The following is a 576,716-nucleotide window of genomic DNA, read 5'->3' as shown; positions in this document are numbered from 1 at the left end:
GCACTCACGTGTTTACCTCTATATTAGTTAGATAAACAGAGGCTACATGGGCTGTATGGAATGTTATACTCCTTGATGCAGCTAGAGGGATACCAGAAAACTGGGTCCATCAGCAAGGCTGTAACCTTAAGTGATTAAGTACACAGAATAGCTTCTCCAGCAAAGAACAGCTCTGAGCACCAGGAATAATAAAGTCCTAATTCTGCAAAGATATTATCAGCAGCCACTGCAGCACCTATTGTTTGTATTCATAAGCTCCCTCCTGTATCTCCACCTCTTTTATTACATCAGTTTCAGGCTACTGAGAAATTCTTTGGTTTCCAAATCATGCTCAAGCTACTGTAACCCCTGAATGCACTTGAAAGCAGCTGATTCTGGTTTGGTTTTTGCTCTATTATCTCAAGTTTCCTCCCTTGACCTCTTGAAGAGATACCATTCAAACACTCTGAAAGAAACTCTGACTTGCTAGTTACATAAACTTTCAAACAAAAGGCGTGCATAATTAGATCACCCAGTTTTGTGCAGTAGCAGAAGCCTTATTAACAGACAGCAACCCTAGAAAGATGGCTTTTTCTTAACCAAACCAAAACAACAGTGCGCCGAGGCTGTAATGCTGAGAAAACTTGGACAGTGATTATTTACTGCAGACTTATAAATGACATAATGCTGCTAATTAATGGACTCCAGAGAGTCTTCTTCATTTGTCTTGGTCTACAAGTACATTTAAGTTAATACTTTTCTATCACGCACCTGAACTGTCTTTTAGGAACCAATTCTGCATTGCACTTGCTATGGAGACAAACACCCTGCACATACATAGAGTAAAATAGCTGTACAGCAAAATAGGGTCGTAGGGAGTTCATGTGGCACAGAGTAACAACTTGGTGTTCCTGTCTGTTAACGATGGCAATATATGAGATGTGGGTAACACTAGACGTTGCACACCTTTGCACGAAGCAAAGCTAAAGCTCAGACAACGGCAATGGTCACTTCATTGTTACAGAACTGATGTTACAGCTAAATAATCAAACACAAGCTCCAAGCAGATTATGGCTCCTCCAGACATGGCTGTTGTTCAATTACTACAAAAGCCTCTGACCTGCTCCTCAGCACGGGGCTACCCTACTTACTGGGCTACGTGGCCGTCTCTTGATGTTTCTCTGGGGACATAGAACAATTTGTATCTTTATGACTCTTCAAAGAGACAACATCAAGAGAAGCTGACACTGTCCACGGGAGATAGGGACCTAGCTATTGTCCAGATTGCAGCCACAGTTTGGGGTTGTGAAAGGCTCAAACAGCCTCATTTAGAAGAATATCCTCCCCCAGGGGAAAGGAGGAGAATGGAGGCAAGGAAAACCATCCTGGAGAGCCCAGCTCACCTGGAAGGACTCCAGTGGTCTTGCACAGGCACAGCATAGTGTCTTCAGAGGTCTGAAGAGCGTGTTTGGTTCTGATCTTGCGTCCCTGCAGACACATAGCTTCGGTGTATTACCTGTGAAAGCTGTGGGTGCACAAAAGGACGAGCTGAAAGCCCAGGTCTGTGCAGGGACGCAGAGTGCTGGTGTGCTCAGGATGGAGGAGGAGCGTGGCATCTGGGTGTTCCCCTGCAAGGATCCACCCGTGAGCAAGGGGGCCTGCTCTGCCTTTGTAATCAAGTCAGTCTCTGGCTCCTGAGGACAATTTTACTCCCCTTAAAGTAGACATTAGCTTAGCTAGGTTGGATGCTTGGCAGTTGCAAAGGATGTGTCTACACTATTGTTTCAGTTTGAACGACAAGTGAGCGTTAGAAGTGATTCTCCTGCTCAGCTTCATAGAGCTTTCCATGGATACTGAGAACAGCCCAAGTACTCTTCCCAGCATCCTCCTCCACATTTTAGGGGCAGCTTCAGGCAGGCAAACAACTGTCAAATTTCGGTTTGTCAAAGCAGCTGTTTCACTCCCAGAAGGAGGTACGCTTTGTTCTTCCTGAGCAACAGCCCTGAATTCTGACCAATGAAGTCTGACCGTGACAATAAAGGAGAACCTGGACCAGGGTGGCAGTGGCAAATAAGGTGAGGATGGATTTAAGCTGCTGTGCACCCCATGGCTCTCAAGCAAGCGCAGAGCTGACTGTTCCCTCACGGAGATGAGATGAAGGCCCAGTCCAGCTGACAGACTATTTGAGCAGCTCCCGTCATTCACTGGGTCAAGGGCACAGCTGGGAAGGAGAATTTGATTTGAACACTACAGCATGGTGATGAAGTATTGACTTTTCTTTCCTTTTTATTTCTGGGTAGAAATTTGTCATGCCACCCTATTTTTTTTGGTGGAAAAAAGATTGTTTCAATGGAGATTCCTCTGGAAATTAAAAAGAAAATATTTTCATGAAAAGAAAATTATTTTGAGCTCAAAACATCACTGGATATTAATCTATATCTAATAAATTCAATGTCAAAAGGCAACAGATGTTGAATTTTACATTTTTTTAAACTCTGTGTGGATATTGAGGAGATCCTCCTTCTCCCTCTTTGTCAGAGGGAGATGGTGCTGGAGCTCTACATGAGGCTCTGCCTGCCTGCACCAAAGGGTCAGTCACCCTTATTTCCTCCATCAAAATGATCACAGAATCACAGAACAGTTTGGGTTGCAAGGGACCTTAAAGATCATATATCTCCAACCCCCCCTGCCCCGGGCAGGGCCCCCTTCCCCCAGCCCAGGGTGCTCCCAGCCCCGTCCAACCTGGCCTTGAACCCTTCCAGGGAGGGGGCAGCCACAGCTGCTCTGGGCACCCTGGGCCAGCGCCTCACCCCCCGCACAGGGAAGAACTTCCTTACATCTAAGCTAAATCTGCCCTCTTTCAGTTTAAAGCCATTACCCCTCATCCTATCACTACATGCCCTGACAAAGAGTCCCTCCCCATCTTTCCTGTAGCCCCCTTTAAGTACTGGATGGCCGCTATAATGTCCCCTCAAAGCCTTCTCTTCTCCAGACTGAACAACCCCAACTATCTCAGCCTGTCTTCATAGGGAAGGTGCTTCAGGCTCTGATGATCTCTGTCTCCCTTCTCTGGACTTACTCCAACAGGTCCATGACATTTTTATACTGGGGGCCCCAGAGCTGGACACAGCACTGCAGGTGGGGTCTCATGAGAGTGAAGTAGAAGGGGAGAACCACCACCCTTGACCTGTTGGCCACACTTCTCTTGATGCAGCCCAGGATATGGTGGGTTTTCTGGGCTGGAAGCACACATTGCTGGCTCACAGTCAGTTTTTCATCCACCAACACCCCCCAGTCCTTCTTCATGGGGCTGCTGTCAATCCATCCTCTGCCCAGCCTGTATTTGTGCATGGAATTACCCCAACCCATGTGCAGGACCTTGCACTTGGCCTTGTTGACTTTCATGAGGTTCGCACAGGCCCACCTCTCCAGCCTGCCCGGGTCCCTCTGGATGCCATCCCTGCCCTCCAGCCTGTTGACCGCACCACACAGCTTGGGGTCATCGGCAAACTTGCTGAGGGTGCACTCAATCCCACTGTCCATGTTGCCAACAAAGATGTTGAACAGCACTGGTCCCAATACCAACCCCTGAGGAGTACTGCTCATCACTGGTCTCACTGGATTCAACTTTCTGTGAAAAGACAAAGCACTGCCTGCCCGAAGCAGGCTCTACTGCCTCTCACTGAGGCATGCTGCTCTGAGCCACTCCTCTCTGGGGTTTGGACCAGTAATTCCATCTTGGCCGTGTGCCTTGGACAACGATGTATTTCTGAGAGAGAACTGTGGTGCTGCTGTCAGCTCTCAGCCAGTCCTAGCCATGGCCCACGGCATCCTGGCTCTTCTGTGAGCCCCTTGAACACATCCATGTGTTGTCACTTCTCACGTACACTGACTGCAAGCACCCTAGCATAGGGAGCAACTCTTTATTCGGTATTTGTACAGCACTTAACACGATGAAGTTTAGGGTGGTTTGGGTTTGTTTCTTCTTTTATTTCAGAAGGGACCCTAGAAAGAAATACAAAAAGAAATACAAGAAGAAAGCAGAAGATGATGCTACACGCTATCTGATACAAGCTCTTATTTGGTGGCATTATAATTAATATGTTTTGCTGAATTTAAAAAGAATTTGGATTTTCTCAGCTGGCCATGGAAATGGAATAAAAATGCGAAGTCAGTATCAGCTAAAGATTTGTAACCTAATCCATCCAGGCCATGGAGTGCTAAGAAGATTTTTCTAGTCACCTAAATCAAGGAATTGTGTGCGACATGGGAATAATAAATCCTGATGTCCTGCGTCCTTCTTCTGCATAAGTCTTTACTATCTAACGAGGGGACAGTTAATTTTTCCTTCCGGAAAGGAATGAAATTCACTCAAACCACTTGAGACTACTTCATCACTGGTTCCTGAGATAACCTGGGAGGGTCAGGATTTGCGATCTGCCCCAGGAGCTCCCTGGAGGAGCCAAGGGAAGCCAGTGCCCTGGCTACAATAGTACTGGAGTACCTCTAAGGAATTCTGGAAACACTGTTTGCAATGTGGGGCTTTTTCCTTCTGTCACTTTGTCTTGCCTAGAGGAACCAACCACCTCTTTGGAAAAGCAATTGTGCTTTTGTAAAGTGTCTAACATAAAGGAGTTCTGACCTAGGCAGGTGCTTACTAGAGGAACAGAATGATCCTACTTTTTGAGAAACTTTCTGGTAGGCTGCTCACTCAGCCTCTTTCTCTAGCAAGATACTAGAAATGCCTTGGTGATGATGGCTTTTAGCTCTAGAGAGCAAGTGCTCACAACTCTGACTTCCTGACCATAAAGGGAAGGCAAGTCTAGGCCTTTCCTTTCCTCATTTGTTCCCAGCATGAGGAAGCAGGAACTTCTCATGATCTAGTGAGACTCCTGCAGGGAGATGGCAACCATTTGGAGAGCAATCTGATGAACTGAACAGATTAACAGCAAGTTCTGCAAACGACATCGGAGTGTCCTGGTAAGCTTCTTCTCTTTGAGAATCTTTGAAGGATCCTGCCTAGAATCCCATTTTTTGGCAAAATATAGTTACAGTTCCTGTTCCCTTGTCCTGCCTTGAGAAGGAGCATGGGGAAGTTGCCAGTCACTCTCCCGCTGCTCCAGATGTCCCATCTGATGTCCTGACTGGAAAGTAGCTGTTCTTGGCCCCATGGTGGAGCTGCTCGGTTCCGGCTCTCGCAGAAGCAAGGGAGGTGGATTGGTGATGAAGAACTGGTGCAGAAGTCTTCCTCGACTGACAGGTCAATGAATACTGAACTACTTACCTCTCCCAAGCGGTCACCACTTTTGACAGGCAAAGAGCTCAGGGAATACTTGTAGCAGATGGCTCTCTCAGGAGAAATTAGATTTGTCTCACTCTTACCTCAGGGAAAGAGAAAGCTGAGGCCACACTGTCACTGCTGGTTATTTCCATCTGTCCCGCTGCCCAGTTGGCCTCATTTGGTTTTTTTTCTTCATTGTTCTTTTTTAAGGTGCAACAGATGAATTGTGAAGTCCTATGGGTGACGTTCTGGTGTCTCTGGCCTGCTGCCACTTCCATTATGTCATGTAGGAACTGCAGGGTCATGAGAAGCCCCTGGAAGAAATCTCTGAGTTTGCCTTCATCAACCTGAGCAAACTTGCTACCAGCACTGGTGCAGCAATCTCTTCATGCTTTGATGTGACACCCTCAGAGACTTGGGAGAAGGGATGCTTCCCCCTCCTGCCAGCACTCAGTGGTGAACTGAAGGGCTGCAACGTCATTGCTGCCCCCAAAAGCCTGGCAGCCCCAAACCCTTGCCCAGCAGAGATGCTGAAGGGTTTCCACTGTAGCCTCTCATAGTTGCTCTTCTTCCCTCTGCCCTCTCCCTCACGGCTTGGGAGACCAGGCACACTGCACTGAGCCAAGCAGGCAAGAGCAAGCTCAAACAAGATTTTTTGTGGTTGTAAGCATTTGCTGCAAGTACCAGGGTGCAGGGGGAGCAGAGGCGGCTGCCCCATGTTGGACACTTCAGTCTGTTCTCAGGCTGCTGCAGAAACTTCTGAACTTGGCCAAATTCAGGCTCTTTCCAACTTCAAACAGTCTTGGCAAAAACAATGTCTGTAGCTCAGGAGATTGATGCAGACTGGAAGAAAAAAGCAGTTGACGTAATTCTGCTCCTTAACCTCCTGTGACAAGGCTTGGAGAGGTGGGAAAAAAAAAAAAAAAAAAAAAAAAAAAAAGTGTGATGGAAACAGGAGGAGGAGGTGGGAAATAGCTCAGCATTTTAATGAAGACTTTTCAGAATGTCTCGCACCTTGTCCCTGAATTCAAATCTCTTCCAGAAATCAACACCAAGGAGCATGGTGCTGTTCAAAGACAGCGGGGGTGATAATGCAAGATACCTGCACTGGTATATATTTTTTTGGTTGATCTGCATTTCCCCTTACTTTGTTGAAGTTGAAGAAGCATGGTTCAAAAGGTGCACTTCAGACCTTGGGAAATATGTTCCTTCCCTTGGAGGAAGAAGACTGGTTTTGTGACAAAATTCATTTTTTTTTCTTCTGTGGGACTGTTAGAAACTGGCTTTACAGAGAATAATATTTAAAATAGTTTGGTTGGAAGTGACTGCGGCCCTTTTTGATTTGCAACACACTGGAATACCTGAAAATCTCCTTTGGGTGTAGCAGCCTTTCCTAGACCCACTGACAACCTCCTGGGATGAACCCCCAGAAAGGGCATCACGCTCCTGAGATGAGGGCTCCTGAGATGTTCCCTTCTTATTTTCTCTGCCAGATCTCTGCGCCCACCATCGCCCACCTTTTCCACTGGCACTCACTGCTCAGGACAGGGTTACGGGTCCCCCCCCCCCAGAAAATCCACAGGGAATCATCTCCCTCTTATGGTGCGATCCCGTACTACACTTGGGTGGCTCCTCTCCGAGCTCCCCGGCATCTGATGCTCCAACCGGGGCTTGGAAATGCCGAGCAAGGGGGTGGCAACTCTCCAGCCTGCGGGAGGAGGCAGGGGGGCAGGCAGAGAACACGTCAGCCAAACCATTGCAAGAATAAGGGGGTCGAAAACGGGGATGGAAATTAGAAGAGTGTATGACTACTAGTGGAGGAAAATGAGGGCAGAAATGTGAAGCCAAGGTCGTTCAGTTTACGAGTGAAATCGGAGGATGCGATTGTCCGCAGCTGCTGGGGACTGGAACCAGTGAGGCAGAGCTCCCAGCCACCACTTTACATGTCAAATCAAAAAATATTATTTTGCCCTGAAGCCGTGCTGGGTGTGACTGTGCTGGTCCCCCCTCTGGGAGAAGGGTGCCAGGGGTGTGAGCGGCACAGGTCTATTTGCCCATGGGATAGGTGAGCACTAACCTGGCAGGACTCACTGAGGCTGGAGAGGTTGCTTCACCACTTTGTCTAAACTCTTACAAATTCCGTATGTCTCTTCTCAGCAGAGTCTCTGGCCGGTAGAAGTTGCTTTTAGGGCAAGTGGGGCTGCAGCTCGGGAGCCAGGAGGGCAAGAAGCGGGTGAGGTGCCCTGCCTGCACTCCCAGCTTGCAGCCCAGCTCTGCCCCGTCACGATCGCCGCGACAGACCTTGTAGATCTCCACCTGATATCTGATCAGGGAAGAAGCTGTCAACCAAACTTGCCAAAACAATCCTTAGGGCTGCAGGAAACATACAGAAGTCTGGGTCAGTGCTGGCCCGCTGGGGCATCCGTCGCTCCATGGAGACCCAAGTGCTGGGCTGGGAAGTGCTGCAGCTCCCAGCTGGCTGGGGAAGCAGCTCCCCTCCTGCAGCACCCAGCTGGGAGGGAAGCTAGTGTGTGCCTGGGTCCTGCCTAGGGCCCCCTGCCCAAAAAGGCAGGGCTGCCAACGTGCTCTGATGGCGTCCAGAGCCTCCAGCATGACAGTCCCAGACTAGTCTTGTGCAGCGGACGATCCTAGTTTTCATCATCAAGTTGATAAATGGGAAACCTTCGTGGAGTAATTTCTGCTACGTCCACGCATCAGTCTTAAAAGAGGAATGCAGGAGCTTCCCTCTGTTCAGGTGACTGTGCTGTTCGAAGAGCTCAGGGCAAATGGGGAGGCCTCACTTCATGATATATATTCAGAGAGAAAAGCCAACCGAGATTAACAAGAATTCCCTGCGAAACTGGCTGCATCAATTTAAACCACTAAGCTATCCCCGTTTTGCTCTTCGCACTTTCTGATTTTCACAAGCCTCACAAGTGCTTGACTGGCCACTTTGAAGCTAGACTATTTGTGTCCAGTTAACATCAGCAGCGTCCAAACAGGCAGCGCGAGAGCGCTGCTCGGCAGCAGTCCGGGGGCACGTGCAGGTGCCGGGGCCTCGTGCACACGGGGTGCATCCCTTTTGCAGCTCATGGCAGAGGTACTGCCCCTCCACAGGGCTCCTCCCCGCTTCCCACCTCCCAACCCCATCTCCTGCTGCTCAGCTAACGGCAGCTCATTAAACACACTAACTGCCCACTGCCCACCCCTTGAGGTGGACCTGGGAGTTATTCAGGGGTTGCTTCTGCTGCCGGCTGGGGCTCAACTTCCCGGGCTGCTCCCATGCCCGCTCCTCCTCTGTGAATTTTGCCCTGGATTAAATCACCGTGATGCACTGCAGCAGCAGTGAAAAGCCGAATACAGCTGAAGCTGGGTTTATATTTTGGCCGTGATCATCCCTTCACAATCCCAACCTGAAGAGTGGCCGAGTGCTCCAATGCTGTTCATTCTGTTGGGTTACATCCTTACAGTGTGAAGGCTCCTGATCTTGCTCAATGAATCAACAATAACGCTAACGCATTTCAAAGGATATCCCGATATATGTGAGGTCTTCTGTTTACGGGTTTTCCCTAAATATTTCCCTTTTTTGTAAAAATGATAGCTGCAGTTCTCATGTAATGACGTGAATTTATGGGCTAGGAAAAGCAGCCTAGCTCCTGACTTCCCAGTGACACAGGGAACGAGTTGGGAGCAAATCACTTCCAAACTGCTCAGGCACCTTCCTTCTAGTGCTGCCAGGAGAAACTGCACGTGGTTAGCCCTACTGCACCAACCGTGCTGCTCTCTAGGTGGAATCCCTGGACCCAGAGACCCAGTAATCGCCACAAACCCAAGGCAGAAAACAGAAGAAATCCTGGATCCTCATTTGCAAGGAATTCTTCAGGCTCCCAGTCCTGCTCAGTAAAACACCAGCACTCACCACAACGTGTGTCCCACAGAAGAAAGGCCACCTGCCATTCCCCGCCTGCCCCTCCAGTGGATTTCGACAGGACCTCTCAGCCTCTTGTCTATTTGGTTCAACGGGGTACATCTCTGCTCATGTTCAAATTACAGGGAAAAAGGAGGGGAGGGGGAAATAATTGGAGAATTTATTTGCTCTTCTGGAGTCTCTGAGCGATGTTACTTACAGATGCAACAGCTGAAATTATGGAATTGAATGGATAGTCGTGGTACAGCAAGCAGAGGTAGACATGTCCTACTGAAGCTGTGTTTTAACATGGAAAGTACAGAGAAAAAAAGCTTAACAGAAGACTCAGAAGGATACCTACTGCTAGGGAAGGTGATGACGGAGAGGGAAGAAAAATACCTGTAAAGATATTTGTGAAAATCACCAAGTGTTTTGTTCATGCTCAACGTCCTGTCCGTGCTCCCGGGGCACAGATGTCACAGGAAGTCCCTGTCCCACCCGGGAGGAGCTTTTAGACCATTAAGGTTTCTTTGTGTGCCTGACCCCTCCAAAGTGGGCTTTTAATGGGCTGCAGTGATGGAAGCTGCCTGCAGCAGCTTCAGTGCCTCTCCCAGCAACGGCTGTTTCGGGCCGCGGCAGCAGCCACGTGGCATTGCTTCTGGTCACGGACTGGGTGACATTTCCTTGGGTATAAATTACAAATGCTACAAGTGAACGAACAGTTTGAAATTCATAGAGTCATAAATTGGAAGGCCGGGGGGGCCATTACCATCAGCTGCTCTGACCTCCCGTGTAACACCAGCCGTAAAACCGCAGCCGGGAGCTCCTGCATCCAGCCTGGCAATTTGCGACCGAGCAGGAGTGAATCTGTGAGAAAGACACTCTGTCTTGATTAAAATCCCAATGTGACAGAGAGCTCATATATCCTGGCTGAGATCTCCTAAAGGCTTCTTACTCTCACAGAATTCATACCTTATTCTCGCTTTGATTTTGCTCCTCTCCACGGGGCTCCTTACGTGCATTACTCACAAAGCTCCCCTGCAAAAACCAAACCGGATATTTCACTGTACCGACTGGTGTTTTACTGCCTTAGAGACCATTGCCGTCCGGGGACTAGATTCACAAATCACCCTGAGCAAACAAGTAGGGGCATGAGATCACCTTCAGGTTTTGCAAATACCAAAATATTGAGGACATTCATCAAATGTGTTTTATACAAATGATTCACTGAGCCCTCATCTAAAAGGGGTCAGTGGGTGCTTGTGCACCCAGTGAGGGTGTAGAAAAGTGAGAAGGAGAGGGTGAGATTAGTGAGAGGATTGACCCAGGGCTGATTAAGGAGAAAACTGGAGGCAAGGTGCCAAGCCTCACCAGGAACTGAGGACTAAAAAAAAGCGCCCCCCCCCCCCAAAAAAAAAAAAAAAAGGTATGTTTTAGGAAGCGCAAGTGCTGCAGGAAAGATGAAGAGAAGGTTTGAAAGGGAGGTGCCAGGCGCGAGGCTGGGCTGAAAGGCAGGGAGATGCTTTCAGGCAGGGAGATGATGCTTTCTGCTTTCAGCCGCCGTGCCGGGCGAAGGAGGCGGCTGCCAGCCACTGAGGCACCCGAGAGCAGAGGAGGGCAGGGGACCAGTTAGTTTCTGCACGTTCACACCGGCACAACACCTGACCTCCCATTCCCATGGCAACCCTAACCCAGCTGCATCGCACCGAGGCAGATGAAGGCATAAATTTGACAGCAAAGCCAGTCATCTCAGACCCTTGGCGTGCACGATGCAGCCGAGTTCAGGTTGCTGGGGGAACCATAACTTTTTAATCACACTGCATTAAGGGTTTTATTACTCTGCATATTTATAAGGGTTGGTTTATTCAGATCCATTGAGAGAGAGAGAGAGATTTGCCATTTTTACTGTGTCTTTCATATTAACCCAGGTTTTGCCCTTGCTTTGTACTGCACTGGTGCTGGGGCAGGTGACTGGGCTATCGCTGCTGAGGGCAAATGGGGTGCAAAATACTCACAACGAGTGCAAGCAAAATAGCAAACAGAGATGCTAAAGAGAGAACTGCAAAGTATTTTGAAGGAGGGAGTTCATTAAGGCAGTAGATCAGTGCCTGATACAATATGTAATATTTCTGTGGATTTTGAATGAAAAGGCAGCTGGGACAAATGTTAGGAGGATGTATTATGTAAATGGCAGCTACAAAGATTTCAACAAAGAAAAAGAATGGCAACCAAAGGGAAAAAAAAACACTCAGTGAGGTACTTTTTGGGAAGAGTGAGGAACAAATGCAACCCAGAGGAGAAGTTTTCTGCCCTCCAGGGCCTTTGCGCACCCTTTTTATTCTCCATCCTGGTCTGTACAGTGTTGCTCAGAAAACTATGTGGAAAGCTTTTGGAAAAACATTGACATCAATCTTTGTTTGAATCAGCTGGAAAAAATGTACTTTCCAAAACGTTTGGACAGGCACAAAATGACCTCAAAAATAACCCTTGGAGGTTGTCCTGGGCTCAGACAGACTTGTTCCTTCGGTTTTAGCTTCAGTGCTTTAACACGCCCCTCCAAACTGTACACTTTTAACCCCACTGACTTGAGTATATTTGGGCTTCTTGCTGAGCTGCTCAGCCCGTTGGACTGTCTGGGGTGGGGGGTGTGGAATCCCAGGGCCAGGCTTCTACTCCTTTGGCCCTGGAGAGGACTGAGCGAGATGCTGGGAGGCTGCGTGCAGCCCACACGGGGTGAGGGACTTGGCTGCCCTTGCTGAACCTTACGAACAGATGAGCTCATCACCAAGGAAAGTCCCTTCTGAAGGTAGCAGGAAAACCAAAAACTGTCAGCTTTGTGCCACGTGCTTTGGAAAATCCCTTCGAGTGCTCCAGTCGTCATGAACTCCATCCCAGACAAGCGAGCATCTGGCTGTGTCTCAGCCCAGGCTTTTGATGCCAGCCCCATCTGTGGTGGTGGTGAGTCAGAAGAGAAACAAGACCTGTAGCTTCCTCAGTATGACTTCCAGCACTGGCTGCTGGGTCTCTGAGAGGGTTGTGGGCACCAGAAACACTGGGGCCCCCGCAGGGACTGAGAGCTGGTTGGTTTATTCCAGCGAAGTAAGTACTGGGGAGAGAAGAAAGATAGAAGAGCTGGTACCACGTGTACCACAGTGGGTTGCACAGGTTGGGGTGCTCCCACTGCTCATGTTTGTCCTCTCCTCCATCTGCTCTCCTTTCTGCCCCTGCCAACTCTTGCTCCAGCTTCCCAGCCCCTTCCCACTCCCTCCAGCAATGGCCATGCTCTTGGTGGGACCGGCAGCAGGAGCTGTGGTAGCAGCAGCAGGTGCCCCAGGGGCTCTGGCACCTTTGTCCCTTCCTCTAAACACCACCAGCTCGGTGTCTCTTCTTAGTCACTTTGCTCGAGTACTGATTTTTCCATTTTTTAAGATTTTGAGCTTTGACCTTCAGGGCAATGAAGGGGAAAACGCCGGGCAGGAGATTACTGCAGATGCATTTCATGTAACGCCCCTGCGCTGCTGGGTGTCCTCGCGTCAGTAAAGCGATGCAGCACCCGAGCTGCTAGCGCCGGGCCGGGGGGGGCAACACTCACACCTCATCCCCAAACCCCTCTGTGCCGTCGTTGTCAGTGCTTTGATGCCTTTTTCTTGTTTTCAGTGCCCTTTTCTTCTCCATACAGCTGGCAACCTCGAAGCACATGAGGTATTTTTAGACCTAACTCTGAAGTGCTTCAGGTCTGCAATCAGGTGACTCAGCTTGCCAGTGCTATTTACTTTAAGTTTGGATTCAAAGTGGGCAATTACAGCCCTGAATGGCTATTTAGAAACCTGTATTTCCTCGTCATCCTGTCATATTGTTTACACATGGTATTGTCTGTAAAGAAGCACTTTACACACCCAGGTACCTGTCTAAAGGTTTTCCAAAGCAGGTGGAGAATAAAGCCCTAGGCTGTCACGCCTCCTTCCTCTGGCTGCTTGTAAGCCCACCTTCCCGTGCCCTTTCGCCTTATTTCAAGATGATCCTGGCAGAGCTCTCCCCAAGGTGACAGCTCGCAAAGGTTTGCTGCAGGATTTGGGTCACGGCCGGAGCGTAAGGTGGCATTTTCTCCCTAATGAAAGCCTCTCTCACAGCTTTTTCCTTTCAGAGAAAGAAATCTTTGCAGCTCACAGAGCCATTTGTACTGATTTAATGATGCTCAAGACATTTATCCCAGGGAAGCGTTCTGCCTGAGCTCCCTGTTTACTTCAAGCCCACTTATTTATAACATCCTTTCTGCCAGTTCTTGAATCCTTCACCTGCACGAACATCTCCTTTACATCACCTTTACCGAATACAGTTAAGTGTAGCTCATGGGGTTATTGAATTACAGGCACGAACTTACCAAAATGAGATCACTCACTCACATATTAGCCTCTATTAAACGCATTTCACCCTGAGGCATTTTTCTATAGAACAGATACTATATATCAAGCGTTTGAATACTCCAAATAGCCAAGGCAGGCTTCTCCCTGCAAGAAGGCACACGATGGGAATGCCACAGCCCCCTCGGAAGGAAGCTTTACTGCCTGTATTTATCAGAAATCGCATCCTCTGTGTGAGCCTGGAAGGGTAAGAGCTTCAGATGGAACCTGGGCGACGTTTGCTGCTACTGGAGCCTCTTTCACGCAGGGCACGAGCGCCGGCCATCGGGAGCTGCCACGCTGCAGCGAGTCCCCAGCATCGGCCTCGGCCCAGCCCCTGGCACGGGAGGGGCGATGCCCTCCCTGGGGTCCCTTACCAACGCGCCCCTGCCAGGCACCAGCTTTGCCCCCACAAATCGCCAGCTGAGAGCGACGGGTTTTTGTCTTCTTGAGATATTTGAGCTTGGTCTGGCAGGGGGGCAGCACCGGGAGATGGGGGTGCCTTTCGGGGACGCGGCTGCCTGCTCAGCCGCCGGCATGTTGCGGAGCAGCAGGTCCTGGTGCTGCCCAGCCCCAAACCACGTCACCTCCTCGCCTGCCCTGCGGCACCCTCGGACTCACGCTCCTCCAGAGCATCTCCACACCCCTCTACTCACTTTTTGTTCTGGCACTCCTTTTAACTTCTCTTACCGTGGCCTCACCTTTGGTATTTTCACAGTCCACACCATATCCATATATTTCCTTCCCTGCCTGGTGGTCTGACCGGTCTCGGGTTTGTAGCATATTTTTATCCCTCTCACATCACCCTGCCTGAAGCAGGAGCCTGAGAGGGTTTGGTGATGGTCTATTTGGGGGATCCTACTCCCAAACTGCATCTGCTGACTCCAAACCATTGATGCTGCGAGGTCACTGGCTGAGCTGCAGCACAAGGTCCGTGAGGTGAAGGCACAAAATCTCTTCCCACCACTTCACCAGGGGGGTGCAGAGTCTCTCCTGCAGGTAAAGAGGTGTAAAACCACCTCCCCTTTTGTGCATTTCTGTCCAGGTGCAGAACTTGAAGGGAACCATCAGCAGCCTCTGGCATCGCTCCTGCAATTACAGGGGAGGGCTGATGGTTTTAGCTTGTTGTGCAGCCTGCTGAAAAATGGCCAGAATCTCTGCAGAAATCCTCTTTTGCAAAATGCTCTTATTTTCTATTATTGTCAGTATAGCCAAAGTTTGATTTATTTTCAGATAAAAAGATTAACTGAAATACAAAGAAGAGGGAAAAAAATATACATATACACAGTAATCTGCCCTGATACATCCCTATGAAGATGAAATAACCTTCCAGGAACACACACATTCACTGGAGTCCTGCTGGATTCTTGCTCCTTATGCACAGGATTTTGTTCTGAATAGCTCTTGGATACTAATTAAAATTTTATAAATAATTATCATAATCAATATTTTAAATCCTGGCATTGTTAAGGATTACACAAGGATTGTTAAGGATCCACACAGGTGTATCTGTAACTTCAAGGAGCATAAACTATCCTATTTAAATAGTACTATTTAAGTAAGTTGCCTCTCTCAAGGAAAATTATTTTTACAATTAATTAATTAGGTTTCCAGCCAGTGAAAATGGTTTTCATTGTGGATGTTTAACTCTTTTTTTTTTTTTTTTTTTTTTTTTTTATGGAAATGCTTTTAGTTAAGGAATAAATGGTAAATTTGATAATGGTGATGACACCTGTATATTATATTTAGTGTCCTCTGCCCACGAAAGGGGCTTTCCTGCCCCGTTTTGCAATGTTCTGCAGAAGACTGCAGCGGAAACAAAAGCGGCACCACCGCTTCTCCTGCCTGTCCCCCTGCACCCCTCGGGACCCCCCCAAGGGGCACTGCTGGCTGCAGCACCCCTGGGCCATCCACCGCCGCTGCCCGGGGGCAGCCGTGCTGCGGACAAAGCAGGGCGGGAGCTCCCCTTTCACGGCCTTTTCGTTCAAACTACGTGTTTATGACATGTTATACCCACTTTGTCTCCCAAACCCAGGTTCCAGCTCAGACTTTCCCCCTTCCTTTGCGGTATGTGCCTGTTGCTGCTTTGCATACACCGCGTGGTGCAGCACGGGCCACTGCAGAAAAACACCAACCTCTGTGTTACCGTTTCTTCTCGTTCCCAGTAAATTGGATTTCATAGTTTTAAATTTCTGCTAAAATACAAATACAACAGACAAAATTCCATGCTTGTGTTTTCTGTTGAGCCGTTTTCACTGTCTTCTTTCCTGGCGGAAGCTAAAATCCCCCTCAAGAGCCATCTCCCACTCTGTAATATTTAAACCAAGATCATCCATCTCGTGCAAACGTGGACCAGCTCGCCTTGTGTCAGAGCAGCCATCTGGTGCCAGTGCCACCAGTTTCCCCAGTGACTGCATCTCACTGTACACACCTTTGGGGTGCTGCACTCACCAGAACTTGCCAGGCCAGGGCGCAGCAATAAATCCCCACGGGGGCTGGGAACGGGCTCGCAGCTTCCAGCAAACACTTAACTTCAAGCGACACAAGCAACCGGGTGCCCTGGAAGGTGGCTGTACACCATCAGGTGGTCTCATCCTTTAGTCTTCGTCTGAGCATCCACACGCTCTTCCAACTGTTCAATTGGGGGAAAAGGGGTTCTCTGGCAGATTGGCCCTTCTGACAGTGGATCCCCACAGGGCATTTCGAGTCATTGCAGCCCCACTGAGCCCCAGGGTGCAGATCAGTCAGCACGACTGGCCAGCACCCCTCCCCGTCCCAGGCTGCTCCCTTTCCTCCTCCCCTCAGACCCCACCAGCAATGCACTGGTGCCTCCCAGGGAGCTGGAGAAGCGTGGAAGCGTGTCATTGCAGGTGACATCCTCACCTCTTCACCCATGGGTCAGGTAAGATTCGGTCAAGCAGCTGCCCCCGGCTCAGGAGGCACAGGCTCCCCACCGGGCTCTCCCAGCAGAGCCTGCAAGGCAACTGGGGAGGGAATTTCAAACCACCTGGTTTTGTTCAGCATGCAAATAAACTGCGTGGGTATCTTATACAGCTGCATGGCTGATGGTAGTGGAACGCACATTAAGGGTTTATGTAGGCATGTCTGAGTTCCTGGGCTGGGACATCACACCCCGCTCAACTTTTCCTGATCTTCTGAAGGTGAGATGGGGCAGAGAGGCGAGGCAAAGCCTGAAGCCTGTGCACAGAGGACTTCAGGAGTGCCCAAGCTGTGTATGAGCCGTCTGCGCTGAGGTGAGCACACCCCAAAGCACACAGCCACCACAGTGATCATTCCTGGCACCCAAACACAGAATTTGTCCCCAGAGAATCCTTCTCCACAGCTTGCTGGGTATCTCCGTATTCTGATCTACAGAAGCTCATGGCTGAAGCAGATGTAAAGCATGCCAAATAATTTATTCTACTGTCTTCCTTACCCAGTTAACAGGAAGAACTCACTAAGGTAGACCTTGGCTGGTACAGGAAGCCTTACAGGTCCCTACGTATATTTGAGAAACACTATGAACAGCAAAATAATTTTAATTTAACAAGTTGATCAATAAGAATAGCTCTGTGCACACCCTGACAGCATCTTGTGGGAAGACCACTAAAGGTGACCCTGCATAACCTGGAAACACAAATGTAGGACCTGCTCAGATTGGAATGAGCTCCCATTCAAGATGGGAGTGCTATTTACACCTCACAGGGTAAGACAATACCTCTTTGGCTTCTCATATAGCACCTTTGGGAAAAGGCATTAACAGGCCTTCAGTAAGCATCTGCTCAGGGATTTTCACCTCTAATCTCAGCACTCCCATAGGCACTCTCTTTAGACAAATCCCTACTTCATCTCCCTCCCTTCCTCAGCCAGCTGGTTGCATTTCTGATGTAGCTGGTGGGGCGGCGGAGAGGCTGCTGCTCCCGACGCTGTGGGTAAAGCATTATACAAATCCCGAGCTCCCACAAATATTAAAAGCAAGGGCTTGCTCTGAGCACACAGCAGCTTTCCCACACCCCAGGCTGAGGGAACAGAAATATTTCTGGAAAGCGCATGCTGTAAAGGCTATCCTTGGCATTTCTGTGGGCATGGGGGGTTATGTGCCGAGGTGTGCTGTGCTGCTTAAATAACAAGCACTCCTGCACTAGTACTATCTCCATCTCCCCCAGCTCAGGTGGAGTACCCAGCCCACCCCAGCCAGGAGCAGAAATGCAAAGCCATCATTAAACTCGGTGTGAGGGCCAAGGAGACACCCTAAACCTGGCAGGCTGAAAAGTGCTTTTCGGTATCTTGTGCCATGGGAGCTTTCAGAGCAGTGATGGAGCTTTGCCCAGATGCCCATCCTGGGTTGGAGCTGGCGTGCATCACCCCAGAGCAATGGCTTCATTAACATCAGTGCTGGTGCCAAGCTCTACAGCACAGGATCCCTTTAACTAAAGGGCTGTCCTCTGGAGATAGCTCCCTTCTGCCATCACCGAAGCCAACCGCCAAGATAAAGGCTGCCTAAAATCCTCAAGAAGTGGAACTTGCCACAAGAGTCCTCGTGGAAAAAGCAGATTTGTTTCTGTTTTGCTTTCAAAGGGTAAGCACCTTTTCTCTAGCTCTCCTGCTGCTAGAGCACAGTTTGCACATCCCATTATTCAGATGTCTAACATATTTCACAGTGTTCTTTATCCATAGCTGTGACAAGCAAATTATACTGAATTAAGCTCATCTACCTTGGTCTCAAGGGACGCCGGCTATTAAACTGTCTCAGAACTGGCATCCCCAAGCACTGGCACTACTCAGCCTAAAGGAAGATGCAGAGACATCTGTGCTACCCAACAAAAGAGGGCTGCTCTATCCAGGTGTGTGACTAAAATAGCACTTGAGGAGCACAACATTACCCAGGCCTTCTGCAGAAAATAGGCTCAACTTAAAACGGCAACAACATTAAGTCCAAATAGCAGGTCTGCAACCTCACTGCTGGCTCCAAGACATAATCTGTGCCTTTTCTGTCTGACACACAACCACCAACAGGAGATGCTGCAGGCTCCATCCCACCTCTTATCACACCCAGTGGCAAACTGCCTCACTGTGCCCATAAAACGAGCAGCCACCGTACATCAAAGGCAGAGATCACAGCCTACCTCTTAGGGAAGCCACGATGGGCTTGGGGGAGACGCAACAGGAGCCGCTTATCGTTCAAAGAGCAATTTTAGAAAGAAATCAATGGACACCAGGGAACCGCACAAGTCATTTCTCCACATAAAACCTTCACTTGCAAGTGACTCCAACCCTTGTTCTCACTCACTGCCACCGCTGCTGGGCTCCGGACGGGCAACAGGCATGCAACAAGGTGAAAATGATCGGAACAGCTTGCAAGATCCTTTCTGAGAGAGCTTCACGTGACATGGCTAACTCCTGCATGCTTCGCTCTCACGCCACTCGTGCTCTGCTGTTGTCATGTCAGTCGGCAAAAGAGAGTCAAGTTGACACCCCTTCCTATTAAAATAACATCCTAATGTTCGAGAAACGGTAAGGTCCCAGTGGTCAGTCTCACAGAAATGTGCTGCTCCGTGCTGTGGAGAAGGCTTTGTGCAAAGCTACAAAGGATGCAGCAGCAGACCCGCGTGGGTCCTGGGCTGCCGGTGGCCCTCAGCAAAGCAACACTGAGGAACTTGCTCTTTTCTTTCGGAGCAGCCCACCTAGTGCAAATGAGAGGCCAAGGACTGTGATACTGTTTGAACGTGAAATGGCACATACCTGCCACCTGAATTAAGTATCTCCCCTGAGGAAGCAAAGCATGGAAACGTAAGCCCCATAAAAATTAAGCATTGTGCACAGGAAGTAAAAAGGCATTTGCAGAGGTGTTTGCTCACTTGGCTCCCACCCAGGTCTACCCCCCCCCCCCCCCCCAGCTGCCTGAGGAGTTTGCCACCTGCAGATGAATCACCTCAGACCCAGACGGAACTGCCCAGCAGCCGCTTCAGAAGGAAGGAAAAAGGAAGCTGAAAGAAAACGTGAACTAACACTGATCTATCCCTCAGCTGGGTATTGCCACAGGCAGCTTAGTGAGTTCACGGAATACTTTCCAAATTATATATACACACACAGGAAAGGACAGGACAGGACCGGTCTCCTATTTCCTCCCTCAGCCTGCTCCTCCCCCTGAAACCCTCTTTAAAACGGGTCATTGCAAAAGTAATTTCTTAAAGAAGCTGGGTCCTTATCAGGTACGATAAATTCAGAGCTGCCAGAAGCTAGGCTTGCCAGGAGTGCCGAGCTGAAAGCGCAATAGCATATTTATCCTTACGACCAAGTTAAGCTTGTAGTCCATTTTCAACATAAGCCTACTCTAGGAAAACAATTTGTTCTTTAATCGGAGCAACAAAGACAGGCTCCCACTATGTGAAACAGACTCAGACTGGTCCACATATTTGTTGGTGAAAACCAAAAAGCTTTGAAGTTCTTGACTCTAGTAACAAAAACTGAGCTAGGTGAGGAAAGAGGTCCTAAAACCAGTATTAAAAATAAAACTGATTTGAGGCAGATCATTTATAGTTGTCATGAATATGACAAGATCAACCTTATCGCCAATAGAAGTATACCCCAACTTGAAGGTATCTGAGGTTTCTTCTTCTAGAACTGTGGAAAAGAAAGGTTTTTCAGTGCTTGCTGTAACTTCTAATTCTTTTTTGTCCTTTTTATCAGTTGGATGCATTTCCCTTTGCAAAAATGAAATTCAAGCCAGCCTGCTACTTTTAAACAAAGCATTGGAGACATCACAATATACTGGTATTGAATAAAGTTTGCATTAATATGAATGATATTAACTATTATGCATTAATATGAATATGCATCAATAAAAAGACAAAAGTATCTAGGCCAACAGTACTTTGGCCAAAGAGAATCTACTCTTGTTGCCATTTCGGTACGTGGTAAGAGTCTAGAGATACTACACATGCAAGTTCAAAGCCTATATATAAATTAAGGAAAGGACAAAAAAAAAAGGCTTGAATTTGAAAAACAAATAAAAAATAATTTTAAGGCACTCCCACCTATATATTTATTTTTATTACAGAAACTGAGGAAAGCCAGACTTTGACAACACGTCAAAATGAAGAGTATCAACATAGCATTAATAAAGCAGCATAAACTGTGCTCAGATTTTTTTTTTTTTTTTAAGTTTTAAGTCCTCTGAATACTTAAGCATCTATTCCACTCAGATAATTTCATCTTCACCTCAAACATGGCTTGCACTTTGGGCTGGCTACCAATTTGGTTTTCCTTTTGCCGCCCTTCATCAGCAGCTCAGTGCATTTGAACAGATCATACTAGTTGATATTCACTCTACATAAAGCACTTGTAGGAAAAAATCCTGCATGTATTTAGGTCATAAAATTGTGGAGTGGCATTAGATACCAAGATAAGAACAAGTTACAGAAACCTTAGAAGAACCATTCAGACAGGAACATCTCTAGGTTTTGTAGATGAAAAGGAGCTGTCTGATCTATGAGATGCAGCTAGTAATAAACCCACGCTCAGTGTATCTCCAGCTGATCAGCTACATGTACACAACAGGGGTAATGACATTTTATGAAGGCACTGTATTTTGTTCTGCTGTTTAAAAAGAAAAATCCTTCTCAGCAGTTAATGGAAGCCTGCCCACTTGCAAGAAAAATTCCCGTCAGATACTGTTTCTCAGGACACAACCCGATATAGACGTGCAATGGGGGAGCAGGGTGCTGTCGCTGATAAAAAAGGAATACAGGCAAAGGTCATATGCAGATTTATGAAAAATAAATTTATTACATAACACCTTGTTTTAACAATGTTTGATTTTTTTTTTTTATTCAGAATACTTGTGTCATTCATGTAAAATAGTTTGATACAGTACATTGTATGTAAGTTTTTCCTCATAAATTCTAAGGCTCTCCTAACACCTTGATCCTCTGCTGTAGGAATGGCACCCCTAAACAATGTGCGAACTTTTAAAAAAATAATTAACTGAACAAAATTTAAAATCCACTACACCAAGCTGGTTCTCAAAAATCAGGATGAAGTATCTGAATGGATGCCGCAACTTTTTAGGAAATATCATTCATGCTTTTTTAATCCCAAAGCATGCTCACAAATCATTAACACCAACAGGAAAAAAAAAAAAAATAAAACACTGTCTATGACAATCATTTTAGTTTGTTTGCTGAACCAAACATGTTTATATCAATGACAACATACTTATTTTACTATCAAATAGCAGCTTTAATACCAGTCAAGTCATAGATTAAAAAACAAAACCAAAAACTTATGTTGGAAATCAATCTTTGGGACATTTGTAATTGCTGGAAAAAAAACGCAAACATTTTCATGGTCTTAAAAAAAAAATCTCATCGTAGCAATCATGTTGGTCATAAAACATTGATCTAGGTGGAAAATGAACCAAGCCACGAAAGTCACTAAAAATAAACGTCTATCAAAATTGTCTCAATTGGAGTCACGGTCAGTTTGCTTTTTTGCAATGGTAACATCTAGTGTACGCTTCAAGTACCAGTTCAAAGATGTCTGTGTACTATTGGTCAGATAAAGTTGTTACATCAAGAGAATTCACCACATACGACAACAAAAATGCTTGCCCCTAGCACATTTCACAGCTTCAACTGCTACAGACTGTCACTGAAAAAAATGCATCGGTCAGTCTGAACCATGTCAAGTAAACTATGGAAGTAGCATATCCACGACACAAACTGTGCTAGCACTTTCTTTTCAAGTCTAACCCCAAAACCAGGTACAATTTGGGAGCCACGACTCCGCTCTGTGGAAGGGGGGGGGTGGATCGTGGCGGCCGGACAGGGTGGAGGTGTGGATTTACAGTACATTCTCGTGGCCCACGCCGGGTTCCAGGCAGGCAGCCGCGCGGCCGGTCCCGCAGCGTTACCGACAGTGCATTGACGTGACGGGGGCGCAGCTCAGTACCGGTGCGTCTGATGCGAGTACTGTGGCGGCTGCTGGGAGGTAGCTGAATACCCCATGCTGCTCTGTGGCTGGGAGGTGCTTGGCCCGGGGTTGGGGTAGGCAGCATGGGGGTTGGAACGCTGCAGAGGGGGCAAAAAGCAGAGGACATGCAATCCTTCGCAACAGACGGTTAAGCGAGACGGCCTCGCATCCTCTCGCTTCTTCGAGAGGCACCGAGCGCACGCAGCCTCCCAGCCCCTGCGCTTCCAAGGCTGCTTTTCCCTTACTCTGATTACAGCAGGCGCTGGTACGAACACTGGGAAGACCAGGTTGGAAAGCGACAGTTACCACCCTTGCAGTTAATCCACCCTAATTACCTCCTGTGAACCTACGGCTCCTCACAAATCAAGCCGCCAGCCGACCCTCCAGACGGCTGCGGTCACACCTGCGTGTTACACCGGGCGACCACCCGGCACAGCAGCCCTCTGCCTTCCCCCACCCAGAAGGCAGGCCCGGCTGGGGGTCCAAACGGCCCGTCTTGCTGCTGCTGAGCCACTCGGCATGAGTCTGGAGGTTTTCCTATACAAAGGGTATCGTGCTTGCCACCCTTCTGAGTGACCTAGGAGTAAAGGCTGAGGGCGCTGTGATTATTTAGGCTCAGGTGTTGTCTAGCAGCAGCCTTACAAACACCTGAAGGGGAGTTAAAAACAACAGCCACATGATTCTCAGTGGAACCAGATATTTCAGGGGAAGCAGCTACAGATTGTGGCTTGGGAGGTTCAGGTTGGACATTATGGGGCGGGGGGGAAAAAAAAAATTAAAAAAATTAAAATATCACTAAGAGACCAGTCTAATGCTAAAAGAACTTGCCCAGAGAGGATGTGAAGCTTCCATCTATGAAGGTTTTAAGACTCAGCTAAACAAAGCCATGGCTGACCGGGTTTAGCATTAGCACAGTCCTGCTTCAAGTGGGAGATTGGGCTAGATGGTCTCCATAAGCCCCTTTCATTTCTACCATTATTTACTGAGTGGTGCATTCATCACTGCAAAAAGCTCTAGGCAAACCAGGAACTGCCTACTTCAATTTTAACCTAAAAAAGTTAGTTATTTACACATCATGCACTATAAAGGAAAAAAGGACTGCACGCGAGACCTTCAGTCTAAGCATATGACCACTTAGTAGCATTTAACATTTTGTTAAATTAACACAATTTCAGTACCTTACTGTGCTGTTTTACATCTACATTAAGGTTTACACACACCCAAATTCTGCATCATTTAGAAACTGCAGTGTAACTTCTGAACTCTTGATATCGCAAAATGTATTACAATTTTTAGGAAAAGCTGCTTCTAGTAAAGGTCTGGAAACTTCTCCAAGGTGAACGTTCCAGGACTAGGGTATTGCTACTGAGACCTGAATACACAAAACTATGGTGAACCAACACCCTGAAAAAGTAAAATATTAAAATAGTTCTACATATTTTATAAGTCGCAACATAAAATAAGAAATAACAACTCCACTGTTGCCTGCTGCTCAGCATTTAGAACCGAAGCTAGAATCAGGATGCTGAGATGATGGCAGAAATGAAAAGGCAAACTCTACTCCTCACAGGACTGAGCTAATACTCTAGGGGTGTATAGTGCAAAGGGGAAGAAATGGCTTGAGCAGCACTTAATGCCAGCGGGAACAAAACCAGCACTGCCGAACTGCACCGTTAACACAGCGACTGAACTTCTGTGACATTTGCCTTCAGTCTTCAGAGATGGACTAGGTCACTAGTCAACAGAAGTGTCACAGCTCTGGGTCACCCTTCTCCGTGGAAAAAATATAGGATATACGTCGGAGAGCAAAAATCCCCAAATATTCTTTTTGTCCAAGCGTAGCTCCTGTACGTAGGAAACTATGAACAAGTTTAACCATTTAGACACTAACCATTCGTGTCAGTCGTAAACACTTTCTGCATCCTGACTTCTAAAACTGATCTTACTTTAAGAAGAAAGCAATTAAAAATCATCAGATTATTTCATGACACCCACTGCAACAAATGGCTTTCGTTTAAGAACAAATGCAAATATCCAATCCTTTCTAAATACCATTAAGCACCAAGAGGGTTATCACAAGCAAAAGCTCAGAGCAGCGGAATTGTTCCAGCCTGTTTAACCACATTGCCTTTGGAAGTGTCACATTGCAGATTTAAACAAGAAGGCAATGAAGTCTGCGTGCCATGTGTCTACTATTTTTACGCATGGCAGAAAAGGATACAAGGTCAGCTTGCCCTGCAGAGAGTAATTTGACTGAGTGGATGGAGGAACTGTCTTAGTGTGCCTTGCCCAGGAGATGGCAATCCTTCTTCACAAGCTTTATATGGGGGATTTGAGCAAATTAAATGAAGAACAAAGGAACAGGTGTTTGATTAAAACAGAGGGTTGTATTGTAATATTTGTTTGCCATCTCCTCAAGTTGCATGATCAGAAGCAAAAAAATGTGAGGAATTTTTTTTCAGGGAGACCTGAAACCACCAATAGGCAGCTTTTAACTGCTTTTGTTCTACTGCCAGCCAGTTCAGGTCTCCTCCCTTTCATTACCATGTTTTCCAGATACTTTAATCAGAACAATTCTCCACTGCCTTCTTGCAGGACTGGGGAGATGGTTTTTTTTTGGTTTGTTTTTTTTTTAAGCCACTGTTTTGCCTCCTAGAGAGACAGCAAAAAGATTAGTCGGGAGCTGTCAAGTTACCAATAGGAACTCCTGAGATAGCAAAGTAGCAGTTACCACTATCTCAAGGCAAAAGTATTCTGAAATTATGTTTGTTGACAAGGGCTGCCCCCAGCTATAATCCTGGGATGGATATCTGAGAGTACAAAAGTTTTGATGAGTATTAACCAAAAACAAACCAATGTCAACTCCTGCCAAGGCAATTTGAGTCTTCTGACTTCTCAACTAGCAAACCTCAGCTCTTGCTTACAGAAGTGGAGGCTGAAGTTTGTTCAAAATGCCAAACTGCAGCAGCAAAATGAGGTGAAGGGTGTGTAAACAGGGCATGTAAACGGGGCTCCCTGACACAGGACGTGCAACCTCCGCATCTATCTCCTCAGATGCGTAACTCAACATGAGGGGAAGATTAAGAGAGTTACAGCTGCATTTTCCTTCTTAAAAATACACATACAGAAGTGGTAGAAAGAGACAGCTAAAAGACCAAAACAGTGACCAACTGCAGCTTGCCATATTGGAAGGGATGAAGCTCCTGTAAGAGTGCTGTGTGATGCATAATCCATCTAACAGACAGATGATGTTTATACTTAGAGGCACCCCACACTGCAGCAGTGTAGTTAAGGCTGACCACTGTTTCAAAAATTTCAAACAGCTCTAAAAATTTACATTGTTCAAGAATAACAACTTGAAAACTGATACACTACTGATGTCCTGGGATAAGATGAGCAAAGGCACTTGGGGACTATATGAAGAGACTCACAATACAGCTCCTGAAGAAGACCTTGCTTTATATTTTTTAGTACTTTTGAGTTTTGGCAAATGCTGGAAGCATACAGATTTATGTAAGGATGTGGGCAATGCCCCCAGGCAGCCTTTGAGAATATCTGGTACTCTCAGGACCAAACTCTGAAATACAAGATTTCAAAGCCCATTGGTGCTTATGGAAAAACACTGTCAGCTGTAAAAAGCATACTGGCAGCATCAGTTTTACTAACACCATTCTTTAAGTCTCCTTAAGTTTTGATGCAGAACATAAGCATGGCTAAGTGCGTTTCCAGTATTAGGGTTTCAGATATAGATATTATTCTTTAAATGAATTGAAAACACTACCAGTAATTTCTGAATTCCCCATCTTTTTATTTCATCCAAGACTCTCTTCCAATTAGCCTCCTGTACTATGTGTTCTACATGAACCAGTATTTATCAGTTCCTGCAGGCTAACATTTGCACCAGCATGCCTCCTCTTGAAATCTTCTATTTCCTAGGCTTCCAAAATCTGCCATCTCTCTAACTGCTCTTATGTATAGCATTTGAAGTATTTCTTGCTGCTCTTCAGTAATTCCTCATCTCACAATAACTACAAGTTCTGTCCTTAACTGTCCTCTCCCCAGTCTCCAGTATTAACCTCATCCAAACCCACAAATTCAGGTATCATTCCTCCCTGGGATGACTCACAGATACTTTTCTGCTCCAGACTCTTCTGATTTCCTAATGTCTGACCACAAGCTCAAATGCAGGAAGGTTCAAACACAGTTTTCAAGTTTTCCTCAAACTTTTCCTACCCTCCTCCTCATTTGCTTCACTCATTGATCACCACCATCCCATCTGTTTCTTCCGATCTACAATACTGGGCTTACTCAACCTGGAATCTCCCATGGTTTTCAAAACAGAGATTATGGCAGCATCATGTCAAGTCTGTCTGTCATCCAAAATACTGCTTTTCCAGCCATTTGCCCAACTAAAACTCCTGTCCAGATTCTTATTTTACAGAGCCTGTTTACTGCAATATCCTGCAATGCCTCCTGCCATTACAAGCTTGTTCAAATAAAGAAAGAATGGTATTTCTAGGTGATACAGAGCGCGGCACACCAGGCTCCTGGTTGACAATCAGCATTCCCTAATATGAAGGTAATAAATTAGTAACTGTAGTAATCTCTGATCCTCATTTCCTTACTGCTAACCTAAAGAGCATCGGCCTATCAATTTACAGGCAGATCATCAACTAAATGCATCTGAAAAAATGCCTTAAAGATGCCAAAAAATACCAGTTAATACAGTGACACTTAAAAAAATTACTTTTTTAGCTTAAAGAAACACTGCTGTAAACATGAGAACAAAACACACAATACATGAATAAAACAAATACCTGATAGTCTGAGGTCATAATAAGTCCACCTGAGGTAGTGGTAGGAGGAACAACTCTCACTTTTTTCAGTGGGGGTCCCTGTGTGTGACTGTTGTCTTGGTTCCCTGGATGACCAGTTCCATTAGTATGGTTATTGCCCTGCTGCTGCTGCTGGTTCTTCTCAATTGTTTAAACACAAAGAGAAATTTCAACTCAAAAGCAGCACATGAAATAGCATGAAAACAGGAAATAGTGTGAAAGCCAGTGAAGCATGATGATACTGTTCTTCTAGTACTTACTTTGTCTCCTTTATCATCTGGCTCTTCTTCTGTTAAAAATTCTCGTTTTGGGTAAGGGATTTGACAACCTGCAAAAACACTGCCCCCCAAAAAAGTCTATTTATCACTGTATTAGAACAGAAGGGTTAGACCTGTAAGATTCATACTTCACCCATGCTAGTTTCAAGTTGCCTGAGCCACAGCCTAATAACTGTAACTAATGGAGAAGTTTTCCCTGTCTTACTTCCATCATATTCTAAACTTAGTAAACCTATTCACATTTCTTTTTAATCTTCAGTTGCCTCTTACACACTCATTTAAACTCCTGATAGTTTCCACAGTTTCTGGTAACTGGTGACCAAACTGGTGGCTGGAAAGGTACACCATCTGTTAGACATCTGCAAGGGCACAAAGAGCTATCTTAATCCAGCTATCATGTAATTCACAGTCTCAGGACTAACTGAAAATACTCCTGGAAACTTGACTAACTATTAATAAAGCCACCTGGAACAAAGTCTAAAAATAACTATAAGTTTCATCCGTCAATTCGTATCTCATGGTCCACATGAATTTGCTACTGCTAGTGCAAGCTAATATTTACCTGCCTTTAATCAGCAGAATGTATTTAGAATAAAGTCTAAGTACACCTGTTAGCATTACTCATTGTGTATTCACATTAAAATGCCAACCCAAAGTTGAAAAAAAAGACAAACGTTGTCCTAAAAGCAGTTTCTGCAAAAGTGAATCATTCACATGACATTAAATCACAGAGACAGCTGTTATAAATAAACCAGTAGGTTTTAGTGAAGTAATTTCATTTTTAATTAATTGCTTATAAATATACATACCGTGTTTTATAAATCCTTCCCTAGGTAATGGTAGAGAAGCATACACAGGATGCACTAATAGCTTTCCTAAGAAGGTGCACAATCATGCTCTCTGGCTAGTCTTTTGGGAAGGGGGCTTAATTTTTAATGAAATCATTCATTGTCCCTAAATTTTCTTCCTTTTGTAAATCTCCGTATGCAAACAAAAAAGAGAAGTGTCTACAGAAAATGGATTTAAGTTGTTAAGGATGACAGCACAGAGACACACAGTTGACTTCCCCCACCCACTGAATTTACAACAAAGGCTAAGACAGAAAAATGTAAACTAATTAGAGTGTGTCATCTGGCATTCTGGAGCAGAGTAGTGGACCTGCGGGCACTTAGCAGTTGTCTACAAAGATCTGTAGCATGCATAATCAACCTGTCAGTGAATAACAAGATTAGTGCTGTGACTAATAGGATCAAAGTTCCATAAAGCAAGAGATTAATAAGAACGCTACTTAATTTTAAAAACCACAAATGGCATTTCAGTGGTTATAGTTTGCTTTGGTTGTTAGACAGCAAGTGTCTAGCTCAAATATATTTATAGCAGAGAGAAAGCTCACATTTCTAAAGCATCTCTGGATATACTGATAGGTTAATAAACTGACCACTTACTCGGATGTGGGAAGAGGATCTTCTAAGAAATAGGGATCCTGCATAGCCTGTTCTGAGGTAATTCTCTTTATTGGATCCATAGTGAGCAATTTCTGAAGCTGCAAAAATAAAAGATAAAAAGCTCTTCATTACCAAAACTGTTTACCGAAACTTCACTGAGTTATTACTGAAAGATGAGTCGATACAAATGTGTCTGAACTCAAAACCCTAATCATAAATGGCATTACCACATTCTTCTCTCATTAAAATAGTAACTTAATTTCCCATTGAAGATCACCTATTTTTACTTGTGAAGCCCAGGAAAATGTTTGTGACCGGAACTGAGTAACAAAAACATCCAAAGAGTTTCCACAACATACCAGCAGCTTTAACCATAGAATCATAAGCCAGTTTGGGTTGGAAGTTAAAGGTCATGTAGTCCAACCCCCCTGCCAACGAGCAAGGACACCTTCAACTAGATCAGGTTGCTCAGAGCCCCGTCCAGACTGACCCTGAATGTTTTCAGGGAGGGGGCATCTACATCCTCTCTGAGTAACCTCTTCCAGTGTTTCACCACCCTCACAAGAAGTAAGAATTTATTCCTTACAGCTAATCTAAATCTACCCTCTCTCAGTTTAAAGCCATTACCCCTTGTCCTATCACTATATGCCCTTGTAAAAAGCCCCTCCCTGTCTTTCCTGTAGTCCTCCCTTTAGGTACTGGCAGGCTGCTACCGGTCTCCCTGGAGCCTTCTCTTCCCCAGGTTGAACAGCCCAAACTCTTTCAGCCCATCTTCACAGGAAAGGTGCTCTAGCCCTCTGAGCATCTTCACAGTCCTCCTCTGGAGCCACTCCAACAGGTCCATGTCCTTCTTATGTTGGGGACCCCAGAGCTGGACGCAGCACTGCAGGTGGGGTCTCACAAGAGCGGAGTAGAGGGGGCAGAATCCAGAATCACCTCCTTCAACCTGCTGGCCACACTTCCCTTGATGCAGCCCAGCATACGGTTGGCTTTCTGGGCTGAGAGCACACATTGCCAGGTCACATCCAGCTTTCCATCTACCAGTACTCCCAACTCCTCCTCTCTTTAATGGTCTGTTCAATTCCCACAAAAAGATGTAACATGCACATGTTTAGCCTGGTTTCTTCAACTACGCTGCACTTAACTGGAAACAACATCATATCCACCTAAATTCAAGTAATTCTTAGCAAATGATGATGATGATAATAATAACAACAACATCAACAACACTGATTCCATGTCCATTATTGCTCGTTATCTAGTATAGTCATATTAGTACATCTCCATTGTCATCCATAGTATCTTAAAGATGTTATATGAAGTCACTCCTTAGAAAATCTCGATGCTGTAAAAGAAAGTAGCAATCAAAGTATTCAAAAAACCCACCCAGACAGGTAACTTTATCACCCACTGCCGAGTGTGCTTTTCCATTCTGACAGATGTGGACTCTCAGACACATCTGTGTACTACATGCTGCTCAAAAGAGCAGTTGTGCAAAATCTTGAATTTTAGTTCATTTTTTGCATGACATGATGCAAAATACTCTAGAGAAGTCCAATAAGCTGCCTCCTCCATGAGCACATCAAGTTGAGCTCTGGTGCTGTTGCATCATCAGTGTAAGACCTCAGTCTTTCTCTTTGTAACAACTGATGAATCGGATAGCAGCTACATGAAAAAAAACAAAAACAAAACAACAACAACAAAAAAAGAGAAAACAACAACAACAAAAAAAAAAAAAAAAACAAAACAAAACAAAAAACAAAACAAAAAAAAAATCTTTCCAAAATGCCTGTATTGGTTAAAGACAATGAAGATGACCACAAACTATAAAAATGCAGAAGACAAAGCAAAGTATAATGTTTTACAAAATAGTTGAACTCAGTTCAACTAAAAATCCAGTAAAACCTTACACTTCAAGAAAGTACCTCTTACTCTCATTGGGAACTGTTAACAGAGGGCTAAGAAGGACACTAAGTATTTGCTGCCTGATACCCAACATTAAAAAAATGGCTTAGAAGATGTTTCAGTTACCTATAGAAGAGCAAAAATCCTAAGGTAATACACAAATGAAAATTTAAGAAAATAAAACTGACCTAACCAAAGCAAAGTGAAAAATTTGCATAAACAGAGTTATAAACACTGCTATTTAGATGGACATGTTGTGAGAAATGCTTAGGATAAATACCCAGGAACGCCTTGAGTAACTTCAGAGACCAATAACTGACACGAAGTCTAAATTCTGCACAATGTTAAAAATGGAAAGTAATTCTAAAAACTGGTTTTACTCTTTGTATTGTTTTTACTCTTCCATTCTGATTTTGAACTTATGTAAACATTTCAGGAGTTGGCTGGACTTAATACATTTGTCACTGCAGCATCTCAATAGTGGTTTTCAATAAATAAAAAAACACATTGAAAACATCATGCTGTCTCCATGGGTCTGAAGCTTCTTCTCTGTTTTAGGAGTAGCAGGCCAGAGGGATTTTATTTAACTCTAGCACTGAACTGCAGTGATGTATTCTAAAATTGTTTCTTATTCAAAAGGTCTGGTGTACATGCATATACTTCTCCCCATCCACCCAGCAATTTTGTGGAATACAGCTGTGCTGGACAAGCAACTTACATGGGCAGATTCAGATAACCTTCAGACACTACACAAAAAAAGGAAAATATTGAGTCTCCATTGAGTTTCACCATAAAATACCGTGTCTGAAGCAAAACTACACGATGACGTATTGTCAAAGACAATTATCGTTAAAAGAAATGCAACACTTCCAACATACTTTTTTTTTTTTTTAAATCATGGATCTAACAAAATATGTAGAAACTACATAGGCAAATAATATTAATTTTACATTTGCTATTAATACTTTTAATGGAATTTAATTCACTTTTTCATAAAGATCCAGTGTCATGATTCATGTCTGAACTGGTCACCTCCTTTCACTAGCTATTAAGTGAGCATACACAACCACAGTGCAGACCTCCACACTGCAGATAGCTAACGTGAGGAAAGTATATTTTTTCTCCTCAGCCTTCAGTTTTAATGGCATGGTTAAGAACATAATAAATATGTATTACCACCATCAATCCAGTTTTGGTTTTCACCTCATCAACAAGGACTCACAATAAGTTATTTCAGGTTTCTCAGCCTGCATGTAGTCTTTGCACAATGTCAGTTTGAACAAAACAATTCTTGAAATTCCCAGAAAAGGGGAAGGCAAAAAATGAGAAAGGATTGCCAACATACTGAAAAACATCACAATCAAAAAACATTGCAAAATTCTGGCACCATTTCTGGCAATTAGGTTATAAAGCTGCTCACCACATGCTGACAAAATGTGAGCAAATTTGGTCATAACCAGCAACAGAAAACAAAAACCACAAGAAAAGTCTAAAGACTGTGCAACCATGATCACACCGGGGAATCAAAACTATTTTTCCCCCCTTGTTCAGGTGCCAGCATAAAAGTGAATCTTCCACTTATTACTACAAATATTTTCTATTAATTAAAAGACATAAGAAAAAATGCAGTAAACTATCTATCGGCAATGAACAGTACAATCACTGCAGTTGGTATGGGCCACCAACACCAAACGAAAGATGAAGCATCACTCAACCAGGAGCAGCAACCCTGTACCCATTTTCTAGGGTGTAAGCAAATAAATAGGAAAAAAAAAAAAAAATCAGGGAAGTGGGGAAAAAATGTAAGCTGCAAAAGCAGGAAAGACCCAAAGTTGTCTCATGTAACACATCAGTTCTGCATATGAAAGTGGACCATGTGCATGAATGACAGTAAAGAGGGGAAAAAATCTGGTTAATTCAAGTTGGGAAATCAAAACATTTCATTTTTGGCAATAACAACAAACTCTGGATTTACTACTCCAGGAATTATTAATTCTGTTCTATTTTACAATAGCTGATGTAAACAGTTTATCTGTTCCGATGCAGAGTAAAAGGGCTGTGAAACAGCTTGTAGAAGAGTAGGATCTTGGAGTATCTCTGGAAGAACCGGTACCAAGAGATTTGCTGAACTTGTTCCGGCTGTGGTGGAGGGGCCCAAGGCATTCATCTGCAGTTCAGCCTGGACTCAGTGAGAGTGCAAACCTAAGACACCTTCTGATTTTGACAGCCCCTGAATACAGCTTTTACGATGTTACTTAGGAAAGACCAGGGTTTTTAAATGGGATCTGATTTTCACTGTTCTGACAGATAGCAGTGACTGAGACGATTCTGTTAGAGCTAATTAACAATAAACTTCACAGTACTTGGCTGACAATCTGGACATATGGGAGGTACAGAAGAGCATGGCTATGTCTACACTATTAAATGCTCTGCTTTTTAGCTTGCGTGACACTGACACCATCCAAATCGCATGAAGTGCTCTCTCTTGCTACCAGTTTTGTTGAAGGGAAGGTGGGCAGAACTCCAGACCAAGCGAGTGGGTGAGACAGCAGTTGAGCAGCGTGTTCAGTTAGGGGTCCACGCTCAAACTCACCTCCTGATCCTCCTGCTCAGCATTAACAGATATGACCAAGGATGGAGGGGTGGCAGTGGCCTGGTAAAGGAGACCATCACTGCTTTTTGGTATAAATACAAACATGCTGAATAAAAATGTTGAAGGGAGAAGAGAAAACACTGTAGTATGTGTTTTAAGCTATTCTCATGTGATTATTCTGCATCTAACTTTGTTGTTCTATTTAAAACAATTTCTAAAATTGCAAGACTGGGAGAGCAAATGAGAAATGTCTGGTCATTTTGGCCAAAGCACGCACAGCTCTTAATAGAAGCTAGTTGATACAGAGAAAGTCTTTTTTATGGACTGCCAAGATGTACAGTACAGCCTGTTATTATAAGGTATATTATTTATAAAATAAAGTTAGTCACAGTGTACTTGACACCAGCTCAACTCTCACTTTGAACAAGTGTAATTTATGAGGAGCTTGATTTATTTATTTTTTTATGCATGCAAGAACTTACCAAGTGGAATGCCTTACTATCTGGTTTAACTTTATGTTTTTCCATATATTTGATAAGGCTGCAGTTGGTATACCTAGAAAAGGAAAAATGTGTGACATCTCTAATATGCAAATCACCAATACTGCAAAGCTTTCTTAGTAGCCACAAAACATATTAAAAAGATCAGTTTAGTCTCCACTGCTAAACCACTAAGCGTGGAAAAAACACAGCTACCAACACCAGAGAGGACTTAAAAAAATCATTCAGACACTACAGAAATGCACTTCTCTCCCTCACATGCTTGTAAACAGATTGCATCTCCACAAAAAGAACACTTTTAACCCACATACAGACAGCGAACTATCACTTGGATTTAAACCGCCTTTTAGCAATTTTGCTACTAGAGAGTTTCATTCTATGTTATTTCTAATGCCAGTAAACACGGAGATAATACTAAGCCTATCTTAACACCCTCCTTGTAATGCACAGGTTGCTACAAGAACATCTATGAATTCCCTTTTTTGAAGAGTAGCTCAGAAATAAGGTTTCCACATGGTTACAATAGCATGGCAGATGCAAGAAATGTATGTAACAGTACAGCCCCAAATCCCTTGGCATGGAAACAAGGCAACAGGTAAGGTCTTAAGTGGAGGTATTAGACTCTGGCAATATGACAGCAAAACTGAAAGGTATTCTTTTCTTTACCCTTCACAAGCTACCCTAGACAACAAACCTGACAATTATACCCACTGTTTGCTGGAAACAGTGTAAGGTTACCAGATCCCTTTCATGCAGCTATCACAGAAAAATAATTTGCCATAACACAGATTTGGAAACAGCTGGGGCAAACTGTGCTTAGCAATCTTCAAAGCTCTGTGGGGTCTTACTGGCATCACCCGTTTCACAGCTGCCACCTCACCATTTACAGTCTGTGTCTGACTACTCTTCTGATTCACATCACCTCAGCAGGCCAAGTTCACCATTATGAAACAACGTGATTTTTCTTTTTTTTTCACAATCTAGGTCATAACCATTTCATAGTCCTTGTTTGGCATATACATAGAAAATAACCCGAGCTACATGAAATTTAGGGTAGGAGGGGAAAAGTAAGATATGCTTTCTTAAGAAAGTTCGACTCAAAGGAGACTTACGTGTTTCTCCGGAAATCTTTCATTAAAGTTGAATGTTCAGGCATTTTCTTTATGTCTTCCCAATCTTTATCTGCAAAATCAATATTTATTAATAATTTTTTTTCTTCCCCCCACCCCCCAAGTAAAACAAAGGCTTTTCAAGTATCTCCGTAGCCCCGATTTTCTTCTTCATCCTGCTTCTCTAACCTTGCAGTTACTTATTTCTTTGTACTCCTTCATCACCTCTTCACAATAAATCTTCACAATACCAACACCTAAGACGTTCCAGCTGTGTGCTGATTAACTCAAGAACTTAAAAAACCAGCTGTCAGCTACAGTGAAGATCACCATATGCCCAGAAGACAACACAGAAGAACAACATGTCAGCCATTGTGCTTGCACCCTTCAGGACTGTTATTCAATTTATTCAGGCACAGTCACAATCTCAGGACAGGAGTACACAAGACTCCTGCAAACACTCTCTCCTTCTAAGGATATTCTATTCTGACAGCACTGTCTTTAGTTACAGGAAAATGCCCAGGGGTACTGTGTAAATTTCTTTTGTCTCAACATAAAAGAAACACTATTAACCAACAAAAGGTTAACAAAAAGTAACATCTGCACACTCAAAGAATATTTCATCTCAACCTCTGTGTAGACAAAACCTGAAACGGATTTAAAAACAAAACAAAAAAAATCACTACCAGCACCTAGCCTCAAATGTATTGTGCTGTGTAACTCCTGAAAAGGCTCTGAGAGCAAGTAGTTCGATTCAAGTAAAATCTTTCCTAAGTCTTATCACAACTGCAGAACACTGGCATCTTAAAAATATGAAGTGAATAAATAAATCAGAGACTAATTACTAGATTCTCTTCTTTCCCTATCCCCTATTCCAAAGACATGTGAAATTGTTTCACATATGGCAAGTGTCAATTAAAAAGTAAAAAATTTGCTGCAATTAAATGAAAAATAGTATTTTTTGGTAAGAACCAAAAGACTTGGGGGAGGGGGGAATCAAATGTAGATCATTAGAAAGGATTACTGAAACCAATCAGAAAACAATAATGAGAGTACCATCTATTTATGAAAGCTAAGCAAAGACAATGCGAAACCCACATGAATTAAGAAAAGCATAAGAAAAGGGTAAAATTCTAGGCTGAAAGCAGAAAAGGACAGTATTTTTTAAAGAAGCAAAAATAAGGAGGATTTTCAAGGAATAAAAAAAACAAACAAACCAAAAAAGTACTTATTATGCAAAGGCAACACTTTCAGGAATGTCATACAGGAGTACAGAAGCAATGAAGTACATACCAGACAAAAAAAAGAGAAAAATAAGAGTGCATTTAGTAACAGAATTCTAGAACCACACAAAGATAAAGATCACAAAATTCATATGATAGGAAGAAGACAGACCACCAAGAACAGTAAAGGAAAAGATTATTAATAGTAAATGGACAACATCAGGGAACACAAGCAGTGAGGAGAAAGGTGACCAAAAAGTAAAAATAAGGCCCCTGTAATTCTGACATCTGCGATTATGTGAACACCAGGAGAAAAAGCGTTAACTGAAAAGATGCAAGGCAGCCTGTGGAAAAACAAGATATGACCAACACTGAGGGGAAAATGCAACAAATGATATTCACATTGTAATTTATTTTGGTTCATGGAACCTGTTCTTTGTTCCGGTTTGGAATAAAGAAATGTTCTCCATATGACAAGCTTTCTACAAGGAGGAAAAACGTCCATGGAAATACCCTCCCTTACTTCCAAATGCTATGTTTAATTTAGTATGAATTAAAAATCTGCAAAATACGCACTAAGTGTATACATACTTGGTTGGTTTCATCCAATCAGTTGCTTTCCAAATCTACCATCAGTACTGAAGAAACACAGAAATATTCCTTCTGGTTTTTAATCATCCACTATTAATCATGATCTTTTAGAATTATAAAACATATATATGCACAGATGATCCTATCATTAATTATGGGTAAAATATCCAATATGACCGTTAGATTGTAGATTTATAACTCATGAAATAAAGATAGTGTTTGAACAGCTTTGTTGCTTTGATCAGTTGCCACCTTCATATGCAAAGAAAGCAATAAAGATATCTTTCTTTGAACAGCAGTGATAACATACAGTATGTACCTGCAGGAAATCCCATTACATTGAATATTCTGTCCAGCTGGTCATGGTGATAAGGATTACTAGTTTTGATATCTTCTTGTCGACAATGGAATATTGGCTCTGATGTTAGCAGCTCTGCAAATATACACCCTATGGCCCAAATATCTTTAGAAAAGAACAGAAATGAAAAAAATCAAATTAATCTTTCCAAAAGCATCTTGGTGAGGTAGAATGTTAGTGTATAGCTTAGCAGAGATAAGATCCCTGCATTGAAAATTTCAAGTTTCTACTGTAAAAGTGCAACATTTCCTCAACTTCTTTTAGCTATGCATAGAGGTATACAATTTAGTAACTACACAGGAACTGAGAGAATATCATACAAGTTTTTGTGGGTTTTTAAAGTGTAGTTACCATTTACTGCTATAAAAAAATAATTTGATTGAGAACCAGAGGAAACTCTTTGGGTAACTGTCTGCACATAAAATACAAATGAAGAAAAGCCAACCAACGTCTTGCCCATTGACTGCTATCCTGTCCCCGCCAGGAAACGTGCCCTCTCTGATCAGCTGCTGGGTTTAATGTGGGTTAAGTGACCCAAAAAATACAGTTGTAGTGAGAAGTTGAAAAGCAGTGATTTTAGAATAAGCCCAATGCTATCTATAAAACCTTGCAGAAAGAGAGTAACAAAAAAAACACTTCATCCCCACATACCTCACCTCTTTGTTTGATAACATTCATTAAAACCAAACCCCTTTAACTGCTGTGTCCCAATCGGCAAAATCAGATAGCCTGAATTTTCCCAGTTGTTCTTCAGATTTTTTTTTCTAGTATGTACAAGCGCAATTTTTAACTTACATAAAGTAATACTACACTGAACCTTGAATGAACAAGAAAAGGTCATGAACAAGGACAAAAGCAAATGATGCAGAGAGCATAACCCCATTACTCAGTGTTTGTATACAGTCAGTTTTTATATATGCTGAAAAAAATTTATGTACTACAGGCTATGACTGTCCATGCAATTTCACATGCTGGAAGCAGAAGAAAATGCCAGTAAAGTGAAGGAACATGTGAACGCAAAAAAACCCAAAAAAGGCCGTTTAAAGGAACATACATTTCTTTAATATAGAAAAGAAATAGACTATTAACAGAAAAGTAAATGAAAATACATCTAATGTCAAACATTACAATTTCTGACAAAAACACTGACATGATCTTAAAAAAAAAAGGCAACGGCTAAGGTCTGAGGAAAGAATTTCAGGTTACAGAAAGAACATGTATGCCGACATACAACCTCCATGTTTGTGCTAAGTACATGGAGCGTTGCAGGGGAATTTATTACCCCAGAAATGGTTGCCAGGCTTTAGCATATCTTTTATACCAGCCAGCAAGAGAAAAACTTGCCAGTCCTCTTCCCTACAGCCTCTCTCCCTCCCACTGCAAAGCTGTTCACATCCACGAAAGGTTCCTCCGTCCTACAGCCACGGCACGGCTCCTGCCGCCGGCGATCCCTCGCCCCCGAAACGGCAAGAGCAGAGCCTGGCAGAGCGACGTCAGCCCTGCCGTGCCGAAGCTGTTAAAATTCGGACTGGTAAGTAGGAGTGAAGTGGTGAGGAGGACGCAGCATTAACCCGATGTAACTAATGCCGTCCTCACAGCCCCTGCGTTCTGTGAGGTTGGTTTGGTTTTTTGCTGGATATGCCCGATGCGGCATCACAGCCTCCTAGCCTGTGGCACGACACTGACCACATCTCACCACTTTAAGCAGACCCTGTTCACACTTGTGCTTTGAAAAAAGCCACAGAGAGGCTAAAACACAGCTTATTTTTACAGTTTAGTTTCAGCTGTACATTCCTCATTTCATGTATTTCTTACACTGGGTAAAAAGCGCTGCAATAAAATCAATGCACTGTGTCTCATAATAGAGATGATACTAATAGCTTGAAGATGCACCCATATTTTGTGTTGCCTCTAACAGCATTTATGAAAGTCTTGTGTGAAAACCGTATAAAGTTCTGCTGCGTCACAGGGCATTTGGAGCCAAAACCCAGAAATGTATCATTCCTATATATAGCCAGAGATCACAGTAAACTACACAATGTGTCAAAGTTTAATATTTTTTCAAGAAATCAGTAACGTACCTTTAACTCAGCCACTGTCCTTTGTGCTATTTATCAACGCTTCAATATTTGGTTAGACTTTACATATAGAACAAAATACTAAGTTTTTGTCCAATTTACTCACCGATAGCTTTGGTATAATGCCTTGCTCCAAGAAGCAACTCTGGAGCTCGATACCAGAATGTTACAACTACTGGATCCAAGTCTGCTAAAGGCTTCAGAGGTGAATTAAATAATCGGGCAAAGCCCATGTCAGCTGCAAAATTCAAAGAGAGATGCTTTAAAATTTGAGGAAAACTACCAATTTTTCCTTTTTTGTTTTGTTAAACAAACTGAATGAGTTTACTTGTTAGCGCTACCATCACTGCTAAATAAAATGGAAACGCAGACTGTAGCAGATAGGAATTCTGTGAGCAGATTTTCTTAAAGCTTTTGTAGAAGTTACTGGATGTCATCACCTATAAAGTATATCATTATAAATCATTACTAACATGAGCCATTTCAAACAAAGAATTAACCATTGTTCTGAAAAAGTGCATCGACTCACTTCTCAGGACACTGGTAAATCCTGACTCATTTTACCTGATATTCTCCAGTAAAACATTCTGTTGTTACAGGATGGTGTTTCAAGAAACAGTATTTTAAATGTGAGCAAAATGCACGTTCTGCAAAGGTTAGAATGATTTATAATACATACATGCACATCACAAAAGCTCCCCCTTCATGAAGTTAACTGTAGCAAGATTTCCTTCACACAAAACCAGCAACTAAGCCCCCAGCATCTGCCTCCCTGCTCATTTTCTGTCAAGATGTATTTCCAGTATCAAGATACCAGTACTAAATACCATTTAGACTGTGTTTTTAAAATTCTGTTTGGGGGCATTATATCATTAAAAACCGCTTTTTAGAATTGCTAGTATGCAACTGTCTAGAAAGCTGTCTGAACTACCAAATGTAAGTGATACAGGAAAAGCTGGGCAGAGACTAAAATATGCACCTTCTCCCAGGAAACTGTTTTCCCGACCCACCACTCTCCAAATCCCAAAACAGAGGGACTCTGTGGTGCAGGGATATACACATGCTGAGAAAGACTTGAATGAAAGGAGATGGGTAGCCATTCTGAGGGAAAAGGACCTACACGCTATAGCTCACTGGTTGAGGGAAAACTGCAGTGTAAATACGGGTCTCTGACTTGACTACACAATCCTTCATTTTTTATCACATGCATTCCTATTTATGACTGTTTTAATGCATTTAAAAAGAGAAACATTTTACAGTTTTCTACATTAAAATATTGATTACTCAATATATGATCAAGTCACTAGTAACTCTGAAAAATAAGGAAAATTGTTGGCAGAAGGTGAATTTATGAATCAAAAATGACACAAAAAGCCTATAAAATTATTTTAAGTTAAATACCAGTTATGTATTTTTTAGAAAAATTAGTTACACTGGAAAAGTGGAAGCCCTTGGTATGGATATAACTTCTGCATTCTTTTCCTGCTGTGGCAAGATCTTAAGAAAATAAGAAAAAATAATATCTACATTTTGATGACATGCTTAGAAATCCAGGGTCCCCCTCCCACTCTTCCCCCGCTGGGAATGGATGGCTCAGAGGACTGGTGGTCCGATACAGAATCTTTCACCTGTCCATTAACAGAGTCTGACTAAATTTAGTTATGTTCGAAGTTATTCCCAAATTAATTCAAAATTATAAATTAAGAAATAAATGGGTGGTCTATGTGCAATTACTAACAAGTAGTTGTGTACAGCAAATATCACCACCACCGTTGAAAATGAACATGCCCAGAGGATGACCTAGATGCTCAATTTTGGAAGCAACCGCTCCATGAAGAATAAGGTAATAGTAAGAGATTTTTCCCTTCCGCTGTCCATGCTGTACCGGTTTTGTACGGAGAAGACCTCAATCTCTACTGTCAACCTTAAACCTCGGAAGGGCACTAAAAACTTTCAGGGTAGGATCTGCAGAAGTGTTCAGCCCTGGCCCATCTGCTCCTTGGATTTCAAAGGGTACGGGAAGGACTAGAGCAGCACTGAACGCTCCAAGAAAATCCTACCCCGAATCATTATACTAGTGATTAACCATGTAGTTCAGATAAACAAAACAGTAAGAGTACAGAGCAACAATGCAGAAGAATAATCTCATAAAAGAAAGCCAGAGGGAAGTGAAAAAGATGAGCTAGCTTTAAAAAAACCCTTTCCAAACGGGGCTGCATTACCATAGCAAATATAAATCGGCTGTGCATTAGCAGTCTGCTGTCAAAGCACTGCCACACTAATGCACAGCCTGGTATAGCTTATTACTGTTAGACTACAGTTAATTTTTATTTATTTATTTACTTTAATTTAAAACAATTGAAGTTCTACAAATTATCCTCTCACTGTGAACAGTAACTCCCACCAGAAAACATTACAATAGTGGGGAAAGTGTTGGGTCCTTCCTACCCGGGTACACCGCAGTTTGAGCATTTAGCAGTAGTTCTCACTAAGCATTTTGGCTGGATTACTGTGTTTTCTGGACTTTAATATCCTTTGCATTCATCTTCAAGGGACCTATCTACCCTTTCAAGAACATTTTGTAGGCTAAATGCCACCTTTGATTCCATTATAAAACTTAAGGTTTGTAGTAATGAGTAGTTCCCTATTTAGATTTTATAAGCAGCAGTAAGATAATGTCATGGCATTACAGGGGTAAATGGAGGAAATTGTATAATCCCATTTCTTTCTCCTCCTTTCCCCTATCTAGCTCTCATCTCTATCCCCATATCAAAATCCCCCACCCCACACACCCACGTAAACAAAATATAATGACATTTTCCACTTTTCATTGATGAGGCTACAGCATTTCATCATCAGAACTGGTGCATGGGGCTAATATCAAGAAGCCAGTCACTCAGAAAACAGCATTTAGGCAATGTGCCCAGGCACATACTAGTATTACAGTGACTACTTTAGGTGGTACAACTGCACCTTCAGAACATTCTAACTTAAATGCTACACTGGGACTTATCAAAGATATAAACATACCAATTTTTACTCTTCCTCGCTCAGGACCTTCACCCATAACTAAAATATTAGCAGGTTTCTGTGGAAAAAAAAATAAATATACAATACATATACCACGATAAACCTAAACATTAGTCTCTGAAAAGTTAGTTAAGCTTTGTTTTGCCAGTTTTAAACCATCTTTGTTTTGATCAAAATGACAAGTTTCTCTGTCACAGTAAAGCTGTGCAAGGACCCAGACACAGGCTCTCCCTGACTGCATCTTCCTTATGTTTCCTTTTGGCATTTCTGTGCTCCAGCACCACACTCTCTAACTGACACCCTGGTGTCTGTCCTCAACCCACGTGAGCTGGCAGTCGCCTAGCCACCGAGATTTCTACCAAAAATCACCCTAGATCTTTTTGGCAGGAGGCAGTCCCGTTGCTGCCCACCACCTGCATCCCCAGCACAGGGGCAGGAATGCAGCTCTACAACATGCTTTGCCCGTGGTCATTAGGCACATCTGCAGACACATTTTACATAAATAAAATACCTGAGTGAGATACAGATAAACATTACCATATCACTTTATATTGGAGAGAAAAAAAAACAATCTAAATCATTCCTATTTGTAAATGTATACCAATTCAGACAGCTGCAAAACTGGAAAGCATTGTCTTCACATTCTTTTTCTCTCCATCTTCCTTTTCTTTCTTTTACTAGGGAGGTGAGTTAAAGAGTTGAGCTACAGTTCAGCTGGTTAGAAACATAACCACTCACTTCTTAATCCTACATTTCTGCCATCCTGTTTCTTGTAATCCAGTCTTGGCATCTGCAGTCAGAAGACTTCTCGAATACTAAGAATATAGAAATCAAACCTGCAGTGCTCATTTTGAGGGAAGAAGATCGGGAAACTCCCAACTAGAACTGAAAAAGTACGCTAGACTTGATTTGAAATGGAACAATTTAGACTCCCGTTCATACTGTAAATCCTGGACAGAACAGGGGCTACTGTTCAGTTGTGAACCGTAAGAATTATAATAAGGTTGAGTTACAGCTCTCGCTTTGCTTTCCCAGTTTAAATCAATCTAAAGAAAAAAGTACCCCCAGGAAGACAGTTTAGGCTACCTAAAGGTTAATATAATAAATACTAATATCTTAATGTGATTTACCAAACATGTATTCTAGGAAATTCTCAAGTCTTCCTGAATCTATCAGGCTCTGGTGTAAACACATTCAAAGAGACAGAAGACCACAATTTGATATTGATCTAGCAGTAATTCATATTATGCAAAACAAAGTGCAAAAAATGAATAATGCAGCAAAAAATTTCAATGAGAAACTTAATTACTACTGCTTATGAAAGGCTCCGACATGGATTTCTGAAACTGTACAATCCACATACAAAATATATAAAAGGAATTTGAGATGTTGCATCTGTTCCCTGACAGAAAATTAAAGACAGATGTAAATGTTATAGCTTGATTGTGATCAGAAAGGTAAGATAGATCCCATTATCTTTCCAACAGCAATAACAGATCCAACTTGTGCTGCATTAGCTCAGTGATATCCAGGAGAACTCGTGTTCCACACCACCACAACCCCTTTTTGTTTGTTGGTTTGTTTTGGTTTGGGTTTTGCTGTTTGTTTGTTTTGTTTTTTAAATAAAGGCATACACTCCAGGTAAGTACTGCTTCACCCAGGGGAAAAAAAAAAATGCAGTATGTGGGCACACAGCTCACAAAGCATTCAATTTTGACTGTTTCTAGAAAAGTTCTAGAAATAAACAAGCAGCATAAATCTTTAAATTCAGATTTAATGTTGAAGTTTAAAGCAATTCAAATTGCTAAGTAAGAAAACACATAATTTCACCACATAAGCCATTCTATTGATAGGAAGTGACTCAAAGAAAATATGTGTATCTTTTACAAAAGCTGATTCAATATATCTGAGGTTAATAAGCTACATGCCTAATTAATATTTTTTTGAGTCGAGTTAACGATACATTATACAGGCACTTAGAATTTTCAGATAAGTAATACATTGACCTAAAGTATAATTTTCCCCCTGCACTTTCACAGGTTGATAATACTCTACAAAAATACTTGTAAATCCTCGTAATATTTTTACCTTAAAATATTTTACTATTTGGATTTTGATAGGGACAAGGGGCCATATTCACACAAAGACTACATTATGCCAGATGATTAATCAGCACAGCACTGGGTAACAATTTCTGCCCCAAAGATGATCTACCCTAAATTCAAGGTAGGTACAGATGAGAAGAGAAAGCAAAAACTGATGACACTGTACTTCTTAGCAAAATAAGTATCAACAGCTTGATTCACACTCGGATTTTTTTTTTTTTTCTCTCAAGTTTTACAGAAAACATTTAAAATACAGTCAATTTAGAAATCCGTGTAGGAGTCTTCTAAAGCCACAAAATAAAAAAACCTCAGTCAATCTGGAATAACCATTCACAGCAGTTCACCCCTCTCTGGAGCCAAAGGCCCTTCACTGAAACAGTTGTTTGAAACTGAAAATTCTTACTACAAACAAAAATATTTATCATCACATCACTGTAAAGATACATCATCAAAAAGATTAACACCACCACCCCATCCCACCCCCCACCCCACCCAACCCCCCCAAATTTAAAATCAGAGGTCTTATTCTGAAGGTTCCCATTCCTAAAAATCATCACATTAGTAGCCTGGAACAACATCATTAGTGGAAAGAATTTTTCAAACAAGACCATTAATCAGTATTTAAGTTCAATAGGGGAGTATCTACAAGAAAGCAGTACAGGGACAGTATTGGTGTTCCTAAAACATAAGCATTTTGAGGACTCACTGAAAAACACTCAAGTCCTCTAACAAAAGTCAAAACATGGGTCAGCAAGTCTTGTTAGATATCTTTGACTCAAGTCCACCATCTGGAAAAAAAAAAAAAAAAAAAAAAAAAAAAGGCAGAACAAAACAACTCCCCAGTTTGTCTCTTTGGGCATTTGAAATTTATTTGTAAAGAAAAATAAGCAGTCATTAGAAACAGAAGGGAGAAATCTTTACAAACTTCAGTTAAATTTGTTAAATTTCTGTTTAATTGCAATTATCCAGAGAAAATGCAAGCTTAAAGTGCTTATGCAAATCCCTCGGACTGAGCAAGTGAAGCAAAATCTTTCAGCAATTTTTGTATTGTGTTCTTAAAACACACTACTTCAAAACAGCTATCTTTTTTAATAACTACAAATGATCAACTTTAAGTCACTCATTTTTGTTCTAATATAAGCATATTTACTTTTGCTGTCAAGTGAAATAACTTGCTCACGCCAGACAAATGCAAATGAGAAAGCTGTTATGATCCTAAACCAAATATGAAGAGCCATGCAGCCATGTACAGCTGAGTACTTCACAGACCAAAAGAACAACTAACAACCCCATAGAAAGAAATTTAAGAACAATCACCCCCAGCCCCACCCTCCCAACTCAGCAGCGAGGGAATAATTCATTCTCATGGAAGAACAGCCTTGTGACCATGGCACAGCACTATATCTTATCTTGTCCTAAATCTGGTTTTGTAGGACTCCTTGTGTGATTCCTAGACAAATCCTCATCTTGTGCATTTAATCACTGTTGCTACTGAAGGGAGAACAAAGATCCTTCACCGAAATATTTTTAGGTACTTCTAATTTAATCATTATTTGCGAAGTGCAAACAGAAATCCTAAGCAGCAGCTTAATTTCAAAAAGAGGCGCTGAAAAATGAGAGGCTGTACCGACAGGTTCATAGATCTACAAAGAACTTCAGGCATCTTCATCCATCTGCCTGACCTGACACGTGATACCGCTCTGTTCGCTCTGATCCTGAGGTCTCTGATGATGCAGGCTGCACGATTTCCCAGGCAATCCACTCTCTCTCTATTGCAGTGTTTTTCCTTTCCTTCTAACACAACTAATGAGGTTATTCCCATTGCCTCTCACACATCAGCAGAAAGAGTAGACAACCACTCCTTCACCGCAAGGACTCCGTACACTTAAATTCTACATCTCTTCTCAGTCCTATCTCCTCAATTAAAATGCCTCTTTTCTGCTCAGTGTTTCCTAGTAGGTTGTTTTTTTTCTGGATATACAATCATTCTTCTTGCTTCCTTCCAGCTGTTCTACCTTGGGCCATCTATTTGTTTGAACTTGAATGCTCCAAATTATACACTGCTCTTGCTGAGGCTTCACTAATGCTAAATATAGTGGAGGGATTGTTTTATATGCTTTGCACAGCATCTTGCACTTTATACAATCCCAGCATGGTATCTTGTCTTGACTCCCTGTGTAAGGCTATTGATTCAAGTGAAGGTTATGAGCCATGCATTTTCTTCACATCTTTTCTCCAGGACTGCTACTTTTTTTTTTTAAAATCCTTGTTCCATTTGAACAAACTTTGCAGTCACATACTGCTTCTTAATATACAGTGAAAATGTTTGTGCTCATTCAGAGGTGAAACTCAGACTTTAGAACTTATGTGGTTTTCTATTTTGAAGATAAAAATACAAACAACATGAAAATTATACCAATCTATGTCTTGATGAGATGCGATCCTATCAAAAAAAGACAGCATTCCTGTTGCTCACAAAGTTATTCATAGGAGTGGGAGATGAATGCTTATTCTGTGTCTGCACACTAGACGTCTGGAAATCACAGGACATTTTCTCATGCTCCATGAAAGGTATTTGCGGTTGGGTCCTCCTTCCACTAAGTTTTACACAAAGCAGTGAGGAAAACACCCGACATTTTTGGAAAGCTTAGCCATTGTGATCTTTGATACTTAGTACTTTCAGCATCAAACCAGGTCTGTAGGAACTATTACTTTATGTATTCTTTTGCTACTAGGCTGTTCCTGAGCTCGTTAGTTTTCAAAGGTTGATTTTAAACATGCCTATCAATGAGTAACGAAAATTCCTTTGAATTATCTATAGTATTATAATGTAGTTGCTACCTCTCCCCCCTACTTAACTGTTTGTAGTAGTTCCATGTGTATTTATGAGCAGACTTACCCTCTTTATACCTCCATTTTAATGCACTTTTTAATAAGGTTTTAGTATAATCCTAACTAATTTTCATTTGGATATTACCATACTGAAGAGCTTGGCTACTAAAACATTATTCGGTAGAGGGTTCACAGTGATGGGCTGAGTCACACCAGGGTCTTTCGTTAACCATTAATATTTGTGCATTGTTGACGGCTGTGCCACTAATTTTCAGAAGTGGCTGTCCCACCCATTTCTACCTGTGATGAGTCAAGATAAATGAAAAAAGTACAACAGCAGTTTTCATTTTAAAAAAGCAGTTTAACTTTAAAAGAACAATATTAAGCAAAGTGATTTTATCCCTAAATTATTCTGCTTTTGCAATCATGGCCTCAACAATGATTCTACTAAGATTTAGAATGAATGACTTATTAATGTTTTAGACTTCAAAGTATTGATATTAAACAATACAGGAACAGATTCAAATGCACAACCCCACAATCTTATGAAAAAATTCAACCCCTTCAGTTGTATGAGAGCAAGTCCCTGAGAAGCATGAAACAGAAATAAGTTAAAAATGTCTTACTGTGAAGTTCATAATTCAATGGCATGGGAAAAAAATAAAACAAAACAAAAAAACCCAGAACTATTTTGAAAGATAACTGCAAGGGCTTACCAAGTTGCAGTCTGCTTGGAAGAGCACTTCCGTGACATAGCGGCAGAAATCTCAATATATTGATGTGGTTTATCACTTCGCAGTTAGGTCCTCTGACAAGAAAAACTGTGCAGCAAAAACCTACTTGCCTTCAGCTAGCCTTGCAAAATTGACACCCCATCTCAGGGTCTATGACCCAAAAAACATTTACGCTTCTTAAAGTCCATCTGTCAACTCTGTTGATCTTCCAAGTAATTATACCATACACCAAAACATTTCCTTATTATCAAGGTGGGATGTTCCCCTATTGTATTCTTTGGGATTGGAACTGACTTGTTTGAACATTTTGCAGTTAAAGAAAATAATTCAATTCTCTTTCCACTTTGAACAAAACTGACTACTTCAATGGTAAATAGTACTCTAGCACAATGGAAGTGTCAATACAATCATATTCAAGTGATAGTATCAGCACTTTTCTGAAGTTAATTTATTTCTTTGAATTCAAAGAAATTGTGTATTCACAATTAAGATAATTTCAGTCACATTTATTAACTGATTTGATATTTTAAAATAATTTATCATCAAAAGACCACCACAAACACTGGTGAAAACAATAGTTCCACAGAACTCAGCATGTATTAAATCTCAACATTAAAGTCTTCTTTTTAATTAAAAACCACATCAATTGTGAAAAGCACTGGAAAACTAAGAAAATCTATTTTAATTTAATACTGCCTGTTAATTAGCTTGTAAAGAATATTTAGGCTGCTTAAAAAAAATAAATCAAGCATCTAAATAAATTTCTCATTAAACCCAGAAACTGATAAAACTACCAGTAACAGTCAAACAAAACCCAAAACCTAAATTATCAAAGCACACATGCTCAAATATTTTAAAAGTACAGAAAGTATTTGGGTAGGATAGAAGATAGAGGGATGCCTTATCTATGCCAGGGAGGCCCTTCTGCCATATTTTATCTCTGTTTCAGCGTGATGAAAGCTGTTGGCCTCACTATTACATTTTTATGCTCTGGCCACACTCCAGGAATTTCTTTCAGTTGCTGTCACTCAATTACTGCCAACTTTGGGTAATATAACTTATTAAATCCCGTACGTAGTCTAATACATAGGCTTTTCTATCACTTTCACTGGAACTGAATTAAAGTTGAAAGAAAAAAAAATTAATTACACTTTTCAGGCCAAATCTCACACTCCCTAAAAATGTACATGAGGACAAGCTGCAGGGTGTGACCCTCTGTACTAACTCTCCAAGGAAGGAAAGGTAGATACCATAGGCAAAAACATTATTACAGCAGGAAAATCTAACATATCAAATAACATTAACACATCATTCAAAAGTGTAATAACAAATTTACTCAATAGAAACAAATAGTCTTGCAGAAATATAGTTCCTGTGGGTTTTGCTACACAAGCAATTACTCTGTCCACAGGTCAGGATGACTCTGGGTGCTGTAGACACATCAGAGCAGGATCAAGTGCAAGAGAAGATTATGCACTGCAACTGGGTTTTAAGTACTACATTATTCCAGATATAATACTATCTCCTTTTTCAATTTAGAGTTCTGCCTCCCAAGTGAGGAATTTGAACGGTTAACAAAAACACTGTGAACCATTTTTGCTCACTCACTTTGTTGGAGCGGCTCCTGCAGGTTGACAGGCATTCAGTAGTATTGTAATCTCATATTTTCACACAAAGGAAGAAAACTGCCTTATTTACTCTTTAGTTTGCATGCAATTGCAGCCCATGCAATTTTCCTTAACAGTCCTATTTTATTTTTGTTTTTCATTTAAATAATACTCTCATCACTTCCATGTCATCCTACTTGTATTGACCAATACATAACACCACCTGTTCTGGATGAAGTAAAAATAAAAAGGCAAAACACCTATGCATTTTTTACTATGCACCTTCCAGTGGTTGTCTGGGCTTTTCTCATGCTTACTTGTTAAAGCACTTTTCTGCACATAACACACACAGTATTTTCAACAATGCCCCGAAGATTATGTTTTGTGTCACTTGTGTTCAGAGCAAGTTTGGTAAAGTTGGGAGTTCATGCAGAGCAAGCTTTTATATGGGACAAGTGTGCCCTATTTGTAAGGTGAATTTTTCAAAGGCTACTTTGAAACCTCTCAGATTTCATCAGAAGACTCTTTTCTTATCTTTTCATTTTTTCCTCTATATTGTGAGTATACATCATTGCATTTTCTTTCTAGATCAGGATGCAGACAAACCAATTATTATGGCTACTTCCTGTATTTTGAACAATTTATATTCCTATCTTCCACAGCATTTTTTGCAGTCATAACTTTACCACAACCTTAACAACGTATTTAGTATTAAAAAAATCCAACAAAACTAAACTACAAACTGTTTCTAAAATTGTATTCCAGGGTTTTTACTAAATCCTATTGCAGCACTTTTATTGACTAATCTTACTTCAAAGGTATATTTGCAATCAAAGAGCTTCTGGTCCTCCATACCTCTTATGTCAGAACCAGAAGTTACGTTTATACTTTCCCCATCTGGCTTGTACAGCTCATTACCTTTACAATAGGAATTAGATCTGAAGTTTCTAGAATGCCTTTTAAAATCTTTTACATACTTCACGTATTAATTCACTCATTCTCTTTTTCGTCATTAAATCTTTCAGTCTGGAGCGTCTTAACAGGACGAGGTGTTCTCTGATGGCTGCAGCTCTTGAAGCCCACATCCTCAGCACCTAAGTCCTAGATCCCCCTCCTGCATTTCTCACTGCACATATTCCATTTCCCTCCTATGCCTTCCTTTCCCACTTCCAGAATCCTCAAGCTCCTTTCCCACCTGCTATCTGTTCTGATGACCAAGCCTACAGGGCCAGCAGAGACAGACATGCACCAGAATGGCCAGCAAACCACTACCTTTAGACCGCAGACAAGCCAAACTGAAGTGGCCCTGGTACAACTCTCAATTCCTTTCCCCCTGAATGCATGTTCTCCTCTATTTGAAATCTGCTTTTCATGAAATTTGAAAGACTTTGACTCATTTGATACCATAACTTTTTAACAAATATATCTGAAATTTGCTAACAGATACAAAGGTTACTGAGGGAACTAACAAAAAAACTGGCAAGCTGAGCTAAGCTTTGTCTTAAGCAGCCAGACTACAGGCACACAGTATTGGCAGACCAACATAAAGGGTTTTTCTTGTGCAACATGCAACGCCATTTGCATTTTTTTCAGCTATTTCTCCTAGAGAGTAGCAAATGCAATCACTTCTCCTATCTAGAACTCTAAAGAACCACCTTGTTTTCTATTTAGAAGTCAGTAGGCAATACGTGGATGGATGTGTTTCTGGTGCTGCTGTTACATATATGTTCCACCAGACAAGGACAAAAAGCCACTGCAATTATATTAATTCTTGATGGAAGGCACTGAAAAGACTGCCTTGATTTGATACACCATAAGATAAAGATGTAAATGGTTATAAAGATCAGTCCTGAAGCATTCTACATAGCACCAAAGGGCTCTAAGGGAAGGAGAAGAAAGAAAAGCTATACTCTTCACAACAGCATTTATAGCCAAATGAAGAACTACAAGTTACTCTCAGACTAAAATTTGCAGTTCCTCTTTTGTAACAGATCTTCACTACCTGTGAACTGGTCTGAGATCACAGGTTAAAAATTATTTGATTTACCATGACATCAAAACGTCAGGAAAAAATACTGTGCTTCCATTTCTTCTCGTGTCTGCAACACAAGTTCTGCAGCAGGTAAGTGAAAAATACCTCACTAAAATATCAATAATCATGGAAGGTAACTTCACATCTCAAAATACTCACCTGTGTTGTACTCATCTGTCCTTAAGACAACTGGTGGTTAAATAAGCAGCCTTACTTTTTCTGTTTTTTGGTTTTGTTTTTTTTTTTTCTTTTTTGCATCTTGTACTAGTTTGATGTAGAAGCTTACACTGACTACAGAACTCCAAATTCAGAAACTTTACTTGCTTTTCCTCTAGGCAGTGACAGCTTAAGAGCAAGTCTGCCTAGGTTTGGTCACATCATTAGCTAGGTAAATGAGAAAAGCTCTTCTAATAATATATACATCACTCCACCTGTACCCTCCATTTAAACTTGAGACAAATATGGTGTTTACTAGAGTTTCAAAACAAGATATGTTCATTAATAGAGCAAAAAAAAAAAGTGTTGCTAGTATCACCACCAGCTGTCAATGACAAGGTTGCGAGAGTTGACTTTTATCACCACAGAGGATTAATTGAGAATTATTCATGGAAAATAAATACTGAGCTAAGAAGCAAGAAAATTATTGATAAACTAAATTCAGTTTCCAGCAAACAAAACATAAGTCAGTACACCAGACAAACTGGTAGCCAGACCTTTTGGAAACACCTGCAGAAGATAACGAAAGACTAAAAAAAAAAATTACTCATCTTTATGATACTCAGATCAGGCTACACTTGACAATCAAGTAAATCAGGCTTTGAACAAAAGCAGTAGTCCAAGAGATGTCGATTTGAAAAATGTTCTTGAAATTGAGATTTCTCACCTTTCCTTGCATTCCTGTTTTCCTCTGAATCAAGTTGATAACAAAGCTTTTTACTTGAAATCAAAAAAATAGCTACCAAAAGTTCCCCTATTCAGCAGTTCATCTTACTATAAATAGGAATCTAACAAGCATTGCGTGGTAAAAGATTATCAAGAACTTTTAGGATTGGTTTCCCATTTTTCACTAAACACTGGTTTCTTGGATAAATTATGTTCGGATATATCTCTTGATATCACTTATCATAAATCTTGGTAGTTTTACTCTACCCTTTCACAATCCTTACTTAAAACTTGTTAAATGACTTCACACTTGCTTGTAAGATCTGAGATTAAGGATGATCAACCTGTAAAAAGGTATGAAAGATTATATCCATAATCAAGAATCGCTTTAATGGAGATGACCTATGAATTAAAAAATTCTGTTTGCTATCTTTAAAGATGGCTAATTTACAAAACCACCAGGAAGTCTTGCAATGAAGACCCAAATACAATAGTCAATCTACTTTTCCAGTTGTATTTTCATTTATCTTTTCCACTTGATTTCAGTGCTTTAGCACAATAGGAATAGTAATCCAGCTAAGAATAAAAGACATAGGGCTAATCCAAGAGCTCTAAAAATAGAAATCTCTAACACTTAAATCCTATAGAACTGATACATTTTTTAATCTCTTAAGACCCTGGTATCTCTTTCTAGTGATACTGTGGTTATAGAAGCATTTCATACCCAAACATGGGTTTAATCTGATGATCCAGCAGAAATGTATCTTTTCGTTTTATGATCACACAGCTTCCAGAAAAAACTTTTGGGGATACATCATCTTTTTTCCTCAGGAGAAGAAAATGGCACCATGTCATCCTTCTCATCATGCCGCAGCCGATACATAGCAAAAATGTCCTCCCTTTGCTGTAAAGGTTTTGTATTTCACTGCTTTCTTCATATCACTCCTTACTCCATATTAGTATTTGATCTTTCATATTCTTCTTATTCACACCTGCTCCCACGTCTCTCTGCCCTCCTCCGGCTTCTCTTCTATTGATTTGTCATGATCTGGATTTCAGATTTTGAAAAAGCAGTAACTGAATTTTTCAAGACAGAGCAAATGGTGAAGATCTAAATCATTCACAGAACGGCTGAGGTTGGAAAGCGCCTCTGGAAATCACCTGCCAACTCACTGAGGGTGTGCTCTGTCCCACTGTGCAGGTTATTAATGATTGTGTTAAACAGCACTGAGCCCCGTATCAGCCCTTGGGACACTCCACTAGTGACTGGTGTCCAGCTTAACTTTGTGGCACTGATCATAATACTCTGAGTCCACCAGCCCAGCCAGTTTTCAGTCCACTTCACCGTGCACTTACCTAGTCTGCACTTCATCAGTGTGAGTACAAGGATGTTACAGGATACAGTGTTGAAACCCTCACTAAGAGAAGCAACATCTACTCTTCATCTATCGAGCAAATCATTGAAGGCTTTCAGGTTGGCTAAGCATGATTTCCCCTTCATAAATCCACGCTGACTACTCCCGATCGCCTTCATGTCTTTCAAATGTTTGGAAATTACTTCCAGGATGATTAGATCCATCACCTTCCTAGTAATCCAGCCAAGAGTGACTAGCATGTAATTTCCCAGATCCTACTTCTTGACCATCCTGAAGATTGGAGTGACATTTGCTTTTTCCCCCCCCTCAGGAACCTCCCCTGATTGCTATGACCCTTCAGAGAGAGTGAAAAAGTGGCCTCACAATGATTTGCTTACATGAAGCACATGATTTTTACATATCTCTATAGGTTTCTCTATAGTGAATTCAGAGATCTCTAAGCAGTATGATTTCTACCTCTCTGATTGAAAGGCTGGTAGTACTGCAGCAATATCCTCTGTATTTCTAACTTCAAATCTGAATTTGTACAAAGTTGACAGACATTAGTCAATCAGCAGTTTGACCTAACAGGCCATTGCCAACAGCAACATCCAAGAAGAAAGCAAACCAAATGGATTCTGATTTGCACAGCAGTTCTTTTAAGAACAGGGAAGTCTGGGTTTTTTGGGTTGATTTTTTTGTTGTTCGGTTTTGTTTGGGGTTTTTTTGTTTGTTTGTTTGTTTGTTTTTGTTTGTTTGTTTTTTTGTTTTGTTTTTGGGGAGGGGGCGGGGCGGGTGGGGTGCATTAAGCATGGTTTTGGGTTTTTTTTCCTGGTTTTTTTTTTTTTTTTTGAAAAGTCACTGGCATAAGCATCAATACTTAGTTTTGCAGTCTCTTCTGATCATTTCTACACTTTGATTAGTTACTAGTTTGAAAGTTTAATTTAAGACAAACAAAATGCTCAGAAAGGCCGGCAGGGGAGTAGTCATGTTCCCTGTAAACAGGAGCATTAATAAACACTAGATAATGTTATTTTAACTACATAATATTTAGAATTATAGTAAATTACAACTCACAGGAAAGCATGTTCTATGCAAGATAACAAGCTTCTGCCACACACACTGTTTTGTGATCTCATGAAAGCACACACATAAAGAAAAACACCCTGGAAGCAAAAACCTTGGGACATGCAACAGCTGACAACCAAAACAGTGGTTGGGTTTGGGCTGGGTTTTTTCTCTTCCTCTGAAAGCAAATCACCAGTAAGTCATTACAATACCTTTGGGGAAATAATGCCTATTATCTTTTCATATACTTAAACAGGGTAGAAGACAATCTGCTTTTAAAAGCTGCTAATGTCTTTCTAGAAATGTGCACAGCTTTTCCTACTATTTAAGCATTTAGGTTCATTCTTTCATGACCACAGTTTTGTAAGCACTAGAACAGGACTGAAGGGCATGCCCGTATTTCTGAAGTAATCCTTGAATATTGATGAGGGAGACCTGCTTGGATTCAAGAGCTCTAATGTGGAAAATGGTAAATTGGCATGGTAAAAGTTCTATATATTTAACTTTGACTAAAGCATATAAGTGACTTACAGCCAGAGCCTGGAAAGTGACTAAGTTATCTACATTAAAAAAAAAAAAAATATATATATATATACACCCTTGCAGTGGCTTCTCCTCATTTATTGTTGAAAGGTCATCTTTAAGGTTCCCGCTAATCCCAAACCTGGCAGCAGGTATCCTTGGGAAGAGGCCAGGTCCCAGGAAGCTACATTCCAACTGTATTAAAGCTTGTCTGCCTGAAAGCTTATTAAAAAACAGCACTCATCCCACAGCAGCAGTTTAGCTGAGCTGCACAGTAGGAATGCATTAGACTGCAAACCTGTGCTAGCACAGGATACTGCAAATAGTCACATCCACAGCAACACAATCCCAGACTAACTAGGACATGGATGTTATTGACAAAGGCTAAGAAATTGTCATCCCTTTGGCACGAGGTAGGAAGAGGGGAATGGGAAGCAGGAGCCCAGCACTGTTACCCACTTCCACACCTGGCTTGCCAAGTGGCCATTCATCTGTTCAGCACCCACTCACACCATGCACAAAGAAACAGGACAGGGAATTTAGTCTGAAAGTTTAGGAACAAAACACGTTTCAGCTAAGTGTCTCAGATGCAGTCCTACAAGTATGAGTTGTGAGATTTTGTATGTTTTTTTGTTTGTTTGGGGGTGGTTTCAGGAGTTTTTTACAGGGTGGTGGTATGTTTTTAAGTATTGATGCACCATGTGAGCGCTTTAAATAGTTTCGGTGCAAAATCTATTATTAATTTAAATTGCAGACTAATCTTACTGTCACCACACAAAACCACTGGAGAGGTGTTCATCACTTAGTTGAGACAGGATACTGACTGTATAGTCAGGACTGCTACAAACTAATATTAAAGATGCATTTTTAAATGGTAACAGGCATGGCACAGAAGTTGCTGTACCAGAGAGGGACCTCTATTTTGTGCCCATTACTTGAAAACTTCCAAGTGTGCTGCAAAGTCCATCCTCTCTTTTCCCCTGCTGTTGAGGTTTCAAATTGATGAAAACAGATTTGTGGACACTCTTCTGCTTATGCTTATTTTTAGTGTGGAATAAGAACTCTGAGTAAAGGAAGAAGTCCAACAGCTGGATATCAAAGTGGAAAAAATACTAGGAAAAGAAGGCAGCAAAATGCAGTAGGTTTCAAGCATGCTTGATAACTGAATTCAAAATATTATTAAAACTATAATTGATGCACTTTGTGGTAATTACATGAAGTGTTCTTATTTCCTTCCTGCTACAGTCAGAGCATGAATAAACAATCTGCTTTCAATTGCTCTCAGTCATGAAATTAAAAAAAACTGAGGAATATGCAAGTCAAATAAGAAATTTTAAAAGGACTGACATTTATTTATTGAAGAATTTTACTGGCATGTTTCAAAGACTTATGGAAAAACTAACTATTCAAGCACACCAGTATTCAAAGATAACAAATAAAATCAACATCTCCCTTGCTCTAATGGAAATGGTGAATTGGCTTTCATATACCCAGTGAAAGAAAAAAAAAAAAGAACAAAACAGCAGAGTTAACTACTTAAATAGTTGTTACTGCCAAGATATTTATGCATTTGCTTTGTAAAATACAAACCATGACTAGAAAAAAACACAATTATTGTCTTCCTACAGTTTTTACTGTTTCACACAGAATATACTCACTTTATACAAATCTTACATGAATTAAAATTACACAATTCCACCATTATGAAGAAAACTTCAGTCTAAGTTTATATGATTTTGATAGCCATTAAGTTCTACCGCCTGGTCTGTGGATGCTAACAGATTAGTTACTTTATGCCATACTTTGTTTCTGATTACAGAAGTCAAGATCTCAAAAACCCCCAAAACATTAACCACCTAAAAGATAACTTCATTAAGTCATCCTAAAAAAAAAAACAAAACAAAACAAAAAAAAAAAAAAAACAAATCCCAGAACTGGGAAATTGCACTTAGATGAAAGGTATTTATTTTCCCAAGAGATGAGCTTTCTTACTCTAAAAAAATCCTTATCCTATGAGAGAGATGTAGCAAAGAATAGATTTTTCTGCCAAAGTACTATATTCTTTAGCTTCCTACTGCCCCCCAAGCATCACCACTCTTCTACTAGCTAATATATGAAATGAAAGCAAGAATGTTACTTAAGTAACTCCTGTGTGTTTATCTGTACACATCTAGATCTAGGGAAACATAAAACATTTAGAAACTACAGCAACACCCATTGTTTTAAAGGCAGAGGTAGGAGAAACATAATCAATCTGTCCAGTCATCCCATCAGGGCTAACAGAAACCCACATCTAAGGACAAACATTAACGTCCATTATTTTGCTTTGGATCAGAATATACGTGCTGTTGACGTCTCAACTTGCAAGCTTAAATTTGCACCAATGTGCCCCTGTCTTGCTAAGACAAAACACTAGGTCACATCCCTTCTCTTACTTGGGCTATTCCCAGAGACCCTGACAAAAGGAAGAAGGTATCTGACAGATACAATTTTGTCTTTTCTCGTGCATGAAACACATGCTTTCTAAATTCAGCTCAAACTGAACAGTTTCAAAATTACAAACCCAAAGGTTTCCATGGATGAGGCAGCACAGGCAGCCCCTGCACAGCTTTTAGAGGATTCTCACCAAGATGGCTTGCCAAGGTTCCAGTGGGAAGACCTCTCACTCTCTGTCTCAAGCTTTTGGTCTCTTCCTCAGATTATCAAAAGATAGCCAATTGTGATGGTGGTTTTTCTGCTGGAAGAAAACTTCATGCTGGACTGAGACCACCAACTCATTTCACATAGGTCAGAAAATGAGATGGTAATAGTTTTTTGCAGTCGCCAACTTAAACTCTATTTGAGCTACAGACCTAGATGTGAAAGGCTCTGTAATAAATTACCAATCTCCTGAGCCATCCAGTTAACAACATGCCTGGTTTTCTTTTTGAACTCAATTATGCTTAAGTTCATAAATTTTCTGAAACTGTGGAAAGTAAAACATCAGAAAAAATTAGATCCTTGATGACAGGTCATTTGTTTTCTGTATGCCTCTTAAAAATACACTGAAGAGTACTACTGCAGACAGAACATTAGAGTAAGACATTCCATTCTGGTTTAAAACAAAGTGTGTCTAAGTACTAACATGCACTATATATTTCTACATTATGTTTCACTCCACTATTTCATGAGTCTTGACAAAGCCACCACAATCTTTTCAACTTTTTCCCCTCGGTGCTGAGGCTTTTGTTCCATTTCTAAAACCAGGAGCGAATTCAAAACAGTATCGATACAATTATTTTAAAGCAGCAAAGCTTCCTTGTATTTCAGTTCTGAAAATGTTGTTTACCAAAGATAAATCTTCTCCCATCCATTTAAACAGAGACTGGCACTCTGTAAAAGCAGCTATCGGGCATGAAAATAGTAGACAAATAACTAATCATTGATTATGTTTCCAGGAACACTATTAAAGCTATTTCAAAGACAAAAAGTGACTCTGGAAGAGTAATAAGGGGAAGCCAGACTTATCGCACCAAGCATAGAATAGCACTGGTAATACTCATGGGAATGAAAGGTCAAACTGATGATACTCTCATGTACTAATGAAATTTCAGTAATTAGAAGCATCATATATACTAGTTTAATACTTTGATAGCATTTATCTTTATTTTTCAATTTACTTCTAAAAATAAGAGCTACAGACAACCGGCTCTGGAATGCTACCCAATTTTAAGACAACAGACAGAACCAGCCCAGCCAGCTATGGGCCTATTTCAGAGGAAAATATGTAAAAACTGGTGGGAATCATCAGTTGAAAACATTTAATAGAATTTGCTGGTTAAGAAATACTAATTCAGGTTCAAAATGTTTTGCTTGCACTGTAGGCTGGACAAACATCAGTTTATTTGCACAAGTCTTCAGAAGTTGGCATGGCTATATTTCTGATAGATTATAAATATTAGGAGAAGATAATGGCCTTCAAAAGTTACCTTCATAAGCAAAACTGGTAATTTTGGGGTGTTTTTATTTTTTCAGCAGTTGTTACAGCCAATCATCCTCTCCCCCACCTACACAGATGCCGTATTTAGTTATTTATCTTGCCTGCAGTGATACTACCAGAGGCATTTTCTGTACCTCAACATGCCTGTTATTTAAATGAACACTTTTAAAAATAGTTTATTTAGAAAATCAAAAAAGGAAGACAGCCATCTGATCTACTTTGCTGTCATAAGCATATTAGATCATAGCCAGCTTTTAAAATTCACTCTACTAATCAAGGCTGTCTGACTGCAGTATAAAAATATATATTTATTAGTACATGCGTTTAGCACAATGGTTTCTGTTCCCCAGCTATTTTTTATAAAAACAATCCTTGCCCTCAATCATCATCCCAGTGCTAAAACCCATTGAGGATCCACTTACCAAATCCCTGTGTAACACCCAGTTAGCATGCAGGTAGTGAATACCATCTAGGATCTGATACAACAGTGACTTCACCATTCCCCGAGGTAACTGAACTGGTTTCTTGTTTGCTTTAGAAGCCCTGTGAAACTTGATTATGTGCTGTAAAGGGGAAAAAGAAATAAAAATAAAAAACTGTAATACTTTGATCTACAGCACTACAGCAAAAAGATTACCAGCAATTCCTTACACAGACTTCTTAGGTTTTTCATCGACCTTTCATTATTCATTTTCAAAGCTAGAAATGTGTACCTTGAGCACTAGAAAATTAATACTATATGAGGTAAAGTGATCACTGTTCCAATGAAATGTCTCAAAAATGAAACCAGTTGTTGCTGTGGTTTAACCCTGGCAGGCAGCTATGCCCCACACTGCTATTCACTCTCCCACAGTGGGGTAAGGAATAAAAACCCAATACCATTGGCCAAAGCAAATTCCCTTGCAGGTCACTGATCTTGGAGGTTTTAGGGGTATTTTTGTTTGGGAGTTCTTTTTGTTAAGATAGGCTGATATTTTGTGTATCACAGCACATAAAGTGCATTGTGCAGCTCCTAATATAGGAGTTTTCTCCTGCAGTAATAATGACACTGTAATATTCAACACCTAATGCCAAACAGAAATTCTTGCAGACTGCATTGGGAGTTTTAAACATTTAAGTTAGAAGCCCAGATTTATTCCTTCTTTATTTACTATACCCTTAAAGCACAGCACTCTCAAAACAGAAGCTGTTGTCAGAGCAAAGCTATAAATCTGTCCATCTGAAAGTCAGCTACAGAAAAAACCTTTAGCAATTATAAGTGTATACACAGGCAATGATGTCTAGCAACAATGAGGAATCCAAATGGATATGTTGTCTTAGCACTTGAGTCCCAGGTGCCATTAACTTCAATAGTGTAAGGTGTGCCATGGTCATGGCAACTGTTTCCACGTTTGCCTCCTTTTGAGGGAGAGGTGGTTTCTAGAAAAAGCTTTTTCATGCCTTCGCACTTATTTTCTGTAATGGCTCACACCTGTTTGATCATCAAGACAGCCACTATCTTGTCCATCCAAGACCTGACACCAAACTTCTATCACGTGTTCTTCCTACACTCCTGAGCTTTCATACTCCAGGTACCCAACTACGCAAACCCCTTTGGGAAATTGCCTTTCCTCTCTTGCCGCAGCCCATCTCCACACAGCCTGCCCGCCCTTGCTTCAGACATCGAGCTTGGCTTTCCTGGGAGGAAAAGAGACATCCCTGCCCTGCCAGAGGTAAAAATGGATCTGCACGGAAGAGGGCAATATTGATGAAAAGGTGACAAACCCTGCCCAGTCAGCCGAGCGCCACGTGCACGAGCATCCCTCAGCCTGAGCCCCAAGTTTTGCCTCCTCTCGCCTTCTACTTCCACTGACTCCGAACCAAATGTTATTTTTCATGCAGCGGACAGAGAAGTAACTCTTCAGAGGCCGGCTGAAATACAGATGGCTCTCGTGGACTTTTCTGTCCCTGCTCTAATACACTCCGTGCCCTTTTCCCAGCCTTGTCTGAGACCTGCTGCACTACATGTGCTCAGCGCTGGAGGACTCGATCCATAGCTGGCTCTCTGGGCGCAGAGCCAGCCCAGTCACTGCAGCTAAATTCCCTGATTCCAGATACCGTGAACCACCAGGAGCTGGTACGGCTGGGGAGTTCTGGAGTTTATGCAGGTATGTGCAAAGAAACATGAAGGTCAAAATTGAGGGTCATTCCTAAGTTACTTCTATACAAGCCAGTGTTTCATTATCAGATCTGCTTCTGCAGTGATTTTGGTTAAGTATGAAGCAATGCAGAAACATATAAATACAAACAAGGACAGGTCACTACTAACCGCAATCATCCAAACAAATACAAAGCCTTGCAGGGCATTTTGAAACAAAAAAACTTCTGTAGCTTAGCATATTATAAATAGGAAGGAGCAGTGAAAAAAAGAACGTGCTTGGTTTTTCTCCACATTAAAAACAACCCTTTACTCCATCTTCTCACATTTTGTTGTGGTTTTTTGTTTGTTGTTTTGGTTTTGTTGGGGTTTTTTTGAACATCAGCATTTAAAATGTCTCAACATTTCAGCTGTTGGGTCATTTTTTTTTTCTCTAATTTTATTTTGGTAACAAAAATCTCAATACCAAGTATCAGAACTTCCAAGACATTTAACAGGGAGAAAACATCTTTGATTAAGCTTAGCTGAAGAAAAACCAACATACAAGTTATACTACTGAACTACTCCCCACTACAAGGAACACCATTTTCAAAATAAATTAGTTTTACTTTGGTTTGTGCTGTCTAAACTTCATGCGAGGAAAAACCAACTCATGATTCATACTATGTAACTCTTACATGAACACATACATCAAAATTTCCATCTCATTCCAAATTGCCTTTGTTGTACACTTCAATTCAAATCTTCTGAGTATTTTTTAAGGTTAGTATTACAATACTTGTTCCATTGAGAGCAATGCTCAAATGTATGTCAGATTTAATGCAAGACACACACACTACTTTTTTCAGGGAAGTCAAGGTTACGTGGTATTTTGGGATTCTTTGCAATGATTTTTTTTTTTTTTTGTTTAAATATTCCAAATGGATCTTAAGCTTACAAATATTAAGTTAACAAATAAAAAGGGTGTATATCTTAAGCAAATTTACTTCGCTTCCACCTTGTTTATATTTTAAGCCTTTATCTTGTAATCAGGAATAAACAGCCTTCCTCCCAAATATATGAAATTTCAGCACATTAGTTGAGTAAAAAGCTCTTCCCACTGAAACATATGAATTAAATTTCCATTATATAGTGGTATTACTCTCACTTCATGTATTCACGGATGACATGCAATGCAAATAAAATACTGAACTGCTCCGTTCACCCAATAAGTTTGTAATTTTTCAAAGGGAATTTACCTGCATAATCAATTACCTTTTCCTGCACCCTACTTTAGCTGTAATGGAGACTTATATCTGCATTTATTTAACTGGGTTTCTAGCTACCGAGAGCTGAATGCAGATTTTTCTTCTTAAAGAGGTCACGGATTAACTGTATAGTGTTCTTACCCAACATTTTCCATTGCTTTTCCTTTAGTACTGAAAATGTTCTCAACAAACACAGAGTAACAAGCTGTACAGTTTTTTAACCCATGTGTCTTCCTTGACCTTGTCCCTTTTCTGCAATGAAAACTCTAAGCCTGGGACCTACAAACAATTCACCTTACCCAGAGGTCATGCTCAGCGTAGTCAAAGAGAAGCCACACTTTCCTGTCAGCATGAGAAAGAAACACCTTTTGCAGAGAAATAACGTTTGGGTGCTTGAGTTCCCGCAGCAACTGCAAAATAAAGAAAGTCCACAACAATTATACCCATACATCCAGAGCTGTGAAAGGGCTGGAAAGGTGAATGCTTTAGTAATCTTTGCTACATACTCTACAACGCAAACAATAAAAGTTGAAATTTGCAAGTCACAGAAAATAGCACGTATTTTTTTAATGAAAAAGCTAGTCTTTAGTTCGAAACCAAAGCTGAAAGCAGGTCATAAGGCCCTGAGGGCATTCATTTCCTATTCATTTCCTAAAAGTTGAAGTCTGTGTAAAACTCACTATTATCCAGGATCAAGAAAAGTCCGCAGACAGCCAGCTGTGGCATCTGCCCTTTCCCATAGGCTGTAATCTTTGACAGAGCCATTTGGGACATCCAATTTTCTCCTGACTCCCAATTATCTGAAAACCCTGCATTTTGGTTGCAGTCATTCAAAGCTGAATGGGATGACTCATTTAGAGACTTGTCAATGCAGTCATCTAAACGAAGATGTGGTTTATAAGATAGAGTCAGCTGATCTACAAGGTCACCACCACCTACAGAAGAAGGTCCAACTCCCTCCCACAACATATATTACACCAGTTACAGCACTCAGAGAAGCCATCCACAAAACAGCTCCCAGTTCAAGAGAAAACTAACCCAGACACACAAAGGCGGCAGTTTTCTGCTGAGCTCCTGAGCTGAAATGACTCACAGCACTATCAGCAGACCTAGCATTAGTGAAGGAACACAGCTAGGAGCAAGAACTACTTTCAGCAGCAGTGAGCCATTAAGTCAACTCAGCTGCTTTAGAAACTATAGCTTTAACCACCACCAAAAGGCAAACAGAGACAAGATATAGCATAAAAACTGAATGCAGACAGCATCAGTCTATTTGAGCTCTACTGCTCATGTTACAATTACACTGTACTCACAGAACTGCTAAGAAAGAAACAAAAATTTTATCTAAGCAAACTATTGTCAAGCATAGCTACCCAAGACTTGATGAATTCTTGCCAGCTCGGTCTGCCAGAAATTATGACATTTTTAATAAAAGGAATGGCTAGGGTTTTTTTAAAAAAGCCGAGAGTAATTTGAACTACTATTTGAATATAAAATAGAAAATTAACATTTTATTTCTGAGTCTGAATCTATTTTCAATAAAATATAAGTTTCCCGCTACATAATAGAAGAAACAAGAAAATTCATTCCTTTCTACTGATACCTTTGTCACATGCAGTGACATTTTAGCTACCAAGATAGTAAAACGGTAGTGGGTATCTGCATGTGTTTATTCCCTTTTTTTCTATTTCATTTGAGATGGACTCCCATTCCTACTCGCTGACCATTTCTTGAGCAAGAGGACCCATAGCCACCAGGCTTGAGGAGACAATACAAGAGATTTGTGAAAGCACTGCCTAAAGAAATTTTAAGACAGGATCTGCAAGAAGTGTGGAATTCCATCAATAGTAGGTTGACCCCAGCCAGCAGCTAAGCCCCACACAGCCACTGGCTCACCCCCCTCAGTCAGCTGGGAGAGGAAGTGCAATAAAAAGCAAGAAAATTTGTGGGTGAGGATAAGACAGTTTAATAAGCGAAGGAAAGAGGAATTAAAAAACCAAAACACACACACACAAAAAAACCCCAACCTCCACAAGCGATGCAAAGGCAGGCAGTCACCACTTCCCACAAGCAGACCCACGCCTCCTCAGTCTCTGAGCAATGGAGACTCAAAGACTATCAAAGATCATTGGTGCAAGTCAGCCTCTTAACAGTAAATGATGTTAGGGGGTTTAAGGATACATCGTGACAGTCGTCATAGAATTCAACCAAAAGTCCTCTGCTATAAATTCACAGCTTAAATTTATGCTAAACATTTTGATTAATTAATTGTACCCAGAAGATTGCATGACAATTCAGCAACTATGTGTCCATATCAAAACTTTATCAGATTTCTTGTGTCCTGATGACACACCTGTACCAGACACAAGACTACTCCTCAATGGAAGAGGCAGATACTATTCAAAGCTCTAGAAAATAAGGTAAATTTTCCCCTTCATCCCTTCCTGTCCCATTTTAAGTCCATTCCCCAGGCAGCAGCTATCACTCACTTTAAAAACCCAACCTCTTCACATCAAATATGACTCACCTCAGAGGACACACAGATAATCCATCACTAAAGCTGGTCCAGAACATGACACAAAGATGTAGCAGAAGGCTTCCCTGTCTGTATAGCAAGGCTACACAGACATAATTCTCCTTTGTTTGTGCTAGGGGTAGTCAATCCTGCAGACTTTGAGATTCACAGCATTCCTCTTCGTCTGCTAGCTGACAGCCTTTCCCTGTTTTCAAATTCAGCCAGCAGTAAGGTGCAAGTAACTGAGCACACATTTCCTGTAGCACACACACAATACAGACACGACCAGCCATACAGGTATCAGAGGCAGGAGAACAGCATCTTCTTCGCAAGCACTCACGTAAGCACCAACAGCACTTACGTAAACCTTGAGCAACACAACTGGCCTAGATCCTGTTTCTCCATGATGGCTAATTGTGAGGAACTGAAGGATTTAATGCCTCAAACATTCATCAACATGGAAAGCCTCAAGGAACAAGTTGTGGCCTTTGTGGTTAATCTAAGGAATGAACTATCTTCCTAGGAAAGTGCAGAGTGCATCAAAGGGTGCACGGCTCCACTCCCTTGAGGTTGTATTGTCAAGTTCCCTAGATAAGCCTCAAAGCAGGGAGGCATAGACTGAGTAAAACCATATGTTCGGGTTAATGACTACACTTTAATTTATGACTACACCCTTGAAGAAGGTCTAAAAGACTATTAAGAGAGAATACACCCAGCAGCAGATGGAGCCAAAGCCTGGATAATTGCCCAGGAAGCAAAAATTGAGGAAGAGGTAAAGGTGGCAAGAGGAGATCATGACCACTGACTCAATTGGACAAAAGGGTTAATGCACCCCATCCCCACTCAACACTCATGCAGAACCCATGCTCTACCTTTTCCTCATCTCTCATGCAAATGAGTTCATGGAATACCTGCCTCTCTGTCTAGTTTACAAATCAGACAATAAGATGAACTTAAAAGGCAACAGGAAGCTGCTGGGTGTGCACTAAGCACTCAAGATTACCAGACCTAAGACAACACTGGAACTTGGGGTGGTGATCTGGATTTTTTGACGCTCTCTCCCTTCCTTTCCTTCTCTTTTACTTCCTTTCTTTCTTACAGGGTTACCAATAAGAGGCCACATTGCTTACTAACATTTTCCAAGTTTAAGCTGTTTCTACAGCAAGTAAAACATTTTAACCAGTCGTTTAGTGTCGTTTCATCTTAATTTCACCCAAAGGGATCATGAAACCTTTATGACTCCCTGGGTTCCCAGTCCAGGTCATAACACTAAACAAGCTTCAAGTCCACATACGTGGACACATATTTGCAGATCCCTCTGACTCCGGTGCAGACCTTACATCTGTTCAGAATCCAAGCTCAGAGATTGTGCCCTTTCCTCCAGGTTCTAGGTCTGACATCAGGTCTCTCCACATTTCAATTTCCTCCTGCTTGCTGGTTTCGCGTGTTTGAAGTTTGCTAGCAGGTCACACACACACAAGTTATCAGGGAGAGCCGTGTGAGCGTTCACCTCTCCTGACCTACATCTCTCCCATACCCAGCTTCTGCAGACCTGTGGTATTCCCACCATCTGGCGCCTGCAGACCACACCCCATTCTCAACACCTAGTCCAGCCCCAAATTTGCTAGCAGGTCACAGATGCACACACAGAACAGAGCACACACTCACACAGAAAATAGAAAGAGACATAAGACAGACTGTGGTGACCACATACAGAGCTTGGCCAGACAAGCACACTGCCCAGTAGCATGCTTACATGAAACCTGCCCTTTATTCCCTCCACAATTTTCCCCTGCTTTTTCTTCCCCAATCCACCTTAATCACTCCCTTTCCTGCATTTTATCTTTCCTCTAAACATCCCACAAAAGTTTTACAGAGCCCCCACAGTCCTCTCAAATACGAATAAAACCTCTATCCTCCTGTAAGATCCATAGCAATCTGCTTTCCTTCTCATCAGTTACACAGCCCTGGTTGACTCTCTTCAAGGACACAGCTGAGAGGCCCTTTATTCCCTTTGTGGCCCATAACAAACGTTTTAAGAGTTATGGCCTTTGTTACTGTCACTGATAGAAGCTGTTATCGTTTGTGCATCTGTGCGCTCAGTTTATAATTCTTGACAGTTTTTGCCTTTACCTTTTATGTTGAATAGCTGTTAACTACATATTCTTTCAGTCTGCTTAGAAAACCTGAATGGTTTGGTCAAAACTAGACAGCTACGAGCACCCCAGTGAACAGAATGGCTAATATACATCAGCAAAGCCACCAGAATAAGGAAATGATTGCTGCAGTGGTGGCAGATGATCCCTGAATCACTGTCTTGGAAAGACTGAAACGTTCCAGGACAGTGATAATGCAGAGCGACCAATGCAAACACCGTCTGAAGGACAGACAGAGCTCATGCTGATGATAACACATCATATGGGCTGTAAACAGCATTTCCAGCAACCTCACTCTCCATGAACCAGGTGTCTCCAGCCCATATGCTGCAAGCCTTTCCTACCAGATGACTCGACGGGTGTCCAGCAGCTGACAGAGTTCACTGAAGACCAAGTAGCCGACAAGAAACATGGTTTGACTATCAGTACGATGCCTGCCAATGACAAAGGCCATTTTTTGGCCTGCTGACTCCGGTATCTAATTGCTTCTGTCTATCCTGGTTCAGTTCTCCAGAGCACAAAGATAAATTTGACAAAAACTATGCATTTGGCTCTCAGTAAATTAGCTTCCTTTTCATTTGCATATCACATGATGATTCAAATCCGTATCTACAACCAGAAAGATTTCCCTTAAATTACTCCTTATAAAGGAAGCAGAACCAATTACCCTTCAAAGAAAGAGAAATCAGCAAACAGTGAAGATGCTAATACATCTAGTTTGACTCGAGCATTACAACCCCATGTTGTCCTTGGTGGGTCTTGCCCTTGCTTTCATAAATGTCGTTCTAAGACACTGCCAGGGAAACAGCATCTCTACATGCAAGTCCTGGGCTCACACTAAGGTTCTTCCATCTCACTCTTCAAATGCAGAAATACTCATTCCACAGACATAGGGCAGCTGAGGGACAGTAAATTAAAGTGTCCTGATGATGCATAAAATTGTTAAATTACTTCACAAACAAGGACAAAGCGGGGTAAGACAGGGCATTATTAAATAATCAACAGCAGCATGAAGGCAGCCTGGCAAACTACAGCATGACTACAGCTTTCCTTTTCTTGCAAATGGACACCAACAATAATTACCTTTCACATCAAATATGAGCTGAAATCAGCACAAGTTTTTATGAACATGATCTCCTTTCTCCGGTGATATTCCCACATCTCCTATACAGCTCTCTACCACTACAGACTCTTCCCAAGAGCCAAGATACTGCACTCCTGGCATAAGTGAGGATTTCTAGCTTCACTGCAAATGTCATTCCACCCCCACTCTTGATGCTTGCTACTATATGTGGTCCACAGAGCATGTAACCTGCTTAATGTTGCAATACTACCATGCTTATTCTATAATTGAGCACAGACTCATTTGCTAGAGCAATTGCCCAGGTGACCTGGCCCAGAAGGAGTTTCTCTGATGTCCTGTCTCAGGACATGAGCTATTTTAGAGAAGGCAACTCCTTGTTCTCACTGCCTTCCTGTGCTACGCAACATGTTTCTCCCAAAGCTTAGGACAGCCAGAAAGCTGGCTACACACAAAGCCATTGGCAATACCAAGCAAAACATTCACTTAAGCAAAAAATCACTATTGTGCCACCTTGCTAGTTTGATGGCATAAATTCAAAATCTAATCATCATCTCATGCTTCAGAAAGGCTCACATCAGTTCCATTAAGTGATCCAGCAACAAACAAATCATGTATTAATAGTCATGCCATGGGCTTAAGATAGAAAATGGGCAAATGGGGACTTGGAACACAAAGTAGACTGCGGCTGATGCAGATAGGAAGGTGGTTGGTTTTCAGACCAGAAGATCACTGAAAGATTTAGTCATCCTGTAACACATAAGATACCAGTGGAACTACTGCTACAAGAAATGAGTAAAGGCAGTAGTAAGACATTACCTGAAACACTATGTGCAATTCTGGCCAATTCAGGAAACATTAATTCCAACTGCAACAGGGCAAAGAGAACCCAAGCCTACACCCAGGGGAAGAGAGAGCCTACTACACAACGGGAAACCAGCAAGTCAAGCCAAAATCCTTACAGCCTGTCAAAACAAAGCCAGAGAAAGAAACAGCCTCTCTCTCTCTTTAAAATGAAAGCGGGAGAAAAGAGCTATTCTAACTCACTGACAATATTATCATAAGTATAAATCAGTATGAACTAGTCATGATTAATTTTGGCTTAAAGGCTGAATAATGTTTAAAGAATCATTACTAGAATGAGACTCACAAGCTGTCTTCAGAGATTTTTCTTTCCCTTACATGTTTAACTTGTAGGTTGCTAAATTTTTAGAGGTGCGCTTTGCTTGTCTGCAAGAACAGGAGCAGAATATGATGACTCCAGAGGTGTCATCCAATTCTATCTTCATAAAATACTTCTAAAAAAAGTCAAATCACTATTCTAATTTCCTGTCAAACACTGGAGCTCTACTCAAGTACTTTAAGCTTATTTAAACTAAAACCCAAATTTTATTACACAAGTTCTTAAATCCTAAATTGGCTTAGCTGCTATCCAGTAAATTCAAGATGTGTGTTGCAACGTAATTTACAGTTTCATATTCTCATGAGTCAGATATTCCACAGTACTAAAAAAGAACAAAATACCTGCTGAAAGCACATGCTGTTTTCCTTTCAAAAGTGTTTAAATTAAAGCTGACAAAAGCAATGTAACAGAGAAAGTTATACTGCTCACACTAAGAATTTATTATGAAGCTGACGGTACATTTTTGAAGCTCTGGTTCTTCAGACATACAACTGTGTGAAATAGTTGCTTTTATTCTTTTGGGTTTGTTTTTTTTTTTGAAATCCTAAATGCTACAGAAAGAAGCATGACAACACAAAATCTCAAGACAAAAAAAAAAAATGCACATTTGTTTTTAAGTTCTTCAGTTTCCAAAACAAATGAATCTTACACAATCACACATATAAGCCAATATTTATTAGTACCTCCTATGTCCAAACATATTCAAAGTATTATAAGAGGTGATGTTAAAGGTTCTCTGAAAGTAAGGAGGTAGGTGAAGAATCTAGATGAGACAGACACTGGATGTCAAGCTTGGTCAAATTCTGCTGTTCAGAGAAAACATGATTCCTAAGGATTCCAATTTCTAACACGTAACCAGTATCTGTGTCCCACTGTCACAAAACTAAAAATAATACTACTATATTTTATACAAAATCTCTCAGGAATAGTGTTTGTAGCCCTGTAACATAGCTCAATAAAGTACTCAGTCACAACTTAAGATTTTACACGCCATACCAGTATTAAAGCATTTGAGAGTCATTAGACTTAGAGTCAAATTATTTGTCTTCTTCAATACCTTACTGCTTTTCACCACATGGAAAGACTGCTAAGAAACCATTACATGCCTTCTGACATGAGGATTGTACTCATCTAAATGATTTCTGTGTTTGGTCTTGTGGGAAACTGCTTTCACTGCTCGTGTGGAAGGGACACCACAGCCCCCATAACCTGATGAACCTACACCCAAATATTGTTCCTTATCACATAGCTAGCGTAGGATCTCTTCCAGCAAGCTCACTGGGACAGCCATTTGCTCCTTAGCAAGGGCAGATATTGAAGAGGGTGAACCCTGTAGTCACCCAGTTGCAGCTTCTGCCTCATGGGGTCCCTCCAGCTGCTGCATGCTGCCTTGGAGTACTTGGTCACCCTCCCACTGGCTCTGAAAGAGCCCTTCCACCCTTCTTCCATCCCCTCCACTGTCATGGGGGAAAGAGGCCTGATAATCATGCAACAACATGTTCTTGTCACCCAGGACATGGAAGCCCCAGTGTAGGAGGAGGACCAATTCATCTCTACAGCTGCCTCCCCCACCGAGGTCAACTTGCCCAAGAACACTAGTCAACAGCAACTCCCTTCTCACCTACCCAGAAGCACAGGTCTGCTGCTCTAGCTCTGCAGCTACCTCTCTGCCACCTTCCAGCCCAGAACCTGAAAGCCAGGGTGATGGAACCATTGCTGAGATAAGCAGGACTGCTGCAGAGGCTTTCCCTTCTGGGTAGGAGCAGCAGCCTTCAACCAGCTCACTGTCTGCTTATTCTCATACTGTCCGGGTACCATGTGCCAGCTCCTTGCAAACCTGGCCAAGTTCCTGACAGAAGAAATGCTGTACCAGGCCCTGAGCCTCCTGCCTGGGAGACCAAAAAAATAAAGTTAAAAAAAAAAAAAAAAAAAAAAAAAAAACCAACCACAAAACACCAAACAATACTTCCCTTTCTTTTGTTAACACTCAGACATATGAACTTTAGGGTACAAACCTCCATTATACTCAAACCACTCCCTGCAGGTTCTTACCACTTCTTGTGAGTTACTCTAAGCAATGATGCAACTAAAGGCTGGTTCAACTTGGTTTGCTCACACAACAGAAAATTAACAAAACTGTTATTTTTCCCTTTGGTGAAGACAAACTTCCTCATCCTACAGCCACACTATCACTAGATCCAACACTGAGGACATCACCTTTTGTGATGACAGCCTGCATTTGTTACAACAGGAAACCACAAAATCCTAGGAATGCCCAAATGCCTCCAAGGCAGACTAAAGAGTGGAAATGATCAGAAAAGCCAGCTACTTATTGTTTTGTAGTTTTCTGTCCCAACCCTGACAGATTCAAGGCTGTTCTAACTTGTACAAGCTGGCTATGGTGTTTGAAGGACACCACACAGACAGGAGACAGCCAGAGTACAGCATCATCCACCCCAGCTCTGCTTTGTCCCATTCAGCATTTCCATCACTGACTGCCACAATATCCAGCACTTCCTCTTTGAAGCTAAGTCAAAAACTAACACTATCATATAAAAGTACTATATGGTGTTTTTACATACAAACAAGCTTTTCAGGGATATTTTTATCAGTCAAACCAGGCACCAAAAAAACAAAGCTACATGGAAGTCCTGCAAAAAGTAAAACCAAAACACAACAGAACAAGCAACTTCACTAGCCAAAGGAAGCACGAGTAGGTAAAGTACTTTGCAAACCTCCTAAAATGGAATGAAAAATACTAATCAACATGAAAAATGTCAGGAAGTCACTTGATTACTTAAAAATTCAAGACTCCTGTATAGGAAACTGCCCAATCCAAAATCCTGAAGCTCTATTTGAAGTCTGGTTAACCACTCCAGCTTCCTACTGCCTTGAAGAATTCTCTTGTTTTGCCAACTGTGAAACAGCATTTGATGCACTATTCCAGGTGGATAGGCTTTAACGACTTTCTTCCTTGTGATTACCTAAGACAAGGAACTGAGTGTTTGGGCTTGTATGTTTTGTATATTTTCATACAAATCTTCTCACCGTTCTAACCCTCTGCTCTCCCACCTATTACAAATCCATCTATTGATATGATAAGCATGCAGGTTTTAGTGCCTGCTTAAATCCTCAGAAGTAAAAGTGCAGATCATAAAAAAGATACTCAGAATCCCAGGCAGTACACATTTCTGCAGAGAAGAGATGAGCAGCCAAACATCCAGTTAAGGTTCTGGAAGAGGCAGGGTTCACCAATGCTTGCCATGGCGAATGAATGGGGGGAAGATAAGGAAGAATATAGCACTAAAACTTTATACTGAAGATACTCATTCTACTAGTATAATTAACAAAATAACTGTTAATCCTACCAGTTAAGCAAATGGCTGACATAGAAATGGAAAAAACCCTCTTATTTCAACAGAGTAAGAGACTAGCTAGGTTGTTGAACATTAGGTGTAGGTTCTCATGTTGCAGAGAATACTGAAACATAGGAAGTCTTTCACATACATATACAGGTTGAACTCATCCCATAACTGAGTCAACCATTTCAACTCAGGTTTCTTACCTAGTTCAAGCCTTTCCCTGTAACTGATCTATTTCAATAATTATTTTTCTGAAGAGCTTACACTGATCTTCAGTTCAAATGTCTGTATCAAATAGATGTCTTTGAAGAGTTATGGTTATTGGCATTTTAGAACATGTAAGTTAGTAATTAAAAACTTAAGTTAGTCATCATAAGCAAGACAAAAGCTATTGTAGAGTTGCAAAAACAAGGCAGAGATTGATTGGGATTTATATCAAACTGCACTCTTCCCATATAGTCAGAGTAAAATATACAAGCTTCAGCTCTCCAGACAAACTAAAATGGATATAATTTATGTGAAAACCAAGTCATCCTAGGTTCTCTCAAGACCACCATGCTGGCAAAATGCACAACTGGGGTAGTCCAGAATAGATTGTAACCAAGTCTGGCATTCAGCCTTGACTTTTTAAGTATGACAACAAATAATTTTATTATTTAGATGTACAGATGACATTTTAGGGTACAACAGTGCTGATGAACTCAGTAGCATTTTCCTATATACATTACACATGCTCACTTAATCAATATAAACAGTATGGCTATTACTCTCAGCTTGATCCATCTCCACATGAGATTCCTTTTTTTCCTTTTAGGATATTAATTGATAGAAAGGAGGGGAAAAATTCTATGTAACAGAACTAAAATGAACACACTTGGGGGAAAAAAATTCTCCTATTAACTCCAAACAGTAACATCAAAAGAACAGTAAGGAAAAGAGATTCAAAACCTAGAAGTCAATGGTGAGTTATTAATTAAACTGAGGGAAAATTCAACCACAGTATCAGCAGTTGCAAGCCTGAAAGCATAACTGAAAGCAAAGTCAACAACAGCTCAAGAAACGCTGTTTCAGGTTACTCTTTCTATGCCTACACCTGCTTTTGGGCTCCACTCCCTTCTCTCTGCTCTTCACATCTGCTTTCTTGGCATCTTTGGTGTCTTCAGTACACTCTGCTCCTTTCCTCACTAGCCCTGTCCCACGTGGGTCTTGTGTTGTACTGTTGCTCTCTGCAAAAGGCACATGCTGCAGCAGCTCAGAGCAAAGACAAAGCCTCCCTGATTCTTGCTCCTCTTCCATCACTACTGGGGACCCTGCTGCCCAAGAGGAATGACTCTGCAAACTCCTTGAGCCATGTAACAAGGCCAAACCCTTTCTAAATGTCAGCCACGTTAGTAATTCTCTTCTAATAGACAGAAATGGAGTTACTGTCGTATCCAGAGCAGAAACAGCTCCCTAACACCAGTCAAGCTTCTCCTGCCAAATTAAAGCAGAACAAAAACTCCTCAGGTAAACCACTGTAAAAAGAAGAACAAAAAAATTTCCCAAATCCCTCTGAAATGGTAGCCAACACTTCCAAAAAGCATTCAGCCTGAAGGAGTCACAGTATTTGGAAAAATTCTGCCAAAATCGTTAAAAAAAGCAAAATTTAAGACCTTATTTTCAGCTCCTTTCCACTCTTCAGTTCAGAGTGGATGGCTATAATGGCAGGGAGGCTCAGCTTTCATCAATGGACAGGAAGACCTTCTCCTGAAGAACATCATTTGCAATTCATGGTTTTACCTCGCTCAGTTCAAGGACTAACACCTTCGAAATCACAAATCCAACTGGAAGTTGACAAAGTAGGAAAGCCTAGTACTCACTCCAATCAATAAAAATGAAATTAGGGTATAATTCTACACCCTTGAGTGATATGGACTGAACATAGACTATTTGCTTCCCCCCTCCCCCCCCCCCCCCCCCAAGTTAAACACATTTACTTTTAGTAAGCAATTTCAGTTGAAACATTGCAAGAAAAATAATCCCAAACAGCAGTAAGAATATACAAGAGTTAAGCTTCAGAATACCGGTTTTACTGGTATTCCTTTGCAGGCTTGTCACAAACCATAACTAGACCACATCATTCACCAGTTTCTAAAAACATGTGATATACAAATACAAACCTGAATAACTTCAGAAAATGTCTGAATAATATTCATGGGTGTATTACAACCTCCGAGGCAACAACAATGCCACTTGAGTTCGATGTCTTCACTTACATAGAAGCTAACATGTTTTAATCATTATGAGTCAGTAAGAACTAATCTCTTTAGGAAAATAACTGAAGTACTAATGCAAAAATCAGATCAAATATGTAATTTAAGATGCTGACTCTAATAATGTTTTTAAACTCCTGCATTTAAAGTTAATCTGCCCCAAGGCAGGCAGTAAATTGTAACTTAAAAACACTGTCATTTTTAGACAGCAAACATAACGGGTGCCCAGAAGACATTTGTACTTATTTTATACCTCTATGATAAAAATATAGCAGCCATTGTAGAATAAAACGATTCATCAAAAACCAGCATGCACTCAGATCAATAATTTTAAAAAGTCTGTTTGCTAGTAGAAAGAACTAATGTTACTTACTGCTATTTCTCTGCATGCAGACATAGAAATTCCAGTACCTTCTATTTGCTTTAAAGCGTAATCTTTATCATCTTTCCTGTGAAAGAAGAAAAGAAGTTTCTTTTAAAAATTGCACCATGAATTCAAATTGAGCTCTTCACCACCAGAGGACAGCTACTAATTAATATAAATTCTGCATCTTATTTTCTTTTCATTCTCTGCTAGTTTAATGTCTGGATCCCCAGCTAAACCATAAGCTAATCACATCACCTGGTAAAGCTAAAAATGTAAGTTCACTCTCACTACATAGATAGTTTAAAAAAACAAACCAACCACTTTTTTTTAATGCAATGATCAACATTTCTTCCATTCCTTTCTTCTCTTATTAAGAGGAAAACAAAGCAAACATTTAGTATGTGCTAGAAATAAGCCTAGCTAGGGCAACATCTCTTATAAACGTATTACTCTGGGACACTGTAAGTCTTCCCCATGTTGTAATGAATTCTTGAGTAGCCCAGAAGCAACATCACAGTAACGTCTTATCTTCTCTTTCCTCTAGGTCACAACAAGTGCCCTAAAATTTTGTTGCTACCAAACTAATAAAACTACCAAGATTAATAAAAAACCCACAAGGTCTCTGCAATCTGAAGAATCCAGAGAAATGTTTGTTCAGCTTTAAACACTTAAAAACACCACCACCACTCCCCCATACTTTAACCAGTATGTACCTTACAGTCATTTAGTTAAAATGCAAGCCTATTAGTAAGTCCAGCTACCAAAAGTAAAGTGAGGAAAAGATACAGTGCAGCAAAAGAAGACATTGAACTCTTGCTCATCCTCAGCCTTAAAGAGCTCAAACTTTTAAGAGTTGGAGTGCTTGCCCTTCCCACTTGTGGGCTGGCAACCACAGCACTCCTGGGGGATGTGGAACTTAACAGTATTGCCTTCAGCATTTGGGGCACTCCTATAGCCCCAGATTTCCAGGTTGCACAAGAATCCTTATTAATTTTTAATGAATCCAGCTATCACAGCTGTGAAGAGCCAGTGCTGAAAAAAAATGCAACTCAAACTTCCTAAAGGCAAATAAAACAAAACTGTAGTTAAGCATTTAAAAGCATATGCACTCGTTTCCTCCAGCTCTCACTAAATATTTGCAAGGCTTTGAAATGCTGTATTCCTATTGGAAACATACACTTTCCCCTATCCATCACTACCTATTTAATCTCTCAAATTATCAGGTCCTGTCCAACAGATTTTTATGGGGTTCAAAGACAACCCACTGTCAGCAATAACCTTTCAAGACAGAAAAGAGAGAAAAAGTGGGAGATTAATGGACAAAATCTGAACAAACTTAATGAGGAGGAAGAACAAAACAGCGAGTGGGCGAGAGTAGATTTCAGTAAGAAGGCAATTACATGGATTCAGCAAGATAAAAGAGGGGAAAAGATACAGGATCTGACACAAACAGGAAAAAAAAAATACAGTAGGGAGGACAACAACAGAAGACATTAAAAAGCTTCCATATAATAAAACTTCAAAACTTCCCAAGCTGGAAGAGGAAGAGCCAATGTTAAGCACAAACTCAAACATGGCCAGAACAAGGTATGAGTAGGGAACAAATACTCCCTATTTCTCACCTTAGAGGAAAACAACGTGCATGAAGCCTGAAAACAATAAACCATTATGGGATTGAGCAACTCATGATGACAGACTATTACAGGGATCAGAAGTATAAACCGATTCCAAATCAAATCACATAAATTTATGATGGATATGGGATTTACGGACCACAGCAAGAGCAGCTACTGAACATAACTCCAATCTGCTTTCCAGCACAGAGATCTCCTATGCTGCTCAGGGAAATAGATAGAGAAATTTTGTCAGCTAAAAACCACTGAAGCCAAGAATTCAGTGTCAATACCCTCTATCTGCCTTAGCCAGCAACGTTCATGGCTGTTACTGGATAGAAACATGAAGCAAAATGGACTGGACTAGAGGTTATTCTCATTGCCCGGTGTGTTCATCTAGGTAGCTTGCAGTGTTTGGAGAAATCCCTATTTCATGAGAAGCGCTACCACACAACTGCTACTGTTAGACACATTTACCATTGGCTTAATACAAAGCAAAACAGGTCAGATCAAAGGTTATTCTCATTACACTGTTGCTTATCTGTTCAGATTTCAAAGTAGTTGAAGGAGAACTCGGTGTAACAAGTAGCACTACCATACACCTGGTATTATTACAAGCATTTCTGGTAGCACTGTCTATGATGAAGCCTGCCTTACATTTAAGATTGTAGAACTATTTTTAATTGGTCAAATTTTTGCCAAATTAAGCCTGGACTAAAATTTTCCATACCAGATGGCAGACTTTCTCTGGAAATTCTGAGGAAAAAAATACTTCAGCTGTTTCCTAGAACAAAACTGGAAGAACACACTTTCAGTTGTGTATTTTAACTCTTCTATAATCATTGCTTTAATGCTGAAATTTAACAGGGTGGTTTAAGAACATACCATTTAGTCTCTTCAAAACAATGGATGGAATGAGTCTCCTAAAATTAATCTTCTCACGTTAAAAGGCAGTTAAAGAGTCAAGATCCAGAGATCCCATGTCCAACCTTGCTCTGCTCTTGGCGCAACCCAAGGCTATGGGGAATGAACCACTCATTTGCTAGGCCAAGGTGCTGCGTGCAGGAACCAAGCAAATGGCCTCTGCCCTGTCCTCAGCCTACCCAGGCAGTTTAGAAGAAATGCGTGATAAAAAGAAGAAAATACGATTTAGGGACAAAGCACATTTTTAGCACTACACTACACTCTCCTCCAGAACCTGAAAAAATAACCAGACTTCCAAGACTTAAGCTCTCCAAATCGTGCATGTACAGTTGAGATTGAAAATAATAAATCAGTTCATAACCCTCTCTAACATCTGTTCTACACTGAGGCTGGTAACATGCCACAGTTACCCATTATACCATTAGTACCAGCTTTTCCGTTAACAGAAGTAGGAAAATCCTACTTCTTCTTTTGAGTCAAGCAATATTTTCTTTATAGAACTTACTGTAATTCCTTGGGAGCCAAGGGAACTGGAAAAATAGTTTTTCAAATGAGTGATAAGAGTTTACAGAAGTGTTTTGAAGTCAAAAGAAAGGCCAGAGTGACCAAGCTTATTTTACACAACTTCAGTAAACATTTTGCCAATAGTCTGCTTAGAATCACAATGCAGCCCAAATTGCTTCCCCACGGTTTTAGATATGGGCAATTTCCTTCTCTGAAGATGAAGAAATGTTCAGTGACAAGACAGGGGGAAAAAAATTACACAAGAAGGAGGGAAAAAAGCCCTGTTCAGAAACATCTTCCACAGCCAATTGTGACTAACAAAATTGGCCATTTAGAAGGAAGAAATTTAGTTGAATTATGCTTTGAGTCTTACCATGTCCTTAAAATGCAAGCTGCTAACAGAGAGACCCTGTTGGGAAAACCTGTCCACTTTCTCTGGTGCCTGGGAATGAAGCATTAAGTAACTTCTGGAGCTCCTCCACCTACCAGCAGGCTTAGAAAAGCTGGTCAATCTGCAAACTTATTTTCACAATGATATAGTCATACTTTCCTGCACTTAAGCAGGCTGGCATCTTCAGCACAGTAACACTCCCCACTAGTAGCAGGCAGTTGTGAGAGCAGTAATAAGAGAACACTTAGTACACGGCTGCTGTAAATAGTGTTTATTGTAGTCAAATGCAAACTACATAACCTTGTGTAAAAATGTCATTTCCTCAGAGGGACAACATTAACATCAGAGGCATAAACTTGAAGAAAAATGAGGTAGCTGCAACACTACTTCCAGTGGACTTCAATGACAAGAACAAATATGCCTGTAAAATCACCATAAAAAAGCATAACTAGTTTTGTTCTTACAGCTTGAATAAACAAAAACTAAAACCACCACCTTTAAGAGAATTAAGCTATTATTATAATGTTGCTTCCAAATATCGATTTTTTTTTTTTTTTACAGTTCTACTGAACTTGGAAGTACACAGCACCATAAGAAACATTCACTCTGACAAAAAAATTAAAAAATAAAGAGTAGGAACAGATGCCTGCTAAATGCAAGCACGTTGCAGAGCTTTAGTATTAAAATATCTGCTATTTCTACCCTTTATTTAGAAGGATACTTTAAGCATAAATACGTTCAGCAAGTGGGAGAAAATATCCTACACATGGAGAAAAGGGAGGCTTATTACATAAAAGGCAGTTTATAAAAAAAAAAAAAAAAAATCAGTTTTACTGGTATTTCATCTCACATCACACAGTTTGTAGAAGCATATTGGCACAACACTATAATATATCCTTTATTCAGATCACTAGATCGGTTTAAAACTCAATGGAGCAATAAAAATAGCATAATAAAGTACTAAAGCCTTAAAATCAATGGTAATAATTTGAAATTTACGCTACAGTTAAAGATATCTCAAATTCAAAATTAACTGGTCACAATTTAGGACTAGTTTTATCTTTATAGATAAGGAAATGTAAAACTTCACTGCAGTTAAACATCTGAGGGAAATAAGCTTTACAGTCTTACAAGTACCACAGGGAACTGTAAATGCAGCATCTCTCCTACAAAAAACTGTAAGGAATCTGTTAATTGTCTATGGTTCTTATTCCCCAAAGAATACAGACCCTGATAATTAAAAGATAAGCCTACCAATAAAACACATGGTTCTTTTTTTTTTTTTAATTCTACCCTTGAGAATTCCATTAACATCACTAGTAGTTGAAGTAACACATCCTGATTAAGCACAACTTTCACACTATTACTGGAGTGATTCAGACGCAGCAGTACTAACTCAACACTCCTGAAAGCATTAAATATGGCATTTTGATTTTACTAGCAGAAAATGAATTTGTGCTGTAGGGCATCTTAGCTTTGAACAACTCACCTAGATGAACACTGATTAACTCCAAGCCCTAAACTGTACCAAACAGTAGCACATCTCTATTTACAGCAAAATATGGACAGGAGGTTTCATACATGCTAGGGAGCCAGGTAAGGCAAAAAATACTAAATCTTTACCTACCAGAACATTGAGCAAGGGAATAAATTTGTCAGAGGTTTTAATTATAGTTTACTTTAAGTATCAGAATAGTGTTCAACAGCAAAGACTTAAACTACAAATGAAGAGAAAGATAACATGGAGTTAAACAGTGGCATTCCAGTTAGATTTCTTTGTCCCTCCTTCCTTATGTGTTTTAATAAAATGTAACATAATAAATGCATGGACACACTCCAAGATTTGAGATGGAAGGAAGAACTTAGCAAAACACACAGCTATAGATTAGAATATGAAAATAAAACACTTATGACAGCAAATGATAACATTTAGGACACTTGGCATTTTTACTTTGTGGCATCAAACCCTGTCTCCTCCCCCAAGTCACAGCAGTGTTACTTTTTGGTTTTTAAACCAGACTTTTAAATAAGTGAAAACCACCCTAGTCACACATGACATCCAGTAAAGTCTAGTGGAAGAAGTAGCAATTCAGTTCTTTGGAGGCATATGAATACACAAATGCAATTTTTGAAGCTGAAATTTTTTATACCTTTATACTAAGTGCCAGTGCTATATACACGGCAAACACTGAAACTCTAGAAAACAACATATTGTGTTGCTAAGTGCAGCAAGATGAGGGCAGACTGGTACTCATTCGAATGATGACTTGGAAGAATAGAATTACCTCTGTTTGCTCTTCCAACACCACATTTATATCACCAAGTAGCCTTGCCAGAATAAAATATTTATACTGGGAGTGATGTTTATTTTTGCATTTTGTATCTATTAACTACCAACCCAGAAAATGGGTGTGGTAGAGAACCAAGTGACAAAGGACACAGAAGAGGCTGAGGTTCTCAATGCCTCCTTGGCACTGGTTTGCACATCACAGTCCACTTGCACAACTACCACGTTCCCAAGGCTAGTGACACAAATCCTCGTGAAAGGAAGTAAAGGAAAACCATATTAGGGACAACTTCAAAAAACCAGACACGCACACAAGTCCACGAGAACAGGTAGGCTGCATTCAAAAGTGCTTGATGGAGCTGGTAAATGTCACTGCAAAGCCACTGTATCATCTGCAAAAGGTCATGGTGGGCATGGCAGATTCCTGATGATTAGAAAAGGGCAAGTATCAGGACCCTCTTTGAGAAGGGCAAAAATGTTCAATGATATTATAGGCCAATCAGCCTAAACTCAGTCCTTGAAAAGGTTATGCAGCAAACCCTCCTGGGAAGCTACTTTCAGGCCCATGAAGGAAAAGAAATGACTGGGAACAGCTGGCAAGGATTTTCCAAGCATGAGTTGTGCCATATCAACCTGATTGTCCTATACAATGAGAGGACTAGCTCTACAGACAGTGGGAAAGCACTGGATGTTACCTTGGCCTTAGCAAAGCTTGCGACATGATCTCATAGTGTACTCACAGCCAAATTGGAGAGCTTGGACAGCCTAACTACAGAACAGATGAAAAATCAACTGGACTGCCAGACTTAACTGGTTGTAATCAATGGTACAAATCCAACTGGCTGCTAGTTAGTAGTGCACGCCTTGGTGGCAGATACTGGGGCTGATATAAAATCTTCATTTACAAATGGACAACAGAATGAAAGGTGTCCTCAGCTAACCCACAGATGATGCTAATTTGGGGACAACGGTTGATGCACCGAAGAACTGAACCGCCACTTGGACAGACCTCAGCTGACAGGAAAAATGGGCAGACAGGAACCTCAGAAAGCGCCAAGACAAGTGCAAAGACTTGTCTCTAGTTTGGAATAACCCCACACAACTGGACACACTGCCAAGCATGTCAAAAGCAGCTTTACAAAGCGAGACCTGGGAGTCTCAGTAGACAAAATGAACATGACACAGCGATGTGCCCCTGTGGCAAAGGCAGCCAGCCAAATCCTGGGCTGTATTAGCAAGAGCGTACCCAGCATGTGGAAAGTGGTAACTATTCCCTGATGTTCAGCACTATGGAACGACATCTGGGTTTCAAGTACAAGACAGATACTGACATAATGAGCAACTCCAGCAGAGCAGCAGGAATCTGAAGTATATGACACATAAGGAGAGGCTGAGGGCATCAGGTTTGTTCAGCCCTCAAAGAAGGTGAAGGAAGAATCCTACCGCAGCCTTCCTTTAGCTAATGGGGGGTACAAGGAAGGAGTCACTCTTCTTGGAGGTGCCCAGCAAACTGATCAGAGGCAGCAGTCACAAGGGGCGAAAAGAGAAATGGCCTTTAGATAGCACAAAGAAAAAAAAAAAACACGGCTAGACAAAAAGTGGAAGACATTTGACAGAGTTCTCCATGCTCAGAGTTATTTAAAACTCAGCTGGGTAAGATCCTGAGCAGCCTGAGCAAATTTCAAAGCTGGTCCTGCTTTGAGTGAAAGGTTGAACCAGGTGCCTTCTAGAGATGCCTTCCAGCCTGAAGTAATTTATGTGGGATTGTAAAATAAACTATGTTGTTTATGATTCACCTAGACAGTAAGGAATTTCACAACTGTCTAGGACATTCATTATGTATTCTCAAGACACACAGCTACTTCCTAATACTGCTTTCCAAGTCTGACAACATTTCCAAAACTTACCTAGAAAAGAAACAGGACAATTCTATGTACATACATAACCTCGAGGACCATTAAAACTTTTCATTTTCAATGTAATGTAATTAGTATGAGGACACAACTTTGAATTTCATCTCTTACTGGAATAGTAATCTTCCTTCATTCAATATTTAGAGTTTGTCTAGTATTTGCAATGTGTGCAATGGTAAATGTCTCCAAAACCAGGAAATCATTCTATGGCTTGTAAAACTAAAGCAATGCATAGATACTGGTACTTGTAAGCAGCATAAAAAAGAAACCCAAAGTTACATTTTTGTGAAAAAGAACAAGCCTCTAGAATTGTACTTTTCCTCAGTAGTATAAATACCGGTATCTGAACCTCCAAATCTCAGTATAGCTTGCAGGTGATTTGTATGGATGCCACACAAATCAAAAAGAAATTAATTCTACCTACTGGATTTCAATGGCTTTCACATAGATTCCACAAACCTCCAATGTGAAACACACAATAAACCACGGAGACCTAACAAAACCCCATCATCCCTAAAGGAAGTTGACTTATGTCCCCAAAGGCCAAGAAGATGACTGGGGGGACTGGAGCACCTCCCCTATGAGGACAGGCTGAGAGAGTCGGGGTTGTTCAGCCTGGAGAAGGGGAGGCTCTGGGGAGACCCTATAGTGGCCTCCCAGGGCTTAAAGGGGGTACAGGAAAGGTGGGGAGGGACTCTTTGACAGGGAGAGTGTAGTGATAGGACAAGGGGTAATGGTTTTAAACTGGCAGAAGGTAGATTTAGATTAGACAAATTCTTTATTGTGTGGGTGGTGAGGCACTGGCCCAGGGTGCCCAGAGCAGCTGTGGCTGCCCCCTCCCTGGAAGGGTTCAAGGCCAGGCTGGACGGGGCTGGGAGCCCCCTGGGCTGGGGGAAGGGGGCCCTGCCCGGGGCAGGGGGCGTGGGACTGGATGACTTTGAAGGTCCCTCCCAACACAAACCATTCTATGATTGTCTGATACAATTTCCAAAATGAGTTTATTCTAAAAATACTTAATTTTTCAAGGGCCACTTGTTGAAGGTTTTGTTTTGTGAGCAAACAAAAACCACATTTCAGTTATAATAGCTAAAACTAGTTGGATGAAGCGAAACCAGAAGACAAACATTAGCTCCAACTACTGCTTCTTCATTTTACCGAACTAAAAACATTTTGAAAAATGGGGTAGTCCTATAGCATACATTAAACCTACAGAAAATAGGTTAACATTATATTCTCTCTTATGTACTGACTGCTACGCAATCAAAGTATAACTACTTTTTAAAGTTCAGATTTAGTCAAGACCAGAGTTTTTAAATGTATTTATAATCAGCTTAAAGTTTATCCCATCATAGATTCTAGCTTGTTCCTTTCACAGAAGAAATCTGCCAAAAATCAGATAAAAAACCCAGATTCTGTCATGAAAGCCTCTTGCGGATTAATAAATGAGAAATGGCCATGAATAATGCAACCCAGTCAGAAAAGCTGGGAGTCCAAGATACTTTGTCAAGGATTTCAGCTAAAAAGAACAGTTCACAACTATTTTTCTCTCCTCTACAAAGTTACCTGCAAAGAATTTCCAGGAGGAGGAGAAAAGCATAAGGAACAGTTGGTACTAGTTAATCTGCAAACGAGGATAAATATAGTTCATAAAGTAGTGCGCCTTCTTATATATTTGTGCTTGCCACTAGAAGCAGCACCTCACACTCCTCCTAATGTGGCTGCCAGCATCAGCACGTGCCTTGCAGTTTCACACATTTGTAACAGTGCTCGCTCCCAAAGGGGAAATTTCAGATTGTTTCCGTGTTTCTCAAGTAGTGTTATCTACTACTTCTATTCGAACATGAGATATGCAAGAAAAATACGAATCAAAAAATGCATGGAAGCGTGTTTTTTTAAAAAAAAAAAAAACAAAAAAAAAACCACAGAGTGAGCAACTGTCAAGAATCAGCCAGAGCTGGATCAGGAGCCTGCAAGCACCAGGGCAGCCCTGCCGCACCAGGGCCCCGCACACAACCGGGAGCGGAGCGGTGCTGGCTCACGGCTTTCCGAAGCACCCGAGGCCGGGGCTGCCAAGAGGGAGCAGCCACCACCCTCCCCTGCCAACACCACCGACCACCTCGGGAGCCAGTGCTGGTCTAGACCCACACAACAGCGGCGCAGCCCCTGAGGAGCCGCCGCCTTCTCCGACAGGTACATTTTTCAAGGGCTTGTCCTCATTTTTGTAGGTGTTGCTGATGTGCAGAAGCCCTCAGATGCTCTCGGTATGCAATTTATCGGGAAGATGAGCTACACCTTGCCTGGTTTCACAGAGATAATATGACAGACTAAAATAAGAGTAAAATTAGTTTAAGGCAAAAAAAAAAAAATTAAAAATCACATACTTTACCTCCTTAAGTTCCTTTTCCTTTGAACAGTGCAAGAACAGCTACAAGTAAACAATCCAGATGCCCAAATTTTCATTTCACCTTAGGATAGTAGTTATGGGTACCAGATGAATCACTACATGCTTGACCTAGTCTTCCTTCACTTCCTAAAGATCTGCTCGAGTTAACTGTCAAAGACAGCTGGATAGACCTCTCATGTAATCCAGAACAACCACTCCCATTAATCAATACAGCCCTTAATTTTATGAAGACGTGCCATAGATTATAGCTACATCAATCCAAGTTTCAGTCAGTGTGCTGTATGATCACACTAAGTTTTGGTGAGCCTTAGGAAGTGTTTGCATACTCACATCGTTAAAGTTAAATAAATTGCAAAACTCAGTGAAGTCGACAGAAACTTCATATTTAATTTTAATTACCCTGCTGTTCTCCCCTTTCCCTCTTTTTCTTCCAGAGAGGTAACAAAAATATATTACTATCTTAATGCTAGGCAGTTATCATCTTCAAGTTTGTCAATAATTTCTAGCTAAATTAAAATTTAACTTAAAGAGGGACTAATAGAAAGAACGTATTTAAATGTAAATACTAAACAACCTAGCAGAAGAAAAAAACGTGAAGACTTATCTCTAAGGTAACATTTCAACAAATCTGCATGGTTAGGGGTTTTTTTCGTTTTAAAAATAGGTAACATAATGCACAAAAAAAAACAAACAGGTAAAAGACAGCATAATCAGAAGCAGGAAAAAAGTCAGTTTGTGCTCTTTTTTGTTGATATTAGCCCCCATCCTCAGAAACATACATTTTTATCCTAAAAGTAAAGTAATGCTTCAGCATGACTAAGTCTTGCTAGCACTTCAGTATGCAATTTTTAGATATGGTATGGTTTAAGAAAGACAAAAAAACCTTTTACAAAAGAAGAGTATAGGGAACAGAGTTTGTGACTGAACCACATTTCATGGACTTGCACCTAAATTTACAACATGTCATGTGAAAATAAAAAGGCATATTACTCACCAAAATGCTAACACAGAAATTATTGCAGGGGAAGATGCACTAACAGAATTGAATTTTTTAAGAGTCTAACTTAAGCATTCATACTTTTTCATCTCCAAAATACTTACAGGAGATGGTAAGACTGCTGTGCTAGAAAAGCATCATTATTCTTATCAGATAGCAAGGCTTATGCTGAGAATATTTTCTACTTCAAAACAAATCCTTCAGTAATCAGACTTTTGTGCGGGTAAAGAAAAGGTCATTTCCACAGCTGGAAGAAAAACCATCAACAGCAAGCCAATAAACACAAGGGCTTCTGAGACAGCTGACACTACGCAGTGAATGGCAATTACTGATTAACTTACTTCCTTTTGTTCTTTGATTTTATTTGTTTTTAAATTAACACCTTTTGCCACAACATGTAGTTTGGCAAGCAGTTCAAAGTGACCAAGTAAATTCAGTGATACACTGTACATGTGGTTCTTTTGATCTAAAAGTTTGTTGCTGTCAAAAAGAAAAGCCTTTTCTTGATATCTCTGCCTTGCTGCTCCTAGACAGAAAATCCCTCCCTTTAGACCAGCTCTGATCTGTGCCACACTCCATGACACGATTCACCTCCCACATTTGGCAAAAAGTTATCCAATTCTTTTTTCCTGGGTTAACAAATTCTCTCAGTCTACAGTGGGGTATGATGAGTATCAAAACCAGCACTAAAGTATGTGGTAAGAGCAAAAGACAAGAAAGGAATGGGTAGAAGAGAGAGAGAAAGCAAGATGCTATTCACTTCACTCCCTGCTTTCTGGTGGTGGTGAAACCACAGGGAGTATGGCTAGTCATAGTTTAAAAAAAATAAAAATTAAAACCAAGCCAATTCCCCCACCTAGCCCTGCAATTAACTCCAGCATAGAAGTTCCACAGATGCAAGAATCCCTGGGATTTGATTAAGTATCTTCTCCCTTCTCCCACAAAATTGTAATGACAGCCAGCCTAAAAACTAAGTTTTAGAACCACACAATCACGAAAAATTTTCCTATGAGGAAACTAGTTGATGGGCAGCAATACCCCTGTCTGGAATCCAAGCACCGTGCTGCTTTATTAAAGGACATGGCAGTCTTACCAGTACTTCTATATAAAGCAATACAAGAGGGTAACTATGAAAATTCTCCATAAAGGAAAAGATTGCTGTATTTCACCTGCACATTCCTTCTTCTCTCAGATTGCTCTTAAGTCATCTCAGTATTTGTACCACTTCAGAAACTAGAAGTTGCATAAAGACAGCACAGCATTTCAAAGCAACTGTTCCGAAAAGCAAACAGGACTAAAGCACCAGTCTAAACTTCAGAAAATCATCATTTTTTTGGGTAAACTGTGGCTTTGGTACTTTTTTCTTCAGTAGTCAAGTCTGTGAAATTATTTGGTTTGCAAGGAGGAAACATAATGGCTGCTTTTATGAGAAGAAGCTTGTTAAGTCACAAAGTTGTCTAACAGTCACAAACATACTACTGTAGGAGCTACAGGTTCACAGATGATATTTTCTTTAATAGCTTTTAACGGATTTATCTTCCAGAAATGTATCCAGTCACTGAAAAACTGTTTCCTATTCTCTTGACAACACTCAGGATTTTAGAGACTCTCCCCGTCCCTTGCTTTCACAGACAGAAGAGTCCTTGTCTATGGGAACGACTGAAGTTTTCATACAGACACTGCTCCACATTTCTGAGCACCCTTGTTGGCCCTCCTTAGGTCTATTATACCCTGCCTGGGATGAAGGGATTAGAAGCGCCTACAATACTGAAAATAGGATTTACAGCAACAATGCCACTGTGTTTTGTGTTCCACCCCATTGTTAGTAAGTCCTGTGATTCCCTCTGCTTTTTAGCAATTACTTGCACTGAGCTGGCACTTTCACAAAACTGTCATCATAAACTAAAAAATCTTTTTCTTATATAATAATAAATTTAGACACTATTGTTGTGTGAGTAAAGAAAGGACCATTTTCCCATACGCATCACATCAGTGAGTATGATATATTATTGGAGAAGGACTTTACAATATTGAGGGCCAAGCCTTCACAATCAGTCCTTGCCTTCACTATTCCAAGTAACACTCACCAGCAAAACTGTTTCCCAACTGTCTATGACAAGTGATTTCCAAACAAAATTTTGAGTAGCACAAATTCCCAAGAGATACCACTAATGACTTCTCACCATTAATTTGCATCTCTAACTAGCTTCTCTATCCAGAGAAGGACCATCTTTAAGTTCAGCTTCAGTCTTTGGTAGAAGACTTTACAGAACACCTTTTGGAAATCTACATAGATATCAACAACTATGTTGCCTTAACCTGTATGTTAAGTCTGTCAAAAGATTTCAGTAGACTTAGGAGGTGTTAAATGTGTTTTGTAAAGCTGTTGTCTCTTCACCTCAGCACCTTTCATGTGTCCACTATCTCTGCTCTTGGTTCGTTTTACTAGTTTCCACTCTTTCAAAAAGTCCTTTTAAAAACTGATCTCACCACTGTCACCTTCCAGTCTTCCACAACTGGCGTAATTTAAAGCACTGGGTTATACTGGTTCGTAATTTGATTATTTCATTCTTGAACTCCTTCAGATGTGCAAATACATCTCCGTAACGGACTGCTCTTCATTTCAGTTTGTTCAAATAGCCCCTTCCACAAACACTGCAATTTGAGACAGATCTTACAATGCATTCCTTCGCCTCTGATTCTTTCTTTCCTAACGCACAGACAAAACCAAAGCTTTTCTCTCCAGCTGTCATTTCATCTTCTCTAACATACCTTTTATAGGTGAGTGGCGCCCCGTTTCTACAGATAGCATTGTGCTACTGATGCATCAGAAAAGAAGAAGAGAAAGGAAGATTAATTTCATGCCCTTCTCAAGTAGTTTCTCAATGCGGGGGACCTTGTGTGTGTGTGTGAGGGCTTATATGGTGGGGGGTTGCCAGGGAAGCTCTCACACTATAAGTTTTACACTTAGCCTACCATCACTTACCTTCTATTTCTCTACTCATTATTCATAGACGACTTAATTTTTCAAAGAACACATCCCCACTGCCAAGGGCTTCCTTTATTCTACTATTTCACCATGTCAGATTTTTTTAATTGATGGTTTTACAGTGTGTCTTGGTGAGTGATACGTACTCACTGAGAGCCCAGAGAAGCTTCAAAAATGGTTCCCCAGAAGCTTTCAACATTTCACCTTTTTGGCCCTTTAACTTTAAGCAGACATCTCCTCCCATCACTATCACCTTTTTTTTTTTTTTTTTCTTTTTTTAACTGAAGTTAAGTGGTACCTCAAGCAGGTTTCTTCACCTTGTGTAGATTCATCCCTTCAGAAGCAAAGAACAGACCACGTTTGTCACAGACAGCCCTCAGTAGTAAGTCTGAATCTGCTCCTTCATCCAACTGTAGGCCACGTCCCGAGTCGATTCTCCCACTGTAGGTGCCCTGACTAGCTGTTTCAGTAAGCAGCTACTCACTGTCCCAAAGTTTTGTCTTGGCATCCCTCCCTGATACAGCATCCACCTAAATGAAATGAGGCTAACGAGCCATTCATTGTTGTATTTTCTGCTTTGTAGCCTCTCTGATCTCACACAGTATAGGCAAACTAGTCAGGCAGATAGAAATGCAGTTCTAACACTATTTTTCCCCCCTTACATGTGCCTGGAATTTTTCCCACAGAGTTTTCGGTGTTGTAATAGCTACTCTTCTTTTTGAGTCTTCTGGTATCTGACACTCATCTGGCAGAGTCATATAAGCTTCCAGTTGAGCTTTTATAACATTGAACTAACGTAACAGTGAATGGCACTGTTAGTACACTTACTTGTGAGAGGTTGTTTTGTTCAATCCCACTTAAACAGGATTGACGTTCACCCAAAAAGAAAAGAAAGAGTTTGAACACCAAGCAGTTCAAGTACAAAAAGTTAGATAAGATTCAAGTTACACTCGGGGACAAATTTGCCGCTTTGCTGTCTTGAAGTTCACCCAGGTGGAGCTTGCTCCAGTTGCTTTTGTTATGCTCCACACCTTGCACAGGAGTTCCGTGAGAACAGAGTTGGTGAAACCTGACTTTCTAAGGCTTCGTTGTGGGATTTATCTAGTGTCTGAATGCAAACTGTAATTGAAAGTACACCTGCAGTTAGGGCTCCTGCTCACAGCGCAAGGCTACGCCTCTCCCAGAAAACAGATCTTGGCCAGAAACACAAGGTGGAATCGGGGGTTCACTGCAATTCAGATCCTTCTGTATTCCAAGTTCTCAGTCACACGTATTATTCACACAGACAGTAATGAATTGAGTCTTCTTTTCTAGTGCAACTCTCAAGTGTCCTTTATTCAAATGCCAACATCTTGTATGCAAGGTGTTAGAAGCACACAGCACCGAGCTTTCCCGGAAAAACAGGCAGATTGTTTCAATGACCTTTAGCTGTGTTCTTCCCCGTTCACAACACATGTGCATTTTTTCAAGACTAATTTTAATTTTGGATGTTTCGTCTATCATCTGTAGTTGAAAAAAATCACTATGTTCTCTCGAACATTTTGTCCTTTAAAGAAAATATCTGCAGCTTTAATCCTGGCTTATAGTTCTTTCCCTGAAAATTCTAATCTGACTGTCAAATAGGTTTTGCCGTACTACCACTTAACACTCAAGGTAGTTCACAGTTGAACAGAAACTGCTGCCTGAACGGCAGCATCTTTTTGCTCAAGTACTTCATATAATTTTACAAGGACTCTCTGGCACCCCCATCTTCATATGCTTAAGTCAGTCTTTCACAAGGATATGCACCACATGCAGAAGGACATCATCAATAGAATTCTCCATTAAAAAGCAGAATATTGAATTGTCTGACCAGTACCTTTCCTATACAAACTACTAAGGACTTCATATGCTTCTGTACAAAATTCAACTTATTTATTCAAATAGCTATTTCTCAAACAGGAAGCCTACAATACACAAAAGTTAGCAACTAGTTCACAAGTGGCCTTGTACCTAACAAAAAATTGTAGCTATGAATAAAGCTACTCTGTAATCCTGAAAGTGCTATTATAGGGGCTTGACAAGGTCTCAGAAACCATTTGTTGAGCCTCAGAGGAGACAAGAGAGAACAGCAGGCTAGCCAGCCAGAACACAAAACCCTCCTGAATGGTTATCAGCCTGCACGGAGCAGTAACATGCAGCATTACTTGCCAAGCTGGCAAAGAAAAGATGGGGGGCAGCGGGGAGGGGGCAGGAGGAGCATGAGGGTTAGAGCACTGGCAGGATGAAGCCTGAAACTGAAACTTCATTGCCATTCATCCACACAAGATGGGTTTCTCTACTCTGACCTGAAGACTGCTTTACAGTGGAAGGGTAACAGAAGGCAAGCCTTTTATTAGCAGCAAAGTTCAGTATCTTGATGCTCCTGCCTCAGCTTCGTTACCTTACTTGAACAAGCTTAGATAAATTTTGTCTGTATTGAACCTTCAAGAGCATTTCCAAGACTTAAATTAACAGAGATGGGTGAGCTGATTACCATAATTTATATAAAGTCAGAATCCACAATTCTGAGTATTTTATAATATGACGGAACAAACCGCTGGCTTACTTTGTTAATACTTTAACAAACATAAAAAGAAGATACAATTATATACTGTTTAAACATAATCTTTATAGGCTTACTCAGTATCAAAATCAGACTTTTTAATGAGATTTGACATCCCTTCAGCATGGGCCCTTTGGTCATATTTCAGATGTTTAAGATCTGGCAGCTCCTCTTCCCCCAACACACGCCCAGAAAGCACAACATTTGTACCTCAAATCATTTGAGCTCATCAAATGTAAGATTCTTCACAGCAGCAGACCGGCAGAAGACATGCAGGTTGTTACTTTTGCACAACACGTTACTTATCTCATCCTGGGAGACAGTCCTAGCAGCAAGTATATTCCCAATCTGAATTTGCATGTAAATAATGGATAATTTCACAATAAAGCAAAGAGCCTTGGGGAGGAGGAAAAAAAAAAAAAAAAAAAAAAATCAGTTCTCATCAATGTCAGTACTCACACAACTACTGTGCAAGCTACAAAGAGTTGCAACCCGAACTAGTGCAGCCTGTGTGACTTTAAGATAGAAAGGCTACAAGTCCATCTTCAATTCTCCAGTACCTCAAGAGCAGCTAGTACCTCAGATCTCTTTACACAAGGATTCTGTACAGCCACAGAATTCTTTGGGTTTTAACAGCTCCAGAAATACAGAGGTTATCAGTATGTGTATGTATAGAATTTTTTTTTTTTTTTCCCTTAGGGTCAAGACATTTCTGATGTTTTTGCAGAAATATTTGAAGGCTGTATTTTCCACAGAACAGTTATCACATGCAGAGAACACAAACAATATTGTTTAAAATCAGCAAAAAGGTTAAGGAATACATCTGGATATTCATCTACTACAGACTACTGTTTTAGAATATGCGAAGGCCAGCAAAGGTCCTGCAGAAGCATGGAAGCGTTAAAGCTTCACCACACTCACCCTTATAAGCAAGGGAGACACCACCACCACCACCCCTTTTTTCTGTTTAAAAATAAAATTTAAAAAAAAAAAAAAAAAAACACAAAAAAACTATCAGATATGAGGAAACACTTCCTCAAAAATCTGTCTTCAACCTGTTTACTAAAAAACTTCTACTCTACTACAAATTACCTGCACTCTGTATACTTACCACTTCCTTGCTTATGTACCTGAACTTTTGTTCTCCAAGTATTTTTCCTCAAATGCACAAAATTACAAAACTAGATTCATCCTTTAATGCTACTATTTTATTCCTGTTCTCAGATGTAAGGGGCTCCTTCCAGGCCAGGTTTAGGGGTTTTCCATAATTTCTATCAGGATTTTCAAAACTCAAGATTGGAAAGAAGAGCTGCAAGATCTGTCCTCCTGGTCCAGAAGATCTCCAGAAAGCAGTTTCTTGAGTCACCTCTCCCTCCTGAGACAGAAACCTAATGCTACCCTACACTGATCATTAATTTCGGTCACAGGAAAGTTTCCAACTCAGTCATTTTTCTCCCTGTCTCCAGACTGTTTGTTAACCCAGAGAAGAACCCACTGCCATAGTGCACACCTAACCCAGCTGTACAGACAGGTGCTTTCCCACGCAGACACGATGCCCAAGCTCGCAGCCCCTGACCCCTGCAGAGCCTCCCTGACATCTCCAAACCTCCTCGCACCTTCCCCTCAAGAACAGTTTATCTCCAGGTTCATCTCCTCCTCCTCAACAGTGCACAGCCCATAGCATCCCCCACTTTTTTTCAGTGCACCCAACAACCGCACGTATCCCGCACTGCTGCCCCAGACAGAGCCACGTGTTGTTTCTAGCACACCACTAGATATCTTGGTACCTACAGATAGCTGATGTTTGTCTTTCACCTCCACCACTTCTAGTGCATAATGTCTCCCCCAAGTCCACTCTTTTGGGCACTGTTGATGAATGTATGCAGCCTTCATGTGGGTGGGCAAGGAAATGGAGCAGTTCCTTCTGCCCTGGAGTCCTCTCTGAATTTTTCAGAAGTTCGTGGACATAGACAGGATACAAACCACCACAGGAATCATCTCCAAGGTGACTAAAAAATTGCAACACAATAGTTCCTAGCATATTGCAGCAGTCTACCAAAAAAGCTCTTGCTTACTGAAAATTACATGCTTAAGAACTCATTTTTAGCACATACAAGAGGGGACAATTAAATCAAACACACACAAGTATGAACTCTCTCCTACAGTTTGTTTTCAGTCTTGACGTTCTGCAGTCATTCATGTTTACCAAGCATTTCCATTTTATTCTTTTCATATTCAATTATATATTAGCTTAATGTGTGCAAAAACTAGGATGGCATTAGGCTTGACACTGCAAATAGGGAGTTTCCTTATGTATGTAGGAGTCTAGAGGAAAAGGACTATTTGGGAAACTTCAATTATCTGTCTGTTACCAATGCCACTTTTGTTTTAAACATTTTTACTTTTTTTTTTTTTAATTACACTCTCCAAACAGAAGATACTACCAGACCGTTAAGTTACTTACGATCCTCCCTCCATCCACCCCCAATCATCACACTGTATATGAGCACCACTGCAACAAACAACTATCGCACTTCTGCTGCTTCCAAGGCAGCCACAAAAAAGAAGCTAGAGGAGTCCACCTATCACTCGTATTACAGACTCTTGAAGGAAAATTCAGATTAACATCAAACTTTGAAATGAAAGGATCATCCTCTGGAATTAAGAGCCAGAGCCAAGCTTGAAAGACAGGCTATACAGCAAAAATAGAATAAAATGTTTGCCATATCTCTAAAATAAAAAAAACAAAACAAAACAAAAAACCAGCATACCAGGCAAATAACAAAGACTGAAGATAGCACTCATTTTGTCAGCACAGATCCAAGGTGATCCTGTGAAGTGCATGAGATGTCTCCTTTTGGGGCTGGAGCACAGCATTTCTGCTAAAAAAGATACTGGTTGCCAATTGTTAGGACAAATATTCATTATCCTGCTTTCCAGTTCTCACTAAACTTATTTTATATTTAAATCCAAATAAAAGAATATGAAAGGAGACTATACCCTTCTGGAACTGGAGCTGTACCTAACAGTATTAACCATGGCAGACATGGGAAGACAGTCCACATCAGCAGCCTGTGCACTGCTTCACATGCTCAGTTCATCTGACTACAGCGGCCCAGTCTCCATCCCACGTAATCACAACTCCACAATTATAAGTGTCCACAGTATAAAGAAAGAATCCTGTTCCCAAGGAAGCTGTTAAAAGGAAAAAAAAAAAAAAAAAAGTAGCATTTTGTTCAAAAGATACTGCTGCTCAGACATTTTCAACTGATATCCTGCTTCTCATTGCCCCACTATTTCTCTATGAAAAATGATTTTGGTGGAAGATGGAAGCATCTCCGTATCGACTGGCTGTTCAGAATGATCTGCTTCTATTGCTATTTCAGGTACACCAATGAATGGTTTATAAGTCAGTAAATAGAATAAAGTGCCAGGATTTTTATAACCATTTTGATACTCATCGTGGCATAACTACCAGCTTTTAACGTCAAAATGGACACAGCTGAGCTGTAACCTGTGGGTCTTCCGAAGGGCCTTTTGCCATGTTGGCTGTTCTTGCATACTGGAGGAGAGAAACCTTGCCATACACAAATCCGAGCCACTGCACCTTTGGTATGTTTCCACTGTAGTTTCCAAATTTCAGCATAACTAAAAGTCTGTTCTTATGAAACAAGAGATTTTTTTCAGTTTCTGCTACAGCAGTCTGCAAACTACAGCTCTTCAGATTCCAATGGTAATAAAGGACATCTTGGTTGGTTTGATTTTTTTTGATGTTTTTGTTTTGTTTGTTTTGTTTTGTTTGTTTGGTTTTTTAAAAAACCAACCAACCAAACTACAACTTGGAAAAGACTTTAAAACAGAAGAATCAAAGAACTTCCAAGAGCTAGAGTGAACATACTACCTCACTGTCATTTGACCAAAAGCAACATTCTCTGATGGCATGAACCTTTTCTATAATCAGCACCCTCAAAAACTATCCCCTATTCCCTCATGAGAAATCAAGCACAGCAGTACGTGCCCCCATTATTTCCATGTATTATTCTAATTTATAAATCCAGAATTAAAACAGATACAGATCTTTGGTGTTTTGCAACACTATTCTCACACCTTCCTCTCTGCACTTGTTAAAGGCTTCAGGTAGGAGTGAAACACTAACTCACCTCTGCTGCAGGCTATCAACACATCTGTGACAAGATAACAAAAGATCACAGCAAATAGAAGTGCAAGGGTCAGGGAAGGACTCACTCAACTACATGACCTTAAAAACCTATAAAGTTTGGAGCCACCTGACTGAGTGAGAAGGGAAGGAAGCAGATGGAAAGACAGTTACATGAGTGGTTTACCAGAAAAATTAAAGAGAACAAGACTTCATGCAATACAGCATGCATACCTCATTATGTAGATACAGTTTAATTAGGAACTTTCTAACTACTATGGTAATGGATCCAAAAGAGACTCGGGGCATGTAGTTTAAGAAGATAATACCACATATTACATACATAATAAAGTCTGTGGCATTTAGAAATTCCATGCTACTGTTGACAGGAGTCAGAAGCCAAAGGCTTGCATGCCGACTCCACAGCTCTCATTGCCTGCCTGTAATCTGCACCAACTGCTTCAGTTCGAAACAGTTAAAATCAACACACGAACATTCAGCCAAAAATAAAACCAAACCAAACAAACCATCCTCATGTCTATTAAACTTTGAGAAGACAGGAGTTGTTTGGAAGTTATAGTGAAAACTAGTAACATGAAGTTCATTACGCAACTCCTGCAAAGACTTCAGAGAGTTTCTTGATTAGTTCTGTAAATCCAGACTTCTTGTTCCACTTCTTGCCAAGTAAAATTTCTCACTGCACTCACTACCTCTATTTGTGGCACTCCCAAGCTCAAAGTACCTCACTAAAAATTAATTTGATAAACATGGACAAAATAAGTGACCGATGATCTGACATAACTCAATCAATACATACTCATAAGTACAGACAAACTGGAGCTGATCTGGTATCAACCTTATGAAGGGCCAAGTGTTTAAAAAAAAAAAAAAAGTCCAAATTCCTAAAGTAAACAAAGGTGGGCTCTTCGGCATGCACTGCAGAGCTCAGCTTGATCTCTAACAAAGCAGGCTAACTTATAGAGCAGAAGAGCATTCAACTTGTTTACAACAGTTAGTCAGAAGTGACTGGTTTTGATAATATTACAAAACAGACACTAAGCTCTTGACTTATCTTCCTCCTTTGACAACAGGTTATGCAATTTATCTACACTGCATTAAAATAGTTCGTTGTTCACCAAAAAAAAACCCATGTCCCCCTCTTCAACTACTGTGAAACAAGAACAGCACCACCATCTTATACATTAGCTAAACCACTCATTATTTTATCGAACTTAAACACATTCTGCGTTCTCTATTTTTTTCCCCCCAAGGAAAATACTCCCAATTTCTACAGTTTCTCTTTATACAAAAGTTTTTGAGAGACATTCATCATCGTTCTTCCAATACCCTTTTAACCACTAAGTACAACTATGACATACTATATTAGAGATTAAACAAACCAGTCATTTACTGGGCATCCAACAGTTTTCCACTATTGTTTCTTATACAACTCATACAGATCCTCAAGGAAAAAAAGTGGATATAGATTTGATTATTTAACGCATGCAAGGAAAAGTCCAGCACATAAACGTATTTTCATCATTTCAATTACAATGTGTCAGTATGTCCAAATGAAAGAATCTGTCCCTCCACCTACAGCAGTACTTCCAACACAGAACTGTAATAGCTGAAATAAGAAAAAAAACCTCCAACTGCACTTGTGTTTGGGACCTACATCACCTCTCGCAGTTCCTGAGAGCAACTGGGAGAGCACTAGCTTGCATACTGTTGGTTCCCCACCAACATTAATCTCTTTCCAAAAGATTAAAACCAGCTTCCAATAAAGCACCGAGGGATGTTACTACAGTTCAAGATCCTCAATTATATCATTTTTTGCTGTCGTAATTAAGAAGTTAGATACTGACTAACAGTGACAATCAATAGTTTTTTATTCTCATCTAAACCACATCTGACAAACAGGAAAAATTAATATTTGGAAATACTCCAAACTATCCCTGAAACAGCCAGCCTTGCTCCACAAAGTCGGCTTCTCTCTCAGATTTCTGACTGTAGCTGTATCATAAAAACAGAAGCTAGAGGAGACTGAACAAAAAAAAAAAAAAAAAAAAAAAAAAAAAAAAACCACCAACAAGCAGTGCAAGATCAATCCCATTAAAATCGGGTACTACTCCAGCACACGAGCAGCACGTGCTGCCGGCTCCAGGGGAGCATGTACCTGATGGGTGGCCAGGCTGGCACAAGCAGCCCCTGTGCCCTGCCACCTCACCCTGCCCTGGCCTGTCACTCTGTTCCTAATGAGCTTTGAAGAAGCCTGATCCAGTCAATTAAAAAAAAAATATTTTTTTTTTAATCAAATCTGTATGTTAATCCAACAAACTAAAAACTGCTGGCATGTTTTCCAAGTCCAGCATAAATCAAATAGGTAGGTTTAATATCTGGGTTGAGCAATGTCCCTGAGGGAGCACCCAAATGGCACGCAAAACAGCTTTTACGCTGGAAATAACTGACATTTTCTGGACAAAAAAAAAGTAAACTATCCTACCACCACTAGAGACGATCAACAATTTCTTTATCTGAAGACTGACGTTCAACATGCCATGCCTGCGTTCCCTTCCCAGTGTCTGCCATTAGTCATCTGCCTTCTTGTATACATTTCTGCTATAAACCGCCCCCCTCATCAATTCACATAGTTTGTTCTAAGCAAGTTTTAGAGCCCACTGCAGGTACTGCATGGATGAAAAAGACAGCACCATTCAATAAAAAGACAGTAAGATTCAGCCACAGACATCACAGACTTAAAAATCAGAGGGATTAAAATAAAAACCTGAGAATAGAATGCAATTTTGCTGCAGGCAATGTACCAGGTAGAGCTCAGCTGCAATGCTTGACATTGTTATTTGGCTGGGTCAAGTTTGGCAGCAAATATGTAAGAAAACCTCCATGGAGCAGTACCTGGTGATCCTCTAAGACAGACCAGTCGAGCCCCCAAGCCTCACCTTACGGCCAAGGGCACCGCAGGCCTGGACTGGCTGTTTTGTTGGAGCAGGGCATGAAATCCAGGTTACTCCCTCAGCAGATCACTAAAGCACATGCTACAGAGCACCTCTCACTCACTAGGATTCTCACTCCATCAAGATTCCTGTAAGACTGTCCTCCAAAATGCTCCCATGTAGTTTTAATGGCATACAATTAACTTCCTACAATTAGGACAGGCAGCTGCTATCCAGTTTTGAATTGCCATACTGCACCTCAGAGGCAGCTGTAAAAGCAATCAAAAAAAAAAAAGAGGCGAAGACTGCAGTTGTACCATAGACACTAGCTCTTACTACTCTTAAACTGGATTTTTATTACCGAAGGCTTTTAAACATATATTTGCACAAACTGAATTATTAAAGTTTAGTTCCTTTCTGTGTTTCATCTATTCGTTAGACATCCATATATGAAAGATGTCATTTAAGAAAAAGCTGCTCCAATATTTTTAACAAAACATTTGCAGTCCTGCAGCCCATTCTCCAAAGGACTCTAAAAATCATGATGTATAGTAATAGACTTTAAAAATTCTTGCTATTCAAAATAAGAATTATAATCATGCAACAAAGTTTGCTTTAAACTTATAAGTTCAAGGGGAAAAATTAAGAAAATTAACTAACAGACAGCAACAACTTCATATGTAAAGAAAGTTTGAGCTGTATAAATACTACGAACTGAAAAAGCACATTATTCATTCATCAGTATGTATCATTTGGGGAATATTGAAACAATGTAATAACTTTTAAATAACATATAATTGATTCCTTTGGATAAAGGGATGTAGTAAATGGAACCTTTTAACTTCTATTCTAATTCCATCCCTATAATTTAAGATCACATATGTACAATTATACTATAAGCTACAAAAGCCTCTACGGATGTTTCTGCTTTACATATTTAGGTGATTGTCCAAGGGCAATTACACAGCATATTTAAAGTGAAAGTTTTCAGAAATCTGGAAGGGAAATGAGAAGTACTAGGGAAAGTGAAGGGAAAGGAGTCAGTAAATGAACAATAAGGCAAAAAAAAAAAAAAAAGGAAACAATATACACTGGTCACCTTTTCTTTTTTGCAAACTTTAAATCAAACAACATATCTTGATTTCCCCCCTCACCAAGAAGGGAGGATTTAAAATTGTACACACTCAGAACCACAGGGAAATTCTACTTTAAAGCAATCTTTGACTAACTGCCCGTTTTTAAAGCAGATGATTCCATTTTTCTGAAATTTCTCAACACGGCACTACCATCAGCAGCTCTAAATACACTCTCCCAAACACTATCAAGCAGACTGACGATTTCACCAAAAATATGTTTGAATATATGTTTCACCAGTGTCACATGCTGAATTCCCTACGTGCTGCTGCAGTCCAACATGAACAGCTGCACAGAGCCTGACACGAATATTAGAAATGCAGTCGTATTTTTCAGCACCTCAATTTATTTTTCATATTGCAGGTGCCTCTATTGGCACTGAAACCAGGGCTGCCTGCACTAGCAAAGTTAGTACCTGCATGTAAGGAGACTTGAGGTAATAGCTTATCACACTGATAACAGTTTATTCCTCTTCCCCTCCCAGAAAAAAAAAAAAAATTCAGGCAAGATAAGAATTCCTCCTGTGAGCAGTTTGAAGGATCTAAACGTAAAATTTGAGAAGTGGTTAGCTGACTCATACCAGCAAACAAAATTCAGGCTGAAGTAACTGAGTGCTACAATTAATATTGGCATGCTTAAAACAGACAAGATAAGGTGTGACCAGTCCCATGACGCTGTTCTGTAGGTAGTGGCTAAAGCATTTCTAGAATTAAAGCTTATGTAAACAGAACTAGATCACGTTTTAGCCATAACTGACCACAGCCTGCTTTAAAAGTTTTTTATTTATCAAATGCAAAAATAATGCCAGACTTTAAAAATACGTATTTTTTTTTTGAACGACAACATACAGAGCACCACTATGGGGAGACTGCAAGAGGAAGAATGGATGTAATTTATAATTTAGGACCTGTTACAAGAACAACCCGTGCCTCTCCTGCTTCTTCTGCTCCCTACTTCCTATTGTTCTGCTGTTCAGCGAGTGATGCCATGTCATGGACGAAGGAAACCTAAATGACAGTTTCCTAGATATTTCTTTAAAACGTTTACGAAAAGAAAATCATTTACTCGGGTATGTAGTGAGAACTGGCCACACGGAAAGCTCTTTCAAGGCATTCTAAAGCCCTGAAAGGACCAGCAGACTTCGGTTGCTGAAGCAGCCAGCAAGAATACCCAAAATGGTGACTACAAGTAATAAATCAGACAAAAAAGCGTTATTAAAAAAGAATCAAACCCTGTTCTACGAAGCTCCTGGTCAGGCTGAACACCGTAAGTAGCTACCCACGTATTCAAAATGAAAACCCCTTCAGTTAAGCTTTTTCTTCCGCTACGTATTTTTTTTTTTTTATTTTTTTTCTCCACAGCCTACCCGTACCGAAACAAGACTCCGACGTTTCTCTGAGGGGACGGGATCGCTCCGAGCGCCCTGCGGGGACCCCAGCGCAGCCCGGGCGGCGGAACGCGGGGTTTAACGGGGCGGCAGCAGAAGCCGCGGCACCGGGAGAGCAGCAGCTGGGGCAGGGCCGGAGAAAGGGCGGCATTAACGCGGGGGGCCGGGGGAGGGGGGGGGACACACGGGCCCGCGGGGCAGGAGGCGGCGGGGGCCAGGAGGGCCCGGGGAGCCCGCGGCGGGGGCCGGGGAAGCCCCGCTCCTCACTCACCCGTCCTTCCGCTTGGCTTTGTAGACGTGCCCGTAGGTGCCCCTGCCCACCTTGCAGCCCTCGTACTCGAAGAGGTCCTCCACCCGCTCCCGCTCCCCGGTCAGCTTCACCTTGAAGTCATAGTCCATCTTCAGCGCCTGACGCGCCGCGCCGCCCCCGACAGCCGCGCACCCCGCCCCGCCGCGACCGGCGGCGGCGGCAGCAGCAGCAGCAGGAGGAGGAGGAGAAAGAGGAGGAGGAGGAGGAGGAGGCCCCCGGGCCGTCCCCGCGGACCATCCAGGGGCGGGCGGGCGGGCGGCGGCAGGGCTGCTCCCTTCCCTCCCGGGCCCCGTCCTGTGGCCGCTGCCTCCCCGCCCCGCCCCGCCCCGCCCCGCCCCGCCCCGCCGACAGCGGCACGACAGCCGGTCTCCCCGTCGGAATACGGCGGCCGCGCCTGGCCGCACTGCTGCAAAAAAAAAAAAAAAAAAAAAAAAAAAAAAAAAGAAAAAAAATCCAACAAACCAAAACGTCGCAAACCGCGAGCACCCCCCCGGCCGCGGGCGCGGCGGGCAGCGCACCACGTGGAAAGCGGCGGGCTGCGACCGCCACCAGAGCCCCGCCCCTCGCCCGGCCCGGCATGCCTTGCGGCACCGCAGCACGCTGGGAGATGTAGTATAGGCGGGAGGGTGGAGCAAGGCGGCGCGGTGCATGCCGGGAGTTGTAGTCTTTCCCCGCGCGCGGCACGCTGGGAGTTGTAGTCTTCGCCCGGCGAGGCGGCGCGGTGCCTGCCGGGAGCTGCAGTCCCGGGGCGGTTGCAGGGCCCGGGCTCGGGTAGCGGGGCTGGCGGGGGCCGTATGTGCGGGCAGTCCCGGGAGCCACGGCTTCCTTCGCGGGGCTGCCGGCACCGGGAGCAGTGCAGGGTCCCCACCCGCCGGCTGCCCCAGATCTGCCCCCCCGGGCTGGGCAGCGGGAGCTGGGGCGCGGGGCTTGCAATCAGGCGCCACGAGCTGCGGCTGTCGTCATTACGGGGGGCGGTTGAGGGTCCCCGGCTTTCTCCAGAGTGGCAACAGGGTCGTCTGAGGTGAATATAAGGGTCCCCGTCTTTCTCCAGAGTGGCAAGGGCAGACACAGTTGGTCCTTGCCAGCTCTACCTGCCAGACCGCCTGTTAACATCGTTATGATTAAAACGATTCGATGAGTTTGGGCATAGACACAGACAGACATTACAGCGCTGCTGAACCTTCTCTGCACGGCTGCAGAGACAAATCAGGATCACGGCTCCTGGAATTTAATGCAAAAGCTGTTACCTAAAGGCCCTTGCATGCGACCAGTAACTGGGCACTTTCCAGTGCCTCTCCTTGGCTGACAGAGACATACTTACCAACCCAACACAGAGCCAGCTGGTCATTTTGTAGAATAGAGAGCTTGTAACTAAACTAAATCTTCCTAACTACAGCCCAGCTTTTGGCACTTTTACTAGTCATGCACATAGGCTTCACATTTCATCTCAACGCAATGCGGGTAAATAAGTGGGCACTCAAATCCCTAACACAGAGATGAAATATCATTGAATGTGGGGGCTTCTGAAAGAAGAAACGACATTTTCTGGAACCATCTGAAATCATCTCAATTTTAATTTCCAAATCTCCATTTTCATTTACACATTAAGGTTGATTCCTGAAAACTGGGGACAGGGGTGTGCTAGCCCCCTGAGCTGGCATCACTCAGTCCGACTGATGTCAGATGCCCACAGCTGGACCTTCAGTATGTTGCTATGTAGTTATTAGTGATATTATGTATCTTAGATAAAGCAATTAGGCCGGTGTTACAAAAAATACCTGCAATTCAGAGAAGCAGCAAAACAAAATTGTATTTGCCCAGCAACTCAACTGAATTATACAATTATTGCCTGGCGCCTCAGTACGCCAATCAACCAGAAACAGCTCAGGGCTGCCCAGCAGCCCATAAAGATCAAGCAGTCTGGAAGATCTTAAAGGACTTTTCCGACCTAAACAATTTGATGATTCTGTGCCATCCACCTCATAAAATGAATCCGCCCCAGCCCACAGCAGAGCAGCGTGACTCTGCCTTGGGGGATGCCTGGCTTTGGGGACCTCCAGGGACAGCTGGGACCAAGTTTGCATGGCCAAACCCAGCATGTTCAGCACCTCTTGCCTGCTGACAACACTCAGTCCTGTCAGCCAGGGAGAGGGAAGTAGAAATTACCACTCTTCTGTAACTTTGTACTCTTCTTTGCACTCTTTCATGGAGGCAATAAATATCCAAACTCCTTCACACAGGTCCAATTATTGCATGGTAATTAGTCTGTCCTGACCTAAAACACTGCAGGGTGCAGAGGAAGAACAATGTCTGCTTAGAAAGAAAAGAGGGCATGAATGAAACCAAGAATACAGAATCCAGGCTTGTGTTCTGAGAACCTGTGCTATGTTTTGCATGCTTACATAAACTGCATGGAAAGAACACCATACCTCAACAAATAAACTCTGAGCAATCAAAAACACAATAGAAATAACCTTTCTTCTCTTTCAGACTTCGGTCTTTTTGTAAGAATGTTTACAAAAGGTCTGCTTTTCTGTAAATGTTTCTTTCATTAGTTTTTCATAACATTTGGATTATATGCCTTCCAGATTGAGTGTAGCTGTAAATTTGCTGCTTCTTCACTCTGTTTTCACTTCAGATACTTGTATTGTGGGCAATGTTCAATTTTACCAGTTCAGCTGGATGGTCAGATTTGGAACAGAAAGCACACCTTGATTCTTTTAATAATGAGAAATTAATATTGATATTTCAAGGTCAACTTCTGTTTCATGGCAAGTTGCATACTTCTTGTGCTTTATTTTAAAAATCTGTCACAGTGTAATACAATTTCAATAAAAAGTTAAATTTTGGGTTCCATGCTTAGAAAGACAGACATGGCCAGGCCATGATCTGCTATTCTTGACTCTCAGGTCCCCACAGTGGCCTTTTTAATTGGCAGGATTTCTTATCTCTGCTTGTTTTGCATTCCTTCCTCTCATGCTGTCTCAGAAATCAATTTTAAAATATAGGTTTAACACGTCTTGCTGAATTTGTTTCTTTGGAGATTTCCTCTTTCTCTTTTTTTCCTCTAACATTCATGGCTTGCTTTATCATATACTTCTGCTCCAAGTTTGTGTAATTTCTAATGATTCCTGTACACAAACACTTCTGATATTTTTTGTTTGAAATCACCACACCTGTAAATGAAATCTGAGCTCTCCATCGTAAAGCGACTGTCACTGTGTTAGCACTAATAACATGCAGCATGTTGGAGACAGTTAGCAAAGCGAGCTGTGTGCTGTGAGGAAAGTAGTCAAGGGAGGTTCACATCATTAATCGTCTCCGAATGTAAGGAACATAAGATGCAGCGGATTCTGTACCCGACCTGAAGCAGCAGTACCGAAAGCAAAGTTGTTTTCGTTGCGTGTGTGTTTGCACGATAACGGTCACAGTGTCGGTGTTAGAGTTTGTGAATCAAAGTTTACAGCTGGGAAATGTACAACAAGCTACTTACTCTGTGTTTTGCAGTCTTCACTAATAGAGAAAAACAAAACAAAACCAAACCAAAAACAAAACAGAAATGTCTTTCTTTAATGTATTTGCTTTTTCATCTTTGTTTTTCATAAGTGGATAACCTACAACACTCAATTACATCCCCATGACATTAGAATGTCCACTTGTTCCATGTGCTAATTTGCCAAATTTGAACGTGCTTTTGTTTTTCTGATCATTTTTCATGTAAGAGTAGCTACCTGCTAAAAGTTTTCCATATTCCCAAAGGGACATTCTTTAGCGGTGTGACTAAGGTGTTCCCAGCTTGGTACTGAGTGAAGAAGGGCCAGTTCTGCTAAGTGCAATACATCCTCCACTTTTGCTTAGACCAGGGAAAGCTGAAGGCAAGAGAAGAATGTGGTGGGGTTTTTTTCTTTTCTGTGTGTACAGAAAACAAACTATCATATTTGCACAGTTTCAGTATTTTCCAGAAACCTTGCAGTTGTTAATGAGCAGATGAGTTACCTGAATACTGGCAGCATGTAAGAATGCAATTTGCGTAAAGCAGGTAAGTAAAGTGCTGGTTCTACAAATAGTTTTGTATGGCTTTGGTTTGGTTTGTTTTTTTGTTTGTGTTTTTTTTTTTTTTTTTTCAATTAAGTGTATTTTACTATAAAGTTGATCAGACTAGTGATACGCTTGATCTAACAAGGCATCCTAGATTCTGAGGAGTACAAATTAGTAGCAAACATAAATCAGTACTTTGGATCCAGGCAATGTATAGGAGTGTCGTGCTTGCATTCAATGAAACATCTGTTTGCCAGACTCAGGACCACCTACAGTAACTATCAGCTTGATTGTTTTATGCTCCCAAAGAAGCCAGAGAATCAGTTCTCAAGAGTTTTAACAGGCCGTGAAAATTCAGCCTATGAACTCCTGCCTACTTTTGCTATTGAAAAGAGCCCTACCTGAGGGGAAATAAACCCTGATAGTGAATATTATTTTATTATTTTGTCTTATTTCAGCAAACAGAATCACAGAAATATGGAGGTTGGAAGGCGTCTCTGGATGTTATCTAGTTTAATATCCTGCTCAAAGCAGGGCTACTATTACATTCAGGTTGTTTGAGGCTTTGTCTACTCAGGTCTTTAAAACCTCTGTGGAGGGAGATTCCACAGCCTCTCTCCATCTGACTATCCTTAGGGTGACATTTTTTGTCCTTCTGTTGGTAAAAATCGCTGCTCTGTCTTCTCAGTAACCTCCTTGTTGGTAGTCAGGCTGGCCCTTCGCCCAGCTGAAGAAGCCCTGGTGCCCAGAGCCTCTCACACAGTAAGTGCTCCAGCCCATGACTGTCTTGGTGCTCTTGGCTGAACTCACTCCAGTTTATCAGTAATTTTCCATATCAGGGTTGTTCTACTCCCAAACTGGGCATCATATTCCATGTGCAGGCAAACAAAAGCCATGTAAAGGGAAATAATCACTTCCCAATAATCCACTGTCTGTGTTCCCCTTGGTACAGTGCTCTTAGCCTTCATGGTGCACTCTTGACTCCTGTTTAACCACTGTCCACCAGGACCCCCCATCCTTTCCAGCAGGGACAGTCAGTAAAGCCCCCATCCACTATTGTCCCAGAGGGTGGTCACTCCTAGATGGAAGGATTTGCATTTGTCCTCACTCAATTTCGTGAAGTTCCTGATGGCCCGTTCCTCCAGCCCGTCCAGGTTCCTCTCAAGTACATCAGCTTAATGTCATCACTTTGGTGTCATCTGCACATACTAAGATCCAGTTTAAAAAAGCTGATTATAAGGTTCTGCCTTACTTATATAGTATCAAGCAATAAAATAGAATGGAATAAAGTTACTTTCTAAAGAACTTAATTGAACAATCAAATTAAAACTAGGGTCACAGATTTTCTGTTACTACAAAATTTAGTAATTGCCTGAGGTTTGCTGCCCTCCATAGGCTATTTTCATCGTAGTTCCAAAGATAGTATTTTACTGTGGAAAGCATTGCTACAGTGCAGTAATAATATTCCAGGTAAGATCTACTATTGTTATTTTGTATTAACAACACAGCATAAAATAAACAAATACTGTGCTTAGTTCTAGTATGCTATTGTGAAACATCAGTATGAACAGGACATGAAGACAAAATTCTGCACTGGAGGACAGGTCAGTGGAAAATAAACTAATTCAGTATAAGGTTTCAGTATGGAAATACGTGTTTATTTATCTATCTAAACCATAACCTTCTTCTGGGTGAGCAGCCCATTATGTGGGCTTGATACCAGAGAAGATGTTGTGTTTGACTGTGGAACAATGATTACTAAAAACATAATATGAGAGGAAAAGATTTCAAAAATAGGACAAAAAATAATTGTGGGAAGAAACAAACTTTTCAAAGGGTCCAGGCACTACTTTATATACTCCAACTTCTATTATGAAAGTAAAATTGATCTTCAGGAAGGACATATTTTAATTACTTCAAGCAAAGGTAGTCATAATACAGTACTAATTATTCATACTGTGGTGAGGAACATGAATAACAACGAGGGCTACATTTTTTTCATACAGTGAGCAGCAGGTCTGGCCTCAGTGCTAAGATTGTGTCCCAACTGTCAATTTGTCTCATGGAAACCACATACTGGCACAAAAGGAGTGTAAACTAACATGAAACCTAAATGTAACACTTGCATAAACTCATTTTCTCAGCCAGAATAAATAAGTCCTGGGGTGCGTAGTTGAAGTGGGGAGTGGAGGTATCTTCGTGGACACGGGCCCTGAGCTCTTCCTATCAGCTCACTCAGTGAAGGTTTGTCTCTGCATGGAGACCAGTTGCACAAAAACCTACCCAAACATTGTTTATTTCTGCAAGCAAGTTTGAACAGAAGTATCAGCAGTTCGGATATTCTAGGGATGAGGTGCTTTTAAACAGTTAAAGCTTCCTTCTCATAAAATCCTCTTTTTGCTGATTCAAATAGTTTATGTAAGACATGAAACACGCTCCTCTGTCACAGCCTGCCAGCTTCCACCATGTGTTGAAACAATATGCAGGAGCAACTCAGAAAGTTTGTGGATGCTATCAGCGTATCAGCAATTAGCATATATGCAATTTGTGAAAGAGTTTGCACCTTCTGTGAAAAGATTCTAAGGCTCTGCAAATCGAAATGACTAAAATCACAGCTTGAAACAGTTTCTTTGACGGCACTGAGCAATTAGTGGTTTGCTTTAGAAAATGCAGAAGGTGAAGGGATATTCCTGTGGAAAGAAAGCTAAATGGAAAAGAAGCAGAGGGTCATGGATAGTGTGGGAAGTGTCCCATTTAAAATCCAGGCCGAAGGAGAGAGCAGGGAAAAAAAAGTGATTATAATCTTAATCCTTATGTAATTATTATGAATTACCAAACGAGTTAACTGCAGCTGCAGTCTTACGCTGATTTGGTAAAACGTAATAGTCATTGGCATTATGAGGTTAAACATGATGAGGCTGTTCTACAGCCAAAATGTGCCGTCTTGTGAAAACCTCTTTGTGTGAGTTTATCTACCTTCACAGTCGAGGCTCACACCCACCTGGGCGGGAGTAACCACGCGAGTTTTGACCAACAATGGGTTTGCTACGGACACGCCGTACCTGAAACGACTTCCGCTACGCGTTTTAAAAGGACTGTGGAGAGCCGCAGGCGGGACACAACAAAAAGGCTCGAAGCTTTAACGAGGGCACACGAAGGGTACGTTCCTCACCGCTTCGTCGTTCTGGGGCACAACCCGCGGGTGCCGGTGCAAGGCCGCGGACGACGCCGGCCCGTTCGAGGGGTGCCGGGCAGGCGGGTGCCGTGAGGGGGCCGAGGCGGCGGGGACGGGAACTGGGGGGGGGGGGGGGGCCGGGAGGCACCGGCCGCCTCAGCAGTGACGGCTTCGCCCCCGCCCGCCTGCGCGCGCCGCGGCCGTTGGCCCCGCGGCACACGCGCCTCCCAACGGCCGCCCCCCGCCGCAGCCGCGCGCATGTGCGGGAGGGGCGGGGCCGTGCCACAGCGTCCTCGGAACCGGCGCTGGCGGCTGCCGGCAGCTGCCCGGACCGGAATCGGGGCTGGAGCGGCGCTGCTCGCACACCCAGGGGTTGGTTCCGTTCCGGCGCAGGCGGCGGTTAGGGAAGGGGAGTGCGGAGCGGGGCCGAGCCGAGCCGAGCCGGGCCTCCCCGTCCCGCTCGGCGCTGCGGGCAGCAGGCAGGGACGGGTTCTCGGCTCTCTCTGACCGCGCCTCTCCTCCATCTCCCCGGGCAGGCGGCGGCATGGACGCCTTCCCGGTTTGCCGCAGCGGGTGATGCCGCTCCCCGGCGAGCGGGGGAGGCGGCGGTGCGGGCAGCGCTGGAGGGAGTCGGTCCGGCTGGTGGCGGTTAGTGGCGGGGCCCGAGCGGGGAGTCTGAAGAGGAGAGACGCGGGAGGACGTGCGCCTCCCTGCGCTGCTGTGATTGGTCGGTGCCCATGAGCTGACCGGGTGATTGGGGGAGAGCCGTGTCAGTCACTGCCGTCGCCCTCCCCTCCCCTAGGTGGCTGGCAACAGGCGGCGGCGGGGGCGGCCGGGCCTTTCCCCGCTCCCGTCGCGCCACCCGCGGCTCCCGGCCCCGTGGGCCCGGAGCCTGAGCCGCGGGCCTTGCTCGGGGGTGGGGGCCGGAGAACGCGGGGCTGGAATCCGTAGGCCCAGCTTGCCGGCCTGGGGTCTGGGGGGAAGCGGGCGGCCCCAAGGCCCTGGGCTCGGATCCTTTGGGTGCTCTCCTGCCTGTCGTAATTCCCTTCTAATTCTTCCTTTGTCTGTCTTTCCTTCCCCTCCCCTCTTTCCCCAGGCTCTGGTGGGGTTTTCTGGGTTTAGGTGGGTCTTTTTGGTTGTATCTTTTTTTTTTTTTTTTTTTGGCCAAAGTCGGTGAGATCATTTCGCCTGGAGGCTGCAGTGTGACAGAAATGCTAAAGAGCCTTATCGCTCGGGGAGGCTTCCTCATCTAAACTCCGTAGTCGTCTTGCTTGCAATCAGGTGGTAGTCTTTTTGAAAATGAGTACCTAATTGAATTGGGGGTAGTAATTAATGGAAAGAGACCAAAACCTAAAAGCATAAGGTATACATTGCTTAGGTAAAAATGAGAGTAAATCTTAAGAATGGGCCAGATCAACTATGAATGAAGGACTAAAGGAGTTAGTCTTGGGTTGCAAATTCTAGAAAATATAGATAAACTGTTGACATGTGGCCTCTGTTTCTTTGCAAAGGAAGAGTAATCCTGAGTCATAAATGTATTTTGATTTCAGGTTTTTACATCTTACTAGTTAGTACACTTCAAATTTTCAATAATATGAAATATTTTATGTGCTAAAGTACTCCATTTTGATGCAGTTAATACCCTTCAACTTTCACTACTCTGAAACATTTTAAGTGGCAAAGTGCTGAGTTTTGATGGTGTTTGATAAATATGGATAGTAGTTGTCATCCATGCAGTTATGTTAAACAGATGGGACAACTGAACACTTCACACTTCTTACTGTTTCTAAGTGAGTCATTTAAAGAGTGTGACTAATCATCCTACCATAGAGTTGTCAACAAAACTAATTTTTTTTTCTACCACCCACAAAATCTGAAGAAGAGATTTCCAGATCTGTGGATGAGAAGTGAAAAGTAAAGTACTTCTTTTGAACAACAGTTAAAATTTAGACTGAGGAGGACTACATGTGATGGACTTTACATCTTAAGAATTTCTGTATTTTTTTTTTTTCTATGCATCAATACAGTGGTTTACCCGGAAAGTCAGTTAACTTACTGTGGTAATTGTTGGGCAAACAGTAACACATCAGTTGTTTCAAGGCTTTCATCTAAATAACGACCTTACATGGAACTAAATGAATTTTATCTGACCTCTTCCCCTCTGTGCTTTACCTGTGTCAAGTTGTAAGTCATCTAGGACAGAGGCACTTGAATATTCAGTGTAGTATGGATCGGGCGTTTCCGTGATAATAGTCAAGTGTCAGGGGTGTTGTCACAGTGATAATAGTGATAAGTGTGTTCTTGAGGTGTGGGTGGGAATTGCATTTGTTTTGAGGAAACCAGGGTAGTAAGACAAAGAGCTGGCTGAGAAGTTTGTGCTTAGAAATGTGATCTGAAAAGTAACCTGATTTGAACATGGCCCTTGTGGGAAATGGAAGTCAGCAGTTACCTACAGCTTGTGAGGCTGAGTCAAGAGGGCGACAGTAAATGCGAAGCCCCCACAAATATTATGGGAATAGAAAATGTCTTGAGGGGAAGATACTCAATTTTGATTTCTTTTAAGTGAGTTTAAGAGCGGGGAGGGAAGTATTAAATACATTAAAATGCAGTATTGGACACAGGAGGCAAATGAGTGGAAAGATTGATTGGGAAGAGATATTTAGAGGGCAGTTACCTAGGTTGGGGGAGAAATAGCATATGGGGTAGAAAATGAGGAGACCAAGGATGCATCAGAATGGATCCCACAAAGAACATAAGAAAGGTATATTAAATGTATGCCAGCTTCTGCTGTTGGCAAATACATTTTCTGATTCTTTGTACCTCTTGGCAGCATTGATAAAGATTTGCTCTTAATTGAAAGTATGGCTACTAGTTAGTTGGTTTGGTCTGTTTGTTGTCTCATCACCTTTCCTGTAAAAACTAATTACTGATTGGCAGTGTGCTGAGTGTTGTTCTGTATTTTCCCCATAATTCATACTTGAAGTGACTTTGAATAGATCAAAAAAAATATATATATATATTTACTCAGTAGTTCCCTATTCACATGCAAGCAGAAAGGTGCCATACGATTGGGTGGGTTTGGCCTGGTGAGCTCTTCAGATAAGACATCTCTTGTCAGGTGTCTGCCTCGGCAGGTATTACATTTGGCTTTTGTTAAACAGGAAGCCCCATTGGAAGGATGACACTTTCTATTCTTTCAAATTGAATGTTGAAGAACAGGTTTTCTTCAACATTCTTCCTGAAGAACAGGAAATAGAAAAGTTGGGGAGTGGTCCGAGAGCTGACTGGCCCAGGATTGAGTCCTAACCAGAGAGAAGTGGTAATGGCATAGAAATCAAATGAGGTGATGCTCCTTTCTGACACTGGAAGGTTATTTATGCCTTCTAATAGTGTGGTCCCACTGGTTCAGTATTTGGAACGTGATGAACTACTGTGGGTAAAGTATAGCCCTTTCTCTTTTACATAGTTTTTCTGGAGGTGGATATCCCTTTGCTAGCTAATCATTGGATTAGAGTGTGCAAAGAAAATGTTAGTGATGTAGGAATGTCGGAAGAGTCAGTTCCACCAAAAATTAATCTGCAGGCTTTGTGCTATGTGAGGGGTAGTACCAATGGAGATACTAACATAGTCTTACCTGCTTATCGGTAAATGTTTCAGGTGGAAGATAATCTTCTCTGAAGCAGTAGCTGTAGTTCTCAGAAGTCTATTCTGGATAATTATGGTCCAGTAACTAGGGAGCAAAGTTTTCAATGACAGTTTAGCTTTTAAAATACACCACACAGCTGTTGTATTTCACTTGGGAGAAGGGAAATAGATTTTTATGTTATTCCTCTAAGTTTCTAGAATATCCTTATTTAACTTAAAAAAAAAAAAAAAAAAAGTCTTGTCATTTCTTTTAAAGTTGCTGTACCAACTGCTATGTCCTTTCAGTGAGCAAAGGGGACTTGTAGCTCTTTTTCATCAAGCTAGAATCAAAATAGAAGCAAAATACTTGCAAAATAAATTACAGTGTTGACTTGGCAAGTAACAGGGAGCTTGGTTCATCTTAGTCATCTTTAGCTGTTAATAAACTAGTTTAATTGAAAATGCTGGGAACTTTTTACTGTAAATTAGGTAAATTCCTGCTGTAATTACTGTGCAGTGTAACCTTTTGGTTTTGTTCAGGACAGCCTGGCATTATCGTTATGGATCGCTCTTGGCGCCCTGGAGGAAATGGCAACGAGCAGGCATCTTCACGAGGGCATAGTCATGGTGAAGATGAGAGACAACGACAACTGGAGCGCCTCAGCAGGGAGGAGGCCTATTACCAGTTCATTAATGAACTCAATGAAGAAGACTACAGGTTAATGAGAGACCGCAACCTGCTTGGCACTCCTGGTGAGATGTGGATACCTTGAGTAGAAAAGATGTAATGTGAAGTAATGTTACTACTGTCAGGCACTGCCTGTGGTTCTATGACTCAAGTAGCCTGATGTCTGTGGCTTTGTAGAAAGGAAAAAGCCCGCCATTTCCATTCAAAATTAATGATATTCAGTAAAAATTAATAAATAGATACTAAAGCTGGAATAAAAATGTAACTCAAATGCAACATATCTGTCTATAGCTAAAATCCAAACCCAAATAATTGCTATCTGGTACACTAAAGTATATCTGTTGGTATGTGGCAATTCAAGGGGTTTGTGAGCTGACACAGGTAGGACGCAGGAACAACCACAAACCCATGGATGAAATGCAAATAATAAATTTATTCTCACTACCTTGCGACCCAGGGAATGTCTGCAGCAGCACCCAGGCAGAGGCATGCAAGTGGGGAGGCTGGCACAGCGGAGTTTGCTCCTTGCTAGCCAGAAAAAGGGCAAGAAAGAAAAGATCTCGAACCTGCTGCTTTTGCCTGTGTATATCAGGGATTTTGACAGGCATAGTTTTCCAGTGTGCTTTGATCTATCCCACAGCAGGACAGGTATCTCAAGGATGTTCAGTAAGGTGCCTCTGAGTCTATCACAGGTCTATGTTATCTAAACACAGTCAGGCATACAAAGCTAAACAACAGCTAGTATGAGATGTGTGGTTTTTGACACCCCAGCTTCAAGTCACTTGAGCATGCTTGCAATCCTCTTTGCCAGTTTTCCATTGTATTCCCACAGGGGGCCTCTGAGTCGTTACTGGAAGTTGGCATGCTCTTGATGCACATTCAGCATCTTTTTGTCTTCCACCCCAGTACCTGTTTCCTCTGTTTTCTGTGTACCTGCATTATAATCTCACACTAGTGCTGTTTTCTTTTTGCTTCTACTAATTTTACTTTATTTCTGAAGATTTTCATTCAAGATAGAAAACACTGTTACTTCTTTGTGGCTGTGTTGAGCCAATAATAATAATGTCTTGTCTAACAACATCTACATTTTGATAATTATTTCAGGGGAAATAACAGCAGAAGAGTTGCAGCAACGCTTGGAGGGCGCTAAGGAGCGTCTGGCATCACAGACTGGTCTCGATAACAGAGAAGGTGAAGGTAGAACTGTTGGAGGTAAACGTTCTTCATTCACATATATACACACACATAGTATGTGATGCATAAACATTCTTCTGTACATATATTTAAGAGAAATGCAGATGGATTTCCGTACCACCCATTTCAAGTCTTGTTTTATCATTGTGCCTCTGTAGGTTGTTGTAAAAGTAAGTGCGATTTACTAATTGTATGAACACAAACTTGTAATTCTTCATGAAAAGTGATTTATGTTAACCACTAATTACTTTCTCCTCTTTTCCGGGTTTCCCTTTGCTAGTAAATTTAATAGCATAAAACCAATTTTCATTCTTTTAATTCTTAAAAGGTTTTGTCATGTATGAGTGAAGTTGAAACTGAAAAGAACCTAATTGAAAAACAGTTAATCTCTCCACTGTTCTGTTGTTGTTTCATTTCAGTTTGTTTTAATGGAATGAGGCTTGTATTATGTTCACTGTCTGTCTTCACTTTTCCAGCAATATTGGCTTAATCATTTGGCCAATTTTTGTCAGATTTAGGAGAGGAATAGACAGCTTGGAAATGCAGATGCCAGAGTTCTTGCAGGTTTTGTGCAAGTGGAAAGATGATGGATCCCTTCAAGGGAAAACCTTCACTGCGATCCTGACGATTGGCTTGCTTTATACACATAGCACTAATCACAACAATTGTATCTGTTCTGGAACGGGTAGTTGGAGGAGATTTGGGAGCGGAGCTGTGGATGTTGTAGTAGGAAAAGAGTATATTTACACAAAAGGAGCAAATCTGTTAAAACCATGTATCATTTATTCCACTGCTTACAAAAAATACATTTAAAAAATGTTTTCCAAAAGAGGACAAAATCTGTCGTATGTTTCCTTGCTCTATCAACATTAGTTGACTAGGATACCCTCAAATTCACAGCTTAAGTGAGGGACAGATATTGGACCAATACAACTAACTCTGGACCACCTAAATCTGAACATTTTCTCAGAAGAGGCCATCTGGTCATATTAATTTCCCTCTGTATCTGCTGGTGAGGCAAATTCTAGGTTGAACTGGTGAGTCTTGCTAATCTATTTACATACAGCGTATTTTCAGCAGAATTTGTTAGCAGAGCAAGGTGGCTTTCCTGCTACTGTATTGTTTCTAAAGTTGGGGCCCAGCAAGCGCAGAGGATTTGGAGTGCATTGCAGTATGCTGACTGTGCAGTAGTATGAATGTATGTAATTCTCTGTTTCTCTCAGATTCTGATGTTCTTGGAGAAAACTCAAATGGTGACTCTTTGCTTGAGTGGCTGAACACATTTCGTCGCACGGGAAACGCCACTCGCAGTGGACAGAGTGGGAACCAAACCTGGAGAGCTGTGAGTCGAACAAATCCAAACAGTGGGGAGTTCCGATTTAGTCTTGAAATCAACATTAATCACGAGCATAACAGTTTTGAAACTGCTGCTGAAGAGTATGTGGGTATAGATAGTAGCAGGATGTATTTAGAAAGAAGACATCAAAGACCTGTCAGTCCAGTAACCTCGCGAACAAGGAACAGGACTGCAAGAGGGGCAAACAGTGAGGCTTCAGGCACTGCAAGGACCAGGTCTGTAAGAAGTTCCATGGCACAAAATTCTGAAGCAGCCTATCATCCAATCTCAGGCAGGCTCAGGAGCAGAACGAGGGAGTTGACAGGTCTTTCCCAAGCAAATACTACACGTAATAATTCTGCAGCTACTGGTGAACAAAGAGAAATGCAGGAAAGAGGTACTTCTACAGGAGTCACAAGAGGTAGAACTGGAACTAATGTTCGGATGAATACAGACCAAAGACTAGAAATTTTGCGGCTGAGGTCTACTTTAAGTAGTCGAAGTCGCTCGCCGCTGCAAAGGCGAGGTGATACTGCTCGTTCTGAGGAACATGGGCAGAGGCAGGATCGAAGTGCACAGCAGGTCAACAGAAGCCGAAGACAAACAGCTCAGTCTTCTTCCCAGCCTGCTGAAGAACGTGCAAGAGGTAACACTCAGACTCCTCAACTTCCCAGTGTAGCCCCATCGTCGGGGATAACTTCAGAAGAGGAGTCTAGTAGGCCAGTAGCTGCTGTTAGAAGGCATCCAACAATTACATTAGATCTTCAGGTGCGAAGAATTCGTCCTGGAGAAAACAGAGATCGGGACAGTATTGCCAGTAGAACTCGTTCTAGAGTAGGAATGGCAGAAAACACGATTACCTTTGAGAGTGACAGTGGGGGATTTCGGCGTACGATATCGCGATCAGAACGTGCGGGTATTCGAACGTACGTTAGCACTATACGGATACCTCTTCGTCGGATTTCGGAGACCGGGCTTGGTGAACCTTCATCAGTGGCTCTCCGATCGATCCTTAGACAAATTATGACAGGCTTTGGAGAACTGAGTTCTTTAATGGAAACTGAATCTAGCTCGGAAGTCCAAAGAGGTGGCCATCACTTACCGGATGTACAGTCAGAGCAGAATAACTCGAGTTCGGCAAACAATAGCAGTGATCCGAGCGAGGTTTCGTCTAGAAATGGGCATGCAGTGGAAAGCAGCGGGGAGACAAATGGACAGAGTGATGATATTCAACGCTACGGTCGCAATAATGAAAACCAAGATAACAGGCAGTCTCAGGATGCTAACAACCTAGTGGAAAACGGAACGCTGCCCATACTTCAGCTTGCTCACTTCTTCTTGCTGAACGAAGATGATGATGACGATCGTTTAAGAGGTTTAACCAAAGAGCAGATTGACAATCTTTCTACCCGGAACTATGGGGATGTTCATACTGAAAATGAACTAAGTAAAACATGCAGTGTTTGCATTAATGAATATGTAACCGGGAATAAGCTAAGGCAGTTACCTTGTATGCATGAGTTTCATATTCATTGCATTGACCGCTGGCTTTCTGAAAACTCCACTTGCCCAATTTGTCGGCAGCCTGTGTTGGGGTCTAATGCCACAGACAATGGCTAGCATTATTTATACTACTCAGTACTCAAGGATTTGCTTCTGCTCTATTTATGATGAGCCAGATGGCATGAATTGACTAACGTAGGGGTCCATTTGTGTGGGGATTTTTGTTAAATTTCTTTAAAATAATAGGGAACTTGTCGAAATCTAGCAATGTAAATACTATTTTTCTCCAAGTGCAGATCTAAGAGTACACATAGAACCAAAACAATTATCAGTAAAGTTTATATTTTTTTAGGCAATTTTGTTATGCTAAGCACTTTTGTAAATACAGAAATGCAATAGTTAATCAGTCCTGCTTAATGTATGTTTTTTTAACGGTGTAATGGACTCACTTTATTTAGATTACAAATTGTTTCACACAGACCCACCACTGTGTTGAAAAATTAGTGTCTAAATAGCCATTCATTAGCTTTTTGTTCTAAGAACAATTTCTTTTACAGAGAGTTTCTTGCTGGACATGTTTGCTAAAGATATTTAAGTTACTTGAAGTGCTCATTTTAATAGATTATATTTTTTTTAACATTGAAATATCCTTTCCAAAAACTTGCCAATTTGGTTCTATTTAAAAAATTTTTTGGCAATTTTTGCATGTGGTTTTACACAATGCTTAACGCTGATGAGTTCGTATTCAAAAGCAGATGGGTTAGTGACATTATAAAATGTACATAATTAAATGCTGTCTTTGACAATCTCTGTCTTTTCAATGCAGACAGCCATCAAATCAATGATAATTCCAAGAGGGCATGTCTTACTGAACAGGATACTTGCTCAAAGAATAAATGAGCACTGAGGAAGCCTTTTTACTCTTCCAAATTACTCGATTGATATTCATGGGTTTTTAACTGCCTTAGTTTAGAGGGAAATATTTCCTTGACCATTATATTGTCTACAATATGCATGATTTGTGCATCCTACTCAGAAAGCAAAACGAAGACTTGAAGTGTTTTTGTACAGAAATTTAAGGTACATATATAATATTAGTCCTCCTAAAACATGTCTGAGGACCAAATGGCAAAAGACACTAAAAAGGACAAAATAAGCTTCCCTTAAAGTCCCCAGATTACTGTATAATTAGATATTAAACTTTATACCAGTAAATTATAAAGAAATAAAGTTGCGAAGTAAATATTTGGGGCTTTGTGTGAATTACTGTTGAGCCATATTCTCTAGATAAGAAGGTTTATAATTCGTGTTGTTCGGTCTCTGTTTTCACTATATTCATTACCTGGTTTTCCCCAGCTGTGTAGTTGTATTTCCACAATGTCTGTTAGCTGTTATGGTAGATAAAAATGCAAGGCAAAGCACTCTTGGGACTTCTGGAAGTAAGCTGAATGTTACAAAGATCATCATCTGAGCAGTATTCATCTCCGTCCTTAGAGAAAGGCAGAATTGTGCAATACTCTGTGTGTGTATTCTGAGCAGTAGAAAGAATATTTAAAGTGAAGAATTCCTCCTGACTTTCTCTGCCTACAGGTGGCCTTGACAAAAGCACTTCTGTGCCAGGTGCTTCAGCTAAAACATCTACTCATGACGTCCTTGAAGGGAAACTGAAATCCTGCGTTAAGCTATTGGATGTCTGCTTCAGTTTTGCAAGTGAACAACTTGTGTCAAAAGTTCCACAGAAGTGCCTCTTTTTATTCCTAAAAGTAGTTCTAAGAAAGTCTCTTAAGGGGATTAGATGGGTTTAAGGATATGATTAAGATCTCTTCCGATGTGATTTGGACTGCTAATTATTGCAAACATTGATACCTTTCTTGAGTGCCTCCTTAGCGATATTAAAGAGTGAGGAGATTTAAACATGATTATCAGAGCTAGCTAATTTTTTACATTTTTCTATTCTTTTAGCTCCTGATGTTTACAGTATCTAAATACATGGGTGCCTTCGGCTACTTCTTTGCCTCCTTCTAGTTTTCCTTTATACTTGAAAGCTGCCTGACTCAATTGCCATGTTTGTAGAAACCTGCCTTTGGCTCACCCTTGCCTTGTGTTCTTTCAAGGTCAATTTTAACTTAAATCCTTATTATAGGGGATTTTTTTTTCCTTTGTACTGCATTTTTTAACTAACTACTTGGAATCCTTCTCAACTGCTACACTGATGTGCTAGAGGTAGAGGGAGATTCCCTGTGCCTTCTTTCATTCAGATGGGATTTTGCACAATTTTGTATGTGGTTCGAGACAAGATCCTGTATGACGGGGCACGTATAACTGAGCTGCTGTGGGGGAATATCCAGATTACAGTGAGCGCTTCTAGTAGAAATTGTAGGCTATTGGATAGGAAATACAAAATTTCCCATACTATATTCCTGTCCTGCTGCATGGCAATTGTCAAGTATTTACCCTCCACTAGAGAGGTATGTCAGTTGTTCCTCAACTTTACCAGCAAATTGTGTTGATGGGACTCGCTAAATCTTAGTGGTTCAGTTTGGTATTAGCTTCTGTTACCTGTGTTCCTGTAACATTCAGTTCTACATCACCCCTTCCACCCCCAAATATTATTTTACTTTGTCCATGGCTTGGGGGTGTCACATTCCAACAGTTGTATCTCTGTTTAAGGGCTTTGTTAATTTATTCTCCATGTATTTCCTATCACTTCTCAAACCCATCTGTGTTCTTGATCTCTGAAGCTGCCCATTGCAGTTTTGCAGGTTGCCTTTGTAAGAAGTACTTGTTTTATACCTGCTTTTAGTATCTTACAATCCCTAGTTCTTGTACTGTAAGAAGCAGTGTCACCATAAATAATACCTTGCCATTCTTTCACTTTGCTAGTGACTTTGCCCATGCTCTCTTTTTTTTTCTTAAACAACTGCAAAGTCCTAGTTGATCTGTTTTTCTATAGAAGCTATTATGTAACTACTCTTGTTGCTCTTTTGAAATGGGAGGACTGGTGCTCATGCAGAATTCAAGATCTGAATGCACTAGGCATTACATGGTGATACAACAACTTTCCCCCCCCACACTCTGTGATCTTCTAAATAAATCCTAATACTTTGAATTTACTTTTGATTGCTGCTTAACACTGAGCTGATACCTTAACAAGCTATGCAAAAAGATTTCACAGTCACTTGCCTGAATGTTAATTGCTAATTTAGAAGGGATTATTGCATGGGGTTTTTTTTGTGTACTACTGTACACACTTTTTTTTTCATGGATTATTTTCTATGTTGTGTAAGTCAGACTTTCTCTGCCCTTTTATTATCCTGGGCACCTTGCCTCCTGTGATTTGTTTTAGCTTTTATTACTCCAATAATTCTGTACCATTTGCAGATTTTATCACTTGTTATTTTTTTTCTTTTCTGATCATTTATGAGTATGACACATAGCACAGGTATTTCAGTAGCAGTGCCTTCTAAATCAAAGTTTAGCCATTTATTTCTAGCTATTTAATTAGGAAATTTGTGATTTTTTTTTTTGTTTTTGATTTTTTTTGTTTTTTTTTTTTTTTAGTAAAAGGGGACTAGAGGTAACTATATGAAGAATATCAGGAAGCAAATACGGTAATTTTCCTTAAACTGATACTTGTTGAGGAGAGCTTGAAATCTAAGTAAAGCACTGACTGAAGCTTGTTTGTTAATTATTAAATTTCTTTAGTGATCCCTGAATTCCATCTGATTAGATGAGCTAATAATATGCTTTATCCTTTCTTTTGCTTGTAAAAGGGCTGAGGAGTAAGACTTGCTTATTCTTCATATATTCCATGTAAAGGTGCAATAGCCTTTGCCTATATCCTTTTGCCTGTATCTTCTTCACGTGATGGTTTATCATGTTACATGTAATTGAAAGAAAAAGAAAATCTCTGACAGGTAAATTTGCAAAATAAGACACTTTGTTTACTCCAGTTTTACATAAAATTAGAAAGGCATCAAAGTATATTTGTGCATCACGTTGCTTGCCAAGAGCAAGATGCAGTTTGTGTTGCAGTCTGCTGTTGCTGGAATAACCTGAGGTCAGACACTAAAGTAAGTGCATGTGAGTAACATTGAGATCACTTGCCTAGCTATTAGTAGCTTCATTTTTGCACTATCAGTCAATTTTTGAGTGAGTTTAAACACTTAACATTTCAAAGAGGCACAAGATAGGTTTGTTTTTAAACAGCTTTTGTAAACAAATGTATTAAAGGAACAGATCTCTGGAAAATGGATTGAATACTAAAGTGCTAGAGACCCATTTGCTACTTAGAATGAAGATCAACATTTCCTGTGCTATCCAAAATGTGGTTTTGAAAATTTATGTTCTTAACATGTTACTGGAGTTTGGAGATTTCAATAGTTGTAACTGAGTTTTATTTCATCCCTTTCCTCAAAAAGAAATACCAAAGCCTAGTGTTCAAATTCTGGAATACCACCAGTTTCTTCTGTTCTTTTTTCTTCCAACCCTTGGAAAACTTGACAGTTCCTTCTAGCTAAGATGCAAATGATCCAATAATCCACTCCATTCCTTTCTCCTCTTGAAATTTCAGCATAATTACAATTTCTCATGGACATTTTAATTTCTTTGAGTTGACTTTCAGCTCCCAGTTAGAAGCTTTCCCCGAGTTAAATTCTCAGCTTGTTCTAACAGCTCCCATCAAGCATGTCTTTCTCCCTTTTCAAAGTAACACTTCAGCTACTGTGAAGCTGTATTCATCACCCTTGCTGAGCTCATCTTCACGAATGTATCTCATCTGCTCCTGGCTATCTATGGCTTGTGCTCAGGCAGTGGCAGCTAGGTACTTGCCAGGTGCGTTTCTGGGTCAGGGAAACACTTCTCAGGTTAGGCAGTGCAATCTTAACACAAGAAACCTCAAAGATAAATTTTAGCTCTCCTGCATTGTATAGTCTGTCTTGATGTGTCTAAGGTGGAAGCTGTAACCCGTAGTTGTGGATAGGTCCACACACTCACGTTCTTGCCCAATTGCCAGTCATCAGCTGTTGCACGAGGGATTCACCTGTTGGCGCGATTCCGCCCCTCTCAGGCTTGTGAATGGAAGTGTGAGTGATGATTTAGTCATCTGTGCGATTCCTGCCTGTCAGTTAATGTGAAGTTATACCATCTATCTTGTTTACCTGGCCTGCAGCTGAAAGTTGCCTGCCCCGAGAAGGCGCTTCATGGTGCTGAGTTCTGTCTGTTCCCAGGCGCGCTGGGAAGGTGGCCTAGCCTGGATCACACCTTCCACCCCTTCAGGGGATAGGGAGGCAAGAAGATAATGAGAAACTAGGGGCAAGGAGAAACCAGTGACGCAGTGGAGCTTAAAAGGCCTTTTGAAGGCAGCTGGGAGCTACTCTCAGGAAGTACTGGGCAGGAGAGTGAAGGAGAGGGATTCTCTTCAGCAGCTTTGAGGCACGAGTTTAGGTCCAGGACCAGTGGGAGTGTGAGATGCAGGGCAGGCTGGCACCTGCAGGAGTGTGTTGGGATGTTCTCAGGAGAGTCCTGGAGGCTTCTGTTCTGCTGAAGTAAATAGCAACAGGGTGTGCATGTCCACTCATGTGTTACATACGCCCTAAGAGACTGTTGTTTAACCTGTGCGGTTGATGGAAGGGTCAGAGAAGCTAGGGCCAGGTACTGGGCCCAGCTGGCTGGCCAGTTGGTCTGGCTCCCGGGCTTTATTTTTTCATCTCTTGCCTAGAAACCCAATGTAACATTAATGCCTGGCTTCAGTTTACACTTGAAAGATATTAAACACCTGGAAATTGGTTTTTATGCTTTCTGGCTGCAGCTGAGTAAACGGCCAGATGGGGCAAGTGGTGTTTTATTTTTCACAGTCCCCTTTGATCTGGAAGAGCCAGAACCTGTCCTGGCTCGGAGAAGCTTTTGGGATTCATAGTCTGTTCAGCTCAAGCCTCTACTGCCCAGAGTTTGCACAACAGAAGGCATAAACGTAATATAAATGGATATTTTTATGGTGAGTTTGCTCACGTAAACGCAGGTGACAGCAGCATGGGGGTGCAGCCAGGCCCTGGCACGTCCTTATAGTTCCCAGTGATGATCAGGTGATGTCAGTGCCACTCACCCGTGGTGTCACATCTTTGCTGTAGCCAGTGTCAGCACGATGAGAGCTGGGGAAGGGACGTACATCTGTGCATGTGCTAGCAGGGGTTTAATTTGCTGAGCAGACAGCTTGAGCGCTAACCGGTTCAAACTGGAGCAGCACTTGCCAGCTGTGGCAGCGTGGGGGTGCCAGCTCCCAGCCGTGCCGGAGGTGGAAGACAATAATCCCCTTCTGGCACCCACGGGGAAGGCTCGCTCGCCAGGTGACGTGGGGCAAGGCTGGAGCTTTTGTGTCTGACTGAGCAATCAAGGGGAGGTTGCATCCAATTCCATGAAACTGTGGCTGACCGGCGTGTTTTGCAGCTTGTTGATTCGTCTTATTATGAAGGTTAAAATATAGGGAAGATCTTATAAAAGATGACATAAGTGATGACTTGATATTTACTGGATATAAAAAACTTGAAGCCTTATCGTTAACTACAGTCAAGGGAGTGGGGTGCTCTGATGTTGGGGTAAGGAACCTCTTCAAAGATCCAGGCCACCACTGGTGGCACTGGTGCGTAGCGTGAGGGAAGAGGCAGCTGAGCACTTGGACATCTGTGCGGGAACAAAGCGTTACTGCAGTTCGGTTGGGTGCAGTGCAGGTGGGAAATGGGAGAACGGAGGCTGCCTGTGGCACCTGAGGTCAGCTTTCTAGCGCTTCTCCCTGCTGATATTATATCTTCTGCAAATGTGGCCTCTCCGAGCACCGAGTGGGTCAGGGTCACTTACGGACCCGCTAGCAAATCTTTCCTTGTCTTTCATTACATGCCTTGGAGTCTTTTTTACTTCATGCTTCTAAATTCCCATCTTTAAAGGAAGTATCTACTACTTCATGAGTTACTTGATGATGCTCATTGTTCACGGTAATTCTCTCTGTACTTTTGTGAGAGAAGGATCTGTTCTGTACTTAGAAATTTTGCTTCCCATCTATCTTATTTTCTTTTTTTTTTTTTTTTATGAGCATCTATTTCCCCACCTGACTGTCTTCTATTCAGTTATTTAATAGGATGTGGCTTACATAAACATAATTGTATATCATGCAAGAAAGCTAAAAATAAAGAAAAGTTAAAGATGAACAGCGTTATATCCTCAAACTAGAGGAAATGGCCTCTAAGCCATCTTTGGTTCATCTCCCATAGACATTGTCTGTTGGTCTTCTGCTCCAGAGTACACAGCTATTGGTACTGGCGTCAGACTAGTTTTATCTCTGGAAGAAGTGAGTGACATACTAAATGGCTTTTATTGGTGACATTAAGAAAACTGATTAATTCCTATGGAAATAAATAGAAAAATGTGGTGAGAAGTCTTAAAAATAACAATTTATTTCAGTTGAAATATTAAATTCAGGTCAACTGGCAGCACTAACCCAGAGCCTCTCTAGAAAGCCTTAATATGGAAAATAACCCAGGGAGATGGATTGAACAGGGCCCTTGAAAAGATACAGAGAATTATCAGGCTCAGCTAATAGGTTTTTCCATTTCTTGCATGTGTGATGCTATCAGTGACTTTCTAGCTGATGTTATGGCCCTGTATGCCACTCTAATAGTCTCTTTAATAATACATGATGTAGAAATGGATTCCCGTGTTACCAAATAACTGCAAACTGGACAGAAGTGTTTTCATTTCATCCCATTCCTCAGACTCCTTCCACCTTCCTTTTCTTTCCCTTCCATATTCATTAGTTCTTCTTATACCTGTAACCATTTCCAGTCTTTTTTTCAGTCTTCCATCTTAGGAACAGACTATTTCCCGAAAGTACTTTCCTCTGGCACTACTGAAAAGTTCATGTGAATCATGTACACATCTACAAAGGGGGAGAGATTTGGGATAAGAGGGGCATCACTCTTCCTGGTTTTCGTAGTCTCACTTTTCAGGGTTTATTGAACACAGAGTGTCACAGAATAGCTTCAAAACTAATACAAGAGCTGCATACTGGTTTTGTGTTTCAATAGCTCTGTGACTTTTTGTACCATAATAGAGATGTTTGCTTTATACTGCACCATAAACCAGAAAAGCAACAGCAGAGAACTGTGAAAAGCGAGATATACAACATATGTTTGCAGTGCTGTGACCTGACAGGTTTGTCAGACACGCTAATCTGAATTAAACAAAATCATGCAAGAAGTTATGACTTGTGCAGTGGCATTGCCGTGATAGGTTGCACAACTTCTCCTGGCTTGACTCAGTGTCAAGTGCTCATTCTGCTCATGTTTTTAGATCTTTAGAAATACAAGAAGGGAATTAGTTGATCAGGTGATTTGTTGTTTGATGTACAACTGAATTATAAATGTAGCCTTTTAATCTAAAAACTAAATGGAAGATGGAACATGAAACATGATAATTTGAAACATACAGAATAGGTTATCAGGATAGTTTTGGCATCAAGTATCTTAAGCCACAGGCATGGTTAAATTACGTTAAAATAAATATGACAGTAAGGGGCTCGCTCTCTCATCCAGGATTGTGATTGCAGGATCTTGGTATTTCGGGATCGCTGGCTGGGTATCGGTCAGCGGGCGGTGAGCAATTGCACTGTGCATTGCCCATTTATAGTTTCTATTGCTGTCACTGTTTTATTTTACTACCATTATTAAACTGTTTTTATCTCAACCTGCGAGTCTCCCTTTCCCCCTCCGATTCTTCCCCCATTCCCGGGTGGGGGAGGGTGGGCGAGCGGCTGCGGGGTGTTTGGCTGCCGACCAGGTTCAAACCACGACAGGACAGCCCAGGATGGTGATGGGGAGAATCTGCCCTTCGTGTGTGAGAGCAGCAGGAATCTATGAAGAGCCAGCTGAGAGCCTACAGGCCATAACTAGCGGACAGACCAACGTGGTCGATATTGCAGTAGGTGTCTGCTGCAGACCACCTGATGAGGAGAAAGAAGTAGATAGGACCTTCTTCACACAACGGGAAGAAGCCTCGCATTCACAGGTCCTCATGGGGGACTTTACCCTGATATCTGCTGGAAGAGCCACACAGCAGGGCCCACGGTGTAGGAGATTTCTGAATTATCATTTCACAAATGATAGCGAGTGTTCTTGCCGGTTTCCTCATCCCATCAAAATGTAAGGACTATTTATTTCAATCTACACCCCTGAAAAGAGACAGTGACACAGGTCGACTGGGAGGTTGTAGGATTTCCCAGCTCCTGAAGAGGCTTTGAGACTTGGCTCCTTTTGAGTGCACTGACCATATATCAGCGCAGTCGTCAGGATTTTAAGGGAGAGAGAGGGCAAATGGCAGAAAGCTCTGTGTTATTGTTAGCTAGTTGTATACTGTGGTTATAACTGCATACCCAGCTTTGATCAGAGCAGCATTCACAAGGAAAGAAATGGGCACACTAACAGTGCAGCACTCAGCGAGGAGTCTTTACAATGAAATGTATCGTTTGCCCTCCTGAGATGCTGCGCAGTGAATTCGGTTTCAGCCTGTACACAGAAACCATCAGCAACAGGAGCATACTGCCCAGCATCCTGCAGCCTTCCCTCAGCCTGCTCTCGTTTACAATGGGAAGGGGGTTAGCTCACTTTTTGGAGGCACAAGATACCCCAAGGCAAAATTTCTCCCATTTCTGTTTTTTCCCTGGGCTTACACTGGACTTTGTCTAGTCTAGACAAGACCTGGAGCAGGTTCCCCAAATACCAGCTCAGTGCGAGTTGCTCCTTGGCATTCACGCTTCTTCCAGAAGGTGTTTATCCCACCACTACATTTATCTTTAGTGTAATGTAAATTGCCTGACGTGAAAAAGTGAAACACGTCATACACAACAAAATAAAACAAATGTGGCTTTGATTTGCTTCTACAGGTTGAACAGCTGTAACGGGATATGTGGGATCACTTTGTCCCATTATTTTAAGCAGTTCTTTATGAAGGCCTAACTTCAGGCATTTCTAACCCACAGCTGGGGTTCTTGTCCCGAGTAAAGTGGGACAGATATAGTATATAGCTTACTTCTACTTCCAAGAAAAGCACTTTAATTTTTATCTTGAACCTTTCTGCCTCATCTTTAGTACTAAGCCTTCATCCAGGCCAGTTCCATTATAATGTATTTCCTTACACAACATCGGTTCTACTGTGCTGAACATTTGACATACCTTACATAGCCTGTGACCTATTTTTGTGGGTCACACAGGTTTGAGCTACGTTAATAACGGCTCATCCCTTTACCTTCAAGCATGCGTGCTCTGGAAAGCATATCGTGTTGCTATTTTAATACAGAGCTCTTGCCCATATCGGAGTGAGTGATGCATGAATAGAGCACTTTAGGTGTGAGTACTATTCTTTTTACTGATCCTTAAACACATTTTGCTCATTGTTTATCCCACTCATTCAATGTTAACGCTGTACATATAAGCACTGAAAGAATTGGAAATGCCAATATGTGTATGAGCATACGGTTAGTGTGTAGTTAAGGTGTGTATGTGCAGCAGTTAACTTGAATATGCATACAGTGAGAGTAAAGAATCATATTATTCCTTGCCTAGCACTGTGGATTATGTCTCTCTGTACACACATACACATATATAGACATACATACATTGAATTCTGTAGGATAAAGTATATATTCATAAGGAAATAATATAAACATCATAACATAATGATTAAGGTAGAATTATTGCACCTCGGGGTTCAGGTCCTTTTGTTGGGCTCCCTTAGCATTGTATAGACACTACAGTTGGGGGCTATCCCCAGTATCGTGACAGCTGAGACCTTTTTCCTATTCAGACTGTTTAATTTTCATTTGCTTGGTTTGTTTTTCTTGACATTTTCTGTGTGATGTGGGATTGAAGTAAAAACCCAAGTTCGGGGTTATTTCAGCAAAGGGTTTCTAAAATTTAGGCCCTTATTTTTTTTTTAAGGCATCTCCAAGTCCATGGCCTCATTTTTTTTTTCTCTTATTTCCTTGTACATGAATTTCAAGTGATGATTCTGGCCTCCCAGATGATTTTGGTCACTCAATTCACATTATTCCCCTGAATCTGTGCTGTGCCCTGGCCCATCACATGAATCAAGTTATAGCTTCTCTCCCACCTCACTACAGGAACCGGGCTGTGAGATGCCCCTGAGAGTAATGCAGTTCGTATCACCCAACCCCCCAGAGAATACTGTGATGTGATTCATTTTCACTTTGATGGTGGTACAAGTGGGGGAAACAGGACAATTTGAATGAGACGGACTGTTTGAGGTTGAAGCATGCTGAGAGCAAAAGCCAGGCTGGAGCCCCAGCGCCCAGGGTCCCGCTGCACCCCGGGGCCCCGGGCTCACCGCTGTGCACTGCCGGGACCCGCTTAATCCGGGTTCAACCTTCAGCTTCCAAGGTGGGGCCGTGTCTCACGGCGGGAGAGGGCGCCAGACAACAAGGAGGAAAGGCTGACTTGGTGCTGCCCGGAGCGCGGATCTCCCTCCAAAGGCGGAGGGGACCCGGCTATAAGGCACCGGGGAGGGGGGAAGGGGTGCGGGGTGCACCGTGAGCCCCGGGGAGCGAGGGGAGACACGCTGCTCCTCCCTCCGAGCCGCAGTTTCTTCTAACAGGGAGGGCAAAAAAAAAAAGAAAATGGGGGGAAAAAGGTTTTCTCTCCTGCTCTGCTGCTGCCCGCGCACGGCGGCCAGGGCGGGCGCTGCCGTGTGAAGGAGGGGCAGGCATTGCGCTTTGACGTTACACAGCGCCCTCCGTTGCGCCGAGGCGTGGAAATAGGAATGCGATGAACGGTCCCGGCCCCAGCCCCGGCCCAGTGCCACCCCAGTCCCATCCCAGTGCCACCCCAGTGCCGTCCCAGTGCCGCCCCAGTGCCACCCCAGTGCCACCCCAGTCCCGTCCCAGTGCCACCCCAGTCCCATCCCAGTGCCGCCCCAGTCCCGTCCCAGTCCCGCCCCAGTGCCACCCCAGTGCCACCCCAGTCCCGTCCCAGTCCCGCCCCAGCCCCGTCCCAGTGCCGCCCCAGTCCCGTCCCAGTGCCACCCCAGCCCCGGCCCAGTGCCACCCCAGTCCCGTCCCAGTCCCGCCCCAGTCCCGTCCCAGTGCCACCCCAGTGCCACCCCAGTCCCGCCCCAGTCCCGCCCCAGTGCCGCCCCAGCCCCGGCCCCGCCCCGGCCCGGTCCCGGCCCCGCCCCGGCGGCCGGAGCTCTCCGAGGTGCTGAAGCGCCGCCGCCCCCAGCTCCCACGGGGCCCGCGGCTCGCGGTGGTCCCACGGGGCTGCCCACGGCCGAGGCACCGTGGCCCTGTGCTCAAGACACCTGGGTTCTCTGTCAGGGATTTGTTTTTCCCGGTAACCCAGCCGAGGTCACCGTCCCTCTCTATGCCTCCTCTGCCCTGGGGAAACGGGGATGATGGTATCGGCCCCCCGTAAGGTGCTTGGAGACCCGTGGCTAAAAAGCAGGTTTCCAGCCTGCCGAAACGGCTCCAGCAACGGCAGGAGCCTCAGTTTGCAGGGCACGAATCGGACGCGTTTCCTCAATAGCAGAAGGGCAGAGAGCAGCGTGCCTTTTATCCCAGTCAGCCAAAACACTGCAACCAAGGAGTGCTGTGAGTCCCGGTCCCTAGAGCATGCAAAATGCCTTTCTGTTATATTAACCTATATCTCTGTGGGTTTTAAATTATTTTTTACGTATTCTGTGGCGTACATAGCATTTTCATTTTTCTGGTATCTAAATATTCTAAATAATGTGTAAGTCACAGATATACTATATACTGAACTCTGTTTCCAATCAAGTGATGGCCTGGACATAACAACTGGTTCAAAACATATTTTGGAACATTTACACACTTGCTGCAGAGTGTGGTTTCACCTTAATAACTGTGTCAGTTCTCTCAAGCTTCTTTTCAGTCTTTCTGAACACATCTGATTGGGACCAACTTTTACTTTTCTGCATCTTTTTTTTACAACAGACCAAGTGAGTGCCATCAAAACAGTATGGCGATATCATGTGTGTGCCTCGGATTCCCTTTGCACCAATCTAATTGGTTACAAAGCCAGAGAACATTGGACTCACATTAGCTAGCAACCTAGCTGTGGGACAAAAGAGTGAGTGAAAATGATGAAAATACAACTCATGCATTCTGACAACTGCTTACATTCAGGAAATGAATCTCACCTTAAACATTTTTTCATTGACCTTTTAATTTCATCAGCATTAATCTTCTTTGTGTAAGAATATAAATTTTTCTTCATTACTAGTTAATCACTAACTTGGCTCAGATTAAACTGAGGGAATGTCTAAACTATGGTCTACTGTACCACATGTCCTTTCTGTGCAAAGCATTTGTAAGGATTGTTCTACACACAGCTTTCCATCAATTTCCAGCCTGATGAATTCCTTCTGTGGACACCACTATTACAGAATAAAAATGACTTGTTCTGATTTAGCTTACTGTATTTTGAGTGTATGTTTAAAAGCACACAAACTTGCGGAGTTATTCTGGTAGATTACTAACACTGATGTTTCTTTCCTGAATTAACTTGGAGGTATGAAGAAGCCCCAACAGTTGCTATAATAAGTATTTAGTCCTGAATATACCAGGAGAAATTACTTTATTTTTCTTTATTTAGTTTCACTGGTTTTGTTACTGTTAATATAGAAAGGGCTCAGATTTTTTCAGTTTTTCAATATTTTTCAGGCAAATCACAGATCACCTCCTGATACAAATGAGTACCAATTTCAGTTTCCAACATATCAGTGTGATTATTCCACTCACTGTAATTTTATTTACATGTGTCATTATTTAGAAGTCATCTGGGAAACCTCGATGTGCCTGGCGCTGATTATTTTCCACTGGATGCAAAATTGCCACTGGAAATGAGAGGAAAGAGCTGTGTAGTCTTGAATGAGCTTTGAATGGAACTTGAAAAATTAAGTGCCTACATTTCCAAATATTTGACCTTTTTTCCCACCGTTGCACTGACAGGTAATGGTTTACCTTTACTCCACCCTGCCACCCCTCTCCCATGCACCCACTGCATGTGCAGTTCATCATAATTTTTTTCCACCTTCAAGTTAAATCCTTGGGCTACGGCTAGCTGTAAGAGCAGTGTATTGTTGAGTGAAGTCCCTTCTGCACTAGAAGATATAGGAGACTACTGGATCCTGTCAGAGGTTACAGGTGGACTGTGCATTCATTAATACACGTTCGTGTATTAACGGTCACGTCCTGTATCAGTCTATAGAGATACATCATCTCTGTGAAGAAGATCCATAAATGATTTCATGTATTTTCTTAAGTCGAGTGATGCTAAGCACACTTTCTGGATCTGGAAGTAGCTTCCTCTATGAATCCAGAACCAGCAAGCACTGGCTTTTTGACCTTTTTAAAAATGTCATGATGAGTAACAGATACCTCCCATGTAGCTCAGCATATAATTTGCATCATGGTAGTTTCGATCCTGTGCATGTAAACAAGGGCAAAGCACCACAGCACAAAGATTTGGTTTAAGACCAAGACGGTCTGTTGTGGGTTTTCTTAAGACAACCAGAGTTAGACAAGCAGAACTTGCGTGCGATTACTCTAGTCCTGTAGCCCAATAGCACCACTGCTGGTAGGAGGCCACAGGCTTTGTACTGACTTTGCAAGGCCTCAGGACTGAGTCTTGTTTTGTTTCAGCTTTTCTTCATCTGTCGGTGGCTTTTTTTTTTTACTTTCTTTAGCTGTAACAGCAGTATCTCTAAGGAGCAGGCGGCTATGACTGTCTGTTTTACTTTTGCTTAACTTTGTATAGTACAACTGTAGCTTTTACACGGAGAGTGACAAGAAGTTATACTGTGTAGAACGAGATATTTATAACTAACATAATGATGCAGTGTAGAGGAATACAGGCCTGGTATGACAGCAGAATCCCCTAAAAGTGGGGACACGGGACACTGTGCAGGAGGCATAGGATGATAAAAAAGGGGGCACAGCCTTGGCACTGGAGAACTCAGGCCTACAAAGAGCTCTCCAGTAGTCAGCTGAAGCAGTGCAGAGCTCGAAGCTGGGAAAAGCTGGTTTAGAGATAACAAAAAGAAGAAAGAACAAGTATGTAACATACATAAATGGCATCACATACAGTAAAATTGGCTGTAACGTGGAGCTGTAGACAAATGAAGAAAGAGCAAGGTGTAAAGTCATGTTTAAAAATGTATAAAAATAGACCTGTGATAGTTCTTTGCTTTTCTCAGCAAAGAACTTGTTAGGAAGACACCGATGAGTAGCTGCAGCCCCAACACCTACTGCTTGAGGAAGGCTGGCACTGTCAATCCTGGGTGCCAGAGGGGCAGTGGGAGGGTAAGCACAACACCAGAAAAAGGACAGACAGGAAGAGTGGGTCCACAAAAAAGCCAACTGGATTATTATTTCTTCTTTTCTTTATTTTTCTGCAATGATTGGCTTTTACCTAATAGTTCTTTGATTAGACTGTTAAGTTTTCTGCTATACTACTATTAAATTCTGAGTACAGTGCGTTTCTTCTTTTTTTTTTTTTTTTTCCAGAACTCTGTGCATAACATTAGTAACTGGTGCAAAAGATGCATCTTTTGGAAATTTGGACTTAACAATCTCTCCAAGGTCCCAGACAGTATCTGGCACAGTCAGAAATAGAATAAAGATATCCTGTCTCTCAGCCTGGCACATTAACCACAGGACCATTTTCCTGCCTTTGCTTTATTTATTACATTAAAATAATTATTATGCATACTGAGCTCTTTGAAAGTACATTGCTATAAATACTAGAAAAGTGAGCACATTGTAATTTGAAAAATACCAACTCCTGGTTTTCTGTATATCATTCAAACCATGGAGCCATTATGACAGACCCCAGGGAATCACACGGCCATGACTCATGGTCTGATAATATACAATTTAGTGCACATCAGCGCTATGAGAAAGACAGGCATTGCATAACAAAATGACAAAGGTGAGTCCTGCACTTCTGAACAATCTGTTTATTTTCTCAAAACTCAGGGCTAATGTACTACTTCTCAGCTGGTTCAGAAACACAAGCAACTCATGTTCACCTCCGGACTGCACACTTGGCCTTCCTGTGGGCCCTACTCTTAAGCCTGCTCAGCAGGACTCAGGTTCCTTCTCAGTTTCTGAGATTATTCTGCACACTTGGTTTCCTTAGACACTTTTTCAGTCCACTTTCTCCCCCTGACTTCCCATTAGACTGCAGTGTACGATTATATCAACTTGTGACTGGAGCCAGATATGGCAGGCAGGTCCCCTGATGCTCACAGTCTATGCAGGGGCAAGGATGTTTTTTCTTTCCTCTGTGCCATTAAGCATCACTGAAACGCCTGGTTGCTAATGCTCAGGGATTTGCCTTCCACAGGGACACATCTCAGGCTGTTGAGATAGGTGTGGGTTGGGTAATTAAATCTCTTTCAGGAGCTTGAGTAGTCAAGTTTACGTGACTGAGTAGCCCTGCGTAGAAGCAGGCCAGATGGTGTGTTAGCTGGAGCACTCTTGGAGAACACTGGGGGCACAGAGGTGAAAGCGAGTGCAGTGCCTGGGAAGGAACGAATGCATTTAGCCGCTACTTGGGCTTGCAGGCTGGCGGGGCTGACAGCTTACAGTCAATACTTGCAGCGTACTGTAAACACGGTTCACCTGAGGGATAATTTCTGAAGAAAAAGTAGATGTGAAACCAGGATCCACCATTCTTTTCTGGTCCTTTTTTGAAGCACTTTCCTTGACTTTGATCCGACAGCTTGAACCCAAAGCGAACTTCACTTTAATTTGTCTACTAGCTAACAACATATGTGAATTGTTTTTCTGTTCCCTAGGCAATTCCTACTGGTGTGAAAACACTGACCACAACAGAAAATAGTAAGTGGAGAGGCAAAAGAGTAAGCTTGATGGAGAAAATCATGTTCATGAAAATAACCAGATCCATGTCATGGGCTTAAAATGGGAAAGGCATGCAGGAATGCCAGCATTCAGCATTGCCCTTACTGGATGATTTCAATCACAAAATCTCTTGGGACAGCCTTCGCCCAGAGTGATAAAACCCACAAGAGTAAAAGCTTCTCACAGGCCATGAAATATGTATCTGCAGCAGTCCTGTCCCAAAGCAAACATCTCCAGGTAGACTATGATGTATACAGTGAAGTCAGTGTAAAATGCTGCAGTTCTGTACTACTTTGCATTTGTCAACAAAATTTCTCTTTTCAACTTTTTGTGAAGTTTTAGCTGGAAAGTACCAGTTTCCATATTATATGTGAGGACAGCAAAGTACTGTGAGATTCGGCAGTTTAGTATTATTTACGATCTTTGAAATAACACTCAAATTCCCCGTCATGTATGCTAGCCAACTCCGTATGGTAGAGTTGTTTAGATACAGATTCAGGGCCATTTTTCACAGACCTTCAAGGTACTGGGAACCATTTCTTATGCAGCTGGTCTTTCCAAAACTCAATACATCCTCATCCACTGTGAACTTCTGCCTCATTTAAACCATCCTACCTTGAAGATCACCAAATAGAGAAGGCAACCCCTTAAGATGTGGCATCCACTGCTAGCTATGCCTGATTGAGACCAGCATCTGTAAATATTGAGAGGCTTTTTTTTAGTTAATTTTTTGCCCTTCAATTTACTTCTTTCTTTGCCTGTCCTTGGCAGGTAAATTCTCATGGTTGCAAATGTTTTGCACAGAAAAGCAACGCGCTGTAAGAGTTAAGTGGTATATTGATTCATCTTTCCTCTATTTCTTTTTTTATCCTTGATTTACCAGATATTTTAAGTGGAGGAGGAATGGTATCTTTTGTGAAGAGCCTGGCAGCACGCCACAGTGAGGAAGGATGTCCTTTTAACTGGAACTAAAAAGCCGGGTTAGGGACCCTGATCCCAGCGGGGGCTTTGCTGAGATGCTTTATGTGCCTGAAGCGTCAGCAAAGCACTAGTTTCAGACGGACACCTCAACCCCCTCCCCTAGGCCCCGACTTTTATCATACCTTACCTAATGATTCACAGTGGGTACCCGGGGTGGTGGGGGTCTGTGTTACCGGCGGAGTCGCTCCTTGCTGAGGTACAGATGGCAGCAGGGATGTGAGGCAGCGGGGGCCCACACCGAGCCCGTTTATAACCTGCCAAACGGGACAGGAACGCCGGGAGGGCCGTTGTCTCCCTCAGCGGCGGTGAGGAGGCGGTCGGTCCCCGGCCCTGCAGCCCGCCTTGGCCCCGGTGGCGTTAGCGGAGGAGCCCGGTAGGCGCCCGGGGCCGTCGGGCCGCACCGCCCCCCCCCCCCCCCCCCCCCAGGCCGGTGTCCCCCGGGGCGTGGGGGGGGGAGGGGGAAGGAGAGGCAGCCCCCCGCGCCCGGAGGGGCTGCCTTCGGCCCCGGCCCTGAGGGCAGGGGTGGCGGAGGACGGGAGGACGCGGCTCCCCCCGCCCTCGCCCTCCCCTCCTCAGGAGGGGGCACCTCCTGCTCCGCCGGCGGCGAGCCGAGCCCGGCGAGGGCTTAGCGCCTCGCCCGCCCCCGCAGCCGGGCCGCGGCGGTGCCAGCGGCCGCCACCGCAGCGCGGCGTCTGCGTGAGGGGGGGCCCATGGCCAGCCCGCCGCCGCCGCCGCCGCCGCCCTAGCCGGCCGCGGGCTTCGCCTGCCCGCCCGGCCGCAGCATGCCCAACACGGACGGGCTCGACACGGCGCTGAGGATGTCCCTGCAGCGGAAATCCTCCAAGATCCACTCCTCGGCGGGTGAGGGAAGAGCGAGGCGGGGAGGGAGCGGCGGGGTGGGGGGTGGGGGGGAGGAGGCGCGGCGGCGGAGGAAGGAGCGAGAGGGGAAGGGAGACGGCGCCTCCACGGCCCGGCCGCCCGGCCCCGCCGCCGCCGCCGCCTCCGGGGGGGGGGGGGTTGCCGCGGGAAGGCCGCAGTGCCGCCCCCCCACTCGGGGTCTCTGGGCGGGGGAGGAGGCGCCGCGGCCCCCGGGGCTCGCCGGGCCGCGCTGCCCCCCCCCCCCCCCCGCCGCCACACCCCGGCCCCAGCTCTGCACCCCTCGGGGCCTCCCCACACCCCCCCGGTCACCGCACCTTTGCGTCCCACTGGGCACCCACCCCAGAGGGCCTCTTGCCCACACCCCCACATCGCCCCCCCCCACCAGCACCCACACCCCACAGGGCACCCCGCCAACGGGGCGCGGCGCACCCACGCCAGGCCTGGCCCTCTTTTTGCACAGGCACTGCCAACCCCTTTCCCTGAGGTACCGGGGGCACGGCGGGTGGGGGACAACCTCCGACCGACAGCCTGGGTGCTGCCTTCTCGTGATGGCACTGCAGAAGGGAGCAAGGTATTGCCTCCCTTCTTTCTCTTGGTTCTGATAGTTTTTGACAGGAAAATTCCTTGGTGAGCATCCGGCCAGAGGGCAGTACCGTCGGTGGAGGGGAGGCAGGGGTGCCCTGCACCCCACCGGGCTGCTCAGCAGTGGGGACAGCACCAGGCACTGCAGTGAGCTTGCAGAGAGGTAAATGGTAAGGTTTCTCAAGAGGTTGATTTAGGAAAGCGTTTTCCAACTGGTTCATAAGAAAATAGACAAAAATGGAATACTTTGAAGGTGTAGTTCTGGTCCCAAAGGATTTTCACTGACTTCTGTAGCACCAAGGTGCATTCAGAATTCACCTGTGGTATCAGTTTTACTTAGGGAAGGATGAAGTGTCACTGACATTGTGATTTACAGACAGGTCCAGCAAAAGGCTCAGGCACCTGTTCTGTGCAAAATATTTAGGTGCCTAGTACAATCTATGTGGTGAATAAGGGCGCAGTATAATGCTCTTTCAGCACTTTTTGTTTGATCAGCTCTACTTCAGGTTAAATCTCAGAGCACCTTGGAGAGCATTTGCTGGATTGCTTCTAGATGATGCTGAACTGGAAGGTGTCCTCCAGCCACTTGCGGTTGTTCAGCCCGTGGAACCAGGCTAGAGCTGGCTTGAAGGAGAAGCTACCTTCCCCTTGGCTCCTCTGCACAACCTGGTCACTCTAGTAATATTCTCCCCCCCTCTTTAGCCTCACTGCTTGCTAATAAGGACAGAACTTCAGGGACTTCTGCATAGCTGCTGAAGTAAGCAGGATGCTAAGCAAAGAGGTGTGTAATGCCAGCTCATAGCAAACGGTAAGGTTTCAGAGTAGGATTTAGTACATTACCAGCTTTACTTGTCTTCAGCATAAGCCATTCAGATGAAACAGTCTCAGTTAAGCAGATTCCACTCTCCAGTGGAAGTGGTTGTGTCCACTTCTGCAGTCCGATCTGAAATCCTGTCCTGTGACAGGGATGCTCCTTCCCCAGAGCTGCAGTTTGGCGGATCTCTTTGTGACCTAACATTTGGAATCCGTGCCTAGGTGCCCTTACCTATAGCCAGCCCTTCAGATGCTGAATGCTTGGCACATGGAGGATGTTTAGCTTGAACATGGGATACGTAAGGAGTTTAAGCTTCAGCTTTTGTAAATCATACTTGTGGATCTAGGTGGTGAAGTTGCACCTCAGTCATGCTCTGGGTGCCTGAGGCAGCAGTCTTTTAGCTGAGGTTTATCTATACACAGGTTTAGACTTTCACATGTTCTCTTCATTTCATGTAAGTGAAATTCAGATTAAATGATACTTTGAAGAAAGAAGGGGGTTGCTGGTTAGCATTAAAATCACTCTCAGTTGTTGAACAATGTATTTCCTATTTAGAATACTCTTCTGAAGGATAACAGGAATAATACCTAGTTTAGGTATATATAGTGCCTATAAAAATACATGATAGAGGTCTGTGTAACTTATTACATAGACTTATTGAAGGATACGATTGCAGCTGGTTTAGGATACCAAAGCCAACTCTGGTGGCTTAGGACAACCAGGGCCAAGCTCTCTGTCACCCAGAGAGAAGGTCCTGCCTTCCCTCTGCCTGTGTATTCCCACTGCCTTGCTTGCATCAATATTAGCCATCAGACGGTTACATGGTCACCTGGATCAGCGCTGATGTGGCTCACTAAGAGCCTGTATGATCTCGGGTGGCCACAGGGCACAGACACAGAAGTCAGGAACGCTCTGGTTTTTGCAGGATGCTGTGGCTTGGTGTGCAGACTTGCGCTCTCTGTGGATTGAATAGGTCCTTACGAGGGGCTCTGAGCCATGTGAACCCAACTGTGAAAGCACACGTTTGGAGACTGAGCAACTATCAGTTGAAAAGCAATTCAGATGTGGCTGTGTGGTGGCACTGCAAAATCCGAAGACCATTCTGAGCTGAGTGGTGTGGAGGGGGGGACTGGTCACCCTCTTGTCATCCTTAGTTAGGGGTAGGTAACCCTGTCTTCATCCACTGTGGTTTTCTTGGCACCTATGTATTAGAATATTCTACCTTCTTTCCTGTTCAGAAGAGAATATGTTTCCTGCTTAAAATTCCTGTAGTTTGCTTGCTAGTCGTGTTTACTTTTGAGGGAGTTTTGGTAATCTTAAAGTATTAGTTTTTAGTTTGGGTCACAGAGATTTATTTTCATGCTGTGAAAAGTATTTCAGTAGCTTACAGATGTTCTTCAGTCAAGGAGAACACTACCTCTGTGATGGTCTAATGATGTCTTTTCATGTCAGATCCAATTGTGATTTTCTACCCTCCTGCATTTTGTAGTGTGGGTTCCACATGTGCTAATGCAGTATAAAATGTAATTGATATATTTGGTAGTTTTAAACCTTCTTAGCACTGGTACAAAGGACTTCACAGAAGAGCAGATGATGTGGAAAGGAGAATTTAGGGATGGCAAGTCAACTCCTGCCACTCAAATGATCAGTCCTCTTCTTTTTTATGCATTTTCTCATTAATCGATTTTTTTTTTTTTGTACAACTAAATCTTTTTCTTGCTGTAATGTTGTACCAGCTGAGCTAAATTGATTAGATTTAAATTATTCTCAAAGAAGTCTCCAGCTCTTTACTGTTGGAACCACAGACATCAAAGACTTGTTCTTCTCCTTCCTGCCTCCTGAAAGTCACTAAAAATAAGCAACTGTCAATAACACATTGGATGATTATACAATAGCATTTTTATTTTTAGGGCAAAAAATTTAGAATTCCATCTTTAGAATTAATCAGAGGTACAAATGATCTTGATGTCATTTACTGTGGTCTTTTTCGACTGATCACTGGTGCACATCAGCAAGAAGAAATATTTTTAGTGTAAAGGTAGTGACAGAATCTTCTCCTAGGACATGAGGAGCTGAAATTTAAACATAATTTCATGGTATGAAACCATACTCCTTTTACACCTTTTCCATCTATATTTCCCCTGAAATATTTGCTTATATTTATGCTCTGTGTTTGGTCTGAAGAACAGCAACTGTCTTTAGAGTCTTACTCTCTTCTAATTGTAAAAGATCCGTCTCTTTCTTTTGTCAGAGGAATGTCTATGTAAGAACCGCTTTGGTCTAGATCCTATTTTTGTGCTGTGATAGTACATTGCCATGATTGCAACTGTTGGGAGGTGTCACATGGAGCAGTTATAATTGCACACAGACACTTATATTTTGCTCAAAGCTTTCATCTGTAGTCATTTACAGGTTAAACGTAATTCCTGTAGATATATGTAAAACACACAGTAGCTATAAGTGAAACACTTAGTTTTGCACTATTTGCGTATCACTGATGCTGCTTCAAAGTTGCATTTTGGTAGTGTGGAGGTCAGGTTCAGACAGTGTAAGAAGCATGGTGAAGGCTAAAGCTTTCACTGTGAAGCTCACTCAGGTCACCTGTACTCACAGGGTTGCTACAGAATCTTTCACAGGCAGATCAGCAGTTGTCCTGAGTGCATTTTTAAGCAAAAAAACCCTGTGAAAGGGGTCAACACAGTGCTGAGCTAACAGATTACTAAAATATTAACATTTAAATATTAATATAATTTTTGCTAAGAGCGAAAGCCCTATTCTGCTGTGAAAAGTGTACCTGGAAGGCATAGTGGCAGTGGGTACTAAACAGAGGGGTGTACATCCTCGGAAAATACATTTAATGCCCGTTAACATTACCAAGAGTTACAGAAACATCTAGCAAGATGATTGCAACCATAGTGTTGGCACACTGAAGTGCTATCCTATGATGAGAAATCTTTCCAGCTGAAGACTGAAGTATGTGTGTGTTTATGCACACACTCAAACTGTGTGGTGGTAATTTTGTGCATTACGGAGCTCCTGTTTCTTTTCATCCGTGTTTAACTGGCACATAATGTAGTATAATGTGCAGTTTATTCCATCACATCAAAGGCCCGATCCTATTTCCATAAACACCAGTGACAATTATGTCTTTTCAACAAGACCTCATCGCAATAAACCCCATGTTCTCCGTTACTACATTTCTATAGTAGCACAAAGTGGAGCCTTCTCAGGCAGTGTGAGATCTTGCTCGACTGTAAAGTGAGGTGGTGACAGTGACAGGGCGAACTGGAGGCCAGCCTGAACTTCTGCTGTCTTGGGTAACTCACTTAGAGCTTGTCTGGCTGTGAGAGATTTGCATTAGGCTTACAACACCGAATTAGAAAAAGATGTTTTATGCACAGTCACCATGGAGTAATTTGATAACTAAAGAAGGTCCTAAGTAGTGTGGCAGGAGAAACACTTTTTTGCCTGACTGTGATGGGGGAAGTGAGATCGTGAATAAATCCATTAAAGATTAAACCACTCAGATGATAGGGAACACAGTTATTTAGGAGTTAGTTGAAGACATAAGAGATTTAACTAGCTTTAATTTTTCAAGATTAAATTAAATAAAATGTATTTAATAAAAATAAAAATTTCCACTCCACTGTATAGCCAGTATACGAACTCTCTTACGTTATGCTATTTGACTATGTTCATAACTCCATTGAAAACACACATTTACTATCTATTTATGGGAACTATTTTATTCCTTCTTTGTTCCACTCTCCCTCCACAGGACTTTTGTTTCAGATTTTAGTTCCCTAGCAGTGTCTACTTTTAGTGTACTTTCCTGTGCTGGGTGAGTCAGTGTCCTTCTCATTTTCTGGTTAGTCCTAAAAGTACTGCCCTGCTAGTGTGATTTGGCAGTAATGCTGTTGTAATTCCATGCAGGATTAAAACATCTGACAGTAAAATGATTGCAAGGAAATGTGCTTGTCTATTCAGGGTCCTAGAACATCTCCAAAACAATGAAACTGCACTTGTTGGATACTGAAAGAATAGTCACTGAGTATTGCATTTTCATTGCCACAAGGTCTGAGCACAGTCTTGATCTCTGCCAACTCTGTAGGGGGTTTTTACATGGAAATCTATGGCTTCAGAAATGATGCTGATTTAAAGCATTCCCTTTTTTTTTTTTTTTTTTTTTTTCCCCATAATTAACTCTTCTTCCCTCCCCAAGAAGATCCAAGCTGACAGCTCCCATTGACTTTACTTGACATTTTGGATAATCATCTGAAAATTAATGGCAGCATCTCAAACTGATCACTCTCCAATTATTTACCAATGCACAAGGCATTTTTATTGTATTGTATAAACAATCATGTCTTCGTTTCTGCTTTTCTGGAAGGTTGTCAAGTGATACTCTGTAGACTTGCTACATGATGGTACTCTTAGCTTGTTCATTTCTCTCTGACCATTCTTCTTTGAGCTGTTGACTATACTCTCTCAATAATCTTATCTGAGAGGACTGATTTGCTACTTGTGAAGTAATATTCTAAATGCCTATGTTAGCTTTATAACAGATCATAATAGACTACTGTTTCATTTTTATTTTCCTGTACTACGTTGCACTGTGGCACATTTTTATTAGTTTGTAGTAGTATAAATATCAGAATATCTGTTACGGACAGTATCTGTAGAGCCTGATTGCCAACAGGTTCTGTTAAGGTATAGTTAATCACAAAATCTTTCTTGTATGTACAGCTGGTAGAGCAGGGCAATATACTAGACTTTGAAAATGCAGTTGAACATCTCTGCAGCAACAGCTTTCTGCTTCTGGGACAGCCATTAAATGTGGCTTGCCTTTTTATCAACACAAATATTTTCCTCTCAGTCTTTTTTAGCTAAGCCTTTTGGAGTAGTTGCAGGTATGTAAGACATGACATTTGAGAACTTTAGATAATCGATTCTCAACTGGTACACTCAAAGGATAACTTGTGAAAGATTGTTGGCATGGAAGATTGAGAAAAAAAAGTAAAATTGTATGATTCTTTTTTCTTTTTTTTTAAGGCAAACTGAAAAAATGAGGTATCAGTATTGAAAACTTCTTATTTGAACAGTTATTCCAGTATTTGTTTGGAAAGCTTTCAGATTTTTGATTAGTATTATTGCCACCTTTTCATAATGATTTCTGTTTACTAGAAGAGTTCCTGGGCAGTTTCTTCCCAGCCTAAGGAGCAGATAGCTGCCTGCCTGTTTGGAAGGTTCTGGCTCTCAGGCCACTGGTTTAGACCCATGTCTTACCATGGCAGTAATTCTTGTTTCTGGACATTTTTAATGTGAATACTGGAAGCTAGAACAGAGCAAGCACACCTGAAAACAGAAGATGCTAAGTTTTGTATTTAAAACCAAGGCATGATAAGGCAAAGCTGACATGATACGGATTTAAATGAGTGACCCAAGCAAACTACCTATTTGCACTTCTTGGAGAAGTGACATAATCTGTATAGTTACAATGTCACATACATGTATATGACGTTCAGAAGAGGTTTTCCAGACAGCTAGAGGTGTTTCTTAAAAATGTAGATGTCCTCGCAGTGAGCCCTAAAACCAGTTTAAATTAGAAAGAACTTGAGGTGTCAGTAAATTAGTCTCAATACCTTCATGTTGTGATGAAGAATCAGAAGACATAGTGTGGATTTTTAAATATATTTCCACTGCTTTCTACCTTCACATAGGATATTTTTGTTATCTTTAGTTCTGATTAGCAGCTTGGAAGTTTTTGTGCTGGGGCATCAGTGCAAAGTGCAAATAAATGAGAACTTGTCTTCCACTTGACTAAAATGGAACAGCCATGAATGGGTCAGACTTGTAATTCATAACAGATCCAACAAAGTATGTCAGTTTGTTTTAGCCAAGGGTTTGGTCTGATCAACCTACCTTCTTTTACACTGTTGTAAATCAGGATTAGCACAACTGAAATTAGTGTAGAGGTTCTATAAGGAGAAGTCAGCCTTACATCTTGTTTAAAACTGACTGGAAGGTCTTGATTTTTTATTCCTAATCTCTCAAATGCAGATGACTAAACCCATTTATTTAATTTCATTAAATAAGTAGTGAAAGCAAAAGCGGTTGTCTCCTTACAATAACACCACCTTGATTCATTTGCTACTTAGAATAGAAGGAGGGCTCGGGTGTTATCTCCCGCTGACCCAGCACTGTTCTGCCTATTCATAGGAAGCGCAGTGAAGGCGATCTAACATCCTGTGCCTGTGAGATCTAGGAACATTCAACCTGATGCTTATAAAAAGGTTATATGAAACAAATACCCCAGGCTTTTGTGTGCCTTTAAATACCCTAAGCAAACGTCACCTTAGCTTAATAGATGCAATTTATTTGTAAATGGGAGACAAAAGATGCTGAAAGAATATCTGCAAAGTCAACAGCAGCCATCATAACTGTGAAATAGATACGGAGGCTACATCTGCATTTGTCATATCAGTTACACAGATGGGAATCGGGACTTGACCTGGAAGCTTTAAATTGAAATCCAGTTGTCAGTTACTCAACACTTCTGCATCACTGGGAAGGCTCAGCACAGTTCCTGCTTCAGTGGTCCTGTGGCTACTGAACTGAAATACATTGGCCCCAGTGCTGGCGCCTTGTTTGAATGAGGGACAGAAAGACAGGGGAATTCAGGTATGTGGTGCTTCCCAGACTGGGGAGAGGATCAGTCCTGCTTTGCAGATTAACAGTCAAATCTTCAGCCCAGAGTTTCACTAATACAAATCTGCACCTGAAGGCCACCCTTGTGCTATTTGTCTGGCTGGTGGTAGGGGGAACAAAGAGCTTTTATAAGAGTTTACTGGACAGACAGGAGGAGATGGTGCTGTCCTTCTCTCTCCCTGCCCCCAGTCAAACTCATCCTAATCCTGCACTGCCTGAAGAGCTGTGAGTATTCAATCTTCACTCCTTAACTAAAATCCTGACCCTTGCTGAAGTTTTTCCACATTCTTTAGTAAGTAAAAAGGTTCTTACCCTCTTGTTTTTTCATTTACAAAGTAAATAATTTATGAATCTGAAATTTGCTTATCCAATCTTGCAAAAGATTTTAAACCCTGCAAATCTTCCTTAGGGTAACAAAAGGGTGTGATTAGTCTTCAGAAGGAGAAAGGAGTGGCTAGAAAGAGATGAAAGATTTGAGGAGAAAGAGTTGATTTCTTACAGGAAAAGCAAAAAGATTTTGGAGTCCCAAATTAAGGCACTTCAGGAAAGTGCAATTATTGGTAAGTTTATTAACATGCAAATGTGGAAAGGAACTCCTTATTTTAGAGTTATTTGAGGTATGTTCCATCTTGAGAAACTGGAGTTGGACATCATTTCATGTCTTTATATATAGTGTTAAGCCCCTATAATAAGAAGAAATAAAACTACATTTTCTGGAGAGAGTGAGGGCAATGTAATCTTGTAACATATTGTACAGATCCACATTACTGAAGCGGCCACTGTTGTTGATGTTATGATTGTGATGAAGCTCTTCAGGACAGAATATGTCATTGCAGTTTGGCCAATACTTTTGTGTTTATTGTGAGCTTTGCAATATTTTGGTATTTTATTTACCAGCTACCAAATGCAAGCTTCTCTCAGCCTAGCTATCATCTAAACAGTTAAGTTTCTGTACAGGTAGTCAAGAGAGAGAAAAATGATTTCAACTAGAGGATAGCGCTGGTACAAGAACAAACTTTCGCAGACATTTAGTCAGAAAGTAATAAGCATATTTCTAAATAGCAGACAACTGTTCAGAATAGCTTTCCAGAAGGAGTGGTAGGGAAGAAATTTAGCTTGATCTCCTAACTGAATTTCATTAGTGTATGTAAAGGACTATAAAATAATCATCTGGCATAGGAGGATCTGAACTTTTAAACATGTTTTTGCCTCTAGGTCTGTGTTTTTAAACAGCAAGCAGAACCAGGAATTCATGGGCAGAAAACAGACTGTATACACTGATCTTTCCAGGAGCTGGTTGTGAAATAACACCTGCCCTTACTATCTGATTTTGATTGAACAATAACAACCATCATATGCACTTTATTCCAGTACTTCATTTCTACCATGCTAGAATTGGGATAAGCTGTGTTTTCTGCTGTCATTTGAGCTTCAGTTTAATTTCTTGCTCAGAAATGACCAATAATTGTTTTGGAAAATAGTAAAAAGTGCATAAAGGCAGTAACATGAGAACTGTAAAATAATGGAATAGCATGATGGCAGAGGGGGAAGGAGGGAGTCAGTATCCCTAAATGTCCTACCAACAGCAACAAAATAAATCAGTTTCTCTGGAAGCAAAAGAGGACGATATGAAGTCATTACAAAGCAGAACAACCATGTCTGTCTGAGGGAGTAGTCTGAACTGATAAAAGGAAATGTGTATGTCCCTACAAACCATAGGGTAGCAAACCATAGTAAAGAACCTCTGCCTTTGGCTTTTTTTAGTGTGACTGCATTCAGAAAGAGATATAAACTCTGAGAGTGTTCTGCTGTCTGGACTATATTTTCTGACAGCCTGAATTGCAGTCAGTGTGGTTTCTTCACTCTGGAATATGGACAGCCTTTGGATACACCTGGTGATCAAAGCACGAGGGAGTTTTATATATTATCTGCTCAGGAGGTAGGATGGCACATGTCTCCCAACCTTTCTAATGCTAGTTTATCAAGAGCTTCCTCCTGTGAGTTGTAATGTACGCTGTCAACCTAAAATTGCCCAATAACACAGATGATGCTTTCCCTAAATATATGCCAGGGTGCCCTTCTGCCATGGGTCTGTTAGCTGGGACTATGTACGCTGCATCTTCCATATACAGCATCTCCCTGTTACTGTTCCCTCTCTTCTGACAGAGTATCTCATAGGAGATCTGCAAAATCCCAGACTCTGCAGTAGACACAAGAAGGTCTCTTTAGTTGCAGAATCTTCACTGAAAGCAGCTGACGAGGAAGTCTGGTTTGTCTCACAGTAGACACACCTACCATTGAAATCACTACCTGTTTCCATCACTGACTCCGTGCCATCTCCCTGAAGTGTGCTTACCCACACTGGTTCTGGGAGGAGTTTGAGTTAGATGCACAGGCCTTCATCTGACATGGCATAGGAGAGATCAGTAAGTGTTCCAAGCCTGAACTGCAGGAGAGACCTCAACAACCCTAAACTTTCAACATCAAGACAGACTGTTCATCCAGAGCTCCAAAGAAGAAGATACTGCAATCCTCAACACTGGATGGTTTTGTTGAAGTTTTGGCCTGCCAGCTGATTACCTAAACCATTTTCTTTGAGGGCTTTTTGCCAAAACCCCAAAGAGAGAAAAATGGGAACAAAATAGCTGCAATAATAGGTCTGATATGATGTTGCTGAGATAGTTCAATTCTGTCTTAGTGCTAAATATCATGGGATTTAAATAATTTAGTACTCCTTTTGGTACTTCTTGGTTCATTAGACAGCCAGGTTGCCAGGCTCTATGCACTGGCCATTCCTGCTATGATTGCTGTTATTTAAAGAGACATTAAACTCTTTCATCAGGCTGTCATGCCATCTCCTCTGTAGGGAGATCCCTGAAAAAACAGGGCAAGAATTAATCTTATACCACCTCCCTATCAGAACCTCCCCCCCCCCCCTTTTTTTTTTTTTAATTAAAACTCCCTTCTAAGACACCCAGCACTTTCCACACAGACATCTTGCTGAATTTCTGTCTCATTCTGTTCCAGGCTACAAATCAAATCAGGACATCAGTTTTGTCCCACCGGTGAGATGATAGGATTTATACTTTATGGCCTCGTTCATGTCTAGAAAAGGCAGATGGTACTATTGGAGTGTACACCATCATTGGGACTCAGCAACTGTAAACAACCATATTTTTTATTTTCATCAGAATTAGTACATGAACTAGCACTCAGTAATAAAATATTAGTACCCTAAGCAGAAGCTACAAAATTTACTGAGGTGAAGGAGGACAACAGTGATGTAGCTTCTGTCTTCATGGGGAGCTAAAGCTGTTCCACTTCAGTTCCAAGTATTGTGTCATCAGTGTCTCCAAAACAAAGGAATAACTTCAGGTATCTAATTCATTGGGTCAGCATGAAGATTACAGGCAGCTATTTGTATGGTGCTGGGAAATAGAAGATGGTATATGAAAAGGTTTCTTTAGTCAGGTAAGTTTGCAGCTGTTAGGGTTAAATTTTTTTCATAGTTGCTATCAGGCTTTGGTGGTATCAGACCTCATGAAAGCAAGTCCACATAGATATTCTGGAGGAGACAAACAGAGCATGACTAATTTAATCCTCTATTTCTTGTAAAGGTTTCTTTTTACTAGGGCATTTTATAAGCTATATTTCTCCAGTTTTTGGCATTTCTTATTGTTTAAATAGCTTATTAACAATCATTCTACTCCTGCAAAAACAATTCCAAGAGGAAAATTGATATATCAGCTTTTATAGACTAACATTTGAGAAGAGTGATTAACAACCTGAAGAAGGGGGAAGGGAAGTCCTACATTAAGAAGATTGGCAGTGCTTCAACTAGGAGACTGTGCTGTGGCTGAGGCTATAGCCAAAAATAGAACTGGATTAACAAAAGAAAAGCAAGTAGGTAAAACTAAGGTCAAAGCAGAAATAGATGCTTTAGAATTGTCTCATACTCCAAAAGATAGGAAGAGGTATTAAAGGAGTTTTCCTATTAGATACACCTGTAAAAAGGAAAATCAGTTCACACAAAGGGGAATTGTGAAAGAAGACTCATAGTAAGTCAGTTAAGAGGTCAAGTGCTAAGCCTTAAAATACAAGAAAAAAAAAAACCTAACTTTTTCTGGTTGCTTATATATGTTTTAGCATACATACTGTTACAAATAAATTAAAAAATAAGTTGTAAAAGGCAGCTGTAATAGTACCAATACTTACCAAATCAAAGGAACAATAAATGTAAATTACCTAAAAACTCTTATTTATGTGGGGCAACATAATGACCATTCAAGCTGAATAGGTTATGCTTTAACTACTCACCAGAAGCTAGACTTAACTAGATACACATGCTACCTGATACTAATTATTACAGCTCTGTTTACACTAATGAGCCCCAGCCCTCTAATTTATGGGTGAGAGAAGATAATGCACACAGCTAAGAAGACTTTAAAAGAGGAGAAAGGAAGGAGAAGGTTATGCCTGTAGAGGTTTTGGTAGGATAAGCTGTATTATAGAGAAGACTTGTCCTTTCCTTTATGTTTGGATTTCAATCAGGTAAGTTTATCTTAGGGTTTGAGAGGAGGGAAGGTTGTACTTTTGAAAAAAGTAATAATAAAAAAAAAATTTTAACGTGCTGTTGTTCAGTGCTTTGAGGTAGATAATGGCTCTCCTATCTTCTTTGTTTTCCTATATGGAAAAGCAGAAAGCCTCTTTTCCTGATAGGAAGGCTTACTCAGAAATACAGAAAGAGTTTTGTAGTAAGTAAAGTCTCTATCTGCTTTTACTATAATGGTTTTGTGTTTGTTTTGTTTTTTTTTTTTTATCATCTGTGATTAGGTACTGCTTTGTAAAAGCATATCTCAAACTTAAACCTGGAGAACAATTACAAATCTGTATGAGAATAATTCCTTCCTGTAATTTTGTGTTTCTTTTGCTGTTATCCTATGCATTTAAATTGTGTGATGTGGGTACTACAGTAGTGCTTAACAGTTGCATCGTAGGAGTTCTGTTAAAGATGAAAGGTGTACTTAATGTGAGAGATTCCTTAAAATTTATTAGGGTGTAAGGCTAATTAGTGGTGAGGAACTGTTGCTTTAACAATGAGCTCAATATTAAGGCAGTAGCTGAATGGAAGGAACTTCTCTATTCATTAGCTTTACTCTTTGCAGTGAAGTAGAACAGCTATGTGAAAATATAAGTGGTAGTAATATTTCTGAAGATTTCTAAACAAGATATAGTGAGTTAATACTTACCAGTAGGGGACTCCTGCTTCTATATAAGCAAGTATCTTCTCTAACAGTCTGGGGGAGGAAGAGAAAACAGGCTTTTAGGCTCTCAGAAAAAAATTGTTGTATGAAACTTTTTCTCAATAGTTATTTGAGAGAACTGGCTGCTTGCTTTCGTTTTAGATTAAAAAAAAAAAAAAATGAAGCTTATACTGGGGATGGGAAGGACTATTTTCCTTTCAAAAGGTGTTTTCTTCATGAAGGAATGAGAAACTTGAGCAACTGTATCTAATCCAGGAATGGATGCAACTCACTACTGTCTGAAGACTGTCTGAAACTCTATCTTGAAGAGTTTAAAACCACTTTTGGACTCTGTATCTTAAATCATTCCCTGCACTGAAGAGAAGGAAATGGAAAACTGACTGAAGTCTGGCTGATAAGACTTTCTTAAGAATGAAACAGCAGTTCTTGCTACACCTGGATGGACGCCCTGTTGCTGGAAATTGAGTTAGCTGGGTGGTGATGTTCAGCTTTCAGCGGTGATGGGTTGACTTGAGCTTTTTTTCCCTCTCTTCCCTAAGGCTACTTTTTTATGAAGAACTTCTCCAGTACTAGCATATGAGTCATAAACATAATTTCCTCTAAATCCACAGCAGCCTGTGCAATACTACGTAATTAAATATTGAGGAAGTCTGTGATTCTTATCTGTGCTCGTTCTGGTAGGGGTTCCAATAAAACTCTACTTATTTTGGACAGGTACTGGAATGTTTAAAAAGTGATAAACAGATACAGTACAAATGTAGTTAATCCTTAGCAATGATGAAATAGGTCCAGCTGAATCCTAACCTGATAGCAAACAAACATTTTAATGTTTTGGCAATGTCAAACATTTCATGAATGCTAGTAGGAGATCTGTATGGTTATAGTCCCGGCTGGTCCGGTCAGCGTAACGCTGCCTAAATCAAATTCACCGTCACTGTTCTGCAGCAGTTCAAGGTCTGATCTACAGGCTTCCTTGAAAAATCTGTAGAAGCACCATAACGTATCTTTTAGACGTCAAGCCACTGAGCCTATTATCTCCCTTTAGAAGGGAAAAAAATACAGTAGGGCTAAAAAGAGGGAAGAATAATTTTCAAATGCATCCAGTATAGCTGCTGCAGACAAGATGGCTGTTTCAGGAAGAACAAATAGCATAAGAAGGCTTATTGGGTTGGGATTTTTCTAATAAAAATACCTTACTTGGGAAAACTCCAGCTATACTTACAGGACTTCAGTGTAACACTGGTAGGTGGATAAATAATGCTCATTACTGCAGCATTAAAATAACTGGTAATTATAATTTTCACATAATATGCTTCAAAGGGAAAAGGAAGGATCCACATGAGGTTCTAGCTCAATAAGCTGTCTTTTCATCCCTGATCTGATCTTGACTGAGGCTGTAGAGCAGAGATAAGACTAGCTGATACTGCAAAACCTGTAAGCCTCTCATCTGTCAGTACTGTTCTTTTCCTGCGGGGGACAGGCAGAGGTGTGTGATGGCAGCTTTTCTCTTGTCCTTGGTTAAACATAGAACTGCTGTTGAATTTCCTGGTTTGGAAATCTGTTTATACATTCATTAAACTAAAAATAAACTTGTCCTATGCTGAAGATTTTTATGAAGTTCACGAGTCTGTCCTGAGCTTTGTGCAGAGGTATGTCTTTGTTAAGCTGCCTTAAACATCATTTGTGTAGCGCTTGGTGATAAAGATCACTTACAAGCACTGTGAGACCTTCTGCACTGGATTCTTCATCTGGTGATTGAGGCTGGCAGTACAGGAACTACTGTTCTAGGTCCAAATACAAGAACTGTGAAATGCAGACATGCATTCCTCCACCCCCTTGCTGTAATTCTTTTCTTGGGGAGATGGTGGTTTCAATCTAGCCTCCAAGTCCTCTAAAAAACAACCAGGTGGTAGGGAGGGCTGTTAATTCTCACATCAGCATAAATACTCCTGTTTTAAGGTACCTTTTAAATGAAAGTATCTTAGTGTCAGAAAATGAATGTCTGCAGAATGTGCTACCTGCCAATGCCCTATCTGTGTTGTGCTGGTGATGCAGGATAGCAGAGTCACTCTGCAATGTATCTGTTACTCCTAGAGCTCTGAAATTGTTAGCCTGAGGTTTATTTCTCCTTGCTGTTAAGAGTCCACTGCACTGAGGATGGCATTTCTTGTTTCTCCTTCTGGAGCAGAGTGAGAGGTCTGCATGGGTTATGCTCGTAGCTCTGGGATTCAGTGCAGTCCTCTACGTGCACGTAGAGTGTTCCCTCTACCATGTTGGGATTGCGGAGCAGTCCTTGGTCTGAAGGTGGAGGACTAAAATATTTTGTCTAACAAGACAGCATTAATTTTGTTCTTGCATTATGTCAAAGTTCAACATAGTAGGTATTACATAAGGAAAATCAGTATGGAGATTAAGAAGGAATATGATAGCCTAATTTTACTAGTTAATACACTAGGCAGTTACAAGGGTGCTGTTCTCCAAGGCATTTGGCTGCTGCATGAGACAGCTGAAAGTATATTGCAATTAATGAGAATGAATTGGTTGCAAATTTCTTCTCTTGAATGGTTCCATTAACAGTTATACTGAACCTTTAATAAATGCGATAAGCCACATAACCCACACGAGCCTGTGTGGCTTGGTGCATGGTGTGTTCTGTAATGGTACCATGCAGTCAGGTTTTGTGTCTGATTTACTAAGGACTTGGTATGATTTTTATTTTAAAAATGTTGCCTCAGTGTGCAGAATAGGATATAACTTCATTTCCCTCCCCCCCCCCCCCCCCTTATTTCTTTCATATTTACTTTGTTCTGTGTTAAGCATACTTGAAGAAAGGTACAAGTAGCAGAGTAGTAACAATATAGTGGATTAACAATGAGCTGTTAGTTGAACACTCAATCCTTAATTTGTAGTATGATGCTGGGATACCTTCTTGGGTAGGTTCAGTGCCTTACAGAGGCATTTTGGTGGCTTGTGCAAGCAGTGAAACCCCTTAGCATTGCAGACAGGATCTGCTGCATGCCCATTTAAAGGCATATCTCTGTATGTAACATGAGCACGTGGCTGCCTAGGCCTGTGCTGATAGCAGATCCTTCATCTAACAGAGGAAGGATGAGGTGAAATTAGGCTTTACTTTTGCAATAGCTGAATCCAAAATGGAAGGTCCTAGTCTCTTCCTGTAAGTGATCATTCACTGTTGTTGTCTGCACTACATGTGACATAGCTGCCAAGCAGAGATAAGTGGTTTGAAGAAATGCTGGGAGGGAAGATTGTGGCTGGCTGCTTAATCAGTACCCATCAGTCAGTCCTTGATGATCAGACAGTTCTTCCCGATTACCAAGACTGATCCAGAAGTAATCTTTCTTCCCCTTCTTGCAAAATAAGGGATTTGAAACACTGGGGTTCAAGGGATGTTGTTTAAACCTTGGTTTCCTATTTTGTAATCAAATATCTCCTTGAAAAGGTGGTCTCAGCCGTTTTGTGTGTCATATTGGCATACTCAGAGTATGACTACATGGTTGTGATATTTAAATGTTTTCCTCAAAATTGGTGTTCTGCTAACGTCATCTCGACCATGGATGGATGGCTTTTGGGATGTTATGTTGTTGTTCTGGACAAATGTGGGGGTAAAAGGTGAGACATCTGGGGCATTTCATAGTGCCGAGGCACTTCATGAGTGCTGAGGGAGCCCCGCTGTTTTTGAAAGCTGGTTCCACTTCACGCAGGACCATTCCCTTACCATGCCATAGCTCAGGTCACCATTCAAGATGTGGCCCTGTCCCAGCTGTCAGTAGCACTAGGAAGGAAACAGGGTTCAAGACATGTCTGGGTTGCTGCTTGCTGGGCCCTTCCCAGTGACAGCAGTCGGCAGTGGTGAGATGACACTGTGTTGGATTTGTACTTCTACAGTAGTATCTGTCACAAAATGCAGAGGGGACCTGCATTGGTTTGGTTGGTATTAGGGCTGCAGTCCACTGTGTTTTGTTAGTGACTGTTGAAATTCACTCCAATACAGTTATCACCCATACCTGACCAGGGCAAGATGTTCATCCTTGTGTCTGCATAATAGATGCTTTGAAGAAACGGTGCTTTTTCAAATGTGTGTTCTCTTTCCTCTGAGCTCTTCCACAATACCCATGCACATGTGTGCAGACATGAGAAGAGTTCCTGAGCTAATCGTTGTTTTCCACGTGCTCTTAAAATGCAATAAAGCATTTGGCTTGTTTTTGTAATCTGCCAATGGAAGTTTAGCAGTGCTACTGATCATGCCTGTTACTTTTAGCTACAGCACCCCGTTAAGAATAGGAGCACTTTTCTCCATGTGTCTCATGGCTGCTGCATAGCCCTGCCTAGTGAGCAGATGGCTGGTCTAAGCTGGCTGTGACAAATCCAATGAATTACCTGCAGCCTGGATCATTAACCAAGTCTGAGCAGTGGGCATTGTGCTGTTAGTATTGCTAGTGGTGTATCTTGCATGCTGTCTTTCATCTTCCCCTCCTGCTGCTTCTTGGTCAGTACTTAAGTCATGAGTGTACTTGATAATGCCCTGCATGCCTAGAGCGGGTGTGCTGTGCAGTTTAATGAATAAGGCTTGCATTTTTCAACCAAGTTTAGTTAGAGTGGATGAGGGGAACTGAAGTTGAATGATGATAGAAGACACACAGTACTGGATTTCCACCTAATGCAAGGCTGGATTTTGTTAGAGCTATTCTAGATCTCCCTTGTGGTAGCTGAAGCCAGCTTTCCCCAAGACTTGGTCAGACTGATTATCTGACCCTGCCAGAACAGAGCTTACAGCCTGTTTGCTAACTGTGGATTCCTTTGATTTTTTTTTTTTTTTTTTTTTTTTAAAAAAACGATTGTTTTTGATATGTAATGAGGATTGCTCATAAGGGAGTACCTATGGATCCACTAATCATTAGAACTTTAATGAGAAGACTCTCAGGGCTGCTTTAAACCTGTCTTGAAAACCTGTAGGGAAAAGACTGTGCTTTGTCTCTGTGCTTGTAACTATAGTACATCATCTTTGAATCCTTAATGTCTTGGCTAGACTTTGGCCAAAGGTTGTGAGTTAGGCCACAGGGCTTTGTTAGGCAAGAATTGGTAAGTGATACAGTTCCTTTTTGGATTAGTGTATGTGTGGCCTCTAGTTTTAAAAGGCATTTTTGTACAGTGTTTCAGCCGGTAAATGAGTTCTTTTCTGGCCTGTTAGCAGATGGCAGTCTCAGGTGTAGGCCAAGTGTTACTGCTACAGGGTGTGAAGGATGCATTTCTTTGCTTTATCCTGTGACTCTAAGAAGACTTCGTTAAATGTTTTTTCCCCTTTACATAAATCCAGTGTTCTTGCCTCTAGAAATAAAAAATGAGCTAGATCAACTCTACAGCATTGTTAATTCTGGGTTAAATAAGTACAAATAAATGCAAGAAGCTGTAGTGTCTTCAGGCTACTTAAACTAGAAGCTACTTAAACTAGAATTATCTTAACATGGTGAATACTTCTGTTGGTGTTTACTCAAGAGGATGGAACAAAAATGCCTGTTCTTTTTATTGATAGTATTACACTGTTTGCAAGTACTTCATCATCTTTACATCAATATTTTAGCTTTCTAAAGTAGAAAGCCTGTTTAATATGGAGGCAACTTCATTGATAATATTGAGACAAAAGCGCTGATAACTGGATTGCTTCTTTAATTTATGTTTTGTGGCACAAGTTAGTAGCAGAGCACAAGCTAGATATCAGGGTATTAGTTCACAAAAAATGAAAATATTTCACTATAATTATTCATTATTATATTCAGCTAGTAGATATATATATGGGCATTGTTCCTGTTCATTTAAAGGCTGGGTTGCTGTGCAATGATTTCTATTTTTAATGGTAGCTGGAGGGGAGATCCGGTTGGGATGAAGATGAGTGAGAAACTGATTGTGCTGCTAGTGAAAACTAAGACTTAATTTGTTCCTGCTGCAAGCTTTTTTCCCCCTCCAGAATGTAAATGAGTATTGCAATAAATGTTTTCTGCTAGCCCTGGATATCTGTATGGAAGTCAGTCATAGAAGACTTCAGATGACAAAGCTGTATTTCTAGTGTACATAGCAGGGGTGGTCTTGCTGTACAAGTATAAAGGCAGCTTTGAGGGTGCAACTGCCTCCTGTGTTTTCTTCTATCATTTGTTGGCAGCACTGTGCATGTGGACATGTTTACAGTAAGAACAGATGTCATCTTGCATCTTCTACGTTTCGATACTGGAAGACTGCTTTGAGGTACTTGTAGAACAGAGGTTCGCTCTGAGATAACTCTTAATGTCTACCTTTGAGTTTTTGCAGCCACTCATATAGGAATGAGTGACTGTTACCCTCTTTCACATTTTCCATGGAGGTAAAATTGATGGTTTGTGCTGTAATTTTGACTGTGGTTGCTTGATAAATATTTTTTTCTGGAAAGGAAAGCACTTTGTAAACATCAAGGGTACTTACTGCAGGTAGTACCAACATAATCTAGGAAGAAATGTGCTTTTATGGAAAGCTTGTTCTCTCTTTCTTTGCATACCAGGTGTCCTTGAAAATGCACTTTTTAACTTGATATCTGCACCTGAGTATGTGTAGATAGGGCAGTATATAGAGCTGTACCATGATAAGCCTCTAAGGATGCATACTTACATAGTGAGTGGTAAGTAAGCAGCACAAATTTGGTGGTAGATGGACAAGACTATTCTTGTTGTTACCTTCAATATTTGCTTAATTTTATGGTGCGCTTCTCTTTAACTGGGAATAGTTGTGAAAAATCCTAGTTCAGCAAGATGCTCTTCTTTGAATGTTGTTGGGGCTTCAGGCCCCAATTGCATCTCTGTTGTGGGACTTGGTGTACTTCTTTGGTATAAACCTTGAGATCAAGGCCTGAAATCAAATTCTTGAGATTAATTCATGTTTCGGTACCATGCTGGATTTCTGACTAGAGGTGTCAGCAGCTTGGAGAACCAAGTTCTTAAAACTAGGAAACTTCTCCAAGCTGCAGTAAATTTTTTCAAGATTGAAACTTGGCTGAAGTGTATACTGGAGGAGCAAAAGCCATTCTTCCCATGTGCTGAGTCGGTCAGGCTGCGTTTCATGCTTTTGGGCTACCTCTGGCTTGTGGGAAGACTGAATATTGCTTTTCAGACTTGGCGTGCTTGGGGACTGTAACAGGAAAGCCAGGACTGCACAATCCAAAGAAAGTCCAAACTCATTCCCACTTCAGGCTGATATGGGACCAATACTGGCATAGGGAGGGTGAGTGTGCAAAGTGTTTTTTTTGGTAGTTGCTCTCAGTTACACTGTGGCAGTGTCTGTTTGTAGAAGGCCCACAGGATTTTTGCTCTCTTAGCAGCAGGACTCAGAACAGCATCAGGTTTTTCCTCCTGGGCTGTGTGTTCTAGGTGTCTGGGTAAATGAACTGAACATTGGTCTTTGGAACAAAATGAGGTTAGGGAAAAGAGATCTTGCTCTGAGAAGTGGAGGCTATTGCATAAAATAATGGAAGCTATATTTTCTTTGACATTACAGCTTGTAGTTATCAGATTGGACTGCTTGGTTTATATAGCAAAGAACCTGAGTTAGTGGCTGAAAGGAAAACTTAATGCAGAAAAGTGGAGTTGAAATAAGGAAGAGGCTGGTATAAGACTACAGCAAGAGAGATGACCTGTGACAAATGAGACAATCCAGGTCATCTTCCAGGTGGAACTTGGCAGTTTTGGGTACAGTCAGAATCTTCACTCTCTGGGGCAAAAGTGGAATGTAAAGAAGGAGGCTTAACTAGTACTCCAAAAATATAGCTGTTTTTATCCACTAAAGAGAAGCTTCTAATACAGGAGCTGGGCTTCCATTGTGCCTGTTTAAAACCTTTTATATTCAGAAGTTGTGATACTATGTTTTGTGACAACTTTGAATACAAAACTAATTTGCAAGCATCTTTTTCCTCTAAAATGAGGCTGCAAAAGTTGCAGGGGAGCAGAAAAGATGGCTTCCAGTTAGATCTGCTGTAAGACTGATCTGAAACAAAGATTGCTAGCAGATGGGACCAACTACCTTAGTGCTAGTTGAGGGATGCCTCACAAAGCAGGAGGTAGCTCAGTCTGGCTGTCTTGTAAGGTTCCCACGTTGCACTGGAAAGAAACATCTGCAGCTTCATTTCTTCTACTCACCTTTTGAGAAGAAAGCAGTGTTTGAAGTAATTTTTGCAGAGGAGGGCAATATAGGAAGGCCTTCTTTAGAAGGATACTAGATTGTGATGCATCTCACATTTACTGATTTCAATATATATATATATATATATATATATATATATATATATAAATAATAGGTATGTAACAATCAGTCCTCTGTAGATCTTGTGGCAATAGGGGCTTTGGTGTGTCAAAATTTAGTTATACTTACTTTTTCTATTAAAATTCCATAAACATAAATTGACTCATCACTAAAGACCTTAATCTTACTCAAATAACATTATAACACAGAATAAGAGGCTGGAAATTGAGTATTTTTTTTCTTGTTTGCATGCATGTGCTTACTATTTCCTGACTCTGAGGCACGCTATCATCAGCTTGGAGATAATCTGATAAAAAGTAACTGGAAACTGAAAATTCTCTTACTAAATTATTAGAGGTTACATTATGGTCTCCCTAGCTGCTGAGCTGCTCAGAGAATTAATTCCCTTCCCAGTCTGTGGTAGAGAACATGAATCTTTGATTATACAAGCTAGGGAAATATATTTAAAAGAGAACCTACAGCTACTGCTTCATTATTAAAAAATGCCTGTTAGAAGAACTGTCTTCCTGTCCCTGCAGGCAGTTCTATGCACATCTGTCAAGGTTTGCTATCATGAAAACATAAACCCGGTGCTTGGTGCAAGTGTTATCTTGGGATGCTTTTGAACAGGTGCTTAATATGAATCTTGAAGGGATGAATCCTAGAGGAAAGCAGAGAGCAGGCTTCTGAACTTGAACAACAAAGAAACAGAAATTAGTTATACCTGAGATTTTGTCTGGAAAATATTCTCAAATGCAAGTGGCTGTGGCAGTTACTAACCTGCTTGTTACCTGCATTTGAAAAGTTGATTTCACAATGAGGAAAACTGAGCTTGAACTAGTAGGGTTTGATATACCAGTAAAATGACCTCAAACCACTTAAATCTACAGTATGACAAACTGGTGATCCAAGAGCTGTGTTTTCAATGTTCAACCCCTATTCTCTGAACAGCAGCCTCAGGGAGAAGAGATTAAATCTTTTCATTAGATGCTACCCCCAGTAATCTTGTTTGTTTTGAGTCAACATGCTAAAGCTTTTTAACCTTTTAGAATGAAATAGCAGGTAAGCTTATACTGGGTGGGATGGTGAGGTCTAATGGATGGAAAAAGTGTCAGTTCATCCCAGCAAAACTCCCATGAGCTTCAGTGATACTCAAACACAGGCTAATTTAGTGTTTAAACAAAACGCCATATTTCTGTTGTAAGGTACTAAGAATTCAAATTGTTATATAACAAATACAATTTATGTCTAAATATAGGTGCAAAGGACTACATTCAAGGCTTTAGAAATCATTAGCTGCTACAAGACTTGAATAATTGCTAATCGGTGTGGTCCGTGGCCAGGACACACGAAGTTACCAGAGCAGGAACAGATGCGCTTAAGTCAGTTATACTTGGTTTCTGGCTTGTAGACCTTGTCATTGGCTTGCCAGAAACCTGGCCTATATATTTACTTGCTTTCCTCATCTAAGTAGAATGAAGATACTTGCTTTGTTGCTAATTATTCATTTGGTGGAACTCCTAAGTTCTTTTACAACGTGCAGCATTGTGAGCTATGCTTGTGGCTGTGGGCACTGCACTGGCTTCCAGTGCTGTGCCACATTTCTCTTTGCCTGTTCCACTGACTGTGTGAAGGAAAAGTGCCTGGCTGTCACCAACGGGTAGATATACATTTAAGCAGTGACTTTGTGTGGAATGAAGGTCTTACAGGTGTTCAGCACACAGTGAGGTAATCATGTGTTTGAGGGTGTAGGCACAGGAGTGGCTTAAAGTCTGAACTTGAGTAGTCTTAAGCAGTTTAAATTTCTCTCTACAGTGTCCTCTTCCTTGAGGAGCACAAATCTCTTGCTGCCTACAGAAGGAAAAGCTCTTTTTACTAGGACTCCGAACAGTGAATGTGGTATTGAACTGTGTCAAAAATATATTTCTGTCTTCCAGAAGTATTTGCATTTCACAACTAAAAAGGGAACCATGAAGATGCGGTAGAAGACTTTTAAAAAAAAAACTTGACATCCTGATGCTAAGTCTGGGTCTTCAGATCTGTTTCTGCAGCCATTGGTCCCTTGGATATGCTCACCACTTCTAGTCCTGGAGTATGTTAGCTTGATTAGTTACTAAGAAAAATTTTAACTTAATTGTAGTGTCACATCCCACTCAGATGAGGAAGCAAGCAATTAAGACAGATGCATCTCTGATGAACTTGGACGGGACCAATGCAGGACCCCAATGTGTGATCTCTATTTCTCTTATCTCCTTTTCCCCCGTTTCCTTTCTTACCATTAAGTAATGCAAGGCATACTATATCACTTGCCATAATTAATACACTTAGCCCATTATCATGTACCCAGTTAGTACATTGTGGGGAATTAGTAAATGTTTGTGCATGGATTTTGAGACTTGTCTCACTGTTGTCAACTCTGGGGATTTACAAATCTAAGTCACTTGTCCTTGTCTGAGTGGGATGTGACACACAGTGAAACTAACTGTATTATATTGAGAGGAGACTACTAAAGAGAGAATATTTGGTGGTCGAACAATATGCTCTGAAAGAGGCTTACACAAAACTAACTCAAAACAGTTCCGTTCTGCTGTGGCTCGTACCCTTGCTAGGTGTGTAGGGACCTGTCAGAATTTAAGAGATTAAGACCTAAAGCCTTATCTTGAAACTGAAGATTTTCCATGGTGCTCCACTCAATCAGTTATCGATTTTTTTGTTCCTGAGCAGTGTGAATGCTGGGGAAGGGCCAGGGCAGGGGTATCCTCTCTAGATGAGCTCCTAGTCAGGGGTCCCTGACAAACAGCCTCGCTTTTGCTCGTGTGTGCTTTGACCAGGAGTAGTAGTAATCCAGGCCCTTATTTCACTGTTGGGCCAGTATGTTTAGATACCTTCATAACATGCAATGCCCTTGAAGATTCCTTTCAGAGCGCAGTAAGACACTGAACTGTAATACCCTTCAACAGAAACTTAAATTATGGAGGTGTAAAAAATTATTTTCAAGTTTTTAAATAAGTTGGTGTTAACTCTGCCTATATATATATTTGCAGTTGTACTGCAGTTTCGCTTTGCACTTTAATATATTTTTTCCTTCTTTGGAGACTTGGAACTGTAAGAGCAAAGTAAATGTAGGTTTGAAAATCCAGAATGTATGGAAGACTGGCAGAAATCGCATGTTTAACTTCCAGTTATTTTATAAGGACAGCTGCAAAGCTTTGAAAAATCATTGTTTAGTATTGTTGAAAAGTCAGATCACCGCTAGTTTACACTTTGCATAATGGGAGGGTACATTAGAAATGTATCGTAGCTGTGCAGTGACACTGGAGGGTGAGAGCACTGCCTGCTCTGATGTTTTTGGAGTCAGCTGTTAGCACAGCTCGGTAAGTGCAACAGGAGTGAAAGTCTGGATGCAGAACAAATGGCAGCGGTACTGTTAGGTGTGGTGGTGTCTGCTCTAGCAGGTTTGGTCCACGAGGGCTAAAAAGGAGCTGATGCAGGCTCTTGAGGAGTGTGGGTTACCTTAATGAGGAGAATCTGGGAGATGGAGAACGGGGAGGGGGAGAGGCTTGTCTTCTGCTTGATTAGGAATTACCTTTTAAAGGTTTGTCTGTCCTGGTTGTAAGGAACTGAAGGAATAGATGCTTCAAACATTCACCACGCGGAAAGCCTCAAGGCTGAGCTGGGGCCTTTGTGATCAGCCGAAGGAATGCTGCCCAGATCTATAATCTAATGGTAAAGACGTATTTAAAAAAAGTGTATCACAAAGTGGGATGGAATAAATATGAAAGGATATGGCTGGGTTTGTAGGGAACAAGCGAAGGATTAAGACTTGCATGAATTTTTCAGGCTGGCTTCCTGGGCACCCAGAATGTTCAGAAATGAGTTGTTAAATGCTGTTGGTAAAACTGAAATCTGTTACCTAAAGGCCTATTCAGAAATAAAATACTTAATGGTACCTGACTCAAATAATAGCTCAGTTTTATGAATGGTAAGTCCTGGTGGTACTCTGTGACATACTGATCCCAGGCAGGAGTGCTGGAAATGAGTGGGAAGGGCCTGATCCCTGTTACATGAAGTTCTCCTGTGCTGCCAAAGTACTGCACAGCTCCAACTCGTACCTTAGCTAGCTGTGCTTAATCCCCTGACTGCAAAAAAGGAAACCTCTGGTGGTGGCTGGGTGTGCTAAGACAGAATGAACGTTTCTAGATTAGATGGTTAGAGATTTCCTTGTGATATGCTTATGTTGGTGACTAAAATATTTGCTGTTTGCTCATAATTCCTGAGTCAATTATTTAGCTGTGCATTCCAGGCTTATCCTACCATGTAGTTCTAATTATCAGGATAAGCAAATGATGAAAATCACAAGGTGGCTTCAGGAGCAAATGTAAGTGTATATACAATACTACAGCTGATCTGGTGTTTAGTAATTCTCTATGGAATAAGCTTGTTCAAGCATGAGTGGTTTCCCTGGGGAAGGAATGGGATGAAGAATTACCTGTCTTTCTGTTCTGTTTGTAGGTTTGTGTTTTTAATCAAGTCTTTCTGGTCTTTTCATATGCACACTAAGTGGGATACTTGGTGAACACGAAACTGGCAAAAAACTGTTAGAGAAGTGTAGACAAAAAAAGTCAAACTTATTTTCAAGTCTGCTATGATACTAGAATAAATGTTGGAATCAAAATGACTGATACTTTAGATGGTCTCACTAAACTTGATATGAAAACATTTATTACGTCAGGGCTGAACTTTATCTTCAGCATTAAAGCAAATTCAAAGCACTTGCAGCTTTCATACTTCTGATCAGCCTTATGTTGAGCCTCCAGCTCACTTTCAAGGTAGCATGTGAGGACATGAAGCTGCACTGCAGAACAGTCAAGCTGTGATTGCAGGCAATCCTGAAAATGTGACACATTTACTATAAAGGGTCAAGGGTGAGAAGATTAATTTTTTAAAAGAACAAAAACAAGCTGCAAACCCCAGGACTCTGAACATCAAGATGCCTAAAAAAAGGTTTTGTAATGTTTTGGTGCCTGACTCACTTTTATTTTTTTTGTCAATGCTTGCAGCTGGCAATACAGAGTTGCTGATACTCAGCATTATGTATAGAAGGATTTCCAATAATAAAAAGCAGTACTGACATAAAGTAGTACACAGTTGATGGTAAATATGCCAACAGTACTGGCCTAAAATGCCTCCTCCTGGTTCTTGAGTATACTGTGAACATGGCTTATGTATGTTCTACTTGCTTGAGAAATGCTTAGAGGGATGTGCACAAGCTATTGAAGGATGTATGAAGCTGTAGGGACAGACAAGTTTGGAGAGAATTTGAACTGGATCACTTTGAGAAGTACCATGCAATTTGTGTGGAGGAACATGGTTTTTATCTTGTACAATTTGGGAATAGTCACAAAAATACTGGAGGGTAATGCTAAGTACCTGTTGTGAGGTACTCCTAGTGATTTTTACAGATAATGTGTAACAAGTTCACAATTGGCTTCAGGACAATAAAACAAAACCAGACTATGTGGAAAATGTCAGGATAGCCTAGTTAGTCTCCCTACCCCCTCCACTGAGCGTATTTGTCATGTTTATTACATCTGTCAAGGAAAAAAAAGCTATCTTGAAAAAGTTATAGTATCAGTGCAGTGTAGGTGTTTAGATGAGGCTTTTAGTCTTTGAAAAGAAATAACAAAGTTGTGATCTGACTGTATCCTAGTGTAATCCCTTACTTTGATCATATACTCTATATATCATATACTCTATAGCAGATGTCTGTCCCAAATACTTAGTTCAGGCTTACTGAACAAAAAGGTGGACTTGGTCTAATGTGTGTGAGTATAAGCTACCGAATTTGGAAAGATCTGAGGGTGGCATTGTCAGGGAGCATGCAATACAAATACTTCCATAAGAAGTACTGTGGGTAACTTGTGTTGTGCTTTCATCCACAGTGAAGTTAGATGTTACCAAGACCACACATTTCAGCAGTAGTGGTGGAGCCTTTGAAAGAAGGGTGGATTCAGGGGCGACCGTGATGACTGTCATGAGGTGTTAGAGAATAAGCGGAGCCCAGGACAGAAAACAATCAACACTTTGCCAGGCTGATTCTGGGCCTGGCCAGTCCGGTGCTACTCACCTCTGGGTGTGATAACGGTGCTGCTGCTGTCAGATCTCCCCATCCTGGAGAAGGTGTGATAAGCAGTTCTGATTCAAGACAGGTCATTCATATGCCATATAATAGGGAGCTGCTAATCTGGGCTAGCCTAGTCAAGCGATGAGCTTTTACACTTCTTAGTAAGAATGAGAGTACAGCTATATGCAGAGGACAGACAGATACAACACTGTCTGCTCTTGGATTCATTTGTGAAGGGAATAGATAATGTTCTCAAACATCGTTCTCGGATGTTTTCCTCATGCATTATGCAACGTATTTCCTTAATGAAAGCTGGATAAGAGCAACTAAAATTTTGAGTTACCTTCCTCTCCTGAGGAAAAAGCACTTATTTGTATCTAGCAGTGTCTTCATGGTTTCCTGTCATTGTCTTTCTCATAAATAAGTGATATCCTTTATGTGATTATCTCTTGCCAACCTTAGTTGTGCCAATTGCCAGGTGATGTTCTGACTTTCGGCTCCACCTAGCTTCCCCTTGGTGGTAAGAGATGGGATTGATACGCTCCTCACATGTGGAGTCTGGCTTTGCACAGGTGTAAACAGAACTGAACTCTGTAGTTGATGGTGTAACGTTAGTGTGCTGTTAGCTTCAGAAAGACAGAGCTGACCAAGCTGCAGTTGGTGGTTAAGTCAGTGGTGGTTCTTGCCTTCTTTCCCTGCTAATGTGGTCTGGCTTTCTCAGAGCACACAGCTCTCTTAGCATAACTGTACTGACTCGCTAAAAATAGCGGATGTATCACCGAAGTGGGCCTAACAGCTTCTGGGAGGAAATGTTCTGCAGATCCAATACTTCATTGGGATGGTAACTTCAGATAGAGTCCAAAAAGCCAAATCCTTGCTTTCTCCTGTGGCTGTTTTCTGAGGCTTTAAGCATGCTGCTGATGTTTCTTTCTCTATTCCCCATACAACAAGCGAGCGGTCTGGAGCAGGGGCAATGGGAAGGAAGGGAGACAGACTGCCAGGGAGGAAGGACCCTGAAAAGCTGCTGTAAGGGCCACATATGTAGATATGCCTCTAGAGAGGCTCATACTGATGGGGTTAATACAGGTGAAAAGAAAATGAAAAATCTTTCTTAAAGGAGAGGGATTTTTATTAGTTGGAGTGTTAGCTGAATTAATTTTTAACCTTTTCATTTGAGAGCCAAAATACTTTGCCATTAAACCTGTTCAGAGACAAGGAAAAGGGAGTTTAGAAAATCATCCTCTATATCTGCAAAGATGAATGGATCTCATGACCTATAACATCACACAAACCATCTCCAGCATGAGCAGAACTTGAGTTCTACTGTATATTTCTCTTAGGATTTCACTTGAGAAACTGTGCTTTGAAACCTGGTGGGGGGGGGGTCAGAGTCCAGGAACTGGGCAGGTCGTTGTTTCAGGTGCTGAAATAGAGGATGATGCTGAATTACCCTTTTCTGTGGAAATGTATTAGAATGTTTCAGCAAATGCCACAGTTGTCTCCTTGTGCGTTGGGTATACGCAGGCACCTACTGGACACTTTCCTGCTGTGAATCCAGTGCGGAGCAGTTGGAAAGTGCAAACATATATTTCACAGATTACCATGGAGATCACTTTAATCAGCTTTGAGACCTGCTAATGCTGTAGAGATCTTTGAAGGACTGCTGCTGTTTTCGTCTTCGTGCAGCCAGTGCAAGAAGGAATGAACATGATGTCTCTGTGGCGTCGCTGGAAGAGATGCTTCTCTCTAGGTAACTGTACAATGGGCAGCTGCTTTTGTTGTGCATAACAGTGAACTGTGGGTGGATAGAATTAAGAACAGCAGCGTTGGGAATGCTTTGGAGCAAAAGGTCAGTATGTATTCAGTAAATTTTTCTAATCTGGTGTTGGCTAGAAGCCAGTGTTACAGGCCTCTGGGCTTTTAGTAGAATAATACAGATAGCTTTACATCTTGAGCATATAAATGGGAAAACATTTCTTCTTGTTTAAATTGTTCTCACAGAAATCAAGATCAGCTGTACTTGCAGCTGATATACTTAAAGCTGTTAGTAAATTGTTATAGGAACAGATGCATTACAAAACAAAAAAAAGCACTTGTGTGCCAGAATGCTAATAGAATTACAATGTGCCAAAGATATTTTTAGCTTCAACCAATATTAATACAGGGAAACAAGCCTTAAAGGTGGGAGGAGAGAAGGCTGCAACTTCTGTCTTCTGAGGGCTAGATGTGACTGTCAGTTGTGCTAAGGAGACTTCTGATGGCTGTTTTTGAAATATTCCACTAGTTACCCAACAGATCAACTGTGCTTGATAGTTACACACGTGGCCCACAAATAGGATTACTTGTCATGGTCATCTAAGGTGTATCTGACAGAAGTTGTAGAATTCTAGTATCTTCCTTGAGCAGTGGGATTATTCAGAGATGCTTATTCTTGTTTTAAGTATAAATATCCAGTTTATCTGTAACTTCTGCTATGTCATGTTCAATTTTTTAAAACTGCTGTAACAATCAAATCTCAAACTCCAGGAACTGCAAATGATACTGGAAGAAGGGAATAGAATTGTTATTGTGTGTTGCCAAATGCAGTGGCTTCAGTGTTAAATGAAGCTTTTTCCTTTGTACAGGAATATTTATTGAGCCGAAAATTCAGAATGAACTTGATAGTAAAGTTGTCTTCATCTCAGAGGCAGCAAGTGCATGCGGAATGGACACAGTATGTGTTTCCATGTGCTTGCATGGCGGGATCTGCATTTACACCGATGCCTTGTATAAAAAAATGCTTCTAAGTTATGTTAAATAAGGAGCTCTAAATCCAGGGTCCACCAATCTGTCTCAAATGTCAAAGATTTGTTCAGTGCTTTCTAATGGGTGCAAATGCGTTTTGAGCCTGACTGACAGTTGGTAGGCCATGCTAATACAGGAGTTTAAAAAAACAAAAACAAAAACCAACCCCTGAAAAGAACAGCAAAGTGTTCGTGTGTGACATCACCAATAGGTGAGCAGAAACATAGTTCACCTCCATTGTTACCTCCTTCAAAGCTGCCTTGCTGCTGCTTATGGGGCTTGTTCAAGTTGTGTGCTGTTAGTTGGAAAAAAAAAAAATGGTGACAAATTTCATGTAGGATACCTCTGTGCTTTCATAGTATTTGCTAAGTTGTTGGAAACCTGGAGCATGTGGAACTTGTAGGTAGTTTTCAGAGTTGAATCTGAGTTTGAGAAATGCCAGTTATTTGAACCAGCTCTTACAAAACCTACTGCACACAAAGCATTTGGATTTAGATTTGAGGGATTTCAGAGGCAGTTTGGGAGGCTCCTCTGGTTTACTGGAGCTGCAGTACTTCTTGCCTATTTAAAATGCTGCTGTTGAACAGTAGCTGCCGAAGCTGAGTTGTGTCAGACTATTAGACCTAATTTATCTGCTGCCTGAAATTTATTTGTTCAGGCCCCAGGTGTATCACTGCTTTTCATAAATCGGATAAAACATTGTATACCAGGAAAAACTGCTTGAAGTCCAGGTTATGGTGACAAGCTGCTGGCAAATACATAAGGGAATTTGGAGAACAGCTAAGGAAAGAATGGAATTGGAGTGAAGCTTCTAGAGATGCCGTTTTTGTCCAATGCAGTATGGGAACTTAAACAGCAAGCCACTTGATTTAACTGGTGTCAATTACTGAGGCCCCAATGTTTCAGTAGATTTTGGAAGCTGAGGCAGGGGGAGAAGGGACTAACTTCTTACCAGTGATACAGGTTCAGCCTTGGAATTTAGCTGACAGTTGTGGCTACGAAGCATGAGGCAGAATAAGAATAGATTATGTTTGTCTCATGCAGCTTTGTTAGCTCAGTGTTATCAGCTGAAGTTGGCTGCTTTTGACATTAAGTGAGCAGGGCCAAAATAACTTGGGAGATGAAGAGCTATTTTAGGCAAAGTGCTATTCCTCTTGTGGTCTCACCAAGGCTGCATATGAAGATTGTTAGAGGGAACAGAAACATCAGGCCTTGATTTTGCCATTCAAAGAAGAAAAAAGAAATGCACCAAGGAGAACCATAACTCAGACCACAGGCAACCTTAACCACCTCTGTTCTTCCATACCTGATTATTCTGACAACTCATTTTTGTTCTGAATAATATGGATGTCTGCTATTCATACAGAGAAAAGTAATTTTTTTTTGGTGGACCTGCTTCTTATTCCTTGCCTCAATAAGAGTTCTGTCTCTTGAAATACACTATATTTGTGCATGATCATGTATCTGAATCTTCTTCTTCATGTATCACTTGTGCTGAACTGTATGCTTCTGCAGTAGCGTAGTCCTTGCTGCTTTTTAGTTCTCTGAAGTCTGTAGTGTTCTGCTAGTAATCTGTTCTGCTTGTTAGTGACAACATTTAGCTGCCTCATCCAAATGAATTTGGGCATATGTATCAAAATCCAGGCTCCAGCTGTCTCTTCTTGCAGCATGTAATTCCATTCACAATCTGATCAAGGCTGCTCTTCAAAACAAGCTGTGTTTTGTGCCTTGAACTTGGAGTTAAGAACTTTCTAGTTTGTAAATTAAGATTTTTCAGAAAGACCTTTTTCAGTGTTGTCAAATTTAGCTTCAGTCAGGGAAACACAAGGAATTGACTTCAAGGCTTATACGGTTCCTGTTTGGGCTTACATTAATAGGGCCAAGCAAATGGAGTTCTTGTTCTCATTCATGTATCTCAACAGTTGCTTTTGTATCATCTAAGGCTACAAGTCTTTCACAAATGTATGCAGTTCTAGTCACCTATTGTGAGAGGAACTGATGCTGTGTGTCTTAACATGATCGATCAATCATCTATTCATTACTGATCCACAGTATGATATGAGTATCTCTGATCCACAGTATATGATATGAGTATCTCTGCATCTATCATAACACTGCTATTCTTCTGTAGCTCCATCTCACTGGCAAATCAGTCCTTATTGGACTGACCAGTATATCCACCAAGCTTTTCTTTTGGCTTAGCTGAACTCCCAATTTCTAAAAGCATTCTTTGCACTGATCCTTGCAGTGCACTATTAAGTCTTTGTACTGTAGGATTTTTAACCTTTTCATGTTCCTGAAGGCTGGATTCATGCATCATGACGGTTGTAAGCTGCATGTAGCTCTCCAGTCTTTGAAGTAAGCAAGCCCAAACTAGTGGCCATTTCCCTGTCTTGAGGTTTTGACTGATTCAATGAAGCGATCCCCAAAATTGGTCTCAGAGTAGGTTGATAAGCGACCTCTTTCCAGCATGACGCCTTCTCTGAGAAGCTTGCTAGAAGCTCCTCCTCATGGCAGCTTCTCTTGCAGAACAATTCACTGTCTATTCTTACAGACAACTACTCTTGAGTTTTAAGCAATTTCTGAAATCCATGAGCATTATCATATTGGCTAACTGTCCTGTTCAACCATACCTTTCTTAGTCTTGTTAATTCTGATAATCTGCACGCATTGCATAGCAATGACAAGGAGGGAAGTTACAGGCCTGTGTCTGTTTAGTTTCATTTGCAATGTCTGGGTTAGCTTGATTGATAACAGCTTTCTCATTGCATCTTGGAATTCCAGAAAATAAGGTTCCTTTGCTCAGTCCTCTCTTGTCATGCTTCTGAAGGTTTATTTACTCTTAATATCCTTTGGGGGCTACTGTTTTCATCTAAGTCCCACTGTCCTGAATTGGTATGTATCTAGCACAGAACAAAATTCTTACCTTCTAATCTGTTTTCTGCTGTGCATAAAATAGCTTTTCTTTCTTGCTGTACATCTCTAAAACATCTGCTACAGAGGTATGGATGTCATCTTGCATTCTGACTTGAATAGAGGAGTTATCAGAGAGCTTTAAGTCCCACAGTCCTGAATTGGACTTGTAGTAGGACTGTTAAATAGCAATCTCAAGTTGCTTGACCTGAACATAAGGTTTTTCCATTATAGCTTTTGCTGTTGACAGACATACATTCAGGTTAACCTGAGAATGAGATCTTGCAGAACTACTCTAATTTGATGTTGCTTTGCTCCCTCAATATCCTGGTAGTTCTGTTAAAACATGCAACTACTTAAATAAAACACAACAGTTAGAGGCTTTGGGAGAATGTACCTACTAGGTATAGTGTCAGAACAGAGTTCACTTCCAACTTTTCTGGTTTATATTGTCTCTAGCCCATAAGAAGTAAGTACCTTCCATGGGACTACATATAAATGCTGATTGTGTGTCTTATTGCACAAGCTGGTAACCGGAGCATCTTGATCTGACCAAGTAGTCACCCAATTACTGAAATGCTAATAAAGACATCTAATGTTACTAATTTGTTGTCAGCTTTGTTAGTGTTGCATGGTGCCAAGCATATTTCATCCTGTTAGCATAAAAAGCCTGTTGTGGCGTTCCTGATATCTGGAATGATGGGAGATAGCTCTCGCTTCCACTGTCACTAGCATTGCCTGATGATACTCTGAAGGAGATTACAATACATGAGAGAATACATGTATGCATATGTTGTAGTTAGCAACCATCTTCTGTCACTAGAATTTGGCATGGTCTCCTTGTTATCCTAGGCTGAAGCACCAAATGTTAGTATTCCAGTCTAAAAAGACTTTAGCTGCTTATGCGTAGCCCCAATGTTAGCAGAAGTGACACCATTCCCTTTTTAGGTAACTTGGCCCTCTTATCTGATTAGATGCCACTAGAGCAGAAAAAAAAAAAAAGTTCAGTGCTGGAGAAGTCTTAGGCTAAAGTATACCTACTTTACTCTCTGCTCCTTTTTCCTACTCACTGCTTGCATTCCTGTGGAAATCTTGAACTTGTTGCTATAATGTGCGAAATGTTGGTTTTAGTAAAGGACCTGTTCAGAAGTTCTCATTGCTCTCAAACCCCACGGAACTCCCTTGGGAAAGCTGAGGAAACGTATCCTCTTCCCCTCTGTTTTATAACTGCCTTTTAAAATTCACGAGATTGTTCATGTTTCCATGATGAATGTTAATTGAATACCAGACTCCTTAACTGTATCTGCTGAAAGCTTTAAGTTCCTGAAAGATGCATGTTATTAACATCCATGGTGCTGTTTTCAGAACTTGAAAACAGCTTGAAGTAAAACAGATCTAAAAAAACCACACCTACTAAATATATATTACTTAGCAACTTTTTTTTTTTTTTTAATAATAGCTTCTTTTTTTGACACTACTTGCTTTACACTTAAGATATAGGGTAAATGGCACAGTATTCCAATCCAGATGACAGTTTATTTTTCCTTTAGCAAATGAAAGAGCCATTATCTCCAATAACTTCAAGCAGAGCAGCTCTTGCAAATTCTTAAGGGAAGTGAGACGTGTTTTGCAACTGCAGCACTAACTTCAAGGCTGTTGCTATTATGAACCCTGGTACTTGCATGCATATGATCTGCAAAGTAAGATGTCATTAGGACATACAGCTACAAAGAAGGTAGCATGTTTAAAATTACTCTTGATGTTAGCAGAGCTAGAAAATACATGTTCCACTGTGTATTATTCTAGAACTTCATTTCTTTAGGCTTGAGTATGTCACAACACTTGCCTACAACCTTACACTGTTGAACACTGTAGAAGTTTTCTAAATTCTAAAAAGTAAAACCTTAATGCTGTTCATGAAGTGTTTTCACACGAACCGGTTGTAACTCAAGGTTTAAGATATCCCAGTCTTGGTGGGAACAAACTGCTCCTGGAGGAGCTGGTAGCTGAGTTCATGCTCTGCATCTCCTCTTGTGAGAGCATGCTGTGCTCTGCCTGTTTGGACTCTTGACTCTATATACGTTCAGGTTAACTTTCATGTGCATTTCTGTTGAACGGTGAAGGCAACTAATGAAACAGTGCAGGAAAGAATGTATTTCAGGTAAAAATGTTTCAGTTGGCCAAGCTTCAAAGTCAGTGTTTATATAAACTTGTTGACAGTTCTCAACTGCAGAATTTCTCATTTGGCGTCATCTTGGCTACTTGGTTTGTGAAGGTAATCCTGTGAAAAGGATGTTAACCTGGGAGTGTGATGATGAATCACTGAATGTGAGTTGGCTCCTCAAGATCTCTGTATCTCAGTGCAGGCAAAAGCCCAGACTTGTCTGCTGCCTCTAAATATGGGTCTTAACTTCTCAAATGTTCAGTTTGCTAACTCCTCCTTTGAGGCTAAGCCTATAACAATAACACCATGTGTTCTGTAAATGACAAAATTCAGAAGCTTTTGTGAGGCGCTTTTTTCTTCTCCACTCTGAGGAAAGCTGCCTTTCAAAAGTCCCTTGATTAAGAGTGACACTTAGTATAGTTGGGAGGAAACAAGGAACTCTGTATGGCTACTTTAAACTTTGACTTGTGGCTGTTGAAGCTTAGTATCAGAGTAGCTGAGGTTAGAAAGGACTTCTGGAGATGGTAGCCCAGCTCTGCTCAAGAGGGGTCAGCTGCTTTAGTGCAGTGTCCTTTCTTCTGTTAGGTCCTAGTCCTGCAAACAGTATGCAAAGTTGGTAAGATGGTTCTTGGCTGTGACCCTTAGTATTGCATTAGGTTCTGAACTTGATATGATGAAGCCTGTCTGGTGAACTTGTCCATGACAAACCCTGCTGTTTCTCATAGTTTGTTTCTGTCTGTCTTGGTGAGGTGCTTAATTGCTCAGTTATCACTTGTTCTTAGAAGTGGAACACATGTTAGAGCAATCGAGCACCTCACCAAGACAGAAGTAGTAACTAGCAGGCTAATCTGCTTAAGAGAAAAGTGATACAATTTCAGTGAGAGTTCTCTTGGGATGCTTGCCAACTGTCAGAAGTCACAAGTGACTGACTCATCTTTAAAAACACTACATAATTCTCAACGCTTTATTTACTTAATCTTAGAGAAGCTATGATTATTACTGAGCAGACGTTAAGGAGACAGATACACATGGAGAATGTCATCTTTGCAGGGCCAGTGAAGTAAGTATTATAATTCGTTGCTTTGCAAGTGATAACAAATGCACATGTGAATTTGTCAGTGTATCAAGCCTGGTTTCTCTTAACGATGAGAGAAAGCTGTAAAATCTCTTGATATATTTTTGTCAAACCTTAATCCCATCTTTTTTTAGAAAATAAACCTGTTAAATAGTGTGAAGTAAGAGCCTTGAAAAAACTAATGGGCTTTATGAAAGGGAATTTATAGCTCAAGTCTGACTCATGCAACTTGTAAAGCACAGTGGGAGAAACACAATTAGATTCCTGCAGTAAGTGTCTCATGCCTCAGAGTTGAAGCCAGATGTATTGGACACTGTTTAAATTCCACAAGGATGTAAGCTCCATCAAAACAGGTGGTAATCGTAGTGTTTTATTCTAATAATTCATGCTGCTCTACTAGCTCTTTATACTTTCACGGTCTACTTACGGATAGACTGGCTTGCATCTATTCCGTGAGGTTTTCTAATGTCAGGATCTTGTTTACTTCTTGATGTTTTTTGCTCTACTCAAGTTGATTGAGACTTTTCACTGTTTCTTTCCTGAAGATGAGTGGGAATAATTACCTAATGACATGTTTTGAATCTTACTGACAATTTTTGGCCAGTATAAAAATTATGTTTTCCTTTCTCCCTGAAGTACAAGTTACCAAACTGAGAACAGAGCAGGTGGTGACACTAGTGATAGATTTTCATTATTTTTCTTGAGGAGGGGAATACGGGGAAGAGGACTAGGAAGACCAACAGCAGAGCTCAGGAAATACAACTTAAGCCAAATGACATATTCAACTGAAGAGAGCTACACTACCAGCACACCAAAACCATGCTAGGTTATTCTGGTAGAATCAGCTTCCTCATACCAAATTGTGTTGACTTCTAACTACATTGATCTTAAGTCTGTATCATCTCACACTTACATCCTGTATATAGACGAATGCAAACTCATTCTAAAGTGTGATATTTAGAAGATCCAAACTCTGGTGTATCTAAACATACTAAATGAACAGGCTATGAGGCATAGTGGTTTACTGTTAATATGCTATTTGAAGCGTGAATAATTTTATCCTACATAAATCACATAGTGTTGTAAGTCCTTGGGCAAGTAACAGAGAAGATCCAGTTCTTGCGGGAGAGAGACCTTCCCAGAGTGAGGAGTTGGTGTGCCCTAAAGTGAAGTCAATGAGTCAGAGTCATTTGGATACAGGGAAGAAATCATGGAGTAAGAGCTGCTCAGACTTAAAGTTCCACCACTGGTGGAGGTGGCTGAATCTGCGCTGTATTTATCCATAGCCTTTCTGAAACAAGGAGCAGAGGTCAAATGCCTTTCATGTGGATGAAGTGATGGTCAGCATATGATCAGGACTTCTTGAGGGGGATTCTCAGGGCTCTTCAAGCTTTCTGAATACATGAAAGGAGAGCATCTACAGCCAGTAGCATAGGTCAGTGTCTGCAGGCTTCTGTGTGTGATCTGCTTAGTAATGGGAGGGAGGTGGAAGGCATTCCTGATGGGCAGGATTACTGGATAATCTTCCAAAATGAGGCTTATTTAATGAAGTTGAAGCAGCTGACTTGAGCCACTTCCAAAAATGAAAACCACCTTAGTACAGCTGTTTCTACACTCACAAGCTTGATTTGGAAATATTTCAGTGCATCTGAGTAAGGCAAATGCTATTGTCCTTGGGGCACCTATGATGGATAGAGCGGCCAAGAATGTAGTTCAGTAAGTAAACCTAAGTATCTCTGAACTTTATGAGCTGGATTGTCTTAAAGTTGTGGAGCAACTTCATGATACTTGGCCGTGAAGAGAACTAGACAGCAGAAGGATTTCAAGCATCAGAGGGAGTCACGAAAAAGTGAAACAAATGCGTCTTTGGTGTAAAACAAATTTTTATAGTGTGTTTGGTCTAGAATAATTGCACTTCTGTTCTGGAGCTTGACTAGGAAAACAGATGAAAGCTGCTTTCTTGCACTTAATGCTCTTAAAAGTACCATTGTTTGATCTCCTTTGCAGTTACATAACCTGAAATCAATGGGAAAGAACAGCAAGTATCCAGTAGTGCTCTTAGCTGTGTTTTCTGAAGGGGAAAAACCCCACTCAGCAAGGTTGAGCGGTCCTGTGTTATAGGAAGCTTCTCCAGGCGGAATAACCTAAAAGAGTATTATAATGACTTAATCTTGCATAATGTGTAGGCTTACCTATTTCACTTTCGAAACTTATGTACTTTTTCACAAAGTAAACACTATCAAGTTAGCATACTTTGGTTGTCAGAATTAGTGTCAAATGAAAAAAAAAAAATCAATTAGCCTCAGACTTACGAGTTCAGCTTAATGTCTCCAAAATATGAATTTACAATGTGAGATACTTACCTTGGGCAAGAGACGGTGCTGTTTAAAGCATATTACTTCGTTAATTACATTAGCTTTATTGGCCAGTTCCTAGCATTGCAAAGTCGTTTTGGATGCTGGACTTCTTTCTAATATGGATGGGAAATGTTGCCCTCCAGTGGCTAGCGACTGGAGGATACAGAGCCCGTTTGCACTAGCAATAAAGAATCAATCATTCAGAAAGTCTGGGATGAAAGAGTAGGATGTTAGCTTAGACCTATATTCTAATATTAAAAGAAAAGTACTAGTGATGTGTGAGGACTTTAAAGTTCAATATATTAGGGCTGTATTAGGACTCAAGTTTTTCTTTCAAGATGTAGTTGAGGATGACATTATTTCAGGGTGTTCTCTATTCGTTAAAAATCTGATCATTGCAAGAGCCACTGATCAGATCAGTTTGTTGCAGTATGATCTTAGCTCTGTACAGAAATCAGAAATAGCTGCTGGATTTGGCTTTATGGGAGTTGCTTCTTAATGTTATCTTTGACTGGACTTTTCAAATAACCCTGAAATAACGCCTTTACTAGATTATTAGGAAACAAGTTGTTTTACTCCTTGTCTAAAGCTGCCTGTGTTAGCCTGTAAATCCGTGGCTGCTTTCATAAACTGGTATTATTATCTATTTACAGCTTAAGTAATGGAAACCATCTCCCTGTCTCAGAATGGAAGGGGGAAGCAATAAATCTATATCCAGCAACTTTGGTAATATTTTGAGGCTTGACAGAGGAAATAGCTAGCTCCTTTCCCTTACATTTTGGCTTTTTTTTTTTTTTAATTTTTTTTTTTTTTTTTTTTTTTAATGCGAAGCTAAACAGTGCTTCATGAGCCTCAGTTCACTCCAGACCCGTTGCAGATGAAAATTGCTATAAGTTAAAGATGTCGGCTTTGAAGCTGTAGGTGTGAAGCCAAATGGGTTTCGCTCTTCCCAGTCTAAGCCGGGGTGTTCTCCTCGGGTCCAAGCTCCCTCCCGCCCACGCCAGCCGGTGGGCGACTGCCGGGGGCGGAACGCGGACTCGCGCGGACCGCGCCGTGGCCGTGGGGCCGCGGGGGGTGCTGCCGCCGCTGCCTGCCCGCAGGCCCGCCCTCGCCGCGGGGGCTGGCCCACGCCGGAGCCACCGCAGCTCGGAGGCGGGAGGTGGGTGTGCGTGCGTGGGTGTGGGTGTGTATCGGGGGGGGGGTCCCCCCGACTCCCGCCAGCCGGCTCGAGGCGGGAGCGGGGCTGCGCCGGTGCCGCGGGGGCGGTGCGGGGGGTGCGCCCCTCCCCGCGGCCCTGAGGCGGGGCGAGGGGCGCGGGCCCCGGCGCTGTTCCCGCCGCCGGCTGGCTGCGGGCGCGGTTCCCGCCGCCCCCTCCCCTCCCAGCCGGTATTTATCAGCCTCCGCCGTGGTAAACAGCGGGGAGGGCGCGCTCGGAGTCGCCGCCCGCCGCCGGCCCTTCCCCGCGGCGCGGCCCCGGGAGCCGCCGGCCCGGCTGCGGCCCCGGCCCCTCGCTGACCGCCCGCCCTCCGCGCTCTCCCCGCAGGACCCGTCTGTTCCCCCTCGGGCTATAAGAAGGCGGATGATGAGATGTCCGGAGCCACGTCCTCGGCGGATCTGGACGAGGCACCAGCCCGCACCATTTACTTGAACCAGCCCCAGCAGAGCAAGTTCCGCGACAACTGGGTCAGGTACGGAGCAATCCCCCGTTCTCCCCTTTCGGGCGGCAGCCGGCACACCCCACAGCCGTGGGCGGCAGGGGCTCTGGTCCCTCTCCCTGCCTCCCCGTCCGTGCCCAGACCTGGTTTCAACGCAGTGAGCTGTGTCTCTGCCGAGGCAGCCAGGTTCGGCCGCAGTGGGCACCAGGATCTGGTTATCGGTACAGGGGAGAGGAGAGGCAGGAGGGGCGGGAATCCGGGAGCAGCAAGGGGTAAGTGTCTTGTTGCAACAGTATTGAGAGCGGGGACCTTATAGAGCTGCAGCTAAGACGCATAAAGTCTTCACTTCAGTAGGTCCACTGAACTCTGGAACACCAGGACCTAGTCTAATACTCCTGCATACAAGGGCTAACCTATGAAAATTCAGTGTGAGATTGGGATAGAATCCACTACCGAAACTCTATGGGGTGTTCGCTTAACTAATAGCATCCAGTTGTAAGAGTAACTAGACTAAGTATAAAAAAAATATATATATAATAGGAAGGAAGAAAAAAAAGTGAGTCTAACAGGACAAGAATGAATAGAGCTTACAAACTCACATCCCCACGTGTGCAAGACTGTGGTCCACCTGTGTTCTTTAATTGTAGACCAGAAGGGATTTTCTTTTGCATTTGGAGCATTTCATTGTACGATTGTGTTTAAGATTTCTATTGGTTTGATTAATACAGTGTTATTGTAGCGTGGAAACACAAACAACGTGCACTGAAACATGGAGTATGAGGGTGAACAATGCAAGCACGTTGTAGCAGTGCTTGCCACACTTGCCGGGGGTTAGCTGGGTGAGCAGATGGCTCCTGTCATGACTGAGGAGTGTTTTTTTTAGCAGGCTTTTGTTTGTTCATGCAGATGTTGGGGTTATTGTTCAAAGAATGATTCACACAATGAGTATCTTCATGAAAAGAGAGAAATTTTATATCTTGCCGAAATTATGATTTCCGTTAGCTGGCTTATTGTATGTATTACAAAGGGGAATACTAAGAATATCCTCTGGAAGGCTGCTGGTCTTCTAGGTGGTACAGCAACTTATCCAGGATTTTCTCCAACTTTGTCTTACTAAATACATCTCTAGCAAAGTTGATGGTTTAGGAGCAGTTACAGTAACAGATTTTCTTAATGTCTTGCTGTTTCTACGTGGGCAGTGACATTGGATGTTTTATCACTTTTATTTTTCATTGACTAATTATAAGCTGAGTTCGGCCATTTTCTGTGGATAGACTACTTGTGCTCCTCCTGCTTTACAGAAGGACAAGCAGGGAATAAAGCGTGGGCAGAATCTGTAGCTTAGGTTTTCCTGAAGGGATTCTGTTCTGATCTGGCTTAATCTTCTGAAAATTTAGTGTGTGACTGCTACCAAGAACTTGTTCCTGATAATGCTGCTACCAACACCTGAGAGCTGTCTGGTAGCTGTAAAAGCTTTCCAGTAGCTTTTTGTAGCTTTGCCTCCTCATGAGGGCAACGGGAGTAGTGAGGAATATTGGTGTGTGAGGGATAAGACAAAATGCAGGTAGTGTAGTGAGAAAGTAGAGATGTTAGCATGTTAGATGTTACTTAATTAGGGATCTTGGCTCCTTAGTGTCACTTGGAAATGAAGTTGACTTTATAATAACTCGCTGCTGCTTAATGAAAAAGCTTTGATCTCTCTGACTTCTTTTAAAAGGGTTGACAGGCGTTGTCTGTGTTCTCTCCATCCTCTGGATTGTCTTTCTTCCCTCAGCCCAGTGGGAATGAAGGCGAAGGTGACTTGAGATCATAATATCTGAGTAAGGGTACCTCATGTAGAGTATGAGTAGTGGTTTATTTACTCACTTGCTTATGTGTATTGGAGTTTCTCTTGAGGAACTGCTGTTCTGTATTGCCCCTGAACTCTTCTTGCTCACTGTGTTCATCTTCTTGATTTCCTGATGCCATTGGATGTGAAGATGTATTTTCTCCAATACGAAACCGGTGTACTGCAGCACAAGGTGCTGTGGAAGCGCATAAACACCTGTATATAAGGGCTCATGGAAAATTAAACTGAAGATAACAGAACAGTTTGTAAATCGTGTGACTTCTGACTGTCACCTTTTTGGTAGTCATCAAGTATTATCTGAACAACAGTGGGAATTTTTGAATGTTCATAGGAAGTTTTCCAAATTAAGGGGTAGTGTGGAATAGCTTGCCCAAAAATATGCAAAATACAGAAAGAAATGGAGGCACAGAGGGTGCAGTATGTCAGTGGTATGGCTTTTTGTTTAAGATGTTCTAAGCATCTTGAGCTTTTTCAGTGTTTTGTGGAGAGGCCCTGGTAAAAGTGAGTTCTCAAGTTTGTTTCTGGGAGCAAAAGGAAAAAGTGGTATGTACCACTGTTTTTTAAATTTTGAGCAAGTTAAGCAAAACTGATAATTTCTTAATACTACTCCTAAATAGTATATAGTGCTATTGCAAAAGCTAAGTGTATGACAAGATGGCACTAATGTTTTCAAAAGTCTTAAAGTGTGAAGATGTAGAAGGAAGAACTGTTTGTACTTTCCCCAGGCTTTCTGATGTAAGTAAGTGAGATTATAGAAACTTATAGAGCGATGGCTACCTTTTTTGTGCTCTTAAATCTTTACCACAAGCTAATTCAAAACCTTGTGCTATAAAACTTTGTAGGCTGGATTTAGCTTGGTCCTTTACACGTGTGTATATATGGCTGTCGCCATTCTTTATTACACTGCAGCAGCAGTGATGCCTTCTATAGAAATTTATCTCTTCTGCCTGCACTAGAAGCTGTTTTCATCCCTGCTATGTTCAAACAACTTTGTGTACGTGTAGCTCTTTGGACCTTTTAATAAAAGGTAAATGATGTTCCATTTTTAGCTGAAGCATTTTAAAAGCATTGTAATATGTAAAAAAAAAAAAAAAAAAAAAAAAAAATCAAATATAATTACTTCATCCAATACAGCTGTAGTTGTGATATTAAGTATGTTTACTTTCACAGAAGCAAACTAGTACCTCTTTTGACTTGTTCAATATGTGTAATTTAACTACACGCCTGTTTAATAGAAACATTTCTGTACTTCTGGTTCTTGAAGAAATGAAACATTTATGTCCTGGAAACTTCCAGCTACTCTGTACACAGCTTTGTGCTATTTAAGCAATAATTATAATCTATGCTCAGGCATTTTACATTTGGGGATTGAAGTCTACTAACAGCTGTCATAAACCTAAGACATCCTTGGCTACAGACAGTGTGAGGTAGTAGTCAGGCTTCTACAGAGACTCCAGCCAGCATTTTTTTCTTTTTCCTTCCAATGTGCTGTGGAAAAAGGGTTTCTTTGCACTTATTGAAAATACCGGCTTCTACTTCTGATTTAGGTGTGAAACACAAAATGGTAGTGGATCATTAATGTTTCCAACCCCTAATTCTTTTGCTGTTGGCTTGATCCAGTGTGGGTGATTATGGTAGTTTGTACACTTGTTACGTAGCAGATCAGCACAGTGTGAAAATAACAATTCAGCAGAAGGGCTAGCTTGTCTAGTGGCTTACAGGGGTTTTTTATACCTGAGTTTGCCTGACTGCTTAAACCACAGCTCTATTACTAGATTTGGTTAATGTTGGTTATCTGAATGGTGGGGGAGGTGACTCAGCCTTTATTTTATAGCTTGAAAACAAACTTGCATATTGCCTTGTAAAAACATAGGGATACAGATGGGGTGTGACGATAGGGGTTTGAATGCTGTGTCAATACTTCTGAGATCACTGAACTAATGGCATGAATAGTTTTCCAAATATGTACTCAGTGAAGACTGGTTCTTCCTTAAGGTGAGAATGTTCTGCAGATCTGGATTTCATATAAATACAATTCTTTGTTTTTTTATTAATACAGGAATCTACTGACAGCGGTGACTTATACTGAATGTATAACAGTACTGTACCGAAACTTTCTTACAGTGCACCTAGTAAAAACCACCAGTTAAGTGAGTTCCTCGCTTGTTGGAAATGTTAATGTGGATGCAAAAGTAGTTGCAACTTCTAGTTTCTTGATCCAGGAAGCACAAAACTGGTGAAATAACTATTGCTCTATGTAATATTTTTGTTCAAGGCCTGGTAGTGCATTCTGGTGTGAGTCTGACTTAAATCTGAATTAGGAGTCCAAGTTCAGCCTTGGTATGTGACTTGAGCAGGAAGTCAGGGGCAGAGCAGTGGTCAGGAAGGGCAAAATTTTACTTGTATACTTTTTAGGTTGTTGTTGAAAGCTTTTCTTCAGAACAGAATTTGGTGGCTTGATATATTAGGGAAGACCTAAAAGATGCTTTCTGATATCCAGAAAACCTGCAATTCAGAGACCCGTGTTCCATACAGACAAAAGTTAAATTCTGTTAGAAGAGATAAGAAAAAAAATACCTCTGTGTTCACTTTTAAACTGTCTAGAGTCTTAGAACTCAAAAAACTCATTCTCACCAGTTTGCTTGTTTCATAAGGCAGAAGCACCACCACTAGGAATTTAGCACTGAAGACTACAACAAGGCTTCTAGTAGCACTACAGGTCCTTTGTTAAACAGGCTGTTGCTTATCTGTAGTCCCAGACTGTCTTATTGATGTCTGCAGGATGACTGCTGGTGACAAAATTGGAGCCACAGTCTGACTTTCTCTTTAATTTCAGCTGTATGTTGCATTAAGTGAACAAAGTACATTGCTTTCTGGACTTGTGAATAGGTACTGTAGAAACCACTTGTTTCTATACTGAGAGGTGTTCATGCTTTTTGAATGTGTATGGAAGTTCTCGCTGGTGCATAATGAGTTGCTGGTATCACTAGCCAATTATTATTGACCCTTGTAACATGAATATCCCAAGTAGTGTTCATTATGATCTGCAGTTGAAGATGTCAATGGTAGCCTGCTATGTGCTAGGGCATGTGTTTGCACTTAATGCTGTAGACCAGCATTCCTCTAGCACTAAAATATAGCTATGTTCTGTAGGTAAAGCTGCACCAACTTGTGTTCAGTTTGTTCTTGGTAGAATTAAGGCACTGTGGCCATTAGTACTAGTGTTTGTATTAGGTTTAGAAATCTCTCCTGTTGTCACTCAAACAGATCACTTGCCCAACTGCAGAAAAGCATTTTGGGGTTCTTCAAAGAAGGGATATATTATATTCTGAATGGTACAAGTCTAATCACATATTAAACTAATCCTCTTTTCAGTGCTAGGTAGATACTGGTATTAACCGAAAAGAAATAGTGTCACATAGTTCTTGTAAATAAGCAGAAACTTATTTTTTCTGCAGTGCAGCTGTTGTTCATACTGTAATCTATCACAATGAAGTCTTGGGTATAGCTATAAGATTCATCTAGCCATTAAAACTCACTACAAGTAATGGGTACTGTATGCCTGCTGATTGTTGTGTTTCCAGCTCGTGCCAATTGCTGTGGTTTGAACTTAGAGGTCACCCGAGCACCACAGCTGCTCACTCCCCTCTTCCCCACCAGCGTTGAGAAGGAGAAAACGAACCAGACTTGGGACCTGAGATAGAACAGGGAGGGATAAATCACCTGTTATGGTCACAGGCAAAAGGCAGACTTCTGAGGAGAAGAAAAAAAGAACATGGGTTTATTACAGACACTAACACCACCACTTACCAGAGTAGAACAGTGAGAAGCATTGTCACATCTTGAGAACACCTTCCCCCCGCCCCTCCCTTCTTCCCGGGCTCAGTTCTGCTCCCGATATCTCTACCTCCTCCCCCAGTGGCGCAGGGGCAGGGAATGGGGGTGCAGGCAGTGCTGCTGCTTCTGCCATCTTTGGTGGGGGTGAGCTTCTGGAACTTCTTCCTTCTCCTCTAACATGGTGCCCCTCTCACAGGAGACAGTCCTCCACAAAGTTTACTCTGATCTGAGTCCCTCCTAAGGGCCTTAGCCCTTCCCCAGCTGCTCTGGCATGCTGCAATCCTCCCAGTGCTGAGCTACAACAGTGGGAGCTGCTTCTTCCCATGGGATCCCAGCTGGCTTTGGGTGCAGCTGCCTTAATTGGCCCTCACAGACCATGTATCAGTGTCTGGTCCACGACAGATCTCTGTGGGTGGTGGTGGGTGCTGCCCTGCTATCTCACCAGAGGATATAGGTGGGGTCTTTGCTCTGGCATGTCTCCCCCTTCCTTTTTCCCTCTGTTCCTCCACTGACTTTGGTGTTCACACAGTTGTTGCAGCTCCTTCTGACAAGTCCAACTCCTCCCAGGTCCCTTTATCACTGCAGAGGTGCAGTGGATTGACTTGGCCTTGGTGCAGAGGCAGGTCCAACATGGAGCTGGGGGAGCTTTGAGAAGCTTCTCTCAGGGGGCCATTGCTGTAGCCCCCTCCCCTGCTACCAAAACCCCCCACTACTTACTCAAACCCAGGACACCAATATATTTGAAGTTGCTGCATCTTTGGTCTTAGTGGGCTACTCCTAGGGCCAGAGCCCCCTGGTCAGTTTAACTGTTGAGTTCTGCCTAGATAAAATATCTGGAATAAAAAAAGTAAAACAAAACCACCAGGTGTGAGAGTTGTAGTGTATTTCCACCTGTTGCATGCTGAGCACTCTGGCATCTTGAAATTGTGTTTGTATGTTTTTGGTTGTTTTTTTTGGCATCATGATAAATCTTATACATCAGCAGTAGCAACACAGCAGGGGAATTAAACTGATTCTTTTTCCTCTTTTTAGATAAAGTCACTACTTAAGTGATTTTTCAGACACTGGAGCCAAAGCTTAAATGCAGTCAGGCTTCATGCAAATAAAGCTGCTTTCCTACATATTTGTTGAATAAATATTGGCTCATTCAGCAGTATGTATTCCCTTGTGATTCTGCATTTTTATTCTTCCAGAGCTGGTAATATCTGTCCAGAGAAATACGTGACCAGGGGGAGACTAAATACTTTTGGTGATTCTTTGTGTGGTTTCAGTGAAGGAATCGAAGCAAATGTCTTTCAGGATTTAGAGGTGGCATGTACAATAAATTGCACTTTCTGAAGTATCTTGCTGTTGATGGTTGTGTGTATAGCCTGCTCAGTACTACAGACCTTGCTGTCCAACTGCTGGTGGCCTGTAGAAAAGGGTAGAAGAATAAGAAATTCTCATAGGTTAACTCCAGTAGAGCTCAAGAACTGTAATAACTGCTTTCCATATAGTTTCTATGGACTGTGAAGATATTTATTCAGTTTTGAGAGAAACGTAAGTATTAATTTCTTCTACCACCCCCCTGCTTGTCACTAGAACAATAGCTGTTTAAGTTGTGGTGACACTTGAAATTAAATAATGGCTTTAAAACTGAAGTTACCACTCTGGCTTTTAGACAGCTAGCTAACTCAAGTGACTTGTTTTGATACTTTTTTTAGTCATCTTCATATCAGTGCTGTGTCTCTACTGTGAAGACTATTTTGGATGTGCGCAATAATGAAAAGTGGTACTAAGCTTCCTTTTAGACAGTGATATTGCTAGGTTAATTGTTGCAGTCAGCTCTTCTTTTGCATTGTACTTGCCAGCAGGGCTACTGAAAAGCAAGGGCCTATTTCTATAGTGATGACCTGACAATATCAGAGCATGCTGGAACAGTATCATGCCTACAAAGCTTTTAGTGCTGTTTCTAAACAGTCTTTGTCTAATGTATTTGTTACTGAAAAATAGCCAGGAGTCTGTTCCCCTTTCTGTAGGGCTTGCATGAATAGAGAACAAATGGAGGGGCCTTTCTGTTTGTGTGCTCTAGGAAAAGCCTCCAGGGTACATGATTTGGAAGCAAAAATGCTATCACTTCTATTAAATGTGACCACGAGGTCTTGCTTTTAGGTTAAACTGGACGTAAGCAGTTGTGCTAATGCTTGCTCTGTATTAAGACTGCCACAAGCACTACTGTAGGAGGCATTTTCTAGTGGAAGTAATACTTGCTTTGGCAATATTAATTACATTAGTTTTTGCAGTCTTTTACTGCCTGTATATGGCAGAAGTCCTGCTGATACTGGGGCCATTTGGAACAAGATACTGTAGGTTAGAGATTTGGTAAAACCCTTACGTGGTTGGGAGTTGATCTTATCGAAACAGAGAGTAACAACACTGTCATGTTTCAGTGGACAAGAGTTCATAATGCCTTTTCATGTACTTCTGTCTTAACAATGATCTGTACAAAGGTAACAACCAAAATGAAACACTTGAAGATAAGCTTGTTGCTGATGCAGCTTCTGAGGAAGTACAGACAGCTCAGCCAAGCTGGGTTTGTCAGCCTGAGCATCTTGCTCTTGATATGGCACTTGTGCATTGGGATAGGTACCATTGCTTCTGCTGGCAAGTAGTGTTAATCAGTGAATATTTCATTTACCACCCTGCTGTTTCATTAGGTTTTGGTGTAGGGCACAGCACTAATATTCTAACATCATTATTTTATAGTAATGTGCATCATCTTTGAGATGTCTATGCTAATTTAGGTTTCTCCTTGTGTCAAAACACTCCTAAACCTCAGTGATTGGTTGTCTAGGTGACGGCTGTCTTTTAAACCTATGTAAAGTGATCCTTCTGTCCCCAGATGATACGATGTGAGAGAAGAAGGCTTGGAGATTTAAAGATGTGATGAGTTCCTCCCTGTTACAAAGGAGGGAAGGAGCATGTCTTCTAAACATGGCAGTGGTGCCTTCTGTTGGGATCCCATCCTATAAAGAAAGGAATTCTTGCACTAAAACGTGGGGAAAGTGGTAAGGTCCTTGATGTAGACTGTCCACCTGGTGAGAGTTTTCACAAGTTATGTGACACTGCAACTGGAAGCTGCTAGAAGCGTTTTCTGCTGAAGTTCAAATAAATTAATTCTAATACACTTGAATACTCGCAGTCAGTTTCATTGTCTATGTGGATAACTTAAGGCAACAGATTTAGCCCTCTTCTACAGTATTGAAACAGCTTTGGGAAGTGTTTCAGGGTTTGATGTTTCAGTGACTAGACAGAAGAATGTCCTTTAAATTATTTGTTCTATCTTTTGACAATGTATGAAGTTCTATGTGTAAGTTTTAACTGCAATTACAGAGAAACTGTAGGGGACTGCAGGAAAAAAATGGACACAAAATGGTCACGTGGACTCTGGACAGAGTTGCTCCAGAGCTGGGTGACACACATTCTAATGTCATGGTTCTTGGTTTTTTGCCTTTCTCTGGCAAGCTTTAAGCAATAATATTTTCAAGTCTTGCACTTTATTGTGTAAGAGAAAGTCTTGCTTCTTTTACGCTCTTCTATTCTGACCTAAGCTCAGAGTCTGTCTCAAACTTCCTGGAGTATTTAAGTGCTACATACCCTTTTCTTAGCCGACAGAAGCATATGGGCCACATACAGTGCAGTGAAACCCTTACTGGCAGGAGTTTTCCTCTGCAGGAACTGTAGTCCTCAGGATTCATCTGAGTGAGGCTTTTCAATTCAGTTGGGGCTGCATTGGTTCAGGCAGAAATTGCTGCTTGCTGTAATAAACCAGCACTGCTTCTTTAGGGCCTCGTTTCCAGTCAATCAGCAATCATTGCATAAGCATACAAGTAATTAGTTCTTATAAGTCTTCATGATGTGTTCTTTGGGGAATTTGTAAACAGTTGATTTTTGTTCTCTTTAGCAAGTATACTGATGAAAATACACCATCTCTCATATGTGCAAGGAGGTAGATGATCTTTCACTATCATGCGCATTGAACTACTGAAATCTTTGACTCCTGCATTTGTAACAAGCTAGGCAGTATTCTGCATGGCAGCATTGTTTGCTGGTGAGATGTTCCTGTGAATGAGCTCCCTCTGTGCCCAGTGTAATAACTGCCTGTTGGTTTTTGTTAATGTAGTTGAAGGTCACTTGAAATATGTAAAGCTAGCCTGCTGCTCCTTCCACAGCCGTGGTGACTGGAGGTAGCTTGTGTTCATACTGCTTCTGTACTTGAGGGCTACAGCACAACCTCTGAAGCTGATATTATCTTGCAGTGAAAATAAGTGTGATGTGCTTGCAGGACCTTAGCATGCACACATCATTCCACTGGGGACAGTATTTGAGCCCTTAATTCAAGTTGATCTATCTTGGTGTTTTATTATTTTCTTCTTCCTTTTCTGTTACAGGGCATCTGATCCTTTGTACATGTTAATGGAAACAAAGCCTGTTTGAGAGAAGAGTTCAAGTCCTTAACATTCACTTCAATTACCCAGCCCCTCTCCTGTGGTTCAGGTGTCTGTGCCTGGTTTAGTAATTGTACTCGTGAATTGATGTGTGTTAAAAGCACTAACATCAAGCAGTACTCATTCTTCTGCTCTTGGATTTGAGAGTATTTCAAGCATGTGAACTGTGGGTGAATGCTGCCTAGGAAAGGACAGTTCGTTGCCCTGGAAGTGAGACCTCAAGGAGGTCCCGTTTTCTTTATCATGATTAGCCTGAAAGTGAAGAAGATCATATTGGAGTTTTCAATCTAAATTTTCAAGGAGGGAGTGGAAGTGCTTTAGATGGCTGGCTGGGAAAAGGTAGAGCTGTATTCAGATGCATGTTGCCAGCACACATACACTTCTCAAGGAAGTAACCTCTCTGCCCCAATTACTGGCAGCCTTTGCCTCTTCAAGGATGGTTTAACAGAGTATAACTTGACTTTATGAAAGTTTTGGTGAGCACGGAAAATGGCAACAATTGTAGCCCATACAAATGTTTCTCATCAAGTACAAGGACATATAGGATGTATCAATTAGGTCAGTCTGCTTAAATGGTCAGCAATGATTTAGTGAGGCACTTCTAATCAGGAGCTACTGCCCTTGGAGATTCTGAAATATGGAAGCTCATTAAAATGTGTGGTGTAAATCAGCTTAGAGATTAGTGTGTCCTTTGGAGGAACCATCCTCATTATAATAGTAAAAATCATGCCCACTGTAACTTTAAATTGAGATGAGACGTGTTACTATCCAATGATGGATAGAGTGGTAAGAAACTAACCAATGGCCATTATAGTAAATGTGTATTCATGTAATCTGAAGTGTATAAATAACTTAAAAATTCTTTTGTGCAGTGGGCTAGCTTTGTGGAATTACCACCAAGCATCCATGTTTGCACAAATATAGAATAAACTGATTTCTCAGCTCTGTGTGTAAGATTGGCTTTAGCACGCTGAGTAATGAACCCTGTTTGAGGGATAATAATATGGGAGTTGTCATGCAGAAATTCCACTTCAATGAATGGGGTGACTATACTGGAAAACTACCACTGAGTTTCTTAGTACACTGTTTGCAATTTTTCATTTAAGTGTTATCGAAATAACTAGTTAATCCTTGGTAGTTTAGTAGCTGGGTAGTGAGTTGAGGTATGTAAATGACACTAACTTTTCAAATTATACAGTGATTGCTTTCAGAAAAATCTCTGCACTGCCACAGTGGGGCCAGACTTTCAGCTGTACTGATCTGTATCCAAACTCATTCATTTAACAGGGTTTGGTAGTGTTCCTTCTGACTAGCACAGTGGTCTAACTTGAAACATGACTTACATGAATTAAAATGTAGATGTAGAGGAGACATTTGTTCTAATGTTTGCACACCTGTTTAAACATCAAACTTCTGTAGTTAGGCAAGCTTTGTGCAGTTAACAGCTGTTACTTTGGGAAAAAAGCAGTTTGTTGTTTGGTTTCCTTCATGTGCTTCCCTCCATCCCCTTCCACAACCTGTTCTGTGAGCTGCAGACCTGGTGTTCTTGGAGTTGGGTAGCTGGGGCTTCTTTGAAGAGAAGATGGCTCTGACTGGTGCTGGTCAGAGGGCTAATCTCTGCAGATAGCTACCCTTTAGTGACCAAAATTGTGCTGTGAGCGAGCTGCCTGAATTTTCTACCTGTTCACCTGTAGATTTTTAACTTCTTTTCGGGCTTTGATTATCCCAGTCATCTACAATGCATCTATCTGTTGGGAGGGAGCACAGTGGTTTTTTTGTTTGTAAGTATTGCATTTGTTTTTTTGAGAGGTATTCTTCACAGTCAAATTAATCAAATACTCCTGCCCAGTTTAGAGTATTAGTTAGCTTTTCATAAAAAGATTTCTTTTGGAATAACAACATGCACCTGCTTTTTATGTGCATGCATGATTACAGTTCCTGGTCTGCATAGTAACAGCAGAATGTGCCCCTCTCTAATTAGAGCTGTACCCATTTTCTGTAGGCATCTGTCATGTATTTTGTTGCTTAAGAAACATGGAATGATTTAATATGTATAAAGCACGTTTAAAAGATCCTTATTGTGTTGGCATTAACACAATCATTACAGTAAGAATATTGTTTAGACCAGTTAGCTGTAAAGTTGGTGAATGGTAGTGTGTTATTAAATGTTTCAGCTTGATTGCAGTCGGACCAATTCTGGCTTTAGTTACAGCAATGTGATATGCAGGGGAATACTATTTTGATATAAAAATCTGCTAATGCTTGATTTCCAGTTGGTATTGCTTGGGGAGTTTATGTGTAGGTCTAAACTGTTAACTTGATTAACACATTTTTTAAGTCACAAGGTACTTGAGATGTGTGTTTAATTATGTTCTGTAATGAAGGAAGGTTATTACACATTAGACAAGGCAAGTGTGGCTTAAAACAAAAAAAAATGTGTATAGTTGGAAGATATTAATAGCAATTCAAGGAATTAACTTTTCTTCATTTATATAGTAGATGTACTATGTTACATGCTTTATATCTGAAAGCAAATTTTCACGCATTTGGCTTAGTTGGTGTAATCTATGTTGAAGCCTGACCAGCTGAGATTTCTGTAAAATATCACATTGTGTATTTGAATACATGGTTTTGCTGAGCAGTAGTAGCAATAGAAAGCCTGTAGACTCTAGCGCTAGAAATGCTGTCATGTTGCCTTTTTTAGACATCCAGTTAAAGTAATAGTTGACTTGCATCAAACATGGTAGGGGTTTGTAGTTGCTTGAAGTGGAAACTAGGTGATAAGATGATATCTTAACTGTTTATTGATTATTTTGTTTAAATTGCACCACTGATTCTGCTTTAATGTCCAAAATAGAGCTCCATATAATGAATTGTGCCGTGCTGGATCTTGTTACTGTTTGACTCTGCAAGATGCAGCAGTATCTCAATAGATGTCTTAGAGTTGGGGATGGGGAAGATGAGAGGGAGAAGGAAATAGTTAAAGCAAACAAGTGGTCTTGGAGAATGCAGTTCTTTAAAGTTGTACATACAAAGACAAGAGAACCCCACAAAACTGCTTGTGGGTTAAGGTTGTAATAAGAGTTTTTTATGCATAGTATTCTGTGAAAGGCAGGTCATATAGATGGAGTTGGATTTATGCTAGTCCTTCATGATTTGTAAATAGCAATGCCATGAATTTCAACTGCTCTGAAAGGCTTATTGGTAGGAGAGAACCAGAAAATCATTTCATGCAGAGGACCAGGCTTAATGAAAAGGTGCTCTTGACACTTCTGGGAAACTTGGGTAAAACAGCTTGTTGCCTGTATTCATGAAGTTGTTGTGTTAGTGCTTCAAGAAACTATTTTTTTTTGGTTTCTTGAAAGGAGCACCTTTCGGTTCTCAGTTCCTTGGAAATAAGAGACTTTTAAAAAACAAAAACCCCAACGAACCAAAATTCTTGTCACAGGTTGTCTGGCTCTTGCAGATCTTAGATTTGGTGCCTGAGGGAAGACACCTGAACTATAGCTGCAAGCACTTGGTCCTTAATACTCCAACTCATGCTGATGCCTAAGTAGTTAACAATGGGGGATGGTGGTGTGCTAATTCAGTGGGGGAAAAGCAAGGTGGAGTTGCTCTTTCTGCTCTAAAAATACTTTTTCCTCATATAATGAAACACTACATGCTACTGGAGAGACTCAGTCACTCATACAGCTCCAAGTCCTGCAGCATGATGAGTTTCCTTGCCCTGCTTCAGGAAGGTTATTTAAGTGGCTGGGTTGTAACTAATGTTTTCAGAGAGCGAGGACTTTGCAAGATCAAGAGTCTTAATCTCTTTTAGGTTGGTTTTGGTAACTTGACAGCGTGGGGGCGGCTTATTCAACTCATTTAAAACTGGAATGGTTAAATCATCTTGTCATCTTGGATGCTCTTCTTCTTGTAGTTGTGTTCATGGCCATCATGGGTTTGGTGTGAGGGAGACCAGAAATTATGTAGCTTATTGAGACTAGTTAGTGCAGTATACTTTTAAGGTAGATGCAATAGTAAAACAACTACTCAGGAAAAATAGCCGGAAAAGATTTATCTGAAAAAGTGTGTATTTTCCTGGAGGATTACTCATAACTGAATATAGAGTAGTTCTGAACTGGGAAATGAGGCATCTTAAAAATGGCACGGCAGAATTTCTGATTTCTTCCATATTTAATTCTGCCTCCCCCAACACTGAAATTCCATGTTTTGGTGAGGGGTAAACACTTGCTCAAGTGCTTGCAACTGTGGTGAAAGATTTTCAGTTTATGGTGCTGAATTTTGGATGGATAGTAAATTATCTGATAGTTGATCCAGTAATAAAGGCACCGCTAATTGAAGTGGGACTGTCAGCCTTCCAGGTCTGTGCGATACCTCTTCTGTTGGGTAGGGTTCTTCATAATACAGGCAACTTCCTCCATGCTCTATATGTCTTCACGATGTGATCTTTGAATAAGTTTCTGACACTGGCTTTTAGAAGCCTACTTGAAACTTCTTGGTCATAATCCCTGTATGATTTCTAATGGATTTCCAATTAATTGATTTCTAATTTTCCAATGAAATACTAAAATAAATATCTTCTAACCTGCAGCACAGCTAAGTACAGTGTGGTGACATTTCTACCTCGATTCCTGTATGAGCAGATAAGAAAAGCTGCAAATGCATTCTTCCTCTTCATTGCCTTACTGCAGGTATTGTTTTATTGGTTTGCCTTGATTATAAAATGAAATTGCAATGCCATACAAATTGTTTCAGTTGTTATGCTTAACTGCAAAGAAATTCTTAGACATATTTTAATAGTAATACTAAGGAGGTATGTACTTTATAATTGAAACTGAATGGCAGTTCAGAGGGTTTTTTCAGTGTAGTTTGTAAAATTGAGTTACTTCTATTCTTCATAAGTAAAACCAAGAAGTAGTATCGTAACATACGGAGCTATTGCTCATACTGAGAAAAGCACGTGTGGATTCTTGTGAAACTGTTGACTGCTTAGTCCGGATTATCACTGCTTCCAGGTGAATTACATCATTTGAATGCTTCTCTTGTGAAGAGAAATAAAATAAAAAGCATGTACAACAATTTATATTCTAACTTCACATTTGTAGTTTCTTCCAACCTACTGAGTTTAGTCTAGTTTGCCCACTGAAATTGGATATCAGTGAGGCACAAATCACAGTGTTGTGTTTTCTCTTCTGAGAGCTTTGCACAAAGTTATAAATTTGCTGGAGACTAATTTTAAATACAAATATAAAATACCTATCTCTTCTTTCTCTGTTCACAGCAAATTCCAGATGTCTCTCCGACAGGAAGATATACCACCTTGGTGCCATTGCTATTTATTTTAACAGTTGCTGGCATCAAAGAAATCATAGAAGATTATGTGAGTATGATTATGGGGAAGGCTGTGCTAAAGACAGTGTTTCCAAAAAGCCACAAAATGCCATAAAGCTATGCATCTCTGAAATTTATTGGACCATTGCTGGACAGCAACAAAATATCCTTTTGCCTTTCAAAGCTCTGAACTTGACTAGAATTTCTGTAGCATTGAGATAAATTAAGCGCTTTAGTTATAGATGGTGAACAAGGACATAATAGAAGCTAGGGCACTTGCTTCTACCTCTTTAAACTTGTTTATTTGTGCTTTTATTAGAAAGACACTGTAAAGTCCTGACAGATATGTGGCCTTTTAAGTTGGTTTTGAAAATGGAGGGGCAGGGGAGGCATGGCAAGTAACTTTAGAGCATGCTGTTTTGGGGAAAATTTGCACTACCTTGATAGGATACTGTTTATAATAGAGATCCTTCTGCTTTGCAAAATCCCAAAGAATAAAATATTTTCTAAATCAGTCTAAGCAAACAGCAAATAAAATGTATGGTGCAGCTGTTATCTAAATATACTGTTCCTCATTGTTCTTTTTGTTTTCTTTCCAAAATCCAGTTTTGGAAACTTAAGTTTTTTTTACTTTTGATGCAGGTTTGAGCCTGACTTCCAACATGGGAATTCTCAGTTTAAAGCTCTATTATATTAACTTACAAGCCATTTGAATTTAGATTTGTGGAGCTTTAAAAAAAAAAAAAAAAGGCAACAACTCAATATATCACCTTGAAGTTCATCATGTTTCCAGCTCTAATGGTTTTGAATCTGTAATAAAGTATAATGAGATTTAATGTAATGTTTTTTTTTTCCTTGCAGAAAAGGCATAAGGCAGACAGTGCAGTGAATAAAAAGAAAACAGTAGGTAAGACTAAATAGCCTTTAAGCTAAATATTTAAAGTGCAAACAGTAACTACCAGAATGCTTACTTCTGAACAACTCTTGCTTAAACAGTTATGGTGCTGGGAAATGCATGTTGTCATGGACTAGGTAGTTACTGGTATGTTAGAATTTTACTAGAATTTTCAGACTGATGCTGGTAGTGTGACACTTGAGGACGAGGCATGGGGGGGATTATTACAATTTTTAAGTTCGTGTAATTTCAAGGTTGTCCAAAGTTATACAGTTCTGAGCTCCTCCAAGAAAACCAAGCAATTTTCTCCACTGCCAAACTCTATCCTTCTTACTCTAAAAAAAGAAAAACCAACAAAAACCAAATCAAAACAAAAAAATCACAAAAAAATCCAACCTAAAATCACTCAGAACAAAAAACCCCAACCAACCAAAGAAAACCCAACAAACCCTTGAAACACTAGAAGTTGGTGTCAACGGAATATTAAGTAATTTTTATAAAGGCTGTCGCCCTTGAGCTATAGGAGGAACTCTGGGGCTTTGTGGATTTGCCATTCTGAAGTGCCACTGAAAGAATTTAACACTACTGTCCTCTGAATGCCTATAACGTATTGATACTACTTGGCACTGAATTCTTGAGGACATTTTTATTTTTTCTTCATCTCCCTTAACTGAGAACCTGTGCAGAAAAGGGCAAGAGTTTGACAGCTGTCCTGTGGCCTGTCTGTGCTGCAGTCAGGGGGTCTCCATGGTCCAGTGTTGGACAGCTGCTCTGCTGCTCCTCTGGGGAGAACTGTAGGTGAAATAGGAAATGCAGGGACTTGATTTTGGTCTAGAGCCTCTTCCTCCCAAACACATTTAGCTTAAGTATGTAAAAGCTAGAGAAACACTTAGAGACAGGGAACTGAACAACCTGCAAGCTCCCTGCTTCAGTTAACAGGTGTAATGTTTGCGGGACTATTTTCCGTGAGTTTTTTCATTTTTGCTTGAGAAGTTGATCACTGAGATAGTATATTACCGAACATCAAAAAGCATTGCTTTACTAGTTCTTCAAGGTAACTTCTCTACAGGAGTCTGGGAAGATGTTTCAAGTGCAAGGACACTGTCTGTTAGTCATGAGAAATCCACAATTAACTGGCTGTAGCACAACAGGCCTTGTTATAGGTAATATGAAAAATTGCTCTTTCAGAGGTCACATAGGCAGTTCTAATGAATTTGTAGTTAGGGAACATATGCAAACAAACTTCAAGGGAAGTTTATCACGGTAATTGTGGAGAGAGAACCTTAAGGAACACAAGCTATTCCTATGGAGCTAAGTGCTTCTACTGATGCCCGCCCATTTTTTGTGAAATAGTTTAATTCAGCGTCGTCCATCCACTGTAATACTACATCTCAGGATTCAGTGCTTCAAAGTGTGCGGCCTGAGAAGGGGAATCTAGAGACGGGTTTCTTGTGCTTGAGCTGCTCTGACAAATAGTGCGTTCATGTCTGTGGTGCTCTAACCAGAGTAGGATGGCTGAGACCGTATTCAGCAGAATTGTATCTTCTGGGCATTTGGTGCATTTTTCAAATGAACTGTGCATGTGAGTTGCATAGAGTTGAAGAGAAAATTGTTTGTGTTCAAAGCAGGGGGCTGGCCTCTAACTGTGAACTTTTTGAACATCTTTGTAAACTGGCCACAGCTGCTTTCAGTGAATGGTTTAAGTTTGTTTAGGTGTACTTACTGTGCTCAGACCTTGACTGGATTTGATTAGTCAGCAATGTTTGGGCATAAACTTTTGCCCATACTGTTCAGGTGAGGGTGGTATTAAGTATGCGTAGAAGCATCTAGAAGAACTGCTTGGGTGGAAAAGCATGTTCCAGAGTAGTTGACAAGTGAGTGTGTTACAGCAGTGCGGGACTTGGGCACTGCAGAAGCAAAGACCTGTGTCAGTACCGTGTTTTCTATTTTTTTTGTTTCAGTGTGAACTTTAACATTTAGGTTTATCCTTCTGCCAAGGCTGATCTTTGCTTTTTAGTAGGACTTTGAACCTGCTTGGCAATTAAGCCTCAGCCTTAAAGGGCAATTGATATCGTAGTGAAGTTGGATGTGTCAGAGTCAAAACATAACAAATGAAATGCAATGAAAAAGGTGAGAATTGAAAAATCTGTGGTTAAATCATACATAGAGTGAAGATGCTTCCTGATACTGATTGACAGTGGGCAATAATGCCCTTTGTTTTAAAGAAGGTCGTTTCCCAAACAAATAACAACACTGTCCATCTGCAGGTTAGTATGAAATGTTGCCAAGAAGAGATCAGACCACCAAGTGTTGTCTAGAGAGTGTTAAAAGTTATATAAATACTAAGGGAAGATTATTCCGCTTTCTTGGATGTATCAGCCTACAGCTGAAGACAGAAGTGTGGTCCCAGCTTCCGAAAAGTACTTCCCTAATCTGCGTGTTACTTCCTGTTCTGGTCAATGTTTGCTTCTGCTGATATAATTGTTATGATATTTGTCCTAATCTTGGTTATTTATTCTAATCTAACTTTAAACTTTCTTTCTAGTACTAAGAAATGGGATGTGGCAGAACATTATGTGGAAAGAGGTAAATAAAATTGGGGATGGGAAGGACTGGGAGGAAGGTGTTCAAGTAGTACTCTGGCCAAAATAAATTTGGAGGCTTAGAATAAAAGTACAGGATGTGAGAACTCCCTGTGATTTGGGGTGGGAGAGATCCTTTCTGTTGCAGTGATGAATATTGCCCTGAGCAAGGCACCTGAGTACCATCTTGAAATCCTAGGGCTGTGTTTCAGTCAAATGCTAATGAACTGTGTTTTCACTTGGGTAGTTAATATAATTAATTTTGTAAACAGTATTTTGGTTTTAGTTCACATCTAGAAGAGTAACTTTCACTGCAATGCTGTACCTGCCCTGAAAGTGTAGCAGACTTACTTCAGTACCTGTGCTAAAAAGTTTTCAGGTTTTGAGGCTAATTAGTAAGCTGTTCACTCAAGTAAGGAACACAAACCCTGCTGCTGTGACAGGCACTCGGGACCCATGTTCTGTGAAGTCCTGTGCTAGGACCTGGTGAGCTTTATTTCTAGAACTTGCTGAAATCCCTCCAGATCTATTGATCTAATCATGATTCCTAATACCTTTTTAGGACAAAATTAGCCCTGTTATCTCATAATGAGGAAAAAGTACATCCCTTTAAAACTTCTGGGAAATGAGACCTGCCTCAAGAGGCCTAAAAACAATCCTGCTGAAGTGTTAGGCCATAGTGGAAATTGAAGATTGCTGGGCATTCTGGTGGCTAATGCTGATGCCTGTTTGTCCTGTTCCATGCCCTATTTGTGTTGTGGACACATAGTTGAAAGATATTTAAAGCTGAGTCCAGAATCTGGTTTTCTTATACCCTTAAGCACTTCTTGAATTGGCCTGTGTCTGCATCTGCATGTTGTTGAGGACTGCATGTATTGTTAGGGAGTAACAGTTCTGTACTATCCACCTTGTTTACTTTAGGGCAGACTTCTGATCTTTTTTGTGCTGAAATTAGTAGGGAATTTGTTTTCAGTGGGATTAAAGTAAGACTAATGAATCTACTTGTTCAAACAAGCCATCTGTTTACTTTTTATAAATCAATATGTTAAGTATTTTAAGCCCATTTCAGATTCTCAGCAGTGCATTGATGCTAAGCAGCCTGATACTCATCAGGCAAGCCTGGCTTACACTTTTGGGAGTGTTTTTTGGTCTTCCTTAGAGTGAAAGGCCCGTGCGTGTGTGATTCCCATTAAAGGTGCCAGAAATTTGTAGGTCTTCAGTAGTCCAGAAGTCAGGGCTTTGCCCATCTCAAGTGACTATAGGTTAGGGAAGGACTGGCAGATATTATCAATCCGTGGAGACAATATTCCTTGCTAGTGAGTGCTACAAGCAGTGCATCTAAAGAGGGCTGAGGGAAAAGGATAGTGCTGACTGGGTAGGTAAGTCATATGGAGAAAGAGTAGGACAAACTTGATACTTGAGGAGGGTAATGTTCAAAGAATATCTTTTTTTACTAAGGAAAAAAATCTGAAGGCTAAATAAGGCTAAAGGGAAAAATCCTCAAATTTGATTAATGGCAGGTTATAGAAAAAAAGTAATTTTTAATAAATACAAGCCACAGAAGTTCATGCTTTCCTATTGAGTACGTCTCTTTTTTTTCCTACGGAGAATTGCTTTCTTTGCATTCGGGAAGGGGGAGGCTTTGATACTTCCAAACTTGCAGTGAAAAGTACTCTGATTCTCAGAAGCACTGTCTCTAGCTGTTCTGTGCATGATGCTGTTCTTTTGACTGGGTGAAAGAAAATAACAAGCTAACATTCCAGACAAGCGAACTGTTTGTTTTTCTTTTCCATGCTACTGTATTCCTGCCCCTGACTCAACAGGTAGCAGTAGGCGATATTGTGAAGGTCACCAATGGGCAACATCTTCCAGCAGACATGATCATTATATCTTCCAGGTATCCTGAATGGGTGTGGAAATGATGTGGCTGATGAACTGAGGTGCAGAGGACTTGAAACTCTGTATTTGCTGTTAATGAAACAGACGAAAGATGGCACTAATTCTTCTCCACATCTAAAATCAGATTTCAACGATGTCAAAACAGTGCTTTAGTAGGCAATGATTCTTGTATCATGGTACATAGGTTCTTAAAGAACACTTCTTTAGGATTTCATAGTATTGTGTATCTGTAATTCACAAAATCTGGCACTGAGTTTGTTGGAAGGCTGGAGGTCTGTTACATAAGCTTCATGGAGTCAGTTGCTCTATGGCCTTCTGAGGATCACTGTTAAATTAAGAAAGCTTAAATTTTCTTCCGATTAATTCCACTTAGTTTCGATGTTTTTTTCCTGGCCTTGGGAAAGATTTTTTTCAAATAGTAATTCTAAAGGTTAGCCCAGCTTGCATCTATTAACTAGCCTGCAGAATAGCTTTTGGGCTTCATTTGTTTATCCCTTGTCTTTGATACAGTGCATGTATGGCACATCCCTAGCATGGTAGCAACAGTAAAGTGTTGCATACTGCTCATGAGACTTAAACAAGAGACAACAGCGTAGTTCCTGGTCTTGAACAGATTTCCTTTTTTTTTTTTTTTTTAATAGACAAACCTTATGACACATTGCTCTTCTCCATAATTTCCTTCTGTCCCCATGCTGTTTAACAGTGGTTGCAGGTTGCTCTAGTCTCTCCACATTACGGTTCTCTTAGATGACCCAACTTCTAAGGGAGCTTGTTTTCTAAGCTACTGCATTTTGAGTTCCATGCTTCTTGGCTGTACCGTTCCTGGAAGGCTTTATTTTTTGAAAGCCATATGGGGAAGCTCAGTCTTCTTGAACTGTCACATGATTGAGGACAGAGATACCGTCATTCCATGGTATACAATGTTCTAAAGTATTTCTTCACAACTAAACCTGAAATTTTAAATAAGCAGTTGTCAGCCTTAATATGCAGTTAGTTAGGCTACACTAGGATATCAAGGCAGCATTGAGGAATATTTGTTCTACTTGAGAACTTCTCCAATGTATTATACTAAAACCCCTTCTGATTTATTTCTTAACTTGCATGGGTCAGCTTTTTCTTCTACATTATTCTACTAACCTGCTGTCACTGATAATTGTATAACAACTGGAGATTTTAACCCAGAGTATGTTGATTTGGGAGAAGCTTTGCTTGATGTAAATAGCAATTTCTGTGGCAGTTCTGTTTACAACTGGTATTTTCCCCATGATTCTTCTAAATGACAATATTAAGTGTCCTCAGTTCACCAGAAGGCTTTGCATGCTCTGAAGGGGTGGGTCTTACGCTTGTATGTGGTGAATTTCTGTGTCTGAGTTGATTTTTGTGGTGAAACGAAGAGCTGTTTTTATCTTGAGTCTTTTTTTCTACATGGAAGAGAAGTGGTGTTACATGAATTTTATAGAGAAAAAATTACAGGAAGGAAAAACTGTTTAAATGCAAACACAGTGTTGGATGGAAACACTTCCACGTTTCTGTGTAAATGAGAGGAATTGTATTGTAAAAGGTTTCCCTCCTGAGTTAACTACTGAAGTTGTAGTAGATAAGGTATTTGACAGACATTAAATTGGAATCAAGCTGGACTTAATCTGTGTCTCCCTTGGGTTCAGATTCAGTTTGCCCATGTAGGAGAAAACAAAACATACTCAAACTTTTTTTAAGAAAAAATCCCTGGAGAGAAAAAATGTAACTTCTATTGTGTTATTAATGTACCTGTCTGTTTCTTTTTTAGTGCAAAAGTAGTATACAGAAGGTATTGAGTTCTAATATTGAAAATCTTATGCTCTTACAGTGAACCACAAGCCATGTGCTATATTGAAACAGCTAATCTTGATGGGGAGACAAATCTTAAAATACGACAGGTAAAACTGAATTTCACCTTGGTTTTCCATTTGTGTATCTAACATTAGCTACAAAGCAGGGTGTAGCTTCTTCAACAACACAAGTACTTTTTTCTTTTTTAAAAAGCATATCTCTTTCCAGGTGGCTGTAAACCACCTTTTCAAGAGATACAAACCCAAGCAATAATGCTTCACGTGCAAGTGTAAGGAAGTAATCTGGAGGAAGTATTGTAAGCCCACAAAGGCAAACCAAGCAGATGTCTGTGTTGTGCTCAAGGTCCAATAAGTGTAATTGAAGTGCTGTATTAAAAAAAAAAAAAAAAAAAAAAAGAAAAAAATTGGCTGTGCTTGTAATGAGCTGCAGTTTCTGCAGTCACAAGTGCCTATCTGCTTCTGCAGAGTGCTCAAAAGAACCTTTTATATGTTTAAGTTGATTTTGTTCTCTCATTGTGGTTAGTAGTAGAATGGTTTTGGATTTTTCTACTTTTGTTGAAGAAATTGTTGATCGTATTTAGAAATAGTTCAGAATCTTTGGTTTATTTGACTAGAAAAAAATGAATTTGGATTAGGATTCTGAAATGCAGAATATTTTGTTTTTTAGGAAGCTGTTCACTTGCTGCTTGTTTACTGTCTTTATAGAAATGTCACTTAATGTTTTGGATCAGATCTTGAATTCCTGTCAGATATTTTATTTGCCTCAGGACACATGCTTAAAATATAAAAATAAGGTTGTGGGGCCTCTTAAGGCCTTGTTCTGGCTTGCAGTGCTGCAGTCAAAATCTGTTAAAAGGAACACTCAATGGATCACTTGGTTAAGAGTGGAGGTGTTCATAGACACATGAAGAGCAATGGAATGTTGTATGTGCACTCTGAGGTGGAGTAGCAATACGTTAGGTTACAGCTGCATGGTGGGTTGATAATTAACCCTGAGTAGGATCAGAGCATAATGACTGTAGTGACCCAAGAGAGGCCATGCTTCGGAGTGGCTATATGTAGCAGTAGCATATCAGTGGAGCAGTGCCCTGAGAGAAAAGCCAGGCCTGTTGATACTGCTTGTCTCTTACTTCCTCCTGCACATGTGTTACTTCGTGCTTTGTGGATGGGACTTTCTTCTTGATTACAGAGAGATCATGTAGGTAATACTTTTCTTATGCAGAAGAATTTAAACCAATATAAGCAGGATCATATGTGTCCATAATGAATCTTTCTTGCAGGAAAGAGTTATTGAATACCCATTAAACAAACAAAACCAAACCACGAAACCTCAAAATCCCCAAACAAATTAAAAAAACCCCACCAAGAAACCTGACAAAAACCTCTGTACATTTAATTACATTTGCTATCATAGATGTTGGAAGAAAGTGCTATTTTCCTAGGTTGCCTTCTGATAACAGTTTTTGACAAACATTTCCTTTTGGCTGATCTCTGCAGGGTTTGTCTCAAACGGCTAGTCTTCAGTCAAGAGAAGAATTGATGAAAGTATCTGGAAGGATAGAATGTGAAGGACCCAACCGTCATCTTTATGACTTCACTGGAAACTTGCGCTTAGATGGTCAAAGGTATTGACTTGATGACAAAGCCATAAATTTAGTTAGCAAAAAAGATTCCTGTGTGCTTTTAGTCTGCAACACGGAGTATGTGCATGTTTTTTCTGGGGAAGAGGAGGGTAATAATTGACAGTTGTTAATCAGAGCATCTGCCAGTATAGAATAACATAGTTCTCTCTTGCTGTTGAAGCTTACTTGTTATGGGAGAGTTGGTTTCTTTGGAAGCATAGTAGTTTTTTGTCAAAAGTAACACAAGAAGAGAAGGAAGAGTGGGTGAAATGCTTAGGAGTTTTTAGGGCCTTCTTGTTACAGGAGTTAAGAGGAAACTGGGAAACCTTTCCCTTCCAACTAGAGCCAAAAGCTGCACCAAATTGAGATCTATAGAGAAAAATGATCCCAGAATCTAGAGTCCTTATCAGTGTGGCTTTGATCTGTTGCAACTGTCAGAAGAAGAGAACTTCAGTTTTAGTACCTGAATTCATAGGACTTCAAGTCAGTAGGAACATACAGGTTTCATCTGGCTTTACCTGCATGAAAAGTATATTCCTTGGGCATCTCAGCTGAAAAGTGGCAGATGCAAGAAAAGACAATTGCTTGCATCTCTCTTGAAAATCACACGGGTAATGCACTTTTCCCAAAACGCTCGTTTAGTGGCATATGTGGGGTTGTAGTATGCTTGGAATGGATGGTGTCTTTGCAAGTGTGGTGCTTCTCTGTCCTTGATGTGAGAGAAAACATGTTAGCCAAGGCGAAGTGCAGAGTAGGCTTATGGCTGCCACAAGTTCTCAATTTTTGGGTAACTAGAACAGCTCCCTTATATCACCTTTGCCCTACTGTGGTTTAGTGAGGGTTAGACTTACACAGGTTTCGGTACTCTCTTGAGTTGTATGGACAATGTAAGTTCATTATATTACTTTCCTGTTTTTGTGGTTTGGGTTTTTTGAGGGAGGAGTAAGGCTGAAAGGAGAATTACTTTCCTAAAGCGTTGTCAAGAACTGAAAGACATACGTATTTCTTGCTTTGCAGCCCAGTTCCTGTTGGTCCAGACCAGATCTTGCTGAGAGGTGCACAACTGAGAAACACCCAGTGGGTCTTGGGTATTGTTGTGTATACAGGACATGATACAAAACTCATGCAGGTAAAGTTTTTAAGGAGATCTAGAGCATGTTCTGATAGAAACTGGTATTCTGCTGTCTTTTGGACTTGTTTATGAAGTTTGACTCACTGTAGCTCTTAAAGACCTGGAGGCTTTGAGGAATACAAGCATACTGTTGTACTTCTGTTTACATATGTGCACGTGCAACCTCTTCCTAAGGTTTTGGTCTCAAAATACTTCCGTATCAAAGCAAAACTAACCGTATTTTATCTTTATCTGGTAGCTGGACAACATTTAAAATTAAAGTTTAACAGCTGAAGAGATGGTAATGGCCACCTACAATTTTAGTACTTGGAGATAATTAGGTTAAGACTATAGTATCTGTACTGCCTTAGTGGCAAGGAGTGCCTGGAGAGACCAGCAACATGTGTTACCTCTGCTGACCATCAAGTGGGATGCACAGCCAGGAAATGAGCCTACTAGGTCTTTAGAACTGAGTGGTTGTATTCCTCTGATCTGTGGGCTCTGGAGTCATTAGGAGTATTAGCTCCTATTACTGCCTTGTTGAGCTTTGCGTACTGCATTGAGCTAAATGGAGTTAAGGTAGCAAGTTCTATAATGGACTCTAAAAATAGACTGAGTTGCCTCTGCAATTTCCTCTTGTGTAAGCCATTGCTGATTTTTTTTTTTTTTTTTTTTTATTGTGTCTGATCAGAATTCAACCAAAGCACCTCTGAAGAGATCAAATGTGGAGAAAGTAACTAATATGCAGATCCTGGTTTTGTTCTGTATTCTTCTGGTTATGGCCCTTGTGAGTTCTGTAGGTGCCTTATTATGGAACAGAACACACGGTGAAGTCGTCTGGTACCTTGGCTCCAACAGTGAGTATGCGGGCAGTGTGCTAGGGATTTATCAGACCATAGGGCTGGCCAGGCTCTTTGCTTTGCTAAGTGAATGAATAAAACAAGAAACACCACAGACAAGGCCTGGTGTTGACTTTTTAATGGGCCAGTGTTTGGGGGTTTTTTTGAGAATGGGCTAGCATAAGTTGAACTTGCCAGTGAGGCTTCTGTTAAAACCTTTTAAAGGGTAGATAAATATCCCTGGGCTACCACCAAGGGAGCAGGTCAGAAACAGGTGTAGAGGCAAGAGTTTTTCTTGGCTATTTGGTGTTTTCAGCTCTGGAGATGCCATGAACAAATTTGTTTCCAGAGTAAGTCATCTACTGCTGCCTTACGTATCATGTCTGTACCCAACTGCAGGGTAGCAGGTATCAATTTGATACTGACTCCAACTTCATGCTTATGTACAGAAGCAGAGGATTTCTCTAGTTTTTTCAGTCAGAAATGCTGATCTGCTCTTGTTTTAGAGAAAACTGTTAAATGCTAAATGTTAGGATTTTGTATTCAATGGATAGTGTTTCAGTCTCTTTGGTTTATGACTTCTGTTATTTTGTAATGAGAACTGGTCTCTTACTGTCCTTATTAAAGGGTTTTATTTGATTTAATTTGCACTCCTTGAATTTTAGTCTGGATATCAAAGATGGGCCTTATGGGAACACTTAATGATGAAATAAATTGCTCTCCGTTAGACTTCTGACCTGAGGGCGGTTACATTAGCTAGCTATAAAATGTGTTGTTAGAAACATCTTGAGATGTAGATCTGAAAACAATTCTCACAAACTGCAAATGGTCTTTCTGCTGGTGATTGCAAAACAGATGGCAAAGGGTGTCTTGTGCAGTTTAAGAACTGCAATTGTGATAACAATGAAAAAAAAAATCATGCAGGAAGATCATGGGAGTACCTCATATTTGACTCTGGTTTTTGGTCGTTGCAATGTCTTCTAGTAGCAGCATCAGCAACTTCCAAAGTTTCTTCCATACTCTCCCCCTTACTTTTTAATGGGAGGGTTTTAATTTGTGCCTTCCAATGGTGGAAGTCATACTGGAAAAGGTGAGTGGAACAAACTTGTGAACTTGTGCTAATATAAAACGGGTGCAACCTGTAATAAACTAGGATGACGTAGTCTATAGAGATGCTTTTTTGTAATTTGAACACACAATTTCTGTCACCTAACTGCCACAAATAGGAAAGGCAGTTTAGGCTTGGCAGGTAGATGTTAAATTTTGGTGTAAATGTTTAATATCTATAAAGATTGTATTGGAATATTTTTTTCCAGTATCAAGCACGCTTCCATTATTTCTGTAAATTTATAGAAGATACAGAAATTATGTGTGTTCACACTTTGAGGTGCCTGGGTCCAAACTTCAAGTCTTACCTTGATCTTCATTAGAAGCCAGAGAAAGCTGCTGAAGCCTGTCTCCTCATAGTTTGATCCCTTGCCTTCTTACTGACTTATTTGTAATGCTGAAAACTCCTCGGTTCTGGGCTGTGACCCCACTGTGCTGGGTGCTCTGCATGCTGACTGGAGTGTCTCCCTAACCTTCAAGGGAAGCGAAGGACAGGCAAATGCAGAAACTTGGAATGTAAAGAGAGACTGTGGGCGGCATGGTGAACAGGAGCCTTCATCCTGTGCCTCTGCTGAGCCTTGTCCATTCCTGCCTGCTGTCTATAAATCCTTCCCCTTCCCTTTAGGACCAGTTGTGCTGGCAGATTTGTTTGGGCAACTTGCCTGACGTTGTCACCATTAATAACAGCTCTTCTGCTTAAGCAGGATGCCTTAGTTCATTACTAGGTGTCTGCTTAACAGTCAACTTGTCTTAGATTTTGTGAGTGTGAGTAACTTCTCAATTCTGCCAATACTGGCAGATTTTCGAATGAATTTTAGTCTTTATTTTTTGTTTTCTAACTCCACTGAGACGAGTAGGCACTTACTGAAAGGTAAAGTTATGTTACTAGTGATATTGGTGTCTCTTAGTTGGGGCAGTTGACAGATCAGATAAATCTCTAAATTTGGGTTATAATGTAGAGTATCATGCTTCTTACCATCTGTTTAGCAAAAACTGTTCAGAAGTGTTCTGTTCTCTTAATATATAGCCTCACCAATCTTGTCCTTCTTCACCTGGCATAATATGCTGTTTATCCAGGCATGTGTTCTGTGGGTGTTCTATATATGTACTATTAAAATCAATATTAAAAAGGCCCTTATACTAGGCCTCAACACACTTGGCTGATTATTTTAGCACTGCTGAATCTGATTAGGTCAACTGCAGAAAGATGATTGCCCCTGTACTGTACCACTCAGTCTTCTGCCTTCTGTCTGCTCATGTCTTACGTTTTTCTGTCCACAGAAATGCTGTCTGTCAACTTTGGATACAATCTGCTGACATTTATAATCTTGTACAACAACCTTATTCCAATCAGTCTTCTGGTGACGTTGGAAGTTGTCAAGTTTACTCAGGCTCTTTTTATAAATTGGGTAAGAAACAAGAATAAATGTGTTAATATCAGTTTTGGAAAGTGACATTAAAAAAACCCAACAAACCCACCCTGGAATCTGTACCAGATTTTCTGGTGACTTTTCTGATGCAGTTTCTGGGAAAAGCAGGGAGAAGTTCAGAGAATTTATTCTGTGTTAGTTCTGTGTTCCACAGGAAAATAAAAGATTTAGTTTCAGGAAGATCGCCTGTGTACATGATCACTCTTGTATATTTTAGGCTTTCAGGATGAGAAAGAGGCTCAGCTCTTTTGGTTGAAGGTGTTCTCTTAGCTTACTCATACTCAGTAAATAACTTCTGAAAACTCATGTACCTTAGCTTCTCTCAGCCACAGCAGAGGGAAAGACTAGATGGGTTGGGGGCATGTTTTTGTTCCTTTTTTTGGTGGTGTTCTTTTTAAATCCTGAGGTTGGCCTTAAGGTCACTTTTGATACTAATCATAGTATTTCTGTAAGAAAAGTTGGTGCTGCACATAACAGAAGTGATCCCTCTGTTCAGGCAAGCTTTGACTTGAAAGTGTGTTTTCTTCAGTTGTGGACCAAAAATACTGTAGTGATGTCTCTTAAGCTGAACAAAACCAAGAGAAATACTTTGTCTTGGTATGCATTAATCCTTGGACTTAAAGTAAAGTTGTAGTTGTTCCTCTAAAATACAAGTAAATAATGTCTAATGTGTCTGTTTTCTGAGCTGCTTATAATGTATTGGAGATGCTTAACTAGCTTATTGGAGAAATTGCTTTGGTTCATGTAGCAGCTTCTTTGTTTACTCTCCCAATTAAATATAGTAGAGAGTCACTTAAATTGTCTCTTCAGTCACGGATATGGCTAGAGTAAATTTAATCATTGTAACTGAAGAGCTACGATCAGCCAGTTAGAACTTCTTCCTACTGTACTAAATCATTAAACTAGAGATGCAATGAAGAAAACTGGTTATGGTTAGGTGAATCTGGCTTCTCATGGACATGTACTATGGAGGTGTACTTTGGAAAGGAGGAGTGTCCATTCAGCCTGGTATTTGTCCCTCAAGCCTTCAGAACCTCCACCAATGGAGTTCAGTCAACAAAGCAGAGTTGAAAGTGACTAAAAGAAGACTGGAGGCTTCAGTGTTTAATTTGCATAGCACAGGTCTAACTTTGTTCTCATTTCAGGACATAGATATGTATTACCCTGAAACAGATACACCTGCAATGGCCAGAACCTCAAACCTGAATGAGGAACTTGGGCAGGTAAGACAACATGTTCTTAAATGTCACATTTGTGAGGTGTTCTGGGAAGACAGGTTTGAGAGCATGTTGTACAAATCTGCTTTATTCTGTTGTTCTGTGGCTCAGGTTAATAGGACATCTTTACTTTCATTAGTTCAAGTCTTACAAGTGAAACAATGAGAGATCACAGGATTAAATTTGAGGTCATGTAGGTAGTTTTAAGCACAGCAATTGAATCTTTATTTCTTACGTTAATTCTAAAGTCACTTTTCTACTCAAGGGGATCGGAGAGATGCTCTGTGGTTATGACTGTACTGGAACAGAATGTAAAAGACTAAGCTTGGCTGGAGAACAAGCCAACAGCCTCAACCTGTGTTCTTGCTGCTTGACCAAACGAACTTCATAATTTGTGTGACTTTAGCGTTCGAAACAATGTTTATGTATGTAAAACACAATTCATGAGGAAGTCAGTATTTTCCTGCTTAATCCAACTGGCCTTTTCCTTAGGATTGTTAAAATTTTGTTTGTATTAATATTGCTTTGATGTGAAGTTATCAATCTCCAAATTTATAGCAGTGTTGTTGTCCAAAGTAAACTGTTAGGTGACGTAATGTATGTTTTTGACCCGTATGTTGTTTTCAGAAATGGCTTATGAGTGTTTCCAGGTAACTAGACAGAGCTTTCGGTTTCATTAGTTGAATTACTTGTTCACAGGTGCATTTTAGAACTTACATGTTAGAGTTATTAATGATTTGAAGTCCCTCGGGTGCTTGCATACCAACTTCAACTTGAAACTTGCACAGGTTCCGTTTCCAATGCTGTCTTCCAAAACAGTGTAGTGCACAGTAAAGGATCACTTAACTGGTAGTTTAGTGCACGGTCCTGACATGAATTGCAAATAGAGGAAAGCAGTTTGCAACTATAGGCAAAATATTCTGTTTTTTGAATTGGCTAACTCCTATGTTAGCACTGTCTTCTGCCTACCTGTTGCTGGTTTAAAACCTCACCTGGTACAGAAGTGAACCAGTGTGGAATTTAGCTTTCAATTAATTTTGGTTAGTTGTGGCTTACTGAAAGCGGGAAACTTGAGTCTGCTAATGCTTCCAGAAGCTGTGTTGCTATGTTGGAGTCATCTCCAAATTCTAGCTGGAAGTCACTGTTCCGTTAATGGATTATTAGCTTGGATAGTGCTCACTGTGGCTATGTATCTTACACTTTGGAACTGCTCATGACTGGATACCAGAAAAAGCAGCTTATATTTGCCTGCAGAACACCACTTGGACTTACTTTAGGATATTTCTTGCACAGTACTGTTTATGGGGAAAAATCCCAAACAAATTTCTGGTAATCTTTGGGACACAGAATTTCTTCATTGTATTAAATTCTAATGATTCTTCAACAGTCTTATGAGTCAATTGCCTGTCATGCTGTTTGACATTAGTACAGGTGAAAGATTTGGGGCATGTTCAGCTAGCACAAGCAAGTACATCTGTATTGACCACACTGGGGGGGGCCTTGGCAATTGATACTCATTCTTTGAGCCTTTCTGCATTTAGTGATTAAAGGAGAAATAATGCCATGAACTAACTTTCCTGATTATTTTCCTGTAGCTTTGGTAAAACTAAACCGAACTGTAATAAGCCTGCATGGGCTAACAGTGTGACATTTGAGCCATATGTCTCCCAGTATTTTCTTGTTACTGAAAAACTTGAGGTGGAAAATAGCTTTTTACATTGCAAGTTTTTTTCCTTCCAGGTAAAATACCTGTTTTCTGATAAAACAGGTACTCTAACATGCAATATCATGAACTTCAAGAAATGTAGTATTGCTGGAGTGACATATGGGTAGGTAGAACTTTTTTAAAAACTCTGTAGCTTAATATGTGCTGATTAATGCTGTATACTTCTATATCAGGATTAGAATATTCTGTTCTTCAACTTGTCTTTTAGTATGTTTTGTGGCCTTAGTTAATAGCTTTCATTTTCATGTCCTGCAACACAAACTATGGAATGCTAATCTGTAAAGAAAACTTGCTTCCTAATTTTTATCTGATTATGATTTAGGAAGTGCTAAAAAATCTCTGGCGTTTCCGGAGGGTAGGAGATGCAGCCCAAGGGCAGCAATTTTTAGTGACGTTTCTGTGACTTCTTCAGATGAACCAGGATTTCATTACAATCATCTAGCTGTAATTGTAGTTGTAGAGTTAAAAATTCCTTGCACTGCAGGAATACCCACTTAGTGTTTTTATTCTGTTTCTGTCAAAAGGATTCCTTTGAGTCATGCCAGTATTTCATAGCACTTGGCCGTTTGAGTCTTGAATACTTAATCTTTGTCTTAGTTTAGTTTTAAATGGGTGGTCTTAAGATCTCTGCAAGTTAACCTTTGAATTTCACGATAGCTAGATTAGATATAACAAAAGGCAGAAAACTTGGTTCGAATGTATGGACAGCTGAACCCACGGCTCCTGCATATGTGTCTCTGACTCACTGATTTTTGCCTTCCATCTACTTTTTTGGTTTGCTAAGTAGAATAAATATTTTGTTTTTGTTTTTTTATCCTTCAGTCACTTTCCTGAGCTGGAAAGAGAGCGCTCATCAGAAGACTTCAGGTGAATATATTATATTCTAAGATGTTTGTGTTCTGTATAGCAGAGTGGGGACAATTTATATAAAGACTGCTTTCCAATTTGGGACTGGAAGAAGCCCAAGGGAGCAACGTGTTTGAGTGAAATGCTTTTTCCAGCAGGAGCCTGATGCAGAGCTGGTGGGTGGTGATGGATCTTCTCTTACACAGAGAGAGATGGTGAGGGATAGGCAGTGGCTGGGGTGGCTTGGATGTGTGCTAATGTAGTCTTTATTTATAATTGCAGTCAGTCAAGTTACAAGCTGAGTAACCTTCTTTACAGTAACCCTTACCTCCACCTAGAGACAGAACGTTATTCTTTGCAATAGCTAAATTCAAACCTGACAAGGAGAAGAAAGGAATTTCTTTACTAAAATGCTATGTTTTAATAACTAAACCTGGAAAGAGGTGTCTCATGTTAAGAGAATCATTCCTCTATGCAGAGATTTCATGAATAGAGGTGATGGGTCTGTCCCTTCTACAGAAAGGAGCGAAAACCTTTAAGGGTTACACAAGTGTCATGGTAGCATCTTCACATGAACAGGAAGGGGGGAAGAGCCAGAGAGGGCTGATGTGGCTTTGACAAACGTACCTGAGTTCCCACCCAGGAAGCAGGTGGACACTGAATGCTGTTACCCACTTTGAACTAAGTTAGGCTTCTCCGCTGGTCAGTCTCATTTTTATGATCACCTTTTTGGAAGGTGATAGGATATGATTGTATGTTGCTACTTAGGCTGAGATAATTTCTATGGATGCCTCTTTTTCTTCCAGTAAGCTGCTGTTTCCTTTGTTGTTATCTTTTCTCTCCTTGTAGGCTTCTTTTCTAGTCAGTTATGTGGAATAGTTTCTTCCAAGTACTAATTTGGAGTACTCAAGCTTTAAAATCCTCCAGAGATCGACTTGAAGCAGAACTCGCTGACCTAGAGAGGGAGCTTAGGGATAGTGATATTTGACCTATCTTAAAAGCAAGTTATCTTAACAAGAAATCACCTTGAAATCATTGTATTTGTAGTACAGTTAAAAGCTGCTTCTGCTACATCTGACCCAGAAAGTGTGATGACAATTGAATCTTCTCAAATACAATTTTAAGAATAGCCATTTTGCATTTCTTGCTGGTGTTCTGAAGAAATTATTGCTCATTTTTAGTGTTTTGTGCATTATTTGTACGATCTTTTCACAATACTGTCCAGAACAGTGGAATCTTACTTTTGTTTTTCCCTTTGTTTCCCCCCAAAATAGTTCCAGTAGTAAGTTTGGAAATGTTGCCACTGTTATGTTTGAATGTGTTTGTCTTGCTCTGCAGCCAGCTACCTCCTTCCACCAGTGAATCATGTGAATTTGATGACCCAAGACTGCTGCAAAACATAGAAAATGACCATGTAAGTCTGCACTTCGAATTTCATATCTCTTAAACACCCTATTCTAGGCTTCTCTGGAATTGAGTGCTAAACAAATTCACTTGTGTGATCAAGTCTTCTCTGTGGGTGTATTACACAAGCAGAGTGGGGGAAAAAGAAAATAAAATAGGGCTCCCAACCCCTTTCTGTCCACTTGTCTTGCTACTGAATTAGAGAAACAACATCGATATGGATACCAGCTAGCTATAAAACAGCTTCATATATGTTGCTGTGTGTGAAAGACAGCATCGTTGTAGTAAACGATGGTAGAAACTGTAGATCTTTAAAAAATAAAACTACTTGGAGTATTCCAACATCCATACTGTGAAAATACCATTTTTAACAGTAATCCAGAGCATTACAAGGTGGTTCTAGTGAGACCTGTTTTAAACACTGCAGATGTTGGGAATTCCAATTTTGTAAAGGGTGTAAGAAATGGGACTTAATTGCAAGCAAGCTTAGCCCGAGGCTTAGTGATCAGGCATCTTGGCCTAACTAGTTGTGTTCTAAAGGGTCCTGGTCCTTAGGAGAGTGTCAGTTAATTGCTTATTCAGAAACCGTGCAGCAATGAAGTGTCTGACTGGACACCAGGCAGTTTAAGGCACTTGAGAAAAACATGACCCTTCTGTTCAGCAGAAGCTGTCTTGCAGTAGGAGATCTTGGCATTGGCAAGCACCAACTCAGATGTCCAACTCAATTAGGTGATTGTTCTCAGGCGGTATAATGATTGTAATTGGGCTGGTTTAGTAAGAACATCTAAAATACAGTTACAACATGCTGTTTGTGTGTGGCAAAGCTTTGCTTTCTGTTTTGCTTTACACTACTGAAGTTGAAATGCAGCGTGGTGTAAATGCCTGAGGGAATATTTAATTACTTTATATGTCACTACATATTCCTCAGAGGGATAGAACCTGAAGATGGCTCCTGTGCTCTAACCTTCAGGATGGTGTCCCTGCCAGGACAATGCACTCCTTTCCTGTGTGGCTTTTATAATCATCTGCATTGGAAGGGCTTCCTACTGCATGTCACTTGCAGCCAAGATTTGGGTTGCTTCCTGTTCCTTTGTGTTGTTTGTTTACCTATGGCTGCAACTGTGGCTTATGACAGCTGCTGACTCCAGGTACCCCATTATGATTGGAAGGCTACTGGTTTAGGTGCAGGCTACTTAGGAGGTGTGTTTTGGCTCTTCCTCACTGGCCATTGTTTTAGGCATTTATACAGTAAAGTGCTTTGGTATATTCTAATAGACTTAGGCTTAGAAGGGACATATATCAAATGGGCTGTGAGATGGAGTTTCTCATGTAGCCTTGAATTGCTCCCTTAACTTTGGGATATCTCTAATTCTTTGATCCTCTCTGGGTAGAGCTTCTGCTTGGGAGATAGGAGGAATATTTGCTGTTGTAGCAGGCAAATAAAATATTTTGATAGTTTCACTAAATGTCACTTAGTCTAGACAGCTCAGAAGTCTTTGTTCTTGACATGCTGAACCCATACGTATCAAGTTTCCTTTTGCCTGGCAACATGAACAGATAAATACTGTTGTCATGGCACAACTGACTATTGGGCTGAGCACACTGTGTGAACTCCTCCTTTAGACAATCAGTGGGGAAAGTTCTGGGTTATAAGACTCAATGTACCTCATGTAGGCCAAAGATATCTTTTGGAGCCTGATTGTACTGGAGGGATGGGTGCCACCCGCTGACAAGTGCTGATGTAGCCAAGGCACAGGCATGCGAGGACTACATGTGGCAGTTTGCTTAGGAAGTTCAGATCCACTTGTCAAATGGCATCAGTGAGACGAGGACTGGATTCCAGGGTGATGTGAGAGGGAAGGAGGATTCCAGGGTAGTGAGAGAGGGAAGAATCACATGTTTCTAGCCCATTAGGTTTTTGCGTTAGGTCACCTGTTAAGGTGCATGAACCGCTTCCTTCTACCTAAAACTCCTTAGTGTCTTCGTTTTCATAGCTAGTAGATAACTGCAAATGCAATTTACAGATGTCTGACAATCTCTAGTCATTTAGTGAACTGAGGTGATAAAACTGAAGTGTTCTAGCACAAGCTGCATTGTGGGGTCAGATGGTGCTGTACTCAGCTGGGCAATGAATTCATTTGCAACATTTGCCCTTTTGCAGCTGAAGTTGTCAGCGTGCTATCCCTAACCAACACTCAATAAGTGCTTATTCCTCTGGTCTTGATTTTTTTTTTTTTTTTTCAATCAATTCACAAGTGTTAGTTCAGAGCTGTCTCAGTGCCAAGTAATATTCTTTCCAGGTTGAAAATAAAAAATAATGTACTTGTCCTCATGAGACTGTTTTCCATCTGCTAGGAAGATTTTTAGCATCCTGCATTGCCTCTAAATTTCATAGCTCTTCTGGGCCATTGGTGTGTATGGACTGACTGATGGCCAAGTTCACTCTTGAATAACAGTGAAAGAATTATTATCCCACAGGAAGTGTTCCAAGGAAAAATAACTTGTCTTGAAAACATGTGGAGGTTTCTCTTGGCTCCTCTGTGATATTAATGTGGAAGAAAGTGCCTAGATTTGTCTGCCTATGCTTTTTCTTTGTAACAGCTTCTGTTGGATGAACTGTGTAGCAGTGCCAAGAGTATGATGCTGGCTTGTTTCTATAGGGAAAATGGTGTAAACTCCTCTTGGAAATAACTTACCTTTTCTTATTGTAAAAATTTAGAAGTAAATTTGGTGAATATGCTAGAAGGTCTTTGTCTCAGTGCTTCCAAGTTGCACATACACTGTGAATGTACTCATCATGGAGATGCAAGCCTGTTTGTGGGGTTATTTTTTATCCTGTTATGAGTGCAGAGATGGAGGTCAAGAAGTGAAGGAACTAATAAACTTGGATCTCATCCTAGACTTCTGTCTCCTTGGATTCTTTCCAAACTTCCTCTACTAAGTCCAATCTGCATATAGACTCTCTGTGGCCCACAAGTTACCAGTTGGGCAAGAAGCAGCAAGAATGTTGTATGGCTACAGATGTATGAGCTGATTCAGTGAGTATGTGTGATGACTAGTTAAGCAGCTGGCCAGGCAGAACAGATAACTGTTGTGCTCATGTTGAGCCTTTACCTTAGCAAAAATGTTCATTTATATCTCCAACATGTCTGCTTATTTTCATAAAGTGTGTGGGAACTGAGCCTCTTATCCCATCCGGCTTTGAAATGACTACTACCATCAGCTGATTCTTAATTCCTTCAGAAAGCAGAACAAAAAAAGCATATCACTGCTGGAAAGAAAAACTGAAATTTCAAGTATAGTAGGGGAAAATACATTCAGGTGGTGAGAACCTCTGAGGGGCTTTAGTTCAGAAAGTAACTGTTGCCTGAAAACTGTCAAAACATACCATTTTACAGCTGACAAATGGTTACAGTTTGAGAAATACCTATTTTCTGCTTTTGCCCTTATTGTACATAGGACTTTGGTGCTTCTCTTCTGCTCGAGGACAAGGTAGTGTCTTTAAGTCATATTTTAGTGGCTTTGGACAAGTTAAACTTGCTTTTAACTCTGATACTCAAATGCTGTTTAATATTTGCTTTGTGTCTGTGCCTGAAATACCCTCATCCCCTCCAGCCGTGCTAGCTTCACTGTTCTAGAGATGCCCAACGTGGCTAGATCCTCACACTGTTCCTCAGGATTTTTAATGAACGAGACAGTAGGAAGTTCACATGTTTTTAAGATGAGTCAATTCTCCCCGGTAATGAACTAGGTAAGTGTTTTACTAGCTGTCCTTGGCAGAATGTGCCACATTTATGCAAACTAGTAAGCTCAGGTTGTTAGACTATGCCTTTATCCCGCTGGCTATTTCTAGGCCATTTGTTCAAAAACCTGTCAGTCCTGCTCATCTGGAAATATTGTGAATGGAGGGACTGATCTGATGCTCCTACAAGTAGGAGGAGAGATTAATAATAAACTTTATATGCAGCTTCCTTTGTAATTTTAACAGGCTATGAACAGTTGGCTAGATAAATGCAGTTTCTGTCTTCAGGGTGAGGAGGCCCAGATAAGGACACGTGTGACAAATGTGCAGACATGTAGCTCTGCAGAGCGCAGCTCACTCTCCAAAAAAGAGTTCCGACTCAGTGTTTTGTTCCCTCTGAATAAGGGAGCACATGAAAGGATGAAAACTCGTGATACAGTTTCCTGACCAGTGTTCTATACCCTGCTTCGTAATGGACAGTGCTGTGCCTCCTAGATAGGAAAACTTTGCTTTCAGTGTAGATAATCGAGAAACTGCTTCCAGAAATAAATATGAGGCTGTCTCAATGTGTATGTAGTTCTTGGCTTGTAAGTATAGCCAGTGGGTCGTATTGCTGGTGTAGATGGTTGTACACCAAGTGTTTCATGGATCTTTGGAGAAGATGTAGAGGAAGAGAAGCAATAGCTTTCACAGAACTGTTAACACACAGGGAGAAAAAAATGGGGGGAGAAGGCACTTGAAATGAGAGCTACCTGTGGACAGATAAACAAGAGACTAAAATATGCATAATTTATTCCTGCTATAGATAAATGGAGAAGGAAAAATTGGGGTGGGAAGAAATAGAGCTGAGCTTAGCAAATGGACAGACAAGGAATGTCTTTGAGACCATCAGTAAGAATTGCAGTACTAAAATGGCAGACTTGCTTTAATAGAAGAAACTAAGTAATAAGGGAGAATCAGTTAACCTGTGAGACTTCTGTCTTATGCTGGGGTTAAACCTGGCATGGTACAAGGGATGTGTTACCACAGCAGCTATTAATGGATTCTCTGTTCGCAGCTCTGAAGTAGGAATTTGAGTGCTCTATCCTGATTTATGCCAGTGCAACAAATGCTGTGTCAGTGCTGGAACAATATAAAAAGGAAACAAATGACAGCTGTGTGGAGGAGCTGATGTGATAAGCTGGGCCTCTGGTGATCTCTTGCTATAGAATTGGAAGATCACCATGTAATACATTGCGAGCTGTGAAAATGCTAAGCCAGCAGTGTAATTTGTTGAAAGCAGAAGTATATACATAAGAAGGATTAAAATCTATGACATTACCAGAGACAGGTTGTTTCCAGCTGATAGAACACGGACTGTGAAAACATGTAAGGGGCTAGGTGATAGAAGGGTGGGAAGGACATCAAAGGTCTGCGGCAGCGGGTGCTGAAATGAGAATCTGGCAGGCTGTGCATTTTGAGATAGAGATAAAACTTTCATTGCTTTCACTGGAAATAATGGAGCAGTGTTAACCTCCTGACCAGTAATTTGCTGTGGACTCAACTTACCACACGCTAGTCTCTCTGATTATATTCCATCTGTTCATTTTCTGGAACACAGCCTCTGCACTCCAGCATGTCAAAAGCTACAACTGTAGTTACTTTAGTGGCATGTGACCATACAATTCAGAAGTTTCAGTGTGCAAAGATAAAGGTCCTGTGTGAAACAGTTTTTCAAGTATTGGTGACAAAGTACATCAAGTAAAGCAAGAATGAGGGTTGGATCTTGAGTCTTTTTGTTGCACTTTTTTCCAATATGCTTACTTCTTGTTTACATGTTAACACAGTATTTACCAGATGACATTTTGTGGCTTTCATAGTAATTTACTTGCTACTAACTAAACCTTGCTATTGTCAGTGCATCTTCCTGTTGTGCATGTATGTAGGCTGTGTGTGCCATACTGCAAAAACAAGCAGGATCTCAACAACTCTTCCCTATTCTTCGTCTTGTCCCAGAAATAGGACCCGATAGAATAAAACTTTGAGTTTTTTTGTCATATTGCTTGGTTTGGGGAGAAAACCATTAAGATGCCTGAGAGCCAGTTGTGAATGCTGCTGACCTAATTGTGAGAAGCTGCATTTTAAGTGACCCTCTAAGTGGGAAATGGAGGACTCTAATGTCTCAATTCTCTGTGATAAAAGGGCTTTATAAAATAACTGTGCTGCGTTTCAGATAGTAGTACTGCATATACTGTTAGAAAAACACATACAAGTCTTCTATCAGAAAATATTTGGTGGTACATACTTTTCATTTGGAAGTTTCATTTGAATGTGGTAGCCTTTTTTCTGTTGTGAAACATTCTGGTGTACACTAGCAGAATAAATAATGCAGAATCATCTGTTAATTAACTGTTTAAAAAAACTTGGATCCTGTTTTCCTAGCATCTTGTAGGTTTCTTCTCCATCTGATCTTGATTTTAATACTACAGTAGAGGGGTTTGGGCCCAACCTTGTGCTAACAGCTCCTGTAATGATCTTGATTTGGTAGTGGCTCTGTTAAGATAATGTATGTAAAATACGCTATGATAACGAAAACTTGGGAAACTAGATGATATTTTCATATGCAAAAATTCTGTGAGTTCACAAAGTCTGCTAAGTTATTCTACCAAGGTGGAACTGTTAAGTTCACGTTGGATTTGGTCACTGAGCAAACAGTTACTGTGACGTAAGGTATTGGTGCTACCAGCTGTGGATGTTAGGGATGCAGTGGAGTTGGTGAAGGGTCCCATGTGTTCACTTCAGGTGTTTCACCCACGTGCCTTAAAGGTCTGTATGGACTGCAGATCAAGTTACTGGGTCAGGTTGTGAGCTGGGCAGCTGAGTACCATTCCTGACTGCTAGGAGATGGGAAATGCCATGCCAGAGGCAGGAGTGGGAGGGAAGAAGGAGATGGGGGGCTCCATTTCAAGTCACTACAGCTACAGGGGCCAAAACTGGCTGGTCAGAAGAGGCCTGTGATTTAAGTGCCATGGCATCTTCGCTGAGCTGCAGACGTGGTGTCTGTAAGCACTTTGGGATGGCTGGTGACTATGCAGTCTGGGAACAGTGTTTTCTGTTGTGTGTTCTCATGATGCTGAATGTGTAGGGACTGTTGACAACATTTCTGCTTAGCTGGATGATCTATTCCTGTGTAAGAGCACATGATGTTGCCTTCTACTGGTTAATCAGCTGCTGTCAGCTCTTGGTGTTCATCACCAAGGGCGCAGTTGTGATGAGCTTAATTCTGGTGTGGTTACTGTCAATCTGTTGAAAGCTGTGGAAGCTACCAAGGAAGTATTTCCTGTTACTTGATTATCACCAGCATCTTGTGGCAGACGCTTTCGCCTGTATGAGCTCGGGGTACAACAAAACTGGCGCTTTGATATTTTGCGGGGGAGGAAATATTCTGGCTTCCCAGCTCTCTGCAACTTCAGTGAGGTCTTCGTTAGCATTCTAGTTCATTAATGCTAGATGCTGATGCATTGATGCTTGGGGACCAAGACTACTATAAATAGAGAACAGAATAATTTTTTTCTGTCTGTGGTACCTAAGAGGTCTTCTCAGGTTAGTGAACAGCTGCTTTTCAGTCTGTGTGTAATACTAAACCTGACTCTCTTGATGTCCTGTCTAGCCCACAGCTGTGCACATACAGGAGTTCCTCACTCTTCTGGCTGTGTGTCATACTGTTGTTCCTGAGAGACAAGGAAATAAAATTATCTACCAAGCCTCCTCTCCAGGTTGGTCGTTGCTTTCTTTTTTGGGAGGGAAGGAGTAAAGGCTTACAGGTAGATGGAAGGAATGTCTGGAAACCTCTGTAAAGGTCATTGATTTTGAAAGCAGGATGTCCCCCATGATGCTAGCAGTAGATGTCATCTTATGTCGTCAGTGCGTGCTGCTTTTGAATGCTTCCTATGAAACTGCCAAATCCATAATGTTTTTGTAGACATAGGCTGGGCTTATGATCCCTTTTGTGCTCATGAGACCTTTTACTCTGGCCTTTCTTCAGGGGTGAAAAGCAGAAGTGAAACTTTCAGTGTGTGGAGCTGATCTGTGGAAGCACTGATTTGTTTCTGCATGAGCAGTTACTTGCTCTATTTAGCATGAGTGCGAACTGTGTTTATTGATACAGTAGGTTTCCATCTTGCTCTGTGCTGATACATGAGACAATACAACCAAGAGCAGAGTCTTGGCCATGTTTGGGTCTGCCCTTCACCTGTTTCTTCCTTCTTTCAGGTAGCACCGAGGTATTGAAGGAGGTAGGCAAGGCCAAAATGTAGAACAGCAGGGCCCTGCTCCCCATCAGATTGATCTCTGTTACTGAGCATGTTTCTAGAATTGTGATGATGAAGCAGCGTTGTTTCTTATTTCTTAAGAGTGCCTGAAGAATAGGGTGAAGAACCTGTGTAAGGCAGCTCTGTTTAGTGTTGATGAGCCATGAGGAGACTAAGGGAGCTTTAGGGACACCAGGGTTGCTTGAGCTGGGCACTAAATCCACCTATATGATGGTTGTGCTCAGTGCTACTTGCTACTTAACGAGCCTGTATAACTGCCTACTAGAGGTAGAGGTGCTGGCTCTGATTTCAGCTCTGTTATTTGAGTGTCTTAACGACACTGCCCAGCTCAGTCTCCAGAAGACAATGCAGTATTTCTACAGCACCTGAATTTAGTGGCTTTACAGCAGGAAAATTAATAAATGCATGTTGTGGGAATTTAGGGTAACACAGGTTTGATCCTGCTTTCAGAACAAGTATATCCCCTTTTTCATGTAGAAAAGTATGGCTCCTCCACAACAAGAGAGTTCAATGCTTCAGTTGTTACAGGATGTTTTATACAGATTGAGTATGAAGTTTGTGTAGTTGATACTGCATGGCCTTCGTGGGACTAAAATGTGCATGTGGAAGTGTGTGCAGAGCTACTCTAGCAGCCCTACAGGTGGGGGAGTACATGGGAAAAGGGGCTTCTATTTTGGCAGTGTGGTATATTTAAATATGGGCTTTGCAGGTCTCTTCTACAGACTGGAATAAATTGATGTGTGTTTTTTTTTTTTTTTTTGTGTTGGCAGATGAAGGGGCATTAGTGAAAGGAGCAAAAAAACTTGGTTATGTCTTTACAGGCCGGACTCCACATTCGGTTATCATTGATGCGGTAAGTAGTAGATGTGCCTGGCACCGACTGCGAAATTCACGCAGAGCTGAAATACCTCCTGTGCTGTTCTTGTGAGTTCCCCTTTACAGGGACTTGAGGATGCTACATGCAGAAGGCTTTTGCAGACTGAGAGAAGTTGTCTTAATCTATTTTTAGATGCCAAGTCCTTTGCCCTTCCGCGTGGCATAGGCAATAGGAAGTTGCAAGCCTATAGGGGAAATGATAGCAGTTGTGCCTGAAGAATACTTCCCTTGTTTGGGAAACACAGATGAGAATACTCACAGTCCATGGAAATTCATGTCTCTGGGAGATTTTCTGACTGTTGAATGGCTACTGTACTTCTAAATATTTTATTTCTTGTAGTAAAATGGAATTTTGTCTAAGTAAGGCCTTCTGTAGAAGGTGCATCTGCTTAACAAGCTCTGTACGCAGGGGTGTGTAGTTAATGGATTAGAATTGACATGGGCAGTGTCAAACTCATGGTGCCCCATACCTACTAAGTTGCAGTCTAAGCTAAAGTGGCTTTACTTTTTACAGAGGTGCAACTAATATAGTGCTTATTAAGAATAATGGGTGTGTTCTTGCTCTTCCTCTCAGATGCATTCACTTTTAAGTTTCTTGGTACACTGCCAAGCTAAGCACTTAAAATGTGTGTCTTTCTAGGATTTATCACAAACTTCTTACAACTTCTCAGAAAATTGCAGCTTAGTTTAAGGGGAACAGCTTAAGATGAGCAGTATCATCTAGAGCTACCTGGGCTCTTCTCTCCCCTGCAGGAAGACCCAGGCCCACCTGACCTAGTTTTACACACCCCGTACATACCAAGCTGGGAGGGTGGTCAGTCTATAGCCAACAATAAAAGCTGTCGCTCCCAGAGGTTCCTCTCTCTCATCGTTGCTTGCATCAGTGGCAGTATGTGTAACGTGGGGTGGAAATGACTTTTGGTCTCAGGCACGTTGCTCAATTGATTTGTGCCTTGCAGGACATAACTCTGTACTGCAATTAGCTTTTGCTACAGCCCTTTTTTTAACCATATGTTACAAACACCACTGGAGTTCTGAGACTCCAGTAACTCCTACTGCTCCTTCCATCTGTCACACAACAAGAATGGCAAAGACAAGGCATTTCTAAATCCTTTTCTTTCAGGTTGCTCATTCTCAAGCCCAGCAAATAGTTCTTGGTGATACAGGAATTACTTCTTAGTTAACCATTTTCTGCCACAAAAAAATATAACGTAAAATGCCTGTAAACTCAAGTAAAAGAAATATTAAGGCAGTTCAGATGAAGATTATCAAAGATAACCAAATCTGGATGACATGTATGTATTAACTTGAAATAATGCTCACAGTCTGTAATATGTCTTAGTTGATAGCTGTTAAGAAGTAACTGTGTGGTTTAACTCCCAGAGCATGCTTATCCTTCTGGAGTAAGTTATTAGTTCCTTGAAATGGTGTAAAAATAGTAAATGGAAGATGTCACGATGCTAGATGTTCAAGTAAGATTAGAATGCCTTTGTTGAATAGGGCTCTACATGACTATTACCAGGAGAGGGTGCTATGACCACATTTTATTTACACTGAACTGTGTAAACAAAGGCGTTTAACCAGTTTATGTGTTTACATGTGTAAGAATATACTGCAAATTATACTTACAGTAAATGCTTTCTTTTGTAGCTGGGAAAAGAAAAAACCTTTGAAATTCTTAACGTGTTGGAGTTTTCAAGGTAAGTTTTGCTCTAATGTACCAAATGCAAGGTAACAAGACAACTGTTTTTGCAAATATGTTATCGAGAATAAGAAGATTCAGTTGATGCAGTAGAAAAGCTGAACTTCATTCATGTTGTGCTCTTTCTCCATCTCCTCGTTTCCAGTACGGGACTAATACAGAGGTTCTTATAAATTGGTGGCTTCTGGAGTATAAGTGTGAAACTCTCTCCTGCCACTCCAGCTCTGGCTTATTGAGAAGGTGCTGCCCTGGAAGTGTCATTCTGTGCCTCATTGATTTAATGATGTGTCACTTGTCTACTTCAAGAACATGCTTTGAGATTGAGGTTGCCCTTAAGTGCTTCTGTAAATTACTTGGGTTTGAGTAGGTAGAATTTACAACTGGAGGGCTTTTTGGTGCCCCTTTTGAAGAACCTCTCCAGCTATGAAAAACTAAACTTTGGAATCACTCAACTTGTCAGGCTAGTCAGGATTGGCACTGCTTGGGTAGCAAGAAGCTTTGTGTGATGAATTGGGATCTTTAAATCACTGGAGATGATTAAAGGTGATTTTTCTTTGTCAGTTCATAAACTTTTGTCAGTTTGGATGGTGCTAGTCAGCAGGCTTTTCAGCTGTTTTTTCCAATCTTACTGTAGCTTAAACCCTTGAAGTTGTCTTCTCTGCCATCTTTGAGCTGGCTGGTTCTGCTCTAAAGGAGTATGTAAAACTCAAGTCAGGGAAGATTTGGGCAGGCAGCTTTTTTTTTGTCCTGGCTTGCTTTGAAAATTACTCTTAACTACTTCCTCTTTTCATTCAGAATGTAGCTACCTAGACTACTTGTGGTAATATCTAACAAGGTGCTAGAAGAGTCAGTTAGGAATTCTGACAAGTTGAGCAGTACCCCGGTGTCTATAGACAGCAGTAACTGTAGCGTGTGTGCATCAGAGACAAATCTGTCTTAGCTCTTCCCTATGTGTAGCAACTTCCCACTTGATCAGTGGAAGAGTCTTATAATTAGATTTCAAAAAGCACATGGAAGTTTTCCTGTGTCATTAGCCTGCTGCAGAAGTTGTGGGCAGAGCTAATTGCTGTCCTTCCAGACTTGCTTTAGAAAGTCTTGGGAAGGATTGCTTTTTCTCATCATACAGGCTGAGCTCCCTTTCTTACACATCGCTCTTGAGCCCTGAAAAGGGGCTAGATTTCCCTGAGCAACTTCGGAGGAGGAAGATTGCTCTCCACTCTGATCTGTTTGTACATATTGGCAAAAAGGGAACGAGGAAGGAGGATGCTTCTGAGTTCTCCTTTTGCTAAGGAGAAGAATTATATGAAACCACATGTTCTTAGAGTTCTTTTGATGAGTCGTGATTTGCTTGCCTCTGCCTCTTACAAGCTGCATTTTTTCCCAGGGCTCTTTTAAATGAGAGATTAAGAAGTGAAATGCCAAAATGGATAATCTAAAAATTCCAAAATTCTTGCCTACTTTCCTTTGTTGAACATGTGTTTACAGTATGCTAGTATTTACTTTTATTTTAAAAACATAACCCAAACTTGACTGTCTTGATGTGCAACCCTGTTCAGAGGGTCTGACTGTTGCACATAACCCCAGCTGTGTAGTTCTGATTGGACCAATGTGAAGAACCTATAGGGAGGCCAAGAGCTGGTCCATACTGTGATTCCTCTGAGATTTCTGGATTATTTTGAGCTAGGAAGTTAAATAACTACCTTTGTCAGTGCATGGGTACTTCAATGTCTCTTACACCTATAATAAATATGCTTTGAGCCTTAATGATTCAGTTTCTATCCTGAGTCCCCAAAACAGTTTTCCTTGATGAATAAGGAAAAGCTGAAAGTAAATGTGACACCCCTTCTTTCAAGAGGATTTTTGTGCCATCTTGCTCTTCTCCATGTCCTTGCTCATATTTGGGTACAAGTCTGTTTCAGTTGAGTGCTTGATGATGGGAGCCATAGGGCTGAAGCTGGAAATGAGCAATTTGGTGTTTCTCCTTGCTGTTAAGGATTGTGGGGTCTTAAGTTACTACTGCTACATCTCACTTGATCTCAAATGCACTGATCACATCTGAGAAAATTCACTGGCTAGAGCAGGACTTAATCTTCATCACTAAAACTAATGAAAGCAAATATTTTTCTTTCAATAGCAACAGGAAGAGAATGTCAGTGATTGTTCGAACTCCAGCAGGACAGCTACGTCTCTACTGCAAAGGGGCTGTAAGTAATTATGCTACCTAATGGAGAACTTAACACTACCAGTTATTGTTTCAACAGCTGGGGCTGCTGCTGGCATTTCATGGCTCATACATATAACACTTTGGTCCTAAGCAGAAAGTCAACAGGTATTAAGAGATTTGTCATTCCTCCTCTGACTCCTTTTACAGGCAGGAAGGTTGCTAGGCTTTCTACTACCCAGTTGAAATCCCAAAACTAATGGGAGCAGTACCCTTTACTTAGGATTTCACCCAGCTGTGCAACAGTTCAGGAGCTAGACTAAATGCTCTTGTCTGAATCTAATATCAAAATTTGTTCTCAAGTGGTTGGCTCTTGCCTGGCTCAGTTGTGTCTGTCTGCTGTTATTTGTCATCATGACTTGCACCATGTTGTGCTGCTGTTTTTGCCAATAAGAGCAATAACTCACCAAAGCACAAAGGCTGCAAAACTAGCATTGTCCACAGCCACAGTGGTTCTAATTTCAGTGGGAAACTATGGAGGTGGCTTTTTGCAACAGGAAAAACTGTTTCTGACTTCTGAGCATCTGGTTGACTTGAATTTGTCCTGATGTATAAGTCCGGATGCACTGCTCTGTTGGTTTGTTTTCACTCCCTGATTTGATAAAGATATGTCAGCTTCATGCTAGTATGGTGGGAGTGAATTAAGCCCACTGTCACTGTGTGGTATTTCCAAGTTGTATGTCTAGTAGGATGACACAGATCTGCAACTGCTGGTTGCTCATACCCTGCCTGAATTTACACTGTTTCTAGGAGTGTGGCACTGGAAGTAGTGGAGAACATGGGAGTTAGCAGTAAAAAAATGTTATGTTACCTTCCACTTGAGCAGGCTCAGATGTCTAAGAGGAAAAAGGTTGCAATAATTCCTACGATCTGGTGTTTTGTCTTGTATGTTCTGCTGCATCCCACACTCACCTACAGTGTGAGTTAACTGCCTGTTCTCCATGAACTCTTCCATGTTCTGATAATCATCTCCTGTCCTGTCGCTTCCATCATAAATTACTTGTTTTGTATGCTTATCTCTTATCAGCGATAGATGTAGGTTAACTGTCTACTTAGCTTAAGAGTACACGTTTGAGTAAAAGCAGTGTTTCTGTATTTTATGTGTGTAGCAACTTAAGCTGGTAGTTGCAGAATAAAATCCAGAGGCTTTAGATACGTAGGTGATGGTGCAGTGTTTTGATTGCAGCTGTTAAATGGACCTTTTCAATTGTTCTCTCATGTAGTGATGAGGAAGGTTGTTTCTGAGAGAGTCTCGTGGTAGAACCTGATCGGTATTTCTGCCTTCTATTGTTCTTTTTAACATCAGTAGGAATCTTTTATAGGGTGAATTACAGGAAGCTTTTCTGCATGTGACTACAATGTATACTGAATAAAACTAAAGACATATATTCTCTGAAAATCAATATATCTGCTTAGTAATTCAGAAAGGAGTGCCCTTTATGACGTAGTAATGGTGTCCCTTTTATGGGGAAGAGGGGAGGAAGGCAGAGGGTACTTCTGTCCCCGTTATTTAAAGTGGATGCAGTATGTCTGCCACTGGGCACAACCCAGATTACTTAAACCAGAGTCTTTAAAACCCAAATGTGTTACTTGCTAATACCAGAGCCCAAGGTTATTTACAAGTCCACTCAGCTTACTTCACTTAAGCTTGTAAATACACAAATGGAAACTTTATTTATAGACTTACTCTGTTGTAATTAATTTGGTTTTAATAGGATAATGTAATTTTTGAGAGGCTTTCAAAAGATTCCCAGTATATGGAGCAAACGCTGTGCCACCTTGAATACTTCGCAACAGAAGGTAAGAGGAAGAGCATGTTGTGAGAATTCAATTTAGTAAGTAACTTGCAGCATGTTCTGCATTGTCTAAGCTGCAGTGCTGAACAAGATGGTTATGAAGATCAAGTAATGTGTAATCAGCAAATTAACAACTCCGATATAACTTTAAGCCAAAGGAAGTTTGTGCACTGTTTCTGTGCCAATTCAGTAAGGAAGTAAATTTGGAAAGGAAAGATGGGGCTCTCTGCCCATGATGATGGGAAAAGGTGTGAGTCGTACTGCCCAGAATACCTCAATTATACTGGAGCTAGAGGTATTTTTACTAGTGTAAAAGTTGGATGACAGTGTACCTGGCTTTAGGAAGCAGAGTGATAACTCGAACATGCTGAGAAGGCTGGAAGACCAGGACATCAAAGATGATCCAAAATGGTCTTTAAGGCCCTTACGACTGATGTAACACTTCTGTTCATAGGGAAGTACTTGGTTTTCTTCCCTCTTCTGCAGTAGTGGAAGATGGTTGCATTATAGTGAAACCATGAAGCAGTGTTTTTTCCCTAAATAAGAAAATATTATTCAACTTCTTAAAAAAAAAAAAAAAAAAATTTTTTTTTTAAGACATCCACATTCCCAGTAGTGAAAATTTTCTGTTTTATGGCACACGCTTCTTTCTGCTTGACTCATGCCGGAGGGGGGAAAAAAAAGAAATTGTTGCTGTATATTAATTTTTGTCAGTGGTCTACTAAAATGGTTTCCATACTTCATAGGTTTTCTCTACCCCTTTGTGCATATGTAACTCCCATTATTAATGTGAGTTATATGCATACACTGAAGGAATCAACAGCCCTTCTGAAAGGAGATGTGGGCTGTGCAGTATGTTTGACCAAGATCTTCAATCACAAAATGTAGCCAGTTCCTGAATGTAATCTTTTTAAATATAAGGAAGCCAAGCTTGCTTTCATACTTAAACTGAGAAGATATAAAGATGACTATTCTGTTGTTCCAGTATGGCTAGATTGCAATACTGAAAATCAGGGAGAAGTTAGTGCCCGTTAGGCTCTCCTGGTTTGTACCAATGGTAGTAACCAAAATGAGCCAGACTTCTGTTTTACACTTTGTGAAAACTCAAATGCTTTAAAAATATACAGGGAGTTTTTCTGGAATCCAGAGTTTAAGTGTGCATTAAAAGCTCCTGTTGTTCCAGTGAGAGGGTTAGAATTTAGAATTCTTTAGGGCATTAATGATTTGCTGATACTCAGTGTAATTTTACTATATGTAATGGCTGCCTTCTGCTTTGTAGGTCTGAGGACTTTGTGCATTGCTTATGCGGATCTGTCAGAAAATTCTTACAGAGAGTGGCTGAATGTCTACAATGAAACCAGTACAGTTCTGAAAGACAGGACTCAGAAGCTGGAGGAATGCTATGAGATCATTGAAAAGGTAAGATGTGCTTTTTTGATGATCAGATACACATTCCTTATGTGTCTTTTCCCCATGGAATTTAGGCTTTATATGGTAAAACAAACTGTTAATTGAATTAATGAGAAGCCAAAAAGGTATTTTTAGTTTGCAACTTGTTCAGTCCAGAGACCTCTCCAGTTTTAATTCATAAATCTGAGACAAACTTATGTGTAAAAGGTCATTGCTACTTAAACTCTTTTTTCACATTCTTTTTATCTTGCAATCTGGTGTAAGATTGATGTGACTTGATGAAGATAACGTAGAAAACCATTGTGTTGCACCAAGTTTTCATGTGCTAGTATACGAAGAAAAAATTTGTTCCTTTTCATACAGCAGTCTTGGATCAGGTTTTTTGAAGGCTGTTATAGACACTAGACAAAACAAAGTCCTCACCAAGGCCTGTAGTTGCATCAACTGAAAAAACATGAGAAACTATTCTCCATGCAAATTGCAGAATTTGTAATTCTGAAAGGGGAAAGTAGGTGTCAGAGAACTATTTTGAAACTTAACCCCACACTGAATGAAATATTAAAATGTCAGCACTGGGGGCCAGTGTTTTTTTGATACTTGGTCTTGCTGTTTTCTGAAATGCTGGTGGTCACACTTCTCACCTATACCTGTTCATGCTCTCTTACCTTGCTGCAGTTATTTCCCTCTCATTTTATTTAGTGGCTCCTTTAAAACCCTCTCTGATCTTAAATTTTTTTAAAATTAACATCAACACTGCCACCTAAGTTCTGGACCACTACTGTGGAGTTAGTTGGGGCAGAAGAGGGAAGGAGGTTGAGATTAGGATGGGAGCTAGCTTTCATAGGGTAACAGAACTCCAGCAACTTGTTAATAGCTGAAGATTGGGTCCTGCTTTTCAAACTAATGCCATAAATAATCGTTTGTGTTGGTTGGTCAGTAGCATGTGGTTATGTAATCATTGATTCTGTAGGCTTGTGTAGTTCCTTTGAGCTTTCTCCTTCCTGCACTGTGCTCTCGTGCTCTTCTGTTTTCACTGAAGTAAGAAACGAACATGGCTTGATTCTCTTTGTCTGAGGTTTGAGAACACATTTTAATTTTTTCTGTCTACCTTGTGCCTCTTTTCACAATTTAATATCTTGAAGAAAGTGGAACCATGAGTGCCTTGTAGAATTGGAGTTTTCAACTTAGTGCCATAGTGCCAGGGTACATAGTTGCAGATAAGTGTTTTAGATCACTTAATACCTTTGACAGTGATTTACCAGAAGTGATTTTAATGTGAATTTGTAGAAATGCAACTTTAATGTGGAGTGAATGTTGCCATCAAATTTTGTTGCTACATAAAAGAAACATGCAAAGGGAAAATCAAGTTAGAATTGATTGAAAAAGATTTGTACACAGATCAAAGACAAAAACGTAAAGGAGGCCCTCATGTTGAGTCACCAGGCTGACTTGACCCACTTGCTTTCTAAACTTCTTAGAGAGGGGTCTAGGTGCAGCTAGATCTAGTCTTAGTCCCAGACTTGGTCAATGGCTTGTCTAATGGAATTAAAGGGTAAGGAAAATTATCTTGTTGAGCTATTAGGCTTATTTGTCAGGCAATGACTGGTTATGGATCCTATGCAGTTTTGAGGTAGCAGCGATTTAAGATTTATTAACAGTATTAGAGTAAACGACAAAATTAGATTGAATGATTTTTAAGACTTAATCATTGGCTAATTATAAGGGTGATTTAATAAAATTTGTTATAATCAACACTACAAAGATTCCTAAATGAAATGTGCATATGAACACACGTGCACTCAGATACAGAGGTTAACCTGTGATAATAAATTACTGGTACCAAATGATAGTTGAAACCTCGCAAAATCTAGTTGTAGTGAATTAATCACTGTTGTTCTTCATCAGCATTTGTCAGCAGAAGATCTTTGAACCCTTTCTCTTTGTCAGCATCTATCAGTGGACAATTCTGACAGTCTTGTAAATCTCTTCGAACTCCTCACAAAATCCACAGAGAGGCATCACAACTCAGAGGGATCTGATTGCCTGCTGCGATCGTGGAGAGCTCAGTGTCACTTACCATTGCTAGTTATAGGATCCCAAGATGACTGACTTCAGTCATGTTTTCATACAGTTCCCAGCCAGCAGGAGTTTGGGGCGTGGGTAGGGAGTGCCTAATCATCCCAACTCACTGCGGTTGTATAAAGGACAAGAAGGTGCCAGGCAGTCTCTGCTCACTGCAGTTCTAATCAGGGCAATAGAACAACGTGGCCCAGGGGGTTAGCACCACCACAACTGGTAGGAAATACCCGGTGTATTCTGTTCCTGTTAATGTTTGCTATCTGGTCATACTGAGTAGCAAGGAATTGCACTTGAAACTTACTATTTTTTCTTACAGCTGCTATTTCCCAGGTTAAATTTTCTGGTCTGCAGGCACTTATTCTAGACAATAAACTGGCTTGAGTCTGTAACATAAAATCTAATGTATTTTACCAGGCTGATTTTTTTTTTTTTTTTTTTAACCTAAGGCCTCAAATAAGGGTGGGAAAGCTAGTTTGTCAGAGTGAGATCATTGAATCATAGTACAAGTGTACGTGTGGAGATAAACTTGAACTGACTTCCTTCCCTATTTGTACTCTGGCTGAGAGGGCTTCCGCAGGCACAACAGTAACTCCTCTGCTCAGGTAGCTCCACCATGCCCATTACTTGCATATTTAACTGCTTAAGTGACTTGCGGAATAAAAGACAATCTGTGATGGCACACACGGGTTGCATTTGTAACCCTCAAATGTTAGCATGGATAGGGCTAATGTTTCATCAGGAGACTACAGGGTACTAAAGCACATGACTTGTGTGAGTTGATTCTACTACCTTTTAACAGCTGAATATCTCATTAAGAAACTTAAGCTTTGTCAAGACCTGCAACTAATGCCAGCTTGCACACCTGGATGAATAACAACTTCCCCTTCTGTTCTTTATGCTTGCATAGATGCATATAAGCAGGAGCTGCTCTAGCGTTGTCTTCATAGGATCACAGAATGGTTTGGGTTGGGACATTTAAAGATGACCTAGTCCAACCTCCCACCCGTGGGCAGGGACACTTTTCACTAGATCAGGTTGATCAAAGCTCCGTCCAACCTGGCCTTTAACATTTCTAGAAGTGGGGCATCCAGAACATCTCTGGGAAACCTGTTCTGGTGTCTCACCACTCTAGTGAAATATCCCTTCTTTATGTTTAATTGAAATCCACTCTCAGTCGAAGACCATTGCCCTTTGTCTTGCCACTGCAGACCTTGCTAAACAGTCCCTCTCCACTTATATGCCTCCTTGATATTTAGAAAGGCCACAATGAGGTCTCTTCGGAGTCTTGTGTTCTCCAGGCTGAACAACTCACCTAAGTACTTCTGTACACTTCATCTGTTTTCACTTGGAATAATTACAGTCCCTACAAAGAATAGGAGCTGTTACTTTTTCTGTGTAGTTCCTGAAAATACAGTATAACTGAACTCAATTTGTGTCATTTCCTTTAAATGGAACATCTTGTTTAAGGAATCATTAAAATGCTTTTAAAGTTAAAATCTGCTGAGTAGATTTTTGCATTTTGACAAGGTTTATTTCTTACATCTCCCTGTCTGCCTGACTTTTCTGTAACATGGCCAAACCTCTTCAAGCGATTGCTTTAGAATTGCCTAACTCTGTAGTATTAAATTGGTGTACAAGACATGTTTTTCTGGCAGACATCTGTATGTTAACTAGAGATACTTGGATTGATTAATGTTCATACCAATCGTATTACATAAATGTAGTGATTATATCCATAAATAGCTGCGGTAATTTTTGCTTTGAGTGATTGTATCCAGTCTGTATGTACATTTTATGGGAGGGAAATTAGTTTAAATGATGTGATGCCAGGTGACTTTTCTTCTGTGAGTTTAAGAAATATATAAACTGTGACCACTCATGGTGTTGCTATGTTGATTAGTGAATGCTCTAGTATATACGTTCATCCATAGGTGAGCTTTGGAGTTGTGTAACTTAAATTAATTGCTCTTGAAAGATTGCCATCTTTCTGATCAGAAACACTCTGTTCCAATCTGTACTACTTCAAATGCAAATTGCATGCAGAGGAAGTAGAATAGCCACACCAGGAATGTACTATAGTGTATACTGCTTGTCAAAATGCTGTATTAGCCATGAGGCACAACGTACTGCGTTTAATTCCTTTTTGAGTGTGTTTCAAACAGAGGTTTATCTTAAGAAAACAATCCCTCAAATTCTTTTTTTCCAGGATTTGCTGCTTCTTGGAGCTACAGCCATTGAAGACCGCCTGCAAGCAGGTGTTCCAGAAACAATAGCCACACTAATGAAGGCAGAAATTAAGATATGGATTCTGACAGGGGACAAACAGGAAACAGCTCTCAATATAGGTATCCATCTTTCTGGTTGCTTTGAATTTGTCTGATATGTAGCAGGTTACGTACTAGATCTGCTGTGTGCGGTTTTAAACAAAATCAGGCTTGTTTAGGAGGGAATGGTTCCTTGGTGGCCGGCAGGCAGGCATCTCTTTCACTTTGGAGGAGATGGGGGTTTGAGGTGAAGTCTTTGCTCTGAATGTCCAGCTATATTCAGGTTTATTTCAGAAAAAAGGAACACTTCTGCTATTGGTTAAGTGCAATTTTTATACAGAATCAATATATGTATCTGTTCTGATGGAAACTGGAGAGCTCAATCAGACTGATCTCAGTTATACTGTGTATTATATCATACTGTTTTACAGCTTTTTTCCTTACTGACTGCCTCTCCTAGACTTTAATGCTGTTTGGGATATGATGGGGAATACTGTAATACGAAACACATAGCTTAGAGCTTCTTGCAGATCTTGTCTGTGAAAGTAGGTGGATACTTGAATAACTGCTCCTGCTGTTACTCTGCGGCACATCTGTTAGTCAAGTATATTGTGACTGTTAGTGGAAGTGGGTCGCTGCTATTGAGTGTATGGACAGAGTTTAGTATGGGTTGTTTTATCAAGGCAAAACATGGATATCCTTGTCTTAAACTTATTAATGCATCTGAACTTACAAACTATGCACTTAATGCAAAAAAACGCCACCCCAACTTGCAATGATGGGAACAAAAAGTACGAATTTAAGTATCAGACAGGTGTGCTTGGGTACTGATGTAATAGAAGGGTAACCTGCTTAAGTGTTCATCTGACTGCCTGCTTCTGCAGCATAGAAGTAAAGAGTTTTTAGCACTAAGTTTAGGTTCATTGTTAGAAGCAGCCTTTAAACATTAGGTTTCCTTTTAGGTCATAACTGTATCTGATAAAATCAGCCTATAGACCCAACTCTTCGTAATAGTCAAATACAAAGGTTTTATGGTAATACTAGGCTGAACTGGAGGTGCACGTTGTAATTTCAATCCTGTAGCAGGTAGATGGTGTGCTCGGTAGCATTTCTGATACCGTGCTAGTCTTGCGTTGGAAATGCCACATGGCTAAGTGTGCTAGTAGTCAATACATAAATCTTTGAGCCTTTTTCTCACTGTAGATACTTGCAAGGTGGGCAACCTGGGTAGTGGTACCTCTGCTGTTACAGAATGCTGCTGTGCTTGAAATGCTGATTTGTGAGCTGTACCTATGCTGCAATTGTGCCATAGCCCTTTACACAACACTAATAGCCTCCTAGGAGAGGGACTATCCTGGTCTTAGCTGAGTAGTAAAGATTTAGTAAAGGAACAGATCCTGATACAAGCACCCTGCCATGCCCTGTGACATACACCTCTCAAGTATGGCATTCGTGGCATTGTAGTGCCATGATGCTATTGTATTTTTTGATGCTTTTTTTTCTGTAGCTGGTAAATCTGCCCAGAGGCATAGTGGCATTCTGATGTGACATCTCACAGAACTGAGTGACACTTTCACCTTCTTTCTTCAATCTAGAACACTCTGCTTATTCCCCTTGTCTCTAGCATGCCCATGTAAGGTGCCATCCACAACTACATTCACATTTGCAGATCAGTCTGTTATGATGTACAGCGATAGGTTAAGGGGATCCTTAACAGCATAGATTACTTTCTGTTGAAGAAACAATTTCCTTAGCCTTGAGCTCCTGTTAACTTCAAGATTCTCTAACTATACGAAAAATGTGTCTAATGAAGCTGTTTATATGTAGAACTACCTATAGATGGGTCTTGGGTGTACTTCAGGTGGCACCTAGCAGAACTGTGACTCTCTAACTGAACTTACATTACCTTCAGCAGATCTTTTGGCATTTGCTATTTTTTGGTTGTTCTTAAATTTTTTTTCTGCTTAGGTGGTTTAATGCAATTTAAGAATGTAATCTGCCTGCCTAGAATTTTTGTTTACTTGTCAGAACTGAATCAAGTTTCATGTATCTTAGTATGTTGAAGTTGGTACTGAGAGATGAATTAACTTGCTGAACTGATATAGCTGCAGTAGAAATAAACTGGATGGCTTAAGTAGATGATTTAGATTCTAGTTGTCTGGTCTGAATCACTGTCTTCTGATTACGCTTACTTTAAAAGCAGTAGTCACCTTTACAGGAGGGAAGCATTGATTTTTAACAAAATAAAAAGAAGGTATCTACAGATCTTGGCATGAATGCCTGAAATAAGTTGATATTAGTTGCCAGCAGCTCGCGTGATAACAAGTAAATGGCCTTTATAGCAATTGCTTACTCTTAAGGCTGTGAAATAGATTAACTTCCAGCTTGTCTCTAAAACTGGGTTTTTTTTTAATGATAGCACCTTGAAAAGAATAAGCATGTCTTAAAACTCATAAACTATCGTTTTGTTTAGTGTATAATTGGGTAGTAAAACTCTGGACCTTAATTAGCTTCATGCTCAAATGGGCTTGAAAGTACAAACATGTGGCACCCTTCCAGTTTCTGCATGTAATCCATTAAAACTGTAATCAACATTGAATTTCAAACCTAATCCATGTGTATACTTTGTTTCAGGTGTAAATATGTCATCTAGGAAGTAAAAAGTGTTTTCACTTTGTCATTGTGCGTGTAGGTTATGCTTATGGACTCTTGTTTGCTGTATGGATATGCATATGTATTGAGGGGATATTTGAGGTCTTGGCAGCTGCCCCAAGGAGTTGGAGTACTTCATTAATCCATCTTCCTCTTGATTCTTTGGCCTAAAGAACTCACATGTGTGTCTGTTTCTTGCTTTCTTGACTTGTCTGAAGAATAACGATTGACCTTGCTGTGGGGTAGTTCAATGCCTTCTACTCAGCCATGTGCCAGCAGATAGTCCTGCAGGTGAGGAGGATGTTCCTGATAAATACTGCTCAACAATTTGAACTCTCTACCTATAGAAATAGGACTTCCAGGTTCTGAAACAATTTTGAGCATGACATATGATCTTCACTTTTTGTTAGCCAAAATTGTCCTTAGCCAGTGTCTACAAACGACTCTAGAAGACTTAAGTGTTCTTGTAGCTTCATCCTTCTCTTAAAATGATCTGCAGACTCTAGATATCCTTTGCCTTTCAGTGAGGCAAAAAAATCCATGGCAGATATCTATTTACCAACATCTTGGTGCTCACGAGAGTGTGAGAAAATCCGAACTGATGTTAAGAACTTCTGCAGTAACAGGTTATTTTCTGGGAATGGGGATGTAGTGTTCACTGAACTTCATCCCTCACTGACTATGGAATCAATCCCTACTCTTGAGCTCTGTGTTCTTACTTAAGTATGTATTCACAGCTGCAAGTACTGCTTTCCAATCAGAGAATCATAGAAGGGTTTGGGTTGCAAGGGACCTCTGAAGATCTAGTCCAATCCTCCTGCCATGGGCAGGGACATGTTTCACTAGATCAGACTACCCAAAGCCCCAGACAGCCTGACTTTGAACCTTTCCCATGATGTGTCATCCAAAACTTCTCTGGGAAACCTGTTGCAGTCTCACCACCCCCATCATAAAAAAAATTTCTGTATGTCTGCTCTAAATCTATACTTTTTCAGTTTAAAAACGTTGCCGCTTGATCTGTCACTACAGGCCTTGGTAAAAGGTCTTTCTCAGTCTTTTAGAAGGCCCCGTTATGTATTGAAAGGTCTCCCCACAGCCTGTTCTCCAGGCTGAGCAGCCCTAACTGTCTTGGCCTTTTTTCATAGGAGAGATGTTCCAGTCCTCTCACGGCTTCTGAGGCCCTCCTCTGGACCTGCCCTAGCAGGTCCACGTCTGTATTGTGCTGGGGGCCCTAGATCTGGATGCGCTGCTCCAGGTGGGGTCTCATGTCCAAATTTTCATCCACCAATATCCTATCCCCAGGTAAGGCTGCTCTCAGTCCATTCATCCCCCAGTCTATACTGATATTTTGGATTGGTGCAACACAGGTGCAGTTTTTGCACTTGGTCTTGTTGAACTCCCTGAGTTTCACATGGGCCCACTGCTTAAGCCTGTCAAGGTCCTTCTGTACGGCATCCCTTTCCTCTAACTTACCAACTGCAGCACTTGGCTTTGTGTTGTCTGCAAAATTGCTGAGACTGCACTCAATCCCACTGTCTGTTGTCAATGAAGATACCAAATGGTATTGGTCCCAGGACTGACCCCTGAGGGACACTACTTATTACTGGCTTCCACTTGGAATGTGAGCCATTGACTATAACTCTTTGGATGCAGTCATCCAGCCAGTTCCTTACCCATCTAACAGTTCATCCATCAAACCTCTGTCTTTCCAATTTAGAGGTAACAATGCTTCTGTAACGGTAAGCTGTGATTTTTAAGTTGAGGGAACTGAAGCAATGCCAGCACACTTGCCTGTATCCCTGTGTGAAGTTTGAGCAGGGCATATGTGCTGTCTCCAAACACAGGATAATCATCCTTGCCTCAGACACTGGGTTTTGTATGTCTGCAGTACAAACGTGCCTGTTGGCTGTGATCTTGAACTCTGGTTCAAGCAGTCTGTCTTCCAGGACATTTGAAGGGGAAATAAGTCCCAGAAGTACCCAATTCATCTACTTCATGATCTTTTAGTCAGACTTTAAATTAGAGCTAGATATCAATTTACAGGTGTGGATTGACACACTATACCTGGCTTTAAACCAGCAGCTGATTGTACTGTACTCAGAATCATTGACAAAAATGTGCCCTGATCTTAGTGTATTTTTGCTTGCCATGTTAGTACTGCAGGTAGTAACTATTGTAAAAACTATTATAAAACTTTAAAATATGACTACAGATGTCACTTGTAATCTTATAGTTGCCAATTACTCTGATTTATACTAGTGCTAGATTTGAATGATTTCATAGTCCTAAAATTACACGTAATGTATAGATCACCTATAAACTGTTGCTAGTCTTGACTTCAATCCTCCTATTCCAATCTTGATCTCCTTCCTTTATGTTTAATGTGATGACAAGATGCAAAATTACCTTAATTGCAGGATTAGTTCTTTTGACTCCATGACTTCCAGGATGCATGGCACACCAGCTCTATTCTTCACACTTGTTTTTGTTCTGTTTTGGTTTGTTTTTTTTTCCTAGCTCCACTTGAATGGCATCTTGCTTGTTTTGAAACAGATAAAAGGAAACAGTGAGCAGTGGTTTAGAAATTACAGCTTGCTATTGCAGCTGCTGTTCAAATCAAATGCTACTAGAAAAATCCATTGAATTAGTTATACTGAATTTGTAACAGCCTACTGCACAAGGCTGTTGCCATTCCCTGGGGAAATAATAATCCTGACAAACAGGGGAGTGCATAATATTCTCTTTCTCTCCTTAGTAAAAAAAAAATGAAGTGGTTCTTCAGCCTGGGAGTAACTTTTAAAAATGGCAAACTGATTTTTCCCAAGGCAGTGTTTTGTCTGTACCTGTTGAAGCTTCTTTGCTCAATGCCATGCTACCACCTAAGAACTTGTTCACAGTCAGAGTCAGAGGCTATCTCCAAAGCTTTCATATTGTTGGCTGCACTCTGGAATATTTTTCATCCTTTTCTCAACAGGTGTATGCGAGTTCAATGTAATTTTGTATTGTTCTTTAAAGCAGATGATAAACCTCAGCTCATTAACACAAGTAAGATGAAAATATGTATCTGCAAGGTTGCACCTGATACTCATACTCCACACCGTTGGAAATGGAAGAGAAGCAAAACTTCTGGATGTAATCAAACCTGCTGTCTGAAAGGCCCTGACTGTGTGATGTAAATATGCCTTCCACAAAGGGAAATGAGGAATTTACTTTGACAGAAGTTGTTTGTACAGATACACTAACGCTGGATTATACCTACAAAACTAGTCCAATTGTAGAAGATTTTGTAGCCTGGGGAAGTGATTTGCATTGCAATTGATGAGCCTGTATGGCCTTCCTAAGGAACCAAGAATTCTTACAGAGAATAAATTCATACCTCAGTTGTTCTTTTGCTGTTGTGAAATATGGAGACACACTTAATCTTTTTATATGGGCTGTGCTGCTCTGCTGTTGAACCTGTTGGCCTTGCAGTGCTTAATTACTGGAATGTTACTCTTTTACTGCAGTGGCCTCCAGTTTCCATTTAAGAAAAGTAAAAGACTGAGACATTTTTATAACTACAATTTTTTAAACTTACTGTCATTAATTTATATATAAAAACACAATAGAAATACAAAACAATTGTTTTATTTCCTTTTATTGTTGTTACACAGAAAAAGGCATGTGCTTCAAATAAATGAATTTGCTGCTTTTTTATGAAGCTAGGGGACTGTGCCAGTCCAGGGAGAACTTGTGTGAGCTTTTAGGAAAATGCAGTGGGGTCAGTCCAGTGGGAGTTTGCATTTGTCTCTTGCCATTAATAAGAACTGGAATTAAAGTATTTATTCTGGAGATGCTAAGTATCTATATCCTGGGTATGACTGTCTCATGCCAGTGGCAATCATGTGGCAGAGGAACTGCTGCTTCAGTGGCACTGAGTAGTATTGCAGTCACTGGCTTTCACCCCTACAAAAATAAGGGACTTTTTTCATCTTGAAATTTTGCTTTGACTTCTGGTGTCCTGGCAAATGTACGGAACTGCCTTCCGAGTGCTGCTCCAGACTACGGCAACTTGCTCTTGTTTCATGCCACAGTGTTGCACTGAGAATAATCTAGTACAATTACCTAACGCCTATATGAGTTGGCAAGGGCTCAGTGTGTGTCACTGATCTATAGTTTTTGATGAAGCTCAGGACCTCTCACAGTAAACTCTCAGGAGTAAAAAATGATCATATAATGCAAGTGTGGGCTGAGGGGAGTGGGTAGCACCAGTGGCTTCCATGTGTGTGCTTCTAGTCCTGTGGCATAGCTGCAGCTGTGCGTTCAGGTCTGTTCCTGTAATGTGTGGAAGGCAGTTCTGCCTTCATGTAGATAAAAAGAAGTTTAGGTTTAAAAATACTTATTCTTGTTCTAGGGCTACATCCTCTATTTACTGTGTCTAGTTCATACAGTGTTTTCTTTGGTTAAAACATCTTAAGTGATATACTTGGGAAGTGAAGATAAAATGCAGCCTGTGTTGCTAGTAAAGTTGGCAAGTTCTTGTGTCATATACACCAATGTTTTCAGTTGCCTGCTTCATAGGAGTAACTGCTCAAAAAGTAAATTATTTGACCTATATCTGTTTATCCTAAGAGTTTAGCTAAACCTTAAATATTCTTCCAAAAAAGTAAATTTTTTTTTATTTTTTTTTCTCCTGCAGGGTACTCTTGCAGACTCATTTCCCAGAGTATGTCTCTTATCCTGGTCAATGAGGATTCACTAGATGTAAGTAAGCAAATCCTGGAATGATTCTTGACAGAAGGAGGTATTGCTAACAAAAGGGAAAGTTGTTGTTCTCTTTCTAATTCTTTTGCTTGCCTTTAAAGGTAGCAACGTAAACAATTTGGGCTAAAACCAGGGGTGGGCTGTGCAAAATGTATTTCCAAGGTCTCCAGTCATAAGTTGTATAGATCTAAGTGTAGTCTTGGAACAAGAAGCTAATTAAATCCCTGGGTTTGATTCTGCTGCCAACTGGTGAATGTCATCAGGAATATACAGTTATGCTTTAAGGTGTAGGAGTAACATGTCTAAAGAAAGAAAAGAAGCTGAAATACTCATTTTAACATAGTACATTATCTTCAGTATTGTGTGGAACAGCTGTAACCAAAGCTATGCCTGAGCGAATAGCACTGTGAGCTTGCTTAGGTGCAGCTTTTGAGCCCTAAAAATTGGATTAAAAATAGCCTGCAGGTGGTTTCTGTGTTCCTCAGGTATGTGCAATTAAGTACAAAAAATCTTACACTTGTACATGAATCTTCCAAGAAGATCTCTTTCCAGTCTGCCTGCTTCAGCATCAATATTTTGATATCACTTGAATATTTGATTACTATTAGAGGTATTTGTAGGACAGATAAAAAAAATGTATATAGTAGGCAGCATCTGATACTTGCGTTTAGAGCAGACAATTAATCCTCCTTGATTGAATGGGAGGTGCAAAGCTTGTATGTTTGAGTATCAAAGGAGTTACTGGATAACTGGAAATTTGGTGGGAGAGGGGAATGATATTGTGGCAAAGTAATTGCTTAGTAAGCGTTATTTTCGAGTTGTGATTATGTGATTTTTAGTTAACAGCAGCCTTGACAGTGTTTTCAGCTCAGACTCACGTTCCTGTATGTGGTTGTGGCATCTCAAGGCTTAGCATTCTAACTTGCCAGAACTCAGGAGATCCCAGTGAATCCAAGGGGAAATGATCTGCCTCCAGAGGCTGGATTGCTGGTTTCTGTGCAGCATAATGCACCCCGATAGGAGCTGTCTCACTGCTGAGTTAAATACTGAAGTGCCTTGATGAAGACTCCCATCTGTTCAGACCATCTTCTCCCATTTTTGCACTTCTGTATGGTCCCCCTTTAAGGGAACTGTTTCCTTTCTGTGCGATCTAAATACTCTGCTTTTGTTGAGCTTTCTGCCACATTTGGCTGATTGGTTAGAAGGAAGAAAATGCTTGTACTTTGTTTTAATTTAAAGAAATTTCTTACACATTGTGAAGCTCTGAAATGTTTTGACCCTGGAAATAAGGCTCTTATTTTGATGTGAATTAAAAGTAGTTCTTTTAAATTTGCGGAAACAATGTGCGTTTTTTGATGCCTGTTAAGAAATAATAAAACATTTAGATAAAGCTCTTTTTATGACTAAAGCAAGGGGTGCAAACTAAAGATGGGACAGAAGTAGTTCTTGCTAGATCAGAGGAAGAAAATGGAGCTAGTGATGCTTGGTATTTATAAACATAGGAAGTTGGACAAGATAGTCTTCAAGCCATGTTGACTTGACTTTTTTACTACTTCTGATTTCGAATTAAATACAGTCATATAGTGGAAGAGTTGTTTTGGTACCTCTGTAGTGAGTGTAATATAGAAGGTGCTGAGGAGTACCTAACAGCTTCAGCACCTGCTTTTAAATTGTGATTTCTGTTAATTGCCTGATAGGACCATGAGAGGGCAGGATGAATAATGAATTACTATGTGTGCCTTAACAGTGAGCACTTCAACCATGGCCATTTCCTTTAAATGTCAAACAGCAGTGTAGGTAGAATGATTCAAGGACTTTCAGTAAGAGGCAAAAATGAATTTGCCTTTTTTGGCATGAAAGGCTGGATTTAAGCAATAGGTGAGAAAAAAGTAGCTGGAACTCAGCTCTCTTTTTTTCTTCTCTTCCAATCTTCAACAGGAGGAATGGCTTGGCCCTCGCGTATGTGTAGAACCAGCTCTGAGGAATTGGTATAATTGCAGTCCTATCTTGTTTACAGAACTGACATAGATTTACTGAAATACATATGTAGCTGTACAAAGGAATATGTTTACATATATTACTGTAGGATTTTTAGACTCCAAAAAAGGCTTCTGTGTTTTGTTTTCTTTTTTTTTTTTAACACTTTGTATGTTTTTCATTGCTATGGGAAAGTAGGGATTTTAGCTAATTTTATCTATGCTGTTGACATTCTTGAAGTCCTATTAGATCCTTCTGCTTTTTAGACAAATCTTTGATTCTTCGCTTGAAACATGAGAAAATGGAGGCCTATGACAGCTGGTTTTCATTCAGTAGATCCGATGTGATGTTAAAAATGCTAGTTTAGTGAGAACTCATTGTGAGACTGTATCTGTACAGCTTGATCTGCCTGCAGCTGATGGGCTGGGTATGTGGGTTCTGGGGAAGGCATGCTGACAGTCTCCTTACGTGCCCCACTTTTGAGTCCTTTTCAGAGGGCCAGCTGCTGATTTGACAGCTTCAGTTGGTAACCCCTGCCTCGGTATATACACTAAATATCAAACTAATTGTAATGAAGTGAAACGTGTCCTTCTTATTCTTCTTTTCGCACAGCTCTACAGAAGCAGAAATGCTTACCAGAGAGAAAATGAAACTGGAGAAAGAAATAAGAGCTAAAGAATATAGGATACAGAAAATGCTGAAAGATGGGAACTAGTGTACTCCAAGAAGTTAGAGGGAATCTCCTATATTAAAAATATCTGAAGTCTTGTTTCAATTCCTTTCTGTACTTAGCATATGCAGTTTGAGGGTTTTATAGTCAACTTTTTCCCAAACTTCAGCCAAGAGGTGTGAAGGGCATAGTCATGTAATGTGGGACCTGAACTGGCAGAAAATGTCATTGGCCAAAGCATGCTTTTTCACTTTCCCACATGCCAGCTTTGCAAATACTGTAGAGTGCCAAAACTTCATGTGGCATGATAGCAGGATCCCTGTGGAGAGAAGTTAAGTTAGAAGAGGCTATCTACTCCTTTCCGCATCAGAGGGAGGGTATGAAAGGGAAAAGGTGATGGATCTACCCACCCACTTGCTAGAATCTTGAATCCGTTGCCCAGTTTTAGATGGAAGTCTTCTGAGGCAGTGGTGGGGACACAGGAATGAATAGCCATCTCTGCTGTTGAGGAGGTAGAGACTAGAATCAGGTCAGGAGTTAGCAGGGCAAGCAGTTTTTTTCATAACTTCCTTGTAAGTAAACATCGTGCTCCTTTTTTGAGGTATTCTGTTAGCTACTTGAGAAGCAGAAAATGGATGCGTGGAAAACTGAATGTAGAAGTCTATTTTTGCAGTGATACCCAAAAATTAAAAGTTAACATCTGGGTCTTAACTCCAGGGGGTTAACTTTTTAACTTCTTGAGAATCTAGACTTTGTAAACAGCTGTACTTCAAATGAGAAAATGAGTACAGATGAAAAAAAAAAAGACAGGATAATAAACTGAATGGGTTAAACAGCCTAGGAAGATTTGAGGTTGTATTAGTCTTCATCATATAGATTAAGATAAGGAGGAAGTATAAAAACTACTGTTACAAGTTTCTATTGACAATCTGTCCTCTTAGTATGTTGAAGTGTTGGCAGATTTATTGAATCAGTCTCCACTATGAACACCAATCAAAGGTATATTGACGGATAGACCTCATGATGGTAAAAGGGGGTCATTTGTCACGTGCAAAATGTGTGAAAATACTACTGGAGTCTCTTGTCTCAATGCCAGAAATCACTTCAGTTGGATAGAGGTGTGGAGCCTGTTTTAAAACTCTTGAGGACTCTGTATTTGTCTTCAAAGAGCGTGTGGGGATGGGGGACTTTCTGACTCTACGGTATACTGGCCTCGAAGATGTATCTGTTACTCAAATAAGAACCGCTAGTCATACTTAAAACATGAGGTGTCAAGGATGACACAGTCAGTGATATGAGCCATTTTGTGTACATCTTGCAACATGGCTTAGTTTAAGGACACTAAAATGAGAAGCCTTGGTCAAACCTTGGGTTGACACAGAATGAAACCCCTCCCTCTCTTTGCCTGACCTCTGCAAACATAATCAGCTTTCTTTTGGGCATACTTTAACATACCTAGATAAAAAAGGAAACCCTATCATCATCTTTTCCCACCTGCCACTTCCAGTCAGTTAAGTAGCTGAATGAGGAGTTGTGTAGAATACAGATAGCACAGCAGCTGCTCCTAATTTTTTAAGTTGGAATTGTAGTGGTGCTGATGGCCCTTGCTGAATTGAATGCCTTACACATTGATTTTGGCTTCAGCTGTGGTGATCGGTAGTATCACAGTACACGTAAGGATTCACTCTTGCAGATAGCTGAAGACACTTTGCAGAACTCAGTGCTAAACCCTGGCCTTGGTCAGTATTATGTGGTGCCTGGTTTAGATAAGGTAGTGGTGGGAGAATGGGGAGTGGGAAGAAACAATAGAGGGGTTCCACCTGTGCATAGCAATATATCTTCCACACATTCTAATTTTAGCTGATTCCTTCTGGTTTCCCTTTCATGAGCCAAAAATACAAGCTAATACTATAACAGTACTAAAAACCGTAAAAGATTGGTGCCTGTCTTTTTCATGCTTTTCATTTTTGTAGCTTTACTTCTTTGAAATGACATCACCTAAATTTTACAATTATTAAAGCCTGAGAATATCTCTTTTCTGGTCCTGTAACTTTAGATAAGTCAGTTGGAGATGACACACTTAATCTCAGCTGTACATGTCTGGCAGAGGTTCTAGGGAAAGGGGTCATGACTCTTCTTGAAGTGAATTGAGTTTGAAAAGTGATAGTTGTTAAACAACATCCCCTGTGCAAAGTTGAGAATTTATTTCAGACATACCGTGCATCAGTATTCTTGGAGCATTTCAGTGTTAAGTGCAAATTTTGTACTTGAAATAGCTTCTAAAACATAACCATGGTTAATTCATGTTGAATAATGCAAATTTCTGAAGAAGCCACTAAGTGGATAGCTTTTAGAAAAAGCAGCAGGTAAAATAGTATCTATTCTTAGTGTATTCAAGTTAGTTAGATGCTTCTACATAAAAAAAATCCTTCTGGAAAATATATGTTCTAATTTTCCTCCACTGCCCCCTTACCTAGTAGACATTTCAGTAATTTCATGTGTGGTAGGCTTTGGTTATAGAATCCAGCTCTAAACTAAGATGATAGTATTAGAAGCTTTTCAGTAAACATAAACAATAGAGGTTTTCTGAACATTAAAAAAAAAAAACACAGAGAAATGGAGAACCATGGCATGTCAGGCAAGCAAAAAAACCTCATTGATATATAGTTGCTGGTCTTTTAAGTGAAGAAAATGGTTGATTACATGGTACATCATAAAGACATATCTAATATTGGAGGTGACTGTTGTGCTTCAGCTCAGATAACATGTGTTTTTTCAAAACAGGAGCACAAATGTGTGAAGCTTTTTACAAATCAAAAATGCTTTGTATTACATCAGTTTTGTTTTCAAACCAAAATAATTCTAGTCTTTATCACAATTTTGAAGTAGAACTGAATTTTGCACAGGACTAAATGTAACTCTTATGTGCTTTGTTAATAATTGCCCCTGGTTCTTTTAATTCTAAGGTGTCTTTAGGTACTTACTGCCAATTTTTTAATGTTGGGTCTTCATAGTCATACTTTTATATGTTGCACCTGTAACAGAAATTATGACTTCTGTTCAACTTAGTCTAAAATCTTATCAATAGAAGATTCTCACACTAAAATTCTGTATCATTGTATTTAATGTATTCCACCTCTGAAATCCATTAATGCTAAAAATGAATTTTACAGGATCCAAGATGAGCTTAAAATCTTTAAAGATTAATATACTTCCCCTTTGTGCAGTCCCTGTGTGACTTCTCCCCCCACGTCTGCTCCTTGGCATGCAGCAGCAGGTGAGATGCGATCGAACAACTGTCTTGGCTTGTTTTTGAGAGCTAAATTATTTTTGAAATCATTCACTGGAGGGGAAAAAATCAATCATTTCTGTTCTCATCAGCGTGCTACTGGGAATAGAAAAGACTAATCCCTAGCTTGATTCAGCGGAATTCTAGAAACTTAGCATAGTAATCTGCAAATGTTTATCCCTTATAGACTTAACTACATGCATACATATGCTCGTTTGGTTTATCTTTTCCTGATAAAGCTTTTCCAAGTGAAAATATTTTGAGCATGAGATTTACTTTGAGTGTAATTCTTGGATTCAGTTTGTGTTTAATTCAATTGGAAACACCATGAAGTATTATTGTACAGCTCTTAACCTGGACTAACTTCTTCCATTGGCATCTCATAGAAGTTGAGTTGAGAGCAGTGTGAGGGAAAGCTGGGAAAGGGAAATGAGCTACCCAGAGAGGCCCTGGAATACCTGAATTGGAGAGTAGTGGATATTACAGTCGAGGAGTGCTGGGTTTGTGTTCCCCCCACCTTCAATGCCATAAAAAGGAGAGCTGGGAACTGTATCAGCTGGTTATCACGTTGGGTTGTATTTAACAGCAGTGGAAGGGCAAAATTGGAAGGACCCAATTCGGAATCTGTGGGTAGTATTTTGCTGTAAAGTAATTTTATTGATATAAATGGAGCTGCACAGTGAATGTGTCCTGCAGAACTCACGTGCCTGGTCTGGCAGTCGTGGTCCTGTGTTACACACAGATGTGTAAGTAACAACAAACTGGTATGCCAGTATAAGAACCCTCAGTGTCTACTGATGATAATCTGACTAAATGTATAAGTGTAGAAGCAGAAGTTCACCTCCCTCACTTCCCTGCTTCCTCAGTTGTTATCTTGCATATATATGCCTCACTGTTTGATGAGCTCTTGGATGTGAGCATGATAAACATGTTTGTGCTACCATGGTATTGTGTAGTATTCTTAAAAAACAAACAAAACTTCAGTGTAACTTGTTGTCAGCAATCAGTGTTTTGACTTCCCAAACTGGGTCTTAGGATCTGCAGGGAAGCTTTACATGCACTGATCTCTTGTATTGTAGTGGTGAAGAGTGAGGACCCGGAAAACTTGGTTATTTTGTTATCTTACTTCTGCTGTTCTGTAGGGTGGCGTTACTGTGCAGGTTCTATAACCTTTAAGAAAAATACCTTAAGCTTGAGAATATTACTGGATTTTTCCAATGACCTTCATTTTATGGTCATATTTCCTTCCCGTACTTTTGAACAGAGGTTTGTTTTTTTTAAAAATCTACTAAGGAGATCTTTACCAGGCATCATTATTCATTGTATTTAATTACCGATAGATATATAGATCTGGGATGATCTGGGAATCACATGTAAACTGCTGAATCTCTTGAGCTGTGATCTGGTCACTGGATTTACACATATGCTAGAAATAAGCATATCTTCCTCATTTGCTGCATAAAATTTTTTCTAATAACCACAGAGAAAATGCTAATGGTCTGTAGAAGGTAGAAGAACCTGAGCAGGCCATTAAAAATAAATAGTCTATCAGTGGGTCTGTATTCAAGCAAGCAACGTGGTTCCAACAGTGGCTACTATATTTATCAGGACAAAGATTTGTATAGCATTATGGCTTCCATAGGAGAGGTATTGGCTTCACTACAGGAATTTCTTTAGCATATGCAATGTGAGTTTTTTATATAAACTTGTATTTCAAATTCTTAAGCACAACTACAGAAGACAGTGCCTGTGAAGCTCTGAGAAACTTTGAAGGTGTTGCTTTTTAGATCCTGGTGTTCCTGCTATTGGAAGAAAGGGTGTCTGCGCCTTGTCAGTGATGTCATGCTGATTACTCACAAGGAATGGGGGTAAAATCATACTTCCAGGGAATGAGGGTAAAGTCACTGTCAGCTTTTGAGATTAAAACCCAAGCTACCTGCTGCTGGGGGCTCCAAAGCATTGTTACGTGTACTTCAGTCCTACTAAATAGTAGTAAGGTATACAGATAACTGCTGGGGAGGTGAGAACAAGTCCTGTACTGCTAATGCCTTGTAGATGCTTTGAAGATTACATCTTGTGTGTTGCACAAGAGACTGGATTAATTTATTTTTTTTTTTTTTTACCCTCCACAGCCATCATCTGCCCAAATGCTTTCAGAAAAGGTTAGTGTTCAGGAAAATGGATCCAGGTGGACAAGCTCAGTTTTAGCCAACTATCAGCTCTCCTTTAGAGCACCATCTGCGATGCTCCTCTAGTGTCTTGTGACTGATAAGTTCAATTACCAGTTAGCCTGGAATTGTCATTAGCTCTTCCCTGTAGTACTGGGAACTTGCAAAGGAAGCTAATTAGGAAACTTAAGGAAAGAATACATTTCTGTGTACTATATTCTTTTTATTGCTTAAATCTGTTTTTCGTAATCTAGAAAGACACATCAAGCTAATCAGTAGTTAAACAAGGAACAGTGTCTAATAATCAGATAAAAAATATTAGGTAGAAGAGATTTAGTGTTCTTATTTGGTTTTGAGGGCCAAATAGAATCTTTCATAACTCGATGTATTTGATAATTTGCATAGAAAGTTAGTTGTATGGATCTGGAAAATATACAGCTCTTCATGTGAAAAGCTGCTTTGATTTGAGCCTACTGCATAGAATTACAAATGAAAGAATATAGGTGTTACCTGGACCCGTAGGTTTAAGTACACACAGGACTGTGTAACTTAAGTATTAGATTACCATTTTCTCAGGAAGTAATACTAATAGGTTTGAGCTGTGAGCGGAGAATGAATTGGACTGGTATTTTTGTTTCATCCTGCTTTCCCTTCTCAGCATTCATTAGTGACTCTTTTCCCTTATCTGTGGTGCTGTTTTTTCTGTTAGTGTTTTCTGGCACTGTGGCAGTTGGTTTGAATGAAGTGGGGGCACTTGGACCTGAAGGTATGCAAGGACCATTAGGAGTCTGAAGACCAGGTTTCTAAATAACTCTTCTTTCCATAGCTGGGAACTGGGGGGCTGGGGAAGGCTATTAAAAAAAAAAAAAAAAAAAAAAAACACTCTTTTTTTTTTTTTTCTAAGTTACTTTTCCCTTCATTTCTTAAGGTCTAATAGTGATCCCATTTGACAAGACCCAGAAACCTTTTTGTGGCTTTAGGCTGCAGTTATTTTAGCAGCTGGATGCTCATCCTGCTAATGTCTTGTCCATGCTACAGGACGGAATAGGTCATTTTTCTTAAAAATGGAAAGAAAGAGTGTGCTCCCTGAGTTGCATCTCAAATTTGTTGTCTCGCTCTCATATGTTAGAGGAAAATGACTGGGAACAAACACTATTTCTCTCAGAACTGCCAATGATCTTCACATATGTGAAGGCTTATCTTTAAATACATGATCCCTGATTTATCCAGATTTGTTTTCTGTTGTGTAAGTAACAAAGTAATGATGGCTTTAGCTGGTTGGCCCAGGAAGTATTTGTTTGCTTTGCAGATGGGATTTTTTGCAGCATACTGATACACTTCTTCCTAATAAGTACAAGAGACCGTGAAAACATAAGGATGCATAATTAAGTGAAAACAGAATTTTGTTAAATGAGAAGCTACTTGTCAAATGCATTTTTTGCTTCTGCTAAAGCATGATGGTTTGGTTCTTTTAGGGGAATAAGACTCAGTGGGTGTCTGATATGTAAGTAAATGTATTATGGATGCTGATCCTCTTGATTGACGTGGCTAATGTTACACATCTCTAGAAACAATTCATATTTGTATTTTGTATTGAGGGGTAAGAACTAAATACTCGTTAGTTCTATCAAGATAATTATTTTCATGTCTGATTCTCTACTTTGGAGCGGGGGAGGCCTTGTTCATGCAAGTTTGTGGGGTTTTTAAGCGTGAGTAGTTTTCCTTTCTTGGTGTAAAGGCCAGCCTAAAGCAAGAGTATTGGTTCACCTACACTGTTAACTTAATGATGGTAGTGGAGAACTACTGCTTCAGGGTAAGTCTTGATTACGCCTTTGGAAAACGAAGATAGAGATATAGGTATCTATGGCCTTTATTTTTTTGTGGTTCCCATAATACTGCTTTGCTAAACTCTTTTCTGAAGATTAGTTCCTGTTTCTTAAGAATTAGCGCATCATTCTTGTAGCTGAAGCTTGATTACTCTGAGTCTACTCATCAAATCATATAAAGGAATAATTTTCTTGCACATGAGAATTAAGGAAAAATGTTTCACATTTTCTAGCTTCAACTAGAAGTCCCACTGAATTTTTCTGGGCTGATGGGTTTGTCAGAAACTAGAATTAAGCAGTTCTCCAGCTGTGTGAAGTTAATACCTGTCTGCATATGTGTTCTGCCTTTTACCCTTCTGTGTAGAGTATAACTTAACAGAGAAATCTTTTAGAAACTTCTAGGGCTTTTATGTGCCTTTGCCACGATGACGTCTGCTTATTTTTTACTGAAACAATGTGTCAGGCTGTGTTATCACATTCATAACTCCAGGTATTTAACTGAGGTGGTGACGCTAGAGGGTCAGTTTTGATCTTTCTTTAGGAAGCGATCTGTTAAGAGAAGATGAGCTGATTGAAGCTAGGTAGTTGTTTTGCCAGTTGCTGGGTTAACACAGAGGACACAGACACCAAGTTAGAGAAACAGGCTTATTTTACTTTACTTTAAAGCAGCAGAAAGAATAAGCAAGGTAAAGCACCTAATCATTACAGCATAAAACTAGCTAGACTGATAAAGAAAGATACATCACCAATTGCCCTCATACTTTACCATCATCCAGATCTGTGCTTCAGCTGGGGAGCCCCGTCACAGCGAAGGATGGGAGAGCCTCTCCCAGCAGTTGGGAAGTCCTACACAGTGTGTCCACTCGTAGGTGAGGTCTCCATCTTCGCTGTGAGAGGGTCCAGCTTTTATACAGTTTAACAAACAGATCTATAAATCTATATGACAAAATGCATGGGAGACATCTGGTAATGTGACTTGCCTCTCTTGGGCGCATCTGGATCTGTCTGGGATCTGGGCACGTCTGAGGAGTTCCTGTTTTTCTTTGTTTAAAATTTATAGTTCCTTCCTGTTATTTACTTGTGGTTTTCAGGGCTTGTTCCCATGGTCGCATTTCATGCTGATAAGATGCTGGTTGGGAGGTTCACTCAGAAGTCAACTTTGGTTTGAAGGCTATGGTTCAGGCCTTTTTATTTCAGTAGTTCAGTGTAATACCTTCTCCATAGTTTCAAGAAAAAACTCATTTCCATGTCTTGCCTTTTCAATTAATTCCCAAATCCTAAAATTATCATAAATGGTGCTCTAAGCAGGCTTAAAATCACAGTTCTGAAATGTCAGAATGTAATGCTTTTTTTGGAGAGCTTTGGGAATATGAGCATTAATCAGAGATGAGATGATTCATATGTCCTCTTGAAGCTTTCATCATGCTGGGTCATAGTGGTATGTATGCTTATCACACTCTTTCTCAAGCTAGCCAGGCAAAGCAAGAGTGTATTTGTGAAGCTCTTGACAGCACTGATGGACACCAGGGCAGTGGTGGTGGTAAGACTTTGAGACAAATTGCTTCATAAGCTTAATACTGGTGTAATCTCTTTACTTGCAAACTTGAGTCTTGTGCTCCTTTTGGGTAGTCCTTTTTGACTTCTACTCAGGAATAGGTTAATCTATCAAGAGTTAAAAATCCACGGAATTTAGCTGTCCCCTTATACCACTGTTCTAGTACCAAACCATGGTAAAAGTAGTGAGTTTTTGAGTAGTGAAAAGTAGTGAATTGAGCAATGGTAACAAGTTCTATGAGCATGTTTCTGGGTAGGCTGGCTGTATTTCATGGCATGCCTCACTTAAGTAAAGCGTATGTCACAAATTCAGCTTAGTCACTGAAGCATGCTCCTCAAGCTGTGGCGAAGCCTCCTGTTCAGCACAGTGTCTCTTGTTCTGGTGCAAGATGTGCTTATCCTGGGAGTGCTTCAACCTTTTTCCTTCTATATCATGAACTTTTTGCTACTGTTTTTCTAAATGCAGCATTATAAACATCTTGTGACATTATTTGTGTGGTAAAACCAGCTGTGGAGAACATCAACTGTTTCTGAATTGGTGATTTTCCAACCTTTTCATTTCCTTCCTTTCCCACCCCCTCCACAAATCTCGAATTTGTGCATATTTGTGCATATTTGAGCTGTCATAGAGCTTAGACTTTGCGGCTTGCCCTTGATTTGATAGAAGAAAAGTGTATACTTGCAAAAGCAGAGTGTTTCCATATGACAAGGCAACTCTTGTGCATCCTTGCTATTTGCTCAAATAGTCATTGTAGGATATTATGTTTATTGGACCCTTTTAGTCTTATGGCAGCTGGATTAAATCTTAACATTTTAAACCCAGGCAAACATTAAAGTGAAAAGGTATACTTGTGTTGTGATGATGTCTTCCTATGGCAGATCAGACCACCTGTGTTTTCACACTCTGAGAATTGTATTACTAGCTTGTCATGAACAAGGTGTGTCATTGGGAGAAATCAATTTTTAATTTTGAATAGGTGGTTCTTAAAAAAAAAAAGACTTCTCAGATTTGTTTATAAATACATATTGTGTAAATAGTTTCGTTCTTTTGGTTTGCTGCTCATGTATTTAAGAAATGCAACGGCTTGCAGTGTTACTTAGAGAATTCTGTGGGTAGATGCTTTGCTGTTTACTGAAGTACAACCACAGTGGGGTCTGCAAACTAGATGACAAATGAGTTCTTTATAAGTAGGATTGCTGTAAGCTGTGGCTGCACTAGTACTTATGGAATGGTTGAGTAGGTGCTGTGTTGTTGAGCCATGGAGAAGTCTGAAGGAATGAAGTGGTATATAAGGATTAGTCTGTTCTTACGGTGGCATGTATCCTGGAAGTACAGTCACCCACGGACCACCTGTGCTGCGGTCTGTCATGACGGTTTGTTACTGCATCCTAATAGTTGAGAACAAAACTGTTGATCTTAAGCTCGGTTCTAATAGCCCTGACTTCTTGTGGGCAGCAACTCTTCACTTCAGGACTTGAGAGAAACTGGACCACATCCTCCAGCTGCTTATTCCAGAATAATGCTGTTGAAATGACGGGGAATTCTTCAGACACAGCCCTGAATTATTTAAAACTTTTTAATGAAATTGCTCAGACATTACTCACGCTTATTGGAACAGTGCTGATACTAGATACTGGTGCAAATTTTGTTGAAATGGTAATGTGTACCACAAACATGCAACAATTTCTTACAGGACTAACATTTTTGGTTGCTAAAATTGTTAACGTTGATAGCTTCTGCTGGCTGAGATAAAGAATACAAGGTGCTTGTAGGGTTGTGCAGTTACTTCACCCTACACAGTCATGTTCCATTGGGAGTTAATTTAATGCAAGTGTGTTGTCTTTCTTGAAAACCTGTGTTGGGAAGCAGTTCTGTCAACGTGGTTGTAAATCCTGGGTTTGCATGATCTATTTATTCTTTACTTTTCATCTCCTAATATGTTCCAAATTTATGGCAATGTGTCTAAGATGTAGTTGGGTGTTTGCATTTCCATAGCTAATAAACTGGTTTTAAATATTCTCTAGTTAGTAGGCTAGTATTTGGGATCACTGTGTGCCCCTACAGGCTGGGTTTTATATTTAAATTATGATATTACAGCTGAGAAGGGGGCATGTGCATGGCATAGCCAGCTGTGTGTTTGCATAGTATCTACTGAGGCTTCAAAATAATGAAACCAGAATTATTTTCCAGGTGCTGTGGACTTTGCATCTTTATCAGGAAAAATCTTTTTTGTGATGCAGTGCATTATAACAAGAACTTTCTCCAATTTATTTCACCTTAAATTAAGGTTTGCAAGCTATAGCTTTCATCTGATTAATGGATTTTTTTAAATTAGAGTGGATTATGCTCTGACTTCAAGATTTAATATGCTCTTCCATGTGGAACTAATTGCTGATCTGGTACGAAGTGAGTACTGACACTTCTTGGAAAGCCTTCATGGAAAAATACTTCAAATGATCCAGCATGGCAATTCATGTAACACAGCTCTCAAATCTAAGGTGAAAGCCTGGCTATCTAGTCCATTTTCCTAACGTGCCTGTTCAGTGTATGTGTCTGGATCCTCTGGTGCTCCTTTCTAGTCAGGTAAAAAGAATTGTTCAATACATGGTGGGTTTACTTTTTTTTTTTTTACTTACCTGGATCATGAACAATAAGTAACTTCTTCATCCTAGAAGGGTAACCTGGACATTAGTTCAGTCTACCTCATGTCCCTCTTGTTTGAAGTATGACCACAGGGTATTGAGATCCCTTAGATAAATCCTTGAGAGCAAACATTGCCTCTGAGACAAGAACTGTTGATCTGTGGAGTATTCTACTTTGGGGCCTCTACTAGCTCATGTAACAGTGACTGTACAGTAGAAATTAAGGCTTATACAGACCTTCTGGAATTAGGCACTTAATTCCTCTTTAAGCTAATATGTACAGCCTATATTCCATATTCTGTTCTGATCTGCTGTGACACTCAAGAAGAGAGGAAGTGACCCATGAGACAAACTAAAGGTCGAAATGTTTTGCAGCCCAGGGTTATATCAGTAATGGATTGACAATATCCAAGTTGAAGGAAAGGCCTGGAAAATTATAGTGAGTACTTAGTAAAAAGCTGGACATAAAATCTTTGTTTTCTGTGTCCAGCAAAACCAACACATCACAAGGAAGCTTTCCTGCGTCTTGAAAGATGGAGGAATTTTGTGTCTGTTACTAATTCAAGTTCTTGTAGCTGAAGTGTAGAATCCACTGAAACTATAAGATACAGCTATTTGTAGGAAGTCAAAGTATCAAATTCTACAGTCCAACTGGGGACCATTTATGTGGCTGATGGGGACCAGAGTTGTCTGGCTTCAAGAATTCTGTGTTTGCAGTGGGGAAAAAGGGCAGCAGAGCATATGCTTGTGGATGTGGAGTTTAGTAGTCTGTAGAAGTCTGGGAAAATGTGGATGAGTAAAATCAAGGGGCTTTTTAAGTTCTAAGTTAGTATGGTAATATGTCTTCATTGTAGACTGGATATTGCCCAACTTATCTGTAAGTAATGTAAGGAAAGGGGAGACGGGTTCAAAAATTAACTACCTGATATCTTTGAAAACTTGTACTTCCTTTTCAAGTTATTAAAACTTAATTGATCTGTCTATATTAGGTTTAATATTATCAAGTTCTCAAGGGATTTATAGTTCTATCCAGTTCTTGACAGACAAACTCTATAGTTGACTATGCAGAGTTAATAGGTTTTGTAAATAGTAATAAAATAAATCTATTGTACAACTAAATCTTCAGGGAAGTGACTCTGGTGGCTTAATTTTAAAAAAGAAACATGATCTTGATGATTTTGTGGAGTTTTATTATTAAAATTATTTTTAGTAATTGATGTGGGTATCATATTTATTAGATAAACTTTAATAAAACTTCAGATGTACACATGGGGTAAACTGATAGGGAACTAAGTGGTGTGTTTTTAAAACTGTGGAAAAAAAGGTCTTTGAAAGTTAGCGTTCACCTTAGGGAATGGTGTTTATTTGACTAGAAAGAGAAGTTTGCCTGGGGCTTTTTTACATAGCACCTTTATATTCTTGGCTTAAAAAAAAAAAAAAAGAAAGAAAGTAAAAATACAAGAAATCATCAGGAGGAAAGCAAATTGGGTGTTGCGTCCAGCTTCTCGGTTGAGTGAGTACCAGTGTCTCTGGGCAACAGTTACGTGGTGTCAGTAAGCTTTTTTCAGCTCTTTAGAATTAGAAAAAAGCAGTCAGATGATGTGCAGTGGAGCAGCAGAGCCACTCTTGCTTCCTGAGTTAGCTGTGGATGTCAGGGAAATGTCAATTTGCACCAACTGTATATGGGAATAGACCATTTAAGTTGTTAAGACTAGGATCAGCAGTGTTAAAACTTTGGTGGTTTTGGGATGCAGAGATGCTTCTGAGTTTATTGGAAATGCCACTGTAAATCACTAGTTCATAATGCATTATAGAGTAGTTGAAGTAAAACAAGAACAGCATCTGCATAAAGGCTGCCCTGTGACCTTTATATGCATTATGCAGTGTAGTCATTCCTAGCAGTGGCTGTTGCCAACAAATATATGTATGTTGTAATTCACTTACTTTGCTTTTACTTCTTCAAGGAATAAACTCTCAAGTCTGCAATAGAGGAAGGGAATAGAGGAATGGGTTATTTGTGGGAGTTTGCCAGGATATACAGTATCTGGAAGAAGATGCTCCTTTTTCTGAGGTTCATTACCTGCCATTAGCAGGTTTATTGGAATTTGTATTGTAGGTGGACAGAGTATTTTGGAGAAGTCCAGTAAAGACAATGTTTTTATAGGGAGAAAAGACAGCAGATAGTTTAGTTTGTTTGGTAGGGTTTTCTTATGTGATGGAAGTATGGGAAGCTAAGAAGTGGAAATGATTTTGCTACTTGAGTTTGCAAATAAAATAGACCTTGTGACAGATTATTTGATTCATGGTTTGTCCAGCACCTATCAGCCACGTAACCTTCAATAAGGAAATCTGCAAATCAGAGATTATTCTGGCAAAACAATGTTAGAAAGCATGTTTGCCAAGAATGAGTTATTCCTATTGGTCAATATACTGGAAGTGCGCTGTGCTCTAGGAAATGAAGTTGTTGCTTTGTCTGTTGTACAAAAGTGTGGAATTACTAATCTCCCAAGAGCAGCAGAGCACCGGAGCACTTAACTATAATGTTTTGTGGTGGTCATCTACAGAAAATTGCCAAAGTAAATATTCAGAACGCATCTTGAAGTGAATGGTAGTGAGGTAGGACCAGGCGTGCATCCAGCACACCTCTTACCTTTATAAAAGATGAAGTGCTCATACAGCCTTGATCTCTGCACTGGGAGCTTTGTTACCCTGCCTGTCCAGTGATCTAATTGCTGTGTATTGCCTACTCAGTGAACATGAAGTCTTGGGAGTGCCTCTGCTTTTCAATGATAGCAGCATCTACCAAAAATTGGCCTGACTCCTTACCGGGATTTTTGGTTACTAATATGCATGCTGTCATTATTGCTGTTATTAGCATTCTAATGTTTGTTTTTTAAATGGAGGGAAGCTTGTTACATATGTGGGTTTAAGAGAAGCCTGATGTTAATAGGGAGTAAGTAGACTATATTTTAAAGACTAAATAGGCTAAATAACATGAACTAAAAAAGGAAAAAAGTAATTTTTTTTATATTCTAGTAAGACATTGAATAGAAATACGTTCTGCTGGAAAAATGCTGGTATGATTTTAAGACCATGTCTACAGCCTCATAAATGCATTTTCAGTACTCCTGAGTTTGGGTTCACATGTACAAATGGATGGTTTCAGTATTCTTTCCTATTAAGCATTTTTTGAACGTGTGATGCTTTATGAGCAAAGGTTAACTAGGGCCTGCAGGAAGCTCAGAGCAGGAAAGTACAGATGTATTTGTAGCAATGAAGACGACTGGCCAAGCTCAGGGTTACTGCTGCTACATATTATTTAAAGGTAGGCTCTCTGTTGTTCAACTCTGCCAGTATCTTCCAAAAGACTCTGCCCTAACTAATTTCAATGTCCAAAGTTGTCACAGCTGAATCCCTAATTCCCATATGATAGGATTGCAGTTCATATAGTCAGAAAGGTGTAGCCTGTATGATGTAAGAATTAATATTTTGCTGTTAGATTATGACTATTGTTACCTTACTTCTGTGTTACTGTAAACTAGAGTTAGAGCTCTGAAAATCTTTATGGTGTTGCCTTTTGAAGTGCATTTGTATAGAATTTTTTTAGTAGGTGAACACAATCATCTTGTCAGATAGTGAAGTGAGCTTTGGGAGGAATGCAGGCAGTACCTAGAGCCTTTGGAGGCTGACGTAAAGGAGGGCTCAGCATCCATATGAGTTTCAGGGGCCTTGCATACAGTCTGAAAAATTCCTGTGATAGACTTAATTACTTTGGTTATTTCTGATTCTTGTCAGAATTCATTGTCCCGGGTAAAGCATTTATTGACTTCAGCTGGGAGAAGGTGTTTTTTGTGGATTTTGCTTTATATCTGAAGTATTAAATTGCTCTAACTGGTTGTAATGTGATGTTAAGATTATATAATTTTAACACTGTTTCAGTGAGTAATTATCTGTTTGAGAGCCCTCCACAGATTCTCATCAGTACTGGGATTTCAAGATTATTAAAACAGTTGTATGAAGTGATTTGAAACTTAACATTAGGGTCTGGCATCAGGACAGCTGCTACAAAATACTCCATGGATGAACTGTTCAGTCACTGAAACAAGCAAATGAAATGGCTCTCACCTCCATCCCACTCAAACACACTACATGTAGTGGTTGTGTCTTGTGTAACTTCGAAAATATGAAGACACTAAATTGTAAACTGAGAACATATTATCTTTCAAATGTGTGGTTTGTCTGAAATATCACTGCTGACTGTGTACTATGGCTGGTGAAGAAACTGCCTTAACCATTGAAAGATGTGATGGCAAGAGCAAATGTAATTTTAATGTCCTCCTAATGTTACATAAAATTAAATAGGACTGCTTTTAGCAGTGGCCATTTTTCTATTCCTGTGCATCCTGAGTTGCTTGTAATGCTGTAGGCTTTAATATATTGGGTTTTTAAAACAGTCTTAGTTAACAAAATAGGAATGCTGCCTAGGGAACGGTTGAGGGGAGGTGCTCACTTCCTCTGATCTGCAAGGCCAGTGCCCAAGCTGCCCTTATTTCTGGATCCTGTTCCACAGCGATGTACGGACGTTGCAAGGCCAGACCATCCCCAGGCGGTGTCTTCCTGAAGCTGTTGTCAGGAGACCTGTCCTTGTTCATGCATGTCACCCTTTGCCAAGGATATAGACTGTGCCGAAAAGGTAATGCTGTTTAAGGGAGTCAAGTAGCATTAAATAATCTTAGGCTACTGACTGATATTCAGGAATGTCTTGGTCCCCTGTATTATCCTCTTCTATAAACCTTAATCTTTGTTTTTCTGGTTTTAAAACTCTCTAGACAAGGCTACAGGCCCTTTAGGGGCCTCTGACCATGCACTGTTGTTGATCAAACTAGTCTCCTCTGAGCAGTTAAAGCTGTGGTGTAGTGACAGACCTTTTTTTTAAAAAATATGCACAAAACTTAATTGAATTAGACTTGAAACTGAAGTAAAAGTCAGCATAAACAGTGACAATCTTACTGCAGCTTTCAGACTAGCTGTGGTGAGCTACTCCCTACACCCAGGCCCCGCTTCTCCTGAGACAGTGAGCTTCAGGAGGTGGGCAGTGGCTGTACTCTGCTGCTGGTTCTTCGTGTGTCATGTGGCAAGGAATGGCCTGGAGGAACTGGCTGCCTTGTGCCCAGTTTCAAGAGTGGAACTGTGGGCAGGAGGGGGGATTTGGATCTGTGCCACATCCTGTTTGCTCACACATGTTTTGCCGGTTGAAGTAAAATCAATTACACCAAGAAAGCTTGCTTTTATTTGCTTTTTCAGATCTGTTTTTGCTCGTTAATCTGCTGTCCTGGAATTGCAAGAGAAAAGGTCTGCATTTCTTTCAGTGCTTTGAAGATAAATAAGAGCTTTGAGCATGAATTGATCTTGGTAGAACTCTATTAGAAAATCTATTCTTCAGACTTCCTCTGACAAAAGCTGGACAATTTTAAGGTGGTTGTACACATCCTGATGTTGTTATGTAGTACTAATTTTGTAATCAGATTGCAGCAGAAGGGTTGGCATCGTGGCCAAATCTTACGTGAGTAAAACTAGTAAGCTGACTCAACAGGATGGCTTGCATAAAACCAGTTGGATAATTTTGCCATGCTTTTTTCATTTCATAATGCTTTGCAGATAGTTCAGCTGTGGCTCCTGTATCAGCTAAACAAGGATGTAGCTGTCTGGATTTGTGGTCTTTGAATATAACGCTAACTTCAGTTATTGTAATTTTTTCAAATCCTCTGCCAATGTCAGTGTGTTGGTTAGCTCTCCTGTCACTTTCCTTAAATTACTGAGAGTTTCTTAATCCTGTAGATCTAGGGAGTGTTCAGATAGTGAAGATCTCTGCTGATGTAGCAGGAATGTTTCCTAGCATCTTGTTTAAACCAGTAGCGTTTCTCTCCTTCCCTAGTGTATGCCTCTACTTTAGCACTGTAATCCAAGGTAAGCATTTTTAGTCTTGCTACTGTCCTCCTCTTGAACGCTGAGCTGTAGAGCTTTTATTTTGGGAGCATGAGGGAAAATCCAGTTTCTCACATCTTTGCTGTTCCAGTTTTCCCATCTCCACTTCTTCCTCTGACAGTGTGTTTCCCATGTACAGATGTCCACACTCGTCTTTCAGGGCATGCTCAGCCTTTTCGTTGCTCAGTGTGTTCCTCAGCCTTCACCTGTCCTTGCGGGGCAATTTGAGCACTGTTTTGGCTTAAACACAGGCATTGTCAGACTTGAGTGTCATCTTGGCAGTTGCCTGCTGAAGGGGCTAGCTCGGGCAGGAGAACACTGCCTTGCTTTCTGTTTGCTGGACTCTGTTCCATTACAAGTCCTGAGAGGGCACAGATGGGACTGAGACCAGAGATGAAGTGGCCAGGATGGCCTGTTCCACTCTGCCTACTCTTGGGCAGCTGCAGAAGGGCAGAAAGCCTGAACTAGATCTTTGACTCCAAGTGATGTTCCAGGACTGTAAATGAGCCTCAGGAGTCCTTACAGCAATCCCAGCTGGATAGGAACAGTCAACAAACGCGCACGTTCCCCACTTCCAAGAGGCTGTTAGGAAAGAGGTAAGGTCATGGGAGTAGAGCTTCTCCCGTTCTTCTGAGAACACCTTTCTGCGTTGCTTTTTTGCCTAGTCAGCCTTGGATAAAAAGGAAAAATAGAGTCCAAAGAGTGTGAGTAACTTCTGATGCTTGTCATACTTTAAAGGTAGAAGTAAAATCTCAGAGGGTATTTCAAGGACTATAAATTCTCTCATATTTCTGTTCAATACCTGTATTGTCCAAATCAAAACCAGGGCTTTAAGAAAACAACTTGGGTTAAAAGCAAATTGCTTCTTAAAAGCCAGTTTTATTACAGAGCTTGCCTGTGCTAATCAGCTACTCTGGAACTTTCTCAGCTTCGCTTGGAGAAACGGTTTTGATAGTACACAAGCACTTGAAGACTAATATGACAGGTTGGCTTGTTGCATGTGTGGGACTATCTTGAGTAGCTTTGAGTTTATAGTTTGGTGTTTGGCTTAATGCTCAAAGCAGTTTCCTTTTACTTCAGTACTGGAATAACTTTGGCAATGAACTCTGACAGCGGTATGGCCTCTGTTACTTACACTAGCATGCAACTGAGTTATTAACTACACAGATGCTAATAGTGATTTTTTTTTTTTCTTCAAGGGGGATTTTGCAAAGGAAACTGAGAGTGGAAGACTAAAAATAATTGAAGGTCTGGCTTTCCCTAGCCCTTTTTTAATTTTATTGCTCTGTAGAGAAGAAAATTCTGTCCTTCCAACTTTTTGATGTCTTACAGATTGAGGTTACCTTATATGAAAAGGTAAAACCAACACTTTTTCAGACTACAGATGTAGTATGACATGAAAATAACAGATGATTTTTTTTATAGTGCACACTATTTTTGGAACAGGCTTGTGTCTGTGCTGGCAACGTACAGCAGCATGAGAAAATCATGTTGAGGCAATCCTGTCTTGTACAGATCAATCTACTCAATACTATGTTTCCTGTGTATAGCGTTCTTGGGGTTCTGTCATCCGGTCTGTATTTCATTGTGGCTGGTGTTCAGTCTTTTAGACATTAATAAGCATGGGTTCTTCAGTAGCAGCCATAAAACTGTGTCAGTATAGTCTTGGCTACATAGATGGCTGTTCTTTTTGTCTCAGGAAAAGTTGTTCTAGTCTCATTGAATCAGGATGGTTATATTTTATATGTATCAACAAGGGTATTACAATAGTGTTGATATACATATACATTACTTTGTATGTTTCCTTTTATATACACACACATATGAAAAATTCAGCATCTCTAGCTGAGATCTGTGTCTTTAAAGCACCCTATATGAATATAATGAATATAAGGAAATAGCACTTTTTTTTCTGGGAGTAAATTATAGGCTGACTTGTATTTCCATACACAAGTGTCATTTTCTTGGCTGATTTCTCCTTAGCCATTTGTGGGCATCTGAGTGTACTAAAAACTTAAAACACAGAAGCATGTGGTTAAGACACTAACACAGCATCCTGTTTTTTCATGAGCTGAAGCAGAAGGTTGTGTCATCTTCTTGATCTACAGATTTTACCCAGGATGCTGAAAGGCTGGCTTTTATATTAGGGTAATTACTTAACAGAAACATAATTTGCTTGTAGGTCTAAACAAGAGCTTGTTCCTGCTCCAGAAAAGCTGGACTGTAACACTGGAAAGAGAAAAAGCAGTTGGGACTTGTTTGACAAAAGTAGAAGGAAATAAAACAAAAAGCCTATTCTGTTGAATGAATTTAATAAAGCTAAGATATCAAAATATAAAGACACTGAGGCATTCTAGCTTGTTAGCAAAACTAACAGACTGCTTCCTCTTGGCAGAGTACAGTTGCTTTTAATAATTACACAGATGTATTAGTGTCTGGAACAAGTATTTCTTTCTTGCCCTTTCTGTGCTATAAGAGAGAAGCTATCTTAAGTGTACCATAAACGATTCTGTGGTCAAATGTCTAATACATATTGAAAGCAATAGGGAGATTGTTTAATGTAGAGCATTTGTAGAGTAACTGAAAATCAAGTAACAAACTGAATCCTGACCTTAACGTGAAGAGAACAGGATTTTAGCTATACTGTTTGAAATTCCTAGTCTTCGCAGGGTACATGTGTTCCTTGCAACAGTTAGAAACATTAAAAATAGAGTGAAGCTGAACAAATATGGTATTGGTTTTCATAGCATTTGAACATTTGATGGATTGTCTCTTTGACTGCAGTTGTTTCTCAAATTGCTTCTTACGCTGCAGGCTTTGCCCTCTGAGAATTCACAAGTTGCAAAATGCTTATGGCTTTGTTAGCCATGTTGCACTGGATGACTATTTAGGATGTCAGTTTTTTGGGCTGAGGATGCAGAGACTTCTGTTATTTTTTTTCCTTGATTTTAAGGAAAGCTTGTTATTTTAGCAGGAGTTTACAGTGAAGATGGACATTTTGAAGTGCCACTTGCATAATCAGTGTGTGTCTCTTCAATCTGAGGGAAAAGTGATGTTGCAGGAAATTGGAGCCCTTATTTCAAAAAGCTAAAATGCTAGGACTACCACTTCTGGAAGCACACGCTGCCATGATACTTTATCTCCAATATGGAAGATGACTGATTAGAGAAAGCTTGAACAAAGGGGTTCTACCTTATAATTTGGCAAAAACCTCTCTTCCCTCCTATGTCTACTCTCCCATGCCTCTCTGAGCCCACAGCTCATGCATTGTGGGGGGACTTCATACATATTCCTTAATAAAGACACAACTTTTCTTCACTGAGAGCCCTAAGTTTAGCATGCAGCTGTCCAGCATTCTGCATTAAGGCTTGACTTGAACACTTAACCATGTACTTTCAAGTGGCCAGCTGTTTAGTGCTGTTCTTTACAGTGGTCTTGAACTACCTGCAGTGCTTTGGATAGGATAAATATTTGACATGGTATGTCTGAGTGACATATTTGGAAATCATTTTTCTGTGATCAGACAAAGCTTGCAAAATACAGTTTTCATTTTTCTTTGTAGACTATGTGGAGTATGTTTGTAGATAAATGTGCTGCTGACAGGGCAGGGGTTCCTTCAGGGTATATTCTCTTCCTTATTTACCAAGTTCCCTGGCTCCTGCATAATCATTTTGTTACAGAACTGAAAACATCCTTGAATAATTATCTCCAGCTCTTGTTATAGCTCCTGATGGTCCAATTCATCTGGACTTTCAGCTGCCACTGGAGAGATATAAGTCCTGATATGATCTGTTTAATTTTTGAAGGCAAGGTTTGGTCTGTATGTGTGATAACCTGAGACTTGCTATGGAGATTAAGGAGTCTTTGTATATAGAAGTTTTAGATTACTTGGCTTGCTGTGAAGGAATTTCAGGTTGAAGCTAGATTCAAAGCTATGAAAATGAGCTGAGTGAGGCCATCTAATATCTCTGAGTCCTCCATATGATGTTTTTCTTGGCATGGTAGGAGATCATAGTCATCAAGCAGAATCACAGTCTATTAAATAAGCAAGTACTGCTGTGTGGAATCAGTGACAGTCATTTGATTGACATGTTTTAGAAATGGATTCTTGTTGTCTTGCCTGACATTTTTAGTGATATTTACCCTTGCTGTATAACAATATTTGTCTAATATTTCATACGTTGTGGTTCTTGAAACACGGTGAGCTTACTCTCATAAGTGGGTTTGGCTGAACAGACAGCATTTTGCTGGGGTTGTTGCTGTGTAATTGTGTTATCTGAGCTTAATAAATACTTTCATAAGTGAAACACAGATGTTGCTTCATCAACTTCTACAGTCTCTTGTGGGAAGGCAGATGGTGACCATAATAACATCTTTTGGAAAAATTACCCAATCGTACCAGTCAGTTAAATTGAAGCTTCCAGGGGCTTTGTGAGGAATCTTTTTGGGAATGATTTTGAAACAAAAGGTGTTCCATATGGTATCTGCAGAAATGGTCGAGAATAGACTATTTCTCATCTATTTTACATGCATGCTCCTATTCTCACCAGGCTGAGAATATCAAAGTATTTTCACATTCCTGTCAGAGGAGGTGGGGATCAAATGTCTTAACTGGTTCAGGGTGAAGTTTTGTTGAAATCATGCTTGTTTTACATTAGAGAGGGAATACGGGACACTGGGCTCTACATATAAATCTTACTTTGGAGAATTGCTTCAAAGTGGCGAAGTCAAGTCATTGATTGGGACTTACAAGATCAAGTTAGTGTTTATCGCTGTGCAGTGTCAGTGGCGTGCTCACATAGTGTGTGCTCTTATGTGTGTTTTCAAATCAGCATGTGACACAGGCTGAACAGTGCAGTAATTCTGGCCAACAGCTATTCGTGAGCCTGATTTTCTTTTCTTTTCTTTTTTCTTTAATGCTGATCTTACTGAAAAGATTGAATTGAAGGTAGTCAGCTGGGATCTGATCTCCCGTGATCCCTTTGCTGGGTGGTTTTGTGTGTACAGGTTGAATTTGAAGTGAATCATGTACTTAAAAGTATTCAAGGCTTCCTAAACTGGGAGATGCTTGTAGTATCTCTTTTCAAATGCAAAGTTGCGAAGTATTCAGTTGGAGTCTTCAATTTTCAAGGGTGATTTTGGCTTTGTAATTGGAGAGTGCCTATATATTCTGTTCTTTGTGGGAAGCTAAGGAATGGATGGAGCTTTAAAACCCAGTTTTTGAAATGTGTAATTTTCAGAGGTATCTCTGCATAGTGCAGTTTTCAGTGAGTTAGTAAACAAAACCACCTCATTGCTAATTGTGCTTTCAGAAATTGAAGTTCTTAGTTGCCCTAGTCAAGTTTGGTGCAAAACTTCAAAGATTGGCAAAAGTGAGTATCTGTTCTGGATATAAACTGGTATTTCTTCCTTGGTTTCAAGAGAGGCTTCCAGGTTAGCACTTGTACATGTGCTATTTATTGTGCAGAACACTTCCAGTGACTCTTCTGCCCAACAGGTGTTGCTCTAAATACTTGTATCGTGTTTCACCAGCTTTGGTTTCAACATTAGTTTGTCTTACCTTTATGTTCATTATCCCTGTTCTCCTGTAAATTTGCTTCTGCCAGATGTCCTTACAGATCTCTCAGGTTTGTGAAGACCCAGAGTGGAAGTCAAAGACTTGAGCAAACATGTGGTAAAGCTTCAGAGTTGCAATTAAGATACAGTGGAAAATGTTCAGTGAAGTAGGGCTGGCAAGTGTTATCTTGAATGGGGTTGTGCAGTGAAGTCCTTTTCTTAGGTCCTTCTTCAAAGATTTTTTTTTTAATTTATTTAACACTGGAGGGGCAGGGGTCACGGTTGGTATTCTGACTTGAAACCACTTTTTTCAGCACAGTAAAAAAGTTGCATGTGATCATTCACATTATCCATGCGTAGGAAGGAAAGCAGAAGTCATAAAAAGTAAATTGTTGGACTGATAAAGTTGGTTGAGCTGGTACTTCAGTGTACTCCAGAACAATGAGTTCGCAGACTGTGTAATTTATATCATCTCTCAGACTTATTGATTTGGAAATGAATTACAGGACAATGGAAGAAGTTAACTTGGAAAAATCTGTAAACTGCTGTAGCTAGCAGCATTTTCTAGATCTATGGGAAATATAGCAACAAATAGTATATGCAGTTGACTTAGATTACAATTAAACCAATGTGTAAGTTTCATATCTCTGGCTGAAGGAGCTTGTTCTGTGAGGATCACTTCAGTTCTGAGATGGAGGAAAAGCTGTGCAAAAAGGCTGCATGAAATGTAGATGCCCAAGAAGGCCAGAGTGTAAGGCTGATTTAGGCTCAATGACTGTGTGTCTGTCTTAGAGATACCAGATCCAGGGTTGAGTAGTTCTCTTCAGCTGAAGAGACCACCTTGTCTATGTGAAGCTGCTTGCCATTTAGTTGTCTTCCCAAGGCTTTTTGCCTTGTGGGCCGTGTAGCATTCTATGCTTAGAATGAAACATGAATGTAGCTGCTGCACAAATGAGGCTTCATTTCTTTCTCCTGCTGTCATCTCAGTGACTTTGAGCTTTTCCAGGGAAAAGCAGGCGAGGAAGGAGAAGAGATTTGGAGATCACCATCTTAGTAGTTGTCCAGTTCTTTGGGTATCAGCTTGTTTGCAACATAAATTTAGGGAATGGCTGTTATCCTGCTCAAGTCCTTTTGCACCCAAAGTTTTTACAAGTCCTACTGAGTTTTTTTCCTTGTCAAGTATATGATACTGTTGTTCTGTCTTGGATTCCAAATTGCCTCACACGCTAACATTTCTTGCGGTAGCATGCAAACTTCTCAAGCTCTTGTGGAAGGGAATGGCCTATATGGTATGCTGCTGTTAAAACAAGAACAAAAGAACCCAGAAGAAAACACTCAAAGGCGCACAAACCCCTCCCTTAAGGTCTTGTTATATAGTCCATGTAGTAATGCTTTTAATGTGTTGAGAGTGTGAGGAGTCAGCTCTTGTTTTCAGTGAAGTCATCAGAGCTCTGATTAACTCTGATTGTATTGACTTCGAAATTCACTCTAAGCATCATGTGAAAAAAAATCAGTATTTTCTCCATTAGACTATGAAATAATAGCCAGGGAAATTCCAGAATTTATTAGTTTTATTTAAATATAAAGTTGGGCATAGTAGGGTGTTTTTCGGAGGCTTTAGAAAGTAAAAGGTTTGTTAAAGATCCTAAGAGTGCACTTCAGAGAAAAGACCACACAAACTCTGCTTCATGATGTTTTTATTTTCTGCTTGTCAACAAATTATGCTCTGCTATGGAGATTTATAGTGGTGTACTAACAATGTTACTCCATCTTCTGGATGGAAACTATGCACACACAGAACAGTAAAATCTTAAAGTAAGTTTTAAGACACTAATGCAAATAAGTGCTTTACTCAAGGTTTGTATTTGTGGTTGTGACTTGTTAAAATGGAAATGGGAAAACGAACAGGAAAAGCAGGTGGGTATATTCATTATGGAATGTGCCACCATGTCTTGAATTTAACTCCAGTATAGATACCATAACAACATTAACCTTTAAATGCATTTGTGTGAGTTAAAATTGTTGATATTTTAAAAATCAACTCATCCAACCATGTTAAATGTGCAAAAGTAAAATAAAAATAAATGAAAATCTAGACTCCTTGGCTTTCTCAGTTTGAGCTCCGTGGTTGACTCTCTCTTCACAGTCAAACCGATCTTTTTTTTTTTTTTTTTTTTTTTTTTTTTTAAATTGTTCATGCTCTGAAGCTTTGATTTACTTGGTGGTCTTGCATGAATTGATTCTTAAGCCTTTGTGAAGCTGTAATTAAACTGACAATGTTGCTCTCGTTCAACAGACTGCTTAAGCATGTGCACATGTCCCCTACTGGCTAACGAAGTGTCCATGTTGATTTGAATACCCCACCAAATCAGGGCTACTAAGCGGATGGACTTTTCAGTTGTTGCACCTTCTGAACTTAAAGTAAAACTGTGTCTGTATTTTTAATATTTCGTGGAAATTTATCTGATATGCCAGTACAATGAGGTCTGATTTGCAGGTACCTCTCTAGGTTTCCCCAGAGCAGCTAGATGCTCTGTTTCTAAAGGAAATCTTGAGGGAGGGAAAACTAAGTTTATCAATAAGTGAAGTGCTTGTAATACTCTCTTTTGTAATATTCCTTTTTTTTGACAAACTTTCCATTTACTCTTGATGGGTACTCAGTAAAAATGGCAGGTGTATTCCATAGGTCTGAGTTTATCCAGATACTTTCTTAGGACTGCTATTGATTTCTGCTCCATTGTGCTTGTTCTGGTAAAGGATTGATTTATTCTTGCTTGATGTGACTTAAAGAAGAAACTTGACGTCAAACACAGAGTAAAAGCCAGATATCAAAGTAGAGATTTCTACTCCAGTTGTCAGTAATGAGTTGCCCCCAGAAGGATATAGTTCCCCATGGTTTCCAAATGTTTGTTCCTCTGCTTACTTAAGAAATCTTTCTTACATACCTGGTAAGATTTAGGGATAGTTTCTTCTGCTTAGTTGCACTGACCTACAGGACCAGTTGTTTGTTTCCTTTTTTAAAACATAGCATGTGTAAGTAGTTGGAAGGAACAGAAAAAACTAGTGCGCTTCATTTTTTTTTTATTGTATAAGCTATTAGGTTGTAAGGTAGCTATGTGTACGGAAGAATATATTGAAGACCATTACAAAATGCTGTTTAAATGAGGTACCTGACTTGGAATCCTTGATTTATAGCTTTTTGGGTATTACTTAACCCTGTTACTAATTCTGTGACATCTTGTAGGTAAGATGAGTAAGGCCAGTGACCAGGGCATGAACTGGATGAGGCTTATGCATAGCCATGATGATAAACTATGGAGAGACTAGTAATCTTATTTGATGAGAAACATCACCTTTCGTAAGTCTTCCTGTTGCCATGTGACTCTTCTTTTTGGTCAACAAACGATGGGTATTGAATAACTCTCCTGAACTTGCCCTCAGGTTCTCCTTTGCCTCTGCAGAAGAGGGTGGTTGGGCCCTGGCCTTTCACCTTCCTCTGGGTCAGGTGAAGAAGGAAGAGGAAAATGAGGGGGTTTCCTCTCGAGTGCCGGAAGAAGGCCTGGACAGGGCATAAGGGCAGGGACTGTCTCCTTCAGTTTGAAATAGTCAAAGAAGTTTTTAATCCTGTGGGTGCGTTTGGCAGAAGGATGGAGGGGTGGGTAATTCTACATTTGAGAGCAAGGAAAAGGTTTTGAGTGAGACTGCGAGGAAGCAGTGTGGAAATGACACTTACTCCAGGATCCCCGGGGCAAGAGTTCTTGGGTTAAAATTCTGTTACTGATGGTGTTACCCAAACTGCATCTCTTAGGCCATCCTTGGGATTTCTGTGAATGTTGTCACTGCATAGTAGTGTTGAACTAGATAAAAGCTTTCTTTTCCCAAGACATACCCTTGTTTTCCTGGCACCAGTCTGTAATGGTTTAAGCACAGTCATCTACTTTGTGTTAAATTTTCAGGTACAGTGTGAATCAAGCATGCCATGAAGTCATAAATCTAATCCCAGTTTAACAGGAAAGCAGGGAATGGAGCAGTCATTCTTGTAATGAAAAAAAGGTGAAAAATGTATTACGTGTCTGACATAGCTGAATTGTGTGCTCTGTCAGTCATTAACTTAATCTGTAAATTTGCCTCCAGTTTGAGGCTAGTTTCTTAGTCAGTCAGAGTGAGTGTGTTTTGACTACCATAACAATGAGTGGAGTGAGAAAAAATTAAAATGCAAAGGAACTTCCTCTCCTTTTTTTCCCCCCCCCTCTCCTTTTTGTGAAAGTGGCCTGATTCTCTTCCTACCTGTCTGGCCCAGGAAAGTTCAGTCATTCTGGCTACCTGAACCACCTCCTCTGCTCAGCAGTGCTGTCTTGACTGCTGTCATGTCCTCAACTTCACCACCTGAAGTTCCTTTAATCTCCAGTGTTCCTTGGAGTTTCCTTGGCTGCATGCTGTTCTGCATCCTGCTTTACTTTACAGGAGAGGTGACCTCTCTCCCCTTGCTAGCTTTTTGATCCACTTCCCACAGCTCTTTGTGGTAACTGGGGATCAAGGGCACTCTCATAGCAGACCCTGTGCCTGGCACAGGAGGTCCCTGAGCTGCCAGCTGTGGGGGCCCCGAGGCTCTTCTGGGAGTGCTGGTATGTGCTTGCTGTATTCTTGCACTCATTCCTGGCTGGTTGCTTTTGGCCACAGACATGGTCTAGTTTGTGTGGCTTTTTTTTTTTTTTTTTGTCGTTTATTTTACTGGCTTTATTAGTGTAAAACTGATACAGGCAAACTTCAGAACTTTATGCAGCAGATGGCTGGAAGTGCTGCCATGTTTAGCAGTTTTGTGATACATTTCAGACTTTACCATATTTACAGAGTTTTGTATGAGAAACGTGATCAAGGCAAGCAAAAACCTGTAGCCTTTAAGCACCACAGTACACTCAATCTTGCTGCTTGGTGTACTGTGGTGGCTGTCTGTTTTGACAGAGGTCAGATCAAGTTCACTCGGTATTACACATGAAAAACATTTTTAAAAATTAAATAATGATTTAATTTGGGAAGCTAGTGTAGCTTTCTGAAACAAGGTTATTCTTATATGAGCTAGAAATAAAAAGATAAAGGAAAAAAATCCTTTACTATGCTCTTATAAACATGGGCATTTAAAGGTCATTGTAATGATGTAGTAGAAATCTTTGTAAAAAAAATGTAGATCAACAGAAAGGATGTACTTTTGTTGCTGATTATTTCAATGAAACATTATTGGAAAGTTCAAAGGCCAAAGTATTTGGGATGGTTCTGCTATAACTGTGAGGGAACTGAACTTGTACTGGTTGCGGTTGCTGATGGCTATGGTCAGAATACCTCTAGCCGCAGTCAATATTACTATTACAACCTTGTTAAACCTTTGCCACCAAAATGGGAGCAGAGGGGAAGGTGAGAGGAACAGAGGACAGTGTTGTAGCGCACAGAATCCCGCTTTCCTGAGGGCTGCACTACGAGATGCCAGAGCCGTGGTGGTGGCTCACGGGACTGGCTGTTGGGTGGCTGGGAAGCACCAACATGTATAATATCTGAGCAGCCACAATTTTATAGGCGCTTGGCCTTTAGCAAGTGTGAGAACTTGGGTTGGTGTGGTCTCACTGAAGTGTAGTAATGAGGAGGAGAAAGGGGGAGAGTGGGTGAGGTTTTCTACCCTAAGCCAGGAGCACTGCCAGTGGCTCTTTGTCTGGGAGGGTGTGGAGTAGCCCTCAGCCTTCAGTAGTTTGACATGCTGAATTGGTTTACCTCAGTTTCTGAGCACTGTAGTAGTACCCATCTGGTCGGGTGTTCTGGGTGCCCACAGCAAGGTGTTGGGGACTGCAGGGGCCTTGGCAAGGAGAGGCCAGTGCTGTCCTGTGCCGGGCACAGCCGGCTCTGCAGGGCACAGCTCAGCCCCTCAGCCATGGTGGCGGCACCTCTGGGAAAGGATGTTTAAGAAAGGACAAGTTGTTGCACAGACAGTGAGGAGTGAGGGGGGAAAGAAGTGAGGAGCAGCCCTACAAACACCCAGGTTTGAGGAGGAATTTCCCATCACTTTATAGAAAAAACCCCACCTTCGTATGACATGTCTATTTAAAGTGCACAGGAACGGTTTGTGAAAGTTTAGATCAAGAAATTAAGAAGCCATGGTAGTAGAAAGCGCCTTGTGTTGTTTTTTTTCCTATCTCTTCCCTTTGTGGATAGATGCTGGAGAGATCACTGAAGAAAGTATTTTAGGAATGTAAACTTGTTTCCCACTATTTCATTAGTGCAATGTGGAACTGGAGCTTTTTGGCTCAGCTGTCTTTGGTGTGCAAGAGGTGCAACCTTAAATATTTGTTTTGCCTTTTTTGTAAGGGGGTTCACTTATTAATGTTTCTGTACATCTTTGGTGGTTTGCTCAAGCGTGTGCTAAAACCCCAACTCTTTTTCTTAGTCAAACACAGAAAAATCCAGACTCCACATCACTGCTGGCCTTCATTGAGGTAATCTGTTGCTCAGGTCCAGCAGGTGTGTAGTCCAGAGTAACTAGTTTAGCTACCTCGGTTGTGTTTTTTAACATCTATCTGTTAAACTGGAAGTGCAAATAGGAAATGCAGCACTTAGCAGCAATTTGTGGCTATGCAATTCTCTGGAGAAATCTGGATCGGTAAAGTGATGAATGGGTTGCAATGATGTGTAAGTATCGCATTTTTGTTCTGATAGTTGTAACTCTGCTGTAGTGTGTTTTTCTTTTTATATAAAGAAAAAAAAAACGTATTTTACTTAGTCCAGCACACACAGATCACAAAATTAGTACCTTTAATTATCAATAAGTAGATGCATGTGTAACACTTGGTTTAATACAATTATTCAAATCTGCACAGTTAAGAAGAGCAGGAGTACGTTTGCTTGGTTTTTGTTTGGTTTAAGAGTGGAGAGAACACTAGACTGGGTAAGGATTTGCTAGAATAGAAACTAGTTGTTTTTGTCTATGCCACTGATACTGTTTTTTTGAATAAAGGCAGAAACTGAAAAATTGTATAGTCCAGCAGTTAGTGGGTCATTTGTCAACTAAATGCAGTGTTTGGTTCTGAAGTCTTCGCTTTTCATGTTCTGCCATCCTATGTCTTGTGTGTCAAGTCTTCCTCTGTCAAGAAGTGTGTGTGCGCTTCAGATCATGAGCAATTTCTTGAACCATTTAGCAGTGGTTAACTCAGCTGGAACTGATGGTTAAACTGACTTGCATGGGAATGGAACAGACTGCTTTAAGTGTGAATTTCACTGCAGGAGGAAGATTGAAATATTTGGGATGACAGTAAAACATAAGCACTTGATTTTTTTTTTTTTTTCTTTTTCCCAGCAGCAGCTGTCAGTGAAAATGTTTTTAGGGTAGGGAATACTGTTTGAATAAACAGTAGTACTTTGAATGGTGTCAAAAGCCATGAAAGGCAGTAGGTTATATCAGCCCTACAGTAGGGAAGGATATATCACAACTACTGTGGGCACATGTGTCATGAAGAAGTGTGTAGTAGAGATGCCAGAGTCTGCACTGAAACAAGGCATGCGTTCCTAGTTAAGTGGATACAGCTTTTGCTGATCTGCAACCCCCAAGAATATGTCTGCACCAAGTCCTGTTAAAACACTAACTCATGTCAGTGCTAGTTTGAGTGTGTGTGTACTGTGCTCCATTGCATAGTCCAGAGATGCTTTACTGTAGTTCATATGCGCTTAAATTAGGAAGAAACATGATTTCTTTCTGTTCATTCTTCAGGCAACAAGAGCCTCTCTGACTCAACATTGTACCAATTTGGGGGAGTCGCTGGGCAAGGAAAATGATATCGCTCTGATTATTGATGGCCACACACTGAAGTATGCCCTTTCATTTGAAGTCAGACAGAGCTTTCTGGACTTGGCACTCTCTTGTAAAGCAGTCATTTGTTGCAGGTAAGAAATTCTGGGACTTTTTCTGGTAATAAAATGGGCACAAATCCTGTGAAATTTTACCTAGTATGTTAACTTTGCTTTTATGCCTATAGTGCTCATAGGAAATGTGTAAGTAGGGGAAATACTGTGATTTTTTTCAAGAGGAGGCGAGCTGCAGTGGTGAGCCACTTGATAATATATATTTTCTCTGCTGTGCTTTCTGTCCTACAGGAGGCTCTACAGTGTAGCAGCAGAGCTTGTACACCTTGAAGGTTAAGCCTTCAGTCAGCTGCATGTTCTTTCCTGGTGGTAGAACTCTCTTATCTCTTGGAAGCCGTTTCATAAGTATGCTGGAAAGTAACTTAGCAGTGTCTTTCCTGATCCTATGAAGAAGGAAGCAAGTCCTTCATTAAAATTAAGTACTATCTAATAATGCAATTTCTTCGGCCACAGACCCAGCTGAGTCCAGTCTTTTATAAAATGATGAAAGATCATGAGAAAATGTTATGCTTGATGGCCTGATTGTAGGAGACACTGAGGAGGAGTGGTATGGATCTGGTCAGTTGTAGGCAATAGAAATTGGGTAGCAAGAATTTTGTGTGACTGTTCAGTTCAGCTCTAGAGAAGATCTCTAGATGAATTTCAGCTGCTTTGACTTATCAGTTACGTATACTATGCAAGAATGTGTGTAACAGTGCAATTTATTTTAAATGTTAGACTACCACTCGCTCTACTAGGTCACAGCAGAATTTGACACTGTGGATTTAGCCGTATACAGTTGTGGTCCTGTGTCACGACTACTTCAGAAGGAATGAAATAAGAGCCCCAAGAAAATGGAAAACAATAGGTGGCCTGCTTTATGTTCTGCATAGCAGGAAGACTGCATGATTTTTAACTTCGAAAGCTTATGCAGCTTTGAGGACTCTGTGTGTGTCTGTGTGTGTGCTCGTTGCTGGTATTTGGGGACAACTGTGACCTAGAAGGACTTGCTGGTTTAGGTGGACGGTAAGTTTTATTTGCATTCTAGAAGCAAGACCTGTGTTGTGGGGAATGACTAGATGGAGACCTTGTGCTGCTGTTTTGCAGTCTTGTTTATCTTCATATATGTGCACATTAGCATACAAATACTGCGTGGCAAAAGCAATTGCAGTCCATGCACCTGACGTAGATGAACCCATTGACTTTTTCTGTCTCTGACTAGTTTTCCTTCCAAGTGCTGGGACTCCTGGACTGGTGTACTGCAGGGCTAGCACTGTTCAGTGTCCTCATAATGATCTTATGGAGTATACCCTCAGCAAGTTTACAGATGATATAAAACTGGGAGGTGTGGATGATACACCAGATGGTTGGGCTACCATTCTGAGGGCCCTTGGCAGGCTGAAGAATTAAGCAGAGAAAAATCTCATGAAGCTCAAGGAGGAGAAACGCAGAGTTCTGTGCCTGGGGAGTTAACAGCCCCGTGCACTAGGAAACACTGGGAATTGCCAGGCTAGAAAGCAGCTTTGTCCAGAAGGGTCTTGGGGTTGTGGTGGACAAGTTTTACCATGAGACAGCAATGGTATTAAGGGCAAAAAAAAACCCCAAACAAAAAAACACCCACCCCCCACACCCCCCAAAAGAAAAACAAACCCACCCAACCAAAGAACCCCCAACAGTATTCTGGGATGCAGTATGGAAAGCATTGCCAGTAGGTCAAGGGAGGTGATCCTTCTCTACTCAGCACTGGTGAGATCACATCTGGAGTACTGTGTGCAGTTCTGGGTTCCTCAGTGTAAGATACAAACAGGTTTAACAGAGTCCAGTGCAAGGCCACAAAGAAGACTCAGGGACTGAAGCATCTTTCATATGAGGAGAGCTGGGCATCTTCAGCCTAGAGAAGAGAAGGCTCAGAGGGGTTCTTATCAATTTTTTATAAATACGTAATAGGAGTGAATTGAGGTGAGAGTGCCAGGCTCTTCTCCAGAGCTCAGTGGCAGGGCAAGATGCAACTGACAAATTAAAGCACATGAATGTCTGTTTGAACACAGAAAACCCCACTATTGTACTGTGAGGGTGGCTCAACACGGGAATGGGTTTCCCGGAGAGGCTGTGGAGTCACTGGTCTTAGAAACATGAAAAACCCAACTAGACAACATGGTGCTGGGCACCCTGCTCTAACTGACCCTGCTTTAGCCAAGGACGCTGGACTAACTGGTTTTTAGCAGTCTCTTCCAACCTGGGTGAATCTAGGATTGTGTGAGTGGGGACAGATGTGTTTTGTGGTGTGGGTTTTTTTTTTTTTTTCAGCCAGTGCTTTTTGTCCATCGCTCAAGTCCTGTTCTAAATGTTTATCAAATGCAATGACTTTCCTAAGTGGTTTCTTTAATAGCAATTTTTTACTATGGCTGATTTTTTTTTGGGGGGGGGAGGGCAGGGGGTGGGCGGGGAAGCAGCAGTAGAGGGCATGAGGTGCTAGAAGAGGGGTCTCACTTCTGCCCCAGTTTCATGGGAGCGAAGAATGTTTTTATAAGAGGGAGCTCACAATTGCAGCAGTCTTTTGAATGCAAGAGGCCTGGATTCAGGGCCAGTGAGGGCAGTGTTCCAGTGTTCTCTTCTTTGTGCAGAGTTACCTTGGGCTTAGAACCAAGTGCCCAATGTTCTAGACTGATTCTGTTGTGTTTGTGGGGAAGCTAAATATTGAGCGAACAGAAAGCTCGTACTTTCATACTGTATCGCAGTGCTTTGGTAGGGATTCTTCCAAGGTAGCCTATTAATTTAGTTCTCAAAGATTGATACAGCTTGTCAAAAGACCTGTGTAGCTAAAACAAATATTAAGTTGTAAATTGTTAAGGTTATACTACATTAGTATATGTAACTAACTGAAGAAAATGAATGGTCCTGCTTTGCAGAGATATGTGTAATACTGGACATTTCTTTTCTTGTTATTTCATGACTGACCCAGTAGCAGTTTTAATTATTAGTGAATTTGCAAATTGAGGAATGATGCAGAAAAAATACTGTAAAGTGTAAATCAAAGGGGAGAAGGTGATGTAATTTCATAGGCTTAAAAAGAGGAATAAAATTAACTGAGTTTTAAATCCCCAGGGAAAAAGAGGATTGCCTTTATTAGCCTTTAAGGCTTTGCAGGAATCTTCCATTTACTTTCCAGGTGCTTGATATTGAAGAAAGAGAAACATTTTTTTTCTACCCTGTGTTGTTTTTAATAGTATTTTGTGTGTCAAATAAGACAGTGCAGTTGAACTTCACAGGAAAAAGTTTTAAAATGTAATTAGCATAGCAAGAGGAAATTTCAAATTAAGTAGTCTTCAAACACAGAAATGTTAACTGGGAAGAGGATCTGGGTCTTTAAACTTACTGGTATGATGCTTAACCACTCTAGGAGGAGTTGTGTTGCTATTCTCAACATAGCATGAATTTGTGGGACTTCATATTTCATAAATTTACTACAGTGTTTTCATCTTCTCTGGGGAGTTTCAACTGCATTTGCTGTTCAAAGGGATTTTTAAAAATACACTATATTCGTTTGTTGGGCTTTAGGTGTAAACTGTAGTTGAACTTGACTCTCAGGGGTAAGCTCTTAAAATGAAACTGTAGTAAACCTGGCCCCATTTTGCATTAAGAGGGAGAGATGGTATCTTCTGATGGGGTTAAGCCTTCCACTGTTACAGTGTCTCTGACAGGCCTCTGCCACAGTGGTGGATAATACACCCCTTGGGAGACTGGGTGAAACCTGCAAAATCAAACAAAACAATTCTTTAAGAAAAAGCCTTGTTGGTTAAAAGTTTTTCCAGAGACTGACAGATCTTATTATTTTCCCTCACACTGACTAGGATGTGTATGTCAAGAGCAAGCAAAACTTACTTTTCAGTGGAAGTAAATGTTTGGAAGGTGGTTGAACTCATGACTTCATTTATGAGATCTGAGCTGTTGACTGCCTGCCTCTGGTTTTCAAATGTTCCTTTAAAGGATCTGCTTTTATTGATCATTTGTGAGAGCAGCAAAATGTTAAGGCTTAGGTAGAAACGAGATTATTTTTTTAAATAACAAAACGGACTTTTATCATTCATCTAGTGTTTAGAAAGTCTTAGAAAGCTAGTTTGTACAGCAGATGGCTGTGTTTGGCTTCGTATATAAAAGTAGCAGAGAAGCATGCAACTTGTATGTTACAGCAGAGTATTCAACTTTTCTACTGAACAGCCTGCCTTGAATTGAAATATTTGTAACTGAAATATGTGGTGCTTCAGAAATACTTCTTTGCGACTTTGTATGCTTTGGGAATGATTTGTTGTTATTAAATAGAACTTTTCTGCAGGTAACAATGATTCTGCCTTTATATGGGTTTAATGCCCATATTAGCTCGCACCAGGAAGAAGAAATTCATTGGCAATTTGTGGATAAATCATTCACAGCAGTTTATAAGTACTGAAGTAATTAGTTGTTGAACAAGAAAAGTAGTCCGGCCTTTAATTTCTCACAAACATAAGCACAATGAAGCAAGCATCTCTGGAGAGGTGTGTGGCATGAGGCTGGTGGGACCACATCCTTCACTGGGCTACCTCAGGGTGTTTTTTTGCTCTTATATTACTGGTCATTTCTGTAATACTGTTTGAGGTGATAGTGCTGGGATGTTGAGTGGAGTATTATTCTTTTCCACATATGTATCTGCAGAGCCAGGAAGTTAAACTGAGCTTTTGTAGGTAGATTCTGCAGCCTTTTTCAACTGAGTGAACAGTAAGTTGATGCCCTCATAGGAAAGATTCTGGGATGCAAAAGAAGCATGCCCACCCCCCATATCTGATTTTTCAGAGCCTACTGTTCAGAACTTCTCTACTCCGAAATGGGGAAGATCAGCTGGTATACAGTGCTTGGATGGTAATCACTCAACTCAAACATCCACTGTGTATAATTTGGAGCAGAGGTCTGTGAAAGTTTTATTTAGCTATTCCATACCAAGCTTTGAAAAGTTGCTTGTACAGGGAAATTCTGTTGCTCTGTCCTGTCCCTCTGAAAAGACACGGATGCTTCTCTGGATCTCATGACATATATTCTACTTAAAGGCAATAAAGTTGCTTTGACCAGCCTTTCCCTACGTTCTTCCATAAGACCATATCTATTAGAACACCTCCTCCCATTCATCATGTGTGTTTTTTCAATGCAGTATTCATCTGTTTCTGCTGTTCACACAGTGCTGATGGAAATCAGTATAACTATGGGGAATTCAGTGAACCTACGATGACTTCATCAGTCTGCTCTACTAGTAAAATATATCGCAGTGTCTGTTTTCAACAATTTAATTTTCCTGAGGTTTTATCTCTTTGCTGGGTTTTGGTTCGTGACAAAGCTCAGGCAATAGGAACATCAAGAAAAATGTCTCAATTGCTGTACAGTCTGTCAACTTTTATGCCCTGCTTCCATCAGATGTTCTGCAGAGGCCTAACAAGTGGCACAGCATGAGTAGAAATTGAGAAAATACAGCAACAGAGATTTCTATGGACCATCTGCTATTCCTACAGGAGCGCTTAATGTTTTGTGGCTACTACGTCGCACGACTTTGCTATCTTTTAGGTATGGATGATGTGCAGCTGTTGAGTATCTGAGCATTGACTGCAGGACTTCTGCCCAACCTCACCAACTAACTTTGTTAGGTGATAGTTGCACCAACTGCTGCTTTCAGTACTTTGACCAATAGTGGAGCTGTAGGGGATAATGATTAGGAACTGAGGAGAGAAGTAAACAAGGTCAGAAAATGCATGTTCTTTAAACAACCCCCCAACAACAACAAAAACACCTGACTGTTTTCTTACTTGTATTGCTATTAAATAGTGTGTGGAGTGGATGGGGTGAGGACATGAGCCCTCAAACATCACTGAGAGCAGACAATAAATGTTCTGAAATGAATTTATCCTTTGACTACAGTGTGTCTGCTTGGGCGTTGAAAGGGAAGGGATTTAATGAACTGAAACCAGAAAGTGAGAGAAAGGAAGGAAAAATGCAACCTGTGAAGAGTATGTGTTGCTAATTTAGTGTCACTTCGTCAGCTAGGCAAATGAGAGATGAGATGAGAAAAGTGGTCTCAGCACTCTGAGTTCTAAGGCCACAGCTTGCATGCTTTCTGTCTTCCATCATCATTTGTAGGAGACATTAATAATATAGCTCACAAAATGAACATCTGGAATACCTCTTAAATATTTATGCCCATAAGTCTCATACTGTTGCTGCTGTTAGTATTTGACAAAGTGATTATTCTGTGCTGTAGTTCAGAATGTTTTTATTTATTAAATCAAAAAAGTGTCTTGTTGGCTTTCATTAGAAGAGATCCACAATCTTGTGACAGAAAATTGCAACACAATTGTGATTAAGAGTATGCAAACAAATTCTAACATTAATTGGTCCCAAAGAAAATTATGAATGTGTTACATCTTCCTGTATGTACGTCTTATGTTTTCCCTCATCTGTCACCTACTAAATTATCAATGCTCATTTTCTTTTTCTATTTCTGACAACTCATGACAGTAATATTCGTCTCATGACTTAGAAAGCCATGAGGGAAGAACCATTCTGGCAGCTTTAATGTTTGTAGATAATTGAAATGGAGGAAAGTTTGGAGTTGTAGCATGACGTGGTGCTCTCTGCACTCTTGAATAAAGAATACTCGTAGATGATTAGAAATGACTGCCTAAACTGTCCAGTGTGCATGTAGGTATGTGTAAAGCAATCTTGGGACTTCTTATTGGAACTACTTTTCGTAAAAGCTTATTGGTTGCTTTGCAAGAGCTAAGTAAACTTGCAAACTGCTACCAGTTCTGTGTTGGAAAGTCAATACAGGCAAACTTTAGGAGAAGGCTAGTCTTACAAATTTTGGTAATTATCTTGTCTTGTGAGTGACAGAGTGAGTTTCTGCTGAATGTTCTGGCTTCTATTTGTTCTTGTTAATCAGTGTCCTGAGCTATGACAGTTCCCGAGCCTAATTCTCATAGTTTAAATCATTCAAGCACATAACCAGTGTTTAAAGGGGAAAAAAAATTACTGTTAATTTCAGTCACTTGTCTGGTCATCTGAGAACCCAAAAAGCAAAGACTTTCTTCTTATGGAGAGTGCAGTAATGTTTCTCCAAAATGTTGCTGTATCAGTTAGATGTATGAACCAGGTAAACGTTGCAGACTCAGGGTAGTCTTACAAGGAAATATATGCTTGTCAAGTCAAAAACATCTGTGAATCACTGACTTTACTAGGAGTATTTTTTTTTCAGTAAAAATACTTGAAGATACTGTTTTGATTGGTACTGTGTGGTTTTTAAATGATAGAGGTGAAGCATGTTTCACTCTTTCCCTTGGGTAAATATTCAGTTGCCTGATAGCCTGAACTTAAATGATTCCTGCTATATGGCCAAACATTTATTTTGCTTAATTTCATCCCATTATTGTGACCATGACTATTATTAGAAATATTTTCATGTTTTGTTGTGTATTGGAGATGAAGAAATAATTGAGACTAAGTAAGCTCTTAAAATGAACTACTATTCTAGTTTCCATTGTTGTTCATAATTTGGCAAAATGTTTGCTTTTTTGAAGTTATTAAGGAAAAATGCTTAGTTAATTGAGTAAATTTGTCTTGTGTTTTTGGAAATCGTATGCTTCAGTTGAGATTGGGTACGTGTTCTAGTGTTGGGTTTATTTTCGTACTGGATGACCAATTGAGTGGATTCTCGTGCCCATAACTGTCATTACAAATGAAAAATTTGCTCCTGAAACACTTTGCTATGTTCACCTTAAATTCCTGTTTCGGTAACCATTCTTAGTAGGACATTCACTTAATAGCATGTATTTGGAAAATATTGGAGGAAAAAGCATGAATACAGCTAAAAGCAACTGAGTAATTTTTTCTTTCTAAAGAATTTTGTAGGAAAAATGCTGTATGTCCTGATTAAAAACTAACAAGTTTCTCCTTCAAGTGCATTTACCTTAGCTGTTATTCTTAAAATTCATTTGCCTTTTTGCATTGTGAGTACAGTATTTAGGTGACCAAGAGTCTTGTGTTTCACTTGATGTATTTCATAAACACAAATGAAATTTCCGTCTTGAGCAGTGGTGTGGTAACTCTTGCAAACAGTTCCAAACGGTGTTGGTATCAGTTTCTTCACCGTACTGCAGTACCTTGACCAAATTGCTACCAGTCTTTTCAGTTTCTGAGCAGGAGCAGCCAGCAATGCTATGTTTAGCACCACACTTCCCAAATTGGAAAATAAACATTCCATAGATGCTGCACATGAGAAAACACTATGCTGCTGGAACATATGCTATTTTAGAAGAAAGATAAAACTGTGGTTTGGAATACCTTCTGTTCCATGAGAATTTCATAGTGCTGGTATATTTTTCTTTCCACAAGTGTTACTGTGTTAACCCCTATATTCTGGTCAACTTCCAACTTGAACAATTACTTTCTTCTCGCTGAAATTCCCCCTGCTTTCTCTATTGTATATAATATTCTTCCCTTCCTATTGAAAGCTGCTGTGAGGGTGTCGGTGTGAATGCAAAAGGTTTTAACCCAGAGGTACTACAGCAAGATTCTTCTTGTGAAACTGTTGCTGTGCTTTGGTTTTAGCCTTTTTTGCCTTGTAAAATAATTTTTGGAACCATAAATGTTGTCACCACCGTCTTTCAACAAAATGTGTGGTTTGGTTTGGGTTTTGTTTTTGGTGGGAGGGAGGTGTTTGCTAGTGGTTCTGTTTTCTTTTTTGTTTTACAGTTGGGAGATGGTGCACATTGACCCTGGGCTTACCCAAGTCCCTTCAGTTTGCCTGTGCAGTTGCAAATAAACTCTGTAACTTTAATCTGTCAGCAAAATGTTTGAGCTCTTTCAAGATGGCTTATGCCACGTATGTAACTTGGTCTCTAACAGGCTGTACAAAACCATTCATTGGTGTAGATACTTCCTCTGGTACAGTTTCTTAATATGATGAAGCATATAGGCAAAGTGTAGATAATGGTCCTATTTCAACTGAAGCTTCCCCACAAACTGAAGTTTGTGTCAGACACTGATTCTCCAGCAGACATCAGCAATGCAGAGGTTTTTTTCTGTTCAGGCATTCTGGCATGATTAGACTGGACATAGTTGTCTTATTGCTGCTTCCTTGTTGTACCAAATACCCCTTTCCATATTGTTCCTGGAGCAATGTGCTGCCTGTCAGGGAGTGACTGAATGTTTCCCTCTTAGGGAATTCCCTGCTGGTCCATCATGCTGGTTGGAGGCCAAGGGTCTGGTGCCTTTCTGCAACCTTGCAAATGGTTTGTTAAGGCTTCTAACTGCGTAGAAGAGATCGTGCATTCCTTGTTCACCAAGTGGCAACTACAAGGAAATATTTTTCCTTTTCTGTGTTCTTCTAATGGCTTTGAGAATTTTATGAGGGAATAGGTAACTCTCCTCATTTTTATCATTGCTTACTATTCTGAATTTCCTTGTCTGAATATTGAGTAGTTGTAAGACATCTCAAAACTTTTCCTAGGAGGAGAGGATTTGAGGATACTCGTTGCTTTTATTGAAATACTTATTTTTGTCTTTCAAATTTAATGTTTGAGCTTCACTGATACCCAGATGCATGAATGTACAGAAGATGAGGGCCTCTGAAGAATACGTGGTGCTGTACTGCATTCAGAAACAAGGCACTCAAAACAACTATGATATCTCTCTTTTCATAAGATCCAGCAAAGTCTTGTGCGCCATCCCCCAGGACCAGCTTAAATATTATATTTTACATTGTTAAAAGTACTGGATATAAAACTACAGAGGCAGGAACAGTCTGTTTTGCAGACTTCTTAGTACTGCAGGGAATTAACTTGAGAACTCTGGGCTTTAGAGCGCTGTAGTAATATGTGGGACACGGAACAAGTAAAATGTCTTTGGTTGAAATTTCCAGAAGTGCTTAGGGTTGGTGGAAGCTGACGTGAGTGACTAAGTTCACTACAATCATAGCTGAATCCATGCTAGATACTTGGAAGAAAATCTGACCTCGCACTGAACAGCATGGCTAGGCTTATACTTGGTTCACTGCTGTTCGTATCTCTGAAGTCATGGTAATTAAAAACAAGACTGTGCTTGAGGGAGATGTAGTAAACCTGGTCTGATCCAACAGGCTGAAATAGGAAGCAAGCTCTTCAGCTTTGATGTGAGCAGAAAGGTGACGAGGCAGTGGTTCCAGTGGACTGTGCAGTTTTTGGCAAGCTTATATGCCTGAAATGTGGCAAGATGTATAGACTTGCCTTATCTTTAACTGTGTGAGTAAATCCCACCATATTCTGCACAGCAATCATCACTTCCAACTGGGCAACCTTTGTAGCAAAACAGCCATCCCTAGTTGATGGTGTAATAGCTTTTGGGGGGATTTAGACTTTCTTTTGCACAGTTGCCCACAGGCAGCAGAAATAATTCTTTGCAGGGTCTCCTATGTATTGCAGTCTTATTTGCAAACAGTCCTCTGTCAGTGATGCTCACCTGCTTATGCGGAGCAATACTAAATTCATTCTTCAAAAAAAAAAAAATCTCTGTGCCAGTAGTGTACCATAGTACTTCTAAGAAAAGGCAAACTAACAAATGTATGAGGAATACCCTGACTTGCAAAGACATACTCCAAAACTTAAGGAAAAACAAATTTTCTGCTGTAGTTGAACTACCATTTAGCTTAAGAGAAGTCAGTGTTCTGAATACCACCACCAGGGTTAAAGTGGTAAAACTTGGATTCTGTGTTTACCTTTAGCCTTTTTTTGTGCTTCTTTTGTGCTTTTAGATAGTTCCATCTCATTCTGGGCAGGCTACTTTGATAGCTCCTTTGGGTGCCTGTGTTGCCTTAAATTTTCTTCTCCTCTTAAACTTGCTTCTCCTGTAGTGTCTAGAATAGATGATAAAGTGATAAACGTTGAAAATTATGATTTTTTTTTTTTTATCTTGTTCCTTCATATCCCCCTTCTCTTTCTGTTTTCCATGTCATGGCACACACTTAGACTTTAAATTGTTCGATCTTACAGGTCTTCTGTCATGTCTCACTTCATAAAAATGCCATCTTTGTGCATTTCTACTATGGTTTTGTTTATGCCCTCCATATATCTATTGTGTACAAGACACAGAATCTCAGGTTCCTAGAGGGAACTCTTTGATCAGAGCTTCTAAACCTGTGTAGGATGTTAGCTGTGTTTTTTTTGCCTATATGTGAACTTGAAAGAGCTATTACTTGTGGTCCACAGTAAGGAAGAATCAAGAAGTCTTAAAAACTGTGATGTAATCAGTATGTTAGGGTCTCGAAATGAAGACAGACTATTACCCGGATGCAGGTTGGATGAAGACATCTGATTGACAACTCAAATGCCTAGCATCTTCTTCAGAAGCATGTGCTGAGCATAGAGAGGTCGCTGGCTGAAGAACTGATGATCATCCTGGGAGGAGAGGCAGGATTTGGCAGCCTCTGTAGAGGCTGGAAGGTCAGAAGAACTTTTTTGCCGTTCCAGAAAGGTTGCTCTGGTATGTATGTAGAACCATTTGCTGTAGTTCACTTCTCCATGGTCTCTCCCCTAGCTTTAGTCTTTTATCTGGTAAAGTGTTAAGCTCAGAACTGTTTCTTCTCAGAAGGTGGGGGGGTCATTTTTGCGTAGGGTATATTCAGTGTCAAAGTCAGTGCCAAGTTTCTCCAAAACTTTCCACCTCTGCATTCCTCATCCTTCAGGCGAGGCACTTCTGTATGCCTTCGTACTGAGTTGTATGAACAGCTCACCCAAACTCGGTCTAATTTGTGTGATGGGTGTCTCAGAACTGTGGGTCAGTGATTTTGTGCAGGCGTTGGAATGACTCTGTGCACTGCATTAATGACGTGAGCGTGTCCGAGGCTGAACTGTGAGTGGCATTGAAATCGCTGCCCAAGGATCAGATGAGTTCACGTCTCCGCTCCGAGAGCTGTGTGTGGGACCTCTGTGTGTTGTTCTTTACCCATCCCCAGTGAATATCCTTAAAACTGATAAAAGCAGCAACCAGTTCATAAAATCATCAGAGTTGGTGTACACGTGTTTTGAGACAAGATTTGGCTCTATAATTTTTGTAAGTAGAAAGTAGCTGTACTGTTGGATTTTCTGCTATTTAGATCGGGTCTTTAACTGTTGAACACCAGTTAGTATAGCAGGAGCCAGATTTTGACTATGTTAACCTTGCAGTTGTTGAGCAACAAGTAGCTGCTTGATTATTAGTCTGCAAGATGCTGTTTGTAACTGCATTGCTGTTGGTTAAGAAGTTCCAGTTGCATCTTGGAAGATAAAAATCAAGTATCTCTTGTAAGCAGTTCCATCAAGGTATCTGCCCCCTTTGCTATTAACCCCTGGTGCTTGTGACTGTTCCTGCACTGGTGCTTGGTGGCTGACTTTGCTTTGTTTTTTCAGGAGAACTGGTTTTAGGAGTCTAAGGAAGAAACGTGTCAAGCTTTCTCCCTCATTGTTTCTCATGTCTGTTTCTTTTGATAACCATCATGTGTGGGCTGGAAATCTAAGCTGTTCAGGGATATTTTGTCAGGGTAAGCTTTTAAAGGCAACATAGAACTAAGTTTTTAATCCTACCCAAGTGTAAGAATCTAACGAATGTTTTTACTTTAATTGCTGAGCTCAGGAGTTCTTAGCACATTCAAGGGATTTGTTGATTTTTGTCTGGCTAGCTGAATGGGAGAAGTAAATAGTGATGATTTGAAGAATAAGTGGCTACGTAGCCCACTTCATGGTTGTTTACAACAACAGAGCTGCTTTGGCAGACTGTCGTGCTGTACCTGGTCAGGTAGAACACGGTTCAACTGTTTCGGGCATGTCTGCTTCCTAATGATGGACTGGGGGTGGTACCTGGTGACTTGCTGTTCTTTAATTGTCTGCTCTTGCCGCTAACTCTTCTGCATTTTTGGTAAGTCAAAGATAATGGTGAAGTAATTTCAAACTACTGAATAGCTATTTTGAAAACTGTGTACTGCTTCTGTGAAAGTTTCTGTACCTCATTGTATAGCAATGCTTAAACTTCCAAGAGTTCTATTTCTCCCCATGATGAGGTGACTGTTATTCACATTCTGAACTGTAGTTTTCAGAGTTCAAAAATATCAAGTACATTCACATTTAGAGAGTAAATATTGCATGACTATTGTTAAAACAGATGACTGCATGTGATTTTCTGGTTTGTAAGAACCTGGCGTGTATATATACAAGTACGTGCAAGGTTCATAGTGGTTGTATGGACAAGAAGCTGCAGATCTTTTTTTCTTCTTGTGACCAATTACTGTTTTTTGAAATGTGGTAGCTAACTGGGAGATGAATACGGGCAGGACACAAGCATCCCATTTGGGCTGGCACACTTCAGCAAAGCAGGGCCCGTCTGGGTGGAGGCTGGTGGACCCCAGTGCCCTGCTGTGGCAGCGAGCGTGCTGTACCCATGGAGGTCCTGGGTTGTGAGAAACTATGCATTAAAAAGTTGAATCCTACCTCTGTCTTTCTCGGCACCTTTTCTAGTGTTTAACCAGTTGTTTTGAGGAAGCATCTGAATCTTTAGTGTTGTGGATTCTAATCAGCCATCAGGATATTCCCTGCAGAGAAGAGGCTGCTTAATTCACGTCCTTGGCTGGGGGGAGAACTGGCCTTCAAGTGCTGTGTGTGTTCCTTGGGTGTCTGTGCCTGCTGTCACTTATTAGGTGTTTACCTGGGCTTTTAAAGCATTTAACATGATGTCCTGATGCAGCCGGAGAGTGTGAACTACCTCTGTCAGAGTTGGTAATCTAAATTGTAGGTGGGTGGGGAAGGTGGAGGACATTTTTGTAAACAATAGCCAGTGGTTGGGGGCCCCTGAAGAGTAGCAGTAGTTGTAGCCCTTCACAAAGTAAGCACTACACCTGATTTCAATTTAAAATAGAAATGCAAATTGCCGCTTAAATAACTATTCAGTTTATATAAACCTCTTCTGTGTAATTACTGCTGGTGTCTTTGAATTACCTGTTTTGCTCATCCATAAGACTAATGTTTTATGATGTGGGTGCAGTGCGTTCAGTATTTAATTTGTGGTGTGGTTAGTGGGGTCCCTGCCCATCTCAACTGTCCTAAGTGAAGGCCTGAGGATCAAAGGAAACCAAGCACTTGACCATTCTCTCTTTCTTAACAACCACCTCTGAATTGTTGGTTTAAAACAAATATGTCTACTTCAAATTGCAAGTAGTAAATGAGTTCATGTTAAACTGGAAAGTAACCACGTGTAAAAGAAATTGAGTCTGACTTACATGACAGAGGTAAGGAAATGTAAAGTTAGGTTAAACTCTGCCCACAACACAACTTTTTACTGTACCAAATGTTGCACGGTTTTGGAGATCCTTACAATACTTAGGAAAAGAGTTGTGACCAAAGGATGAAGTCCTGGTTATAATTTTTCTGGTTTTAGTTTCCTTTTTTGTCTCCTTTTTATAGTATTCTAGAAAACAGCAGTTAGTGGGGGTAGGGAGAGGATCATATATAAATGTCAGAGTCCAGAAAACAGATGGCAACAGCTTCTTCAGAGCTTTTGTGGTTTATTTATATGAATAAGCATTTAGGGACCTTTTAAAAGCATGTATCCTGGACTCAGTGCCATATCCTTAGTCCTGAGAGCTCAATAGTAATGTTTTGATACAGTTGGGATCTATTACAGTACATAAAATGCTCCACTGATTTGGAGCTCTGTTTTAATGTGTATTTGTGCCTATTACGAAAGGTTGGCTCCTGATGTGCAGCTCATGACTGTGCTGAAAGGGGAAGAAGCATTCCAGGAGCTCAGGCTTTTTTTGCAGGCGTCTCTTGAGGTACAGCCAGTGCTGGGTCTCCTCAGTCCCTTGCATAGAGGATGGTTTATTTGAAGCACCTCCAGTGGTATGAGGGGTTGGACTTGCTCTTCCAGTGGTTGGCAGCTTGAAGGAGGCACATTTCAAAGCATGCAAAGCACTGCAACTGCTTCTGTCCCTTGGCACACTAGGATCAGATGAAGTTAGTATGTGAAGGCACAGAAGAGGTTGAGCATTTCCTCTTGGTCCCAGGTGTCCCATGATGTGTTGGAGGCAGGCCTGTCATTTCAGTGTGTGCTCCACAGGAGTGTGAATTTTCTTGGGCCCTCTTAACTTAGAGGGAGTTACAGAGAGCCTGCAGAGCTTTGCTGAAAAAAAATATAAGTTGCTGGGGTCACAGCCAGAAGCTTTGAGAGTGGAGAATGCAAGGGGGAAAGGTTCTTTCAGCCTACTTGGGAGATTTTTTTTTTTTTTTTTTTTTTTTGCTCAGCTTTCATGCTGTTTCAAACCGATTTGCTTAATCTATGACACGTTATTCCTCTCTGCTAGTCATCAGACTGCTTGTGATTTTGTGTTTAAGGAATGAGTATTTTTACTGTGGGATGCCAGCATGGGTTCTCTCAATTCGTGCTGATGTGTTAAGGTGTGCAGCCATTTTCTACTACTTTCTGATCCTGTTTGATGTTGATTACAAATACAACCAAAGTAACTAGTAACCATTACGCTATTTCAGTGCCTGTGCCAAAATTTCTCGGGGCAGATGAGTGTGGTGGAATCACACAGACCATCCCTGGCTGTCCTGTGGAAATGCTGGTACAGGTTACTGCTCTCTTATTACACTGTTGTAATAAGAATTTCGAAGATGTAACAAACCACATCTTTCACAATCATAGTCTCCTTTCCTTGTCTGACTCTCCTTTGCTACAACCACTGTTTTCATTCCCTTTTTCTTCATATGCCTTCCCACCTTCTTCACGTGGCCTTTTCAGTTCATTTTTACATCCTAGTCTTACATACCAGGCTGTTCTGTTATGTTGTTGCCAATTTGTTGTGTCTAGGGAAAAGTTGCCTTTTCTCTTTACCAAGGTATGTACTGCAGAAATCAATATTTTACAAGATGATAGAGAGCAGGAACAGTGGCGGCAGCAGCAATTTAGGTGAAGGTGCAGCAAACAAGCCCAGTGTGCAAGCTCAGTATTCACAGTCCAAGTCCAGAATGGGAAGATTGGAAAGAATTTTGGGTTTGGCCTGAGAACAAGAAAAGGATTAAAACACCAGTAAACTTACTTTAAGTTTTATTTTTGAGAGGAAAAAAAAAAAAAAAAAGGAACTGAGTGCAGAATGGAGTCCAGTATGGTGTTTTATGTAGTGATGACTGAAGATCGTAAAAAGACTTTCTTCTATTGTCAGTCCTAATTGGCGGCTGGCACTGATTAGCAAGGGGGAAGCAGTGTAGGAAAGGAAAGACAAATGGGGGATTTTATTGAGTGGAAAGCTGCTGAACAAAAGAGAACTTCTGTTCCTGTATGTTCCGGTGGTTTTAAAGAAAGGAGCTTTTGGACCTTCAGCCTCTTAGAATTCTAGCTTGGTTAGCATCATACAGAGATCAGTTTTTTAGCAGTTTAACTTGTTTAGTTAAACTCTTACATGCCTTGATCCGTTTTGATGTGTGAACCCAGGGTTTACCTAGGAGCTGTTGATAATTCTTTCCCTCACCTGCTCAAAAACTAAGAGGGGGAGGATGGGAAGAGGTTTGAGGGCAAAGTAACTCTTTCAAAGATGGTTGGTAAGGAATTCCTATACTGTGAGCTCTGTGTTAGCATTCATGCAGTGGTGTCAGTGACATAATGAATATTTTGCCTTGGACTCTTTAGCAATGAAATCAGAGCTCTGGGACCATATCTTCTGACATTATGAAAAGATCATGTTGGAATGTTGAACATTAAGTGCTAGCAGCATGGAGGCTGTATTTCCGAGTGTAATACATTCTATAAGCCTGTGAATCATATGTGTTTGACTTTTAAGTCAATGCAGGTTGGCATGCCTCTTCCAATTTAATGCAGACTTGCAAAGGTGTCGTCTACATGTGCCTTAGTCAGACCTTAATTAAAAAAAAATATTATCAACAGTGATGTGAAAGTCAAATTGTAATGCTGAAGTTGGCAAGCTGCAGGAGCACAGATGCTGAGGCAGAAATGCCTTCTCTGGAAGGAGGCAGGCTGAGAATCTATTTCAGCTTCTTGCCCTTCATGCTCTGAAGACTTTTTCAAGGAGTAGTGGAAGTAACTGGATGGCTGTGCTGTCCCATTTGTGGTGTTTGTTTTGGAAGTCTGAACACTTAATTTGTGTTCCCAATTTGCTGTGGAGACTCGAGACACTTGACCTTCCTGTAGTTCAGCTCTGTGTGAAACCCGGGTTTTGTGTGTGGTGATGCCTGTTCCTGCAGGCTTTGCACAGTGACAGACTGTATTAACACCTTGTTTGTTCCAGGATGGCTTCAGATAACAGAGTGGTTCTGCAGGTATGTGGATGGGAATCTGTTTCACGACATGAATGAAAGGACATCTGTAAACGAAGAGTTGCTTTATTTTTAACCATAGGTTAGGGATTAGCAACAGAATTTACAAAATTAGCAAGGGGTTCTGAAAGGCTGGTGATAGTAACAGATAGAAAAACAAACGCAGCACCAGTGTTTTAAAAGCACAAGAAGGAGTTGCTGTTTGGCTGTGGAATTAATTAAACATCTAACTGGCTTAGGTGCTGAAAGTAGTTTAGCTGCAGCTGCCACCAGCTTCTTCAACAGGATAAACTGCATAGTGTGAAGTCCAGACTTGTGTAGCTACAGTGTGTGTATATGCTCACCAAGGTGTCTGCTGTGAAGTAACTGGATCTGTGAATGTATGTTAACAGTAAGAGACCTCAGTGTTGATTCTGCATCCATTCTTACATAAAATGTTAACACCAACACTGGAAATTACATCTGTAATAGACTTGGAAATAAGAGATGTGAATGATAGACTGCTGGTGTGTGTAAATCAAAAAGCATGCTCTTTCCTTCTAAAAAAGTCAAGTTACAGTATTTTACAGATAGAGGAATAATTTATGCAGTGAATGAATACTTCAGCAAGCCATTTGGAAGAAATTCCTCATAAAAATTAGAAAAAAAAAAAAAACATTATTGGCCTAAATATTGCATGGACTGGAAACTTGCTGAAGGACCTTAAGCAAAAATAGTAGATGTGGCAGTAATTTGAGCTGCAGGGCAGGGAACAGTGCTTGTAGGATAAGTATCAAGCTCTGTTATATTGAATGTCTATATTAATGATTTAAAAGAAGAGGGTAAACAGCTCATCAGTTAAATTCACAACTTAATACTAAATGGGGATTTTTTGCAAGCTCAGAAGGAAAACATGGAGTTACAAAGTACAGAGTGATTATATCTTAGGAGACAGTATGAAAACAAGCTGAAAAAGATTTGTGTGTTAGTGAAGAGAGAGAATTGGCATATTTTTATATGGGAGAGGTTTGTTCAGTGTGTTTTACCTGGCTGTGTGTATGTCTCTGCTGTACTCGTTCAGAGACGTGCTTTGGCAACTGTAGTTAGTGTTCAATTTTTATTCATGCTGAAGACTATGGGTAAGAATTAAACTTGGGTCATAAATACTGTAACAAATCAGAAGCTATTGTTCGTAAGACTGTGCTTCTCTAAACAGCTGTCTGATTCTGCAAAGATGCGGAGAGGCCAGATCCCTTGGGACTTAGAACAGAGGAGGACATTTAATACTTTATAAATCAAGTTCATTTTTTGAAGTTTCTCTCACAAAGAGGTAGTTATCACCGCATATGCCCTGAGCTAAGCTGCAGTTCAGCCTATTGTTACTTTGTGTTTATGCAAACTGCTCTCTTCCAAAATATTTAATAGTAAGTGGCTCAATGAAACAAATTTTCTCCTATTCTGTCTGTAGGGCACTCACTGGAGGAGGTAGGGAGCGGCCAACTGTTGTGTCCAGCCCCCCAATCCATGTGTGTGGGTGGGTGTGTTTTGTGCCTGTGGGGTATTTCAGAGAAGCAAGCAAATGATCTCCAGCATATTTCTACATCACAACATACTTGAGCTGTGTGGCCAAGAAGTAGGTGACATCAGTGTCCTTCTCTGTGCTGTGCTGTGTGGAGTCAAGAGCACTGATAGACTTTCAATCGATCCCCTATTCAGAACTTCACTAGCTTTCAGGGAACAGAGAAATTCTGCATCTAATAGTGCTATACTTCTCAGTCTTGCCAAAAACATTTTACTAGATGCTGTTGCAACTGATGCTTGATATTATTACAACTTGGGGAACACATTGTTTTATAAATGACATTAATAAAACACGTAATACTGAGGAAATCCAATGTTAGTAATTAAATTGGTCATGCTCATTATAAAGAAAAGTTTAAGCTACCTAATAGAAAACATCGGACTGTTTTCTCCAAAATGTCCACTGATATATTCTGCTTGATTTACTGTAGATAATCAAGACAGATAAATACGAAATTAAGTACTTAACAGTTGTTGTTACTGTTTTGAAAAATGACTTTACATAAATTTTTTTTTAACGTCTTCCACTTTTCCTATCAAATAATTCAATTATTTTGAAGACTTATTCCTGTTGGGTGTTTCAAATTCCTGATTTCAGTAAGTCCTAATATCATCAGTTTGCATTACCATTGGTTCAGAATGTCTTCAACGTATTTTTTGATGTCTTGCATTTGAAGAACTATTCAATAATTTTCATAACAGTGCTGTGATAGTCTTGCTAGTACTGAAGAAGGGAAAAAAATCCTTCAGCAGATGAAGGATGGAACTTGGATGGGCTCCAGCAGGAAACTTTGCATCAGGCAGTTCATAAAATTCTGCCAAGAAGCCAGTCCTTGAAAAGAGACATCCAGTGTATATGATGGGTTTTGTGCTGCTTGCAGTTGTTACAGGATGATTCTGAATGTCATTACTAACCCAAGTTACTGGATGCTTAATCACAAAAATTTTCTGTGCATAATTTCAGTGTGGCTGCTGCACTGAAAGAAATAATCTGGAGGATGGTGTGCCTACAGAGGTGCTTATGGGAAGTCCAGCAAGCAAAAAGGGAGTAAGCTCAGGAAAAGTGATTTTGGGGGAACTTGAGAGATTCATGACAAACAGCTGAAGTAAAGGGGGTAGGCCACTTGGTTTGTAGGTAAGTTATAACAGGGAAGCTAAGAGGAGTATTGAAAATGGACTGAGACTTAACTGAGATGGGAGTTTGATCGTGAACAGTTATCACCTTAAAAGCAGCATTTCGTATTGTTGTGTGGGAAGGCAGGTTGGTAGAAATAAAAGGGATTGCAGTAGCTGATGGAAGATGGGGGAGGTTTGGAGTAGAGGTTCCTGTACAGTTTTCAGACCTGCAGGTGTTAAGTATGGCTGCTACTTGAGAGTCAAGAGTAGACTTGAAGAATCCCATGCTGCTGCTCAGTAATCTCTTCATGAAGGACAAACATTTTTGAATAAACTTCCACAGTTCTGCACATAGCCACTTTTACAGTGGCAAGGGTTTAAAAAAAAAAAAAGATCAGAACAACCTCATACAGGGGTGTGGAGTATTTCTGGTGCTTGGGATCTATATGGGGGGTCCAGTTTGTGCAATCTGGGGCCTGTCATAGACTTACTTGGCCACCAGTCACAGAAAGCAACAGGGGGAACATGAAGTGTAAATTGTATAGTGCACATAGTTTTTCTCTGACAAGACATATGGAGAGCAGCCACCACCATTTTCTTGACTTGGAGAATGAGATTTTTGGCTCAATAAAAGTGCTCCAGTTGGAAGGAAAAAAATATTGAGATTTAAACATGTCCATTCTCTTCATGCAACAAGATTTAGACGATGTGTAATTACTGAATTGAGTAACTGAGTTGAAAAGCCTCTCAGAAAATTTAGTTTGAAGCAGTGGATCTACCACAACCTTAAGTAAGTGTTTTTAGTGTCTTCTTATGCTTACTGTTCCTAGAAATAAGGAATCTCATCCAACCTCACCAACCAGACAGTGACTCTCCTGTGACCCTTGACTGCCTAGATAAAAAAAGTGGTCACTTTATTCAATGTTAAAGAGAACTTGTCCCATTGTAGAAAGACTGTAACTGAGTGAACCTTGGTGCATTAAAATTATTGAGCTACTCAAGTATCTCACTGTAAGGAATGTTCTTTGCAGACTGGCACCTCTGCTGTGACTTCTGCATTTTCTCCTGTGTTGTTAATACCTTTTAGCTCAACAACAGACGCCTTTGGAAGGCTTGATATAGAGTAAATACTTTGTCCACAGTAAGTGGGTTATCAGTTTTGTGATTACATTCAGATCTGTTGGCTACTAAATCAGAAGTTGTAAATTGGGGTCTGTCTGTGTTTTGATGACGGCTGGGCTTTTGGTGTGTCAACAGGTAACTGTGAGTATCAGTAGTTTCAGAACTGATCACAGGAGATGGTGGGAAAAACGCTAGGTTTTTATAGTATCCTTTATCTTTGTCTTGCAGTCTGAACTAAGTTCCAGATTTTTTAACCCAGGCCTATATTTGATTAAACTGATTAGCCTTTGATGGGTGTTTGGCAGCAATCCAGTGGTGAATGTCTTATTAGCTTAGTTAAGGGGGGTTTGCTTTTTGTTTTTCAGTCTTCCATGCTACACAAGTAGCATTTTAAGAAACTAATCCAAAGAATCTTTAGGGTGAACGACATACTAGATGTGTAGTAGTAAATTTATAAAAAACTACTGGCTTGTGAGATGGGAAATGTAGGAACTGGGCACGAAATGGTCTACTACTAGAAGGTAAGTACTGTTCCCAGCTGGCACCACAGTGCCTTTGGGAAAAGGAGCTCTGTTGTGCAAGAAGCTGGAGGAATGGTTGAAAGTGAAGAGAGATGGGGTGGTTCCTCCCAGAAGGCTGGTCCCAAATCATGCCAAGGTATCAAAAAAGGTTGGAACCATCTTATTTCTTGTCCTGTCTCCCAATTTATATGTAACATTTAAACTGTGGTACTAAAAAATTATGCTAGTACTACTTGTGGCAGTTGAAAGAGAAGTAATTAAGCATACCTTTTAAAGTTAAGAAGCTTCCATTTCTTCCTCTTGATTTTACTGCTAGTTCAGCTGCATGCATAGCTGTCAGACACCATGTTAAAGGAACCTTTTGTTCTGAAATGTACTGGAGAACTTTCTTTACAGCACTATGATTACAAAGCTTGATTGACCCTGCGATCTAGTTTTAGTGTAACATTTGAAAATTACTATTATTAAGGAAGATAACATTGAAGACAAATTAAGGCATCTTAATATTTGACTGCTTAGCCAGTTCTTGAGGAATTAATTTACTTGAGTTATTCTGTGGAGGTTCAGGCATAAATGTTCTTTGGAAGTCAGCTGCAATAGCTCCCTGGTCCCCTGAGGATGGCAGCCTTGTCATTTATACTGAATTGCCAGGCATAGCATTTATCTGAAAGTGGTTTTGCAGGTGAGAATTAATCTCTCATTTCCTGCTGGCCATGTCTTGGCTTTTATTTCTTTGTTTTCTTAGGATCTCTCAGCTAAACCCATCAGTTTTCCAAGTACTGTGTCTTTTAGAATATTTATGTACTAAATTCCTTCATTGTAGAAAAAACAAATGGAAATCTATCTTGAAATCAACCCTGATGAATAATCATTTAAAATAGCCAATTGCTTATCCATATTCTTGTTGTTTAACCCTAACAATCTATCTGTGTTTTCCAAACACATTTGAACAAGAGCAACTACTCAGTTTTGGAAGCTATTTTCTAAGAAGTTTGGTATCAGAACACTGACTTAATGAAGTTATTTGAAAGGCTATAAAGGAATTCTTACTTTAAGGTTTGTTTTTGCCATGTGTAGCTTTAAGATACAGTGAAGATGGGGCAGTTTTTTGTAAACTCAAGACAACTAGCCTGCACCCGACTGTGAATGCAGCACTGGTGGGTAACCTCAGTATTTGCAGATACTACCTACAGCTGCTGGTGCCAAGAGGATGTGTGGAGCAAGGTGATTCTGTAAAGGTAACTGATATATATACACACACAAATATGAGGAGTAGGTGAGTGTTGGTTCTGTTTTCTGTTTCTGTGATACAAAGCAGAGTGAAATGTCTGCGCAGGGAAGGGTACTTCTGTCCTCTCTGGGAATGCTTCAAATTTCCCTGATCTTTGGAATAATAAAGCTGTTAGCGACATATGACTCTCTACCCCTCACTTGCCTCCACTTGGTGATGTGAGGGTAGTGCTTTGTTTGGGTGGTAATACGTTGGGGAAAAGACTGCATGACTGGAGGTCTAGTGATGGACCTGGGCTATTACAGAGCAGTAAAACACCCTCCTGTTTTAAACCAAGTCAACAGAATAAGGAATGAAAAAGCAGAAAATGCCTGGTGGGTATGTGTGGTGCCTTTACCCTTCATTGTTCTCTCTGGTAACTTCTCATATTTTCTACTTCATTCTCCTTTTTCTACCAGGTGCCAAATTGAGTCTTTGGGGGGTATAAGTTTTGCTGTAGTTGTGGTTTAAAGACTCTGTAATGGAATTCTCTTTACAACTTGATTCTGTGAGGTGCTAAACACCTTCTACTAGATGCTGAGCGCTTGACACAATGTGGGATTTTTAGTTTAAATCAAGTTAGTGCAGTTAGGGTCCTGTGATGCTTTCATTAATAACAAGGAATCGTAAAAGGCACTGTAGTGTGTTTTGAAATGGCAAGGAGACTGTATTTAAGGGACAGATTACTGAAATTTCAGTGTCATTTCAAAGGCATTTACAAAGGTGAAGATGTGACTTGTCTCTGACTTCAAGTCTGTGAAGGTATTGGAAAATATTGTTTGCCATCAAAAGTGCTACTTTTTTTTAAAAAAAAGTCAGAATGAAGGTAAGTATTAAACTGGTTGAGAAATTGGTATAACTTCTCATATTGTGTGGATCTGTTTGCGTGATGTATTGATCACTACAGCCAGCATGTATGTTCTTGCTTTTCTCCCTAAAGGCAGAAGCATGTGCAGTGGAAGGCTTGGTTCTGATTTTTGGGATGGTTTGCAAACATGTTTTACACTAAAGTTTAAGACAGTGAGGAACACTGGACCGAAGTGCCAAAGCAATGAAATAATAGATCTCTGGATAAATGTTTAAGAGCAACCAGAATATGTTTTTACTGAGGAAAATTTAAGGCCCAAATTGGGACATAAGCATACAAGGCAGGAATACTTCCAGGTGGTGATAAAATTTATCTCTGCAGTCAGATTCGACATGGTACTTACTGCCTCTGAAATAAAACTGAGTACTCCACTAACAACAAGGGAACTTGGGTTTGGGATGCTTGTTATTTGTAGTCTTGAACCTGTTTCTCTGCTACAGATTGGGCATAACTGCGGTCTTTGTAATGGGCAATTGCCTAATTTAAACATCTAGAATAGACTTCAATGCTCATCCATTTGAAAGCTGATAGTTCAGGTAATAGGGCCCATGCTCTATGAAAAGCTATAATGTCCAGGATCAGTTAATGCAGAGATGCTAGCCACACAACAACAGCTGCCTTGACATAGTGCTCAACAGCTTTTTCCTTTGTTTAAATGGGTTTGACATAAATCCTTTATGTTGTACATCGGTATTTTATACTTCAGTATTTTGTAATTCAGATTAGGACATAATTTAAATAGAAAAAAAACTTGTATAATCTGTTAATGAAGAAATAATGAGGAAATTCTGATAGTCACAGTTTCTAACTGTAAACTCCTTCTATATATCTTGTCATCAAATTTCTTTACGAATATGGAAAATGTCAGTACACTTCAGTAATAAAATGGTTTAATTATAAATGTGGGGTTTAGTAGTATCTTACCTGTTTTCTGAAGCAAAATTTGCTGTTACGCAACTATCAGGTATTCGCATTGCTTTTATGGCAAGGTCTTTTCAGCATCCTGTTGTAGGCAGCATTGTATAATCTTCAAGAAATTGTCTTGTTTGAGAGTACTTGCTGTTTAGATTATTTGCCAAATTGCTTGTACTGTGTGTTTTCTAGATTTAATAGTACTATTCTGTTGTGTCTGGGAATTAAACTAAATGGATCTAGTTGTGGGGTTTTTTTCAGTGTAAATGGACCTTCAGGACTTGATATTTTTCTCTTCCAATGAATACTGATGACTTAAGCATGTTCTGTTGTAGGATTGGCTGGGTTCCTGAAATTTTGGGTTAAAATGGTTTGAGAGCTGTCAAGGATGATTTTGCTTTGTGGGTTCCAATAATGGAATCACTTTGCAGCTTAATTCACAGAAGATTAATAATAGTAGTTTACACAAGTTTTCATAGCAATGAAGTAGAATGTGACATGAAATTCCTGCCTACCTACTGCTAGTGACTTGTTATTGGAAATGGCAGTTGTATTGAGTTACAGGAGCGTAATAGCAAATTGTTCTAGAATTTGTTCATAGTTCAGGGTAAGCAGTCGTGCTTTTCACTGTTCCTTCAGGATGGTGAAAACATCTTTGCTTACACTATAATGAAAAGGCTTATTGCTCTCCTTGTAACCACAAGGAGAAAGACTTATAAAGTCTGCCTGGATTTTTTGGGAAGGAAGACACTGAATCCCGTTTATATGCAGTAGGGGCAGCTGTATCCTGCAGAATGAAATGCAGAGCGCTGGTTTGAGTTTTATTGCAGCAATGGGAAGGAATAGTGGGGATTTTGTTTTCTTTCACCTGGAAGTTTCAGTAAGTCCACAGTATAAAGCAGTGAGTTTGGCGCACAAGCTGTAGTTCTAGTTTGTCTTCCACTGCCACCAGGCGTGCCTCCCCCCCCACCCCAAAATCCACTCCCCAACAAAACCCAAAAGAACCCCCTCAAGCATTGCAGTCCGAGTTAGATAGTAGGAACAAAACAGCATCTGTGCTTGAGAGATGGCCAAGATGGAATTAAATTATTACTGGAGAGTAAACATTGTTCTGTTACCTTGAGGGGAATAACCCTCAGCAGAAATGTTTTGCTTCCTAATTTGACCAATTTACGCAAAGCCATTTAATGTGTTGTTTGCCCTTGCTGTGACATTTGAATTCTCAGACACAGAAGGCCCCACCAGCAAGAAGAGAGAAGGCAGATGGGCAAGGGGAGGGATGCTCGGTGCCAGCTTCAGACACTGAGAAATGTGAGAACTGACATCTGTCTGAGACAATTCTTCTCAAACCCTGTGGCACACAGAGCAGTGCTGTGTGGGATTTAGCAGGGGGAATGTGTTACGGTATAGTAACAGCTGGCTACAAATACATGGATTGCAGGCCTGAAAACACAAACGAAAGAAAGCCCATGCCTAGATCAAAACAGGGAAGGGGAACAATGTATTAAATACACATTTGCTAGTTTAGCTACTCTTCCTAATGCTTCTCCAATAAACTGTATGGGTAAAAGTAAGTTCATTGGTGGTTCTAGTATTTACACCGTCAAGCTGTTTTACTTATGCAATTTTTGCTATTGGTTCATTACCAGTGTGTGTCCCACCCCCTGCAGTTTCTTCCCCTTTCAGCCCCAAAGTTCGCCAACTTCTGAAATACCTTTGTGGATTTCCTTCCTCTAGGTTTGAAAAACTTCCTATTTTGCTTTATGCTGTGATAATTAGATTGAATTAATGAAGATGAAGACAGGGACATGGCCAGTTAAAAGATAATATATTTCTGAGCTGGGAAGACATTAGAGATTAGTCTAAATATCTTGTTGTCATGTAGTGTTTTAGCTTATTCTTGCTTTGTGCTAAACATTCTACCAATTTTCTACCTGTTACATTGAAAAAACATATTTCAAACATTGTGTCATACTCTAACCAGTTGTCTTGAGCATGAATAAGAGTTTTAAATAGGGTGCAATATTAAGAAGACACTTAATACTTCTTCATTTTGCCTGGTAACAAGTCACTGATTTCACTTTTGCAGAAACAGGGATATTCTGATGGAATTAGTGCATGCAGATGGTATGGACCAATACAAAAAGGAGGAGTAGTAAGTGTAACTTTAATTCTAGAAATGTGAATTAAGAGCAGGTTCTGAGATGGTTCAGTATGGAAAAGAGTTCAGGAATGTAACAAGCTGTTGCAAAGAAGAATGGAGTGACTTTGTTCTCCTTGTCAGAAGTGAAGACCTAAATTGTACTGAAGCAATTACATGAAATGCTGGAGGAAAATGTTAAACCAGGAGGCAGCGTAGAAGAGAAATCTGGTGTGTCTCTCGGTGCACTGAGAAAGGTTGGTGCTGTGAATTTTTGTGTCACATTGTTTATGGCTGAAGAGCCAAGCCTCATCTACCCACCGGGAGGGACCGTGTGAGAAACTCCTTGGAGAAGGAAGGAAGTGTAGCAGAGGCCCATGAACCCAGCCTTGGTTGAAGTTTTACAGCATAGAGCCAGAAGCTGCTCTCTTAGAATACATTTACCACCAGTTTCTAGCTTATGAGTTTCTTCATGTCACATGTAAGAGGTAGGGTTTTGGGGGGAGGGTGTGTATGCAAGCAACAAAGTGGGCCCCTACCAAATCTTCACCATTTCTTGCAGTTATCCAACTTGGGTAAGTCTAAGATAGATGTGGCTTCACCAGATGGTTCTGCTGTGCTCTTCGGTGTTTTGGGATAATGTAAGGGTGGGTTGGTTAGCCATGCAACATGCCTCTTGAGAGTGTTTCATGAAAGATAAGATCCTGGAGCTGCAGGCAGGTGCAATCAGATGGCTCTTGAGTTGTACTGAAGGGTTAGATGCTGCTGCTAAGTCGTGCAACTATGCAGAAATAGTGCAAATGAGGAGATAAATTTCAGATCACTGGGGCAGTGGCCCTTGTAACTGGCACTTTAGAAGCTTGTACGAAGATGGAGATGAAAAGTTGTGAAGCATCCTAGTTGACGATAGAAATAAATTAAAACAGAAGCATCTCAGCAAAGCAGGGAATAAAGTGTATTTGGTGTGCTGCAGTCTAGGGCCATCGAGCCTGGGTGATGGGCTGGATGAAACATCAGGGTGCTTTGAACCAGGCAGTGTTTCAGTGGAGCAGTTGCTCTGGATCCCCTGTTGTATTTGTGTAAAAATGGAAGTAGAACATTAAGCTGGAAGATGACTGACTTCAAGACATTTCCATGACCTTAAAATCTGTGTGTAACTCAAAAGATTTCCAACAGAGGTTTCGAATTTTTTTTTGCGATCAATGCTCCTTTAGTCAAGAAAAGAGAAAGCCTGATTGAACCATTAAGAGATCTGAATACTTTCAGATGAGTGTGAAGCATCTCTGCCTGACAACTGAAGAACAAAGAGCATGTGTTTTAAGGACTGTAATTAATTTTTATAAAAATGTAGGAAGGATACTTCAGTAGAATTGGAGATCATAAATGTTTGTGGGGCTTTTGTTTGAACATTCTTTTTTATTACGAAGCAGGTGCTTAATCTTGTAAGGAGCAAGCATTGCTTTACCAGAACTTGTTGCTTTCTGCAATGGAAAGTGAAGGTGCGAAGGCTTCTGAAAACAAAGTACTTAAGGAACAGGGAACTTGCCCCTTTTTAGGTCTTCAGTATTTCTAATGTTTCTGTTCTAAGAGAACTTATATTAGCCGAGGGAGATTTAAGTTGGACAGAATTCCTGCCCTTCCCTCAACTCCCCCAAATCTGCAAATCACTGGAGAACAGATTTCTCTTTGCACATTTTTAAGATGTGTGGATCCATGGTGTCCATAAGCGAGTGTTCGCCTGTGGCTTGATTTGGGTCTGAGAAGTTTGCTGAGCTCAGGCTTTTATGCCAAGTGGTCTTAGAGGCAAATGAGAGGGGAAAGCAGGCCGCAGGACTGAAGAGGTGACATGTGGGTCAGCCATCCACATTTCCTAGATGTGGGGTTTATAGTGTAGGGGCAAGTGTGCAACACGACACAGGAATGTGCTTCTACAGCTAGATCTCCCCAACACACCCCGCTTCTGCTCTGAAGCTGAGACAAAATGTGTTTATAGGGGCAGTAGAAACAAAGGTAATGTGAGTGGGTTGGATGCGTGGCAGAGATTAAAGGCAAGAACTGTGGAGCGGTGCGTGTGTGTAAGGAGGGTACTTGTCAAGTATGTTCATAAATGTCACTTTGCTTATCAAAACAAGGTAGTGTCAAGGGAAGGCAGAACTCCTTTAGAAAACTGTGTATTTGTGAGACTTGGGGTGTTCCTACAGGCTGAGTTAAAGCCCCATTAGCCAGAGTACGATCTGATAGCATTGGCTGATAGCAGGTAACAGCTTAAGGTGTGTGATGTTAAAGCACTGAAAGATAAAACGACTGAGTCACAGATGCATTGATTGAAGTGTTTGTGTGTCAGGCCATGAGCTGCAGTGAACAGAAGACGCTTCAATCAGCTGCAAGGGGTCCTGTGAACACACTTGAGGTGATTTGCCCCAAGGCCAGTGTTTTATGCTGCAAATAATGGAGGAAGGACTTGTCTGAGTAGAGTTAACTGCTGTTACTGATCAGACTGGAGACTGAGCTGGAGAATATAAAAGCATGGTTTTCTTTTGTTCTCTTGCAGCACTAGCTATTGATCACACCTGGGATTACTTGGGACATTTCAAATGTATGTTTCTTTAACTTTATATTAGCAAGTCATATGGTAAGCCTGAGCTCCTTCTGGAGGTATGATATATCAAAATTTGAGAGGTAACGTGATCACATTCTTCTTAAATTGAAGACAAATAGTCATAGCCGGTAGATGAAAAAGTCTCAGTGTGTGTGTATATATCGGGGAGGGGTGTGAGAAATGCTGGGGCTGAAAGGATGCTGTTGTTGGTGTGGTGGTGATTTGCAGTGATTAAGGAACGTCTTTCACTTACACTGGAGTAAATGGGCACTAGCATTGTTTTGTGGAAAGGACTGGCAGAGATGCAAGGTGGACAATAAGTAGCACGTTCTTTTTAAAAACTCTTAGGAGATGGGGACGTGAAGCAAGCAAGTATGAACTCAGTGTTGAAAATAAGTTCAAAAAACTTGCAGTGCAAAGATACTTGTTTCTGTTCAATTTTTTTTTTTTTTTTTTTTTTTTTTTTATATTTATATAAGGATGGACCTAAATTAAAGAAAGAGATGAAACAAGGTGGAACATAAAAAACAGAGCACTGCTAGCTTGGAAGAGTGTGTGTGTGTGTGTGTGTGTTCAGGTTTTTCATTTCACTGGAAACTCTCTGTGGGCTCACTGTGATCCAAAAGTCTCTTTTAGTTTGGTCTTTGCCACCAAGATCCTTTCTTTCCCCTCACAGGAAGAAAACCTCACACTGTTTTCTACTTCTGTACTAGGCTAAATGTGTTTACACAAAGCTATTACTGAGGGGAGACACCAAAAAAATAAAACTCCACCCATTTCTAAAAGCTAGAACATTCTTGGCATTTCAACTCTCGAAAAGTTTGATTTATGTTATCGTAAATCAGTCTTCTTGATATTAATCAATACTTTAAGTTTTAAAACAGGAAATAGCTTCAGTCTGTGTTTAAACCCTGCAACATCTCATGTCATGACCTTTTAGTAGTTTGTTCCTTTTCTCTGCCTTCCCCTGTTTTTCCTTCGCAAAGGTCCCTCAGCCTGTCTTTGGGGTTTTCCTGAACATGAGTCTTACAGGCTTCCAGTGTTGACTTTCTCAACTTGTTTGGCCTTCCCTTTTGGTTTCCTTTCCCTTTCATACCATGCTGTATTTTTCCCATCTCCTTAGCTTCTTGCACCCACTTTAGCCCTGGGCTGTAGGCTTCTGGTAGTCTGAAAATCCTCTGATCCTTCTGTGGAGATAATGAACTTTGTGACACCAGCTGTATAAATCACTGTTGTAGATGGTAGTGTCAAGTAGGTGGGAGCATATGGGAGGCTAATCCTGCTGTCCAAACAGGCAGTAGAGGCATCTCATGATACTGTGCATTAGGAAATGGAAAGCCTATATTTCTTTATGGCATTCTGCTCAGTAATTTAATAGTGTTAAATCCGCTCCTGAAGGGGTTATGGGGACACTTAGTATCTCTCCATTGGTTTTCATTTGTTTCATTTGGAGACCTGACAAACCAAAAGTATTGGAGGGCTATTAGTCTTAGCTGAATACACACGTATTGAGAGAACACTGTTCATAATTTTAACAGACCTTGGCATAATTAACAGGATCTTCTAGGAGGGGCCCCAGGACTAAACTGGCCAAGGTATCATGCTTAACTTCTGCAGACACTGAGAGTGGAGACTCCTGGCAGGGCAGCTGTCTGACAGGATGCTGCTGCAGTGAGGAATGCTGGTGTTAACTTATCCATTCATGTACCAGAATAAACAGATGGCACTGTTAGAGTTCTACATGTTCTCTTTCCTTTTGGTGCAGATATTTAGTGTCTTTAAGAACAGGAAAGTTGCTTTTTTTGCTTTTTTAAAGTGCAGAAATCTATGCTAGCTTACTGGCTGCTTTATTCCTTTTTTCTGGCCTACAAGATATGGGTTTTTTTAAAGAGCCGAGTCTCATGAGTACCGTCCTCATGTTCAGTTTCCTGGTTGGAAATCTGCATACAGTAACGCAATATTCTTCTCCAGGAAAGATTTTTACGGCATATGTAAATGAAATAAGACCAGCCCCTGGTGGTATTGACAGGATGCTGAGAAGGAAGCTGACTGTGTATTAACGTGCTTGCAGCTTAGGTCATTCTCATCGAACCCTGCAGCTCTGTGAGGTTCAGCTGCTTGGTGGAGATGACTTCACATTCTTTCAGTGACCCTTTGTAAAGTTCTGTTTCATTAATGAGAAATATTTTTTTTACAGACATCTCTCCCTAACTGTAGATGATACTGCATCGGATGTGTAATACTTCTGTTTATACAGGCATAATTAAAGAAATATGAGCGGGAATCTGGCCAAAATCTGATGTAAATATAGTACAGTGGGAATAATCACTTTATTTTGTGATCATTCAATTCTCTGGATCAAACTGGTCTCTCCAAATTTTAATCCCTCTGGGGCTGGTGTGGTTTTCTTTACTTAAACTTTCAGAGAAACTTTGATTTCTGGCAATTTGTTTTCAAAAGTCAGAACTTTTAGTGACAGTGGAATGAGATCTCAGCAGACACAGCAAACATCACTGGTACATGGGTGTGCTAGACCAGCTTCCAGCATCACTGTGGCATTAGATATATTGTCCTTTTTAAAAGTCTTCATTTGTGTCAACAAGTTGGATTGAGGAAATTTCATAGTTCTCTTTCAGGAATAGGAGAAAAATAGTCTGGACAAAACTGATCCTCAATATCTTACTGTGTACTTCTTAAAATACGGTGCTATTTGGTGCCTTTCTTGCAGAGTCATCACGTTGCTTTATTTCACAGCTGGAAATTTCCTTGGGATTCTGGAGTACTGAGAGGAGCGTGTTTCCTATGTTCAGGAAGCAGTAAGCGCTTTGCTTTCCACAGTGCTGTGTTGAAAGCAAAGCTTCACGCAGGTTCTCTTCCCTTTTAACAAATCGATGCAGCAGAAGGGAAAATAGCCTTCCGTGGGGTAACTGGTTGTCTCTTGAGTATTCTCTGTTTAGAAGGTATGTTAGGAGTAAAGCTGAGGAGCTGCTGTCAAGCAAAACAGTAGGGGACAAATAGCAGGAATTTTTCTGTAGCTGGAAAATTGCATTTGCCTAATGCAAATTTTGTTGTACCACATGTGGATTGAAGAACCCCTTGACATATATTCAAAGGGAGTAATGAGTGGATGCACTTATCCAAACCAAGGTAGCTAGACTGATCTCTAGAAGTCTTTCAGTTATATAGTGGTGCCCAACATTTTGTCATAGAACACACAGTACAGTTTATATAGACTTGCAGGCCATGTGTTCTGAGTATCCTTGGCATATATCGAAACTGCTGTCCTCCCACTGTCTTGATCTGTAGTGGTGACTTATCCCCTCCGATCAGATCAGGTGGGCATCAGTGTTGGAGTCACACAGCGCACTCGCTGTTCATGTTCACTTGATGTAAAAATAAAGGCATTATTTGAGCTAAATTGGCAAAATACTGGTTTAATATTTTGGCTGATTTTGAGATGCCTTTTTATGTTAAAGGATGACTCAAGAATGTCTAAGGAGAAATATTTGGTGTGTTTTTACATGTACAGTCTAGCTGACTGAATACTGGGGAGGGCAGAATTTTGTGTAATAAGTTTTTCCACTTCTGTTATTCTCTTCTGGTGAGAGCTCCTTGGGAATTTCCTCTCTATCCCTTTGTCTCTCCTGTTTACTTTGCCTTCTGGAAGTTCGTTAGCTCAATTAGGCATGTAAGACAACTGCCACCAAAGAAACAAAGGAGCAGAATTATCAGTAAATACTGAATTATGTGGATAAAGAATTTAATTCTTGTTGTTATCTGCCTGACATTTTAGGAATAGCAGTAGGTGTGCTTTTTATTTTTTCGGATGCTTCTCGTTTCTTGAAAGGATTTCCTTAGTTCTAGTGGTTAAAGTCTGTCAAAGGCTGAATATTCTTCTGAAGACATTCTGTTGCTGTTGCATGTTGTTTTTATTTTTGTCTCTTACTGCTGAAGTAAAGGAAAAGGAGCTGTGATACGTGTTTAATTGAAATTAGATCCTTTGATTTTCTTTGCAGTGGATTTTTCTATTGAAAATTGTTACCTTGAGTTTTTTTTGTGAAGATCTAGATTATCCTGTCATAAGACTTGATTCTTAAAGGTTACTGTCAACCTTCAGATATGTGATTTACAATAATTGAAGAGTTAGTAAAGCCTAGAACAGAACAAAAGCAAAAGGGGCCCTGCAACACAGGAGTGTAATAACTGACCTATGCTCTGCCAGATATGGGAAAGGCCAAATCTGAGGCAAGGAGAGGATAGCAGACCTAGCAGATTAATCTGTAACGTTCACGAAAAGGCTTGCCTTTCTCTTTGGTGAACACCCCCATTCTCCAGAAAGAAATAGGCAATGAGAGTAGAAAAACCTGAATTCTCAGTCTTCGTAAATACTGTAACTTCTCAATTTCTTGTGCAAATTTCTGTTCTACAAATGTTCTAGAAATTTTTCAAGTTGTTACCATATGTTGTTAATGATAACTGATTTGGTTTTGCCTGGAAGGAGAACTTGTAGAAAAGCAGGCTTACCACTCTCAGTATTTCCAGCTTAAAGCAATAAAAGATCAGTTACTTGGCATGGTAGTACATTATATTTCACTGCACAAATTGCTACCCAGTTCATTGCAGTTCTAGAATGAGAATGTGAACTGGATTCTGGCTTTTCTCTTCCAAGAGGTTTTTAGTAGAATATCTCCAAACTCAGTGGATAAAACTGCAGTATAGCTGTTCGTTGACTAGTGATAAATCTGTATAGAAACTTAAATTTGCTGTAGCTGCCAGCTAATGATCTTAAACCTGGTTTCCAAACCAGATCCAATCTACTCCAGTTTTTGGTTTCAGGCAGTGAGCAGTAGTAGTTGCTTTGGGAATGTGTATGTAATTAGCAAATGTGAGACCTCTGCCACCAGCCGTATCTACATTTTGTTTTCAGAGTCCTTGAATGATTTTTTTCTTCTTTAATAAATTTTAAATCTTTCTCTTTGACTGTGGTTAAACTCTAATCTCAGTTGGAGAGTAGTCTACAGTCTCACCCTGGATAGAGGGTGTTACGTACTGTTCAGAGAAAGTACTCCCTTCTGCTTTTAAATCTGCCTGGTAATTTCATCGGATGCCATCAAGCTCTCGCATTTGAAGAAATGCTAAATACACTCTGGCTGCTTTTCTGCCTCCCTACCTCATCAAATACCTCCAGTGTATTGACTTTTAGTTGCCTTTTTCAGATAAAGGGTCCTTGTTTGAAAGCACTTCCACATACTTGATCTTCCCTGCCTCGCTTTTCTTAGACCTCTTTTGATTCTTTCTATCTGTTTGAGAAAGAAGAGCTGCCCACTAAGAGTGTTGACACACCACAGATTTACGCACTTACGCAGTGGGGAGTTTTGTCACTTATATTGTGTGGATTTATAAAATGGTTTCCTTTTTGGACATAGCTGAAAATTTTCTGTACATGGAGCTGAGATTCCTAGGTCCAGAAATACCATTTACTCCAGAGCCTTGCCAAACAGGTGATATGCTGAATGTCTGTAAATGTACAGCTTCTAGCTAGTCATATCCTGGACATGGCTGGGATGACTGAGGCAAAGGGCTGTTGACAGAGCTGACAAGTAGCTTTGCTGCCTGAATTTGTCTGAGATGGGTGAAATAGGCCTCCATATGTGTAAATGCTTTTGAGGCCTGGCTTCGGTATGCATATTGAAGGTACTCCATGAAGCAGGGTTAAGCTGAGTGTCTGAATGGACGGTGGGAGTTTAAAACCACACTGCTTTTTTGGGGGAGATCAGGTTTAGTTAAGGGGTGCTACCCATCTCCTGTTGGGCTACTTGAAGAGGACAGGAAAGTGCATCCTGATTTCTAAATCCTATTCCTGTTGTTGATTCCACCAGTTATCCAGAGGGCAAAATGCTGCCACCTCCTCTATCTTTATCCCTATCCCCTGAAGTGGAGTTAGCCATCTGTCTGTACTTAAAGGAACAATTCAGTTATCCTTATGTGTTTTGTCTATCTGGGACATGGTCAGTCAAGTCTAACCAGAGATTTGTTTCCCTAGCAGTTAAATAACTATCAGTTACAGAGTACACATCAGAAAAAAAGAGCTTGTGCTGAAACTTGGGAGGGTAAAACGTAACACACTGCAGCCAGAGTTTGTGGTAGGTGTGACATACTTGAAAGAGTCATAGACCGTTTGTTCAGATTTAATTTTTTGTGTGTGTGTGTCTTAGTGTTCTTCTGTAAACACTATAGCAGTTCTGTAGAAAAACAGTATTGGGACTAGTTGAAAGTTGAAAATGTAATGCTAGTTGAAAGTTGAAAATGTAATGCCAGAGAACACTGTCACTGGAAGTTCTCCAGTTGAAGGATGTTGAAAGAAAGGTGAGTCAGTGAAATGGAAGACAGAAGTAGGAATTTCAAGCAGCATAAAAAGGAAAAAGGGAGGTCATGTTTGTTTTTCCTAATTATTATTTCAGGAGAGTAACTGACTGCCAAATTACTTAATTATCTTGTGTTTATTGTAAACTCCTATGCTTTTTCTGAAGACACCAGAAGTGCTTTTGCTTCATAAATCATGTTAAATCAAAGCACTTTCATTATACTGCAGAGCTCTATAAATTGATGTCACAACTTAAGAAAAAAGACTTTTATCTGCAAGCACTTAAGAATGCTGCCACGTTCAGAACCATGGAAGGCATTAGTAGCTGGCTTGTTCAACTCCTTTCAGCTTTCATGCTGACACATACCATACTGAAGACATTGGTTGTTTGTATAATACTTGGTTTGATCTTTTTTCCTGGTACTTTCGGCACTGTTGAATCAATCAAAGGAAGTTATTGCTCTGTTAGGCATTAGCATACATTTAGATGTTTCTGCATTAAGAACTGTTCACAGAGGAAAAGGCTTTTATGTCAAAAAGGAGAGTAAACAGTATGATGGCAGCTGCTTTGAGCTGTGCTGTTATTTCTGACCCATGTATATTTGAAAAACTAGCAATTATTCCAGTTTGGGTTACATGGTTGTGAAAGGCTTGCTGCTGCTCCTCCTCCTCTTCTTTTTTTATTTTAATTCCTTTAGTCTCATTAGCAACTAGGCAAATATTACAGATGGAGAGAGGACTTTCAGTGGCTCTTGTGATGGTTTGCTTCATTGATTAGCATGCACAATTGAGTTGATTTCTTTATCTACTGCTGCATGATGTACTAGGAATAGTAATGCAAAGACAGTTGCTAATGCTAAATATTGAGAATTTCTGCATGATATGTGGCTCTAACTTCCCTTAGAAACTTTTTAAGTTGAATTTACTGGGAGAACGCAAGTCTACAAAGGGCTGACTAATCATCTGGACCTTATTCAAGCCTCATTAAAATCTGTGGAAGGATTAGCTTTAGACTGGGCTCATAGTGATTACTGTCAGCTATTAAATTGAGTCAAGAGCCACTTAAAATGCATATGTGGCTTAAAGAATAGTCTTATCTATGCTGTTTTGTACATGTCACATGTAGCCAAACATAGGAAGGGATAGAGATGAATACAAGTCTGACTTAGATATAAAAGGGTGGAAAATCTTAATGTACTCTCTAGCGTTGACCATGATAATTGTGGCACAATGCAACTGAAAAGGCGTTTGTTTTCCTTAAAATCTTTGTGTCTTCAGCCAAACCTTTTCCTCACATTAAAGCACAAATATATGTGACACAACATTTGGGAAGATTCCTCCTCTAATGCTTATGTTTAAGTTTCATAGCAGGTGTTACACAGAATTGAGGCTAGTAGAACTGAAAATGGACCATTACTTATTCCTGATCAGTTTTCTTAAATTAGGAGAACTAGATGTAGTTTTCAATTTGATTGTATCTAGCAAAGGTGAGGGAAAGAAACTAGAAATATCTGTTATTGATTACAAGGTCTGAATTTCTCGGAGAATTGGGTTATGATCAGACATTATACACTAATGAGATTAAAATGTTAATTTTTGCTAGATTTGGAAACAGTGATGTGGTGCGTACTTCTGAAAAATGTAGGTCTTTGAGACCTGTCCCATTCAGAAGGCATCTTTCCCATGTGGAACTTTTTTTTGCTGGATCAGAGCAGTTTCTGTCGAGTCTGGCTGTCCAGCTTTCTCAAGAGATCTGTTTATTTCGTTTGATGGGTTGGCTTTCATGCTAGGTATATATGTATTGTTTTTGTTTTTGGAGGAGTGGCGTAAAAGTAACCAAGAAATTTTATAGTGTCTACCCAATGCGTTGTTAACTTAAAGTTTCCAAGTCTAATGTATCCACTGTTAAAATACAAAAATTTCAACTTAAATAACTTTGTGCATCATTTCCTTATGTAACTTCAGTATCGGTGGGTTATTCAGGCAAAAGAAAGGAGATGATGTGATGGTGAGAAGAGTCTGAAATGCTGAGGGAAGAGGAAAAGTCAAGGCTGGAAGTAGAAGGCTGTTTACTTGAGGAAGGTGCTCCAGTAACATGGGATGATGACTACACGTAGGGGAAGGAGATGAGGTCACTTCCCTGTTGCAGTGCCCACTTACACTGTGTCTCACTGGAGACCTTCAGCACACAAAGCATCTTGTGTACTAAGCATACTTGTTTGAAATCCAAGCCTCACTGTGTGACAGAACCACATGGGAATGCTCTTCAGGGACCATGTCGGTCCTTGAGTAGGAAAGTGCCTCTGTCGTCACTAAACTGAGACTTCAGATGTAGAATACCCTGGGTAGAAAGGACCTCTGGAAGCTTAGTCCAACCTCTTGCTCAAGGCAGGGCTGTCGTCCACAGAACATCATGTCAGCCATGAAAAAGGCTTATGGGTAGATCCCACAACCTCTCTGGAATTTATTTTTCCATTGCTCAGCACCTTCATGAAAACACCCGTGATTTCCAGTATGAACCTCCCAGTTTGCAGTCTGTGGCCATTGGCCCTTGTTACACTGTTTGACGTGACGAGTTTAAGTAACTCCATGTTAAGGAGTACTACACTGTTTGTTGTTAAACTACCTCTTACCTGACACAACCTCTTCTTACACATTATGTATTTTAGACCCCCATCCATCTTAGTAATGCTCTGCTGGACTCTTTCCAGTTTCCTTCTCTTTTCAACGTGGACTCTAAACCTGGACATATTATAGATCTTGCCTCACGTGTGCTGAGAAGAGGGCTGATGATAACTTCTGTCATTGTCCTGGTCACACTTGTGTATTGGGTCACTAGCCAGTACACGATGTGCCTTGATCACACTAACAGTGCAACCTGATGTTCACCATAAGAACCAGGCCCTCCTCAGCAGGGCTGCTACTGTCTTTCCCAGCCTGCTCTAGCACATAGGGGTTTTCTGTCCCAGGTGTGGAGCTTTGCCTTTCTCCATCTGAACTCCATGAGGTTTGTTGGCTTTGCCTTTCTCCATCTGAACTCCATTAGGTTTGTTGGCTTTGTCCCTGAATTGACTCAAGGTTCCTTTGAATAAAAGCCCTGTGATTCCTTGTAGTCTAGTCCCCCCAGGCCAGTGTCATCTTCAGACTTGCTGACGCTATCTTTTTTTTTGTCAGCATCTGGGTTACTGGTGATGGTGAGCGGGGTGGACTCTCATGCTACTCTGAGCATTGCCATCTGAATGTTGAATGTTTGACCTTATTCCTGTGAAGTATATTTTATACTAAGAATGATGAATTATTTGTCTCAAATACATTGAAACAGTTGGATCCTCACTTGGGATGATCCTACAGGCTTGCTTGTGGGGTGTTATTTGTATTGGATATGAATGATGTGAATGAGAAGAAAATCTATATTCCTAAAAATTAAACAGCAGGGCATCTACACTATTATTATAGCCAAGTGAATTTAGAGAATAAGCAGATTTTCTGTTCCATTTAAATTGTTTGTTTGTTTTTTTTTTTTTAACATCCAGAAGATTTAGTAATTTACTTTTTTTGGCAATCAGTCTGTTTTTACGGTGTATTTTTTAATCCAGAGTGTTAGCATTGATTTTTAAGTCATGGTCAAGTGTGAGTGTAAGGCTATTAGTAGTCTGTAATTTTCATGTTTTTCTATTGTACTCGTGTGGGGGATGCTCCATCTTCATCAGATAGGTGTTTTGACCACTTTCATGTTAGGTTAGAGTTGCCGAGTCCTGGAACTTTGCAGTAGTAACCTTTGACTGTGCCTTGCATATCACTGCCACCAAACTTCTAGCAAGACTGTTCTGACCCAATTTGGAGAAATAGGGTATAGAGAATTGTATACATCTGTACAAGGTGAACTGTCTTTTCAAAACTTACTCTAAGAAAATGTAGTGCCCTGAAGTTGCATGATGGCAGTCCAGCAAGACAGGCAGCTGCTTTGGTGGTTAGAGTACGAACTGTGCCATACCAACTCTGGAAGTGAATTCCTGTATGCACTTGTCATCACCAAAACCATAGGCATATTTGATTTCTAGGAGGCTTGTGATCAACCTCCTGTGTATTTTCCCCATCTCCCCCATGCCTGCACCACCCCCCCCCCAGCTCTCTTGGGTACAGTTTGTTTAAAGATAGCATGTACATTGTATGCCTTGTATCCTGCTGTGTAGACTAGCTTGTAGAGCTGGTAGAAGCTTGTAGAGTCCTTCAAACATTACAGTTTTTCACGTAATCATTTATGTTCAGCTTCTGCAATAGGTCTTATGACCTTTCCAGCTGCCAGGTCATATTTGAAACTGGGGCTCACTTTTTACCTCAGTAGCCTGTTTGGCTATGGGATTTTTCAGTGCAGTGTATTTTGAAAATGAATTGCTGTTGTTTCAATTTTGCCAGTGTGTTAAATATGTAAACTTATAACCTTATGATATATAGGATACAGGTTTATGTGAATTTTAAGATTCCAAGTCTCAGCTTGTAACTAAAAAATAAAATAAATTTTACTGTGTAAATTGAGAGTAGACTACGTGCTACTACAGAAGCCATTTTATTAAGTCAGATGAGCATGCATAGGCTCTAATCCTTTCTCTAGACAGAAAGCAGGTCTTTCAGGTAATATTCTTCTGCTCGCTTGCAGGAAGAGCTGAACTTAAATGTACCTGTCTTCTCTCTGCTCTTCTGAACTTCCTTATGTATAATTGTTCAGGTGTCACTTTCTATCCCCCTTAAGTAAAAGGGCTGGTAGAAGGGTAGTGCTGGCATCTATTACTTGGCACTAAGCATGTCCTGTGAAACATGGGTAGGTATGTTACCAAACTGGAACTGCAGCATTTTGTGTCCTTTCTATAAAGATGCAAAGGTTTGACATTGTGAAGACTTGGCTCCTAGTTCTATATTCTTAGTCTAATTAAGGAAGCAAAGTTGTTGGCCTAGTTTGAGCTATTAAGCAAAATATTTGTGCTTTTTTGGACTGTCTGTACTCTGTGGAGCACTGTCCTGTACAAAGCTCTGTCTGTACTGGCATGATTGATCCTGTGGTCAGAAATATTGATGAGAGTAATACTAAAAATCATATGTGCAAAAGAAAATCAGTTCAGAGTTAAGACACCTGCAGGGAAATGGAAACTGAAATGTCTTTGCATTTTTTTTTTTTTTCCTAAAAAAGCTTGAAGGTTCATTTCCATAACAGAAAGGTGGCAACCTTGGAGCTATCAAGAGGGGCATAATTCTGAAGTCAGTGCAAGTTTGGGAAAAAGGGAGGGAGTTGAGTTTGGTGAGGCTTTTCCTCATGTGTTAAGCACTTAAGGTTGTGCATATGCTATTGGTAGGAGCACTGAGGAGCAAGCATGGGCGCTGAACCATGATTGTCCATCTTGTATTAAAGTACTCCCTGCCTCTGGGCTGCTCTAAAATGCCTGGACAAGCTTCTGGGGACAGCCAGCTCAAGCAAATACTCCCCAGGTTTGGCAGGAGAGAGACTGGACCACATTGGCTGCCTCTTGCCTGACAGTTGCTAATGCAGACAGCGACTGTGCCCTGTGTGACAGCCTGTGATATGTGGCTTGGGCTTCACGTGCTCTTCTCTGCAACAGGGTCTTCACGTGTGAAAGGTGCTTGAAAATCAGGGGTGCAGAGGGCCAATATGTGTTGTGTTTACTCTGCTGTCTGTTCTTCTATTTTACTGTTACAGAAGCAGCTGCTATTAATCAACGGTGTTTTCACAAACCACAGAGCATTTCTGTGTCTTAAACCTGAATACAGAAATACTCACCAAGATACAGGTATGTTGGAATTGTGTTGGGGGTTACAAGAGCCCTGACAATATGGCCATATTAGTGGCTGGCCATGAGTGGAGATGCTGTTACTAAACTTCCTTGATGCAAATTTGGTCGCATTAACTTTTAGTATGGGTGGTGACTGAGCACAGCAAAAGCACCCCCTTACTCTGTGCTGTATTTTAATGCTTCTATTTAATCATAAGCTTAGTGTATAACTGACTTTTCCCTAGAATATTACTCCTTTCTTTTTTTTCTTTCCTTTCTGCACTCTTTTCTTAGCGGTGTTGCTTGTATTGAGTCTGAGGGTAGAGGTTGATGTAGAGATCCTTTCTTGCAGCTTGTGTTTGGGAATAGTGAGCATGCTGTGAATGTTTTTCTGTAAGTTAATACTTAACCTGGCTGTGAACACAGCACAGATTTAATAGTTGACCAAGACTGGGCTGGTCCTGGTCAGACTACAGTTTTCAATGTCTTCGCTATCTAAAAGTGGCCTGAATTTTTTTAATCTTGGATGGAACACCCTGGTGTTCAACTTGCCTAGCTGTGGAGAGATCGCAAGCACCAGAAGTTTGATTCTTTTTTTCTAAATGTCTAAAGATTTAGAGACTTTACTGCGAGCATTTTGTTCTTGTTAAATAGAGACTGGACTTCAGGGAAGGGTATGAAATAACTTCCATTTCTGTGATGGTGTCATGAAAAAAATTTGGGGGGAGCTTACCTTTCTTCCCTGATACAACATGATCCTGACTTTTGAGGTATGCTGATAATTCTGAAATTGAAGATCTTGCTTTTTACAGATAGGTGGTACTTTCATTTTTGGTAGTGAGCCCTCAGAATGATGCTGGTACATTGCAGCCCTCTGACAGTAATTACTGGGTAAAATACCCTGCTTCTGTCTGGGTGTGTGTTTGTTTTGGGAGCATATAATTCAGAGATCCATGGCTTTTCAACAGTCACATGTAGTTGCAAGTTGATAATTTATATGCCTTCTCATTTTAAATGCCAGGCGACTTTTTTTTTTTTTTTTTTCATAGAGAGGGAGAAAAATGTCATGCAGGGTTATTAGAACTCAAAATGAAGAAATAAAATTGTCGGTGCATGTAGTGCTACTGAAATGGCAACCTATCTTAAATCCACTAGTTACATCTCCCCTCTTCTTCTTCCTATGTCATTGTTTCTTGTTTGTTTCTTAGGTATGTGATTCTGAAAGAAGCAGTAGTTTACAGTAGTAATGCTGCCTGAAGCTGCTGTGGTTGGTGGGGATGAACAGAGTGCCCATCAGGCAACAATGCTGCCCATATGGGGTGGTAGTTGCTACCCCAATATTTCTGTTCTGCTTCTAGAGGCCGGTGCTCACCCCGGCTCTCCCGGTTGATCTGTTGGCTTCACGGATGGGCAGAGCCTTGCTAAATGGGCTGACGTTCCTATTCACGACAATATTCTCAACTTAGTTGAGAATTATCACTTAATTTCACCGTGTGTTTCAAGAGTCTACACACTTCTGTGTGAAACACAGGGGTGCTTGCTCTCTGTGCGTGTCCTCAGTGTTACAAAGGCACTCAGCTGTACGTTTTACAGAATGGAATATTTTGTCTCTGTCATTAAAAAAGGCAGATTTCTATGTTGTTTGAGAACTGCTTAGGCTGATTAGCATGGAAATGAATGTGGCTTAATCAGCTTGGAGTGAGGGAAGCTCAAAATTAATTTGATACATTAGTTTCACTTTAAAATGTATTACAGCTGTTGCCACTAGTGACCATTATAATTAAGAATGCAAAATCATTTCCCATTCAAAATGGTGTTTATGCCAACTCATCACTTTCCAAATAATTCATTTTTCAAACTGCATTTTCCTTATTGAATCTTCGCACCATAAAGCAGGTTGGGGGAAGGGCAGTTGAGGCAGAAACATGCAGGGAGGGTTATCAGAGGAAGAAGGTGCCGACTTGAAACTTAACCCTGTGTTCACTGGGGTGCTGGTGTATTATATCAAACTGCTTAATACAGTGAATCCAGCTTGTAAAGAGATTATTTTGTAGGCCTCCTCTGGAGATCATCTCAGTGGCAACTGTGAATGGCAAATGAGTTGTCAAAATGTGGAGTGCAAGTGAGAAATTCTCCAATGATATATTTGTTTTTAAAAAACAACTTCTGTATTGAGGGGAAAAAAAAAAAAACAAAAAACAAACACACCTTTGGCTTTGTGATAAAAAGGTACTAACGGAATTTGGGTTCTTCCTTTTCAGAAGACTGTGTATGATTCAGTAGCTTTAACTACAAAGAGAGCTTTACATAAAGCAGGCATTTCTATTATACCGAAAGTGATGCAGTAGTTTGGTAACCATTAAATTAAAAAGAACTTCCACATGTTCTGTTAGCATGTGTGTAGGGATGTGTGCATGTGTTTTGACTTAGACCCATGCTTGGCATCAAAAATACCCTGTTCAGGATAACCTGGAGTTTTGAGGTAATATATGTTGCTCAAAAAGTCAGGTGTGCAACTGGCGCATTAGTGAGGCTCAAAAGCTGAAGGAAGATTTTTTTCCCCCCTTTTTTTTTTTTTTAAATCATTACAACGAGGTGCTAAGAGACTCTGGGTAAGTGAAGTAGGATGTAAAACATTTTTTAAAATTAAAGAAAGACTTGAAACCAGCCTGATTAAATTTGGACCATTGAAGCAGTTAGGAGGGTAGTCTGCTCAGGAAAAAAAATGAAGGAAGTATGGAGAAGTGAGATTGCAACTGAAATGGCAAAGGGTGATGAAGCCGTGGTGGTTTTATGGAAGCCCGTAGGGGTTTGGTAACACTTCTAGTTGACTGTGTATTGTGGTTTGAGACTGATCAGCAGCCAACCACCCCTCAACTGCTCACCCACCCTCCCCCCTGACCTGGGAATGGGGGAGCAATTGGAGGGGTAAAGGGAGATTTGCAGGTTGACATAGAAACAGTTTAATAATGGTAATAAAATGAAAAGAATTACAGCAATATAAAATATAAACAGGCAATGCACAGTGCAATATCTCACCATCTGCTGACCAATATCCAGCCCGTTCCCAGCCAGTGACCCCAAGATACCAAGATCCCACAGTTGCGATCCTGGAAGGGAGAGAGAGAGAGAGAGCCCCTTCCCGACCACCCCTCCTCTATATAGTGAGCATGAACGTTCCATGATATGGAATATTTCACTGGCCAATTAGGGACTGGTGCTCTGGCTGTGCTCCCTCCCTGCTCCCTGTGCCCTTGCGCACGGGCAGGACAGGGGGAGTCAGAGAGTCCTTGAAGTCTCGGTAGCAGCTGAAAACATCAGTGTGCTGTCAGCATTCTTCCCATACCAAACCCAATGCTGAATCTAAAACACAGCACTATTCTAGTTACCAAAAAGGAACACTAACTCTATTCCAGCCCAAACCAGAACACGATGTTCAGAAGAGATGAGACTGGGAAGTTACTGTAGAAAAGAATCAGCAAGAGCTGGAAGTACAGTCAAGAGGCAAGAATTGAAGGGAAGGGGGATGTGGTGTGTCAAGCAGTTCAGCACGGGGTGCTTGTTGGGAGGAAGCAGGCCTTCCACCTTGCCAGAAACAGGCACAGGAGAGGAAAAGCTTGTGCATGTGATCAATTTGAAGGTATTTAGCACTGCAATAATATAAGGTGGCTTTTGACCTGTGTATTTTACATGTCAGTAGCAGGCTTTTTCATGTGAACTAGTTACCTTCAGCCCCCTTTACCTTGGTGGGGAGAAGAGGGCACTTGTAAGAGGAGATGAACTATACCCTTAAAGTACACGTCTAAAATAAGCCAGATGAATTGCACTCCAGAATTGCCTGTTTCTTTCCATTGACTATAAAAGGAGCATGGTGTGATTAGTGCAGATAGGGTTGTCTCCGTTGGAGGCACTTATATTTAGTTGGATGAATACCTTTGGTGCTTTTTGTGAACATTAAACTACCCTTCAGTTCAGTCAATGCTGTCTCCCAAAGTTGTAGGTACTGCACCAGAGCCAGTGCTTGTGAAATTGTGGTTGTCAACCAGTGAAGGAGGTTCAGAGCACTTGGTAAATGGAAAGCATTCAATGCAAAGCACATTCTGAGTTGATGCAATGTATGTATGCTTTTGTTCACTCTTCTGTGTGGCTTACTGTATCGCTATAAATCTATCCAAGATATCTTGGGGCATCATTACTGTAATTCAAGACTAGCCCTTGTTTGGATGACATGGTTGAAATCTGCACCCTGGTGTGTGTCAGGAGAAATCAGTGTGTATTTAAATATTGCTAAATATGATATCATGGTAACTTTCCTTCTTTCTGAGCGCTGCTTTCAGTGGTGTGTTAATTTATCTTGTTTTTTTTTTTTTTGGGGGGGGGGGGGACACCAGTGCATACACTTAAATGTCAATCTTAGAGCTGAGAGCTATCAATTTCTGGGCTGTCTCCCATCTCTCCCTTTCCTGAAGATGAGGTCACTGAGCATTTTGAAGTACTAGTGTATTTTATGATAGAACAGGGTAAAGTCATGTTCACTGCAATAAAGGTAGGCTCTTAAGGGCCCCTGTGTTGCATTAACAAGGCATTTCAAGGAAGTAGAATATCAAATTAATGTTTCATGTTAAAGACATTAATGTCTGTTTAATCCCTGTTACAGCATGGAAGCAGAAGGAGGTAATACTTGTAACAGCTTCCTTCCTTGCCTTCCTGTTTTCACAAATGAACATTAAATATTTAAAAGTGTGGGTAAGAATGTCCTAAGAGTGTTTTGTATCAAATTGGGGGTGAGGGAAGTATGCGGTCTTCAACAGAAATGCTCTAGTCTCCTTGTTTTCAGGGAGGGGGACCACAAACAAACAAAAAAAAAAAACCACCACAAAAGCCAACACGGAGAGAACAGAATGCTGAGACTTGTTACCAAGCTGTGCTTTGTCCAGGTGGGGTAGAGTTTGTGGGGCTGCCTTGTAAGACGGTCTGGATATAAACTGATCTCTTATAAATTACCTAATCATCTCCTGCTTATGTCTTACAGATAAAAGGACTCCAATAAAGTTTACTTACCTTGTTCTTTATTAATCGTGTCTCTCTGTATAAACAGTAGTCTGAGTTGCTAGTCCTCTAGCAGAACCCTGTCTTCACTGAGTCCTTTAGGCTTGAATGCAGTAAACAAAACTAATAATTTTCTGAAATAGTGCATACTTAGTTCCCATCTGTGGTTTATGTCTGTATAGTTTGAAGCGTCTGCAATGATGCAGGTGTAGTTTAAGGGCCTGTGTGGGAAGTATTATTTACAGTTGCTGTCAGTTGCTCTCCTGCATCTGTAACTGTGCAGTTAACACAGCTATGCGCAGGGACAGCATAGAGAAACTGTTTCTCACTTCCCGCTGATAGTATCTTGTGGAGGGTAGCTGACTGATGTGACACAGGACTGGTGGTGCTGATTGTGTCCCTCCCGTCTCATTTGTGACTTCATCCATCTTGATATATTAGATGGAGTCTGGGAATGAGAGGAATAGCTGCCTTGTCAGATTGTAGAAGGTACAGTAAAGGATTTGATTGATTGATTTAAATCCGTTGCAGTATATTACAAATTGAAGTTAAAGCTTTATTACATTGCTTTACTTGGTTAAAATGGACTTTTTTAATGTTTTGCTTCTACTTTTGGGATTTTAAAATTTTTACTACCGAAATGGCTTTCTAAATAAAATGTTTGATATTTATTTTTGAGAATATCACCGCTTCACTGGATTTATTTTTTGTGTAATGTTTCACTGAAAGGTGACAGAGCTGATAAAAATATGGTTGTCCCATAAGTATTCTTGATGAAAAAAATTGACCTGGAAGAACCTTTATCTGTACTTGCAACCTCTTCTTAAAGGAATAAAGTAAGCCTGAGCAAACCTGTCAGCAAAGTGCTGAGTAGAATCATAGAGTATCTCAAGTTGGAAGGGACCCATAAGGATGGTGGAGTCCAGCTCCGTGCTCCTCACGTGACTACCTAAGGCTATTTAGATAGAATTTTTCTGAACAGGCAAATGTATCAGGTAGGAAGTTTGTGCCCAGGGGAAAAGTAAATGCAGACTGAAGGGTTAAAGCCTTTGGGAGCTGATCTGCAGAAGTCAGTAGGAAGCCACTTAAAACATCCTCTGTGGAAACCAGCTGGGTTACTGCTCTGTGCTGTGCCTTGTGCTATTTTTCTCATGAGATTTCTCTATAAAAGAGACCTTAAATCGATAAGGATACTGTGGAAGGAGACAGGAATAAGTAGTTTGCAGATAATGCAGTACTGTATTGTTGATACCAGTAAGTACTTTAAGTGACCTGAGGATGATTAGGTCCCTATCTTTCTGATGGTCCCTGGCTCTGGGCTGCATTTCTGTCCCAGCTTCTTCCCAAGGTGTGGTGCTTGGCTCCCTGTCTTGCGTTCACCCGTTCCATTACAGGGAAAGCGTTGTGATATAAAGGCTTCAGTCATCTCATTCAGGACAGAAACTGCTTTCTGTATTAATCTGTTAAAGGTGTTGCTAAAGATTAAGCGGGTTTGAGACTGAGGAGAACCTTCCATTTTTCGCTATCGAGTTTTACCCTCTCAAGAGTGGGTTCCCAGAGACAAGTCCCAGAGGTGAGCAAGTAGCAGGTCAGCACTGTGGCTGACACTTAACTTGATGCATCCGTTCCATCATCCACAAACATTTCATATTGCACAGCCACATGTTAAATGCTAAACACTGTGTGAAGGCGCAGTCTTGACCTCAGGCTCTCTGCAGCCTGAGTAGGTTAAATTCAGATTCTTAGGGGAGCAGTTTGATCGAGAAGCTGAAGACTTGATCCGGTAGCTGTAATTGTGGTATTTGAAACCTGACTTGTTTGTTTCCAGGAATATGCCTAAAAGAGAGAATCAGTCTAGACTAAGTTGATTACATCTGTTGTCAAAGATGCTTTTGAGCAGAGACAATCGAAAATTTATGTACGAACAAATGATTTCATTTGAGTTGCACTCCTAAGTGCCTTTATAAGAAGCATTGCTGTCTGATCAGTGAACGAATACATGAGTAAGCAGAAGATTTTGATGTAACTGATGTTTTGCTCGCATCTTAGTTCATACTTGGGTACATATCAAGGGAGGACTTAGATCTTGATATTGCTGTAGTGAACTCTGCAGTGAAAGCCAGGGATGTTCCACCAAATGATAATTACCAATAGTTGCCTGTCACTGCAGAATTTTTCTCTGAAGTAGTTCTTTCCTTGTGCTTTTTACTTTGAACTTACTCATTTGTCCAGGAATCTTTGTGAACTTGGCTAGTCCTCTTCCCCTTCCAAGACATCACCCAGGGGAAGATGCAGGTTAATAGTGTCTTGTGCTATAATCTTCCAGTTATTCATGTAGACAGCCTATCAAATGTGCAGAAATGGACTGCAGCTCTGATCATCACGTTAAGGGGATTAATGTCATCTAATGCAGTGTGTTGATACCAAACGGATTACAAGGAGCAGATGATGTTTGGAGGCTGAGTGAGCTGGGAGAGGAGAGGGAAGTAAAACCCTTCAGGAAATCAGTAGGCATCTCAATTTAGCAACTTTTTGTAGTTAATGTACTATGTGCCGCAAAACATGTTCTCCAGAGTTTGGGGCCGTACTTGGTGGGGACATGTTAAAGAGGATGCTTGCTATAAAGCTTCTGTTTAGAATAAACAGCTATCATCATGTAACGCTTCTTGCAGATAGATTTCATCATCTTAAACCAAGTGCAGAAATATTTTTTGGTGTTTAAAGTATATATTTAGTATTTCTTGTAGCTCATTTAGTCTTACTAGGCATATACAGATGTTAGTTTTTAACTGGGTGTTATATAACTGTGGGTATAGTTAACTTTATTTGGTCAAGAGAGTAAAACTATGCTGTGAACAATTATGTAGTAGCTGATAAATGCGTTTATACTGAGTCATCCCATTGATTTGACCAATAATGGGTCATTAATGGCAAAGTTGATTTAAAATCTGAAGCCACACCTACCTACAACTGCAGGCACAGAAGTGAATATAGGATATATTAGTTTGCCTGGCATGTCTCAGTTAAACTGCGCTAGTACAAGCTCAAGCATCTCGGCCACATTCTGGTCATGTCTGAAATGTCAGCAGACAAGCTGCTAGTTTGAACTACAGAATCACAGATGCTGTTCAGTCTGTCTTTTTTCATTCTCTGGTTAAGCATGTTGGAAATGGGGGAACTTCTTAGCTCTTTCTATTGCCATGTAACTGAAAAGCTAGATGAACACGAACTGGATCTCTGAGATGTGTATGACTGAGGAGGATGTTAGCAGATACGCACAGTGCTCAGCTGCAATGAAATAATTGCACGAGGAGACTGCCAAAAGTGTATGGTCCTGTGCAGTAGAGGTGCCCCTGGGGCTGATAATGGGTTTCTGTGCACTTGTCAATACCATCCCTCCAGAACTGACTCAGAGTTCCTCTGGAGTTCCTGTTTTATGGCTTACAGTCCTTGTTGACTCCTTGCTTCATGCTTTAGTATTTTATAATGTGAATGTCTGTGGAAGAGAGGAGTGTGTGTGTATGTATGAGAGAGAAGGTAAAATTTGATGCGAACTATATTCAGAGCTGCTTTGTAATTACAAACCAACACCTTTCATGCACCATAGGTTGGTTAGTGTGGTGGGGGGTTGTGTTTGTAATTTAACGGGGGCCCTACAGTGCCAAGTGGTGTTCTCATTGCCAGGTAGTTGAGTGCTTAATAAATCTATCCGATGGTATTAAGCAAATTTTATAGCCAGTCAACTTGTTCCTGTTTTCAGCTTTTAGGAAGAGGACAGCTGCTAGACTTTTCAGGTGGTTTAGTTCACATGTGAATTTTGAGCCCAGCAGATTTTTCTTAGGAACTCTTTCTCCCCCAATTACTCATCAAGCTATTTTGAGGTGATCAGCACTAAACAAAATCAAGGCCATAAAGCAAAATGCTGAACAAGATAATGCTGCTTTTTTTTTGATCAGCAGTAATCCAGCTGGGTATGTTAAAAGGCTATGTAAGTTGCTCCCACAGGATGTAGACTCTGGAAAAAATGCCGTGTAAAAAACTTGTCTCCCCCATTCCCCAAGCTCCCCATTCTCCCCCTATTTTAATAGTAAAGCTTTTAGATATCAGTTACATTCTTTTTGTTGAGTGTTATGTGGCCAACTTGAGATGTGGAAAAGTTTTGTCTGAAGCTTTATTTAAGGGAATATAAAATAATTTGGAACTTTAACTAAAACTGATGGGGAAAGGAATTAGGGTTGTTTGTACAGATGGGGTTAGAATGGAAATATTTAATCTACATGTAGGTATTTCCAGAATACCTCATATGATTTGGTAACCTGATCCACCTTTTCCATGAAAAAAGGGCATTTTGGGTGTCTTATCCAATTTAGTAACCTAGTCGTGAGTATTTTTCCACTTCTCCCTGGTTTAGACTCATTTAACTCTATTGGATTCCACAAATTTTTATTGAACTGGAACTGATGGAAAATGAGAGAAGGATCAGGTTAAAGTAACTACTAATAAAACTGATAAGACTATTCAGATGCCATGGAGCCGGCTTTTGTTGTTGAACTGGAACTCAGTATCATTGTCACTGAAGTCAGAGTTGAACCAGAACGCAAAATGTGAGATCAGGGAGAGGCCTCCTTCTTTCTGATCCTGAACATGTAGTCTGAAATGGGGAAGATGGGCTGGCAAGTGAGGAAGTAAGCTGGAGGAGGAGGGAGTAAGGTAAGTCTGCAGTACCTTCTGCCAAACCATTGAAAATGTCTCTGATGGATTTACTCTTCGAACGTACTGGTGGTCTTTCTCCTCCTGGCTGAAGATGCACTGTGGACAGTGGACAGGGAAGGCCTGAGCTGTTAATCTGTAAACTGTTGTAGTTGAAAAGGAAACTCCCTTCTCCAGTGTTCCCAATATAACATCACTGGTGGCTGCCAAAGTGTATCAGGTGGGGTTGGAGGAGGAAAACAAAGCTTTAAAACCTTTCCTATCTCTTTGGTCTCTTGCATAAAATATGAGGAAGTAGATAAATGTGAAACTGTGAAACTATTTTTAAAGCTACTTTCTCCTTCGGAAATAGTTTGGCACAGGTTCTGAAGTTTAGTTGTTGAATAAAGAATCTTCCTGGCAACTGTCTTTTGATTACTTCTAAATGCAGATTACAGCTGTCATTTTGGGAAAGGCACATAGCTCAGCATGTGAGAAACTGACACCTTTTTCTTTCCTTTTCAGAGTATCTCCTCTACAGAAGTCTGAAATAGTAGACATGGTCAAGAAACACGTCAATGCCATAACACTTGCCATTGGGGATGGTGCCAATGACGTAGGAATGATCCAAACAGCTCACGTTGGAGTGGGGATCAGTGGCAATGAGGGCATGCAGGCAACCAATTGCTCGGATTATGCTATTGCACAGGTCAGAGGCAAAAAGAACAACTGCCGTATCGTGTTGTCAGAAATGCATTGTACGGCCATGTATTGCTTGATGGCTTCTCCTAGCCTTCAAGCTAGGAGCATCTCTGCTGGTTTCTTTTTCAAGGCAGCTGTCTAGAGCAGATGTCTTGGATGTATTTTTGGGTTTCATTAGTAAGATTTTGTGTTCTTTAGGGCAAAACTCCACCTCCCCTCCAAGTTTGTTTCCTCCTGACAGCTGTGCAATATCTTGGTTCTTCAGTAATCAGGGAGAAGCACTTTCTGTGATGCTGATGTTAACATGCTTTCAAGTGTAACTATCTCTTGGTGCAAGCTTTCTTCTCTTACTGTCAGTAGGCATTATACACAGGTGTGTAAATTTGGCTGTTTGGAAATTCTTCTTTTGAGGTGTATCTTTTTTTGTTCTCACCCCCATGATGTATCCAAGATCTGGTCACAGTTTGAGAGGTGGCCGGTGTTTTCATTTTTTTAGGTATGTTATTTTGAACGTTAATTGGGTGAGTGCTCACAAACTTATCCCATCAAATTCAGCACTGATTACCTCTGCTAAAGAGGAGAGTAAAAAGCCTTTTTTGTTTTACTGAAGAAACCAAGGTGTGGAGTAGAGACTTAAAGAAACATAAGAAAAGAAGGAGGTGCTTCAGTTGCTGGACATCCTCTGAATACTGTTAACGGCTGAGGTGCTCTGTGTATGTGTTTGAGACTGATTACAGGGCAAGAACAGATGGAGCTGACAGGAAGCAGAGATGATCCACTGTCTCATCAGAGATCTGTGAGCATCAGCTGATGTTGCCTTCTGGCAGTTTGTAGGTAGATCTGCTCTGCTAAGTGATATGAAATATTATCGTGCTTTGATAGTTCCAGTAAAAGGTGAGGTTTTGAAAAGGCATGGATAATGCTGCTCTTTGCACGGATAACTGTTTATTGTGTTAACCTTGCTGTGAAGCAAAGTGGCAGTCTTACATTGCTGCTCTGTTTTGTGCTTGGGTGAAGCGCTCAGTTTTAAGCTTGAGTAACTGACACCTTTTACCAAATTTATCCTGAAAATCTTAGTCTGTTTTATCAAGGGTTTATTCTGTCATAAACAGTAGCATATTCCAAATACATAGCATTATAGGAACTGCCATAATCGTGAAGTCTGTGGTATCTTGTAATGACTTCCTCGTTCTGTAGACTATATATTGCTTCTGCTTTATAACTTAAATGAATGCTCTTTACTTAGACTTCCTCAGATCATTTATTACTTCCAGTTTAACAAGTAAGCATAAGCAGTGAGTTTTGTCAATAGAGGGCCCTACACACTTAATTCCTTTTGTTAGTTACAGTAACATTAAACCTGGAGAAGTAACTCCACGTTCATGTGTTGCTTGTGTATTAACAAAACCCCCTGTGTTTGAATTTAGTGTTAGAATGTAGAAGCTGCTCTTGGTTTCAATTCCAGCCAGAGTTACTGACAATAGCAATGAATCTTCTTAGTTCAATATGAAATAAAAGCTGGTCTTACCAGCACAGAATTTTAACTTTCAAAAATTAGTTGAAAACTGTGGAACTGTATTTTTTGTGATTGTGTTAGAGGAGCTTTGTGCTGATTATGAAACATATAAAGGAATCCCTCTTGTAAAGGAGACTAATAGTGTATGGTAATGTGTGGTTCAAAAAAAGTGTTCAAAAGAAAAACTTGATCTCCATGGGGTGTATTTCTTTCAGCAAAGACATATAACTCCCACTGAAGCATTACTGTGTATGCATGCCTTGAAGGCAGAGTATGTTCTTCTTGAGTAATTTAAGACAACCACTATAATGTAGCATCTTGTGTTCAAATAGTATTTCAAATGCAGTGGTGCCAGAAGTAGGCACTTATGGAAGAGAAAGTCTCTATATAGGCTTGCTCAGGATTCCAGGGGGAATCAAAGCATAAACCAAACAAAAATTAATAAGGCAACTTGTGTCTTATTTTATTCCAAATATCTTCCACAGGGGTGCATGGAGCATCTGTTTAAATCATCTTTTTCTTTTGTAATGATATTGCACCAGTGATCCGTATTTAGAAAATTCCCAAAACAAATGACCTGTTTAGAGACACAGTAGTAGAATTGAGTCACTTTTTTCCTCAGTAAAAGGCTTTATTATCTTAATCCAGAGAGCATCTTGTGTCTAGGGCTGTTTCCCTTCTTAACTAGGGAAACTTCTTTTTTTAAACAATTTTTCATGCTTCAGTTTTCTTTTTTGGAAAACTTGGCTTGCGTTTTGGATGCAGTTTCACTGTCCTAAACCTGCTGCTCCCATGGCCTCTGCCTCAGCTTGTCATCATTTCATCCTTTAGTCAAGATAGGAGGTGTCTTTCTAAAAGATAATCTCTGTATTTAAGAAAATTGTGCTAGGGTTGATACAGAGACGACTGAAAAATTGTAGAAACTCTTTTACAGGTAGGCTGGCCAGATGGTTATAATGTTCCCTTCTCATTTAAAAGTCTAAGTACAGTAGTGTCCAAACAAGGACAGTGTTTTAGGAGAGCCCTATCCCTACAGTTGCTCAAGTATGCCAGTAGCTGTGTGTTTGCCTAATTTCAGTGACCAGCATCAAAACAAACTTAATTCCTTGCTACATCTTCACAGGGCCCTTCACCAGCGTGAGCAGGCCCAGAACTGTTATTTAAGTTAGTAATGTCTTACTTACTGTGCACTCATGAGAGTTAGAGGTAAGAGAGCAGTTAATGGTAGGATTTTTCTTTGTCTTGAGCTCCAGAGAAGACTACCTCTGAGATGGTCACTTGTTAGCAGAGAGAAGTTTTCAGGGTGTGTCTAACTACTCTGTACAAGAGGTGTCTGGGGTGACTTGTCAGGATGTAGTGGCAAGTTTTTCATCACTGCTGATGTGTTTTCTGAGGAAAGTTGTAGCTGTGCTGCATATTAACTGAGGCATTAGGTGTCCAGTAGGTCAACTACTCCCTTGTGCGTGTCCCACTTCCAGTCCTGACTCGGTTCAGTCTCTGCCCAATCTGCGAACCTTGGTTCGCTTTTATTTTCTCTCTTTCTTTCTTGCTGGCATATTCTGACAAATCTGAGTTGCTGATGCAGGGGAGAGAGGCTGTTCTTGTAGGATTTGTGGTTCAGTGATTTCAGTGCTACAAATCATGGGAGCAGAGGGATCTCATGATAGTCCTAATTCATTACTGTAGCTTTCAATTTCAAATAAGTTTTGGTTAAAATAAGTTATCTAGAATCTAAATGTAGTAAGTCAAGCTTTTCCTATCAAGTCACTTCGTGGAAAAGGAAGGAAAGGAAATAATGGTTCCACCTTCGATTCCAAGAACCCTTGAGGTGTACACATGCTAAATGGTAAATCTAGTCACCAGTTTGAGCTGTCAGCAACTGGACAAAAGAGAAATGCTGCAACTGAAAAAGAGAGGAATGCTTTAGGCCATAAAAAAGTTCACTGATGAAGCCAAGACTAGAAAATTATGCATTTCCTTTGAAGCATTGCGAGACTGCTTCTATAAAAATCCATTTTCAGAACTGATGAATTAAGAAGCTGAATTTGAGCTGTATCTGTGGCTCAAACTAGCATTAAAAGGTATCCATTTTTACAAGAATCACTTACTTGCCCTTTTTGGCGGATGCTTTTTTATACAGTATTTTAGGTGCTTTGTATAACATGTGATTGCGTACATTTTGTGGGATGAAAATGTTAATGTAAGCATTCTCTATAAAAGTCTTTATGCATCTATTTTTCCACTTGTGTTCTACCCTTGTGCATTTTATTTCAGCTTAAGACAGTTTTAATTAGCAGACTGTTCATTTAACAGAGACAGGAGATTCTGAACCTTGCTACCCCTCAAACACAGGAATTTTCTTTGACCATGAAATGGAGACTTCACATTTATATTCGCTCAATCCACAAAGCTCTATTATGTTAACATTGCTTGATTTTACTATCACGACAGTAATACTAATTGTAGACTTCTTGCTATTTAAAGCCAGTGAAGACCACTTAAAAACATTCAGAGGTTTTGCTACAACAAAAGACTTTTCCTATGAATATGAAGTGTTTTTTTGCATGTATGTTCTGCTAAGCTGTTTAAATATTGCACTTGAAGAACATCTCTCATAGCTGATCTGAGGTTTTTTTGAGGGCTGTGGTTTACTTCAACCAATTTTTTTAAACAGGGCTTCATGTATGTAAAAACTTGTATTCTCTCTTTCAGTTTTCCTACTTGGAGAAGCTGTTGTTGGTCCATGGAGCTTGGAGTTACAATCGAGTTACCAAGTGCATACTATATTGCTTCTACAAGAATGTGGTTTTATATATTATTGAGGTAAGAGTAACTAAATGGGCAGGTCTTACTGCTGCTCACTCCTCAAATCATCTCCAAATGGATTGAGCTGAAAGGACTGACGTTCTTTTTTCCCATGTTTAACAGCTTAAAATTTGTTTCCTTTCTCAGATTAAGTTAATTCACTTGAATCTTCTGATGTTTGCAAAAGGAAATCTGAAGGCTTCAATACAGCGAAGCCTTGGATAGGAGATGTCAGGGACAAAGTTCATTGGTTCTGTGCAAATATCGTTATTGAAAGCTTCTTTGTATTCATGGAAACATTTCAACTAGAGCTTATATTTATAAAACTTGAATTTGGGGCTAAAATTAAATCAAAAGTTCATTTAATATAATTGGGAAGAACTCTATAGGCAGATAAACCAGTCAAAAAGTATAGCCATTGCTTCCAAATTATAAAGACCATACCTTACCTGGAACAGAAATTAGTTTGCCTTAGTTTTTGGAAAGAACATAATTTTGACCCACAATGCCACTGAAATTATAAAATCAATCAGGTTATTTGATTTAATAATATTTCAATGTAGCTAACTGTTTTGAAAAAATAGATGTTTAGTGAAACTGGATTTTAAAGAGGGCTGAATGATGTTATGAACATTAATACATTGCATTTCAGCCTGCTTAGAGGAGTGTGGTTCTTACACTGCAGTATATAGTCTTGATTTTAAGAAGGATCGGGAAGAGATTTTTATCATGTGCTGTTGCCTAGTTAGAAACACGGGGAATTTATACTGAAGTGACCAGTCTGAATACCAAGTGGTGACTTGGTACACCAATTGCCCCATTGTTTATCAATGTTATTTGTATGTGTGTCTGTGTATGTATTCCGTTTTCTATTTCTTGCTACAATTAAGCAGACTTGAATGAGGTTAACAGATATGAAAATCAGAACATTTATGATTGGCGCCTAGTTACATGGATTACAGGACACAGTGGGTAAATGGTGTTTTACTGTTCAGTGAATCACATCGTGATCAGTGTGTGTATATCGGACTCCCTCAAGGTCTAATCATCTTTTATGCATGACGTTAGGCTGTTAGAGAACAGATATTCTCATATATTCAAATATTGCAAGAGAGTTATACTATGCCATCAAAATAATGGCAGTGTTTTACTGTGACAAGTGAGAACAGGATGGTTGAATGATAAACAGTATGCTGGATTTGTGAAATAATGAGGTTAATATCTTTTCTGAATTTTAAGCATCTTTTCTGCCAAATTTAAATCCATGTTTCTGAGATTTCACAGGTGTGTTCTTGTCCTAGTGTAGAAGCCACCTTCACAACTCTGAGAAATCTAGCGCACTTAGATAATTAAGATTTGGTTCATGTTTTACTTTCCAAAATAGTGCTTAATTTGACTTGGGCTGATCATAACTCATGTTTTTAGTAAGAGTTTTTAGGTGTTCTTGGAGATGACAACAATATTCATAATTGTGCAAAAGAAATATAAATAATTTACAGGAGAATCTTTTTTTAGCTGTTTTCTTACTGAGCATGGGAATTGCTGGGGTTTTGTCTGAATTGTTCAGAAAATGCTCAACAGCTTCATGATTGCTTTCTAGTATTCTTTTCTCCATTTGAAAACTAGTTTTGGAAGTCCTCCTTGCCCATTGTAGCAGTGTGTGTGTCTGCTTTATTTACTATAGTCTGACAAGTAAATTTAAGTTCTGTATCAAATGTTGTATGGCTAAATTATGCCTTCCTGTGTGAGCAGCTGTGGAAGGGGTTGAAGACAGGTGAAGGCCTCTGGGACCTCCAGCCTGAGGTAGCTCACTCATCCTACCATAAGGAGGAATTTTATTAGCCAGAGATACCACTATATGATACATAAAAGGCAAGTTTGGTTTGAGAATGTGAGGTCAAATGTTCTCTTCACTGTGTTAGACTGTGTTCAGGTCTTTCTGCATACTGTACTGAGGCAAATAAGCTTTTTTTTTTTTTTTTTGTCTCCTGATGTCCATGACCAAGGGTGGGAGTCACTTCCATGTAACACCTAAGCACTGAAAAATGCGTAACGAGCTTCAGCCCTGTGTGTACATTACCCCTGTGTGCTCACGTTGCGTAGAATTTTGGAGCAAGTTGAAGGCTCAAGAGGTGAAGTGACATCTTGTAGACCTGCAGTAACGCGAAGAGCTCGGTTTGGTTTTTAGTTCCTCTGGTGAATTTGCTTTCCTAGTGACCTTAAGGAACTTCCCCTCCAAAACTGTATAAAACTAGCCAAATTGCCTGGAAACTGAAGAGACACACATTTTGGTATCCTAGGGATGCAGGGGAGAGAAGGGAGTTCTCTAGTTCCCCTCCTAGCTGTACACAAAGAGAGCTGAGTTGTTTTGTATTGCTGCTGTGAGGCTTGGGAGCGCTGATCAGTTTGTGGTACGGAATGATGCTCATGAAAGAGAAGCTCCATGAGGGAATAAATCCTTCAACTTGAGAGAAGAGCAGTTGAGTGCCCAGCACTCCTGTGCATATGGTATGTTCCTGATTGTTTCCCAATGCTCTGGACAAGTTTAATATTTACCTGTACTTCCTGCTTGGATGTGTGGTATAGGGGGAATATTCTTTTAGCATCGTAATGAGAAAGGGATTTGAACTTCAACTGCTTTCTAAGTTAATCTAAAGGATTGTACTGAGTAAATATTTATAGAGTTGAATCAAAAAGCAGCAGTGAATATCACTGTCAGTTATACCTTTGTTACTGTATCTGTTTTATTTCAATGAAGCTTTAACACCTGAGGAATAACTATAGTAAGCCTTATGTAAATGAGTTTTGCAGCTGTGAAGCACTGGGGCTCTTCATAACTTTTATTCCCTGATATGATACTTGCTGAATATCAGAGAGAAATAAGAGATGGTACTCAGGCTTAGCACACAGAACATCTGAACACAACTTAGAGGCACACATTAGGATTAAACTTCAGTTAATTAAACAGTGATAAATGCTGGAGGAGAATATATTGCTGTCTCACAGCATGCCAATATTGGCATATAAAGACCTCTAATACACTTAGAAGTTCATCTTGATACCAATCGCTCTTATACCAGGGGGATCCAAGCTGTGGCATCTCTGAAACATTAAATTTCGTCAGCTTTCCTTCAGCTTCTGGGAGAAGTGGTAATTAAAATACAGAGTTTGGGATTTGGTGACTGGCATGGTGGGCTTTGCTCCTGGGAGATGCTGCTGGGTAAAGCTGGTGCTTACCTTCCTGCAGTGCCTGATTCCTGGAGGAGAGATAGGGGCTTCAGGAACTGTGGTGTCAGCTGCTTTGACAATGGCCAAAATGTGCACCCATATTGGGACAATTTCATGCAGCTAGAGCTAATATAGCAGAAGACAGGCCTTGAAGTCTAGTGATTGCAGGGGAAATAGAGACATGACTGCATTTTCCCTCCCCCTTGATTAGGCATTCCTAATATTTTTTTAAGGGGTGAGTTTTAAGTTATCAAAGTGATAAAGCTCAGTGAAGTCTGGGAAGACTTTGGTGCATCTTAACAGCTCAGTATTGCTTTCTTTCCTCTGATCTGATCTCTCTTTCCTTTTTTGCATTTCTTCATAATCGTCCTTCTGCCATTCTCCTAATTTTCCCCTTAATTTTTGAAAGCACAAAACTCAGTAAATATAAGTAAAAAACAGAAAGAGAAGCAGCTCCTGGCATGTCAGGTCCTTTTGGCGTGATTCTTAGCCTGATTCTTGAGCCCTTGCATATCACTGCTATCAAGCTGTTTCAGGGTGTCAGGCTGGGGTTCACTTGCTCATGTCCTCACTTACCAGCTGAGGGGTGTAGAATCAAGCCTTTCCACCCACAGAGGCGGTTGATAGATGAATTGCTGCTGCTTCCCCACTCTGACTGGCCCTGCTGGATCTGTCCTACCAGTGGCAAGAGAATCTACATAGGAAGCTACCAAGATGGCTGCAGGGATGAAACGCGAATGTAAAGCCCCCTGCTTGCTGTCAATTCCTGCATTTCCCACGTGTGCCTGCAGTAGCAGTGTGCACTAAAGCCGTTACTGAGCAAAGACGGCCAGTCAGCATCATCCTGAAGCAGAAGCTCAGTGGCAGGGTTTTGGCTTTTACAGATTTGCAAATACCTGGGCATCACTACAGAACACCATCTTATTCAATTATTTATGTAGCTGGCTTTAAACTGAGTAGTGAAACAAAAGATTTGTTTCACATCTGTTGAGCAGATATATTTCACGGGAGATGATATAAAGTTGTCCTGATGACATCAGAGCTTTGAAATATAGCCGTTTTCAAATGTAAAGGAGTACAGGAATGTTGCTTTCATGTCATGCTTGGAGAAGTAGAAACACAGCAAGATCAAAGGCAGTATCAGAAATATCAGGTAAGAGTTCAAGGCATTTGGGAATGGTTCTGTGGAAACAGTAGCATGGAAGATAGGTTTCAGGCCAACACAGGGTACAGGAAAAATGTGCTCAATCCTTCACTGGAGCATGTTTATCTGAAACGTGTACTTAATACGAAGTGCTTTTGCTATATTGTGGAGTGAGGGAGGGCAGGGGGATAGATGGTGCCTGTGTCAAGGTCTGGCAGTGTAGGGCCGTGACAGAGAAATGAATGGCAAGTGGGAAGGGGGGAGTGTAGTGTACATACCCTGACACTGCATTCTTTTCTTTTCTGCCTTAAGAATCCAGAGACAAGTTTTTAAGCCCAGATTGGAAAGCTGTTTCTTTGGAGGATGAGGGAGATCTTACATGTGAGCAGCATTGAACAAACAAGATAAACGTACCGAAGAACAAAACACCAGGATCATAGTTTCTCTTAGCTGAATTTTGAAGTCTCAAAAGCTCTGAGTAAACACCGTGCCTAGACAAGCATGCTTTTAAATAAGTGGTGATTTTTGTGAGTCCACCAAGGTCTGATAGTAAGAGCTGTGAAGTGCTCAATATGCTTTTAGTGGTCACCACTTCAGACTAGCCGATAGCACAAACTATGAAAGTGCACGTGAAAAGCTGCTGCACGAGACCTTTCATTTGCTTTTCTTGTTTTCATGCTTTCCTGTGAAACACAACAGCTATTTTTAAAAATATGAAAAGTAGACATGGGAATTTTAGCCCTCTTATTCAAATGGCATGCAGAATTGATTGTATCTGATACACTAAGGAATACACAGCTTTAATGCTTCTTGTCCCTGATTTATGTAATCTGACTTTTACCTACATCCCTGTGCTTTCTGTTTCCAATTGACTTTGCAACTCTGAGGATACAGCCAGGCAACAGAAAACCTTAAGCATGGGGATTTTTGCGATGAGTTGAGGACTGAAATGCAGTAAGCACTGTCATAAAAACCAACTTCGTTAAAAGAGCAGTGCTTTCCCCCAGTGTTAAGAATAAGAACATCTGGTTGTAAGATTCTCTAACACAGTAACAATAATACAGGCAGCTAGCTGTCTTGCCATGCTTACGTATTCAAATTATTCAGTTGCCTGTTCAAATACTTCAAATGCCAGTAAGCATTTAATAGTCGTTACTTCAGTGCACATCTGCTCAGTTGGTGTGGTAAGCTTCTAACAACGCTGTATCATGAAGAAGCAAAATAGGAATGTGTGTGTGATTTTTTCCATTTTATATAATTTGGAAACCTGGCTTTTGAATTCTCGCAGATGCATGCATATTCTGAGTAAGTAACTTAATTGATGTGGACAGGTACCTTCAGATAGGCAAAAGGTGGGAATCGGAGTCCTTCATACTGCTGTGAGGTGTAAATTTAGGTGCTTGAGAGAAACCTATGTAGTGTCCGTGTAGATGGTGTTTATGGATGCTCTGGAGTCATGGAGAGCAGTTGGGACTGGAGGTGTGCCACAGGGCCTGCCGGACACCTTCACCTGTCTGACTCGGCAGCAGCATTCTTAGTACCAAGAGGTCTATGTTGAGGTTACTGAGGCTTATCCAGAAAGCGAAGGAATCTTGTTTGGTTGGTTGGTTTTTCTTCTTGTTGTTAATTTGTTTTTGAATCATGTAAAAAGAAAGGAATCGAGACCCCTCGCTTGGGTAATGTTAATCAGGTCAAAAAGTGCAGAGTATTTATGGAAGTTATAGCACAGAACTCGCAGACCTGGAAAGCAGAGTAATGGCCACAGTGCGAGAAGCAAAGCATGTGAGGCTCAGCACTGTATTGTGATAATTTTTGGAAAACCAGGTCTTTTGTGTGCTTATTTTTCTCTTGCACTGTTCCTTATCAGCCTCATACCTAGGTTAATATGCAGAAGTATGAGACCTTAGGAGGCACAGAATGTTATCCCCTTCCTGCCCACCAAAAAAGCTGATTGTAGGCTTCAATTCAAGAAAACATTCTTTAGCAGCAATAGTTACAGAAAGCAGATCCTGCAAATAGCCTGCCAAACCTCTTGGAATATCATAAAATACAGTTGGCCAACTTAATCCAGAATTGTCCAGGTAGTGCTTTTCTTTTTGTTCTTAAAAATATATCTTGGTTCTTTCTCAGCTGATTTACAATGTCTAGTTTACATTGCTATCGCTAACGATTTATTCCATATTTCAACCCTCTTGTTGTCTGTAGAAATTCAGAATGGTGAGACCAGCCTGTGCACAAACTTTAATCCGTGACTGACTTCTTTTTTTGCTTTTCCAATGGAGTATGTTAATCCCAAGAGTTTCCAAGGAATCACTCACAAAGATAAATCCATGCTAATTTTCCTGACTTTTTTAGTGCTATGCACTGCATAGTGAATCCTTAGAGCAGTCCATCTTCCCTGAAAACCAAATTGATTCAACTGTTAAACAGCTGGTTTTGAATTTTTTTTAATAATTTTCAGAAGCGATGCAATGAGTGCCAGCATTGTTCTGACTTTTTATGAACACTGCCTTGATTATACCCTACAACCAACAGATCTCGTAATTTTTCAACATTCCAAATATTATAAATTATCGATCAGGCTCCTTAGTGTGGTCTCAAAATCCCTGTATGAGACACATATGAGGTTCAAAGCACGCTGCAGTAGACTACTTCAAGAAAAGATCGACTGTGGTATTTTATTGGACAGATAATTTTCAGAGAGCCTGAATCATTTTTTTAACGTGTATTTATATACATAAAAGGGTGTATGACAGGCACAGTGATTTTTATCTGTAAAGTATATGCTTAATTTGGTGTGGAAAACCTTAATTTTGTATTTGGAGGGTTTATAATAAAGCAATAATAATTTTATTGTCTAAATTTGAGGCCTTTAAATGTGAAACATTAGCCATCTCCTGAGCAATGCGTTCATCAAAGCCAGAATTCTCTCATCCGTAAATGCTTTTACAGTTTAACTATGTCACCGAAGAAAACGCAGCTTGATGTTTAGAAGGGAGATAGCCTGATGTGAGGAAGCTTTTAAGAGGAAAGCTAAACCTGTATTATAAAAGTTAAGAAAACCCAAACCTAGAGTTTTTTTCATCAAACAAAACCAGCTTTGAAATTCAAGAGTTCATCATTCTTGATTTCAACCCCACTTTCTTTCCAAAAGCTGAAAGTTTTCATATGAAATCTAACTCTTCTTCTGGCGTTGAATACTGACTTAAAATGGCATTGACTGCTCTGACTCAGTAATATTGGACAGCCCATTGTTTTAATAAAAATTAAGGGTAACGGATCCTGCTTTCCCATCCGCCTAGGCCAAGTCAGTGCTTATGGCGATACTTGTGCATACATGGAAGGCCAAATTTCAAATCTCTATCTGTTAAAAGAATGCAAATAAACCTTATCAGAGTAACTTGTGCTTAGTACCTTCATGCTGAATTTAGCAGTGTGTGCTGTACTGCACTGAAGGGGGTAATGTTGAGAGAGCTTTTTTAAAACTCAGCACCATAGGTGCATACATGGTAATACAGCTCTTTACATGTATATCCTTTGGGTCGTTACTGGGTTTCTTTCTCTGGCCTGTACTATAAAGACTTTCTTTAGTAGAGACATTCCTGATTTACATGGTAATAAGTGATAGCAGGGTGAGGTTCTATGCATATTATATGTATGAAGAAGGGTTTTTGTCTGTTGCGCTTTTTACTAGACTGGAAGCCATGGGGCTAGTATGTTGAAGGTGCGAGGGTTTCTTCTTTTTCACCTGTACCTCACAACTCTAAATAGCTATCTTCAAAGTGTATTTCTATAGCAGTTTACTTATGTTTGATAATATGAATGCTTACAAATGAGGCTATGTTTTGCCAGAGAGGACTCTAGTGATAAACCCTGGCCCCACTGACTGCCAAATAAGTTTAATTCTCTGGCTTAGAACCTTTAATGCACTTGTGTTAAAAGGTCTCTAAGTGTGCATGTTCTGTAGCTTAATGTAACTTGGAAGACTTGAGTCTTCCAGGGGAGAGAAAAGGAGAATTACTTCTATCAATTAGCTGCATCTGCTGCAGTTACACTCAGAGGTTATCCTGATATTTACAAACACTAAGCCTGAGTGTGAGAAGGGGTTTGGAGTGCTTTCTGCGCAGCTCTTTGTAAAGCATTTTTAGGTAGTGCCAGAGAGTTTGGAACTGTTGCAGACATTTTGTAGTATTGATTAATGAGTCATGTTTTTGTGCTACTTCATGAAATCCTTTAACTTACTATTTAAGCCTAAAGTGCTCTGAAATTTAAGTTGGAGCCCACTTTTGGAAGTGTGTGGTGGCTTGCCTGTGAGCAGTCCCACTGAAGTCACCGAACAGTAATTGCATTTTCCACTTCACTGGCAGTTCTTTTGAGTAAAATAAGTTTGTTCCAAGCCACGTGCTGGGATGTTGTTTGTTGTCTGCTTGTGAACAAAAAGTGTGCTGGGCTGTTTGGGCTACATTTCACTTGTCTGAACTGAAGTCTGCCCGGCTGCCAGCTGCTTGCCCAGCAGTAATGTCAGGCTGTATGGCTTCGTATTTTTTTGAGCATGTGTAACTTGATCATAACACTGAAACGTTTTGATGTTGGTTTATCATCTTGAAACATTTTACTAGTACTTTGTCTCTTTCTTCTTGGGAAGTCAAGCAAAAGATATCTTTACCTGAGCTCCTGCCCCACAGCAGTTGTCTTGTCAGCTTTTCCTTTCTAGTTGTTAAGGGCATTTCTCTGGCATGTTTGGAGTATATGTTTCTAATGGCCACATTTTCTAGGGTGTCCTGTAGTACAGGTGCATACAGTTGAGTTCCTAACTCGTACTGTCTTAATACAGTTTCACACACAAATACAAAAACTTTCTGAACACTAGCTCAGAAATGTGGTGTCACCGGATTTTCTGAATAGAATTTTTTTTTTTTTTTTTCTGGTGTCTGCATTATGAACTGAGCTGGTCCTGATTATTTTGAGGTTTCTTGGGTTTTTTTAGGATCCTGCCTCAAAGAAGCTAAGGCAGGCAACAAATTTAACTGAATACAGACTCCACTTTTAAATGCTGCTAAAAAATAATTTTGCCATTTCACTTGCATGAGCACTAATGATTAAAATAATTCTATCCAGTTCCACTAATTAACCACTAGAGATTGTTTTATTTTGGGATTCATAAAAGGCATCGGTAACCTAGTTTTAAGTGCATGTACAGGATTTAAAACAAAATATATCTGAGATTTGTGAAGGAAAGAATCTGGAAAATAAGTTTGGAGCTTTTGTTTGTCTGATTTCAAGGTCCTGAAGAAGTTTTTTTTTAGCACAGCAGAGCTGGAGGTAAAAAACAGACCATGTTCTCCGTGATCAGACCAGTCCCCAGTGCAAATCTGGAGCAGCATAGGTGTTGTTATCAAATGTGCTTTTACAGCCTCTGCCGCAGTCAAGCCGTTTCAGTGGTTTGACTGTATTTGACCCAAGGAAGAGCTGCCCTGTGAGGAGCGAGAGTTCTGTGGCTGGGGACAGGAGAAAAGGAGCTGGTTTTGCTCAGTGCCTGTGAGAGGCTCCCAGGAATCCTGTGTCACTTAATTGAGTCTGTGCGAGGGTACATTGGACTGAGTGATAGCACACAGCAAGGGTAACAGCTTTGAGTAACCTGTTCAAAACGGGTTATTTTCTCACTGTGTATTGCGATGCTGAGCACAGTGCAGATGACTGCAACTATTCGTAAACTTGTGGTTATTTATGTCCTAGAGAGCGTGTCATTGGTTTTCATATCTCCTTTCTCTTTTCAATAAACCCATATAGAACGTCTTAAAATGAGCCAGAAGTAGCAAATCGTGCTATGTAGCGATACTTGCTGTTGGAGTTATACGGTCTACTTTTCTGAAAAGATGTAAAAAATGAGTGAGTTGCAGTTGTTTTCCCCCCAGATATTCTACTGCCATTCCACGATGTTTGCCATTAGTTCTCCTCATCCTCACTACTTTGAACCTGATTCTTTTTGTGAACCACTGCAATTTGAATGTAACTGCTCTGAGGTAAACGCATCCTGGACCAATGTATTTTTTGGTATTTCTAAACCAGGGTTCACAGTTCACTGTAACAGTCTGTGTCAGACAAGGGAGAGGAGAATCAGCACCAATACTTAAAGGCTAAGACCACCATAATCTTAACATATGTTTGTGGGTATACTTGCGTGTTGAATATAAACATCAGTGTAGCCAGTAATCATGGGCCTAAGCGAAAACCCCAGAGCTAAGCTCCAAAAGGCACAGGGGCCCATTGGGTGGAAAAGCAAGGGCTAAGTGGTCTTGATGCATGTTTGTGTGTGTTACCAGTCTGGTTCTGCCCTGTCAAGACAGACATGGATAACCACTGATGACTTCATGCTGTCAGAGGAGTGACAGAGGTTAAAACTTGGTCTGCCAGCTTTTAAACGTGACAAAGTTATTTTGTTTTCTTTCTTCTTGTTGGATTTCTTTGAATTCATGCAAAAGCAATTAAAGATTTTGGAAGTGGGAAGATGGAATATATTAGACTTAGCTGTATCTAAGTTCTGCAGGGATTCAGTGAAAATACATGTATTTTTTCATAAACTATATAACTACTATTTGTGTAAAAAAAAAAAAAAAAAAAAAATCTAACACCGTATATTCTCAACCAAAACTAAATAGTGCTCTCTCTATTAGTAAATGACAGTGCAAATTGATTTTATTAATGTTAACTGACTAAAATACCTAGATGGCTTGGTAGCAGCAGAAGTGTAAGCCACCAGTAACACCTGAAACTCTCAGCATTATTTGTGATGATAGTTCCTGTCAAGTTCAATTTTGTTAGAAAAGTGAGTCTCCCTTTCGGGTTTACTAACAGCATCTTGACCTTGTCTCCCTGCTGTTGCTGAGGAGTGAGAGGTGTCTGGAGCAGCTAAGCAGTATGACAGTCAGCCTGTGCTTTCTGTCAGCTGGCATTCATTAGTGTTACAAATGACATGTGTTTTTGTACTACCCAGAAATGTGTTTATGCCTATTAATCCTGCTTTGTGGACAAGATAGGGGTAGACTATTGAGTTGCTTTACTTTCTCCTAGTTGGTTTGTTTTTTTTTTTTTTGTTTAGTTTTGGGATTGGATATGTAAATGCATGCAATCTAGGACATTTCAAGATGTGACTTCCATCACGGCATCATTAAGCCTTGTTTGCCTGCTGCAGGCCGTTTTGGTGCCACCACCCCACGCTGTGGTGGTGGGTCCAGCAGCTTTCTGCACTGGCAGCTTTGTGCAGGGCTCGCCTTCAAGGTGCCACTTCCCTTAGAGAGTCCCAGTCAATCCAGCTGTGTCGTGCATCTTGCTATACCCATCACAGGGCTGTGCTTTCACCATCGCTTGAATACACGACTGGGCTGTGCTTTAAGCTGACATACATGCCCGCTGCCATTAAGAAGGGCAGTCTGATCTTCTTTTCTCCCTTGGAGGGTGTTCTTTTCCCCCGTCATTGCTCAAGCACTAGTATTTGTACAGCTGCAGGATGAGTTCTTTAAGGTTAGAGTTCAGCCAGATCGCGTTCCTGATGTACACCAGAGTTCTTGGGCGAGAGGCAGAACCAGCTCTTCTGATAGCAGCGTAGACTTTTGTCAGACTTAAGTTTATGTGTTATTTTATTAAGATGAGAGCTTTTGCTTGTGCATCTGCAGAAAAAAAAAAAGCTGATCCCAAAGGCACATCTGAACAAAAAATTGTTTCCCTATGTTGGTCACATGTTCATGTGCACAGAGAAGCTATGGTCTCTCAAAAACAGAATACATTGGAGACCATAATTTTAATGGAATGTATGCACATTTACTGGGTTTGATGCTGTGTGATTTGTGGTATATGGGGGGGTGGGCAATCTTTAAGAATGTGCGTTAGTCCATCTGGGCAGCAAGGAGCGGCTGGCTTGTGCTAAAATACAAGATATTCCTGCAGTGGAGGAGTGATAAAGTGATAGCAGTGCCAGTCCTGCCAGACCTGGCTTCTCTGGAAGCAGTTACTACTACTTTTTTCAGGCAGTTCCTACTTTATGCTAAGTTTGAAATAAGAAGGTGGGAGCGATAAATTGAGGGGAAGAAGCAGGAATATGTTACTAAAACTAGGATAGTGCTTCAAGGGATGTGAGAATTGCTGTTCTCTTCAAGTTGCTGGATATTGCTGAGAAAGCATAATAGGAAGGCATAAGAGAAAAGCTAGAACATTTTAAAATATGGATTAGGATGTGAAATCTATGTGTTTGGCTTCTGGCTACATAGGAAGTTACAATTAAGCCTGGCAAGCCCTCCACTCCTTGGCTTGGTGAAGAAAGGGAAATGTTTGCTGGTGGTCTGGGAAGGGTCTCTGTGGGGTTAGTGAAGCCCCCTTTGGCGGGGGGGGGGGGGTGGTGTGTGTAGGGGGGGGAGATGACATTTAAACAGGCACAAAACTCTCCCCTTTTAACTAATCTCTCCCTGAGGAGAAGGTCTGTTGTCTCCTCAGCAATGAAGTCGTCATTGTTTGCTTTTTACAAAGGGTGACACAAAATAATGCAACTTCTAGCATGCTGATTTTGATACTCAACTATTAGCTGTTACCTGTATGGTTTCTAATGAATGACACATCTGTGGCCTGCTTATGCTTACTGTCAGGATAGCTCACGAGCATGAAGGTGGATCTGCCCAGAAGCTTGACTTTTTTTTTTTTTTTAGATTTTTTTTTTTCCCCAGTCTGACTTCATTTCCTATAGAGCAGGTTGTTGGAGCAGTAAATGATGGTCTCCTGCAAGCTCTGCTCTTGAGAAGCTCAGCACAATTCCTCTGGCCATTGCCTGTTGTTCTTGATGTAGCTGACTGCATTGTAATTTGTGTTGGTGACTGAGGTTTTTTTGGGTGGGGTTTTTTTAATTGTATTAACTGAGTCTGTCTTTCTGCTATTTGACTGGTGCATTGGTGGGGAATCATGCTCATGAGAAGTTTCCAGTGCTCCTTTTAACCACATTAGTATTCACTTGAGATTTATCACTGAGTTTGATTCCTTTCTGACGATGAAGCAAATCTACAGGTTTTTATTGCAGCCCCAAACCTGCAGTAAATGATACAAAAACTCGGTACAATAAACTCTGCTTGGGGTTGTTTTCAGGCACTTAGTTACATTTCTCATTTGCAGGGGAATTTTCGTCTGCATACACTTCTGTAATACGAAATCTAGCAATACTCCCACATCTACTGTCACATTAAAAGTAATGAAGATCATTGAAACTTTAATTATCAGATTTCTCCATTTGGAGCTACAGCTGGAAGCCACTCTGGTGGGCAGGAAATGTCTGCACTCCTCTGTTTGAACAGAAGTAATTACTATATAATTCTAGTAAATGGGGGGAAACAGACCTTCACCTGCCAGGCTTCAGTTATTTCTCCCCCCCACTGGCATCAGTCACAGGAAACTACTGCAGTGAGTACGTACCCCATTCCAGAAAGCAGTTTTGGCAGATGACCTCTTCATTAATGGTATATGAAGAACGATACCCCCAAAAAATGGCTTTTGTATTGCATTTGAATAGCTCCTGCTTACATTACAAATACAAAGTTTTCCTGGCCTTGACTTGTGGAGTTTGGTACTGAGAACACTCTTTTGAAATGTCCAGTGTAAAAAAAAAAAATAATTAAAAAAAGTACTGTCAACTGTTGTCAGCACTTCAGGAGCTGGTGTAAATTTCGAGGGTTGGCCACTTTGTCCACTGAGTGCCTGCGTCCTGCAGCAATGTCATCTTTAGGAAGATGTAGGCTCATTCCAATCCACCACTGTTGCGTATCTGGCTGCTGTGCTGGGAGCTTCAGATGTACTGGGGATAGTCCTCCTTAAATATTTTTTCTGGAATCAACACTTAGACAGTAAAATACAGAATCCCATTTTATTCCATGGCTCTGCCTCACCATGGAGTTCTTCAGCTTTGAGAAATAGTACCAGAAAAAAGTAAATTTCTACATAAGGTAGAAAGTGTGAAGTCACATGTTTGTTTTAGAAAAGCCATTTTAGTTGCAAGTGTGCTTTGTTATCAGTAAGGGAAGTGGTAATGTATCTTCTTAGAGGATTTCATGTTCAATTCGTTGGATTTGTTTGTAGCAATAGACAAAAAAAATATTCTAACTGATCAGCTATATCAGCAGAAATGCATTTAGCATAGAAAGTAAAAACATCTTTTTCCATTCTAAGGTTTTGTTTGAATATGTTCTCAAAAATCACTAATTACCTGGTTTTGCCAAACTGTTCTATGAAGTTCCATCCCTGAAAAATCATTTTGGTTAATATCGGTGGTGTTCAAGTGCTCTGTTGCATCATCTGAGACGAATTGCAACTAAATCAGGGAAGATTTAGAGGTTTTAAGGCATTTTCCTAGAAATGCACATGTGCTGTAGGACTTACAAGTTTTTTTTTCCTTCCAGTTCATGACAGGCTTTCTTCTAAATTGACTGTGTATGTTTGCGTATGTACCACCTGAAGGTGGCTTGCTTTACCATTCATAAAATGTTTGCTGTCTGCTGTAAAGGAGAAAGTGTACCTTTATAGAATTCGTCAATCATGGCTGTTCCACTATGTTGGGGAAGAAGAGTGGGAGGGAAGGAAAAAAAAAAAAAAGGCTAAGAACTGTAGAAGTACCAAAATGAAAACAGAATTCCATGTTTCTCTTCAGTATTTCAAACAGCTGGAAGTCCAGCTCAGTTCCATATGAGAATTAGTAACTTAACATAGTCTATTAATGATCAGTGAGTTTCAGCTACTTGCTGACAAGCATTTTGAACTGATTCGCTTGGATGCGCATGTCCTTTTGTATCCTTGATGTATTTCTCAAAGAGGAGCTATTTCCATGTTTGCATTACTCTTGCCTGAACCTGTTTCCCAAATTATTTTGAAATCCCCATTGTATGTACAGCAGAGGGCTATACAGTTGCAGTGTGTCAGACTTGGTAATTCCCAATATCCTTCATATTCAAAAGAACTCAATTGCTAATGAAAATGTAAAAGGAATAGAGTAGACCAAGGGTATTGCAATTAATATTTTCAGTATTTGAATTTGTGGTGACTGTTTCTCAAAATCTGAAACAAGAATTGAATTATTTACTGAACTTTGATATGAATAACATCTTCTGAAATAATATCTGTAGCTTTAGGAAAATTAATCTGATGCAGCCAAATCAGTTGCCTTGTGGTGTGAGTATAAAATTTTCTCACTCAGTGCTGCTGAAAATGACGGGTAAAATGTTAATCTCACTGTTTCCTTTTTCCCCAGAATGAAAATTTCTCTTGCAGCAACAAGTCATTTGTGGCCACTTATCCAATCTGTTACCTGCTTTATGTAGTAATATAAAGTTTAAGGTAAACTGCTGTTACTTTCTAAAAGGTCAACAACAGCTTAAAGGTACCGCAATTTGTTTTTCTAGGAAATATGCATTCATTTAATGTTGTAAGACAAAGTTCTGTTGAAAGGCCATCTTGTGTATAGCAACAAGAGAACCTGCTCTCAGTACTGTTTGTTTTCTGTAATTACCCTTAAACTTTAATTGGAGCTGCCCCTAAGAAAATGTACAGTGTATGCAACTTATGTTTAGAAGCCAGAATTTACAGCAAGGTGGTTTATGTCATTCTTTTCTGCCCCAACTTCCACCTCTACCACTCAGGTCTCTTTGGCACATTCATCTTTGAGCGTGACTGAGGAGACAGAAATCTCCCATGGGTCAGTAAATGTGGGAGTAGCACTGGATCTGCTGCTATGAAATAGCAAATCCAAACCGGACTCAGATTATCTTGTTCCCGTGGCACACTTGAGTAAGAAGTGTGAAATCTCTCTGTCCTTCTAAAAGAAAAGGTTGGCCTTCCCTTGTTTCATGTTTAAGTAAAACAGCTTAAGCCTCTGTCCAACATCAGTGTAGGTGCCTTCTTGCTGCCCAGAGTAAGTCAAGTTGATACCAATTGTAGAAAGTATTCAGAAATGTCATTGGCAAACGTTAACATACCAGGGTCTACACTGGAGCAAGGATTTTTTTTGTCTAGACCAAACAGGATGGACTAAGGTAGCTGTTAACTAAGTACAATCCAGTTTTAGTATAAGCAGGTCTTACTTTGATTTTCTGCTGAGATCATTCTCTTACAGGTAACGAATAGTTCTACCTGAAAACTAAATTCTAGCTTGAAAAGATACTGCTCAGTGAGCTGACAACTTTTAGCACCCTCCATCTGGAGGGTTCAGTGGGTTGTTTCTGGCTCCTATGCACGTTGGTGCTCTTCATTGCAGTTGGATGCCATCCTGGGGGCTCAACCCTCTGTATCTTCCTTTCCTTTCTTTCTCCTCTTTGAGTTGGGCACATGCAGGGAGCAGCACTCAGCTGTGGCTTTAGGCATCAGCCCAGTTCCACATGTAGTAAGAAGATTTCAGCTTTATAATGACAGTCATTTCTTACCTCTCACTAGCCAGAGCAGAAAAACTGGCAGTATGGTTGGAGTGATCTTAGTTCTCATAGAGTATGTTTATCCTGTGCAGCTGTCATGTACTTAGTGCATGGAACAGCTTTCAGTTCTGCTATTAGCTTCTCTTTGAAATAATTCATGTTTTCTTGGACTAAGTCAAGTTACTAATCCACTGGCTGATTCCCTGAAAGCAAAATTACTAGGAAGCAATAGCACATTAAAAAAAAAAAAAAGTTCTCAGACTTCACACGCAGTGGTTCTAGCTGTATGCTGATGCTCTTATTTGTTAGGTGCCATTAATAACATATTGGCCCTTCCTGTTGAATGTACCAAGGAAATAGCTATGATCTATTCCTAGACTTTGTTTACGTGGGTGTCCTTAAAGGTTTTTGCCATGGAAAGCAATGCCTGCCTCTCAGGCAAACAGTGCAGCATGGTTTGTCACATTACTCACACGTGCTCTTTCGGAGACACCAGCTATATCCACAATGTGTAGTTCTGTGCTCACACCTCTTCCAGGCCTCTAGCAAGTCTGACAGACTATTTTCAGGGTATTTTTAACGTAAAAATATGTGCAGTAACTTGATGGCTGTGTCACTGCTGTCAGCATAGTGACTGTAGCCTGATGTAGGTATATGCTGCATGCAGAGGGGTGACGTGAGGTGTATGGTGCCACTACTGCTGGGTCAGTGTTGGAGGGAACTGAATTTGGCATGTTTTTTTTTTTCTTGCTTTATCTGTAAAGAACAATACCTGAAGCCAGTTGTCTACAGAAGCGATACCTTCCTTTGGCTTTAAGGGGGTCAAATACTTCTTTGCAAAAGAAAGGCGGCTGAGCTACCCTGTGTAGTGTGGATGACTGGGGACCAAGAACCCAGTTTGGACTTGGGAGCTGAGATTTTGACAGTTTGGACTTAGCACTTGCTCATTTACCCAGGCAAATTCACCATGTACAACACTGGTAATATTCTGGTCATGGCAATTAAACTATAGTGGCCTCCCAGCGTGTGCTCCGGTTTCCTGAAGGAAACCGGAATGGGGTCTGCTTTGCCCCAGAATCTGCTCAGCTCACTGATGCTGCCCCCATATGTTAAAATGTATTTGCTCCAACATCCTCGACGTGAGCTGTTGTGTATGTGACCCAGCATCCACACAGGGGTAGGTCTTACAGGGATCCATTTTTGGATGGATGGTTGCCTCTGGAATGCAAGCTCTGCGTCAGTCTCTTTTCTTACTGGGTGCTACAGCTGGCAATGATACACAGCTCTGAGTGCTGAGGTTGTTTTCACGGGGATTTATCAGAAGTTACTAAGCTTCTTAACTTCTGATATTACTCTCTTCCTTTCTTAAGTCAATACCTTGGAACGCGAGATTGCAGTGACCACAGCTATTGTATGGAAACTACTTTTCCAGCTCTGATCTGGCCCCAAAGCCGTAAACTTGAATTCCAAATTTAGAAGAATATTCCTTTATATGACTGTTAGACCCATCGGCGTTCTAAATGAAATAAAAAATTACTGGGGCTACAATGAGTAGCTGCAAGATGCTGCTTGCAGCATTGCTCATCATCTGTCCAAGTGCGGTAGCTGTGTTACGAAGGAGAGCAAGCTGAATCTGGGAGGAAAATATCATATGGATTGTTTGGGGGAGGATGGGGGCAGTTTCCTATTTCTTCCAAATTGTTAAGCACTGGTGATATGTCTCAGAACTGCCTGCCTGTCCTTCTGCTCCATGTTTAAATGTATGCCGAAAACCAATCTCTTTAGCAAAGAACATAAAAACCTGTTGCACCTCAGTGTAAGATCTCACTCCATTATGTGTTTCAGTGCACTCAAGTATTTAACCAATGTTGTTCAAAACTGACATCTGGGGAATGCCTGGAGGATGGCAGCTTGTCACCAGGGTGACCCAGGATGTGCCATGTGTGTATTTTTAGTTAGAATGAGTCTCTCTAGAGCCCAGGGGTCTTTAAGAAATGCAGGATACTTGAGAAGAAACTGTCATATTGGCTAAACCCTATGGGAAGGCAGGCTCATTGTCTCACTTAGGATAGTCTGTATCCTGTTACTCCTGGTCAGGGTCAGGAGGATCTCGAAACTTCAGGAGAATGTTGTCCAGGGGATCATGGCATGTGTCCTGATTATGAACACAATCCAGAAGTGTAGCCTATGCATTAGTAATGTTGGTGCACATGGGTCCACCTTTCCTACACGAAGGAAAGGCATCCTTGTGCTGTCGTTGATTTTTCTCTGAAGTTATTCTTACTGGCCTACCACAGGTGATAGTTTTTCTTCACATTATTTGTGTTTTCTGCTCTAGATAGGCTTCCCTGAAGTGATGCTGCTTGTGTTGCTTGCTCTTTCTGTCAGAGCTTGTCATAAAGATGTTAAGGATTAACATGGTCTCTTGTATCATTTATTTCTTGAAAATATGAGTACTGAAAATGGAAAACTAACAATCTTTTATATTTCCCTTCAGTCTTCTGCTGAAATGTCACTGCAGAATTGAAAGGTTAGAGTGATGTTCTGGTTCTTTCTCAGGCTTGGTCTGTTTCGACCTGAAGTCAGATTTGCAAACCGCCAGCTAACTGGGGGGGGTCTTGTTTAAACAGGCAATTTATAAGCTGAGAAAGGGAAAGATTAGCACTCCTGCTTAAAGAAAATGAAAGTAAACAAAACTAAATTTTAAGCTATTTGAAAAGATGAGAGTACAATAAAATTATTCTTACAGCTTATCGACAGAAATACAGCAAAATGTTTTTTTTAAAAAACAGAATGTAAATTACACATTGTATATGGTTCTCTTTTTCCTGAATCTACAATTTATGACACGGCTTTCCAATAGAAATTGGTGTGGTATGTAATATGATGTATATACTGACATTTTCATTTGAACCTGAATAACCTATATTAAGCTTGATCATGTGCGAGTATTAAAATGGTTTACAGTAAGTAGTAATCAATCATAATAAATGACATATGTTGATACCAAGTTGTAAATCTGCTGAGTACCAACAGCAGTGTTCTGATTTGAAGTAACTCATTGCAGTGAAACTGAGCACACATACACAGTTGGCCAAATTTAGGTGCCTGGCTGTTTACTGTTTGGTTTCATGGTACCACACAAGCTCCAAGTAGTGGAGTCTTTGAAAAATTGTGTCCAAAGTTTTGAGCTATTTGTCTGTCAGACATGGTGAGGTGAAGTGTAGAAGACCTTTAGAAAAAAGGAACAGCTTTAAATCACTCCAGGGAGAGCTTCAGAAAAACAGAATCCAAAACAGTGCTGCTCTATTTTCAAAGCAGCATATGCAGGCGTAGCTGCATGACTCTCATTAAGTTCATCTGAGTCGTGCAGCTAAAGCCCCATGCAATGTTTTGAAAATGTAGGAAATAAAAACGGTCTTAAACCAGACATCTGGGCTTCTATCCAGTTTTCTGATGATAGCGTCTGATGCATGCCATTAATAAAGCATCATCCATGGGCTAAATTATTAAACTGTAGAATTCTTCGCGGAAGTCTTGTAAGTCAGTTTTATTTAAAAAACAAGGAAGGGGGGGTCAGGGAGGGGGGAAGCCAAAACCTTCTGTTCATTCTTCAGTAACCATTGCTAACCACAAGGCCCTTTTCCTTTTCAAGTGTGTTAACATTTTTTTCCCACTCATAATTTTCAGTAGTTTTCTTGAACTGTTTCCCCAAAGTCTTCACAAGGTACCCATGTGAAGTCCATGTTTTGCTTCCAATTTTTCCTAGTAGATAAAAAGTGCCTTCCCTTCGCTGGTTCCTTTACCTCAGCTAAAGCTCTATACAATACAGGTGCTGTGATAGGAAAAACACGCCTTTTCAGAGATGAAGATGTTGTGTTGGTTCCCTGTCCTTTATATTTTGATGCTGACAGGAAAGCGGTGATGTTTCTAACTCTTTAGAAGCTTACTATTAAAAGAAATTCCCAATAGCGAGGAAGATCATATAATTAACTACTTCTATAGATGAAGGTCTTCATGAGTGAGGTTTGGTTTTGCCCTCACATGCCAACAGCTAAGCTGTGTGTAGTTAACAGGCAATTTTAAGAATTCTAGAAATGTCAGTAACTCAGTCATTACTATCCTGTAGTCTCAAGTTTCTTACCATTTCCTACGTGTTACCAGTTTGACGAGGGTTCTGTTTTGCCTTAATCTGGTATAAGTGTGGGAGGAATTACTAAAAGTATAATAGTGAAAAGATGAGCTACTCTGTTTTTATACAACTGTCTTCTGTGGCTTTTGGGAATACTGGAATCTAATAACTTACCTGTAGTATCTGTAATTTTGGCAAGCTGATGGCAATGCACTCAGAGCAAACTAAAAAAAATACCTGTGTAAATGCTATGGGCAAGTAGGAACACTCTCAGCCATGACAAATAGCTTGCAGTATGCTTTTGTGACGTACTTGTGTTGCGCTTTTTTTTTTAAACTAGCCAGGGGATAAATTACTTTGCAGCACTGGATTTCCTTCAAGATACTTGGTTCATCTTTGTAAGACATTAGAGTTGTTGGTTATGACTCTGAATCTAGTGCTATGCTGAGAAGCTTCATTATGCTGTATTAAACATAACCTTGAAAGGTTTTAACATTTCCATATGAAGCCAAACAATTTTTCTATGAGCTGCATGTTATACTTTACCTGAAAGGCCTTGACATAAAGTGCCATTAAAACCTGTAACTACCACTATTCTTTTTCCTCTTCTGTTAATTTTGGGGAAAACTAACGCACCAGTTTTGAGTACTGTATCTTTTTTAAATTAAGATTTGCCCTGCAGATTTATCCATAATAATGAACGGGAGTTGGTTTTACAGTTCGAGAGTATGCATATGTATGTCATACTGTGAACTTGTCATATAAAATGGATGCTCTTTATTTCCTGTGCAGGTGCTTTGTTATTCATTTTTAATCGTAGGAAGCTCAGTGTTCCCAATGCTCAAAAGTATCCATGTAAATTGATTTTTTTCAGAGAAGCACCCTGTTATGTGAAAAATCACTCAACAGTAGCCCTGGCAGCTCCTCACTTCCTTAAATCTCTGGTTGCATCTCTAACACTGGGCAGAAAGTAAAAGCTGTTACAGAATACAATAACGTGTTTTCTAATGTGGTCTGTTTCCTGGTGTCTGAGCTCGAGGTCTGGAAACGTGTAACACGGTTGTGCTGTAGTTCTGGGAGCAGGGTGGTGATTTCAACTGAAGGTTGAAGTAACTTGTGCTCTGTTTCAACAGCATAAAAAAATATTCTGACCCCAAAGAGATCAGGCTGGTTGTGGGGTAATTGAGAAGGCTCTAAGCCAGCTGTTGTAGCTTTTACTTTAGGGAATATTTCCTAACTTGTCAAATCCTCTTCCCATCAAGAAGAAAATATTCAGTAGTCTTCAATTAGGACATTGTAGTATCTGAGCAAAAGGAACATGTGTTAGTGCTAGAACTTGATACTAATAAGACAAACAAGGTAGAGAATAGCTCCCCGGGAATGGCTGAAGGCATCAAGGACCAAACGTTTGCGTGTGAGCTCATTACAAGGGACTGCCAGCCTAGTGCAGCCGTGTCATACATACATACAGCAGTTCTGAGGCTGGGACTTCTCTGTGTGTTATTTTCAGCACTGCTAGGGGAAGAAAACTTTGGATGGCAACTTTGGAATGGCGAGATGACTGATGCAAGCAACCACTTGCTCTGTTAAAATTATCTGAAGAGCTAACATTTTGGCAATGGAAACGGATTGGATAGTGTTTCTGGGGATTAAGCATGATTAAAAGATAAGTTTGGGATTAAAAGCATTAACTATATTTAATAATTTACCTGAAAAAATGCCTAGGTTACTAAAGGTTGAATATCCGACATGTAAATCCTGAATGTATTTCCCTGGAAGTGGTTGGATGTGGCTGTATGTGGTGGTACATTCTCTGTTGTTAGAATTGAGCGACTGAGACAGGTCCCAGTGTAAAGTGGTTTAAGGTTTCTTCCAATATTTGACTAGTGCAAGCAAAATAATAAGCTTTTTCCCTCACCTTTCAACTTTCAGTGCTGAAATCCCCAAGCGGTGAAGCAAAGGCAATTTCTGACATCCTCTTTCTCCTCCTATAGTCATCCAAACTATAAACAAATGTTCCCTTGCCTGCCATACGGGTTTGCCTACACAAGGAAGTTACAGTGGTTTAACTGCGATGTGATTGTAAATCCACTTAAATTGATTCCAAATGTTCTGTGAGCACTCTAAGCCTGATTTAAACTGAAATGATAGCCTGGATGGTTTGTTCGGCAGACTTAAAACCTGCATTTTAAATTAATGGAGTTGATTGCTGTGCTGCAGTATGGAAGACACAGTCTTAAATGAAACATTAAGTCACTGTCTGTTGTGATATCCTATTTGGAGCTGAAATGACTATTTTTGAGACAGTGCTTCTGAGTGACTGAAGGCTGGGAGAGCCCCATGCAGTACAAGGGTTGTTTGCCTTGCTTAATTCCAGATGGGTCTCCAGTGCCTTTGGGGGAGCAATAGCTATGCTGTGCTTTCCAGTTCTTCCAGAGCTCTGACTACGAGGCTTATAGATGTGGACTGGCCTGTGTCCATATTGCTCCGTGTTAGCACCTGGAGGAATAGTAGGTTGACTGTCTTGTGGCCCTTTGTACTTGGTCTGAGTAGACCCAACTGTGGGGGGGGGGGCTTTTTTAAACTTTGAAGTGCCAGAAAGAATGAGGTCTGTGTTTATAGCATTAGTGAGGTCTCGTGTTACGGATATAGGGCAAGATAAGAGGATATTTGAGGGTACTAAGCCTGCCAAGATAACTTAAAGGAGTGCATGGGTTGAGTGTGCCAGATTTCAGACTAGCTGTGGGCCATATACAGTGGAAGACATTTCCTAGTTTAAATGCTTCTGCCTCTGGAGGAATCATTCTGATGCCTAGATTAAAAAGCCACTTCTCTTACCTGTTAGCAACATTGTTTGGAACAAGTATTTCTTCTCCATCCTGGCCTGAAAACATCGGTAGGTGATCTAGGGTATCACTCTGTTTCATACATATTGGTCACCAGTCCTGTTCTCCAGGTAGTGTAGGTAAAAATCGGTAGTTACCAAAGTGTTCAATATTGCTTATTAGCCAGGTGGTCGAGCTGCTGAAATTCAAGGAGGGGCATTCCCTCAACCTTACTTGACTCATTGCTGTCCTGCTCATAATGTTCCTTACCCTTGCTAGTCAGGTAGGACTTGAAAAATAAATGACTGCCAACTGTTGCACTAGCTTTCTGTCTCATGTAAACGCTTGCGCTTGAGCTCAGTGTTTTGAGCCCTGCCTGAAATTCCTTGTCAAAGGATGTTGTGTTGCCAAGAAATTGTTGTGTTACCAAGAAATAGAGTTGTTGCAGGTTACTACACTGGCAAGGTACACAAGGCTTGGGAAATCCACAGAGCTGGGTATTTGCAGATACTGAGTGAGTACCAGGAAACCGCATGGTTCATACTCTTTCCTAGGCCTTGGCACGCATGCACTGTCAGAGATGGGCAACTAGGTGGGATGAGCCTTTGGCCCGGATGGGTATGACTGTCCCGATTCTCTTACTCAAAGTTAGCATCTGCAGTTCTTCCTGGAGTTGAGATGCTCCTTCAGAGAGCTGAGCGCTTTCTCCCAGTAACCAAGATCTTATGAGGGCTGCGACGTGCTTTTCCGAGCAGAAAAGAAATAGTAATGCGTATGGCTTGAACAGAAGTCTCCCCATACAGTTGATTATTATTCTTATTTCCTGGTTGCCTTCAATGTACACAGTGTACTGTGCTGGTGGTTCTTTTTTTTTTTTTTTAAAAAGGTCTTAGTGTGTCTCAGCTGGGATGTTGAATTGCTACATTTTGCAGCAAGGAGAACTACTTTTCTAAAGATGTACGCTGTTTCTATCTAGAACGAGGGGAGAACGTAATAGGGATAAACATAACTGATCTAGTTGAACAAATTTTCATATAATACATAGTTTCTCTAGAGAATAATGTCTTTTGGCGCCTCTGCTGTGTTCTGAATAGCTCAAGAATTCATTAAGAAGGAGTAAATATGCATGTCCTCTGCATTTAATTTATTTGGCTTGCAAATGGAAGACATCTGTTTATCATCTCTTGCATTCTATAGGTGCTTTTCCACACCCGAGTCTAGTTCTGAAGCACAGCTACTGTTGAAGGACTAGAAGGGACTTGATCTACACGTAACAGCATGATTCTAGCTGCTGTACAAGTGGATCATGGTATGGATGCTTTCTGTGCCCATTTCCCTGCCTCCCACTGTCTATTGCATTAAAAGCTAGCAACCAACATTCGTGCTCTTTACTCTAGTTAGTTTGTGGAAATTCTACTCAGAATATAAATTCACTTTATTTCTGAAATAGCTTTGGGGTCTTGTACAAATATCGTTTTCACAGTTTATAGGTATTTGTCTAATTTTCAAGTAAGTTTGTGGTTAGTTTTTCATCATAGTTTTTTGTTCTTTTTTGAATAAAAGATGACAAAAGCATCTTTGTTCTCAGAGTTGCTGCTCACAGCATTGCCAAAGCTCAAACCTCACTGGTAGACCTTAAACCTGTGAGTGTTGCCTCAGGTGTCATCTCAGATTTTCATTGTGTGGAATCACTCAATCTCAGTGTGTTCTTGTGGAACTTGGTAAAAAGCTACAGAAACCAGAGGTGTGTCCCTCGCCTGTGTTCAGGTGCAGTTTGGTGGTTGGTTGTCATAAAGGATTTCCCAGCAGGAAGGTGATGGTGTGAGTTAGCTTCCTCTGGTTAAAAGCTCATTTGCAAAATGCTGTGAAACTGAAGAAGTGGTTTGTAGCAAACATCGTCAGTCTGCCTTAGTCTCTCCTTTACTACTCATCTTTTTTAGGAGAGTTGGTCATAAAACGAATCAGTCTCTACTGCTTGCTTTTTGTGGTGAGTTACAATACCTTCCCAAAGCCACGTAATTAAATCTTCAACTGAATTCAGGAATCGTGAATACATTGCTCCTGTGTATGAACTTCTAGCTTTTTCTTGTCTAAGGTATTTTTCCCAGCTACTTTGGTTTTTCTTTGTACACAGCTCCATCAGAAGATACAGTAAATGCTTTAAAGGCACACCAACAATCTCTTTGTATATATTGCAGTGAAAGAAAGCTAATCATTTTCTAAAAGAAGTTCAAGCATTATTTCTTTAGAGAAGTACATCAATAAATAATTTACCAGTGAAATGATTGCCCATGTTTACATGGTGCTGCGTATTTTGGCAAAAGATGTTTAGGTTTCAAGTCTTTTAGCTTTTGCCAGCATGTAAAGAAATAAATTTAGATTTAAATTACCAGTATTGTATGGATTTTCCACGAGAGGAGTGGTAAGGAGACCAGGAGAGAGACCTTTTGTGAAATAGTCTTGGAGCCTTGAGGGAACGGGTAGCATGTTTAATAACAGCTGTGTAGAAAAGAAAATGAGAAGTCCTGTCTATTTTTAGGTTGTGCCACTAACCAAGAAAATGGTTGTATTAATAAATAAAAATGGAACAAATGTGAGACAAGTACTAGGGAGCTTTTTAGGTTGCTAGAATGTTGTCTCTGTGCTGCCATGCTAATAGAGTTGTGGGTAATGAGAAACATGGGCTGCTCCTGGGATTACTGTTCTAAAGGTTTACTCTTGTCAGTATGACACAAGATGAGCTGCAATTTCTGTAGTGGTCTAGCTTTTCTGTTGCTAATTTTGCTCTTTTCCTTGGGTTCCAAGCTGTCAGAAAACTTTATATAAACTTCCTGGATAGAAGTAGCTTAATTCAAGGGCTTACAGAGGCTGAATTTTATTTCATAGGGAGGAAGGGGGGAAAAACAGACTTGCCAGGGGAACCTGGCAGTTCATGTAGCCATAACAGGGAATCCTAAGGGGACTGTGGTTCCAGACCTAAAATGACCTTGCTACAGAGCTGCTCCTATTACACCTAATTCAGCAGCTCTGCAGAAGGATTCATTTATGCCGTGACAAGAAGATCAAAATCTGTGAACATGCATTTGTAAGTGTAACATAAGGGACTTCTGCCCATAGAAGTAAGAAGGGAAAGGATTCAAGTGACGTCCTGTAAAATAGGAGCTGAATAGTGACAGTCAGGGTCACCATCAGCTTAATTCAGTCAGTATTGGGAATGAATTTAGTAATTGGAAATCTGAAAATAGTTTTGATTACTGTAAGACACTGCCTAGGTTCATATCCACGAAATAAGAAAAGAATTCTCAACTGTACTAGCTACATCAAATGAACATTGATCTTCTTATCACTTTTAATCCTAGTGCTCTTCATACCATATGCAGGTATAAGTGAATGCATTTGTGTGTGGATTGGGAACTCTCTGCTTCGTTATGCTACGTATAGGCTAGATGGAAACCACCAGCAGCACAATGCTAGCGGAAGAAACAAGCTGAGAGCAAAAGTAGTACTGTTTACTCAATGAATTACAGCATTCTATACAGTCTGTTTTCTAATTCAATTACATCTTCCTCCATCCTGATAAGCTCTACCTCTAAAGTGTTAGTGCTTCTAGATTCAAAGAAATATTGAGTTACATGTTCATGTGTTCTTGCGGTGGTATCCTGGGGTACTACATGTGTGAGGACTGGGTTTGGGATTGTTTCTTTTAGCTTGACTGGTTGTGAAAACAGGATACTATGACTTCAGAGAAACAGATTGCTTATTAGTCACTTCAGGGCATATACAAACATTTCTGTGACAGAATGTGTGTTACAGTAAGGCCAGCTCCAGCTTGAGCGGGACCAGTGTCCCGTAGAGATACAGCTCCACACGAATACAAGGTCCCAATGTGGGTATTTAGATACTATTTTTTGACATTTTCACTTATCCCTTTCCAAATGCCCACAATGTTGGGGTTGTTTGGTTGTTTTTTTGCCTTTTCTGTGCTAATTTCTGGGGCCAGATTTCTGTTAAAGTTTCTGGTCTCTGTATGTTATTGATTAGTTATGAGAGGTGTTGGAATACTTTGCTGTTACAGGTCTGTGGTGATGTGCTTTACTTGGGCTGCAGTGAGCCCTAGTGCACATCCCAGATTCAAGAGCCTTGGTGGCTTTAGTATCACTTTTGACTCGTGGTATTTTAGCGGGCTTTGCTCATGGAGCACTCTGTTTTGTTGGCTTTCCTGCTTGTCCACTCAATACCAGACTTGCTGGCCTCTTGATTTTTCCTGTAGCTGTTTTTTCTGCTTTCCTTTCGTTTCATTGCCCTTACTTGGGTAACAGTAGTAGAATCTTTTTTTTCTCAGTTAGCTAATCTTCTATTTCAAGCAGTGTTTTTCTTGCTTTCTGACATAATTTTTGTTACTGGATTCTAAGTGCTTAGCAAAATTTCAGATGGCTAAATTACCTGAAACTGTTGATGTTTCCTTACCTATGTATATAAATAGTTAAACTTATGTCTTCTTTTGTCCATTTATTTCATCACTAGAGAAGAAAGTAAGAATAAAAAACCTGAAGCACTTCTATTACTTTATCATTGGTTAAAGATACCACTTAGCTTCAGAAAAGCCAGCAGGTCGCTTAAAACCATGTAATAGCATGTCGTTATCTTTTTATGCGAGATGTGGGTCAATTACAGAGTTGTGAAAGTTTTATCAAGACTGGTCATCTGGAGTGATCACATGCTGTGGATATACCACAAATTCTCACAAATACATGCCAAGCTATTAATAGTCATATTGTACTTCTCAGTTCCCCAGTGATGTGCTAGTAGTCAAGGGCAGTTAAAGAAGTTTGAGTAGGCAAATTGGGGAGGCAGAAAAACAACCAACCCGAATCTCCAAGATACTAACATTACTGAATTGGCTCGCACCACTGCAGTCACTGCTACTGTGTGCATAAGCATGTCTTCCATGTCAATGGAAACCTTTCTTTACAGCTGCTGTCTTTTTACAACAGAAGGAAGTGCTACAAGTAGTGTTTGTTTTCTAAAAGAGGGCTGATGGTACTGGGGGTTCCTAGAGTGAGTCTCCATTGCTTGGCAGCAGACAGTGGCCTAGTGTGACGTTTCCAGCTTGCCAACCACGCAGCTGAGCCCACCCTGCTCCCCAAGCAGGGATGGGAGGAAGATGTAGCCCGCAAACTCCTGTCTTGTTTCCCCTCAAGTGGCATCTTCCAGCTGGCTCAACCTGACTTCCAGCCAGAGCAGGATACTAGTGGCTTTGTAGGGTAATGATGAGTGACTCGCCAGCATCATCAGTTTTGATGATCTTGCTCTGGCTGAGGTTTGGGCCCCCTTGGCCATACAGGCATGCTGAAACTCTGCATCCTGATGAGGCTTGACTGAACTGTCCAGGACCACATTGCTTTTTCATTTGATTTTTAAAAAGTCAGTGTGTGAGTCCTGTCACCTCTAGGGTGTCACGTATATATATGACAAGAGAATCCTAGTGTAGCAGTGTCTGCTTTCTTGATGCTCCAGAAAACCTAAGGATGAAAAATAAATTTGGAAAAGAGCTGGCTGTACTTGTAGAAGGGAAATGTTCTGAGGAACTGCTGACTTTAGCCTCATCTTTCGGCAAGTACGTCTACCTTTTGGCAACACAGGCCATTTCTAGTCACATTATTGTAGGTTTGCTTCTGCAGCAATGAGTGTGCTGGAGAAATACTAAGTCCCTAGAACACTAAACACCAAAAGAGCTAGAGAAACATCCTGCCTTTACTTTACTGGGTTTCATAAGTTAAAAAAAAAAAAAAAAGTCATATTGTAGCTCTTAAATTTGTTCTAATGGACTGCATCTTCATTTTACCAGTGATGGAAATACTAAATGTGTAGTTTGTCATACTGATTAGATGTTCATGTAAGTTGACAAAAAAAGAGAAACACCACTACACTGTGAAGAAAATGAGTTTACGTAGTCTGCTATGTTTTGTTGGGGTTTTCAAAATACATCAGTATATCAGGGTCAAATGTTGCTGGAAGAGGCAATCTTCTCATGTCTTAATGGGTAGGTCCTTTGATGTATACTGCATGGTCATCTGCAGATGTGCTGTCTTTCCATAACGCTGAAAACTTCGGGAGCAAGAAGTGTGGTTGTTACCTAATGATAACCACTGAGGGGGGAAAAAAAAAAAAGTTTCACTAATTCTTACTTAATTTTAAAATCTTCAGAATTATTCTGAGGATTTAGACTGCAGGAATTGCTAGTCTGTGTAAACTGCAGGGTGATGTTCCTCCTGCCCTTCATGCCACCTCTCCCTTCTGTTCTGCTCTGTGCTTGCCTCTCCTGTTGCATGTTACCTGTGCTTTGGAGGAAGGATGTCAGCAGTTGTTTGGTCAGAAAAGAGCATGGAAACAACATGTATAAGGAAGAAATAAAATTTTCTGCATACGGCTGTTGTACAAGCAGAGAAAGATGAACCTAATAAAACTATGCTCTTTATGCTGAAATATAAACTATCTGCAGTCAGTGATAGAAGAAATAACAGCTGTTCAGGCTTATTTAATAAATTAGTGTTTAAGGCCAGGAAGTCTCTATTGTATTTGTTGCTTTGAAATCTATTTACCTGACCAAGCTGTACAGTAAATGCATAGGGGTTTTTTTATGAGAGAAAAGCAACATAAAACTTGAAAATTAATTGTTAACTCTGGCAGAGATGATGGGAGATGACTTTTAAGCTTAAATGAGCACTTGGCTGGGATGCACAGGCCAGAGCAAATGCTTTTCAATTGAAAAATATTGATCTGTTTTCAGCAAAGAGTTAATAAACAGTAGGGGGAATAAAAGGAGCAAGGGAAATATTCCTTGGCAAATCAAGTGAGTCTCAGGCAGCCAGGCTTACTCTGTCAAACCTTATTAATAAGGCTCTTTACCTATATTATAAAATTGGTGCTGTATATTCTATAATGAAGGGATTATTTTAAGGCTGCGTGCATTTGGGCAGGAATAAGAGCTTGGCATTGAGAGACATCTCTAATGAGATATTTTTAATCAAGATACATTATTAATGAACTGCACAGGAGACAGACAAACCTGCTTTATTAGACAAACTGTGAATGAGCCTATCTGGTAAGAACATTTTAAATGTATGTGTGCTGAGAATATTTTGAGAATTTAACTCATTTCTGAATAGTAAAGGCATCCAGTCTGGCTATAATTGGTGCCTGTGGCAATTGTTGATACCCTGACTACATTAGCTTTCTGTGCCCTTTAGCAGAATTGGGAAAACATTTCTAGTACTCGTTAAGCTGTCTATTATAAAGACTTCATAAATATACACGTTTAGAATAGATGATTTGCTATCCCAGTGCCTTAGAGCACTTTAAATAAATTAGATCCTACTATTTCAGGCATTAATGTTGCGGTAATTATGCATGAAGCAATAATGCAATTAAAGTTGCCTTCCAACTTGCTCAAGTGGGAATATTTTTTGAAAATAATACTTGATCTTTTCTTAAAATATATTCTAGAGCAGGTGAATCGGCTGTGTGGCTCAACACGGCCGTGCAGGACTGTTTTAACTCAAGATCCTCAGTTTGCCTGCAGCTCAAGTCAATATTAACCAAGTATTACCATCTGTTGGCTTTTGTTGACCTCTGGAAGGAGACAGCAGTCTGATTTTTATTTTTTTTTCCCCTTTTTTTCCACCTTCTCTAGTGGCAATGTGCCCACATTACAGCTGGCATAGAGTGCTTCAGCAGTGGGGTTTCTTATTTAAAGAATGCGGCCACACTTCAAGGCAGGAAACACGGGCTAGTATTCAGTTTGCAACATGTTCCAGTTTCTTTGTGCACAGTACCTACTGGTTTCAGATCTTTGCAGTATCTGCTATAATAAAGTGTAGCAATATGTCAACCCAGATTTCAGCCTTAGGTCGGAATTTCTTTACATTTAAATTGGACCTCTTGTTCCTTGGGAGAAACATATATATTTTGTAGCTGAGTTATAAATAAGCTTTTCCAGCTTTTTGGCAGCCAGGTAACAGTTAAAGTGAAAAGGTTCCTTTTTTTCCAGCCAGAAAAGCGCTTTAATAACTTTGGGCCCATTTGTTCATAGCAATACTGGAGTTGAGCCCTGCAAACCCCTGGAGCTTGGCAAGCCAGACAGACCTGGCAAGTTTTCCTACCAGCTTACCAAGTCTGAGTCAAGCATGGGTTGTTGCAACTTTAAATATATTTACTACATTTTGTTAACAGGAATGTTGAGGTAGAGAGTTTTTTGGTTGCCTTTTTTTTTTGCTGTTGCTGATCTTAAACAATACCATACTCTCTCTACAACCAGCTGGTCCTTAAACCATGTGTGACAATTTATGGCTTGTGTTAAATTTTAAATAAATGTATATTTCATGCAGAGTATCTGATCTACTCTTCACATTAGGGTACTGAAGAAGTGTATGACATTCTCTCTGTTGATTGGCATTTGATAATGTGAATCTCTGGAAAAGACAAGCACAGCTCTTATTTTTCAGTGTGTTGTAACTGTAACAGCTTTTGCCCTCTGTTTGGAGTGTGTAATGCATCCAGACTTGTGTGTTAGGAATGTTCTGGGTTCTATCTTTCACCTGCATGGATCCTGCCAAAGGAAGAGTAGTTCAAATTTGGCTTTTGAAATACCAGAATGTTGAACTTCCTGATTGTTAGTTCTTACCCAAGTAAATTATAGCAGCCTTGAAATAAGGAGATAACTTCTCTGTAGACAATTCTTTCAATCTTGAAAGACACTGCAAAAGACTAAATATACTGACACATACATATGCGTCTGCCACAGTCAGACACCTCTATCTCAGTAGTCTCCTGTAGTAATTAACTAATTTCAAGGTGGTTTTAGCAGGGTCTTTACTGAATTCTGCATCACCCAACCGTGGTAGGGTAGGAACTTTGAGTAGAAGGACTTGGGTTGTTGAGGGGGTATTTGCACTTATACTTTGACAGTCTGTCTGCTGCTTTGTAAGCTATCTTAATAGCTTTGCGTTTTCCAAGTTTTATATGATTGTATCTTCACTTCATTGCCTCTAATATTTTTGTTTTTAAGTGTGAATCAAGGGTGTTAGCTTTACCTGATTTGGGGCTTTTCTTCTAGCCATAGGCCAGCTACAGAAAGTCTGGCTGCTTTGTTTTACCCACTTGATGGAAAATCAGAAGTGCCTGTTGCTGGAGGACTAGCTGTGAGCAGCTATGGTTTCAGAAAGCATTTTCCAAGTAGCGTGAGCCAATGTCATAAAAGCCCTTAACATTTGCTACCAAACCTTTGAAGTTTGCTTTGCCCAGTAGGATCGAGAAAACTGAGATAAACACAGGCTGAGGTTGCCAGCTAGGCAGATAAGCTTCCGATTTATAAGCTATTTGTTTTCTAGGATTTCTGCGCTCATTCATAGTTGCAATTAATTGCAGGAAGCCTGAAGATAAATGCTTAACTCATCATTAAGTATCTGGGAATATGCTTGTTTAAAGCTCTGTTTTTTTCCTAGGAGAAAAAAAATTCGATTTCCTTACCTGACAACCCTAGATTAATTGTGGTTTCTTCTTGGGACCTCAGGCTTTGTACCCAGTACCTTCCATATCTTTCATTTGAAGAGCTGAAGTATACAACTGGTTGAAACACCTGAAATATGAGAGTAAGACTAGTCAGTATGTGCTTGAGGCTGTTAATCGAGGATTTAGAGATTCAAAGTATCAACACAACAGCAGTAATGACAAAAGTTGGGACATAAAATGTGTCTTCCTTCTGTCCTTTTTCTGGTCAGAGCTGAAGAAGTGAACACTTGAATGTTTATTTCATTTCAAATTAATGCATGATTGACAATGCAAAAGAAAGAGGAATTTTCTTCGGAAGCTGGACAAATATTTTGCGGTATATACTAGGTTAATGCATTTCAACTAAATGAAAGTGAAATGAAACTGTTGGCCCTTAAAGTTTACAAGGGCACTTCTAAACTACAAACTGCAAAAAGGGCAGCAGGTATAAAGTGCAGACTTCAGAATAATGTAGGGTGAAATCTATTTAAACTTTCTGCTAGGAAGAGCAGATGAAGGTTTAAAAAAATGCAGGAAATAAGTTTAAATAGCTGGCCTACTGTGCAAGGCATATCTATAAGCAACTGAGTTGAGATCAGTGTCATTGCTTCTCACTAGAACAGTGAGAGTGCATTAGAATAATGATTTATATCACCATTTGTGTTTAAAATTATAGATGTAAGAACAGCTGTAGAGGATCAGAATAGGAGTTCAACTAGTCTGGTGTCTCTTCTTCTGTGAACAGTGGTAGTTCTCTGTCAGACTCATCTGGTCTCCAGCTTTTCTTCCACCATTTTTTTCTAATTGATTTTGCATCCACAGTATCGTCTGGTAGGCAGTTCCATAGATCAACTGTATATTGTGTGAAAACCTTTCACTTTCTATGTAGCCTGCTAATTTAATGTCTTGCAGCAGTGCCTATTTGAACAGCTATTTGTTTTTCTTGTCAATCTTGCAAATATTTTAATCTTCCCTTGAATTGCCTCTGTCCCATGCTGAAGAGTTCTAGTCTCTTCAGATATTGCATCTAGGAGAACGTTTGTAGGTTTTGACGCAGTCTTGTTGTCTTCTCTTGTCTTCTTTCCTAATTAGTCATCTATACCCATTTTGTGTGGGAGAAGAGATTGGATGACATACAGTTAACTAATTGTTAACTGGGAAGTTTTGCTAGGACACTAATACTAGACAAGTGAGCCAGAGAATAAATGATGCCGATAGCAGAGTGCTGCTAGATATGAGTGACAGAACGGTGTCAGAAAAGATGCCTGGCAGGGAGTGCCTTGTGCTCTCAGGCCGGGAGAAGAGAATAGGTGTGGGGAACACTGGACTGCTCTGCAATACCTAGTGCATCCAGTGCAGTGTGAACTGGTAAGGTAATTGCAAGACAAAATACGTTGAAAGGGCGTGGGGAGGGGGTGTGTTCCCATGCACAGCGTTGAATTAATTTTGAACAAAGTGCCATAGTTTAGTGTGGGTTCTAAAAGGGATTACAGCTACAAATTCACAGAAACACTGTTATCTCTTAAGTGCAATAATTCACATGCAGACTGTTTCAGGATGCCCTTAAACTGAATATTCTTCCAGTTTCCAAGTTACGGGGGAAAAGATAATTCTTTCCCTTCTTTCTTAGATTCTTTCCTAAGCTTCTTTCTGAGTAAGAAACTTTGTTCCAACCCAGTAAAGCAGTTCTTGCTTCCAAAAGCTGCTTAAACAAGGTAAGAAGTAGGCTTGAGGAAGCTAGAGCCAAGGAAACACGGAGAAGAGTTTACCTATGCAGTGCACCTTATAGCAGTTTCCTGGGATCGCGGCGTTACAGAATCCCCTTGGTTGGAAGGTGGCTTGGAGGATGTCTAGTCCAACCTCTTGCTTAAAGTAGGGTGAACACTAAATTCAAACCAGATTCCTAGGGCTTGCCCAGTTGGGTTTTGTAAACTTGTAGAAGGTTGGAGACTCCGCAGCCTCTTTGGGCATCCTCTTCCAATGCTTAATTACTAAATTTGTAGTTTGTTCAGTAGTAATGTGTACATCATGTAAAGAATAAAATTGTAAAATAATTTTCATTATGTAACCGATCATTTCATATTACTGTAACTCTGGGACTATAAAAATAGGACACAGAAGTCAAGCAGAGCAGCCATCAAAACACACTTACCTTGACAATCCTGATTTTTGATGACCATGATGAAAATGAGGTTGGTTTCTGGCCTCACGCATGTTAATTTGCCAGCAATAAGCATTGTGAAATTGTTTGAAGCCTTGTTTTATGATGCAAATACAGCAAACTGCTCTGTCACCTGAGTGTTTTATTTTAAATAAGCAGTACTCTGGCAGTATTTAAAAATGTAAGACTTCAGAAGAAAATAACTGCCTGGCACTGCTGATAATTATTTTTAGTGCATGACAACCAGCTGTCTCCAGATGGTGGTCTGTTCCACATCCTTCTCTACTGTAAATGGAAACATGGACTGCTGGAGTAGTCTAAAGCTTCTTGTAACTTGTCTTTGTTTGTTTCAGCTTTGGTTTGCTTTCGTTAATGGATTTTCTGGGCAGATCTTATTTGAGCGATGGTGCATTGGTCTGTATAATGTGGTAAGTGCTACATGTTTTGACTTGATAGTGCTTGGGACTTGTATATTATTTTGTTGCTTCCCATTTCACGCAGGTAACTGGCTAGGCTGTATGCCAGGAAAGGTGAGTCCACCTGTAAATGCCTTTTTGAATCCACTCTGAGGTAAACAGAAAATTAATTTTGGGTGGTGTTCTTACCACAAAAATAAATTTGGATGAGCACATTAAGAATACATGTTTGGTGTAATACAATCTCCATAAAACTGCAGCTTATAGATGGAATTGAATTTCCTCTTTGAAAGCATCTTCAGTCTTTTGTACTGAATATTTTGCTGGCTGCTCATGTTCAAAATATATACAGTGTCTTAATCTCTGAGTTTTGATTTTATTTTTTTTCCTAACCTGTAACAGCTAGGTGATCAGAGAAGTGTCATGCAGATGCTTTAGTTTGCCTCATGCTACATTATGTACAGAATGGGAAGTATCATTGCTGTCTCACCAGCATATTTCACTTGAACCAAGAGCACAGTATGTTAGTCTAGGAGTGATTTCTGATTTTTGCTGTGCTCTGCAGTGTGCCACACTGCACCACATAACTTCACTGCATTAATCAAAAATATTTTTTAATCAGTAACATTGATTAAAGTCTGGAAGATTTCTGGGACCAAGCTCCATAGACCTGTGCTGGTGTTTTTAAGTTACCTTTGTCATGTTACTGATGCATGGCCTGGTGTCTGGATTTATAAGCCATTAGGACGTGTCAGTGTTGAAAAATCCTTTGCATTTCTCTTTGGAGGGAGGAAATTTAATTTAAGAAGACTCATTCCAAATATATGGTAATACAGAAAGAACCACCAAATTATCTCTATCACTAAGTAGTATTAATGGAAACACTTAACTTCTGTCACAATAATCTTAAAACGATGGTACAAACCCTCATATTCCGTGATACTTCATATTCTTTGTAGAAGATAGTTATTCAGGGATTTTCTACTCCCTTGATTCTCTTCACCCTTATTTCCTGACCGTTACTCAGTCTGTCATTTGTGTTTAGATATTTGCATCTATTATCTTTAAACCTGATTTGATGGATGTTCCTACCCTACCTAAAGCTCATGGATGAAACTCATCTTTTAGAGTCAGTGAAGTAGAAATTAACCCTTGTTTTGTAAGGTCGGTATTTTCTAAAATTAGAACAGCTTGTATGGACTCATGAAGAATCAAGTGCTTCCACAGTGTGAAGGGGTTAGATTTTAAAGTTGTTTTAGCTCTGTCACTCTGTTCTGTGCAGATTAACCCTTTATTTCATTAGTAGTCTCATTAAAACATTAAGTGTAGAACACCATAGTGGCATTGTAATATCGGCTTTTGCACTGGTTCACATTAGCTACCTTCATAAACAAAAACTCCAGAAGGTTTACTTCAAGTGAGAATGTCAATGCCCCAATAAACACGAGAAACCTGGGGAAATACCTTAAAGCTGTATGAGAACTTGCCCTTTTTCGGAATATATTGGGCCAGCGGTCAGTTCCCCATCCCCAGCCTGCTGCCATTTTAACCATCTAATTTATCACTTTATGAGAAAAAGAATGACATTCCTGGTTGCATCTAGGGATGTCATTATTGATTCTCACTAGTCTCTAATCCTCTGTGGTGTTCTTTGCTCTCTGACTGCCGGCTTGCTGCTGGTGGGAACCACAGCCCAACTTGTGCAAACGTGTATGCACTAGAAATGGTTCGTAACTTTTCAAGCTGCTTCTTAACTTCAGGAATGCTTCTCAAACTGTTCAAAATATAGATATGTATAGGATTAGAAAATATTTTTCTGATATAAGCTATTAATGTAAAAGGAAGTGAATGAAGTTTAGTATTCAGACATGCATGATGGTATTAATTTCACTCTGTGTCTGCACCACAGACTGCAAGAAACATGGATACCCAAGCTGGCTTCAAATGAGCTGCCTCAGATCCTGGAAACACTTTAAGAGCAGCAATGTGGAACTCAGCAGAGGCTAATTTACTCTGCTTCTGGCAAAGTGTTCTGCTGCCTCTCTTGGAAAGCTTCCGAGGCTTGGTCATCTAAGTGTCTGCCTGTAGCACAGACACTGCAGTTAATTGCTATCAGTTCATGCCTGCCTGGAGAATCCCCAAAGTGCTATAATAGAGAATGGTCTTTGTTTTTCAGTGTTGTTTTTTTTGGTGTTTTTTTTTTGTTTGTTTGTTTGGGTTTTTTTTTGTCTGTTTTGTTTTTTTTTTTTTAAATGTGATTTCCACATTTGCATTGTCTGTAAATTTAGCTTTGGTTAAGCATATTACCTATATATGTCCTTATGGCTACAACTGCAGCTATATTTGAACCCATTCCCACAAGGCTTTTTTCAAGAAGCACATGTTGTCTTTCCTTTGCAGTCTAATCTGTTTTACCTTCTCTAGATTAGCTAGTACATCAGAAACTAACGATGCTTAACTTCATGGGTTTAAGATAATTGGTTAATAGTACAGATTTTCTTTCATGTTTCTTTTGTTCATAAATCAGTATTTGAGAGTTAGGAATTGCTGAAATTCATGTTTGGACTTGATTGGACATTTGAATATTATGTCAAATAATATGCTTCTTGGTAATAAGTCTTCATTGAAGTCTGGGGAATTTGCTGTTGTCTAGATACTGAAATATCTGAGATCCACTTAAAACTAATAGCTGCTTTTAATTGGTATTTGCTTTCCTTGCAGATTTTCACAGCATTGCCACCCTTTACTCTGGGAATTTTTGAACGATCGTGTACTCAAGATAGCATGCTTAGATTTCCACAGCTATATAAAATTACTCAAAATGCAGATGGGTTCAACACAAGGGTAAGGGAAAGTCTGTTTCTTTAAGAATAACCATGAGCATTCTTATTTTCCAGGCCTTTCTCATTTGAAAATAACTATTCCCCACTGTTACTTCTGCTTTATGCTAGTCACTGAAATCAAGATTGTTCTGCCTCCCAGTGATTTTCAAGGGATTACATTTTCTTATTTAAAAAAAAAGTCCTTGTTTTTAAATAAGGATTTTTTGTTATGGCTTCAACTGAAACTAGTCCTGAAATATCCATAAACTTTGATTCAAAGTAAGATTTGTATCTGACTATGATTTTTCAATTCACAACTACTGATATGTGGTGAGTTTACCACTTTCATAGGAAACGGACAACATCACCTGGATTTTATTTAGTATACAATTGCCATAATGCTCTCTACTAGGTTTTTTTTTTTTTCACAATTAGTATATCTCTATTCACATAGTTATTTTGGAAAATAAAATGTGATTTGGTTTATTTGGACTTTGAGTTTTGAAGAACATATTTTATTTCATTTTGCTATTTTAAATGCTGTAAATGCCAGCATTTGGAGTTCTGCCTTTATTCCAGAACAGGCACGTCTAGATGTATTTCTGAATCAAGGAAGCTGTAAGATTTATTTGTTTAGAAAGGAACTTGTAGAGTACGTAAAGCTCTAGTTTGTGCAAAACAGCATTATCTATAAGTTGAAAATCATGAGGTACAAAGTATTTGCCTGTTGAAAGAAAATAGAACACTTCATAGCACTGAATCGATCTTTTAAATCATTCTTTAACATAATTTAAGAAGGGTGACTCCATCTGTTTGCTGTATTTTGATAAAGATATTAAATTACAAGCATGCTTGTCTGTTATATCTGAAGTCGTTAGAATAAAATCATCCAACTGGACGAGTGTTTTCTTGTGAAAGAGCAGAAATTGGAGGAGGAAATAGATCCTGCAGAAGTTTAGGTATTTCACTTCAGGACAAACGTTGTCTGACTCTAAACTACACAATGAAGTGTTTGTTACCAGTAACAGAGAGGTCAAGAGTTTTGGACTTCACTGATGACTTGGTTTGTTTTCCCTCAGGTTTTCTGGGGTCACTGCATCAATGCCCTCATCCATTCCATCATTCTCTTCTGGCTCCCACTGAAAGTGCTGGAGCATGGTAAGGGCTTCATTATTTCTTATTTCAGTAACTGATGTTCAGTCTTACAGAGCCAGTGTGTTTGCAGAACAGGAGCTTGTGACAAGCCTCAAGAAAATAATGCTGACAGGCAGTTCAGTAGGGTGTAGCTGCTGAACTTGGCTAATGACTTTCAGAACTTACTGTAATTTAGCATAATTATTGTTCGTGTAGTGACTTTAATACGTGAAAAATTCAACTGCTGCTTTGCCAAAGTGTCTTACTCTAACACTGAATAATGTTCTATAAAACACTTTATTTATTTTTGGTAGTGGGTTGAGATCTCAACTTTTTACTGTATAGTGTTCTTACAGCAGCTGCACTACAACCATTTGCTTTTTATCTTGTTGGACTTTTCCCATTCCATAAAAATGTAGGGTAAACCAGAGAGATTTCACTACTGTTGAAGTCTGTGGAAAAAATGAATTGTCTAGAATGGAAGTAGACCAGATCGTCAGGAATATTAGGGAAATGAGACTTTGTTGTACAGATTAGGCTTATTAAGTCTTACCTTTCATGGAGAGCAATGCAACTACATGGTATGTCGGGGAACAGTAAATCCCGTGTGGTTCCTACCTAGCTTTGTGTGGGCAGGAAAAGCCATGGGAAATCTGTTCTTTTACTGTCATAAGAAGTGGGACTAGATCAGATGAGGAATTTGAGGGTGGCAGGGGGGAATAATATTTATCTAAAATCATATTGGAATTTTCAAAACTGAATCTCTTTCCTGGAAGACACTAATTTCAATAAAACCTTCTCGGCTCCTGCTGGATTAGTTGAGGAGGAGGTGAAAGAAAATGGCAAGGGAGGGAAGATGAATGCTTGTATCAGAGTCATGACGGTAAAGATACTTGTGGGAGGGAGATTTCTGTTTCCTACCTGGCGGAGTAAAATGTCAGTATCATATGCTCAGTGGCAGCTTCACATGCTGTCTGATGGACCATACAAGAAACTGCCTTTCATTTCTTCTCTCTGTGCGCTGGGAGCTTGGTCCAGTTTTGGAGGAGAGGGGGTTTTATGGTTGATAGGTTTTTGGTTAGATTTGAGAGGTTTTAGTGTTTTCTTTCACCATTTTTCTGAGAAATGTTAATCTCGAATAGCTCTTCTTTAAATCCAACTTCAGAAATTTTAGGCTGATGTCTGTAGTGGTTACCATTAAAGAAGAATACAGGGTTTGTTTTAGTCTTCCATAAATGGTTTTCTAACTAATTCCTGAACAGATAATGTACTTTTAATTTCAACAATTACAATAAGACTGGAATGTTCCCCTGCTCAGATGGTAACTTCCTGAATTCCTTTAAATGGGTGTTTTAGTTCGCTTTCTGAAGAGGAACAGATACTGAATTTTCAAGTTCCTTTGTATTCCTAAGTGAAAAAGGGATTTCAGTGCCAGAGACAAAAATGTGTCATTTGCACTGGGATGTTTTTTAACCTCTCGAGCTCCTTAGAATGTGAAGTGAATATAGCCCATGAATGGGCACTTGTATAGCTTTAGAAATGAATGTTCACTGAGTGTCCTGCTGTTCTCACTAACAGAAATATCATTCCTTTCAGGACCGCTTAGCCTCCCAAAGTGGAAGGTCATGGAAATCACTGAAAAAAAGGCATTAACTTACTGAATTAAAATGTAACTTCAAAAAAACGGAGACTTAGCCAAAAATGAGTCTATTACTTAAATCTGCACTGTGAAGTTGCACTAGAGCAATATACTGGCAGAGTCGTTACATCAGTTTATTCTAGATCTATCAAAACCGATACATATTTGGCATGCCTTTTTCTTAATAAACTGAGACTTCTGGCATCAGCAGGGTTCATTGGACACGGAAGGCTCAATTCTCTATCATTCTTCACCTTTTTTATTCACACTGGAGGAAAGAGCAAAGTGCCTGTTAAAACTTGATGTGGATTTGTGAATGATGTGGTCAATGCCTGAAGCCAGAGTGTACTAGGGGAGGAGGTGGACTGATAGAGATGATAGTGGCTAGAAACCAAACCAATTCCTAACCAAGGTGTCTCAAGCTTTAGCTCCTTTTGCAATGTTAATGACTAGTCTATCTGCTGCTGCTTCTTAGTAGTTGGGGTTCAAAAGAGAAAAGAAAGCAAGAATATAGAACCAGCAACTTCTGAAAAATATCCACAACCTGTCAGTTCTCCAGAGACACTGACATGCAGCTGTTGTAGAAGAAAACCATACCAAGTAGCTTGGGGTAACTGCACTGGCTATATCTATAGTCTTTTTACCCATAAACTGAAATGAGTCTTCACCACAGAGGTCAGGGTATCAGAGACGCATCTCTGTATACTTAAAAATTGGTTGATCTTGGAGACCTACATTATAGGTACATGGTTAGCTAGGTAGATGACCCTAGTTTCAGAATGTCAGATCAAATTTTGCAAACAGATCTAGCAAAATTGTATCCTCATAGTAGAAGCACTGTGCTAGGCAGTATGTGTTTAGGAACAGGTCCAAGGTTTTATCTTAAGCCTTTTTCATCCCTGCTGTTTGTGTATTTCTCTAGCAGTTGTCTTAACCTGTGAAAATAGCAATATTTCTCATGCTTGAGTAACACTTGAAAGCTCCTGTGAGTACGAGTTCATTTGGGATTAGCATGGCTGTTGAATGTGCTTTCATGGTGTTCCGGTTTTATTCTACAAGGGCTAAGAAAGAGTAAACAGATTTGAAGTATTTGAAAATTTGAAGTATTGCCAAAGTTGGCGCTTTCAAATGATAGATTATCATGTACTTACCCTCGTGCACACTTGGCTAGAGAAGGGGGGTGTGCGGACTGAATGCTGCTCAGTTATTGAATTAACCGCCAGTAAGATATTTCAGGTGTTATATGTGTCCTTTATAGATGAAGCTTTTGCAGATTTTCTTAATTCAGCTCTATTTCACCACAAATCAGCTGGTATTTTACAACTTTATTTTTTTCACAGGCACAGCAAATAATGGGATTTGTTAGAGGTGTCAATAAATAGTACAGAACAGATAGTGACAGAAAAAGTGACGCTAACATACCTCAGCTCTTATAGGCAAATTACATGTTAGGGTCTGGCAAGCATTCTCCTCTTGCTAGGGTGGCTTCTGCCAGCCAGGACTATAGATATACGCTCTATCTGAGCGTTGTGTCCAAGACCTGGCTTAGCACAACTTCTGCATTACCATTATCTCATAGCTTCTAAAAGTGGTTTTAGATGTCCTAAAAGGCAAGATTAGGACCAGTTATTTTCTCCTCAAAATCTCCTTGTTTTTTAATCCATTCTGTTGATAAGCTGATAACAAATGTAATAATTTTTTCTTTCAGATGCAGTATTCACAAATGGCCAGGGAATTGACTATTTATTTGTTGGAAACATAGTTTACACTGTAAGTTTGTGTATCCTAGCAATTTTTGAATGGTAGAATTTCTTTACAGCTTGTTTTTGTACCCTCAAAAAATGGTGCCAGTCAGAAGAAAGTGTAGAAGTAAAATAAATCTATGCTTGTATGTATGATTTTTTTCCCCCTTCTTTTTTCATATCTGTTTGGTTTTTTTATGGACGTGCACCAAAGATATCTTCTGCTCTGTCCTTCCCCCATCCCACACTTCCAGGGTCCTGGGCTGATACCTATATGGTAGTAACTTCTAGGTATAATGGGAAAATTGGGCCATGAACACCTCTGAATTTAAGTGTTAGTACTGAAGCTGTCTGTCTTCTTTTTTCCTTGCAGTATGTTGTAGTCACTGTTTGTCTGAAAGCTGGCTTGGAAACAACTGCGTGGACTAGAGTAAGTACTTCTCAGTATCTTTTATTTTATTAGCACACCTTCCTCCCTAATGAGTACTAATACAGAAAAGAAATACTGAAAATCATTGGAGGCTTCAGTTTTTTAATTGGATCTTTCATGTAAGGATGAACTGCTAAGCTCCATAAGTACAGGATGTGAGAGGAGAATGAACTCGTAGATCACACGATATGTGGGGTGAGAAAAGGGCAGCCTGACAGAAGTGGGAAGAGAATGCTGACAGTATATTGCCAACCTCTCTAAAATATTCAAAATTGATAAAATTTTGCATTAAATCAACATATTACTGTAATTGCTTAAGGAAATATATCAAGAACATCATCTTTGTACTCTGTAGCTCGTTTAAAAATTTAATGCAATAGGGAATGAAAGGTGTCTGCCCACAGGTAACCAACTGGACTTTGAAAATGTCTTTGAAGCTATTAAAAAGCACTAGTGACTTCACATTGGATGAGGGGTTTTTTGTTAGTCAAACAGTTATGTTGATTCCTAGATCTGAGTCATTTACTTGCAGTGAGTGACTGCCCTGTTATCGGTGGGTGTCAGAATCTGGCCAGGCAGTGACCTCCAAACAATACGGAGGGTAAGAGGGTTCCTGTGTTGATGAACTTTCAACACCTTCCTCCCCTTCTTTCCCCCAGCCCCCCTGAAACACTTATCTTTTGATTTTGGTGGACTCCCTTCTTCTCCACACCTACAAGATACCTTATGCACATCTAGTTTTCATGACACACTAAGACGCTCTGCCCTCAAGACCAAGCCATTTTGAGGAGACTCGTATTCTTATTTTACCAGTTTCTTGGAGGGGCTTGGCTTATATCTCATAACCTCATTGCTTCTATTAGTTGAAAATTGTGTTCTTTCATTCCTCACAGAGGAACTGTTGAGATGACATGGTATCTGTCTGGGTTATGTAATTATTAGAGAGCTGCTAATATTCTCTGCCTCATTCTGTTATCTGAAGATAAAATCTGTTCTTTTTTTGCTGTTGCTATGCATAAATTCCATGCAATTTTAAGATGCAGAAATATTTAAAATACTTACTCATGCACTAGAAGAGGGTTTATCCAAGCCTGCATTGGAGGCATGCGAGCCTGCTTGGGTCCTGTTACGTTGTGAGTTATTTGATGGTTCTTCCTCTCTCCTTTTCCCTGGGTAATTGGTGTCTCTTCAGTCATGCGGGGATAATCATCATCCCCTTTTCTAAATTTTATTTTAAAAGATACTGTAATGTTTAGTAGCTCTCGGTGTTCTTTAACACTGGCATTTAATAGAGAGGTTAGTTACGCGCAGAAAAGTTGCTGTGCTTAGAATCAACTCTGTTCTATATACACTTCTAATTCCTGTCCCATTGCTTGGACCTAGTGACTCTCATCATCTTGGATACTGATGTTGGTTACAATTATTGTTTCAGCTGTGAGAGAATCAACATGCAGAGAATCTTTAGGTCACTTGAAGAGTATTAAGTGTACAACATTGAGTTAAGCCTCTTCTCCATCATCGGGTGGATTGGTTACGTGCAATTTGTTCTTGAGAGAGGGGGAGACCCTGCCTCTTGGGAGAACATGGTGGGTTCAGCTGAAAGCTTTAAATAAATAATGCAGATTCAGAGTGGCTGGAAGCCTGGTATATCCAGTAGGTAGTGTGGAATGAAAGGCTTTGGTAAAAGTGGTGGTAACGTGTTGCATAACAAAATCTGCAGGTTGGAGCTGTGTGGAGCAGCTTCATGTTACTGTCTGGAACACTGCAGCAGGTTTTTTTCCCAAACACTTACGGATTTCTTCACTGCTTTACCACACCATACGAACTATTCAGATAAATAAGATGCACAGGCTAGCTGTACAGTGAGTCTGGTTCTTATGTGAGAGCCTCCATTGCTTATTTCTGGCTGGCATTCATTTAATGCCAGTCCGTCTGATGGACTTGCTTCTGCTCTGTGTGTGAATTCTCTGGGGTTAAGTGGCAGATCAGTGGAGAATCAACAGTGCAAAGGTTGGTGGGGTGAGTGTTTAAGGAACATTTTTTCAAGCAGGGCAAGGAGGGCTCTTCTTGAAAGCACAAGCTCTTTCAAAACTAGAGAAGCAGTTCAGGCAGGCACAAACCCAAGATGATTGGGATAACCATGAGAAGAAGATAAATGCAACATAAAATGAGCGAAGTCTTCTCTGAGCTGGAAAGGGCAAGGTAAAGAGCTGCAAAACTTGAAAACTGTCATACCAGCAGACTGGAAAGAAAAACAAGAGAGAGACAAAAAACAAAAAAATGTTGTTTCACTAGCATAAATACAACTCCTACAAAATAACACTGTGTCTTAGGTTCGTTTTCCTGCTTGCTTTTATCTTTACAGGTTTTAATTGGGAAGTCTGTAGGAGTTTGCAGCTTGGAAGCCTCAGTCCAAGCCTTCCTCAGCCTTATGTCCACTTGTTTGGAAGGAAGGCTGTGGCTCAAGAGAAGGTGTCATGTCCTTCTGGGAGAGCAGTGCTGGTGCAATTCTGCCTTTGGATAGGGCTGGCTTTTCTTAAAGATGAATTCTTGCAGCAGCTTTGCAGTACTTGTTCTTTGGGGAGTTGAGCACTACAGTTGCAGGGCTTTATTTTAGTCAGAATCTTGACGTGAGTTGTTCCTAGTTTTCAGAATAGCAAGTAGACAGAAAGGATAAAATCATTCCCTTCAAGCGTTTAAAAATAAATAAATAAATCCTTTCATTCTATTAGTTTTATTCCCATTAAAACTGAGTGAAAAAAAAAATGTAGTTTGTTCTTTAAATAAAGCAGTTGCTGGTCAGATCTCCTGGGTGAAATAGAGTAAACAGCAAAATTTGAAAACAAATCTTCCTGCCCCCTCTGTCTCTCCAGGAAAAGGCCTATCCTATGTCCTGCTCAGCCCAGCAACTTTTATGGTTGAACAAATTTCGAGCTTTCCAAGAGTGCCTAGAAGAGTGCTCTTTCCATTGCCTCTGACGTTTTGCCGTATGAATGCTTCTACTGTAAGGCAGCCTCCAGTTGCTCCCAGCTATCTGCCAGTCTGCACTGGTGCTGCAGACTCTTTGCTGGTTTGTTTTCACTGACCATGTTGGAGAAAGCTCTCCTTTCAGAGGATGCTCAGTGCTTCCAGAGGAGGAGCAATCTTCTCCTTCAAGAAGTTTGTGTCTGTCTCAGTAGGCAGAACACAATACTCAGACACATCTTTGGTTCTCAGACATACTGTTCAAAAAGTCAACAAATACAATCATCAAATAGAAAATACAAAGCTGAGAACTGAACAAACACACTGTGTCCATCACAAGAACCAGTGTGTGAATTTATTCCCATGTTCCTAAACCTGTATTTAATTGGTAATTAAGATTTTTTTTGCAGGTACTTATCTGAATTGGAGCCAAAGTCATCAGCCACAGGAGTTGTTGGCATCCAAAAAAGCTGGAGCCAGTAATGAGCTCAGTTGCTAGTTAGAACTGAAATTACTGATTCTAACCACTGCAGTGTAAAACAGCTTAAATCACCCTGAACAAACAGCAAAATAGTTTGGGTGTGTAGGGAAAAATAACTTTCTTAAATACAACAGAAATAAAATCTGTGCTGAACGTGTTCTTGGTCACTTTAATACTACTTTTATTTACTCTTAGTGAGTCTACAGACTAAAGAACCGTTAAAGACATAAACTGCATTGTATATCTGTAAATCACACAGGACACCTTTAAAACAAAAAAGCAAAGCTAATCAGTAGATAGTGGTTGTGGTAGTGTATTACACAGCACTGAACCTTCCTCCCTGAAAGGTGAGTGGTGCACATGGCTTGTATGCATACACTCTGCCGTGAGGGATTTGTCCATGTGAACTTGAACTTGCACCTCTGAACATTTCTGCCTTGTTGTATGTGCTTGAACCTGGCAAGTGCATGGTGGGAAGGAGGAACTAGATGAGGGAAATCAGAGTTCCGAGGAAAATCTGTCGAGGTTTTGCAGCTCTGAGAAGGACAGATTGGTTGAGAAGACTGTCTGCTCTGTTGTGAGGCAAAGATTAAAGAGGAGTGCTGGTTCAGGCTGTTTAGACAACCTGTGCTACTGGGCAGAGCGAGACCAACAGGCACCTGGACAGAGAAATACCTGTAGGTTAGGTGGATGGAGGAAGTGCCCTGTGTTGACTCTCCTTCTTTCCCTCCTCCTTGACAGTTCAGTCACCTGGCCGTCTGGGGAAGCATGCTGCTCTGGCTGGTGTTCTTTGGTGTCTACTCAGCCATCTGGCCCATGTTTCCCATCGCACCAGACATGCTGGGACAGGTCAGTACAAACGCTTGGCTGCATGGTAAGCCAGAACTGCTGCTTGCTGCTTCCTGAACACTTACACAATGCTTGGAAATGAATTGTTTTTTCTAGTAAGAGTGCTTGTACTTCATTTTAACCTTTTTTTAATCCCAGCATTCACTTAGCCTAATCTCCTCATTAAAAGAGCTCTTTTTTCTCCCCAAAAGTGACATCATACATGATTATACGGACCGTGGCTACTATATGACAGTTCTCAGTTCACTTGGATAGCAGCGAGACTGGCTCTTTTGTTAGTGCTTTCCTAGTAAGACTTTGTGTGTGTGTGTGTGATAAAATGCCAGGTAGAAATTCAGCTTACTTGGTTTGGGGTTTTGTTTTTTTACTGTGGCTTCTTTTTCTTCCATGTATTTTGCTTCTGTATTGTTCTTTCTCCTGCATTCATTTAAAGAAAACCAGAATTTATTTGAGATTAGAATGAGATGGTGGGAAGCTAGTATGTTTCTGGTGCCTTTATAATACTAGGGGAATTTTGGATTTGTTCCTTCAGTGTCAGCTGAGTTCCAGGTGGCAGAATTTTCCCTTTGGTCTCATTATTTCAACCAGTGGTGAAAAGACTGAGTCACGAGCCTGTCAAAATCACTCAAGAGCCTTGTGCATATTTAAAATGGGGATTTACCATGAACAATGAAGGATTTAATAAATGTATGGCAAAAAGTTATTCTGTAGATGTGGAATGGCTGTCAAAATTACCAGAAAAAGGTATTTTGTAATAAGTTCAGAGGTTTTTTTTTAATGCAAAGGTGCTTTTTATGATACAGAAAGAAAGAAACTAGTTATTTTAACAAAGAATCTAAGCATATATAACTCATATCATCTTGTGTACGGAAAAAGAATAATCAAGCAAGCCAAGTGTTGGTAAGCCACTTAGATTTTTGATTTTTGTCTCACATTTGTACTCAATAAGAGCAGTCAAGCATGATTTTGTTACTCCTTTGGCCTAATACATATTTTATTATCTTGTGCTAAAACAGTGGGGATAATGGAGGCTGTGGTAGATTTTAATGGACAGTTTTTGACAGCAGACAGTGACACCTGACAGGTTGGGATCAGCAAGTAAGTGACTGACAGACCAAGCCTCACTCCTGATAATATTTCATTATGATTTTTGTGTGTTTCACAGCACATACAGCATCAGTAGCTCTAAATCACATTTTCATATATCAAGAAGGAATTTTATTTGAATATCATGCAGAACCAAGAACTACTTGTCCTCCACAGCAGAACTTGTAGTGCTGCCATTAATGTGTCAGCCTTTCAGCCTTCGAAAACACAGGCAAGAAGATGAGCTGTTCCTTTATACAAGAAGGGTGAAACTATCAGCTTTAGCTTAGTGTTGCCTTTTTTTTTCTTTTTTTCCCAAAAGTAGCTCCCGTTTTTCTAATTGCAACTGCAACAAAGTTCATACTGTGTTAATCATCAATGCTTGCTCCAACACAAACCACAGGTCTCGGAACAAAAGCTTCATGTTAATAAGATTTTGGTTTTGCTTGGATACATTTTCTGAAAATGTTTCTATTTAAACTTTGGGTTTATGCTCTGGTTTTCTGACATTATGACTTGAGAAGCAGTACTAATATCTTGCTGAGGTGGCAATAATGTAATGTACTCTTTTTTTTTTTAATGAAGAACATACTTGGACTGGTTGGATGTCTAGTCTAGTACTTGTGGAGCTGTGTCCCTTGGTCACTAATCATCAACCAAAGATGTTAAGGATTGTTCATCGTTCTAGAAAGACACTTTTTGAATACAAACAGTCAGAAATTGTTGTATGACATTCAGTGTGTGTAGGGGGGGAGATACCAATACCATGCTATCACAGTTTATTTTTGAGGGAAGGAGCAGCAGTCAAGGAGTGGATTTTTTTGTTTTCTTCATCCTGTTGTAAAATCAAGGAAAGTTCCTAAGGTAAAGGGAACTTGCTTACCACTTGCATTAACTTATACAAAGTCTCTTGAGTTGCTGTCATAAAACCAGCTCGTGGAGAAATGAGCTGGGATCATGCTAGGCTCTAGTCAGTATAATGAATTGCCTTGCTGCTTCCCAGACATAAGTTATTCCTTTGCTCCTGCCATCTTCTTTTCTGCATTTGCAAGTGATCATGATAAAACGAAAACAAAGCTTTTAAGTTAAATCTTGCTAGTGTGTTTATCTTCAAATAAGCTGAACTCCAGAATATTTTAGATCTTCATAGTATGCAAACCCAGTAGCACGTGAATGTAGATGCTTTTAACTGTAATATTCATATAGCATCTGTGCCAGCCAGGACTTTGTGCCATCAGTAGAAGGCATGGGAGATGCAAAACATTTTATTCCATCCATTCATCAGGTGTCAGCATGGAGTCTTGCAGACTTTTAAATATGTGAAAAGATGCTTTGTTTCTGCTGGGATTTATTAAACCATTTATACTAAGTATTTCTTTCTCTTGCCCATTATATCTTGAGAATTCTCACAGGGAAAGTAATACCTCTTTTTCCTTCATTGAGGGCAAAGGGAAGTAACTTAGTTATACATTGACACTCTAACAGGAGAGGATTTCTTCTGTTTCCATTACAGTATTCATAATAAAATACATGTAACATAGTAAGACAAAGCCGGGTTGAGATAAAAATCTCCAGTCCTTAATAGAAGTTTTCCAATAGTATGACATCTTGTAATTTGCAAGTAAACCCCATGTAACTCTGAATAACCTAAGACAGAGGAGACCCTCTGGTAGTTTTCCTGAATAGTTGTATTTTTAAGAATAGTTCTTTCTGTATTTGCAGAGAACTGTGACACTGAGTAAAGTCAGTGCCTATTCTTCTGTCTTTCTTCTGGAGCTAAGATACTTGAGTGAGGACTGGCCATTTTTGAATGAGCTCTTCCGGATGACAGTATTTTGTACAATATGTAAATCCTTTCCACCTTCCAGTAGTTATGACTTACTGCCACAGATTGTTGGAAACAAGTAGATGCAGATGTTTTTAAAAACTGTTGTGCACTTTGATACTCATTAATTAAGAGGTTTTACAGAAATGTGCTGTCCTAAGGCTGTGAGTGCTTCTTTGATCATCCTTTTCCTGAAATTCTGGGGCTTGTGACTCACAGTGCAGTGGTATTTTGCTGAGTAGCACATCGGCCATAGTCCTGCCCTCATGCAATCTTGGGTGTTCTGATTGCCTTAGGGATGGGGATCTGGTGCCCCAAAGGGAACAGTGAGCAATAACACTTGTGCTCATTTCTTGCATACGTCATACGTGTGGTGTGAGTGAAATGCTGCTCATTCTTTCTTGTATGGATTTCTTCATAGGAGTTGCAGCATACTTCAGGTTTATGGGAACATTATTCCACTGTATGGGATCAAAGTCTGTGTGCAGGTACTGCTGCCCTTGCACATACCTAGATACCTGTACCTGAAATCGTGTATGTATACGAAAGGATGTTATGTATGTGTATGAAAACGATCATGCTTTGAGTCTTGATCCAGACATGATTGAAGATGAAGAACAGATACCTTCCTTCCCCACCCCAAGCTAAACCACTGTTTTTTTAATGTTGTGGGGGTGGCAGCGAAGGGTGTTCCTGTTATCCCTCTGAAGCATCTGCTGTTGGCTATGGATGAAGAAAGGACTGCTACTGAGCTGTGATTTTCTGTGCCTCCCCCCCGCCCCACTGATCTATTTCCCTTAATCTAAGTGTTGTGTTTTGTCTGCCTCATTAGTTGTTATTACCATTAAGGAAATGTCTTTAGGAAATGTCAGTCTCATTCTTTCAGCCTGGAGGAGACGGAGTAAAAGAGTGGGGGTTTTAATCTGGTTTTGAGAGGGTTGTGTGTTGTGGTTAATCCGAAGTGCACTTTAGTGATTTCTAGGTTTTTACACTTCTGCTTTGTGCTGTATGTGGTCATATCTCAGAACTGGGGTTTAAGAATCATTTTGAGTTTGGAACCAGTTATTTGACCTCAGGACAGCATTAGGAAGCCCTTTCTCATCTGAGGCTTCCAGCCTCTTCACAGCTGGAGGTTTTGAAGTTGGAGCTGCTGCACATCCCAGTTACTTTTGTACAACCACAGTTGAGAGAAGATTCACCAAAATCACAATCCAAATAATTGTTGTTCCACCAGCACTGCTTCTGCATAGTGGAAACAGCTACTTGTAAGAGCTGCTTTCATAGGTGTAACGGCAAGAGTGCTTTTTGTTTCCTAGTGCTGTCCACATCCTTGACAGAAGACACTTCTTTCCAGCTAAACTGTCAAATTCTTGCTAGGTTATTTGTATGCTTACACAGAGACTTCAAGGAAGCTGTGCATCAGCTTTTCCTGGATTAAGGGTGCTTTTTAGAAGTTCCTAGCATTTGATATCTCTGGCTGATCCCATGTAATGTGACAGTAGCAGTACTTACTTGTATTAATGGTGTGTCAAGAAAACATCTATCCCTCTTTTAGCAAAGCCCCCCATTTTTCTGTGTGTATGCCATTAGCAAGACAGGTTCACCTTAGCTATTGTACTAAGTCACTGGCTTTTGAGGGCAGGAGGTGATCTAGAGGGTCTGATGGGCTCTGGCTGCGTGGCCAGTTTTGTAGCTGGCCTTTGGTCTTGAAGCTCTCTTAAATCTTGCTGATTCAGTTCTTGCCAAAGCATGTGAGAGAACTTCATGATTTGGAAGACTTGGAAACAACACAAAACAAAACCAAAACCTCTTGGATAATAATCATTATTGCAATGTAATAAACAGGTTTCACATTACTGCTCTTTCAAATCCACACTGAAATACTGACAGCTTAATGTACTTTTTTGTGTTGTCCAGAATATTTTTGCCTTTCTCTCTAAGTTTGAATCTTTTTCCAGAGGTCACAGTTGTTCTTTCTGGCTTCTCATATTTCTGCAGTTTGGTGCTAGTTAGCAAATTGACTGTTCTGATGGTAGTTTGTTTGTCTGCAGTCGGCCGCACATTACATTGCGGTGTCAGTGTTTTGGTTGGTGGAAATGCTTCATCCAGCTGGTAGGCAGAAATCAGACTTTGCTTGCAGACTGAGGTCCTTAATGCCTGCTGATCGTGTTTGTTTTTATTATTATGCACAGTGGTCTCCATGGCACTTGATGTGGTTTTGGAACTTTTTCTGCAGTTTTGGACTAGGCTCTGAGCAGACAAATTATACTAATGAAGCGTGCATATATTTTTTAAGCATCTGTTGAAGAAGTGAGTTTGTTGTTTTTATGAGCCACACATGGCTTTCAGAAATGAATCTCTCACTTCTAGATCCTTGGCGTTGTGTTGTTCTATGTCATATACCAGAAGGAAAAAAAAAAAAAATTGAAATCAATGAAAACAAATATTTTAATAACTCCTGCATGTGCAACAAATAGATTAAACATGCTTATTTTCTGGAGGCTAATCCCCCAAAACATGCCACTTGACCTATTTGGCAACTCTACAGTGAACCTATCCTAAATATTTCTAAAAGATATCCCAGACTTACTTCTCCTTTGGAAGTATTTGATGAAGGCTTTAAATCAGCACTGTACATGCAGCTGTGCCCAGCACTGTGCTGGCGTTTCCTATATAGAGCCATGTGAAAATAGGGTTAAGCCATGAACATAAAAACTCATTCCTGGTTTGGGAACTGGCAGTGCAGAGAGGGGCAGTCAGCTGGCCCTCCTACTTCTCTGAAGTCTTCATGTGCCCACCTTCTCTTCGATCTTTATTCCTGCCCTGCAGAACAACTGTGGCTAGCAGGTTAATGTGTTAGATGTGGGAGCAATAGGAAAGTGAACGGAGATAAATGATTACCTGCAGGTTGTACAGATGGTGCATAGGGTGTCAGCTGGTTTTCCTTCAGTGTTGCAGTGTAACCTGGACAACTAGCCACACTGTCTGGCCAACGTCTGGTTGGAGATCAGGTAGCCTTAATAGGTTTAAATGCTGCTCAGTAGCTTAAATAGAAATACAGCGTGCACGCAGAACATTTACACTTGTGTGTAATTGGCAGATTATCCAGATTTATTGGTTTTGGAGTGGGATATAGCAGTGTCCAGAAGCAAGCTCCTTTACTCAGGATAGAATTATTGTTCCATGGTGATGGACTGTACTTCAAAAACTGCATCTTTTTTCAATTTGGAGTCCAGGGCTTCTCAATGTCCTTCAAAATTTCCCCAAATCACTTCTTTATATATTTAAAAATAGCGAAGCCTTGTTGCATGCTCGTGGAAAGATGTTTGGAAGATATCCTATTCAGTATTCTCTTAATTAGAACCAGCTGGCTTTTAAATATAGAGAAGCAGCTACTGTATTGTACCAGAGGCAATGTGTACTAATTCTCATGTCTACAAAAAAAGTCTGTGTTTTGAGCCCTGTTGATGAGCAAAGGCAAACTACGAACGTATGACTTGGCACACTGGATCACAGCATTTCTGATGTAGGCTGTGTTCTGCATTAGAAACTTGAGGGAAACCAAACAGCTCTGCGGTGTGGGTTTGTCATGTGTGACAAGGGTTTGTGTGCATCTCGGTGAAAGAAAAAACTTTTTTTCTGCTGGGTAGCATAACTGGAGAGTAGCCAGAGAGTTTTTATGCCTCTTGTTAAGTGCTCAGCCTCTGCGGCATCTTTTGCAGATCAACTTTGTAGGCCAGCAGCGTGCTTGCTACACGGGGGATGGGAGAGGGGGCTGGAGGGCCCTATGAGAGGCTCCACAGTCAAGGGATTTGGATCTGCCTCTGCACATGTTCGCTGTTCGGCACTCCTGTCTGTGGTTGTCAGATGTGGGAACCAGCCACGCTTCCAGGCAGTGTGAGGGCATCGAGCAACATCCCGCTCCTGGGTGGAACTCATTGCCCAAATGGCCTGACATGATGAGGGTGAGCAGGAGAGAGAGGATGTGGAAGTAGAGAGGTCAATATGATGATGTTCCTATAATCTCTAGGACACAAAGGAAGGAGGGCCATAGGGTAATTGTGTATGTAAGATGGTTTTTAAAAGAGCGTTTAAGCTCATAGCAATGAAGTTGTGTCTCCTTTAGAAAATAAGAGGAGCAACAGATGGGATCTATTCCAGAGGGCAGAAGGTGACTTTGAGTTGGAATTAGTGGTTTTATAGCTTGCTTTGGTCACACTTAAGTCATTTTGTTTTCTGATGGATGCAGGGAAGTCCAGATAGCAGACATTTGGGGTTTGGTTGGGATGTTGGTTTTCCCTTCATTCCTTGGGGACAGAGGAGTCACGTTATGTTTTCATTTTAATTTAGGAATTATAAAGGGGTTTTGTTTGTGGGGGATTTTGTTGTTTGTTTAGCTGAATTTGTGCTCCATGCCACTGTTGCTTTCCTGTGCTAGTTGGACTGCATTTTTGTAAGAGACAAGCATAACTGTTTCATATGGGAAAATATTTCCAGATCAATTGGAAACATACCTTTATTCCCTTTCCTCCCTACAGTATACATTTCATGAGATCATTTTTTCCCAATTGTATTATGTCAAAATTTGATCCAAAAAGCCCTGAGGAATGGAAATGATCTCTCTTATATTGTTCTAAGGCAAACCTGGGTACACAGGCTTCGGGAGTAGTGAGGCTGGAAGGAGTGCAGCCCTCCCAAGTACCCTGCCCGCTGCTGTGGGTCAGCCGGCACAGACTGTCCCCCACGGCTTGCTTGTTAACTCGACAGCTGGCGGCAACGGTGGTATCTTGGGCTGCTTCTCTGGTGCTGTAAGTTTAAGTCAAACAGCACCTATTTGCCTTGTGGAGTGTAACTCTCACTTGGGTATGTGTATCACTTGAGCTGGTATTACTGTACCAGTAACCTTGTCAGAAGACATAGGAAGGAGACCGTGGGGAAGAGTAACGGTGTTATAACAGCAGTGCTAAGCAGATACACACTTAAACTGCCAGCAAGCTGTATTTTCTTTATATTAGTACATGAAACAGTAGGATTGATAGGAAACAAGGACAGAACAATACAGGTGCTGTCCACAACGTAATGTCTGAAGTTTGAAGGAGCCATCTGTGATTAGATGTGCCACCGTTGGTCTCTGTAGCATAAGACCCAACAATGGGACCTCTCACTAGCTTGGTGTTGGGAATCAAGTTTCTTCCACCACTAAGAGGTATAGTTTCTTGCCATGCATCTTGCAGGGCTCTGTCTTGCAGCTCTGGACACATGTCCCTTCTCCACTATATGACTGAAGGCAATTTGGTGCTTCCTGTAGAGTCGGCAGGCCAGTGCAGAGAAAGCCTGGACAGTAGTGTTGTTGCACACCAAAAAAAAAGACAAGGAAGTATAAACATCCTTTCTCTATTCTATGGACTGATTTTTGGAGGACACTGGGGGAGAAGGAAGGTTTCAGTACAGTGGCTGAACCGTAGAATAAGTGTTAGAACTGACCTGAAATGGCTTTTTTGTTTTCAATATATCATCCCAAATTCATGGGGTCAGTCAGCATTTCGCATTTCTCAGAAGGTGGTACTTGTTACCCTGTTCAGCAACTGGGAGACGCCAATTAATTTCAAAGAAATTAACCAGAACAGTATTATATGTGAATTTATTTCTTTAATCTGTTTCGTTCATCTTGTTCTCTAAGGCAGTGGACTCATTTCAGTTGAAATTGTGTGTTCGGAGAATTTCTCATTTTCAAGTTTCTGGGAAGGAGGAGGATGAACAGCTACCAGCCATCAGTTCCACCTGTAAGCTGCACCCAGTACTGAGCAAAGGTGATGCTGAGGGAGTGAGACTCTTAGCTGGAGAGAGGGCATAGACTATAAAGGGCAGAATGAAGAAACATTGGCTTTCAACGCTTCTGCACCATACTGGATTCATTGCTTGCCATTGCACAGGTATGCAAAATGTGTGAGTGACTAGAAGAGAAGATAATGTGGTTAGCAGAGTGTAATTTTAGACTGCAAAAAACAACTATCACCTTTGCAAGGATTTTTTATGCGATATTTTGGAGTAAGTACCTATTTTAGTAAATATATAAAGGGTTTTATTTTGGTATTTCTTTTATTAGATTTATGATTCCTGTATCTGTGTAAGCTGTTGCTTGTAGTGTTTTATCCAACAGTATATATATATACACTAGAATACCCAATTTTTAGCATTTATCTTTCACGTGGGATTCCAAGAGAATTTTTGAGATGTAGCAAAAAGGGATATTTATAGGCTATTTCTATTTCAGAGAAGCATGGAAAGTAACCGCTTCAACAGAAGCTGCAGTCAGGGAAGGTCTTCCCAAATTCAAGTGTAGTTTCTTCTCTCTAATGATACAGAAGTCAGAGGAACTGATGGTGAATTTCTCTGATAGTGTTATACAGTTGACTTTCATTGTGCTTTTATAAAATTGGATGCCAGTATAAAAAGACATTTAAAAAAATGGAGGAGGGAGGAGTGAGCATGTGGAGTAGCAAGATAGATATTTGGTGGGGAGCAGAACACTGAAAAAGAAGGCTCTGTCAAAGAGTTTTCCTTAGGTGCTTATAAAAAGTGCTGTTGTCATTTGGACTTAGGCAAGATATCGGAGAGCTGATGGTCTCACCACTACTGTTCATTCAGAATATATGTGAAGAGTGGTTGAACTTCTGAATTGATGGCATCTTCACACAGACCAAAAGATGTATGGAAGGCAACCACAAAACCCAGAATGTTTTCCAAGGATCCAATAAGCATTCGGTGATAAGTGTATTTGATTTCAATATGTGTAAGGGAGAAAATACTACTGAGGGGCATGGAACTTTATTGAAAAGTTGCAAAGAGACAGAGAGGGGACTGAGAGGGAGCTTTTATGTGAAATTACTGGCTGGATTTAGATCGGGGACTGTGAAGAGCAGGTGTCTTCTGGTCTTTTGACATTAGAAGTCAGAAAAGTAAGTGTTTATCATGTTTTCCCTGTGCAAGCAAGCAGAATTGTTTTAAAGCCATAAGTAGTCTGCATTATCTTCTAATGAAAGTGGTCTGCAAGGACTCAAATTTATCCAAGTGCTGGCTGTCACAAGTAAGACAAAGGAAATGACAACTTGTAGTGGATCTGGATACTGGGGTTTATTTCAAAACCAGCAGATTAGGACTCTTACCCTACTTGATTACTCCCATTTGATTTCTCCTACCACAGTGTTATATTCCCTAGGTCACAACTTCCCTTCCCCGCAGGGAGGTCACTGCTCACCTGGAAAAAGCGTTGGGTTGGTTCCTGCTGTGCCACTGCTATCAGTGTTGAGCTGCCCACAAGTGTTACTGGTCAAGGACCCTGGCCATTCCCCAGCCTTCATCTCTGTGTGTGTCCCTGTTCTCTGGCATCTTCTGCAAATTCCAGGATCTTTCTTGCAGCCAGCATCTTCACCATCTTTTCAGACCCTCTCCCCCATTTTTTTCAAGTCAAACACTTCTTTTCATGGACCCTTCTTTTCAGCATGGAACCCCAAACCCCTGGTTTTCCTCATCTTGAATAGTCTATATACAGAAGCGCAACACACAGTGAGCCTTGTAATTGGGGGTAATGTGTCATCTCTTTATTAGCCAGAGGTTTCAGGACATGCCACTTTGGTTTAGTCCAAATGTTACCAGCATTTACAACCAGCTGGTACCAGTTGCAGCTAGAGCAGGCTTCTTCTCGAGAGTTCAAAATTTCAATTTTGGACATTCAAAGATGCACATATTTCCCGCCCCTTCCCCCAGTTGTTTGTTGCCTTTACACTTGAAGCTATTTTCTGCAGTGGGGTGTCAAGCAGTATTGTATGTATTGGCTTTTGCTGTGTTATATGCAGAGGAGAATTGATAGGTAACTCAAAATCAGTCTTACTTCCTCCAGCAGGAGTAAGTTTTTCAGGAGAGGTTCATCCTGGGACGATTCTTTGAACTTTTCCCATCCAAGTGTGCCTGCCTGCTCTGTGATAGTGGTGAGTAGCTGTGTCTGTCTCAGTCAATCCTACTGATTTTACTGAACTACTTGAATAGTTTCAATCTGTAGGGGTTGCAAACTCAAGTCCATAGAATTTGTTGTGGTTTCAACCACAAGTCCTGAAATACATCAATTTCTTGTTGAAATATTCTTAAGCATCTTGTCAGTCTTGTTTAGGGGAAGGAAAATCATCTCCATGAATCAACCTAACTGGATAGATACCATGTTGTGGGAAGCTACAAGAGAATATGCTTCCCAGAAAGACAAGCCATCTGTTTTTTCCTGTGGATCTAGGGGTTTAAAGGGTTGCTGAAATCATAGAACCATTTAGGTTGGAAAAGACATTTAAGACCAACTCCAGCATTAACCCAGTACTGCCGAGTCCACCACTAAACCATGTCCCCAAGCACCACATCTACCCATCTTTTAAATACCTCCAGTGATGGTCACTCAACCACTTCCCTGGACAGCCCGTTCCAATGCTTGACAAACCCTTTTGGTGAAGAAATTATTCCTAATATCCAGTCTAAACCTGCTGTGGTGCAACTTGAGCCCATTTCCTCTTGTCCTATTGCTTGTTACTTGGGAGAAGAGACTGACACCCACCTCCCTATAGCTTGCCTTGAGGGAGTTGTAGAGAGCCATGAGATGTCCCCTGATTCTCATTTTCTGCACCCTAAACCACTGTTCCTCATAAGACTTGTGCTCTAGACCCTTTACCCTTTGCCCTTCTTTGGACATGCTCCAGCACCTTAATGTGTGTCTTGTAGTGAGGGGAGGGAAACTCAGCACCATATTGGAGGTGCAGCCTCATCAGTGCCAAGTACAGGGGTACGATCACCTCCTTAGTCCTGTTGGCCACGCTGTTTCTGATACAGGCCAGGATGCTACTGGCCTTCCTGGCCAACTGGGCACGCTGCTGGCTCATCTTCAGCTGGCTGTTGACCAACACCCCCAGGTCCTTTTCCGCCAGGCACCTTTCCAGCCACTCTTCCACAAGCCTGCAGCACTGCATGGCGTTCTTGTGACCCAAGTACAGGACCTGGCACTGAGTCTTGTTGAATCTTATACAATTGGCCTTGACCCATTTATCCAGCCTGTCCAGATCCCTCTGGAGAGCCTTCCTACTCTCAAGCAGATCAACACTGCCACTGAGCTTAGTGTCATCTGCAAGCTCACTTGAGGCTGCATTCGATTCCCTCGTCCAGATCATTGATAAAAATATTAAACAGAACTGGCCCCAATACAGAGCCCTGGGGATTGCCACTTGTGACTGGCTGCCAACTGGATTTAACTCCACTCACCACAACTCTTTGGGCCCAGCCATCCAGACAGTTTTTTACCCAGGGTATGCCTATCCAAGTCATGAGCAGCCACTTCTTCCAGGAGGATCTGTGGGAAATGGTGTCAGGGCTTTACTGAAGTCTAGGAATACAACATCCACAGCTTTTCTCTCATCCACTAAGCAAGTCACCTTGTTGTAGAAGGAGATCGGGTCAGTCAAGCAGGACCTGCCTTTCATAAAGCCATACTGACTCAGCCTGATTGCCTGGTAATCCTGTACGTGTGCTGCATGATGACACTCAAGATGACTTGCTCCATAACCTTCCCCCAGCGTTGAAGTCAGACTGATAGACCTGTAGTTCTCCGGATCCTCCTTCCAGCCCTTCTTGTAGATGGGCATCACATTTGCTAACTTCTAGTCAACCGGGACCTCCCCGGTTAGCCAGGGCTGCTGATAAATGATTGAACGGGGCTTGGTGAGCACTTCCACCAGCTCCCTCAGTACCCTTGGGTGGATCCCATCCAATCCCATAGACTTGTGTGTGTCTAAGTGGTGTAGCAGGTCTTTAACTGGTTCCCCTTGGGTTATGGGTGCTTCGCTGGGTGCTTCGACTCCTGTGCAGAGATCCCTTTCTACCGCTGGGACAGGTATACCCTGTCCGTTGCCAGCAACGTTCTTGTCTGCGATGCTGGCCAAGTGCTGAGGTAGCAAATGTATTTATCATTAAAGGTTTTAGTTCCTTTTCTCCCATGCTCTTTCTAGTACAAGCATATGGCTTTTGTTCCAAGTTTTTCAGGCCTCGTGTGATATACACGGTGTGTGAGAATACACTCTGTACAGGGTGGTAATAGAGGGGAGAATGGGCTTTGTTAGTCACATAGGTGTGAATATTTGGAGAAGTATTTTTGTTCTCTATCTCTGCCGTAACACCTGGGAAATGCTGCATTGGTCTGATTAGTGGCATAACAGGGGCTTCTTGTATGTCATGTGTCCATACAGCACCTACAGAGCTTGTTAAAGTTAAGACTCCTTATGCTATGAATGCAGAATTTCAGATTTGTGAGAGCAGAAGTGGGCTGGAGACCTGTGTAGAAAAGATTTCCTAAACATAGTGTGTGAATATTAACAACTGTAGGTATGTTGCAGCATCAGCAGCTCTCATCTGTTGCATCAGAGCTCTTTCCAAAGTTGGGTCTTCTATAAGCGCTTAAATTGTGGGAGCTTGTTGCTGAACTGACAAACTTGGATTGAGCAGAGCAAATAAGTTCAAGTTAATCTTCTGGATACTCATTAAGGGAGATCTTGGTCTTTCCATCAAGTAGGCTGTAAGCAGATATGTACAAATTTATCAGCTTGAATGCATCTGCAATTACTTTTTACACCAGAATCACTTTAGATAGTGCTTTAAGACAGACTACAAGAGGAGTTGTGTGAGAGAAAGAAATGTCAAGAGGGGCAAAGAGAAACAAGAGCTGTGGAGGACATTGCCTGAGTTAAATTATGCTCATTAATTCAATTTGAGGCAGGAATGTGTGTAAATAAACCCTGGCAGCTGCAGCAGCTCTCATTTCTGCAGGGCTTTGGCAGGAATGCAGGGGCCAATGGACATGAAATCCTGGCGCTCTTTTGAGAAATTGCAGGCAGACAGCTCTGCAGCCGGGAGAAAGAACAATCCAAGATTTACTGAAAAGACGTAATCACTTTAAGCAGACTTGAAGAGTGTGGAGTTTCAGACATGCAGATTTGAAGGTAAAATTAGTGCAGACAAAAACTAAGTCATTGAAAAACCATGGGGCTTACCTAATTCTCCTGGGTTCAAGGCATTATTCGTGTTCCAAATGTCCAGCCTCAAAATGGAGCACGAGAGTTGTAGCTGTACCGTTCAGTGTCTTCAGACTAACCTGAGTCTGGGTTTTCACAAGGAATTGTCTGTAGGAAGTGAACTGTTTGTGCTGTGTACAGAAAGTCAGATATACTGGCCACATGAAGTAAACTGGCTTGTGTCCTAGGGAATTTAGTCCTCTTCCTGATACTGGATCCCCATGAGTGCCTTTAAGAGCTTTCCCATCACTTCACATGGTCCTAGAATTTGCCTTCTCTCTTGCCTTCGCAAATATTCAGAGCACAGATGTCTCAGTGAGTCCTGCAGAACTGAGGATGGGAGAGGGGTAATTCTGCAGCAGTTAACAAGTGATGGATGGATTCTCAGGTCCTTGGATCTTTTTATTAGTAGCAGTTGCTACTTGACTAAAACTGATTAGAATATGCGCTTGATACATTGATATTATATAAAAGTGAACAGTCCCTGACTACAGAAGTATCCATGGGTTTTTTCTGGCTTTAATCTAGAATTTTAAACAACAATGTCACCTAGAGCTAAAGCAGTTTGAATTTTAAAGGCAGTCAAATGAACACTTTAATAACAGTATTTGAGGTAACTATTTGTTATATTTTACCAAACATTTCAAATGTGATAATTATTTTACTGATATATGAAAAAGCAAGATTTTTGCCTCAAATGAAAACCTACCTCAACGTAGTAGTATTCATCTCCACTCCGTTGTCTTCAAATATTTGTATATCTGAAAACTTCTTAAGTGTGCTATCAAGGGAGCCTGTGTGAAAATGAGGTCTAGTAAGGTCAAAAAAAATACAGCAAAACCTGCAAATTGAAGAACTTGACTTTAGCAGTAATAACAATGCCTAGTATTTGGATGTTCCCTGGGGTTTGGAGTAGCTTCTTTGCTTTGCACATTAGATATACTCGTGCATACAAAGGTGTGCATGTAGTTAGTTGTAACTTTTTTAATGGAACAGTTTGTCAATAGCACTTCCAAATTTCAAAATAGGTTTCTTAAATAGCATTTCGGAACATGTATGTACTCTGACTTTACCACTGTCTTTTTCTGTTTGATGTAGTGCAGGCACCTATGTGTGGCTGATGATAAACCAGGAGGCACTCAGGGAGTTTCACAAACAAGCAGATTAACTGTTGAAATTCTGAACTGGCTGCTATTCTGTTAAACAGCTGTGTCTCAGTAGCAGAAGCAGAGCTGCATTAAATACATTGACCTGCACATGGTAAGTTTCTCTTACTGCTCTGCAAGAGAATATATGTGAACAAACGAGAGATTTTGTGCTGTTGAATTTGGAGCACTGACGGATCTTTGGAAATGTAGGTTAGAAAAACAGGGAACTGGGAAAAGGCATCCCAGCAGTCAAGCAATGATAGACCTAGTCACGCATAACACTGGCATTAATTTTGTTGAAAGTGTCATAAAAACAACAGCGTGAAGAAGTTTACTGGTCCTTCAGAGAGTTTAATTACAAGCTTGTCATAAATCTGTTTCTTGTATTATGGAAAGTATCTTCCTGAGCAGTGGTGGTCAAAACTCAGGGCAGCCTGCTGAGTCTTCTAGTATGTTACTCTATGCTCCCCTTTTTTTAAGCTATTGTCTACATCCAGTGTTACTTTCGCCCCTTTCAGCCCAGCTCACCCTTGACACTACTAGCTTCAAACGCCATCTAATGTGAGATTTAGCAATAGAAGAGCAGCATGATCTGCTCACACCTGCTGTCTTTCAATAGCTGCCTCTGGGTCAGTAGCCTCTGGCTGGCTTTGCCATTCTTGGGAGACTTGAATTTTAATCATTTGCTCCTGTCAAGAGCAGCATAAGGAACGCTCTTTCCTCAGTCTCAGTACAGTGAGTCTGAACACATGTGTGCGAGTCCCCTGGAAGTCTCTCTTTGCTGCTATCTTTGGCTGGAATAAAATCAGCTGTGATTTGTATTCTGCCTCTTGCAGTCTTCCCTGTTGGTATGGAGAGGCATGCAGTGTTTAAGATCTGCACACAGCACACCCTGACTGGCACGGTTGCTTCCCTCCAGCTTCTCTACCCACTGCCAGCACCCTGGTGGATATCCCCACATAGGGTGCACTTGGGTGCAGCTGCATTCGCCCCACTCCACAGCGGTTGCTGCCTGCACCACATGCACTTGGTGTACTCTTGGAGGCATACACTGCTTCAAAACTTTATTTCTACTCATGCACTTGCATCTTTTTTGTAGATGAGATTTTTTTTTTTTATTTATTTCTCGTATGTCTCAGATGGACGCTGTTTTCTCTCTGGCTGCTCAGAGACAGCTGAGGAGCAGCTTTGGCAGCTTGGAGTTTGACTCCTTTTCTCTTTGGTTGGCTCCTTGCGGGGCCCATGAGCTGTGCAGGGCTGGCAGCCACAGTCCTGCTTCCCTGGGCCCCCTGCCCCTGTTCAGCTGACCACCTCAAGGAAGGTCCCATCCAGCAAAAGCTGCTCCCTTGCCCCAGACTCTGCAGTGCAAATTCCAGGAGGGCTTCAAAAGAGCAGAAAGGACCTGAGGGAGAAATTTTGTAATCAGTCCAGCAGTCACAACAGGGGATTGAAGGGCATTTTCCAAAGTGCCCTCAATTAATTAGTGTTGCTGTGGCTAAAGACTCACTGGAGCCCAGGTACAGCTTTGAGTGCCAACACTGCAGGGAAGGCCCCGAAGAGTCATTTCAGCAAGTTCTTTGCTTTATTTGATTCTTTCCATTTTCCTTTTGCTTCCAAAAGGACTCGGCTAGGACAGGAGTCACAGCCTCACTGAAAGGGAATTTATCACAGTAGAATACATTACTGAGTTAGAGCCCTTTCTCCCTGCTTAGCTACTTCTGGGCGTTTGTGTAATCTGTTAAACAGTTAGGAAAGTTTTAAACAGCTGTGCCAGGACTCAGCTACGAAGCGTAAAAAGCAGTTACTGCCATCTTAAGCTGAAAAATCAATTTGATAGTCTAAAATGGAGCTGCATTGCTGTGCTGTGGTCATCACAGTGACTCGCAGAGCCCTTCTTTGACACACCTGCACTCTGCAGTTAGGATTTAGCATTCCGAAGCCCAATCAGCCTCCTTTGGTCTGTCTGTTCTGGGAATTTATATTTATTAAATCAGACATCCAGAGAGAATTTCCTCTGCACAACTTTTTTTTTTTTTTTTTTTTCCTCCTTCAAATGTGGAACTTCCTCCTTCCAATCTATACTGGCCTGCATCTCAAATTAAGTGATTTTTTTTTTTTTTTTTTTTTAGCCTTGAGCCAGCGATGGGCTTGAAATCAGACTTAAGGTCATAAAGCAAGAAGCTGAACTTTATGATGATGGAAAAGGAAGAGATTCCTAGATTCTTAACTTACACATGAGCCAATATATGCTTCCTACCACACAGTGTTATCAGAGGTGCTGTTTAAAACAGTTGATAGGGATGTTTTTAATCAAATTAATTCCATTAAGAATAGTTTTCATATCTACCAGGTTAGGTGGCTGCTTTCGTTGTTGGAGCCTTAGGCTGGAAGGCTGAGAGGATGTCAATGTTAGTATGTTGAAATAATTATTGCTGTGAATTTCTAGACTAATAGGTTGTGACCTTTCTCTGTCTCTTACTGGAAAGCTGGGGATTTCCCCCTCTGTGGTAATCTAAGTCTCCTGTTGTCGTATTCTTACCGTGAGAAGGTCCCACATGGCCATCGGCTTCACCATAGTATCTTACTGTGGGTTTGAGCAGTCTCCCTGTAAAGCTTGGGTGGATTTTAATGTGACTTTAATTCTGCCATCACATGTGCGCTGTACAATACAACTGCTACTATAATTGCATATTTGTCTTCAAGCAATAGCTTGCAGTGCTGAGTAATTTCTTTCATGACTTGGGTACATGTGTCATGTTTGACAGTGCTACTTACTGTGCTGTGTGCAAAATGATATATTCCTTGAACTCTTTTATGGGGGAGAAAAAAATACAGTAACTATTCATACATACCAAATATGCCAAACTGAATACTAGAACATAGAATAATCATGGATATGTGGTAATTTTAAGCCCATCTAAATTAGCTTTCTAATCTACTGCATCATCCTCTGAAGTCAAAGAAATGATGCAGTACCGAGCTGCCATCTAAATTATTAAAATGTGTTCCTTGGAGAAGAGACATGTTCATGTGTATGTCTAACTTAATAAAGATTAACTGGATTTTCTGATAGTGGGAGCTGAGTAGATAGACAAGAAAAGGGAGAGGAAATTGCAAGGGGCTATATACCAAAGATCAGGTAGTTAAAGAGAAACCCTTGTGATGAATAACATTTTGATTTAAGAAATAGATATGGAACATTTTAATGACATTATTGAAATACTGTACTTCAGCTGTATAATACTCTTCCTGTAGAGGAACTTCGCCAGTGCTGGTTTAAGGTCTTGTTTTTGTCTGGCTGTGCCATTTCCCAGACTTCAACTACTGCTTCAGTTCCCAGTTATTTCCCCATCCATCTGTTATGTACCCATTTGTCAGTGTTGGTTTTCACATATTCCCTTCTACTTTATTCAAGTTCTTTAAGGGAAGGAGAAATCAAGATCTATGTTACCACCATCTTCTTTTCAGCCCTCTGAAACCTTAAGGATTGTTCTCTTCTTCCAACAGTCCTGCCCCCCCAAAAAGCATTTGCTGTGTCTCAAACTCTTCTGCATCCGTTCACCTTCTTTGATTCAGTAAGGTATTGGTCTCCTCCCCCATCTAGCAAATCACACTGTGTTGTCTACCTGCCTCACAAAATACTCCCCCACATAGTTTTTCCCTGTTGTTTCTTTAATCACTGTAATGTTGGTAGCCTTTTGTGCAGTTTCCACTTCTCTCCAACCAGGACTGTCTTCAATCCAGGTCCTCCGTCTCCTTACCACAGACTAGCACCATCTTGACTAATTTGCAAGCCCTTGGCTTTCTCTTTTTTTAACAATGCTGGTGTCATCATCTTTGTAGAAGCCACTTCTTGTCCCAGGCTATCACCTTAGCGTATCGCCATCTCAGTTCATATGGGAAAGAAACCTTTCAAGCAAGTTGCTTACAAGCAAGTTGTAGTTACCTTGTAATTATACAAGACATTGCTGAGAGAAAGCAAAGTAGGCTGTGACCAGTGTCCCCGCACTGTAATGGACAGAGCAGAAGTCTCCTAACAACTATTGACTTTGAGTCTTTATAGGCAATAGTGGTGTCTGATTCTGTGGCAAGCGTGTGGCAGGTGCTACTGCAATACAGGAAACTAGTTGTCATCCATGGTCACAGGTACCCTGCAGCATCAGGCTAACGTGTTCCAGTTACACAGTCTGATTCTGGAAAAGCAGTGCAAAGGATTTTAAAATACTATTTCCCTGTGCTTAATTTCATAAAATAAGTGCTAGACAGTTGTTCATGAAAATGCATGGTTGATAGGTAATTACAAGTAGTGTTCAAAATAGATGTGTGACTGTGACATCTTACAATTAGTCTCCACCCATATTTTGATATAAAGAAGTGTGTAAAACATTGTCAAGGAGAGAAGTATATCAAAAGGGTTAAGAATCCATAGAGGAGCTTAAGGATCAAATGGCTCCACAGAGGAAGAGGGAACTCAAGACTGAATAATGCTGTGAGCTTTCTTGGAACAGAGCACTGCCAGCTGCTGTTATAATCCCATCACTCTCAACAGGCACACAGCAAGTCTGGGACAATCGTGTCTCCGAGTTCAGTATTAAACAAGCTACTTCTAAAGCTGGCATGCAGAGTTATGTCATCCTCTTGATGAAGTGGCCTGTAGTGTGCATCCATACACATCTGTAACCACTTAGGAATGCCCCTAAAGTTTTCCAAACTGTTACAAACCACAGGATGAACAGGAGGAGAGAAAGGATAAGGGAGGGAGAACACTGTGGATTTTATAATGAATAAGCTTCCAGTCCAGAAGACACTAAATATCTTTGGAGGAGAGATTTCTCCTCTGACTAAGCACTTTGGATTTTTTTTTTGCGGGGGAAGCTAATCTCTCTAATACAGTGTCACTGGATCTCCCTTTTCATGGCTTGTAGAGAGCAGACATCGGGACTTACACTTCTTCCAGACAGCATGTGAACTCAGCACAGTGGCGGTAGATGCAGAATCCGGTGTTTGTACAGTTGTTGGTCTTCTCACAGTTATACTGGGCTGAGAGATGTAGGTAGTGATGAAAGGGGCTGTGAACACCTGAAGGGTTTACACTTTCTTTTTGAAAATCACTTCTCTCCCACTTGATCTTTCCCTTCTCCACCCCCCATCTTCCCGCTGCCCATCCCAGTGACTATTTGCATCTTTTGGTGCCTGCATTCCTTTGCTCAGAAGAGATCAGGGGAAAGGTTGCCATTTCCATTACGCTTGAATTGCAGTAGCTGGTTGAAGAAGTTTAAGACAGAGGCCAGCCCATTATTCAGGCTTGCAGGGACCACTTGAACTTGCATCAGGATCGTGGTCCACCTTTTAGTGCAGCAAAGTGTAATGTGGAAAGCACTAATGCAGAGTAAAGAATCAAAGAATGAGTTTGTACTTCTAGGTAGGCCCTAGCAGTTTTACTGGAACTGCCCCAGTGTATATTATAGATCATATTGCAACACTGACTAGATCAACATCACTCTTCCAAGAAAAGTCAATAACAGTTTGTTTTCTTGATGCTGAATCCTTTAATTCCACTGTGGCACTAAGGGTCTATCTCAGGAACTGCTAGCAAGTTGAGGGGCCTTCCAACAGAGCTGCGAAAGGGGCTCTGACACACCATTCTCCTCTCCTGTAAAACCGTAATCCCTGCCTCTGAGGTGCCAGCCTCCTGAAGTGTTTCTTGCCCTGACAAAGCAGTCCCTCCCTCTTTCCAGTACAAGTACAGAAGCAACTTGCTGGACTGACTGGAGCCGTCCTGGATCTCCACATGCACAGGCTGAACTCTGCCAATATCCAGTGTGCCAAAATTTCTCTCCTTCTGACTCACAATCAGTCAAGAGCGTAGTCTAGCACCCAGCTACCCCTCTCCACTCTAAATAACTTCCCACACCTATTGTTTTTAAAATAGTAGAATGGAAAGAGGAAAAATGGGGCTTTAACTCAGACTTGCAAATGCATCTTAAACTTAACAAGCCTTTTTGTATGCCCTTGTGTGTTGCAAAAAGCTATGCTCTTTCTATGCTAAATATCTCCTTCCTTGATTACTCCAAACTCCTCTGTTTTGATATCCCTAATTCCCAAATCATACTTTCAATCTTTCCAAGCTTCAGCAGATAAAATTCTCTTTCTAGCCCATTAATCAGACCCTGCATCATTTCAAATTCCTCCTCAAGCTCCTCATGTGCTGCTGCTAGTGTTGCCAACTCTTGCCAATTTATTACAAGAAACGTGAGCCTGACCTTCACTAAGGAGGCCATAGGAACAGGAGAAAATTTGCAGTATACCCCTTCTGCTTTCATGTACTTTGGAAATTGAGTTGATCTCCACCTGATGTACTATAGCATGAAGGAAGTTGCTCTGTTCTTCCTGCAAGGATTCCATATCTTCATAGTTGTTAGTGCTAAACATTGAATATATGTACTTCTCTCAACCTTTTCTATTATTTGGTGATACTTTGGCCAGGTAACCCATTAAACATGTAAGACAAGCTTTTAAGGGTGGTTTCAAGCCATGCTAGGAATAAAACCTGTTTGTTGCAGAAGGCTAACAGTTCTTCAAAGCATAGGATGTTTGGTGTTAACCTTCTGGCACTTTGGAGCCCTGGCTTCAGTTAAGTCTTGTCCTAAGCAGTTCTGCAGCAGTACATTGCATGTTGCTGTATATGATAAATTTTCTTATTGTTATTTGTGCAGGAGAAAGTCCGAAACAAGAACACAAACTTCACTCAAATTTTATTTGTCTTTGAACTGACTCATTATTTTGACTGATCTTTCAGTATTACTACCCTTTTATTTCTTGCTGCTCACTACCAAGGTCGTAAGCATTTTCTATGTAGTGTTTATAGCTTATGAAGCAGAGTAGTCAGTCCATCCTAGTTCTCCCTCACCTTCCTGGGGCTTTGTTTTGTGTTAAGAATTATTTTGTGAAAAGCAAAAGAATATTGTGTGGAATGTATGTCGTAGACAGAATCTACCACTCCTTTCAAGACGGTTGTAATACAGTTGTATATTTGATGACCCCTGCCCGGCTGAAGAAACTGTGGTGGTTGTGCATGCCCGTCTATGTAAGATGACTTCCTGTGTTGTTCTGTGGAAGCTTGTCTTTGCCAAATGCTGCGCTAAAAATTTGTTGGAAAGGGAAGCATCAGAGCAGACTTGTGATGCTCCATTCTTGCTGGGGGAAATGAGACTTTGTGAATAGTCCAGAAATGTCGAATTACACTACTGATGTCTTCCTTTTAATATCACCCTAGATATTTCTAACTTTCCAACTGAAACACATTTTAATAAAATACAGCTATGAATGTGGATTTCTACTTTTGTTTATGCTTCTAAAGTGTGTTGCAATTTCAGTGTATGCAGGCATCAGGTGAGCTCTTCTGCTCAGTCATTATTGTTCTGTTTTGAGCTCAAATAATATTGAATGTTCTTCAATCTTTGACCTCTTCTGAGTAGTTAGTTTGGTTTGGTTTGGTTTTTTCCCCCCCTTGGTCTCTTTTCATGATCAGATGCTCAGTGTAAATTTGTACAAGGCACTTAAAAGTCTGACTGTAAGTGAAATAATGTTGAATCGTGGTCAGTTTTAATCCAGAAAGAAGCACCTATGTCAATAATCAACAGTTACTGCCTGTGAAATCAAACCAAGGTGAGATGACCTTTTATTTGCAGGAAGAAAAGGCTAGTGCATGTTCTCACCACATTGCCAATTCTTAAATGTTTTTAAGACAAATAATCTCCACTACAAAGGTTTTATTTTCAAATGGCTATCTTGGGAGTCAGAGGAAACTCTGGTAGCCAGAGTTTACGCTACAGTACACAACATGCATCAGGTGTTCTGAAATAGTCATGTCCTGAAGCAGTTTATTTATGGAATGGGATTCCTCTTCCTGTTTATTAAAAGACATTTTGAAACATTTTTGTGTGATTTGCCATGGAAAACATTATACCTCATCTTGAGGGTGCAGCTAATAGTGCTGGGAGAATGCAAGAAGCTTTTCTCTGAGTCCAGATCATTATTTTGCAAAGACCAGAAGCAGCTCCCAGCAGCCCTGGTTTTGTAAAGGCACCACATGAGATCAGCAGTGGAAAATGCCCAGGACAGCTGTTGGCCAAAGGTAGAAAGGCAGTCAGCTGTTCCCATACAAAGGTTACTGAAACTATTACTTCAGTTGAACAGGAGTTTTAGCAGGGACCAAATGAGAGCCAGCCATCTGCTGCAGTACAGTTGCCACTCTGGTCAAACCCCGGGTTTGCACCTGGGTCACTCTCCCATGGGTTATTTGTCCAACACATTAATTCTACCCTGCAGCATTTCCCTTCTCAGGGCAATTGAGGAGGCACTTGGAACATCTCTTTTCTATCCACCTTCTTAGTTCAGTGAAATTTGAGTGAACTTAAACTACTACTGAGATGGCATCTTCTGCCAAACTTGTTTGAATTTGGCCAATATATTCCAAAGTTTAGGAAGAGATAGAACAAAGCAGGGTAACCTAATCATTTTTCTTAACACAGAGGCTAAAAACACGTGTCTGTTACTTGTTTAACACAAAATTCTGCTCATAGCATTTGGAGCTATGATGATAGAGTAGTTTGAGTTGCTTTGTTACAGCAGCATGGTAAAATGTATCGTAAAGGAGTCTGCCTGAAGAACAATAATGCATCGCTGAAAATGAATCATCTTTCATCTCCTGCTAGGATATGCTGCTGACCTCAGCATGCCTTTTTGTTACTGTCTTCATCATCTTTTTAGAACAGGGTTTGCAGAAGAAATAAATACCTGACTTTTGCACATGGCAGATCGTTATATTGATACTTTAGATGGGTTCATGAGCACAATCGCATTGAGTATTTGTGCCTTGAGCGGTTCTTTGTCTCTTGTGTCCTGGTCCTCCTGTCAATCTTAATATTGTTTACAGAGAAATATGTTGAGACGGACAGTCACTCTCTGAGCATGAGCTCACACTAGTGCATGGACTCTGGATCAGGCTGAACGTATTGCAGCCGAGACTCCTGGGAGGTGTGTGAACTCTGCGTTCCAGCATGGTCCAGAAGAGAAGCTTAAAGATAGGTCAGTAGCCTGTGGTGCAGGAAGAGAACAAGCAGGTCATCAAATTTAACACATCTCCACAAATTGTTGAGTCTATTCTTCCTGTATAGGTTAGACACAGCCATTATCTCTAAATAGGAAGTGCTCTTGAAGGTCACAGGGTGTCTTTAAAGAGTGATACTGTATTTTCACAGTTTGATGCAGTAATTCTACCTGTTCTCTTCCATATATTTCACTTAGTTCAGTTGCTTCTTGAGTAAAGGTGTTCAATCCTCTATGTTGCAGAGTAAGAGAGATGTAGCAGAACTTAGTTACTGAATCTGGTAACAGTGCCTCAAGTTGGGGAAGCACTTCTTTCTCAAGAGTTATAACAGTAGTACAGTACAGTACGAAGAGGAGTATTTAATACTTGCAAACGGGATCTCTGGAGCACTTCTACAGACACAGTAAGTAGGTTCTTACTCCAGCAGCAACAGGATCAGTCTGCTTGAAGAAAATGCCTTCAGCACCACTCTGTACAGAGTGATATGTCTTTTTGTTAATTACTGGTATTTATCTTAATCTCGAATCCTATCTTGACATTTGATTTATCATGTAAAATTTTCATTGACAGTTGTTATAGTGATTTAATAGCACTGTTTCTTCAAGAGGCTTTGCTCTAACTGCAGCTGTCTTTTTTGCGTTATATTTAACTATAAGATAGTCTACATTTACACTAATTTTTAAGATCTTTTTTTGGAAAATTGCATCTTATGCTTCATTTTACCATTCTTTGTAAAACCCGGGAATACTTTCAAGAGTACTTAATTTCTGAAGCAGAAACATTATCACTTAAAACTCTTAGGGCCTTATTCCTGCCTGATGTTTCTGCAGGCAAGATATAATTAAAATCATCTAAAGATTCTTGTTTTTTAAAAAAAAATCTTCTATATAAATGCAAAGAACTGAGAATGAAAGAATCTAACTGGCTTATTGTAAAAGGATGCAGACCTACTGAATGCCAAGTCAGTAACCCTTTCAGCTCTGTACTCTGTGCCTTATGTAACGTCCTAGAGACTCTATATCATCTAGCTTACTACTTTCCCTGGAAGAGGAGGGATAGAACAAGATCAGAGGTGGGGGTGAGGAAAAGAGACAAACAGCCATCTGTTTCTGTTGTCACAAGCAGGTTTCTGCCCAGAAACTTTCCTGAAACCTCCCCCAGGGGTGGCTTTAAATAAAAGGTGGGTGGTGGTTTTGGTTTTGGAGGGTTTTTCTCTGGATAATTAACTATCAAGTCTAATATAGTTTGTTTACAGTGAACTTTGATCCAGAGAATCCTCTTTGAAATAGTTTGTGCGTGTAATGCTGATTGTGGTTTGTAACAAGCCTTCAGTTATTCACAAGGTCCTTCAATTGATGTGCTCTCTAATTGCCTGCCCCCCATCAGAGTAAGGCCCTGGATGTGGACCATGTAGTTTTTCTATTTCTTTTCCAGATCTACTGTATTTAGAGTTGGAGCTGAAAAAGGCAGTATAGGTTCAGTGCCTGATGGACTTGATTCTAGAAGCTGCCTAGGATTATGGAATTTCAACCCTTTGTGCGGGGCTGTGCAGTTCTTCAGTGGTGGATGGGTGCACACATCGTCTGGGGGTGGATCTGTGCTGCTGTGGCCCCAGGATTTGTGTGGTTAGGCTTGGTGCTGCCTCACATCTGGTTTTGACATTGTTGCTGTTTAACTTCTGCTCCAGAGAGAGATGGGGACAGTGGTGACGTGGCAGTGCATGTCAACTGCATGACAGTAGTTGACACAATGATGTTGCATATGGTTGTGTAGATGTTCCACAGCAGGGCTAATTGTATCTGTAAATGCACTTACACTGAGTGGGAGAAGTACCTCTGTTGTAAGAGAACTCATCCAAATTTTTGACAGGTTCATTTGAATGCTGTAGTGTTTCTAGTTTGCAAATCTATTTATATTGTGCTTTTTATAGCAAGGAGGAAAGTATCTCCTACCTGTTTTACTATATACTTGTTCTTGGAGAGTCTGTCTGTTTCTGGCCAGAGGTAACAGGTAAAACCTCAGGAAAAACAGGAAAGAGTTAACAGGTAAAACCTCAGGAAACAACTACTTCAACATTTCCAGAGGTAAAAGAAATAACTATTTGCATGCCAAAGAAAATAACTTCATTCCTGTGAAAAATAAGGGTTTCTAATAGAAATAATTGAGTCCCTTGGCAAATCTGAATTATTCAATCAGGTTTGGTTAATTTGATCTTTAAAACCATTTCCTTTCCTATTTGCCAAGTGTCAGATACAGAACTGCTGATGATTTTAAAGGAAAAATGAATAAGAACTTAATACTGGACAAATGGAGCAAAAACTGCAGGAGAACTACATTTAACACTGTAATGTTTGTGTGTTTTGAAATTTCCTTGAATAGCTTATTTGCGTTTTTGCTATCATTTGTCAGAAGAAAAAACATTGTAAACAGAAAATCGGGACTCTTGAGAAATAAGCACATATTCGGCGCTCTGGATTCTGGCTTTCCAGATGCATCGTGATAGTGTTCTGTTTTTCCACAGAAAATAACACTATGAAAATTGAAACTGTGTGAATTAATGACACTTTAACAAATGATAAGATTTCATAAAGGAGCTTTCTGGTTAAACCATGGAGTCATGGTCTAAGGAACAAAAATACCCTTTTGTCTTGAAAAATGTCTCAAAACAGGTTACATACAGTGTCTGCAAATGATAATTTCTCTAGCTGGAAAGAGGTTACCAGTGGCATACTTCAGGGGACTGATATTTTAAATAATACATATATAAATAATTTGAATGAGAGTATCAGATGTAAGGTCATAGTAACTGTTAGCTGATGATACTGAAGTCAGAGGAAGGGAATATCGAGTACTTTAGAATTTATGCAACCCTATTCAGTGGGATTTGGGATTTTTCAAGTGTCTGAGTCATTCGGTGGAAAATGCACTTTAATGCAAACAGATGTAAAACAATTAGTCTAGTGGCAACCACAAAAAACAGAGTATTATATTAAACAGAACAGTCAAGAAATTCACTGTCCAGACAGAAAATTGAGGTTTACCTTACAACTATGTAGCTGGAAGTATAAGCCTAATATAGCTGTGCAGGAGAAATTGAGAGGGGGGATTAATACTAAGAACGATAAAGAAAGAGGAAAATGCAGCAGAAATCCAAATAGGAGCATTGTGATTGTACGCTGCACTGCTCGTTCACAGAAAAGGATGAGACTGGCTGTGAGGTTCCATGGGACAGACTTCAGTCAGATGACACCGATGAAACTGAAAAAACTCGGGTGAGCTCCCAGGATTTTTCTCCAGGGCATTGTTTCAGTAGGGATTTAAGTGCGGTAGGCCTGAGGGAACAGCTGGAGGCAAAGTTGTCTGTTTCTGTTAACGAGCGGGTAGAGCTGTAGGCAGTTGAGTTTGTGTGGGGTTTTTGTGGCCTTTGATTTTTACTCTGCCCTGTTTTGAACCTTTAACCTAGCAATTCTGAACCATGAAAACAACTCCAGGAGACCTCTAAAACCGAGAGGCTGAAGTGTCTGGATACCAGTGGACGTTTCCTCAAGGTGATAGTGTAACTGAAATACGGTGAGTCTAGAAGAATGCTTAGAACAGCAGTGGAAACAGCAGAAGTACTGAAGGCAGTCAAAGCTCAACAGCAGGGACTAAAAGACATGATTCACACACCTGTGTTTTGGGACAAGCGGGAAGGTGTGAAGAGCTGCTCATCACTGTTACCGTTTTTAGCATGGTTTCCAACAACAACACTTTTCTCTAAAGAATTGGAAGTTCAGATGCCATCAGGAGCATCAAGGAACAAGAGCTGAAATTGTGAAGCAAATGCACAGTTGGACAAATCTATAAGAAGGAACCTAGTCCAGGATAGTTTAAATATGGTGTACCTAAGATGGAAGACTGTTTTTGGGGGGTTTTTTTTGACATCTAAAATATGTTTGTTAATACTGAATGAGTATTTAGTCTACTACTACAGTGGTCTGTGACGGAGGAGGAAGACACGGTTGGTTCATCCATCTTAGAAATAGAGCCATCTGTTTCCAGATGTGCCCAAAGCAGGCGGTGTCTCTTTGAATGGTAGGTGACCAGTATGTACTGTAGTAGTTGATGAGAAAGGGCTTTGCATTTGTTCCCCCTTTGCTCTAAGATGACCTACCTGCTTCAGAACTGAGGCAAGCGTAATGGTTCCTGAGAGGACTGTCCAAGAAGGGAGATGGATTTCTGTGTTTAGATTGTCTGTTTTGCTACAGGTAAATCATCTTGAGGTGGAGAGTGAAGCCAAGCTCTGGAGCAGCACCTCAGTATTGTCTGTGGCTTGCCCATATCTGTGTCTTGATGCATGCAAATCAGGATCACTTTATCCTCAACCCTGTTGCAGCAAATATTATTGTTATGTCTGCCTGAATGTGTTCTACTTCATATTAGTCCATTATTCTGATCGTCCTCTGCTGTTTCTTTCTTCCTCACTCCCTTAGATGATATTATTGTTCTGGGTCTCCAATTTCTTACTTCACCTGAAAGAGTAAGTTATTCCATGACCTTGGGAAAGTAGGGCTGCTAACGCATGGTGTCCCACTAGAGAGCATGTCTTGGTATAAACCCCAGGCCAGAACGTCAGTAGAGGGTGGGATTATATGCTGCTGAGAATCATCAATCATAGGAAGAGCAGTGGAAGGAAGTTTGGCCAACCAAAATCCAGAAGATAGGTACAAGAGGTAAGGCATGGGATTTCATCCACACAGTCAAAAAACAAGTTGTGGTTTGGTTAAAAGCAGCATCTACAAGCCAGTATTTAGCTTTGGCTGAAGTGAGGCTGATGATCTGTTGCAATTATAACAATGTTTATGTAGGCATAAAAGTGTTCAGAGGCAACTGTTTCCTGTATGGTTATAGAGTTGTTTAATCTCTGCAATGTAGAGTTAAGAGAGAGGATTTGATGTATCAAAGGAACTTTATCAGTAAACAGTCCCTACCTGTGGTGGAAGGAGGATGTTGGTTGCAGTGCCCGGCAGATCTCCGGGTCACCTGAGTGAGCACAGGAGAGAGCAGAGGCTGCAGGGAGAGATGTCCATGGAAAAATGCACCTTCTGATGACACTGGGCTTTGCCCAGTGCTGTTCATCTGTAAAAATGAAGCTGTCTTTCCTCTTTTTTAAAGTAGAAGTGGTTCTTACGATTTTCCCACCAGAACTGGAACTCATCACAGTTGTATGGTAGGTAGACACTAGTCTGATTTATGAACACAATTCAATCACAGGTACAAACTCTACAGGTGCAGAATGCATTTGGGAGTGAGTCTGTCTTCTGATGGCTTTCTCTTTATAGTCCACATTTGGTCTTGATTGAGTATCCAGTGAAATCAGTGGGAAATCTGCCATTGACTCTGATGGAAGCTCAGACCCTTGGGTCTTTATGCTTCTGGTTATTTCCACTCTTTTATTTAGCTAATAAGAATTACACAAATACTTCTCTTACAAAAATATTCTTTCTGGCAGTAATAAGATATATTTCCCCTGAGAGCTATTTTTGCTATATTGCTATTGCTTTCTGATCCTGAACAGCCAATCCTGGTTGAGCCCCTCATGAAACTAGTCTACAGTCTTACAGGCTATATAGTCAATCAGAGAGTAAGGGAAGTACTGCATGGCCCAAAGACTGTCTTATTGCTTTTACTAAAGGGGGGGGTGGGGAGAGGAAAGTAGATTTCTAAAATGCATGTTTTTAAAATTGACGTACAGATGTGTTACACTAAAGTACGTTTTATAGTTGATTTAATCCTTTGCCCAATTAATGGCATGAAAAGGAACAGAAGCCATACAGATTTCTACTTTATGGAGTGGAATATTCTGGACTCTTATATCATGTAACTTTACACCTAGAGATGGGTGCAGGGTAGCAGCAAAAGCTGTTCATATCAGGTTTAGATAAGGGTGTCACTGGAGCCTTTTGCCCCTTTAGGTGTCTTGTAACAGCCTTTCACGACAGCTGTTCCATTTTAAGGATGAGTGCACACAACAAATTCCAGACAGCCCATGGCTGGTGCAGTTGCTGAATGGTGAGTTTAGGCTTCATTTGGTACAGGCCTTGAGAGGGCAGAGACAGGGCTGTCAGGGCTTATTGTTCAGCCTACAAGAGCTAAATAAAGAAAAACATTTCAAATTCCAGTTGTCACTATTGTTTTACCGGAGAGAAACAAACGTAGAGAGCATAGGCTTTTACACTAGTCATATCCCTGTCGCATTTATGTTTCAACTATGTGCCTAATAATATGAAGAACTTGGTTTAATATCTTTATAACCTCCAACAGTTAAATAAAGGAATTAGAAAAACAGATTTAGCCAGTGACCAGAAATAAATGAATATTCATTGTTGAGGATAAATTGGCCTGTATGCTTTTTGTCCTAAATTGTCTTCAATCTCTCAATTTCATTCAAGAGCTCTAAGCGTAACTAATGGGGCTTTTCTGAAGTATGCTTTTAATAAGTCAGCTTTTGCTCATATTACTAGCTTATATGTTTATTACTACAAATAAGTGCTAGTGGAATGTTGGTTTTTATCACTGCTTAAAATAACTTTTTGGAGGAAAAAAAAGCAAGTATACAGTTTAGATAAAATAATAGAAGTCCAAAGACTCAAAGGACCGCCTCAAAGTTAAGGTTGATTAGAATATTGGACTGGTACCTACTCATGCTTTTTCCTGTAACTTCTTACTCTTTGTTAAGCAGTTGTATTTATTCTTTTGGAAGCTCTTGTATAGATTATTCCTCCACAGTTGTGCGGTCTTTTTTAAAATAGGAAATTATTTATTTACGACTGACAGAAAAGCCTTCTAAATGTTTCCCAAGAAAAAAAGCTGCAGAAGGAATGTCTGGAATGACTGTCACACATGCTGGTGGAGAAACAGAGGTAACCACTACCAGTGGTATTAAGTATTGCAGCAAAGCAGTATGTTCATCTGTGACACGAAGACAAAAATGTAGTAGTTGGATGAATTTCCCAATATCCTTGCACAGCAGAACTGGTCAGAAAACTGCATCTGTGACTTTGTCCGTGATGGTTCGTCTATGGATAGATTTCCGTGTTTTCCAGGGAGTTGCACCCCTGTGTCAATCCCTCTCCAACCATAAATCTTCACGATGCATGCAGCTACTTTAGAAGTGAGTCCAAAATGTGTTGCTGTCTGACCAAATGGTAGTGTAGCTCTCCCAAGAGAAAGAACACATTGTTTTAGCAGTTTTAAATAGACCTGAAAGTGTAGTTAGCTTGCCTATTGAATTACTTTCTCAAGTGTATTAAGAAATATACTTGATGGTAGGAAATACAGCGGGAGTGTGTAGACATTGGAGCTAGACAGGGCTATTTCCAAATGTCAGTACCAAAGTGCAAAGAGTTGGAATCATTTTATATAGTAATTATTCTTCATATATATTACTAAGGGTAGCTGGACATGGTTTATCAGTACAAGAAGACACTTGTGTGCATGCGTAAGACTGCAAAACTACAAAGAAATAGTACATGTTAAGGTTAACGGCACATACATATAATGGTGTCAACTATTATATCTGAAGCTCTCCCAAGAGATAATAAGCAAACACGCTGTAGACGAATGGTCTAATTTTTTTTCTCTGCTCCCCTATGAGGCAGTCTAGGGTTATAAATGTTTTGATGATTTATTTCCTTCTTCTTTTTTCTCCTGCTGTTCTTTATGTTCTCTCATCCTTCTTGCATTGTCATAGTCTTTCTCACCCCTTTCTTCCCCATATTGAATTAAGAAAAAAGGATGTGAGTCTAATGTTCATTTTGTTCTGAAAACTAGTTCTTAGTTTATTTCCAAGCACCCCATGCCACACTCGTTTCAGCTTTTTTTTTTTTTTGTGGTAGGAAAGACTGTTTCTTCCCCTACCCATTTAGACTGTTTTGTGGCGCTAAAGTTCTTTTAAGAGCTTTGTTCCAGGTATAGGTGGTTTGTTTTATGAACAACCTGAGGCAAATAAGGAGCATGCTCTGATCACTGGATGCCAATAGATCTAGATGGAATGTGCATGAAAATCATCACCTACATCTTAGTTGTTCCTCGACCTGACTAACTGGGGTGTACTCCTATAGAACAGGTCTTTCCTTAGGTGATTCCCTGGGAGGTGGTGGACTTGTGCAGTTCCTCAGATAAGATACTAGAGTTCCCTTTCCAAGGTTGTGGTCTTTCCTGCTGTACTGTAGCCACTCCTGCAAACCGTAGGTGGTGGCTGGTGTTTCTGTCAGAATTTGTAACGTACTGTTTCGTATTGTAAGCTGACTCTTGGAGGGAGGGAGGAAAATACATCCCCCTGTGGCATGAGTAGCTCTGTACAGAGATGATGTTCCCAAGTTAGGATGTTGCTTCCTGTCACCCGTCTTAGGCAGACCTGGAGAAGTTTTTGGGTCATAGCTCTAATGATCCAATACAGAGATTCTCTGACACTTAATGATGCTGAGGAGGATATATCTGTATATATTATATTTATTTCTTTTTCCTTTCTTGCTTTGTAATGTTTTAGGGCTGAGGAATGGGGAAGGAAAAAGATATCACACTTATGTATTGTCAGGTCAGTAAGTGGCCAGACATGTGACTGCAGCATGTTGGTGATCTTGAGAATTAGGAGCAATTTCTGTTTGCAATTGTGGGGTTCAACTGAGTCAGCTCCCTGAGAATGAGTAATGGTGGCTGAGACATTGCCTTGTTTGCCTGTCTCTGTTCTGTAGTCACCATTGAGGAAGTCGTAAGTTGGTGTCTGTCTCTACAAGGATCTTGTTTGTGATGTGCTAAGCAAGAAGTAAAAGGAATTACACACTTGTCTTATGGTTCACCAATCCACAGACCACAAAATGAGAAAGTGATCTAGCAAATGACCTGTACATAGGGCTTCAAACTGACTTTGGCCTCTCATTTTGAGATAAAGTGGACATGCCAATTAGATCCTACTTTTTTTTAGCTTGTGTGGAATTGAGGTTGTCATTCCAGCTCAGCACTCTGTCTTGTGAAAGATGTGCATGCATCAGTTGCATCTGGAGAAATAAAGTATGCTGGCACCATCTTTAGAGTCTTCGATTAACAGCTTTCAGTAGAACATGAGCTTGTTGGTGAGGAGCTCAGATCTAGTATTGAGCCTCATGAGTCTGAGAAAAATTGAGTAGCCGGGCTGAGCATGCTACAATGCCTAATCATTGTTACTTTTTTTTTCTGGGGCCAGGTTGGCCTCCCTGATGTTTTCTCTCATTAGTAGGAGGTTGAAGAGGGACTGGTATTTGGGAGGCTGTATTTTAATGCAGTATAGTGAAATGTGAAATATCCAGGGAACAATATAATTGCTTAACCTCTGTGATGACTTACCAGCTGCATCCTCTCCCAGACCTTGTATAGAGATCATTTTTTTTTTTTCCCAATACTGAATTAAAAATGAAAAAAATCAGCTGGCATTACCTTCTGTCTTCTCCACTATTGTTTTCTTCCTCCTTTGCTGTTGTAGGGTTATTCCAATTCAAAGCAGGGTAGCTTTCCAGAAATAAAAACCTTGTTCTACATGGAGGTGAATAGCTTGCCCGTGATATATGTTAGGTTATTGTCAAGCGAAAGTACATGTTTTCCTTACTCTTTATGCTGTGCCCCACAACCTCTGTAAGTTTATTTTTGGTTTCCAAGCTGAAAGAGGAGGAACTTTTTTCATTTTATTCGTTTTTTTTCTGAAGCAGTGAGAGGTAATTTGCTTCTCTGTCAGTAGTGATGGTTCTAACCCTTAGCCTTGGGGAACAACAAGAGTTGGATATAATAAAGTACATGATGTTACTTGTGTGGTAAATGTTGAGCCGGTAGTTGTGTGTAGGAGCTCTCTTGCTTGAATGCATCCTGGGCAACAAAGTGCCAGCTATACCCTTGCAGAATTTGGTGTGGGTTGAGTGTGGGGTCATTTACACAAAGTTTGTAGGACTGGGACTCTTACTGTTGTTAAAGCTGATGTCAGTACCCCATGTTACCTTTGAGAAGTGGATGTTCATATTTCTCCTGTAAAGGCAGCATTAAAAGGTTAGTCTTAAATGCCAGTATCCCCAAATATTATACATTAACATTAAATGAGCTTATAATAATAATGGGGAAACCTTTAGGAATCACAACCTTTGGAGTCATTTGAACCGTCTGCTTTCTGTCAATTTTGGCCTTTTAGAAAGTGCTAATTCTTGTTAAGTCCGCATGAGAGACTTGTTTAATGAGCAGATTAAATGGGTGATTATATGTCTTTTAAAAATGTTTTTTGTGGACGGGCTTCCTGATGCCACTCTCCCATTTGGCACAGCAACATAGAGCAGTCTTTTTAATTACCCCTGCAGGGTCACTGGGACCCAAGCTGTTTGCTTTATTAAACCCTGATGGCGCCTTTGGAGCAGCTCCTTCTAAACTCTGCTGTCACAATTGTATCTAAATTAGCATCTGAGTGACCCTCTTTTCAGGCTTTCCAAACCCCAGCTGACAGGGATTGCCAAAAGATGCTAATTGCTTGGGCGGGCTAGGAACAAGGGCTTGCCAAGATAACAAAAGGACTAATGTTTCTTTCAATATGCATCCAGATTCACATAAGTACCTCTTTTAATTACCAAGAATTATTGTAATGCCCAGTCAATGGAATAATTGACCCTCAACAGCGAGAGCTTATTATGTAATAAATAATGGCGTCAGCCTTGTCAGAGTAGCAGGTACTGAGGTGATTTGCTGGACTGAAAGGAGCTTTTCTCAGCAAGGGCTCTGGGATAGACCAAGGCATCCCAGTAGGAGTCTAGCAGAGGGGACTAATTTGAGTTTAACTGAGAGGAAATGTACTGAAAGCTTTTAGACTTATCCTTATGATGACAAAGGAAGAAATAAAAAGGATTGGGTTGGTAGTTTGGCAGCTTACATGGAGGGAATCGCTCATCGATGAGTGTCAAGTGTTGTACAGCTACTTCTAGTCTGTGGGGTTTATAAGAGCATATTTTCATCAGGGATGATGGGGGATAATGAGAGAGGGGTTTTACTGTCTTACCCTAATTTATAGCTCTGTTTCAGCACTGCTTATATTCACTGTTCTTGCACAAGAATAAGATGACATTATTAGAAACAAGCAATTGATACATGTAAAATATCTAATTTTTCTGTGTAGAAACACAGAAAAATTCCATTTCAACTCCCAAATCCCAGGACATGCTGCAGACTGGAGGGGTTAGATCTATTCTCAACGACACTGAAGTAAAACCAGGGTTCATTTATTTTGTTGGTGTGCCCAGAATAAATCAGAAATCAAGATCCGGCCTTCTATTCTGAAGTCTCCACGTTCATAAAGAAAATACAGTCTACAGTAGAGCAGTTATCCCAGTGTTCAAAGTAGGCTCTGGGGATAATCTAGCAACTGTTGGCAAATATATATGGAATACACATCCAGACATGGAAAATCCCTTCCCCTCCCCCTTGCAAACATGGAAAGAGGCTGTGCACACAGCATGCTCCTGGGGGAGATGTTTGTAGTCTCATTTATGACAGGGCTCTTGTCCTTCTAGGTCAGACTATTGCAAGTTTGGCTTGAGATATGTTGGCAGAGATACTTGGGGAAATCTGCGTAGTGGCTGCCAAAACAGGTTTTGGACCAAACTATGCTTTTCAGTGCCTTGCTTTTATGATTAAGGTCACTCCTGCAAAGCATGCGTAAAGCAAGAAAATAAATATTGACTTGGCTAGGTGATATATGAATAGCACTTTTTGTTGTGTTTATAAGGTCACCAGAAAGATTTGATGGAACTGCATCCTTGTGCTGAATTTCATTTTGGTCTATCCACTGTGGTTTCCTTTGGGAATACTTTTTGTGATGTACAATACATCAGTATTCTAAAAGAAATATATTCTGGTTCGGAGATGTTTCCAGTGTGATGCTCCTTTAAGCAGATATTTCTTGCTTTGCATACTGCTTAACTAACAGCATGGACATCCAGTGGAGGTTTAGCATAACATAAGAAATATTTCAGTCGAAGGCTGATAAGCTGAGTAAGAATGGAAAATGAACCTTGTAGATTAATTACACTTAAGTCATATTAAGCCCTTTCCATTTAAATGTGCTCTTCACTGTTCCTTCTAATCTGTCCTTAGATGTCACTCAGACTCAACATTTTCAAATTGCCAGAGCAGGAGAGAGGAGCAGGTCTGAGGATAAATTTTGTCCAGCAAATGCAGCCATGTGCTTCTGAAGAGCTCGGTCTCCTCTGAACAGACATTTAGGTCACGATGGGATGGCAGCACAGCAGTAGTAGTGGTATTGGGAGCTAGCTGTACTTCATCACGTGATCACCAGATAGAAATATTTTCTGAACTGTGAACCAAATTTAAGCTGTACTTTTTAGGATGTATTGAACTCCTACTGAGACTACGTGTTCTCTCAATAGAGAGTTTGAGCTGATACAGTACACCTGAGAAATCCTGAGAGTATCCTGGCCCTTTCACCCTTTTTTTCTCTCTGAACTATGCACCTACACATCCTGTTGAAATTCCTGAGAGTCTTCATGGTCCTGCTGTTAGGTTTGTTAAGGAAAAAGTATCTATCTGTACAGTGTGCTCTGTATATTCAGCACCAGAGAAAGGGGAGAACCAAAAAGAACACGCAGTATTGCACAGTGTGAGTCATGTATACATTACTGAGGTGAGTACACAGATTTGGCAGGAAAGGGGAGTTCTGAGGTGGGATAGTGAAGAGAGTGAGTGAAACAGCTTTGATAGTGTTTTCCAAGGAGCAGCTTCAAAGAAATTGAGGATGTTTGGCTGAAAGGGCTGTCTATGATGGGCAGCAGCTTCAGATACTATTGAAATCTTTCTTTGAAGACCAGCCTTAATTTTTCACCCTTTTCTACCATGATTCCCTTGCTGCTTTGATTTGTATGTTCTCCCCCCCCCACCTCCTTCAAGCTCCTTTTTTTTCCCCTTTCAGTGGGGCTTGAAGCCGTGAGAGAGATTGGGATGTGCCCACTGATGTTTGAATGAGGTGGCACTCATGATGAGTTAAGGAGATCAGTATTATAAAGCTTTATCTTCTGTCCTGTGTGCTCTGTAGGCAGAAATATCAGCTGATCATCGTCCTCCTTTTATCTGTGACTGTAGGGCTAGTCGCTCTAAAGTACCCAGACTTGAATGATAGCTAAAGTAGGTGATGAGGTGGCAGGGAAGTTATGAATTATTTTACATCTATTTTTGTTATAGAAGATGAAGGGGAAATTATTATTCCAAGGGCATTTTTTTAATGGAAATCAGTGTGTGACCTTAGCAAATCTTAATGTTTTAGGAGAAAGTTAGGAGATCTATTGAAAATTCAAGTGTATTAAGTCACTCAGATACTGTAGTAGAGATAATGACAAGATAGAAGAATAAATCTGTATCCCATAAATTCCTTGATAAAAGTTATTCTATGAATGGAACGTAGCAAGTACTTTCAAAATCCCTTCCTGTTCTTTTTTTAACAAGTGCTCCTGAAAACCTTAAAGGTATGCAAATGAAGTCTGTCTTCAAGGGAGAGCATAAGAATTAGATATAACTTAATTTCCAAGAGCTGAAGTAAAATTAAATTGAGGAATGAATTTTCCTATTAGAACAGCAATAGCCGTGGATAACTCCATCAATTATCTTTTAAATTTTTCCTGATACGGTTTTATGTAAGTGAATATGGAGTTTGGCCCACAGAGATTTCATACATGAAGAGCATAAGGGAAAAATTAGGTTAATGTAACCTAAGTCAAAATGACATGGCTTTGGTGAGGAAATTGTAGTTCTTTAAATTATCAGCATTATTGAAGAAGTTGATGGAAGATAAAGTCAACCTGGATAAGACAAATTACTTAGGTTTCCTAAAAGCTTTCCAGAATCCCCCTGCTAAGATTCTCTTGAGGAAAATGAATAGCCATGTAATCCAGGGCAAAGAGCTAGTGTGGATTAAAAACTGTTGAGGCAGGTGTGTACATAGGAAGCAGGATTGTGACAAGGTCAGTAAAGTGACCTAAACACAGTGGTGCTTTAAGGAAAAGATGATGGAGAGTGTAGAAAAAGAGGGGAGGAAGCTTCTGTCAAGTTTATCCACAGAGGAGGCTGATGCAGGAGATCCTAGAATAGAAATCACCTGTTTGTGAGGCTGCTACGGAGGCAGAAAACATTAGTGAGGGGTTGACTTGGGAGGGAGGGGGAGAGAGATTCCACAGGCCTTCTGAGCCTCTAGCAGAGAAAAGGAGGAATGGGAGAATCACAGAGAACAGTGAGCAGCAGTGTGTCAAGGGCCACTCAGGAGGGACTAGCAGACAGTGATGTGCAGTCAGAAGCAGCACGCAGGTTTCGGGTAGATTTAGCTTGAATATTGAAGCATAAAATAGTATCCAAATCAAGGAATCTGAAATTGCGCAGAAGATTAAGATGATTTGATCTAGAAGAAAGCTTTTAAGAGCATTTGGGAAATAAATTCCACAGTTCATGTAGCATGGGAAAAACTGAGCGGTCTTCTGCCTATCTTACCCTGAAAAAAATATGGGGGTGTTTGAGATTAAAATGCTAGTAACAGATCCCTTTCCTGTGGAATGATTAAAGTACCCCAAATCATGTGCTGCACTGAGAGGAGTTATAAATAAATAAACCAGCCTTCAGTAGTAGTCCGTCTAAGCAATACTGCAATGTAAAGTGTGAAAATGCGTGTAGTTCGTGCCTGCTTAGAGTAACATTTCAGTTCTCTTCAGACTTCTACAAGAATTGTCTGTGTCTCTCCTCTTACAACTCTTGTACAGTGGCAATGGCTGCTCCACTGTCTCTTCTGGATCTCACTGGAGTTCTGCCACAGCACGGACTAATTCTGGCCATCCCTGAGATATATTTGCTGAGATGGGTGGCCCAAGTGTAGCACTGCTTCATCAAATGTGAAAAACTATATTATCAGAAAACAGTTCTTCCTCCTCTTTAGATTTCTAATTAGCATGGATGCTAGGCCATAGCTCTAGAGTTGTCACCACCTAACTTCTGAGGAAACACAGTTTTTCTTGGGGTTTTTTTGAGACTGGTTTGTTAGAATGTAATCCTACTGCAATGAAATTTCTAGTGAATTTGTATTAACTTAGTAAAATGACGTATTTACTAACCCTGGCTGAGAAAGCATGGTCAGTCTGTAAATTCTTTTGAGGATGAGTATTTGTAAAAAAAGACCTTCAAGAATGTACTTCATAATCTAGCAGAGGAGCCCAGTTTGTTCTGTTGCTTCCTTTGTAAACAAAGCTAGCTAAGCTGTAGCTATAGTATGGCAATTATGGGAACACATTATCGTCAAGTTTACAGAAATCCTGGATGATTGCTGACTTTATACTAGCCTAAACAAGCAGAGGAATTCTCCAGCCATCAGTCCTTTCACAGACTTTGACCAGTTTCCAAGCAGCAGTTACCTCAGTCTTTCCTTTTCCTTCCATACAAGCTGCGTAAATACTCTAGTACTTAGTTTAGACAATATCCTGAACAGTCTTCAAACTTTCGCAATTTTTGTGGTAGCTGGCTGTTTTCAGAAAAGTATGAATTAGAACTTTTTTTTAAAACACAGGGCAAGTAGTTCTCATTCAGTCACAACTTTGCAAATTCTGGGAGATGTTGCTTCAGCTAAGAGTAGTTCATTTTCTAGCAAATACATTTTTTGCTTCAAATTTAATATTGTATAAAGCTGATAATGCCGTAAAATTACTCAAAATTTATTGTTCTTTACTATGATTGTCTCAATGTAGATATCATTTGGTTGTGACACTCTTTGTGTTTTGTTTGTTTGTTTGGGTTTTTTTTAATTCTGTATCTTTACCATGTACGGTTCAAGTCTTCTGCCATATAAAAAGGTTTGAAGTTTTTCTATCGCTTTTTTTTCTTTTCAAATGCTAATTTCATTACTTGATTACCTGGGTAGGCATGTTAGCTTCTGAAGTCTTGACAGTACAGGAGAACCCTGAAAATAGGAAAGCATAGGTTTTTTAAATCATACTGGTTCTAACTTTTTTAAAACATCATTTACTAACACCTATTTTATTATGTTGCCTGACTAAACTTTTTGGAGAAGGGATGTCTTTGTTTCATTCACTGAGTCTTTAACATTCTAGAGATATCCAATTACTTTCTAAAAGTAGGGGAACATGCATCATGCATGCGGTATACCTAGTATTTTTCAGGTTTAAAAAAGGTAAAATTCCAAAAAGAAAACCCACAAATTGATGGGTTTGATTAAAATTTAACTAAACACTTTGAAGAAAGGATATCATTGTTGAAAATGCACTAAACAAAATATCTCTGAGATAATTTATCAAAAATAAAGGAGGCTGCACATAGCAATGATTGGATTTGTAGGATGACAGAAAGGCATTATTTAATGGGATAAAGAAAGGTCTTTAAAATACAACATGATGCAACGAAGAGGCCAGTTGCTTTGTGGATCACCTCGTGTATTAATATTCCATCTCACTAATTGTGTGCATCAGACGTTTGGCTGATACTGAGAAAGCAGATGAGTGTAAGGAATTTGCTGCTCTTGTCACAGTTACTTCTTTAGAAGAAGAGTGCACTGCTTGTTACTCTGTTTAGCTGTTGACGCTAGTTGTGTTTTTTTCAAATGAAACAAAGTCTATGTACAAGAGAATTGCAAACGGAAAGTTAAGTCAACTGTCTGCAGAATTTTTTTGAACTTGTTTACTTGCCTGCTGAGCTGTGCCATCAAAGTCTTAGTTGCAAAAGCTGGCTTACACCGTTCTGGGTTAAGTGATGTATCACTGAGCATTAGAAATATGTGCTATATTTACAGTGTGGAAAATATTTATTTCATAGCTTATTTAGGCAGATGTGAGCAAGTGTGGGAAGTATGTTAATATATGGAAACGCATAACTCTTTAAGTCAAATGTTTCCACAGTTGGTAATATCCCCAGCACAGATTAAATTTCCACCTAAAGCACAGCCATGTTCTTCACTGCCCTTCTCAACCTTGCCAAGTGAAGGCACGTCTCTTCAGCAGGCAGGGATTTGGTTTACTCAGGAGTGGTTTGCTCTGGTCACTTCCATAACAGGCCAAGCAGGCTGAGGGTCACAGACTGTCCAGCTTTAAGCAAGAGGATAGTGTTTAAGCGGGATTTATGGCAAGCCAAACCATACAAATTGTTGCTGTATCAGGTCACTAATCCAGTTAGTCCTCAGTCTTCTCTCAGGTTACATGCAGTAGTAGTATTTTTCAAAAAACAGGAATTGGACCATCAGGGATTGGCTTGAAACATGAAAAGCTGCTGATTAACCATAGTAATCTGGATGGCAGTGGGGAGCACCTTATGCCCTGATCCATGAGGATTTATACCCTAAAAACTGTAATCCCTGACTTGGCCCTCTTTGTCGTGTCTTAGAGGGCTCATGGCTGGTTGGTAGAGCATATGTTACTGATCCATACACAGGTCAGCTCGATCGCACGGTGTTGGCTCTCTTTGAATCCAGCTGCTAAGCTACAATAAAAGAAAGCTAAAAATACATCAAATATTTTCCAAATTCTCCTCTGCCATGAAAGCAACTGGGTAGTTGCAGAAAGTCATCACGGAGTTGTAAATGGGAGGAGCTGCCCCCTTTAAGCAGTCTGTCTAATTACACAGTGCATTCCAGTAGGAAATCTGAGGGTTTGCTCTTGTTATGTAGTCTCATACCAGAAGAGCCAGTGGGGGGGAGGGAGGGCTCCTCCATGGCTGGGGTAGGTTGTGGGCTTCAAAGAGATCTTGTTGCAATGTGTTCTTGCTTTGCGGCAGGCAGGCATTTCTACTTCTAAACTTGCTCCCGCCTTCACTTCGAACATCCCCTTGTCCTTTCTTCCCTCCTGTCAAGGGTGATAGCAGAGGGAAGCCGTGGGGCAGGCTGGTGATCTTGCTGGCTGGTGGTGAGCTTGTTCTGGTTTCGAATACCCTGAAAGTGTCTGCAGTGTACAGGGATCCTGCTTGTGTTCTCAGACCCTGTCATGGTGATGAATGCACATCCAGGTGCACTACTTGAGCATCTCCACCTACTTCATGATACAGTTGATAGCTATATGCCTGTCCAGGTGGAAAATTCCAGGGTTTTTGTCAATCAAGAATATTCCAGTGGCCAGAAGGGCTCAACTGGGTGCATTTGTGCAGCTGAGTGGACTGGATTTTCACACTGCCTCTTATTTAACACCTTTCACTGCAGTTAGAGATTTTGTTTCTCAGTTAAGCTAAGTGTGCAGCTAGTGGCTTTTTCTGTTTGGCATCTACAGAGAGGAGGGTGTCAGTTTTCTGCCAGCCTGTCAGGTTGATGTTAACTGAGCCCCTGATTGTTTCCTCTCTACTCCTTCTCCGAGATCTTAATGCGGGGCTAATATTGCTGATGGGCCCATCTTTTGAATACCACCACTTGCTTTCTCCTTAACCTTTCGGTGGAAGTGGTGCTCTTGGTGGTTGCTGATCAAGATGACAAGGGAGATAGCAGGGAGTAAAGTTGCTTTTGGAACTATAGATTTCCACCAAAGGATGTGATCACTTCTGCTGCAGATTTATTCCTTGATGATAAACCAAACTGTCCGATAAGCCTCTCACCTGTGAGTGAAAATGTCACATCTGATGCTGTTGTCATCCAGTTAACTCTCAGTTTGAAAAATAAAATCAAAAAGTTTTCCACAAGAAAGTATCAGCTTTTATGGTTCATAACACTGTTCATGGTTCTGGGAGGTCTCATGAAAGAAAAGTTAAATCAAAGGCCACAATACCATTGATAATACTCAAATGCTTAGGGAAGGCAAAAGAGATTAAGAATTTGCCTTGTACATTGCAAGAGAGCAAACATGGAAGGGAAATACTACTTAAAATATAGTCCTACTATTATTAGTTGTACTTAAAATATATATATATGGAGGTGGGGCACCAAACAAGGAAACGTTATTAATGCTAAAGGATGGTGTTGATGCAAAGGGATCTAAACAAGCCCCGTATAAACTTCAGCTGAAGAGTACTTGTGAAGAGCTGCTTTCTAGGGTGAGGAAATTCCAGGCTGGCTCTCCAGTAATAGTAGCAGTAGTAGAGCAAGGGAGAAAAAAAAAAAAATTGCTTTGGAAGGAGGAGATTAATGTTTTCATGAGGTGACAAACTGACAGTAATTTCATATTGAAAAAAATAGAACATGTCTGCACTTGAAGTGGTGCACCAAGAGCCACAGGAGTCAGAGCAGTTTGCAGCTCTTAGAGAAAGCTAAGTGTGTGCTTGAAATGACACTTTGCTGCCAATGTGAGTTCACTCACTGGCAAGATAGCTTCCAGTTAGAAACTCCTGCTAGTCTGCAATAAATTTTCAGTTATAGACAAACCAATTTGGCATTTCAACGTTATGATATCTTTGGTATTCATTTTTAATATTTTATCACTTCAGAAGAGTTGGTTTAGGGTTCTACACTCTGTCCTGTGCATTATGTGCCCAAGTAGTATGATGACAAGAGCGAGGTCTCCTGGATATAGTAGACCCAAGACATGTCACTTCATAACAAATCCTAGATGTGAAGGATGTGTATCTTCCTGTTAATTCCCATTTTGCATCAACCCAGATAATTGGGAATAGAATAAACAATGAAATACATATGTATGTTATATCCTATTCAACCTCTGCTTCAAAACTTAGGGTCAGCAAGATTCCTAGGAGGTAATCAGAGTTGTCAGCCAGTTGCCTTTTGGTAAGTATTGTTATCCTGTTTTTCCAAAGAAAGCTATCAGGAGCCATAATTTTTCTTAGGAGTTTATTTGCTGTTAAAACAGAATCTGATTATTCCATTTCGAGCAACATCTAGAATGCTTTTTGGTAACTGCGTTGATATATACCAAACCAGAAGAACAATTTTTATCAATCCTTTTGCTTTAACCACTACTGTAGTGCATAGCCAAGAAAAATGTGGGCTTTTTTTATCCTACAAATCTTTTCAAAATAGTAAGAGGAAAACTAATTTCATATAGATGACTGAGGTTAGGAGCAGTACATACTTGATTAGTTCAGACCACAGAAACTCTAGTCTGTCTTGGAGCTGTTTAATTACAGATTCTTTCAGCCTTGTACTTAAAATTATAGTAGAACTGGAAACCTTACAGATTAATGTGTTACAAAAGTTCATCCACATTGTTCATAAGACAAGTCAGATAAGGTGCTTAACATGAATATCAGATTATGTGAATAGAGCACAGGCTTACGTTCTGTTTCATTAGTTGTGCGTACTGTTACATTGCAACTGCATTTTTTTTGAAGGGGTGGGTTCTTGTTTTGGGGTTTTCTTGAACAGGGATTCACTTAAGGTGAGTAACAAAAGAGGAAATCAGACACACCTGTGTTGTCCTCCTCTGTAGTTGAACTACTATGGAGTTCACTGCTAGGGTTGGGGGAAGGAGGTGGTAGGTGTCTGGTATGGTTCTGCAGATCTTTACTTCTAAACCCCATCCTCAAGAAAAGAGTTTTTCTGGAAGGGTCACTTTGTAAGCATCAAGAAGCCTGTGACAGATAGCAACCCCATGTTGTCACAACTGTCGTTTGACCAGCGTCCTCACTTACCGTAGGTATGGATGGTTGGGTAGAGCAGCTGTGGGTTCAACAGCTAAAGGTAGGGTTGGAAGCCAGCACCAGTCTGGAAGTAGACTTAGATGTGTTAGTACGTTTAGTTCCACACTCTGTGTGCCTTGCTACCAGTTTGCATCTGTTCTTACGTAGCTTCTGGATGCCCGTGCCTGAGCCTCAATGGTTTGTTCCATAGGAACCCTCTTTACTTAAACCATATAGACTGAGGAAGGACAGTTATTGTTCTGGGGAGAACTACTTTGTTTTTTTTTTTTAAAGGTTTTATTTTCATCTCAGAGACAAGATTGGTCCGTGCAAAACCCGTACCAGTCTGTTTATTTTTGTACTGTTAAACTGGCCTCACTTTTGGTTTTGGGAACCTTTGCACTTTCTAGATGTGTCGGATAGAGTGGGTAGAGATTGTGTACCTTGTATGCTGGGTCTTCTGCTGTAAAGCTCTACTGAAAACCTGTGTGGTCTCGGGGCTTTTTGTGTTTGCATTAGTTTTAATTGCCTCTGTGACCCCTCTTCCTCTGTTGGCCTTTCAAGCTCTGTGGGCTCTTAGCCTCGCTGATATCTCTCCACAGGATCTTTGTACCAGGAAGCATCCAGGCTTGCCTGGAACTCCCCCAGCCCTGCTGTCCAGTTATATTCATTAATTTCTCTGGCTTTTATACTGAACTTCTGGTTTTGCATTTTTAATACCCCTAATTCATTTCCTTCTGTTCTGCTAAGCTATAGATGAGGAGTTTATTAGTTTTAGCTCTCTTTATAATACATCTGTTTCAGCATGTGACTGCTTTTTAATTTCTTTCAGAAGCATGGTATTTAGTTGTCCTCTGAGAAAGGGGTGTAATTTATAAATACTCTTCTGGACCAGTTCTTTTATGCAGCACTTCCAGTTATTTGATCGCCTGTGTTAATTTCTTCTATTGTTTCCTTTAGTTACTAATTATTTTTCCATACTGTCGTTCTTCTCTGTATCCTAGGCAGTGTTTTTAAATTTCAGTCTTTATCGTTGCAGTCAAAGTAGAATGTATTTTCTGCCTTAACCAGCATCCGAAGTAACTCTAATCCTACACTAGGAAATTTTTCAGTCTCACAGTATCTATTATGTAAAATCCAAAGTGGTGATCCATGAATTAGAGCAACAAGAGGTACTGCAGTTTGATCAGAACACAGCTGTGTGACTTCCCACTGGTCTTTATTTTCACTGAGTGTGTCTAAATGGACTCTTGGGAGAGCTCTGCAGGGAACCCTGACTGTCCAGGTCAGGAACATGTTGAAATAAGCTGTGGCTCCGTTCCAGCCCACGCACCAGCATTTCTTTTCCATGAAAACTAGAATGTAGGAGATGTCAGCTGCACATTTGTGTCTTGTCCCTGTATGGACTTTGAACACAGCCCTGACACACCCTCAGTCTTAATGGTACTCCTGCATCAGCATTCAGATGCACATTCTGATTCTCACTTGGGTTTTTATTTGTAGAGGTCTACCTCTTTCAATTCAATTGAATTTCCAGACCTAATTTTCCTATACGTACACCTCCTTTGGACCCGATGTATTTAAAGGATAAGCCATTAAAAGCCCTCACTGATATCTGCATTACCTCTTTCTAAGAATTGAGGATAGTACTTACTGTTCTGTGAACTTTTGGTGACTTGAGGCTGCCAGGATCAGTAAGCTTTCTAAGGATATGAAAATCTACAGTGGTTCAGAGATTCCCCTTATTTCTCTGAAATGTTCTGATGTTGACAGTAGTATTGCTGGGCTATCTTATCTCTTGGTCTGGATTCTTTGTGGGTTTGATGAGAAAGATCTACAAATTCTTGTGGTGTCTTGAATCAGAAGGGGATAACTAAAAGAAAAAAAAAGTTTTTCAGTTTTTCTTCTAATTGCCATGCATATGTGAGTTTGTTTTTATCTGAATGCTCTAAGAGTTGAGGTGGTCCTGGAGGAATAATGACATGTCATTGGTGAAGAGGGGCACTGGAGAAAGGCTTGTTGAAGATGGGGAACTTGCTTCTAGATTGCTGAACTGTGAATATGGCAGAAAAGAGGCTAGGCAGTCTGGCGTCCCTAGACAAGGGTCTCTTGGAATTTCTCCTACTTTCAGGTACATTAACCTTGCTGAACGCATGAACACTTAGTCGATCAGCTTCTGCTGGAATGTGTTAATTTAGATCTTGTTAGAGCCTTTCTGTGCAGCACTAATAATTGTGTTGGAGGCAGGCCTAACCAGGAAGCCAACCAGGGTCAAGCTGACATCTAAGCAAGCACTGGAATCTTCCCCAAGTAAGGAAACATTAAGAAAACCTGGATTCTGTCAGAGGGAGTGAACTCAAGACTGATACATTTTCAACAGCAGAAGCTTTGCCAGGGATCCAGAGCGGTGAAGTCTCTGAAGGACGTCTAAAGCAGCTATCTTCTGGACATTTCATATTTGTTTTAGCCTTGGAGAGCTCCAGGTTTGATACCCTTTGGTTTGACAGTTCCTTTCAGTACATGAACTCCCCTACCTTCCACCTTCCTGTTTGTTCTCTGAGGAACATGTCTCTTGTAATAGCAATGACATGATGATACTGTTTACATTTTCTGACCGGACAGCGAGTCCTGTCGTTTGCACTTCACTAACGCTGTCAGTCAAGTGAGAGGCACTGAGTCCTGTTACTAGATTATTATCCTGGAGTTGACTGATGCCTGCTAGTTACTGTAACATTTAATTTCGTTTTTCACTTTTGGTGCTTTCTCTTCTGATGATCGGTTATGTTTCATAATTGATTGGGGGGGGTGTATAGGTACACTTTTTATTCTGCTGTTCGGAATCCAATTTGCAGAGAATCACTTATTTTGTAAACAGCTATTTTGTTCTGGTTCTCTAGAATTATGAGTATTGAATGTCTAGAGCTTGCAGTTTCAGACCATGTTAGTCCTGGACTATCACACTTAAGCTCTTAGGTTAGTAAGTAAGATGCAGCTTTTTTGGTGCTTTGTAAAATAGCTTGGACATGATCTTTTCAGGCTTATAGGAAACACCTTGTTCCTATGAGCATGCCCTGGAAGTTGATTGCCAAATGGCACACAAGGTCAGGTTATATTGTTTAGTTTGCTAATTTGCATTTGAACTTGATTTGCTGTCTTGAAACCTGTGTCAGGTAAACCACAGGATGTCTGGACTAGAAAATTAACAGAAGGCACCTTAACTCCTTAAAATGCATGAGCAATACACGGTGTTAGAATCATTTGCAGAAGCTGTAATGGCATGCTAATAGCTGTCTTAGACTGTAACCATGTTAGTCAGGGCATTTGGATGTGGAAACATCCAGAACCTGTCAAAACAGACATAGCAGCTGACGGTGTGTAGAAATGAATCACTTGATCTCTTTGCTCAAGTGATGTGTGAATTGTGCATTTTAATAAAAGTGGGCTTGAACTCCTGAAGTAAGTATATGTGACCTTTAATAAATGCTTTTGCTAATGAAATGACAGAGGCAATTTTATTCCCCTAAATTTAAGAATTTCTGGTTCTTTGCCAGAAGAGAATATAATAGTAGCAAAAATAAGCATTTCTGTAGCATGCTTTGTGGTTGCATCTGAAATCATTCAGAGGCAAGTGAGTATCTTCATAATCATTTTATCACAACTTCCATCCTGTGGATAAGGAAATGAAATTGCAGATGAGGAGGAATGGGCAGGGTGAAGGATAGCTAGTAGCATGACCTTTCAGTAAAGGTGGTGGAAGACTTGACATACAGCAAATAACTGTGTGTGTGGTGGCCTCTTTCACAGCAGCATAAGACACTAATATTTACACCAATTTTTTTCCCTGGCTACGTTTTGAAAGGTTTGGGGAAGGACCACAAAATTCATGCTTATCAAAATGATGAGGTTGGGTGTCTGTGAAGGGAACTGCAACCAGAAACAGAAGTGATTTGGCTTTTGTTTTTCTGCTTAGGGCTGCTGTTCTGCTGAGACACAAGAATTGGACAGTGAACCTGACTGAAGTATACGTGAAGCAGCATAGTGAGCTTCCTGTGCCAAAAAGGAGCATAAAGTAGAAGGGCTAAATACGGGTTAGGAAAATCAAAACAATGTAAATATGCACACACACACTGCTGTCAGTAACATAAAGAGGTTAAAGAAAAGAAAAAGCAAAGATTGTTTTGTGAGGAAGCACCACTGTCATGTTAAACTGGGGAAGAATTTGGCTCGTATTTAATGTCACATCACTCATTTAGAGGCCTAAAAATAGTGTTTATAATAAAACCCCTGACACAGCTAGGGCTAGTGTGATTCAGATGGTTCCTTTCCTTTTTTAATTTGTGAACAAAGCTTCTCCTTTGAAGAGAAGTGTTTGTTTACAGTTGTTTATCAGAGCAGGAAATGGATCAATTAGATGTAATTTTTTAAGTTAATTGACTGCCACTACTAAAACCACCTGATGTCGTGTGGGTGCCAGCAATGCCAGATGAGAAATCTCATTGTTGCTGCTGTGGGAAAGGCAAGGACATGATGGGAAATGTTATTCTTGGCACTCAAAAGATTAAAAATTTTAAATATTTATAGAGTCTTATCTAAAATACTGATTGGTTATTAGTGCCTTGAATTGAGGCAGGGATGTGTGAATCCCTAGAGCTTTATGACTGTATCCCATCTGAATTAATCTGAACCATTAACAGGGAATTGGTGCTCTAAATTTTCCTCTAGCTATATCCTCTTTTCCACACTGCACTGCCTTTATATTTATTTTTTTCTCTTGGATTGTTTCATTAATGATCTAGAATGTAGTAACAGCGCAAAAAAAAAAAAGTTTATTTTTTTCCCCTCTCTGAAGTATTTGGCTTCAGAGCTATATTTGTATCTTTTTTTTTTTTTCTTTTTTTCATGCAGCACAGGTTTATAATCCTTTTTGCCTGCGTGAAAGCAGAATGACTTCATTAGCGTGGTGCTACTGTTTTGCTGTACTGAGTTTCACAATCTTTTCTGCTTCAACAATACTTCCCTGCTGACTTAAGGGTTTTTTGGATGGAGGGGGGAGGTTTGACATAAATATTCTGGGTTATTTTTTCCTGGCAAATTCCTGGCCTGTTTGGAGGCTCAAGAAGCTGTTGGATGTATTTGTTGGAGTTGCAAACCCACATTTTTCCTGTCAGTTGCAGAATAGCTCCAGTTTTTGATGACTGTAATGAGGTCTTTGATAATGCTTCTGCTGCCTGTAGCAGATGGGCTTATTGTGGGAGCCAGGAGCCCTTTCAGAAATCCCCAGTTTCAAAGCTGAGAGAGAAACAGGAGAGCACAAGCTCTAAGTAAAGTTGCCTATCTCACATAATCTTGAGCCTCACAGAAGGACCTCATGAGTCTACAAGTGAAGTTGAGACTATTTGGTGTGGCTAATTTTTATCAGCTAGTTTAAAAAAAAAAAAAAAAAGTATGTTGTATGTTCCTCTGATAGGACTTCCATGTTGCTGTCAGGCCTGTAGTAAAACAGTAAAAGAGAGTGAACAAACTTGGGGTGTACTTTAAGGGCAGAGCAGGTAGGAAAACTCTTCAGATCAGTTATCCTAAAAATAAGTCTCAAATTCTGTACGCTTGTGAGCCTAAGGCAAGCTTAATTAAACTTAAAGGAAAGCAAAAATAAGCATTTAAAATGCTGTTTTGTTTCTCACAAACCTGAGTAAGCCAAAATCTGGATTACTCAATTATGCATGGTTGTGGGATTTGTTTCGTGAGCATTTTCCTGCATAGCCCAGATTCTCAGCATCCTTCTCTTCTTCTCTGTGTGTGCGGCTGTCTCTGAAGAAGGGATGTCAGGTTTTGATCTGGGGGCTCCGAATGTGCTCCAAGTCACCCCTTTTCATATCAGACTGGCCTCATACATGCTGAAAGGTGTGTTTGTAAGGAGGAGGTGATCCAGTGATACTCTGTCAGGTGTTTACCCCAGACTGTCTGCAGCTGTGGTCATGGCTGTGCCTTGGAAAATGGACCGGTTCCCTGGGAGGGATGGCAAAGCCTCACTTTGCAGTGCAAGTTTAATGGGAAGGTGCAAACTGGCCACAACGTGTGGTTTTGTGGCCTGGAGGCTTGTCACTTTTCAAGGAGCTGAACCCTGGAGCCTGGCACTCGGGTGATGGTTTTCCTCTGCTAAAATGTTCTTTAAGGAGCACTACATAACACATGTCTGCATTGAGTTGTCTTTCTCCTTTTTGCTTCTTGATTGAAATATACATTGCTTTATGTTCAATTTAGTTTACTTGTCTGTTCCTCAGAGCTTTTCATTTTTGCTTAACTCCTGCAATGAATTTAAGCATCACGGAGACTGGTGCCTACCTAGCCATGATGTGGGAAGAGTTAATTAAATCCCAACTCTTATGTTCATAGGTCCTCAGTTTCTCCTATCTGATGGTGAGGGAGAAAGCAGTAGGGTATAATTATGCCACATGGTCACCATTTTGAGACGACAGGGTTATTCATTAGAATGTCTGTTAGGTAGCCATTCAGAAGACCTTAAGTGCATGCTCAGTAGGTTAGGGAAAAATGGATCGGATGCTTTTTATCAGCATCTGTCTTTGGAAACCAGCGTCCCTGATAAGGGCTGGTGACTGCCCCAGAGAACTATCAACTCTGTTCATCGTCTCAAGTCAGGCTTTTCAACAAACTGGGTCTCAGTGAGTGTCACCAACTGAAGGATGAACACAAAATTATGAGACTACAAAATTTGAGGTGAGAGCAATGGTGGAGTGGGTTCTAGAAGGTAGAGGAAACAGGAGGGATCTGAGAGATGTAAGAGTAAGAAGGTAGGAAGGGATGAGTGCAGTGTCAAGGGGGTTGGGCCCCTCACTGTTATATATTCTCTCAGTCTTGCCCAATTGATTTCATTTCATGATAGAGAAAAAAAATGTTTTCTCCTTGGTGCTGTCTATCTCTTTTATCTGCAGCCTCCATCCAATGCAATCTAAACAATTCATATTTGGTCCCAATATAGGTATCTAACTTGCTGTTTTGGCTGTGACAATGCCCAGTGGCAGATGATTAGGAAGAGTGTAAGAATAAGAAAGCATATAGTAGTAATTCTGTGGTATAGTCTCCCAGCTCTAAGCAGCTCAGGGATTTCAACACCCAGAAGCAATGCCTTTGTATTTATTAAACCTCAATAGGTTTCTCTTCCAGGAAGCAGTGTAATTTTAAGTTCAAATTAACGTTTTTCAAGTAATGTGATCTCTCTCTGGTTCACAACAACCTGCACGAATCCTATACTATATATGTGAAAGCATATTACCTCTAACTGGTTTTGAACCTGCTACTGGCTGTCTGATCTGGTGTCCCCAGCCCTTGTACTGGAAGAAAGGGGCAAGTATTCGGTTTACCTGCTTTCCGTGATTCTTGTTTTTACAGGCCTTTATATAGTCTCTCCTCCATATTCGTAAAAAGGAAAGTCATCACATTAGTCATTACTCATAGTGAAGCCATGCCATACTCTGATCATTTTTGTTGCCTTTCCTCTCAACCTTTTCTCATTCTCCAGTGCCCTTTTTGGAATGAACAGAGCATGTAGGTGAAGCATAAGTTTTTTTCATAGCAGCAAAATGTTCAAGCATCTTCTATCCTATTCTGAAGTCCTAACATTCAGTTTGCTTTTTTTGTACTTCTGGGTAACAGGATTGCATCCTTAGGCCTTCAGCTGACTATTACTACTATCACTTTTCCCCATGTCTTTCACTTTTCGCTTTAAGTCATTGATTTTTTTTTTTTTATTTTTATTTTTTTTACTGTACAAAAAGTCCTTTTGCCATTTATTTTCTGCTTGGTTTTTATTTTTTTTATATGCTCTCTGAGGGAGATGGTATCATCTTAAACTGTTGTCTTGCTATTCACCTCTTTCCTAGACCATCTGTGAATATCTTGGTTGGCACAAGTCATAGCAGAGCCGTCTGTTGAACTCCCCTGATCATCTCCCTCCATTAAGAACATGGCATTTGTAGTCCTGCTGTTGGCTTTGTATTTTCTAGCTGGTTACTCTCCTGTGCAGGGGCCTTTCCCACTTATGCTGTGGTACCTTATTTTCTGAAGCTCTGATAAAGGACTCGATCAAGCTGGACCAAGCAGAATTGGAAGTCTGAATAAGCAGAGGTTATCTGGTGGGGAAGCCTGACTCGGGCAGAGATTGTTTGCACAGTCTGCTGTACCATGCCCAGAGTTTTTCTTGCTCTTCTGTGGTGTAAGCACAGCAACAGGGTGGTGGGTGCCCCCTTGCAGGCTCTTTGTGCCTCCCAAGGAAATTGCTGCTAGAGGAGGCTTCGTGTGCCCTTGGCCCAAAACTTCTGTTTGATGTAGGAAAAGCTGCCTTAATTGCTGTGAATGTTAGTTTTCCGTACCTACAGGATGAGAAATTAAATTTCCTACCTCATACACATGGTGTAGTGCTCAAAGTAGTAAGCAGCATAGTTCTTGCTGGGGAGCCCTGGCTAGAAGGAAACTGAGAAATGCGATCTAGTTCTCCTTGAAGATCAGTGTGACCCATGCTCCAAAGTCAGTTAAGCGTTCTTGAAAAATACCACAATCATAAGCAGCCTGCATTGTGATCACTGGTCAGAGGTGTATGCAGGGAGGAGGGGGAGGTGCCCACCATTGGACTACATAAACTTCCAGAGTCCCTAAAGGAGGAAAACAGTGGTTTAAATGAAAAGATTGCTGGCAAGCTTTTTAAAAATGCCAGTTGTCTCTGATACTCAAAGACTTGAAAGACTTTAAGGTTTGCTTCTGGTGTCATGGCTTCGGAAAATCTCAATATTCCCACTATTTTAATGTTAATTCTAAAATTACTGATTTTAATTTACTGTATCTTGGAGGCTTTAAGCGGAATATCACCATTCACCTTTTCCACTAGCCAGGCAGAAACTATTTTAAAACTGTTCATGATGATATGCTGCTGACATGACTTTAAAGAGTAACCGTATGGGAGTGTTTCTTTTAAAACTACATACAACATGTCATTGTAGGATTTTTGCACACAGAAGAAAATAAACCAGGTCAAAATAGGTCAAACTTCAGTCTTCCAGTGTGAGGAGCATCTATTTTAAGTGGAAGATGAGAAATGAAATAGTAGCTGTTACCCTGAAATGAAACATGGTGCTGTTTATGTATTTAATTGGTCGGAGTTTGTAATGGGGCTTTGAATTCTGCTGCTGTCAGATCTCGTACTGCTGCTGTCAATCACGGTTTTTCTCTTTCGTAAAAGACTCATGGTAAATTTATTTTGGATAGTTCCTTAACAGGTGTTTCCTCGACGTTACGAATGCTTTAAATGGGAACGGAGCTCCACGTCCGGAGTTCTCAGCTGAAATCACACGGCGGCCTGACACGGGCGCTGGTGTGTTTACTCATCTGCGGCCACGCTGACAGCAGGCGCTGGCGGGTCCCCGCCGCGGCCCGGCCGGGACACAGAACAGATGTCGGGGATTAGGGGGAAGGATTCGGGGAGGCTTTCGGGCTGCACCTTCGCGGAAGTCATTCATTGTGGAGACGCAGACAGGGCCTGCTGGACCTGCGCTGAAGAGTCGGCTGAAATGGGTCTCGGCGGGTTTGAGCGTCCGAATCAAAAACAAATGTTTTCCTGGTACCTTTTAATTAAAGGGAAAGCATAGATTAATGTAATAAAAATAACGTTAGTGCGCCAAATGGTATCATAGTTCTACAGCGTTTTTCCCAAGAAAGCAGCTGGCAACATGGGTCTCTTAAAAACGGTGCTGCCTTGCGCGCTGCCCGCAGAGAGGCTGCCTGGTCTGCCTTGCTGGGAAGTGGTGTGGAGACACGAGGGAGCTGTGCCCTGGGGCTGGGGTCCAGGAGAGCCTCTTCACCTGGAGCTAGTGCTTGTGGTTGTCTTGTCATTTTGTTGCTGTTCTATGCTTAAGAGAATATTTCCTGTGGGACTGCCTTCGGCTGTTAGGTTTGTTAGGCTCTTGTGTTTTCAATGTTGTATGCTCAGAAATCAACCGTTTAGGGAAAAACCAGGGGTGGCACAAAGTGAATAAGAGTGAGTGGTGGAGATTTGTGATGGCCTGAGGTGTCCCCTACAGACATCAAATACAGTACCACATACCCATGAGGTTTGTCAGGCACCTCTGCAGGCCAGGAGGCTAACTTTTGGCTGCAGTTCAGTTACTTAGATTCAGAGCAGGTGTCTATAGCTGTGATTAGTGATGTAGAAAAGAGAATTTATGTAATTCATTACTATCATCTATTGTGCTGTTGATATGATGATATCAGTAAAGGGTGAAGGGAAGGAGGGAGAGCCAGGGTGCATATCCAGATTTTGGCAAGAGAGTGTGGTGGGAATGATTGCAGATGTGCCTTGTACATGATAATACAAGGCACAAAGATGTGGTTGTATGAAGAGGTTGTATGTGCTCAAACAATGAAATAAACTGCTCTGAGAATGAAAATGAAGGGAAAAACCAAGATTTTATGGGGAAAAGTACCCCTTTGTGGTAAGATTCCATTGATCTGAGATGAACTGCAGTCATGCTGAAATAACCCAAAATCTTCAGAGCCTTCAAGAGAGACAATATGATGGCAACAAAAGCTTTCAGCTAACTGCATTTGGAATATGTTTTAAGAACATAACCATTGAGTATAGTAGATCAGTGAAGATAAAATCCCAAGTAAACATGTAGTGACTGAGCCAGTATGATACTCTTTCTAGAGAAATATAACACAGGTAAGTAATGACTTATCTCATTCAAGTCAACCATTGCTATAATAGATTGAAAGCAGATGATCAATAAAATTGAGTTTACATGATGTAGTTTTGCAGAATGCAGAGCCCCCTCTATAGAAGTGGTGTGCTTTCAGTTCCTCTTGACTTCAGTAAGAATTCAACCTGCTCATTGATTTAGAAGCCCAAACCCCAGTTCAAAAAAACTGGAAAAGATCTACTTCATGCTATATGGCTAAGAGCTATTTTGTAGAATTCTTGAGCTATTAAGGAATCTCCAAGATGTAAGACACAGACAGTAGTGTTATCCCGGTAAACTTAATGTTAAACTGTATCAGGAAATAAGTTTATAAGCAAAATATCAAAAACAGTGCTTTGTTTGTGGGTCCCAATGCTGTAGCTCACTGCAAGCAGCAAACCATATGCAGAGCTGCAGTACTTTCTGACAAGCTGCCTGCACGCACAGGTGTCTGCATGCCCCATCTAAATTGTTAGATCAGGGCTCTGGAGACCAGCAGACTTGCTAAAGTTTAGCTTATTTGCCAAATGTGGGGACAAGGTGCAAAATCTAATTTGAACTAATATCGATGAAAGTTTTGCCACTGGTCATTCCAGATCTTTGTATATGCTGTAGAACATGAGTTTTGGTCAGCAGCTTTACTCAGGAGGCAAAATTGTTTAGATGGTTTGTGTGAGTGGATAGATTTGTAATTATACTTACCTGAAATACTTAATAGTGTAGCTTAGTCGATGTGGTTTATGTTTTCTTTTTTAATCCTATTTCTTGAAATGGTCTACAGAAGCACAAAAATGTTTGGTAGAAAGATACACTAAGTGGCAAAACAAATGGAAAAAGAATAAATGCAGACTTGAAACTTTTTTTCCTAAAAAAGTGAGTAAAACAGTCCTGTGAGATGGGAGAAGTGTTATTTGATACTAATATTTTTAAAAGCTGGTTTTCAATATGCTACTAAAACAGTTGTTTAAAAAATTAATTTCAAAACACTCCAGTGAGATTGACCATATTTTCTGTTTTTTTCTCTAAGGTTAGGACACATGCCCAAATTCATACTGTGAAACCATGGTAGAGATGGAGTGAGACCAGGATTCCTGAAAGTGATTTTTCTGCTCTTGATAGAGCACCTTGTAATTCAGGGATGCTACTTCACTAATACTGGGGAGGAGGGAGTATTTGGAAACAAATGTGTGTTTTGTGATGAAGCCAGTGCTGTTGCAGGAGCACAGTTGGAAAATTTCAACACACAGAGCAGGAAATTTGAAGGTTCTGACTCTTTCTGTAGGTGTAACTTGGCTAAACATAACTAGTCCCTTGGAGTTTTAAATTCAAAGGTGGGTTCTGTAAAATTTAGGGTTTTTTTCCGTTGCAGCTTTCATGATAAAGGCACAGTTATTAAATAAGGGCAGCTACTATATACAAGGGTGGTTACCATTAAAACCTGCACAGAAAATGTTATAGGCACCAAACAACATGCAGAACATGACTTCAAAAGGGGAAACATGATGTAGAGTATAAATTTATTTTTTTATATGCAGAGTTGAAACTTACACTGAAGTGCATGAAACAGTGAACAAAACAAACTTTTGTTGTCAGGTCTATCAAAGTTACTGTTTCAAGTTTACTTGGTTCTTTCTATTCATGCCTGTGTTGGTTTGGTTTGAGGGGGAAGGAAATAAAAACTGCAGAGATTCTAAAAGAACGTCTATAGGAGTGACTTTGCTTTCATGCTGGAAAGCACACTTTCATACAGATTTTACTTGAGCTCAGTGAAGTTACAGCACCATGGCAGGTCACCACCCATTAGCAAGTAGCTACCTATGGGCCTACTCTCCCACATCTTCTAGTGTGAGTTCAACTTACAGTCTTTTATTTCAATTTATTGTGTTGCACAACCATCTAGTTGGAGGCATCTCAGAAAACTCTATCTTATGATTCAGCGTAGTATCAAGCCTGACTCAGGTGAGGAAAAATAAATCTGGGATGCCATCAACAGTGTCTTCTGCACTGGGTTTTTTTCAAGGTGTTCATGGTCCACAAGAACATGTGTAAAGGAAGGAATTACTTTTATTCAGTAATTTTAATTTGTGCTGGGAGAGCTCAGACTAATACAAAATGATCTTTTTAGATTTTCTTCACCAGAAAGAATAATTAGTGCCTGGTGTCATTTACCTTAAGCTATTTCCTGAGCTATTTCATCCACTTTAAGGAGAAGGTTCTTCGGTTAATGAGGTCTGTACTCTCCAATAAAATTTCAGGAATCCACTTATATCCGTTTACATGGAGCATGATTTCACTACTAATTTTTAACCAACAGTCTTCTCCAAATGACTTTGAAGAAATATTCATTTACATTTTTTTGTTGAGCTTAATGTAACCAATAATGAAAAAGAAATGATAGGCTGCATGAAATTGCATCAGAGTTTACACTGCCAGTGATCCATAAAATCAAATTAAAACACCATCTGATTAATTTTCTTAATGCTCTGCTATCAGAGTAATAATGGAGAGTAACGTGGGTAGGCTCCTTGTTTAATTGGTAGTGTTGTATACTAATTAAGTAATTGAGATATAGTAATTTTTTTCTGAGGCAAGGCTGCTTATGTAGAATATGTTTTTAGTTAACACAAAGTAGAGATTATTAACACCCTTTGGGACACATTTGACCAATGATATATTAATTTATGTGTCAAATATTAATTTCTGTAAATTATATTAAGAAATTGAATAAAAATAGGTTGCTACCTTGACGTAGTCCTCTATTACAGAAAAATAGTACCTAACAGGAAAATAAAAGGGAGTAGAAGATCTGTAGACTTCACTGTGCTCCTATAGTGTTATAGCTCTAACTAGTTTATCCAAAATCCATGTCAGTGTGTGTGAAGTTGTTTGTTTGTTCCCCTCCCACCCCACCCCCCCTTGAAGACACTAATTTTTGGGTTTGTAGCTTTGTATTTCCCATTCCTGGAATTTTCTGATCGTGAAAGAAAATCAAGCAAGTGATTTGACTTTTTTAGAGTTGCCATTATACTTTCTGGGGTTTCTATACTTAAGTTTGTATTTTCATGCTTTCTTTTAACCGTTATAACTAGCAACTTTAACAAAAAAGTTCTTGCCTGAGACCTATATCTCAACATATTTTGGGCATTACTGGGAATGTTGAATATATGCTTCTGTGATATTGCATTGGCATTGTTATTTTTGCTCAAAGTACTGCTCCTGTCATCCTTCCCTACACTTACATCCAGATATTACATGAAAATTACCAATAAGCTTGATAACTATGTTATAGAAGCTAGACAGTGGATAGATTTCTTACTCTAGACTTCCATATGGTTTTAAGTATGACTGGCAAAATCGAGGAAAAGGAGTAAAGTATCTGAGTGAGGTATCTGATTTTTTTTCTTTCCTCCTTTTACTGCTCTCAAGGGAATATGGCTGTATGAGCGGAGACTGGGAGAGGGAGGAAATAGGTTTGAGACCGGACCAATGTGTCATTGTGTTAAATCCAGCCAGCCAGTGAGGTCATTGTTTTCATCTGAGTCATTTTAGAATGAAAACTCTTACATTATGGAAAATATTGCACATCTTTATTTCAGACATGGAAATATCCAGCCAACCTTTCAGTGGTAGAGCTCCACTGATTTCGCTTGAGGAACTCCTGACTCCCAGTGGTGTAAGCAGAAGGGGAAATCAATTTTTTCTGCCTCATTTTTTTAACACTTTGCCACTAACCCAAAGGGGTTATTCTTCAGGCATGTTTCCAGCCAAGATGCTTGTTGAAGAGGGAGCTGGTAAATCTGTTGATCGCACCTGTCAGCTCTGAATCTAGTAAATCTGTTCAGCCTGGAGCTGGCTACAGTTGCATTGGGGGAGAAAGTTCTTAAGCACTGGCTCATGTCGAGGCTAGATTATGTTCCAACATGCACCAGGAAAATCCTTGAGACTGCATTCTTGGATATTGATTATATTGCATAGTCGGGCTCCAGTAGGCTCAGTCTCTGTGTAGTATGATTTAATTGAGGGACTTGGGCAATCTGCCCAGCTCTGCAATTGATTTGTGTGACCATGAATAAAACCCTGTCATCTCTCTGCACTTGGGTTTTAATATATATGGTCTTTAAGTTAGGCCTGGTATTTGTAGCACTTTAAGGATCTGGTATAATACAGTAATTATAACAGAATTTGTGTATTTTATACAATATAGCAGCATGGGGTAGAGATAGTGATCATCCCATGCAAGCTAGTAGAAATACTAGGAGGTTTTGACTGAAGCTAACAAATGCTGGTTTATCACTTAAAGTGGGAGAAAGCCATTGCTAGTTGATGCCTTCAGAATAATTTATGAAAAATAGATTGGTATGTGACACAATGTCTTCCAGTTGTTACATGGCATGTGCTTACGGTGTCAGTATATGGCAAGTCCTCTGTCACCTTAAGTTCTGTTCAGCCATTTGGTTGATAATGATTTAATATCTTTGCCCTTTGAAGTTTAAATTTCCAGGTCTTTTAAAACAAGAAAACTACCCAGTGTTGGCCCTGACACATTCAGTCTTAAGACAACTCAGAACATGCAGAGTGTGCACAGTGCAGCTCTCTAAAGGAAAACAGAGCTGGGTAATGGTTTGCAAACTGTATAAATGCATCAGATATTTGCAGGAGAGTTTGCACAGTGATATTGTTCATAATCTGTGATAGTTTTTTCATGCATGGAATCCATTCCTTTTCCTATTGAGCTTGGGCTTCAAATGTACTCATGAAAAACATTAAAAAAAAAAAAAAACAAAACTACAAACTGCAGCAAAGTTGTCTAAGCTGTAGCATCACTAAAAGTGCAACAGTTTCAAGATTTGGGATAGAGTGTGTTTAACTTTCTACTGAAAATATTTCGGGAACCTTTAAAGCAGTTTCTGAATCAGCCCCGTTGGTACATAACAAATGAAAGACAACCTTTCCCAGGAGTCTGGAAGTTTCCAGAGTAAAATAGGAGCATTGCTGTGATATGTCCCACTGTTAATGCCTGAACTTCTAATGAGGAATAGTATATTTGTCTGTATATCACACCATCAGGTGAGGCACTGGGACTTCAAGATAAATGTGATGGAATTGTTTGCCCGAGCTGGCAGCACCCTGTCATTGGTGGGAAAATGGCTGAGACGGAGACCCTAGGAGTAGCACCTCAGAGTGGTGGGCTGAGGCAGGCTTTGAAGGCTGTCCTCACTGACTGCATAACAAACAAGTGACTTACCTGATGTGGGATGGGAGCAGAGTGACCATCTGGGATTCCTCTGCCACAGCTTCTCAAGTGATGTACTCAGACCAAGCCACTGGAGGACAGGTAGTGGCAGAGGTGTCTACCTAGTGCATCTAAGTTGACTGCCTTAAGGTGGGGTTAACTGCCTGCTGCTGGTGCGCTGCTTTCTGCTTTGATTATTGGGGCTCTGCAGGTGGAGCAGTGGGGCCAAGGCTCCTGGAGTTGCACTTGCAGCTTCAGTCATGTGTCTCATCAGCTGGATCCTTCAGTGTCATAGATGTCTAGACCAGTGGTATCTCAATGATGGCAATGAACATTTTTTGTGCTTTTACGATCTGTGAATCCCTCACAATAATCGTGTGGCCATCTTCTCCATGTCTCCTTTCCCAAGTGCTGCCAAAGGCAGCGACATTCTATCATCCACGTTTGACTAGTGGGAACCAAAGTGATCTGACTGATCACCTGACTGCAGGTTGGTCTTAGATCCCTAGTGTATAAAGCTGGAATTTGAATTCATATGTAATGATAACTGAGCAGCTTACTGGGTCATTATCCATGCCTTGTGGTGAGAGCTATGATCAGGATACAGGCATGCTTCCAGTAATCGTTGTTGTTGCACTGTAAATACAAAGCCAGCTGTTTCCACTGTGATATTATGCTTTTGCTGTCTGTTTTTACCAGAGTTAGGATGCATGGGTGTATGAGGAAACGAAGTGAAAAAACAAAACAACTTCTATTATTCAAAATACAAATTAAAACTTTGTCTCACTTCTCTTGAACAAGCTAAGATGGTTGAGACCCTTGTTTGCTTTGCCTGAGTCATTTACTGGTCCCCAGTTGTTATCTAACCATGATGTGGTAAGAATACCAAAACAGTCTGGATATCTGACTTCCCATCCCTGGGCACATCTCGCTTGGTTCTCCCTGGAAGTTGTTGTTGAAAATAGTGGCACCACCTGTTGGTGGATGTATTGGGTTTGGGTGGCCAGGTTTTGATGGGGGGGGGGGGCTACAGGAGCAGCTTCAGTGAGAAGCTGCCAGAAGCTTCCCTTATGTCCAACAGAATCGGTGCCAGCTGGCTCCAAGATGGACCCGCCGCTGGCCAAGGCCGAGCCCATCAGTGATGGTGGTAGTGCCTCTGTGGTAACGTATTCAAGAAAGGGAAAAAAATTCCTGTGCAGTTGCAGCTGGAAAGAGAAGTGAGAATATGTGAGAGACACAACTCCGCAGACACCAAGGTCAGTGAAGAAGGAGGGGGAGGATGTGCTCCAGGTGCTGGAGGATTCCCCTGCAGCCCCTGGTGAAGACCGTGGTGAGGCAGGCTGTGCCCTGCAGCACAGGGGGGTCCACAGGGGAGCAGATCTCCACCTGCAGCCCGTGGAAGACCCCACGGCAGAGCAGGTGGATGTGCCCAAAGGAGGCTGTGACCCCGTGGGAAGCCCACGCTGGAGCAGGCTCCTGGCGGGACCTGTGGAGAGAGGAGCCCACGCTGGAGCAGGTTTGTTGGCAGGACTTGTGACCCCGCGGGGGACCCACGCTGGAGCAGTTTGTGAAGAACTGCAGCCCGTGGGAAGGACTCATGTTGGAGAAGTTCATGGAGGGCTGTCTTGGGTGGGAGGGACCCCACGCTGGAGCAGGGGAAAAGTGTGAGGAGTCCTCCCCGAGGAGGAAGGAGCAGCAGAGACAATGTGTGATGAACTGACCACAACCCCCCATTCCCCATCCCCCTGTGCCACTGCAGGTGGAGGAGGTAGCAAAATTGGGAGTAAAGTTAAGCCTGAGAAGAATGGGGAAGGGTTGGGGCGGATGGTATTTTTAAGATTTGGGTTTATTTCATGTTATCCTATGCCGATTTGATTGGTAATGAACTAATTTGTCCAAGTCAAGTCTGGTTTGCCCATGACAGTGATTGCTGAATGATCTCTCCCTGTCCTCATCTTGACCCATGAGCCTTCTGTTATGTTTTCTCTCCCTTGACCAGCTGAGGAGAGGAGTGATAGAGTGGCTTTAGTGGGCACCTGGCGTCCAGCCAATGTCAACTCACCACAGTGGAAAAGGAGAACTATGAATGAAGCTTATTTGCATACTAAGAAAGAGTAGTAAAATGGAGGAAAGAGTTTGAAATGTATTCCATATTGCAATTTAAGAGTTTGGGGTTTTTTTTGAAATAACCTATTCCCTGTTTGATAGGCTTGTGTAGAGCATGTCCTTGATTTAAAACAAACAAACAAAATGAAACAAAACAAAAACCCAAACAAAACAGAAAACCCCCTTAACCTAGGCTTACTAAACCAGTAAGTACAGAGCAGATCTTCCTACTCATTTTGACTGACCAGTGCTATCACTGTTTTTTGCTGTGTTTAAAAGAAAAAAGTATGCACCCTTACAAAACCAGTTTACAAGAGGTTAAAGATAGTGGGACCTAAATTGTTGGCTCCTCAGCTGAAATGAGTGGAGCTAAGATTTTTCTTTCTGTTCCCATTTTTTTTTTTTTTTTTATTTTAACAATATATTACCGCTTCTCTAAAATGAGTGATTTTACTGTGGCAGCCTTGTCATTGGTTGGAAGGCATTCTACTGATGGCAGGAGTTTAAGCTGCAGTGTCTTCAGCAGAAGCACTTGAATTAGTCTCAAGTGGTTTTGGGGTGCTACGTGATATATGGTTTCTGGAGTTGGCTTTGGATGTGCTAGTTACTGATGTTTACATCAGTAGACAGAATAAAAATTACTTAGTTGCTTGCCGTGGGGTCTGTGTGATGACAGCACTGATCAAATTTTGAATTTGTTTCAAAACCAAAGTATTTCTACTGCTCTCTGACCTCCTTAAAAAGAAAAAAAAAATGGTGGCGATTCCTGTTTAGTAGCTCTGCTTTCCTTATTTGGGGGAAATAACTGATAGCTGAAGGGTGTTACTCATTGGGACTGGGTATAGAAATGTTGCATTTCAATGAAGATGTGTTGCAGTACTGTCTTCACTGCTGTCATGAATAGCTGAACAGCTGGAATGGAGCACAGCAATAGCTGTGAGGCCTGAGGAAGGCTTTGTTGTGATATGGAGGTGTTCTTACTATAGTTTTTGTTCATAACCCAGCCCTCTATCCCACAGATTGGAGAAAATCCTGAAAATGCTCTTTATGTCTGTGCCTGGAATGTGCTAGGTGGTTTCTAGTGAATCCTCTGCTGAGGAGCTCCCATCCTGTGAGCAGATGGTGCCACCATGCCAGAGAGGAGGCAGAGGTCAGAGGCAGAGCTGTGCACGCAAGACAAACCAGTTCAGTGTCATGCAGCATAGCAGTCATAGAACTCCAACAGGAAACTAGAGATGAGCAGGGAAGAAACCTTCCAGGTGAGCTCAGGAATGGAGTAAAGTCCTGGAGAGTGTTGTGTGGAAAAAGACTTGCCAGTAATAAAGAGAGTGTCTGACAGGGTTCAGGTGAGATGAATAGTTTTACTGTTATGGAGCAGTTTTTGGGCAGAATTATACTTGGGTAAAATGCATAATTGCAGGCAAAAAGTATTTGGCTTGAGGGTTTTTTTTTTTCGGTGTCAAGCTTAACATGTGAGATATCCAAATTCATAGCCATTGATTGAGATGTCAACATTTATAACAACAATAATAGCGTTTAAACTTCTACTGAACATAGATTGTTCTGCACTTTGAAGGTGTGTCGAGTTGCTTTCAGCTAGAAAAGCAAAAAGTGGAACGTAAAATATTTGAACCAAAAATAGCAGAAAATGCATATGGAATACTATGGCCCTTTTTTAGCCTTTATTAGCATAAGCAATGGAAGGATGGTCAGTGGAAATGCTGATGTGATCAGACTGCTAGCACTTGCAGGATCACAGCCAAAGAAAAGCAAGGCATGAGGATAAATCTCATTACATTTTGCCACTGTGTTATTACAGTTCAGCTCTTTGGCTAACAATAAAGTTATGATTTTCCTCTTATTCCTGCACATCCTTTTCCTTAAATAAGCATATAGCTAATACTGCCTGTATGCTTCTGGCACACTCATATGAAAGGAGGCATGAGGACTCAGAAATGACTGAGAGCTGATTCTGGGACTGGAATGTGTTTGCTTGCTGTTCGTGTGGGTGGCAGAGTGTGTCCGTATATGTTTTAGCACAGCTTAGCTTGCTCTTGGTTTCCGTACAAGATTTACCACTGATCTGTCAGTCCAGCAACAGCATGGAGGATTTAACGTTCAGAAGTGAAAAATGCTTTTGGAAGCACTCACGACTTGGCAGTCCAAGGGCAAATTGCTGCTAAATATGACTGAAAGTTTTGCTGTGGTGAGTGGTAGAAGTTTCTTCTGTGGCGATCAACCACGTTTGTCTTACAAAGGGTATAATTACAAATTTTGTCTTCTCACAAGGAATTTCAAAGGCTAGTAGAAGTATTATTTGGTTCCATGTTGTGTCGCTCATCTTCGTGTGTGTTTGTAAAATGCCCTGAAGCTTCGGCATTGTGGGCTGCTGCTCTCCTGTGTGCTACCCCAGCGAGGCGTAGCCGAGCCAGCGTTACAGCGGGGAGGCAGCTGCTTTAGCTCCGTGCCTGCGGGTACAGGCCTCCCTGCCTTTGGTGACATGGCACGTTAGCATCGGCAGATACATGTGCGTGCATTCTGTGGCATACAAAATATTGAGAAGTAAAGGTTTTGGGGAAGGGGTATGGCAGCATCTGTAACTGGCAAGAGAGAAAAATGTGGCTAGCTACTGGCAATGCTGTTGACACCTTTCAGCCCCTGTTTTAGTTGTGTGCTGCACATGAGTCATTAGAGGAAAAAAAAAAAATCTTTTCTGTTTATAATGTACTAGAGAATTTAAATTATTTTTGTGGGAGGTATGTGTGTGTGTGCGTGCAAGAGGCGGTTAGGTTGTGTCAAGTCTTCCGTGGAGCAAACCTGGGCCTTACCATTAATTTATCTGTAAAAGATTCTGATGGCCTAAAATAGCACTTCTGTAGATAGTGCTGTATTTGAACTTTGTTCCATAACCATGTGTGTATGGTGGGACTTGCGGGGTTTCCATATATCTTCCTTCTCAAATCCTACTGAGCTTTTTTCTTCAGGCATTACAACAATGAGAAAAACGCAAATATAAACTTTGTGCTCTTTTGTTTGTAAAAAAAGCCATCTGTGTTGGACAGGAGTGAATCTTTCCCACCCTGGGTTTCAGGCAGCAGCAGTTTGAACAGGAAGTGCTTTATTTAAGTGAAATATGACTGAAACATTTTTAGTGAGAAATGTCGGGGTTTTTTTAATGTCAGTTTGATGCTGCTCAGAGATCTAAAACAGTGGGTAGAAAGAGTGAGCAAATGGCACAAACGATAGTCAAAAGTGCAAGCTAAATATACTTATGGTGCTTTTCTTTGAGTGAGAATGTGTGTTCCTGGATCCACAAATTAATATTGGTGGAGGATTTGATCAAAATGCTTTTTGAAAATTTCTAAGGAATGATGGAAATGAGAAATGCCATTGCTGGATGTTAATTATAGGCCTGGCTTCTGTTAAGAGTTGTTGAGAGTTACCACCACCACTAGATTTCAACACCACCCAGATCATGGATGCAGTACGTGTTTGATGCCATCACTCTGCCCTTTCCTTGTAAACAACCACTTAACATGTAACGGCTTGAAAATATTCATGATTTATTTGTTTGTTTTCTTCACAGGCTGGAATGGTCTTAAGATGTGGATACTTCTGGTTTGGCTTGTTTCTCGTGCCCACTGCGTGCCTTGTTAAAGACGTGGCATGGACAGCGTAAGTCCTGAAACAGTCCTCTTGATGTTGCGGAATTATTCTGTATGCACGTGTTGCTCAGTCCAGTATTGTTCTGTAAAAAACTACAAAGCCTTTCAGTGAATGCAAAATGGTGACACTCCATTGGGAGACCTCTGAGCAAAGTAAAGTGGGAGTCATTTCTCACCTGCCAGTGCAACCAGCGATGTGAGAGGATGAATAGTTAGTTCTGAATCTGAAGGAGGCAGCCTTGTCTGAGTAATGAAGGTGTGTCATCTTATGATTATTTGTGTTGTCTCCCCTTTACCTAAAGGCAAATTTAAATCAGACATCAGAGATTTCCTATGCCTACATTCATTCAATTCGACTAAGGTTAGGTAGAAAGTAAAAATGTGGCTCTCTAATCCATACCCAGTAATCTCACAGATCTCACAGTCAGCTGCTGTTTAGGTTCTCCCTCAACAGTGGGTCTTCCAAGACTTACCTGAGAGAAGAGCAATACTCTGTGGTTGAAGTACAGTCTTAGTGATTCCTTCCCTGCCCAGAGAGGAGGAACAACCATTGTAAAGTACAAACCTGTGTAATCACCTTCTCTCAAAACTCTGTGGTTTCAAAGTATTGCAGCAGGCAAGCAATTTCAATAACTTTGATTTAAAGACAAGCAACTTGCCTCCTCTGCCCTTGCAATTTGAAATGCAGAAGTATCATTTTAATTTAGAATTTCCAGTGTTATGTTCAGCTTGCTTTTAAGTGTCTTGAGCACCAAAGCTTTCATCCTTTCCCTTGTAAAGCTGTGTTACAGCAAAAAAGGTTTTGCTATACATGGACATGCAATAACCCCATGCAGGGAGGATCCAGGGCATTCCAGCTCTGGGGCAAAAAGGCAGATCCTAGCTGGAGTGAAGAGGGGATATAGGTTAGCTTGTCACTTGTCACAAAGGCGCGATGTGAAAGCATCATAACACGTAACACTTCGCTCCAGGAATGAGCTGTCAGTCAGCCGACAAAGTTTCTTAGAATCGTAGAATCAGTTACGTTGGAAAAGACCTTTAAGATTGAGTCCAACCGTAAACATAGCATTGCCAAGTCCACCAATCTTCTCTACAGAGAGATGCAGAAAATACTGAGAAAAGCAGAAAGTTTCCCAAACATAGGTACATTTCAAACACTGGCATAAAATAATAAATCCGGTCATACACATATATCTGAATATTTTCTTCCAATGGGGTTGATAGCACAGCTAAATTAAACTGGTAGTAGGAAAACCTACCAATCAGTAAGTACTTCTTAAATATTTTCCTATTTTCTTCCTCAGATTAGTTTTTACAAGCTACACTGCTAAAATTAAAACTAGGCATCATAATGTAAAATGTCTGTTGAGGCCAAACCATGATTTAATAGTCTAGCACACTAGAGAGGTTTTTTTGTTACACTCATTAAAATTCTCCAATTGAAAATTATTTTATAATTCTAAAGATGAGGCCAAAATGTTTAAATTTAGGTATTTAACTGTGTCTAGGACCTGCTTTTTAAAGCTCTGAGGAAAAAAAAAAAAATCTTAGAATTTATTTAGCATAACAGGCCCTGCTTCTGTGTCAGGCATTATTTAAAATTACCTGCTTAGAAGTCAGTGGGAGTACTTTTGTGATTAAAGCTAAATAGGAGCTGAACTGTTTGCAGCGTTGGGGATCAAATATATATTTTAGGTGTCCAAGGTTATGCTTTAGTTTTTGCAATGTTTTCATGGTAGTTGAATGTCCCAAAGTTGTCCTCTGTTTTTATCAGTTCTTAGCAGAAATTACTCAAAATTATGAAATAGACCAGACCAAGGCAGGCTCATCCTCAGCTATTACTCATTTAAAACTTTGTTACTGACTCAGCCTGTTCTTTAGTGTTTCTTAGAGAAATCTCAGCAACATAATCCCTTCAGTGGTTCAGACCAAGAATGTACAGAGATTGTGAAGCTCTCAAGACAAACGTGTATGTTTGATATTTTCTCAACAGACTTTAAACAGGAGGCTCCTATCAACATTAAACAAAAAATCTGTTCTCTGAGCAGGACATTTTTTTTTTTTTTTTAACCCATCACTGAAAAATTAACACCATTACCATTTTAACTAGGATAAATGAAATGACACAGCTATCAGCACTGCCATATGGAAGGAGTAAAGGTCTGTTTCTTTTCCAAGAGGCTTGCCATTCAAAACTTGAGCCCAAGGCCCCTGGAAATCAGCCGGCACATTTCCACAGCAGCGGTTACACCACATTTCTGTCTGTAATTCAGCAGAATCTGGTTTTGGCCATAAAATTCCAGCAGCTCTGACTTCTCATGGTCATGGAATTTATCCCTTTCAGTTTCTTTTGGACATGAAGCATATGTCCACAGAAAGAGCATCCATATGACCCAAAATCTACATGCCTAATTTCAGTACAAGATGCCAGAAAACCATAAATACGGCACAGGGTTTTTGTCTTGAAGGGTTAAAAAACAGAGGTTTTGTGCTTAAGGGTTAAAAGCGATAGGAAAGTGTATTTCAAACCCATACAAATCTTTGTTTCTAAACTGCTGTGCTGCATCCACTATCAAAACTTGTAATGCTGGAAGCAAGAGCTAGCTTAACACATTCCCTTTGTTGCGCTGGCTACAGTTGTCAACATACCTCTTATGTGCCATGTTCTCTGCAGCTCCAGGCTTTTTTTTTTTTTTAAGTGAATCAAGGAAATGTGCAAAACTCTCACTAAAAAGCAAAGGAAGCTTATTATTAATACTTGGCTGCAATACCGCATTGTTAACTTTGGTCCATTACCCTGAATTCAGTGGCTTGGTTTGGATTTGCTTTTTTTGCCTTATAAAAGTCCCAGTTGTGCTACCATTGAAATGAACAGAGCTTTATAAGGTGAGTGCTTCCTCACAGTTGGCACATGTCACAGGTATACCTGTCACTGGTGCTAGGAAGTCTCAAAATAGCTGAGCCACACAGCTGTGTGGGAATCATAAAACACTGAATGTATTCCAGCAAAATTAGGCAAGAGGGCAAAAATCTATTAATAATTGGTATCTCGATACTTTATGTTACAGTGAAAAATTTCCTGAGCCTTCCAATCATTATCAAAATCTTCAGGTACCTTTTTTACCATGGGGGAGGAGGCATGTTGCCCTTGCCAGCTCCACAGTGTAAATAAGAGAGGAGATATGAGGAGCAATTCCCATCCTTGCACACGCTTGCAGTCCCTGGAGCTCAAGACTCCTAAACTGGTGTTGAGGATAATGAGCCAGAGTAGAGCTGTCATCAGGTTTGAGAAAAGTTTATGAATGTAACCACACTTCGTCCTGGCAGATTCTGGCTTCCTGAACCCCCTACATATCCTCCTAGGACAGTGAAGCTACACACTTCCCTGGCTTGGAAGGGGAAGGGCCACCCAAAATACAAAGATAACCCTTTACCTGTTCTTACAGTCCATGATCTTAATATCCCAGTGTGTGAGGGAAAGGTGAGTTTGTCTTTATGTATGGCATCAGATTTCAGCTGAATACTAGCATCGAACATAAAGTCTCATAATTTATTGAGGAGTGATTATGCATCTCATGCCACTTGTGAAGTATGAGGTAAAAGCTAAGACTTCTACCTGGTTTTTTATTTATCTAAAGGTAATAGTGTGCTGTTGTGAAAAAGTCATGCAGTATCCAGTCCTGTTGTCAACGGTCCATGGAATATTTGCAGCTGACTTTGATGGGAGCAAGCTCAGACTCTGAGGCAATTGTAATACCGTATTTTAGTATTTGTGTTTGGAGAAACATGTGAATTAGGTTAGCTCAGACCCTTTTTATAAATACTTAATCACTGACTCTTCCATGGATGCTCTTGCTTCCAAGTGAAGCAGTGACTCAGTGCATAACAATTACCTGCAGGTTTATGGTTGCTTTATGGATACCCAGCCATAGCAGCGGCCATATGTTTCATCATTTCACACTACTTACAAAATAATTCAGTATCCACAATTTTGGGTCAACAGTATTTTTTCCATATTGTGAAATATCAGTGCAATGCCTCCTTGTGCTGTGCTGCTCTAATTGGACTTTGTTGCTCAGGCTCTATTCTGTTAAATTTTTAATTCAGTATTCGCTCTAAGGGAAAAGTAAAACATCTCTCATCTCCTATGGTGTAAGGCAAGATAAACATGGAAACTTGGGAGAGATTGAATAGCTTGGCAATTTCTGTGTTCTTGTCTGTGGGAAAAGGGGTTATAAAGGATTTTACAAGTTCCAAACATGCTCAGTCTTCAAGATTGCAATAGTAGATGTGGCCTCCTTAAAAGGTAAGACGTGAGTTCAAGGTCAAAATTCCCATGTATTTACTCAAATTAGAGTGTGATAGTGAAGTCAGCTATAAAGATTGCAAGAATTAATAGCTCAAAGCTTTCTTATTTTAATCACTATAGTTTCCCTTCTTTAAAGAGGAGACCAGTCTAATCATTAGCCTAACTAGTTATAGAAACTTGAATCTAATTAATTTCTGTGTAGCTATTGGTATTCTCACATTCTTGAAACTTTATGCATTTTAAAAATATCCTCGCTACTTATCTCTTATGTCACAGTACGTTGGTGTTCCCTTGCAAATCATACACCTTGTATGGTTTGTTTTAATAGGGTGCTCTTCTAAGTATGTTCTGATACTCTTTACCTCCAGATTTTGCTGCGCTTCATTTTTTGTTGTTCTCTTTTTTTTCCCTCTTAAATGCAGAAGTTGTGTTTTGAAAAATAGCATTCATTTTTGCTTCTCATTTTGAGGCATTTGAGGCCTAATTCAGCAACACAAAGACCAGTGGACTTGGATAACCTAGTATTAATACCAAGGCACTGTCATCTAAAATAGTATGAGCAAAGATTTTGTAGTCTTTGTTTCTTATTCCCCATGGAAGGAGTAATAAGAATCATGCTTTTTAAAAGTAAATGCATCTTCATTATATTTTAATTACATATACACCAGTTGTTATTTTTCTGCTAGAGGGAGTTTGACATTGTTTTATATCATTGCTTAAAGATTATAGTGTGTGCATGTAAGATGTTTATAAAACTTGTAAAGAAATTTTTGCCATCTCTGGAGTTGAAGAATATTATTTTAATGCCATGAAGCAAGTGGTGTCTCAACTGACTTGGCTCCATCTTGTTTTCAGGCTTACTGTGCAGTCACATGCAAATCAGTATTATCTCATGGGATACTTACCCTCCTTTAAGTGACACAAAAGAGGAAGCTGATCAGAAACTGCACATTGCAGAGAGATCCCTGTGTTTTGTATTATTGCTTTGTACATGTCAAGACAGAGGGGACTAGATTCTCTCCTTATATCAATGTTGTTTAGGTATAATAGCGCTGGAGCAGTAGGTGAAACTGGGAGGAAAAGAGGCCCGAGTCTCTTCCTGGGGGACATTGCTCTCCAAATTTTGATTGCACATATGGTATATGGATTGCTCTTTGAATCCCCAAGCCAAGAAAATAGGACACAGCCAGTCTTGTTACTGTCACTTGAAAGCTCATTGGGGACAGAAGTGCCTTTCCGAGTCATGTGAGACCGATAAATGAAAATAAAAGGGCTTGAATGGCAATTATTATCTGAGACTCTCCTCAGGTTTTCAGAGTAGTGCCACGCATAGCTCAAAAGACAGAGTAGAATCCTGTTTTACTGCCATGAATATTCAATGAATCCCAGCTCTTTTGTCTGAATGCTGGGGTCCTGGGCAGTCCCACAGCAGTGGTGTCAGGTCTCCGTAGTCCCGTAGCTTTGCTGCTTGGTTAGATTTCGAGTGTTCTGTTGAAGCAGCTGAGCTCTACTAGATTTGACGTCCTTCTAATTTCTCATTTCTTATGTAATATTTCCCAGCTATTGTGAACCTGAACTGGCATGCATACACTGTGCCTTTTTCCCAAATCCTTCAAGGGAAGGATCTGCACCTCTCATCTGAGAGGTAAAGCTGGTGTTTTGTAGCAAAACAAATGTTCACATGGCTTCTTTGTTTTGTTTTTCTGTTTGTCTTTCCTTTGTGGTACAGGGCCAAGCATACCTACCATAAAACTTTACTGGAGCAAGTTCAGGAGTTGGAGATGAAGACGAGAGAGCTGGGAAAAGCCATGCTTCGTGATAGTAACGGAAAGAGGTGGGGCAAGTCTATGCTAATGTTTAAAATAGACCCTTCCTGTTCTTTTCCCTCCCTGTTTCTCATTCACCATTCAAATGTGATTCCAGACAGGGCAAGAAGACTTTTTTCGAGAGTTATTTATTTATTGTTGTTCCTTTTCATATCTGTTTTCCTCCCACTGAAATCAGCCCTTCCAGTTTCATTTCTCCTGTGTTATTGCTGTGAGGCTGTATTGGAAACTACAGCTCAGTCCCCTGCCTGGTAACTTGTAGTGCTGCTATCTGGCCACTGGGCCAGACTGGTTTTGAAAGGACTTGGTTGTATGTCATTAAAAAAAAGAAAAAAAAAAAAAAAAAAGTCAATCTGATAACCATGTCGGGGAATGGAACTGTCTGCAACTCAGGATATGAAGACTGTAGCTAAAAGAACTGGCTAATCCAGTGTGCCCTAAAACTTCATTCGGTCTCACCTTACAGGGTTTCTTTATGCTTCTGCTTTTTTCCACTGCTGTTTACAGGCCCCTGCTTTCAGGGTTTTCAGATTCTCGTTGTGCCTCTCCCTTACATCCACACCATATGGACTTGAACATATTGCTATTATTGAATCTTGCATTGTAAGGGGAGAGTATGTGTTGTGTGGGAATTTTTGTCTCTTCTGAAAGAAGCTAAAGAAAATCATAGTGAGGCTTTTGCATCCAACAGTTTCATTTACCGTCTCAGAATGTGGTTCTGCATCAGCTGGTCGGAAAAGCTCCCCAAGTTCAAAAAGGTTTTCGAACTAACTCTTCTGTTCCTTACACAATATGGCACCACATGACTTGCTAAGAAACTACATGATCATTAAACTGGATTTTAGCAAACCTTATAAACTAGCAAACTGAGTGGAATGGGGCTTTTAAAAGATTTTGTTCTTCTGGGGCAGGGTCATCCTTTGAGCCTTTGATGTCTATTCTAAGGTAAACTAATTGCCATATTGTAGCTGCTGCTAAGAGGAGCGGATAGTAGATTTTTTCGACTGAACTCGTGAGTTAATAAGCACTATTTTTAGGGAAAATTATCAGGAAGCGAGTTTACCAAGATTCTAGTAAACTAAAAAACTTTAAGAAGTGCTTGTGTGAACTTTAATATGTTTATAAGATGTCCTTAGCGACCAGAATTTGCCTCTCAGAGGCCAAGACAAAGTAAACACAGTGTTATTGATTAAGATCACTTCAAAACATTTGGTATGTTCAGTTTTTATTTTGAGTCATTTTTCTGCTGTGACTTTTGGTTCCTATAAAACACAGTGCATAAATTGTGCTTGCTTGCAAAAGTCGCGAACTGCACATCAAATCATTTAAAAAGAAAAAGCAAACTTTGCAGTACTGGTCAACAAAAGCAACCATCTATGCCACAATTAAAGCCATCAAAGATGCCTGAAATCAGGCATTCAATTAAAAACTGGGCCTTGTTTCTGGAGGGCTGAATAGTCACCTTGAAGTCAGTTAAAGCCAAAGCGCTTGATACCAAAACCAGGTCAGCCTCCCAGGCAAGAAGTGTGACTTTGTGTTGTGAGGTGCTGGCTGATTAGATGCCGGGTAAGTGGAATCCAGGCCAGCAGAAAACTGGCTGTTGCCAGGCATGCAGCTCTGATAGTATGAGCCTCTTGGCTGTTGCTGTGCTTCCTGTCCATGCATAGGATGTAAATTTGCACTGGTGTTGGTTTGTAGCATTTGTGTTTTGCTGCCAGTATTTAGTGCCAGTTATTGCCAGCCAGAGAGGAGAGAGTGTCAGCCTTTCGCCCGATGAATCCCTGGGTTGCAGGGTGGGCTGACATACTGTTAATAGCGAGAGAGACAGTTAGCATTTGATCTGTTTATATGTGTGTGTGTATGTGTCTCCAAGAACTTGATGGGTTTCTTATCTGTTTACACACTGTCCTGACTTTCTGTAAATTTAACGGCCATGTTGTAATTCATTCATATGCTACATGTTTTCGTAGCCTTTTATTTTATTGCATTCTCACTGCAAACTCTTTCATCTGCATTCCTCCTCCATATAGCTTCACTTCATTCTCGAAACGCTTGCATGGAGATGATGTAAGGAATCCCTTCTGGCCCTCCTTCCCATTCTCCCTCCCCCCTTCTTTCCATGAATTTGTTTGTTCTCCTTCCTAATTGCCTCCAGATTTTCTGGGTGGTCCATCTGTGAACTAGATAATGGTAGAGTGCCTCTGCTTGCTAGGAGCTGGTGTGCTGTGCTTGTGATGTGGCCTCCTGAGTGCTCTTCAGAGTTGTTCTGTCTTTTATCTCTTTTGTGTGTCTCCTGGCTCTTTCACACCTGCTAGAAATCATGTGCTTGTCCAAAGGTAAGGGTGAGGGTGAGAAAGAAGCAAAGTGGGAACTTTCTGCAGTTACGGCCTCTCTGGTTCATGCTCTTTAATTTTTTTAATATTTTCTTGAAGCCAGTGGAAATGAGTGCTGAGACGTGTGCACTACTCTCTTCTCCTGTGCAGCTCCATTGCTCTTGGGGGTGATGTGTCTGGCAATGTGACACTGCAGGAAGGGAAAGTCACCAGAGTCTTTTCATTTCTGATGGAAAGTGGAGAGCTGCATTAAAACTTCATGGGTCCGTCCGTCACCTCCAAGTAACAGTGTTAGCTCTTGGTTGGAGTTGTTCCTGAAAACATATCCACTAGATGTTGGTTTGTTCAGGCAGCTGTGGAAGATGAGCTGGCTGTCATCAGGGTCTATTTTCCTGGCCCACATAGTAAATGCTATTTTTGTTCAGTGTTTTTCACAAACAAACAACAAAAAAAATCACACCCAATTACGGATAAGAGAGGGGTTTAGGCAGCTAATTGCTTTTATCATTGCCTAGGCCTTAGACAAAAAATGAGGTGCAAGATCTGAATGTTTAGGATTAATCTGCTACACAAAAAGCAATTCACAGAGCCCAGAAAGCAGTGAGTGCATCTAGGCTTGCACAACGGGATGCCAACAGTTTGCTGTGGCTCTGCTGAATTTCTGTAAATAGTGAGCAGGACAGCACCCGGGTCCTCAGTGCACTTGGGGAAGGAGTGCTGGGAGATCTGCATGTGCCACTTGATACCTAAATACGTGTATCCTGTCTTACAGGGTCTTCACCCTGCCAACTGTTCTTGCTGGACAGATTTGTCCACGTTAATAAAAGGTGTCTTCACTAGTGCTCATTACATCCTTGTGAATCTTAGCCCCTTTAAACAGTTTCTAAAATTGAATTTGATTGTATCAATATCAAAAAGCAGCTGCAAATTTTTGCCTTGCAAACAGCAAGGCGAGCGGTAGATCAGGGAGTATCTCATCTGCGCAGGGAAGTGTATCGGCACCCTGAGCACTACAGCTGGGTCCCCAAAACCTTGCAAAGAACGTTAGAGTGACGCTTGGAGATTCTATCAAGTGTATTGTTTTGAGCTGTAAAGGGTGATCTTTTCATTTCTCCATATATCTCATCCGGAGACCTAAAAACTTTTCAGGGAAACTGGGGTGATCACAAAATCAGATGATTCCAGGAGCAGGGGATTTCATCGGGGGAAACAAGGATCTGGACAACTGGCAACTCCATAAGTAGCTTGAGAGGTAGAGGAGGGAGTGTGCGGTAAGGGGGTGGTGATGGATCCCATGCCGTGATCGCCTGCCTGCTTGTGGAAGATGAGTACCTGCACTTGCCCTCCCCAGCCTGGCACCCGGCGGTGCTGGGCTGGACTCCAGCCCAGCTGCGACGTGAGCAAGCCGTGGTGCGGGAAGGGAGAGGGGCTCCCTGGCACTCTCATGTAACAAAAGGCAGGATTTAACACTAAATTTACATGAATTTGGAGAGGTGAGAGGGGCAGCTTGTGTGCCAAAGCAAACATGGACATATGGAGACACCTGCCCAGCAGACGTAATCATGTTAACATGCAAGATTTACACAAAGAAAACAAACAGGTTTTCTCCAGGTTTGTGTTCGAAAGTGGCATTGAGTTCAGCTGCAGAGGTTTTTGTGACTTTAAATAAGTTTACAACTAAATTTTGACTCATAAAGGGCCAAATCTTCAAGTCCTCATTTACTTTTCACTCCACCTAACCTCTCATTGAAGTCAGCAGGAGTTCAGGTGGAGGAAAGCCTGATTAGGGACCAAAGCAAACTTTACTTTGGAAACCCATGTCACTTTATTGCTCCACTGACCAACTCATGGAGAACAAGCAGAGGTGTGCAGCACCCTCTGTGACAGTAGATTTCCTGTTTCGGACGGTTTCTCTGTCATGGAACTGCCAAAGAGCTCCCTTTGAAAGTTGGTTTTTGGTTGATTTTCTGTGTTCTGTTTTTAATCTGTTGGTGGCTGGGATTAGAAGATTATTCGATACTGAAGAAAAATGTAGCTTTCAGGATTTACGTACTTTACAAGGAGCTGAAGGACCTGTCTAGGGTGTTGCAGAAAAGTGCCTGCATCACTGAAGTATTGCGAAGGATTTCTTCAAATTGCTCAGAAAAGTGGGAGTCAGTGTCTTGTCTTTAACAAAGATGAAGGGCAGTGACTACAGAACTAGTGAGGTAAAGCTGCGAGCAGCAAGGAAGCACTGTGGTGTGCTTTTGTGCAGCATTTTTCAGTATGCCCTTTTACTCTTGCTGCTTTCAGACACCCACTGATGACAGCTAGCCACGTCTTTTTTTTTTTTCATTTCCATTTTATAAAACAAATGCTGTTTTTCAGTGTACCTAAAACAGCAGTTCCCCACAGTATCTCCTCTGTCTACAGCCAACAAGGAGACGTGCTGTTGGAGGTTCTTTCATTTAAGTGCTTCTCACCAAATCTAACTCTGTTGTTTTAGTGAAATGTGCGTGACCAGCTCTCACGCTGAAAGTGAGATGTCTTATTTATTTTAGCCTCGGTTTTATTTGGTGGATGAGGGCAGATGCCTATCTCATTTCGGCCGGTGAGCTGACACGGGTACTGGTGGAGACTTGCCCACTCCACAGGTCTCTGGGGAGGAGCAAGAGGAGAACGTGGGAAACCTGACTCAGACTTCTGGCTGTGGCTGGAGCCGGAGAGTGGCAGAGCCCTCAGCCTCACACTGGCAGAAGCAGAAATGGTAAAACAGACTTAACTTTTCTCTTAAACCCATGAATGATCTGAGGACCTTATCTCATGGTTCCCGAGGAAGAAGCAAGCTTTTTCATTAAGATCAAGAGGAACGAGGCTTGGGCTCATTATATTTCAAAGCACTTTGTCTCTTTATTGATGCATTTCAAGTTACATCTACTTGAATAGGGAGACCGTGCCAGTAAGGCCCCTTCCTATGAGCAGGTACAATGAATCTTATTTGAAACACTCGGTCTTGTGTTTTCAACTGGTTAAACAGCATTGGATGTTTTGAGCCAAATTCTTGTTTCATGGATGTGTTGACTTCAGCGTATTTACTCAGGGTACGCGTGACTGTGATCTGAATCCGGCCCGTCCAGAGCAGCTGAGTGTAAAATGAGGTTGAAGAGGGGAGAGGTGTATTTTGATTTTTGAGGTTTCAGAGTCTTTTTATCAATTTTTCCAGATGTTCTTCACACCATTTCTGGGAAGCAAAGGCGAGATTTCTCCACCAGCATACACAACAAAGTGACTGGCATATTTACGATTTTTCCTTGCAGCTTTTCTAGTAAAAAGATATTAGACTCCTTTTACTAGCAAAAAGCACATGAAGTGATATCAGTGGGGTTTTTTGAAATCTTTGATTCCATATGGTAAACATTCATGTATGGTAGGTGGAAAATGCATAATTTTGTTTTATTTTACACTTGTCCCTTTCTCTCTCCCTCCTGTCCCATATCAGTAAGGAATCATAATGTTATTTCTTCATTTTAATACGTACTGTTAATTTCCGGCATTTCTAACCCCTACGTGTGAGGCACTTGAAATTACTAGGTTTGATTGTGCTCTGAGTTGAGCAGTGGGGAGGCCGTGGGGCAGAGGTGGGAAGGAGCAGAGGGCAGAGAGGATTTCAGAAGCTGGCCGGAGGAATGAAAGGGGAGTTGTCATGTTCCCACTGGCACTGGAGACCCAAGTGCTCAGCTGGTAGCACAGACCAGTTGGAGCTGACATGCCCCTTCTCTGGTGTGATTAATTATTTCACGTCCTGATTGTGCCTATCCCATAACCTTGAGGGAGATCCAGCGCACAAATAGGGTTAAAACCTGGTGACCTGGAGAAAGATTTAGAGCTGTGATCAAATCTGCTAGCAAAGTCAAAGTTGACGGAGGTACAGTATGAGCACAAAGGCCAAAATTAAGTTGTAAATTGAAAGGAAAGGTTAGAAAAAAGAGAACATAACAAGATGAGAGTTAAAACTGATTAAGGGGCCAATCTCTCTGATGCCTAATCCTGAGTTACTGGGTTGGGCACCGGCGATCTCCACGGGGGAGAGAAGAAGAAATCTTCCCTCCAGGCTGCACAGCAGGAGAACTGTTCCATAACAACTATTCGAGCCTAATGGCTTCAGCAGTCTGCCTCGGCCTCGGCTCCTCTGCTGGCTAACCCCCTCTTGGAAGAGAGGCAGGACAGCCTGCAATCACGCCTCTGATTCGTGGCAAAGAATAAAGTACTAAGTTATGTGTAGAAAGGACAAGAAAACTGAAGTTGTGCTAGATACTAATTTTTTAGTGGACAATTACAAAATACTTAAAAGCTTAAAGAAAAGCAATTTGTTTTTTTGCAGATCAACCAAATGTCCTGGGCTTTGCTCTAAATTGTATCCAGACACTTTCAGAGTTCATCAGTTTTTGTTGTTGCCCTGAGCTGTTCTTCAGCTTTTTTTTTTTTCTCTAAGGAAAATGAAGAAAAAACCTGATAGGAGGGATTTAGAGTTTTTGAACACAGAATTAATTTTAACTTCAGTCAAACTATGTAAGTGGACTTCTTTTAAACCAGAAAGTTTGGGTTAAGAAAAAAAAAAAAAAAGGCAAAAGCAACCAAACAAAACACCTTTACAAACAGACCAAGCATGGAAAACTTCAGTGCCCACAGTGACTACTAGTTCTGAAAATATGAGTGAGTAGGAAAAGAATGTTATAATTGCAACTGTATTGCCGCCTTATCTGTAGAGGATATGACCAAGCACCCACTGGAGTAAGTGCAAAGTGAAGCACTTACGGACAAGAAGTAAACAGCACTGATACCAAAAGGAGTCTAGCTGAAAAGCAGCAAGTCACACTTAGCCTGTTCTGCTTCTTAGCCATTTAAATTGAGTCAATTCCCACATTTTGGAAAGGCTGAGGGCAAAACTGGGCAGGTTGACAGCTGAAAGTGATGCCTCCCCCCTTATAATGAAATGCATAAACACATACTTAATGTTTGCAGGTCTCAGAAGTAGAAGGCACACTAAGCAGAGATCTCATTCATTATTTTCTTGGGGTTATTGCGTTTCAGAGAGGCATGGGATGTTTAGTGTCTGCTTTTTTTAGATGGTATTTTTGAAAGGTGCTTGGTAATACTGTCTTCTGTTCAAAGAAATTGAGGAATTACAGCCTCAAAAACAAAGGCTAGAATGAATTGTCCAAGTGATTTGTGATTTTAGAACTCAAAGGAGGGATCTGTTTGGCTTTTCCGCCTTAGGACACTATTAATGACAAAAGAAAATGGAGATCATACTTGCTTGTCACCAGAAGGAAGAACTTTGTCCTGCTGAAGCTCACCACGTGCCTTCCTCTGCTGTTGCAGAGTGGTTCTGCTGCTGGCACAAGGTGATGTGGCAACGTGGGCAGCCTTGCACACATCTGACACGGGGCCTGCTGCTGCATGCTGGCTGCAGGCTCTCCTTCAGGCTGGTGTCCTGCATTTAAACCTCCGAGACGTAGTGGGAGAGGAAAGCTGCTGGTTTGGTGAAGTAGCACGCTACCAGGCCACATCCCAAGTTGTTAGGACAGTGTTTCTCTAGGGCATTGACAAGGATCTCTGGGTTTTTGCTGATGTGGCTGCAGGGCTGGCTTAAGAGTTTCACAGACCATTCCTGACCAGCCATGGTCATATTGTCCCATTTTTGTCCTGTCTCCGTCAGATCAGTTTGTGGGTCCATGTGATAAATGAGCTGAAGGAAATGGGGTGGTGTGGGGAGCACTCTCAGGTTCTCTGACCTACTGGTAAGGGCAGGTACCACTTCAGCCATCGGTCACCATAAAGGACATCCGTGGAGCTACCTCTGAAGTTGTGTGACACTCAACCTTTTCGCATCCAGGCAGGATAAAAGGCTTGCAGCTGCCTGTGAGCTGAGCTCAGTACCGCATGTTGCAGGCCTGGAGAGCTCACCACTACATGACTGCTTTAAGTATGCTCCAAGCTGGTCTTGCAGGGCCACACATCCAGATACACTTGATGTTTAACAGACAAACATCTGGCTGGATAATGTCAGATGCAACTCTTGGAGGGATAGTTCCTTAAATAGTTGTCTCCTGGGGAAAGGGAGTTTCTCCTCTGTGGCTGTGACATGTGCTTGGGAAGCAGCTGGAGGGGAGCTGGTGCATTAACAAGACCTGGAGATGTTAGACAGTGGCAGGACATAAGGCCTCCAGCTTCCCGGGAGAGCTGGCTGTTGCTGAACCCTCAGCAAGGACTTGGTACTCCTTAAAGCCTGGTTGTCTTGGTGCAGGAGTCAGTTATGATAGATAACTTCTTGCACCTCTCAGCCTGAAAGTGGCACAGGGCATGCTTGTCTTCATTTCTCTGTGGTTTGTGCCTGATGACCCTTTGGTCTTAAAGCCATGGTCTGGGTTTTTGATGATGGCTTGCTGAGTATTTACAGAAAAATGCGAAGGGAGCTTGGATTTGGATATGTTTCTGTCTTTCAGCTGGATCCTGAGTCATCAAGGAGCAGAGTGTGTAGACGCTGACTCTGCAAAGAAAATGCTGATTTTTATTTTGCTGTTTATGTGCTTCAGATGCTTCCTTGTGAAATGCTCTGGAGATTTCTTTTGATGACATTGCAGCTTCATTATCAGTAATGCCTGCTTTCTTTTTAAATTAAAAAGACCTCCAGCCCTGATTAACCTTATAGTAAAACATTCCTGCAATCCAAGGCCAGATAACAAAAAATATCATCTCCCCTTTGTGGACCAAAAGAGGGAAACCAGCAGAAACCTACAGTTGCTGCTTCTGCTATGCTGTAGGAGGATAATTCCTCTTTGCGCTATCTCTGAAGCCCAGAGGATGGAGATATATTTGCTCATTCAGCCAGTCAGACCTTTCTTCCACAGCCCTGAGTTGTTCTGGGTATTTGAGCATATGTTTTTGCAGAACCCTCAGCATTAGTGTGGCTTGCATTTGAGATGATCCACATGCTTTAATTTTGAATTCTTGGTCTGTGAGAATGTTGTTTTTACCTTCTCCTTACACCAAGTCTGTGTTTGTTGTCATCTGTCTGCCCGTTGCGTAACTCTAGCAACTCCTTTATGTGAATTCAAGTAATGCACTTGAGTCTAAACTGAAAGAAAACAAGTTAAATCAAGGCCTATGACTGTGCTGGGTGAGTACACCCAGACAGCAGGGTATATATCTGAGGAATTAAAATAGGTATTCTCTGGCCAATTACAAAGATGTGGCCACAGACTCTGCCAGGATTATGGTATTCACTCTTTGTCCACCAGGACCACGACTGATGCTGTAAAGCCTTTAAGCAGTGTTATGCTACGTGAACAGTGAAACATCAGGAATACTTGGTGTGTCCTGGCAGCCAGAAAGGGATCCAGGAGTTCTCTCTGCCAGGAGAAGCCATAGTGCTTGAACCTCTGGTTCTTGGTTATAAAGAACCTTAATGGAGTTTTGAGAAGCAAGAGTTTGAAATGGAATTAAATGGTCTGTTTGTGATGATTAGGACTGATCGAAGATGGAAAAGTCTGTTTCAGACCTTTTTTCTTGCTCTTCATATTTTAAGTTGATGTAACTTTCAGTGACAGAAACATATCAACAAAGAAACAGTGAGCTTTCATGTCAGTTAATGTTTGGAATGTATGGAAGAAAACAATTATTATGTTTTAATTCTGAATTTTAAAAAGGAAGAGATAAGTACCCTCTTCTCCCCTCAAGATCTAATCCACATCTGGGGTTGACAGGGACAAGAAACTTCCTTGTGTTTAGCCACATCAGATATTTTGCAAAAACTTCTTTTTCCCCTCCCTCCCTCTCTGCTGTCACAGTGTGAGGACAGCATGTTGCAAGACGTTTCTTCCAACAGGAGAGGATTGCAGGCCAGCCAGGGCTTCTCAGGCAACGTATGTGGAAGCAGAAAGAGGCTGAACAAGGGTTTGTCTACTGCTCCACTGAAAAATATATATGGGTAGGAGGGAGGCTGTGGAGGGCAGAATTTCAGCCTCAGCTTTGGAGGGTTTTCTGTTTTAAACCCAGCTGTACAATGATTTACCTGTCGCTAAATGCTGCGACAGCACCGTAGGACAGAAGAAACGGTGACACTGCACCCGCAGGCGGTAGGGCAAGGGGGGTCGGAGCTGCTCAGATGAGAGGGAGCACAGCTGTATGGTCTCTTGGCCTCTGGGTTTACCCACAGACGTGCATGTCCTACTTGCCCTCGGGCCTTACCCACGGGCGGTGGGTATCTTGCACCGGAGAGCCATGCCTCTGCCATGGGTTCTTTGCGTGATTTTAAGGCAGAGGGATAACAGCTGGGATATATGCTTCTGTGTTTTATTTGTGTCATCTTTAGCAGCCCTGGTAAGGCTTGGCTAGTAGCTCAGTTCTGCCTTCTAGTAAGTGGAAAAGCAGGAACAAAACCAAATCACTTTGTATAGGTGTATATGATTGAAGTCTGAATAATCCAGAAGGACAGTGACTTAAAACGATGGCACCTAAGTGTCTTTGCCCATTTGATGTGCCTGCGCTCTCTATCTCTGCTAGTAAATTGTAACAGAAGACAAACTCCTTTCTTAAGAGTTCAGCTCTTGTAAGAGAAGGGGAGTCCTGAATTTATTTTTTTATTTTAACTGGGCTATGTGTGTGTTTTCTCAGGGAAGATCCAATTTTAAGAGACACCTGCATCCACTTTAACCATCCCTTCTTTGTGAGCCCTGCTTTTGCCACCAGCCAATTAGTGGACTCCGGAGGACATTCTGGGTCAAGCTATACCAAGTACTGCAAATCCTTATTAATGCTAATTAGTGCTCAGTAGGTTAATTGGTGATGCAGCTCATCTTTTTTTAATTACTTGAGCAAATGAGCTAGTGGGACCTTGTGGTCAGCTTTGAATTACTCTGTTTGTTTTGATGCACCTCATTTGAATGTGTAAAGCCAGATGTTTGTTGCTTAGATTTAAGGGCTGTTTGCTTTTGTGAGGGATGAGAAGAGAACACAGAAAAATAAAATGAAGGTCTCTGTTGACACCTTAGAGCAATTCAAATACAGAAATGGAAGAGTCTTTTTATTCATGGAATGGAAAATATTGTTATGAAATAACATGTTGCCTTTAGTTACCTTTTGATTTGTCATTCACTTAATGAATTTGTGTAATGTTGTTAGCACAGACTTCCAGGCTGACAGAAGTCATCTTGATCCTCTTAAGAAGCCATTGCAAATGTATTCCTGGCCCAAGGTATTTTTCATTATTGATTGCAACGGAATCTGGTTTTAGATGACTTGAGTAATGACATTTAAAACAGGTTTTCATAGTAACCCTCAGAATTGGGACTTCTTTTAATAGTTTTTGTTCTAATCTACTATTTGCTTTGTTTACTTGAAAGAATTTGGTCTGTGTCCTTTGTCCTTCATGTAATTACAGATAGATGGTGTCTCTCCCTTACCCCTTCTGGGGTCACTAACCAACTTAAGCATATTTCACTTGCCAGGTCACTGACTCCCATAAGGATGTCTAGGTTTGTGATTTCTTCCATTCTGACACCGATTTGAGATCCTGAATATGAACACAGCTATATCAAATATTCAGAGTATGATCCCGTGATCTCTTATCCTTTTGCCTCAGTGCATTTTAAGGTGTCATCCTTAGACCCTGTGGGAAAACTTAAGTGCTGGCTCTGAGTCACTGGAAAGCAGCAGTAATACTTAAAAACGTGGGTAAAACTCAGGATTGATTTACAAGCAATATTTCTGTGAGCAAGGCCTAACCTGGTGCCTTCAAGTCTGATGTCATTGTTAGTTTTGCATCAAAATGTGAGAGAGACTGAGAAGTCGTCACTTTGTTATCTGTTGGTAGCACACAAAACCCTTTTCTGAAAGCAGGGATTCAGCTGCTATCAGTGCAAACACTTTAGTTAAGAAACCCACTTAACTTCTTTTTTTCTTTACTTTCAGGGCTTGTATTGAGAGTTTTAATATCTGTTAATAAATAAAATATCCATTTCAGAAGAGCTGTGTTGCATTTATCTCTCTGTATTAAGGGCTCATTTTATAGTACTCGAGTGGTCTCGACTTCCAGTCTATTTAATCATCCCTTGTACTTAAACCACAAATGCTCTAATTCTTCCATGAGTGTTTCTTTCTCTGCATAGATATGATCCAATATAATTTCCCAGATGGGGAAATCAGGTGTGATTTCAGTTTTGAAATTGGTGATTATAGTTAGCAATATCAAAGGTAGTCTAGCTTTGGTTTCCTTAGAGCTGCTATGTGTCACTCCTGTTTAGAAGTCCGGTGACAGCACATTTAACTCCACCCATTGCCTGTAGAAGCCTGAGGAGCTAATCATTACTGGCCTGCGCTTCATCTGTTGCTGTGGTAGACAGGCAGATGAAGAATTTTTTTCTCGTGCCTTTTGCTCCTGCGGTTAATTCCTTTCTCAGTGTAAGAATTTTGTGGAAGATGCTGCTTATCTGTCCCTTAGGACAAATATTTTTGATCAGTTTAAGATTCCTTTTTTAAGCCCCTGGTTCTCCTGCTGAGATGGGCAAGACTCTACCTATATGTTCTTTGCCTGCAGAAGATGAACAAGTATTTCACTTCTGTCATTCCCAGGACAGCAGTGGATTCAGACGGTTTTTCGCTACACTTAACCAGTCAGTGGACTTAACAAGTTACCCAGCAGTCCTCCGTAATCAGCGTGATATTGCATGATACAGCATCACCGGTTTGCACATGCACTGGTGATGATTGATTCTGCAGGCTGTCAACTTAGTAAGCCTGTTAAAGGCTGAAGAAATCTCATGTCTTTCTTTGTGCCTGCCATCCCCTTACCTGCTGTTTCTTTGTGGTACATACTTTCTGTTGTGCTGCCTGCTTTGAGCAGTTGGAGATTTCTGTGTATGTACTTGATTTTCTTACAGCCAGCTGGTCTTTGTTTTTTTAACCAGTTGGATCTTCCAAGATTTTTAGAAGCGTCCGTGCTGTAACCCTGGTTTTAGCGAAAACCTGTGATCCTTTCTTCTTTGAACGCATGTAGATCTCATGATCCAAGAGCTCTTAAAGATTGCTTGACACTCAGTTGATATCTATAGTTTTGCTTCCAAACCTGTTATCGACTTACATTTTATATTGAGGGACTACTACTGACTACAGGTAAGGAAAGCAACCTGACGTATCTGTTGCAGGTATGATTCTGTAGTGCCAAGAGAAGGAGGGGAAGAAGCCAAGTGTCTGAAAATGCTGACACTTTGTAAAGATTTTAAGGAGGGGTCCTCAGACTGTACAAGTTTCTAGTTCAGGTGTCTTAGAGATCACAGGAAAAAGAGAAGTATTCCTCCCTTTCTTTCATGGACATCGCATTATGCACTGAACAGAGGACTGTGAGCCTGGATATTGCCCTAATGGACTATTAAGTGGAATATAAGCCTACATGGCTGGATTACATATTATAGGCATCTCAGAGATTCTTTGGTTACTTTCTTGTTTGAAGTCAGCAAACTGCTTCAATGAAAGGGAGTAGTTTGTTTAAAGCTGTTGTAAGCTTGTTGACAGCAGCAACTGTGCTTGCTGGGATTTCCATTCCGTATACCAAATGTATGGGAATTTGTAATCTAATCCAGGAAAGATAGCAGTGTTGGCATTCAGATGTGTGTCCATGTTTGCAACGTAACCAGTGGAGTTACTGCTTGTGAATAAAGATGTGAAAGAAACAGCAGACTGTGAAAATGGAAACATGGTGTAAATGTGGTGCAAATGGGATAAAGGCACTGCAAGGAGCTGCACTAGCAAACAAGATCCCTTCCATGCACTGACTCTATCTCAGTGGTAGGAACAAGGGTGAGATGCTGAAAACCAACTCAATCTCAGAGGAACTTTGAACTAAAATAGACTGTAATATCTTTTTCAAAATAATCTGATAGATAACGGTTATGTGAAGCCCCAGCACAATGAGATTTGGACACCTACATTATTTTAAAACCCCACTGGACATAGGGGGACTTGTATACGTAATTAACTGCTTTGAAAAGTCAGGATCTCAGCTATCATTTGTTAATTCTGGGCATAAAGTTACTGATGAAATGAATTGTGTTTTTAATAAAAATCAGAGTGAAGGCTGTCTGTAATGATTTGTGTACATATGCTAAATCTATTGTAAGCGTACTGTATTTTTCACGTTAAGTTGGTATTTTTACTTTCTGTAAATTCAGTAATAATTTTTCAGGCCTTTGACAGGAACTGTGTAAACCAAAGGGGGTTTTAGTCAAAAACTGGATAGAAAGTTTTCTTTCCAGTATGAGAAGTAAAAATGAGAGTGATCTTTAGAAGACAGAATTAACTGTGTCCCGCCTTTGGTTGCTTCAGGCCATTTTACAGGTGTGATATAAGCCTTTTACCACGTGCTAAGCCACGATGCTTTTCTCCTTCTCTCTAAGGCAGTTTGTGGGTGCCGTGATTCATGTACACAGTACTAAAGTGAAATCTCCTTTTTAATGTTCCATATCACTTGATGTCAGACTTCTGATATGGTTTGTAATAATTTATAGGCATTGGGTATTCAGAAATCACAGTGATGGTAATCTTAGGGATGGATTAACTAAATGTAAACTTATACCAAGTGGCCTTAGAAAGGAGGAGTTCCCATTATTAGAGTGTTCTCTTGATAACGTACAGTTTGAAGAAAAGAGGGAATTCTTTTTCATGCTACAACCATCTTAAATACTGACAAAGTCAAAGCTGCCAAGTACTTTAAATACAGTTGACTTTTACCTTGAAATTATCTGGTTACTCACTGGTGTATTTTTTTTCTCTCCCTCAGTGTGAACGAACGTGATCATTTGTTAAAAAGGCTTGGCAGGAAAACTCCTCCGAGCCTTTTCCGTGCTCATTCTGTCCAGCAAAGTGTATCGCGTAAGTAGCAGATCATGTATGCATGTGTGTTTCACAGCAGTCAGTCCCAGATGAGTGAAGCGAAGGGTGATTATTTTTTAATTAAATTGTAGGTAGAGATAATCTAGTGCAGAGGCTGAGCTGCCAAGCAAGACACGTACATTTGGAAGTGGAATTAGTGTATTTGGCCCCAGGCAAGTGGAGCTCAAATGTGGATAATTCCCTAGGATCCAATCAACAGGCCTAAATGACAAAATCCCAATACACAAGTTCTCTAAATGTAAAATCTTGATAGTCTCAAGAATACTGTAAAATCAAAAACTCTGCAGGATAAAATAAATGTTGTGATAAGAGTCTAGCTTAAATAGAAATGGTTTCTTTATGAAAAGTCATATTATCTGTGGTTAGCTGAGAACACAGCAAGGTTTCGGGGATGCCACTCAGAGGTTCTGTGTGTTTCTGATGAGGAAAGCCATGGCATGCAAAGCTGCCTCTCTTCTCTCCCTCTTTGTCCTCTGCTGGGAGAAGAGATGCAACGTCATATCGTGCTACTGCAGCTATTTGGAATGAGTGGCGTTTCTTGTTGGTGTAGAGGTCATCCGTTTATTCAGCTTTGTAGAGGAACATGTGACAGGCCTTGATCTGGTGGACCTGATGGGTTTTTTTGTCAGCGTTAGAAAGACTTCTGCAGCATTAAAAATAAAAATAGCTCTGTAGGTCAGATACACTGAAGGACCATGCTGTTTCGAGGGACCAGGGAGTCCAGTCAACCCATTCTGGTGGTGAAAAGCTGTCTCTCTTGTGATTAAACTGGTAGTCAAAATATGCTATTATTAAAGAAAATAGCCCCCCAAGCATGCAGTACTGCTGTGCACAGAGCAAGGAGCAGATACGCGGGATTTGGGTTTCGTATTGCCATTGCAGTGAGAAGTAACACCCCTGACTGTTTAAGAATCCCCGAGAAGTCACATCTTTTTGCTGGTTTTGTCATCTTCTGTAGCAGAACTGTTGTGGGTTCAGGCCATGGAGACAGAGCTGGGATTTGAGAACCCAAATGCCAGAGGTATTCATATTTTCCCCAGGGAATTTGACTAGGAGGATGGAATAGTGACAGATCTGCTGGTTTTTGTCCTTCATAGAGCCATTGCAAGGCCATCACTGTCAAGGGGTGTAGGGTCTTTAGTGATCAATCCCATTGCTCCTGGGAGAAGAGGCCAGTGTGCTGAGCAGCCCTGTAGACCACGTGCTTCTGCTAGGATTTCATCCTTTGTGTCAAGGAGCCAGGGATGCTGATGACAGAACAGCTTTGGGCATTCAGACATGCTCCTTGAGATTCCAAAGGTGATGATTGGCAGGAGAAATCCATAAAATGCATAAATAATTTTTTATCCAAGTAGTCTGTTGTAGAGACTTAACATAGTGCAGAACAGAGATACACCAGTGGTGACTAGTCAGACTTGATAAATGCTTTCAGTCTGGTAAAACACATAATCAGGCTCTTGGTAGGTGAATAGCTACTGAAAAAGAAAAATGAGATATTAAAATAGACACTGATTTGGTTAACTAGCTTCGCTATAAATGCAAATTATTAAGTGCTAAATGTGTCAGGCTAGTCAGGGCAGGTTGTAATCAGCTGTCTGTTTTTCACATGAACATAAATTTTGACTGTGAAGCTATTAGGGTTGAAAGACGCTTTATATGTTGTGTCCATGACACTTTAAAACTTCTGTCATCTCTTGTCAAATGTTATTTTCCAGTGTTGCATAGCTGCTGTATGTATAAGGCCATGTGAAATCCAGGGAACATGTGCTGTTTTCACAACCCTGAATTGTACAACTGTTTACTAAATGCTAGAAATCTTCAAAGCAAAGAGTTGATGAATAGGGCAGTAGCCTTGACATGCTGGGCCAATATCTTAAATCACACTACAAGCAGTCTGTTTGAAGTCTTGAACTGTTCATGTGCTTCTACCAGGCTCCAAGTTTCCAGCCTGTGAAGACCACTTCTTCCAAAAGTCGCTTGTGTGACTTCAACTCAGAATCTGACACTTGCATATAAAGCAGGAAAAGGGTTTGTTTAGTTAGAGCTGACAAAGGTTGAAGCAAATCAATCCTAGCATAGATTGTAAAGATGCAGTACTGGTTTGAGAGTCACTTTATTTTTGACAACAACTGTTTCCAAATTTTTGAGGAGGAAACAATGCCTGAATATCTTTGTTTCTGATCACACGGAAAGGAGAAAAATCTCATGGGGAGTGTCAGGATTACTACTAGTGGTCTATGGTGGGAGGAAAAAAATGACTGAGGTAAGTCTGCAGAGCCCTGTGTCAAAAGGCAGAAGCTCAGTCTGTTTCCTCAGCTCTCTGTTAATGATCCAGCCCCTCTCCAAAAGCGTTAGCACAGCACAATACCTTCAAGCAGGATGCACGGCTGGGGTGCTCCCATACAGCACCAGACTCTGGCAGATCCTGTGCCACGTCACTGCCATACAGGAGTGCCAGCCAGGATTAATCTCTCAAATGCCTCCTCCCAGTAAAGAAACTGGCTCAGAGCAACTGCTTGGGAGAGTAGCCCCTGTCCCTCTGGAAGGGTACACCCTTAAAGTGTGCAAGACCTTCATGGCTGGTTTTTTTTTTTTGCTCTGGCTTTGTCTTTGTGTTCCTGAATCGTGTAGAGCTATCAGAAGCATGAAATAAGTCTTATCTACTAACTGTACTGTCAAAGATCATGATTTCTTCCTACTAGTATAACTTCTGGGAAGCTTTATGAAAACTTTAAAAAAAAAAAAAAAAAGTGACGCTTCTGTTGGATGGCACTGTCATGAGACTTTAGTGGAAGAGCTTTATACAGTTGTCAGTCCCATGTGCTAACATAAAACCATATCCATGGAATCTTGTAGGCAGTGATGATGACGCTGGCCTCTGGGCTTGGTGTAGCTCCTGGTGAAATTGGAGATTGCCTGTTGTCATCTGCTTTCTAAAGCCTCTTAAGAGTGAGCAGGAAGTGCCATCAGGCTCCTCGCAGATGCATCTTTGGACCCTTCCCTTTAGTGTGCTGTGGGGTTCACACTCAAAAGAAGGAGCAGTGATGACTCTCAAAAGCTCTCCCTCTCAGGCAGTTTGCTGGCAATGAGGTTTTTCTCCAGGTGAGCTTTCCACAGCGCTCCATCCAAGTTCCTGTCCTTTTTCCTGCTGTGACTTTGTGAAAGTAGCATCTCCTTTACACAAGCTTTGTAGATAGATAAGATGGTTGTTGACCTCCCCTTCCTTTCTGGATGACTGACCTGTATCACCTGTGCCCCCAGACCCTCACCAGCAGGATGGGAAGGGTGATGCTTCTCAATTGCTCAGGTTCCCTCAGACCTGTCCATCTTCAAGGACAATCCCATACCATTCCTGTAGTACAGTTTCCCTCCTGTAATTTAGAATACACCCTGCCAGTGTTTTGTTGTCATTTGTCTCAGCATGCTCTTAAAAACATCTGAATCTTGCTCTTGTTAAGCACTGCTCTAGCAGAACTGCCCCTGAAATGTGAAGAGCTGTGCCTGAATGAGGATTGCTGCACTTGGCCCAGATTTCCTAGGCTAGCAAAGAAAACCCCTCTTCCTTTGACAGAATATGGTGATTGCATAGAGTAAATCAGAACACAGAGTGTATGGTTTGCACCTTATGAATCAATGGAGAAAAAGCACCTGTCATCTGAGGTTGGCTTCACAGTATGGGGGCTGGCAAATAATAAATAATAATAATGAGTTCATGCTGGGGGCTCTAATCCCACCATTTATTCTCCCTCAGCAGATACCTTCTTCCTCTTACTTTTCTGCTGGTGCATTTTGATTTGAAAAAAACAGGGTAGCTAGTTGAGATGATTTTTAAACTCCATTTTTTCTTACCTTGCATGTGTTTGAAATATACCTTCTGTATTTTTCCCAAGCTACGTATTTGTTGACTGTCAAGTGGAGTTGCAATCTTTCGAAATCAACTTAAGAAAAAGAAATAGGAATAACTAATTTAGAATTGATGCAGTGGCAGCTGGCTCTGTTTTCTACATGCAAATACCAGTAGGTTAGCATCTAGGACAAAAGAGATGGGACCATTTGTCAGGAATTCCTCTTGGGTCCTCTAGAAAACAGAGGCATAGTTTGTCAGCAGAGAAATTAATTACTTCTGTAAGCATTAGTCAAAATGTTCAAGATTTAAAGCAGCTCTCACTTTCCCAGGATAAGCGGAAGAGGGTTGCCAGAGAAGTCAAAGCTGAGTTAGCATTTACTGTTTAATTTGAAAATGTGAACTGCAACATCATAGCAAATCTCCTTCAAAACTGTGCAGAACCAGGCATTTGGCCTGAGAGAATTTGGCTGGCCAGATACCCTAGCACTAATTTTTGTCAGAAAGATTTTTAGTATCTAAGACGCAACATTTCCTAGAAGAGATTTTTTTTTAAAAAAAAAAAAAAAGCAGCACCTTCCCATCCCTGCAAACCCTAAAACTTCATTTTGGTAGATTTGCATCTGGGCATTTTTTTCCAAAGGCAGACAACATGATGGTAAAATGCATTTTATACTTTGGACTATGCTAAACCATAATACCACTGCATGTATGAAGTAGGGAAATGCTGCAGAAAGCAATGTTTCTGACAGGCTTCTCGTGAGAACTGCTCTCTTGATGGTGTGGGGCTCAACAAACCCCAGGACAGACAGTTCAGGTGTATCAGAGGAGAGTGCAAGGAGTAGGAGGCCTCTAAAATAAATCCCTGAAGTGACTAAAACTGTACGCAGTCCTTCCATGAGCAGATTTTCTGGAAGAAAAGGAGCACTCCGGACCCTTTCTGGTCCTGGTCATGGAAGCTGTCGCATGCAAGCAGTCTGTCGAGCTTGCACAGTGTTACTGTCTGTGTTCGGCACATGCACGGTGACAGTTTCTCTGATACAGCATTGCACTGACCGGAATAGGCATTGCAGTGAACAGAAAGAGTGTGTTAAATTGGAAACCTAATGGGAGACTAGATTCCGATCTACTAATAGAATATCAAAGCTTTAAAAAAAAACCCAAAACCAACAGGATGCTTTTAAAATTCAGTAGATTGCCTGATAATATCTGGTATGAGTGAAACCTTAGATTTGATGAGAACGTGAATCTCCTCCTAACAAATGAGCCCCACTGACAGATATTCAAAAGTGCGCCTTTCCTCCATTAACAGAAAGCCTCTGAGTACAAAGTCCTTCCTTCTGCGACGGCCGTGAGTGGGTTGTTGTGCCCAGAAAGCCCCAAAGAAATGTGCTCCTTCCTTGGGCTGCTGCAGGACAGCTGAACAATGAGGGCCTTGTTCCCAGGGCAGGCTCATAGGTGTGGTTTTAAAACTGGAGTTGGGGGAAAAGTTCAAACTTCCGAAAAGTTCCCTAGGAACTGGCAGATGGAAACTTTCATTGTTTTTGGATGGGGTCTGAAAGTAGTGGAAATATAGAGCTGCTTGGGGAGTACTGATGGGACTCTAATTTTGACTCCACAAGGCACAGTCAGCTGACTGAAGAGCTTGAAGCTCGATTTTAATTGTAATGTGAATTAAAAAATGTAATATGAACTCATCTTCCTGTATAGAGATCAACAGCAAAAGTTTTAAATAAACTGCTAAATGCTGAACTTTGCTAAGTAGGGCAGTGTGCAAGTATGGGGGTCACAGCCTTTCCCATGATGTACACACAAACCCCTCGTTGCTGATATTTCAGGATGGATCGAGAATGTGAGGATGTAAGCATACCCCCGGTATTCTTCACCATTGGTAGTCTTAGCCTGAAATTTTTTGCTGTATTAAGTCGTTTCCTACTGGTGTGAGAATGGTGAATGTTTTTCTTTGAGGACATTTTGCGTTAGCTTTGCAGAGTGCTTGGGCTGCCCGGCTGTTTATAGGCTTGTGCTAGCACTGGAAATAAGCAGGCCATGGGAAGGTACCCGGGGTTGATGGGCTCCACATACTCGTGTGATCAGTGCTGGGTTTGCAGTAATTAGAAGAATCTACTGCACTGAGTGATCTTGCTGGATAAGTAAATACAGCAAAGCCATCTCGATGCAGACCGGGTTTATGGAGCATGGACTTCAGTCTTTTAGGGCTTAAGCTAGCAGTCTTCGACCAGGTTGACTTTGCACTAAGAATTTAGCCAAAAAAGCTAACAGTGTGCTGGCCCTGAGCATGGAACAAACCCACTGGAGGTATTTATTTAAATGTGAATCTACCCTTTTTTTAAAGGAAAGCCTGTTTTGTAAGTTGTACTGCCTTTGCAGTTATCCAGCATGCACGTACTTTTTTCCCAAAAGACTGTTTGCGTTTTGTGCATGTATTCTGTTGAAACTTCAGCTAGAGGCAGGAAAAAAACAACCTGTACCTCGGTAGCTGTATATATGTTGGCATGGAATTGCTCAGGGAAAATGAAATAGGATGCTGGGATGATCGGTCATGTGAATAAATCAAAGTTCTTACTGTCCTGCAATCACTCTAAGAGGGAGATACGACTCAAGTTAGTTCTGGATGGTGTATTTCTGTTTGAATCCCCTCCATTTATTGGCAAAGATTCCCTTCCATGCTTGTGATTCAGGTCAGATAACCTGCTGACAGTGTGCTCTCCTGCTAAGGGAGCGTGCGTTCTGTCTTAAGAGCTCACGTCTTCAGCAGAGTCCCTGTGACTTCAGAGGTGATGGTTACCTGTGTTCTGTGAGAGAGAGGACCATTCACATCAGCTGAACAGTGGTCATCCCTAGTGTTGTGGGACCTTCTTCCCAGCAGCTTACGGCTGTATAGGAGTTCCTGACCGCCCTCCCTGTGCAGGCATTAGAGAAAAAGATCTAGGAGTGCCTGGGCATCTGTGCTCAGCTCACGTGGTCCCGACTTGGTTGTCAAAATGAAGGTTTAACAAGCCTCACTTAGGGGATATAGGTCATTTTCTGGGCTCCTCCTGGCTAGCAGCATCAGTCACCTGCTTCAAAGCAGGCTGCATTCAGGCCCGTGGGAAGCAAGTTCAGTCTACAGCACCAAGCTGCTTAGGGGCTTCACCCCCCCCGCCTTAAGAGGGTCTTCAGCCCCGGGTGCCTTTGTGTTGTGCTCCAGCCTTATCTCGCTCCAGTACCTGATCTAGGGGGGAATATACCTTGAGTCTGTTCAGGGAGGACTCCTGAAAGATATTTGCTAGGTCTCTGGGTAGTAATTGGGACATCCGTCCTTATCTGATGCTGTGTCTTTCAGCCTGGACTGAATCTGGCGCAGGATTTCAGAATTCACAAGCTTCTGCTTCCAGAGCTGCTCAGGGGAGATGGAAAGGTAGCCATGGTATAATTCTTGGATTCTCCCAGGCAGTGTTCATATCTGTCAACTCTTGCCTGTTTTCCTACTACAAAGCACTATCTAGTTCTGTATAGGCTGTGACTTTCCTATTTCTCCATTTTTGCAGCTATGCTAATCTGCCCTTCTCCTTTCTGGTTTACCCATTTACACCTGAAAATCACCTTTTCTTGGTGTCACAAAGTCTGTTGCCCTTTGCTATAGTTTTTCTTTCAGAATTTTCTGTAGGGTCATGTCTGCTTTAAATATTGATTGGTGTTCACCATGTTGGCCCATTAGCTTTTATGATCATTTTACCAGTAACGTGGTGTTTTGCAGATGATGTCAGAAATGTCACTTGCCCTGTCCACAGTACTTTCAAAGAAATCAGACACGTGGTTATTTTCATCTGAGTAGTTTCTAGGGAGACCAAAGGATTGTGCTAGCTAGCAGGATTAACTTGTGCAAACTAGAGACCTCCAGAATATGTTTAAGCTTGCTCCAGCCAAGATGTGGGTGACCGGCCAAGAGAATAGAGAATTTGTCGGTGTGATTTGTCAGATGCCACCTGGAAACTTGTAAAAAAAATTCCTGAGCGGAGTTAAGAGTAAGGTGTGACTCAGATCCAGTTGTGGTCTAGACATTTCCATGTTCCTCCAGGGAAACTGCTGATAGCAAGCAGACGATAGAGGAGTCGAGCCAAAATGCAGCTCTCTACCTGCCTGCTAAGTCTTTAAGAAGCTCTGCCACTACAGGTGTACACACGTGTCCAAATCAATCTGTACGTTATTAATCAAGTTAAATCAGAGGGAAATGTTGACTGTGTACCCTAACCTGGCTCGGGGAGGGGGAGCGTAAGACAGAGCTGGCAGCACACATCCTTTCTGTGCCACGTGCGCGATGTAGTGCACAGCTGTAAATGTCAGAAGCGCAGCACAGGAATTAAGGTTGTCGCAGTCTCATTCCTGTAACTTCAGTGATGCCTAAAACTGTTCCTAAAATTGGGCTGTGCCCTTGGGCTGGACTCCAGTGATTTATTTTCTTCTTCCTTTGCTTTTGCAGATGGGTATGCGTTTTCTCAAGAAGAACACGGTGTTGTTTCCCAGTCGCAAGTTGTTCGATCCTACGATACAACCAAAAGGAGAGCAGAAATAGAATAAACGGTTCTTTACTCGTTGGGTGGTGGGAATAATGGGATTTGGATCAATGCATCCACTGTTAACACATTCTTGACGAGGGTTGGCAGCAGCAGCCAAAACACCAGAGAACTCATTTCTGTGGCCTTAGCCAACAAGTTTCTGTATTCTCCCTGCAAACCTTGGGTACATACTGTGGGGGGAAATAATTGTTTGAATTCAGTCGCAAAGCTCTGCCTAAAGTTTTGTTTATGTTGTTATGAAGCATTTGACTGTGCTGTGTGAGGTGTGAAATTAAAAACAATCTTTTACCACTATTTAAAACATCAGCATAAGGTTGTTCTGGGAGAAAAGTAGAAAATTTATGTTCCATGAGAAATCAGCCTTTGCTTAATTGGAACGGGGTGCTGAGATTTCCTGTTTTGTTACACACAGACCAAGCGCACACGGCTGCATGCAGACCTTACTCCCTCTAATATTCACCGGTTATTAATTTGGCTGAAATTTTTAACTGACAATTTGGCATAAAATTTTTGATTGCAACACAGTCTGTAGGTAAAAAGGCTTATTTGCTGCCATAAGCTCTTAGAAAGCTTATGCTGTCTGACAGAGTAACACAAGATAGCAATGATTACTTAAAATATTTCTTGCCCTCTTATGGGATTTATTAGGGCTCTATCTTAGCTTTCTAAAACCCAATTAATAGCTCACTCAGGAAGCCAGGATGTGAAAGTCAGAGAGCTCAGCAGGGCAGCTCTCTCGAGTGCATGGCATTGTGCACAAAGATGAACTCAAATAGGTGCCTCCTGGTAACTCTTCATGACGTATTTGGACATGCACTTCAACTGTAGCCTGGGATTTCCCTCTGTGACCCATTCCCACTTTAACAACAGAACAAAACAGTGAGAACCTCAAAGGTATAAGCTTGTCAGGTGTTGAGGAAGAAGATGTGCGTCCATGCAGGAGCCTGATATTGTAACCCTAAAGAAGCTTTCCCCTGACCAGGTAAGATAAGCGTGCAAAGGAAGGTTAGGAACGGTTTACACACGTGCGTGCACACGCATGTACACCCACAGAGCTGGTCATTGTGAAGAAAAGACCTGCTGTTTGTTTGTTCAGCCAAACCCAGGCCCTCTTGTAGATCTGATCCATCAGCAGGCTTCCTGACACACTCGGGCCAGTGGGCCCTGGAAGGAATGCTGGCTCCATGGCCTCGCTGTGCCAGTGGGACAGGCGTGCTGCTGCATAGATTGGAATTTAAAAAAAAAAAAAAAAAAGGCAAAAACTGGGGCATAAGTTAAAGCTGAAAGAGCTCTTAGAAAGCTTCTGCTGTCCTCCAGACAAGTTCTATTAATTTTAGTCGCCAAGCCACGTTTCTGAATAGCATAAAGTAAATACTGCTGTGTTTTAGCCAGGTTTCATGGTTAATGTATATACTCCATCTGTGCATTTTAAAAAGTTGGCGTTGTTTTTTGCCCTATTGACAGTCATCCAGAACTTTTTATTGATTTAAATGTATCCAAAAGCAATTTTAATATGAATATTTATGTTTAGCAAGGAAAATGAAAACACCAGCCTGGCCCACTGGCTTAATCTTCCTTAAGGGTTGTGAGTAAATGCCAGCGCTGAAGTGTCATAGTTCAATTCCCAGTGCCGGCTCGGAGTCCCCTTCCATGTTAAAAAGAAAATTCTGCTTCTGCAGCACCAGGCAGGATTGCTCCTGGATTAGGCTGATGGCACAGAGGGAAAAGTTATCACCACCTTTCTGCAGTGCTAATGAGACAATTATGCAATAAGGGAAATGTGCAAATAATTTTGCCATAGGCATGAATGTCAAGGGGCCAAGTGTGGGTATATGTATTTTCTGGGAGATGAATTTTGTTTAAAGGCATGAATACTAGTGCAGAGTATAAATAAGGGGAGGGTAAACGTGATCCCAGGAGATTTTAAATCTTAATGCTGATCTAACCTCTTAAACACTTTCTTTTATTTAGAAACAAAATCTATTTAGGAAATGTGAGGTGTAAGCCTGTCCTCAGAACTGCAAACTGTTTCTTCCTTTTGTAACAGCACAAGGAAAATTAACTTCCCACTGAGACAAAGCGAGACCAGCTTAGTCTTTGTACTCTAAACCACACACTAAACATTGGTATGTAAACAGTTTGGAGGCTTTTCACGAGGATACAGAAGAAAACTTCCAAAAACCTCTCGGTGGTGAAGAAAGGCAAGTAAATGTGTTGAGCAGAGAAAAGAAAGTATCCTGAAATCTTTACTGTTTTTAACTCAGTGCAACAGAATTTTACAGACCATAATGAGAGATGCTGAGGAGGAGCAGCTGTCATCTAATGTGATTTATTTTATTAGTGCAGACTATGGGCTGTATCATTTTGACCTCTCTGTAAATTGAGGTCAGTGTGTGTCACAAACACAAACCCTCCCTAGAGTGGCTAGTGGCTTAGATAGAGCTACGTGTGTTGGGTGTCAGCTCAATGGGAATTACACATGGGGTTTGTCACAGGGCTATACAGTATGTGACACTGGGGCTAGCGGGTCAGACTTTATCACCACTGTAAGGCCTTAATCTCTAGCTGAGTTAATCCTGTAGAGCCCACCCAGGTCAAGACCTGGCATTCTTCTTGTTCTTTGGAGTCATTACAGGAATTAATGTAGTGTAATTAATGTATTGCTGTAGCCCGACTGTTGGCGTTGCTTGTCTTGGTGAACAGTGATGAGGTGTATTCCGGTGGTGTGTTCGCAAGAGAACAACAGCTGCTGTGCATCAGCAGAATTCCTTGTTCGTTAACACAGGGGCATGCAGCAGTAACAGAGAACCTTTGAAAGCGCAGTGTGGAAGCATTATCAACTAGACAGGGTATCGGAGCAGCAGGAATGGAAGATTTCTGCTTGACTGTCCAGACTTAACTACCGAAGGCTGATCAGAAAAGGGTTTCTTGAGCAGCTCTCTGCACTGACCTAAGTGGGGGTGGGGGGTGGGGGGGGGGGGGTTGAATACGCAGAAGGAAGTGGTGATGTTCCTGAATTAAACCTGAATCTGCTTGCTTCTTTTTGTAACACCATAATCGCTGCTTGCATAGAAGCTGCTGTTCCTTTAATGATTGCCTAGTAGCAAATTAAAGCCGGTGAGCGGGAGCCTGAGCTGAGCGCTGCTGAGAAGTCTGTTGACATTTTCTTTTCCTTGACAGGGCTTCAGGTCTTGCTGTAGGGAGCTAGCATGGGAAGTCAGTAATAACTTGTCAAGGAGAAATGGCAAATAACCAATAAAAGTATCTGAGTCCAACTAAGCTGCTAATGTATCTAAAAATGTGTGTGGAGTTAACATGAACTATATGGGCTGTAAATTAAGATAACAGTCAAGCCTCACTAATCTGCACTTCACTAGACCACACGCCTCTTAGTGCAAGCCAGAAATTTGCAGTCTCTTCCCCTGGCTCAGCCAGCAGCTAATAGCAGATGCTGCAGGGAAGTCTCCTCTTACCAAGATTACATTATTTTTATAGCGTGTACCGGAGCGTGTTTGCTGGGAGACAGTCAGTGCTCGTAAGTAAAGAAGAGAAAGCTCAGGTGGACCAGAATAAGTGAAATGCTGGGACTGTGCTGTGATCAGTGGCCACACTGGCTGCAACTTGGCCCTCTGCGAACAACCCCAAGAGCTTGAGGGGTGCATGCTGCAGGTTTATTTTTCCCTTTTTGACTAACTCACCAAATTTGCTGTTTTGCATTGCCTCCAGTCATCAGGGCCAACTAGTGAAGTTCTATTTACATTCTCCTTGGTTTTATAAATGACGACTTAATTTAGCTTTCAAATACTCCGAGGAAGACTGTCCTTTAGCTGTTATGCCTCACAGCTCAAGTTTGAAGCGGAGCAGCCCTTGAGTGGGTGTTCACCCTCAAGAAGCACTTTGGATTTGTCAGATTTCTCCTTAATTTTAAGGCACTGAGGATATTTTACCTTAGTTTTGGATCATCACACAGCATCAATGCCTTAAACTTGAGTCAGTTCTCAGGGAGAGCTCTGTGTCTTGTTGAGTCTAACAATAAACGGTGATGATATGAAATACCTGATGGGCCGGAGGAGAATTTGGCTGTGTCTATGCTATACCTGATACACCTGGGTAGCAGTTTGCTTTTGAAATGTGGCACTGACCATGCGTGTTCCTCAGTCTCCAGACGCTTGGGCTCCTCCTGTGCTATCGGGAAGGACCCTGGCACTCAACTCCCCTGGCGTCCCTCTGTCCTACAGCTCCACACCTCCTTGAGAATGCTGAGCACCAAGCAGATCCAGGCCCTTCTCCCTGCGGGGTCCCCTGGGCACAGCCCCGAGGCTGTCCTGCAGGCAGCTGTTAGAGGCACAGGTGAAATGCCTATCAAATGGGGAGCGTTTTGAATTCAAATCCGAGTGTTTCCCTAGCCATAACTCATAACTGCCGCTGCGGACAGTGTGAAGAGGTATACAAGAAACGAAGAATCAGCAGATTATGGACCTGATGGCTGGACTTGTGCACAGCCCGTTCTCATCCCATCAGTCAGGCCCTGCATGAGCAACCGTGGCACGTGGCGAGTGAGGGAACGGGCACTGTCACCTCTCTTTAGCACGTTGCTTATTTGCAGCCACATCACTGTTGTGCAGAAGCCCTCTGTGCAGGAGCTCTTTCCCAGACCCCACTCTGAAGGGCAGCTCTCCAGCCAGGCTAAGAGGCAGCCCTGAGGAGCTGCCTGTTCCGTAACGTGGTGGCACAGTTGTCTTTTGTGCCATAGATGGTGGCCAGTGAAACTCTCCTAGCAGCAGCAGGCATAAAACAAGCTGCTCCAGGAGCACGGCCGCTGCTGCTTTGAAAATGACCTGTTAGTGCTGATGAGGTGGGGTCTTTGACATGAGCTGAGCTTTCAGACGGATGGTTTTCAGAGCTGACTCTTCCTCATGCTGAGCCTTCTGGGTTGACTGCAGGTAATTCCTGTTAGAATAGAGTGAAACATGCTTTTACCCTTTTTCTGTACCATACATGAAAGGCTTGGTGCTTGCTTTGGTGAAACCATATGCGTTGATTATTTTCTTAGAGCTTTCTCCTCCTGTGTGGCATTGGGGCAAGTCTCTGTGGTTTGATTACACATTTAACACAGCCCTGCTCTCTTTTTATTTTCACTAGTCTTACGATATTGCTTACACTGACTTCTCAGAACCAAATAGCTCCAGGAGGGAGAGCTCAGATCCTCTTACCTGAAAGCTTCATTATTCTCCAGACACCCAGGAGAGCCTCCACTACCCTTCAGTGCTTGTGACCGGAGCTGGGAGTCTGGAGAAGACCATAGGAGAGGTCAGTACAATAGATGACAACAAAAAAAATCCACATGGGGTGCAGAGAATAACTCTTTCCACACCTCTTTGTACCTAGCAGCAACATTAATGTAGACTTTGAGCCTTGTTTGCAAATGAAAACCAGAAAGAGCCCTGCGCTGCTCAGCCACAGAACTGAATCCCAAAGGGGATCGCTTCCCAGTGGCCTGCAGCCTAGCCGGGTTTATCTGGCCGGGAACGTGCTCTCGGATGGGCTGTCTGGGGGGGTGAAGGGACTGGGAAACGAAATGGCTTGGCCGAGTCCACTGCTGCTGTTAGAGGCAAGGGAGGGGAGGCATTCCTCAGTCTGCCCTGAAGAGCTGTGATAAAGCTTACTTTTACAGTTCCTTTCTGCAGCTCTGGGAAGGGAGAGAGAGAGAGCCACGTTGTGAGCTTGTGAAGCTCTGTTATCACCTGAAGCTGAGCTTTCTCTGGCACCAAGCTGAGTCCCGGGCTTGGAGAAAGGGAAGGTGTCCCTGCCATAAGCCCCCCTGCTTGGCATCCCTCAGCTCTAGCAGATTGTTTTCTGGGTTATGACAGACAGCTAAATTCTTTACTGGTGGTTGTTTGCCTCATGGACCCACGGGATTGGAGCGCTGACATGATTTCTGTCCTGACAGGGAATGTTTTTCACAAAGAGGTAATGGGACTTCTCCTTGGGTGTTGCTCTTGGGCAGGTTCCTATCCCCCAGGCTGGTGGAAGGGACTTGGGAATCTGGGGACCTGGGTCTTTTTGTGATAGAGTGTGAAGCTGAGGGGTTGTTTCATTTGGATTCGTGGCTTGCTCATTTGTGGTGTGGACAGAAAGTAACATAGCTGAGTGCTGGTGTTTCTCCAAAGCGTTCCTTTCTGTGTGAAGAAGGTGAGACAAGTTCTCCTGACGTCTGCCACGAGGGAATGGTTCTCTCTCAGCATCTCTGAGGCTACTAAAGAGAAATAGAAGGGGGTAAATGACAAATTCCGTGTGGGCAAGCCCAGCTCTGGGCAGTCACACGGAAATCTAACGATGAAGAAAAGACTAATATATTGCCAAACTGTCACTGTGCATAGCTGGGAGGTCAGCACCCTTGTAATTATGGAGTGATGAAGCCAAAGGAAAAAGCCAACATTAACAAAAAGACGTGATTGTTTTAAATTCTGACCACCTTACTGGGTGGCTTCCCTGCGAAGATGTTCCAGATGTTGTCTTGGCATAAATTAATCAATTTCAAAACTTCTGCAAGGGTTTCTTAGAAAACATGGAATTTAACAGACAATGCATATGCGCTCCTTTGTCCTTCTGATTGGTATTTTGATTCAGGAAGGGAATGCAGGCACTTGCTGTTCTTACTGTCAAGAGCTCTTAGACTGGAAAATTGCTCAAAGTTGTTTCTTAACTCTCTTTAAAAAAAAAAAAAAAAATAGAAAAAAAAAAAAAAAAGAAAAGGGGCTCCAGATAACATAAAGCAATGAGGCAGCAAAGCCCTCTGGGACTGTGTGTGCATGTGTGTGTTGGAAGAGTCATCCGACTAGAAACCCTCCCCCTGTCCCTCCTCCTGCCCCCAAAGTGCAGCCCATTGCGCTGAGAGGTCAAATATTCAGCGGCTTGAGTGACAGGATCTTTAACAGCATCTTTTTCATCAGCGAGCCAAGTCATGTGCCCGCTTGTCTGTCATATCTGTACTCGAATTGCTTAAATATTGTTTCAGATGGGGAGGTTTTAATCTGGATATGCAGAGAGGAGTAATGCTGTGGGGGGATGTTTAATTGGCTCCCAGCAGAGCAGCAGTGGTGCGTGGGTTTTTTCCTCTAGAAGTGTTACCATTTTCACGTCCTATTAATGTCCTCTGGTAGTTTAAATACAGCATCGCATTACAGTGGAGTTTGTTTCCCTCCCCGACTGAATACAAATGAAGGTCATTTACTTGTATTTTTAGAAGGTTCGGAAAAATTAGAAAATTTGTAGCTTTGAACAGCATTGTTGACTGTTGTATGTCTGCACAAAAATATTTCCAATAAACCTTTTATTAAAGCACGGACTGAGGCTTGTTTGTTTTATTCTCTCCCCTCCCTCCCGCAAGTTTTGCAGTGAGAGTTCAGTGTTAAATACGTTGGAGATCTAGGCTGCAAAGCAGGTGAGTGGATAATTTTTATTTTTTTCCATGCCTTTTTGTCTGTGTTTTAAGGGCCTGCTTTTGTTAGTGCCAAGGACAAGGCTTGGGGTCCTTCAGTGGGTCTTGAATCAGGTCCCAGACGCAAGACTAATATGGCAAAATGAGAATGGTACTGGTGAGGTTACAGCAGGTACCTGATATTTGTATAGCGTCTCCAGGGGGAAAACCATCTTTTTATATAAACTAGATGGACAGATACTCTCCTACAACATTTGGTCTCTCCAAGTCTTCACCAAAATAAACCTTAGAAATCTTTTGTCTCTGCTAAGTCACGTAGCCACAGCAGGGGGAAATTAAGCACTAAAATCTCCTTTGCTCCCTTCTTGCAGCTAAATTTTCAAGAGGCTTCAATTTTAACACCGTGCCTGCACGCTCCTGTGTTTGGGGGAGGGGAGAGTGGTCTGATGGTGCAGCGAGAGATGCCTTTCTCCAACCCGTCCTGAGCCCAGGGGCAGGATCTCTCCTGCTTCTGCCTGATCAGGGATATCACGTCGGCTCTCCGCTGGCGGTGCTCGGCTGACGCTGCCGAGCTCGCTCACGCTGCCTTGCCCGGAGAATTACCTCTCAAGCTCACTTGCCTCAAGCAAGACTGACAGCACGAAGCACCACACAAAGGCTCTCGTGTCCCCAGTAGCTCTGCATCCATATGCTCGAGGGCACGCGTGCTGTGATCGTCTCTGCTACAATATGTTCTTTCCATTTAACGAATATTTTTTCACAGTGAGCCGTGAAGAACCTTGTCCCCCCGTGCTGGGCCCGCTGGAGAGCTGGGGGCTGGCGCACCGGTGGGGCGAGCCCGGGCTGTGGGGCCTCGGGGCACGGCCAGCTCGGGGCAACAGCATCATCCTTCCTGAGCAAAAGCATCACGCGTGCCCCGAGACAGGAGCGATACTGGAGTCAAGGCTGAAGTTAAGTTTGCGGAAAAGATTGGCCTTATTCAATTTTGGTGACCGTGGGGAACGCGCGTTATAAGATCCCTAGCGAAAGTAAAAGTGTACGAGCTTTAACAAAGAGATCTTTTTGTCCAAGTATCATTAGATACTGGAATTAAACAGATTTTTATCGGGAACAAAATGCATATTTATACATAGTCTGGCTAAAACTTTTCCTCCTTAGGGTGCTATAACTTGATGAATGTTTTTTTTCCTTATAGATTGCCGACAGAACCACTTTTAAGAGCATAGAGAGACTTTTTTAAAACAACAAATTACTTCTGGATTTTTTAAATTAGGAAACAAAAAGGAGGTGTAAGCCAAACTTCCCCTCTTCCCTTTACGAGTCATTGCTTGAGCACATTTCAAAACGCTTTTATCCCAGAAGCCAGACCTAGTACCTGCTTTTCCTTTGTGGAGAAATAAAGCCAGCGATGAACTTCTTGTGTATCCCCATCGTGCTGTGGTAAACGCCTGCTCCTCCCCCGGGCCTCCGCAGCAGCAGTCCAGCCCGCAAGCGTGTAGCAGCAGGAACTTCACTCTATGTAAAAGCTTCTTACACATCTGGGCAATCAATTATGCCGAAGCAAAATTGATGATAAACTTGAATAAGCTCTATTCGGCTGGTGGCAGGAGAACTTGATGCTTAACCGACTGCTCCCTGTACTGTCGTCTCTTGTGCAGCGCACTAAAAGGGAAATGATTCTCAGAATTGTTAAATATAATGGATTGCTGCTTAAACCTCTTATTAGATATGTTAGTTGACTAATCACCTCAGAGACTTTCTCTCTAACAGTTTGACAGGCAAGGCTGTGAGAGCGTCTAGTGGTCGTGTCCCAGAGCCAAGTATTTGCCGGAGCAGCTGTTAAGTCCGTTGCCGGCAGTCTTCGGTGCCTCATACCAGACCAAAGGAAAATCAAAGTCCCTAAACCTGTAGATTAATGCTCAAGTCTGAAATGGGAGCATTAAAAAATAAAAAGTGTAACTGAGAAAGGTCCGGTGGAGGAATGTTAAGCAAGAAGATTTCAGAAACGTAATCCCTTTCTCCGAGCGCTGCTGCGGCAGTACCCAGCCACCGAGCACCGGCCCTTCCTCCAGCACAGCCCCAGGCCTCTTCGCTCCCCCAGCGTCTGGGGTGCAGCACGTCCTCAGAAACTCGGAAGGAGCAGTGGGTTTCCTCCTGCATCCTCCTCGGCAGAAATACGGGGCTGCGGAGAAACGAGCCTTGAAACATCACTGAAAGCCACCGCCGCTTCTTGGCTGTCCCCGCTGAGGGGGGAGCTCTGGGGCAGATGGTGAGTGGGCTGCGTCCAAGGCGGGGGAATGGTGAACCGTGCTGGTGAGGCCTTGCCGCCGTAGCCACGCTCGGCCAGGACACGCGCCACGAGGAAGCCGGATAGGAGAGAGCTCGTGTTGCATTTCTCATGCCACGACCGATCCGAGGGACAGCGGGGCTGGTGGAGGAAGAGGTGGTGCTGGTTGCCCTCTGCATCTCCCGTGGTATCAGGTGCTGCCCCGGAGGGTGGGATGTTGTTGGAATGGTGGGGACACTGAGCTTGCTGGGTCACGTCAGGCAGGCCCTCGAGTGATGAAGCTGCAAGCTCTCAAGGTGGTTTGGCACTTAAATCCTGCAGGGAAGTGCCTGGGAGCCTCAGCACTCACACCACCTCGTGTCTGGTGTCTTGGCTGGCACTGACCTACAGCCTCATCACAAACGTCCATCACAGTTGTCACAGGAAAACAAGACTGGTTCGCTGGTCTTGACGGATGCCGTGGAGCTGGTTGGTGATACTTGCTGGTAACCAGTACAGGCAGCGGGAGCACCTCCCGGTCCCTCAGGAGAAAGAAGGCTGGAAGAAGGGGACGTTGGGTTGGGTTCATATAGTGCACTGGTTTCGCCATTGTGCTGGTCCATCCCTCCTCCTCCTATCTTCACGTTGTGGAAGGAACTGCCTGCAAGCATGCTACTACAGGCCTTTGTCTGGAAAAAAAAATGTAATATGGTCCCAGTGTCAGTTCATCTGGATGTGCCTGGTAGCAGAGCTCCAATGGTGTACCTATATCATACATGTTAATAAAATCCTTTCTGTATAATGACGATATGTGTTTACCCATACGTAGTGAAGGTGGCATTTTAGCTTTTAACCCGAGAGCCTGATTCTGACTGCCCAGTAGGTCTACAGCAGTTGCCTTTGGTTTGCGCTGATGTAAACTGCGAATCACTTTTTCCCTCATAACAAGACATTTACAATCACACACAGACTGTCTGATGTGTGAAGCCAATAGGATTCTTTCTTTGAAAAGCAAATATTGAGGGAATTAGCAGCTGCATAAGCCACTGTTTACCATCCAGGTAATAAATCTGCACAACGTGCTGGCATCCTCATCTCGGAGGAATGACGTCCTGTGACGGGTCAGGCTTGCCCTGGGGCAAGTGGCCACAGCACCATGGGGCTCCAGGAAGTTTGTGGCCCACCTACGCTCCACGCTGTGCCCAGCAGCATCAAACGTCCTACCAGCCTGTACCCATCAGCTTTCAGAGTACTTTCCAAACCTGGTTGAAGGAAGTTGCTCAATATCTTAGAAAGGAGATAGGTAAGTAGTTTTATTCTATGGCTGCTGGCTGATGTGATGTTCACTCACCCTGGCCTAGTAGCATCGATAAGGTTTGAAGTGGTGCCTTCCTACTTTTTTTTGTTTGCAAGTTAACCTACAAAGAGAAATGAGTTTGGGCCATGCCCTGAGCTGCTTCAGCGTTAAACATGAGGAAGGCTTGATGGAAAGCACTTCCTCTTTTGAAGTAAACAACATTTTTCAGCTTGATGTATCATTGTTTCCCTTGATTTTGCTGGAGGTTTTCTGAAGGACTGATAACAGCAAATAAGGGATTGCTTACCTGAAAGATTATCATGTTTAGGAGAAAGGATGTTATTTCTACTCTTTCTTGAATATTTGAATTCTACTTTTGCTATCATAAGCCTAGTAAGTGGGTGAAAAGAGCCTGTGATGGCAGACACAATTCTGTTTTCAAAGTTTAAGGTGAGTTTCCTTTCGTATTTCCTGACGTACTGTCGACAATGCAAACAAGAGAAGGAGACGACGTCTGTCCTTGGTGAGCTGCACGTACCCACCGGGCCGTGCCCAGTGCGGCTGAGTTGTCACCTGTGTGATTTGGTCTCATCAGAAATAACCACCAAAATCAATAAATATTAAGAAAAAATAAATTAACCTTCTTTTGCCAAAACCACCAGCCAGTGCACTTCTGGAGGCACTTGCCGTCTGAGAGCTGTGATTCACGTTACACTCCTGAGAGCTTTCTCTCCCCTCTTCTAATGAAAATCAGGGAGTAAGCGGATACTCGGCCTCTGACTCACCCAGCAACTTTTCAGCCATGCCTAGTGAAATGTTTGCCGCCTTGCTCTCAGCATTTGGAAAACCAGGAAGGCATCACCTTTATTAAATGGGCACACAGTCTCCTAATGAAGCTGTGCCTCCACGCATCAACCAGAGGCCCCCACCCAGCGCAGCTGCCCCGTGAGACGTCCAGCTCGGCAGCTGCCGCAGGGCCTGGGGCTGGTGTGGGGGCAAGCAAGAGAGGGAGAAGACACGAGACCCAGAGAAAAGGTTGTGAACAAGCCAGCATGGAGGAGCGGGAGAAGGTGAGAGGTACAGGGTCATGAGCCAGGTGAAAAAAAAAAAAAAAAAGGCAAAAAAAAAAACCTGGGGTCAGTGTGCTGAGATTTTCTAGATACAAAGAATAAATTAAGCCAAGCAAATATGACAGCATTTCTGTGGGCAAATTACAGGATGGGCAGGGGTATCTCTGCAACAGGGAGAGAGAAGCCAGCCCTGCGCCAGGGCTGTAGTTGCACCCAGGGCTGGGTCCAGCCTGGGAGATGGGGGCAGTGGCACACCCCGGGGTGCTGAGGCAGGACATGACCCTTGCCAACCTCACCTCCAGGGCTTCCCACAGATGGGCCAACACCAATTGAGTTTGGCTGGTGCAAAGCAGCCGTGACACGGTGTTGGTTCATGTAAGGGCTTTCCGTGGGTGAAGCCCACCCTGATGTTTTGTGCCATGTGGTCCAGCGTGGTGGGTATCTCCCCGCTTTTGAGGCACAGGAGGCTGTTACGGCACCCGTGACCGGCGTTACCTGTCCATTCAGGCTGCACAGAAATACTGTCACAGGGATTAAATGCTCTATGAGCCCCCAGGGAGGGCAGTGTCTCATTGAACTGGCTCCATTCAGTGTGGATGGGGACGAGGAGAAAGGATGGCACAGGCTTAAGTGACTTGTTCAGTCTATTTGCAAGTGATCCTGGGTGGGAAAATGTTGCAAACCCCACTGAGGACAGAGAAATAATACAAAGGGACCTACAGAGAAGCAAGAAATACGAGCAGGAAACAATAAAATGAGATTCAGCTTGGAAAAATACAAGGGAATACATGTGGGGAATAATATTTAGTAACAACTTTAGTGGGAGGAAAAGAACGGGAAAGCAGAAAATCTGGAGGGGAAAGAAGAGCTCCAGCAAGACCAAAAGTGAACAGCACATCAGATATTTTGAAAGGGAGGTACTGAGGTTAATGTACTGAGCTGGGACCCGAACGCTGGCTCGCTCTCTCGGGGCTCCTCATGGGCCCCATTTAAGCAACGGCCTCGAATTGCACCAAGCTTCACGTTCCCCTAATAAAGGTGGCGACGGCTGGTAACGGGGCGACGCAAACCTCGTGCTAATGGGAAGGAACAGGCTTTGTCCTCTGCTCGTGCCCAGCTAATAAGTAAGATCTTTCCAAGCGGTTTTCCACACGTGTGCTGTGAGGGGTCGTGTCGCGGCTGGCGGTTCCGTGCTGTTCCCCGCGTGGCTCGGTGCTTTGGGCACTGAGGGCCGGCCGGGGCCCCCCGCCTTACTCTGAGCTCAGCCCAGGGGGGGATTGCCCACAGCGGCCTTGGGGGGCACCACCCTGTCCCCTGTCCCCCCCCCCTCCCCGTGCAAAGCCACCGGCAGCGCCTTGCTGCGCGCTCTGAGCAGCCCAGCAGGCAGCCCGGCCTGTGTGCTGGCTTCTCCCCAGCGCCCATCCCTGCTTTCCAGGCACAGCGCCTCAGCGCCTGAAACGGGCAGCAATGCGGTCAGGAGCAGGCACTGAAAAAGTACACCCTGCGCTCTAAACTGCAAGCGAGCGAGAACGTAAGTTTAAGGGATGTAAAGAGCAGGAACAAAGAGGACTTGTTTAGGGCAAGTCTGGGAAGATGGGACTGAGTAACGGGATGAAATTGAGCAAGCAAAAAGGCGTACGGCCTCTCAGGGCAGGTTTCCTGAGCCGTGTGTCATCCCGCACCGGGCTGCGTGACCCGCCACGGAGAGCCCCGTGGGGAGCACGCGGCCAGGGCTGCAGGATGGGTGAAGTGACTGCAGGAGTGTTTCCATCGCTTCATACAGCCATATAAGGCTAAAAATGTATTTACAGGCCACACAGCAGGTTTTAGAAGTGTGGCTGTGATTTTTTTTTTTTTTTTTTTTTTTTCTTCAATGCTCCGATTTTAGGCACTCGCATTATAAAGAAAAGGGGAAGACCAGCTCTCCTATGGAGCAGATGCTTGCTCACTGGTAGGACCCAAGAGCCATCGTGCCCATCCTGGCCCCTGGGCTGCCATGGTGCAGTGCTTCGCAGCAGCGCTGCCCCAGGGTTTTCCAGTTACCATATGAGACGTGGGACTATTCCTTCTGAGTTGCAACCAAGTAGACCCTGCCTATAAAAATTAAACAAATACATCTTTCCTAACCACCACCTGCGCTTGCTCAGAGCTTATCAGCAACAGTTTCCACATTCTCTGTCCTCACACCATCTGTAGTCGCCATGTGCAGCAGCAAAAACCCTACTCTCTCAACCAAGGGAAAAGAACTTCCAAGGGGAAAAAAAAAAAAAAAAAAAAAAACAAACCACAAAGCAAAACATAAAAATATGAGAAAAAGCTTTGACACAAAATACTGGCCTCTCCTGCTGTAAAGTGCTCGTCACCTCAGCACATCTGCTCTAAGCCATGGCTGACCTCCTCCTTCCCGGCCAGCTTTCTGCTTCCAGCCCTGCTCCTTCGCCTCCGTCGGACGCCAGGAAGCCGTGGCATTTTGGGACACACTATGCACAGCCCAACCAAGGCTATGTTTTCCCCAGACTTTTCTTTCCTATTTATTTGAGTCATAAACACGCAGATCTGACAAGGCTCAATTTCCTACTGCTGCCCTTTGCACTCCCCCAGCCGGCCTCAGCGGCAGGAGGGAGAAAACACCGGGAAAGCGAAGTGGCCTTGTCCCAGACTGAGCTATGTCCCCAGCACAACGGCGGTTTGCCTTTTGTCTCACTTGGGAGGATGGAGTTTGCTCAAGTGAGAAGAGTCCCCGTGCAGAGGGAGGTGGGACCAGCGCAGGCGCTGACTGAGATAAACGCTCGAAATGCTCAGCTGGTAACCGTGAACCCAACTGAAAGAGAAAAAAAAAAAAAATCCTCCGAAAACACTGTTTGCTGCAGAGTATTTGGCATTATGTGTAAAGAAGGAGCCTGCTGGGGCCACGGGCTCTGCCCGGCCTCCTCCCCTGCAGCCGCCGGGACATGCGTGGTCCCCAGCTCACCTGATGCTCAGACACTCTCCCCCTGCCCCGCTTTGCGCCAAATAAGCCCCCTTAGACAGACCCCAGCAGAGCACAGCGTTCAGCCATTTCAGTCGTTGGGGTTTTTTACCGTTATTCTTTAAAAACACTGCCAAAAATCCTAACTTTGCTTTTTGCCAGGGTCTGGAGAACTGGGCTGGTCAGATGTGTTCTTGTAGACAGAGGAAAGTAAAGCATTAACTGAAGAGAAAACCTATGACAAAGCAAAGAAAAACAAAGTCACACCATAAAGTATTTATTAAGAAACAAAGGGGGCTTTTTTTCTTCATTTGTAAGAAACACTTTAAAGCAAGTGCCCTTTCAGAGATTCAAAAGCTATATCAAATGGTAACATTGGTTTTACATTATTGTACATGACATTATTATTAAAAAAAAAAAACAAAAACAAAAAAAACCACCACATCTCACAAACTTCCTTTTATTACAACTCAGGTTTCTCTGCCTTCCGTTGTAAATTAATTTCTACAGACTTAAATTTAACTTAGTCTTTTTTTTTTTTTTTTTTTAAACAAGTAAACAATATACAAAGAGATTCACCTGAATTTCATAGGTCAGAGGAGGTGTCCTTGCCAGGGCATGTGCAAGGCAGGCAGTGCACGCCGGCCAGGGGCGGGGGGGGTGGGGGGTGGGATGACTTGGTTCACAGTTGGGAAAGATCACAACCACACGGACGGGCTTGTTGCCCGGCCACGCCGTGACAGGCCGGGTCTCGCCGGGGACCAAGCGCCTCCAGCTCCTGCCAAAGCCACCCGCGGCTGGAGGCGGCCGGGCCCCCCGAGCCCCACGCCAGCCCGGCTCTGCAAAGTCAGCGTGGCCGGGCAGCAACAACCCAAATGCCCACGGGACCCGAGGGCACGTCGGAGCCTTCGAAAGCCCGGCAGCACCCAGCTCGGGTGCACCTCCCGCCTTTCCAGCCCCCCCCGCCGGCCGGAGGGGGAGCCGGGGCTCCAGCCAAACTGCCCGCCCGCTGGCCGGGCGAGCGCAGCCAGGAACAGCAGATCTGGGATAAATCACCTATTCATTTTTCTGTGCCAGTGGTCAAGATCATTTCTGCCCGCCGCGGACTGCCTGCGTGTGGCATGTTTACGGGTAAACCCGCCGGATTTGGCAACGCTTCTGAACCGACGTGTAATTTAAAAACAGACATACAAAAAAATAGTAGTATCACAGTTATTGCTACATACTGATACAGTATCAGACAATAAGAAACCTTTTATCAGCTCTGGTCTGGTTGCAGTAATTGCCCCGTTTTGGTTTATGCCCTCAGTCCTCTGTTGTGGCGTTTGGGCTGAAGAACAAATGGATGGCAATGGAGGGACCGCATTTTTTTAAGAGACAAAACCAGCCTTAAGTAGTTCATTGCATTCCGGGGTGACGTATTACAATTAGCATGGTCTGATTATTCCCAGCACACTGTTGCCCCTTCAACCTGGCGAGGAATTTTTCCCCAGATGAAGCAAAGCAAGATGGAGCCAGCAGCTCCAGTGCAAAGTGTCCGTCCCCCCGCATCGTGCCACCTCCCTGACGCCCGTGGCACCAAGGGCAGCCACAAGCACTTTCATCCTTTGGTTGGGCTTTTTTCCTTATTTTTAAATACAGCTGTGCCTTCCTCAACCCCTGCCCCACGGGTAAGGAAGAAAAGGGGATGGGTTCCAAACCTCCCCCAGCCCCCCCACGCCCAGGTCGGGGCGGGTTTGGGTGACACCCCCCACCCCGGAGCAGGGCTGGGGCCTCGGCGCGGGGTGGCCGGGGACAGAGCCCGTTCTCCTACGGTCAGACTCGATCATAAGCCGTGTTCGGGGCTGACAACTTCGTGCGCATTCACACGGGTTTACTGTTTCATGGGGAGTGAGGTTAAATCGGGCGTGGGGGGAGTCACAGTACGACCTTTCTCTGCAAAGGCAGGTCCAGCTCAGACGCTGCGAGCTGTACCAAAAGCCTTGCTGAGCGTCAGGACGAGCAAGCACCTCGTACCCTCTTTTTAGTAAAAAGTTCACAAAGATATGAAGTCTGTGCAAACCACTACCGGGTCCTGATCTTGAAGCAAAACCAAATCAAGAAGGGTTTCAAGTGCACCGGAAGGAAGAGCCGAGTAATTCACACTCTTCTAATTCCTACATAAATACCAGGGACAAGGAAAATCGGTCTTTGCAAGACTAAGCCTTCTGTGGCATTTCACCCCAAACCGGGGGCGCGTAAGAAACCAGGGGGGCCGGTACCAGCACCCAGCACGCAGGGATCGCGCTGTTCGGCGCTCAGTCGTGACTGTCTGTAAAGCAACGGGAAGTGTCATTAAGGAGCTGAGAGAGGAGAAAAGAGGTTTCTTAAGTACTGTGGCCTTGTACAGTGTAACAAAACTCTTTCTACGAATTAATTAGGCAAATACTTCTGACCATGTCATACCTGAAGGGCACTTAATGGCTCCGGCATTTATCTTGCAAGTACAGTGATCTGAAATACATATGCATTTTCAGCATAATCCTTCGCCGCTGTAAATCATGCACTGGAATGAAAGCATATCTGGCAACGTTAATTCGGAGATATCATCCTCCAGTTTCTGGCAACGGACGCCGATGAAAATAAATGGTTTATAAACACTGTCTGACATGCATGAGCCTTTCAAAATTATTTACAAGTGATGTTCTGGGAGCTTCGTTCCAAGGAAGTATTTCTCCTCTGTTCAGTTTAGATATTAAAATCAGCCGGGTGGGGAGGGGGAGGACGGCGTCAGCGCTACACAGTCACAGCTGGGTACATCTTCTGTTCGCTGTTGGGGTGCGGGTAGGGAGACTGGATCTGCCTGTAGCCGCTCTGCAAACCGTCGAGGAAGGGGGGCACCGGGGTCAGCGGCATCGAGTCGTGCTGCACAGCGTAGCCCACGTACTGGGGGTGCAGGTACTGCCCCTGGTGCGGCACGATCTGGGTGGCCTGCTGGCAGTTCAGCACCGAGAAGTTCGTCGGCATGTTGACGTAGACGTTATTCATGGTCCCTTCTGGCAAACAGCAGTTGGTCTGGGACCTGGTCGGGGGGGCTCTGGCCCCCGAGTTGGCGCTGGAGCTGGAGCTGGCGGCAGTGCTCGACTGGCGGGAGGAGGAGCCCCGGGAGGTGCTGGCACTTGGGATCATGGGGATCGTCTCCATCAGGCGGGTGCCCCCGGGGGCTCGGCTCTGCTGGGGCTCCTGCTTGGGTCGCAGGCACCTGCAGCAGCAAGCCGCCACCAGCGACCCCAAGATGATGAAGGCGACGAATACGGATCCGACGATGAGGAACGGCACGTAGATGGGCACTGCAACAGCAAGGGAAAGGTCGTCACTGGGGGCCAAGGACAAATGTCAGCAGCTCGGGCTGAAGCTCCCCCTCACCCAGCCGAGCCTACCTCACCCCGGCACAGGTCAGCGCAGGGCGAGCATTAAAAGCTGCGTGCAGCCGAGCATTTTACACAGGGAAGGTGAAAAGGCCTGCTAAAACCAACGGCTGGAGTTTCCAAAGGCATCTTCAAAGTTATTAGCAGGGAAGAAAGCCCACAGCTCACACCTCGAGGGAGGAAGGCTCGCTCCCCTTGGTGGTGGTCTAGTCCACATCAACCACCACTCCCCATCCCACCAGCTCTTCTCTCCGATACGCCCTGCTAGAAAGATCAGGCAAGAGAAGGCTGGGTTTGAACAGCGCTGTAGGGAGATACTGGCAGGACAGGATCCCCGATAAGGGCTTGGGAACATGGGGTGATCGGTGAGGGTGGGAGAGGGGTGGGAGCAGAAAGTATGGGTGATGCTTCAGTGGTGGGGTCGGGAGGGAACGCCACCCTTGGAAGGGCCTGGGCTCTGGCCGCTCTGCACTCCCAGGGAAAAAGCTGTTTGCTCTGCCTCAGGGAGAGATCTGCAGGGATATATCCGGGAATAACGAGGGGAAGGTGCCTCCCTTCAGCGCTTCCAAACGCTCCAGACAACATGCCTGGGCTTCATCATTTCCACCGAAACCCGGCAGCCCCGAGACTCGGGCCGCTGCCTGACCCGCACTAACGAGGCCGCAGCTAACGACGTGCCCTGGCGCAGCGGCTGCCCCTCCTGCAAGGTTAACCAGTGCCAGCACAGGGCAACAGCTCCCAAACCTGCTGAGCAGTAACTATTAATCGAGAAAATTAACTGCGAAGAAAAATGCCTCATTCTCAGAACTACAAAGCCCGGGGTCAGCTGCCTGCTCAAGTCAGAATACCTCCTCGCACGGGTGATTACACGGAGCAGGTTATAACCAAAAGGCCACATCTGTCCCAGAATTTTAGCACTTTTTAAACAAAAGGCTTGCAAAAAATTGTCTCCAATTCCACGCTTGGCACTGCAGCAGCCCTTGAGCAGGTGCACGCACTTGCTGCAGACTGTAACACGCAAGTTTTCCGAGAGTAAATCTGTCCCAATTATAACATCACTTCAGGCTACTTCTCGTGCGTTCAGCACGTGTGGATGGCAGCAAAGGTGCTGGGGAGCCACCGAGGCTTTTTTTAAACAGTAGTAGAAAGACATGAGTTTATCCTTGAAATTCAATATCTCGTGAAAAGCAGTCCTAAGTGGTGGGTATCTGAGCTGGAAGAACATACACAATTAGAGCGGGGACCGGCCAGAGTCATTTTGAAATGTCATGTTACTTTTTTTGTTTCGCTCCTAGGGGTCGTTTCTTTTTTTTTTTTTTTTTTTTCCTTCCTTTTTAACCGGGAGCACCAGCGGGGCTGAGGAGCCAATTTGGAGCGGTGGCAGAGCCGCCAGGACTGAGCCAACTCGCCCGAGGCTGCAGGCAAGCGGCATCCCCTGCTTCTAAAGAAGACAGGGCTGGGCTTTCAAATAACGGGGGGGGGGGGGGGGGGGGAAGCAGCATCTAAGCGGGGGTGCTTCTCCCCGTTTATCAGCTGCAGTCGGGCCTGGCTGGCCCCTCCTCGCCCGCTCCGCCCCGCGGCTCGCCGGCGGAGGGAACCGGCGGCAGGAGGGAAGGAGCGGGCCGGCAGCTCGCCGCAAACCCGCGGCGGCTCCCCCGGAGCCACCGAGCCGCGGGGGCCCCCCGGGGCCGCCTCACCTGCCGCGCCGTCGGGGCCGTCCTTGCCGGGGCGGCCCTGCTCTCCGCCGCCCTGTCGCCGGTCGTTGTCGCAGGCGCCCTGGTCGAGACGCGCCTCGGCGCTGGAGCAGCAGTAGCGGAGGGCGCAGCTGCCGCAGCAGATGGTGGCGTCGCCGCCGTCGAAGCGCTCGGGGCACTGGAAGCCGTCCCGCCAGCCGCCCTGCCCGTCCAGCCAGCCGTGGCAGTACTCGCCGCTGGCCGCGGCCCCCGCCGGCAGCAGCCAGCCCAGCGCCGCCAGCAGCAGCCAGCACCGCCCGCCCCGCATGGCGCCGCCGAGGGGGGCGGCGGGCGGGCGGTCAGAGCCCCCCCGCGCTGGGGCAGCGCCGCCCGGCCCCCCGGGGCATCCAGCCGCCGCGCTGCGGGGAGTCTCGCCGCGGGTCCTGCCGCCGCCGCATGCCCGGGGTGCGGAGCCGCGGCCGGGAGGGACCGGCCGAGCGGCACGGGGAGATTTGGGGGGGGGGGGGGGGGGGGGGGAAGCGAGCGGGCGGGCGGCGCCGCTACTCGCTACTCCCTCCCCGCCGCCGCTGAGCCGCGCCGGGCCGGCCTGCGCCCTGCGCCGAACCCATGGGCGAAGGCGGCCGGTGCGGTGCGACCCTCCGCCCGCCCGAGGAGCGCCGAGGAGGAGGAGGAGGAGGAGGAGGAGGAAGAGGCCGAGGAGCCGCCGCCGCGGTGCGCCCCGTCCGGCGCCGCCGCTGGGCTGGGGGGGGCGCCGCGCCCCGTCCTTATAGGCAGCGACGGAGGCCGAGTGCGCATGCGCCCGCCCCGCTCCGCCCCCTGCCCGACGGGGCGGCCCCGGGGATGGGGAGGAGGGGGACGGGACGGACACACCGACACAGCGGGGACCCCGTCGCCGCCGGGGGTGGGGATGAGAGACACACACACACACACACACACAGACAGACACGGGGAGGGGCGGCAGCCGGGCCCCTGCGCCCCCGCTGAGGGGGCACCCGCGGTAGCGCTGCCTTCCCCCCCACCCCCCCACCCCGCCCCGCCTCTTCTTCAAAGCCCGCGGCAGCGCCGGGAAGGGCACAGGGATGCGCTTGCAAACGTGTCCGAGCTCCCGAAGTGTGAGGAAAGTTTGTTTGGTTTTTTTTTTTTTTTTCTCTCTCTCTCTCCCTGAAAGTCGGCTCACGTTTTGCCGACCAAAACTTTTGCTTACAACACATTAGATCAAGCCGTAAAATACTACTTCTAATAAAAAGGCAGAAACATGGCAATTCTGATAACAGGCGCTGTTTTTAAGTCCTGCTGCTGAGGCATTTCACGTCTCTCATTCTTTCAAGCTTTTCTTCAGTTTAATTATCGTCTTTCACTACTAACACACCCGTCCTTCCCTCTCCATTTTCATCTCCCACTTTTGTTCTCTTTTCAGCCACTCTTAGACAGCTGCAGGCTTTCACAGAGGTATTAGCCTGGACCAACAGATTCTGGTCAAATTACAGCCCAGGTAATTGCATTTTGGCCCCTTGGCTTTGCTGCTGCTCCCAGTGAGCGCTTCCCCCTCCCCCCCCCCCCCCCTTCCCCCCCCCCCCCCCCCCCCCCGCTGGCTGCAGCGGCGCTTCCCACACAGCTCACACCTTGCCTCAGAGAGGATCAGCAACCCGGAGCGGCCAACCTTTGGAAAAACTTGCAATTACCAAGATGGAAAGTGGGATTGCAGCGCGGCAGGTTCTGCTGCGCCCGTATCATCCCAGCTGGACGAGGGAGAAGAAACTTGCAGGGATTTGAATGATGGAGATGGAGATGCTCCGTCTCAAAACCTGATTAGCAGCGACCCAGGGGTGTCAGCGCTAACGCGTTGGGTCTGGGGTGAGCGGCACACCCCGGGCAGGAGGGACTGGTGACGTACAGAGCACCCCCAGCCCAAGCCCCCCCGTGCTGTGGGCCAGCCTCGGGGCACAGCGAGCGTCTGGGGAAGGAGTTAAACCCACCAGCTCCCGTCAGTGACCCATCGGGGTGTCGGGCAGCCCCGAGGGACAGCACGGCAGCTGTTAAATGCCTACATGTCTTCCTCCGAGATCATTTTCTTTCAGTCGGGGTTGGACTGATGTTTTCGTAATAAGAAAAGCAGCTTCTTGGTTCTTTTATACGTGGCAAGAAAAATACTTTCCCAGCCCCATCCTTGGAGACGATGGTTCCACTGATACTCAGTAAGGTGTATCTCTTTCAATAGCAATAACAGACGATTAGAAGATAGGTAAAAAGTAGACTATCTAGCCCATATGTATTCCCAGTTGGGAGCCTTGATCACAACAAAATACCAGCACCAGATCCCTTGCAGAGATTATCTGTAACAGGTACTTTATATATTCAAGCTCAGAATGTGTCTCAACCTGTCTGGGTAAAACCAGAGATAATAGTGCACCTCGTAATGCTTTTGTAAAACTTAAAACATTTGGCACTTGGCAGAGTGCTTTAGAGCTTATTTAGCAATAGACTAATTAGCAAAGATTTTTTTTTCCTAGCTGTCTTCACAAGCTGATCAGGTAATATCTGTATGATTTAAAGCACACAAAAAACCCCAGACCAAACTATGCAAAAAGCCTGTAAATATAGCAACAGTCTTTTCTACTCTGCAGTTTTCTCACTCGCTTTCCTGTGTCTACCAGTCTTGTATAATAGCTCAATCTATTTCAGCGCAAACTAAACCCATCCCCAAGGCCCAGGTCCTGTAGGATGCCCATCTCCCCGGGTCCCATCAAACCGAGCATCGTGCAGCTTTTAGATACAATTGAAGCTTCATATATATGTTAGAGCGGGCAAAGATTTTTAAAGCCTAGAGATATTCAATAATGGTCACATGCTTTATAAATCTCTATTATCTGCTTCAACTTTGTTTTATTTTTTTTTCCTAAAAGTCTCTTAATTTTTACCACTACTACTACCAGGTATAGTTTCCTGAGGCCTTTGGCTCAGTAGAAAAGTTCTTTGCCCTCCTCAAGCCAAATGCATGATCGCAGGAAAGCAAATACATTTTATTTCAGACATCTGAGGAACTCACACGCCGTTCCGTGCTTCCTGAAAAAGCTACTCACTCAGAGCGCCAAAAATAAGTTAAAATGGCTTTTTTTAGTTGTCTGAAACTGATAAAGTGCGTTTTCCGTATAATTTTTAACACTGAACTGCGAAGTGCCCGTGCAGCAGCGTAGGGGATGAGTCCCTTCGGAGCACATTACAGCTTTTACAGGACCCGCCGTGGCAGTGGCCGTGCAAGCCCAACACCCTCACACCCGAGCGGTGGCACCGCTCCCCGCGCCGGCAAAGCTGCTGCGGGGTAATCGCCGCCGTGTGCTTAAGTGACTGTGTAAGACCGGTTCCTTCTTACCTTGCAAATTCATTCAGTCACTGCATTGAGATATTCTCCTTGTTATACCAAAGGCGTTTTTTCTGGTTTACTAATACAGTCCCTCTACAGATGGGAATTTTTCAAAAGCACGCGTGTGCCTTCAGAGCACGGTGCTTTGCTTTCCTTAGGTTTGCAGGCCTCGTTTGCTAAAGCTCCTTGCAAATACAACTGCTTCTACTCCAAAACCAACATCAGAAATAGGAAAGGCCTGAAAAGAGGGATAATACAAAAGCATGTCTTTCATCCTTAACGGTTCTCAGTTCAACAGGGGGGAAAACCAAGGACATCCCAGCTTGAGTCTGCGCTGCTGAACTGGCCACAGTGAGGTGCTGCAAACATTTGTCGGGGCTGGTTGTGCCAGCGTGCGCTAGATGGGAAGGAAAGAAGAGAAAGGACAAATGAGAGGAAACTGTAACAATAATAAGTAAGAAACAACAGTCCCTCTCCCTCCGCCTTGGGTGTCCATCTCACAAACTCTCCAAGAACACAGGCCTGTCACCCTGTTCCGTATCTCTATCTGTTTTGGTTGGAAGCTCTTTAGAGCTAGGAAAAGGAAAACCCTGCAACGCGACTCTCCAAGCTCCCGTGATCTTCTGGGGGCGTGCAAGGGGCTCTCGCTGTTAGGGATGTTTTCCTTTCCCTATCGTATTTCCAACCCATGCTCTGCAACTTGCTGCATTCCCTTGATGGCAGCACACACAAAACTGGCAGCAACTCCTATCCCCTTTGCCTTTTAACCCATTGGAGATAAAACTCTAGATGGTGGATGGATGCTTTCTTCTCTTCCCCTTTCAGATATTCGGTTTCATTCTTGGTAGCCTAGTCACTTGGGTACAAGTGAGATTACCTGTTTTTCATTGCCCAACCCTGGATGCCAAACAGGCGTTTGTACACCTTTCTCATTATATTTAGCTAGTGTATCTATTGTTACATCGTTACTGTCAAACAATTTTGCAACCCCATCAGAACCACTGAAAATCTGGATTCGGGAATTACTTTGGCTCTGCAATTGTGTCCACAACCTTGCAAATCAGGATTGTAAATTAAAACTTGTAACCTGAAGTCTTCTCCCTCCCTTCTCCCAGAGAAAAGCTAGAATTCATCATCACCGTACTATCGTTTAGATCACTTGGCATGTAAAAAAAGCCAGGCTGTGCTCACCACGAGAGCTGGATTTTATTGCAGTTTGTACACTTACATATTGCAGCTTAACACTTCATCAGCAGAGATTCCTCTTCCTGGTAATATAAAATAATGGAATCAATTCCCATACGAAAGCCAATCTGAATATACAGAGGTTTAGTTATTTAAAAACCTGTTTGTTTTGTTGTTTGTTGTTTTGTTTTGTTTTTTGTTTTTAACCTGCCAACAAATCACCTTGGAGTCAGAAATCCCTACATCTTGCACATTTATTCTGCCAAAGTCACTTCACAGGTAAAACTGCATATCCTGCTGATAAAGCAATGCCTTGCTGCCCCCATGTGAAGTTAGCGGGAAGGGGAGCGTTATTAAAACACCATCACTACGGGTTTTCTACGGAGAACTGTTGAAGTCAAGAGTGTAGCTCTTACTGACAGGTTATACTAACGTAATTTCCCAGATGAGGATAGTTACCAGAATATATGAGCTTAACTGAGTAGGGTTTCCCCTCTCTTCCCGCCCTGGTTATTAACTGCCTTTTACACTAGCGTAGCTATACCTGTGGTAAGTGTTAGTTAAATGCCATCAGTATATTTAAAGGCCCAAACTGCTACGCTGAATCTTGTATTACTTGCATATGCTGGACTGGGTTTTACTTCTGCTTAGGGAACATATTTAATATCTCCATTTTAAAATACATGTGTATTCATAGCAGAAAGGCTTTCTTTTATTGGCTCTCATTTCCTGGAAAATAATTAGAACAAGATGACCCAAGAAAAAAAGAAAAACTCGCAGAAAGAGTCAAAGGACTGTAAAAATAACCCCAAATGAAATGATCCGAAGTTCGCACACTCCTCAAGGGCTGGGCTGTGAATCTGCTGGGGCTGCACCGGCACCAAGCACATCAACACGCCGAGCTCGGCTTCTGCTCCCGGCGCAGGCAGCAGTGACAGCAGCGCTGGCACCACATTATCAGAGCCGAGGCAGACACCTCCCGTATCACGCGCCTGGCTCCCAAATGAACCGCTGCCTCGATAGCGGGGTTAGGGGACGCAGGCTGAAGGGAGGTGACCGGGTGACAGTGAGTGCTGGGGGCACATCTCCTTCCAAATTCACAAGGGGAAGATTGCAACAAGTTAAGGAAGAAGCTGCTTCTCAGAAAACATCCCCCAGTTTCAACACTGAGCCCCGTCGGACCGGGGCTTTAGGGAGTTTGTTAGCATTGTCTGACTGCTCGGCTCTGATCAATACAACTGTTGTGCTCTTCTCCCAGGAGCCTTAGTACATTGATTTTTGGAGCTCCCACTTACTGCAGGCACAACAGATTGCTGTTACAATATGTAAAAGACTGGATACAAAGCTGATGTGCACATCTTCAAATTGGAAGGGGCGCTGCTTCCTAATTGAATTGCTATTTCTGCTCTAACCAACCACTCCAGCCACTAGCAAAAAGGAAGGAATTTTAGCTTTTTTTCTCCTCCTCAGACAAAAAGAGGAAGAATTACTTCTTGTGGACTAAATCTATCTTCCCACAGCCTACCCTCCCAGTGAGACTGGCCAATTTAACAAGGCATCATTATTATAAAGTAATTTAAATTAAAAAAAAAAAAACCAAACCAAACCACAACAACCCAAAGTACAGGAATTTTCCACATTCATGCTCCAATTTACATCATGCATAAAGATCCATGCATATGCATTACACCATGCATAAAGATCATAAAACACAAGCATTTTATCAAATGCAGGAAGAGAGAACTAAGGATAATTTCAAAAGATAAATTTACTGTTGCTCACCTCCTAATGCCATAGCGCAAGACAAGGACATAGGTACCACAAAGTGAAAGCAGCATTGCTATGCAGCTGTAGCCCATATTGCTATCTGTACAGTAAGATTAATGAGCTCCAGACAAGAAAAAAGTGCTGCTTCTCTTGGTACAGTTCAACATACTACAGCTTCATTTGCAGTTTTGGATTTTATACAGAGAATATTAGTGCAGACGAGCAAGCAGCAGCAGCAGCTTGGGGTAGAAAAATTAATATTTATGAGAATATTTTCTAGATGAGGAAATTTTTTTATACTGCTTACAGAAGAAGTAAAAAAGAATTCCTCCTCCCCCCTCCCGCCCCCAACACCCTGCCCATCATTTTCACGGCTGATACATCCACCACTCTACAATGATGGTATTTGCTTTTTAATATCACTATTTCTGTTCCTGCTGGAATGCTATCACCATCCACCTGCCTGAGCCCACAATCTTACCCAAGTACTCCTTTTGCCCCAGTACTCTGCAGGAGCTCTGAAGCCTGGCAAACCCCGTTACCAGCAGTGTGGGTATCACCATGACAGAGCAACAAGTATCAGCTGTACTGGCTGCTGCGGCACTAGAAATAAAGCACAGGGAGGGGTGAGGAGGAAGGTGACCCTTCTCAAGTGTAAAGTGACAAATTACTTAGAATAGCATTTCTAGCTAAATGTTGTTACTAGCATAGTATAAATCTAAGTTACTAGGCATTTGCATTAGACCTCCAGCTTCAGCACAGCGATTCCTGCCCTGCGCTGGGCAGTTTGGAGGAGCTGCCGCAGCCTCCCCGCGGTTGCAGCCCCTCCTGCACCTCTCTGATAGAAGCAGGAGGTTGCTATTGGAACTGGCAGAGCATTACCACGCCTGAAGCCAACACAAACAACATTAAAAGCCTTCCCTCTCTACTTTCAGAGTAGAGCTCGGCATCAACTTCATTTTGGAACTGCGGGATGAAGTAAGAGCTTCACCCTTGTAGTCTGTACTGCATAAGCTCAGCTAACAGCCAGATCAGGCCTCGCCCTCCCTGGGGATGAGGCTTGCTTCTGCTTTGGCTGCCCGAGGTACGCAAACACCTGCCTGCTCGCTGAAAGCTATTCTTGTAGTTTAAACATTACACCGCTACTGTGGGGGTAAGCAATGGTGATAACTGCAGGGAGTTCCTTCATACACCCACCAGTTCCCTTAGCCAAAATAAAATGCCAGAGAAAAAAAGACCGTTCCTGCTTGGTATAATAATGTGTATTGCTAAGACTCATTTCCGTGGCATTAAGGCTAGCATGTTCCTCTTGCTATTGCTTCTGTCAGCCCACTTTGTCCAACCTGATGCTAAGTCAGAACCACAGTAGCTGCCCTTGGCACTGCTGTTGAGGATAGAGGGGGCACGGCCCTGGAGAGCTGTGCCAAGCACAGCTGCACAAAGCAGAGGTGACACACGGCTAAGATACAGGTGTGCTCACCACGGCTGCTCCACCCGTCCCCAGCAGAGATGGGGAGATGTCCCCACGCTCCTAAGGGCTGGGGCAGGGCTGGCCCAACTGCTCACTGCCCTTGCATCCACTGACCACTTGTGCCCACCCATTCCAAGCCTTTCTTTGGAAGGTGGACTTTTTTTTCAGTAAGGACTCCTTTAGCACAGGCACCTTATCCCTGGATAGAACAACAGCTGAAGTGTTTATGCTCAAAGGCTCAGTTGATGAAGTTGATAAAGAAATAAAGGTAGTCCAAACAGCCAAGAAATGCTAACACTTAACAGGATTGGAGGTTTTTGGTGTTTTTTCAGTTTAGAGTAGCTTCTGCTTTGGTACTTAACCATGAAGTTAATAGACTAGCTTTAGCTACCCATCTGTACATAAGCTGTGCATATTTTTTCCCCCAGGGTTTCACCCAACAAAGTCTACTCAAGCTGCCTGTCACATTTTTTTTTTTCTCCATGAGAACTTACCCCCTTGTCTTTTTAAGACTACACTGTATTTTTAAGAAGTTTCATATAGTAAATAGTTTGATTTTGAATACTTGATTTTGAATATTTGTCAATTATGTGTGTGTTTCCTTTTTTACTACATTGTAGTGTCTGATCAAAACCTCATTGTTCTAGCTTGCTTTTGTGGGACCACTGCAGCATATCCCAATACCACAACGTGCCACATGAAATACACAGAGCCAGCAAGGGATTTCTTGCCCAGGAGATATACACCAGCCTCTAATCAGAACTGCAGTTTGGAAGGAGTTACACGTTCTAGAAAGCTGCTGTTGTGCTGCTGCCCAAGCACATGTTGTAGAGTGACACCTGCATTGAAGATAAAAGAAAGAGGGAAATCCGTCAGTCTCTGAAACATTAATTGAAAAAATCAAGTAAAAGATCTTTCAGCTGTTCATCTATTAACCTGTCTAGGACAGGCATACGTGTTCCAAATATTCCATGCAAGTGTTGAGCAGAATTGAAGTTTTCATAGTCTGTACAAGCTTCTAAACTTAACTATAACCTGTTCCTAACAAGCTACCATTGCCTTACTTCTACAAGGTGAGAAAACAGAAAGCAAACCATTTTTTGGAAAAGTTATCCAAGCTAAAGTAACATGCAACCAACTCACCTTCTCACTGTGGCACTTCAGCTGCAGTGATGGGCTATAAAGATTAAATTCCTGAGGCTGAGTAAAAAAGCATTAAGTCATAAATCTCATAACAATGGGAGTCAAAAGGGTCAGAAGGATGTTAAAATATTGAAGTTTAACAAAGTCTAACTACCTTAAAAAAAAAAGATGTAAGAAAAAGTGAATGACCTGGAAACAGGAGGTGACATACTGCATGACAACTAGCCTGTAAGGGCTTTCTAGTGACAGTATGTAACTGGCAGCCTCCTGCCACCCGGTGAAAGCAGCATCCTCCAACAGAGCTACTGGAATCCTGATAGAAATCCTTTTTTTTTTTTTTCAGTTCCTTTGGTTATGGAGTTAATTTATAGCGTTTTTTTCCCTCACAAGTAAAAAAAATATCACCCATGTAGAAAATCAAACTGCTATGATCATCTAAGTACAACATCCAGCTACAACAAAAAACTGTATTACCAACTCAGTTGATTTGGGACTACAAAAATACCAGCATATAAATATTCAACATGGAGTTCAGAAACGATTCCAAACTGAATTAAAGAGTTGTCCCATTCACAGCAGGAAGCCCTGTGCCCTACATGCCCTCCTCTCCCCCCACACTTCTCCCCCCTCGCCACCTCTGTCCTCCTTTTAAGCAACCTACCTGTCTGCTTGGGCAGAGGTTGCATGTTCCAGCTGGGCTGAAACTCCACAGGCAGGGTCGCAGTGGGAAACCGCTGCCTCCCAGAGCTGCTGCGGGCATCAACGCCAAGGCACTCCCCCCCCCAAGCCCAACTGCTGAATTTCACAAGACAGTGGATAAATCCACTACTGTTGCACTTTAACTGTCCATCAGTGGCTGGTTGGAGATACTAAGCACTGCACTGCAAAGTTATGAATGGGAGGGAAGAGGGAAACAGCCTGACAGCACAATCCCAGCAATTAGTCCAAAACTTGCAGAATTTATTGCTTCAAGTTTTTGCGCATAGCCAGTTCTTTGTTCTTATCAACTTGAATGAGAGTTTTAGGGAAACAAACTTTTACAGAGCGTAAGGCATTTACACTTTACAGTATGGATAGATTTTTCTATTCAGTTACTCCTAATTACTCACTAAGAACCTACAAAATGCTTTTTTCACATCTTCTGCTGAGACATTCCAGTCATCAGAACCAGTAACACGCAAGAGCTGACATGACTGACTTTGGATGATTTCTACTATTAACATGAGTAGCAGACGGAAAAAAACCACAAAGCACTACCACTGAGGTCAAAGAAAGAAGAAAAAGACTATGAAACCTGTATCCCTGAACTTTATTTTAATTTAAAAAATAATGCTGTAAGAGCAATTGTGGTTCAAAATGCAGTTTTGCTACCATCAAAACGGAGATGGAGGAGGGAATAGCTGGGTTTGGATTTCCTGTGGTGAAGAATACGCATAAACTCTAACCAATTCCACCCTATTTCAACCTCCTCCCTCACAATCTGCAAGAAAGCAGTTAAGTGTGGTGGTATCTAGCTAGCCAATTTGCCAGGAGCAGAGGCAAATGTCAGCATAAAGTTGTTGAGGTGCTGGACCAGGAAGAGGTTCATGAAGCAAGCAATCCAAGGCATAATGCTATCCTACCTCCTGCTACGTTCATTGTTGGGAGAATAGTGAAGAAAAAACAAGTTACTTCTAGTACAAGAAAGAGGTCACATAAGGAAGTTTACACCACATCTGTACAACAAGGTACAAACTAATTGAGAACCACATCCTACATATGTTCTTCAACCTTCCTCCAGCGTGTATTTTCCTTTCTTTACAGAATAAATAATCCAGACTTTATTTCATGGCGTTTAAGTATAGGTCAGCTTCTTAACCTGCCTTGTAGAAAACCAAGCTACACCCTGAATGTATTTGTATTTTACACTCTAATTATATTGCATGTCTTTAAATTGGAAAAAACCCAAACCTTTGAAACAGTGTATACAATGCTGATCCCTGAAAATCATTGCTAAATTCAACCACCCAAGTAATATCCTGGGAATATTGTTATTTCAAATCCCACTTTTACTTTAGCTTGTACTCCAGCATATGATTATTCTATTACACAATCACTTTTTCACTTAGGCTAATTAAGAACCTAACTGGTACCTTAACGTGAACAGTAAGGGAGCACAGGGACCCAGGAGGCTCAGGCCGCCTTTGAATTTACAAAGCCGTAACTCGTGCTGCGTGACATTACAGCACGATCCAGGTTTACACAGCACCCTGTGAAGAGATTCTAGACAAAGCCATGATACGATACCTCCCCTTCACCCCCCCTGCTTTCAATCCGGAGATCAAGGACCTACCTTCAGCAAGAACAATTTTGTGCTACATAAATTCTAGGAAAAACAACTCTACATATTAGCTGATGACATTTTTGCTTTTCCTACAGCACAGGAGAACAGGAAATTACCTTTCAAATAGGCAAATATGTATTACAAGGATCACAGCATTATTGTTTTATTGTTTGCACAATGATAAGTTGCACATATGGACAAACAGTACACATTTAGAATTAGTTTCACAAATTAATACATTACAAGAGAGTCCAGTGGTTTAACATATTAACTATTTAAAAAAGCAATAACAAGGGAATACAAACATTACGGTTCCGACTGCAGCCCAATAAAAGTTTAAAAAAAGGTTGAAATCAAAATAAACTGTAAGCTTTATTTTTTCGAGACATAAAAAACCCCACATTATATCCTTTCCTAAGAGACTGTTCACAAAGATGCAATAACATACAAGTACAAAAGTGAAGAATTCTGTGCTCAGTTCCCCTTAATTTTATCAGATCAAGTGACAAACTGAACATTTGTCAAAAAGCAATCACTGCTGAATGCAGACATTTCCAAAACATACAAAAATGGTAATAACACTTTAACGATAGAAAGCAAATGACCTGGTACTAGAAAAAAAATCTTATGCACTCTATTTTAGAAAAAAAAAAAAAAGTCCTTTTGTGAAAATGCTTGTGAATATTCATCTGGTGTATGTTATATACAAAACATCTACATAAAAAGCAACTCGGCTCCAAAGTTCCATGTTCACACTTCAGTCTGTATCTTTATTTGCAAAGATTCAATTCATTTATTACTTCATCTTTCAGATGTTTTCCCAGCTATTTCTAGTGCACACAAAATTGGAGATGCAGCACAAGCAGCTATGATGTTGTAATACCCAAGATCCATAAACTACTGTTGCAATAATTTTACCCTTCGAATTGCATCATTTACCTCCTCCATTCTTTAGCAGCAACTTACTGTACTATACCTCGTATTGCAAGCAGACACGCAACTGCTTGTAAATCAATGCTAGTAGCGCTGATGAGAAGCTAGTGAATCAACTCCATTTTGTAACAGCTAATTCGGATTTTCATTAGAATAAATAGCACATCCTATCTCCCCCAGTTGCAGGGAAAAGCTCATCCAGCCCAAGAACTCTCTGCTTGCACACAGACCTTGTGGCGTGCTGAGCTTTCAGCTGAAATCCTGCAACGCCCTACTGTTCAGCTCGGGGAAAAAAAAAACAAAACCAAACAGTTTGGGAACATTTACCTATGAAATGTCTGTGTCAAAATCTCAGATTCTTCTTTACAGCTGGCTGCTAAATGGGTCAAGAAAAAGATGGAAAAAAAATAATCCAGCTACTAACCACTATTTACCAAAGTTTATGAAATAGTAAACATTGTATATCAGCTGGTCTTAAACAACAAAACACAGAAAGCAATGATGACATAGCCTGGGACCCACTATTTGAAACTCCTAGGAACATCAAGATAAGGGACCACAGGGAAACATGGAGAAACAACACACAAAGAAAAGGAGACCTGTCTATGGGGCAAGGTTTGCACATCTGTATTTTATACATATATATATACACATACATAACACACAGATGTGTGCACTGTACTGTATATATTTACATCCATATACACAAAAACACCCTGAAGTAGATTTAAAGGCCATATCCAGGAACAGAAGATATGAACTCTAGTATTTGTACTAGAATATATTTTATCTGTACAAAAAAACAAATATGCATATATTCATATGGTATAAAGCTTATTAACAAAAAATATTCTGCTACTAACGTTAGGTTAAATAGATGGTTTTAGAAGATTCTTTAATAATAATGCAGTATAGAACATTTCTAAAACTAGGGCCAAAAATAAAAATACATAAACGGGTTTCTATTCACAAGAAAATAGCTGTTCAATATGATTTCATTTTGCATTTCGGACTAGGGAAAAGTAGCAAAATTTTTATAAATCTCCTGGGATGCATTTGAATTAATGCATCAATCTAGAAAAATAGACTTTTCAGATGAACAAAGTTGATTCACTTCCCCTTCCCCTAAAAGAGGTGCCTATCTTTTCCCTCGCTTGTTTCCAGCTGGAGGTTTCTTCAGCTGAAGAAGTTGCCCTCCTGTCCCAAAGCCTGCAGATGCAGGATTAGACACCCCGAACGTCAGGCCAGCTGATGCTGTGATGCCAGGATTGCTGAAGTTAAACCCAGATGTAGTCGAGCTGCCGAAGCCTTATGAAGGAGGGAAAAATATTTTAAAACATAAGTTATATCAGGATTGCAAGTTTGTTCTCCTTGGAGTTATGAACACCAGCCACTTTATTACCAATATTTGTAATACTTTATAGTAACACAGATCTACAACAGTATACCACATTGCTAACACACTTGGACTTGCTATGATAACTTGGATATTACAGCGCTAACACAGTCTACCTCAGTGATTGTAAGCAATTATATCCTAACTCACAGGTCTGTTACACCATTACCCATACAAAAGTAGCACCCAAAAGTCCCACTGAAATTGTGCAATAGAAGAACCTTAATTCCTCAAGTTCTCAGTCTAGATATGTAATGCACACGTAGGGTGGGAGGGCAGACCATGGCCCGCTCACGTCACTCACAGCATGTAAGTGGCAAAGCTGGAGCTCCCAGCCTTGTGCCCTACTGACCAGGCTACCTTTGCCTGTCCTTATAACATGCATGGCACAGACCACACCTCAAATGAGAGGCAGAAAAGGCTCAAAATCCTTGCCAAATTCTTGGTATTGAAAAACACCCCTTATGACTTAAACCAAAAAGCAGCACTGCTCTGGAAACAAAACAAAAGCTTTGAAAAACGTGAATGACTAGGTGAGCAAATTGTGCTATTTTAACTCCTCCACCCTCTTCTATTGAGGTAAACAAAGCAAACATTTGGTTCAGCTATAAAACAAAATCACTTCAAGAAAATACATCTACAGTTTTCAGCAGCAGTAACACCAACTCATTTTACTTTCTTTTGTGAATTTGTATCAGTTATGCACAACCAACTTGGATAATACTTGAAATTATTAGAGAATGCTAGATATTTCTCAAATATTAGTTAATAAGAAGCAAAACTTCATAACTCTGCTTTTTGTTCCCTCAAGGGATCAAATAAGGTAACCAATTGTACAAAATAACAAGTATGACATGAGCAAGTTAAGATTTTAACAAATGGTTTCCTACAAGTTGCACAGGGAAACCTGTAAACAATTAAAATACTAAGAAAAAAGTGGAACTGGTTCACAAGCAAAAAGGGTATTCTCAATACAGATTACTTAACAGTTTTATTAGTTCACTAGTAAACAGTTAAAGCAATCCTTTGGTCACATCAGTATCCTCAACTCAATGCCTAACTACCTTTAAAATACAGAAATAAACATCTAACTGCTTGTCCTAGCAGAATCCCAAAGCAGCTCTCACAAGCCTTACATCATCTGTTCTCTCACTTGTTACTGATGCTTTTGCATCAAGAACTACTTCAAAACATAAAGTGAAACTCTTCCTCCTGCAATGTCTGGACCTGGGTTACACACCACATCATCTTGTCAAGAAAATTCCCCCATTATCTACATTCCAGTAACTGCAGTCCTTCAGCGCACAGTTGCCTGTGGAGAACTCGCTGTCAATGTAATGAGTGTGCTGATCTAGTGTGACTAATGATATTGTTCATGTGGGTCTCATCTAAATTTTGTGGACTAATTTGTCTCTCATCCTAGGGCGTAAGAGGTGAAGCAGATGCAACTATTCCCCCATTTCCCTGCTAACTCCAAATCCCAAGATTTTTACAAGAATAAACTTGTTCTTCACCAGGGAGTCTCATGAATGAAAAAAATCTTTTAGAACCAAAACTATTCTCGGTAAGTTACCTTTTTACTTCAAGTATGTATCTGAGATAACAGGTAAACACTGCCTCCTATAAAAAACATAATGAATGCCATTCATAGCAGAGCTGTATGTGATGTGCAGTGCCAGGAGTTCAGTAAGCAAGAGTAAAATGTTGATGAATTACCTCCACCTAGCTGCTTCTAAATGCAGGGATTATTCCGAAGCATGCAGGGAAGGCAGCCCAAGCTTTATTTGACAGAGGTGTATAAACAGTGTGACAGAAGATTGAGAACATGCCTGTTAATTTAGATATAACTTGGAAAGTAATAGCTGCTATGTTAGAAGTGCCATTTAGGGCAACCACAAAAGTGCAAAAAAGCAGAAGGGAAATTAATCTAAATGGCTTTGTCCTGTTACAACACCATAACAAGGCCATAGTATGAAGTTCTTCTCTTAAAACGAAACCAAAATCTAAAGCAGAACACACAAATGAAAAATCTTCAGGAAAAAACCTTAACAGTGTACACATTCAGTCTCATTCCTGTTGCAAGGAAGTGATACCTGTGAACTAAGATTATTAGAAAATAGATATTTGTGGAAGAGAATTAGTAAGATCAATTTAAGCTGTTTTAACCATTTAACCCTTGTGCTGCAGAACAAATACTGATCTTTTGAAGAACAGTTAGAATAACTGTAGGATGAGGAACACAAATAATCTACTTGAGACAGCTCAGCCTTGTAGTAGCAGGTGCAAAGAAACATAAAGAAGCTGCAAATTAGCAACAAAACCAGAGCAGGCCCAGCCTTGGAGGACAAGATCTATGTGACCACAGGAGTGAGTTTGTGCAGAAGTAAGAGTCAACTGGCGGACACAGTGAAGAAGACTACGAGCCTTCATCTGAAGGCCCCCCACGATCACCCGAAGACTCCAACAGACATGCGCAAGAGACATTAACATATGCTAATGAGTTCCTGGAAGAGTTATGAATATGATAAAAATATGATAAAGATGCAATGAATATGCATGATTAAGGTAGTATAAATGCTTGTTGATTTTGTTTTCACAGACACACATTAGGAGGAGCTATCCCCTGTGTGTCCAGCGCTGTAATAAAGAATGCCTGCTTTCTAAAACTCCAAAATTGAGTCCTAGAGAGTGAATTAATTACCGCTTTCTGGTAACAGAAAGAGAATCAGTCACAAATAGATCAGTTCCAGAGGGAAGAGTCACAAAGTCTTGAACCACAGTTGCAATGTGATCAACAATTTCTTTCTTGAAATTAGCATTACTTATGTATAAACATTTATTTTTACAAAGTAAGTGACAATCTGCCTTTCAAGGGCATGGACTCAGCATCTCCCTGAAGGGCCTCAGAGTACACTTTATTCACTGGACTTTTGCATCTCTGCTTCAGTCAGCCCTTTAGATAGATAAACAAAACATGAGGTACACACCTCCCCAGAACAGTATTTTTTTTTTTTTTTTAACGCTACAGGGATAAACAGTGGTTCAGCAGATTTCAAAGGCAATCTATTCCTGCACTCACTCTCCACACCACAATAGGTGCTCTAGATCAAAAAGGTTTTCCAGCCCAGCTTTGACTGATTTACTATAGCCTCTGTATCTAAAAGCTGCTCAGTTACACGTGGACTATATACAAGTGCATTTTTCAGCAATATGAGTATGTCCAGCCATGATCCCACTTGATTATCTCTTATCCCATGTACTGAGGCTACCGTTCCTCAATAAAAATAAGTCTCCAACACAAATTCTCAACACAGCTCTTCAAAACACACTTAAAATCTCTGTTTTCACAGAAATAGTGTGCGTGCATGTACACCCTCCCTCCCCTTAACTTATACCTATAAATTCAATCGTGATTTTTTCCATTTCCCATCACTCTGGGAGTCTTAACACTCTTCACAACATCCCACTGACATCAGCCTTTTTGGTTGGCATCAAATGAAGAATAGTAGGAATCAGCTGGGACTTGGAGTCAGCTTTCTGCAGTGTCTGTGTGTGTTTCAGAGAGAAGCCTGAGATACTTGTTCCATCTTGCAACTGTGTGCACTAAAGGCATTGAGAAGACTGCAGTTGCTCTGCTTTTCATTTACTGACACTGAACACAACAATGCCTCATGTACTAAGTCAAATTTACTATCGGAAGATGCTCAAATACTGTCAGAGGACTCGGAATTTTCTCTTCTATACAAACTGAAATTGAGAAGAGTCATAATACTACTAGAAATATTTTCAAATCTTTTAAGCGATTAAATCTAACTCATAACTAACAAACGCCTGAGAAGCAATTTGGGGATCTATGATATTCATTGTAAAACAGGAACAAACTGATGCAAGACATGTGGAGGAGATTTGGAGCATTATCTAAGCAACTTAGGACGGGGTGACAGAACACTTACTAGATACTAGTCTGGGAAAATACTGAGGTGCTCGCATCTAAACACAAGCAGTAACAACAGTATATCCCATAACCCATGTTCACCCTTTTCCTAGCTTTTTCAAATGAAAGATTCAGAAACAAGATACACCTGCCATATGGTAATATAAACCAGAATATTGTTTCAGGATCCTGTAAATGTTATCTATGAAACAGGAAACATTAAAATAAGAAAAAGTATAACTTGACTAGCCTCAGGCATCATTCAAACCCATTTATACACTCTCAATAATATTAAAGAACAGATGCAATCCAGAAGCTATATGGCATAGGATTTTGAATATGAAAGGTAAAAAGTTAATGTGATCCTGGGATACCCAATTTTTATGGTTTCTATTCCATAATCTCAGTCTCGATCAGATTGCCATGACCACTTTATTTCATAAGCACAAAATGACAGGAATTACATATAGTCTTTTATATTCCTGGTTACCACCTTCTGTAGCCAAGACTCTTGCCATAACTGAAAACCATCTTCATTTTATTAAGTCCAACTCCCTCACTGCCAAAGAGAGATTGAGGATGCTGCCACCATGACAAAGCCTGGTTAGAGGAATATAGCAAAATGACATCTAAATTGTGTCTGCACACCACCAATATAGCCAAGGCAGACTTACTCTTTACTTTGGTTTGATACCTCATTAGTGGTGGACAACTGATCCATACAACAAGTTTTCAAATTATTTAATATACTAAAAAATAAATTATGTACTTTGTAATTTAGCAGCTTGAAATGCTGCAATACTATTTATAGAACTAATAATAATAGGTAATTTATTAAAGGCTCAGGAAAAATAAGCTACAAGATAAAGGCATAATCAGTGTAAATTCTCCACTTGTTTCTGATATTAAAAACTAAACAAAAGAAAGTTGATGCTTAGACACAGCATGTTGAAAAATCAGGTATGTTATAACAAGAATTTACTAGGGTGTTACACATCCATGACTGTTACACAGCCAACTTAGTGAGCTATTTCCACCTCATAACACAAAGTATAAGGTATTTTACAGGTGTAATTTGACAGCATAACCCCATCGCCCATGGCTAAACAAGGAAAAAACAAAAAGCATGGCAACTAACAAGAAACTGGCCCAAGCTAATACGTACGTTGGGCACTTACTAATACATACCAGCAACTTGCTATGTTTGTGTTAATAGTTTTTAAAAGCAAAAGGCCGTTTTAACTAAGAAACATGCTACCAAAAGTCAATCCCAGGAGACGTGATAGTCTTTCAATCCGTCAATGAAGAAAGACTGTAAAACAGACTATAGTAAGCTATTTGCCACAAAAACAACCACCTATTTAAAAAATAGAGATACAAGGTATAGAACTGACTAAGATTTCAGACATCCATGTTAAGGAGCAATTGCATCTACATTTTCATATTCTTACCACCAACAAAATTAAACCAAAAAAGTGAAGAGTACTGAATAGTTCAATTGCCACAGAAATGTTTTCAAGGTAGTTAACACAATGAATTGTGTATACAGAGAGAGATATAAAATACCTATAATTTACTATTCAAATAGAAAGTATAAACAGATAAACAGTTTAAAGAAAATTTTCTGGGCTTCTAAAAATAATTTTAACTTTACTTGTAAATACAGGAAATCAAGTTACTAGTATATTTGTCACAAATTTGTACACTAATCTCAATAGTGCAGTAAGTGTATAGCCTATGCAATCAAGTAGTAACTGCATTTCTGTGCCTCGGACTGCATCTGATCCAGTTGGATGCATCTGATCATCTGCTTCCCCCCCTAATTAGACAGACACTAAGCAGGAAACAATAATGCTCACTCAATACTGTCCACATAGGAGACCTTTAGCAAAACCTAAAAACTTCTCTGAAAAATAAGCATTAGCAAGTAAATAGTTACTTTAATGATTATATACACATGCAAATTTAAGCACATTTGGTTCAGTAGCTTTCTCAGACTGTGTGCAGCAGTTTGAGTATAACACTTTTGCTTTAAGATAGACTTGAATTCAAGAGAAACAAACCAACCTGCACTTAGACTTCCTGATGGTTTAGTTGTAGTTCCAAACCCAAATGATGATGCTCCTGTGGCACTACTTCCAAAGGCAGAGCTACTTCCAAATCCTAGTAGGATAATAGTAAAGACATACAACAAAAAAATTATAGACACAGCAATTAAGGACACATAGGTTTGGGGTGAGTATTCTAAACCCAACATAATTCAAAGCATTATTTGGTAAACAAATATTCCTAAAATTATTGCCTCAAGAGTAGTTTATTCTCAATACACTATTGCATTAAGAAAACAATGCAAATGGGAAAGCATTAGAAAAAAATACTTCCTTCAAAATACAAAAATGAGTAAAGGAAGAGTTATAAAAACAAGTCAAACTATCAGAGTTTACAAAATTGCTACTGAATTGCTGTTAAATTGGCAAGAAAAACTAAGAAAATTCAGACACAAGTTATATGACTTCTATTACTGAAAGCCTCAATATTCATCCACAACTCTAAAAGAAAAATCCTCTACACTTAAAACAGAATAAACATTTTCTTGAGTTTACATTTGCCTTATTTCAGAGTCTTTGCCCCCAGAGGTCACCAGGGATCAGTTTTGTCTAGGAAGCCACAAAATAGGTTAGATACGGAATAGAAACAGAATTTCACAATATTCAATGGGAAAAAAATCATCACATAAGGGCAGCCATAAACATGTGGCTGTAATAAAACTAATTCTGTTAATTTTGTAATTGACATTGATAATTTCATAATATAAATATTTTAAGATTTCAAATTGTGTTACTAATATGACAAAGAGAAAGTAAGTTGATACTTGCAGTTTGAGATATGAGGCCAGACAAAAGGAACAGTAAGAGAAGTATACTCTGATTTTGGCTGTCTCAAGAGGTTTTCAAAAAGAGAACAGTATTTGTATTGTAGGAAATTATGGCCCCATCTTAAGTTTCAAGTGTCAGGGAAAATACTTGTATTTTACTGCAAATTGAGCCTTTGCCATTCCTTTACAGAAATAGTTTTTAGATTTTAAAACTAGTAAGGATTAAACACTATCTGAAGCAGCGTTCTCTAGTCTTCTGCAGTTTTAACGATCTACAATGGCAAGTATCATTTGAATGTAAAACAGTTTATTTAAATAATACACTCTTTTGTCTTATCTAGTTTGAAATGAATTACCAATGGTCAGGCAAGGTGTCTGCAAATATTTAATGAAGCATAGGATCTATATGCTATATATCTTTCATACTTAAATGCAAGAGCCTCTGTGTTTATCACTGACAAAATTCACAGAATATTTATCATGAAAAGAAAGCAAATTTCCCCAGATGAAATGATGTTTCCGGAGTACATACTAAAAATTGTTCTGTTAAAAAAAGAAAAAGATAAAACACCCCACTAAAGTATTCATTCCGCTAATTTGTTTCCAAGAGCACACCTGTGGAATGTTTCACATTTATTCCTTTACTCTTCAAACCTTGATTCTATAATATAGTCTTGATTTGTCAAGACAAACATTTTTGCAAATAAATAAATAGGTAAAATGCAAGCAAATGCTTTCCTAAGCAGAGAACTATCAAAAAAAGAATACAAGTTATACCTCTAAGACAAAACTAGAAGCAATTGTCCATCAATTTTTTAAAAAGGTGTTCTTTAGTTTACATTGGCAAGACTGATGGACATACATAAACAATCTTTAGTCTACAACTTCTTTAGTTGAAAAGGAATAATTTCATGGGGCTCTTTAAGGCATTTAAAACATTGTGAGAATGACCTGGTAATTCACAAGTACTTTCCTTTTAGCCCACTATTCTACCTTACTTTTCCTGTTTAGGTGTACAGACTTTCTTTTATGTGAAAAAGCTTTAAATCTGATGAGAAAGGATATTGGTGGATTTAAAGATAATTTCAAGATGACTATTTAAGGGAAAACTGATGTAACATTCAAGTTACATCACCTTTCCAATACAGAGTGATGTTTAACTATTTTAAATACATTACAACACTGATCCACATGTTAAGCTCAAAAAGGCAAAATGTAGAGATGCAGCCAGGCTGCAGAGAAGATGATGTAATGAGGAAAAAAACACATTTTGTGCTCAGCAGATATAACAATTTTGTTTGCAGATCTCCTACAAAAGCTTCAGAGGACACTAGTGCCCTTTGACTTGCACTATAGAAACGCGTGACCGATACAGATCGGAAATCGACATGCAGATTAGATTCTACTAATCATTTTGATTCTACTTGTAGTTCTATTACTAAGAATTCGTTACATTTAAATGAAAATGTCTATAGAAATTTTATTATTTTTTTTATTACTATTTACTCTTTCAGAGTCCTGTGTCCCCTTAGAATGTATTCTCCATCAGCATTATTAACCTTTTGATAAATATTTTTCCCTCACCTTCAAATGTTGATTTTTAAGTTTGAGGAAGGATTTCTTCCTACCTCAGCACTGAGGGACATAGTGAGAGCTAAAGCACGCAAGTTGCAGCAAGCAGGATCCCAGAACTGTAGCAATTTTCTATCATTAATCCAAGCAGAAATGGGTCCCTATAGTTAACAGTTGTAAACACAGGTGAAAAACTTCTATGGACTAGCTACAACATGATCCAATGTCTCAGGTGCCTAACTTTCATATATGTAAAATTAAGTCAAGTTGTAGTTACAAAAGGATGTGCTTCTAGGCGTACTTCACTAGCTTTAAGAACCGAACTTCTATGTGAGTTAATTCGTCCTGTCCATCCTGGGTTTTCATTACAATGGCTTATCAGCCTTAGTATTAGCCTTAGCAACTCCTTCGGCAAGCCACGAAGAAGTCTGGAAAGTGCAGACTGCCAGATTGTAAGGTCTTCCCTGAAACAGATCATCCTCCTAGTGTAGTTAAAGGTTTGCAAGAGATTCAGATGTGCGGTATAATAATTCAATGAAAGATTAGAAAAGTTAAAGTGTACCTCCAAGGCTTGAAGAACCTAAGCCACTTGATTGCAAGCCAGTGCCAATACCTGAGCCGAATGGCGTTCCAAAACTAACTCCCAGAGATGGCTGTGGCCCTGGTATAAAAAAAATGAGAACAAACTTGCCTTACTCTTTCATAGCAAAGAGGTCCTTTATTTATTCAAGTATTTGATAATGTGAACATCATTGCTTTCAACAAATCCCATTAAGATCCCAAACTTTACCTCATCAAAATTCCTTACTTATCTGTCTGCCTCTACATTCACCTGGTAAAAAAAAAAAATCTAAGAAAACACTGATTGTAATAAGGTGAAACTAGTCAAGGCTAGTAACACAGCATCATTTAGTGTTTTTAAAAATAAACCAGTCTCACCTTAAACTTTAAGACATTAATTAAAAACTTGACAAAACTCATAGGTAACAACATTTTGCCACCTGTATTAATGGAATCAGAATAAGGGAAAACCTTCAAATTAAAACTGTCAGAACTGACACTAAAGTAACTAAAACTATATTACCAAAAGTTAATTTATTTAATAAATAGGAATCTTCAAGACTACTCAAGTATTCCATCCACATTTAAACAGAACACTAAGATAAAAAACAAGACAATGACTTTATTTTATTAAATTTATTGTTCAATTTTAAGCACGTCAATTACACAGTAACATGACAATTCAATTCTTTTCCACACAAGTGATAACTGAGTTATGTTAAGCTCTGCTACATAACACCATTCAAATAAGGTAAACTAGTCAAACCACCTGTTTAAATAAACATTTACAAAAGGCACAGTTCTGTGTACCTTCATGAATTAGATACATTCAAAATTTCAGAGTCAGCATTTGTCCCATAATTTAAAAAAAGGTGACAGTACTTTCCCTGCATATTCACACTAAGACGCAGGACTGTCAAAAAACATTTTCAGTCTGCCAAGATGAAATTTACAGCCTCGGTTCCTTTTTTTTTTGTTTTCTTAACCTTGGGGAATAAAGAATCAACTTTCTAGTCCATTACTAACACATTTTAAAATAATTAATTCTGATAAATAATATATTTTGACAGCTTCACAGTACAGTCTTATATTCCTGTCCTTTTCAAACAGTTTTCAGTGCACTAGTTAAAAAGTTAAACCATTAAAGATAAAATACAGTGCCAAACTCTTAATCCACAGACATTCACACCTTTCCTCATGATAGCCATCTCTATCTCTGAACATACTTTATGCTATATCTGTTAAAGTGATGATCTACTCAAATATTATTATAAAGCTCAGATGATTTCAGTCTTTTTCCTAAACCATTATCACATTTGGGCTTATTTTCATTCAAAAATTCTTCCTTCATACTATAAAGTTTCCTGTTATTAATATTAACCTAGAGATTTAAAATGTAAGTATTTCAAGCTTTTAAAATCATTTCAGTATCTAAAGATTTAAATGGAAAATCATTTTGAATCAAGTGAAAGGCACTGTATATTGAAAAGTAACATTTTGGCTAGGAACACAAAATTCTTATGTGATCCAAGCTGAATGACATCTGTATATTCAAAGTAGTGTTAAACTATATTTTAAGGGCAACTAAAGTTACTAGCTTTCAGCCTCTGCTTAGCAGGGAAGAGAACCCAAGCTATTTTTTCAACTAAAAAAAAAAGTGTATCAGATGTTGTAATTACAAATTTTCACAAATTTCAAACTAAACTTCTTTACATCAAGTTTAAATACTGATACATCTACCTAGCAGCTCTTTAAAAATAAGAAAAAAGTTATCAATAAAAATAAACAAAAAAAACCCATACACAAGTCAGTCAGTCATCTCTAAAACTAGAACCCCAAAACTATATATCCAGTTCCTTCTCAAGTGCACAAGTTTCTATCTCAGTAGGAGGCACTGTTAGTGGAAGACCTTAAAACACTACAGTCCTCCAGGCCAAGCTTTTCACCAAATGCAACATGCTTTTTTAGAGCCAGTAAAAAACATTATTCTAAAACACCTCATATTATATAAAACACAATCTTATGCCTTAGGCTAACAAGCTTTTCAATGAGCAACAGCATATGATATTTGTTCATTTTGTACCAGAATGTTCTGAAGGCATCATCACTACTTAGTTTTTTTAAGTAAACATAATTTTCAATAGCAAAATACTAGTAATAAAGATTATTCGATGCCAAAAGTACTAACAAAAAATTGGCACTTCTGGCTATTATAGGTATGAGACACATTCCTTATAACAAGTATTTTAACATTTTGAAACTTGATATATTTGCACCGTAGAGCATTTCAGTTTCATGAATAGGACCCACTACAGAGTCCAGACAGGTCAGCCAGATTTCTTCAAGTGACATTCTGCAATTTTTAAAATCACAGCTGGTGCTAAAAGTGAACAAATTTAATGTTGCAACTTAGATCTGATTCTGACAAAGTAATACACTGACTAATTTTAACCAAGGTTAATATCTAATTACACAATAAAAATTTTACGTGCTATAAAGATTTCAGTATCCTTTTCCATTAGCACTTCAATCTCATACTGAGTTAAGTCAAAACATAAGTGTGCTAACACCTTGATAATGCTTTGACTAACTCTGCACTTCACCAGTTAAGGAGAGAGTAACTAAGTCGGGGGACACTTTATTTTTAGAGGAGGAAAGGTGAGCTTGAAGAAAAGCATTTATTTAAGACAACTTAGTCTTACCAGAAAAATATCAGTTTCAGCCGCATACCTTTACAGCTCTTAGTTCACCAGGCTTTCGTTTCCTTTAGAATCTTTTACTTTAGTCACATCAATAACAACAGGTAGACTAGCCACCATGATTTTAACTTCCATGCTGTTCAAGGCTGCTCAGGGAAGGTGCAGGTGAGGCAGCGGTTAAAACTAGCTGCTACTGCATAAAAGCATGACCAGCCTCACTGCTACCAATGAAGCTGTGCTCAGAGCAGAAGTGCTACACTAGGGAAAAAAAGTTGTGCGCAGACAAGACTTAAGCACAACTTTAATAATTCTAGCTTCAAAAACACTGCACAAAAATTGTGCTTCAGTGTGCACGCCACAGTCCTGGTGTCCTGACTGTCCCTCCCAGGAGACCAGTGGAGCGCATCTTTGCTCCCTTTCTTCCATATGGCCAGGACCCACTGGCTTTATTTATTTCAGTAGAAGCCAGGCATGTCTTGGCATACTGAGGAAACATAAATAGGGTGTGTATCTACACCCAGGAACTGGGAAAACATTCCCTGATCCCACAGCTTAGATGTAGCTACTAAACTTTTGACTTCTGAACACAAATTTAAAATAAATTATTATCATTAATCATTTTCAGAGAAAGAATAGTAACTAACTCTAAATTTATCTTATGACATACTTAACCATGTAAACATAAAATAGTTTTTAAAAGAGAGCCTAAACATCCTGATCCCTCAATACTAGAGTACCGTATACTAGATTTTAGTCAAAAACTTTAAAGCCCAGGTTAATTTTGTTTTATTATCTTCAATAACAGCAACAGCAGGTCAGGTATTACACAGACAGCTCCTCCCCCACCTTTACATACACCTCATCTCATAGTCTTTTCTCTCATAGCCTTGTGCCATCCCTCACTTATCCCATTCTTCAGGATCCAGATCTTGCAAAGAAATACACATGATTTCAACTTCTAGTAGATTATCCAATAATAACATAACACAGAGTTAAAAGATGCAAACATTTGCAGTTTTACTGCAGCAAATGGCCATCTGAGAACTCAAGGGAAAAGAAATTAAGAGAAGGCAGTCTTTAAATATTTAAAGATTCCTTCAAAATGAGATGAATATTATTCTCCTTTTTCACTATGAGTAAGACAAAAAGCGGCAGCCTTAAGTTGCTGGGAAAAAGTCAAGCACTGAAATCAGCAATTTAGGAAAGCTGTGACATTTTATTTTCTAGCAAGCTTTTAAGACTTTAAGGTATCTCTGAAATAGTTCAGGGCTGACTAATCCTGGTTTTGATCTAGAGGAACAGAAAAGATGACTTCAAGATGCATCTAACCCTGTTTTCTGAAGGTTTTAAGTACTCTTGAACTGCCACTGAAAACATCAATCTACCTCTCTTTCTCCAGGTCCTCAAGTGAGTTGCATGGAGAGTATAACAGTATTCCAACTAAGTAAGTAGTAAACAAATTGTTGCCTACTTTTGTTGGCATGTTTCATGGAAGGTAATGGCTTTGTTCTATCTGCATCACTCTTGTAGTTGGCAGATTTTTGGCTTTTGAAACACTACGCTAAAACAACCACCACCAAAAAAAAAACCAACCACCTCAAAACCAACCTACACACACTCCCATTTGCTCCTTACACTACAGAAAGTTATGAAATACCTCAAGGTATAAAGCCACCTTACCTCAGGTGTGTGGGTACAGCTCAATTTTGCCTTCTCCCTTCTCCCCCTCACCCCCTGCTCTCTTCACTCCTACTCCTAAGAAAATATTCAAAGTCATGCCATAAGTGGCATCAATTTACTGAAGTTATTAGCAGTTCTCTTCAATCTATACTGGAAGAGGAAGTTCAAATCCCTCACCCCAATTCATGAAAATGCAGGTATAACTTTAAGTGTGAGATCCTTACTATATGCTTTCATATAGAACTGATCCTATGACAACTGTGGAGCATATATATTAAAAAAAAAAATGAGACAAGGAAAAAAGATGAAGGGAGAAGGAAGTACTTTGGCAACATTAGGCTGTACAAGCCACACTTCTATCTATATAAAAAATGCTGAAGCATGACATTACTTTATCTCATGTTTTCAGTTTAAAACCAGACGTCCCATCAACAAAATTCCCATGGACTAACATAGCAGCAACAGGAAGACTGTGGTCTATGATGGAAATTTAGAAGATAAATATTTATTTTGTTGTGTTCAAAATATTTTGGCATATTTGTCTTTTAAGCCCCTCTCCTTGCTGTTGGTAAGGGCCAGGGCTGGAAGTACACTGTATTTTCCTTTTACAGAGAAGGCAAGGACATTCTAATAACTTGTCAAATTGAAGGTGGATGCTGTACATGTCTCTAATGAAAACCATTCAAATTATGACTGCTGTTATAAGACAAGAGAAGGAAAAAGCTGCTAATGTGACTTTCAGTACACCTATGATAAACAACATTTAAAAAAATAAACGGTAGAATGAAGTTACCTATGCTTTCCATGATTTGCAGACAGACACATATCCATGTTCAAGTAAAATTAAATGGAGTTTATCTTATTTGTGTTAAACGATTAAATACTAATTCAATTCTCTACATTCAGGAATCCCTCTGAGAAGCGTTGGTTAGCATAACAATGTCAACTAAGGTGCCTTAAGTTATTTCCTTTGCCATACATATCCATTCTTCATTAGCAGTGGGTCATGCATTTCCCCTGTTTTGGTCTTCCACTTACACACATGCACACACAGAACCACTGATCAACCTACTTTCTCAAATATTTATTTGCAACAGCAGGATGGACAGCAAAAACTGCTCCGACATCACCCTGACAAAGGAGTTGGCTATAAAATAATAAGCCAGGCATTCATCCTCCTACTCTACAGATGCTTGTTCTGCTATCTTTCCTGTTCTACAGCATTTTTCATTTTACAGTTCCAAAGTGCTTTATAAAAATGCATTATTAATTTTACATAAGAAAAAGGTAGTATGCATTTAGATATTCTCTCCTCACCAATTTGAAATAATTTAATATAACCATACAGTTCTGGAAAGAGGCTATACTATGTGTATTCAGAGATGTTACTTAAGAGTGAAGACTCACATTCCAAGGGGTAAGTTAGAACAATACAGTAAATATCACTAATACAAGTAAATTCACAAGATTAAGTATCTGTTGTATAATTATTGCTAAGTCTACCCTGCATTTTTCTATTGGCTATGTATTTAATTTTGCTCATCACAACGTTTAGGTTTTTAGTCTAACACAAAGGAAGACTTCATAGAAAATTTTACACATATTTACTATTGTTGTAACACTAATAATCTATAACTTGAATGCACTCAGACCTGTAGCAGGCTGTTGCTGCTGAGTAAGTGTTGCAGCCATCGCAACGGCTGCTGCATTTGGTATGTTGCTGAAAGGGGTCGGTCCAGTGGTAACACGTGGCGCGCTCTGCCACTTCTTAGCTTCTGTTCGTCTTGCCTCAAACACATCCATGGCATCTCCCAGAAAGGTTTTCCTGTAGCCAAGGTATTGGTCTTTGAGCATCTGAAGGGGGTGGGGGGAAGCCATTTTAGTTCAGTGTATTTGACATAAAACCTTAACTTAATAAGGAAAGAGACACTGAGTTATTACTAACAATTCCTTAAAAAAATAAAAAAAATAGCCCCCCCCCAACCTGAAAGGATCTAGTCAGGCTATGAGCTGGAGAGAACTGTTTTGCATCAGCTACAACCAGAACAGCTTCCTTAAATCCTGCAAAGCAGTCAAGCAAACAGACTAACATACTGAATGGTATCAAAGTCTTTCAAAAGTTGGTGTAAACTAGCCCAATTCAATTTGTATCACTCTAGTAGCCAACCTAAGAGACAAAATACAGCCACAGTACTAGCCCGTAACATAAAATAACACATTCTTTTTCAGTGCTACCCTTTCTGCAGGGAGACTGTTTCTGCTCCTGTCACCTTCACCTGTATTGCTTTCCTTCCTTTCACTCTTACATTTCTTTCTTAGCACAAACCTAGAGAAGCTGCCAGATTTTTAGAATTCACTAATTTCTGATGCATTTCATCAACAATGTAATGCAGTGCAAATGCAATAGATCATTCTGCTTTAAACTAACAAGTAGGCCAAATCTGTTCTGTCATTTCCCCCCTCAAAACCCCACCTTCTGTGGCAACACCTGGCTTAGCCTGTTCATCATAAGCCATTTCTGTCTGTCACAGATGAGGGAACTATGGATATCTTAAGTAACAAAAAGAATAAATGGCTTCAATTCATGAACTGATAGAATAATTTCCATTTTCTAACAGAAGATTTTAAAATATAATAGATTTTTTCAAGGCAAAGAACAGAAGGTTCAGTTGAATTCTATGGAAGGCATACTGTGTCTTGTGTTCCTGGCTAAGGATGCGCTTGTTTCCGAGAAGAGGAGCTTACAGTCCAAAAATTGTGACTCAGCATTTGAACAGCTGTAATCCTAAATCTATCAGCAACAGCAGGAAACACACAGAAAGAATGATCTCGTTATCACACCAGGAGTGCTGTCTTTGGAGAGAAAAGCCATTTGTAGAACTCTGATGAGATTTAATACAGTGCCATACTGACTGTCATAGCAGCTGACAAATGCCATTAGGCATTGTAGAGCAGTTCTTAAGGCTAATCTATGCAGAATGATTTAATGGCATTCTCTACCAGAATTGTGCCCAACCACATCTTACTCTTCACTGACCTTGAACATACAGATACATTCTGTACCCATATAGTATATAAATATATTTAACAACTAGCCCAGTGCAAAGATGTTTCGGGTCATCAAAGTGTATGTGCAAACCAGAAACCCTACTTCAGACAAAGGAATGAATTGTGGTCACAGCTCTGCCTTCACAAACCATATCACAAACATCAAATAAGGCAGAGACAGCAGTTTCAAAACTGCTCTCCTCTCCTAGCATCTCCTAGCTGATAAACTAAACCAGATGATCAGAATGACAGATCCACTTAAGCAGTACATAGATTTTTCTGATTTTTGAAGCTCTATTTATAATTGTGTCTCCCAGCATATCAGTTTTCATGTCCATCCACTAAATTACATCTCAAAAAAAAAATATTCCCAAAAGAAAGGTCCTCAAACCAACCTGTTAGTTTCAGGAAACAGAATACTTTTTAAGCTTAAGCAAAGTCTTTAGTACCTTGTCAGTGTGACTGAATAGCAGACACTACTGCTTATACTTGCATACTAATCCAGCTCTTCATATTGATACATTTTTGTTGTTCTTCAAATACCATTGCATGAGTTCAGGCTACACTAAGATCTCAGAAAGGAGGAGCCCAGAACACATTTGCCATCCTTCTTGTATATTTCTAATGAAATTATGGAGGAACTGACATATCCTGTATCTGGTACCAAAACAGTTAACTAAGAGCAGCACAAATTCTGATGGCAGGTAGCTGTAAACGGATGAATATCCATGCCGACAGAAGCAATGCAATGCAAGCAATCTACTTCATACAAAATCCTCAGTATTCCTGAACTTTATTCAGGAAAAGTAAAAAGTTTCAGATGTTTAGAGAACTAGCAATATTATGCAGAAGAAGCTTTGAGAAAGAAACAAGCAGAAGATTTACCAGAGCTATTCCCATTAAGGAAGTCACTTAGCAGAAACAATCCCAAATACTTGTACTCCTCCCCAGATTGTTTTTTTAACCAAGAAGCGCTCTGATTATATAAAGAAAAATTATGGATTGTAGAATACTGACGTTTTGTTAACAAGTCCAGAAGCATAAATGGGTGTCGAGGTTTGAGCCTGGTTGGCAGCCAACCACCACACAGACACTCTCTCTCCCTTCTCTTCCGGCAATAAGAAGGGACAGAGGGGTTTAAGATAGGACTGGGAAAAAACCTTTATGGTCACGAGCAAAAGGCAGACTCGTTAGGGGAAGAACAAAAAGAACATAGATTTATTACAGACACTAACAACACATAACAGAGTAGGCCAGTGAGAAGCATTGCCACATCTTGAGAACACCTTCCCCCCACCCCTCCCTTCTTCCCAGGCTCAGTTCTGCTCCCGATATCTCTACCTCCTCCCCCAGTGGCGCAGGGGCAGGGAATGGGGGGGTGCAGTCAGCGCTGCCACTTCCTTCATCTTCGGTGAGGGGAGTGTCCAAAACTTGTTCCCCCTGCTCCATCATGGTCCCCCTCTCACAGGAGACAGTCCTCCATAAACTTTCTCCAACATGAGTCCCTCCCACCGGCCGCAGCATTCCCCACACTGCTCCGTCATGGGTCACCAACTTTCTCCAACTGGATTCCCTCCCACGGCTGCAGCCCTTCCCGACCTGTTCCTATCTCAGCCTGCGAGTCTCCCTTTACCCCTCCAACTCCCTCCCCCATTCCCAGGTGGGGAGGGGGAAGGGTGGGTGACCGGCTGCAGTGGTTGGCTGCTGACCAGGCTCAAACCACGACAATGGGAAATTCAAGCCACGATGGAAAAAACAAACCTAACTAGGACTTTTGATACATTAGCATTTTTTCACAGTAGTCTTTTTCCTATACATATGACTTCCCATGAAAATCAGGTTGAAAAAAACTAAGCAAGCCAAAACACAATTTTCAGAATTCTTTGATAAGTTGAAAAATCTTACATATTAATACCTACTTTTTTACCTGTTATCTATTTGAGTAAAAGCAGGTTTAGATCATCTTTGCTCAAGATCAAGAGGTCATTGGGCAAAAAGCAAAACATACAAGGATGAGCTCCAAGACAGACGTTTCAAAAACTGATAAACAATTCAAAAATGAAAAGGAATTAAATGAAAAACATTTTGTAACCTAAATGATTGTGGGCAGTTGCTATCATCACTAAGTAAATAATTCAAATTAGATTTCAGCTGAACAGAAGTTACTCTTAATCAAAGCACTTATCCAGGACAGTTTGAACATTTTAAAAAGCAATTAACAGAAGAAAAAAAAAAAATGAATACCTGAAGATATATTTTGAAAAAAGTGACTCTTGGTAGTTCTTTCACTAAATATACTGGAACACATCAAAACAACATACCTTTACATTTTCATGTATTGATTGAAGTTGTGCAGCTAAAGCTACAAATGTTTGATAGATTTTCTGCATAGCCATAGACAAATCTGTAAGAGGCATAATAAAATATTGGTAAGTAACAATCTTACCACCAGGAGAAAAGATTTAGTGTTTATAGTACAGTAAGAAACCCACACAAAACCTATACAAAACAAAGCACAAACACATTTGCATGAGAACAAGTTAATGTCTGTAAGAAACAAAATTTGAGAGCAATTGGGTGACACAAGTCACTCAAGGACTGTTATTTGAAAAGGCTTCAAACTTTATTTTGAAAAGTACTCATTTCTCAGATTTGTTTTTATATACGTGGTCATTTGTTTCCTATGATTCTATCATTTAGCAAAATTAAAAATCTTATTTAGCCTAACTTTATCTAATCACACAGGAACATTTTACCTCATTGTTTTTTTACATAACTATAGTTAAATCAGATTTTTCTTGCATTGTATATATTTTTCACTCTTTCTGACTTAAAGCAGTTAAGTGTTCAGTTGATTTTGCCAAAGAGAGCAGAAGCATGGAAGCTTTACTTACAATTTAAAGACATGATTAACAAGCATCGCAGGAACTCTTACTCTAGCTCTACCCACAAACATATCAAACAGAAACACAATTGGGAGCTTCTTGCCTACATAAAGTCTTAGGATATCCTACACTTCCCACACAGATATGAAAGTGTTTTCAGTGCACTGACCCAGCTAATGCAAAACTTTAATAGTAAGGGGGAAATCTCAAAGGTTTTGGCAAAATGAGGCATCTACTGAAAAAAAAAAATGCTTTCCAGAAAGAAACACTGAAACAATGTACCAAAATTGAGGACAGAAAAGTGCTGAAGTAGTCTTTCACTGGGAGAGATCAGATCCTGCATTTCCTCTGAATGATGTATATAGTCTACTGAAATGCAAATAGTAGCTATCAAGTTCTTGAAGATGTGTATGTCTAGCAATGATTCTTGAACTGAGAAGGTCTGCCTCTCCATAGGGGAATTTCTCTGTTATAATTTGCATTTCTTTCTAAAAACAGAAATCTCGGGAATAAATCTCATGCTAACCTGCAGGATTGTGGAGGCAGTGGTATATAGGAAGACTGGACACAAGTGTCCAAATAGTCTGGAGGCAATTGATACTGAATATTATACATTTCAAAATTTTCAAGATATTTTGGGTCATAGCTTCCTGTATGGTAACAGAATTTCCTCCTCTATGGTAAAGGCTGCATTTGCAGTATGGTGCTGACTAGATCACTAGATCATTTGCTGACAGTCTGAGCATACTGGCACAACAGATTGAGCCTTGTGTACACAAGCAAGGAACCTTTAGATTATTGCAGAAACTGCTCAAAAACCCGACAAATCTGTGAAGGCATCCCTTCCATACTCTGGACAGACAAGAACATCACACAAAGATAGAGGATCCTCAGGATTCAGTAGATCTTCTATTCTGGAAGCTAGTTCTAGACAGTTCTCTTGTTTTTGACATATAAAGTCCAGAGTCTAAGAACTATCCTGTGATGTCAAAATGTTCGAGTATCATTTGGCACAGACAGACACGCACTTGCAATCACTGCTTATTGCAGGACCCGTACCTAAAATGGCCCAAAAGATAAACCTGTGTACAATCACAGGAATGGTAACCAAGCAGAAGGCTACTGTCCAGAAAGCAGTATTCTCTCACCAGAGAGATTCTCCAAGGTCGAATGATGCAGCAGCAAACAAGACTACATTTTCTCAGTTGACCAGAGCTGAAGGCAATACCAACAGGCTCCAAACAATGGAAAAGTTCCCATTTTGATCTGGAGCTGGCAGAGCAGACACCCATATTTGTCTGGTCAGATGGCCCAGTGCAAGACAAAAGGTGCGAGACAGCCTTACAACAACTAGATGCTGAAGGGAAGGAGATGGATATAGCAGACATCAAAACAAACCAGGCTTACAAATTGTACCTCAGGAACTAGACTGATCTTAAAAAGCTCAAGAACCTTTATGACTTTAACCTTTAATTCCAAATCTTGACGTTGAACAACTGCAGAATCTATCTGAACACTTCTGTACGTTAAATAAGAAAAGCCAATAATAACAGAAGAAGATATTAAATTGTTCTTACAAATATAAGATTTATTATTTTTTTATGTATGAAACACTGGAATTGAAACATTTACCTTGTGGAGTTATGTGTGAATTATTTGCTTGAGTAGCAAGATGATTTTCCAGTTCTTCTATTTGTTGCCTGTATTGCTGCAGCTGTACTTCAAATTGCTCGACCAAGATTCTGAAGTAGCTAGGAGTAAAACAATGAAATTGTATGATTTAAACTTCACTACTTTGCCAGTATTTTTTAAAATCTGATCTGTATTAGCTATCAATTTTAATTTAATTAATTGTAACAATTATATTCTATGACATTCCTGATGTCCCTCTACTAGTAGAAAGAGTAAAGACTGTATTTCTCATATCTATGAGATACAGATCAATTAAGTGTAGAAAAACCCCAACTGATTCTGTGAAACATTCAGAATAAATGTTATAAAAAACAGAAAAAAAAATCATATAATGATGTTTGTAGAATCATAAAATAGTTTGAGCTGGAAGGGACCTTTAAAGGCCATCTAGTCCAACTCCCCTGCAAGGAGCAGGGACATCTTCAACTTGATCAGGTTGCTCAGAGCCCCGTCCAACCTGACCTTGAATGTTTCCAGGGATGGGGCATCCACAGCCTCTCTGGGCAACTTCTTCCAGTGTTTCACCACCCCCACCATAAAAAGTTTCTTCCTTATATCTAGTCTGAATCTACCCTCCTTAAAACCATTATCCCTTGTCCTATTGCTACAGGTCCTATTAAAAAGTCTGCCCCATCTTTCTTATAAGCCCCTTTTAAGTATTGAAAGGGTGCAATAAGGTCTCCCGGGAGTCTTCTCAAATATATATTATTGCCTATTTTTTATGAATAACAATAACTCACTCTGCTGGAGCTGTATTTTCATGCTGGAGACCAGGAGGAGTTTTCTGTGTTCGTAATGCTATTTCTGCATTCTTTAGCTCCTAAATAAATAGGGAAAATTAATAAGAGATAAGATTCTGCATGAAGGGTTCAAACAGAAAAATAGCTGTAACTCTACTGTTCATTCACCTAACATACGGGGAAGGAATAAACAGCAGCATATTCTGAAAGCACATTATGCTCTCAGAAGATAAAATATCACAGTAGACTGTCAGAGATAAGATCTAATTTCTATTGTACTTGAGAAATCTGGTTACAGTGACTGGGGGAGAAGAAAAAGCAATAGTCAAGTGCGAGGAAGTAATACACCTAAAAAGAAATAGACCAAAGGATTATTTTGCCTTTAAAAAAAGATTAATTAGTTCAAAAAAGTGTCTCTCTTTCTACAGAAATTATCTTTTTATGCACGACAATTACACCATATACTTCTGTCTAATACTTTCTAATAACTCCACCATTAAGAATTTCTCAGTGCCTGGTTCTGCAATTATTCTCAACTGCATTGTTTACAGAAATATGACAATATCAGCAACAAATTTTTGTTTTCACAGAAAACTGTTGGCAAGGCACAACTATAGAGTATTTCCATTTGGTATCACAAGATATATAAAAAAAAAAAAAAAAATCAACATTTTTGCTTTAGACTAAAATACAGTTGTTTATATAGCAAGAAGCCCTGACATGCCTGATGAAATAAAAAGTGGTACAGAACTTAATTTGAAAAACACTTGCACCAAAACTTGAGCTCAAACTGGTTGCACAGTTAAGGTGCAGACTGGTAGACAGTTGTAACTCAAGATCACCAGATGAATACTAGTGCTAGTTAAGATATTTTGGTCCCTGAAATGTTATGGGGTTTTGGTTGGTTGTGGGTTTTTTTGTTTGTTTGTTTTGTTGTTGTTTTTTTGTTGTTGTTGTTGTTGTTGTTGTTGTTTTGTTTTTTTAAGTCATCGGAAGAAAACATACTTGCACTTCCACTGGTCCAGATTCCAGCATGCTGTTATGAGTATGTCTTTGCTGGCAGCTGAACATATAACGGAAACTGAAGTGGGCACACATTCGCTTCTGTTGCCTTTGCTATGTAGGAGCGCTTTCCTAAATAACATTAATTTTATTGCTGCTGTTCTTGTCTGAAAATACTGACATCATATATTCCAGTCTCCCCCAATAACTTCAAGTCGATTAGAAGGGATTCAATTTTTCACTTTGCTTACAACTGGTTTAGTTTAGACACATGTTTTAACTCAGTGGTTAGTCAAGTTAAGGCTAGTCAAGAAGGCCAGTTGTCCTATATGAAATAATCAACACTAATTCTACATAACAAAATTCATATTCAATTATACCTGTGCAGTTTCCACTTTCAGTTTGTCAATATTAAGAGTGTTCCTCTGTAATCCACTGGCAACTACAGACAGAAGTTGTTTCAAAGCTTTAATGTCTTCTTGTACTTTGAGCATTGCTTTAGAGGACATCCTACTAATTTCTTCCTGAACTTGTTTTTGTTCTTTCACAAATTTCCTGGGGACAGGAAAAAGAAGGGTGTGGGGAGAAAAGAAACATAGTATATTGAACCCAAAGTACCCAAGTGTTTACCCCTTGTTCATGTTATTTAAATATCTATTAAATTAGTTTTTCCAAAATCAAGTACCGAACAATAAAATTACTGTATAGCATAGTATCATCTTAACTTAGCATGCTAATACTGTAAAAAAAAAACCTAAAACCCACATCAAAAAAACCCCTAAACTTCAATAGCAAGTGTTTAAACACGTTATGCAGAACTCTATGTCAAATATTTTATATATATGTAATAATATACAGCATTTGTGTAAAACTACTTTGAACTCATAAATATGGTGACACATTCTCTCTGACTAGTCTACAAGCTGCCTCCTCCCTCCCTGAAGGAAGGCTGTTTTACAGCTCTCTAATCCATGGAAGACCCACAACACACATGCAACAGGGACATGAGGTTCAATACTTACTATGCATGTACAACAGGCTTAATACTCTCAGGGAGAGGTGGATGAGATTCTAAGCATATATTTGTTGGGCATGTCCATTTGCATAAATGCATGGAAAAGCAAGGCTGAAAAAAACAGCCTAAAACTTCTGCTCCTAGATCGATCCATCTACTCTGTTCCCCAGGTTAATCTGCCAAAAGGCCCCTGGGCTAATAAGTTATCCTGCATGCAGCCTGTAGCAGGGTGTTTTTGTCACAGAGTATTGACAGCATGCAATACTTTAGCTAATCAACTATCATAAATGAAAACCACTACTTACTGTAGATTTTCTACATCCTGACAGATTACTGGAGGTAGATTTTCATCCTTTAGTGCTTTGCTATCTCTACAAGAGACAACGCATGTTTAGATGTTGCTTTAATACTGCCAAACATTTTTGCATGACCACAAAATACAATGAAAACATTCATGTGACTGATTACACAGTTTTGCATCGATTGCATATATCCCACAACTAGGAATGATTTGGATTAATGCACACAGATACTATGCCAGGGACCAGAACTGCAGTGTTATTGTACACATTTACAGAAACCATTTTTCAGACCACATGATCAGTCTATAGTAGATGCTAGATAAGCTGTAAGTATTGCAGTTGATGGGAAAATTGCAATGTTTAAAATTATAAACTACTTTACTAAACTGGACATATTACAAAAGCTGGTTATTCACAATTATGCCTTTTTCAAGATCAAGTAGTAGAAAAGTCAACATATTAGAAAACAACTAAACTAAATAAGACATGGAATGCAAAGAATCTGACACTTACTCTGGTCTTGTTCCTGTTTTGTCACCTGGAAAATAAAAACAGTAGGTCAGAAATAAAGGTTTGAAAAACAAAACAACCTTAATGAGATTTTAGGGAACAACTGGTGACTACAATCTGCTTGATTTCTCTTGATAAGAGGAACAGACTAGGCTAGCCATAAAATAAAGGCTTTAATTTACACCCCCTTCACAGATAAGTATCTTTTCAAGAACAATGGTTCAACAGCTGAGGTGCTAATTTCTTGGCACAGAATAATGCAAAACATCTTGTGTCACTATACAAGTCACTACAAATGCATGAACTACAGTTGCATAAGAAATCTGTTCCTGCTTATGCAACTACAACTCACTTAGTACTGTACCCACAAAACATTAAAATTAAATTCAGCAATAGCAGCCTCCTCTCAAACACAATGAAGGTTTGCTCATTGGACTTTAAGATTTGTTGCATTAAGTCCATAATGAATGAGGTTTCACAGAATTGAAGGTGTTACTGCTTACCTACCACTTACTCCAAACTACTCATCCGTGGATCAAGATGCCAAATGTCTCTGGGTAATAGAATGGGGCTGAAAACATGACTAGAAACTGTCATGACCGAAGGCAGTAACTGCATCCCATACCACAGCAGCCTGCTAGGAAGAACACTCAGCCCCAGAAATGAGCTTCGTCTTCTTCAGCTGTATGCAATTCACATCCTCACTTCCCTTGCAGCCTACACCAAGGCAAAAGTAGCTATACAGCTACTGCTAGTGCCACAAACATTTTCAGCTGCACAAGCCAGTGCTCCTGACAGGACAAACTACTGCTTTTAGAAGCAACATCTACTTAAATTGTCTGTAGACTGTTACCCAGGACATTAGAGAGCCTGGAGTCTCCCCACCATTACCTAATGCCTTTTGCTAAGGGGAAAAAAAAAAAAAAAACAACAAACATATACACAAAATTGGGTAGGGAAAAAAAAAAAAAAAAAAAAAAGGAGAGAAACCCCAGAATTTAGGAGTTATTTCCCTGCTGATACTCTAAAAATTAGGCAGAAAACTAAGTATATTTTGCTTTCTCTCTCCAGGCTTTTTTTTTTTTTGGCTGTATGTCAGAACAGTAATTACAAAGTAAAAGATACAGATTTGAAATCAGATTTTGCTACTTATGGGGCAAGTGAGTGCTCCAGTTTTTCAATTTCTTACATTGTTTTTAGTAATACATGAAGAAAGTATGTACAAAGAACATCTTTTCCTGCAGCTGTATTTTAAAGGAATAAAACAGACACTCAGCCTCCAGAAGGAAAAGCTTTTATAACCAATTCCAGAAAAACAGAACACAGGAGTTAGTCCTTATCTGTCCTGGGATTCCTAGGGCACTTCTCATTGGTTGCCACATCTCCTCCTTCCTCTTCTTCACAAAGGAAAAGAAATAAAAACCTCAAAACCATAAAACTATCACCCTCAGACCTTAACACAGTTCCTCATACAGTACAATTGTACTGACAGAACTAAGTAGCAGCACATAGGTAGGGCTATTTGTCAGGGCTACTTAAGCCAGCACTATCCATTATGGTAAACATTCCTAAATTTAAAAACAAACCCAAACCTGAAAACACAGTCCCCTCCTACATTTCCCAGTGCTTAGCTATGGGATCTCTGCTTATCATCCTGACAGTGATAGTCCAACTCACCCAGATCCACTATGAAAACACATGGGGAATTCAGGTACTCATTCAAGTTTCCACCCTAAAAGCTAGGCAAAACAATGCTGAGAGATATCAGACTGAAGTAGATTTTGAGTCTGTGGTGGTCTGGTCCTCATTTTAAGATACCTGTATATTATGGAAGTGTTATGATATCCTAATATTATAGTAATGGAAATCCCGTAAGAACCCAGGAATCAGAGGTTTTTCATCACTCCCAATTTCAGTAATAAACTTGAAAAACAATCAACATCATGCAGAGCACTCCACTTAGGACAGACAATATGTCATCTTTTCTCCAAGAATAAAGAACTACATCTCCACAGCTTATGTTACTCTGTAAAGGTGGTTTCATAGAGTTTCTGTATTTCCTTCTCTTTTAGCTACTGGTATACCCAATTCAACATCTGGCTCCTGAATCAAAAGATTAAATCAACATTATCGATTCCCCAGAGAAAATGCACATTTTAGAAACAGATTTAGTTATGCTCACTCTGGAAATATAAAAGCAAGACAAATTAGTAAGTGTCCATATCTCAATAATCAAAATTACTTAAGTACTTTAAAGCTACCACAGAGGTAAAGTTTTTATAACTGGTTTTAACAGCCTGATAGAATGTATCAGATAGAACTATGCACCACCAGAAATACAACTTTGAAGAATAACAGTTAAAACTAAGACATTTTTATTGTGTGGGCTTTCAAAAAAAAAAAAAAAAAGAGACCAAGTTTAAGATCTTTTACAGTTGGAGAAAGCCAGTTTCAAACCAGTACTTTTCATATTTGCAATGCATTATTTAAACATAGCTCTGCTCCCCCCTCTAGAGGCTGTTTGACACATAGCTGTTCAAAAACCTGCCAAGGCTTTTCAGCAAATGATCCTGAGTCTTCACTCCCAAAACACTAAAGGGTTTAGATTCTGGTTCTCAAGTATGATATTCGCTTATACTTATTTTAACTAAATAATTTTACATTGCATTTGCAGCAAAAATCTTGTTGTTCTATACAAGCACAATATCTAAGAACAAAAATAACTGAAATGCCCTGTGAGAGGGGAAAAAACAAAAGTTGTCAGCTTTAATTCCACACTCCCAACACAATGAAATAGTGTCTTTGCTATAGTGCTCTGATAATTTGCTCATTAAAAAATTATGTTTTAAAACAAACTTACTCTTTTTGTCTGAAGAACTGCTAAAATCAATGCCACCAAGACCTTCATTGGCAGTAGTTGAAGGAGTCGCTGTTGCCCCCAGAGTCAAACTCAAAGCATTCTGCCCAAGCCCTACAAGAAACCCAAATAGAATTTCTGCACTTAAAATGTTGATAATTAAAATTTATTTTAAACTAAAAGCACATATAAATTTGTTCGCAATTTCAGTATCCATTTACTACATTTGGATTTTTAAAATACGCAAAACAGAAGAAAACAGAGTGCATGAAGTTTCATACAACTGCACACAAGTGCTTTATGTCATGTTTTCACAGTACTATGTAGCTACTTAGATACCTAACTTATCAGCAGCATCTTAAGTATCTTTCTGTTTCATTTAGAGTTTAAGAGTAATGTTACCAAAACTACAACTAGCGCAACAAATATTTCCTCCAGAGCTGAAAATGACAGGAAGCCATAAGATGACAATACTAACAAAGATTTTATTCAAACCAAAAGCCACCAAAATAAGGGGGTTTCAACTTCTCCACAGTTAAAACAGATACTTGTATGTCATCGCCCTCTCCCATTTCTGATCAACTTCCTTGAGCCAATTATGGCAATGACAAAGATGTCATCACCTATTCATTTAAGAAGTGTGAAATACAAGTAAACTTAAGAAGTCAACCGTTTCAGATTTCATTTTTGTTGTTCATGGATAGCAACACTATTAACTGTAACACTTAAAAAGTACACTTTCACAGTGGTAAGAGTTTATATAAACTAAATCCTACATTACGAATTCATACAATCACACATTCAATTTCAATGTTTTGAGACAGAAGGAAAAAACTAAAATAACTTTCACCTGTTGCTGCTGTGCTTGTATTCTGGAAGAGTGAACCTCCTAAACCTGCTAAGGCTCCTCCTAAGGAAAGACCCGTGGAAGCAGTTGTAGTTGGAGCAGTTGTGCCACCTAAATTTAATGTAAAGCCAGTAGTTCCTGCAGAGAAAGCAAACCAGCCTCATGCAGACACTGCATTCAAATACATCGACAGACAATAAGAAACAACCAAGAGTTTGGAACAGCATCTTTATCATAATTAGATAATAAATTCAGTTGTTTTTATTTCCTGAAGGTTTTTTAAACAAAGCCATCGAGACTTGAATTATATGTTATTTTGTTCTCAATATCATAATCCCGATTAGTCCACATTTACCTGCAACTATATAAAATTTTTGAGAGTTCCCTGTAACACAAAATCTAGAACCTGGCACAGAATTTATTTTATAGCATAATGGATCTAATAAGTGCTATCAACTTTTTGTATTAAAATGCTGAAATGTTAATGCTTTATGTTAAACATCAACAGATGATACAAGAATATTTCCTTGATAGTTTGATCCTTCTGGAATTAAGCATCCCAGCTTTTGGTAGGATAAATAATTGAGTAGAGAAAAACGACAGGCATAAAGGGACAGAGAACAGGGGGCACAGAGAGTTCAAATGTAAACTCCTAAGGTTACAAAAAAAATGAACTCCAGCCTTAATTATGCACAGTGCAGTTTAGCTGAGTTAAATGATGGCAAGTGTGTATCAATATGAGAACTACACTGGAAAAAAACTCATCTCCAATACTAGTTAACTATTTCAGTCCATCTACAAAAAGTAGACATTTTCCAAACTTTTCAGCTGCAGAAGTAGGAAGTTTTCAACCTTCAGTGGGGTTAACAATACCAAAAATAGTAATTTTACATGACAAATCAGCTTGTTACATTTCTAATGACCTAGATCATATACTGCCTATTTCTCACGATATGCTGCCCATAAATCTATCTGTATGAGGGTACCCAAATTTAGAACTAGTCAAGTCCAATGAACCTTCTTATTGAAGTACCACAAAATTATGTAAATTCTAGAAAAATATAGACAGTAGAATTGTTTTATCAAAAAGTTTTATTGTTAAAAACAAACAACCAACCCTGCCTGCCAAAAAAAATCCAAACCCCCAAATGTTCTCTTACCTGCTGCAGGAGTTGATGTAAGAGCAGATGATAATGACAGGCCGCTTGCTGAGGTAGAAGAAACAGGTAAAGCAAATGGTGTGGCCGAACCTGCAGGTTTGTTGAAACCTAAACTAAAGCCTGTGGTAGCTGCTGATGTGGTGGCAGGCGTGCCTAGAAGAAACCCAAACCCAATTATTACTCTTAGAATATTCGGCTTGAGAATGAATGCTCAATTCACCTTCTCTTCTGAGCTATTCCCCTTTAGCCATCACAAACACCACAGCACGCAAGATCACCTGTATCAAGTAAAATACCCCCACAGCACCTTCAGATAAATTTCAAAGGTTTACATTAAACGCACAGGCATTTTTGCCCCAAAATTCCTAATGTTCCAATGAGCTTTAATCATGGAATGGCAATTACATCTAGTGGCAATCTAAAAAAACTTTGGAAAAAAAAGAGCTTTCACCAAGACCATCCAAATAGATGAACCAAATATTGGTAAATAGAGCTGTAAACAACACTGCCCAAAATACAGACTAAAAATTCTCAACTGGATGTCCATACCAAAATGAATGCATGTATCCTTTCAATTTGTAAACAATAAAAATGTTATTCCCTCAAACTTTGATTTTGAACACTTTTAAAGTAAAGCAAATAAAGTTTCCGCTTCCTGCTGTTTTCATGGTAAGAATATATTTCACATTCTAGAATCCATATTCCAGAGTGAAAAAGGAGTGTGCATATACACACACAAACTACAATAACATGCATAGGCAAAACATACTTGATATTCTCAGTAACTGCTGTGTGTCTGGTTTGGATGATATTATTTCATTCAGCTATTGAAAAGAATTAATGTTCAATCTGCATAGTACTGACTGCCACATACGGTTATGCATCGCAGTCTGTTCCAGGTTAACTGCTGCTCCTCCCTTCCACCCATTTCATTTGCTGCTTTATCCAACACTATTTTTTCCTATTTATTCACAGTATGGCTTCCTATGTTCTTGGTCTGCAGTCTGTCTTGTAGCACCACCCCCAATACGTGTGATACACAAGCTCAGTTTCTGGTGTTTAAAAAGGAAAAAACAAAAACCAACCAAACAAAACCCAAACAAACAAACAAAAAAACTATCAACCAAAAAAAGCAACCCCAACTAACCAAAAAAAAACGCAAGCCCCACATATTCCTGTATTTCTAATGACAGCTGAAAAATAGTCACTCAAGATGCATCAGAGAAACAAAAGTAAAATATTCCCAAGGTTTGTTCCCAGTTCAACCTGCTTTATTCTTCTAAAAGAGGTAATTATCAAACAGACCTGTTCACACAAAGTTCATTAGAGCAAGAAACACTGTATGAAAAATTCTTTGATAACATATTCCACCTCCTCTCTGCTGAAGGATGAGACTCATTAGGGGGACATACATCCAAAAATCTTACTATGACCACTGTCACTGTTGTACAACAAGGAATAATCATTTAACAACAAGTAACAGTGCCCAGAACTACAGGGCTCCATTCTGGTTTGCAGCTGTAACATTTGGGCTGCAAAGCAGACTGCAGTTATTAATGGGGAAAAGCTCATGCATGACCACTAACTTTCTACATTACCAGAAAGATGCATCTTATATTTCTTTTCGCCTGTATAACAAAAATCCTAACTAGGTCCTTACCTAGTGTCAGTCCTGTAGCAATAGTTGTTGCTGTTCCTGCTTTAAGAATGAAAACAAAGAATAGTAATTGAAGATGACAGAGCAGTTATTATAGTTAAAAACATGAAATAAAACATTAAAACAATGCAACACTGAGCCAGTATGTACACTACTATACAAGTTTGCTCTGCAGTACGTTGAAAGCAAAACAAGATAGAAAACAGTATTTGTGCTGCTGGTGCTTACAAATCAAAGCATGACTGACTTACAAAAAATGCCATTTTTCTTTATAAGAATCCGGTAACAGTGAAGCTAATGTTAACACAGCAGTATAGTAAATTCTTTGAAATTTCAAACAGATGAAGGTAAAAAAAATATGGAAACTAGTAATTCTATCAAGTATTTTTTTTCAGCCATATAGCAGTACAAAACATTACCATGTAAACCAGCAGATTTACAGTATAATCAAGAGGATTACAGAGTCCAAAGTCTGTAAAATCCTGTGTCTTGGTTTTGGGTTTATGCCCCACTGGTAGTTTAAAGAGACTATTTTGAACACAGCACTATGCCACTTCATATTTTAAAAAACATCTGATTAGAAGATTAAAAGAATCATGGAAAGAAAATTACCCCAATGTAGCCAAACAGAGTAATACAGGCTTTCAGTCTACTGTTGACTTTATTTCTAGTAGATTGGTTTTTAGAACTTCCTTTATCTACTCATAGAAGTGTACAAGAATAAGACCATTTTGTCTAGCAATATTGGACCCAAAATAAAATTCACTGTTGTGGCTGAAAAAAAAACCCCAAACCTCCAGTGAGTGTAAAAAAAAGAAAATGTTTCTCCAATACGCCTATGAGAATCTGTATGTTCATAGGCTGAATTAGAGACCAAAGAAAATATTATTGATAAATCTATTCATGCATATTGCTAACATTAAAAAAACCCAGACAAGAAAAACAGAGATGTTTACTACTGCAGGATTACAAAGACCACATTACAAATACTAACAGTTCTTTAAAATATTTTTTCAGATCAAAATATACTTCAATCTTAAATCATAATTTTGAACATTCCTGGATGAAGAGTTAAAAACATTGGGATTAAAATTATGGAACAATTTACACATAGGTCCAGGCAGTTTTCTAGTAACTGCGTTTGTGCTTCTGCAGCATAGGTACTGCATAATTCTCAACGAATGACCTTTTAAACTGTTCAATTAAGCTTTTTTACAAAACTACGTAATATTCTGAACTGCAGAATTACTGTAAAAAAAAGTAAGCACATTATGATGACCCAGTTTATGTGTACATATGATACAGTTTTTCACTGTTGATTCAAATTCCTGCTGTACAAGAATTTTTTCTACCTGTACTGGTGCCTCCTAGTGTAAAGCCAGTGGTTGATTTTGATCCAAAAAGTCCACTCCCAAAGCCCACTGAAGGAGCTGATGTAGTTGCTGTAGCAGTACCCAGAGTTCCAAAATTAAGTCCTCCTGTTGAGCTATTACAAAATAAAGACTATTAGCAAAAATAATATTTCAAATTAAAAAAAATTCACCCCCACCCCTTTATTTCAGTTTCTTTCCCACGCCATCATTCATATTCCCAAACCACACAAATGCAGCTGGACAAGCCAGACTCCAAGCTCACCGCCCCCCAAACAAAAAGAGAAGGCCTATCTCCATCTTTCCTTCTACAGCTCTGTCACTGCTTCTATCCTTGCTGAGCTGATACCTCTTGCTAAATGAGGGGGAAATTCAAACTTTTCTGTTAGATCATCTCATTAGTTCTGCCTAATTATTCTCCCTGAAATGGGAGAACAAATGCTAGAGGCAGCACAAAGATGACAACAAACCTGCAAGAACATCCAAAGCAGAAGTCCAGTTAGATACCTCTGACCAGAAAACTCAACCAGTGTTACATTATTTCATTCTAAAGTGATAAACAGACACAGAACCATTCACATCAACAGCACAACTTTGCCCTATCTTACCACCGAAACACATGGATGCATGAGTTCATTTTCTAACCAAAACGCTGTCCTTCCCCACGGGTGCAAACCATAGAGGATCCATGCCTACCATACTTTCTTTTCTGACTGTATAGTTGTCAAAAAGTTACAGATATAAAATTCCAGAGCTATTTTCATGGATGGAGGGGAAGAGAAAGGAAGGAAAGAATCAGAGGTCAGTCATCAACAGGAAAATTAAGCCCTTTTTATTTATTTTGGGTAACTACACATTTTAGAAGTTTCATGGCAAATACAGAACAAGCTTCACATTTAGCAGGGAACACATTAAGTTATTGCACAAAACAGAGGGAAATACAATAATCATGATTATCTCTAACCAGTGAAATTACAGGTACTAGCAGCCAGATGAGTCCGTGATTTTTAATATTTTGTTCTTAAATTGACCAAAGATCAGGTGAATAATTTATTTGTAGTAACTTCCCAATCCCACCTGTGAGCTTTTTTAGAAACTAGGCAAATTTTATCTAATTTAAATAACATTTTGCATAGGTGCAACAGTAGCACTGAAATTAAATGCAATTTATACTTCAGGGTAACAGTTGTCAAGAAGTATTTTGTGTTTCAGGTGTTCAGTATTCCCTCCTTGTTCCTTATTTCCTCTCTCTCTTTGTATGAAGGCAGCTTCTAGCCATAACAAATTAAACACAAAAGTAAATCCTTAAAAAAAAAAAAAAAGCTGTAATTGGCTTTCACATTAAAAGTTTTCAAAATGTCTACAAAATTGATTGTGGAAAGCCAAGCAAAAGTTGGTTGCAAGTTCAAAACCTTATTTTCTTAAATTCTTAAAGAAGTAATTCAGGGACCAGAGTGACCAAGTTTAGAAGGACACAGACCCACAAATTATCCAACTCTGCAGGAGCCAAAGCATTTCAGCTTTAACTCCCCAAACATATCAAGATACAGAACCATGAGCTAACTGCTCGTAAACTTAAATACACAAGGTGCTTCTCTCACTAATCAAGAGTTTAAGTTTCTCATCTTTTTCCAGTACAGCCAAGGATGATTCTTCTGTGAAATTTCTTCTCATTTCAGCATCTCAGTAGGAAAAAACTAAGGTACAAAATTTGCAATTCAGCACTATAGGACAAAAAACCCCACACCCCAAATAAAATGAAGTGGCAGTTTGGGTTTTTTTTTTAATTAGAAAGAAACCAAAATGTAGAAATAAAGCATTGGCAGCCTCCTCACCAGAAAGAGAAGGCATGTGCCAGGACTGTCTACTCCCCAGATGGAAAGAAGAAGAGAGCTCTGGCCAGTGAAGCCAGGTCTTCACTCTAGTTTTAGAATTACAACAAAGCATTGCACCTGGCTAAAGCATACTATAGGGAACATCTATTCACAGAAAGAAAGAGCCTAAGTACCAGAATGGCTGTTGAAACAACAGACAAATTAGGTAGGCTGGCATACCACACTGGCTTTGGGCCACCAGAATATAATCTTTGGTCACACCGATGAATAATACTTATGGCTTGGACTACTCAACTAAACACCCTTTTTCCTGGCAATACTGTTTTAGACCCAGCTCTGAAAAACAGCTTATAGACTCAAACATGTTCTCAATCACACTGTCCTACAGGAATGCTCAAGATTCTTTCACCAATCATCCAGCAGTAAAAATACCTCTTCCTCTGTTATTTATACTCCTTGACCAATAGCCCTGAAAACTCATCCTGCTTGTAAGAATACATGAATAAAAATGCAGACTACCATACTGCTATTAATTAGCACCCGTTAAACTTTTACTTATTAAGAGATTAAAAAGCCAGCTAGAACAGCAAAAAAAAAAAAATGAAAAAACAAACAAACAAACAAAAAAAAACCAGCCAAACAAAAATATTTAAGTTCAATACAGTTTTTAACAAGTGCAGATCAACAAGACAAAAGTTTCCCTTGTTTCAGGCAGTATATTTAGATGAATGTTTTTGAATAAACAAGTATTACTGTAACTTGATCATTTTAAGCACAGGAAACCTGCATTAAATAGGCATGAAGCAAAAGAAACTTAAGTTCTTTACCAACTCCATATATGCTTCACTGTAGGAGTAAAAAAAAACAAAAAACAAAATACAAACAAAAAACCAAATAAGCACAGGTAACACAAGAATACCATCAATCTGTCACGACCACAAAACCAAGGGTATTAGAAAAGACTCAGAAAACTTGTTCCCTTTCAGACGGGCTTTCAAAAGACAAAACCGTCACTTAATCCAGAGATACTCTTTCACATCCAGATGTTCTGCTCCCTTCCCCTGACACTACTAATTCCTGAGAAATTTTGACAGACAGTATTTTCAAATATACTCTTCAGGTGAAGTTCTCTTAAATAGCTCACCCTGCCTACTGACTTTACATTGGAGTGATCAATTTTGCCTCATCAGATTTGGGAAAAACTGATACAAAGCATCACTTACAACAGCCCTAATCTTCAGTGTCAGTGTAATAGCAAGCAGGTCAGAAAAAAAACAATCTCTGCTAGTACAGCTGTGTAAATAAAGAAAAAAAAAAAGAGAGAAAAAACCCAGCAACAGCAAAGACTTAACTATTATTGTGAGAAACTTAAATACTAGCAATGCCTTTAATACAGAGCCTGCTCTGTGCCAGGTACACATCAAAACACAAAGTTGTCCTTTTACTCCAAGACACTATACAACAAATAGCAAGGTTATCTGTGTCAGAAAAAATAAGGTTGTACCCAATCTCGAAAACAAAAATTAATGGGATTTCACATTTGGACATTAAGCATTTGGGCCTTGACATCAACGAGCTCCATGCCACACACACAAGCTCTGGCTGACTGCTGAAACCTAGATACGCATGGGACTCACGTTCTGCATTCAGAACGTTAGAGGTAACTGCCAAGGGAGACACGCTGCTCCAACAAAGCCAGAATCAAACAACATTAGAAGAGCACCTCCCTTTGTTAGTGGCTGCAGAACAGATTGATCCCTACGCCTATGTTTACGAAGCAGCCGGTGAAGCAGAAGAGGCGGGAAGGGCACCCCCGGCCCCTGCGCAGACACGCTAAAACCGGTCCACTCGCGCCCCAACGGCCTTTTCGGCCAAGAGTGCCGGAGGTCCGGGCCCCGACAGGGGCAGGAGGCGCCGAGACACGCCGCCCGCGGTCTGCGCTTCCCACCCGACACCCAACACGCACTCACACACGCGTGGCGCGTAGGCCCGCCCCGCCGCCGACACGCCGGCCCAGGCCCGCGGAACGACGGCGGCCTAGGCGGCGGCCCCGAGGATCTGGCGGCAGGGCCAGGCCGAGCCGGGAGACGCCGCGTTACCTCGGCGTGGCGGCTCCGAAGGAAAATCCCCCGCCCCCTCCTCCTCCTCCCGCCCCGGCGGCGGCCGCCGCCGCGGAGCCCAGGGTCCCCGCGCCAAAGGAGAAGCCCGCAGACATGGCGGCAGCGACGGGAAGGAGCGGGACTGGGGGGGAGGCGGCAGCGGGCACGGGTGGCGGCAGCGGGAGCCCGAGGGCGGCGGTGGTGGGAGCGGCCGCCTCAGCGCCCGGCGCCCGCTTCGAACCGAGCGAGCGGCGGCGGCGGCAGCAGCAGCGAGCGTGCGGGCACCCGCCACGCGCCCTGCGCGCGCCCGCCGCAATGCACCACGGGACGGCGCCGCCACCGCCCCGCCCGCCCGGCCCTTAAAGCGACAGCGCCGCAGCCGCGGGCCGGCGGTGCTGGCCGTGGCGGGCTGCGGGGGAGGACGCGCGCGCGGCAACACGGTGCTGCGTGAAGCCGCGTAACTGATTCCACCCCTGCCCCCTGCACCACGACACGTCTCTCGCGTATAGACCAGGGAACTGCAGGCAGCCGCTGCTCAAAGGCAGGGGAGTTCCTCAGCGTACCCCACGCGCCACGTTTGCTCGGGAAAAGGCATTGCTGGACTTTTCCTTTCAATCTACCCGATAGTCTGGATGCATCACAGCACTATGAAGGGCTTTATGCGATTCGCTCCGGAGTGTCTCAAAGCATCCCAAATAGTCCAAAACCCTCGGTGTTCTGCTGCTGAGTGCTGGGACAGATGAAGACTATGGATGTCCAACATATTATCAAAGATCAAAAGATCTTTGAGATTATTTATGGGTAACTGGATTTACACAAAACGGAGATTCAGGCATATAGTTAAATGTAATTTGTGATGTTTACTCCGTGTTTACTTATATATTGCATGGACATGTCTATCTTTGAACATCTTAAAAAAATGAAAACTCCAGAACTGTGAAATAGTAAATGGCATGTAAAGAGTGATTTCTGTAGAGTCGTTTGTCAACAAATTCTTCCGATCCGACAGGCTACAAAATGACAAGATATATTGGGATAACAGGAAAAGGGGACTTGTCAAGGAAAGAGAGGTACCTTTGTAGTATGATTTTAATAACTCATGGCAGTCTAGGAATGTCACCACTCAAAAACTTTCAGTTCAAGATCATGAAGTCTATATGTTAGTAAAAGAGGTTAATTTTGTATAAAAACTGTCCTACTGAACAGTTTCTAATTTAGATGAGAATCATGAAAACAGCAAGACTTGCAGGGCCCATCCTGCAACCTCTAAGCTAAGTTTTATCATGTTTTGTAACTACTGTAGGGCACATGCAAGGTTTCTGTGCACCATCACTCACACAGTGAGGACATGGTTGAGCCTCTGCACTGCGCAGCTTGTTACTTTGTTCCTGTACAACCTAAAAGTCTAACCTCGCCCAGCACACTTTTAGCAGTCCTTACTTCAGTAAGGCCTTTGACGCTGTCTCCTGTAAGAACCCCACAGATAAGCTGTTGGTGTGAGGTGGATTGAAACCTGTCTGAACGGCGGGGCCCACAGAGAGGTGGTCAGTGGCACAAAGTCCACTTGGGGTCAACACTGGGTCCAGTCCTGTTTAACATCTTCATTAGTGACCTGGATGATGGGGCAGAGTGTACCCTGAGCACATTTGCTGACGACACCAAACTGGGAGGAGTGGCTGATATGCCAGAGAGTCATGCTGCCATCCAGACGGACCTTGGCAGGCTGGAGAAACAGGCTGACAGGAACCTCATAAAGTTCAACAAGGAGAAGTGCAAAGCCCTGCACCTGGGGAGGAACAACCCCAGGCACCAACATGTGCTGGGGGCCACCCAGCAAGAAAGCAGCTTTGCAAAAAAGGACCTGGGGGTCCTGGTTGTCGTGGTTTGAGCCTGGTCAGCAACCAACCACCGCAGCTGGTCACCCTCCCTTCCCCCTCCCCACATGAGAATGGGGGAGGGAATTAGAGGGGTGAAGGGAGACTCGCAGGCTGAGATAGGAACAGTAAAATAATGGCAATAAAACGAGAACAATGATGATGATAGGAAAAAAAAAAATATATATACAGGCAATGCACAATGTAATTGCTCACCACCCACTAACCAATATCCAGCCCGTTCCCGGCTAGCGACCCTGAGATACCAAGATCCCGCAATTGCAATCCCGGAAGCGAGAGAGCTCCTTCCCGACCACCCCTCCTCTATATAGTGAGCATGATGTTCCATGATATGGAATATTTCATTGGCCAATTAGGGTCTGGTGCTCTGGCCGTGCTCCCTCCCTGCTCCCTGTGCCCTTGCGCACGGGCAGGACATGAGGAGTCGAAGAGTCCTTGAAGTCTCGGTAGCAGCTGAAAACATCAGTGTGCTGTCAGCATTCTTCCCATACCAAACCCAAAGCTAAATCCAAAACACAGCACTTATCTAGTCCCTGAAAAGGAATATTAACTCTATTTCAGCCCAAACCAGGACACTGGTGGACACCAAGTTGAACATGAGCCAGCAGTGGGACCTTGCCACAAAGAAGGTGAATGGCATCTTGGGCTGCATTAGGCAAAGTATTGCCAGCAGGATGAGGGAGGTGATCCTTCCCCTCTACTCACCACTGGTGGCACCACACTTTCGCGTACTTGACTGGAGTGCCTCTCCTGTGAGGAAAGGCTACGAGAGCTGGGACTGTTCATCCTAGAGAAGGCTCAGGGCGATCTTAGCAATATATATGTATATATATATATACCTGAAGGGAGGGTGCAAAGAGGACAGAGTCAAGCTCTTGTCAGTGGTGCCCAGTGACAGAACCAGAGGCAGTGGGCACAAACTGAAACACAGAAGTTCCCTCTGAATATCAGGAAACATTTTTTTCCTGTGATGGCAACCAAGCACTGGCACAGGTTGCTCCTAAAGGCTGTGGAGTCTCCCTCATTGGAGATATTCAAAAGCTGTCTGGACATGGTCCTGAGCAACCAGCTCTAGGTAGACCTGCTTGAGCAGGGGGTTTGGACTAGATGACCTCCAGAGGTCTCTTTCAACCTCAACCCCTCTGTGATTGTGATACTACAACAAAAATTATCATCTTCCAGGAATTTCCCCATTTACAAGACTCCAAAAGACTGAAACTCTCTACGCTATGAACAGAGGCTTGGGTAAGTAGGGAATGGCGCTTGTTTTCCACACACCTACTGTCACCCCACCACGGGGCCCAGGACCACTCTCTCCTCAGGGCCTGCTGCCAGGCGAAGTTTCACAACCGACACTCAGCTCTCTGGCTCCCAGCACAGCAACCCACAGCCCCTTCCTCCCCGCGAGTCTCACACAGAATACCAGAAAGACACAGCATTGCCCGACCCTTGCCACCGCCCCTCAGCCATTCCCGCCTCGGGCACGGCTCCTCCTCACCGCGGGCGGGCGCGACGGACCGCGCATGCGCGCTGCTCTCCGTGCGGCGGAGGCGTAACGCCTGCCGCAAGGGGGGCGCTGCAGGGAAAGCCGGCGCCGTCTTGGCCCCGCCCCGCCCCGCCCCGCCCCGGAAGCGTTTCCAGGTGACGGCCGCCCCGGCCTGGCAGTGCTGCGGCGGGCGCTGGGCGGGCATCGCCATGGAGCATATCCGCACCACCAAGGTATCGCCTCACACGCCTCGGGCTCGGTGCTGCCTGGGAGAGCCGGTGGCGTTGCTGCCGCTGCTGCGCCGGTAACTGTGGGGCGGGGAGCGCCTGTTCGGCCCGGCGAGTGCCTGCCCCGCCGCTGTCAGCTGTGGGCGACGGCGTTGTTATTGTTGTTGTTGTTCTCTTCCTCCTCCTCCTTCCATTTTGTCGCTTCCCAGGAGGGCTCTGAGGCGGTCCGTGCCTCTTGGGGTGTCCTGAGGCGCAGCTGGGGCCTTCGGGCTCAGGGGGTTCCCCCCGGCTGCCCCGGCCGTTTTGGGGGGGCTGGGTCCGCTCCGAGCCGGGGGGGTGGGGTGGGATGGGGAGCGGGGTTGCGGCCCCGCTGGGGTGAACCGGCTCGTTAATAAGGGGAAGAGGCGGAAAATTCTCCTGGTGTTAACGGGGGCGGTTGTGTGGGGTGGGGAGCAGAAGCGGCTCGCTGGGAGAGGAGTGTCGTCGGCTTTTGTTCTCGGGATGCAGTTCCATGCAGCTTTGGAAGCAAATGGGTTGTGAAAGCAGTACTTTTTTTTTTTTTTTTTTTTCCTTCTAAAGACTGATATGCGTTGTTACGAATGCAAGCTGTCAGTATATGTGCAATGTGTTAGAATATTAAAAAAATAGTGTAGCTGCAGTTGATATTTTAGACTTTTTAGACTATTTTTTAATTTTTTAATCTTTCCCCTGTAATGAAGATATAAAAAAACAACCCTATCTTTCCTATTCTTTGTAAATGACTTTTAAGTAAGTCTTTAAGTCACAGCTTTTATATAATTAAACTTCTAACAGTAGTTGTCTTGCTCATCAGCCCTGAGAGAAAGGGTTGCTGAAAAGACTGCCCCTCTCTGTTGGGTCCTGGAAATTTTCAAGTGATTAGTTCCCTAACCTGGCAGTCTGATTTTTGAACTGGATTTATAGACGTGTGGAGAAAAGGAATGGTCATATTTCAAGTTCAAATAGTGGGTTTATAACCAATAACTATGTAAAGGAACAGGCTTTTAGATTTTTTTGAGTAACAGCTTATATAAATTTTATATAAAATGTGTACAGCTAGTTTTATTTTTATATATATATATATATATATATATATTTGTGTATATATGAAACAGGAGGAAGGTCTCTGATGAAGCTACTGTTAGTGACAGTTTATTGGATGGAATAATCTTGCACAAAACTGATAGATTGGAGATAAGGTTTCTTTATCAGCCTATTTACTAATAAGCCTGAAACTCCTTGTTTGGAAACTTAATATTGTATTGTTACAGTTAATAGCTAATTTCAGAATAAAAACTAGACTAAACCCAATTTCTCCTCATGATCTGAGTAGCTATTTAGTCTCATTTTCAGATTTAAAACTTAGAAAGGCTATAGGCCACCAACTTGTATTTGCAAGTGATTGTTTCTGTGTGCTTTTGGGTCCCTGCTGGGGAAAAACTACTTTATATAGCAGTATAACTAAAGAAAGAAACCTGCTTTGAACATGCGTAATAAGATACAAGACTTACTACTGGGAGCAATTATTTTTATAATTCATACAAAAAAATTGATCCATTTGAAAAATACTAATTTAATGGTTAGAAGTAGCATGAGGTTTTTTGTTATAATTGTCATGTTTGCTTAGCTTTTTGTAAGCTGCGTATTGAATATACAGGTTGGTTAAGATGCATATATGGTAGATGGTAATAATTATGTGTATTACAGTTATAGGAAGCAGGAGAACTGAAGTACAACCTGCACTGTAGGCCTTAAGTTCAGTGCATGCGTAGGTTCAAGCTGAATCTCATTCCAGCTGTTCTGAGACATATGTATTTTTTCTAATCTGACAGTACTTCAGTTTTTTCAATTTGTCTTATTAAAGTAATAGGGAAGTAAGCTTGAAATAACAGTTCAGTCTTGCGCAAATTAACTGCTTGTGCAGGGCAGCTATCATGCCTAGGAGAAGGTGATAAAGTAGTTTTTATTCCTCCTCAAACTTCAGTTTGCTGGAAATGCTGAAATTAAAATTGTCTCAGAACTGTCAGCACAGCTACCTGAATGAAAGTTTAGCTTTTCGTGACATTAAACTGTCCGACAGATTTATGTTGAATAGTGAAGTAAGGTCAACTTAAAGATCACTTCTGTCTGAGATATACTTAAATAGCAACAAATGATGAAAACCAGTTCACAAAGTCGTAAGTGGTGGTGGTGAAATTACAAATAAGAATATTGTGGGTTTGCAGTGAAGCTTTAGCTCTAAAGTGTCCTTAAAAATATTTTAAAGCAAAACATATTAGAAAAGTCTGGAATTTCTTCAGTTGAATCTGTTTCTATATTTGAAGTCAAATCTGTTTTAGTGAAAATACTTACGGGCTTGCTAGTGGAGATGTAAAGTTTTCATCAGCTTCACTGCTAAATCCTAAACATGTTTGCAATGATCTCTCGTTACAGCTGTGCTAAAACTCAATAGCAGTCTTAAATTTTCTAATCTTCTGAACACATTCTTCTCAAAACTGATGACTGAGTTGTTTTTCATAACTAGGGATTTGCTAAATTTTACAATTAAAAAGAAAAAAAAAATCTAGCTGGGTACCCATTAAAGCTGTCTTGAGTCAAGTTTAAAAGAACATGTCATCTATGGATGCTGTATCTAAATTACATTTCTGTTTTCTTTAAGAAAAGTATAGCTAGAATATATATATATAAAAAATATGTATCTGCTTTCAGAATTTTTACTATTTGACCTATGTTAGAGGAAGCTGGAGCATTAATGCCTGTCCTCATCTAAGATAGAAATACAGCTTTGAGAATAGCTGTCTTGTAACATGGAGGAGAATGGAACTTTGCAGGCCAGCATGTTGTGGGTTGTGTTACTGGAACAAAACTGGAGCAGTTTCTGTGCACTTCACAGTTTGCTGGGGAAGTGCAGTGCTGGATACCTGAGCAGTTACTGCTATGGACCTGCCCAAAATTAATTCTGTGTTTTGGCTGTGCTGTACTGATTTATGCTAATCTGTGTCTGAGCACTGATATCTTGCCAGTTACAGCATAATGTATTTTGAGGTGCTGATGCATGTAGCTTCCAATTTTTTTACTTTCTAAACTGAAGTCTAGAATATCATAGTAGTTCTGGCTTTTAGTTGGTATTTATATTTACTCCATTCTGTTTTGTATGCATTAAGTTGCTTTTCTAATTTTCAAAAACAAAACGAGGCTTTGCTAGGTACCTGAATTGGAAAGACAATTTTTAAATGTTTTATATGTGCTTTTTGGTAGATAAATAAGTTTGTACATTAGAATTAAAAGCAGCTTAACATCAGCACAGTAAATGTGGGCTTTCCTGGTCACCTCATCTGGATGCTGGTCTTGCTGGTGTGGAAGTTTTTGGAGTTCTGCCATGTGTTTAATGGCAGTAGCATCAAGCCTCAAGCATAAGAGCTTTAAACTTGGCATTAATGAGGCAGTGCTGCCAAGAAATAGAGGAATGCATGGAGATAAGCCATTCCTGTTGTTGCACACAAAGAATCATGTAATGTTTGCTTCAAATAAAGCAAACTGTGGAGCCCCTGCAATTATGATCAGCAGATAAAATGCAGGCTATCTAGAAATCACTTCCTTTTGAAATGCTTTCCATAGGATTGAGATAACAATGTTGATGGAATACCAGGAGGAGAAATTTGCCCTTGCAAGGCTTGTGATTGAAATACTTGCTTCAAATGCCAGCACAGTCCCTGATTTTCTAGGAGATTGTTCTAATTATTACTAGAATGCTTGCATTTCATTAGGATTTATTTTGACTAGGAGGCAAGATTGTGATGATCTAGATTTTTTTTTTTTTAAGTTGGGGATAATATAAAAGATGGTAGATAACTAAACTAAAATTGAAGTCTGGAGGACATAATCCTTATGGCTTTGAGTCTGCAGACGGCAAATGAAGCATGTTGCTGAGATCAGCTGTTAATTCAGTACTGGCATCTCAATAACAGGAAATTGTTAGTGTGTGTTTGCTCTACTTTGGGGAAGCAGTCTGAAAGCTTAGTAATTAATTGTTCTGAATAATTTTAAAGAAAAACTTGATATCCTGGTCTCTTTTACTAGTAAATAACCATAGTAGTGATGTATATGGAGTAAATACCTTGATGAGCCCAGCATTGTGCCTTCATTACGCACTTTTGTAATGAAACAGGATCTTTTAACTGGTCAATCTTCTCAAAGCTTATGTGACCACTGTTGTGTTCTTAATGGTTTGGCCTGGATAGCTTTATGTGCTGTGTTATGCTTTCTGCCATTTTCAAAACTATTGCACAAACTGACAGAGCTTTTGCAAAACTAGGATTTTGCTTTCTGCACAAAGGAAAAAATAAACTTTGCTCCCCCCCTCCCTTTTTTTTCTTACAGGTAGAGCAAGTGAAATTACTAGACAGGTTCAGCACGAGCAATAAGTCACTGACAGGAACTCTGTACCTTACAGCAACCCATCTGTTATTCATAGATTCAAGCCAGAGAGAGACATGGGTAAGAATAATGAATGCTTGTGGCTCAAAAACATTGGTTCTCCAGGTGCAAAAGTTCTTTCTGATCTAGGGTTGAATTTCTTTATAAAATGTTCATCTAAGTTATAAGTTATTCCTCACACTCTACTTGTTCATGGTATCATAGTAAGGTAATAATTTACAAATTGTACTCTTGTATGACACTGCTGCAGTTGAAATCAGGTAATGTTGAAAGTGTTCAAGTCAAGCTGCTGTGAATTCTTCTATAGCCTACAGTTGTGTCCCTGAGTGAATGCGTGGTGGCTTTCTTAAATAACTGACTTGCACTGCAGTTCAGAAGCAGGAGTGGAAGATTGCTATGTATCTTAAGCATCAGGTTTAAAATTTCTGCGTTAACTTACCTCTGTTTAGATCCTGCCTAGGTTAAATGAGGCAGCAGCATCCAAAGACCTAGGGTTTGAAATATTGAAGATCCCATGCCCCTTTTAGAGTGGAAAGCAGCTGTTTCTTCCCAAGTGTTCATCTCTGGAATAAAAGGATTCAGAAGGAGCTGCAGCTTCTTGATCACTGGTACCAATTTTGTCCAATCGAAGTTGACTAGTGCAGTAATTCCCATTAGTTTTTCTGCTCCATGCCCAGGTGGCACCACATGTGAACATCAAGTTCTAGCTTCCACTGTAGCCCAGTTACCTGACTTAAGGCCTTAAGTCTATCATCCTCCAGCATGAAATCTCATTTTCTTAGATGTGTGTGGTTTTTTTTTTTTTTTTTTTTCTGTAGATGTATTTTTTTTTAGATTACCCTTATTCCTGTATCCTAATTATATGACTAGATGCCTTATGGTGCTTCCAATAAAAGTTATTTTTCTGTGATTTGTTCTTGAATGCCATGTACAGTTTTGTACCAACTGAACTGTTATCCTTTGGTACAAAATGGGTTATTGGGGAGAACGTGATTCAGAAGCATTACTTGTGTCTCCCTGTGCACTATGTTAAAAGGTTTTATTTTGGAAAAATTGAACCTATACTCTGGCTATTGCCTTTCTGTGATGATAATGCAAGTACTGAGTATAATTATGATGATGTCCCCAAGATATAGTCTCTTTGTAAATGCATATTTGGCAGCATAGTTTTCAGATGTCTGCTAATTCTGATCAATATTTAAGAGGAAGTGATTGCTTCAGTGAGGTAAGTGAAATTCTATCAAGAACATCTTGTTCAGTTGATGTAGTGTATCGGTGGCTTTCTTCCTATGGTTGAACAGCTGTTACTTTCCCATGTATTTTTCTGAATCTTGTGTAGATTTGCCACACAGATAAATCTATGGAGAGCTTTTGTATATCCATTACTGTGACAGTCTTCTGTTAAAGTTGTTGAAAGGCATTTAGCTGAGAGACTGTCATGTCTACATAACACAGTGGGTAATACAGGAGATGTTTTTCTTATCTCCTGTTCATTCTGTAGATGTTGAATACTAGAATTTAAAAATCTTCAGCATCTTCTATATATTTTATACTTTGAGTTGCTTTCCCTGACTTGCTTTATTTTGCCTGAAAATTCTGAATTATGTTCCTGTAGATCCTTTAAAAAATACATCTATCTATCTATCTATCTATCTATCTATCTATCTATCTATCTATCTATCTATCTCTCTCCTGTTTGGACCTTGTCAGATTAGATGTAAGTTAGTCAATCAGTAAAGTTATAGAATAGGACAGAACTACCACAGCAGAGTTTTACTTCTCACTTTTGCAGTGAGAAGGATATTTACTATTCCTTACAGTCTTTAGGTAACACCTCAATATATGACTGAAGAGAGTAATTAAATTTTGACAAATTATGGTATCCTGACTGAAATGCCAGTCTTGTTTTTCTTCTAAATTTGTTTCCTTTTATAACTGATTGACAAAGATAGTCAAAATCAATATTCAGCATTGCTTAATGTGTCTTCTATCTGCTGCTGTAAATACTATGCTGTTATTTTTCATCAGCATGCTTACGCTGTGAATTTTTGTATGCCACAGATACTACATCATCACATTGCTGCAGTGGAAAAACTTCCCTTGACTACTTCTGGCTGCCCCCTTGTTATCCAGTGCAAGAACTTCAGGATAGTTCACTTTGTTGTTCCCAGAGAGAGAGATTGTCATGACATTTATAACTCTTTGCTTCAGCTGTCAAGAACAGGTAATATTTCTAACCATGAAAGATTTTGCAGTGTATGCCTGGATAACAATTTGGACTTGGTGTTGGGGAAATCCATGGCACTACTTCTTTAAGTGTCTTATGTAGGAGTCTTTTAAATGGATTTGGTATGTAAAAGAATTTTAATGATTAAGTATTAATCTGCATACAAATTCAGAGGATCTGGAATTTTGTAGGTCACTGATGCTTGCTAACAGAATGAGACTTTCCTGTATATTGCATTTCTACTATTATTCCTGAAATAATTAATATAAAAACATATAGTCTCTCAATTGATGTGTTCCCTAGAGAAAACGCTACTAAGCAAATTCAAACTTGGTAGTGATTTCATGCAGTTCCAAAAATAAAGATGAAGTTTTGATGGTACTACCATCAAAATGGTACTACCAATTCTGCTTTAGAAAAGACTGCTGTATCTAATGTGGTCTTTTGAATTTTCTGCTTTGTTTAGAACAATGTAAAATGTTGTCATCTGTTATAAGTGAATAGTATATTAGGAAAAGCATAAAATATTTCAAAATCTTTTTTGCTTTAAAGGAAACGTTAAAGCCTATTGCTTTTAAAGGTCAGTAGATGTAAATCTCTGTTCCTTTAGCTCTTGTGAAGTCTTCTAATAATTCTGCCTTTTGCCTTGTTTAATTTTTTCATTTTTTCACATTGTAAGCTCTACTTTGCCTTCATGATTTTAGAAATGTCCCTGCTGAAATAGGTCAAGCACGCTCAAGAAAGCTTTCATAGCCTACCTTTACCTAAGTGGCTATAATTGTTCCAGTTAACTGTATGATAATTGCTGATTATATATTTCACAAGTGTCAAATATCTATTTAGCTGCTTCTGCGAATGTTGAAGCCTGAAACTTTCTCTGCAGTTGGGGCATTTGAAGACTTGTCAACTGTGCTACCGTTCTCCACTCAGATATTTTTCTGAACCACTCATTACATAGTCTTATTCTTTACCTTTTAGCAAAATATGAAGAACTGTATGCCTTCTCATATAATCCAAAACAAAATGAATCTGAGCAAGTCAAAGGCTGGCAGCTTATTGATCTAGCAGAAGAATATAAGAGAATGGGAGTACCAAATACAAACTGGCAGTTGTCAGATGCAAATCGTGATTACAAGGTAGGTGTTGTAATAGAAACTTGGCTTAGTCTGCATCTGTTTCTGCTTTATCCTCTGACTCTAGTCCTACAGAAAATGGTCTAATGCTGTGAAATCACTTGGCTTGCAGCATAAACAAAAATTTGCAGGTGGAAAGAGCTAACTCCTTAATCAGCATGCAGTCTCACAACTTCATAATTGAAATTTTTTTCAAGGCCTTATTGAGAAAGTATGTGTGCATGGATGCATGTGTTCTTTTGGATTGTTTCTAGAATATATGTACCTGTTTGAAGTTCAGCCCCAGCAATTCTGGGGGCTTTGTTATCTCTTAATTGAGAAGGATTCTACTTGAGCATTTGCAGTGTTGGCTAAGGCAGAAGATGGCTGTGGTGGTGCAGCTGATTCCCAGATTAGGTTTCATCTTACTTTATAATCTGCAAATATGAAAAATGAGGGAAATAATTTCAGTATCTTATGTGAAACGCATTCTTAGCACTTCTACTGAAGAGTAGCATTCCTAGGGTCAATGCTAGTATAGCAGTGCTTGGTTGTATAACTTGGGATACCAATTTATACCATTTTGTCCGTGGCTTGTCTCTTCTGAGCTATTTATGTGTATATAGAGAAACATGGTAGTGTTTATTCCCTGTCTCTTATTTCACCTAACATCTCTAAAACTAGTATGGGCTTTGTGCCTCGTACATAAAATTATTTTTGTGTATGTGTCTTTCAGATTTGTGAAACCTATCCTAGAGAACTTTATGTTCCCAGAACTGCAAGCAAGCCCATAATTGTCGGTAGCTCCAAGTTCAGAAGCAAAGGAAGATTCCCAGTGTTGTCATATTATCATAAAAATAAAGAGGTATAGTGTGTCTTCCTCTTAATGCAAATGTACTGAACACTTGGCAGCAGTTCAGGGTAGGTAAGGCGGGAAGTGCAGTGACTTGTGTGAGAATGGTATAACTCATGATAAACTCAAATGCTGCTGACACTAGTGGTGTCTAGCGGGGTGCTGAATTAAGCTAAAATAAATCTTGAAGTAATCAGTTGATAATCGCTTGAATCTCTTAAAATTTTCAGTAACTGACCTTAAGATAACTGAAGAGAGTTTTTTGTCTATTGATCTGCCTTCCTTGATATATGAAGAATAAAATCTGTTAGGTCCAAAGGGGGGTTAAAAACCAACCAAAACACCAAAAGAATAGAACTAGTCCTTTAAGGAACAATTTGCAAGGTAAAAAAACTAGAGGATGAGAAGAAAGACTTTGCAGGCTTTGGCAGTGGTGTGAAGCAGCATCTGTCTGTCTCTGCTATGGGCTATCTTTGAAGGGAGAGAAGGACTGTCACCTGAGTTGAAGAATTTATGAAGAATGAGCGTTAAGATAATTAATATTTGGAAGATTCACGTGATACCTTTTGAAATACAATCTATGCTTGGAAATGACATTATGAAAATTACATTAGATGATAACATAGACTTGCAATAGTAAAGTCAACCATAATTCATTTCATACCAAGAGAGTAACTTGCTTTCCTAAGGTGTATTTTTTCCAGGCTATACTTTTTGGTAATTTTTATACTTAGGGAATGTCCATTATGTAAACCAGTACCTTGCCTGTGTAGATGAACCTGAAAAAATGTTTTTATAAACATTTAAATTTAAGTTGTAAGTACTCTGTTTGGAGGTCTGCAAGTGATGTGCTTAAAAAGTTGGAGTACCTAAACTTTTTTTCAGTTCCATGCTGTTATCTGCCAAATGAAACAATTTGTTTCAGTGTCTTTTTAGAATTATGCAAAGCATTTCAACTCGTCAGTATTAAAGTAATGCTAACTTATTCTTTGTTTTCTATGGTAGGCTGCAATTTGTAGATGCAGTCAACCTCTCTCAGGTTTCAGTGCCAGGTGCCTGGAAGATGAACACATGTTGCAAGCCATCAGTAAAGCAAATCCTTCAAATCGCTACATGTATGTCATGGACACCAGGCCGAAGGTATGTACTTCGGGTTCTGTAGACTAGCCTCTGTTCCTGAATATTAGAGTACAGGGATATAGTGTAATTCTGAAAAATTTGGACTTAAATATGACTCCATCATGGGCAAAAATGTTATTTAAAGGTAAGGTTAGGCCACTCTATTCAGGCATTTAATTACTTGTTTTCTTGAAGTTGAACTGCTCTCAGTACTCAGTGAGAATTCCCTGAATGTGCTAGTGAACTTTTGGGGAGGTGCATTTAAAAAAATATGCTTAAAACACAGTTAAGTGAGTAGCTGAATGAGACCTAAGTCATTTTAACTGTTTGAAATTCATGAATGGTGAGCTATGATGGAGTTTGTTTTTTTTTAGAATGGGAGGGAGAACTGTGTTCTGCGTAAATGTTCTGTGAAAGCTGCTATTGTTGTTTATGTTAGCTGGCAAGAAGTAGGGGGAATTTCTGTTGTAGCATTCTGATATCGTACTTAATCACTGTCAAATCAAATTGAATTATGTTGGGTTTTTGACCTATGTTGTAATGTGTGGGATAACTTTCACTCTTTAGACCATCTGCATTAAATTGGTATTCATTTCACTTGAGTATCTGAAGACAGGTGCTGGAAAACAAGGTTGTAAAGTGAAAATCCTATAGTGCAGGATCTTCACTTACTTTGAGCAGGGTTCAGCAGTAGGTTGGCCTAACAGATTGGAACTGAGCCAGCTCTGGGATTTTTATAGCTTCAGCAATTTATTAACTTCTTATTCCCAAAAGTGGCACTTTTAGGGTGACTGGAAGGTGCATGTATGGTTAAGTCTGGGTTGTCTTCTTTGCTTTTTAGGTTAACTGCTCTGTAGTCTTTGCTCAGAAATGTTTGGAAATAAGTAAAGGTTTGTTGGTGGGAATACAGAGGAGAGAATAAGAAATTATTAAATGCATTATTCATGTGTCAGCTCTAAATATATATTGCTTTTTATGTACCATGCTTTCCTTACACTTCAAGTTGATTTGTCACTGTTAATTTGTAACAATCTGTTTATAGTATGCTCCTCTGTGTTTTTTCTCCTGTGTATTCCATGCCATCATGAAATGCCATGATTTTTGTTTCTTATTTTTGAGATTATTTCAAGTGCTGGTTTTCAGTATTTTTATTTTGCTTTTAAGCTTAATGCAATGGCAAACAGAGCTGCTGGGAAGGGCTATGAGAATGAAGACAACTACTCTAACATTAGGTTCCAGTTTGTTGGTATTGAAAATATTCATGTAATGAGATCCAGCTTACAAAAACTTCTGGAAGGTATGTTCTAACTGTACTATAATACCACATATGAAAATAGGATAAATCTTTTTCTGAAGTCCTTAATAATAGCTTACACAAACTGTATTGATATTTCTTTATTTTATACCAACTCTGTGTTTAGTAAGTTTGCTGTACCCTGTGGTAATGAATTACATTCAGCCTTCACCTTTAGACTGTAAACCCAATGAACGGAGTTATCATGAAGAAAATGGAGTGGCCATATGGCTTGGGTGAACTTGATTAGCATATCAGTGCCTTGTGGGAAACTTTTGTGTTTTCTGAGTACACATTCATGTATACACACATGTAATAAATGCACAAAATAGTGTGTGTCTGTACATACATGTTCATATATAGACTACTGATTCTTCAAGGAGCACTTAGTTTCACAGAATTCACAATAAGCATATGATCTGTACAGAACTTGAGCTCTTTGCCCTGGTGAGCCACTGCTCTGCTTGTAGGTACATCTTAGTGTTTGTAGAGAGCAGGGCAGGGGGGAAAAATGAACCACTTCCCCATACCACTGCCTGCCACATGGTGGTGAAAATGGAGAGGCAGAAGTCTGTTAAATAGTTCTGTTAATAGTTTATTTAGATAAACAGCTGACAACAAATTTAAGACCCTTTGTGGAGTATTAATATTGAGATTAGTGACAGAAGTCAGGCTTCCATACCTGACAAACAATACATATGTAAGTGCTTGCCTTGTAGGATTATGCAAATATTTCCAGTCATGGAGAAGGCTTACAGTTGTATGGAAGCCTGTTTTGATGAAGATGTTCTGGCTACACTGGTCAAGAAAGCTTACAGACTAGTGGTGTAGTCTTACTTCAGGCACTCTGGAATACTACTGAGCTTTGATAATAGGTAGTTCTGTGGTTATTCCTGCACGTACTTTATTGAAGAGAAAGATGAGCAGCAGGAGCCTGAACTTCAGTTTTGAAGTTTGTGATAATGTCTCTTTCTTTTGCTAATATCTCCTTCAGTTCCAGAAAACTACTTAATAAATCTTGATTTTTTTTTATTTTTTTTTTTTAAGAGGCTCGGTGCTATGTAATAATGTCTGCAGAAGTGTGTGCATCACACAGTTAAACTTCACAGACTTCGTATTTCTTCTAGTTGACTTAGTATCCTGCCAACAGTACTTACCAAACATATTTCTGTAGCTTTCACTAAGGATGGATATGTTTTAGATTTTTCCTTGTGTGGAAGATTGGTTTATTTCAACTTGATAGACAGTACTCATGATTTTGTTTCTATAGCTGTTATCCAGATCAGGTTTTGGGGTAAATGAACACAGTTGTTCTACCTCTGTTCAGTCTGTATAATTAGCTAGAGTTTTGCTGAATGCCAGTCTAGAAGTAGAAGCATCTTTAGGAGTAGGAATGAGCCTTAAAATTTACGGAGGTATGCAATAACTTATTCTTCAGACCCCAGTAGAAATGTGCCATCAGTGAGGTGATTAGGAAGGAAGTGCTAGGAGAATGGTTCATGGCTTAAAACGAAGAAAATACCATTTAACTTGTGTGTACCAGCTTCCCCAGGATGTGTTGAACTGAATGTTCTCAAATCAGTAATGTGATTCCAGTGACCCTATTCTTTCAAGAGCCATTGTAACTGGGTCTGTCCTCAGTTTTATTTATAACAAACAACTGTGATTCATTCTTCAGCACACGTCCTGCTCCTAGGCTCTTTGTCTATATTCCTGATTTCTTTCAGAATCTAATGATTCCATTTGCAAGCAGAATGTAAGACGTTATCCTTCCCAACATCCTTTTTTAATGGGACTACACCACAGAGCATGCCAGTGAGATTTACAGTGTATTATTCATCCTGGATTCAGCTGTTTTTTAAATATGTTGCATGCAGTGAAACAAAACTTTTCTAAAATAATGTTCTTCAGTGTGAACATGACTTTGCTTCCCTGATCTCTACAATACTAATGGAAGACTATTCACATTGAGTAAATTTGTGGCTGTGGTATTTAATATAAAGTCCAGATTTTATATATTCAAAAATATAGTATTACATGTCAGAAAAGATTGAACTCTGATAAGCAAAAACATTTTGCATGTCAAGAAACAACATTTCTGCAGGAGATTTGATGAAAAAAACCTCAGTAATAGCTGCTGTGGTGCACTCCATGTACTCTGACGATGGAAGGGTGCTAGCTGAGGTGGTTTTGGTGGGTTATGTGGAGTGTCTGTATGGAGAATGGGGCTGTTTGATTTCATTTGTTTATTTGTTAAAAACAATCTCTGCCCCCAACCCACTGTGCTTCTGTCTGTAGGTTGTAGTCACCTCTTGAGCTGCTGCCTGAGGCGTTGCTAGTAGTGTGTATAAGGACAATCAAGCAATGGAACATTGAGATTTTGGGTCTCACGTGCATGCAGGGCATGCAATTTTATGATGGGGTTGCATATAGCCAAAACTGTATTGAATGATTGTTACTGTGAAGTAGCTAAACATCATAGTGGTACCATAAATTACCTTTGACCCTTTTAGGGACCATGAGGGACTGGAATTTTTTTTTTTCCTTCCAGCATGCAAGTGTTAAAACAGTATCAATGCAATTTCTTTATTTCATCACTAAGTAGTGTAAAAATATCTGTTAATTTACAGAAATGGACAGTAATTCTTTGGGCTTAACATACGTATTCTTATCTCTGCGTTGATTTATAAAAATACAGAAATCTAGCTAAAAGGGGGAAATACTAGTGGTGAAATATTTCTACCAAGCTGAAAGTTCTGATCAAAAGCAGGTTTTTAACAGCAGTATCTGGAGGGAAACAAACTGAGGGCTGGAAGCCTATTTATTTTCTAGCAGAAATTTTGTGCTTTAAACCATAAGCTATAGAATTCAGCAGTAACCAGCCATGAATACTGCCTCTAGACAGTGCCTTGTCTGTCCATTCCCTTCCCTGCAGATGTTTGTACTTGCAGATATCTAAATATTTCTCGTTTCTTTCCTTTATCATAGAGTGGCAGACCTGTTTGTGTGCTGTTCTGATTGAACAGATGTATGGAACCACTGGTGTAGAGAGAGTGTTGAGGTAGCTGAAAGGATCCTGTCGTTCTCAGCTGATTTCCTCCATGTGCTCCACTTTCCAGAAGCAGAGCCCTTGCCTAACAATGCTATCTCTTTCAAAGACCAGGGAAAACTAGTACAGCTTTTGCTGCTATTACGGATATTTACAAACTAAACTTTTAAATTAGGTGGTGTAACCAGGGGTCTCTTGATGTTTTATGTCATTGTGCTACAGTTTGCTACCTCTTTTTCTATATGACAAAGATCCATAGGCTTTAGGAAAAGTGCTGTGATACTTATTTGATAGGCTGTCTGTGTTTGTAGCATTCAGCAGCAACTGGCATTATGAATCTTCCTGAGCAGTGGGGAATATACCAAAACTTGTCTGGCTGAAAGCTGAGAAACACGTAGTGCGGACACAGGAGAGGTCCACGAGGCGGTGGTTTAAGAGAATATAGCCTTTGTTACATCAGAGGACATGACCGAACATGAAACTGTGTCACAGGATGACTTGGCAAATTTTGTTCTCTACTTCCATACTGACTCACTTCCTCCCATAGTCAGAGATAAAGATTATTTTTCAGCTGCTGTATGAATATCCCCACTGATAGCCTTCAGCTACAGAGCCTTTTTATTTTCATTTGGGACCCACTAGCTTATCATAGAATTGTGTAGGTTGAAAAAGACCTTTAAGATTATCGAGTCCAATCATTAAGCTTGGTAGAAAGTAGGCTTCTACTGTGGCAGGGGCAGGTATTTTTGTAGATGGCAACTTCAGGTTTCTTCTCTTAGAATCACACGTAGCTGAAGCTATATTAGCCAGCGAATATTAATTTTCTTATTGCAAGAAGTTTGTCATGTGTGGACAGTAATGTAGCTGTGCAAGTTGCTACCCAAAATCATACAAGAACCAGATTACCTGTCTCACTTGTGCATTGGTAGGTGTCTGCATGAGAAGCTTGCAGTCTACATCTCTTGCTGCTATGCTTCAAGGCATCTTTCCTTTAATTTGAGTTCTTCCCTGCCCTCTCAGTTGGCATTATTGTTACAAGATCAAAGTGTACTAGGGAAGAATGTTAGAGATCGGTCAGAATTGTAGTATAGACAAACTGGAGATAGACAAAACCTCAATGGTTTTCAGTTCATCACCATGTCCTTGTATTGCACTCTCGCCTTATCTCTTAAGCGCAGTGGAGAACGTGATGAAACCCTGCCAGTCTGACTACTCTGAACTGTGTGTGTTGTCTGGATGCAGCTACTTGCTACTAGTTGTTATAATTTTTAAGTATTTCTGGTAAGCTTTTGGGATTTGCGTTGCTGTCCTTGGTAAGGCTCCCTGTTGGGGATAGCCACTGTATTTGATTTACATGTTATTTTGTCAAAAAGGCACAAAAATCTCCCTCTTGTCATTCATGGTTATTGTAGTTATACAGAGTTGAATTTTGGTGGAGGACGCTTTGTAGTAGCCCTCTCTTAACCATTGGAGTTGTGGTTTCCTCAAAGATGTTTAATCAACTTGCAACATAGGGCATTAGAAACAATATATTGTTATTCTTCTTTTTCTGTTGTAGGGTATAGGTAGCTGCAGCTGCTTACAGCTTGCTAACTCTTGGTTTCTTTCAGTCAGTGGCACAAAAGGTTTGTCTGTCAATGACTTTTTGTCTGGTTTGGAGAATTCTGGATGGCTGCGTCACATCAAGGCTGTGTTGGATGCTGCTGTCTTCTTAGTCAAGGTAATTTGTTTGCTGCTTTTTTGATGGGAAGTTGACTTCCTACCAGGCAAAATTATACTTAATAATACATCATGTGTGAAATTCTGCAATTGACCTTTGTGGAGGTAGACACTTGGTATACACAGATACATCTGATACGCTGGTTTAAGCATTACAAGTTTCTTTATGACTGGAGATGTTAAATATGCCAGCTAATGTTTTGGGATTTTTAAAATGCTGTTTGATCACCTTATTCAGAGATAAAGGGACTCTTAGGCTTTCCAATTATTTTAATGAAAAGTGTGACCAGTGTGGAGGTGGATAGAGCAAACGATTATTTAGTGTACCTTGAAAATCAGAACTACTGGGCCACTAATTACAGAGTGCCAAACTGGCAATGCTGACTTCATGGTCAAGGGAAGGGGACTCTTTATGAACAACTCAGCGGAACAGTTGCATTTTCCAGGCACCTATGAAGCCATGGGCTTGACCTGAGGGGGACTGGGTGAAGAAAAAACCTGGATCTTTGGTTTTACTAGGTGAAATAACAAGGGGTTAAAATTGGATGATTCTCCTGAGGATGACCCTCAAAAAATATTTGGACTAACAGTATTTGAGTTCTTAACTGAAGTTAATAAGCATTGCCTGGTCCTTAACTGTTGTGTATTATAATGATGAACAAGTGGGTATCTTTAATTGTGTGTTTGTGTTGGTTTATTTTTTAACCTGTTTGGTCTATAATGTGTAGTCTACTTGTTTCTTAGTATGCATTGCAAGGTTTTTATAAGTTTAGTTTTATAAGGGATGGAAAGAGAACAAGGAACCATAGTAGATGTTCTTGTTGCCTTGTGAAAGGTGGTAGTGGAGTTTTTTGTCTTCATAAGGAATTTTCTATACTTCTGCGGAGATAAATTCCTAGCTTTCTGTTAGTATCAAATAATTTCCTCATAATAAACATTTTTCTGGCTTTGTTAAATAAAATGGCCTATGCTTTGAGTTTGATAAATGTAGCTTTTTTATTTATTTACTAAGTTTTGAATACTGCATAGAATAGAACATTTCACTAAAACAACTGTGTTTTACAGGCAATAGCGGTTGAGAGTGCGAGCGTGTTAGTGCACTGCTCAGATGGCTGGGATAGAACTTCCCAAGTTTGTTCTCTTGGAGCTCTCTTACTAGATTCCTATTACAGAACAATCAAAGGATTCATGGTAAGCAAGCTGTGGCATTGTTCAGTTTTTCCTTGGTAAACAGAGGATATAAAATGTTTTGAGTGTGAAAGCGAGCAGTGTAGTCATACTGATGCTCGCTTTTTGTGGTTACAGATAGTTTTGCAGTATACTGATACATCTTTCTTTTAGAAATACTTTGATACTGGGAAGAACTATTTATTTAAAATCTTAAAAACGCAAATACAAATAGCAGATTGCTTTAGGCACCCTGCAGAAATGTTGCAACAATTGCCTTCTGCATCCCTAAAAGCCCCTTACCTCTGAAATGTAAGGATTCCAAAGGGCTTGTGTAAGATAGCTGTACAGTGTTACAGCAGCTCTGTGCTTTTATCACTTGTCCCAAAATCAACATTATTAAAATGTAAAAATAACAACTCCCTCGGTGACAGAGACCTGAAGATATTTAGGCAATCTAAATTTCTTCATCTTTCTACAGAGAGGAAGAGGAATTTCGGTACGACTATTTCAAATTTTAGAGTAGGAAAATCAACAGTGTTCTGCAGTGGCAATACAAGGTGCTAGGGGCACTCCTGAAAGATAGTATATCAAATTGGTTAGAACTAACTGCCACAAATACTTGCAAGCAGCAAAAGTGAAGTTGAGGGGGAATTAGAAGATGATTCACTCTTGTGAATAGGGAGAATCTTGTAATCTTCAGGGAAGTAATTTAATCTTACTGGTTTTTTTAGTCCTCACTGTTAATTAGGTTTCTGGGAAACTTCTGCAATGGGCAGGCAGTCCGGTGTTCCTTTTGGTGATTGATACTGTGACTGAAGTTATTAAAACAAGCTAGTGTTGATATTAACAAACTTATTGCTATAAAATGTTACAAAGATTATACTGTCTGGTTTTTATGTAAATATGACAGCAGGAATGCAATACTAAAATTTTTTTCTATACTTTCCAATTTTTTGCAAGTTGCTTGATAATCTACTTGTCACGTCATACAACATTAGTATGCTTAAAGTGAGCCTGGCTTAACAGTAGTTATCTGATTGTCAACTTGTTAAACTTCTTTACTAGTTTAAAAATGTGCTTTGAGAATCTCTTTTGAAAGACTTCCAAGCAAATAAAGGAACTACAAAGTGCTAAATAGTAATTCCTACTGTGGTTTCCTTGACACAGATTTAAAATACAATATATTGATAACCAGTGGCATTAATACTATAGATATAAGACTGAGTAACATTTTACATGACATTTTGGCTTTTTTACTTTCTAGGTCTTGATAGAGAAAGATTGGATCTCTTTTGGGCACAAGTTCTCTGACAGGTAGTTCACTCTTCCAATACAATAAAATGTATACAGTGAACCGAACTAAGTGTTCTTAAAAACAAGACAGCTTGTGGATGTTAAACTACTGCAGTGTTGTTAGAAACCTAGCAGTGAGTAAGCAATACACAAAGTGCATTGTCTACTGAAAATATCTATTTGTTCAAATACTTATGGGATAATTGATTTATGTTATAGTCATAAGTTTCTAATGCTTCTGGTGCCTCACTCTCAGATGTTGATGACTGCAGCTAGGTCTGCATGTAGGCATAGACAGCACAAAACTGATCTAAAGCTACGTCCCAGCTATTTAGGCAATATAAAACTCTTAATTTTGATACCTTCAAAAGCGAGTTTCCATTACTTCTAATGATGAAGTCACACCTACCTTTAGAAGTCCTGTATGTTAAGAATTTCGGTTTTTCACTGATCTGTCTGTCATCTATGACAATACCCTTGCTGCTATTTACAGCGTGTTAATTTGCTGTTAGCTGGTATATTCCAAATGTTGGCTACGGAAGTAATAGACACAAAGGAACTTAACTCTCTTGTGTTGCTTTTATGTACTGAATACAGATGTGTGATAACTTACAAGTCAGAAAACCAGGTTAAATATAGACTTATTTCTATTCAAAAATTGCCCCAGTTCTCAGTTAGGTAGTTAATCTCCAAACCAAAGCTAGTGTCAAATTAATGTACCCATCACTTAGAAACAAGTGCAACTAAGACTTTTGATTTCCAACTTAAAATGATTTCAGTCTGTTCATGGAATCTTTTTCAGGTGTTGTCAGCTGGATGGTGATCCAAAAGAGATCTCACCGGTGTTCACCCAGTTTTTAGAAAGTGTGTGGAATCTGACTGAGCAGTTTCCACAAGCCTTTGAGTACAATGAAGCTTTCCTCCTTCAAATCCATGAACACGTCCATTCATGCCAGTTTGGTAACTTCCTTGGAAACTGCCAAAAAGAGCGAGAAGAACTAAAGTAAGCAGACATATTGTAATGTGTCTTCTAGTTATTCTGGCAGACTAACAACTCCTGTGAATCTTTTTAATTTTAGGCTCTGAATAGGAACACAGATAGGATTGGTAGTACTGAAAATGATGTTGAGCTGCATCGGGGAACAATAGTGCTTGTCGTGTTTATGCACTGAAGACAGTCTTTCTAATCTGGGAGAAAAATCCCATGCTTACTTTTTATAGCAAAAGTTAAGACTTGTTTCTCCCTTCCCTCTCCCCCCCCCCCCCCCCCCCCCCAAATATAGGTAAGCTTAAGTTTGGAAGCATCACTTCGTTCCTTTCACCAATCTATTTTTAGGTAACCTTAAAATTATTGCCTGCTCAAGACTAATTACTATCTGTTATAAGTATTAATAGGATGTCTCCTAATGCTTTCAGTTGGAAAACTTCTGTAAAATTTTCATCAGTTCATCTTTGTCTCAAGCTTGTATTTGAAAGCATTTATTGCAACTAGACAAAACTTGCACAGCATAAGCAGTAGTACTTCTAAAACTGAAAAGTTCTATCCAACATTAGCATATGTCAGGAAGAAGTTGATTTTACTAAGAGCTTTTAATTCAAGATGTTATAATTATTTCTGGTAACTTTTTTTAAAAAAGTTAAGATTGATTTACTAGGAGTTGAACAGCTTCTGTCTTTTGCTTGCTTGATCTTGATCTATTCTTGCTTTAAGGTTAAAAGAGAAGACATATTCTTTGTGGCCATTCCTCCTGGATGAACAAAAGAAATACCAGAATCCTCTATATAATCCAGACTTTTCTCCAGAACTAACTCTTTTGGAGCCTAATACAGTATCATTCAATTTTAAGTAAGTTTGTTATATATAGTATCTCTTCTTCAATTTTGTCTTTAGCCTCCATAGTTAAGAATGTCTGCTTCATGCAGGTTTTGGAGAAATATGTACCATCAGTTTGATCGAAGTATGCATCCCAGGCAATCTGTGTTCAATCTTATAATGAACATGAGTGAACAAAATAAACAACTGGAGCAAGACATTAAAGAACTGGAAGATGTAAGTATTACAAAATAAGTGTGTGTACTTGTGACTTGTTCTTCAAATTAACATTTATCATCTGTAATAATGCTGCTAGCTTTCACATGAAGGTCACTACTGTATGGCCTAGCACTTATTCTATGTGGTGTTGACTTTGACTTTCATTGTATGCTATGCTGAATGCCAGACTTTGCAGCCAATGTTTTGCTCTTAGGCAGAATTTATTTTGCTTTACTGATGACCTGTATTATGGAAAAGTGCTCCTACTATCAAAGCATTACTGAATATGGCTTAACGTAGGTTAAATTTATGTGAAACTTATCTTGGATAACAAGGTACCCATCATAGCTACAGCTGTGTTGCTAAACCAAGGAGACTGAAAATGTTTTATTTCCATTATAGCTACTAAAATGGAAGCAGTAAGTGTTGTCCTTATTTTAACTTCATGTGCAGGTGCATGCTGTTGTAAGTCACCATAAATATGAGGCTCTGCAATGCTTATTTGAAGACAGGGCTAAAACCAGAGTGATTTCTACTAGGTGCTACATTAAACAGCGAGCAAGGATTGAACATGAACAGTGTATCTCACTTTATTCTAGTATAATTTAACCAGTGGCTTTTAATTGGTACTTCATTATAGTAACTTAAAGTGCTGAAACTTCAGAATAGTAGCTTTTAAGAAATGCACAAGTTTTCTAATTATCAGTTTTATTTCTTTGACTAGGAATGGTAACACAACTCCTGTATGTTATGTTGGGGGAGGAGGGAAGGAAGTATAGCTTTTCTAGGAGGAAAGACTATTATACTAACCCTACTGTAATGTAATGACTGCAGGTTATATAATCTTAAACTGTTTCAAATCTTATATATTTAAGTTTTTGTATAACTGAATCAGCAAGATAAAACCTTAGGATGAAGCAAGCTGAAGAATAAGCAGGATGTAAAGTGAAGTCTTGGGTTTGAATATTTTAGAGCCTTATTCTGAGGTGTTAACTTCACCTGAGCCCACATTTCTCACTTGAGTGATGGCAAGATGGTGTAGTTTGAAATCTTGATGTACGTGTTCCTACTGCTTTTTCCATCATCTTCAAAAAGTTGATGTCAAGAGTCACCAAAGTCTTTTAGGCTCAGTCATGGTTCTAATAAAGCACAAACACATCAACAAAAAAATCAGTTCAGTTGACTAGTTCAAGCTTCCAGTTACTCAGTGATACTGTTTAAATTTAAAAAACAAAACAACAAAAAACAAACAAAAAAACACCAAAAACCCCACAAAACAAAAAAACTACTCTTAATCCAAATTTTTCCTCTTTTGCTTAGTGTTTCCAGGATAGGTCCGTCCTTCTAGTCCTACTTTCTAGTTGACACCTTTTAGTGTATTCCTGCATTTGAACAAACTGTATTGGTGTTTCTCAGATCTAAATCAAAAGTCTTTTAGAAGGTTTTTATGAAGGACATAAGAGTTTAGGTATGAAACTGCCCTTTGTCTTTAAGAGACTCATGGTGTACCGTAAGCTCACTGCTTGCTAATAGTACCAAAGCCTTTCCTCCTCTCCCTGTATTCCAGAAAGTATTCTCATCTTGACAGCAACCAAACAAGGGGCCTGGAAGAACCTTTTCTTCTCTACACACACCGTCAGGCAACCTTTTTGCCTTCTCAGCTGCAAATGTTAAGCATACAGTGCTTGTAGCATCTGCTGTAAACTGTGGGGGAAAATATCCGATGGCCTAATATTTAATAATGCTGTTACATATCTGACCGAGGGTTCTAGAGATGCTGAGCTGGCCAGCAAGAGAAGTGGATTCACTTCCTTTCCAAGTAGGATATTATCAGTAAAGCAGTCGTGCTCATTGTTAGTCACTATTCTCTGTTTCAGAAAATAAAGCAGAGAAATGGGCAGTCAGATGCAGTCCCTGTGAAGGAACATCAGCAGTCTGCTCATCCTGCACCCATGGCACTGAAGACCCCTCCATGCTTCAAGAAGGAGCAGCCGCTGATCCCTGTGAATCATGCTGTAAGAACTATAGATGGCAGCAACGCAGCAGACAATCGCTACAGTGAATTTGTGGCAGAGTTCTCAAAAGCTGAGCCTGCTGTTGTCAGCTTGGAGTACGGAGTGGCCAGAATGACCTGCTAATTAGAATCTGGCACTATGCTCCTCTTCTAGACTGATTGAATTAAGAGATGGATTATTTTGAGGATGGGTCTGTGCTGCATGACCAAAACGTGATTTGTATATTGGCAAGTTTTGTTAATGTAGAGTAGAACAGCATGCTAGTTGTCAAGTGTTTGCTGTTCTTTTAAGGAGAAAAAAAAAAGTGTAGTTGTCTTTTAAGAGATAGGAGCATTTGGTAAGTAGTGACTAAAAATCAAGGAGTGGTATGTCTTTGGACTTAAGTCAGTTTGCACTGAATTGATTAAAACAGTAACATTGCTTTATTCAGTATAGGAAAACACAGGTGGTCTTTCACAAATTGATTTTATTTGGGCAAGAAAACTTGAACTTTCTATTTTAGGAACTGAAGCTACATGTATATATCACATATGCTATGAATATGTATACCCTTATTTCATGTCACCCAGTACTAACTTTCAGTGTATTAAGTGCCATGGGAAAGTATGATATATTTCCAATTATAAATAGCTGGCCTTAAACTTGTCAGATCAATGATATTGTTGTCCTTTATTATTGCAGTCTACCTGGCTCTGTTTACATTGTATTTTTTCAAAATGTTATTTCCTTAAAACGGGACTGAATATAAGGAATGAAGCATGCCTAAGCTGGCACAGCCTTTCAGCAAATAGCTATATGAATGTTAACTTCTCACTGAAGACTGTTCTTTCTTCCAGTTTCTCTATTGTTTAAAATCCAGTAGATTGGCCTGACTTTCTTCTCTGGCAGCTTAGTAAATTGAGCATCATTGAAGCTACCGGTTGTGTCCAACCTTAAATACCTTGCCACAAATCAAAACACTTAAGTGTGGAGTAAAAAGAGTAAAACATGTCATGTAAGACCACAAAACTTAGCCAATAACTGCATTGTCAAGTTGCTTCAGATTGTTTACGATGTACTGTGCAGTTGTTCAAGTTGCAAGAATGGAAGCAGAAGTTTGGAAGCATAAGCTACTGACATTGTTCCCAAGGAGAAAAAAAGTCATTCATGTGTCTGAAGCTCATGATAAACTGAGTGCCTCTTAAATTTTTCATTAGAAGAAAATTTTAGTTTTTAGTGAAACCCCTTTCTCTCACTGTAAAAACTTGTCCAACCTGTGCATATTAAATAATTTCAGTACAGTCTGGAGATTTTTGTGTTACTGGAGAGATGGCAAATAATTCTAGCAGGATACAGTAGGGGTCATGGGATGTAAGAAGGGGGAAAGGGGGAAACTTACTGTTCATAAGCTCAGTTATGCATCTGTAACCTGCCAGTAAGGGAGAACGGTTTTGCTGAAGTTTGTCCCACAATGGATTTTTTTTTTTTTTTTGAGCAGATAACAGAATAGGGAAGAAAAATGGTGGTGCCCTGTTCTTAGAGGTATAAATTATAGCTTTAGGTATTAAGATCCATAGGTATGATGTTAGATTAATGCTACTGACACTTTTCATCTCTGGATTTAAATAATTTTTGGTTACAAGTGGAAATGAGTTGATTCTCATCCTAATCCCTGAAGTCTGTTTTGTTAAAACCACTGGTGTGCCACAGACAATTTGACGTTATTGGCAGCATTTCCCTCTGTACCATATTGGATCCAGGACTCTGTTTTAATAGGCCAGTATAGATTGTGATCAAGCAGCACTTGTGAAGCTGTCTGAGAGAAATTAACTGTGATTCCCTTATTTGGGTATTAATTCACCTGTTTCACTAGTTTTGTTTTTTTAAAAGCCTATAAGTGTAAATAAAGGTTCATAAGTATTTCTTTTTCATTCCCAAAGACGTGAGCATAATGTCATCTTTAAAATAGGTTATCCAGTCACTTAAACATGTTTAGAAGTTTTCCACTACGGGTTTTGATAGTTTTATGTTTGCACAGTGGTGCCTTACAGGGTTGCAGCAAGAGAGGTTTTTGTGCCTTGTTATTTGTCTCCCCTTCTCCCTCACCTTTTGTATCAACTTGGTTCTGTGGTTTTCCTTCGGAAAAACGTCTTGTATATTAAGCTTGTGTTTTATCATAGTAGTGACAAATTTATCACTGACAATATAGGTTTTATCAGTTTGTACTTGTTTAATATTTAGCTGCTTTGGTGTGCCATGTACACTTTCCATATTTATTGTTTAGAGTTTATAGACTCAAAAGATTATATTAAGCTTTTTTGCAAATATTACTGTATATTGTTTTTACTTTAACAACTGTCTGAATATCCCTGCATACAAGGCTTTTAAAGAGAAGATCTGTTCCCTTCCAGTACTGTTAAAGTGAGTCTATTTCAGTTTTCAGGCCATTTTTATTGGCAGAGTTTACTTTTTAACAGAAGGAATTGGGATGCCTGTTTATTTTAAATCAAGGTAGGCATAGGAGGTCACCTTTAAAATGCCATAAAACTATCTGCTCAAGTACAGAACCCATTTCTTCATCAAAAAATACAATACTTCCTAATCTGAAGTAAATATTTTATTCCAGATAGTATGTGAATAGAGTTTTGTAAGACTGTTTTGTAGAGCAGGCTTCTTACAAAGTCTACACAGCTCTGCCAACTCGGCCCCCAGGGTCACCGGTGAGAAAAGTTCCTGCAGAGAGGCAGCTGTCTCTTCTCATTTGCTGTTTAGGCTTAAGCCAAAAGTACCTAAAGCACATGGGACCTGTGGTGAAGTAAATAGATGGTAGCAAAGTTAGCTCCAACAGAAAGCTTGGCAGCAGGGCCAGGACTCAGCACAGTGGGGCTGCTCTGTGTCCTTCAAGAAGGGTTTAAAAAACATGAAGCAAGTTGACTAAAAAACTGTGGCCGAAGCCTTCTGGGAGCAGAAAGAAGTCTAATTCTCATTTCAGTGGATGAGCTTTTCTTGAACATGAACATGCTTCTTCAAGAGCAGTTACAATACTAAAAGGTGCCTGGTACTGCTCAAAGTAATGCGCAGAACTCTTTCAAGCTGCGGTGTTAACGTGTAGTTGGTGCACTCACCAGTTGCTTGGGAACATAACGTTCCAGATAAAAAGTTGCGATAGTTGATTCTGCTCCGTTGGTTGCAAGACTTTGGTACCTGTCAGTTACGTGCTTCATCTTGAGAAGGTCTCAGTCAAGTCTTTGGGTTTCTACATTTTGTGCTGCTTTTGATCTTTTTCCCAGTCTGAATGCTATAAGAGAGAAATAATACCATTTAATTAAACAATCTGATAATCTCACCTGAGAAACTAAAACTGATTTCACTTTGTGTTCCAGACAGTTAAAAATATTTAGCTCACTAGTACCAAAAGAGGGGGGTTTATTTTTGGGAGGCTTCTTATTGTTACAATCTATTCTTCAATACAAGTTTAAATATCCAACTGTACTGTTTTGTAGGATGACTGCCAGATCAACAGACTAAGAAATTAATTAAGCAACACTGAACTGAGCCTGTGCATTTTCCACACATGTCCAATTACTAGTGACCTAAATCTAGGGCAAAAGCCCAAAGTCTGGAGAGTCCCTTTAGAGAATTGGAACAGCAGTCCTTCCATAAAACTGCACATCCCTATGTGGAACAAATGCCCTAGCATAATATTATTTTAGGGGGAAAGCTATCACAAATCAAGCTGTGACAGTTTGATGTGTCTCTTCCTCAGGATAAGCACACTGGAGAGTGCCTTGCTGGGAAAGGTGATGTGTTCTTCCTCTGTAGCTGCTGTTTTCATAAGGCCTTTTGATAAAGCAACACATCAGCACATCTCTGAGAACTTGCTACTCCCATTCTGGTAAATTAAGCACATAACTCGATGCACAGTTGGGCTGAAGTGGGGCTGGGGTAGCTTAGCTTAACCACTATCCTCTTGAAGTGACATAAAGAAAGAAATTCAATGCTGAAATAGCACAGGGCACGTGCTATCAATATCTGTTCTTTAGAGTCCTGCCTTGCTCTTAAACAAGTGTGGCTAGCATGAGGGTCTCACATAAGCATGATGATTGCTTTCTAGTTAGTTTAAAGATAATCTGATTTCAAAGTAGATCATTCCTTCACAGTGGTAATTTATAGATCTTTAGGTCAGAACCTAAAGGTTGCTTTTTAGACTCTCTTCTTAGTTGCTAATAGTTCTAAACCTGTAGCTGATTCTAGACTTAAGTATACTGGTTGTGAAACCTATATTAACCTTTAGGATTAGATCTGTAGATTAGACTGAAGTCTGCTTTGACTTGCTTTCACCACCTAAGCCATGCTTTTCTCCGAGTGGTGCTTATTGGGGTGCTTGATACCTGTCTTTCAGATGTAACAGGCTTCTTAATGCTGTGGATGTTTCAAAAACTTGGAAGTATTGCAGTTTTTTTCCACTACCTTGAAGGCTCACATTAGCGAACAGTATGGGTGAAATTGTTTGATCTAGCTAGCTTGACCTGCCTACATGTTAAATAGCGTTGAAAATCAGCACAGCATCGTAATTCAACTTCTGTATGCACAACAGGCTTAAGAAAGGATGTAGTCAGGACCTTTGTCAGGGCATGTAGCAAGGAACAGGACCCTGCTGGGGTATGACTCATAAAAAGTAGAAGCAGTAGAGCTGTTTTGATGTCCAGCGGCAGCTCAGGGACTTGAGGTGGAAGGTCAGAGGCATGCTGCCTCTGTATTCAGTTTCCAGGTCTTGGAGAATTCAGTGACCTGGTCTATCAAACACTTGCAGCTGAGCAATTTTGCACTGGCATCAAGCAACAGAACATACATACGGATCTGTGTTTCGTAATCTACTGGCTTCAAATAATAAATGTCCTGGTGGTGACTTTGAATTTGGGGTGCAGTATTTTGTTTATTCTTGTTTATAGTTTAACTCGTGAGGTCAGTCTTATACTGTTTATAATTGAGTGGAATCACAGTTTTTGCCACCTATTATAAAAGTAATTCCCATCTTAATGACAAGGCTAGCATGTACATACCTCGTGCTTTGTATCTCTGCATATATTTCTGCTGAATTATTTTCTTGCAAGTAGGCGGCCTCGGTGAGGTCCCGTGCTGCCCCACAATTGCATTCCCCATTACCTAGCTTTACAGATTGATTTCCTTGCTATGTCTTACTGTTGCTCTTTAATCTTAAACGTTATCTTTATGGCTCTCTGTTGGCAGCGTCCCTTGACAAACATCTTTTCATCAAAGAAAACGGGTTTGTTGTTTTTCTGTCTCAGGGATTTTTACCCCTGAACTAGTGAACTTGAAAAATGTTCCTTATTCTCCCTTTCAGGGCTCCTGAGTGCCTGTTGACTTCCACAGTCAGTTTACTCATACATTTTAACTTCAGACTTAGATATTTAAAAAATAAAATAAAAATAAAATGATTCAAATATTGGATGTGGCAAAGGGAAATAAAACTGTTTTCATTGTCATGTATCTGGAAAGACTGGCTGTTTCACTAGCATTTATTGCTCTGTAACGCTCTCTGTAAAAGTAATTTATCTTTGTGCTGGGATCATGCTTGCTGTATATTCCTGAAGAAACTTTAGCAAATGGAATTTTGTAATGAGTATTTTATTTGTAAGTGTTTTGAAAATCCGTAAAGCTTAAAATAAAATGATTGTAATATTGCCAATCTAACTGGGCATTAAATAGTCCATTTATAATAGCACTGTACAAACATCAAACATACTGAATAAAATTTTCATTTTATGGATGAATCATCTGATACAGACTATAGAGTACAGAAATTACTTGGCCTATTTATTAGTTTCTTGAATGATCCTGTAACTTTCAGATATGGGAGACTGACTCAGCTTCGTGTTACTGACTCTAGACTGCTGGTCTGTTAATTAGAAATGCTGTTATGTGCTTAAATTAAGAGTTAAGTGTCAGGAGAAGAGTTTTGTGTTTACTTAGCATTACCATTATTCCACACTTCGTAATCCAGATTCGTGTTTTCAACAGCTCCAGCAAATCTGGTTAGGAAATTGGAATAATTTTCTGAAAATACCAGCTTATCTTCTCAGTGAGTTTTCCATTAACTGTTATGAACAGTTTTCTTTAATTCTTAGTTCTGAGGGTCCTTAGGACTATACTTCATCTCTATATTTTTCTTTATTTGGTAAACAAAGCAATCATGTTTTGTCATGGTAATAAAGCTCTCCCTAGCTACTACTTGCTACATAATGCTTAAGCTTCTTCCAGCAGCATTTTGCTCATATTTACTTGCTTCACCCACATCTAATTCCGTCTTGATCTGCACTGAGAATACAGTTTCTGTTCATAGTACAGATGGAAACTAATGTACTGGAGCACTGGACTGTGCAGTGTTATGATCTTTATTACAGAATGGGACCCTCCTGCTGTAGGTAGGTGCAACTTCGAGTGCTCTCTTCAATCTGTTGGAGGTTTTTATTTGAGTGCCTTCCTTTCGGGTACGCGGGCTGTATACTGGAATAGACCAGGAAAATCTGGTTAGTTCCATTAGGGGAAGAGGTCAAAACTCCTGCCAAGTCACAGAAGTATGTTTTAATCATGTGCCACAACAACCATAACATCTGTCAGCTGGGTTCTCTGCCTAGCACCAGCAGCTGCTACGTGAAGTGCGTGAACATGTTCATCCACGTGCGCTTCTAGTGCGTGGATGCTACTGGATGTAGTGGAAGTGCAGAGTTTCGTATGTGTATCCGTAAGTGGAGGGAAAAGCTAAGTTTAATTTCAGCTCTTAGTATAGTTTAGAGGCTGGTTAATTTATCTTACTAACTTATTCCAGGGAGCGTTCATTGTCTGTAACTATAACCTACTTAAGTTTAGGCATTACTTGGAGTGTGCATTTTTAAACTGAGAATAGACAGCATGTGTGAGAAGCAAGTGGGACATAAAAATTATATAAAGGCAAAAATGGAGACGGATATGTTGTTCTTGATCTTTGTGGTGGCCACACTGGGCTGTGGAGAGGAAGGGCTGACACTGCCAGTGGCTTGAGGGCTTCGATGCTGGCTGACCTAGTTCCAGAACTTGATGCAAGATTGCGTGATCC

General features: G+C 40.9%; 6 protein-coding genes and 1 long non-coding RNA gene across 26 annotated transcripts; 3 read left to right on the top strand and 4 right to left on the bottom strand.

Moving 5' to 3' along the window:
• Nucleotides 1–21,329: 21,329 nt before the first annotated feature.
• Nucleotides 21,330–102,839, bottom strand: CDK8 (cyclin dependent kinase 8). Of its 8 annotated transcripts, none has more exons than XM_042792520.1 (13): nt 102,407–102,837; nt 75,908–75,983; nt 63,285–63,395; nt 60,024–60,164; nt 42,486–42,543; nt 39,562–39,693; nt 37,339–37,482; nt 35,209–35,278; nt 34,079–34,151; nt 29,099–29,196; nt 27,636–27,714; nt 27,358–27,516; nt 21,330–22,638 (listed from the first exon to the last, which is right to left on the bottom strand). In XM_042792520.1, the coding sequence occupies exons 1-13, from the start codon at nt 102,532–102,534 to the stop codon at nt 22,513–22,515; spliced, it is 1,395 nt and encodes a 464-aa protein (XP_042648454.1). In that variant the 5' UTR covers nt 102,535–102,837; the 3' UTR covers nt 21,330–22,512. The 8 variants fall into 8 exon arrangements, with proteins under 8 accessions (XP_042648454.1, XP_042648455.1, XP_032846618.1 ...); XM_042792521.1 differs by having other exon boundaries at nt 27,358–27,513; XM_032990727.2 differs by having other exon boundaries at nt 102,457–102,499.
• Nucleotides 102,840–105,995: 3,156 nt separating this feature from the next.
• LOC116961101 lies at nt 105,996–109,652 on the bottom strand. Its single transcript, XR_004406772.2, has 2 exons — nt 109,546–109,652; nt 105,996–107,691 (listed from the first exon to the last, which is right to left on the bottom strand). It is a non-coding gene; the product is annotated as an uncharacterized LOC116961101 (long non-coding RNA).
• RNF6 (ring finger protein 6) lies at nt 107,690–119,248 on the top strand. Of its 5 annotated transcripts, none has more exons than XM_042792736.1 (5): nt 109,930–110,030; nt 110,195–110,385; nt 113,823–114,035; nt 115,075–115,182; nt 116,388–119,248. In XM_042792736.1, exons 2-5 carry the CDS (start codon nt 110,235–110,237, stop codon nt 118,118–118,120), a joined length of 2,205 nt encoding a protein of 734 aa, XP_042648670.1. In that variant the 5' UTR covers nt 109,930–110,030; nt 110,195–110,234; the 3' UTR covers nt 118,121–119,248. The 5 variants fall into 5 exon arrangements, with proteins under 5 accessions (XP_032846614.1, XP_042648670.1, XP_032846613.1 ...); XM_032990719.2 differs by lacking the exon at nt 109,930–110,030 and adding an exon at nt 110,829–112,419 and having other exon boundaries at nt 110,286–110,306; XM_032990723.2 differs by lacking the exons at nt 109,930–110,030; nt 110,195–110,385 and adding an exon at nt 107,690–109,642.
• Nucleotides 119,249–136,578: 17,330 nt separating this feature from the next.
• Nucleotides 136,579–480,956, top strand: ATP8A2 (ATPase phospholipid transporting 8A2). 7 transcript variants are annotated; one of them, XM_042792249.1, is made up of 39 exons: nt 136,692–136,787; nt 139,175–139,361; nt 166,171–166,324; nt 177,411–177,555; nt 192,293–192,392; nt 192,983–193,081; nt 193,894–193,939; nt 196,473–196,513; nt 198,333–198,406; nt 200,255–200,324; nt 201,735–201,862; nt 202,877–202,988; nt 203,662–203,827; nt 206,198–206,325; nt 207,492–207,569; nt 209,304–209,392; nt 210,112–210,156; nt 211,474–211,549; nt 218,931–219,036; nt 220,362–220,444; nt 222,118–222,167; nt 224,304–224,373; nt 226,106–226,190; nt 227,466–227,605; nt 231,882–232,020; nt 239,270–239,334; nt 272,750–272,922; nt 324,744–324,927; nt 329,149–329,259; nt 365,065–365,139; nt 367,849–367,971; nt 369,029–369,107; nt 372,431–372,492; nt 372,838–372,894; nt 377,081–377,188; nt 443,715–443,803; nt 449,832–449,936; nt 465,076–465,167; nt 473,516–480,956. In XM_042792249.1, exons 3-39 carry the CDS (start codon nt 166,276–166,278, stop codon nt 473,611–473,613), a joined length of 3,540 nt encoding a protein of 1,179 aa, XP_042648183.1. In that variant the 5' UTR covers nt 136,692–136,787; nt 139,175–139,361; nt 166,171–166,275; the 3' UTR covers nt 473,614–480,956. The 7 variants fall into 7 exon arrangements, 6 of the variants coding, with proteins under 6 accessions (XP_042648181.1, XP_042648182.1, XP_042648183.1 ...); XM_042792250.1 differs by lacking the exon at nt 136,692–136,787 and adding an exon at nt 137,468–137,557; XR_006165293.1 differs by lacking the exons at nt 136,692–136,787; nt 139,175–139,361 and adding an exon at nt 176,821–177,026 and having other exon boundaries at nt 166,306–166,324; nt 473,516–478,922; nt 479,783–480,956.
• Nucleotides 480,957–488,915: 7,959 nt separating this feature from the next.
• On the bottom strand, nt 488,916–494,479 carry SHISA2 (shisa family member 2). The gene is made up of 2 exons (XM_042793372.1): nt 493,759–494,479; nt 488,916–491,983 (listed from the first exon to the last, which is right to left on the bottom strand). Exons 1-2 carry the CDS (start codon nt 494,060–494,062, stop codon nt 491,430–491,432), a joined length of 858 nt encoding a protein of 285 aa, XP_042649306.1. The 5' UTR covers nt 494,063–494,479; the 3' UTR covers nt 488,916–491,429.
• Nucleotides 494,480–505,143: 10,664 nt separating this feature from the next.
• NUP58 (nucleoporin 58) lies at nt 505,144–544,520 on the bottom strand. Of its 3 annotated transcripts, none has more exons than XM_032991009.2 (16): nt 544,238–544,520; nt 539,723–539,856; nt 538,374–538,412; nt 536,714–536,866; nt 535,557–535,691; nt 534,710–534,820; nt 531,853–531,877; nt 531,343–531,408; nt 530,403–530,577; nt 529,021–529,100; nt 528,221–528,339; nt 526,025–526,107; nt 522,308–522,509; nt 516,278–516,376; nt 513,336–513,431; nt 505,144–507,246 (listed from the first exon to the last, which is right to left on the bottom strand). In XM_032991009.2, the coding sequence occupies exons 1-16, from the start codon at nt 544,267–544,269 to the stop codon at nt 507,077–507,079; spliced, it is 1,719 nt and encodes a 572-aa protein (XP_032846900.2). In that variant the 5' UTR covers nt 544,270–544,520; the 3' UTR covers nt 505,144–507,076. The 3 variants fall into 3 exon arrangements, with proteins under 3 accessions (XP_032846900.2, XP_042648600.1, XP_042648601.1); XM_042792666.1 differs by lacking the exon at nt 544,238–544,520 and adding an exon at nt 543,675–543,995; XM_042792667.1 differs by lacking the exon at nt 544,238–544,520 and adding an exon at nt 543,675–543,995 and having other exon boundaries at nt 538,374–538,409.
• A 2,674-nt stretch (nt 544,521–547,194) lies between these two features.
• On the top strand, nt 547,195–575,402 carry MTMR6 (myotubularin related protein 6). The gene is made up of 14 exons (XM_042792653.1): nt 547,195–547,288; nt 551,681–551,797; nt 553,799–553,961; nt 554,943–555,100; nt 555,813–555,941; nt 556,935–557,069; nt 558,213–558,345; nt 563,002–563,111; nt 564,176–564,301; nt 565,545–565,594; nt 566,376–566,576; nt 567,285–567,419; nt 567,497–567,623; nt 569,483–575,402. Exons 1-14 carry the CDS (start codon nt 547,265–547,267, stop codon nt 569,741–569,743), a joined length of 1,869 nt encoding a protein of 622 aa, XP_042648587.1. The 5' UTR covers nt 547,195–547,264; the 3' UTR covers nt 569,744–575,402.
• The last annotated feature ends 1,314 nt before the right edge of the window (nt 575,403–576,716 follow it).

Source organism: Tyto alba, unplaced genomic scaffold (assembly GCF_018691265.1).
Source record: "Tyto alba isolate M040663 unplaced genomic scaffold, T.alba_DEE_v4.0 Super-Scaffold_2, whole genome shotgun sequence".
In the NCBI taxonomy this organism is placed as follows: domain Eukaryota; kingdom Metazoa; phylum Chordata; class Aves; order Strigiformes; family Tytonidae; genus Tyto; species Tyto alba.
This window is presented reverse-complemented; position numbering and strand designations above follow the sequence as displayed.

Bases quoted from the DNA above. Each gene is read 5' to 3' on its own strand.
- CDK8 (XM_042792520.1), bottom strand. From the start codon at position 102,534: ATGGACTATGACTTCAAGGTGAAGCTGACCGGGGAGCGGGAGCGGGTG. The intron at 37,483-39,561 runs GTGAGTAAATTG...TCTTTTCTAAAG, and splicing joins GCATTATACCAAAGCTATCG to ATATTTGGGCCATAGGGTGT. The intron at 22,639-27,357 runs GTATTTGTTTTA...CCCCCTCTGCAG, and splicing joins TTATGACCTCAGACTATCAG to CGTTCCAACCCCCATGCTGC.
- RNF6 (XM_042792736.1), top strand. From the start codon at position 110,235: ATGCCGCTCCCCGGCGAGCGGGGGAGGCGGCGGTGCGGGCAGCGCTGG. The intron at 110,386-113,822 runs GTCGGTGCCCAT...GGTTTTGTTCAG, and splicing joins TCCCTGCGCTGCTGTGATTG to GACAGCCTGGCATTATCGTT. The intron at 115,183-116,387 runs GTAAACGTTCTT...TGTTTCTCTCAG, and splicing joins TGAAGGTAGAACTGTTGGAG to ATTCTGATGTTCTTGGAGAA.
- ATP8A2 (XM_042792246.1), top strand. The intron at 210,157-211,473 runs GTGAATATATTA...CTTGCTCTGCAG, and splicing joins CGCTCATCAGAAGACTTCAG to CCAGCTACCTCCTTCCACCA. The intron at 465,168-473,515 runs GTAAGTAGCAGA...TTGCTTTTGCAG, and splicing joins TGTCCAGCAAAGTGTATCGC to ATGGGTATGCGTTTTCTCAA.
- SHISA2 (XM_042793372.1), bottom strand. From the start codon at position 494,062: ATGCGGGGCGGGCGGTGCTGGCTGCTGCTGGCGGCGCTGGGCTGGCTG. The intron at 491,984-493,758 runs GTGAGGCGGCCC...TTGCTGTTGCAG, and splicing joins CGGCCCCGACGGCGCGGCAG to TGCCCATCTACGTGCCGTTC.
- NUP58 (XM_042792666.1), bottom strand. From the start codon at position 543,790: ATGTCTGCGGGCTTCTCCTTTGGCGCGGGGACCCTGGGCTCCGCGGCG. The intron at 530,578-531,342 runs GTAAGTAGTGGT...TCCTGTCCCCAG, and splicing joins CAGGATGTAGAAAATCTACA to GAAATTTGTGAAAGAACAAA. The intron at 507,247-513,335 runs GTTGGTTTGTTT...CTCCTTCATAAG, and splicing joins ATCAGGAAGTCTAAGTGCAG to GCTTCGGCAGCTCGACTACA.
- MTMR6 (XM_042792653.1), top strand. From the start codon at position 547,265: ATGGAGCATATCCGCACCACCAAG. The intron at 563,112-564,175 runs GTAATTTGTTTG...TGTGTTTTACAG, and splicing joins CTGCTGTCTTCTTAGTCAAG to GCAATAGCGGTTGAGAGTGC. The intron at 565,595-566,375 runs GTAGTTCACTCT...AATCTTTTTCAG, and splicing joins GGGCACAAGTTCTCTGACAG to GTGTTGTCAGCTGGATGGTG.